At 59.0% G+C, this 483006-nt stretch overlaps 28 protein-coding genes across 52 annotated transcripts; 6 read left to right on the top strand and 22 right to left on the bottom strand.

Annotated features, from left to right (window-relative positions):
* Window positions 1-5264: 5264 nt before the first annotated feature.
* SLC22A12 (solute carrier family 22 member 12) lies at window positions 5265-9581 on the bottom strand. The gene is made up of 9 exons (XM_040970792.1): window positions 9177-9581; window positions 8476-8579; window positions 7702-7856; window positions 7429-7597; window positions 6706-6829; window positions 6464-6579; window positions 6016-6230; window positions 5761-5869; window positions 5265-5472 (listed from the first exon to the last, which is right to left on the bottom strand). Exons 1-9 carry the CDS (start codon window positions 9579-9581, stop codon window positions 5265-5267), a joined length of 1605 nt encoding a protein of 534 aa, XP_040826726.1.
* Window positions 9582-84981: 75400 nt separating this feature from the next.
* RPS6KA4 (ribosomal protein S6 kinase A4) lies at window positions 84982-96342 on the bottom strand. 4 transcript variants are annotated; one of them, XM_040970865.1, is made up of 17 exons: window positions 96190-96342; window positions 96002-96073; window positions 95244-95462; window positions 95036-95151; window positions 94595-94702; window positions 94404-94484; window positions 94224-94327; window positions 93970-94120; window positions 90948-91112; window positions 87707-87835; window positions 87426-87538; window positions 87229-87322; window positions 86816-86989; window positions 86520-86714; window positions 86095-86254; window positions 85780-85943; window positions 84982-85551 (listed from the first exon to the last, which is right to left on the bottom strand). In XM_040970865.1, exons 1-17 carry the CDS (start codon window positions 96242-96244, stop codon window positions 85378-85380), a joined length of 2274 nt encoding a protein of 757 aa, XP_040826799.1. In that variant the 5' UTR covers window positions 96245-96342; the 3' UTR covers window positions 84982-85377. The 4 variants fall into 4 exon arrangements, with proteins under 4 accessions (XP_040826799.1, XP_040826797.1, XP_040826798.1 ...); XM_040970863.1 differs by having other exon boundaries at window positions 87426-87559; window positions 96190-96334; XM_040970864.1 differs by having other exon boundaries at window positions 87426-87541; window positions 96190-96290.
* A 1410-nt stretch (window positions 96343-97752) lies between these two features.
* CCDC88B (coiled-coil domain containing 88B) lies at window positions 97753-110270 on the bottom strand. The gene is made up of 27 exons (XM_040970922.1): window positions 110191-110270; window positions 109755-109900; window positions 109522-109633; window positions 109364-109433; window positions 109220-109278; window positions 109032-109115; window positions 108805-108948; window positions 108524-108669; window positions 108302-108383; window positions 108022-108180; window positions 107602-107748; window positions 107350-107458; window positions 107098-107234; window positions 105978-107012; window positions 103665-103792; window positions 103464-103581; window positions 103185-103274; window positions 102953-103093; window positions 102254-102510; window positions 101877-102020; window positions 101518-101704; window positions 101268-101413; window positions 101046-101144; window positions 100656-100822; window positions 100058-100264; window positions 99902-99970; window positions 97753-98265 (listed from the first exon to the last, which is right to left on the bottom strand). Exons 1-27 carry the CDS (start codon window positions 110248-110250, stop codon window positions 98210-98212), a joined length of 4299 nt encoding a protein of 1432 aa, XP_040826856.1. The 5' UTR covers window positions 110251-110270; the 3' UTR covers window positions 97753-98209.
* Window positions 110271-125836: 15566 nt separating this feature from the next.
* Window positions 125837-128173, bottom strand: PRDX5 (peroxiredoxin 5). Of its 2 annotated transcripts, none has more exons than XM_040970857.1 (6): window positions 127982-128173; window positions 126970-127104; window positions 126497-126628; window positions 126382-126420; window positions 126198-126259; window positions 125837-126094 (listed from the first exon to the last, which is right to left on the bottom strand). In XM_040970857.1, the coding sequence occupies exons 1-6, from the start codon at window positions 128147-128149 to the stop codon at window positions 125989-125991; spliced, it is 642 nt and encodes a 213-aa protein (XP_040826791.1). In that variant the 5' UTR covers window positions 128150-128173; the 3' UTR covers window positions 125837-125988. The 2 variants fall into 2 exon arrangements, with proteins under 2 accessions (XP_040826791.1, XP_040826790.1); XM_040970856.1 differs by having other exon boundaries at window positions 125843-126094; window positions 126970-127100; window positions 127978-128173.
* A 413-nt stretch (window positions 128174-128586) lies between these two features.
* On the top strand, window positions 128587-129404 carry TRMT112 (tRNA methyltransferase subunit 11-2). 2 transcript variants are annotated; one of them, XM_040970859.1, is made up of 4 exons: window positions 128587-128703; window positions 128794-128895; window positions 129029-129103; window positions 129197-129312. In XM_040970859.1, exons 1-4 carry the CDS (start codon window positions 128626-128628, stop codon window positions 129305-129307), a joined length of 366 nt encoding a protein of 121 aa, XP_040826793.1. In that variant the 5' UTR covers window positions 128587-128625; the 3' UTR covers window positions 129308-129312. The 2 variants fall into 2 exon arrangements, with proteins under 2 accessions (XP_040826793.1, XP_040826792.1); XM_040970858.1 differs by having other exon boundaries at window positions 128594-128703; window positions 129014-129103; window positions 129197-129404.
* On the bottom strand, window positions 129391-137348 carry ESRRA (estrogen related receptor alpha). Its single transcript, XM_040970855.1, has 7 exons — window positions 137232-137348; window positions 135695-136031; window positions 132969-133085; window positions 132698-132826; window positions 131623-131790; window positions 131260-131529; window positions 129391-130383 (listed from the first exon to the last, which is right to left on the bottom strand). The coding sequence occupies exons 2-7, from the start codon at window positions 136017-136019 to the stop codon at window positions 130124-130126; spliced, it is 1269 nt and encodes a 422-aa protein (XP_040826789.1). The 5' UTR covers window positions 136020-136031; window positions 137232-137348; the 3' UTR covers window positions 129391-130123.
* Window positions 137349-138265: 917 nt separating this feature from the next.
* Window positions 138266-140859, bottom strand: CATSPERZ (catsper channel auxiliary subunit zeta). Its single transcript, XM_040970791.1, has 5 exons — window positions 140839-140859; window positions 140374-140722; window positions 138941-139020; window positions 138783-138849; window positions 138266-138375 (listed from the first exon to the last, which is right to left on the bottom strand). Exons 1-5 carry the CDS (start codon window positions 140857-140859, stop codon window positions 138266-138268), a joined length of 627 nt encoding a protein of 208 aa, XP_040826725.1.
* Window positions 140860-141537: 678 nt separating this feature from the next.
* Window positions 141538-146439, bottom strand: KCNK4 (potassium two pore domain channel subfamily K member 4). The gene is made up of 6 exons (XM_040971078.1): window positions 146179-146439; window positions 143521-143644; window positions 143237-143397; window positions 142867-143053; window positions 142419-142558; window positions 141538-141918 (listed from the first exon to the last, which is right to left on the bottom strand). The coding sequence occupies exons 1-6, from the start codon at window positions 146365-146367 to the stop codon at window positions 141538-141540; spliced, it is 1182 nt and encodes a 393-aa protein (XP_040827012.1). The 5' UTR covers window positions 146368-146439.
* Window positions 146440-150219: 3780 nt separating this feature from the next.
* GPR137 (G protein-coupled receptor 137) lies at window positions 150220-153680 on the bottom strand. Of its 6 annotated transcripts, none has more exons than XM_040970896.1 (7): window positions 152407-153680; window positions 152300-152375; window positions 151560-151785; window positions 151294-151443; window positions 151057-151185; window positions 150841-150959; window positions 150220-150688 (listed from the first exon to the last, which is right to left on the bottom strand). In XM_040970896.1, the coding sequence occupies exons 1-7, from the start codon at window positions 152798-152800 to the stop codon at window positions 150529-150531; spliced, it is 1254 nt and encodes a 417-aa protein (XP_040826830.1). In that variant the 5' UTR covers window positions 152801-153680; the 3' UTR covers window positions 150220-150528. The 6 variants fall into 6 exon arrangements, with proteins under 6 accessions (XP_040826830.1, XP_040826831.1, XP_040826834.1 ...); XM_040970897.1 differs by having other exon boundaries at window positions 152300-152349; window positions 152444-153678; XM_040970900.1 differs by lacking the exon at window positions 150841-150959 and having other exon boundaries at window positions 152300-152349; window positions 152444-153680.
* A 146-nt stretch (window positions 153681-153826) lies between these two features.
* Window positions 153827-167351, top strand: BAD (BCL2 associated agonist of cell death). 3 transcript variants are annotated; one of them, XM_040970904.1, is made up of 4 exons: window positions 153827-154351; window positions 154896-155036; window positions 166533-166723; window positions 166951-167351. In XM_040970904.1, the coding sequence occupies exons 2-4, from the start codon at window positions 154904-154906 to the stop codon at window positions 167074-167076; spliced, it is 450 nt and encodes a 149-aa protein (XP_040826838.1). In that variant the 5' UTR covers window positions 153827-154351; window positions 154896-154903; the 3' UTR covers window positions 167077-167351. The 3 variants fall into 3 exon arrangements, with proteins under 3 accessions (XP_040826838.1, XP_040826836.1, XP_040826837.1); XM_040970902.1 differs by having other exon boundaries at window positions 154211-154355; XM_040970903.1 differs by lacking the exon at window positions 153827-154351 and adding an exon at window positions 154585-154680.
* Window positions 167352-168327: 976 nt separating this feature from the next.
* Window positions 168328-180276, bottom strand: PLCB3 (phospholipase C beta 3). 5 transcript variants are annotated; one of them, XM_040970940.1, is made up of 32 exons: window positions 180119-180275; window positions 177795-177872; window positions 177458-177526; window positions 177223-177363; window positions 177043-177122; window positions 176901-176954; window positions 176728-176803; window positions 176520-176620; window positions 176002-176168; window positions 175775-175921; window positions 175225-175465; window positions 175008-175092; window positions 174742-174928; window positions 173810-174003; window positions 173344-173440; window positions 173151-173235; window positions 172851-172975; window positions 172500-172654; window positions 172247-172408; window positions 171783-171882; window positions 171578-171682; window positions 171335-171427; window positions 170593-170745; window positions 170481-170516; window positions 170230-170391; window positions 170148-170162; window positions 169838-169992; window positions 169665-169741; window positions 169468-169557; window positions 169331-169388; window positions 168968-169054; window positions 168328-168875 (listed from the first exon to the last, which is right to left on the bottom strand). In XM_040970940.1, the coding sequence occupies exons 1-32, from the start codon at window positions 180215-180217 to the stop codon at window positions 168672-168674; spliced, it is 3678 nt and encodes a 1225-aa protein (XP_040826874.1). In that variant the 5' UTR covers window positions 180218-180275; the 3' UTR covers window positions 168328-168671. The 5 variants fall into 5 exon arrangements, with proteins under 5 accessions (XP_040826874.1, XP_040826872.1, XP_040826873.1 ...); XM_040970938.1 differs by lacking the exon at window positions 170148-170162 and having other exon boundaries at window positions 169665-169738; window positions 169835-169994; window positions 170223-170391; ... (1 more) ...; window positions 171336-171427; window positions 180119-180276; XM_040970939.1 differs by lacking the exon at window positions 170148-170162 and having other exon boundaries at window positions 169838-169994; window positions 170223-170391.
* A 3864-nt stretch (window positions 180277-184140) lies between these two features.
* PPP1R14B (protein phosphatase 1 regulatory inhibitor subunit 14B) lies at window positions 184141-186192 on the top strand. Its single transcript, XM_040970705.1, is given in 5 exon segments — window positions 184141-184174; window positions 184177-184571; window positions 185581-185664; window positions 185755-185787; window positions 185864-186192. Coding segments are annotated over 5 exon segments (615 nt in total). The 3' UTR covers window positions 185933-186192.
* A 201-nt stretch (window positions 186193-186393) lies between these two features.
* Window positions 186394-188887, bottom strand: FKBP2 (FKBP prolyl isomerase 2). 2 transcript variants are annotated; one of them, XM_040970776.1, is made up of 7 exons: window positions 188804-188845; window positions 187627-187650; window positions 187340-187508; window positions 187073-187185; window positions 186935-186981; window positions 186647-186682; window positions 186394-186551 (listed from the first exon to the last, which is right to left on the bottom strand). In XM_040970776.1, the coding sequence occupies exons 3-7, from the start codon at window positions 187502-187504 to the stop codon at window positions 186490-186492; spliced, it is 423 nt and encodes a 140-aa protein (XP_040826710.1). In that variant the 5' UTR covers window positions 187505-187508; window positions 187627-187650; window positions 188804-188845; the 3' UTR covers window positions 186394-186489. The 2 variants fall into 2 exon arrangements, with proteins under 2 accessions (XP_040826710.1, XP_040826711.1); XM_040970777.1 differs by lacking the exon at window positions 187627-187650 and having other exon boundaries at window positions 188804-188887.
* On the bottom strand, window positions 187628-188683 carry LOC121150093 (glycine-rich cell wall structural protein 1.8). The gene is made up of 2 exons (XM_040970775.1): window positions 188449-188683; window positions 187628-188292 (listed from the first exon to the last, which is right to left on the bottom strand). The coding sequence occupies exons 1-2, from the start codon at window positions 188681-188683 to the stop codon at window positions 187754-187756; spliced, it is 774 nt and encodes a 257-aa protein (XP_040826709.1). The 3' UTR covers window positions 187628-187753.
* Window positions 188888-190247: 1360 nt separating the features above from the next.
* VEGFB (vascular endothelial growth factor B) lies at window positions 190248-193162 on the bottom strand. Of its 2 annotated transcripts, none has more exons than XM_040970766.1 (7): window positions 193014-193162; window positions 192534-192576; window positions 192113-192309; window positions 191938-192011; window positions 191467-191502; window positions 191076-191311; window positions 190248-190624 (listed from the first exon to the last, which is right to left on the bottom strand). In XM_040970766.1, exons 1-6 carry the CDS (start codon window positions 193071-193073, stop codon window positions 191098-191100), a joined length of 624 nt encoding a protein of 207 aa, XP_040826700.1. In that variant the 5' UTR covers window positions 193074-193162; the 3' UTR covers window positions 190248-190624; window positions 191076-191097. The 2 variants fall into 2 exon arrangements, with proteins under 2 accessions (XP_040826700.1, XP_040826701.1); XM_040970767.1 differs by having other exon boundaries at window positions 191076-191210.
* Window positions 193163-193604: 442 nt separating this feature from the next.
* Window positions 193605-196012, bottom strand: DNAJC4 (DnaJ heat shock protein family (Hsp40) member C4). The gene is made up of 6 exons (XM_040971057.1): window positions 195562-196012; window positions 194800-194893; window positions 194296-194480; window positions 194054-194215; window positions 193854-193940; window positions 193605-193768 (listed from the first exon to the last, which is right to left on the bottom strand). The coding sequence occupies exons 1-6, from the start codon at window positions 195654-195656 to the stop codon at window positions 193669-193671; spliced, it is 723 nt and encodes a 240-aa protein (XP_040826991.1). The 5' UTR covers window positions 195657-196012; the 3' UTR covers window positions 193605-193668.
* A 101-nt stretch (window positions 196013-196113) lies between these two features.
* Window positions 196114-198173, bottom strand: NUDT22 (nudix hydrolase 22). Its single transcript, XM_040971056.1, has 5 exons — window positions 197452-198173; window positions 196935-197033; window positions 196564-196661; window positions 196366-196459; window positions 196114-196258 (listed from the first exon to the last, which is right to left on the bottom strand). Exons 1-5 carry the CDS (start codon window positions 197929-197931, stop codon window positions 196115-196117), a joined length of 915 nt encoding a protein of 304 aa, XP_040826990.1. The 5' UTR covers window positions 197932-198173; the 3' UTR covers window position 196114.
* A 209-nt stretch (window positions 198174-198382) lies between these two features.
* Window positions 198383-200492, top strand: TRPT1 (tRNA phosphotransferase 1). Of its 2 annotated transcripts, none has more exons than XM_040971114.1 (7): window positions 198383-198673; window positions 198924-199005; window positions 199424-199593; window positions 199674-199848; window positions 200016-200072; window positions 200159-200269; window positions 200398-200492. In XM_040971114.1, the coding sequence occupies exons 1-7, from the start codon at window positions 198599-198601 to the stop codon at window positions 200457-200459; spliced, it is 732 nt and encodes a 243-aa protein (XP_040827048.1). In that variant the 5' UTR covers window positions 198383-198598; the 3' UTR covers window positions 200460-200492. The 2 variants fall into 2 exon arrangements, with proteins under 2 accessions (XP_040827048.1, XP_040827050.1); XM_040971116.1 differs by having other exon boundaries at window positions 199424-199611.
* Window positions 200487-216957, bottom strand: FERMT3 (FERM domain containing kindlin 3). The gene is made up of 15 exons (XM_040971112.1): window positions 216851-216957; window positions 216354-216528; window positions 213774-214007; window positions 213558-213677; window positions 213289-213457; window positions 213099-213201; window positions 203361-203468; window positions 203098-203232; window positions 202966-203015; window positions 202731-202855; window positions 202511-202617; window positions 202188-202421; window positions 201755-201879; window positions 201119-201260; window positions 200487-201029 (listed from the first exon to the last, which is right to left on the bottom strand). The coding sequence occupies exons 2-15, from the start codon at window positions 216511-216513 to the stop codon at window positions 200850-200852; spliced, it is 1992 nt and encodes a 663-aa protein (XP_040827046.1). The 5' UTR covers window positions 216514-216528; window positions 216851-216957; the 3' UTR covers window positions 200487-200849.
* Window positions 216958-218679: 1722 nt separating this feature from the next.
* Window positions 218680-230659, bottom strand: STIP1 (stress induced phosphoprotein 1). Its single transcript, XM_040971113.1, has 14 exons — window positions 230515-230659; window positions 227300-227509; window positions 226820-226961; window positions 226567-226708; window positions 225185-225353; window positions 222787-222913; window positions 222602-222704; window positions 222317-222437; window positions 221507-221603; window positions 221279-221403; window positions 220169-220205; window positions 219962-220065; window positions 219584-219756; window positions 218680-219145 (listed from the first exon to the last, which is right to left on the bottom strand). Exons 1-14 carry the CDS (start codon window positions 230521-230523, stop codon window positions 219073-219075), a joined length of 1632 nt encoding a protein of 543 aa, XP_040827047.1. The 5' UTR covers window positions 230524-230659; the 3' UTR covers window positions 218680-219072.
* Window positions 230660-237934: 7275 nt separating this feature from the next.
* Window positions 237935-344764, top strand: MACROD1 (mono-ADP ribosylhydrolase 1). 2 transcript variants are annotated; one of them, XM_040971009.1, is made up of 11 exons: window positions 237935-238353; window positions 246992-247093; window positions 247442-247558; window positions 335656-335685; window positions 343376-343492; window positions 343742-343863; window positions 343949-343979; window positions 344064-344137; window positions 344278-344359; window positions 344441-344473; window positions 344622-344764. In XM_040971009.1, the coding sequence occupies exons 1-10, from the start codon at window positions 238056-238058 to the stop codon at window positions 344443-344445; spliced, it is 978 nt and encodes a 325-aa protein (XP_040826943.1). In that variant the 5' UTR covers window positions 237935-238055; the 3' UTR covers window positions 344446-344473; window positions 344622-344764. The 2 variants fall into 2 exon arrangements, with proteins under 2 accessions (XP_040826943.1, XP_040826942.1); XM_040971008.1 differs by lacking the exon at window positions 344441-344473 and having other exon boundaries at window positions 237939-238353.
* Window positions 268668-270723, bottom strand: FLRT1 (fibronectin leucine rich transmembrane protein 1). The gene has a single exon (XM_040971007.1). The coding sequence runs from the start codon at window positions 270714-270716 to the stop codon at window positions 268668-268670; it is 2049 nt and encodes a 682-aa protein (XP_040826941.1). The 5' UTR covers window positions 270717-270723.
* Window positions 344765-345315: 551 nt separating the features above from the next.
* On the bottom strand, window positions 345316-350123 carry OTUB1 (OTU deubiquitinase, ubiquitin aldehyde binding 1). Its single transcript, XM_040971019.1, has 7 exons — window positions 349981-350123; window positions 348762-348823; window positions 348533-348631; window positions 346476-346594; window positions 346224-346308; window positions 345935-346129; window positions 345316-345673 (listed from the first exon to the last, which is right to left on the bottom strand). Exons 1-7 carry the CDS (start codon window positions 350036-350038, stop codon window positions 345476-345478), a joined length of 816 nt encoding a protein of 271 aa, XP_040826953.1. The 5' UTR covers window positions 350039-350123; the 3' UTR covers window positions 345316-345475.
* Window positions 350124-353959: 3836 nt separating this feature from the next.
* LOC121150052 (cytochrome c oxidase subunit 8A, mitochondrial) lies at window positions 353960-355086 on the bottom strand. Its single transcript, XM_040970706.1, has 2 exons — window positions 354894-355086; window positions 353960-354357 (listed from the first exon to the last, which is right to left on the bottom strand). The coding sequence occupies exons 1-2, from the start codon at window positions 355005-355007 to the stop codon at window positions 354262-354264; spliced, it is 210 nt and encodes a 69-aa protein (XP_040826640.1). The 5' UTR covers window positions 355008-355086; the 3' UTR covers window positions 353960-354261.
* Window positions 355087-363038: 7952 nt separating this feature from the next.
* Window positions 363039-374535, bottom strand: NAA40 (N-alpha-acetyltransferase 40, NatD catalytic subunit). The gene is made up of 8 exons (XM_040971041.1): window positions 374445-374535; window positions 368237-368332; window positions 367490-367542; window positions 365708-365803; window positions 365469-365627; window positions 365312-365395; window positions 365008-365085; window positions 363039-364881 (listed from the first exon to the last, which is right to left on the bottom strand). The coding sequence occupies exons 1-8, from the start codon at window positions 374448-374450 to the stop codon at window positions 364740-364742; spliced, it is 714 nt and encodes a 237-aa protein (XP_040826975.1). The 5' UTR covers window positions 374451-374535; the 3' UTR covers window positions 363039-364739.
* A 15754-nt stretch (window positions 374536-390289) lies between these two features.
* Window positions 390290-393779, top strand: RCOR2 (REST corepressor 2). The gene is made up of 12 exons (XM_040970959.1): window positions 390290-390416; window positions 391087-391143; window positions 391365-391445; window positions 391594-391646; window positions 391720-391881; window positions 392002-392126; window positions 392206-392275; window positions 392355-392570; window positions 392793-392870; window positions 392969-393026; window positions 393142-393389; window positions 393468-393779. The coding sequence occupies exons 1-12, from the start codon at window positions 390290-390292 to the stop codon at window positions 393777-393779; spliced, it is 1587 nt and encodes a 528-aa protein (XP_040826893.1).
* A 521-nt stretch (window positions 393780-394300) lies between these two features.
* On the bottom strand, window positions 394301-455256 carry MARK2 (microtubule affinity regulating kinase 2). 5 transcript variants are annotated; one of them, XM_040971069.1, is made up of 19 exons: window positions 454605-454805; window positions 407788-407967; window positions 407566-407619; window positions 405533-405581; window positions 405170-405235; window positions 405009-405079; window positions 404808-404864; window positions 403697-403933; window positions 403164-403283; window positions 402962-403061; window positions 402773-402885; window positions 401881-402013; window positions 401556-401734; window positions 401016-401113; window positions 400153-400314; window positions 399375-399632; window positions 398504-398530; window positions 396770-396814; window positions 394301-396278 (listed from the first exon to the last, which is right to left on the bottom strand). In XM_040971069.1, exons 1-19 carry the CDS (start codon window positions 454656-454658, stop codon window positions 395930-395932), a joined length of 2352 nt encoding a protein of 783 aa, XP_040827003.1. In that variant the 5' UTR covers window positions 454659-454805; the 3' UTR covers window positions 394301-395929. The 5 variants fall into 5 exon arrangements, with proteins under 5 accessions (XP_040827003.1, XP_040827005.1, XP_040827004.1 ...); XM_040971071.1 differs by lacking the exon at window positions 400153-400314 and having other exon boundaries at window positions 454605-455256; XM_040971070.1 differs by lacking the exon at window positions 398504-398530 and having other exon boundaries at window positions 454605-454804.
* A 6037-nt stretch (window positions 455257-461293) lies between these two features.
* On the bottom strand, window positions 461294-471184 carry SPINDOC (spindlin interactor and repressor of chromatin binding). The gene is made up of 6 exons (XM_040970919.1): window positions 470986-471184; window positions 467534-467839; window positions 467290-467454; window positions 467075-467194; window positions 466748-466948; window positions 461294-462009 (listed from the first exon to the last, which is right to left on the bottom strand). The coding sequence occupies exons 1-6, from the start codon at window positions 471113-471115 to the stop codon at window positions 461798-461800; spliced, it is 1134 nt and encodes a 377-aa protein (XP_040826853.1). The 5' UTR covers window positions 471116-471184; the 3' UTR covers window positions 461294-461797.
* Window positions 471185-483006: the final 11822 nt, after the last annotated feature.

Raw genomic sequence — 483006 nt, 5'->3', positions numbered from 1 at the left:
AATGCAGATATTTATTACAAATACTTTAGATGCGGGGCAGCAGCCAGTGGCACCTCCTGGGCGCCGGCATCGGGAGGGGGCGGGGAGCGAGCCAGCGAGGCGCCTGGGAACTGCTGGGGTCACCCTTCAGCTCATGGGTTCCCTGCTTCCCCACTTTTTTTTTCCTCTTTGTTAACAAATGTGTCAGAGTCTTGGAAAACACCCCCTCAACCCCAGAAATGTGTGGGAAAAAGAAAACAAAACTTTCCAAATTGTAACAGTCCTGTGCAGTTTGTTCAGGTGTTGGGGAGGGGGTACCTGAAGGATGCTGGTCCTACAGGCTGGGGCACTGGGCTGGGGGACAGCAGAGCTGGCGAGACCCCTACTCCCAACCCCATCCCTGGACCGGCTCGGCTTTTAGGTTCCTGGGGCAGGCTGTCTCCACTCCGTGTCCTGGCAGCCCTGAAGGCCTGGCAGCAGCCAGCCTGAGGCAGCAGGCTTCTAAGCCTAGCTGGTGTTGGGCGCTGAGCTGCTCCCGGGGTGGGGGACTTGGCTGGTGCCTTGGTGGGGGAAGAGCAGCTGTGCCCGGGGCCTGGGTGTGCCAGGCACTCACAGTGCTCGACCACAATGTCAGCTGGATTGCTGTGTGATGGCATCTTTTTTAAAAAAAAGATTAATGTATTTTTATTGCAAAGTTTTATAGAGAGAGAGAAGGAGAGACAGAGAGGAAGATCTTCCATCCAATGATTCACTCCACAAGTGACCGCAACAGCAACAGCCGGTGCTGCACTGATCCGAAGCCAGGAGCCAGGAACTTCCTCCAGGTCTTCCATGTGGGTGCAGTGTTCCAAGGCTTTGACCCGTCCTCCACTGCTTTCCCAGGCCACAAGCAGGGAGCTGGATGGGAAGTGGAGCAGCCAGGATTAGAACTGGCACCCAAATGGAATCAGAACTGGTGCCTATATGGGATCCTGGAGCGTTCAAGGTGAAGACTCTAGCTACTAGGCCACAGCATGGGCCCACGTGACAGCATCTTAAGGCTTGCCTGACCACACCCTGCAAGTTGGCTGTTTGGGGATGCAAGGCAGAAGGTCCACAGAGGTCAGCCCTTCCAGGCCCCTGGGTTGGGAGATGGGTTTGTATTTGTTGAGCCACTAGGGACACACGGATGTGGTTGTCAAGGACCCTGGAAGAGCCCTGATGGGTCCTGGGCTGCTCTCAGCCCAAGGGACCAGGCATGGACTCCATCTTGGGTTCTCCCTCCCCCTTGACCACAAGCCAGAAAAGACAAATTGGCAGAAATCTTGGTATCCAGAGGAAGAGGAATTTTTAAAAAGATTTATTTTTATTGGAAAGTCAGATATACAGAAAGGGGGAGAGACAGAGAGGAAGATCTTCTGTCCGTTGATTCATTATCCAAGTGGCTGCAGCGGCTGGAACTGAGCTGATCCGTAGCCAGAAGCTTCCTTTGGGTCTCCCAAGGCTTTCGGCTGTCCTCAACTGCTTTCCCAGGCCACAAGCAGGGAGCTGCATGGAAAGCGGGGCTGCCAGGACACAAACTGGAGTCCACAGGGGATGCTGGCACATGCAAGGCAAGGACCCTAGCTACTAGGCTACTGTGTTGGGCCAAGTAATTAAAAAAAAATTTTTTTTTAATTTTTTTATTTGGAAGACAGAGTTACAGAGAGGAGTGATGGAGAGAGAGAGAGAGAGAGAGAGAGATGGCTCTTCCAGCCCCCGGGCCACTCCCCATATGGCTGCAATAGCCAGAGTTGGGCTGGTCTAAAGTCAGAAGCTAGGTGCTTCTTCCAGGACTCCCACATGGGTGCAGGGTCCCAAAGCGTGGGGTTGTCCTCTGCTGCTTTCCCAAGCCATAAGCAGGGAACTGGATCAGAAGTGGAGTAGCCAGGACTCCAGCTGGTGCCCATGTGGAATGCTGGCACTGCAGGTGGAGAGTTGGCTTGCTATGCTGCAATGCCAGCCCCTGTTCACAGGAGTTTTAAAAGTGGGCTTGAATGAGGTAGGGGGCATCTGTGATGGAGGTGGCTGAGAGCGGGATGGCCTGGGGGCTGGAAGGCTGGGCCCTGCATCTGCCGGCCTGTCTACAGCTTCCCTTCCCATCCCCAGGCCTGAGCTGGAGAAGGGGTGAGGTTCCTCAGCCATGACTTGGTTTACCCTCCTGTGAGAGTCACCTCACTCAAGTTATCACGCTGTGTGTTAAAATTGTTTTAAAGAATTATTTATGTGAAAGGCAGAGAAAGAGACAGAATCTTCCATCTGCTGGTTCACTCCCCACATGGCCGCAACGGCGGGGGCTGGGCCAAGGTGAAAATAGGAGTCAGGAGCTCCTATGGGTGTCCCATCCTGTTTTCCTTTGCTTTCCTTTATCAGGGAGCTGGAGGGGCAGTGGAGCAGCCAGGACACAAACCAGCACCCAAGGGGGATGCCAACACTGTAGGCAATGGTGTAGTCTGCGGTGCCACCATGCTGGTTCCAAAACTTAAAAAAAAAAAAAAATTGCTTATTTGCAAAGCAGAGTGAGTGATAGAGAGACCAGACAGAGAAGGAGGGAGAGAGAGAGAGAGACCTCTGAACAGCTAGTTTGCCTCCCGAAAGCCACCACAACAAGGGCTGTCAGGGAGGGTCTCCGTGTGTGGCAGGGTCCAGCCACTTTGTGCCTGACCTGCTGCCTCCTGAGGCTCAGGCCTGACTGGCGGCACGAGGGTGGGCACGTGGAGGTCTCTACCACGTTCCTCCACACTCCCAGCCCAGTATCTCCACCTGTATTGGGTGAGACCACCAGAGTGGCCAGGCCCCTCCTTCCTCCTTCCCAGGATCCCTGGGCTCCTCCACCATGATGGGCCTTGAGCGAGGGTGTGTCCCAGACAGGGGCCTCTCCTCACCCGCAGAGGGCAGAGTCCAGGGCTGCCCCCAGCCTCAGGCCCTGTCCTCTTGGTGGCTGGTGACTTATGCTTTCCACACTGCAAGGCGGTCTGGGATCCAGGAGGGGTTGCACAGGTGGGTGGGAGGGCTACTGTGACCCACTCAGCCAGCTAAAGGTCAGAATACTAGAAGCACTGTCTCCTATGTACTTTGGGGGTCTGCCTTCTGGAAGCTTCTGGACCCTCTGGAGCTTCCAGAATGCTGAGCAAGAGTGAGAAGGGCAAGGGCTGAGCCATGGTAGAGCAGGCCAATCCTCTGTCTGCAGCACCACATCCCAAATGGGCCTGGAGTTCACGTCCTGATGCTCTGCTTCCTGTCCAGCTCCCTGCTTGTGGCCTGAGAAAGCAGCGCTGGATAAGTCAAGGTGCGGGCCCCTGCACCCACGTGGGAGACGCAGAAGAAGCTCCTGGCTTTGAGTCAAGAAAACTTAACTCCAGCAGGTGTGGCTGTCTGGGGAGTGAACCAGCAGATGGAAGATCTTTCTCTATCTCTCCTCTCTGTAAATCTGTGTTTTAAATAATTTTTTAAAAAATTCTAATAAGTAAATAAATAAATACGTAAAATGGCCGCTGAGTCTTGGCCAGGTGGCTTTGGTGTGAGCCAGAGTACCAGCCGTCCCTGGCCGTGTGTGAATGGAATCCTTCACTTTTGCCCTGGAGGTTGCCATGGAGGAGTGGCCTGGGGTAGATGGCCAAGGGAAGGGCCCCTACAGAGGCCCAGTGGCTGCAGGTGACAAGGCTGGGCAGGATAACTCCCCATCTCCTGGGGTAAGAGGCTGCTATTTCCCCTTGACCTTCATGTGTGTACTTGTGTGTGCACAGGGGTGTGCCACTGGCATATATGTGTGGGTGTGCATGTGTGTGCATACACCGATGTGTGTGTGCACAGGGGTGCAGGCCTCTGCTGAGGTGTCTGGCAGACACCGTGGGCCCCGGTGGCACAGCTGAGAGGCCAGCAGCGAGCAGCCTCTGGCCGTGCCCAGATCCCGCTGCAGCCGCCCTTCTGCGGAGGCCTGTGCTACGGTCCCCTGCGGGCAGCCCTAGATGGCCCAGGGTGGTCCTGGCTCGCTCTGAGAGGGACAAGGAGACTGTGGCCAGAAATGGGCCCTGCAGACAATGGGTGGGAACTTACATCCCAGTCTCGTTCCCTCCTGGCACTATGCCACTAGCAACCCGTTTCTCCAAGCCTCACTTATCCTAGCCAGAAAATGGATCAGGGAAGGTGCAGCCGGAGGTGCCCAGAATAGCACCTGAGCCCCAGGGGCCACGTGGCTGCCACAGGCTACGCAATGGGCACAGACCCCTGCAGCCAGAAGACCCCAGTACACTAGGCCTCCATCCATCCACCTGTGGGGAGCCCAGGAGGGGAAGCCCATTAGGTATCACACTCCATCTTTATTTACTCAATCCCATGCCACAGCCCCGAGGTTGGCTCTGTGAGGAGCCTGGGTGTCCCTAGCCCTCTGGAAACACAGCTGTGGAAGGAGACGGGCAGCAGTTGTGGCCATAGCTCAGGACTGGCCTGGCCTGGTAGTTGGAGGGGACTTTGCCAGGCACACAGTGAGAGGAGAGCGGCAGGCAGAGGCCAGGAGGGGTCTGAGATGGCCGGACCAGGCTTCCTGGAGACGGGGGACAGACAGCCGAGTGGCCACAGTTGCTGCCCGTCCGTGCAGGGCTTGGGAGAGCTGGGTAGCAACCGCTTCAAGTCAAGCAGCGTCGGGCTGGGCTGGGCCAGGGCAGACGGATGGGTGGGACAGAGAGCGGCCAGGATGCTCACCTCGACCGGCCCCCTCCTCCCCTTGGCAGCCAAGATGAGGGCTGGGGGTGCCCTGGGCAGTATCCTGCCCTCTGGACTGTCCACTGACCCTTGTGGTTTGTGTGTTGAAGGAAGGAGACCCTCAGATGCGTGGGAGGTGGGCTCAGGAGGGGAGTGGGGACACTAAGGGCGGATGTCCTCTGGACGTGGAGGCTGTTTGTCCAAGAAGCCGCTGCCTGCTGCCCTCCGTCTGAGGTGCATGCACCTGGGCGGGGAGGCTATAGCCGTGTACTCTTGAGGACCAAGCTTTCCGGTGTGCCCGCCGTGTCCCCTGTGCTCGGTGCAGTCTTCTTGCCTGCCCTGCTTGGGAACACAGGAGCGATGTGTCTTGGGGTGCACGGTGACCCCAGCTCCCTGGGCCCAGTGGTTGAGTCTGAGGATCTTCATACCACAGCCCTGGGTCTCCTTCTTGCCAAAGGCCTTGCACTCCAGCCAGATGAACCTGGGTACAGCTGGGCCTCTGCTTCCCACTTTGCCCGTCCCACCCCCACTGGCCATCTCCCCTTCCACTGTCAGAGCCTGGCCACTCACTGTTTCTGCAGGTCCTGCACAGTGTCAGGCAGCGGCAGGCCGCGGGTCTCGGGCAGCAGCAGCGCAGTCAGGCCGCTCAGCACCGGCACGGCCCCGTACACCAGCAGGGGCAGCGAGGGGCTGTGGACGCCCAGGAGCCGCACCGGGGGCCCCAGGATGGCCCCTGCGCGGGACGCCATCTGGCCCAGGCTCACGGCCGTCATCCTGCGGGAGCCAGCGGCCGCGTGAGAGGCCATGAGGCCGCCCCTGGCCTCGACCTCCCTGCTGTCCCCCATCTGCCTGGCTTGGGGAGGCCGGAGCATCCCACGTGGAAGGCACAAGCTCAGACGTGAAACCGGAGTGGACTCCCTGCCTGGGTCCCGCCCACTCCGGCCCCGCCCACATTGAGTTCCGCCCCATTCGTGGCCCCGCCCCCGCCACGAGCTCCTCCCCTTGCCACGCCCCACCCGGGCCCCGCCCCTCTCCCAGTCCCTCGGCCCCGCCCCGCCTCACCTGAGCACGGTCGGGAAGAGCTCTCCCCCGTAGATGCTGTTGCAGGTGAAGGCGGCCCCCAGGGAGCCCAGCCCCAGCACCGCGAGCACCGAGCGCACTGCCCCCATCTCTGCGGGTAGAGACGGGATCAGCAGGGCCGGCAGCAGGGGCCCAGGGTTTAAAGGAATGTCTGCTGGAGGGCCACACCCTCTCCAGCCACAGCAGCCCAGGCTGCTGTCCTCACCCCGCCCTGCGGTTGCCCCAACGCTCTCGCACCGTGGGGCACCAGCATATTGGCCAGGATGCAGAGGCCCGGTAGCACTAGCGACGCCGCCTGCGAAGGCCGGCGACCCAGGCGGTTCAGGAACAGCAGGCTGGAGGCCTTGGCCAGCAGGTCCACTGCCCCGATGAGCACCTGCAGCAGGAAGATGTCCCCACCCAGAGCCTGCAGGTCCAGGGCTAGGCCGTAGAAGGTGAAGCCGAAGGCAAACCTGGGGGCAGGCACACAGGGGAGACAGGGGCTTGCACCGGCACCCGGTAGTACCCAAGGGCCCCCCATGCCTGGACACTTGCTTCTCATGACTTCCCACGGGGCCAGGCCTCTCTGCAGGGCCTTTGGTCTTGGGATCAACAAGGGACCACATGGCTGGGAGCACAGCACCAGGTCGTCCGGAGTCTGGGGCAGGGGGCAGGGCAGTGATGGGGGCAGGGCTGAGGGCCTCACCAGCAGAGCATGGAGACATAGGTACGCAGACGCAGTGCCGGCAGGCGCACCAGTATGTCCAGCTTGACAGGGGCCTGGCTCCCGCTCAGCTCCCCCCGCGTGGCTGACAGCAGGACCTGAGGGCCGTAGGAGACAGGGAGGGCACAGTTGGCACCTGGAGCCCAGGGCAGGCCTGTTGGGGGGCGGGGCCTCTGAGAAAGTCTGAGGTTGCAGACCTGCGGGAGGGCCTGGTCCCGCCTCACCTCCATGGTCAGTGCGTCCCCTGCCGGCCTCCTCCCGTTGGTGGCAGCCACCCTCCGCAGCTCCCGCAGGCTGCGCTCCGGGTGGCCCGTGCTGAGGAGCCACCTGGCTGACTCTGGGAGCCACCTGGGGTGAGGGGCCAGTGAAGAGCCTGGCTTGCACCTGCCTCACCATCCCGGCTGTCCGAGGGGGCCAGCTCAGCTCAGGGCAACTGAAGGCAACGCAACTATAGACTTGGCTGCCTGCCGGGGGGGGGGCCCGAGGGCATGGGACCCAAGGCTCATCATATTCCCCCCCACCACCACCACGGCACCATCCTGCTCTGCTGAGGGAGGGTTCAGGCAAACAGCAGGGTCTATGGCACCTGCTGCCTCCATCATCTCTGGCATAGCACTCTGGTGTCTGTTAACTCCACTGCCCCAAGGCCACCCCCGATGCTCACCTGGCCCTCACCACGGTCAACATCAAGGCCAGAACCTCCTGCATTGTCCCGCCGGCCTGCTGAGCCCTCGCTCAGGTCCCCTCCCCGCCCCAGCCTTTGCATGTGGTGTGTGAAGCACTACTCCCCGTGAGGCGAGGGGTGCTGGAGGAGCAGGTGTAAGGGTAGCCACAGCAGCGGAGCTGTCCTCGGGGCAGCTGAGGAGGAGACTCCGGAGAACATGGGGCTGTGGCATTTAAGAGGGGAGGCCCTGGCCCCCCAGGTCAGGGAGGGGCGCAGCACCCACCATGAGTAGGCAAAGCAGACGAAGAAGGGCACTGAGATCGCCATCTGCAGCAGTGACCAGTCGCGCACGCCGTAGGCCACAGCGCCCGTCAGCATCTGGCCGACGCTGAAGCCCAGCGAGTTCAAGGTCATCAGCAAGGGGCGGGCCTTGGTGGACGTCCACTCCATCACTACAGGGAGCCGGGGCTGTCAGCTCACATCCTGGGCAGAGCCCCACTCCCACCCCGACCTCGGGGAGCCAGGTCAGGGGTCAGAGGGCAGGGGAGACACCTACGGAGAGTGCCCGTGTTCATCATGATGCCCGACACGGATAAGGCCGACAGGAACCGGAACAGGCAGTACAGGGGGAAGCTGGGCGCGAAGGCCACGGCTGTGCCTGCCACAGCCATCTGCAGGTAGCTCCAGGTCAGCACGAGCCGGCGCCCGAACCTGTGGTGCAAGCGCACCCGCAGGGGAGGCGTGGGCTGCAGCGTGGGCCACCGTCACCCCGGATCGACCCTGACTCACGGAGGGGCCAGATCTGCAGATCACCTCTGGGACAACAGGGGAGTTCCCGAGGGGGAGCAGGAGCAGGGGTGAGCAGGGACTGAGTTCCCTGTCACCAGGGATTGTTCCAGCGGCAGGGGGAGGCAGGCCTGGAGCTGCACATGTGGGCACGTGGGGGCGGGCACATGGTCGCCTAGGGAAGGGGTCCAGTAGGCAGGGCGTTGCAAACCGGAGCGGAGGGCTGGGTCTCTGTCCCAGCTCCGCTTCCAACGGTCCACTGGTTGCCAACACACACCCTGGGAAGCAGCAGGCGAAGGCTCAGCTACCTGCATCCCTGTCACACCACAGGGGAGACCCAGATGAAGTGCCCAGCTTTGGGCTTTAGCCCTGCCCAGCCCAGTCCAGGCAGGCTGGGAATGGGAGGCACCTCCTTGGCTCTGCCAGCAGTGCAGTGCAGGGGCAAGGGGCGAGGGATGTGTGTGTGTGGGGTGTGTGTGTGTGTGTGTGTGTGTGTGGTGTGCAGGGGGAGGGTCTGCTAGGGGCAGCAGGCAGGGGCACTCACCTGTCAGAGGTATGGCCGCATGCGGCGGCACCAACCAGGATCCCAGCCAGGTAGATGGACTGAGCCATGGGCTTCAAGTTCTGGAAGTCGCACACCAGGTCCCACTGTACAGAGAAACCGAGTTCAGGAGGCTGCGAGAGCCAGAGGAATGGGTAGCCCCTGGGGAGCCTGGTGACCCCTGGGGTCACAGGGCAAGGTCCCTAGGGGGGCAGTGAGGGTATTATTGGGGGTAGCTCAGGAGCAGAATTCTGGCTGCCTCTGGCTGAGCCCCTCTCGTGGCTCCCTGTTGCCCGATAGGTCAAGGGTCAAGACCCCCCCCCACTAACCAGTCCATCCCAGCGACCCCCAGAAGTGGCCGCTCCCCCTTCCTGGGAAGCACCTGCATACCAAGGTCACCCAAGTCCTGCCACTGGGTCATCTGCTTCTTAGGGGTCAGTAAAGTGGGACCAGCTATAGCCGGGATGGGTGCCCGCAGTCAGGGGCTGCCAGCACAGCTGCCTGCATCCCCATCCCTACAGAGGCCAGTTGGCACCCTGCAGGACCAGATGGCTAGTGAGAAACCAAGAGTTGACCCCGAAGTTGCAGGCAGGTGAGGCACCCGGGAGGCTGGGTCCCTCCCAGACTGCCCAGATGACCACCATCCTTGACTTTGACCTCCAAGTTCCAGCACTTGGGGCAGGGGTGGGGTAGGGGACTCTTACCTGGGTCACGATGGTGGAGGCGAAGATGCTGTGGTCGTAGACCCAGCCGTCCAGGCATGGCTCCGTGGCCGCCTCACTCCCGTTACCGGTGGTGACATTGGGGTCCAGGAGCTGCCACTGAGGTTGGCGGAAGCGGAGGCACTGGTGTGGCTGCTGGTTGGGGTCCAAAGGGATAGACACGGCCAGGAGAGCTTCTGGATCCAGGGTCCTCCCAAGGTGGCCATCAGGGGCCGTGCCATTGTCCAGGAGGGGCGTCCAGCAACGGTGGTCAGGCACGCCAGCTGAGAAGTTCTCCAGCATGTTATGTGTGGTCAGCCACAGGATGGGGATCACCAGGGCCACCATTTGCAGTACCTGGAACCTGCCCAGGCTGCCCACATGCTCCAGGAGTTCAGAGAAGGCCATGGTGGCCGCCCGGGTTGAACTACCACACCTCACATAGGCTGGTATAGGGCTTAGGGGCCAAGGCCACGGGCCCACTTCCCCCTCGCTGGGTCCTGCTCCGGGCAGACAGCAGGGAACATGTCAGGGGTGACCACAGGCTTGGCTGTGGCCAGGGTTCCGCAGGCAGCCGTCACTCCGAGCGACTCTGTAGGGTCCCCGAGATGCACGTGCTATGATTCTGAGGCCGCAAGCATCTCTCCAGGGAAGCAGCTGTGCCAGTGGGAGACGGTGGAGGCCAATGTCACCCTGGTTGGGATTAAAGCGTGACCAGGTGACATTTATGGCGGCGGCCTCACTAATCATTTCCTCAGTCAAAGTTTAACTGGGCTTTGAGGGAGGTGTACAGGCAGGAAGCTCAGTGACCATGCTGCCTCCCTTGGACCAGGGGCTGGGCGGGAGCCTGCCGGCTCTTAAGGGAGCTGCTGGCATGGCTCCGGGTGGCGGGGGGATGCTGTGGGGAGCACTTGCTCCCCCCACAGTGAGACCCTGACCTCAAGGCTGCCATGAGCCCCACGGCCTCCTGTGTTTGAAAGGTGTGCATGTCTGTGCGTGCTGTGTGTACATATGGCTTGAGCTGTTCCAGCTCCACATCTCCCAGCCTCCTCCTCTCTGTCACTCTGCCTTTCAAATAAATAAATCCTTAAAAAAATAACACTTATAAATCCTACTTGGAAAGCCAGAGGCTCCCGGGCAACAGAGTTAGAAATGCTGTAACAGGAGGGGCTGGTGGCTGTGCACAGTGAGCGTGTGTGTGTGTGTGTGTGTGTGTGTGTGTGTGTGACCGTGCATGGCGAGTGGTGTGTGTGTGTGTGTGTGACCATGCATGGCAAGTGGTGTGTGTGTGTGTGACTGTGCATGGCAAGTGGTGTGTGTGTGTGTGTGTGACCATGCATGGTGAGTGGTGTCTGTGTGTGTGTGTGACCGTGCATGGCGAGTGGTGTGTGTGTGTGTGACTGTGCATGGCAAGTGGTGTGTGTGTGTGTGTGTGTGACTGTGCATGGTGAGTGTGTGGTGTGTGTGTGACCGTGCATGTTGAGTGGTGTGTGTGTGTGTGTGTGTGTGACCATGCATGGCGAGTGGTGTGTGTGTGTGTGTGACCATGCATGGTGAGTGGTGTGTGTGTGTGTGTGACCGTGCATGGCGAGTGGTGTGTGTGTGTGTGTGTGTGTGACCGTGCATGTTGAGTGTGTGGTGTGTGTGTGACCATGCATGCTGTAACAGTCAGGCCTGGGCCAGGAGCTTCCAGGTTTCTCACGTGGGTGCAGAGACCCAATCACTTAAGCCAACTTCTGCTTCTCTCCCAGGCCATCAAGCAGAGAGCTGGATTAGGTGCGGCATGTCCAGGACATGAACTGACACAAATAGGGGATGCAGGCACTGTAGGCAGAGGCTTGCTATGCCATCACAGCATCCGCCCCTTCCCTGGGGGTGAGGCCTGGCCCCACCATCCGGCTCTCAGAGCTTCTCTTTCGTTGGGTTTGCTTTGTTCTCGAGGCCTTTGTGAAGGTTTTCATTTCCCACGCCATGGACATTTTGATTTCAGATTTGAACCTTATTGTTTCCAAATCGCTGCTGGGTTCTTCCTATAGCCGCCTGTTCTTGTTCGTAACTTGTACTTTTGTTTTCTGGATGAACTTGTCTCCATTTCCTCTGGGTAGTAAGCTGATTCCTGACTGCAGCAAGATTCCCCGTATGTGGATGATGCACCTGCCACTGCTTGTGGAATTCCCTGCCTTCATCTGACTTTCTTGTGCTGTGGCCTGAAGGTGTGCAGAGGAGAGCAGGGGTTGTGGCAGGCAGGGCAGGGGAGGTGGGGGGCGGGGGGAAGCCAGACCAAGACTTGGGTGGAAGCAAGGTGCAAAACGGAATGAGGGTTGCTGAAGATAAGGGGACTGTCAGGGAAGGCTTCTTGGTGGAGGTGATATTGGAAGAGACTCAAACAGGTGAGGGGCCAAGACACACAGCGGCTGGGTAAAGAACATTGCAGGCAAAGGGAATCATTTGTGCAAAGGCCCTGGTGTAGGGGGTGATGGTGTGCTTTAGAGGGTGGTGAGGAGACCAGGGTGGAAGTGGGGTGGAGAGAGCGAGGTGGGTGGGGAGAGAGAGCGAGAGAGACAGCTCCCATCTGCTGGCTCTCTCTCCAATGTCAGATGCAGCCGGAAGCCAAGAACTCCGTCCAGGCCTTGGGAAGGGGCAGGAGTGGACTCCTGCTGTGGGAGGCAGGTGTCCCAGCTGACAGGCTAACCAGCAGACCCAGAGTTCCCCTGGTGGCCAGCTGGGTGGGAGGCGGCCTGAAAAGCAGGGGGTGTGTCTCAGTGAGCTCACCTGGGCTGGGAGCCGGGCAGGTAGGGAGGAGGGTCCAAGTAGAGGGAGACCCTTGGTTTTGGAATTCAAGAGGTCGGGCTGAGGCGGAGCCTACAGAGGGATCTTCAAGGCCAAGCTAGGGGGCGTGGGTGCACGGAACCAGGGTGGCCTGAACTCCCTGCACCTGTTGGGCTGTGAGACCCAGCGCCAATTGCATGATGGGGAAGAGAGTGGAGAGTGGGGAGGGAGGCTGGCCAGCTGCTGGTTAGTGAGAGGGGATGCTGGGGAGGCAGGCAGCTGTTGATCTGTTCCTGAATGTGGGGAAAGGAAGGTGAGCTTTTAGTGGGGGAGATGTCATGGATGAACAGAGAGAGGGGGGTGGTGTTACTGAGCCCCGTCCCTGCCCCCAGCCCGCCTGGTAGATGCAGGGCGCCATTCACAGTGAGATGGCAGCTTCCCAAAAGTGAACATGGGGACGTGGGCTGCTGTCGGTCAGCAGAGGGCATTCTTTGGTTTTGGTCCCTGGGGATGCACCAGAGACATCTCTGGGGCCTGGGGATGCAGCAGCCTTCCTGCGATTCCTCCCACTCCTTGATGTCCTGTGGTGACAGCAGCTGCCTCTGGTCCCAGGCCAGATAGGAGAAAGGGCAGGTGGGTGTTGACTGCCCATGACTCAGCAAAGTCGTCCCGGCGCCAGGACGGTGAATCCAGGTCGGTGGCTGGAGGAGGCGGCCTGCCAGAGCTCCCTCATCCCGTAGGCTAGAGAAGTTCTGGGCTGGCCTGTTCTGGAGGCTTCTACCAGCCTCTAGCTGGTCACTGCTTGCTCAAACCTTGGTGGCTGCCACGCATCCCAGAACCCTCTTACCCCTCTTCTGCTGAGAGCAGCCCCCAGCCCGAGAAGGTGCCTGTGTGCAGGTAACAGCTGCGGGTTCCTGAAAGGCTTGGCACCTGCCACGATTGCCTAATAGCCTGGCCCAGGCCTGGGGGACGTGAGGCAGGCTTCTTAGCTTTGGGGTGAATCTAGGCTTCCCGTGGAAATGACACGGTGTCCCCATGTTGCAAGGCATCTGGGGGCTGAACAGGGCTGGCCATTGGGGTCCTCACTTTGTCCACTCACTGAGACCCTGCCAGAGCCCTTGGCCTGGCTGCAGGCTGCACAGTTGTAGAAACCGGGATCACAACCTTTGGGAAGCCTGCGCGGGTTCCGTTCCTTGTCACTGCCCCTGGCCAGTCACTTGGAACTGAGCTGGCCACAGCCCAACACAGGCATCCATGCAGAACAGCCAAACAGAACCTTGATGTTAGCTAGGGTGATGGTGGTGAAGTGGTAATGGTGGTGATGACAGTGATGATGGTGGTGGTGGTGATGACAGTGATGATGATGGTGATGGTGATGGTGGTGATGGTGGTGATGATGGTGATGATGATGATGATGATGGTGGTGATGATGGTGATGATGATGATGATGGTGATGGTGGTGGTGATGACGGTGATGATGGTGGTGGTGGTGATGATGATGGTGGTGATGATGGTGATGATGATGATGATGGTGGTGATGATGATGATGATGATGGTGATGATGATGATGATGGTGATGGTGGTGATGATGGTGATGGTGGTGATGGTGGTGATGATGGTGGTGATGACGGTGATGATGGTGGTGGTGATGATGATGGTGGTGGTGGTGATGATGATGGTGATGGTGGTGATGACAGTGATGATGATGGTGATGGTGGTGATGACAGTGATGATGATGGTGATGGTGATGATGATGATGATGATGATGATGATGGTGGTGATGATGATGATGATGGTGGTGGTGATGATGGCGATGTGGTGATGGTGGTGATGATGGTGATGATGGTGGTGATGATGGTGATGATGGTGATGATGATGGTGGTGGTGATAATGGTGAGGATGTATTGGCCGCCATTTGGAGTTCACCATTTGTGCTGATTCGTTCAGTCCTTCCCACTGGTCTTATTAGAGTCGTCATCCAGTACCCGTGTTTGCACACACAGAGCGGGTTCAGCAAGAGGAACCCCAGTCTCTGTGCGATCAGCAGAGACTGGGAGGTGCCAGGGAGCCCTGGGAGCTGCCATGGGTGCCTTTGTCTCTCTGCTGCTCCCCTCTCCCTCGTAGCTGGGTTCTCCATCCTCCTCAACCCCAGGCCAGGAAGGGGCTTGCCCTGGATCCAACAGCCTCCCAACGACCCTCCAAATCTGTCACCCTAGGTGCCCAGGGTGTATCTGCCATACCCTGCTCCTGGCCCAACAGTAACTGTACTGTGTCACCAACTGCCTGGACACCCGCTTTTTGTGAGGTCGAGTCAGCAGACCCCCTCCTCCCTGTCATTATTGCTGGGTCAAAACACATTTTCCCCTGGACCCTTGGGGCAGGAAGTGGACATGGGCCCATGGTTGGGGCCCAGGAGGAACCCCAGCTTGCATGGGTACCTAGGGCTATGGCAGTGTACATCTGTGAGGCTAATTGGTCTCCTGTGGGAGCTGCTGGGGCCCCAACCATACCCTGTGAACCACCTCCCTCCCAAGGGGCTGCTGAGTCTAGCGACCACACAGGTCCACTGTGAGCAGGTTGGGTAGGGAGGGTGGCCATGAGCTCTGGGTCCTGCCTCCCCCTGAAGCCCAGCGGCTCCTGCAAGTCTGCACCAGCCTGCTCTGTGGGGACTTGGCCCTCCTTGCAATGTCAAAGAAACTTTGTGTTAAAATTCAACGGAGGGATGTTAACCTGTGCAGGCTGGCTTCTGGGGGTGGGGGTGGGGGAAGCTGTGAGTAGGTTGAGCTTTGCCCATGTGCATTTGCCAGCTGGGGGCTGGGAGGCTCCAGTCCCCAGCCAGCCACAGCCAGCCCAGTGTTAGAAGGAGGTGGCAGCCCAGTGGAACTGCCCACTCCACACCCAGCCACTTGCAGCCTGGCCGTTGTTCCAGCTGCTGCCCTAGGGTTCTCATCGGTCAGGTCCCAAGCTGGTTCCTTAGGAACCTGGGTCTCCCACTGACTTTGCAGGCTGATGCTTGGGGTTAGGAGGGCCCCCTGACAAGCCCCTCCTGTCAACATGTGGCAGGCTGTGTTTATGCTGTGGCTGGAGGATCAGCCAGACTGAGCCCGGAGCAGTTGGAGCTGCCATTGGCTTTTACCAGCCCATGAGTCCTCCCCCTAGGACCGGAGGTGCTGTGTGGCCCAGTGGTTATAAACATGGATTCTGGCATCAGACTGCCCACATGTTAGTTCCTATTTGGCCCAAGCTGTGTGGCCTTGGGGACACTGCTCACCCTGTCTGTGCTTCCTGTTTGTTCCTTGTGTGATGGGAGTGATGTTGGCTTGGATCTTGAATGCCCTGAGGGAAGATGCCATGGCAGGCACCAACGTATGACAGACTTGCTGTTTCATTACTGCACATGGTGTAGGAGAAGGAGGCCTGTGGGAAGCACATGGAAGCTTCCAGAGGCTTAACATGAGCCAGGTTCTCAGGCAGCTACATTTGCTGATGGGCAGGCACAGGTGAGGCTGCCAGGATCAGGTGCCAACCAAACCATAGGTAGGGAATCGAGGTCGTCTTTGCCCACGTGGCTTCCGTGGGTCTATGGGTTCAGCAGGGCTGCATGTTTCTCCAGCAAGATGCCATACCCCGGGGGCCTCTGGGAATGGGCGCTGAGCAGCTTACCCCTGCTGTCCCTGCCGACCCGGCAAAAACCCAGGAGGCTTGAAGGGCAGGATGGGGGTGTGCCCTCCACCTGCCCTCCACCTGCCTCCACTGCACCCTGCCCCTGTCAAGCCTCTCTTGGCCTGGGGGTGGGTTCGTGTTCCGGAAGCCTGACACTCAGTACACTCCTGCACCCGTGTGATCAGCCCAGAAGAAGCTTCCGGCTCCTGCCTTCAACCTGGCCCAGCTCTGGTCATTGTAGCCATTTGGGAATGGACCAGTGGGTGGAAAATTCTCTCTCTAACTCTGACTTTCAAATAATAAGTCCTTTTTCCTTAAATTTTTTTTTTTCCAAACCCAAGAGTGTTAGGATTTTGTCCTTTCTGCTTAGGTCTATAACAGAATTAAGGTCAGATCTGGGGTGAACGTGTATGAGTTCACTCATTCCTGCCTCCTGTCTCCTCCCTTCCTCTCCCTCCCCTCTCTCTCTCTCCCTTTTGTATACACTGCCCAGGCGTTCTGGAGTTGTTTGTTGAAGAGACGATCCTTGTTGTCATGTCACTGAGCTGACATTTTGGCCGAAGATCATCTCCCCTGCAGAGCACTTCGTTTCCGAGTTCTCCACTTGCTGTGCTAGGCTCTCCTACCCTGTTCACCTTGGTTAATTCAGGCTCTTTGTTCACGTAACCATTAGGACAAACTTTAATGTGCAGGCACTGGGGCTTTGTGCATCCCAGAGAACATGTAAAAAAATGAACCCAGTGAGAACCTTCAGTTTCCATAGCCATGAACTTGGCGGGTTCCTTCATTTACCCAGCCCCGCCCCCAAGCCACCACCGTTAATCCCCACAGGGGCTGTAGCTTCCAGGCTGTTGGCCTAGTCTGCTTTGCTCCTTGCACCTGCCGCTTCTCCTCCCGGCTCCATGCCAGGCACTGCTGTGAGGCGACACAGGATTAAAACATTCCATGTGCTGGCGACTGCTGGGATACACAACGCAGCAGGCTTTCATGTGCTGACTCCATGTACTGCAAATCGGCCAAGCGCAGTCCCAGCCGGCCTGGCATCTTGGCATGTGCATCCCGGCCTTGTTCCCTGTCTTCACGGGGGGCGGGGAAGCAGTCTGTCTTCCGCCCCTGAGTGTGACGTCACCCCTGGGGGGGCAGGAGGCCCCTGCCTGCGGCACAGATGGCCTTCAGCAGCCCGGAAGTTCCCCATGTTCCTACTTGGCTGAATGGTCCTTCCCGGGACTGGACCGTGATTCTGCAGTGGCTGCAGTGGGTACACAGTTGCTTTTCTTCTTTTAGATGTGTCAACAATCTGATTTATTAACTTAACTTTTTTTTTTTTTAAAGATCTATTTGTTTTACTTGAAAGTCAGTTACAGAGAGAGAGAGAAAAATCTTTCACTCACTGGTTCACTCCCTATATGGCCACAGGAACTGGAGTTGAACCAATCAGGAGCCAGGAGATTCTTCCAGATCTCCCACGTTAGTGCAAGGCCCCCCAAGGACTTAGGCCATCCTCTGCTGTGTTCCCAGGCCACAGGCAGGGAGCTGGATGGGAAATGGAACAGCCAGGACACAAAGCAGTGCCCGTGTGGGATGCCAGTGCCACCAGTGGAGGCTTAGCGTGCTACACCACTGCTCTGGCTCCCACCTTGACTTTGAAATGTGAAACCAACAGGAATCAAGTCCACCTGGTCACACTGCATTGCCCCTTGAGAAAAACCAGGTTGCTGTATTCAGCTTGCTAAGTGTGAAGATGTTGCATGTGCATGTTCCAAAGACATGTAGGTTTTTAGTCTCGTCAATTTTCTTTTTCCTGCCTCTGGATTCAGGCTGAGGCGGACCTCGTGGGATGGGGGAGAGGGAGGGCGTGACCTCTTCTTCCATTTTCTAGGAGATCCATGGAGGCTCGCTGTGACTCAACACGTGGCAGCTTCCACCGAGATGCCCCTGGGCCACTGATTTCCCAGTGGAGGCAGACGAGGTCACGAGCGTCCTCCTCCGTGAGCCTGGCCACTCTGACCCTCACGACAGTCGTGCCATCCGGGAGGTCAGATTGCCCGGTGGAAGCTCCCTCCTGCACAGCCTCAGCCCTGACCTTGCCCCCGCTCACGCGCCCCAGGTTGGAGAGTTCTACAGATCTTGATCTTCTTAGCTTCCAGTTCTGTGGATTTCATGTCTTTCCTGTTAACCCATCCCTTCCTTCTGTCTTCTTTTTCTTTCTTTTTTAAAATTTTTTTAAAGATTTATTTTTATTATGTTTTTATTGGAAAGGCAGATATACAGAGAGGAGATATACAGAGAGGAAGATCTTCTGTCTGATGATTCACTCCCCAAGTGAGCGCAACGGCCGATGCTATGCCGATCCGAAGCCAGGGTCCCAAAGCTTTAAGCCGTCCTCGACTGCTTTCCCGGACCACAGGCAGGGAGCTGGAAGGGAAGCGGGGCTGCCGGGATAGAACCAGCGCCCATATGGGATCCCAGCTTGTGCAAGGCGAGGACCTTAACCACTTGCGCCACTGCGCTGGGCCCCTTTTTCTTTCTTTTTAAAAAAATATTTATTTATTTTTATTGGAAAGGCAGATTTACAAAGAGAAGAAGAGACAGAGAGAAACATCTTCTATCCACTGGTTCATTCCCCAGTTGGCTGCAACAGCTAGAGCTGAGCCAACCTGAAGCCAGGAGCTTCTTCCAGGTCTCCCACGTGGGTGCAGCGACCCAAGCATGTGGGTCACCCTCCACTGTTTTCTTTTTTGTTTTTCTACATATTTTTATTTTTCCATTATGATACAGTCCCATGGGCTCTGGAATTTCCCTTATCTCCTCCCCAAACTATCTCTCCCCCACTGCTGATTTCCCCTGTAGCGTTACAATAGTATAATTCTTCATAAACAGTCGTAAGTCCATCATTGTGGGCATGGACAATGGCAGAGAGCCCAGCATCCTATTGTCAAGATACGTTTAACAGTTCATTGGGACTCCATCTTTGATCTGGAAGTAGAGATGCATACTGCATTGCATCCTCACATCTGGATATGATAGTCTCCATTACACAGTTACTATGCTTAAATGAAAAGCCACAAAACAAAATCAACAACAGGAAGAAAAATAGAAATTTGCAGTGCCACGAAGTTAAATAATATGCTATTGAAAGACTAATGTGTCGCTGAAGAAATGAAAAAGAAAATTAAGGGGTCCAGCACAATAGCATAGCAGCTAAAGTCTTTGCACGCACCAGGATCCCATATGAGCACCAGTTGTAATCCCGGTGGCCCTTCTTCCCATCCATCTCCCTACTATTGGCCTGCGAAGGCAACTGAGGATGCCCAAAGCCTTGGAGCCTACACCTGTGTGGGAGACCTGGAAGAAACTCCTGGCTCCTGGCTTCGGACTTGCTCAGCTCCAGCCTTTGCGGCCGCTTGGGGAATGAATCATCAGACGAAAGATCTTCTCTCTATCTCTTCTCCTCTCTGTATATCTGACTTTCCAATAAAAAAAAAAAAATCTTCAAAAAAGAAAGAAAATTTAGAAAGAAAATTTCTTCTTGAAGAAAATGATGGAACTGCATGACCTATGAGTCAGTGAAGAATTTAATGAGAAAAAATCTGTTTTGAAGACATGAAAATAAAAATAAAAACAACAAAATCCATGAGATACAGCTTCCACTGGTCTTTGTTGGTGCGCTGTGTCTCCTGCAGGCCACAGAGAGATGGGTTTTGGTTTTTGACCAGTCTACTATTTATGATGGTTGGTTGATGGGTTTGAGCCATTTGCATTCAGGGTTGCTATGAACGGCGGTAATTTGGTCCTGTTGTCGTATTACTGGGATGTGCTCTACATTTGCCTTTTGTTTCGGGGGTGCTGTTCCTTTTCTCTATCAAGAGAACTTTTTTTTATTTATTGGAAAGGCGGATACACAGAGAGGAAGATCTTCTGTGCGATGATTCACTCCCCAAGTGAGTGCAACGCCAGGAGCCTCTTCTGGGTCCGGCGCCCATATGGGATCCCGGGCGTGCAAGGAGAGGACCTTAACCACTGCGCCACCGCGCCGGGCCCAAGAGAACATCTTTAAGTATCATAGGGCAGGTCTGGAAGAGGCATTTTCTTTGAGCTTTTCTTTATGGTGGGAGAATTTTATTTCAGTTTCAAAGACAAAGAAAAGCTTTGCTGAGTACATTATCCTGGGCCGACAATTTTTGTCCTTTTAGAACCTGGCATATGTCCCTCCATTCTCTTCTGGCCTGTGGAGTTTCCTCTGAGTGGTCAGTGTGAGTCTGATCGCCATCTCTCTGTCCTCGTGTGCATTTAAGGCTGCTTTCCTTAGGTTCGATTGAAGAGAGCTTGACTATCGTGTGTTGTGACAAAGACCGCTTTTGGTCAATCCAGTTGGGAGTCCTGCGCCCCTCCTGGATGTTGCTTCCCAATTCTTTCTCTAGGTTAGGGAAATTTTCCTTTATTATTTCATTGAATACATCCAGCTCTCCTTTCTGTGCCTTCTGGAACTCCCATAACTCTTTTTTTTTTTAAATAAATCTTTTTTTTTAAAGACTTACTTATTTTTATTGGAAAGGCAGATATACAGAGAGGAGGAGAGACAGAGAGGAGGAAGATCTTCCATCCAATGATTCACTCTCCAAGTGACCGCAATGGTTGGTGCTGCGCTGATCCGAAGCCAGGAGCCAGGAACTTCCTCTGGGCCTCCCATGCGGGTGCAGGGTCCCAATGCTCTGGGCCGTCCTCGACTGCTTTCCCAGGCCACAAGCAGGGAGCTGGATGGGAAGTGGAGCTGCCGGGATTAGAACCGGTGCCCATATGGGATCCTGGCGCGTCCAAGGCGAGGACCTTAGTTGCTATGCTATCGCACTGGTCTCAGCTCCCATAACCCTTACATTTGGCCTTTTGATAGCGTCTCTTAATTCTTGGATACTTTTTTTTAGCTTGACCCAGCTCTGCTTCCAGCTTTTTGATTGTTCCCCCATGGTGACAAGAAATACCTTCCAACTTGGAGATTCTTTCTTCTGCCTGTTTGATTCTATTGCGACTTTCCACTGAACGTTTACTTTGCTCCGTGGTGTCTTTCATTTCCAGTAATTCAGCTTGATTTTGTTTCAGTGTTGCTATTTCCTGTGGGACATTTTCCTTAAATTGCTTGAACTCCTGTATGTGCTTCTCATTGTTGATAAGATGCTTTATAACGAGTTTTTCTAATTCTGCATCCCCCATTTTCTCGATGTCTTCCTCAGTGAACTCGGAGGTTGGCAATGGGTTTTGCTCCTTTGCAGGGGAGTCTTCAGTAATATTCACTGTGCCTTTGTCTCTTCTTTTGCTCTTGGTCATTGTGCTTCTGGTTATCAGATTCTTCTCCTTGGGGCAGGTTTCTAAGCTGTGTCACCCATGGGTCTAAGGTTCAATTTTACTTGCTGCGTTTGGTAACCGGTCACTCCCTCCAGCGAGTTCCAGGTCTGGGTTCTTACATTAGATTTCCACCACGGTCTTCGTAGCCCCAGCTCCTGGCTCACCACTCTCCACCTCCTGTGATACTGTGCTGTGGTTGCACCGTTGTCTGTACAACCTCTCTCCCATTTCCGGTTGGAGCAGTTCCCAGGAGTAGGGAGACACCAGGTGTCCTAAATAACTAGGTTGGTGATCTTGCTGGAACCTGGTGACTGTTAGGTCTGAGCACCACCCGGACCTATTTTGATCCATGGGTGTCAAATTTGGCAATATTTTCCCTTTGTGACCAGTACAATGCACTGAGCTGAAAAGAAGTTCACTCCAAGCTCAGCACTCAGGCACAGCCTTTGTCACATGGTACAAAACGGCACCTTAGCTGTCACTGGTGGAGTTCTGGGTCTACTGGCCGTTAGGTCTGGGGGCTACCCAGACGTATTTTGGGTGGAACCTGTTGCTTGCCACATCGGTTCAGTTCACTGAGCCAGAAGTGAGTTTGTTCCAAGCTGAGTGCGTGCACAGTCCTGTCCCAAAGCCTATGTCTTCCTCCACAAAATGGCACCTGTCGCGGCTGGACTGTGAGATCCGCCCTGCTTCTGTACTTCCTGTTTGGGATCTGCTGCTCTGTCCCTGCTCCTAGTCACTTCAAAGAAACCAGCAGGATGGGCAGTTCTTTGCGTTTACCTCCTGAGCTCCCTGTGAACGCCCCTTTCCAGCTGGCTGCTGGCGGAGCTCAGTTCGCTGACTGCCACTGGGATATCTGGTCACTGCAACACCACTGCAATATCATTGTCTTCACACTTTCCTGTGTCCATCAGTCTCCGGGTGTCCCTCTGCCATCACCCTGTGCTCTCCTGTTTCCTGGGATGTGCCCTCTCTGCTTCACCCTAGCCAATTATTCTGCATCTGTTTAAACGTGTCCTTACCCTATTCCACCATCTTGATTCTCTCCTCCACTGTCTTCCCAGGTACATCAGCAGGAAGCTGGGTCGAAAGTGGAGCCAGTACTTAAATCAGTGCCTGTATTTGGGATGGAAGTGGAACCAAGATTTAAACTATATGGGATGTGAACTGGCTATGTCAACAGTGTTGGCCCCAAAATAAACAAATCTTTTAAAAAAAAAATACTAAGACTATGAACTTTCCTATAAACACTGCTTTAGCTTCATCTGTTGAGGCACTATCTTTTCATTTTCTTTCAGTTCAAAATCTTTTCTAGTTTTGTTTTTCAACCCACGAGTTATCCAGAAGCACATGGTCTCCTTGGAAGACTTGCTCAGATTTGCTGTCTCTAATCCATCTCCGTGATGATGCAGGAACAGTCAGTATGTGAGTGATCCTTGATGTTTACTGTGGCCTGCGATGAGGCTGGGGCCTCCCAGGGGTCTTGCCAGGTGGGGCCCCAGGTTTTGGGCAGAGTGGAGGCCAGCACTTCTAGCTCCAACTTCTAGGCTGTCAGGGGCCAGAGATAACAGTGGCAGCCACAGCCAAGGAGGAGCCGGGTTTGTAGCTACCAGGAGGTATAACCCATGAACCTAATGAGTCAAGTGGGAGGAGGTCCCAGCGGTGTCGTTCTGTCATCCTGCCCCGTGGGGTCAGCGTCCACCTGTAAGCCTATCAGTCATGTGCTGCTCTGGGGACACCACAGCCTTGGCCCTCAACGGCGCCATGTCCACTCCATCCCTGAGGCCCAGTGTGGATGCTGTGAGCACCACAGGGAAGGGGATGCAGCAGACAAGGGCAGGCAGGGCAGGTCTGCTTCTACCCCCTGACCTGGGGCAGGCTCCCATAGCACCAGCAGCGGGCAGAAGTTGGAAAGTGACCACCGCAGAGCCGGGTCCTAGAGGTCACCCTGCGGCTTCCACCTTCCCTGCCGAGAGAAGGGGCTGCTCCGTGGAGGACTTTGGCCTCAGGGGCTCCTGCAGGTGCTTTGCTCATGGCCACCTTGCATCTGCTGCCTCTGGCTGTGGCCAATCTCCTAGAGTAATCCAGAAAGCAAAAACTGGTGATGAGCACACAGGACAGGGAAGGGGGAGGGGAGGGGGAAGAACCGGGGTCAGGAGCAAACCCAAGGACCTGAGCTTTGTCCCTTGCTGCACAGCCAGCCACACTGGCACAGGACATGCAGCACACAGAGGCATGGGGCAAGCCAAGGCAACACAGGGGAAGTGGGAGCATCCAGCCGTGGCTCTTGCTGACACACCCGTTGGAGCCTCTTCTCCACTCCCAGCCTGGCAGGTGCACCAGAAGGCAGTGTGGGCTATGCTGGGAGGTTGGGCTGCTTCCGGAAACTTCCACCATCCATCTGGACAAGGGGTAAGTATGGTTTCCAGCTGGAGCTGGGGACACCAGGAGAGGGACAGCTGGGCTGAGGGGGTCACCCTTCTCAGGGCCTTCCCTGATGCCACCTTCTCCAGGGATCCCCCCGGATTTTCCCATCTAGTCTTTCAGGGCCCTGACTCATTCTCCCTCGCTTGAGGTCACTGGCTGCCACACCTCAATGGCCTTGTGAGGCAACCAGGGTCCCAATGCAGAACGCACGTGGGAAGGAGCGAGTCTCATGGGGCTACAAGTCTAGACAGCTGGGGTCTGGTCTTGTCCTTCCTGGCCGCCCCTGGCCTTGACCCTCCGTTTATCCTGGGATGAGGTGGTGGGGAGACATTTTTCCTCTCGCAGCTTTCCATGTGTGTCTGCTGGGGGTGACACTCCCCTGGGACAAGGAGGGGATGAGAGAGAGTGGTTAGGGGTCTTACCAGCCCCCAGGGAAGCCCCTGGTCTCCATGTCTGGGTTCAATGCCATGTTGGTCTCTAGCCTGAGCCCTAGCAATCCTGGGGGCTTCCTGCACCACTACCATCCAAGTTGAGACCCCCGATCCCCCACAGGCCCCTCCTCCTTGTGTCCCTTCTCGCCCCTCTCATTTTCTGGCACCTGGCCCAGTGAGGAAAATACCTGCAACCAGGCACAGGGTCAGTCAAGTTGGGCAAAGGTAGGGGTGAGGGTCCTCAGGCCCGACTGTGGCCTGGGTGGCTCAGCCTGGGGGCCACTGTGGCACAGGCCTGGGGCATGGCCAGGCTGTGACAGGACCACGGCAAGGGCCCTGGGTGCCTCTCACCATGTACCCTGGGGGCTGTAGGTGGGTGGTCAGGGTGTGCACACACCGTCCAGGGTAATTTTGGCTCAGTGCTCACAGCTGGGTTCCCTGCAGCCTGGCACTGTCCTTGCCCCACCCATGGGCATCTCATGCCCCGTCCCAGGATGCCCAGCCCCTGCCAGGGCCTGACAGCCGAATAAAAACAAAATGGAAGATGAGGTTCTTGGCAGCCTGCCTGACTAGCTGCCTGAGGGATTATAACAGGTGAGAAGATCCAAGCCTGCCCTTCCCCATCCCCCACACGTATGTTACGATGCACCTGCCCCCAGGATGCCCATAAAACACAGGATGTGGGGCAATGCCTGCAGGCTCCCTGGCCATGGCCCACCGGCCAGCACTCCTGACCAGGTCTGGACTGTCAGCAAGCCTTACCCTCAGACCCCCAGGCTCTGTCCTGGCCTTTGTTCCCACAACCAGCTGTCCCCTTGACAGTCTTCATAGCTCAGTGGGTGAGCCACTGCCTGGGATCAGTCCTGTGTCAGAGTGTCCAGCTCTGCTCCCAGCTGGCACGCTGCCTGGGCGGCAGCAGGGGGTGACACAAATCCTTGGGTTCCCGCCACTCACGGGGGACACCTGACAGAGTTTCTGGCTCCCGGCTTGGATCTGGCCCAGCCCTGGCTGTTGTGGACATGTAGGGAGTGAACCAGCAGATGGGAGCTTCCATTCTTTCTCTCTCTCTGGAATGTCTCCTTCAGGATGTGAGGTTCTATGCCCAGTCCTATGACTGGCTGGTCCACACAGCCCACGGGATGACGCTGAAGGGCTGGTGACCATAGCCCACCCTCCCTGTCCCTACAGCTCTTGAGTAGCTAGCTAGTACCTACAATCTCTACCTTCCCATGTGAGGGGATGGATTTGGCCCTACCCCCACTGCAGCCGGGCTCCTCAAGCCTTCCCCTGAGGGACACCATCATCATCACCACCACCATCATCATCACCACCACCATCATCATCATCACCACCACCATCATCACCACCATCATCATCACCACCATCATCACCATCATCATCACCACCATCATCACCACTGCCACCATCATCACCATCATCATCACCACCATCATCATCACCACCATCATCACCACCATCATCACCACCATCATCATCACCACCACCATCATCATCACCACCACCATCATCATCATCACCACCACCATCATCATCATCACCACCATCATCATCACTGCCACCATCATCACCATCATCATCACCACCATCATCACCACCATCATCACCACCATCATCACCACCATCATCACCACCATCATCACCACCATCATCACCACCATCATCATCACCACCATCATCACCACCATCATCATCACCACCATCATCACCATCATCATCACCACCATCATCATCACCACCATCATCACCACCATCATCACCACCATCATCATCACCACCATCATCACCACCATCATCACCACCACCATCACCACCATCATCACCACCATCATCACCATCATCATCATCACCACCATCACCACCATCACCACCATCACCACCACCATCACCACCACCATCATCATCACCACCATCATCACCATCATCACCACCATCACCACCATCACCATCATCACCATCATCACCACCATCATCACCACCATCATCACCACCACCATCATCACCATCATCATCACCAGCACCATCATCACCACCATCATCATCATCACCATCATCACCACCATCATCACCACCATCATCACCACCACCATCACCATCATCACCACCATCATCACCACCACCATCATCACCACCATCATCACCACCATCATCACCATAACCATCATCACCATCATTATCACCATCACCATCATCACCACCACCACCACCATCTCCACCATCATCACCATCATCATCATCACCACCACCATCAATACCACCATCATCACCACCACCATCAATACCACCACCATCATCACCACCACCATCATCACCACCATCATCACCACCACCATCATCACCACCATCACCTTCATTACCACCCAATGCGCCTCGCCAATGTGGGCCTCACCCCCAACATCAATGAAGCTGCAATTCAGAGAGCAACAAGGGGTCCTGATGTTCTGGCGTGCAAAACAGGAATGGTTCTGAGGACATTCTAGAACCTTCCATGGATGGCATCAAAGCTCAGCAGTGGCAGCAGCCTGGAGCTTCTGATTTGCATAACAAAGGGTGCAGTACACCCCCCTGGGAGAGCCAGCAAGCCTTGAAGGGTTCTAGAAAAATTGGCCCTGACATAGGATTCCTAATCCATCGAAGAAAATTAGGCCAAAAAACACGTATTTTTTAAAAAGCATTTGCTCCCATCCTGTGTCCTGAGATGGAGGCAGCATTGGCCATGACTACGCACATGAAGTGTTTCCCTAGACCAGCAGCCCTTTTCGCCAGCCTGGCACTCCAGGGTGCCAGCAGGGCCTCCTTGGTGGGGGGCCTGGCAGGTGAACTCACTGGAAGATGGGTTTGCAGTGGGTGCATAGGGACGCCCACACCTGCTCAGCCCTCAGTGCTGCCTTGGCAGCCAACTTCCCATCCTGGCTGGCCCCAGACCCTGGCACCACACCCCTTTCCGCTCCCTTGGTAGGAGCTGCGTCCCCCACAGTCCTGCCTCGGACCACACGCCTGGACTCCATTAGCCTTTTATACCAGTGCTTAGCACAGGTCCAGCACCATCTGTGGGCCATCTCCCCTTCTGTGCTGGACAGCAGCACCTCTGGACAGAACAGGAACAACAGGCCACACAATGCTCTTAGCAGGCACCATGCAAAGCCCCTGCACCCCATGGCTGGCACTGGCCATGCCCACTCCCACTGCTCACTGCTCCCCAAGTGCCCACCACTCTCTCCTATACCTCTGGGCCCTGTCTGCCCTGTGCTCAGCTGAACCCCAGCAGCCAAGGCTTGTCCCCACCGGAAGCCTTCCCTAATATTCCTCAGGGTGGGGAGTGGCCGGATCCCCTAGTTCCAGCAGCATGTCCTGTGGCAGACACCTGCCCTAGGCACTGAGAAGTCCCAGAGGTGGCTGTGCCATCTGGGCAGTGGGTGACGAGAGGGGGCCCAGGGATACTGACAGGACTTTGTAGGCAGTGCTGGGAGTGTGTGGTGACTGCGGTGGAGTGTGGGCGGAGGTGAGGAGGATGGTGGTGGAGGTGGTTGCAACGCTGTTGTTGGTGGTCTTGTTGGGGGTGGTGAGGAATCTGTGAGGAGATGATGATGGTGGTGGTGATGGTGGTGGTGGTGTTGACTGATGTTACTGCTGGTGATGGTGGTGAGGGTGAGAATGACATTGACAGTATCTGTGCCAATGCTGATGCTGAGGATGGTGACAGCATCAGCAAGAGATGGTTGGCAGGGGTGCGGGTGATCACACTGGCAGCAGTGTGAGTGGTGGCACTGGCAGCTGGCAGTGGTGTGAGTGGTCACACTGGCATCCCCCGTGCACAGCCATCTTGTCCCTCTGTAGTCAGTGTGCTTTGGCCTCCGTGTGGCCCGTGATCCCGGCCATCCCGTGGGCTCCCCATCCTCCCTGGCTCTCGGCTGACTCTGGCAACTGCCAGGTGAGGGAGCTGGGGCTTGGCTGGGCCTGCGCTTCTCAAGTCCCACTCCCCGCAACATCCCCAAGTCTATGAGGAGTCGATGGCGGGCAGGGGGCACTCCAGGTGCCCCTTTCCACTGTGCCACTACAGCCAGTTCAACCTCAACATCTGGCCATCCTTTTCTTCCCCATGCCCACCTCCCTGGCCTCCAGGACCTGCCTATCCAAGCGGGACTTGGGCGTGGTATGTCCCAGCTTCCCTGCTTCCCCAATGGAGCTGGGTCTGCTGTGTGGCAGGAAGACCACATGATACCAAATTGGGTTTGTTTTTGTATTTTTGTAAAGTGCCTTTTAAACATCCCCAGGCTGAACTGAACAATTGCCTACATCAGCCGGCTGCTCCCCAGCCTCTCGGAAAGGCAGCTCGGCCTCTCTGGGCCTTCATGTGTCCTGGCTTCACCAGTCGCTGTGGGTGGCATGCCCACGGGTACTGTGACTATGCACCGTGGCCTCTGTGTGGCCAGTGGCTGTCATAGCCCCAGCCCAGGACACAGCTGAGGACATGTGTGGACACCATGTAATTTGCACCCCGGGTCTGCCCGTGTCCCCCGGCTGAGGACTTGGGAAGACTCGTGGGGGTCAGTGTTCTCTTCCAAATCTGCCGTCCCCAGGCCCCCGGCACGTGTCCCCAGTCCTTGGGGTACACATGCCCGGTCCACACTGACCTGGGCTTGCAGGGAGGAGGAAGGGAGAGCAGGGGGCAGGGTGGAGGGGTGTGCAGGAGGGTGGATGACCGTGGCCTCAACCCCGGGGACCCGTGGCAGGCCCAGGGACCCTGGATCTTCCAAGTTTGAAAGAGAAGGTGAAACTGGCGCCTTTCCTCTTGCTTGCTTGTTTACCTACTCCCTGAAGTAGGAGTCTGGTTCTGCTGCTTGCTGCAAGTCAGCCACCCAGGTGGTGCAGGGCCAGCCGTGAATGCCAGGCAGGCTGGCCAGCAGCAATGGGCCCTAACAGGCTCACTCATGCCTCATGTCCCTGCCCAAGGTGGTAGGAGTGAAGGGATGGCCTCCCCACCCTAGCCATCCACCACAGGACATCAGGGTGACCGCAACGATGGTCGGTCCTGCAGGGCGAAGGACAGGCCGCCCAGGGCCACCTGGCCTGTGCTCTAGGCGCGTCCTGGGAGGGAGTGGCCACACGCGTGTGCGTGTGTGTGTGGCCTCCTGTCAGCTGGTGTGCACACTACTGTGGCCTGGTCACCTGCCCTTGTGTCTTCCTAATGGCCGACAACAAGAACTGCTGACCGGCAGGAACGAGGGTGGTTTGGAGGCAGGGGACATGGGACGGCCAGACAGGAGATGGGTGCCCATCTGTCCCCAGCATGGAGGAGGGTGCTGGAGGTGACAGGGGGCTGGGGAGGCCTGCAATAGCCTGTGCACTGGCAGGGAAGTGAGGCAGTACTAGGGGGACAGGGCTGTCTCTGGGTGGCCCCACCCCAACTGACAGATGCCCCGCCTGTGCCTGGAGTTGAGAGAGCTGAGAGTGGGCTGCACTGTACCTGGCCTACAAGCCTCGTGCATGCTGACCTCCGGGGAGGGACACTCACCCATGGGAGAGGTAGCTGCAGGCAGCGGCTCCCACCGGGGTGCCACCATGAAGACGGACTGGCTCACGGGCTTCAGGGCCCGCTAGGAAGGGGCTGGATGATGAACTCCCAGCAGCCCCCCACAACCAAACATGGAATCCCAGCTTCCCAGTGGGATGAGGCTGTGGTCACAGGACAAGCACCTGTTAGGAGACAGGAGGGCCGAGGCGGGTAGCGGGCCACAGTGGTTGCGTGTTCCCCTAGGCCCCAAACATACATAGGTGGCCATCCAGGGAGGCCCGTACCTGGACCGTGATGGTGGATTGAGGGCACTGCAGTCACAGACCCAGCCGTCCAGGCATCACTTCTTGGCCGCCTCACTTCAGCAGTCCTGAAGATGCCACCACCGAGGCTGGCGGAGGGGGCAGCACTGGTGTGACTGCTGGTGGGGAGGGAGCCCAACAGCCGTGCCGGGAGGGCCTCGGGGGTGAGGTGTGTGGAGAACCTGAGAACACTGCGCCACGTCCAGGAGCATCTGCGGGGACAGAGGCAGGGCAGGGAGGAAGGCAGGGTGGCAGTCCAGACCTGGTCCAGGGCACCCACACCTGCCCTAGCCGCCCAAGGCCACCTAGAAACTTCATGCCTGTGGCTTGGAGCCCTGGGCGCTCTGCAGAAGGGGCACTGGTGGGCAGAGGCCACCCTGCTCGGGGAGGAGGACTGGGCTGCCCAATGGATGCCCTTAAAATAGCCAGACAGACAGGAGCTGGCACCCGGAGTGAGTGACAACCTCAGGTGCCTCCCTACCTCACCCACACCCAGGCTGTTAACAGTTAACCTCAGCGTGACCTCTGGGCAGAGAGGGGCAGGTTCAAGCTTTGGCCCCCAAGGCCTCGGCCACTCCCTGCGGCTCAGCCGGGCCTTAGCCCTCCCTCCCCCGGCCTCCCAGACGTCCCCAAAACTAGCTGTTCTCTGCTTAAGCCATCCTGGATCCAAGTTGTTTGGTTGATGCCAGAGAGAAGGCCTGGGAGCGAGCGAGGCAGCCCTGGCTGGGGTGGGGGAAGGTGGAGCCAGCCCAGGGGCTTCTATGGGTTCTGCCCACCAGGCAGCAGTCAGCTCAGATGCCCACCTGCAGGAGTGCCCATCCCACCAGCTCAGGTTGTTTCTGTTTGTAAGATTCCCCCAAGGATGGGAACCAGCGTGCCTCCGCCGAGCCCTGGCAGGCTAGAGGGGAGTTGGGCGGCACCCCAGACCAAGGGTCCCAGTCAGGCTCAGGTCCACACTCAGTGACTTTGGGGGAGGCCCACCTGGCCCCGGCGACGCTGGGCTGTGCCTCCTGGTGACAGCGCCGCTGGATCCCCAAAGCTGCCTGTGGCTGCGCACCTGCTCCCCTGTGCAAGGTACCCCAGGCTCAGCGAGGGTGGACGGCTTGCTCGGGGTAACCTTGGAGCTCACGCCCTCCCCCAGGTGCCCCCACAGTGGCTGCCAGGCCCCGCCCCCCCCCCCCCCCCCCCCCGCTCTGAATTGGAATCAGGCTGAGTCCCTGGTTACCTCCCAGGGTGTGGGCAGAGAGAAGCAGGGGTGGGGTGGTGCGCTGGAAGTGATGGGGGTGGACTTCTAGGATTCTCCTCCTGGATGCTCAGGGAACTGGGCCAAGATGACGCCTGCCAGGTCCCCCGGGGGTTGGACGTCCACCCCGCCACCTCACTGCACTCTGCTCCTCTCTGTGGGAGAGTGTGGGGATTAGAAATTAGCCATGGGGCTCGGAGAGGGGGGAGGATGGGAAGTGGCCACACTGAATCGCGCCCCCCCCCACCCCAAGGCTGCAGGAGAGAGGCCAACTGGGCATCTCCAATCCTAAGCCAACCCTTTTCATTTAAGATTTATTTATTTAGGGGCCCGGCACAGAGGCCTACCAGCTAAAGTGCTTGCCTTTCATGCTCCAGGATCCCATATGGACTCCAGTTTGTATCTTGGCAGCTCCGCTTCCCATTCAGCTCCCTGCTTGTGGCCTAGGAAAGTGGTTAAGAACAGCCCAAAGCCTTGGGACCCTGCACATGAAAGAGACTCCTGGCTCCTGGCTTTGGATCAGTGCAGCTCTGGCCTTTGCAGTAGCTTGGAGACAGAATCATCAGACGGAAAATCTTTCACTCTGTCTCTCTTCCTATCTGTATATCTGACTTTGCAATAAAGAAAGTCAGAGAGAGAATCTTCCACCCACCAGACTGACTCCTCAAATGGACACAATGGTCAGAACCAAGCGAATTTGAAGACAGGAGCCTCTTCCAGGTCTCCCATGGGGGTGCAGGTTCCCAAGACTTTGGGCCGTCCTCGACTGCTTTCCCAGGCCACAAATAGGCAGCGGATGGCAAGTGGAGCAGCTGGGACTTGAACCAGTACTCATACGTGATACCAGCGCTGCAGGTGCCAGCTAGCTTGGCTAGTATGCCACAAAGCCAGCCCTTAAGCCAACTCTCGAGCCAGGAGCACACACCTCAATACTCAGAAACGGTGCCTGTGCATGTGCCAGGCAAGCAAACACCAATGCGAAGTGTTTTTGAAAACCTCAGCACGGCTCAGAAACCAGAGCTACAACGCAACAGTGCTGCTTCTCAGGCCCCCGGAACCATATGCCGTTGAGATAATGGTCTTTCTCCCTGCCCTTTGCCCGCCACCGGCACCCCCAGGCTTTGCTCATAGCAGAAGGTCAAAGCTCTCAGATTTGCCAGAAGGTTCCCGGAATCTCCAACCGACTTCCTGCTTCCAGGCCAAAGGGTTTTCGTGTTTTCTGGTTTTCCTTTTTTTTGTTTTTTGCAGGAAAGTGTTGGGGTGGAGGGATGGCTTGGGGGCAAGGGCTTGGTGCATCTGCTCTGCCACCTGGTGGTCCGACCCGGTACTGCCGTATCCCCAGAACCAGCTCTCTCCTTGGAGCAGGCGTCCAGCCCCTGAGCACCCTCAGAGCCCCGGAGGGAGAAGGGTGGGTTAAGGAGGACCGAAGGCAGCCTCGGATGATAGCGACCAAGCCCTCCAGTGTATCCAATTAAATTGATTTGTACAACTTGAACCCTGTTATCACGGTTGAGTCTCCTAGCCGAGGGCTCCCATCCTTGGGCAGTTCACACCCATGTCTCTAAGATGAGGCCTCCCACATGAAGCAGCAAGACCGAATGGGGCAAAGAATGAATCTAGCAACACGCACTAACCGCCACCTTCATCGTTGCTGGGATATCACCACCACCCTTGCCATCCTGACAGAGCCCCTTTGCTGGGCCCTACCTGCCATGCTGCCAGGGGCTGGAGTTGGGGTTGGCAGAGGACAAGAACGTCCCCTGGGCCCCTCTGAGTCTCTAGGGACTCAGAGCTGACCCCAGCTTGCTGGCCTTTTCCACTGCGCCCAAGTGTCTATCAGCAAGTTAAAGATTCAGGGACCACAAGCCCTGGCACCGCCCTCTACCCAACACCAGGTCAGGACCAGACCCGAGCCAGCTGCCAGCAGTCTGCTGCCGCCCCGAAGGGCAGCACTGTGGGCACCCTAGGAGCACCACGAACATCATCATGTCTGTTCTTTTTCTTTTAAGATTTATTTTACTGGAAAGTCAGAGTTATAGAAAGTGGGGGCGGGTCTTCCATCTGCTTGTTTACTCCCCAAATGGTTGCCATAGCCAGAGCTGGACTGATCCTAACCCAGGAGCCTCTTCAGGGTCTCCCACATGGACACAGGGGCCCAAGGCTTTGGGCTGTCCTCTGCTGCTTTCGCAGGCCACAAGCAGGGAGCTGGATGGGAAGTGGAGCAGCTGGGACATGGACTGGAACTACGTGCAGGTGGAGGCTTAGCCTGATGAGCCACTGCACTGGCCCGTCTGTCTTCCTTCTTGAATCCCCCTTCAGTCACTGCCTGTAGCAGTACGGGTCTCAAAACTCCCCCTCCCCGCCGGCAGGCTTGCTAACTGCACACCAAAAGGAGCCTCCTCGCCTCACAGGCCTGTGGGAGCTGCCACCACCTCCCACCTCAGCCCCTGCCGTCCCTCCTGGAGGAGCCCCCCGGGAACCCCTCTCCCCAGGAGCTCCCAAAACCTTGTGATCAGCTGGTGTTCACGGTGAGCATGGCCGCTAACCAGAATGACAGCAAAATTCTCCGTGCCACCTGTGTTCTTCCAGAAGATTCTTCATGTGGCTTCAGGCATGGGCACACCCATGTGGACAGGAAGTATGGTGGAGAGCCCCCTCCAGGCAGGCTCCACTTGCCACTCCTGCTGTAGCCTCCTGCACCTACCACCCCCACCTCCTCCCTGCAGGCACAAGGCAGAGGAAGCGTGCACCCCTTCCTGCTGCTCCAGCCTCGCGGCAGCTCGCGCCAGCCCAGAGCACCTGGGTCACACGCACCAGCACTCAGCTTCGTGCCTACCAGCACCCTTCACGCCAGACAGTCGGCTCTTTTTGTGTGTGTTAGCTGGTCCACGGGAGAGAATGCCAGAAACGGGACGGATCCGGTGACAGGCGTGTGAGCTGGGGCTCCGGGAGGCAGGGTCACTCCCCCAGGGGAAGGGCCCTGGCCACGGGCATGCCGTCCGCAGCTGCCGCACCCAGGGGAGCGAGCGAGGCTCCCAGCGTGGGCTTCTCCCAGTGTGCAGACATGACGTGCTGTTCCCGTGTGGCTTTATTTCACATTTCGCTTCTTTGGAGAGGGGCCAAGCATCTTTTAATATTTTCATTTTTTAAATGTTCACTTGTTTTCATCTTATGTGAGAAGAGAGAGAAACAGAGAAATGGAGGTCTTTCATCAGCTGGTTCACACCCAAGGCGACTGCCATAGCTGAGCCAATCCAAAGCCAGGAGCTTCTTCCAGGTCTCTTACATGGCTGCAGGGGCCTAAGCAATTGAGCCATCCTCCACTGCTCTCCCAGGCCATAAGCAGGGAATTGGATTAGAAGCTGAAGCAGCTGGGACTCGAACCCCGTCTGTATGGGATGCAGGTGGGTACTGCAAGCAACAGCTTAACCCTGTGTGCCACAGCATCAGCCCTTTTTTTTTTCATCTTTTTTGTTTTTCAAAGATTTTATTTTTATTGGAAAGGCAGATTTACAGAGAGAAGGAGAGACAGAGAGAAAGATCTTCCATCCACTGGTTCACTCCCCAAGTGGCCACAATGGCTGGAGCTGAGCTGATCCAGAGCCAGGAGTCAGGAGCTTCTTCCAGGTCTCCTACATGGGTCCAAGGTCCCAAGGCTGTGGGCCTGCCTCTAATGATTTCCCAGCCCACAAGCAGAAAGCTGGAAGGGAAGTGGAGTAGCCCAGGACACGAACTGGCACTCATATGGGATCCCAGCGGATGCAAGGCAAGGGTTTAGCCACTAGGTCACTGTGCTGGGCCCACCTTTATTTATCTTTACTTGTAAGCTTGGACTATAGCTACTGTGCTTCCTTGGCAAAACCTTCAGTTCTAGCCCTGAAGTTCCACTCATGCTGTGCAACTAAAAACTTACTGGAGTACCCTGCCTCAGTTTACTCATGGGAGAACTCCCTTCCTGTTTGTCACAGAACCCACAGCCAATCAGGAGCTTGGAGAGGCTGAGCCGGAAGTGTCAGGGCCGGCGTGGGGTGGGGAGAGCGTGCCGTGGGCAGAGACTGCCAGGTGCTAATCAGCAGGGTTGGTCCCCCCATTCGCTGCTCACACGCACTACCCTGTGCCCGTTAGAGCTTTGCCTGGTTAGGTGCCCCGGCAGCCCTTGCTCAAGGGCAGGGGGCCTGAGGCTGGGACCCTCCTTCCCTCTGGTTTAGGGACAAGAGGCCTGCATGTTGTCTCCCCACCACCCCCGTGCTTTCTGGGGGCTGTAGCTGTGAGCAAAAAGTAGTGAAAGAACTGCCAAAGAACTACCCAAGACCCACCATGCCCCCGTGCCAGCTCCTGGCGCTTATGCATGCAGGGCAGGGGCTGGGCAAGGGGGGGCGGCAGCTGGGACCACAGTTCCTTCCAGTCCCTGCAACCTACAAATCCTCGGTGGCTCAGAACCAGGACGTGCCGGCCTCTTGGGGGGAGGGAAGAGGGATCAGAGACCCGGCTCCTGACCATGCCGCCTGCAGCTGCTGGACCAGGCCGGTGCAGTTTGGGGCGCTGGGTCACCTCCGGGCCTGGTCCTGCCTGGACTGGCCCATGGCCAGGGATTCAGAAACGCATTCCTTCACGTTTGTCGGAGCTACCAGGGAGTGGGAGATGGAATTAGAAGGTAAGGTTATTCAGGTGCCAAAGGCATTTAAATCCGCAAATGGGGGCGGGGGGGGCGGAATCTTGGCCAACCTTGTATTATGAGAAACTGCATATTCTGTTACACCAAAACAAGTCGTTAATCCCAGTCGCCATGAACGCTTCTGAGTCTCCTTGACTCATGTTGTCAAGGATAACAGGGAGGGTTCCCTCCAGAGCTGGGGCCACCACCCCAACTCCAGAGCCTGCGAGCTTGATTTTATCAGCCTGCGAGCTTGATTTTATCAGCCTGTGCTGATGGAGTTGAGGATGCTGGGTGAAAGAATCAACAGGTGCATGCGGATAAGGGGCGGGAACTGTTTCCTGGGATGAGGTCACCTTCGCAGCCCCAGGGGACCCAGAGGACCATAACAGGGGTCCTCCCGGGAGAGCAGCAGAGGAGGGGTGCCGTGAGCAAGCAGGGTCCCGAGGGTGGCGGCGGTGATGAGAGCCACACGGCAGGCCCCCAGGTCAGGAGACACAGGAAAAAACAGCCTGCCAGAGGGACCAGGGCTTGACTGACATCCGTGCCTCTCGGAGATAATAAGAGGAATGGGTAGGCTCCATCATCTGTTGTGTTTGGACTTTCGGCCTGCAGAACCCCAAGTAGACAGACATCTGCCGCTGTAGCCTCCAGCACGGGGCTACCTGTGACCTAAGCACAGGACACCCTGGCCTTTAGCTCTGCCACAGTCCTCTGGCCACTTTCCTCCACTTGCTACGGCTCAGAGCTCCACAGCCATGGGAGAATTCACGTCGCTGCTGCAGAGTCTCACCTTAAACACCTGCCAGGGCCACATTTCACCCTGAGCCACGGATGACCCGAGGTGAACCAGCAGGGGGGGCGGCCTCTGACCCCCTCACCACCTCCCGGCTGATTACACAACACCAGCTGCACCTGACACCCCAGGGGCTGGGGCCAAGGGGCAGAGGGCACGGAGAGAGGAGAATGCTCCAGAAGAGCTGGGAGAGGCCACGTTTCTGAGGATGGCAAAGAGCAGGTGAGATGGGCACTCCGTCATTGGGGTCCACATGGGGGGTGGGCAAGGGGGGAACCGTTGGCTCCGTTGGTGGGTGGGGGCAGGGCTCCTAGGCTTGGGCGCCTTTGCAGTCTGATGGACGGCCTCTGCTGTGGGTGGTCCCCAGCGAGGAGGCCTCGTCTCTGGCATCTTCACCTTGTGCTGGGAGAAATAAATGTCCTTTCTTTATCCATTACCCAGGCTGAGGCTCCTCTGTTGCAGCGGGCTGAGCCAGTTTCCTGACTCCAGGTCAGCAAGCTCCTCCCCCGGCAGGCAGCCTGGTGCACCTGCCCCTGCCTCCCCGTGCCCCAGGCCACGGCCAGGGCCCCCCTGCAGTCAGAGCTGCCACCGGTGGCTGGGCTGACAGTGATTCTCACATGGCGTGAGGATGGACGGAGGATCCACCCGCTGGCAACTGTGTCCAAACGTGAAGGGACAAGCGAGGGCCAGAAACAAGGGGAGGGGCCTGACACAGGCAGACAGACCAACTCTGGTGGCAGAGGAGGGGCTGCAGGCGGCTGAAGGCAAAGGCGGCCCAGACCCAGCCGACCTCGCTGGGAAATCTGAACGGTTGTCGAGGAAAACAAACTGGCTTGCTATAAAAAGGAAGCTTTTTTTTTTTTTTTCCAGTTTGGGCAATTGCACATTCTGACCGGGGACACATTCTGAAACAGAATTCCCAGGTCACATATTCAGGGCCAAAGAGGTTCCCAGGCCACACAGCCTAGGAGCACAGGGGCAGAACACACCGAGAGATGGAGACACTACAGGCCCCTGTGGAGCCCGTGGCCTGCACCTGCCAAGGCAGTGTCTGGGGTGAAGACCACAGCACCCGGGATGCACGCCCTACCCTGGAGCAGGGTCTCCAGCTTGGCATCTGGCTCCATTTTTCAGCAGCCCAGTGAGCAGGGGACTTAACCATTCTGTGCCTCAGTTTCCCTCCCTCTGAGTGACAGGCTGCAGTGAAGGACGGCAGGTTCACGGACACGCCTCAGAGGGGGGCGAGTTACAGGTTCCGCTCCAGGTCACGGCAGTCACGTGAGCAGGAAGTCCTGACCTGGTGGGTCTCGCGGTGCAGGTAAGAGGCGTGCGTGTCCATGGATGCTCTTAGCCCATCCATCAAGGGTTAACAGAATGACAGTGTCCACTGCCAGCATCCCACTGCTCCACTTCCCATCCAGCTCCCTGCCTGTGGCCTGGGAAAGCAGCAGAGGACAGCCCAAAGCCTTGGGACCCTGCATCCACATGGGAGACCCAGAAGAGGCTCCTGGCTCCTGGCTCTGGGTTGGCTCAGCTCCAGCCGTTGTGGCCATCCAGAGGATAAAGCAGCAGACAGAAGATCTTTGTATCTCCCTTTCTCTGTAACTCTGCTTTTCAAAGATAAATAAATCCTAAAAACAAGAACAACACTACAAAAAACTTTAAACTGCTAAAAATGTTCCTGAGTTGCTAAAACAAAAACAAAATGAAAACGAAAAACAGCACAGACAGACCTGCTCTGCCCAGGGCTGCCTTGGCCTTGGATTCGAAGACAAATGCACTCAGGGCACACATACCGGTGGGGGGACCGTGGCAAGGGTCCAAGCCCAGGAAGCAGGACATAAGGGGCTCTCAGCCCTCCCCCGGGGCCTGGGGGCCTGGAGGTGATGGGGAGGTGAGCATGGCCTTGCTTCCACCAGCACCGGGGCCCTCCACGGGACCGTGGCCTCCCCTGCTGTCCACCTGGCTTGTGTTTGGCTTGTCAGCCTGCCGCCTGGGGCCCTCGGCATGTCACAGCCGGTCTGAGCACGAGTGATGAAGGCCAAGGTGTCACCTGCGCCCGGGGAAGCGCCCAGCTCACTAGCGGTGTCACAACAAGTTAGCTTCCTGCAGCTCTCCCACAACCCGGTGTGCCACCTGCACATCTGGCTTCCGGCGCCGAGGACACACAATGGCTGCGACTGGACGCTTCTGGAAGGAGGACAGGGAGGTGTCCGTGAGATGGACTGGGAGAAGGGGAGGGGCTGGGTCTGCTGACCCCTCGGGAACCCTGCGTAGAGACGCCAGGAATTCCTGCAGTGGACAGGTGCCCCAGAAGGTGTGAGGCTTGAAGCCAGGTCGCCACAAGTTCACATCCAAGGTTTGGCTTCCTGCAGCCACCACAACAAAGGGCCAGAGGGCTCTGGCCACGTCCAGACACCCTGACAGACACTGGGAGCCCTGGCTCCACGGTCCCTCTCCCCCCCCTGCTAGGGGCCTCTTGTTGCCCACCGTGCTGGGCAGATCGACAGGCAGGTACTGGCTGGACAATCCAGCCTTCCAACAGGAAGACGGGACTGGGCGTTCCAGGGGCTCTGTCCCTGACAAGAGGCCCTGTCTCCCACCAAGCCTCCACTTAGCATGTGCATCCCGTCGGGATGTTGCACTGGGAGGAAAAAGCCCCAAGGCAGGGGCACACGCAGTGCATGCTGCGTGGGAAGACACAGGGCACCCACTCCCTGGCAGGGAGGAGGGTGGAGCGCCAGTTCCAGGCCTCATGTCTGTCACCCCTTAGGTAACGCTGTCCACTTTTCCCACACGGGGACACCTACCCAGCAAAACAGCGCCACAGTCTCCTTAGGCTCCATCAGGTCCCCAACAAATGGTGACAGTGGGTGGCCACAGTGGCCCTGGGGGGGGCACCCTTACCTTCCCCCCTCACCCCATCTTTAGCCCACCCTCCCACCCCTGGCTGCAGAGCTGCCCTGCAAGAGAACTAAGCACCAGGGCCTTGCTGGGCACTCCCAGTACACAGCCCAGCTGCAGCCATCGCCGCTCCAACCCCTGCAGGGCGACCTGGAAGCCCTGAGCTTGCCCCACTGTACCTCATCCCTGAATGACCCCGCACTGGGCATGCACGTACACACACACACACACAACGTTCAACTGGAGCTCCAGTGGCATGGGTCTTCCAGTTCGGGCCCTCCAGTGCCCAGTCCCTACGTCTGCTGCTTTCCGGGGTGAGTGGAGGCTTGTTAATTCATGTCAAACCGCAGAGGACCCAGCCAAATCAAGTTGGCTCCCCCACCCTGTACTCCTGACCCATCCAAATAGGAAGCGCACGCTGGGCCAGGCTCCACCCGCCTCGCTGACAGCCCCTGTGCATCTGCCCTGGCTGCACCAGCTATCTTGCTCCACCAAGCAGGTGCAGAGATTGTACAAATAAAGCAGAGAGCCAGGGCTCCAGACTGAACTCCAGTCCGGCACTCAGTGACCCGGAAAATGGCCCGGACAGGAGGGTGCGTGCTGAGCCTCACACACATCTCACCTCAGGTGGCGAACAGCACACCGGCTCGCATCTCACACCGGCTCGCATCTGCCCGACGTGCCCCTCCATAGCGCCCTGGGGTGAGGTGGCCAGCCCTAAGCCTGCCGTGGTCCAGCACCCAACAGCCCCGGGCCATGGGGTCTCTGTTCACGCAGCCCCAAGTGGACAGAGCTGCCAGAAGAAGGTGAGACAAAGTGCCAGGCTGGACAGAGGACAGAGCACAGCCCAGCGCCCAGACACCTGCCTCGAGGTGCTCAATGCCAGGCACGCCGGGACAGGCAAGCCCAGGGTGTGGTGCAGATGGAGAGGGCCGGCGAATGGAGGAAGGGGCTGCGGAGGGCACAGGGCAGACTGGCAAATCTGCAACACCCAGTCCGGAAAACCAACCCACAGCTTCCGTCAGAGCGTTCCCACCCTCCTCAGGTGGCTGTGGCTGACTTCCCGGTTCTAGCAAATTCTGATTCAGCAGCTTTGGTTTGTTCGTGTTGTTTGGTCTTTGTCTATTTACACAAAAGTGAAAGTAATGGTAAGCTTCCTATTCACAGTAGGAGCTGTACACACCAAGATGGCTTGTCTTGGGGGTGTCAGAATGATCCCACATTTTCTGCCCAGAGAGGGGAGAAATGTACCAAGGTCACATGTCCAAAAAACATGGAACAGAAACTCGAACTTGCCTTCGGGCCTGGCGGTCTAGCCACGGCTCCCTGTACAGTAAGTGTCAGGATTCAGAAAGAACCAGGGAACCCGCACTTTCTGACCGCTACCCCTCTGTCCCTGACTTCCACCATGGCCCGACTTCCACTTTGTCCCTGACTTCCACCATGTCCCTGACTTCCACCATGGCCACCTCTTGGAACCAAGCCTTGCTGAGTGAGCTAGGATTGAAGAAAGGAGTTGAAGTGGCATCTGACCCAACAGCTGGGACACACCCTGAAATGCCACACCCCACATGGGCACTCTGACTTGGCTCCTGGTCCGGCTCCCTGCGAATGTGCACCCCGGGAGGCAGCGGGGCGACTTGAGTCCATGGGTCCCCGTCACCCACGAGGGAGAGCTGGATAGAGGTCTTGGCTCCTGGCTTGGACTGTCCCTGCTGTGGCAGACATTTGCAAAGGAAATCCGCAACGGTAGATCTCACTTTCTCATTCTGACTTTCAAATAAATAAAATGAATTAAAATGATAGAAAATAGAAAGACCTGGTCTTGACCGGACTGATATGGTATTTCTGCCAATTGACTTGGGGTCTTTTTTTTTTAAAGATCACATGGAACTTGGAGGTGGGGCCGTCCAGAAGTGACTAGATCCCTTCAGGTCAGGAGAACGGAGCCTGGGGATTGAATCCTGGTGGGTTTCTGGGGAGCCCATGAGGATGGCGGCTCATCTGCAGGCTCCTCGTCACTGGCCATGTGACAGCCGTGGCTCTGGGCAGGAGGGGGAGAGGTGATGTGACGGCTCAAATCACTGGATTCCTGTACCACACGGGAGATTCATAAATTACCATTCCAGATCTCAGTTTCAACCCCAGCCCTGGCCCAGCCTCCAGAAGGAAATGCATTTTTTTAAGAAATGAGAAACATAAAATGGAACCAACCTCTTTTCTGTACCAGGTGGCCTTCCTCGGGTGTTTCATTACAGTAGTAACAAGCTGAGCGACCCAGGAAGGGCGCTGACCGGTGTGAGAGCTCCCTCTGACCAGTCCCCAGGTGGACATTGCAGTGCAGTCAGCCAAGACACGGTGCTGGGCTGGGACTTGTTCCAGATGGCAACTGCAAGACCATTCCACAGCAGCTTGCCTTCCCCCCTTCCCCAGCCTCCAGCACAGCTTACAGATCACCTGCTATGAATAGCACATTTAACAATCATTTCTAGGAAGAACTTTGATTAATGTTTATACCACTTACCAACTTAGTTAATTAAACTCCTTGAAACATTCGAAGCTGCAATCAGAATGCCTTCTACTGGGTTGTCAAGTTTGTTCAATTATCTGACAAATATTCTCCGGCTCTCGCCTGATTCCTGTAAATCAGATAACATTAAACATATAATTAGGGTGATTTTTAAATATTCAAAAACTGTTTACCAACTTGGTAAGATTTCAACTTGCAATCACAGGTAAAAATCAATGACTCAAGGGCACATTTAAAATCAGAACCACAGGCTGATGTTAACAGTCCAATAACTCAGATTCTCTTAGTTCTACTTCCTTCAAGTGCCAGAGACCCCTAATTCTGAGCCCAGCTCAAAAATATAAATGCCAGCTTTCTGCTCCACCTCGTTGCCTCTTTACTCAGCTCTAAATTCCTCTGGGTTTCAAACTATCTCCTAAATGGACTCGGAGTTTCCTCTCCAGGGTATTCACACCCAGTTGGGTGAGTTTCCAGAACATTCTGTCAACCTTCCCACGGATATAGAGCTGGCTAGCCCAGCCATAATCGCCTGGAGCTGGGGCCGGTCCCTACAGGTGTGAGGGCTCAGCTCTCACCAAGCTGCCTAAGCCTCAGATGCAAGGTCTGTCCCCCAGGGCCCAAGAGCCCACCCCCCAACTCCACAGAGTGGTCTCCCAGACCTGGGCAGCCCTGGCTGCGCTCTCTCAGAGCCATCTGGAACCACCTTGTTAGCTTAAACTCAGGTGAAACCCCATGAGAGAGTCAACCAGGACAGGTGGCTGGGGTCCCGAGGTCTGCGCCATTTCCCCCTTTCCGCCCAAGGGAACTCAACGCAGACCCAGCTCACAGCAGGTTCCCCACAACCACCTTCCCCAAGGCCCCCTGGGCTTTCTGGAAGGTTTTCAGCTCTAACCTACACACACACACACATCCCCCGCCCCACACCCCCAGCCCGCCCCCCAGCAAGGAGAGCAGGTTGCTGAACAAGGAGCGAAGTCCCCAGGGCCTGAGCCCCCAGGCCTGTCTCGTCTGTCTCCCTACGTGAAATGACTTCACAGTTGCCACCAGGCTGACACTCCTGTGGCAGGAAGGGTCACACCGGGTCACAGGTGGGCCTGGTCTTGTCACAGTGGCCTCTGAAGGAGCAGGGGACCAGCATGCATGGCAGGGAGGAAGAGGCTCTGTGGCTGGCTCTGACTGCGGTATCAAAGTCCCCAGGACTGTGTCCAGTGCCCACCTTGATGTTCACCCAGCAAGACCCAGCTGCCATGGGCATCTGATCCCCAGGCTCCAGCTACTTCTCAGCCCCTCACACGGGGTCCCCCGTTGCAGCAGACACTCCATGGACAGAAGCAGGAAGTGGGAGTGGACACAGTTACCAGACGAAGAAGGAACTTTGAACTGAGAGGGACAGCTCAGGATTCCGCACGCCGGCTCAGGCAGCCCAGGTGCCGCCGCCTGGAACTGTGGCCTACAACGAACAAGGTGGCCAGGCCAGCACTACTGAGGCAGGGTAATAAGCAAAGAACCCGTGTCAGGAAGAGGGGCGTATGTGCTCCCCAGCTCCGCTGCTGGCTCCCATGGGCGCTGCTGAACAAAGTCCTCATTGCCCAGCTGACAAGCGTGGGTGCTCTCTGCAGGACTTGGCCTGACCACGGACGACGCCAATGGATGCTGTGCTCAGCCCACTCACAGACCAGCTCACAGTGTCCCCTGCAACAGCCAGACCTGAGCCAGAGCCCACAGACTGCAGACAGGAAAGGCTGATCTCTGGATTTTTCTGGAAGGACCCAGAAAAATCCATACTGGAGGAGTGTGGCCGTTTGGCAGTGTGTGCCCCGGGGAGCAGTGCTGGCCAGGATTCGCAAGGACGACTGGATGCAACATCCAAATTGACGCCAATCTCAGGGGTCCTGAGACACCATCGTGGTCCCCTCTGCAAGTGGCAGCCGTGGAGGCCGAGTGGTTAGAAAGTCCCAGGCCTCGTCCACGCTGGGTCATCATCTTAACGTCATGGCTTTAAAAATTATTATCAGGCCTGGCACGGTAGCCTAGTGGCTAAAGTCCTAAAGTCCTTGCCTTACACGTGCCAGGATCCCATATAGGCGCCAGTTCCTGTCCCAGCGGCCCGGCTTCCCATCCAGCTCCCTGCTTGTGGCCTGGGAAAGCAGCAGACGACGGCCCAAAACCTTGAGACCCTGCACCCACATGGGAGAGCCAGAAGAGGCTCCTGGCTTCGAGTCAGCACAGCTGGGGTCGTCGTGGCCATTTGAGGAGTCAATCAATAGACGGAAGATCTTCCTCTCTGTCTCTCTTCCTTTCTGTATATCTGAATTTGTAATTTAAAAAAATCTTTAATTAAAAATTATTATTATCTGAAATGCAGACAGACAGAGCAGGAGAGACAGAGAAAGATCTCCGAGCTGCTGGTTCACTGTCCAGATGGCTGCCAAGACCAGAGCTCGGCAAGCAGGAAGCCAGCAACCAGGAGCTTCTGGGACTCCCAAGTGGGTGCAGAGACCCAAAAACTTTGGTCATCGTCAGCTGCTGTCTGAGGGGCAACCATGGAGTGGGATCTCCTCTGCCAGTCACTGCCCTGGGAGGGCCGGAGCCGGGAGCTGCACAGCAAGTGCTTTGTGCCCACCCGAGGGACACCAGCTGGCCGCGTGGGCGCAAGGCCCCAGGGACTCACCGGGAGTCTCTGGGAGGAGGGGGCTGAGAGAGGTTGGCAGGGAGCCAAGACACACACCCCCAAAACAAGGAGGGGCCGGGGCAAGGACCTGTGGCAGGTGTCAGTGGTCAGCGTCCCGACCTGCAGCCCCGGGGAGGGTCAGGGCCAAGGCAGGTGCACAAAGTCTTTGCAGCCACACCGTTCCCAGCACCTGCTCCCCAACCCTCCCTGCCTCCTGGCAACACGGGACAACCAGGCTGGGCGGCACTCGGAGTAAGAGGCGCCGTGTGATGTAGGGTGCAGACAAAATCGCACCTAAGAGGTGATTTTTGTTCTGAATTGAAATTCACACGCAAGCGCCCAAGGACCCATTTGCAAATATTTTTCGCTTGAGAATATCACAATTTCCCCCAGCGTTTCACGACTCCTCTCTAAGTCGCAGAAGGCAAAGTGTGGAAGCGGCCATCTGCCAGCTGGGATAACTGTGAGCGCCAGCAGCCGAGGCACACGCTCATGGGCAAAACACATGCCCGGCGCTGCCACGGCTGTGAATATCCTGCTTCCAGAGATTCGCTCCTCTTTGCCAAAATGCTCTGCACCGTCAGGTCACACAGGAGCACTGCCACAGGCAGCTCAGCAAGCTGAAGAGGAGGGTGGGGCATGAGAGGAAGGGAGACCAATGCTACTGAGATCTAAGCGTTGACCCTGGGGGCCACGCCATGCCAGGTGAGCCTGGAAGCTGGGCTCCCTCTTGGCCCAGTGTGGCCCCTGGGGTGCTGGCGCGAGGACCAGGACTGCCCTCGGGAACCTCCAGGCCCACCATCTCCTCCATCATTGTGGAAGTGCCCGGAAGCTCCTTTCCCCCCAAACACTCGCTCCCTCAGCTCCCTGCCTGCTCTGTCCCCTACAGATGGGGACACACACACACACACACACACGCACATTCCTACTGTAGTGGGCACAATTGGAGACTTCTGGATACCATCAAGAGGGGAATGGCTACCTAACAGACCCTGTGATCAAAGAGTGGCCAAGTAGACAGCCAGGAAAAGTGAGTGATCTGAGGCGCGGCTTGAAGCTCAGCAGCAACATCGAGCGCCACTTAGGACGCTGGCTTTGTGCGCTGGGTCTGGCGACCCTGCGGGAGGCGGAGCACTAAGCCTGCAGGGGTCCAAGCACCTGGGCCCTCCTCCCACGGTTTCTAGGCATATTAGCAGGGAGCTGCATTGGAAGTGGAGCAGCCGGGACTTAGAAAGGCGTCCTTATGGGATACCAGCATAGCAGACTACAGAGGCTTAACCCACCTTCACCACGGCGCTCACCCCAGGCTTGCACTTCCTCCTTACACGCCAGGAGCCTCCCAGGGGACAGAAGCGGAGCCCCAGGCCCACTGTACTCTCAAGCACTGGTCTTTGGGAGCCAGCACCCCCCCCCCAACTGCAGTAGTGCTAACAGTTGCCTGCCCCCTCGGTCAGCCTGACCCTGTCTGATCCCATGGACCAGCGTTCAGGGCACAAGCCCCTCCTCCCCTGCCCCACACAGGTGCTCCTGCTCCACTTGCTGTAACCGAGCTCCAGCTCCTGCCTGCTCAAGAAAGCCTCGTGCAGGCTAATGGGTTCCAGCAAAAGAGATGGCAGAGCTGCCCAGGAGGACCCCCATGGGGCAAGGACTGAGGGGGGGTGCCAAGCACTCCCCTGCTAGGAGCCCCCAAGAGGGCTGATCCCCAAAGGTGTCGCACTCTGTGCTGTTGATGGAGCCTTCATTGCAAGGTCATGATTGCAGCAGGCATACCCATGGCCTAACCTAACTACACAGGAGGCTCTGCCAGGCGCCAGCAGGGGCTGCCCGCCTGGATCCTCCCCAGGCCCTTTGCACAACCTCCTTCCTCCTAGATGTAGGCAGGGCCCCTTGGGGACTGGGGGTGTGGTCCTCCATTGGCCTTGGACGGAGGACACAGAGCAAAATGCACATGCATAGTAAGGCAGGCTGAGGCTCCTGCCTTCAGACCAGCCCAACTCCTGCTGTGGCTGCCACTTGGGGAGTGAACCAGCAGACGAAAGATCTTTTAAATTAATAAATCTTTTAAATTAATAAAATAAATATTTAAAAAGAAAGAAAGAAAATGTTCTGGAGGCAGATGGCAGCATAAGTTTCACACCAGAGCTCGAAAATGGATAAAAATGGTCCATTTTGGGTTCTGGGATTTCTACCACAGTAGAAAACAGCACTAAATGTTAGATTTCTTTGGCATATGTAATGTATGCATAACGCATGCTGCTCTTCTGCGTTCCTCTCGCTGCAAGGGAATATTTTCTGGAATTACTGAGTTTTTCTCAACCTACCCTTAGAACACCCAGTTAACCCACTATGCCCAGACCCGCGGGAATGCAGGGAGGACTACACTACACAGCCCAGCCGCCAGCCCTGCTCCAGCCGGAATCCCAGGCCCACAACCAGCAAGACAACAGCAGGAACTGCCACTCAGGAACACCCACGGAGCGGATGACCCGGGCCCTTCCATGGGGTCAGGTCGTGATGGTCAAGGTCACAGACAGAGGGCGACTGAGAGACGTGCAGCTGGAGGACAAGCTGGGGCGCTGGACTGGGTCCTGATGACGCTGTCAACGCTGCGAAAGAGGTCCTGCCCGGGAGGGCGGTGACGGGGGCTGGCAGGCGCAGCCCGTCCTGGCAGCAGCTGCTCTGGGATTTGATGGAGCATCACATTGCTGCTTTATTCCCTGGTGACTCAAAAGGGGGGAAAGCCCTTTGTCCTCCTCTTACCAAATTTTCTGGAATCACAAATTCTTTGCAAACTAAAATGATCTTTCTGGGCCCGGCGCGGTAGCCTAGTGGCTAAAGTCCTTGCCTTGCACGTGCCAGAATCCCATATGGGTTCCAATTCATGTCTCGGCTGCTCCACTTCCCATTCAGCTCCCTGCTTGTGGCCTGGGAAAGCAGTCGAGGACGGCCCAAAGCCTCGGGACCCTGCGCCTATATGGGAGACCCAGAAGAGCCTCCTGGTTTGGAATTGTTAGAGTATTGGTATAATGTTAGTATGTTAAAATGTTAAGAATATTAGTGTTAGGTGATATTAGGCCCTTTTGGGTGAGAAGCCACTACTTCGCTAGGGCAGAAGGCGCCTGCACTGTGGGAAAGCTCCACGTTAGTGATCAATCTGCCTCCCTTGTTTCTCTGTGAACTTCTCTACCATCGAACCCGGGTGCAGGAAGGCAGGGGCACAGTTCCCCGGCCCCAGAGACGGGAGGAGCCATAAAAGACTGGAGGAGCCATAAAGATAAGGGTGCCAGGATGGGATGAGCCTTAAATAATAAGTGTGGGAGCATAAACAGTAAGTGTGGAAATGTAAATAATGAGTGTGAGAATGGAACAGACTGCTTGCACCTAAATTTGTTACTTTTGAGTTGACTTTGATATATGTTACAGCCAAGACGGGGTATATAATCTCCAGCCTTATGTTAAGTCGGGGTCCGATCCGCTTGGCTGGCCTGTGTGCCCCAAGTACGATCTGACCCCAGCATGCTGGCACAATAAACTGTTTGCTTTTTGCATTACCAGCACTCTTGGTCATTTTCTGGGGGTTGACTAGCTCGCACCCTAATGTCCGGACGGGGAGCTCTGGCCCGGACTCTAACAGGATCAGCTCAGCTCCAGCCATTGTGGCCACTTGGGGAATGAATCGGCAAATGGAAGACTTTTCCTCTCCATAAATCTGCCTTTGCAAAATAAATAAATAAATAAATAAATGTTTTTTAAAAATGACCTTTCCTCCTGGAAAGTCCGATGGAATGATGAGTAAGGGAGATATCCACACGGGCAAGGCTCACCCGCGACTGTGAAGCAGCGATCCTAAGGGCGGGATTCAGACCTTAGCAAGACAGAAGCCCACGAGCTGCCGGGATGGCACAGCAAGCTGAGCTCCACCTGCAGCGCCCACATCCCACAAGCTCCCTGCTCGTGGCCTGGAAAAACAACGAGGATGGCCCAGGATCTCGGGACCCTGACGCCACACGGGAGACCTGGAAGAAGCCCTGGACCAGCCCAGCTCTGGCCATGGGGACCACTGGTGAGTGAGCCAGTGGGTGGGCGTTCTCTCTCTGTCTCCTCCTCTCTCTGTGCGGCTCTCTCAAGTAAAATAAATAAATCTGAAAAAGAAAAAGGACGAAAGCCCAGATACCAGTTGTATATGGATTAGACGGGTTATGTAATAATTAAAGCTTCTAAGTCCCTTAATTACCATTGAGAGAAGATGGCTTTTAAATTTCCACTTGTTATTTCAAGAAAGCGTATAAAAAATTGGGAGTCGACACAGAAGGAATGCACAGGTGAGGAGATAAAGGGAAAGCAAAAACTAAGCCCAAAGGGAGGAGGGGAGGGAGCGAAGGAAGAGACCCAAGGGAGGCAGGCGGGACCAAGGTCAGGTGCGCAAGGCCCTGCGGCCTGAGGCGTTGGAAACACTGGGACAGCAGGCACACCACCTAACGGAGAAAAACAACCAGTTAGCAATCAAAGAAACCGGAGATAAACCTTGGCCCTGAAACTGTGCCACGGCTCTGTACGAACCAAAGCCGTTGGAGTGACAACATGGCCAGTGTGTGGCGCAGTGCGTTAAGCCGCCACTTATAACATTGCAACCCCTATCAGGTGCAGGTTCAAGTCCCAGCTGGTCCCTTTCCAATCCGGCTCATGTCTCTAGGAAAGCAGTGGGGGCCTCTGCACACACGTGGGAGCCCCAAGCAGCTCTCGGAGGACGAACCAGTCGATGGAAGATCTCACTCGCTCTCTTCCTCTCCTCTGTCGCTCTGCCTGTCACAGAAATAAAAACTTCAAGAAAATGAAGGATCTTGATTGATAAGCAGATACGCATGCGTGGCTCTGTGTGTGTCTGAGTAAAAATACACACGTGGTAATCAATACACACACATACATCAGCTGGCAGAGCGGGCAATGCCCCACTACATTTACACAGAAAGCACAAGGCAGATCTCGGTTGAAAATACATTCAGAGCTTGATAGTCCCTGAGGAGCAGAGACAGAGCCCGCCACCTCCACTGCCACAGCGCCCAGAGCTGGTGGCAGGACTGCCACCACCGTCCCGACCTTTAGGCCAAACATACACTCCAACAAGCCTACTTGATTTATTATTATTTCTTTTTTTACAGAGAGACAAAGAGAGCGAGGTTTTTCATCTGCTGCTTTACTCCATTGGCTACCACGGCCAGTCTGAGGCCAGGAGCCTGGAGCTTCTTCCAGGTCTCCCACGTGAGCGCAGGACCCCCAAGGACACAAGCAGGGAGTGGACCGGAAGTGGAGCCCGCTTCTCCTACAGGATGTATGTACAGGCTGCACCCCTGCCGCTGCCCCGGGGTTGGGGTCGTGTGAACAGACACCTCCTAACCCAGTGGCTGAGGCCGCCCCGACTTGGAGGACACAGGGTGGACCTGGGAGCCAATCCCCTTGGGAAGGCCGTCCATGCATGGACAAAGTGGCGACTCACGGCAGAAGCGCCTGCGTGTCCCTCGGGACCAGAGGACTGTCACCTGCCCCAAGTGTCCCATTTCAGAATCCAGCGCATCGATGGCTGTCAACCTCATATGCCGAGGCTTCAACAAAAGCCCCGAATCTAATAAAAATCCACCAGCCACAAAGCCAGTGCCCTCCTGGGGACCCGTCCAGCCCCTGGCCCAAAAGCCCATACTCCCCTCCCCTCCGCAGTGCGGGGCTAAGCCCACTCCGCCCCGGGACCATGTGGTTCGTTTCTCTGTGCTGTAAACTGCAGCCCACATCTGTTGCGGTCATCAGCCACCTGGGAGACTTCAGGCCAGGTGCCCCCAGTCCCAGCGTGTCCTCAGTGCCCAGGGCACCCACAGAGGGCTCTGGGTGTCCCGGCGAGGCAGGAAGTCCCAGTGCTCCTGCGTGCCCCGCTGTGCCATCGTGGGCATCAGGGCCACGCGCTGTCTTGGAGTGTTGCTGTGAGTCTGGTTTATTCCACACACCTCCTGCTTCAACAGGCGGGCTCCCCCAGCTACTGACGCGGCCACCTGCCCCAAACGCGGCAAGCACTCACATCTCACTGGGCGTTTCCTCCCCTGCAGGGTTTCCTGCTGACACCAAGCCAGACAAATCCAGTCCAGAAAGACCAGTGTGGCACGTCCAAGCGTCCAAGCTCCATTTGCGTCCCAGCTGCTCCGCATTCCCGCTCCCTGCTCGTGCTTTTGCGAGGCAGCAGAGGAGAGCCACGGGCACTGCCTGCTCCACCACGTGGGAAGCCTGATGCAATTCCTGATTCCTGGTTTCAGACTTGCGTAGCTCTGGCTGTTGCAGCCATATGCAGAGTGCACCAGCAGGTACAAGATAGCTCTCTCTCTCTCTCTCTCTCTCTCTCTCTCTCTTATTCTCTTTGTTATCATTGCCTTTCAAATACATTTTTTTAAAGATTTATTTTTATTATTTTTTCATTGGAAAGGCGGATATACAGAGAGGAGAGACAGAGAGGAAGATCTTCCGTCCAATGATTCACTCCCCAAGTGAGTGCAACGGGCCGATACTATGCCGATCCGAAGCCAGGAGCCTCTTCCGGGTCTCCCACGCGGGTGCAGGGTCCCAAAGCTTTGGGCCGTCCTCGTCTGCTTTCCCAGGCCACAGGCAGGGAGCTGGAAGGGAAGTGGGGCTGCCGGGATTAGAACCGGAGCCCATATGGGATCCCGGGCGTGCAAGGCGAGGACCTTTAACCACTTGCGCCACCGCGCCGGGCCCAAATACATTTTTTAACTGAATAAATACGTAGACCTTCCCGGGTCCACTGTGACTGCAACCTCAGTAACAGTGACAGACCACCCCTCCGTCTCCTGCAAAGGGAGGGGCTGGGGTGACAGACACCGCGGGTGTCACCTGTCACTTTTCCCTCAGAAAGCACCCAGGAGCACAGCCTGCCTGCCTTTCTTGCCCACACTGGGGCTTTCTGGTCTCGTGTGGGCGTTTGCCATGCCACGCCTGACTCTGGGGGGAGAGGCAGACAGCAGGGGAAGCTGGCCATCTCCACATCCGCTGCTAACTTAGCACAACAGGCCAGCACATGCCCACACCCAGACCCTGGCCTCCCAGGAGGTGAGTGCTCGGCTGCGGAGCCTGTGAGCAGGTGGACCAAGCGAGATGCAGCCCTGAGGGTCAGTCACAACCCTTTCCAGGTGTCCTTTAGAAGAAGAAAATATCTGGGGCCTGGCGTGATAGCCTTGTGGCTAAAGTCCTCACCTTGCCAGTGCTGGAATCTCACATGGGTGCTGGTTCGTGTTCTGGCTGCTCCACCTCCCATCCAGCTCCCTGCTTGTGGCCTGGGAAAGCAGGACGGATCAAAGCCTTGGGACCCCGCACCCGTGTGGGAGACCTGGAAGAGGCTGCTGGCTTCAGATAGGCTTAGCTCCAGCTGTTGCGGTCACTTGGGGAATGGACCAGCAGATGGAAGATCTTTCTCTCTGTGTCTCCTTCTCTCTGCATATCTGCCTTTCCAATAAAAATTAACAAATCTTTAAAAAGAAGAAGAATCATCATCTCTGGGCCCTCGGATGCCCTGGAGGACTCACTCAGGGATGTGTGGCCACCTGGAAGCCAAGGGCAGAGGCCTCAGAAACGATCCAGCCTGCTGATGCCTTGAACTTGGAATCATGCACCTGCTGACCCATTAGCCTGCAGCCTCAGGTCTCCCATCCGCTACAGGGACGGCTTCCTCCCCCCTTGAGCTCTCAAGTTCAATGTCAAGTGTCCACGGTAAGGCACAAAGCACTAAGTGTTTGGGAGAGGTAGAGGCCCCGGTGTCCACTGTCCGTGCGCCCACTTCACCCGCAGGGAGAGGCGGAGGGCCGGGCTGGGCATTGCCAGAGCAGCTGCCAGTGAAGACTCGGGGAGGGGGATCTTGCAAGGACCTGGCAGTGGCAATTTTGTGTGAAAACCCTGAAAATGCCTCATTTAAGCTCAACAAGCACACGCCAGAGCCCCAGATGGGCAGCGGTCATGGGAACTCGCTGGAAAGAGCCGCTTGTGCCATGCTGTGTTCGGCAACAACCATACACGTGCCACAGGGAAGCGGTGGAGGAGAGAGCTCGAGACAGAATCATCAGCCACTACAGACCATGTCAGCCAACACTGTGCTACAATGGCCAAAGCCGCTGGCTGTCTGCCATGCCAGCACCCGTAGGGGTGCTGGTTCGAGTCCCAGCTGCTCCACTTCCACTCCAGTCCCCTGCTAATGTGCCTAGGAAAGCAGCAGAGGATGGTGTGGTGCTTGGGTCCCTGCACCCACGTGGGAAACCAGAAGAAGTTCCTGGCTCCTGGCTTCAGCTTGGTCACGCCGGGGCCATTTGGGCTTGTCTGGTGGGTGAGCCCCAGATGGAAGATTCTTTCTCTGTAACTCTGCCTTTCAAATAAAAATAAAAATGTCTGAAAAAAAAAAAAAAACATGCATGCACATGAAAAAATGACTCACCTGTGGATGCGAGAAGCGGGGCGCAGGAGTCAGACAAGATGGCGTCGCCCAGCGTAAGTTCATTTTAGAAGCTCCCGCAGCAGAACTGCTGCTGAGAAGGGCTCTGCTGCAATGCCACACACGCCTCCATGCGCTGCGCTGTCTGGGGACGGCCCTGAATTTAACCACACAACTCCTCCTCCATGCCCATGGCGCACAGCCTGAAGGTGACTTCACGCCATCCTGACCGTGCGTCTGTGTGCTGACTGCCACCTGTCGCAGCAGATTGGCTGTGGAGTCATCCTCCTGTGGCTAATATTGGCACTGACAAAATTTCAGAGCTTGAATGTGCTAGGGGAAGCTCAGTCTGCCTCGGGGCCCATCACAAAGGTGCAAGTCAGGTGGGGCCGAAGGAAAAAGACAGGTGCAGTGGGGGGAGACGGGGCACCTCACAGCGTAAGGGTGGATAGCCAGCAAATGGCCTTGCTGACCCGAATGGGGCCACACAGCTGCAGGACCGCTGGGGTGATGAAGTCAGGTGTCTCTCCTGCAAACACGGGCTGTGTTGACTGAGAAGAAAGGAGAGGAACATTTGCTGTGGTGCACCAGGTAAAACCACCAGCTGCAACTCCGGCCTCCCGTGTGGACACCAGTCCCTGTTCCAGCAGCTTCGCTTCCCATCCGCTCCCTGTGGAAATGCCTGGGAAAAGCAGGGGAGGATGGCCAAGGCTTGGGCCCCTGCCAGCCGTGGAGGACAGCCAGGTGAAGCTCCTGGCCCGGGTCTGGCTGTTACAGCCATCTGGGGGAGCGAATCAACGATTGGACAGTCTCTTTTTCTATATATAACTCTGACTTTCAAATAAATATATTTTTTTTAAAAAAAGAGAAAATTAATACAATTACTAACCAGCTAAAGTTGACCCAGGAATATAAAAAGGGGAATGCATGACAGAAAGCGTTAGCAGGCATAAATAAAACACAACATGCTGATGAACTCTATAACCTTCAAAGTCAAAAGCCTACATGATTCTGACTATATAGCTTGAAGATTAACACAGCAAAAATGAACTTGCAAGAAGGAAGATTTTGATCAGAAACAGCTGAGTTAGGCAGATTAAAAAAAAAATTTTAATATTGCGTAATGTCTGAACAGCAGCACAAGCACACTATATTTTCAACAAAAATGAAGGCCTGGCACCAGTGTTCTGGCATGGTGAATTAAACTGCCACCTCGGACACTGGCATCCCATGTGGGCACTGGTTTGTATACCAGCTGCTCCACTTCCCATCCAGCTCCCTGCTTGTGGCCTGGGAAAGCAGTGGAAGATGGCCCATAGCCTTGGGGCCCTGCACCCACATGGGAGACCTAGAAGAGGCTTCGGGCTCCTGGCTTTGGATTGGCGCAGCTCCGACCGTTGAGGTCACTTGGGGAGTGAACTGGAGCATGGAAGATCTCTCTCTATCTCTCCTCCTCTCTGTAAATCTGCCTTTATGTTTTTAATCTGCCTTTCTAATAAAAATAAATAAATCTTGAAAAAATATGAAAGACCCACAACACGACAATCATATAACAATCTGACCACCATTTGGGATAGACACCCAAAATATGAACACCAGATTCAGGCTTCATAAAGTCACTGCAGATCCGGGTGAGTGAAACAGCGCTGGGCCAACTGGGGTTCCTTTGGGAGACAATCGACGGGAGGCTGCACCCCCACATGGCAGAGCTTTCGGGGGTGCCTGGTCATTGCACCCCCACCCCGACAGCCCTGACCTGCTCTCTCCTGCTGACCCCTGGGGTCCTCCTAGCCCCCGGCTCCCACCTGCCCCACAGGAGCTGCTGCCGGAAGTACAGGGTGGAGAGGTCGGTGCCCCAGGAAGAGGGCCTGGGTGTGGGGGTGTCTTCACGGAGCTGGAGGACACCCTGCCACTGTTACACAAGCCTCTGTCCCCTCAACACCCCTCCTGGGAACTCCCCACTCCCCTCTCGCTGTTCTGCATCAAACCCTCCTCTCCGTGTGCCCCCCACCCCCAACAAAAGCACGGCCACACTCCGGAGGGGAACAGCTTAACCTCCCCTCCTGCACCACAAAGCCAGCCCTGTCTCAGTTCTAGAATGTTCCAGAGAGGACAGTGTGAGATCCATGGAAGAATACAAATCCCAGGGTATTTTTCCTGCATCAGTAGTAATGAGGGGAACAAGAAAGGAAACCTGAACTCGTCCCTATTTAAGGCGTTTTAAAGGCACGAAGTTGCACGACCGACTCTACAGGAGAGTGAATGCAGGAGCAGGTGTTGCCTGCAGGGTCGGAAACGCCCCACAAGCCAAGAGGAGCCGACACTGCGGGATTCCACACCACCAGCTTCCCAGGTGGGCCCCGCACCCTTAGGTGTGACTGCCGTGCAGAGGCATGAACTGGCCTCAGAATACACCATGCACACGGTGGGTGGGGGACTCGGCCAGGGACAGGCGAGGGAGCGCATGGCAGGGGAAAGCCCACCGCAGCACCCAGCCGAGCCGGGGAGAGCCCACCGCAGCACCCAGCCGAGCCGGGGAGAGCCCACCGCAGCACCCAGCCGGGCAGCGCGAGGCCAGCCCTTCTCGGAGGACACACAGGATCCCAAGGCTTTCCTGTAAGGCCACATCTGCTTGGGCCTGCACAGGGCAGAGATCCCTGGGGACTCTCTCTCTCTCTCTCTCTCTCTCTCTCTCTCAGATTTGTGTTATTTCTATTTGGAAGGCAGATTTATAGAGAGGAGACACAGAAAGATCTTCCATCTGCGGGTTCACTCCTCAAATGGCCACAATGATCAATTGGGCCAATCTGAAGCCAGGAGCTTGCTCCAGGTCTCCCATACGGGTGCAGGGTTCTGAGGCTCTGGGCCGTCCTCGTCCTCGACTGCTTTCCCAGGTCACAAGCAGGGAGCTGGATGGGAAGTGGAGCATCTGGGACACAAACCGGGTCCCTATGGAACGCTGGTGTGGTCAAGGGGACCCAGTGCCCATTAGATCGATCCCCTTGTGGTGATCACTCTCTCACGTGCGACGCCGGCTCTCAGCTCCCCCACCTCTCATCCTCCGCAGTGGACGATTCCCCCACTTTTGCCCCCAAATCCGCACACCCCCAGGCCGGACCAGCTCACCCCATCTCAGCTACCAAAGCAGCAAGTGGAGTCCGGCGTGGCACAGTGCGCCATCTTGTGGCCACCGGGGGAACGTCACCCGACGGGGCTGGAGGCCCAGGGCGCTGGACATCCAAGGCTGTGCCAAGCAGGGGCTGGGGGACACGAAGGGACTTGGCTGAGGGATGCCAGGACCTCTGCCCCCACGGGCTTCTGCCCTCTAGGAGGAAGCCGAGCTCCCGCCAACCATGCTGTCCAGTCCGTGTCCCCTCATTTGACATGGCAGTGAGGGGGGAGTGGATTTCCTGAACATTCTGAGAGACTCAACTACAAATACTGGGGTCTAGCGTCCGCTGATCCCAAGTAAAAGGCTCAAGAGAATAGGGTCCAAGAAGAGGAAGCCCCATCCCTCGCCGTGACCTCCTTGAGCACAGCTGGGAGGGTAGGGCGTCCAGACTCCAAGAGAAGGGGCTGCCACCCAAGCCAGCAGTGCCCAGCTGGGAGAGGGCACTTCAGCAGTTGGTGGAAGAGTGGAGTTAGTAGGGGCTGCCCATGGTCAGGGTTTGGTCAGCGCATGGCCTGCTGAAGCCCACCTTAGAGAGCCTGAGTCCTGGCTGTTCCACTTCCCATCCAGCTCGTGCAGCAGACGCCCGCTCAAGTACTTGTTGGGCCCCCCGTCTCTCCCTCACGGCGTGATAAAGTCCCCAGCTCCTGGCTTCAGCTTGACCCGGCCCCGACTGGCAGAAGCCATGCGGGGAGTGACTCCAGCCGCTGGGACATCCATCTTCCCAGCCATCTCCCTTTAAGATAACAAATGCAAAAGAACTCACTGTCCTGAATGTTTAAAGAGAAGTTGACTTTTTGGTACCAAAAACTTTTGAAATTCATGCCTATGAAGGATCTTTACAAAGTTTGGGGAACAGTTGTATTATAAAAAAAAAAAATACAATATTTGAAAGCTTAGGAATCAAGATGGCAAAAAAGGGTAAGGACATGTTTAAACAGATGGAGAAATATTAGCCAGTGTAAAGCAGAGAGGGCACATTCCAGGAAATAGGAGAGGACAGAACAACAGCAGAGGGGCACCTGGAGACTGACAGACACAGGAAAGCAGTGAAAACAATGGTGTGGTGTTGCAGTGACTCTGGCAGCATTCAGCCAACGGTGATCTGAACTCCACCAGCAACAAGGTGGGAAGGGTGTTAACCGGGAGCTCCAGAGGTGAACCCGGACAAGGAACTGCCCATCCTGCTGGTCTGTTTGATTGGACCAGGAGCAGAAACAGAGCGGCAGATCCCAGACGGGCAGTGTGCGACAAGGTGGATTTCACAGTCCAGTCCGCCTCCTAGAGCTGAATCGGACACCATTTTGTTTAAGGAAGTAAGGGCTATGGGGCAGGACCGCGCATGCAAGAAGCTGGAGTGAACTCATTTCTGACTCAATGAACTGCAACAGCATGGTATCCTACAGGTTCCACCCAAGACAGGTCAAGATCAAGAACTTAACAGCCAGTAGATCAAGAACTCTAGTAGTGGCACATCAGGCACCATTTCTTACAGTGTGGCAAAGAATTTAAGACAACAGGCACAACAGTGAGCTGTACATGCCCTGAGCTTGGCGAGAACTCACTGAGCTCAGTGCATCGCACTGGTCCCACAGGAAAATAACACTGACTATGGCTACATACAGGTCAAAATAGGTCCATGTGGCCCGCAGACCTAACGGCCAACAGGTTCTGGCAAGATCAGCACAACCAACAACCTAGCTATATAGGACACCTGGCGTCTCCCTAATCCTGGGAACTGCTCCAACAGGAAGTGGGAGAGAGGTTGTACAGACAATGGTGCAGCCTCAGCACGGTATCACAGGAAGTGGAGACTGGTGAGCCAGGAGCTGGGGCTTCAGAGACCATGGTGGAAATCTAACATAAGAAACCCAGACATAGAACTCGCTGGAGGGAGTGGCACAGGTGATTACAAACAAAGAGCCATGTACCAACCACAATAAGTAAAATAGAATTGTAGACCTGTGGGTGACACAGCTTAAAAAAACCTGCCCAGAGGAGAATCTGATAACCAGAAGTACAATGACAAAGAGCAAATGAAGAGACAGAGGCACAATGAATATTACCGAAGACTCCCCTGCAAAGGAGCAAAACCCATTGCCAACCTCAGAGTTCACTGAGGAAGACATTGAGAAAATGGGAGATACAGAATTCAAAACACTTGTTATAAATCTTCTTAGAAACAATGAGAAACACATAAAGCAGGTATTCGAGGAATTCAAGAAATATGTCACACTGGAAATAAATGAAAGCTGGTATATCAGAAATGAAGCAAATTAATAGTGGAGAGTCTCCAAAATAGAATAAAACAAGCAAAAGAAACAATCTCAAAACTAGATATTTCCTATCACCAGGGGGAAACAAACAAAAAGCTGGAAGCAGAGCTGGATCAGGCTAAAAAAAAAAAGTATTCAAGAATTGAAAGACACTATTAAAAGGCCAAATATAAGAGTTATGGGAGTCCCAGAAGGTGCAGAAAGAGAAATTGGGTTTACAAATGTATTTAATGAAATAATAAGAGAAATTTTCCCTAATTTAGAGAAAGAATTGAGAAACAAGATCCAGGAGGGGCACAGAACTCCCAACAGGCTTGATCAAAAGCGATCTTCACCACGACACATGATAATCAAGCTCTCTTCAATTGAACACAAGGAAAAGATCCTTAAATGTGCACGTGAAAAAAATCAATTGACATATAAAGGAATGCCAATTAAGCTCACAGGAGACCTCTCACAGGAAACTCTACAGGCCAGAAGAGAATGGAGTGATAGATTCCAGATTCTAAAATCAAAAAAATTGTTGGCCCAGGATAACATACCCAGCAAAGCTTTCCTTTGTCTTTGAAAATGAAATCAAATTCTTCCACAGTAAAAGAATTTGCCTCTTCCAAACCTGCCCTACAAATGATGCTTGAAGATGTTCTCTTGACAGAGAAGAGGAATAGCACCCAACAAAACCAAAGGCAAATGTGAAGAACATCCCAGTAAAGTAACAACAGAAGACTCAGTCAATGAACAACCCTTTCCTAAAATGACAGGACCAAATTACCACCTATTTTTATTAACCCTGAATGTAAACGACTTAAACTCATCAATTAAACCTCATAGATTAGTAGACTGATTTTAAAACAAAACCCATCTATTTGTTGTCTAAAGGAGACATATCTCACCAACAAAGATCAGCGAAAACTATATCTTACAGATTTTGGGGGTTTTTTGTTAGTTTCATCTCTTCAAAATACTTGTGATTAAATTCTTGGATGATTCATAGATTAGACAGTAGCACCATTTTCTTCAAGAAGTTTCTTGATTTTCCTTTTCATTTCTTCAGTCATTCAGTGGCATGTTATTTAACTTCATGGCATTGTAAATCTATTTTTCTTCCTGTTAGTGATTTTGTCTTTACTATCTTCATGGATCTGGGCAACTTCTGACACCGCCACGGCAACTGGTCTGGGATGCCATATGTGATGGCTTCTGGAAACTTCATCCATGTCCCTTGCCTTTGTTCCTCTTGTCCTACCGTCCAAGTCCTCTTGGCTAAGGACACCTGTCTTATGGACGATCCTCATTGCAACCGAATGGAGGGTCCCTGTCCTCACCCAGGGGCCTCTCTGACCCCTCTACCTCCACATTTTCTGAGCCCCCCGAATTGCTCGGGGCCCCTCCTACTTACGACATTCCCCCCTTCGCCTGCTTCATGGACACCATGTTCCTAGGATCCCCTCCTCTCTCCACTTCTTGCTCCACGTGGCAGAACCCTGTCCGCCATCTTGCCTTCCCCCCCACCCCCCTCCCTTCCATCCCTCTCTGACTGAAGGTCTCTGCTCTCCCACTGGGGTCTGAGCTGCCACATCACCTCTTCACACCTCGACTTGGATTACTTGTGAAGAAAACATGTCATAGACTCAGCGATTGCTGACACACGTGCTGCTTGAGTCAGATCAGCGGTGGCCTGCGAGCCGCTGTGGGTGACGGGTGTCAGCTCTGCCTCTCCGTGGTTCCTCTCCGTGTCTCAGCTCTTAGGCCTCCCCCTCCCTGAACACCTGAGGTTGCACTAATCCCCTCACCTTGGGTTCTGGACTTTCCAGCTGGGAAGTTCAGACCCCTTACAGAGTTGCCCCTTGGCTGCCTCCAAAAAACTCCCAAGACCAGGCACACCAACTATCCTCTCCCGCAGTGTGGTTTGGACTCAACACAAATTAGTCAGTGATTCCATTTGGCTTCCAAATTCTCCATACCAGATAATCAACAACACTGCATAGGCCAACACTCACAGATTTCCTGTGGTTAACCTTCTTTTTCTTTTTTCAAGATTTATTTTTCATTTTTATTGGAAAGGCAGATAGATATACAGAGAGAAGGAGAGACAAAGAGGAAGATCTTCTGTCCGATGGCTCACTCCCCAACTGGCTGCAATGGCTGGAGCTGAGCCGATCCAAAGGTCTCCCAAATGGGTACTAGGTCCCAAGGCTGAGGGCTGTCCTTGAGGGTTTTTTTTTTTAAGATTTATTTTATTTTTATTACAAGGTCAGATACACAGGAGGAGGAGAGACAGAGAGAAAGATCTTCCATCTGCTGATTCCCTTCCCAAGTGACTGCAATGGTCGGTGCTGCGCCCATCAGAAGCCAGGAGCCAGGAGCTCTTCCAGGTTTCCCACACGGGTGCAGGGTCCCAAGGCCTTGGGCCATCCTCAGCTGCTTTCCCAGGCCACAAGCAGAGAGCTGGATGGGAAGTGGAGCTGCCAGGATTAGAACTCGTGCCCCTATGGGATCCTGGTGCCTTCAAGGTGAGGACTTTAGCCACTAGGCCATCGTGCTGAACCCTGTCCTAACTTTTTTTCCCAGGCCACAAGCAGGGAGCAGGATGGGAAGCAGGGTTGCCAGGATTAGAACTGGCACCCATTTGGGAACCCAGCATGTGCAAAGTGAATACTTTAGCTGCTAGGCTATAGTGCCAGGCCCTAAACCTTCTTTTTCTAATTTTTCACTTTTTGCCCATCCCACTCTCCCTTTCAGGTTCTTCTGGCTTAAGCCCAGTAACGCCCCCTCCTCCCACCCCGCCACCCCAGGGCCTGAGCTCTGTCTAGGTCCCAATGCAGATTCTGCCCATTTTAACCTTTTCCTTCCTCTTTTATCAACCCTACATCCACCCTTAGCTGAAAGGGGCGGGGTAAGAGATAAGAGATAAGGTAATTATTTAAAAGAAAAAAAATGTTACTGGCCAGACCTGTTCTGTAACTTGACTTAACATTCATGTATCAAAATAATCCAATACAGAGTTGTTCTAATCACTGCTAAAGTATCCCTAAGTATGAGATAAACCCAAGCGCTCTTATCACTGTTTTACAAAGCATTTCCAGGTTAAAGCATCTTGCAGAAGGGGTGGGAAGTCATGAAATAAAGGAATACATCTTGTATGATTTATATGTGATATAATTCATCGTGATCTTTGAAGTATTGTATACATCCTATTGTAAATATTTACACCTGGAATTAAAATCTGATCCTCTGTTAAAATAACAAGTGTTACTGTAACATCTCCGTTTATATGGATTTTAACCAATTAATGACTAAGTTTTCTAGTTACTTCTAGCAAACTCTGGACTTGACTGTTGAATTGTCCCAGAATACGAGACAAGCCCGCGTACTTCCTCTTCTCTGCAGGTATTTTGATATTAAGGTAATCCTCGTGTTCTCTGCCTTTCATTAGCTCTCATTGCTTAAGATCAACAAAGTTACATACTTGTTTTAAAGGTATTCGAGTAATCACTTTATGTCAATAATTAATGTGGTCATATTGTATCATATAAAGGGATTCTATTTCAATCAGGTATTTTTAAGCCCTCTTGGCATCCCTGACACATTCAAAAGCCCCTAAAAGTTTCCAATTTTGGCATTTTGATATTTGCAGTGAGGCCTCCTGGAGATGTCCAGGGAGTTCCCCCTCATTCTGTAGAGACAACAACTGCTGGGCTAGTTGGATTCCGTTAAACATACTGTCAAGTGATAAAATACTCAGCTATACCAGTGTGATGATCTTTGTGTTATTGGCCATGATTGTTATCTCAATTCAGAAAGATGCAGTCTCCTTGTGCAGTCCTGTATGTGCTTCCTGAGGTGAGCAGACGCCTCTCGTCAGTAATGAATGTGATGGTTCCAGTCGTTCCTGTTTCAAATCTATTTACTGGGCTCAGCACAGTAGCCTAGTGGGTAAAGTCGTCGCCTTTCATGCTCTGGAATCATATGGCCGCTGGTTCTAATCTCAGTAGCCCCGCTTCCCATCCAGCTCTCTGCTTGTAGCATGGGAAAGCAGTCAAGGACGGCCCAAAGCTTTGAGACCCTGCACCCATGTGGGAGACCCAGAAGAGGCTCCTGACTCCTAGCTTTGGATGTACACAGCACCGGCCGTTGAGGTCACTTGGGGAGGGAATCAGCAGATGGAAAATCTTCCTCTCTGTCTCTCCTCCTCCTGTGTATCTGACTTTGTAATAAAAATAAATGAATCTTAAAAACATCTGTTTATCTCAATCAACCAAGCTACTCATGTTATTCTCATTGCTTTCTCTTGTGTACAATGTAAGTTCGTTGTAAACCTGTGCTCTTGTTTCAAATTTGTAGCAGACTTCAGAGCTTTGGTAATTGTTTTCACTTGATAATGTTATTGTTATATATAATTAATCTGGTGTTTCTAACTCCTTTCTCTCTCTCTGTCTCTCTCTCTCTGAAGCTGAGGCCTCAGCCTGCACAGTTTGATCTATAGACCTTAATGGAATGGTTAATTTATTAGACCAAAAAGTCTAATTAACTCCTCATAGGTATCACCTTAAAACTGTCAGGATGTGCCTGTGACTACAAATTTTTAGTTTAACCCATTAAGGAGTTTAGGGATAGAATTGAGCATCCCCTTGGCTGACACCCCAAGGCTGCCTCTGAGGCCCACTTTAACTACTTTAACTAGTGAGCGAGGCAGCAGGAGGCTCTTTAATGAGGTTTTATACAATAACCTGTTCTCCAGGAGACCCGGCAAGGCTGGGCCAGCCTTGAGGAGCAGCTGGCTGCAATGTGGGACGCCAGAAGAGCAGGCAAGCGGTGCCATCGATGGAAGGCTTTCAATGAATCCTGCCAGCTCTGCCAGGAGCCAGGGCACGAGAAATGCAACTGTCCTGGGTATCAAAGAATTCCTGGGTGAGAACCATGGTGGGCCACAGCTAGAAAGCCTTCACTCTGCCCAGCTCCTACAGCATCCATCACCATGGAGGGATGGCCTGGGGTCAGCGACATCGCAGGTCAAGGTGTGTGCTTCATCCAGAGACACCTGCTGTTCCGTACGAGCCTGCTAGTCAGGCCAGCTCTGCGCTCTGTCCAGCCAGGGAATGGGAGTCCACGGGATGTGTCCCAGAGTGTCACACCTCCTTTATGCTGTCTCTTCCAATACCGGGCATGAAGAGCTAGACGGTCCTGGGGCTCACGCGACACCTGGGCAGGCCTTAACAGCCAGCTAATTATCTAACTCCTCCTGTCCGCCTCTGGATTTGGAGAACAGCAGAACTTTCCTGGGTGCCTCCAGAATTCCAGTGCCCACACGTGCAAGACCTCAGAAACAGTTTTTGTTAGCTGGCACTGTAACCTTGAAGGCCACTGTCGAGGGCCCTGGCTTTACCCTAGGCCCTCTTCTGCTCAGTGCAGAAAGGCCAGAACAGTCACCCTGGCTCCTGCCAGCAGCCAGAGTCCCGCCGGGCTGGGTGGCAGCTGGGCGCCTAGGCAAGTCTGAATAAACCACCCTTATGTGTTTGCAACCTCTTCAGACTCCTGATGATCTTCTGGGGATCTCAAAATCTGGACACAACAGACCTACTCGCAAGCGAGGTCCAGCCTGGGCCCTTTCCTGCCAGCCAGCAAGGCCACCTCTGCTGTGCATACTGAGGTAGGCAGGCCTCCTTGAATGTGTGTGTGTGTGAAGACTTATTTATATTTATTATATTTATTATTTATATTTATATTTATTTATATATTGTTTTGTTGAAAAGGCATATTTCCAGAGAGGAGAGACAGAGAGAGGGGATCTTCCATCTGCTGATTCATTCCCCAAATGGCCTCCATGGCCAGAGCTGTGCCAATCCACTTTGCCATCCATCGAAGGCAGAGTGGCCACGAAGTGGACGACCACAGAACCTGCCCAGGAATAGAGGTGAATCTCACAAACCTAACACGTGGGGGGGAAAAAAAGGGCAAGGCATGGAGGGGCTTGTTTTGTGGGATTCGCGCTAGAACAGACACACAGGGCAAGTCAGACGGAGGGCCACCCGGGAGCAGGTGTCTCGCCGCTCACTGCATACAGACCAGTGCGTCAAGTGCCAAAAGCTACATGTGCGATCAGTGCCCTGGAGGCCAGGGGCATGGCGCAGGTAAAGACATCACTCAACACCAGCATCCCATCTGGGCACCAGTTCAAGTCCTGGCTGCTCCACTTCCCATCCAGCTCCCTACCTGTGGCCTGGAAAAGCAGCATAGGACGGCCCAAAGCCAGGGGACCCTGCACCCACCTGCAAGGCCTGAAAGAAGCTCCTGGCTTTGGATCAGCTCAGCCCAAACCATTGTGCCCGTTTGGAGAGTGGTCCAACAAGTGTAAAAGCTTTCTCTCTATCTCTCCTTTCTGTAAATCTGTCTTCCAAGTAAGGTAAAATAAAATAAATCTTTTAAAAAAATAGTATCTTACAGAACAGACCAACAAACCTGGGAACCCTTCAAAAAGTTCGTGGAGCATGCAAATTCTGAAGGCATACTGCATGAATTTTAAACTCTTTTTGAAGCAAAACAAGCTTATCTTTTTCTTAAAAAAAAAAGGTTTTATATATTTTTTCACTTATTTCAAAAAGTGACACTAGGAAAGGGAGAGACAGACATGAAGAAGGAGAGATCTTCCATCCCCTGGCTTAGTTCCAGAGCAGCCGGCACCGACTGGGGCTCCGACACAGATATGGGGGATTTGAGTGGTGTCTTTACTGCGCCACAATACTGGTCCCCAAACTCATTTGTGACGTGCCGCTTACCCACATGTGTCTCGGCCCTTGCTGGAGAAAGTCAGAGCCCAGCTCGCCCACTGGGCCACGGGGAGGAGAGACAGGTGGGGGGCTAAGATGTCCAGCACCAACAGCTGCTCTCACCCCAACAGCATCCCCCTGGGGCAGAGCCAGCAACACCTGGGGGGGTGGGTGTCCAACACCACCACCCCGGCAGGGACCAGCGTGACCTCTGACACACGCACCACAGGCGTTAGGGGAGACCAGCCACAGCCAGGGGTGGCCTGCGAAGGGCGGGTCCCCGGCCGTGCCCGAGCCGTGCACCCTCAGCCAGAACACAGCAAACGGAGTCTCTGTTCGTAAAAGTGATGCTTTGCCTTCTGTTCCCCTCCCCCAGGTCACTGCCTTCCGCTTCGCTCCACTTAGTAACAAAGAAAGCAGACAGCTCCTGTGCAGGGTTGGGCCATTTCCCAGGAGGGAGAAAAAACACACAAAGAAAAGCACTTCGGTTTCTGCTTGGCTCCCACAGTACCTGGGCAGGCTGCTGTGGGAAAATTCCAGAAGAACCTGCCAAAATCCAAACCGCTCCCGCGGACCAGTTAGCCTGGCCCGCAGGCAGCTGGGCCCTCCACAGGGGACACAAAAGGACACACGCTGTCCGGTCCAACAGGGCTGGACTGTTCAGAACTCATCTGATGCTCCTCAATGAACAGTTCCGGGAAAAGAACAGAGCCGCCAATTACCGAGAAATCATGGCTCCCGCTTGCCCCCTCCCCCACTCCCTTCCGGTCCTCCTCATTCTGCATTGTCAGCTCCAAGAACTGGTCTGGCAAAGACCTGGGCTCATCCAAAGGCCAGTAGATAGAGTGGAAGGAGTGCAGGTGCCCAGGTGGGAAGAGGAGGAGGGACGGGACCACCCAGCCACACCCACGCTGCTTTCCTGTTCCGGCAAGAACACGGGTGCCAGGAGCAACAGCCCTGATTGCGTGGGCCTCTGCCAGCCCGCCCCTGCCCGGCTATAGCATGGAGGGCACCCTCGGGGAAAAGGCTGGCAGAGAGGGCAGACCAGACAAAGCCCCCACCTCTAGACGCCGGCTTCAGCTGTTGCCGGTGTGTGGCCGTGAGCCCCGTGGTGTTCCCTGGATGTCCACCAGGCACAGCCAGGCTCTACATCGCTGTCAGTGAGAGCAGAACGGGTGGTGGCATGGGAAAGTCCCCCTCACGTCCACCCCGTGGCCAATTTCAAGATGCCAACTTCCTGAGGGCAGCAAGTTGCACAGAAAGGTGATCCATCTGGCCAGATGTGCCCACGTGGGAGGGACGAAAGGGCCTACTCCATGGCAGCTGAGACCCCAGGCCATGGAGTATGGGAGAAGCTGGGAGCAAGGGTGCGTGCCCTCCCGAAAGGCCTGGTAGGCGCGCGAGAGGCAGGCGCAGGAGGCCAGGAGGAGAGGCACGCTGGATGCAGCATGTGCTGCTGGCCCATTATCTCCAAAAGGACTATGGAAATAGTCCCCGTAGTGACAGATGAAGAGGTGAGACTGGACAGGACCCGACCTTGTGAATGGATGGGTCCACTTACACCGCTGACCTAATGGGACAGTCGCCACAGTGGCCTGTGCTACTGGGCACCCAGCGGCTGGAAGGTCATCACCCACTGGACGCTGTGGCACAGTGGGGCAAGCCATCATTCGAGAGCTCTGCATCCTGCATCAAAGGGCCTGGTGCTGCTCCCAGCAACCCCGGGCATCTCGTCCATGCCTGCCTGTGGCCTGGAAAGTAGTGGAGGACTGCCCAGAGCCTCGGGACCCTGCCCCCACATGGGCGAGCCAGAAGCTCCTGGCTTCGGATCAACTCAGCTCCAGCCATTGTGGTCATTTAGGGAAAGGGTAGATCTGTCTCTCCTCTCTCTGCATATCTGCCTTTTAAATAAAAATAAGTAAACAAACAAGCAAGCAAAAAACAAAGGTGCTCTCAACTCCTGGCCCAGCCAGCGCCCCACAGCCTCCTGCAGCAACACTGCCCATGCTGGCTGGCAGCCCAGGAGCAGGCCCTGGCAGGGTGCTGCGGGCAACGCTGCTTCCTGGTTCGGGAGAAACCTTGACACCAGCAGAGAGGAGGACCAAGTGGGGAAGAGGAACAGGGGAAGGCAGCATCTCAGACAAGCCCCCAGCAGCCCCTCTGGGCCCACCTTGGCAGCCGGAGCAGCAAGACCAGGAACCCTGGGTCCTGGTGCCACCCCAGCCCAGCAGTTCCCAGGTGGAGGGGCCGCCTGGGACCCTCACCCTGGTCTGTGCCTGCTTTAAGTTCCTGGTCCTCTCTGGTGCCCACAGAGCTCATGGAGCCCAGGGAGCCCACGACCGACCTTTCAGATGGCTGCACATACTGCCAGCTCAGCTGGGGCACTGCCAGCTCAGCTGGGGCCGTGGGGAAGCCAGACAGCCTGGTCCTGTGCCTGCTCCAGTAACTGCAGAGCTGGAAAGTGCCCACCACCCCCTGCCTTGCCCAGAGCCCATGGCCGGCCCAAGCGGCACTGCCCGCACAGTCTGTGAGGAATGCCTGCTCCCTTTGCTGCCTGTGGAGCTCGCTGCCTAGCTAATTGGCACTATGTTGCCAGGTGAAAACGCACGAGGGTAAAGCTGTACCTGTGGCTCACATTCTTCTCCCGGAAAATGAAAAGTGTGCACATCTGTGCTTAGTGCACGTCTGGGATGTGTGTGCCAGTGTGTGCTTAGTGCACGTGTGTGCCAGTGTGTGCCAAGTGCACGTGTGTGTGCCAGTGTGTGCTTAGTGCACGTGTGTGCCAGTGTGTGCTTAGTGCACGTGTGTGCCAGTGTGTGCTTAGTGCACGTCTGGGATGTGTGTGCCAGTGTGTGCCAAGTGCACGTGTGTGTGCCAGTGTGTGCTTAGTGCACTGTGTGCCAGTGTGCTTAGTGCACGTGTGTGCCAGTGTGTGCTTAGTGCATGTGTGTGCCAGTGTGTGCTTAGTGCACGTGTGTGCCAGTGTGTGCTTAGTGCACGTGTGGGATGTGTGTGCTTAGTGCACGTGTGGGATGTGTGTGCCAGTGTGTGCTTAGTGCACGTGTGTGCAAGTGTGTGCTTAGTGCACGTGTGTGCCAGTGTGTGCTTAGTGCACGTGTGTGCCAGTGTGTGCTTAGTGCACATGTGGGACGTGTGGGATGTGTGTGCCAGTGTGTGCTTAGTGCACGTGTGGGATGTGTGTGCCAGTGTGTGCTTAGTGCACGTGTGTGCCAGTGTGTGCCAAGTGCACGTGTGTGTGCCAGTGTGTGCTTAGTGCACGTGTGGGATGTGTGTGCCAGTGTGTGCTTAGTGCACGTGTGGGACGTGTGGGATGTGTGTCGAGGTGCTGTGTCATTGTGCATTATCATTTGTGTATATCAGCGTGCATGCATAGATGTGTGTCAAGTGCACACGCATATCAGGTGCCATACATGTGTGCACAGGTGTCTGTGTGTGCGTGAATGTGCATGGTAGTGTGTGTCAGCGTACACGTGTGTTGTGTTTGTCAGTGTGTGTGTCAGTACGTGTGTGTGTCAGTGTGTGTCAGTACATGTGTGTGTCAGTACATGTGTGTGTCAGTACATGTGTTGTGGGATGTGCATATGTGTGGCAGCGCATTGTGTGCAGGAGTCAGGGAGCTGTCTGAAAATCTAAATAAAAGCAGAACCAAGAATACAAGGGGATCTCACTGGGGATAATTTTGCCCTCAGAGGAAACTTTTTTTTTAATTTTTAAATTTTTATTGGAAGGTCAGATTTACAGAGAGAGAAGCAGAGACTGAAAGAAAGATCTTCCATCATCTGGTTCAGTCCTCAAGTAGTCATAATGGCTGGAGCTAAACCAATCCGGAGCCAGGAGCCTCTTCCAGGTCTTCCACGTGGGTACAGGGTCCCAAGTCCTCAACTGCTTTCCCAGGCCACAAGCAGGGAGCTGGATGGGAAGTGGAGCATCTGGGACACAAACCAGCGCTCATATGGGATCCCGGTGGCTGCAAGGAAAAAATTTAGCCACTAGGCTAGCAAGCCTGGCCCACAGGGGGAACTCTTGCATGAGCTGGAGGAAGGTGTGACTGGCCTTGGGTGGGTGGCAACCAAGGACCCTGGAGTCGTGTGGTGCTGGTGTCAGTCATGGAGCTGTCCTCTGCTGCTCTCCCAGGCGCGTCAGCAGGGAGCTGGATCAGAAGTGGAGCAGCCAGGACTCAAACCAGTGCCCACATGGGTACATCCCATGCCACATGCTTAATGATCAGTGCCACAGCACTGATCCCCAAATGCGTGGTGCCCAGTGTCCCGACCCTGCTGGCTCAGGCACACTGGGGTGGGGCCGGAGAACAGGCGACTCGATGTTCATGCCTGCCGGGGAGCCCCCTTCTATCTCTGGACAGATGGTGGCCCTCCCGTTTCCGTCTGTGTTAGTACCCCCTTCCCCGCCGACACCCTGGGCTCTGCCTTTGTCATCAGAGAAGGCCTCCTGCCTCTGCAAAATGGACATCACCGTGGCTCGAGTTTCCTGGAGACAGGCAACAGCAGCAAGCGCTCTGTGGGACTGGGAGACCCTGCCCCTGGGGACAGGCAGGGCCCGACAGGAGGAGGACAGCCCCAAGGCGCACAGGAACGTAAGAGGGCAGCAGATGCCAGCGTGGCCCAGCGCGGCCTGGACCTGCCACTGAGATAGGTGTGCCAGCTCTTGGGGTTCCTGCCCCAGAGCAGCGGCGTGCTCATGCCAAGGATGCCCACAGCTGCGTGGGCTGCCAGGGAGGCCGGGCTCCACAAGGGGCTCAGTGAGATTCACCTTCTGTTCCTTTTTTTGGTTTGTTTTTAGTTAGATTCATGCAGAGATAATGCTCTGATCCATGCACATACATGCACTCTGCCACACAAACATGCATGAACCGTGATGCTGACTGCTTACATGCATGTGCATTCTCTAACATACATGTTAGTGTACACATGTTCATCACAATGTGTGTGCACTGTGGCACACACATGCACCGACACAGTAATACCCGTGTTCTGACACACATATGCACTCTGACACACGTGTGTATATGTGGCAATGCACATGGTACACATGTACTCTGACGTGTCCACATATGTACTTGGCACTCATCCATATGTGCACTCTGGTATACACATTTGCACACATGCATGGCACATGCAGCATGACGCACGTGTGTTCATCCATGCAGTTGGCATGTGTTCTGACAGACATGCACACGTTTCCTTTTCCTGGAGAAGTTTGTGAGCCACACATGAGCTGCTCGCTCACTTATTTTCAGCCCGCAGCACGGTGCCAGTTAACTCAGCAGCGAGCGCCACGGGCAGCAGAGGGAGCAGGTTTTCTGCACAGACAATGCAGGAGGCGCTACTGGAGCCTCCCATGGGCTCTTGGCCAAAAACTTGAACATAAGGGCTGGGCCAGGCATCCTGGAGGACCCAGGGCACGAGGGTCCCCACCCGCTGAACAGACTGACCCCTGACCCCACAGGAGCTCTGGGGAGACCACGGCATGGTGAGTACAACTACAGAGTGAGCACAGAGGGTAGTCCCTGAGCTGGGGGCAGGCCCAGCTGCCTGTGGGAGTGGGATGGGCATGGGCCTGGAAGCCCACCCGAGGGCGGGGACCAGTCTCACATGCTCCACCCAGGGGATGCCTTGGATGTAAAACGGTTGGACTCAACAGGCCAGATGCAGGCTCAGGTGGATGACATAGTGACAGAGCTGCCCTGGGTTCCCAGCCAGCTGCTCCAGGCAGACCTCAGGCCCCCTGTGGGCGACCCTCACCGGTTGTACACTCCCTTTTCTGCCATAATCCAAATGCATTCACTGGGCAGTAGGTCCTGCTCCCGTTTCCAAGGGCTTGGAAGAGCGGGACTTGGGGCTGCCTGCTTTGTCACCACACACGGCAGAAGGCAGCAGGTGTGTGCCAGAGAAGGGGAACCCGACGCGCCCTCTAGTGAGTGAAGCTGGCACCTGCAGTTCCAGCATAATTTGAGGACGCAGGCCGCTCCCCAGCCGCCAGCTCCCTGCTAATGCGCCTGGGAAAGTAGCTGAGGATGGCCCCACTGCTTGAGCGCCTGGGCCCACGTGGGAGACGCTGAGGAAGCGCCTGGCTCCTGGATTTGGACCAGTCCAGCTGCAGTCATTGTGCCCATCTGGGGAGTGAACCAGCAGAAGGAAGATCTCTGCTTCTTTCTGTCCCCCGTCTCTGTAAATTGGCCTTTCAGATAAATAAAATAAATCTTTAAAAAAAGAAAAAAAGGGAAAAGCCCATCCCCTGTCACCAGGGCCAAGCAGGCATCACGTGATCCTGCATCACGTGATCTTAGCAGTGTCGCCATCTGCTGGTGAGAGTTGGGAGGTTGGGGAGGACGGGACCTCCAAGCTACGGCCACCATACCAGGAAGATAGCTTGGCGTGCAGTCCCCACCTCAGAGCCAAGCACTCCCGGTGTCTGAGATTTGGGGCAAGGGATCTTTGAGAGGAAGGAGTGAGGGCCACCAGGGAAGTCGCTGGGCCCAGGAGAAGGGACAACCACCCCTCAGGCTTGCCCAGCCCATGGCCTCTCCAGGACAAGCGTCCAGGGCAGCTTGGCAGGACAAGAGCCATGTCCACATAGGGCCGGGAGGCTACTCGGCTGTTTCCTAGGCAACCGCATCCCCAGTCACCCTCCTGGGAGTCTTCTTGTCTGTCTACAGCATTGACTGGGGCCACAACCCAAGAAAAGCCAGGTCTGCCCTCTAACAGGGAGAGGGTGGGCAGAGAGAAGGGGCGGGACTGCCCCCTGCAGCTTCCTGGCTCACTCATCTGCAGAGCTGGCCTGATTCCCCGGGGACCCCTGGCACGAGGGAGCCAGGGGGCAGCTAGAGACACCTGATAGAAAGACCCCTCCAACAGCTTTACCAGTCTTCTGTCTGAGGCCTCACTGATATGGGAGCAGGGGGGACCTGAGAACACCCCGCTTCCTGGGGCCTGTCACTCAGCAGCTGGCTCAGGCTTCCGCACAACACGGCCACCTGGATACAGTCACATCCCTTCAGTGGCCAATGGCTTTCACCCAAGCCCCCGGGTTTAGCTCCAAAACCCAAAATGGGCATTCAAAGGCTGCCTAGGACTGGGCTTCAGGAGTCACAGGGGGCCGTGCCCCTGGCACTCCACTGCAGGTCACCTACACAATAGAGTATCAGTCAGCCATGGAAAGGAATGACACCAGTTCATATCCCGGTGGCCCCACTTCCCATCCAGCATCCTGCTTGTGGCCTGGGAAAGCAGTGGGGGACAGCCCAGAGCCTTGGGACCCTGCACCTGTGTGGGAGACCCAGAGGTGTCTCCTGGCTCCTGGCTTCAGATTCGCACAGCACCAGCCTTTGCAATCCGAAACCAGGAGCCATCAACTTCCCCTAGGTCTCCCACGCGGGTGCAAGATCCCAAGGTTTTGGGCTGTCCTTGACTGTTTTCCCAAGCCACAAGCAGGGAGCTGGATGCGAAGTAGAACTGCTGGGATTGGAACCAGCGATGGGATCCTGGCACATTCAAAGCATGGAGTTTAACCACTAGGCTACCACGCCGGGTCCAGATTTTTTTTTTTTAACAGAGCTATGGAGAGGTGACCTGTGTCCAGGTTATGGCTCCCACTTCTGCCTCTCCCAGCCTTGACACAAGGGGCAGGTGTCACTTCTCAAAACACCTGAGTCACCCTAGGTTCTGTCCCTTCTGGGTGGGCCACATCCCATATCACGTGGGTCCTATGGATCACCACCATATTGAGAAGGCCTAAAGCAGACAGAGGAGGAAGACCAAACAAGTGGCATGGGCGGTCAGCATGGAGGCACAGGGGAGACAGGAGGGACGACACCTGGGCCCCACCAGCCCCACTTCCGGCTCCAGGCTGACCAGTGCCCCGCTGACATCCCTTCCCACCCTGGAGTGAGATCCACTCTGTGCTTGCAAACCCTGGCGATGCCAAGGCCATGATCCCAGAACAGGGTTCGAAGACGCCCATGGCTGGCTGCTTAGAGTCGGCCATGCTGCCATAGACCTCCAGTAGGGCTGGTGAGCCGTGAGTCAGCGATGAGGCTGAGCGGGCTGGGAGCCAGGAGCCCCGTACCAGCCTCAGCCAGCCTGGCCCATCAGCCAGGTAGGTTCAGATGCGTGTCTCCCCTGGCAGGTGGCATCTATATCCAGGGTCCCGCTGGGGCCCACGGGAGATGGAGCTTTACTTTAAAAAATGTGCTTATTTGAAAGAGTTAGGGAGAGAGTGAGGAGAAAACAGAGAAAGATCTTTCATCTCTAGTAACAACCAGCCTTTGCAACTAAGAGCCAAGAGCTTCTTCTGGGTCTCCCACACAGGTGCAGGATCCGAAGGCTTTGGGCCGTCCTCGACTGCTTTGCCAGGGCACACGCAGGGAGCTGGGTGGGAAGAGGAGCAGCCCGGACTTGAGCAGGTGCCCACGTGGGATGCCAGAGCTGCAGGCAGTGACGTCACAGTGACAATCCCAGAGATGAAGCTTCACAACGAGCTGGCACTTGTCCGCAGTCAGCTGAGGCAAGCTCACACACTCTGGAACCATGGCGTGGTCACAGCATGCGACCCCAATGGACCCAAAGTAACCAGCTTTGACCTGCTCCGGAATTATGTCGTCTACCTGGCTATCTTCAGCTGGGTGACATCAGGAGAGTGCCTGAGAAAAACCAGGGGCCCGGGCCACACCCACTCGCTAGGGACACACGTGGACATCGGACCTCCCACCCGGAAGGAAAGGAAGTCCAGCCGGACTGGTCAGGGTCGGCTTGGAAACAGCAAATTTCCCTAGGCTGGGACGGCGGGAGGCGGGGGACAGGAGGCAGTGACAAGGTGCCAGGGCAGTCCTGTTACACAGATTCGCCTTATTCTGGCTGGGCCCCCTTGGCCTCTGGGAGCTGTCCTGTGCCCCTCGGATGCCGGACACTGACACTGGGGCTGCCCGTTGCTGGTCAGGAGCCCACAGAGGACAGATCCCAGGCATGCCCAGCTTCCTGGAGCCTGGCATCCTGGCACTGAACCCTCACCAGCCCCTGAGCAGGAGGCTGCCAGCAGTCAGACTCCATGGGAGTCACGTGATCTGGAAAGCCAGAGGGAAGGAGTTTTAAGACAGGAGTGATCTGCAGCCAAGGACGGCCAAGCTACTCAGGGATGAAGAGGTGGGGGGACTTGGGGCTCCTTGGCAGAGGGGAGGACCTGGGCTCAGCTTGGCCTGTGCCTGGCTCCCACGCCTCCCTGTGGAGAGAGACAGCTCATGGCTGGAACCTTCCTTACAGCACCTGCTTCCCATGAAGAAGCCACATGGAGAAGGTGAGACTGGAGGAGAGGTGGGCAGGAGGGCCGGGTGTGCACTGGGCAGGAGGGCTGGGTGTGTGCTGGGCAGGAGGGCCGGATGTGCACTGGGCAGGAGGGCCGGGTGTGCACTGGGCAGGAGGGCCGGGTGTGTGCTGGGCAGGAAGGCCGAGTGTGCACTGGGCAGGAGGGCCGGGTGTGCACTGGGCAGGAGGGCCGGGTGTGTACTGGGCAGGAGGGCCGGGTGTGCACTGGGCAGGAGGGCCGGGTGTGTGCTGGGCAGGAAGGCCGAGTGTGCACTGGGCAGGAGGGCCGGGTGTGTGCTGGGCAGGAGGGCCGAGTGTGCACTGGGCAGGAGGGCCGGTTGTGCACTGGGCAGGAGGGCCGAGTGTGTGCTGGGCAGGAGGGCCGAGTGTGTACACGTGGGAGGGCCGGGTGTGCACTGGGCAGGAGGGCCAGGTATGCACTGGGCAGGAGGGCCGAGTGTGTGCTGGGCAGGAGGGCCGAGTGTGTACACGTGGGAGGGCCGGGTGTGCACTGGGCAGGAGGGCCGAGTGTGTGCTGGGCAGGAGGGCCGGGTGTGCACTGGGCAGGAGGGCCGGGTGTGCACTGGGCAGGAGGGCCGGGTGTGTGCTGGACAGGAGGGCCGGGTGTGCACACGTGGGAGGGCCGGGAGTGCACTGGGCAGGAGGGCCGGGTGTGTACTGGGCAGGAGGGCCGAGTGTGCACACGTGGGAGGGCCGGGTGTGCACACGTGGGAGGGCCGGGTGTGCACTGGACAGGAGGGCCGGGTGTGCACTGGGCAGGAGGGCCGGGTGTGTACTGGCAGGAGGGCCGAGTGTGCACACGTGGGAGGGCCAGTTGTGCACTGGGCAGGAGGGCCAGGTGCGCACACGTGGGAGGTGTGCACACGTGGGAGGGCCGGTTGTGCACTGGGCAGGAGGGCCGAGTGTGTGCTGGGCAGGAGGGCCGGGTGTGCACACGTGGGAGGGCCGGGAGTGCACTGGGCAGGAGGGCCGGGTGTGTACTGGGCAGGAGGGCCAAGTGTGCACACGTGGGAGGGCGGGGTGTGCACTGGGCAGAAGGGCCGGGTGCGCACACGTGGGAGGTGCGCACACGTGGGAGGTGTGCACACGTGGGAGGGCCGGTTGTGCACTGGGCAGGAGGGCCAGGTGCGCACATGTGGGAGGTGTGCACACGTGGGAGGGCCGGGTGTGCACTGGGCAGGAGGGCCGAGTGTGTGCTGGACAGGAGGGCCGGGTGTGCACACGTGGGAGGGCCGGGAGTGCACTGGGCAGGAGGGCCGGGTGTGCACTGGGCAGGAGGGCCGAGTGTGCACGCGTGGGAGGGACGCAACCTGCTGAGGCCTGAGCAGACAGTATTCCCCCGAGTGTGGTGAGGTGCACCTGCAGAACCACTCCCAACCCCACCCCACCCCTCATCATCTGGGTCCTCTCCTCCCACATGGCCTGGGCAAGCTCCGAGTCACCCACAGGACGTTGTCGTAGAGCCTGAGGAAGGTGAGAAGCCAAGGCCTCCTGCACCAGCAGCAGAGCCCGCCTCCCCTGTGCACCATCAGGGAAACAAGCAGCTCCTGGGTCCACACCCCTGAGGAGCCCACTGATGAATATTCACAGGTGCTTTAAGCCACTACACCTTAAAGCCTGTGCTGGATAAACTACAAGCCATCCTCCCATTTCTACTCCGTCCAATCCCCCAGGGCCGGCCCCAGGGGGTGAGGCCCAGGAGGGACAGGCAGGCACTGTGACTTTTCCTGACCCAAATCAGCCACCATGACCCTCCCCAGCTGTCAGTCTCTGACCGCACACCCCCAGGCAACCTGAGCACCGCCCCCTCCCTGGGCTCCACCTCTTAAAGGTTCCATGCCACCTCCCAGTCCTGTGTCACCCCTGGGGACCACGCGTGCCACACACAGAACTTTGAGGAACAGACCACGTCCTGTTGCTCAGCCTGGCTAGTCCGCAACTTCCAGAAACAGGAAGCGCTGCTGTCTGGTTCCCTTGTGGGTCTGGGCCTTGCAAACTTCCCTCAAAGAGCAGAGAAGACCGTCTCTGGGGACCAGATGACATTAGGAGCCCACGTGTACTAGCCTAGGAACTTGACCTGCCAGGACAGCCTCCTGGTCCCGCATCAGGGTGGGAAGGGCCTGGCCACAGCAGATGGAACAGAGAGCGGGGCAGAGTCAAGAAGTACAGCAGAGGGCTGGACACCAGGGTCAGGCCGGGCCACCTCCCTGCTATGCCATAAGACAGTGTGAATGTGCCCATGGAGCATGGAGGCTCGGCGAAGCTTCTCCTCTGCCAAGCCATAAGCACGTAAGAGGGACTGCAGTGGGCACCACGGGGGTAGGAAGGGGGCATTAGCGTCCAGCACTGATGTTGGTGGGGAAGACGAGAGGGCGGGACAAACTCCCAGGTGGGGAGCTGGTGAGCGCCTGGGCGGTAAGCAGAATACTGAGGCCACCTGGGAGCCCAGTGAAAACACCACACCCTCCCTGGTGTTGGGGAGCCTCCTGGGAATGGGCTGACCCTTCTCACGGGTCCCAGCCTAGGCTCAACCACTGTGGCACACTGCCTCACCCAGAGCAGCACATGGCTCGACTCATGTCAGAAAAGGGAACCATCTTCCTCCCCTTGTCCACTCTGCTGTCATGGCATTCCAGCAGCAGGATCCTGGAGGCCTCGGCCGAGGGGTTCCCTATCCAGTGGCAAGCAAGTGGGGTTCCCATGACCAACTCCTCAGGCTCGTAGGAGGAGGGACAATTGAGTTACTGACCAGGAGACCACAGGGCTGCCCACAAGGACCCATGGAACCCCCAGAGCAGCCCCCACCAGGAACCCCACACATTTCCGCTCCTGACAGCTGTCTGAACCACCCCCCCTTTAAAAAAACATTGACTTATTTATTTGAAGAAGTGAACGAGTTAACGAGGGAGGTAGAAGGCAGGAACTTCCTCTGAGTCTCTCATTGCACCAGGCCACTGGCAGGGAGCTGGATCAGAAGTGGGGCACCCACGACATGAACTGGTCCCATATGAAATGCCAGCGTCAAGAGCGGCAGGTCTACCATGACATCACAATGCCAATACCTTTTTTTTTTTTTTTTAAGATTTATTTGTTCATTGAAAGGGGAGGATACCAGACAGGCAGAGACAGGGAGCTGTTCTGCCTACTGGCTCGCTCCCCAGATGGCTGCAGCAGCCAAGGCTGAGCCAATAACCAGGCACTCTGTCTGGGTCTCCCATATGCTTTCCCGGGATCTTTAGCAGGGAGTTGGACCAGAAGTGGAGCAGCCGGGACTTGAACCAGGGCCAGCCTCTGTGTCCAGAATTTTTCCTGGATGTGTGAGCCAAGCTAAGGAGTCCGTCCCTCTCCAGAATCACTCGTGACTTCCCCTCCCCAAGCCAGCAGTATGGCCAGACAGGACTGCGTGCCCCTGGGTAGCCCCTGGGAGCTCTCAGAAGTGCCCGATGCCCGCCCTCCGGCGGTTCCCGACAGGCCTGGAGGTGGTTTCTCAGAACCACGAGGACAGGAAGCAGAAATGGATGTGAAAGGAGAAGTTAAATCAGTGGCAACTGTAGGGGATGGGCCAGAGAACTGGGGGAGGGGATCCGGGTACCGACACCCCACACCAAGGTCAGGGAGGGAACTCTCGGTCAGCCTGGAAGGAGGGCATGCCAGACGAGGTGGCCTCACAGCAGACCTCGCGAGGGTAAGCACCCTTGGCACACCAAATCCTGGCATTGGGAGTCAGATCCCCAGTGCGGCTTGACGGGGCGACTAGGGTTTATGGGGGTGCCCACCTGTAGGGCTGGATTCACGCCACTGCCCTCCTGACATCAATCCTACCTGTTGTCCTGCTGTCTCCCATGTGCCCACTCGGTCCCTGTGGAGCCCCTGGCCTGTATAGAGGCTGACGTGTGCCGGGCACCGCCTGCAAGGGGCAAGAGCTCTCCTCTCCCCTCGCAGAATCCCACCTGCACCTGCCTGGCATCCAGGAAGCTCCTGCACTAGCTGTGCACAGAGTGACCAAGTCAGAGTGACACAGCGACAGAAACAGAGGTCTTCCGTCCACCTGGTCACTCCACAGATGCCCACAGGGCACAGGGCACAGGCAGGCGGGCAGCAAACAGGAGGCTGCGACTCCATCCGGATCTCCCACATGGGCGACTCAGATGAAGCTCCTGGCTTCCAATTTGACCTGGCCCAGCTAGCCGTCTTGGCCAGCAACTGCAAGATTTTCCTCCCTGGCTTTCTTTCTATCTCTCCATCTCTGCCACTCCACTTGCAAGCCTTTCAAATCTTCTTTAAAAAGCAATTAGTAATTTTTTCAAAAGCCTCTGCAGGTGGCTTTCTAGAGCTGAAAACAAAATGGAATAAACATGGCTCATTGCTAACTGCAACATTTACTGCTTTTGTGACTTGCGCTTGCTTGGCTAAGAAACGGTGTGAGCTTGCCTACGTGACCTTCAGCACCGATGGGCCTCAATCCCCAATCAAGGCCCACACCCGGTGATCCCACAGACCAAGGCCGGGGTCTGGTTATCTCACAGGTGGCTTCAAGGCTGGAGTCCCGTTACCTTAATTGGGGGACCGAGGAGCCAGGCAGGGCTGCCTGCTGAGGTCGGCAGGGAACGTGTGGCCTTTCCTCCCTCACCTTACGAGGGATTGTAAACTGCCCCCTTTGGAACTGTTGTGATCTGCCCCTATAAAACCCTGTGAGTGTGCTGCTCCAGGCTGCGCGCTGCTAAAGGGTGTCTGTCACCTTGCCTCTCGTTGCAATAAAACTTTGCTGTGACTGTCGCTGGTGTATGTAACATTCTATAGTGGATGCAACAGCTTCCTCAGGGAACTTGACCTTCCCCATACCTCCATTATCCCAAAAAAAACCAAACCTTTCTTCTGACCAGCTGCTGCCCGGGCCAAGTATTTGGGGACACCCAAGAGCATGGAGAACTGTTCACAAGTGCAACTGCCATGCCGTGTCCTCCTCTGTTGGGACAGGGCTACTGGACCGGAGGTGTCACCAACTGGGCATGGCACCCCAGAGGGGACGTGGCGGCCTCTGGGGTGGCAGCGTGGCCACACCTCGTCCCAGCTCGCCCCTGCCTCTTCTAGCCTGTGCTCCAACCACATCTCATGGGCACCACCCAAGTAGCTTGATGACCCCAGAACTGTGGCCGTGACCTTGCTGCAGTTAGGTCTCAGGGTCAGCATGTGAGCAGGGACATGCGCTCAGCAAAATGACACCCAGGACATCTTGCCAGTCAGACACACACATTCAAGCTCCAAGGTCTAGGATTATTCATGGATCAGCCATGCAAGCCAGGCAGAGGGACCTCTGATAGGGTGCAGCCAGTGGGGGTGACCTAGGGCTGATGTGGCACCAGATGGGTCTCATGGGGTGCTGGCACTGTTCCCACAATGTTGCCTTAGGGACTGGCTGTGAACTCGGTGTGACTGTGTATGACAGAGCCTGGACTGCAAAGGGTTAACTCAGCATGCCTGCACTGCGTCAAGGTCACAAAGTCCCACATCTCAAGGTGACCAGTCCTTACCTGGGGGCTGGGAAGTAAGTCTGTGCCCTTACTGTGCCCTGACCCCACCTCCAGGGCCCTCGGCCACTTGTTGGAGCACTAGGATGATCAACCCACAAGCTGAGTCGTTCAGAGGAAAGCATTCTTTAGACAATAACCAAGTCCCTAAGGAAGTAGGTCCGAGGAGCAGGTCAGGGGGTGTCCAGGAGGGAGGGGAAGTGATACCCTCTGTGGGCTCAGCACCCAGTTCTGACTTCCCATTCAGCTCCCTGCAGACACACACCCCGGGAGAGTGGTGCTTGGCTCCGGTTCCCATTCATGTGATGAGGGGCCCATATGGAGTCCCGCATCCACAGCTCCGGGACCCCCATCCAGGCTGCTGTGGGCATCTGATGACCTGAGCACTCCCACCAGCACGGGGCATGTGGCACATCTCTGCCCACTTTCTGCGACTATTGGCAGGAGCCCAAAAAGGGGGCAATGATGGAAGATGCAATGCCCACAGCTTGTGCCTCTCAGCTTGGGCCGGGGCACTGTAGGGCCGGGGCACTGTGGGGCCGGGGCACTGTGGGGCCGGGGCATTGTGGGGCAGCCAAGTGCAAATACATGCCTGTGGATCCCCTCCCAGGCATGCCTGACCCCGCTATCCCTGACATTTTTGCTGGCGGCCCCTGATGACCATGTGCTGGGCAGCTTGCCTGGCGTTCAGCTGGGCAAACTTTGGCAATCCCAGGTGGATGATTTTCCCTCCCACTTCACAGACCTGAGCCAACAGGCCTCGGTCACGATCGCACGACTTCGAGCGGCAGAGCTGGAGGTTCCACCACGACCCCCCTCCCTGCCCCCATCTGACCCTGCCTGCCCTCACGCACACCGGCTCCCCAGAGGCTCAGCGTCCATGTGCACAGTCACTCACCCCTGCCCACCCCAGCTTATGCCTGTGCAGGCAAAGGTCAAGTCCACCACATTTAACGCACTGTTCATGGTCCAAACGTAAGCCACCGGTACAGCCTGGCCAGTCCTCGGACAAGGAGGGACAAGCCATCTCCAGGAGCTCCTCCCAGGAAAACCAGCACAGAAACTCTACGCTCGGAGCCGAGCCACTTCCTTTTAAAGGGGCAGCACTTCCAGAGTCCTGCCCAAGCTGTAAAATCACATAGAATGACAAGGTCTATGCAGGTGCAGGGCGACCCCTTGTCTCCCAAACCTGGAAGATGGGCAGAAGTAGGCATCTCTCTCATCTAGTTACTTCCATACCCAAGAAATGCATCCGCACGAAACACAGGCAAAGGAGCAAAGGGGTAAGGACAAGAAAGTTGTTGTTGCCACCTGCAACCCAGCATCCCATGGGCACCAGTTGGAGTCCCAGCTGCTCCATTTCCAACCCAACACCCTGTTCATGTGCTTGGGAAAGCAGTGGAAGATGGTCCAAGTGTTTAGATCCTGAACCCACCTGGGAGTCTCAGATGGAATTCCAGACTAGTGGCTTTCAACCCGAACCACCCCCGATAATGTGACCATTTGGGGAAAGAACCAGCAGATGGAAGATCTTTCTCTCTTTCTGTGTGTGATTCTTTCAAAATAAATAAAATATTGAAAAAATGGTCCATAACAAGTCAAGGAATATAAAAACACAAATAAAAGTCAAGGAATATAAAAACTGCCCATGTATCTAAAAATAGAAGCAACCTAAAGAAACCGCAGCATATGGTGCAGATGACACACACAAGAGTCAAGTCTGAGGTCACCCCCGGGTGAGATTTCTTGGGAGACTCCTCGGCTAAATCGCTGGACTCAAACCTCAACACAAGGAACATCACAAGATAAAGTGGTCCAGCCTCGGGGTGCCTGTATCAGGACTGGGCCTCCTCAGTTGCTGATGCCTGTGCAATGGACAATATGGCCAGATGCACTTGGAGGACACGATGACCAGCCCATCTAGGTCAGCAGTGGATGTAGAGTAGTGCCTTGTCAGAGGATGGAAAGCAGAACAGGTTGGACCACTCTCCTGGCCAAGCTTTGCAACGTGTTCCTGGGTCTGTGGATGGACTTGGTCAGCCAACAGACCTTGGAAAGAATTTCTCAGTCGTGGTACAATGCAGCCTGCTAGAGCTCAGAACTCTCGAAGCCACTCAAAGAACACCCTCTTCCCCACATGAGGTCTGTAAGGCGACACCAAAGGACTGGCCCCCAACCCCGGGTGCTGATGTAGTTTGACAGCAAGGAGCAGTCCTTCCCCCTACTCTGTGGGCACAGGAGAAAAGAAAAAAAAAGTCCTGAAACATGTGTCCCACGCGCCTTCCTCCAAATCCCCCTCCCTGGATGGAGGCTCGCATGGGCATGCAGCCCTCTCAACTATGCAAGCAACACCAAAACTAAAAGAAAAATAATAAAAATAAAGTTAAGTAAATCATGCCATATCTACTTAATGGGATACTATACAACTATAAAAATAATTGTATGATATAATCTCTCCACAGGAAGAGATCCACAATCTCTTTTTAAGCTTTAGGCTACAATTACTAATTTTAAATGCTTTTAAAAAAGATTTATTGGAAAGGCAGATTTGCAGAGAGGAGAGACAGAGAGGGAGATGTTCCATCTGTTGGTTCACTCCCCAAGCGGCCGCAACGGCCAGGAACCAGGAGCTTCTTCCGGGTCTCCCACGTGGGTGCAGGGTCCCGAGGCTTTGGGCCGTCCTCTGCTGCTTTCCCAGGCCACGAGCAGGGAGCTGGATGGGAAGTGGAGCATCTGGGATTCAAATTGGCACCCATATGGAATCGCTACTGCTCTGGGTCCTTAACTGTTTGGGGGGTTTTTTTGTTTTGTTTTGTTTAATTTCCTTCTCTGTCTTTCTTTCTTTGAAGATGTATTTGTTTTTATTGGAAAGGCACATTTACAGAAAGAGAAAGCTGGGAGTGGAGTAGCCAGGACACTAACCAGCGCCCATATGGGATCCCAGTGCTTGAAAGGGGATGTTTAGCCAACTGAATCATGGTGTGAGGACCCTCTCTCTTTCTTTAAAAGGCAGAATGATGGAGATGAGAAAGAACAGAAAAAGATCTTTTATCTGTTGGTTCACTTCCCAAAGCCAGGAACCTGGAATGCAATCTGGGTCTCTCACGTGAGAGCTGTGGCTTAACAACTTGAGCCTTTGAAGACAGAACAGGTCAATCAACCATCTCAACTATATGTTGGCAGCGAAATATGGGGCAAATGGAGACTCTATGGTGGACTATGTCAATCAGTGGATTCTTCAAAGACCTCATAATGCTTGGAGTGGCAATATTGGCAGCTATTTATAATTGGTGAACTATCAAAACCACTTGAGCAAGAACCTCGGAGCATACCCTACATGTGGGACCTGGGGAGGGTGGGAAATTGGGTGAGCCTTCTCCCTTAATACCCCCCTTTAAACATGAAGGAAACAATATGGAAATAATAGTCTTATCCACTTTTCCTAAAGCCCTTGAACCTTTTTACCCCAAGTAACTATGTAAATATTGTCAAAAATATAATTTCAAAAATTAAAAAAAAAAAACCTTGAGCCTTCACCTGCTGTTTCCCACAGTGTACATTCGCAGGGAGCTGGACAGGAAGCAGAGCAGCTGGGACTACGGCTGGCACCTGCACAGGATGCTGGCACTGCACGCCGCTGCTTAGCCCTCTAGCCACAATGTCACTGCCTTCCCCATCTCCAGTTTAAATTATTAGCATTCATATATTAGAACAGAGACCACTCTCCCTCTGCCCACTGCTGGATCACTCTCCAAACACCCCCCACAGCTGGGGCTGGGTCAGGCTGAAGGCAGGAGCCAGGAGCCGCACGGGGGTCTCCTATGTGGGCAGCAGGTGTCTGAGGAGTTGAGCCGGCACCTGCTGCTTGCTGGAGTGTGCATGGTTTAACAGAACCCACACGCTGTGCTAGGAGATGCTTGTGTCCTGGAGAGCATCCTAACCACTGTGCCAGACACCTGTTCCCAATCCAGGGTGACGCCACTTCAGCTGCACACCTGCACCAACAAGGACAGATCTGTCAGGGAAAGTGTTAAACTGCTCATGGACAGTCTCTACAGAGGCAACAGACGTTTCTTCATTCTCTTTCTTGCCTTTGTTTCCTAAAGTTAACATTGAATTAATGAGTATGATAGGCACAGGTTGGTCTACTTGGGGACCAGGGAAGGCACTTCTGGGAGCAGGGGGTGCTGCCTAAGGGTCGGAGCACGTGCAAACAAAGTTTTCACTCTTTAGAATCCTTTAGATTTTGTTTTAAATGTTTTAAAGGAGACAGGAAGAGACCGTGTGAGAGCTTCAAGGTCATCGCCACCCCCACCCCCCGCTGGTTCACTCCACAAGAGGCTGCAACCCCAGAGCTGGGCCAGTCTGAAACCAGGAGCGAGGAGCTTCATCTGGGTCTCCCACATGGCTGCAGGGTCCAAGGCTTTGGGCCATCTTCAGCTGCTTTCCCAGCAGCATTAATGAGAACTTGAATCAGAAGTGGTGGGTCCAGGTTGGTTTGTGCAGCACCCATAGCCGGCAGAACTACCCTGGGTGCACCCCTGCGGGGGGTTGGAGCTTACACTGTTAAAGCCAAGGACAGAGAGCCCCTCCCTCCGAGAGCCCTCCCCACAGCCCTCCCCCACGACAGTGACACAAACACGGGTGCACACAGCGCTGGGTGGACTTTTATTTTAAAGTCAAAGGCACAGCCTGCGTGTGCTGAGCAGTGACCCAGGATGTCCAGCCCTGAGGCCCCCCAAGACGCCACCCCCAGCCAGGAGCGGCTGTGCCAAAGGGGAGGGCAGGGGTGAGAAGGGGCCTCCCCTTACAGCGGGGGAGGGGTGGCTTGCCTCCCTCCTGCGCCCCAGTGGAGGAGCAGCAGGTGACACACCAAGCGAGGCTTCAGGGGTGTCCCCCACGGCTTCCTCTTCAATCCCCTCCCTCCAAAACAAGTCTGGTGGAAGCAATTGCACAGTTCCAAAAGTAACAGCTTGAGGGCGCCCCCGCCCAGGGGCAGGGTCTGGGAGTGGGGAGAACGGAGGGGGGTCCCCAGTTCTCCCCAACCCTCCAACTCAGTGCTTAGAAATGGGGGCGGAGTCCTCCCCACAGGAGCAGCGCCCCCTCAGGTGCTTTCTGACCTCAACAGGGCCACACTGGGAAATAATCTGTCGCTCCCCCTGCCAGCAGACCCCCGTTCCCTGCTGCACTAGATCTACCAGATAAGACATTAAAAAAAAATCTCTGCTTATAAAAATACTTCTGCTCTGTCATGGGAGGGAAGGAGGGCGAGCAGGGTGGTCCCTGGGGACCCAGGCAAAGGCTCGGGACAACGAGTTGGGTCACAGTCCAGGGGGCGAAGGGGGTCCTAGTGGCCAGGGGGAGGGAGGCTAGGAGGGCGAAAGGGGGCCGTTGGCTCGGCGGGAGACCCCTTTAGCGGCAGGTGCAGCGGAGCCCCGACGGGAGGCGGCTGCGCTCCGCAACTTCTGCTTCCGCCTCTTGGCCAGAGGCGCGTTCTCCACGCTCCTCAAAAAGAAACCCTCGCGCTTGCCGCGGTTGAACGCCTGGCAGGGAGCAAGCAGGACTCAGCCAGTCGGTCTTGGCCCCAGCCTGTAGATCCCAGCTCCGACCTGGGCCTTCCCTAACCTCACCTCCTCCCCCAGCTCTCCCGCTAGGTCCAGGCTTCCCGAAAAGTCGTGACCCACAGAGCCTGAACACAGTCCGAGCTCTCACTTGGCTTCCCGTTCCCATCCCCGCCCGCCCTTGCCCTCCTGGGGAGGTCCCACCCTTACCATGAACGTGGCGTTGAGCCCCGAGCGCACAGCCGGTCCCGACGACTCCAACACATCAGGTGTCCGGAGCGGCGGCGAAGAGCGCGCGCTGCCATCCTGCAGCCACGAGCTGTCCCGCAGGCCCTCCAGCTTCAGCCGCTTGGCCGGGTCCACGGTCAAAAGTCCTGTGGGCGAGGAGGGGCCTCGTGGGGGAAACTACACCCCAAGGTGGGGCCTATCTGCAACCCCCCTTCTCTACCCCATACCAACCTGTGACCCCGTCCGGCCTCCCCCCCCCATCCCTCGCCGTGTGACCTGCGGCATCCAGCTGCGCACCTCGGACCAGCTCCTTGGCCTCCTCTGACACGCCCTGCCAGGCCTCCCCGTCTAGCGAGAAGCGCCCCTCTCGGATCTTGCACATGATCTCGGCCGCCTGGCTCTGCCCGCCCTGGCCTGAGGCCCCTTGGAAGGGCACCTGCCCCGACAGCATCATGTACTGCAAGGAAGGGGGTGGGGGGAGTGAGACGGGGCCTGTCCTCTGGAGTAAGTCCTGAGACACTTGCCCCACGAAGCCCTACTTCTACCTCCACCCCACATCAGAGAGACGCCCCATCCCGGATTCAATTACAACCCTGACACCCCTACCTGGGAAACCCCAACCTCTGCCACGACCCCAAGATCAGGCAGCCTAGAACCACTCCTAACCCTGGCACCAGGCGCCATCACCCCAAGATCAGGCGGCCGTGCACCCCGCGCCATACCAGAATGACGCCCAGGCTCCAGAGGTCGCAAGACTCGTCGTAACCCTGCTGGGCCAGCAGCTCCGGGGCCGCGTACTGCAGCGTGAAGCAGGGCGTCTGCATGGGCCCCGCGGGGCTCTTGGGCCGCAGCCGTGCGAACCCGAAGTCAATGATCTTCACGGGGGCCCCGGGCGAGTCGTCCGCGTAAAGGATGTTCTTTGAGCATAAGGGGGCAAGAGGAGCGGGCACGGTGAGAGGGAGGCAGACCCCGCGGCCGGCCCTGTCCACCACCCCCGCGGCCCGAGCCCTGCACGCACCTCGGGCTTCAGGTCGCGATGCACCACGCCCGCCTCCTCGTGCAGGAAGCTCACGGCCGACACAAGGCTGCGCAGGATTTGGCTCGCCTCCGACTCGCTGAAGTGCCGCTTCTGGCGGATGCGCTCCAGCAGCTCACCTCCCCGCAGCAGCTCCAGGACCAGGTACGTGTGCAGCTGCGGGCGGCACATCACGGCGGGCAGGACGCGGTCAGCCCGGCTCCCAGGCCGCTCCCTTTCCCCCCAAATTCCTCCGCTGTCCTCGGTTCTGCCCTCAGGTGCCTGGCCCTACTCCTCCCCTTCCCTCTGCCGTTCCACCTCCCGAGTCTCCTTCGACCCGATAGCCCTGCAAGGGTCGCGCCTCGCGCCCCCTCTGCCCTCCAGTGCCGCTCCACCCCCACCCCGGTGGGCGTCACCTGGTCTTGGTGCACCTCGTGGAGACGCACCACATTGGGGTGCGACTGGCACAGCCGTAGGGCGGCCACTTCGCGCTGCGTGTTCGCCTCCAACCTGAGGGGGGGTCGGGGAAGGAGGAGGGGGTTTGCGGAGCAGATGGAGCAGGTGCCCAGCCCCCCTCACCGGCATCATACCTCTCCTGCCCGCACCCGCCCACCTGCGGCTCAGGATCTTGACGGCGAACTCCTGACCGCTCTGGCGCTGGCGGCAGCGGCGACACACGGAGAAGCTGCCCTGACCCAGCGCCGGTTCCCGCAGGTCCAGCTCATACTGCTGGAAGAAGGGCGAGTCCTGGGGGTGTGGCGGGGTGTGGGAGGGAACAGCGAAGCACGTGCGTCAGAGGCCACGCCCGCCTCGAAAGTGCTGAGACCTCACAGGGGTCACCATGGATGCCCGGCACATCCAAACCCACCCCCACCTCTCTTGGGCCCTGATCACCTGCATCATGGCGCTCCTGGCCACCGCGGCGCGACCCGGCCGGTCTCCAGCACCAGGAGCTTGCAACGCATCCATCATCACCGCGTTGTTGTGATCAAACAGGATGGAAGGTGCCACGAAGGAGTAGCCCTGTGGGGCGGGGGAGGGGGCGGATGGGGGCAGAGTCCCAGGAGGGCCCAGACCTGGGTTGGGGTGGGAGTGGCAGAGGGAAAAGGGGCACAGGGAGTGAGGGGGGCTCCCGCCCCATCTTGGGGTACAGGATGTGGACATGCCCATTCCACCTTGTTCCACAATCCCTGGGGACCACCTCTGTCTCTTCCCGCCCCCCAGCAGACTTTGACCCAGCCCTTCTCCGCGAAGCCCCCACCTCCCTGCAGGGTCTGGCATAGGAGGGTTAAGCCCCTGCTTGCCACACCACCGCTGGCATCCTATGTGGACTGTGGTTCCTGTCCCGGCTGCTCCACTTCTGATCCAACTCCCTGCTGATCTCCTGGGAAAGCAGCCAAGGATGGCCCAAGTGCGTAGGACCCTGCACCCATGTGGGAGACCAGGATGGAATCCCAGGCTCCTGGCTACCTCTGGGAAACAAACCAGTAGACAGAAGCCACCTCTCTAGTGTTCCGTCTCTCCCTCTCTATCGCAACCTTTCCAAGATAAATAAATCTTTGAAAATAAAAATTAAAACAGACCGGGACTCCAACCAGGCATTCTTAGGCCTGTGGGTGTCCTAACCCTCTTGCTAGGACCTGCCCCATGCTTCCTCACAAACCAGACCTCCACCTACCCTGGAAGACGGGGCTGCTGGGGAAATGTAAAGGACCTGTGCCTCGGTGGCTCGTGGGATTGCTTCCTCTTTTCTTACAACATATTTATTTATTTTTCATTTGAAACACAGAGAAGCAGAAAGGGAGAGACAGACGCCTCACATTTGCAGTGCCCCCCCAAACGGTCCCCAACAGCCAGGTCTATGCCAGGCTAAAGCCAGGGTCCAGGAGCTGCATCGGGTCTCAAACGTGGGTGGCAGGGGCAGCGCCACCAACAGCGGCTCAACCCACTGCCCTCCAAGGCCACAGATCCCTGTCCCAGGCATTGTTCCGGCTAGCTTCACCTAAGGGAAGTTGTCTCCAAGAGACACAGCTCCGGGGAGCAAGCAACACCCACTTTTTTAACCCATAAAGCAAGTCACTCTTGGCAAGGATCTCCTCTGACTTCTGTGTGTGGACTGTGAATTGCAGGCCTGCCCTATGCAGGACTTAGGGACAGTCCTGCCCCCTAGGGAGATGCCAGGCCGGGCAGACAGCTCAGGAAGGCCCTAGTGGAGATGGTACTAGTCAGGTGCCCAGAAGGGAGTAGTGTGTGCTGAGGACTGGGGCACAGGTCACGGGTCCAGGGGCCAGGGGAATGGACCCCGAGCGTAGGCAGCGGCTGGTAGTGCAGTGGGTAGAACAGCCTGGGCAAAGGCACAGAGGTGTGGCCTAGGCCCTGGGAACCCCCCCTCCCTGCATCTGGCACTGCCCTCCAGAGCCCCACGTCGGTACTGAGGATGAGGCACTGGGTGAGGGCCACGTCCAGCAGGTGAGGGAGGACCCCTGCGCCCCTAGAGGTGTGACATGTCATGCCCACCAGTGACCATTCAAACAAGCAAAAAAAGGTGGAAAATGGGGTCGGCCTTGTGGCAATGTGAGTTAAGTCACCACTTGCAACAGTGGTGTGCCATGTCAAACTGCCAAGTCCCACCCACTGCACATGGTGACCCTGGGAAAACAGGGCAAGGTGACCCAAATGTATGGGGGACTCCCAGACAGAGCTCAGGCTCCTGGCTTTAAATGAGCAGATGGAATATCTTTTTTTTTTTCTTTCTCTCACTCTCTATCACTCTGCCTTTTAAATAAATAAAACTATTTTTAAAAAATTAAAACCAGGTCCAGTGTTGTGGCACAGCAAGTTAACCTGCCGTTGTGGCACTGGCATCCCACAGGAGAGCCAGCTGCAGTCCCAGTTGCTCCACTTCTGGTCCAACTCCCTGCTAACATGACTGGGAAAGCAACGGAAGTTGACCTAAGTCCTGGACCTCTACACCCACGGGAGAGACCCCAGATGGAGTTCCTGGCTGGCCACTTGGGCCTGTAACAGGCCCCGGTTGTTGCAGCCATTGGAGTGAATCACTGCAAGATTTCATTCTCTCTCCCCTGTCTCTGTAACTGCCATCTCAAATAAATCAATAAAAGTCTTTTTAAACAATAATAAATATTGCAAGGTGATGGACTAGAAGGGTCATTAACCTGACATTTAAAGACCAGCCTAGGGTGCAGTGGTCACAATAACATCAGACAGTTGAGGTTCAAGTCTCAGTTCTGCTCCCAGCTTCCTGGTGGCACACACCCTGGGAGGCAGCCAAGTGCTGGGGTCCCTGCACCCCCGTGAGAGACCCCAAGTAGTCCCAGGCTCCTGGCTGCAGCTTGGCACAAACCCTATTATTGGGCAATCTAAGAAGTGACCAGTGGATAAGATTGGATGACTCTTCTCTCTCACAAAATGGCGGGGAAGGAGTGGGCACTGTAGTACAGTGGATTAAGCCACTGCTTCCAATGCCAACATCCCATATCAGAACGTTGGTGCAAGACCTGGCTGCTCCATTTCTGATCAGACTCTCTACTAATGAGCCTGGGAAAGCAGAAGAGGATGGACCAAATACCCAGGCTCCTTGTACCCATGTAGGGGATCTGAAAGGAGCTCCTGGCTCCAGCTTTGCCCAGGCAAGGCCATGAGAGAGTGAACCAATAGCTAGAAGATCTCTGTCTCTCTCTCTCACTCTGCCTTTGGGAGAGACAGAGATCTTTCAGCCACTGGTTCACTCCCCAAATAGCCACAGTGACTGGACCTAAGCCAAGCTAAAGCCAGGAGTCAGTCAGGAGCTTCCACCAGGTCCCCCACATGGCCGCAGAAGCCCAGGTGCTCAGCCCATCTCCCGGTGCTTTCCTGAGCACATCAGTAAGAAGGTGGACTGAAAGCGGGGCAGCAGGAACTCAGTGCTCTTAGGAGAAGCCTACTTCATTGGTGGTAGCTGCTGGACCCTCAAAGTACACATTTCATAAAATGAAATTAACCTTGAATTGCCAAACGCGCCCTGTTGCGGAAGACACTAGGACCAACACATGCCTCACACACCCGGGGCCTGGCGAGTGCACATAGGCCCCAGACAGCACCCACAGCAGCACCTGCCTGAGTGCCCCCAGCTCACCTGGAAGACTCGAGGGTCACCCGGCGGGGGGCTCCCAGGGGGCGAGTAGACAGGCTCCAGCCGAGTGAACTCCTCTGCGAAGTTGCCCACGTCCAGCTCCGAGCGGATCTGGGGCTGGAACGGGGCAGGAATCTTCCTGGCAGCCAGAGCGACCCAGTCCAAACCCTGGCAAGAGGGATCAAAGGCTAGGGGTCAAAGGGCAGGACAGGAGTCCTTCTCCACTGCGGCTTCCCTGACCTGTCCCCCCCACCCAGGTACAGAATCGACAGAGCGTCAGGCACAGCTCTGGCTCCCCCAGACTTGAACCTGAGAGGATGTGGGTCTAGACGGCCAGAAACACTCTTGGGGATAAAGTCTTTCGGCACACGAAGGTACCTAGATGCAGCCTGAAGTCAGAATTCTTCCACTTTTTTTTTTTTTCATGATACGTTCCTAGGCTCAGAGTCTTCCCCCTTCCACCCTTTCCCTACTGTTTTTCTCCGTATTATAACAATAGTTCAGTCCTTCAACAACACTCACCAGTCCATCATCTGCTATTTAAGTGTATCCTGACATTGTAAGTATAGGTAGAAAGCCCAGCATGCTACTGTCAAGATATATGTAATAGTTCCATTGGGAATCCATCTCTTATTCAGAAGTAGAGCTGCCTACTGCAGCGTATCTTCACTTCCTGGTGTGCTAGTCTCTATTACACAGTTCCTCTAAATGAATGCAGGTACATACATGCTTACCTAGATGGTTTTGTATTTTGCCTGAAGATTGCCTTAAAGCAGAAAAAACATAATATGTGTCCTTTGGGGATTGGTTAATGTCGCTAAGTATAATGGTCTGTAGTTAGGACCATTTTGTTCTATGTGGTTGAACTTCATTTTTTAACCTTTTTTTAAGATTTATTTATTTTTGTTAAAAAAGCAGATTTACAGAGAAAAGGAGAAACCGAGAGAAACATCTTTCATCTGCTGGTGGCTCACTCCCCAAATGGCTTCAATAGCAGAACTGAGCCGATCCAGAACCAGCAGCCAGGAGCATCTTCAGGGTCTCCCACATGGTTGCAGGGTCCCAAGGCTTTGGACCATTCTCGACTGCTTTCCCAAGCACAAGCAGTAGCTGGATGGGAAGTGGAGCAGCCAGGACACAACCAGCACTCACATAGGATCCCAGCATTTGCAAGAGGAAGATCAGCCAATTGAGCCATTGTGCAGGGCCCCTCCTTCCATTTTTCACTGCCAGGAGCTGTCCCTGTGGGTGTCAGTCACTGTGCCCAACCTGCTCATCACCTTATTAGCCTGTCCCCTGCCTGCCTTACTGTCAGAGCCCCATGGTTTTACTCCACATAACCAACGTGTGTATAGCTGGGACTTCCGGGCAGCTAAGGGTTACTGGCAGCTTGTCAGTGTAAGAGCCATTCAGCAAGCAGGTACAAAGTCAGCCAGTGCCATATGCACCATTTTCCTTCTTCCTCGTACCTGCTGCTGGCCAGCTTGGACAGCAAAGGCCATGACACATCGCTAGAGACGGAGGCTATTGTCAAGCTGGCACTGTGATGCAGCAAGCTAATCCACAGCCTTCCGCACCAGCATCCCATATGGGCACTGGTTCATGTCCTGGCTACTCCACTTCCCATCCAGCTCCCTGATGACAGTCTGGAAAAGCAGAGGAGGATGGCCCAAAGCTTTGGACTCCAGTATCCACACGGGAGACTTGGAGCAAGCTCCTGGTTCCGGGCTCCTGACTTCAACCTTGGCCCAGCTCCGGCCATTGCGACCATTTGAGGAGTGAAGCAGTAGATGAAAGACCTTCTCTCTTTCTCTCTGTAACTGCTTTTCAAATAAAAATAAACAACAAGTGATTAAAACAAATAAATATTATGTCTGTATATATATATGTATACAGATAGTTATGGGGGCTCCTGAAGATCCCACGACACGATAAAGACCCCCATGATGTTTAGATCACTGTTCAGATCTTCAAGCAGACAAACTGCCTTGATGGCTACCACTATTTTTAAAAGTTACTTAAAGATTTTTTTATTTGAAAGGCAGGCACCTGCCATTCCCTGCATGTCCACAGCAGCCGAGGCCAAGGCCTGGTCCGGACCCAAGCCAAGAGCTAAGAGCTCCACCCGTGTCTCCCACATGAACCGCAGGGTCCCAGCCACTTGGCCAGTCCCCTGCTGCCTCCCGCAGCAGGCATTAGCAGGAAGCTGGAATGGGAAGCAGAGCCAAAACTTGATCTCAAGTTTGACTTGGGGTCACTGGCCGCCAGGGCCATCTACGACAGGACCAGCCATGGGGCGACACTCTCAAAACCTCAGCTTCCCTGCTAATAGTATCACAGGAGGGCAGGCAAGGTGGTTCTGGAGCTGGAGCGCAAAAATGGCTAGAGAGGGCAGGCACATGACAGGCTGGCATGCAGCAGGATGGCACAGCCAGTAGGTCCTGCAGGGTCCTTCTCACTTCAAGACAGCCCATCCCACTGACTGCCACGCCACGCTCTGACCTGCGGGGCTCCCTCCCCTGCCTCATGGCAGAAGCAGAATCCACGCAGGATCAGGATTCTGCACACTTGAACCCAGCCATCTGAGTCACCTGCTCACGGCCCAGTGCCCGGCAGCATGCTAAAAGCTCTACACCGGGGTTTATGTTTTCGGTGCCAACAGCAGAGACAGGATCTAATGCCAGTTTTACCTGCCATCCTGGGCTGCTGTGGCCGGGTTGCCTGCCCTCCACAGCCCTGCCCAGTGAACCAGCCCTGTCCAGTGAACCAGCTGACTGATGCAGCCTCAAGCCATGCATGCCCACCCCAACAGGCCAGTCCGTGCAATGCCCGGTTTCCATGGTGATGGCTGAGCGACCTTGGCTCACTGAGGCTTTGCTTTCTTTAGGGGGTTGGGGAAGAAAAAAAAGTGAAATGGGGCCAGACTCCGGGCAGACCTCCAGCACCCCGCTAACTCCAGAGTGGCAGCTCCAGCCTGGCTCAAAGTGCAGGAGCAGGGAAAGGTGGGGAGGAGGGGGGTGCTCACCTGGAAGAAAGGGTGACTCTTGACTTCCTGTGCCCCCTGGGGCCCAGCACCCAATCGCTTCCTGGGGTCCTTGCACAGTAGCCGCTGCAACAGGTCCTGCGCCACGGGCCCGATCCGGGGGGGGAAGGGAGGGGAGCACTTCAGGATGCGTCTGGGAGGATTTGGGGGGGGGTGTCAGGGGCAGCGGGCCCCCTCCCCTCCTCAGCCCCGCCCAGGCAGGCCCAGCCGCCCACCACCCATGAAGTCACACTCACCGGGACACCTCGGCCTGTGTGTTCCTCTCGCCCTCCAGGGTAAAGGGCGAGGCCCCTGTGAGCAGCTCAAACAGCAAGATCCCCAGGCTCCACCAGTCTACAGCCTGTGGGGACACAGTGGGCTCAGCGCCTGCATCACCTACCGCTGCACCCCACCACCCTCCCCACACCCAAGTCCACCTTGCCGTGGCCGGCCTTGCTGCGGATGATCTCAGGTGCCATGTACTCGATGGTGCCGCAGAAGGAGAAGGTGCGTTCTTTCTGGGGGATAGGGAGCGACAAAGGGACCCATGTAGACACCCAGCTGGCCCCCGGGCCGGCACCACAGGGCAGTGTGGTGAGGGTAAAGGCAAGGGCTGCCATCCACACACCTCCTCCGTGAGGAACTCCTTGCTGAGCCCAAAGTCCGTGAGCACAATGTGGCCGTCCGCATCCAGCAGCACATTCTCCAGCTTTAGATCGCGGTAGACGATGCCCAGCTGGCAAGGGATGACACTGGTACTGAGCAGGGAAGCCCGAGAGGGAGGCGGGGAGGGGGGTCCTGGCGGTCCCAGGCCATCAGCAGGTGAAGGCGGCACATGGGCCCAGGAAGACCCCAAAGCGAGGCAGGAAGGGTGCAGGGGCCCAGGGAGGCTGGGAGGCCAGCCTGAGGTCTCCAATTGAGGAAGTGCCGTGCAAGTGGCAAGGGGTCCCCTGGGAGAGGAAAGCCCCTTGGAGGAGGCTCATGGGGGAGGAAGGACAGCTCAGGAGGCAGTGCCCGGAGGCCTGGGGGGCGGAGGCGGCCCCTGGTGAGGCTTGACGGCAGCACGCACCTTGTGCAGGTGCTCCAGGGCCAGTACGATCTCCCCGCCGTACACGCGCACCTCAGCCTCCTTGAAGTACTGGCGCTGGTACAGGTGGGTGAACATCTCGCCGCCGCTCACATAGTCTAGGGCAAGCCGTGGGGCAGAGGGGTACGGCAGTGAGGACACATGGCCGCTGACCCTGTCCCCACCCACTCCGGCTCCTGCCAGGCCTCACCCAGGATGAGGTGCAGTTTGGCGTCGGTCTGGAAAGCATAGTGCAGTGTGACCAGGAAGGGTGCCTGGCGCACCAGCTCCAGCACCGAGCGCTCAGTTCGCGTGTGCTCCTGCGTCTTGGAACGCTGCACCAGCGCCGCCTTGCGCAACACCTTCATGGCATACAGCTTTCCCGCGTCGTGCCCGTCCGCCTTCCGGACCAGGAACACCTTCCCATAGGCTGCAGAAGTGGGAGAGATGAGCAGCAAGTGGGAGTCAGGAAGGGTGTGCATGGGAGACCTGGGGTGGCAGAACCTGCTGTAGGTGTGTGCAGCCCAGGGTCCGGGGTTGGTGCACAACTCCAGGACCACGGTGCTGTGGGGCGTGTGCAAACCCAGCCCAGAGCACCCAGATGAGAAGCATGTAGCAAGACAGCCAGCCGCCCGGCCGGCCATGAGAAGAGCTGTGCAAAGCCAAGCAGGCCCCGGGGGAGTTTGGAGCAAAGCGGCTCTCCCGTGGCGCAAAGGGGACCCGCAGTGCCAGTCAGTTGGGAGGGGCGCAAAGCCCCAAGGCTGCAGGTTGGGCCCGGAGAAGGGGGCATGCAAGCACAGGCCCTGGCAGGAACCAATGATGTCAACCTGGAGCGCCCTGGAAGTGGGGACCAAACCCTGGGACAGCAGGGTGGGGCCGGCAAGCGAAAGGGGGGCCTCCTTAGGCAAGGGAGGCCGGGGGCGCTGGGGACGCCTGCCCCAGTACCAGGGTGGGGGTAGGGGTCCTCACCTCCCGTGCCCAGCACCTTGAGTAGCTCGAAGTTCTCCACGCTCACCTTCTCCTCGTGCCCCGTCAGGTTGGCTGCGGGCACAGGGAGCCAATGAGTCCCGCCCGCCGCGACTCTTCCCAGCTCTCCCCCCTCCACACCACCATCCCCACCCGGGGGTGGGGGCAGCCCTGGCCGGCCGTGCACCCACCTTCCGTGATTTGCATCTCCACGGCGCAGCCCTCCTCCTCGTCCTCGTCCCCCATGGCGCGCGGGTCGCTAGGGGGAGGGGGCCGGCGCGCGGCTCGGGCTCCGGGCGGCGCCGGTTACATGGCGGCTCCGGCCGGGGCGGGCGCTTCCTGGTGCCGCCTCCGGGGTTGAGGCGGGCGCCGGCGCCGCCTCCCGTGTCTCCCCGCCCCGCCGCCGCCGCCTGACTCAGGCGGCTGGAACGTGACAGCGCCAGGCGGCGGACCGATGCGGGGTAGTCCGGATGAGCATCGGGACTGCGCGCTCTGGGACCCCACGCGACCCTTCCCTGCGACCCTGCCTGGAACCCGCGGGTGACCTAGAGGCCCGGCTCGGGTAACCTGCCCCAGGACGCTTGCTACCGCTGGTAGAGAAGCCTGCACCCCAAGGTGTGGGGGGCCCCGTGCCTACACGCATTTCTGTGGCCCTGCTTCCACCAGAGCCCATCCTTCAGGGGTTGTGGGGGGCAAGTATCCTGGGACTTTCTGTTCCATGGGCAAAAAGGAGGAGTTTCAGAACAGACCCCTTTCTGGTCACCCCTGGAACACAGCAAAGGATGTGTGTCATCCTACACCAGCCAGCACCACCTCTGCCCCAGGAATGTTACTTAGAGGCACCAAGCTAAGCAGGCCACGACGCTGGGATCTGGGTGGGCAGCAGGGCCTGGCCCGGCCCCATCACTCCTGGGGTCCACAGGTCAAGCAGTCAAACCTTTCCAGCCCCCACTCCTGCCATGGCCTCCCCTCTGAGGACTCCCACACTCCACAGATGAAGCCTGTTACTGACAGAGGCTGTGCCAAGCCCAGGAGCCTGTGGCAGGAAGGGGTGCCCAAGTTTCTTTAAGGGGGATCTGCAGAAGCACTTGGGAGCCTGCCCAGTGGCTGTCCCCACTCCCAACCCCAACACACGCTGTCTAGCAGTAGCTATTGTGAAACCCTAAGGTGGAGAAGTCAGAGGCGGCCGCCTCCCATGAGGCCCAGGCCTTCAGTGGCCACTACGGGAGCAGGGGTGGACCAGGGCAGCCATCAGAGGCCTCTGCCAACAGGCAGCAGGTGCACCACCCCACACCGCACTGCGCAACTTCTAGAGAGGGACAAGAACCCTGGCTCCCCGCACAGGTCACACTGGGGAGGCTGGGCTAGCTGCAGGCACCCCCATCTCTACCCACCCGCAAACTCAGGTCCCCTTCTGCCAGCTCCAGCAGCCACGCCCCACCCAGGTACCCTGACTCACTTCCTGCCACTGCCCAACCTAATTATCCTCCCACCGCCCCACCCAGGGAAGCACCCTGGAGCTCCCTCCCACTCCCCCACCAGTTCCCTAAGGAGGGGCTCTGCCCCAGAGGGTGCCAGAGTCCCCAAGCCCCACCCCAGCTCGCTGACCCCACCCCTCACCCACCACTGAGACACCCAGCCTCTGGCAAGCCCAGTCGAATCCCGATCCCCCCCAGAGATGGCCTTCTGCTCATCTGGTCCCCTCTAGCCCCAGGATCCCAGCTCACCCAGGGCGGTGCATGGGCCCCTGGGTGAAGCAGACTTTGTAAAGGACTCATGCGGTTGGAAGCCAGCTTTATTCCTGCACACACCCTCCCTGCCCCTCCTTCTACCAGCATCCCAGCCAAGATTCAGAGATCAGCCCAGGATACAGTCCCCAGGTTGTGGTGGGCCTTGGCTCCCCGCTGGGCCCGGGCCCGGGGCTCCCTGGCCCACTCCTTCCAGCTGTCTTCTGCTGGGCGCTCCTCCAGACACCGCCGCCTGAGCGTGGGCCGCAACACGTAGCCAGGGGACCAGCCATCACTCCTGTCTATGGGCTCGCCCAAGCACCCGCCAGGCAACCCCCTGCTGGCCACCGGGGTCCTCGGAGCCCAGGCCTCCCTGTCCAAGTGCTCTCCTCGCAGACCCTGGCTCTGGGGCTGCCTGGGGTCCCTAGAGCCTCTCCAGGGGCTAGAGGCCAATGCGCCTCCGAAGCTGCCGGTGCCTGCACTGTCATTGGCTGAGGGCAGGGGTGAGGGGGCGCTTCTCCGGGTCCTGCTCCTCGAGGCCTGCAAGGGAGAGGCTCCACTCAGGACCCGGTCCCATGCCAGCCCTCCAACTTGCCAGGCTGCCCCCTCTGCCTGACGGCAGCCGCCACCTCTCCGTCTCTGCCCCAGCCTCACCTCCCTGCCCGCCGCCCCGGCAGCCCCTGCCCCAGCGATCTGCCCCCTCCCTTTGTTCTCCTCCCTAACCTCTGGCACCTCCCAGCATTCCAGGCACCCAGCAGGGGTAGGGGTCTGCAATGTGCATGCTTGTGGGGACCATGCCCGCGTGGCTAATGTCAGGTTAGCTCCCAGTGACATCCACACCGAGCACCTGCTGAGTAGCTCATCCTGCCTCTTTCTACTTGTCCTGAGGAGGCTACAGAAGAAGCCCACCAACGAATTTACCCAATTTTCCCTAAACTTCAATCCTTCTTACCCTGATGAACCATGTAATCATTATTTTTAAATAGATAGATAGATAGATAGATAGATAGATAGATAGATGATAGATAAATGAACTAACAGCAGAAGTCCTTGTGACACACATGGGTCAGGAATCTGGCTCATGCCGCCTGAGGGAATAGCATAGCAGATTAAACCTCCACCTGCTGGGCCTGCATCCCATATAGCCCATGGTTCATGTCCCGGCTGCTCTACTTCCCATCCAGCTTCCTGTTTATGGACTGGGAGAGCAGCACAGAATGGCCCGAGTCCTTGGGTCCCTGCATCCACATAGGAAACTTGGAAGAAACTCTTGGCTCTTGGCTTTGGATCAGCTTAGCTCCCACCATTGTGGCCATTTGGGAGATCTTTCTGTCTCTCCTTCTTTCTATAAATCTCTTTCCAAACAATAAATAAATAAAAACAAATATGCCACCTGGGCCAGCCACATCCCATCCTGGAGTGCCTGGGTCTGAGCCCCCACATGTGATCACCCGGTGGGCAGGTTGGGGGGCAGCAGAATGGCTCAAGTAGTGGAAGACCTCAGTGGAACTCCAGGCTTCTAGCTTCGGTCTAGTCCAGCTCTAGCCATCGTGGGCATTTGGGGGGTTAGTGTGTGCCCAGTTCTCTCTTCCTTTCTAATAACTATGCTTTTAGATGCCAGCACCATGGCACAGTGGGTAAAGCTGCTACCTATGAGACCAGCATCTCATCTGGGTACCAGTCCAAGTCCCAGCTGCTCCACTTCCAATCCAGCTCCTTACTAATGGCCTGGAAAAGCAGTCGAGAACAACAGCCCTAGCCCTTGGGCTCCTGCACCTACACTGGGGACCCAGAGGAGGCTCCTGGCTCCTGGCTTCAGCCCAGCCCGGCCCTGGCTGTTGCAGCCATCTGGGGAGTGAACCAGCAGATGGAAGACCTTTCTCTCTTTCTGTATCTAGCACTGACCTTTGAATAAATCAATAAATCTTTAAAAGTAGAACTTTTCCAAGAAAACATCACATGCGTGTCAGCACCACACGTGTGTAAACATTGCATGCATGCACACCACACCCATGACCCATGGGTGTCTACTGGGCAGTGCTGTCACCCACAACCACAGCTTTGTCTTTTGCTGTTTGCCGTCCCAGGCAGGGCACTTGGCAAAGGACTGTGGGAGGACAGCTAGGGGCCCCAGGCCAGTCAAAAACCCCTGCCCCCGGTCCCGGAACCCACTCACCCTCATGGCTGGTGTCGGCCGTGTGTTCCTGGAGGGTCTCCACGGAGCCTTCCCATCCCACGCCACACCCTGGGGACACAAGGCAGCCGCTGGAGCCCCTCCCGCGGGGACGGGGGCTGGCCAGCAGGGGAGGTGGGGTGCTTCCTCCTCACTCACCTTTGCCATGGGCGCTGGGTGCCCCCAGAGGGCCTGGCCGGCGCTGTCGGAATCGCTGCCGGGGGCTGTCGCCGGGGCTGAATGAGTTAGAGCTTCGCCCCACCGGGAACCGTGAGCTGAGTTTCCGCCGCTGTCCGCCTGCCATGGTCTCGTCCCGCAGGCAGAGGGAGCTCTGGGCCCGGCGCATGGGTGCTGGTGAGGGCGACACTGTGAGAGACACACACACACCGGCGTCAGGGAGCGGTGGGCGGGACTGGCGGGCGCAGGGCGCAGGTGCACAGAGCCGCCAGCGGGGTGCAGAGCCGGGGACAGGACCGGAGAAGCTGGGTGGCCCTGGCCGGCTCCCACCTTCATTCTGCAGCATGCCTCTCTGGCCTCACCCATCCCTGCCTCGGTTTCCTTAGTTGCTGTCCAGGTTCAAGGAGCCCTCCCTCAGCTTTCCTGCAGCGCAGCTGAGGTTGGGGGCGGGGACCGACAGTGCAGGCAAGAGCAGCAGGGTGGGTCAGGGCGAGGGGGAGTTGGGACATGCGGTGGGGAAGCCAAGCGGGGATGGCTGGTAGCAGAAACCGGTGTTCAGCTGCCCCACCCCCAGACCCACCTGTCCCATCCACCTCCCTGCCCTCGGGGAGCTCCGTCTCCAGGGGACCCCCCAGGCTCTCGGTGCTGCCAGCCCCTTCGGCCCCCAGGCGCGGCCACCCGTGTGGCGCCCCCTCCCGCCGGGGCCGCATCAGCCTCTTCACCTTGTCTGCCAGCCAGCTGCCCTTCCTGGGGGCAAGAGGGCACAAGATGAGCAGGGAGGGGGAGGAGAGAGAAGAGGCTCGTGTTGGGGAACGGCAGAGCCCAAGGTCAACCCTCACACGAGGCCACCTGCCCCTGAACTGGTCCAGGGCAGAAGTGGGTGGTGGCTGGGGCAAGGAGGCGGGGTGGGGCAGGGAAAGATGGCCAGAGGCAGGAGCCAGCCCCCGGGAAGGGAGGGGAAGACTCTCACTTGGTCCGGGGCAGGGGCCCGGGCTCCAGCACACGGTACTGGTCCATGATCTTCTCCACCAATTTCTGCTTCTCCCGGCGCAGGGCGTTGAGCTGGTCCCTGGGTGAGGAGAGGGGTGAGGTGGGCACACAGGAGGAGGGAGGCACAAGTGCACGGCACACCGGCAGGAGAGGTTGCAGGTGTGCACAGGGTGGGGGTGCTGCCCGTGGACCACAAGCTCACAGGTACTCGCGCTGTTCACGGTGCAGATTGTCTCGGCTCTCCAAACTCCGCTCCAGCAACTGCCTGTTCTCACGGCTCAGGGCCTGCACCTCGGCCAGCAGCTGTCGGTTCTCCTCCTCCTGGGCGCTCCGCAGCTCCGTGAGCAACTAGCAGGTGGGCAAGCAAGGGTCAGGGGGGCACCCAGAGAGGCCGAGCCTTGGCAGCCCTAGGGCGTGGCAGGCAGGGGCAGTGAAAGAGTCGGGGAACACACCTCACACTGCGTGCTTAACCTGCAGGCGCTGAGGTCCAGCTGCTGGTTGGACTCGCGTAGCTGCTGGCTCTGCATCTCCAGCTGCGCCCGCTCCAGCTCTAGACGGACCAGTCGGCTCCGCAGCTCCCCACGCTCACCCTGCAGTTCCCCACGCTCCCGGGACACCTCTGCCAACAGCTGTTGAGCTCTGCGGGACAAAGAGGTGGCAGACAAGGACAGTTGCTGTGCTCCACGGGCCCGGGAGGAGGTCACTCCCCATCCTCTTGTAGGGACAGGGACTGGGGTAGGCCACTTCCCAGAGGGGTCCTCTGAGAGCCAGTCTGTCACTGCCACCCCCCCATCCTCGGCCAGGGGGTCACCTCTCATGTTCGCTCTGCAGCCTCCGCAGCTCCTCCTCCAGGTCCCGCTGCCGGTACCCATCCTGCATCAGGCGCTCCCGCTCTGCCAACAGGGCCACCTCCTGTGCCTCCACGTTGGCCCTCTGGGCCTGCAGCTGCTCGTGTCTGGGGTAGATAAAGGACCAAGACAGCTGCAAGGGCCTGAAGGCCTGGGGGGAAGAGGGACCACGCCTGGTCCTGGGGGTCCTGTGCTCCCCCTACTAGCCACCTGCTCGAACAGGTGAGCCCACATTCAGTCCCACAGGAGGCCGCAGCAATAGTGTCAGGCTGCAAGGAGCCTGCTCAGGGCAGGTAGGGTAACTCTGGCAAGCGGGGTCAGGCATGCAGGGGCAGCTCACCGGCCCTGCAGCTCGCGGTGCGCCAGCTCCAACGCGCGCATGTTGGCCTTGAGGTCCCGGTGCCGCACCAGCAGTCCCTCCAGCTCCGTCTCCTGCCGTCGCTGCAGCTGGGCCAGAGCCTCGTGGTCGCGCAGCAAGGCCTGCTGCTGCCCGCGGGTCTCCTCCTGGGACTGCCGTGCCACCCGCACCTCCTCCTCCAGCACCCCCAGCTTCCGGTGCAGCTCTTGGCCTTGGATCTCCAGCACGGACTTCTCAGCCTGGGACACAGCCAGGAGGCAGATGGTGCCAGCTGAAAGTCCAGGCAGGAAAGCTGGCAGAGACAGGGCCCAGGGGCAGAGGAGGGCAGAGGGCAGCAGACGAGGAGAGGGAAGTGCAAGATGCTTGGGGGCAGGTAGTAGGAAGCAAGTCAGGGCAGAAGCTGGCAGGCAAAAGGAAACCCCCCCATAGTAGTGGCTAAGTAGCGCCAAGGCATGAGGCTCGGGGCTGGCCAGAGGACAGATAGGGTCAGGGTAGAGCCAGGGACCAACGCCAGCTGTGGAAGGGCCGAGCTGGTGACACCATGCTGCCCAGTGGGTGCAGGTGGGAAGAAAGGATGCACAAGGGGAAAAGGGTCAGGGTCCACGTGAGTGGAGTGAGAGGTGGGACCACAGGTTGGGTGCTGGGGGCCGCGGGAGGCACAGCAGGTACAGCGCCACCCACCTGCAAGCGGCTGCTGTGCTCCTGGGCCTGCTGGCTCTGCAGCAACAGCTCCTGGGCCCGGCTCTGCAACGTGCCCAGTTGCCCCTCAAGGTGCTGCAGCTGGCCCTGAAGGGCCACCTTCTCGGCCACCAATGTCGCATTCTGCCCAGAAGAAGAGGGTGAGTGGTGGCCTCACCCCCTGAGTCCTGCTGCCAGCTGGCATCCCCCCCGGAAGGTGCAGGTCCACACTCACATTGCGCTCCACCTCAATCAGCCGCCCACTCTGGGTCACCGCGTCCCAGAGCTCAGGATGCTCCTTCGGGCCTGACTGGCCCTGGCGCAGCTACAAAGGAGAAGACCCAGGAAGTCACAGCCAGCGGACACCAGCTTCCTCAGCCACACATCCCAAACGGCTGACGAGGCTATCAGGAAATAGAGGGGTCCGCCTCAACAGAGGCTCCCCCTTCCTGACCCCCAGCCTGTGCTCCCTCCATGGCATGGGAGCTGGGCAGCCAGACATGAGCAGGCTTACCTGGAACAACTCCTCCTCCAGTCGTAGTGCCCTGGCCTTAAGCTTCATCAGCGCCTCCTCCTTGCTGGTGGCTGCCGCCTGCAGCTCAGCCTCCAGCCGCTGCTCCAGGCCCCGGTACCTAACAACACAAGCCTTGGCACCAAGCCCCCACTGCCTTGCCCTGCCTTGCCCGCCACCTCCGTGGCCCGAGGTGTCCCCCACCTCTGGTGCTGGTTCTCTTGTTCCCGCAGAAACTCCTGTCGCTCCAGAGCTGCCTGGCTGAGCTCTCTCTGCAGGTTCTCCAGTCGGGTGCCCAGCTCCTGGCCACGCACCACAGCCTTCTCCAGCTCCTGAGGGCAGGGTAGGACAGGGCAGGCTCAGGGTGGGAGGGTCAGCGCCCCCAGAAAGCAGGTCCAACAGGCTGCTTTGTCCCCCTACCCCATTTTGCCGCCCTGGTCAAACTTTAAACTTTAAGTAAGTGATCCAGAACACGGGAGCAAAGCAGGCAGTCTTGCAGAGTGGGAGGGAGGGATGCTCTGAGCAGGTGCTGAGCCAATGTCTTCACCTCTCTGAGTCCATAGTTCCTCGTGTTCCCAGAGTGAGGGGGACGCGCCTTAGGGACTGCCACACTGGCCATGTGACAGCCAGAGGAGCTAGGTTCCAGGGCACAAGGGGTTGACCACAGAAGGCTGACAGGAACTTGGGTCTCCCAAGGCCTAACCACGGTGAGGGCTGGGAGGGGGCTGGCCAGGGGAGGGGAGCAGCATGGGGTCTTTGGCGGTTGGGCCACACCATGTCTGCAGAAGGTGGGAGGCACCACTCTGGCCTGCGGCTGGAGGGAAGTAGGCTGAACCATTCTGCCACACGGGGGCCCAGCAGAGAGGAGGAAGCCCTGGGCAGGGCCGGCACTGGCCAGCCACCTGCCACATCCTGCGAGTTTAGGAAACCCAGCTAGGGTTCTACTCACCACCCCGGTGCCCATGACTTCAGCCTCCTGCTGGGAAACTGCAAAGTCCCATGAGACACTGCAACCTGACCACTGGTGAAGGCCCCAGGTCCCAAGGCACTGGGGCTAGAGGAGAACAGTAGGACAGAGAGAGGCAAAGGCCTCCACCAGGCCCAGCCAGACCCTTGTCGCACCTGTGGGAAATCTTAGACGTCCCTGCTCTCTGGCTCCCCAAGGCCAGCCACTTCTGCCTACGCCCCACCCCAGTTGCATGGGCAAGTGTTCCAACCACTCAGAAATGCCCCCACCGTGCCCTTGGGTTCTCCCTCCAGCCGTCCACGACCCTGCCCCTGCCCCCTTCTGCTCCCAGCCAGGTGCCAGGCACCCTAAGTTCCTTCTGCTCTTCATCCGGCAGGACCCTGTTGGGCAGCTTCAGTTACTATTCAGTTACTATGTGCAGGGACTCAGGGAGATGAAGCCACTTTCCCCAGGCCACACAGCTGAGGAGGGAAAGCTGAGCTCTGACAGATGCGGCCAGCACGCCTCAGTCATGCCTGCTCTCCTAACCCCACGCTGGCTCCAGGCCTCACACGCCCCACACCCTCTCCCTTCACAATGCATAGGCAGCACTTTCCCCACCCCTTGCCACTCCCAGCGGGACTTTGGGGAGTTCCTCTTCCCCCTTTGTCTACACAGAAGCTTCCAGCTCTCTTTCACCTGCCAGGTACTCTTTCCATAGAGCAGGACCTGCTTGTCCGACACTCTCACCTTGTCCACGTTGTCCTCTGCGTCCCATGGCTGCCCTAAGTCCCTCCTCCCCCCACCTCCCTCAGCAGGCAGCTTAGCAGCTACCCAGAAGCACCTGCCAAATTTACCCTCACCCTTCCCTCTCTGCACCCTCTCCTCCCTCCTCCAGGAAGCCCCCCTGACACACCCAACCCCAGGCCAAGGGGCTCCCTGCACTGCCTCCCACCCTGTGCCTCCTGCTCGGTACCACCGTGTGCCACAGCCTGCTACGGGGCCTGGCTGCCTATAGCACACGTGAGGAAGGAACAAGTGCGTTTCCAAGTATTCCCTCTCTCTGTCCTCACTCCCACCCCAGCCAGCCTCACCTCCCACCAAAGCCACCACCACAAGCTTCTGAGAGGCACAGGATGCCCTGCCCACCAAGGCGACCCTCCTCACACCTGCACCTGCCAAGCTGGTCCCTGCCCCCACCACCTGCTGCACAGGCCTTCACACAGGCTGTTCCCCTCCCACCTGACCTCTCCTCCCTGAAGCTCCCTTGCCCCCAGTTGGATGGCAGCTGTTCCCTGTCCACACCTGCCAAGGGACACAGAACATAGTAAGCCTGTCCTGTAGGTGGAGGACAGGAGCACTGGGGCAGCACCCAGACAGGCTCAGCACTCCCCACACACACCCAAAGCACCCTCATTCCAGGCAGTAGGTATGGGCTCTGCATCCCAGGCTGGGCACAACCTCAGAAGGTGGCAGTGGACCTGAGCCTTCTGTGTCCATCACCAGTTTGATGCTGGGCCCTTGGGACCAGCAGCCCAGCCCCAGCTGGGAGGGAGGAAGCCCTGACCTACCTCAGCAAGGGCCTGCTTCTCCCGACATGCCTTCTGTGCCTCCTCTTGGTGCCGCTGACTCTCGCCCTCCAGCGCCCGCACACGCTCCTCTGCAGCCTCGGCCCGGGCCCGCAGCCGGGGCCCCTCACGCTCCCACTGCCGCCGTTCACGGCCTGCAGCGGCCAGCGCCTCAGCCAGGGCCTGCCGCTCCTGGGCCACAGCCTCCAGCTCCCGGCCAGCAGCCTCCAGCGCCTCCTGTAGCCGGCCCAGCTCCCAGGCCTGGCTCTCGGACTTCCTGTGGGCCTCAGCCTCTGCCTTCCGCACTTGGGCCAGTTCCTCTGAGAGGCGGGCAGCCTCTGTGCCTCGAGCCTCCAGCCTTCGGGTCTGTGTCTCCAACTCAGCTCCCAGTGCTGCAGCCTCTTTCCTCAACCGTGCCACCTCCTCCCTGAAGGTCTCCTTCTCTAGTATACTGCTGGTAAGGTTTTCCTCCATGGGGACAGGCTCCTGTCTGGCCTGGACCCCAGGGATTGCCACCCCTTGAGTCCCTGTCAAGTTCTCTTCCAACTCTCGGGCCTCCATTTGCAGCTCAGACAGCTCCAGCACCTGATCTGGGGTCTCCGGCTCCTCAGGGTGCACATGGAGGCAGAACTCCGAGGAGGGTCCCAGCTGGGGGGCTTCCCTCGCCCCCCTCTCTCCAACTGTCAGTCGCTGCAGCTCATTTTCCACTTCTGGACCCTGCACTGGGGCCACAGAGGAGAGTGTCTGGAGTGGGGTTCCCTGGCTAGCCTCCTCTAGGGCCTCCTGTGTCTCCCCAGCAGGCTTGGACTTGGGGGGTTTCTGGGAGACTGGGTCAGCCACCTTCAGGGGCCTCTCTGCCACATGCCGGAAGTCATCTGACCCCTTGGGGGCTGAGTCCGATGCCATGGGAGCCAAGGCCTCAGCCCGGGGATCTTCATCCTCCACCTGGGGACTGTTGCCTGACATTGGTGGAGGCTGTGGAGCCTCTTGGGGTCCTGGAAGTGTGGAGTCCTCACTCTGATCCTCCAGCAGCAGGAGCTGGGGGCGCATGAGAGGGTCAGTCAGGCGCAGGGAACAGCTGCTGCAGGCTGGAAACAAGGGACAGGGCCTAGCAGGGGCTCACCTGGCCACCCGGCTGTCCCTGCAGCTCCCGCAGCAGGTCTCGCAGCTCCCGATTCTCCCGCTCCAGGATCCGCAGCCGCCTAGCCTCTGCCTCCCTCACCTCATCTTGCAATGAGGGCAGTGGCCCCTCCAGCGGTGCTGGAGGGAGGTGCAGGGCTAGGTCAGGGCCCCTCCCACCCTTCCTACTCCTCCCAGAGACCTGGGGAGAGGGATGAAGAGAGCTCTGCCTCCCCCAGTCCTGGGGACCCCTCACCTTCTCCAGGGGAGCCAGGGGGTGGTGCCAGGCTCCGCTGCAGCTGCAGCTCCAGCTCCAGGTTTTCCTCTGCCAGCTGCTCCACCTGTTGCCGCAGAGAGCCCAGCTCCTGGGGTGGGAGATGGGAGGGGGAGGAGGTCAGGTCAGAGTAGCCCTCCCCAGACAGGGCCAGGCTAGGGCAGGGGAGGAGTCTCAGGGTCTCCTCCCCAATGCAGCTTGAAGAGGATACAGGGGTCCCTGGGGCAGCCTCACCCCGTGAGCATCGGCTAGCCGGCTCCGCAGCAGCAAGTTCTCCCTCTGTGTCTCGTGCAGGCGAGCACAGCGCTCCCGCGCTACCTCCAGCTGCTCCTCCAGCAACGCCTTCGAGGCCTCCAGGGCCCCTGTCAGCGTGCGCTCCTCCTGAGAGAGTCACAGAACCCAGTGATGTGAGGCTTGCTGTGGCCTAGTCGGGGGTCCCCTCACCCGTCCCCTGGTGGGCCTGCCAAGGACCCGCCGCCCCTCCCCATCCGCCCCACGAGGTCTGCTTCAGGAATGCTCTAGCACCTGACCACGCCCTCTCTGCCTGCAGGCCACGCCCCCTCCCCACACCTCCACCTGACAGGCCCCCTCCCCATGAATGCCATCTCACGCCTCTGCTGGCCGGGCCCTCTGCCCACAGCCTCACCGCCTCACCTCCAGCTGGCCCCGGCAGGCCTCGGCTGCCTGCAGTCGCTCCCGGCAGCGCCTCAGCTCCTCCTGCAGGTGTGGCAGGCGGCCCGCGCGCTCCCGCAGCGCCTCGGCCTCCTCGCGGTACAGCTCGGCCCGTTTGGCCTGTCCCGACAGCGCCTGGGCCTGAGCCAGATGAGCAGCTGGGACCGGTCCACCTCAGGCCAGGAGACAGGGCGGGGATGGGAAGGCGCAGGCTAGCAGCCAGCAATGGACCGCCCAGGGCTTGGGGAGTCTCTGAACTCACCTCCTGGCGGAGTCTTCGCCTTTCAGCCTCCAGGCCCTGTACCTCCTCCTGCGAGTCCAGCAGCTGCTCGGCCTTCTCCTCTCTGGAGGGGAGGGCCGCTCAGGTGTCTGAGGCACCCCGACACCCCCTGCATCACAGGCCTGGTAGCACACATCGCCACCTGGAAATGGACCCCCTTGCAGGCCTGCCCTTGCCCCTGGTCCCAGGCCCCTGGACACTCACAGCTCCTGCCGCAGGCGCCGCAGCTGGGCCTTGGCGTTGGCCAGCTGCAGGGCCACATGGTGTGAGGAGCCCTCAGCTGGAACGATCGTAGGTGCTTCCACAGGCAAGGGAGCTGGCTGGCGCTCCAGCAGCAGGTCGGCAAGCCGCTGTAGGAGGGCAAGGATCCAGGGTCAGAAGTAGCCTGCTCACCCCAGGCCAGCTCGCCCACCCACTTAAGCAGCTGTGACAGTCCCACTGGCCCGACGTCCCAAACCTACACCTCCCCGCCTGGGCGTCCCCACCTGCGCCCCCAGATCACGTTCCCGTGCCAGCCTCGAGAGAGTGCCCAACAGGCTCCGGGTCAGCATCTCCAACTCCGTAGCCGTCAGCTCTCCAGGCTCTGGTCCTGCCAGCGCCAGCACCATGCCTGCCCCAGGCTGCGTTACCTGGCAGGGCAAGGGGCTCAGTTGGGCAGAAGGGCAGTGAGGGTGCCCTAGGGTGGGGCTAAAGAGGGCACCTGCCGCAGTACCTCCTGGATGATACTGGCCAGCTCGCTCTGGACATCCAGGCTGAGGCCCCGGATGTGCCGGATAAACAGTTCCCGATGTTCACACTGTGGCAAAATGACAAGGGTGGCCAGGGGAGGCCAGGCTGGCGCAGCTTCCCCCACCCCTCACTCCTTCCTGTCCCCAAGCATCCTGCCCCCACCCCCATCACCTGCACAGATGCCCCCAGCAGCAGCCGCAGGATGCCTTCCAGCTCCTCCACAGCCTCTTCTGGGGGACACGAGCCACACAGGTTAAGGGGGGACTTGGAGTCCAAGGCAAGAGGGTGCCACGGAGTGGGGGGTGGGTGGCGTACCTGACAGGGGGTCAAGCCCCAGCGTCTGAAGGTCTGGGGGTGGTGAGAGGATCAGCAGCTGAAGCTCCTCCTGCAGGGGGACCTGGCCTGTGACAGGAGCTCCCCAGTGTGCGGAGGGGGGCTCTGCGCCCCACTGCACCCCACCCAGATCTCCTCACCTGGTAGAAGTCTCGCAGGCGGCTCCACAGCTGGCCCAAGTTCCACATCCGCTGGGCTGCAGGTCCATCCTGGCCCCGGACCACTTGAGGTCGCCCTCGGGAACTGGGCGAGCTATAGGTGGGCACAGGTGGCCTTGGGTGGCAGGTGGGGTGGAGGCCCGACCTGCCCTGCCATCCCCCCCCACCTGCTCCCTCTTGGCCTGACCCCCACCCTCTAATCCCATACCCCTTACATGATGCCCAGCACCCGCAGGAGCAGGGTGCCCTGACTGAGACGAAGGAACCTTCTCCCTGGGCAGAGAAGCCCCTCTTCCTCCTCTTCCTCCTGGTCTCCTTCCAACTCCTCCGCCTCCCCCACCAGCCCGGCCAGTCCTAGTGCCTGTGAAGGGCAGAGAGGGGCCGAAAGCCCCCAGCAGATCACTGAAGCCCCACCACCACCAGGTAGCCCCCCCACTGGCCGAGGGAACCCCTGACCTGCCCCCATGTCCCTGGGGCTATCTCCCCTCACCACCCCTGAGTGCTTTTGGTCCCCAAGGGACCACCCCACCCCCTCAGTAAATCCACCCCTCCCCCCAGCCTCTCCCTCGCCCTAGTCCCACGGTTGGGTGGAGGATGACCTGGTTGCTGTTCACTTCCCCTCCCTGGGGCCCCACTCCCACCAGCCCTCACCCAGGTGGCCAGGCCCCCTGTCAGGAAGTCTCTGAGCCGGCCCCCTTTGCCCCCCTCCATGCCAGCTCAGGGTGTCTCGTCCAGCTGTGGCGGCTACACCTGCCTTTGGGGAGGAAGAGGAAGTCCCTGGCTGGGGGATCCCGGGCCCAGCCACAGACACCCTGCAGCTTCCTCCTTCCGGGTTGGGGCGGGCCAGTGTGCCCCTAGAGTCCTATCGCAGCCCCTGCCCGCTCCCCGCAGATCTGGCCCCAGCTCTTGTGGCCCCATGGCACTGAGAGGTGAGTCCTTACTGTCTCCCAGCTTGAAAGCAGGGGGCTTGACCTCAGCCTGGCATCCCTTGGGGCCTCAGAAGGGGCCTGGGCACATGCACATCTTCTGGATGCCAGGCCCCACTCATGGAAACCTCCTTGCAATTAGCCTTGACATTACATTTCTCAGAATTTACCCCCACTCTACCCCACCCTGTCTGGCTCTGCTGCTGGAACCATCAGACAGATGCAAGGGCCCCTCCTCCGGTCCCACCACCCACCTTACTCTGTCCACTGGCCTGAGAGAGCCATGGGCCAGCAGGGACTTCAGCTGGCCAGACCTCCATTTTCATCCATAATACAAACATTTCGGGTTCCATTCCCAGGGGCACTGCAACCAAGTACAGGTGCCAGGGAGCGCAGAACAGGGAGTGGGGGACACCCCAACATCCCCTCTCTTGCCCACAACGCTACCAATCAGTCTCACTGAGCCACTCTACTGGACTCAGTAAAACAGCCCCCCAGCCCCTGCCTGCATGGGGTTGGGGAGCCAGCACCTTGGGAAGACAGCTACCCTGGACATCGAACACACCAGCAGCCTAGCCTGGTGGGGCAGGAACCAAGATGGGGCAGGATGGGCAGCACACCCAGAGGAGCCCGAGGATGCTGGGATTAAGCAGACCACGTGCCAGCGGCTGAAAGGGGACCCAGAGAACGGGACCAGAGGTGAGGTGCGAGGGCTCCACCCCCCCAAGAGGTGACGCTCTGTTCTCATAGTTGGTGTCTGTGACAGCAATCGGGCCTGATCCTGGCTGGCCAGTTGTGCTCAGCAGTGCCTGCCCCTTCAGACCAGGCTGGGTGAACAGTGGGTGACCTCCCGAGCTCCAAGAGGGTGTGTGGCTTCCCTAGAGTCACACAGCTCTTCCAGGGGAAAATGGACTAGAAAAACCATTGAGCCCAGGGGGCAAAGGGCAAAGGGCATTGAGGACATTGAGAAGAGCAGGACCGAGGTAGGCTTGCTGGTAGAATAGTAAGTCACTTTGGAAACTTCTAGAAATGGGAGTTGTCTTGGACAGCACTGAGGATTTGTTCTGTGAGCGGGGCCCTGCACCTGTGTTCATTCTCTGGCTGGTCCCGGATGCGCTCACAATCCTTAGTAGGAGCAATGCCAAAGTACACCCCGACGTGGCCTTCGGTGGCATGACCCCAGGCACACGCCCGTCCTCTGCTGCTTCCCCAGGCACATTGGTGGGGAGCTGGATTGGAAATGGAGCAACCAGGACTTGAGCCTGCACCCATACGTGATGTCTGCACTGAAGCAAAGACTTAACCTACTTCACCACACTACGAGCTGGCCCCTAAGAGCCTTTGTGTGGTGAAGATCCACAGAGGGGAAGCAGAAGTGGCCTTGAGATGTGGGGAATGTGAGCACTCCTCTGGCTCGCTCTCCAGCCTCTGCCGTTGTGTTAGATGCAGGGCATCCCAGGATGCTCCTCTTAGCATCAGGAATTCCTCAGGGCTGGTCCTGCAATCTCCCCAGGTCACCCCAGTGTGAAGGCTAGAGGCTCACCTTGCCGCCAGCCACAGAGCACCCAGTCTTGCTCAACACCACTGCTGAGTCAGTCTTCCTGGGGCCCGGGAGGCAAGAGCCGTGTCGCCGATTGTTCTCACATCCGTCACTCTAGACAAGTCTGGCTACTGTGCCACGGGGCGCTGCCCACAGCTGGGCTGGGTGGTGAGAGAGGCTGGGGGAGGGAAAGGGCCCACTGGGAAGGGGCTCCCTTGTCACCTGAAGCTGTTATCTGGGAAGTCCGGGCTTGATGAGGTGTGGAGGGTGTGGCCGAGGCTGGCAGAGGTCTCGTTGCGTGCATACACTGCTGCTATGACAACCATTTTAGACACCGGTCTGGAACAATAAGGTCAAATGTGCATGATCCCACACGGTAGGCTTAGCAGCCACCTGTAGTGCTGCTATCCCACATGGGCACAGGTTCAAGTCCCAGCTGTTCCACTTCCAATCCAGATCCCTGCTCATGTGCCTGAAAAAGCAGCAGTAGATGGCCCAAGTGCTTGGGACCCTGCACTGACATGAGAGCCTAGAAGAAGCTTTGGCCTGGCTTTGGCCTGACCCAGCCCCAGCTGATGCAGACATTTGGAGAGTGAACCAGCAGGATAGAAAGAGTCTGTCTCTCCTTCTTTCTCTCTTTGCAATACTGACTTTCAAAGAAAATAAATTAAAAAAAAAAAATGGGGGCCAGTGTGATGACGCAGTCAGCTAATCCTCTACCTGCAAATGCTGGGGCCCCATATGGGTATCGGTTCGTGTCCCAGAAGCTCCACTTCCCATCCAGCTCCCTGCTTGAGGCCTGGGAGAGCAGCAGAGGGTGTTCCAAATCCTTGGGACTCTGCAGCGCGCAGGAGATCTGGAGGAAGCTCCTGGTTCCTGGCTTCGCGTCAGCTCGGCTCCAGCTGTGGCGGCCACATGGGGAGTGAACCAGCAGATGGAAAATCTTTCCTTCTGTCTCTCCTTCTCTCTGTAAATCTGCCTTTCCAATAAAAATAATTATATTATAAATATATTTTATATGTATCTGTGTGTATATGTATGTGTATATTTTTTTGAATAGAGTTCATAGGAGGCAGAGGAAACCCCAGGCAGTCCCTCCCTACTCCCACCTTCTGCCGCTGCGGTCACACTTTCCTGTGCCCTTCCTCGGCAGTGGGGAGTGAGTGATTGCAGCCACACACAGGACAGACACCTTCCGGGCTTCACAATGCATTTTGCAATGTTAGCCTCTGTTCTGTGCCAGCAACCTTGGCCCTCGTAACAGTTCCAGAGCGGTGCACCCTGCACTATCATTTAAAGGTTCTGCTGACGTGGCTTTTTTTAAATTGATGATAACTTTCACTTTCTTCCCTTTCCATTAGTTTCAACAGGTAAAGTGGGTTCCAGGGAGAGCCAACAGCAGCTCCGCATCATCACAAGGGACCCACGTTCTGTTGGCTTGACCACACTGGACCAAAACATTTGATAACATATTTGGAAAGAGTTATGGAGAACAGACAGATCTTCCATCCACTGTTTGTTTCATCAACCAGATGCTACAACACAACGGCGAGCATGCTTCAGGCCCAAGGCAGGAGTCAAGAGCTTCACCCCGGTCTCTCACGTGAGTGCAGGAGCCCAGACACGTGTATCACCTTCTGCTGCTTTTCTCAGGCCACAAACTGGAGCTCCCTAACTGGAGAAGTGGAGCAGCACCCCTATGGGATGTAGGTATCGCAAAAGGCAACTGTACCCACTGCATCCCAACACCAGCCCCCAAATATTTTAAAGTTCTATTTGTGGTTGGTACTATGGCATGGAAGATTAATGTGAAAAACAGACTTAGAAAGAGATTTTCCATCCGCTGGTTCATTCACTCCCCCACAAGGCCACAACAGCCAGGGCTGAGCCAGGCTGGAGCCAGGAGGCAAGTACTCCAGCCGGGGCTCCCACGTTAGTAGCAGGGGCCCAAGCACCTGGGCCTTCTCCTGCTGCCTTCCAGGTAGATTATCCGGAAGCTGGCTTGGAAGCGGAGCCAGGCGAGTGCCCATAGTGGTCTCACCACTGTACCACAATTCCAGCCCCTGTCAAGTATTAACCTGGCATCTTTTGCTCTTTCTGCAGGGATCACAATCCTTTCTCAGATGTCTTTTCCTGGTAGCTTGAATGGCCTGGCACTGCACAGGTATCCAGGAGGTGGACAAGAAGCAGAGAGCCTGACAGACAGCACAGCCAATCACAGCCATTAAGCCTGTGGATTCCTCCCTCAGGGGCATGACCTGCAGGCTGCCCAGGAAACAGGTGGAAAAGACTCCACCCCACCATCCCCTCATTCCCCACTAGTTGAGAATTTTCTGGGCAGTCCTGACCCAAACTCAAAGGCCAGAAGCAGCAGAGCCTGGCAGCAGAAGGCTTGAGGGGGTGGGGCAGAGAAGGCTGGCCAGGACCAGCAAAAACCAGATGACCCCCAAGGCTCGGTCAAAGGAGATCTGATTCTCTTATCAGCTCAAGGCTCCAGGCTTAACAAATAAAAACAAAGTGGCAGGCAGGGGAGGGGCAGGACAGGAGCCTTCTGGGCGCTGGGCCCCCTTAGGCTGGGCTACGCCCCCACACACCTGGGAAAATTGGAAGAACCAGAGTGGGAGGGTTCAGCCAAGCTGCCCTAGCAGGAGATGGCAGAAAGCTAGAGCCACAGAGAGGGCAGGGCTGTCTGCCTGATGTGTCCATCCAAGGACAAAGAGTGCAGGGAGCAATACCCAGGTCCCAACAGTCCACGCCACCTGCTGCCTGGGGCACTCACCCCTGCCACACCCTACAGACACCCCATGCTCCTGGGGGCACCTGCTTGGGCCTTCCCTGAACTCCTAAGCAATGCTGGCACCCAGGCACCCGTCTTCCTCCTTCATGTAGCCAGGGAGTCACTCAAAGATATTCCTGCCTTGCTCCAAACCACCAGCAGCTTCTTCCAGCGCCGTGAACGCAGCTGCAACTGCTCACCGTGGCCTTCATAACGCTGCAGATGAAAGCCCAAGCTCAGCACCCTGACCTCCTGTTGCCTCCTTTCCTCTCTGCCCGCTCCGGGGACACATAGGCCCCTTGCTCTCCCTCCTCCACTGCCTCAGCATGGAACACCCTCTCTGCCTGCCTACACGTATGAATGTGAACATACATGTGTGCACAAGCAGACTCACATACACGCACATGGACACATGTACAAATACATGACCATGTGTATACACACGTATGTGACAGCAGGAGCACGCACACACCGCACCGGTGCACACACGCACACATCCTTCTGGTCTCATCTAGTTGCCCCTGCCTCACACAAGCCCTTTTCCCTCGAAACCAGCAGCGCACAGAGAAGTTAAACCCTTGGTCAAGGTCACACAGCCAGGGAGCAGCTGAGCCAAAAGTCAGAAGGCAGTTGCGCTGATGTCAACAGACGACTTCCAAGGTTCAGGGTGAAGGAAGCGGAGGCTCTGAGGAGGAAGGCAACCGCAGTCCTCAGGCTCTCAGACCAGCCCCCCATCTCCACGTCCCCCTCCTCAGCACTGTCCCCGCCCCCAGCCAACACTGGGGACAGCAAAAGCCAGAGCAAAGTGAAGCCCATGGCTCAGCTGTGCCACCGCCAATGGGGGGCCCTTGCTGGCAGGCGCCTTACAGCGTCCACGTCACGGGAGAGTAAGTCCAAGGTGCAAGGCTCAGCCTGGCCCAACATGGGGCATGTGAGGGAGCTGCGCCAGCTACAGCTTCTGCTCACTGAGAAACCTCTGGCGCCGTCGACACAGCACTCGGGCATGTGGGAAATGCCCACGGCCACACAGAAGTGGCGCTAAGGCAGGGGTCAGTGTGTCCCAGGCTGGCCTTCTCAGGGGCTGTCCATTAGGGGAGCCCAGCTGAGCCAGGGCCTACAAGTGCCAGCTCAGCCCACACCTCCCTCAGCCTCCTCCCCTCAGGGTCCTCATGCAGGCTATGTCTGCCTCCTGCTGCTCACCTGATGACGCCAACCAGAGAAGGCGCTTCCTCCCTCCCTCAGCTCAGGTGCACTGCTGGACAGGACACCACTTTCCAGATTACCCGAGCCATCTCCACCACATCCACGGCCAGTGCCCAGGCACCGGGCTGTGAGCATGTTGCATGGGAACAGCAGGTGCAACCACAGCGCCTGGTAACACCTGGTGCAGCTGGGCCCTGTACAGAGCGTGGCACGGAGGGCATGCACAGCCAGCAGGTGCTGAAGGCCAGTCACTGAAGACACTGTGTGAGGCCACAAGAGACACAGACCTGCACAACTGGCCGCCTTGGTCCATGGCCACAGCTGTGCAGCACACACCATTGGTCCATGGCCACAGCTGTGCAGCACACACCATTGGTCCATGGCCACAGCTGCGTAGCACACACCATTGGTCCATGGCCACAGCTGTGTACCATGCACCATTGGTCCATGGCCACAGCTGTGTAGCACACACCATTGGTCCATGGCCACAGCTGTGTAGCACACACCATTGGTCCATGGCCACAGCTGTGCACCACGTACCATTGGTCCATGGCCACAGCTGTGCACCATGCACCATTGGTCCGTGGCCACAGCTGTGTAGCACACACCATTGGTCCATGGCCACAGCTGTGCACCACGTACCATTGGTCCATGGCCACAGCTGTGCACCACACACCATTGGTCCATGGCCACAGCTGTGTAGCACACACCATTGGTCCATGGCCACAGCTGTGCACCACGTACCATTGGTCCATGGCCACAGCTGTGCACCACACACCATTGGTCCATGGCCACAGCTGTGTAGCACACACCATTGGTCTATGGCCACAGCTGTGTACCACACACCAGCAATCTCTGAGAGGTTCTGTTCTACATCACAGTCATGACCCAGGTCAAGGGGCAGCATGCCAATGGTAACAGTCTTCTGGCAGCAAAAGGCACTGTAAGGAAAGAGATAAGGAAGGAGCAAGCAAGGTGGTACAGCACATTGAGCCATGATGTACAGCCTGCATCCCACTCTGGGCTGATGAGCCCCAGCTGCCTGGGTTCGAGTCCAGCTCCCTTCCAACATACCTGGAAAAGCAATGAAAGACCAGTTCCTGCCACCGACACCAGACACCAAGTGGAGTCCCTGACTCCTGGCTTCAGCTTAGAACTGAACCAACAGAGGGAAGATAACTCTTTGTCTCTCCCTATTCAAACAATTTTTTTTCCCAAGGAAAAGAAAGGCAGGGAGTGCCCCAGAGGCCTAGCCAAACTGGTTTCTATGCCAAGCCCATTTTCCAGGTAACTCCTTAACCCCTTCCTTGCAGGGAAAAAGAGTCTGGGTATAACTCTAGTCACCTCTAATTTTTTAAGATTTAATTTATTTTATATTGATTTATTTATATTGCAAAATCAGATATACAGAGAGGAAGATATTTCATCTGTTGATTCACTCCCCAAATGGCTGCAACAGCTAGAGCTGAGTCATTCTGAAGCCAGGAGCCTCCTCTGAGTCTCCCACGCAGGTGCAGGGTCCCAAGGATTTGGGCCGTCCTCCACTGCTTTCTCAGACCACAAGCAGGGAACTGGATGAACAGGAAGCAGGATTAGAACAGGCACTCATATGGGATCTTGGTGTGTGCAAGGCAAGGACTTTAGCCACTAGGCTACCACACCGGGCCCACATGTTCTCCATTCTTACAAAAGGGCCAGCCACTGAGGTGACCAAATCCTGCAACATGTGCTCCAGGGTTGGACCATATGATTTTTCCCTGACATCAGGGATCAAGCACAGTGTTCTAGCTGGAGCGCCCCCTAAGCAACTTCACCTGGGAGATCCTTAGACCTTACTCTTGTGTGCATCAACTAGTGCAGGCTCAGGCTGCCCCCAGCACCAGCCAACACACATGCCAGTGGATGCAGCTGCCTGGTCAGTCCCACCCCCAGCCCTGGCTCTCACGTGAGCCATCAGGTGTTGTTAGCTTAGCCCAATCCAGCTTGTACCCTAAACCTAGCTCTTGTATGAACTTGCAGGTGCTGTGGCCTAGGTAGGATGACGCCAAACAACACCAATCCAGCCTGCAACCAGCCCAGCCCCAGCTTCCACGTTTGCCAGCGGACGCTGTGGCTTAGCCCAGTTTGGCCAGCTCTTAGACCTAATTCTCATACAAACCACTGGTACTTGGCCTGGTCAGGATAACCACAAATAACCCCTACTGTTCCTGCCCCTATGCCCAGTTCTCACACGCACCAGTATGTGCTGCAGTCTAACCATGTTGTCCTCAAAGATCTCCTACAGGCCCAGCCCCAAGCACGGCTTTCAATGCTGGTGTGCACTGTGACCTAGCCTGGCCCCACCCACCCCCGGCCCCAGCTCTTGTACACTTGTGCAGGTGACTTGGCCTGTCCAGGTAGGCCATTCAGATTCTCCCTTCTGAAGCACCATGTCTCCAGGACCGCAATTACCTGCCAGTGCAGTGGCCTGCTCCGTGGCAACTCCTAGAGGTCATTATATACATGGTCAAACAAGCCCTCAGAGGCATCTAGGCTGATTTGTTCCCAGACCCCCTTTCCCCAGGCAAGATGTTCCACTCCTGGCTGGCTGTGCCAATGGTGGGCCCAGTGGTGTGGTGCCTGGGATCCAATAAATCAATCTTAAAAACATCTCAACTTCGCCATGGTTTGAAAGCATAGCTCGGCAATGTGGAAGGGTTCATTGTAAAGGTGACTCTGTTCCTAGAAGTCTGGGATCTCCACAGAAACAGCTGCACCCTGATATGGGAAAACTGCTTCCTGAGACACCAGGAAGCAAACAGGTGACAGGAAGGATCTTGGAGTCTTTACGATTTACCGAAAAACAGCTACCTTCGAGGCATGCTGTTTTACTACTGTCACCATTGAAGTGGTAGGACCAGAATCCTGAGCCTACGCATTGTAAATCTTTATTTGCCTGCTTTCTATTCTGTGTCACAAAAAAGCCCCTGATCACGTATTTGTCCACTGTCACTAGCTATTCATTGTCATGTAGACACTTGCTATAAAAACCCCCATTTATTTTGTCCAAGGTTCTTCTTTGCTCATGGCAAGAAGCGGCCACCGCCTGAAGAATAAAGACATTTCACTCGCCTTAGAGTCTCACTTGATTTCTTTGAACCCCAACACCACTGAACTGCACACTTTGAAAGGCTGGATTCTGTGACACGGGAACTGTGTGTCAGTTTGGGAAAATTCATTTTTAATGCAGCAGAAGTGCTCCCATGGAGACTAATTCAGAGAGGGGAGAAGGAGCAAGGGGTCCCGGGTGTCCTCTGTGGATGGGGCTGACTTGGGGGCGAGGTCTAGAGCAACGCGAGCAGGGGTAGGGAAAGGTGAGACCTAGTGGATGCCAAACAGCACCTGCAAGGGGCTGGAGCGGGAAGAGCCGCAGGCCTGGGGAGAAGGGGTCTGGGCAGGGGGAGGTCGCAGGCACAGGGGGACGAGGGCTTGGAGAACAGCCACTGTGGCCATTGGGGACAGCACTGAGCTCTCCTTCACAGGTATCTGGTGTCAGCTGCAATAAGTTGCAAACCCCAGGGGTGGAAGCACCTCTGAAAAAATACCATCCCCAGCACACCCCCTGGAGTCCCTCCTGCTTGCTGTCCACTTGGTACCCCTCCTAAAAACTCCCAGCTTCCTAGCGAGGCAACAGTTTGGAATAAAGCCAAGATCTCCCTGTGGCCATGTGACCAGGTGCTGTCCAGCGAGCTGCAAGTGGAGCTGGCATACAGCAGACCTAGCTGAGGTTGTCCTAGGTGCAGCTCCAGCTACTTGCAGCCCGTCATGGGGCTAGAATCATCAGGTGGAAAAGTTAGGGTTCACGCGGTTTATGCTGTGTGTCTTTCTAAGTAGCACTGTAGACTCTGGACCCATGAGTAACCCATTGGCTCAGTGTGCCCCCTCACAGCATCGGCGCTGCTCACCCACACACCACGGAGCCGCCAGCTGGGTTCTCGTAAGGAATGTCACGCTCCAGTCATTGTCATTCCGTCTAATCATGGCCCCAAGCACCAAGCAGCAATGCAGGCGATTTTATTGCAGTGCAGTAAGTTGTTCTAATTGCTCCCTTTAATTGTTGGCTGTTGCTTTTAACTTCTGACTATGGCCAATTGATAACTAAACACTATCACAGGTATGTCCAGGACAAAATGCAACATTTCCTCACTGTTCAGGCTTCCACCAGGGTTCTGGGACCTACCACATGGTAGCTTCCAGGAAACTTTTTTTATTTGTGTATCATTTTTTTTAAAGATCTGCTTTATTTTTATTTGAAATATAAAGTTACACAGAGAGAAGAGACAGAGAAAGATCTTTCATCTGCTGGTTCACTCCCCAGATGGCCACAACAGCTGGAGCTGAGTCAACGGATTCTTTCTCTTTCTCTCTCTCTCTCAGGCTTTTCAATAAACACATGTTTAAGGCTACAGTTTTGGGGAGCTGGGGAGCCTAGTTGGATGAAGCCATGACCTACAATACACGCCATATGGATATTGATTTGAGAAGCAGCTGTTTCACCTTGGATCCAGCTCACTGCTGAGACAGCAGAGGATGGTCCAAGTGCTCGGGCCCCTGCATCCATGTGGGAACCCCGGCTCGGGCCCTGCATCCACGTGGGAGCCCCGGAAGACACTTCTGACTCTAGCTTCAGCCTTGCCAAGTCACAGCTGTTGCAGTCATTCGGGAGCAAGCCTGTCTCTCCTCTCTGCTAACTCTGTCTTTAGATTAGCACCGCTGAGTACAAGGCAAAACGAGAAGCTGGGGGAAGGTGACTTCCTCTCGCCCCCTTCACCTCTTCACTCTTTCCCACTCTGCGGGGAAGCACTTCCCGTTGTCCCTACTTCTTGCAGTCTGAATATTAATGTGGGTGTCCTCTAGAAACCCATGTTAAGGGTCCCCAAAATCTCACTTTAACTGATCACAGATGAACGGTGAAAACTATAATGCAATTTCAGCACTTAACAGTGGAGCTGTGAGAAGTTATGGGATTGGACAGGTTTTCGGAGTAACGTCTCTGTGTTCGGATCACAGTGGAAAAGGATGCTCCCTACCTCTCAGCTTCCAGGCTAGCCCTTCCCTCCAGCCTCAGACACCACACTAAAGGGCCACTCAATCCCATACTGTGAACTCCAAAACCGTAGCCAGCAGTAGGTTCTGAGGGGCCCACAGCCTCCCCAACCCCAATCCTAGCGTCCGAGTGGCTGCAGCCCAGGACACCCCAGTCAAGAGGCCCTCCTCTTTCTGTACCTCCTCTTTCTCCCTGCCTGAGGCTGCCCGGGGTGTTGCCCCTCTATCCAGCCCTCCTTCCTGAGGCTCCAGCTCCAGACCACATAGCAAGACCCCTGAGAGTCCACAGACAGTGGGTAAGAAGAGGAATCAACGTGGGGCTAGCTGATGCAGTGGCTCAGCAGGCTAATCCTCTGCCTTGCAGCACTGGATCCCCCATGGGTGCCAGTTCATGTCCCAACTGCTCTGTCTCTGATCCAACTCCCTGCTTGTGGCCTGGGATAGCAGCAGAGGATGGTCCAGGGCCTTAGGACCCTGTACCCACATGGGAGACCCAGAAGCAGCTCCTGGCTCCTGGCTTTGGATCAGCTCAGCTCCAGCTACTGCAGCCATTTGGGGAGTGAACCAGTAGATGGAAGTTCTTCCTTTCTGTCTCTCTCTCTCTGTGTAAACCTTCCTTTTCAATAACAACAAATAATTCTTTAAAAAACAGGTATGTCGGGCCCGGCGCCATGGTGCAGTGGTTAAGGTCCTCGCCTTGCACACCTGGGATCCCATATGGGCACCAGTTCTAATCCCGGCAGCCCTGCTTCCCTTCCAGCTCCCTGCTTGTGGCCTGGGAAAGCAGTCGAGGACAGCTCAAAGCCTTGGGACCCTGCACCTGTGTGGGAGACCTGGAAGAGGCTCCTGGCTTCATATTGGCTCAGCTCCAGCCATGCAGCCGCCTGGGGAGTGAATCATCGGACGGAAGATCTTCCTCTCTGTCTCTCCTCTCTGTATATCCGCCTTTCCAATAAAAATAAATCTTAAAAAAAAAAATACAGATATGTCACTTGGGAAATTCACATTCCATATCAGAGATCTGGGGGTGAGGTGGGGTGAGGGGGGGCAGGTTTGTATCAGCACTTCCGGACCCAGAAAGGCCAGACCACGGGTGCTAATTAAAGCCCCTGGCCTTGTGGGTGCGAGCCACTGTGGCCTTGGGCGGCTCAGGACTGGCCAATGTGCGGGGGCTTGACGCCTGTGGACAGATGTGTGTCTGTGTGTGTGCATGTGCGTGAGTTGCCTTGTGTTACAGTGAGGCAGCCCAGGGGGCAAAGACGATCCCATGCTTACGTTCATTTCATTTTTTTTTTTTTCTCTCAGATGTCCTTGTTTTTATTTGAAAGGCAGATTTGCAGAGATCCTCTGTTACAGGATTTTTTACTCCGAGTATGGCAGCAACCTCAATTCGTGCGGACACAGTTTAGTTTTAAAGCAAGATTTATTAGAAAAGCTGAGAAGGGAAACTCCCGGCCTAGCGACAGGAGGGGGTTTTGAGATAGAAAGTGAGAGAGGAGTTAGAGTGGGCAGCAGGCAGTTAGGGTATTCTGGGTCCCCGAGTAAAAGAGAATTTCCCCACCATGTCTTGGATTCACCAGGGCACGTCTCTTCCAAGGGACAGGGGTGCTATTAGCATATCAAGTCCCCACCTGAAGTATCGGCCAGTACCTCCGGCCACTGTGGGAGGGCCTCAGGCCGATCTCTTCATCATTGAAAGGAGAGCAGGAAGAAGTGATACACATCTGCCCTAGGCCTGGAATGTCCTATGTCTGGCACCTCTCTAGTCTTTCGCCCCAAAACCAGATACCTGGGGACCATGAAATTCCTTTGTCCTTGGAAAACCCCCTTCCGAAATAAAGCCTTAAAAGATCCCAACACTTTCCACGCACGGGTCCTTTCTATCTCAAAACCCCCTCCCGTTGCTAGGACGGGAGTTTCTCTTCTCAGCTTTTCTAATAAATCTTGCTTTAAAACTAAACTGTCCGCATGAAAATTCTTTCCTGCGAGACAAGAATTTGAGGTTGCTGCCATACTCAGAATCAAAAATCCTGCAACAAAAGGACCCTTACCCCCTGCCATAATGGCAGGAGGAAAAGTAAAAAGAAGACCCTAGTGCTCTGCCATAGTGGCAGGAAGAGAAGAACCTGAACCCGTATCAATGGTGGGGAATGCAGCTTTTAAAGGTTTCCCTCAAAGATGTTTCTCCACGAACAAAGAAAATTCCTGGTTTCCATGGTACCTGGCCTTGGGACAAAAGGCCACAGAGGTGCCAGACATAGGACATTCCAGGCCTTAGGCAGATGTGTATTACTTTTTCCTGCTCTTTTTTCGATGATAAAGAGATCAGCTTGAGGCCCTCCCACAATGGCCAGAGGTAGTGGCCGATACTTCAAGTGGGGAATTGGTATGTTAATAGCACCCCTGTCCCTTGGAAGAGACGTGCTCTGGTGAATCTAAGACATGGTGGGGGATTTTATATTTGAGACAATGACTTGGGGACCCAGAATACCCTAACTGCCTACTACCCAGTCTAACTCCTCTCTCACCTCCACTCATTGGTTCACTTCCCAAACAGCCATAAAGGCTGGAGCTGAGCCAATCCCTCACATGAGGACAGGGTCCAAACACTTGGTGCATCTGTTATTGCTTTCCCAGCGAGCTGGATCAGAAGCGCCGCAGCCAGGACACAAACTGGCGCCCATATGGGATGCTGACACAGGCCACACAATCATTAATTTCTAAATTCCATATGACCAATCATTCTTTATCTCATATTTACTTATTGGAAAGGAAGGGAAAGGGTAACGGGAGATAAGCAGCTCAGCCACTGGTTCACTCCCCGAATGCCCACAGCAACCAGAGCAAAGTCAGGCTGAAGCCAGCAACCCTCCTCTCAGTCTCCCAGGCGTGTTGCAAAGGCCCAATGACCTCATCCATCATCTGCTGCCTGTGAGCAGAGCAGGGAGCTGGAACTGAGAGGTGCTGGGCATGGAACTGGACCCCCTGCAGTGGGGTTCCATGTCCCAGTTGGGGTGTTACTGCTGGGCCAAATGCCGGCCCAGGACCAGTGTCCTCTGGGCACAGCCCCGCCTCCTACCCCAGGGTCCTGGTGCTGGAAGTGAAGTGCTCACAGACAGGGCATCAGGAAGCAGGGCTCTGAGGTAGGAGATGGGGCTCAGCTGTCTGCTGCCCCATCCCAGGGCCCCCTCCCCTTAGCCACCAGGGAATGTACAGCAGGAGGCCCTCATCAGTCGTGGACCCCCTGACCTTGAATTTGCCAGGTCCCAGAACTATCAGACACAGAGCCAGATGCAGCATGGGTGGTCGGGCGCTGGCCCATTGGAGCATCGGCCCCAAGGCCACCAGGAGCAAAGGTGCCAGTCCAGCAGGTGTCCTGTTGGCTTTTCAACATGGACCCTTCAGGTACCAGGATCACACCAGCCGGCCACACTGCATGTTCAGCCAGGTGCAGTCCAGGCCTCCAATCTGCTTGGCTGGATCCTGCTGGTGGTGCTCCTGGGCGGGGAGCAGCTCCCACTGAAGGTGGGGGGAGGGTGGAATAAGTGGCAACGGGACAAGGGGAGGCGGGCAGGCCCAGGCCCTGCCAGAGCTGGAGAAGGCAATGTGTGTCACAGGGCCACAGGGCCAAAGTTCAGCGGGCAGGGCACACCCCGAAACCTTGGCACTCCAGAGCACCCCCACACCCAACACTGCTGTAACCACAGCCCCAGGACAGGCCCCCTCCTCTGAATGGGCCCCACTTCTACTTCCTATACATCTCTGCTCGAGGGGGCCACCCCAGGCTGTGCTCAGAGCCGAGGCCGAAAGGAACGTGACCAGCAGCTCTCTAGCCGCTCACAGGCTTGGCCCCGCCTGCTCCCCGCTGCCCTCCCTGGCCAAATTGGGGCTGAAGTCCCCAGCACGCGCCACCAAGCACAGTGTGGCACATCCTGCTGCATGGCCCTGTGTGTCACCTGTCCCCACTTGCTTCTTGGGCCACCTGGAGCTCTTTTTTATTTATTGTTTTCAAAGATGTATTTGTTTTTATTGCGAAGGCAGATCAGATTCATGGAAAAAAAGAGAAAGATCTTCCATCTTCCACCCTCAAATGGCCACAATGGCTGGAACTAAACCAATCTGAAACCAGGAGCCAGGAGCTTCTTACAGGTCTCCTATATGGACCCAGGGTCCCAAGGCTTTGGGTCATTCTCTGTGACACTTTCCCAGGCCACAAGCTGGGAGCTAGAAGGAAGTGGAGCAGCCAGGAGAAGAACCAACACCCATATGGGATGCCAGAACTTGCAATGTGAGGATTTAGCCATTGAGTCATAGCATAGCACCAGGCTCCATCATGAGCTCTTAAACATCACAGGGGTCACATGGCTCCCCCAGCCCCAAACCCTGCCAGTGTCTGTGGTTGATGGCTTCATGCCCACCCACTCGCCTCTTTCTCCAGGGGGTCCTCTCAGATCAGTGTTATCTCTGCTGAGTGAGCCTGGGACCCTCTCTGGGGGAAGGGCTGGGACCCAGTGTCGGTGACCATATTCAAGATCCCAGCTCTGGGATATCTGGCTTCAGAGCAGCCAGCACCACCCAGGAATCAAATACAAGAGGGCACAGTGTGCCAAGCACAGACTACCCGCACCCTGCCCTGCCTGTGCCCTGTAGCACAGGCTCCGTCTCAGCTTCCACAGGATCCTCCCCGATCCTGTACTCTCCCTTCAGATCAACCTGTGACCTGATCACGCCCCAGTCCCCCGGACAGAACAATGATGCAAAACCAAGGCACCAGACAGGAGACATGAACCACAAGTATTTACTGCAGAAGTATGGCTGAGCTTCCAATGAGGCTGGGCTGAGACCAGAGCCCTCCCTGGGACCTAGGAGTGAGGTAAAGGTGGCAGGTGGAGAGGAGAAGGGAATGGGGGGCCGGAAACTCAGAGCTGGGAGAGAATGGTTGGGGCCAGGCTGCAGGTAAGCCCAGTGCCATCGGGTTCCACGTTAAGGGATTTCACCACGCCGTCCTCAACGAGCATGGAGAACCTGCCACACAGGGGTCGCGTCAGCCTGGGGCCGCGGCTGGAGAAGCCGGAGGTGCAGGGACCCCACCCCACCCCACCCCCAGGCCCCTCCCTGCTGCTTGTACCTCTTGAGCCTTCGGTTCCCAAAGACGGGCGCGTAAGACTCATCAAGAAGCAAGTCCGTCTCCTGAGGCAAGACCGGCAGAGAGAGGTGTGGGGATCCCCAAAATAGGCCAAGCCCCAAGGGGAGCCCTACCCCACCCCACCCCACACACACAGCACTCCTGCACAAGGGCCTGGCCCACATACCTTCCCAAAGGCCCCTGTGGGGTCAGCCAAAAGCTGAACCTGACAAGGCGGAAAATCAAGGTCATGGGAGGTACTGGTAGCAGCTTCCGGCCACCCAGAGGCCCCTCCACCTCACCTTGCCTTCAGCCTGGTGGGCCCGACCCCACTCGCTCATCACAAAGACGTCGTTGACGCTCAGACACGCCACCACCTGCACCCCCTTGGCCTTGAGCGCCTCGGTCTGCTCCACGTATCCCGGCAGGTGAGACTGCGGAAGGGGAACAAGGAGTCAGCCCTCCCGCTCCCGGCCGAACCCCCCACTCCCGTGGGCCCCTTCACCAGGCAGTGTGAACCACCAACCACTCCATATCCTTTTTTGCCTTGGCCACCAGGAAGCTCAGGTCCAAACTCACCTAGTGGCCAAAATGGACCATGCGCCTCCTAGGGGTAGGACTCTGCCTTCGGTTCCCAAGTCCACCCAGCCAGTGAACTTCGACAAGCCCCACTGGATTTCACTGCAAAGTCTTGCTCCTCCACGTCCCCACCCCTCTCCTCTTTACTGGGGGGCTGCGGGAGGATTTCTGGACAACACAAAGGACCTGGCCTCACCTTGGAGCAGCCGGGGGTGAAGGCCCCCGGGACTCCGAACAGCACGCCCTTCTTGCCCTTGAAGAGTTCGGCCAGATCCACCTTGTTCCCCGGAGTCCCCTCAAACACCTTCACGGAGGGGAGGGTATCTCCTACCTGCAGGGAAGGACTACCAGGTCAGAGGGGAGGGCCGTGTGGGGAGCCAAGGGTGGGGCAGCAGGTGCGCCTGGGAGGACAGACCCAGCAGGAAAGGCCAGTCCCGGCAGCTCCGAAGGGTACCTCCCTGACCCTCTCCACCCCCGCCAGGGGCTACCCGCATTCTGTAGATTCCAAGGTGGCCCTGTCTTTCACGGGCCACACTGGTGACGCTAGAGAAAAAGGGTGGCCGTGGGCTGTACAAACAGCCAGGGGGAAAGGTATCGGATGACTGCACAGCTGTGAAGCCTTGGGGGGTAGGGAGGGGACCCCCTCACATACACCTGTGGGTCCCCAGTACACAGTAAGGGAGGGTGCAAAGCCGGGGGGTAGGCAGAGCAGGGAGACGGCTGGCTGGCAAGGAGAGGGTGAACGAGAAGGTGGGCGCTAGGGCTGGGTCCCCAACACTCGTGCAAGAGTGGAGAAGGTCGCACAGCAGGGCCGGGGCGCCGCAGTGGGGTGCAGGTGCCGAGAAGGATCGGCAACCAACACGTGGAGGCGTTAGAAAGAGCCCACGCAGCAAAGGACATGAATCCGAAAGGCGGGGAAGGCCACGGTGGTCAGCGCCCCGAGAACGGTGGTGCGGGCCTGCCAGAGCGCCGCAGACTCGGGGTGGAGGGGGCTATCCCAGGACATGGGGCGCTGACCGCCCAAAGCAGCGGACAGCAGCCGGGCGGCCAGGGGTCCAGCCGAGGGGATGAGGGGCAGACGGTAGGAGGAAACTCCAGGGCGGCGGGGAGGGGTCTCGCGCGAAGGCAAGATGGTGACACCCCGACACAAAAGCAGGGTGCCCCTGAGAAGCTGGGGGAGGGAGAAGGTCGCCCGGGTCAGCGCCCACCTTGATCGGAGCCATGACTACGGAGGCGCGGCTGAAACAGCGGGTTCCCCAGCGCGCACGTCCCGCTCCTGCCAGTCGCCGTCTCGCAGCTGCCGCCGCCGCTACTGCCGCACCCGAGAGTGCCGAGCGCGCACAGTGACCCAGGACACCCATGCCCGCGGGCCCCATTCCCGCCCAGCGGCCGCTGCGAGCCCCGGGATGGGGGCGGGCCACCGGGCGGAGTCACAGGACCGGCGCGGGGCGTGGCCTTGCCGCGCCCCGCCCCCGGCGAGCCGCCTCTACCGCGCAGGCGTGCGCGACCGCGCGCCCAGCTGGGGGCTCGTGGCGTATTTGCGCGTGGGGGCGGGGCCGTGACATCAATGCCAGCGCCCGGGGCGGAGCCTGCCGCCGCCGCCGCAGCTTTGACAGGCGTCATTTGTGGGGTTTGGTGGCCACCACAGAACCTCCTCTGGAGGCACTTCCGGCAGTGGCGCATGGTTCATCCGGGTCTTTCACACACGCCTTTCCCCGCCCCCCCGACTCCGTTCTGGCGAACGCGAGTTCCAGCATGTTCGCCACTTCCGGCTCGCCCGCTGTGGCAGGAACATCCCCGGAAGTGACGCGATCGCAGCGGCGCCTCTTCCTGTTGCGAGCTGGCGAGCAACATGAAGCTGCTCACGCACAACCTGCTGAGCTCCCACGTGCGGGGCGTGGGTCCCCGCGGCTTCCCCCTGCGCCTGCAGGTAGCCACTGGGCCGGGCGGGTCACGGGGCCCACTAGCCGTCCCCTGCCAGCTCAACTTCTGTCCCCCGCACACCATCCCGTGTCTGCAGGCAACCGAGGTCCGCATCAACCCCGTGGACTTCAACCCCGACTTCGTGGCGCGGATGATCCCCAAAGTGGAGTGGGCGGCGCTCCGAGAGGCGGCCCAGACCGTGAGCATCCCGCCTGCACCGGCGGCCCGGGGGTGGGATGGCGCGGGGTGCGGAGAGGTGGGCGAGGACTCGGGGTGCGCCCAGGGGTCATGTCCGCCCTACGTCCCCCGCCCCCCAGCTGCACCTGGCTGAGCTCCCCGAGCAGCCGGCCGAGGGCTACGAGGGCGACGAGGAGTTCCTGCGCAAGCTGCATCACGTGCTGCTGGAGGTGACGCCGCACCCCCCACCCGGGGCTGGGGTGGGTGTCCCCTCACCCCCCGCCCCGCTCACCGAGCCTCCCGGCCCCTGTCCCCGTCGGCAGGTCGAGGTTCTGGAGGGCACCCTGCAGTGCCCCGAGTCGGGGCGACTGTTCCCCATTAGCCGCGGGATCCCCAACATGCTGCTCAACGACGAGGAGACGGAGGCGACGTGACCACGCGGGGCCCAGTGACACACTCAACACGCGGTTCTTCGCGCTCGGTCGTATATATATATATATATATTTTTTTTTTTTTCCCTCATTAAAGGTTCAAAACCAAAAGCGGTTTCTCTTTTGCAGCAAATATACATTAAAATATAGTCTCTGTCCAGCCACGGGCGCTGGGGCCCCCCGGCTTGCCCCCACGTCCCTGCGCCATCCTGACCAAACCCAAAAATAAATATAGTGTTATTGCTCTGCAGGGCAGTGGGGGAGGGGTGTGCCCTCCCTGCCTCCCCCCCCACCCCCAGGTAGTGCGGGAGCTGGGGGGCAGGAGGTGCCTGGGGCTGGAGCCGGCTTGGAGTTATTGCTTCAAGGGGATGGGGGCACCAATGCCCAATGCAAGTGACAGGAGAGGGGCGAGGGGGCAGGGGCCTGGGCTTTCCCAGCCGGCCGCCTCCGTTCAGGTGTTGAAGCAGCAGCAGAAAGCGTCCCCACACTGGGAGGTGGCGGTCTCCATGCCCTCCTCTCCCTGAGACCAGGTGTCCGCCTCCTGTGCGCGGCCCCTGCAGCCCCCTATGGCTTCCGCAAGGCCCCCCTGCACTCCGGGGGCACGTTATGGCTTGCAAGGGGCAGCGAGCACTGTGCCCTCACGTTCCCAGCTCCTGAGGCCCCCTAGGCCGGGGACAGGAGGGTGAAGGGAGAATGTGGGGCCTGCTCCCAGGGGCCCATGGCACTGCCCTGGCCCTGCCAGCAGGCTTATGGCACTGCCCAGACCCCAGCTCTGCTCCCCTGGGGGCCTGCCGACCCCGCCAAGCCCAGCCCTAGCCTTCAGTCCATCATGGCCTCGAGCATCTCCAAGAAGAGCTTATGCATGGGCACCTTGCCCTCCAGCTTCACCCCGTAGAAATGGGCCAGCACTTTGCCTGCTGTCTGTCGGAGGAGTGGGAGCGTGAGCAGCAACCTGCCGGCCCGCCTCCGCTCGGCACCCCCTCCCAGCCCGGCGCGGCCGGCCTCGTATTCCAGCAGGGCCTCGTGCAGGGCCTCTCGGAGCTGCTCCACAGCCTCGGCATCTTCAATGTGGACAGAATCTGCAAGGGAGGACAAGGAGACAGCTCCTGTCTACAAAGGGCACCAACCACACAGGCCTGGCCATCATTGGGCGGGGCTGAACCCTGACTGGTGGGCTGAGACATCACTGCTCCTGCCCAGGAGCCAGGACACCCCACCTGCCACATGAAGATGGCTCAGCACCCTGTGTGCCTTCAGGGCCCACCCTGTCGCTGTCCCTGTCCCTGTCCATCCTAAGTCTTAGATTCCTTTTCGGCAAAATGGGACTGTGCCACCGTCCATTAGCATTAAGAACAGGACAACAGGACAGCCACAGTTCAGCCGGCTAATCCTCCAACTGTAAGAGCCAGGATCCCATATGAGCGCTAGTTCTAGTCCTGGTTGCTCCACTTCCCATCCAGCTCCCTGCTAATGGCCTGGAAAAGCAAGAGAATAGTCCTGAGCCTTGGAACCCTGCATCCGCATGGAGGACTCCAAGGGGGCTCCTGGTTCCAGATCGGCTCTGGCTGTTGCAGCCATTTGAGGAGTGAACCAGTGGGTAGAAGATCTTTCTCTGTAAATTTGCCTTGCCAATAAAAATAATTTTTTTTAAAACGGTGACACACCTAAATCTCACACTGGAGTCGGTGGGCAAGTGAGTAAGCGGGCTTCCCTGTGCAGGCCCCCAGCTCCCGCTTCCTGCCCATACAGACCCTGCGAGGCAGCGAGGACAGCTCAAGAAACTGGAACCCTGCCATCCAGGTGGGAGGCAGGCTGTGTTCCCAGCCAGTGGCTTCCGACCCAAGTGTAGGTATTTGAGGCGTGAACCAGCAGGCAGGAGCTGTTTCCCTCCACCTGTCAGGTGGGTGAGCTGGGGGGTGCCTGATCAGGGCCCACGGGCACCCACCTGGACTCACCTGAGTTGGCAAGAGCCAGGGCCTTAAGCAAGACGTACTCCTCTCGCTCCAGCCGCAGGGCCTGCAGTCGCCTGACGAGCTGCAGCAGGGCCGCCCCCAGCTCCCCAAGGCCAGCTGCCCGGGCCCCCTCTTCATCCAGGACCAGGTCCTCGGCAAAGGCTAGCTCATCTTGTAAGGGCAGGGAGCGCTGAGCCACACCCAGCACAAGGACCTCCATCCACACACTCTGCAACACTGACATCTGATCGGACAGCGACAGCGACGAGAAGCCTGCAGGACAGAAGGCGGTGGGCCTGGCTGAGTGCAGGTGCCAGAGCAGCCAGGCACTTGCAGTGGGCAGCCCAGCTCACTCAGGCCCTTTACCTGGGATGCTCTTGGCCCAGCTGATGGTGACCACGATCTCCCGGTCGAAGAGGTCACAGAGAGTGGCCACAGCCGGGAGGTGCCCATCAGGGCCGGCCGGGTCAGGCATGGCGTACAACTTCTCAGGCTCAACCACGAGCAGGTGGGACACAAGTGCGTTCACCGGGGCTGCAGCAACAGTTGGAGGACCAGAATCAGGAGCACTCCCCCCAGCAAGGGGCGGCACTCACGCTGTCCCAGGGACAGTGGTCTGTGGGTGGGCTTTGAGCCCTGCAAAACCTTCCTCTGGGGGGCCCGGCACATCAGAGGAAGCCACCACCAGCATCCCCTATGAACATGAGTTCAAGTCCCAGCTGCTCCCCACTTTCTATCCAGCTCACAGCTGAAGTACCAAGGGAAAGTAGCTGAAGATGGCCCAAGTTCTTCCCACAGGGAAGACTGGATCGAAGATTGTGGATCTGACCTTGCCCAGCCCTGCCCGTGGCAGCCATGTGGAGAGTAAATCAGCAGACAGAAGGTCTCTGGGCCTGGCGTGACAGTGTAGTGGTTAAAGTCTTTGCCTTGCATGCGCTGGGATCCCATACAGGCACTGATTCTAATCCTGGTGGCCCTGCTTCCCTCCAGCTCCCTGCTTGTGTCCTGGGAAAGCAGTTGAAGACGGCCCAAAGCCGACCCTGCACTCCCATGGGAGACCTGGGAGGAGCTCCTGGCTCCTGATTGGCTCAGCTCCAGCCATTGCGGAGTGAACCATCAGACGGAAAATCTTCCTCTCTGTATATCTGACTTTCCAATAAAAATAAATAAGTCTTAAAAAAAAAAAAAAGAAGGTCTCTTTTCTTCCTCTCTAACAAATCCCTAAAAGAAAAAAACCTTTTCCACTTCTCAGCCATATTACTTGGTGTTTGGTGCCATAAAGGGTATTTTCACTAATTCTTGCGAATACAAGTATGTCATAACAGGAGCTGAGTCTCCATGCTCTAAGAAGCATCCCGCTGGGCAGCTGACGCCTACCACACCTGCCTTCCCCTCCCTCCCGCCAAGCCCTGCAGCCCCAAGCACCCCAGGGTTCCCTCACCTGTCTTCCGGGGGCCTCCAGCTACTGCCAGGGGGCCGGCAGGGAACGAGCTGGGGAAGGGCAGCGGGTCCACCTCTGGTCGCCGCTTGTACTTCTGCCGCCCGCCCCGGACACGATCCAGGCGCACTCCTTGGGTGGCAGGACAGGACTGTGACTGTGGGGGCCAGGCTGACTGGCTCTGCACCCCCCGAGGCTCCCCCTGCCCTGGCCTGCTCAGCAGCAGGTGCCCAGCCCCTGCCCACGCCCCGCCCGCACCCCACCCGGCGCTCACCCTCCTTGAGCATGCCCACCCGCAGGCACTTGGTGAAGCGGCACGCCTGGCAGGCCTTGCGTCTCCGCTTGGTAATCTCACACTCGTTGGAGGCTGGGCAGCTGTACTCAATGCTCCCTGTGGGCAAGAGGTGGGATTTCAGGGGCGGCCTCCGCCCCAGGCCCTGGCCCAGGAGAGGAGGATGGCCCTGACTCTCCCGGGCAAAGGGGAGGAAAGGGAGAATGAGATTCCATGAGTAAGGTGGGGCTGGGGGGCGGAGTGCAAGAGCCACTGGGCAGGGGACTCTACCAGGACAAGAAGGGACTGGGGTCAGGTACTGTGGCCAAGCCACATTGTCCTTGCCTATTCTTGCCAAGGGCAAGCAGGGGGTACCTGACACCACTGACTTGCTTCCTTCCACTCCTACTGACACCTGGGCACTCCCACTGCGCTCCCATCTCAGCAGCCACTCTGGGTATCTGAGCATCTCTCTGGCGAATCCCAGCGCTGTCCTGGCACCCCCCCCCCGTCAGCGGCTCCCTCTCAGGTTGAGCTGACCCACACTGAAGTGGCATCTGCAGCCTACACCTGCCCCATCTCTCTGCAGGGATCCAGCCATCTCCTGGCTGCCTGGCACTACCTAACCTGCTCCCTAGCAGCCCATTCATCTTCTGGGTTCCTGTCTCCATGCTCCAGTGTCCGCCCAAGCAGGAGAGCGAGTCACAGCCTGAGAACACAGGCAGTGCTGGCGCCGCTCCCGACCTCCCGGGCGACGGCAGGATGCAGCAGCCCAGGGAGCCAGCAGGCCATCAGAGTCACTCCCTGGGCTGTGCTTTCTCTCAGCCCACTTTGGATGGCTACCCTCAGGTCAGGACACTTCCTCGGGGCAGTCCTCCTGGAGCAGCTGGCACACACCCTGCCCCTCACCTTCCAGCACATACCACAGCTGTCTCAGGGCAATTCCATGCAAGTCACTGTTTCTCTGCTCCCTGCTGCAGTCCCAGCTGTGTCTCCAAGGTCGGAGCTGCCTGAACTGAGCATGTGAACCCCATGGGTTCTAGCAGGGACTGCCTGGGGCCTGTGCCCATGGGACCACTCACCATCATGTGACCCCCGAGTCCCCTGGACACTCATTCAGCCTGCTCAGCTTGGACAACTCGAACAATAATACCCAGGATTCATACAAAGGCACATGGGAAAAACGGAAGGAGAGTGTGCAGCTAAAAAGCCCGGCTCTCCCGGCGCGGTGGCGCAAGTGGTTAAGTCCTCGCCTTGCACGCCCGGGATCCCATATGGGCGCCGGTTCTAATCCCGGCAGCCCCGCTTCCCTTCCAGCTCCCTGCCTGTGGCCTGGGAAAGCAGTTGAGGACGGCCCAAAGCTTTGGGACCCTGCACCCGCGTGGGAGACCCGGAAGAGGCTCCTGGCTTCGGATCGGCATAGTATCGGCCCGTTGCGGCTCACTTGGGGAGTGAATCATCGGATGGAAGATCTTCCTCTCTGTCTCTCCTCTCTGTATATCCGCCTTTCCAATAAAAAATAATAAAAATAAATCTTAAAAAAAAAAAAAAAAAAAAAAGCCCGGCTCACCATGGGCTCCAGATTACTGCTGGCCTACACCGACATCGCTCGACAGCACACAGTGGAAGGGGAGGGAATGTGTGGCAGGAGATGCCAGGCAGGGCCTGCTGCCTCTCCACTCAAAAGGAAACTGGGCCCGTAGCTGGTGAGCCCTGTTATCAACAATAAACAGGGCTTTAAGAGCTTCAGCTGTGTACCTCCAACAACCCAAGTTGGAATCCCAGTGCTGGGGCAGCCTTGTGGTGCAGCAACTAAACTGCCACTTAGGACATCCACAGTTCATCGGGGAGTGCCTGGGTTCAAGTCCCGCCTCTGTCTCTAGATCCAGTTTCCTCCTAATGCGCACCCTGGGAGGCCACAGCCAGGGATGGCTAAGGACTTGGGTCCCGGCCACCCACACGGGAGACCTGGATGGAGCTCCTGGCTCCTGGCTTTGGCCTGGCCCGGCCCTGCCTGGCTGCTTGGCAAGGTGTTTGGAAACCAACAGACAAACCGATCTCTTTTTGTCTCTCTACTTTCAGATAAGTAAGACTTAAAAAAAAACCAAAAAGTCCAAAATCTCCCTTTTGCAGCGGCACTTGGGCCATGATACAGGTGGGTGTCTAACCGCCTGAGGGGCGAGCCCAGCCCAAGGCACAGGCTGCAGGGAAGGCTGTATTTTGCTTTCCACATTATCTCCACAGTTCCCATGGTTAGATAAAAACATCAACAGCAATGATGTCACTTCTTGCTCACTCCCCTGAACTGGGAAGTGAGGACAAGAACTAACGACTTTAGAACTGCAAAGATAACCCAAAGCTGGGGATTGGAAGCAGCAGGCAGCCCCTGCCGAGCACACCTACAAGACTTCAGGCCACGGGGGTAACACTTTGGAGAGTCTGATAATGGGGAAGCATGTTCCATGCTGGGAGGAGTAAGCAGCCACCAGAACACGCAGGGACCTCTGGAGTTTCCCACCAGGCAAACACGGGACCAACGCACCCTGGTCCCAGGAGTACCCTGCACCCTTTGGCATGCCCCCCACCCCTTCCGTCTTTCCCTTTAAAGGGCCATACCTCACACGGGAGGCCTAAAGGAGGTAGGTGGGCCGCACTGGCAGCCTCAGTTGAAGTTGAAGGGGGTCATATGCCACCCACGGGGCACGAGGCAGGGGACCGGGGGTGCTCACCCTGGATGGTCCTCTTGAAGAAGGCTTTGCAGGCCTCACAGGATGCCACGCCGTAGTGGTAGCCAGAGGCCACATCCCCGCAGACGAGGCAAAGGCGCTTGGGCAGGGAGCTGAGCACCAGCTTGCCCCCGCCCTGCTCGCCAGGCCCAGCCCCCTCCCCATCCTCCTCCTCCTTGTGGCCTGAGTGGCAGCGGGTAGGAGCCGGTCCCGAGGCCAGGGTCACGGGGGGCTCAGGCTCGGTCTCCGAGGAGCCCTTGGGACTGTCAGGGCTGGCTGGCTCGGCCTTGATGTAGAGTGGCTCAATGCCCGCCACCTGGCTGGACATGGCGCTGGTCACCTGCAGGGAGAGACCTGTCAGGATACACAGGCAGGCCTGGGGGAGACACCCTGCCACCAGGGTTGCCCAACACTGGGCGAGGGGCCAGGCGTCCAGGTCCTGCTAGGGGGAAAAGGGGGCCAGAGTCCAAGGCATGGCTGCCCAGGAAGAAGTGCTCCCCCCAGTGTTGCCATGGGAACCGACTCCAGGACTCCCTGCTGGAAGACTGGGAGAAGCCAGGAAGCCCCTGCTCCCTATTCCATCCCAGGCCCTAAAACTTCCAGCCCCCCCAACCCCTGCTCCGTGGGGCCCCCAGCCTAAAGCCTCACAATTCCTCCCCCTGCAAGATGTCCAGGGGACCCCGGCTGGGCATCTCCACTCAGGAGCACCCTGCGAGGCACACAGGTCCCAGAGCAGGTGTCATACTCCCACAGGGACGCTCACCCCTGGCCTACCCCCACCCCAGCCCACGGGCCTCCCTCCCTCTTCTGCAGCAAACCCACTCCGCGCTCAGAGCCGCACGCTGGCTCCCACACTCTCTCCCCAGGCCCTCACGCCCCCCCCACACACACACACAAGGGAAGCCTCACGCCTGACGCACGCACCCCGCGTGTCCCAGCACGCCCCGTCCCAGCCACAAGCCCACGGCGGCGGCAGAAGCAAACGCGGGGCTCCCTGGCCCGGGGCACGCGCTCTCCTACACCCCTGCGGCACAGGCGCGCACACACACTCCTACCCCGCGCACACCTCGGGGAAGTTGCCTCAAGTTGCTGGCTCCCCTCCCCCTCCACCCGCGGTGTGTGGGGGGGGGATCGCTACCAGGTTATATCAGGAAGTCAGCGGGGAGGACCGAAGAGGAAGAAGTCCTCCTCGGCCGGTGCGGTGACCTTTGACCCAGAGAGGAGGGGGGCCCGGGGGCGCCCCACGTGGTCTCCCCAGCCCCTTCCCCGGCAGCGAGTCCGCCGCCCCCCTGCACCCCTCATCTACAGCCCACCGACGCCCCCACCCCGGCCCCCCGATCCCGAAACCCAGGCATGCTCCGAGTGCCGGGCTGCAGCGGGGCCCGAGCCTGACCCAGGCCGGCCCGCCAGGACCCCCGACGCCGCCGCGCTCCTGCTGGACCAGGTCCCGGCCGTGACCCGGGGCCGGCCCCCCGCCCGCCCCGCGCCCGCCCGCACATGGCCCCCGCGCCCCGCCCGCCCACCCCCTCCGCCCCCGGACCTGGGGCTCCGGCAGGCCGGGCGGGCAGGCATGAGGGCCGAGCGGCCGGAGCGGCGGGGTGAGCCGAGGGGGGCTGCGGGCGGCCCCTCCTCCGTCGCCTCCTCGGGCCGCGCCGCCCCGCCGCGCCGCGTCCCCTCACTCGGCGGCGCCGCTGGCGGCTTGTAGGACACAAAAGGACATCGCGGCCGCTTCCTACTCCGCTTCCTCCAGCTGACAGCGGGGGCGGGGCCGGCCGCGCGCATGCAAAGCAGGGGGCGGGGCCCGGCGCTATGCTAATCAGACCAGCGGGGAGGGGCGGCGCCTGCGTGTCCGGCGGGATGGGGCGGAACCTGGCGCTGCCGCTGGGGCGGGCCTTCGCGAAGGTCACGCCCCGCGGTTGCGCACTGTCCTCCATGGTCGCAAAAGGGGCGTGGCTAGCGGCGCCAAGGGAAAAGGGGAGCTGAGCCGGGAGCGGGTGGAGCCAGGAGCGCTCCTTCGTCACTGAGTGGGCGGAGAGTACTGGCGGAGAGGCGGGCGGGGCGAGGTCGCTCAGTGGCCGCAGGGGCGGGGCAAGCTCACGTAAACGAGAGGGCCGGGCGAGCGGGAGCCAGGGATATCTGCATATTTATGAGGGGCGGGGCTTAGCCTGCCCGCAAGGGGGAGGCGCTGCCCCAGTCTCTCCCCTTCCCCCGCGCCCTGGGGCACTGGAGCCGCAGAGACCCGGTGTCCCCGCAAGGCTGCGCGGTCCAGAGTGGGAGCGTCAGACCTCAAACCTGCGAGGAGCCCCGGACTGCGAGTCCCTGGGCAGCAGAACAGGAGGGGACGCGGTCGGACACTGCTCAAGGTCACTGCGGTGACCGGATGAAGGTCACGAGGCAGGGCGGGGCCACGTGCGTCCGCCTCCCGCGGCTGCCACGCACGGACTCACGCACGGCCACAGACTGTTTTCTCCGGGGCTCCCGCGCACAAGCGGTCTCTTTATTTCTCCGGGGCTGCAGTCGGACACACATGGGGTCGGGCTCCGGTCTGGGGACTGGACAGGGTGGCCGGGGGTGTCAGTAGGCAGTGGCGCGCAGCCTCTTGCCCCGGCGCCTCTTGAGTCCCTCGATGTAGCGCTTCAGCTCCTTGGTCAAGAAGTGGTCCCTGCCGATCTCTGTCCGGTAGCCTAGGACCAGGGCAGTGAGCCGCATGCCAAGCTGCCTCACCAGCTGGCTCCGCACGAAGGATCTGATGGGGAGACCTGGGAAGCTCTAAGGTGCTAAGTGTTAAGGTGCAGATGGATGAGAGCCAGGGCTGGGAGCAGGCCTAGGGACAGTACTCCCAGTCCTCAACTGGACGCTTCCCTGAGACTAGACCACTTGGCATATGGGAGAGCCATTAGCCCCCAAGGAACTCACTGACTTCCTAGTTCCACCCACAGAGAGGAAGCCAAGCCACGGGAGTGTCGTTCCTGGGTCATGGAGGGGCCACTTAAGAGCCCCCTGAGACATCTGTGGATGCCAGGGAGGGAACTAGCCAGGCTGGACCCCCTAAGGCCCTTGGTGGACACTGCTTGGGGGTTGGGAGGCTCACTTTGGAGCGCCTTAGTGAGGATTTCCAACACTTCATTCTCCATGAGTTCCATCAGGGGCAGCGGCAGCTGGAGGGACAGCAAAACAGGCTCAGGTGCCCGCAGTGGGCAGGCTCTCCCATGGCCCCTCTCACCTTCCCCCCTACTCGCCCCCTCTGACCCTGTTCTGCTGCTCTGCCCAGTAGGCACGGTGGGGCGGGTGCTTGGACACATTGGTGAAGGACAGGGTCAAGGACTTGTCTGGAAGGAGAGAGGGGAGCGGTCAGTCCCACACATGCACCTGCTGCCCTTCCTCCTCCCCCCGGGGAGGGACTCCACCAGCCCAGGGACTGCCTTGTGTGGAGGTGGTAAGGCCATGGTTAACAGCCATCTGACTTCCAGTTCTGAATACCCATAGGGTGAGACCAAAGTGACAGCCAGTGACAGAACATTTTAACCCTCAAATTCTGTAAAATGGGGCCATCAGAGTGGCTGCTTGTGCAGGCTGCCATGTTTAAACTTATAATTCCCACAGGAAAGCAGAGAGGGAGAGGCCAGCACTGTGACCGCGCTGTGACCGTGGCAGGTTGAGGCACAGTGCCAGGCATTCCATATGGGTGCCAGTTAGAGTTCTAGCTGCTCCACTTCCCATCCAGCTCCCTGCTTGTGGCCTGGAAAAGCAGTGGGGGGGTGGCCCAAAGCCTTGGGACCCTGCACCCACATGGGAGACTCAGAAGAAGCTCCTGGCTGCAGGCCGTTACGGCTGTTTGGGGACTGAACAAGCAATGGAAGAGTCTCTATACCTCACATTAATCTCTTTTTTTTTACAAAAAAAAAAGGAGAGATCTTGTGACCTATGCACATTAATAAATGTTGAGAAATATTTTTGTTAGAATTTGGAGAGTAGGGGAAGAATCTAGTGTGGTGGCACAGTGGGCTATTCCTCCACCCTGTGGCACCAGCATCCATTATGGGTGTTAATTCATGTCCCAACCGCTCCATTTCCCATCCCACTCCCTGCTTATGGCTTGGGAAAGCAGTCAAGAATTGTCCAAAGCGTTGGGACCCTGCACCCGCATGGGAGACTCAGAAGCTCCTGGCTCCTGGCTTCAGGTTGGCTCAGCTCTGGCCATTGCAGCTACTTGGGGAGTGAACCAATGAATGGAAAACTTCCTTTGTCTCTTTCTCTCTGTAAAATAAGCGTATCTTAAGGAAAAAGGAAAATGGGAAGGGAAGCCACAGAGCAGGTGGGGTTGTGAATCCTAGGCTGTGCCCGACGGTGGCTCGTTACATCCTCCAGGAGCGCAAATCCTCCCACGGAAGGTCAACTCCGTGGTCTCCACGGGTGGGAGGATCCGCGTGGGCCGTCCAGCCTGCCCTGGGGTCACCCGGCTGCAGGGGCCAGCGTAAAGTTCCCGGCAGAGGGCGCCCCGAGAACAGCCGGCTGCTGGAACCGAGGCAAACTGGGCGCAGGCCCCCCAAAACCTCGGAGCGCAAGCGTCCCGGCTCTGCCTCGCGCCCCGATGTTATTAGAGCGACAGAAACGCAGATCGGCCAGTCCTGTTATCCCGTCCCCACCTCCCTCCCCACGCCGGCGAGCCAGGCCCCACTGACCGCTGGACAGATTGGATTCCTCGTCGTCCTCCTCCACGTGGCCTTCCTCCGAGCTGCCCCGGTGCAGCTGCTGGTCCAGCAAGGTGTGCTGGTCCCGGGGCTCCGACTCCAGGCGCGTCCTATCCCCTTTGGGGGAGCTCACTTCCTCCTCCCTCCAGAGCTCCTCCGGGCTGAGCCAGCCGGGAGCCGAGGTACGCACGGTGCCACCGTCCTCGTCGAACTTCTCGCAGAAGTAGGACAGCGGCAGGTGCAGCTGCGTCTGCGACAGCGTGGCCGTGGTCCACAGATTCCGGATGTCGTGCTCGCTGCTCCGCTGGGAGCTCTGGCGCTCCTGGGACTTGGGCGACACCTGCGGACCACACAGAGCGAAGGAGCCCAGGGGGTGGGGGGACGGAGGGAGAGCTAGGAGACTGGTGGGGAAAAAAAAAAATCTAGGCGCCGCGTGGGGTGAAGGATTTTTCTCACTTTAAAGAGGTTTTCCTCCATGATTCCGCCCTCAACGGACCCAGTCGCCACAGGTCTCAGGGTCACGCTCCACGAACGGGGGAGGGGCGCGGGGGCGGGCTCCCCCTCTCACACAGCGGTGGGGGTCTCGCGCCCCCAGAGAGTTGAACTGGCAGTCCCCACCCCCACCCCCGCACCATAACCCTGGATACCTGTGTCCTGCCAAACCCCCTCGCTTTCGCAATATCTGTGCGCAAAGGGGAAACGCACAGCCCACTTGGAGCCGACCCTCACGTCCTATCCTACCCAGGCACAGACCTGGAGCTGTGAGCCCAGCGTGGGAAGCGGGAAGGATCGCAGGAGGCCAGAGGGGCCCTGCTGCAAGCCAGCCCCCTCCCGCACCCCGTCTCGCTCCCCACCCCTGCTCCCGGCTAGCGCGCACTCCTGCTGCGGGGCCAACCGCCTGAGTTTATTGATGGCAGATTTGGAGGCACAGCTAGGAGGTGCTGTGAGGGCCAGACCCGGCCCCCAGGGCAGCCACACAGAAAGCCTGGGAGGGCTGAAAGGGGCTGGAAGTTAGGAGCAATGGGGCCGGGGCGGGGCTGCCGCCCCACACTGCAGCCGCGTCCGGAGAGGGCTCTTTGGTCAAACAGGCCAAGCATGCCAGGGAACCAGGGCAGAAGCAGAGCCCTTAGACAGGCCCGGGCCAGGGATCCTGCCCTACACCGGCACGCCTTTGCCTCGGGGCCGCGCTGGGCCGCGGGGCCGCGCGGGCTTCCTAACAGGGTTAGGGCGGCGGCGTCCCCGCGCTGTGCGAGGCTGTGCAAAGCCGCGCTCGCTCTGCGTGTCCGAGGACTCATCGATGAAGGCCAAGTTCTCGCCCGGATAATCCAAGGCGGACGCCGTGGGCGGGGAAGGCGTCTCGGTCTTCTCCGGGGGCGCAGGGGACGGGGGCTGTGCGGGACAGAGCGCCGGAGGCAGCGGTGGCCGCTCCTTCTCCAGAGGCGGCGGTGGCTGTGGGGTGGCGGGTCCGGCGCGTTGGGTCACCCGCGCCGTCACTGTGCCGGTCCAGCTGGCAGCCTGCGCCGTAAGGCCGCCCATCTGTGTGGGGAGGAACAGCAACCCTTGCCCAGGGACTCTGGATCGCACAGGTCCCCCCTGCAGCCTGCATGACCCCTTGATTCCATCCAAGCGTCCCCTTCTCCCCCAAAACCACTATTTTTTTTTTCAGCTCTTCCTGGGATAACCCACTGGCTGAATCCTTCCTTCTGGTAGCCTTGCAAAAGACTAATGAGTTCCCCATTAAATCTAAATTTCAAAAAATAACAAAGAAAAGTTGAGTATTAAGTATATCCCAAATACTGCATGGGCAAAACTTACAACGAAAATGTTTGCCTGAAATTCACCATTTAGCCAGTCAGGTTTTCTACATTTTTATTTGCTGAACCAGCAAATAAGTAAAAGTCGCCTGCAAATTTATCCGAGTTTGCCCTGAGGAGCAACACACACGTGCGACACTGCCATTTGGGCAACCTGCTGCAGGTGGTGGCGCAATTGAGCCTTAAGGCGCAGGCGCAGCCCCAACCCTTGGGGCGGCATACCTCCGCCCGAGTGCGACGGGACACCACTCGCAACCAGTTCCCGATGGTGGTGAGCACCGAGGCGAAGTAGGCCAGGCCCAGCAGGATCCAGAACCACACTAGCGGCTGGTAGGCTGGAAAGTCCTGCCTGGGGCCGGCGCCTAGAAGTTGACCCCCCGGGGACAAGAGTGTAAGCCGCTGATTCACTGTCCTCTCCCTAGCCAGCACCACCTCCTCCCCACCCCAGGGCAATGGGTGAATGTACACGGAAAGGTAAGTTTTCATGAAGAGGACACATGTGAGCATGCGTAGGGGAGCAGGCATGCAAGTACGCCAGAGTGCAGGCGGCACTGCAGGAATGAGGTGGTGCGTCCCGTGACGGACAAGAGGCGGGGCTGGGAGCGCGCAAACAGCCCCCAGGCCTTTGCCGAGAGGGGCAGGGCCCAAGCACGCGGAAAGGCGGCCTCACCGGCCACGTAGTCGCCGAAACCCACAGTGGTGAGCGTCACTATGACAAAGTAGATGGCCTCCAGCTTGCTCCACTTCTCCATATAGCAGAACACGAAGGTGGGCGTGAGGACAAAGAGCAGGCAGCCCACCAACAGGAAGAGCATCGCCGACAGCACTCGCACCAGCTCCGGGGGCACGTGCCACTTCTGCAGGGGAGGGGCGGTGCGCAGAACCTGGAGAGAGCTGACCGCCGGCCGTCACCCCTGCACCTTCTGCCCTTCCACCCTCTCTCTCTCTCTCTCACACACACACACACACACACACACACACACACCTCCCTTCGGGGACCTGGGGAAAGGTAGTGTGGCTCCTAGGGCACAGGCTCTCACCAGAAAGATGGCTTCAATATGACCGATGCCACGGCGCAGAGAAGAACCCAGTCGGTCCCCTACCCCAGCAAGCAAAATTCCAAACAGCGGAATCCCCACCAGCGCATAAAAGATGCAGAAGAGGCGCCCGGCATCAGTGCGGAGGGCTGCATTGCCGTAGCCTGGGCAGAGAAGGGCAGCAGAGAGATACAGGGTCTGGCATTTCCCCACACACACACACACACACACACACCCAGGGAGCTTCTTGCCACTGCCCCGCCCCAAGTCCCGGCCTCTTCCCCCACCGATGGTGGTGATGATGGTGCCTGAGAAAAAGAAGGCACTGGCCAGGTCCCAGGCCGAGTGGCTGCTGTTACTGCTCGAGTTGGTCCCAGGGTCGGCACCCTCTCCCAGGGCGGTAGCCACCTCCTGCGGGACGAGAGGCAGAAGGAGGAACCTCAGGCGTTCTTCCCGTTCTGGCCCACACCCAGCTCTGCCCTCTCCTCACCCCCGACCCCTGGGACAGACTTCTTTACAGCTCCCCAGAAGCCAGAGCCACCTGCAAGGCAGTCTGGTTGGACTTCCACAAGAGACTACAAACCTTGGTCTGTTCCCTAGTCCCACACAACAGATGTCCACCCTGGGAGCCAACTGCCTGGATGCAAACCATGGCTCTGTGTGAACCTGGGCAGGTGGGAGCACCTGCTAGATTTGTTGTGAAGAGTCCCTTAGGACAGAGTCCCTTAGGACAGAGTAAGCACCACACTTGTCAAATCCATCCCTACTGGGACTTAAACCCTGGGAAACCCCCAGCTGCCCACAGACCTCGTCCTCCTGCTGCCCCTGAGCGTGCTGGGTTTGAGTCTTGGACAATGTCACGGAAATTAGGGACTCTTCCTGCAGGAAGAGTTCCATGCAAGCATGCTCACACATGACACACACACAGCACACATATCCCAGCCCCACGAGGTCCCAGTCAAATCCTGAGCTTCATAACTCAGTAGATACAAATACAGAGGTCCCACTTGGAAACCTGCAGGTGAGGAAGCCGGGTGCGGGTGGGGACAGGGTGTGTGTCTGGAGGATGAGAGGGGTCCAGCAGGAGCCCCTCCCCAGATGGCAGATCTAGGGCAGAAGGGCAGCGGCTGTCACTTGATTTGGCCCTGGCTGGGGTCCTTTCTAACAAGTCACTGTTCAGCTGTCTGTGGAGGAAGCTGTGAATTCCCCAGCCCAGACAAGCCCACAAGCTTCCTCTCCAAACTCGTCTCAACTTCCCTTCCCTCCAACCCCCAGCCTTCTCCCCAGGGACCCCATCATGGCAAGCCAAGTGGCAGCAGCCTGGCCACCAGATTTTGAGATGATTCCATTTCCTGTAAAGAAGTGTTCTTAAATAAAAGCAAGAGGTGAAGTGTCTGATTAAAAGTGGTTTCATTTTTATTTGGCCAATACTTTTTCCATGAACTCTCTCCTGAAGGTGCCGAAAGCCCTTCGTCATCACAGGCGCTCTAATTTTTGCTTCCGACAGCTGGGCATCTGCTAACTTCATAGGCTGCAGAGGGAGCATGCCAGCTTCCCCACTTTAGTCCCCTGCTGGTCCCCTCCCTGGCGGTGTCTGGTCCCTAACCTCTGCCCTGGTTCCCTACCTTCCCTACCATCACCAGCTCTTCCAAATAGCCCCTGACAGCTCCCTGCTTGCACCTGGCACGCACCCAGAAGGTGCTGGACACAGATGGAGAGAGGGCTCCCTGTCGGCCGCACACCACGGTGATCCATCCATGGATCCGTCTTCCCTACATGGGACATTCTCCTCCACAGCACCGCCTACACCTGTTCCTTCCCAACACCCATTGCCCTCCACTCTGCATGAGGCTGTGGCACCTAACACACAGTAGCTCCACACTGTTGCACCCCCGGGAATGGAAGAGAAATGAAACCGTTGTCTCCTGCCCTTCCATCCCTGCCTCCTCTTTCCCTTCTTTCTTATCCGTGGGGGCAGGGGAAGGGAGAAAAGCACTCCAGTTCTGAAGATAAAATAGGTCAGATTCCCTCCCTTCCTCCCTGCGGTGTGGCCAGTCACTCCACCCCAACCTCTCTGAGTGCCATCCATCAGCTCGCTGTCCGGAAATGTCAGGTCACCCGCATCCCAGCCCCACTCCTCCTTCACCTCTGCCCCCCCGGGTCCTGCCTAATTTTGGGAGTCCGATAGGAAGCTGAGGTCCCTCCCTTCACAAAGAACAGGCAAGGGATGAGGTGTGTGTGTGTGTGTGTGTGTGTGTGTGTGTGTGTGTATGTGTGTCAGGGGCAGGGGACTCTTCATTTATTAAAGTTAGAGCATGAGAAAACCCAGCAGTATCGCAGTGGGTGGAGAATTGGCTCAGGGAGACACCAGTGTCCAAAGGTGACTCGCCCACCTCTGGCATCCACACTGGCACAGAAGGGACTCGCCCCAGCCACCAGCTCCTGTTCACTCATGCAGGCAGAAGGGGAGAGCTCATGGCGTTCTTGGGCCTCCCTGAAGCATCTGCGACTCCAAAAACATATAGGAATTGGTGGAGGCAGGGATGCCAGGTGGAGGCAGGGATGCCAGTTTTAGCAAAGGGAAGCATCACCCTGGGGATATGCTTGTATTTACAGAGGTATCTGTGGCTGAGTGGGCATCCACACCTCCCCTGGACGCCCTGGAGTCTCTGGCAAACTCAGCAGGTGCTTTACACCTGTACAAAGATAGCATGTTCTCCAGCCATTCCCATCAGCCACCAGCACACACAGAGAGACAGCCCTGGCACCCAGGCCTGGACCAGGCTCCATAAGAAACATAAAATGACCCCCAAGGCTGCCATGCAGGGTGTGTCCCTCCCAAAGGATCCCTGTATCCCTCAGGGATGTCACGGGCAAGCAGCTAGCACAGGGCCACCTGGCATGCTGCTGGTGCCTTGAGGACTCACCCCCCTCCCCACACGCACCTCCACGAACTGCCCCAGCTCCTGCTGGCTCACGCACAGATGGTCCCTCAGGAACTTGTCCTGGGTCTCCCCAAGCCCTCTCTGGGCCTGCTGCTCGTGAGGCTGCTCCAGGGCCTGGAACACCAGGGCACCCAGCACCAGATAGAGCAGCACCAGCGCCAGCAGAGCCAGCAGTGTGGTTCCGCGCATGGCGCGCCCGGGTGCCGGGCTGGATCCACTACCCACGGGGGGAGTCCGAGCAGGGGGCTCCTGCGGCGGAGTGGCGGTCACTGCGGGCAGAACCAGGGATTCTTCAGTCAGCAGACTGACCAGACACCCCACTTCCTCCTCCAGGATCCCCAGTCCTCCTGGCCCACGGATGTCCTGGTCACACCTCTCTGGCTGGATCCTGGGACAGGGTCACAGCAGCCTCCCACTTCAGCCTCCACCTTACCTGCAGGGGCACTCCAGGGGGTGAGAAGAGACTCTGGCACCGCGAAGGGAGAGGAAGGAGGATGAGCAGGGAGAAAAGTGCCTGAGTCTGCCTAGGGGGAGCGAGGAAATGCGGGGAACCTGGCGGGGGGCGAGGGACATGCCTTCCATGGAGAGGCAGGGGGGGCGCAGAGGGAGGCAGCGCAGGGCGAGACGGGGGCTGGCGGGTCCCTCCCTGGCTCGCGGGGCGGCGACGGTGGCACCATCCCCGCTTCTCCCTCCCGCCCGTCTCTCTTTGCTCCCAAGCTGTACCCGCCGGGCCGGGGAGGCAGCCTCTAGGGTCCCCTGCGCCCAGCCAGGCTTTCGAGGAAGCCCTGGGCGGGTCCCGCCCGAATGACAGCTAGGCGGAGAGGCGGGCAGCGGGGCGGGGAGGGCACGCGGTTTCCACAGGGCGCGGGACGGGAGGGGCGAACTGGTGCGGCAGCCCCCGAGACTGCTGTCAGCCTCCGGGAGAGCGGGAGGCAATGCCCGCGCTCCACCGGGCGGCTGCAGGTGTCGCGCCTCGGGGACTACACACACGCATCCCCGCGCCCTCTGGCACCCTGCGGGGCGCGCCGGCCCGACAGAGGCACCCCGGTCGCCGGCGCGCACGTGTGCTCTGCCTGAACCACCGCCCCGCGCCCGCCTCCGCGGACACTGCGCCCCGGCGCGGCTCTCCCCACCGCCTCCCCCGCATCCTCACGCCGACGCCTAGGAGCGTGACGAGCGGCAGGACGCACGGTTGCACTGCTCCTGAAGGCACCCACGAATCCGAGGTGGTCTTCCCTGCTCAGGGTGAGGCCACAAGGGTCCCCGTGCCTTCCATGCACTTACTGTCAGCCCCGCGGCGGCTGCGGCCCGGACTCCAGCGCGGCCTCGCCGGTGCCGGATGGGTCACAGAGGGAGCGGTGGCAGCAGCAGGGGCGGAGCGGGCGGCCGCCAGGGCTGGGACCCCCGCAACACACACACTCCGGGCGCCGAAGCCCCCTCCTCCCGCTCTTAACCCTTCCGGCGCCGCGCCTTCTGCCGAGCCGCGCCGCGCTGCGCGCTAGCCGCCGGCGCCGCCACCCTGAAGCTCTTTTCTCTACCTGGGCCCGCGGGGTTCCTCAGTCCGCTCTGGGGAGACGCAGGAGGTGGTGGAGAAGCCGAAGAGGATTCGCCGCAGGGTCCAGCCTCCTAGGCTCGGCCGGGAACCCCAACGTGGCGAGCGGCACGCCCCGGCCTGGGCAGCCCAAGGCTCCAGCCGGGCGCCTCGTTCATCTCCCGGCATTTTCCAGGCTTCTCATCTGCCCGCCCCTTGGGGACAGCCTGACCCTTGGGCTCAGAACTTAAGAGAAAGCATCCCCCGCAAGGGGATCCTAGAGTGAGGGAGAGGAACTCGCCGAGGCCACCCGAGGTCTGCCGACTGGGAAGGGGAGACCCAGGGCTGTGGCATCTTGGTTCCCTGGGGAGCTAGCCGCAGCAATTCCAGTGGGAGCTGGTGCAGCATTCTCTCACCGCCTACACGGCTCCTCCCTGCTCTCCCCCACTTCGCAGATGCCTCTGGGCTCCCCTTGCGGTCCTGGGGGTGCTCCCCTGGTGCTCCCCTGGTGTGCAGCTTAAGTCCTTAAGGCTGACTAACCGCCTGCCCACTGAATGCTCAGATTTCCAAATCTCCCTGAACCACTTCCAAAAAAGATGCTCAAGCTATATAATTAAATGTTCAAAACAGCTTGGTGGCCACCAGGATGTATCCTAAAATATTTTTTTTCTTTTCATTTAAAAAAAATGTATTTATTTTTATTGGAAAGTCAGATATACAGAAAAGAGAGAAAGGAAGATCTTCCATCCATTGATTCACTCCCCAAGTGACCACAATGGCTGGAGCTGAGCCGCTCTGAAGCTAGGAGCCAGAAGCTTCCTCCAGGTCTCCCACCTAAGTATAGTGTCCTAAGGCTTTGAGCCATCCTCTACTGCTTTTTCCTGGACAGAAAGTGGGGCCGCTGGGATATGAACCGGTGTCCATATGGCATCCCAGGGCATGCAAGGCAAGTACTTCAGCCACTAGGCTACTGCAAGGGCCCTAGCTCTTTTCTTTTTAAGATTTATTTATTTTCATTGGAAAGTCAGATATATACAGAGAGGAGGAGAAACAGAGAAATATCTTCCATCCGATGATGATGATTCACTCCCCAAGTGACCGCAACGGCCAGTGCTGCGCCAATCAGAAGCCAGGAGCCCAGATCTTCTTCCAGGCCAGGTCTCCCACACGGGTGCAGGGTTCCAAGGCTTTGGGCCATCCTCAACTGCTTTCCCAGGCCACAAGCAGAGAGCTGGATGGGAAGCAGAGCTGCTGGGATTAGAGCCAGCGCTCATATGGGATCCTGGCGCATTCAGGGCGAGGACTTTAGGCACTAGACCACCACGCTGGGTGCTAGCTTTTTTTTTTTTTTTTAGTTCATTTATCTAAAAGGTCATCACAGAGAGGGAGGTACATCCCTCATCCCCCGGGGTTTGCTTCCCAGCCAGGTCTGAGCCAACCAGAGCGGGCGCTTCTTTTGAGTCTCCCATGTGGATGCAGAGGCCCAAGGACCCAAGGACTTGGGTATCTGTCACAGCTTTCCCAGGTACTTTAGTAGGCAGCTGGCTCCAAGATGGAGCTGATGTCATGGTGGTGGCTTAACCTGCAACACCACAGCACTGACACCAGCAATTTTTGTGTCAACAAAAAACTGTCAGGGCAGGCATGTGACCCTGGTGGCTGGGATGCCCACCTCTCCCCTCAGAGTGTCTGGATTGGAGTCCTGTCCCACCCCCCTTCCCCAGCTTCCCAGTGTGCACTCCCAGAGGCAACAGGGAGTGAAGGCTCAACAAGTTGGGTCCCTGCCACCCCTGTGGGAGATGCAGCCAGGTCCCGCTCCTGGCAAAGGCCTGGCTTGGCCACAACTGTCGCAGGCCTCTGGTGAGGGGAGCCAGCGGCTGGGGGTGTCCCCGTGCCCCTCTGCCTCTGAAATCAACAGATACTTTTCTCTTTCTAAAGCAGCGCGTCTTGCCTCAGAAAACTCTTGTTGGCACGGTGACAGGAGTAGACACAGACAACATTTTCAATCAATTCCTGAAAATGAGAATGTCTACTGCCTGGCTGATTCTGTGTCTCAAGTGCCCACTCTGGTGGCTTCAGGGGCCTGGCACACCCAGGATGGCCCTGAGGCGTCAGCTCGGGCCCAAGGAGCTCTGAGGAGCTAGGACGGTCAGGAAATGGAGCCTGACACCAGGTGTGCCAGCGACACAAAAGGAACAGCCAGGGACTACACACTAGAAGTAGCCAGAGCCCCAGGACCATCAGTCACAGGGACAGTGCTGTCCCCATCTCAACTTGGTCACCCTGCCAGTGTCTCCTCTGCAGGCCAGGCTGGGGGCAGTGATGGGGAACCAGCCCAATGCCCAGGGTTAAGATGCACCATGTTCCCAGGGCCACAAAGGTGGGGGCCCGTCTTGGGGGTTGGGGGGATGTGGTTCTTGCCCAGCCCAGTAGCCTGACCTTGGCACACCAGGTCAAAGCGAGGTAAACCCAGAGGAGATGGGAGGTGGGACACAGCAGGAGGGTGGGGAGGGGCACAGACACTTTATTGACTGGCAGGTACAGGTAGCTGGCTCCAGCTGGAAGCGGAGGTGGCGATCATGCCAGGGTGCTGTGGGCATCTGGCAACCAGGGCTGTGTCCCCCCTCTCAGGGGGATGACACAAGCTCACTACGAGGGGAGCAGCAAGGAGCCAGCCAGAGGAGGTGGCGGCCACAGCCCCCAGTGGAGAGGATCCTGGGCAAGAAGCGGCAGGTAAATTTGGCACAGGGGCCTGGGGAGAGGGGACCGAGGAGGCAGACAGGGTCTAGGTACTCGCGGGAGAGGGGGCAGGAGGTGGGTCACGTCTGGGGGGTGGAGTAGAGACTGTGGTGGTGGCCGCCCACTCCCGGCACCTGGGAGAAGAGCAGGGGAGTGGTCCTTGTCTGGGTGGCCCCGCACCAACCCGGCTCACGCCCGATGGCACCATACCAGCTGCTGGAACCGAGGCTGCCTGACATGCTGCGGGCAGAGAAACAGGGTCAGTTCCAGGGCGGTGCCCGGGGCTGTGGTCACAGGAGAGGGGGAGGGGAGGCCTCCAGCCACACAGGCCAGACCATAGGGAGGGACTGAGCACAGGTGGGGGTGGGGCGAAGGGGTGCTGGGGCTCCTGCCTGGTGCTCTCGCCCTGGCTGTGTTCCCAGGAGCAGCCTTCGTCCTCACAGTGCCCCGCACGGTCGAAGAAGTAGGAACGCGAGCCGAAGCCCTGGCCGTTGAGAAGGCGGCTGGTGCTCTGTGGGAAGGGAACCCCCAGTGAGGCCTCCTCCTCTGCCAGCCCAGGGTCCCCTCACTTAGCATCCAGCCCCAGGCAGAGGAAGGGGGCGCCTCACCAGGTCCTGTGGGGGCCGGTGCACCCGAAAGAAGCCCACCAGGAGGGTGGTAGGCAGCAGCTCCCACACGAAGAGGATGAGGCCGAATACCAGGTAGCCTTTGTTGCCCAGGTCGTTGACCAGGTCTGCCTGTAGGGGAGGCAGGTGCTCAGGCTAGTCTGCAGCCTGATGATGGAAGGGCAGGGGGCAGGAGGCAGGGGGCAGGGGGCAGGGGGCAGGGGGCAGGGACCCACTCACCTGATCAGATACGTTGTACCAGTCATAATCAAAGGCATCAAGCCGGCTGCGGGGTGCCAGGGCCAGGGCTGCCAGGTTGTAGCAGGCCCGGCTGGCATACAGCAGGACCATGGCTCCGCCCATGGCAGCCGCCTGGCACACGCTGGTCCCCTGGCAGAGAGGGCAGAGGACCTTCAGAGGGAGGCTTCCTTTGCCACTGCCCAGAGACCCCAAAAGTCACGCGTGGGCATCAAGCAGCTGGACAGTGTGTGGGGGGCGTGCCCTACCTTGGCCTCCAGGTAGATGCTGGTGGACGGGGCCCGCCGGGCCACGAGGCAGAGGCAGGCGGCGAGGGACAGGGCGCAGATGACAAAGAGGGAGTCGCTCACCAGCACGCGGACCAGCAGCAGGGCCCAGGGCTGCGTCCGGCGCCGGCGGGACAGCACCGCACACAGCACGTTCACCAGCAGGAACACCAGTGACGCCCCGACGAAGGCCCCACGGACAGCCAGCCTGCGGCACATGGCACATGCCATCATCCCCAAGCCGTGCCCGTCACAATTCAGGTGACTCTCCTTCCTCCCACTTGGCAGATGGAAAAACTGAGGTTCCCCAAGGACTCCAGAAGGTGACCGACAGCTGTCAAGTCACCAGACCCCCACGTCACAGGGGAGGCAGCTCTGCCTCTGGGCTCCATGACCTTGAACGCCTGGCCTGACCTGGCTGAGCCTCAGATCCCTAACCTAGGCCGAGATGGACAACACCACCCTCCCAGGGCAGGTATGTAAGCCAGGGGTACCCGAGCACGTTCTTTGGGACCCATCAGACACCGTGCAAGTGACAGGGCTGCCGCTTGCTGCCCAAGGTCACCCGGAAGTGTTTCCATGGGCAGGAGCTTGCAGAGCCTTCTCCATTCCAGAGTGGACCTGGGGCACCCCAAAAGGTGCTTTCCAGAACCTTTCCCAGGGTCGCTACAGCAAGCTGCCCCCTGCCCCCTACCCCCGTCCCCATCCCCTTTGGTACCCACAAGCCCCTGCTCATCTCCGGCCTCCGTTTCGCCTTGGCCTTGAACACGACCTGGGGAGCAGAGATGGGAGTCATTCCTCTGGGGGGGGGATGGGGAGGACCCTTGACTTACCCGCCATCCCCCAACCCCGGCCCCCACGGTTACCTGGGCAAAGTAGAGATTCATGAGGGTTAAGGTGAAGAACTGCAGGCACACAGGACAGCAGTAGAGGAGCCAGAAAGGCAGCGGGCCCAGCCGGTTGGCCCGGGGGGTATCTCGGAAGTAGAAGGAGAAGAGGGTGGTGCGCAGGGCGGCCCAGAGCAGGCAAAGCGCCAGGAACACCGTCTGGTAGCTGAGCCGCTTGTGCCCGTAGAGCAGCACCAGCCACAGCTGGGCATACACGGAGAAGAAGAGCAAGGCGTACAGGGTGGTGTAGGCGGCCGTCAGTCCCAGGGTCACGGCCGGGGGCAGCGCGGGCACCAGGCCGGCGGCCGGCACCAGGCCAGACAGGTTGCTCTCCATGACAGTCGGCGGGCCTGCATGCGGGACAGAGTTGGGGGGCGGGGAGATAAATGCAGACGACAGGGGTACCGCAGGTGCAGAGTTGGGGAGCTGGAGTGTGGAGACGCGTGGCAGGCCCTTACCCCTCAAGGAGAGAGATTCTGGCCCTTGAGGGGCTGGCGGCCTGGACCGGGGGTCTCTCACTCCCACTCTCTCTCCTCTAGGGCAGACAGGATGGTGGGAGAGTGCGCTCTCCCCCGGCAGGCCCCGGAGCCGGGGCTGCCAAGCACGGGGAAGCTGGCCTCGGGTCGCTGCAGCCGTCCTGGGCGGCCCATCGGCTCAGGGCAGAGGTGGGGGTGCCGCGAAGGCCCCGCTCTCCGGTCCCCAACTGAGGGGGGAGGGGCTCTCTCCCCCCCTATAATTCTCCGGCAGCGTCCTCGGGATTCCGGACGCCGCCGCCCTCTCTCGGCGGCCGCTCTCCAGCAGCGGGAGGCGGGAGGAGGCGGATGCCAAGGTCCACGGGCCGCGGCGCTGGTGGCCGGGACCCCCGGCCTCGGGCTCCCCGGCTCTCCCGCTGCTCCGCCCCCTCCTGCGCCTGCGCGGGCGCCGTTCGCTACGCCAACTGCGCAGGAGCTGGCCCCTGCTCTGCAGCCGCGCGCCGCGCCCGCCGTAGAATCATTCGAGAATTGGCGCGAGGTGCGCCGCCGGCGGGCTCCCCCGGCTACCAGCAGCGGCGGGCGTCCGAGAAGGAGCTGGGAGAGGCGCCCGGGGAGGAGGGACTGTATCTCCCCCGCCACCAGCTCTTGTGTATCTGAAGAAGGGCCCACCGCGAGTTCCCACGCTTCTCTCCCCTCATCCCCAAATCGGGGTGACACCGGCAACGACTTCCCCCTCACACAGCTTCTGAGAGAAACTTCCGCCCATAGCCAAGATGGCTTCCGAGCCCCGCCTCCCGCCCCCCAACCCCGGCACCCTTAACCTGCGGGGCCCCAAAGCTCCCCCACAGGCGGTCCGCCCCCACGCCCCGCGCCCTGGGCCGGGCGGTTCCCGCTCACCTGGTCAGACGCCTGCGCGCCGCCTGCCAGACGCACAGCCCTGTGGAGCCTGCGGTCCGTCCTCACAGGGGCCCCTGTCCCTTCTCCCGTGCCTGGCCACTCATCTTGCTAGGGAGGAGGTGCCCTGTCTTATCTCGAGTGATCCCGAGATGGCGCGAGGCGGTGTCCCTTAGGCGGGACGCCCGAGGCTTCCACGCAGGAGAGGAGAAGACGTTGGAGGAGGAGGAGGAGGGAGCGGGACTTCCCGCCCGGGTCACCCAGTCCAGGCGGAACAGTAGCAGTCGTAACAATAATTGCATCCGACCGCTGAGCTTCAATTACGGCTTCACCGAATCCTTTCACCTACAGTCATCAGCACTGTTTACAAAGTGTGTACTTGGCTCCTGGGGGCAGGTGTCTCATCATCCCCACTTGACAGTGGGGGAAACCAGGGCCCCTGAGTGGCCTGAAGCGGGCTTCCAGATTCCACATGGGGACCCCGGAGACGCCCTCCCCTGCTCCCACACACGCCCAAGGCGTGAGTAAGTCAGGATCTGGGTATCTCGGAGGATGGGGAGGGACCGAGGAAGAGGAGGAGGAAGGCAGTGGCCGGCCGGGGAAGGTCGGGCAGCGGAGGTGGGCCCGGGTGGAGGCGGCTCCGCCTCCGGGACCAACCCGGCTTTCATTGCGAGAGCTGATTGGACCGGGCCGGTGACAGTTCCCGTTGCCCGAGCAACTAAGGCAGGGTGTCCTGGCTACTACAGGGAGGCAGGCGGGGACGGGGTCAGGGGCCTCGATCGAGCTTGGGGTGAGGCCTGTGTGCCGGTCCCCAACGGCGGCGGCGGCTCGGGTCGGGCTGCGGCCTGGGTAAGAGCCTGGGGATGCCCCACAGCACCCCGACTCTCCCCAGGGGAGATTGAAAGTCCCTGGGCCTCTTTGCCAGGGCCAGGAGACCCAGCAGGCCTGAAGGGGGTGGGGATGGGGTGCTAGGGTGGAAGAGGAGACCAGGGAGAACGTGTCTCGGGTGGCCACCGTTTGCCCCTCCCCCCATGTCCTGAGGCCCTCCTGTCTTGCTCCTGCAGCCCAGAGCATGTTCCAGATCCCAGAGTTTGAGGCAAATGAGCAGGAAGACTCGAGCTTTGCAGAGAGGGAGCAGCCCCCAGGCTCCCAAAGGGATGCCAGCTGCCAGCAGGAGCGGCCCGCCAGCAGCCGCCACCATGGAGGTAAGTTCTGCCCCGCCACCAACTGGCAGGGCGCCTGGATCCCTCCTGCCCGAGGGCAGCTCCCAGCACCCTGACCGCATGCAGAGTGGGCAGGTCCCAGACCTCTTGTGGGCCTCATTATCCTCTCTGCCACCCCTGGATGATCCTCCTGGTAGGACTGTTGGGTGGACAAGCTGGTGTGGACAGGAAGCACTTTGGTTTCAGATGTGATGTACAGTAAATGCTCAGAAAAAAAAAGGCAGTTGTTATGGTGATGGGATGGGGACAGCCAATCAGTGGGTTGGACAGTGAGGCAGAAAGAGGAAGAAACTCGTCTAAGTTCACACTTGCCTGGAATTTCCTCTGGGCTGTTTGCTTTCCTGGCATCAGCTGGCGTCAGCGTCCCAGCTCCCTTCCCCAGGTCCACAGGTGTGTGTCTTCCCTGCCTGTGTGGCTCACATGCCTGGCAAGGCTCTGCCATCCTGACTCAGGCAGGTGGCTCAAGGGGGCAGGCAGCTGGTGCTCACACACAGGCAGCAGACCCGAGTGGGTGGGTGGATGGCCAAGGACCACGGCTCAGGAGGTGCCCAGCACAGGCCTGGCACCTGGAAGAAGCCCCTGGAGATTTGCAAACAGTGGGCAGCCCGAGTCACTCACCACTCCCTCCCTGTTTTCAGCTGCTCCACATCCTCTGGCTGTCTCTCTCCCTTTCATTCGTACTTTCTCTAACACCCAGATTGTGTGCTTTGCCAAGCGGCTGCTCATGACAGGCACCTGTTCTCTACCTCCACCTGGCTGGTACTTTCTGACTGCCGCCTTCTGCAGCCTTCACTGCCTCCCTGAACCCCACCCTCACCCCCTCCAGCACATCATGGACTCCACGGGCTGTCCATAAACAGGCCAGCAACAAGTGCAAAATAAATTAACTCAGGGGTTTATTTGGAAAGTAGTATTTGGGGTACTGCTGCAGGCTTGGCAGTAGGAGAGGTGGGACAGACATCAAAGGTGGTGGCCCCCAGGAATGTGGCCTGAGCTGCCCTCAATAGGGATGGATGCGGAGGGCAGGGGAAGAACAGGAGCCAGGGTTTGGGCCAGGTCCAGCCACTGGGAGGCCTCCAAGTGGGACTTCCAGAGGGAGCTGGTGTCAGCACAGCCCTGTTGGTGTCCTGAGCCCAGCAAGAGGGTGGGCTGCAGAGCATGGAGAGTGAGCCCTTGGCTCCTGCACCAATGGAGGGGGAGATGGGAAAAAGGAGGACCCACCCACTGGCGGTGGGGAGGGAGCCACCAGGGTCTGTCTGTCCGTTCTCCTCTGGTGTCTCCTGGCAAAAAGACCCACACATGCCAAGGAGGAGGCCCTGCACCTCTGCCCCCTCAGGGTAGGAGGAAGGAGGCCCAGTGGGATTCCCCATGGCTGCACCCTCTGTCAGAGATGGCTCTCAGCCCTCAGCTTGCACACCTGTGAAATGGGAGCAAGCTGGCCCCACTACACAGGGCTTGTGGTTAACAGCAAAAGTGCTGGGAGCCGTGTGGGTGCAGAGGCAGGACCAGCTGTGCATCTGTGGGTCACACGGTCACTCCAGTCACGGTGGTAGTCATTGCTGTGAGCACGCCTGGGTGCTCAGCTCCCCCCAGAGCTGCTATTGGCTGGGGAGAGGGGTTGAGGTTAGGACACCACATGATCCTATGGTAAGCAAAGCTGAGGTTAGAATCTGACTGCAAGGGCCTGCCCAGCATAATGGCTCAGTAGCTAAATCCTTGCCTCGCAAGTGCCAGGATTCCATATGGGTACCAGTTCATGTCCCAGCTACTCCATTTCCCATCTAGCTCCCTGTGTGTGGCCTGGGAAAGCAATCAAGGATGGCCCAAAGCCTTGGGACTCCCATCTGCATGGGAGACCTGGAAGGAGCTCCTGGCTTCTGCCCTCGGATTGGCTCAGTTCTGGTCATTGTGGCCACTTGGGGAGTGACCCAGCAGATGGATGATCTTCCTGTCTTTTCTTCTCTCTAAAAATCATATCTGCCTTTCCAATAAAATTTTTAAATAAGTTTTAAAGAAAAAAATCACACACACACACACAAAAATAGAACCTGACTACAAGGGCCTTGGAAGACCACACTAAAGGATTTGAGTTTCTTCTTTTTTTAAAAGATTTATTTCATTTTTATTTGAATGTCAGAATTACACAGAGAGAGAGAGAGAGAGAGGATGTTTCATTTGTTGGTTCACTCCCCAGTGACTGCACTGGTTGGAGCCAAGCGTATCCAAAGCCAGGAGCTTCCAGGTCTCCCACATGGGTACAGGGTCCCAGAGACCCGAGCCCTATTCCTCTGCTTTCCCAGGCATAAGCAGAGAGCTGAATTGAGAGTACAGTAGCCGGGACTTGAACTTGTGGCCATATGGGACGCAGGCGCCAAGGAAGGAGGCGAAGTCCACTCATGCATGGCACAGGCCCTGGGATCTAGGATTTATTCTTTTCTTTTCTTTTCTTTTTAAGATTTATTTTTATCGGAAAGGCAGATATACAGAGAGGAGGAGAGACAGAGAGGAAGATCTTCCATCTGATGGTTCACTCCCCAAGTGGCCGCAATGGCCGGTGCTGTGCCGATCAAGAGCCAGGAGCCAGGAACTTCTTCCATGTCTCCCATGTGGATGCAGGGTCCCAAGGCTTTGGGCCGTCCTCAACTGCTTTCCCAGGCCACAAGCAGGGAGCTGGATGGGAAGTAGAGCTGTTGGGATTAGAACAAGGGTCCATATGGGATTCCAGGGCGTTCAAGGCCAGGACCTTAACCATTATGCTATCACGCCAGACCCGGGATCTAGGATTTATTCTAATGAAGTTCAGCATTAGGGAGCCCTTAAAGGTTCAGGTGGAAGGACAGATATGGTTGGGTTTCAAGGCAGGGGGATGTGCCTGCCTTCCACGGTCATGGCTTCCATCCCTCTCTGCTTGTATACAGCTTGTGAGCTGAGAGTGGTTTTTCCACATTTTTAATGGTTGGCCAAAAAAAGAAAATCTAACGAAAAGTATTTTGTCATACATGAAAATGACATGCCATTCAAATTTCAGTGTCCCTGAGGTGTTTGTGGCATCCAGCAAGGTGCATTCATTTACATATTTCTGCGGGGCTTTTTGTAAAGCTGTGACCACACAACTGAACAACTCATCACAGACACCAGGTGGTCCACAAAAGCAAAAACAGGACCAGCACGCATGGCGGTGGTCGCATTGTTGCTTGGGACATGTCCTACCCCAGGGCCCCTGCTTGGAGCCCCGGCTGCCCCACCCTGCATCCGGCCTCCTGCTCACATGCCCCTGGCGAAGCAGGGGGTGATCGCTGGGGTACCCCTTGCTGGGTACCTCCCTCTGCTTCCACTCCAGCTGCCTGCTGCTGCGCGCCCAGTGACATTTCCAGGTCTTGGGTGCCTGCTACTGTGGGAGGCCTGGCTGGTGCGCTGGGCTCCTGGTTTCTGTCTGGCCTGGTCCTGGATGTTGTAGGTGTTTAGGGAGTAAACCAGCTGATGGAAGAGATCTCCCTTCATGTCTGCCTTGCAAATAAAAATGAAAGTGAATATTTAAAAAAAAAAAAAAAAGAAAGAAAAACTGAGGACCTGGCATGATGGCTCCATTGACTAATCCAACCCCTTGCAAGTACCGGGATCCTATGTGGGTACCAGTTTGTGTCCCTGGTGGTCTACTTCCCATTCATCTCCCAGCTTATGGCGTCAGAAGGCAGAGGAGGATGGCCCAAGTCCTTGGGACCTTGCACTACGTAAGAGACCCTGCAAAAGCTCTCGGCTCCTGGCTTTGGCTTGGGCCAGCTCTGGCCATTGTGGCCACTTGGGGAGTGACCAGCAGAATGAAGGTCTCTCTCTCTCTCTCTCTCTGTTCTTTCTAGTTATGCCTTTCCAAGAAAATTTTAAAGCAAAACTTAGAAATTTCCAGTAGTCCCGCAATCCCAGCGGTGTCGCTCTGTGGGTGCCTTGCTCCGTGGTTAGCACCAGACTCTGTATGATGCTGTGTCCTGCATAAACTTGTCTGTGTTAAAGTTTAATTTTAGGGTCGGTGCTGTGGTGTAGCGTACTAAGTCACCGGCATCACATATGGATGCCACTTTGTGTCCCCACTGCTCCACTCCGGAGCCAATTCCCTGCTAACAGTTGGGAAAGCGGTGGAGAATGGCCCAAGTGCCTGGGACCCTGCACTCACACGGGAGACTCCGGAAGCTCCTGGCTTGGCACTGCCCTAGCTATTTGGGAAGTGATTCTTTTTTTTTTTTTAACTTAAGGTTTTTTTTTTTAAGATTTATTTTTATTATTTTTTTTTATTGGAAAGGCGGATATACAGAGAGGAGAGACAGAGAGGAAGATCTTCCGTCCGATGATTCACTCCCTAAGTGAGCGAAATGGCCGATACTATGTCGATCCGAAGCCAGGAGCCTCTTCGGGGTCTCCCAGGCGGGTGCAGGGTCCCAAAGCTTTGGGCCATCCTCGACTGCCCTCCCTGGCCACAGGCAGGGAGCCGGAAGGAAAGCAGGGCTGTTTAGAACCGGCTCCCATATGGGATCCCGGGCGTGCAAGGTGAGGACCTTAACCACTTGCGCCACCGTGGCCGGGAAGTGATTCTGTAACTCTGCCATTCCATTGCAAATAACTAAGTAAATCTCTTTTAAAAAGCTTAATTATAAATGAGGCTTGGCAGGAGATTGATGGGCCCAGCCCACTGACTGAGTGGCTAAATCTTCCCTTGCATGCACTAGAATCCCATATGGATGCTGGTTCATGTCCCAGCTGTGCCACTTCCCATCTAGCTCCCTGCTTGTGTCCTAGGAAAGCAGCAGAGGATGGCCCAAAGCCTTGGGACCCTGCAGCCATGTGGGAGACCTGGAGGAATTCCTGGCTCCTGGCTTTGGATTGGTGCAGCACCAGCCATTTGAGGTCACTTGGGGAGTGAATCATTGGATTGAAGATCTTCCTCTTGATCTCGCCTCCTGTCTGTATATCTGGCTTTGCAATAAAAATAATAAGTGTTTTTTTTTTTTTTTAAATAAGTCTTATTTAGAAAAAAAGAAAAGAAAGGAAGGTTGCTGTGTCCCTAGACCTTCCTTCTCAGGGAGACCAGGATGGAGCTCCGGGCTCCCGGCTCAGTCTGTGCTGTTGTGGCCCTTTGGGAAGTGAATCAGAAAATGGAAGATTCTCTTTCTCTCTCTTGTTTCTCGTCTCTCTTCCCCAGCTCTCTGTATCACTCTGCTTTTCAAGCAAATAAATAAGCCTTTCTGATATCTACTGTCATTTGTTATTCAACATATCTCTTTTTAAAGATTATTTATTTTTTTTATTGGAGAGTCAGATATACAGACGGGGGTGGGAGGGAGAGACAGAGAGGAAGATTTTCCATCCGCTGATTCACTCCCCAAGTGAGCGCAACAGTTGGAGCTGAGCCATTCCGAAGCCAGGAGCCAGGAGTTTCTTCTGGGTCACCCCCATGGGTGCAGGGTCCCAATGCTTTGGGCCGTTCTCGACTGCTTTCCCAGGCCACAAGCAGGGAGCTGGATGGGAAGTGGGGCTTCCAGGATTAGAACCAGCACCCATATGGGATCGCGGTGCGTTCAAAGTGAGGACTTTAGCCATTAAGATCGCGGTAGGCCCCCAATTTTTATCTTACACAATTTTATTTGAAATGCAAAGAGAGAGATAAATAGATCCATTTTCTACCCACTGATTCACTCTCCGCCCCCCCCCGCCCCCATCTCCAACAGCTTAGAACAGTGTATACATTATCAGGGAGCTGGAATCCAGGAAGCAGAGGCAGGGCTTGAACCCGGGGACTCAGGCCTGGGCTGCAGGAGGCCCAAACTCTGTCTCCCCACTCCCTGTCTTCATTAGCCAGCACATCTGGGCTGCAGCCAGGGTTGGGATCGGGCCTGGGGCCTGCTGGTGGTGAGAGCCTGCTTTGGGTGCCACCTCCCATCAGCAGGCGATGGTGGGCTACCCATCCAAGAGAGACCCCTGACCCAGCCCAGCCTGTAAAAGCTTGGCCAATGCAAAGTGCCTGGGACTTCACTGGGTTGTCAGTATTATTGTTATTATTATTGTTGTTTTAAACATTATTATTTAAAATAATAATAATAATTATTATTCCTGCTGCCCAGCACAATAGCCTAGTGGCTAGATCCTTACCTTGTATGTGCCAGCATCCCATATGGATGCCGGTTCGAGTCCTGGCTGCTCCACTTCCCATCCAGCTCCAGAGGATGGCCCAAAGCCTTGGGACCCTGCGCGTGTGTGGGAGATCCGGAGGAACCTCCTGGTTTTCAGCTCAGCTTCGGGCATTGCAGCCACTTGGGGAGTGAATAAGTGGACAGATCTTGCTCTCTGTCTCTCCTTCTCTGTATATCTGACTTTCCAGTAAAAAAGAAATACAGCTTTGTCTTAAAAAAAAAAAAAAGAAAAGAAAGAAAGCAAGAAAAGAAAGAAACAGAAAAGAAACAGTCAGGAGCCAGAAGCTTCCTCTGGGTCTCCCAGGTAGGTGGCAGCGGCCCCAGCACCTGGGCCATCCTCTGCTGCCTGCCTAGGTGGAGTATCAGGGAGCCAGGTCAGAAGTGGAGCAGCTGGGATTCAGACCGACACTGTGGTGTGAGATGTGGCATTGTAGGCAGCAGCTTTACGCGCTGTGCCACAGTGCTGGCATCTCATTGCTAGTCCAACGCCCCTCCCGGCAACCGCTGTTTGACGAAGTGTGTGAGGCTGCCCAGACCAGGAGCAGGGTGGAGGAGTTTGATTCCCATCCTCTTCTCCAGAAGTGCAGCCTGGAAAGACAGAACTGGAAATGCCTGGCTGAGTTTGGGGCCTCAGCTCCCTGCCCACTCACTGGTGGGCTGCTACTCTGGGAGAGGAGGCGCCACCTGTGGCCCGCCCACCCCTACCCCTCCCTGCTGGAGCTGACAGCTCCCAAGGGCTTTTGTTGTTGCTGCTGCTGTTAATCAGATGTATTTTATTTATTTTGTACGTGTCTAAATTTTATTTTTGATAATTTTTATATATTTCCTTAGGGTGTGAAAGGTCAAGGCTAGCGGAAAGTCCGTGAGACCATTGTTCCCACATTCTCTTTTTTCCTTCCTGTATCTGGGGGGAGGGGTGAGATAAGGGGAGAAGCCACACCCAGCCTTCCACACACCCCAGGTCCCTGAAGCGGGGCGTGCTCCGAGGGCTCAGCTCAAGTGGTTTCGATAATTCAACAGTTCTGAATTACTGCCAATCTTGCAACTCCAGTTGCAATGAAATCTCCAGACCCCACTGGCCGACGTAGTCCACCTTAAAGTCTTCGTTTGCCCACGTATTCACTGCCAGCTCTTTGCTGAGGTAGTTGAACAATTTGCTCTGTCCTCCGTCTTCTGTTTCGGTACCAGGTGTCCTCTGCAGGCTCCAGTGTACTGCCATATCCTCCACGTGCATCTGGATATGCTGTCTACTGCTCCGTCTAAGCTTCTGGGGAGGCCCAGCTCTGACACGTGCATTCCACGGTCAGACCATGGAACCTGCAATTCTCTTCATGCTTGGGGTTCTGAGTAAAGCGATTCAGTTGGGGGGATTCCCAGAGAAACTTCATCTGGGGTGATCCCAGACCTGACTCTTGCGTGTGCATGCCAATACAGGGTACGGCATAGTCCGTCACCCGAATCAGCCTATGCACACACTCTTAATGCCAATTGCTGGACCAGTTGTCTCCAGCCCTGTCTTCTATGCAAACCAATGGGTGTTGCAGCCCAGCCCGATCCTGCCCACCGCATACTCAGCCCCCATGCAAACCAGTGGGAGCTGAAGTTTAGCCTGAGCAACCAGCAATAACCGCTACAAGGCCTGCCTCCTGCCCTGGTTAAACGTGCTTGCCAGTATGTAGAGCAGACAGTCTGCCCCACATCCCATTCAGCTCTCATACACGTCAGTGGGCATTGAAGCCTTGTTCAACCCAACCAGTCTCACTGTCCAACCCACACATGTGCTGGCAGGTGCCACTCTGTGTCTAACCATGCCTGTCCCAGTCCTGGTTCTCATGCCCACCAATGGGACTGGCAACCCAAGAGGGAAGTGCCCACTGTTTCCCTATGGGCTCACTCCCACTCCTGGATCTTGCACTCTTCAAGTCGTACTGCAGTCTGTGGCCTTAGCACCCTGGCCCTGCCCACTCACTGGTGGGCAACCACTCTCTGGGAGGGGAGCCACCTGTGCCCTGCCTACCCCTCACTCCTGCAGCTGATGGCTCCCAAGGGCTTTGCTTTTGTTTTTTAAAAGATTTATTTGATTTGGGTCCAGCGCGATAATGTAGTGGCTAAAGTCTTTGCCTTGCATACGCCGGGATCCCATATGGGCACCAGTTCTAATCCCAGCAGCCCTGCTTCCCATCCAGCTCCCTGCTTGTGGCCTGGGAAAGCAGTTGAGGACGACCCAAAGCTTTGGGACCCTGTACCCACGTGGGAGACTCAGAAGAGCTCCTGGTTCCTGGCTTCGGATTGGCTCAGCTCCGGTCGTTGCGACCGCTTGGGGAGTGAACCATCGGGCGGAAGATCTTCCGCTCTGTTTCTCTTCCCCTGTATATCTGAGTTTCCAATAAAAATAAATAAATCTTTTTTAAAAAAGATTTATTTTATTTAAAAGGCAGCATTACAGAGAGAAGAGACACAGAAAGAGAGATCTACTGGTTTATTCCTCAAGTGGCCATAATGGCCAAAGCTGGGCCAGTCCGAAGCCAGGAGCCAGGAACTTCCTCCAGGTCTCCCCACGTGGGTGTGGAGTCCCCTGAACCTGAGCCACCCTCCATTGCAGATTTTTCAGCACATGTACAGGGAGCTGGACAGGACACAGCCCGGGCTTGAACTGGTGCCCGTATGGGAGGCTTAGCCACAGCGCTATTTGAAAGTTAGAGCTCTTTCACGTAGTCTTTCAGTCACTAACTGCCCTCAGCAGGCAGGGCTGGTCCAGGCGGAAGCTGGAGTCTTGGGTCTCCCCCATGGGTGCCAGCTCCCTGCATCTTGAGCCTCTGCTGCTTCCCAGGGTGGGAATGCCACAAGTGGAGGATCCGGGGGGCCTGAAGTGGGCTCTGCACTGTGGGAGGGGCGTGTCCCATGCCCACCCCAGGCTTGGGTTGCTCAACCTCGAGTTGGGGGTTAACTCACTGTTCCCCGCTGCAGGCTGAGCTGCCGCCAGCAGTGGCTGCGGACATGGGGGTGCACCAGTCCCTAAGTGAGGCCCCCATGGGGACAGAGGGCATCTGGGGCCTGAGAGTGAGGTGCCCAGTCCCAGAAGGAGCCTGGCTTATCCTGCATGCTCTGCCACCTGCTGCCTTGATGACCACGGACAAGCCACTTGCCAGCTTTGTGCCTAAACATTTTCCTGCACAACATGGCAGCCGTGAGGTACCTCTTAGCCAGGGTGTAGTGAAGCTTAGTGCGTTAGCAGGTGGACAGCACTCCCAGCTGCTCTCGCCTAGGACCAGGGCCAGAGAGCTGGATGGGAAGTGAGGCTGCCAGGATTAGAACTGGCCCCCATGTGGGATCCTGGCACGTTCAAGGCCAGGACTTTAGCCACTAGGCAACTGCACCAGGCCCAAAAAAGCAATAAAGAGATGGCCGCAGTAGTCAGGGCCAGGTCAGCTGGAGACTGGGTGTCAGGATGGTGCCCCCATGTGGAATGCTGGCATTGCTAAGTGGTGTTTGGTCTGCTGTGCCACACTCATCCCCCCCCTTTTTAAAAAAAATATTGATTTTCAATGTACTGAAAGGTAAAGAGAAAGCGAGATTTTTTTTTTTTTAGATTTCTTATTTTATTTTTATTGGAAAGAGAGATATACAGACAGGAGGAGAGACAAAGAGATCTTCCGTCTGATGATTCACTCCCCAAGTGAGCGCATCAGCCGGTGCTATGCCAATCAAGAGCCAGAAACTTCTTCCAGGTCTCCCACACGGGTGCAGAGTCCCGAGGCTTTGGGCTTTGTGCTGTCCCAGGTCACTGCTTCCCAGGCCACAGTTAAGGAGCTGGATGGGAAGTGGAGCTGCTGGGATTAGAACCACCACCTATATAGGATCCCAGAGCATTCAAGGTGAGGACTTTAACCACTAGGCCATGCCGGCGGGCCCAGAAAGCGAGATCTTCTACCCACTAGGTCACTGCCCAATGCCTACAGCAGCCAAGGCTGGGCCGGACCGAGGCCAGAAAACCTAGAATTTCACCCGGGTTTCCCACGTGGGTGGCAGGGACCCTAGGACTTGAGCTCCCAGGGTGGTAGCAGGAAGCCCCCGGAGGTGACTTAACCACTGCTGGCAACACCTGCTCGGTTTCCACTTGGCCTCACTGGGCAGGCCTGGGCTCAGCAGGTGCCTTCTTAGTCCCGGTTTTCCCATCAGCAACGGGGTAGGGAGGCATGGACCAGGGTGAACATGGCCCGCGGCATCCTGAGCGTCATCCTGCTCCGTGGGTGAGTTCCCCGGGCTCGGCGCTTGGCCATTTCGGCCATGGGCCGCCCAGTGGAGACCCTGAAGGCCCCGCGGCTGAGCTGCAGGGCGTAACTTGCAGGCAACGTGTTGTTTACCTCCTTGGCCAAACCCGCCCTCCCTTCCTCAGACACACCTGCCCGCAGGTGCTGAGTCAGCTGCCCGCCTGCTGCCCTGCTCTGTCCCCAGCCCAGTGTCTGTTATTACTGTTTGTTTTTCTCTGCTTTTCAGAAATGATTCTTTGTGTTTTCACTTCTGGGTGTAGAGGGGTGCCAAGTGCAGGGGGGTGAGGGTGGGCACCTCACGCAGATTTCGTGGCTTCATTCGCTGCGAGCGAAGGGCCAGGGGAGTCCAAGGGCATGACCGCCCACCCCCCAAAGCTGGACGTGCGCGCTTAGAGCCCCAGGAGCATGCACCTGGAGGCCCCGAGGGCGAGGAGAACGAGGAAATGCCCCAGCCAGGCGGGCCAGCAGCTGGCAGCCCCAGGCCGGGGGCCACGCCGACGCCCGAGGACGCCCTGCTGGGCGGGGTCGGTGCACCGGCCGCCCTGTACCCCGCCGTGGCCTGGGGTACTCCTGTGGGGGGGGGGGCAGAGCCTCCTCAAGGTCTTGCACGAATAACTGTCACCTCTCTGTTTATTGTTTTTTCTTTTTTAATTGTACTTGAAAAAAAGAGAGAGGGAGGGAAAGATCTGCATCTCTTGGTTCACTCCCCAAGTGGCAGCAACAGCCATAGCTGGGCTAGGACAAAGCCAGGAGCCTCCTCCGGGTCTCCCACGCGGGTGCAGGGTCCCCAGGCCTTGGGACGTGCGTGACTGTCCCAGGGCACGGGCAGGGAGCTGGACGGGGCGAGGGGCTGCCGGGACACGAACCGGCGCCCAGACATCAGGTTAGCTGGCGCCGGCCCCTCGCCGCCGGCTTCCGCCCTGCCCACCCTGCACGGGCCCCGAGAGGGACGCGTGAGCCCGGGGGGCCCTGGCCGCTGCCCCGGGGCCTGGCCAGGAACGGACACCCCACGGAGCCCCTCTCCGCAGGCGCCGCAGCCGCCGAGACCCGCAGTCGCCACAGCTCGTTCCCCGCGCAGGGGGACGAGGACGACGGCGCCGAGGAGGAGCCCAGCCCGTTCCGGGGCCGCTCGCGCTCGGCGCCCCCCAACCTGTGGGCCGCGCAGCGCTACGGCCGCGAGCTGCGGCGGATGAGCGACGAGTTCGACGGCTCGGTGCAGGTGAGCGCCGCGCCCGCCCGGAGCGACCCGCGGCTCCGGTCCCTTCCGGCGGCTCCCCGCCCCGGAGCACGCCGGGATCTGTAGTCCACGCCAGCCCCGGTCCCCGGAGCGCGAGGCATCCGGGGAGCTCTCTTAGTAGTGGGATTCCGGAAGTGAGAGGGCCCCGACTGCAGCCGCCAGGGAAAAGCAACTGGCTGATTGACCCTTCTCCCTCTCCCGCCCCAAAGGGACTTCCTCGCCCGAAGAGCGCGGGCACAGCCATGCAGATGCGGGAAAGCTCCAGTTGGACGCGCGTCATCCAATCCTGGTGGGATCGGAATCGGGGCAAAGGGAGTTCCGCCCCTTCCCAGTGACCTTCGCCCCCGCCCCCGGGGCTGGTGGCGGCCATGTTGCGTGTGGGCGGAAGTCGGCCGTCGCTTTGGCTGCGGAACAAGGTTGTGTCCGGCCCCTTCCGTGAGAAGGCGGGCCGACCCCAGGCCCCGATTCCCTTCCGGGGCAGGCGAGAGCTTCACGAAGCTAGGCGCTTTGGGAAGTTTTTAAGTTTTTCCGCCCGAAGCCTCCGGAAGTGGCGCCCGGGGTCAGCCGGGGTCAGCCGTGACTTCTCCGGGACGTTGTGCCCTTCCGGGTGGCCGCGGCCGGCGCCCGTGACCACAGGTGCTAATAAAGTCAGCGTCTGTGCCGCCCGGACTCCAGTGTCTGTCATTGGGGGTCCCGAGGTCCAGGGCGGCCCCGGCCGGATCCGTGACGGCCAACGGGTCAGTCACGGTGCCCGTGTGGCCCGTCCTGGCCAGGGGATGGTCACGGTGCCCGTGTGGTCCATCCTGGCCAGTGAGGTGGTCACGGTGCCCATATGGCCCGTCCTGGCCAGTGAGGTGGTCACGGTGCCCGTGTGGCCCGTCCTGGCCAGCGGGGCTGCAGCTACATTCCAGGGTTTCCTGGCGCCTCCCTCTAGGACGGGGGTCCGGAGAAGAGCGAGCTGACCCTGCCCGCTTCTCCCACCTCCCCCCAGGCCGAGGGAGGTGGCCTGGCAGAGCAGCGAGGGATGCCTGGACATAGGATGGAGACCCGGGATGACCCCTGCCCGAGTCCCAGGCCTCCGCACTGCCGCACTGCCGTTTGGAGGGTGGGGGCAGGAGGGAAGCACAATGAAGCAGAACAAACACTGGATTGGCGGAGATAAGGCCTTGCCAGGGAGGAGGAAGCGGGAGGGGCCCTGAGGAGCTGCCAGCATCCCACCTCCGCCTGTGGGGTCCCCGCCTTCGGCTGCAGGTCCTCTTGACTGAGCTCCTGCCGCCCAGGCTTGCGCCTCAGCGGCTCATCTGTAAGACAGACACAAGGTCTCCCTAACAGAGTGAGGGGGGCTGCCAGGCCATCGCCCCCAGTCCAGCTAATGGCCAAGTGCAAATGCCGGGTGCTTGCCGAGGTCCCATTGGGCTACAGAAAAGGGGGGCAGGCACATGGCCCCCCATAATAGACAGCCCTGAGTCAGGAGATGAGGACTTGACCTCAACCCAGCCAATGCCCACAGCCCACAGGGGGCTCCACAGCAGGGGGCCAAGGCTGATTTAAGGCCCCTCATACCCCAAACCATGCTGCACACAGGGTCCCTGAAATCCACCTTTATTTGTGTAAAAACGACCTCCCGGGTTTGGAGGGATAGGGAAAGCGTGGGAGCCCCCGACTTCCTGGAGCTGCAGGAAGTGAGATGCTACTGGGATGGGGTGCAGAGTCTCCCCACCTCAGGAGGGGGTACCAGTTCCTTCCTAGAGCTGAGGTCAGGAAGGGGGTGCTGGCGCTAACGAAGGAAGGGTGGGAGCCTTGCCCAGGGGTTTAAAAAAATAAAAATTTCTAAAGATAAAAAGGTTTTCTTAAAAAAAAAAAAGCATTAGTGTCTTGGCCTGCCGCCCTCCCATGCCTGGCCTGGCCCCGGGGCCACTTCTCCGCCAGCTCAGAGCTGCGTGTTCTCCTCCTGGCTCTCCGAGTCGGGGTCAGCCACGGGGTCACTCCTCCCCAGTGCATGCCCGTTGCTGGCACAGGCCACCAGGGGCCCGTCCCCTAGCCCCTCTGGCACGGTGCCCAGCAAGCTGCGGCGGGCCTCCAGGGGCAGCCTGGCCCGCTGCTCCTGACACTCGTGGGCCAACTGGGCCAGCAGCTGTAGGAGAAGGACAGCAGGACAGGCGTCACGGGAGGCAAGGGTAGCATAGAAGGCTGTGGTGCCCGCCTGCTCGCCACCCCAGGCTTCACCTTGGGCTCCTCTTCTGCCAGTTGTTGCAGGACCTGCTGCTGGCCAGCCACCAGGCGCTCCTGCCGCTGCTTCTGGGCCTCCTCCAGCTGTTGGGGGACAGGGGGGCCGAGGCCCTAGTGGGGCTCGGCCCAGTGGACAGAGGACAAGATCCAAGGCCCCGCTCTGCACCCCAGCCCAGCTCCCTGCTAATGCACACCCTGGTGGACAGGCAGCAGTTGCCACAGGAGCCCTGCCCCCTAAAAGACCTCTTCCTCACGCCCTGCTCATCTCAGTCTTTCAGATCACATAGATGACAACTTAAAATCTAACAGATCGGTGGGCCACGGGGAAGGGGTCCCCAGGATGGAGCAGTGCCCACTCACCCGCCGGATGGAGTTGACCGACTCGGTGATGTGCCGCCGGTTAATCTCTGTCAGTTCCCTGTGCGGGAGCCAGCAGAGTGGTGAGCTCAGGGCCAGGCCCCCACCCCTCGGGTTACCCCCAGACCCTGCACGCTTACGCCTCTTTCTTATGCTTCTCCCGAGTCTTGGCCTCGGAGATGCTGTTGTGACGCTTCCTGTCCAGGATCTTCTGCAGCTCCTTCTTCTCCCTGGGGGCGCCAGCAGCAGACTGGAGGGGTCAGCGGTGGCAGGTGCATGGCGCCAGGCCTGCGCCTTCTCCCACGCTGCCCGTGTGCACCCACACCAGCACACCCACCTCTCGTTCACCTCCTTCAGTCTCTTGAACTGCGTTGTGTGGGCATCCAGCACAGTCTCCCGCAGCCGCTGCTGTGCCTGTGCACATGGGGGCAAGGCATGAGCCGGGCGGCAGGGCTACACAGCTGGTGAGCTATGAGCCGCCGGCAGGCCACCTGGGTGCCACCCACTCACCTGTCTCAGGTGCTCTAGCCTCAGCTCGCCCTCTGCGTCCACCTGGGCCTCTCGCAGCTCCAGCAGACATTGCACCTGCTGGTTCTGGAAGTCCTGCCAACGTTTCCCCTCCACCTCCTCCTGCTGCTTCCGGTCCTCCCCCACAGCAGCCCCGCCTCTGTGTTGGAGGGTGGGGAGAGCATAGGGCCTGTCACCACACAGGGGCTGGGGCAGGGTCCAAGAGGCCACTCCTTGGGGAGACCGGCTGGGCCCTGGTATTGGGGGGGATCTGTGTCCCAGGCACAGTAGCCCCACAGCCACCCGATTCCACGTGGCCTGACCTGGCCTGATGTGCATGCCCCCTGCCACAGACACGCAGGGTGCACAGCAAACATGGGACACTCACAGGATACCCGCCCGGGCCTGGGCCAGGCTGTGGAGCAGGCGGCGGGTGAGGGTGGCTGCCTTGCGCTGCTGCTTCTTAATCAGCTCCCGCATCTCCCGCTCCTGCCGGCCCCGAAGTTTGGCCAGGGCCTTGTGGGCTCTGAGCTCCTCCAGCGGCGTGGGGGTCACTTCTGCAGGCCAGAGTGGAGGCGAACTGGTGGGCGGGCCAGGGAGCCCCGCCCCTGGGAAGCCCCGCCCCCGGCCCAGGCCCCGCCCCTACCTGAGAGGATGCTGGCGATGAGGTCATCCCGCTGGCCTGCAGGGACAGAGGTGGCTGAGCGGGCAGCGGGCGCCCCCCCAGCCCACCCTCCGTGCTCTGATTGTGCCCCTACCTGGGCTGCTGAGGGACGTGCTGGTCGGGGAGGTGATGGGGCCCACGGGCCGCCGTGGGGAGCTTTCCAGGGAGCTGGGTGTCGGGTTTGGGGTCAGCTGGCACCCAGGTGGCTGACATGGGGCCTCCTGGATGGTGTCGGGGCCGGCCTGAGGGGAGACAGCAGGCCACTGCTTCCAGAAACGGGTCCCCTGCAGGCCTTCCTGCCCGCCACTTTGCTGCTGGGGCCCCCCCCCACTCGGCAGCACCTGGGGCTGCAGAGTCAGAACTAACAGGCATTAAGCCAGCTGCCGGAGACCCCTCCTCACCCCTGGGTGTGGGGCAGACGCGGGGATGCACAGGGCTCAGGGCTCCCGGATCCTTCTGGAAAAACCTCCAGCTGCCACCCCCCTTCCCACGTTCCTCCATCCGCACCCAGCCACTTAGCTGCTGATTTAATCAGCGGAGGAAGTGACCACATGGTGGACCCAACCTCTCCCGCTGATAGCTCCACTCGGCCCTAATGGCAGCTGCCTGGCCCGTAGCCACAGGCCCCGTGGGGACCGGGAAAGCTCGCTCTCGCCACCCCCTCCTATGAGCGCCCAGCCGCAAACCCTGTGCTCCCAGGCAAGGCCCCTGAGAACACATGGGTGCCCCCACCCCGTGACCCTGACCTCACCCCCAACACAAGGCTCAGTGGGTTGTGGCCAGCAGTGCCCAGGGTCAGGCAGGCCAGACCTCGCCCACCCAGCACCAGGGGCTCACCTCGCTTTCCCCGATGAGGGCGGCCAGCTGTTTGGCCCGCTGGTCCATCAGGCTCACGTGCTTTATGGGGTTGATGAGGGCTTCTGCATAGTCTGGGAAGGCAGGGCGGAAGGCACGGGGGTCAGGGCTGCGAGCCCCAGGGCCACACCTCCCCCCCGGCCCGCTGCCCCCGCTTAGGTCCGGTGGGCTCTCCCTGAACTGGGGTATGCAGTGTCCCCACCCCCGACCCCACCACAGCACACCCTGGTGGTCGTCTGGGATGTAATCCGAGGCCTCAGTGTAGATGAGCAGGGCCGGCAGGCACAGCGGCTGGTTGGCCTCGTTCCGCAGGCAGACGTAGTGGTACCCTGGGGGGACACAGACACGTCAGCTGGGCCCTGCGGGATCCCTGCACACACCACACCCTTCACCAAGTGCTGCCGAGGGCCCCTGTCCCCATGGCCTCACCCGAGCGGATGGCAGAGACGGGCAGGATCCGGTGTCCCACAAACTTGCCACCCTCCTCAAAGGCCGCAATGCGTAGCGAAGCCAGCGTGGGCAGCACCACCTGCGGGCCCAGACAGGTGCTGAGCCCAGGCCGCCCCACGCTCCACCTCGGTCACCACTGTCCTGGAGCTGACAGCTGATCATGTCCTCACAGCCTGACCCAGTGGCTAGCCAGTGGGACCCTGGGCACACCCACGGATCCGCTCAGAGCTCTGAGTCCACCCCGGAGGCTGGCCCGCAGAGGCCCTGACCACACGGAGTGCAGGGAGGCCGGGGGACAGCCACAGGAGTTCTGGGGCACCACCTCGGGCAGGCTCCTGTGGTCTGCAGGCCCCTCCCCTTCGCTGCCTTCTCCCTTCAAAGAGGCCAGAGGGCCCAAGATGAGCCCGGCTCTCCCCGCAGCCCCCACCCTCCCCCCAGTTCACCTTGGGGAAGTCAAAAGGCTCCTCGTCCCACACGGGGTTGAATGAATTCCCCTGCGAGGTCTTGGTGCGGTACTTGCGCCGGGTGTCCACAGGGAGCCCAAACATGTCCACCTCGACGTAGATGCCCACCTTGCGGTCAGACAGGAACTGTCCTGAGATCACCTGGGGGCAGGGCCAAGGACGGTGAAGTGGCCGCTGAGAGTACCCACCCTCCCGCCTGGTCTACCCCCACCTGAGCCCTGCCAGGCCCCACCTTGACCCGCAGGGCATTGGCCACAATTCCATCCACGATGACCTCGGTAAAGGGGTCGAAGGACTTGTCCGGCCGCCGCATGAACTCTGGCTTGAGCAGGTACCCGCTGCGCCCGTTGTACTCAAACACGCCCGCGTTGAGCTGCATCGCTACATCTGGGGGTCATGCCAGGGAGGGCAAGGGTCACGCATAGGCCACCCGGAGGTCAGGTGGCATTAGGGTCTACACGTGGGCAAGTGACATGTCGCTGGGGTAGGCCAAGGTCAATCAGGGTGAAGGTTTGTATACACATCTGATCTGGGAAGCTGGCATTAGACAGGGTCTGGGGTCAAGGCTGGGGCCGGGACTCACCCAGCGTCTGGAAGTTAAGCGCAACAAGCTGGCAACCCACGTTCCAGAAAAGCTGAGGCATGTAGTTGGAGGAGTCCACACGCGTGCCCTTGGGGTAGATGCGACTCAGCTGCTGCTTGTTGTATCTGAGGTCGGAGGTCAGGGGCCACACGGCTGCTAGCGGCCATCCCTCACGCCCCGCCTCCTGCCCGCAGGTGCACCCCTTTCTCGGCTTCTGCTCCCTCCTTGCCAGGGCCCCAGAGCCGTCCCTGCGCCCACCCTTAAACTCCAGGCTAGACCCCTGTGTGGGTGGCAGGATACTCCACAAACTCCAGGGGGCTCTTGGTCAGCTGCTCCATGGCCTTGGTTTCCACGAATGATGACATCTCAAAGCACTTGTTCCTCTCTGCCATGTGAAGGTGGCGGGGGCACAGCAGCATCCATCAGGCCTGGCAGGGCCTGGCACAGCTAACCCCTGCCCCATCCCCGTTTCCTACCCCTCCGCCCAACTCACTCCGAGCAGCCTCAAAGGACTTGAATTTGACAGGCTCGATGTAGTTGACTAGTGTGGACATCTCCTCTGTGGCATTGACCTCGCTGCTGGCCGTGCCCTGCAACCCCCACAGCCCAGTCAGTGGTGCCAAGCAGGAGGGCCCCTGCACCTGCTCACTGGGGTGGCTTTGCCAGGAGCTTCTGGCCAGGGGCCGACAGCCCCAATTCTACCGGCCCTCCAGACCCGTCTGAGCCCCCTCACCTCTGTTCTGCGGCTTCAGTCATTGTGTGTACTCTGTATGTGAGCCCCAAGTTTCTATTTGCAGGTGTTACCACCCTGCCCTGCTGCTTAGCTGAACTCCTCTGCCACCCCTTCCTTCCCTGTTCCCCAGCACCCCAGGAGCGCCACGGCTGGCCCCACGAGTTGCAGCCACCTCTTGGGAAACGAGCTCATGCACCTCCCCGGTCACCCTGCCTGGTCCCCTGACCTCATCGGTGGTCGGCTTCTTGGGGTCCGTCTGCTCCTCCTCCTCCTCCTCTTCCTCCTCCTCCTCACGGTCTGCTTCGGGGCCCCGTTGCAGGCCTTCCTCGCCCAGGGACTTGCGAGGCTCCAGGCCGGGTTTCTCCAGCCCCACGTCCTCCCCATTGCTCAGGCCGGGGCAGCTGTCAGAGCTGGGAGACCCTGCAGACACCAGAGCCGTGGGGGCCAGGGGTCAGCTTGTGTACTCATGTGTGGCCCATGTCTGGGGAGTGGCAGTGACCGCACAGGGACCTCACGTGGTATTTTTAGGACAAAAAAGAGAGAGGTCAGGACTCCATGGTGGTGAACAGGTGTGTGTGTGTGTGTGTGTGTGTGTGTGTGTGTGTGTGTGTGTGTGTGTGTGTGTGTGTGTGTGTGTGTGTGTGTGTGTGTTAGAGTCATAAGTCAAAGGTCAAGGTCTAAGTCACATACAGCAGCGAAGCAGGCAAGGTGACCCAGAGGGGTGAGAAGTCATGAGTTAGGGTACAGCAGCCTCCACTGGGGTATAGCTTGGCTTGAGGGGTCAGCAGTCAGGGGTCCATCCTGATACAGTGAGGGGGCTTACAGAGCAGGGGGTCAGACACAAGAGGAACTTCCTACAGAGAGCAGGCAAAGGTCGGCTGAGATGACACCTAACAGGGCGAGTGACAGTCCAGGAAGTCTGACAGGGATTGGGGTCAGGAGGGCATGCCCAATTCTGTGGATGAGGTGCACTGAGGTCAGAGGTCAGAATGCACGGGCTGGAGGCAGGCCCCAAGGGGGGGGAGGGGGGGAGTCAAATTACACTGGGGGTGTAGCCTAGCGAGGCAAGAGAGCCCAGGGCAGGGTTAGGCCAAGTGAGGGTCTGGGGCCGGGAGAGGCTAGTGGGGAATCCGAGGCCCAGGACCTGGCCAGGCATACCGAGCTGCGGCGAGGAGGGCTCGGTGGCCGCGGAGCTCTCGCTCAGGGCCGAGTTGCTCTGCTCCAGCGGCCGCTTGCGCACAGAGCTGTCAGGAACACCCGTGGCCGGCCGGTGCCGCTTCTTGTTCTTCACCAGGATGCGACCCCTCAGGTCATGGGGGCTGGGCAGCGGCACCCCAGGGGCCAGCTGCGGTGGGGGGCACAGACAGGTCAGAGCCTGGCCTCCCGCACAGCCCCCACCCACCTGCCCGGCCCCACCCCCATACCGGGTACTTGTCCAGCGGGTCAATGAGCAGTGCGTCCCCAAAGATGGAGCGGCAGTATTCAGCCATCTTGGCCTGCTGTTTTGCCCTGTGGGGTCAAGGTCACAGCTCAGAGGGAGGTGGGGTCAAGGAACAGAGGACAGAGGTCCTGGGTGGGGGGCATGGCACCCAGGCCGGATGTCACTGGCTGGCCCTGGGCTCAGGGTCCCCCACCACTCACGAGTCCACGTGGTTCTCAAAGGAGAGGATGACCGGGTAGGGTGAGGTCTTGAAGGCCGACTCGGCGATGGCCTCGAGCACCTCGCGCAGCGGCACCTCCGTGGTCATGGTGAAGCCGTGGGTGATGAACGGCTCCTCCTCGGGCGGCCGCCCCTTCCACACGTCCAGCTCCACGCAGCGGCAGCCCCACAGCAGGGCCTGGCGGTACATCTCTACCGAGGACGTCCCGGCCAGCTGCCCGGCTGGGGGCAGGTGGAGTTACCTCAGCTGTCCACTCCCACATTGAACCAGGCCTTGCTTGGCAGTCCCTGGTCCAGACTCACTTCCAAATGCAGCCAGTGCCAATTCCCCAAGCCCCCATGGCACCAAGGAAGACACAGGGCACCCATGTGCCGTCTGCCCTAGGGCCCCTCAGCCTTCCTCTCCTACCTGGGGAGCCTGAACCCTTCTCCCCCCATGCACCTGCCCATCCCAGCTCACTTCCCCAGGCGGCCGGGCCCTTCTCCAGGGAAGCTTTCTCCCTGCCCACAGTCAAGGGCTCGGGCGCTTACCTGTGAGGTAGGTGTTGTGCGAGGAGTTGATGAAATAGGAGCTCAGGGGCTGGGTCATGTCCGCGCTCAGATCCAGGGCTTCCAAGGGCAGGATGCCGTTCTCCTCGCCCCCCAGGTAGCGGCTGAAGCCCTCCATGGACATCTGATCTGGAGTGGGGCGGAGGGTCAGCTGGGCCTTGTCCCCTGCTGGCCAGCAGGACACCTGCACCTGCCCTGGCAGCGCTCACCTCGCTCCAGGAACTGCTGGTTGGGCTCATACTTCTCGATGAGCAGGCGTGCCTGGGAGGGCCGCAGCGGCGGGTACAGCACCTCGTTGAGCCGCGGGTCCCGCTGCTTCTGGTTGATGAAGTCCATGAGTTGCTCCAGCGTCAGGTATGGCTTGCCCTTGGCGCCTCTGACAGGGTAAGGAAGGGCACAGGTAGCAGGGTCAAGCTGGGGCATCGCTTGCTTTCTCCCATGACACGCCCTCACCCTGGGAGACAAGTTCCAGCACCCACTCATGTGCGACCCAGGGCTACTGGTCACCCCCCTCCCTGGGCCATCTGCTCTCCTGACACCAGGAGCGGCTGGGGCAGGATGGAGGCCCCCGAACCCGTGGCCCTGCCACGATGGCTGATTAAACCCAAACCAAAGCAGCCAGGCCTCCCCCACTCCCCGTCCCTGCCAGGCGCCCTGCGACCAGCCCCGAGGGCCGCCCCGCCCCAGGGGGACCACGCAGAGCTGGGAGAGACCCGGCCCAGCTCACATCTCCAGCAGGATCTTGTCGATATCTGGCCGTAGACACAGCTTGTTCAGGAAGCGCTCAAAGATTTCCAAGGAAAACTCATCAGGCCGGATGGACTCACTCTGAGGGCCAAGGCGTGTGGGGATAAGAACCCAGCCACGGGCAGCCCGGGAGCAGGGATGCAGAGATAGGGGGCAGAGGGGGGTGCCCACCATGCTGCCCCACCCACCCGGTTGAAATTGAGGCCACAGGATTCCAGCGCAGTCTCCACCCGCTTCTTGTCCGCAGAAAACATCTTCAGGATGCTGTGGTGGGCAGCAGGGGAAGGAGGGAGAGGAGGGGTCAGGGTCTGCACAGGATGGGGGCTCACCAAGAGTGGGGGAAGGGAGCAGGATTGGTTACTTTTTGACCGGAATCCGTCCATCCTGGTTGACCTGCAGCTTCAGCTTCGTGTATCTGGGAGTGGAGGCAGCAGGCAGAAGGGTCACCCTGGGGACAGTCCCCTGAACCCCCTCCCGCTGCCACACCGGGAGCAGGGGCTCACGCTTTGCGTAGGAAAGTGTTCCGCGAGGCGTTCTGAGCCAGGATGTTCATGGCCAACTTGAACAGCTCCTCCGACCACACCTGGGGGGCAGCATGCACAGGGAAGGGTGGGCGGATGGCAGGGGCTGCAGGTTCAGCTGTCGGCCCAGACCCTGGGGGCAAGCCCACCAGCTCGCCTCACCTTGGCAGTGTCATCCTGTACAGCCATGAAATTCAAGAACGTGGTGTTCACCGGGTCTGGCCCCGCCACGACCGTCATGAGCTTCTCCTCCAGCCGGACATCGGGGCCCCCGAAGCCCAGCACCTCCCGGATCTTGGGGTCCTGGGGAGGGGAGGGCCGAGGGTGAGGATGGGTGTGTGCTGGCCCCCCCCACCCCAGCCTGGTGTGCTCCAGACTGTCACCAGTTCTCACTCACCTTGGGCAGGCGGGCATAACGGCCCGTCCGCGTGTCCCTGATGGAACTGATGTCCAACGTGTCAACCTCCTAGGGAACCAGATGTCACGCTGTGTCCGAGAGGTTACAGGGAGGGAGCGAGGAATCCTGCTGCAAGCTCCCCATGCCCCAGCCAGGGCGTGGCCACCTCCTGGCCTGGCCTTTGCCCCAGCCTGAGCCCCCGCCCTCAGCACTTCCTGTCTGGGGAGCCGTGGGAGAGGTCAGCCAACGGCCGGGTCCCACCCCTACCCTGGGGCAGGGCGTGGCCTGGGGCAGGGGGCCCTTGGCCCACGAGAGCTGCTGGGGCACCAGCCCTCACCATGTTGGGTCCTGTCCAGTACAAGAAGAAGCCATTGGGGTCCACGCGCAAGGTCACCAGGTTCCGACTGGAGGCCTCCTGGGGAAAGCACCGCACAAGGATCAGGGGGTGTGGTCCCCCCAAAGCCTGAAGCTCAGCCACTTGGGCTACCCAGTCGCCTTTCCTCACCTCCCTTCCCCTTCACCTGGAAAATCCAACCCACTTCCTCCCCCAGCGCCCTGTTCTGGGCTTTGCAACCTCGAAGGCCCAAGGATCCCATGACCCCACTCCCCCACCCCCGCTCTAGTGACCTCCCCCCACGCAGTTCAGCCCCCCTGGGACACAGGCTGGGATGGAAGCTCAACACTGCAAAGCCTCAGCCCGCCGGCTGCCTATTCCCTCGGGAGCCCATATTGACCAGCCAGGGCCCTGAAGCTGCCACCCTGCCCCTGCCAGGCTCAGGTGGGAGCCCCGGAGAGGGACATTCGTGCCCACCCACGCCCTCAGAACTGCGCCGGGAGCTCGGTCTCCCGGCACCCAGGCCCTGTGGTGAGCAGTGGATGGGGGGCAGGGAGGCACATCTCGGCCCCATTTGGAGTCCCTGGGACACTCCACGGTCCCCCACGTGACTGAGGCCCAGCAGCCAACAGCAAGGAGTCGGTCGGGACCTAAGTGGCCAAGTACCCCCCCCCCCGTACCAGTCTCCCGAAGAGGACACAACTCACCCAGCAGGTGCCACCCCTTTGTTCCCCTCGCCCCGGCTCATGCCCGGGCCACCCTACTGTGTGCACCTGACAGGTGAGCAAGCTGGCTCACAGGTCAACAGAAGGAGCCAGAATTTGCAGGCAGCTACTAGGACCCAGCGGATCGGGACCCCCTCAGGGCTCCCGGCTCCTGGTCACTGTAGTCCACAGCGGGGGCAGCAGGGACAGGGGAGGGGGCTTAGGGCCAGGGCACCCACCACTCTCCAACCTCACTTTCCTTACCCTCCAACTGGGGATGATGCCAGCCCCGCCCAGTCCCTGCTTACAAACTGCATGGATCTGGGGACAGAAGGCACAGGAGGCCTGGGGCTTGGGGGATCCATGGGTCCCCCACCGCTCGCTGCTGACATCTCACACCAGCCCCCCCATTCAAACTGCCAAATGTTCCCTATAGCTGAAGCCCCCACTAGTGTGTGCAGCTGGAGTTCTGAGGGTACCCCCTTAACCGTCCGAGCCCTTCCCAACCCTTTCCCAAGGGTCTTGGCCTTCCAAGACCGCCCAGGTCGGCAGCCCGGCACCCCAATCCCAGGACAGCACCCCCTTACCCCTCCGCAGGGTTTTCTCCCTGCTCCCACTTCCTTATTTGGGTTTATCAGACTGGAGGCAAAGAAGCAGCTTCTCCCTTCTGGCCCGCCTCACGGGAGGGGTCTCCCCGGCAGCCCCCCCAGTGCCTGGCACCCCGCGCCCGCACACCTGCTGCCCGGGCCACGCCCCCAGCCCCTCCCCCAGCTCCCACGCCTCCCCGCCCCACCCAGCCGGAAAGGAGCCCGGTCTTCCAGGCCTGTGGCCTGACTGGGAAGGAGCCGGCGAGGAAGCCCAGGCCGGCGGGGCGGCGGCCCGGGGAGGAGGGGCCCGGGAGTCCGGCGGGAGGGGGCGGCGGATGGGGAGCGCAGGTGGGCTCCCCGCGCCCCGCAGGCGCCACAAACGGCCCCAAGCAGGAAAAGGAGGGCCAGGATTGATGGGGGTTCAAAGTTCCCAGGCTAAGGAGTGGGGAGCAAAGTTCCCAGGGCTGGATGGAGTTGGGGGTGGGGTGGCAAAGTCTCCAGGAGGAGGTGACTTGGGGCTCCCACCCGTAGCAAGGAGAGCTGCACGCGGGGGCCTGCCCAGACAGTGTGGGAAAGTGATGAATGGAGCCGGACCTCGGCAAGAGTGGGGTCCCAGCGGCACCCACTCGGGACGAGGGTGTCCTGGGGCGCACTGGGAAGGGTCGGGGTCCTCCAACCACGGTGTGGGGTGGGCCGGGGCCGGGCAATGTTCTGGCGGGTCAGGCTGAGCCCCGAGAACCCAGAATTCGTCTGACAGGAAGGAGTGAGAAGCCAGTGAAGGGGAGGGCAGTATTTATTGGGGTTTGGAGTCTCCGGCGCCCAAGAGTGGAGGGCCAAATTTTTCCACAGAGCTGAGGGACCCGGAGAAGAGGGGTAGACAAAGTCTTCATCATGGGGGACAGTTGGGGACTCAGTTTCCGGAGTGCGACCAGGCTGCGATGGGGCCGCTGCAGTCCGCCGAGGCTGCAGTGGGGGTCCCGAGCCCCAGCCCAGGAGCCCCCGGATCGGGGCGGAGCAGGGGCCCGCGGCGGCTTACCTCGTCCCATTTGATGAACTTACTCCCGCGCCGCAGGGTCTCCACCACGGTGGGCGGCTCCAGCTGCAGCGCGTGCACGCCGGGCCTGGCGCCCGCCATGGCCGGGCCAGGGGCGGGCCGGGGACGCACGGAGCCCCCGACGGGGACCGACGGCGCCGCTGCTCCGTGCGCGCGGCCCGCTCCGGCCCCGCGGCGTCAGCGCCCGGCCGCCCGGCCGCCCGTCTGTCCCGGACCGACCGGAGCCTCGGCGGGGCCCGGGCGGGGCGGGCCAGGGGCGGGGCCCCGCAGACCCCGCCCCCGCCGCGCCGGCGCCCCCTGGCGGCCGGGGCGGTGACGGCGGCCAGAGCGGGGCTGGAGGCAACGGGCTGCGGGGGGCCGGTCGTGGCGGGGGCTCGGCAAGAGGGGATCCCTGGCGCCAGCCGAGCAGGGAAGGCGCTGGAGACGAGAGGTGGGGGTGGCTACTGGCGGTGCCCCAGGAGGGACGCTTCCGAGCCGAGTAGGGTCTAGTGGCGGGCAGCGCCCCGGCCCTGCGGGTCCTGGCTAAGTGCAGAAAAAGCCACTCCCACCCCTCTGGGTGCCCTCCTGCAGCTGCGCCCCCTCCCTGGAGCACTTAGCAGGCTAATGGGCCTCCCGCGGGCGCGCACCCTCCCCAACCCCATCCCTCTGCGCCCGGCACCTGCCCCCTCGTTTGAGGACCCAGGCATCCTGGCCTTCCAGACGCAACAGCGTGGAACAGTCCCTTTCTTGTGGCATAGATCCCACCCCGCCCACCCCCCCAAACCGGAGCCTGGCCTTATTGGCCGAGAGAAGGCTGGCGGTCTGCCCCCCACAGCGGTCACAGCCTTGGGGGTATTCCCAAAGGGGGCAGTTGGGGCTCTGCAGTGACTGGCCCTGAAATCTGTGTCCCAGACCTAGGAGGAGGAGCAGCCGCATAGACACTGGGAGGGGAGGGCTGCAGCCCCTCCCGCAGGGCTCGGCTGGGGGGGCTCCTGCCTGGGGGCCCCTGTGGGAGCCCCCCCAATCCACAGACTGGCAGCAGCAGGTTGAAAGTAGAACTCACCCAGAGGGGCCAGCCAAGTCACCTAGAAACCCAGAAAGAGCCGGAGCTAGCTCTGGGGGGAGGAGGGGTCAGCCAGGTACCAGGGCCCTGGCAGAGCCCCTTGCCCCAGGCTCCCAGACATCCCACCTCTGGGGGTGAGCCCTGCCTGACACTGACCTTCCCCTGAGCTCCCACTGCGCAGGTCGCCAACCCTAAGCCTGCCCAACATCATCTCTAGAGGACAATCAGGAGGGCAAGGGACTTGCCCAAGGTCCCACAGCTCTCATGGGCAGGATTTCAACCCACAGACTCGTGACTGAGGGGCTGCTGAGAGTCCACGGGGCCTCTCCCGGAGGACGCAGGGCAGACGCAGAGCTTGGTTCTGTGGACAGCTGATGGTGGCGCAGCCCGATGAGTGGCTCTGTGACTCGGTCACCGGCTCCAAGCTGGGAGGACATGGCCACCGATAGGGGTCTTTGCAGGAGGAAGGCCCCAAGGCCACAGGATGGGGCTGCCTGCCGGGGCCTCCTGCAGGGGGACTGGGCAGCCGTTCCTTGGTGGGAGGGCTGAGGGAAGCCTGGGCCTCTTCTGCTCACCCTGCCTGCTGGTCCCTGGAGGCTAGGGAGCCCCCATTAGCGGATGCCTTCCTGCAGCCTCGGCTGTGGTAATAGGGCTTCTCGGCAGAGGGAATGGTGGAAGGCAGGCGGCCCATCCGGCCTGCATTAATGGAGTGGTGCTGCCCTCCCCTCCACCCCCGCCCCTGGGGTCCTCTCCCTGCACCTGCCGTGGCCCTGGCCGCACTTTGGTGGGAGGGAGGCAGCTGGAGCGGCAACACTATCCAGTGCCAGGAGGGCTGCTGTCACGGGACCTGGGACCCTGACACTGTGAAGAGAAGGGCAATGAAGACCTTCTAGAAGCCCCCTGATCAGGAGGCCCCTGGGAGGTGAGGGATTTACCCAGGGTCTCTCAGCTTCCAGGGCAGAGCTGAGAGTTGAACCCATTTGTTGCACTCCATGGAACAAGGCAGGGCTATGCAATGTCCGGGAGGCTGCAGGCCAGCAGGCCCATTGGACAGCACCCCAGAGGGAACCATGGGGGGCCACACCCACCCTGAGCAGAGCAACAGGGATAGGAGGGTGGTTCAGGCTCAAGGTCACCGCACCTCGCAGGGGTGTGTGTGTGTCTGGGGCGTCAGGGCTCCACTGCCATCAGGTACTGAGCCTTCAGGGGGCTCCAAGGGTGCCCCCTCTAAACCGTGAGCACCCGCAAGTGCCACTGTGCGGATTCTGCAAGCACTGCCCTACCCCAGTGGGATGAAGTGGGTGTGGTAGGGGATTCAGCCATCACACACACACACACACACACACACACTCACTCACACACACTCACTCACTCACACACACACTCACTCACTCACACACTCACTCACTCACACACACACTCACTCACACACACACTCACTCACTCACTGCAGGCCACCTGTCTTCTTTTCCTCTCTTCTCCCCAACCGCAGAGCAAAGGAGAAGCGGGAAGCCAGGCCTTCCTGTCTGGCTGCGGCAGCAACGACACAAACCTGCCCACAGACCAGCCCCTTCCTCCATCCCACCTGCTGCCCGGGGCTTCCCTGTCCAGCGTCCAGAGGTGGTATGCGCAATGTCTGTGAGGGGCTGGAGCCAAAACAGCCTCTCAGTCCCTGGACCAGGGTGAACCTGCATGTGTGTGTGAGAGAGTGCACCCCAGAGCAGGCAAGGGGGGGGGGGAGCAGGCATCCGGTTTTGAGCCACAGGGACTGGTGTTCAAATCCCAGCTTCCCCTGTCCAGCCATGCGGCTTCACCCCTGTGGCTTAAGAGATCCAACTCTGCACACTTTCTCCAGTTTCATCTTCTCCGCCGCTCTCGGCAGACAGAGGCGCAGGGGAAGCAGCGCGTTTCTTCACTTTGACATCTGTTCCACTTGCTGAGGGAGCAGGACTCGGCCACTGGCCGTACACCCGTGGGCCCGCAGGATGCGCCATCGACTGGGAGAGGTGAGCAAACTGGGAAGGACAGAGGAGCCCCGCGCGGGAGCCAACCTAGCAGGGGTTCACTGGAGGGCGCCCCAGGAGTGGGAGTGCCTGCGTATACAGCCCCTCCGCGTTCCGGCCCTTCGCTCCTTGGTGGACGCGAAAGGAGGATGAGGACTGGGAGGAAGGGCAGGGGTTGACCCAAGGAGGGCGCCCCCAAACAAGTTGGCGCCCCAAGGCTCCTGGGTGCTCCGCGGGGCCACACCGCCGAACTACATTGCCCACAATTCCGCTCCGCTCAGCCATCTTGGCCGGTGGGCGGTGGCCGCCGCGGGTCTGGCGCTGGAAGCCCAGCTGGCCGACTCCCCGTTCTCCACCTGGGTGGGGTGGAGAGGTCTGGGGGGTGGGGGCGTAAAACCCCCAACAAGTAGGGCGTCGGGGCACCCGAGCAGCTCCTGCCCCTATTCTCCTGTCCATCCCCGGGAGCCAGGTCCACGTGTCGCTGACCAAGGGCCAGCGGTCCATCCGGGGTCCTCCTGGCCCCAGCGAACCCCGGGTCTGCATTCAGCGCCCACCCCACTTCATAGCAAGTGGCTCCTTGGTCTGCTTCAATGAGGGTGGAAGGAGGCTGACCAGGCTGACCCAGGAGGACTAGCGTCCGCCGGAACCGCAAATCCCTCGTCCCGGGCATTGCGAGTGTCAGTCTTGCGGGGACTGTGAGGACACACCGACTAACAAGCCCCAAACCCCGCCGCCCAGACCCCTCCCCTGGCTCCGGCCTGGGGAGAGGAGTGGGGGTGAGGGGCTGGCGGCGGGGCTGGCCCTTTAAGGGGGTGTGGTCGAGGGGCGGAGGAAGAAAGCGAGACAGAGAAAGCGGCTTCGGCGGCGGCGGCGGCTCGGGCGGCGGCCGCGGGGGACAAAGGGCGGGCGGATCGGCGGGAGGGGGCGGGGCGCGGCCAGGCCAGGCCCGGGGGTTCCGCATGCTGCAGCTGCCCCCGGGCGCCCCCGCCGCCGCCCGAGCCGTGGAGCCGCGCGGAGCCGAGCCCGCGAGCTCTCACCCCGAGCCAGTGGCCCGGAGCCAGCCGGCGGGCGTCCGGGAGGCGGCGGCGCAGGGAGGGGCCCGGCGCGCGCGCACGTGGCCCCGGCCGCCGCCATGGCGGACAGCGGCCCCGCGGGGGGCGCGGCGTTGGCGGCTCCGGCCCCGGGACCGGGCAGCGGCGGCCCAGGGCCCCGCGTGTACTTCCAGAGCCCCCCTGGGGCCGCGGGCGAGGGCCCGGGAGGCGCGGACGACGAGGGCCCCGTGAGGCGCCAAGGAAAGGTCACCGTCAAGTACGACCGTAAGGAGCTCCGGAAGCGCCTCAACCTGGAGGAGTGGATCCTGGAGCAGCTCACGCGCCTTTACGACTGCCAGGTGCGTTCCCTACCCCGCGCCTGGCCCCTGGGATCCGTCCCAGCCGCCGCACCCCGGGGACCCCGCGGCCAACCTGCCTGTCACCGGAGTCGTCGGGCGCCCCGCTTCTGTGCGCTCCCCGCCCCCCGGCCTGCGCGCCGTTGTCTCACCTAGGTCACCCGAGTCACTGCTCGCCCCGGCCCTGGCCCCTCCTGCCACCTCCCAGGTCACACTTGGTGGCCTCCGCCCTTGGGCAGAAGGCAGGGACTGTCCTGGACCGGCACTGGCCGGAGGTCTGACCGGCTAGGGCGGCGGGGCTGAGGACCCCGGTTCAAAATCCCCTCGCAGCCTGTGCGCGTGGGGAGGAGGGGTGTGCCGGGCCATCCTGGAGCGGCATCTTGGCCTTTTCGGGGCCCTGGGTCTCCACCCCATGACTCCCTGCTTGCTCACAGGGTGATTCAGGCCCCTGGAGGCAGGGTGGAGGAGTGGGGTTGCCGGCATTGCATACCCAGGCCCGGCCCTGAAGCAGCTGCCTCTGGAGGGGCTGGTTGCTTCCTGGGGGGCGGGCGCCCCCTCCCTCAGCTCAGCATGGGCTCTTTGTCTGCTTTGCTGCAGCCCTGGCTCCTTCCCGCTGACCCCTCACCCTGCCCTTCCTCCTCACTCCCAGGAAGCCACGACAGGTGTTTGGGGGAGGGGACGGGGCTGTGATGAGTGGGGACAGCTGGACCCAGCGTTGCTCTGCTGGGGGGGGGGTCCGGATGCTGGGAAGACACATCCGCCGGGTCTGTGGTCTGAGGTCCCCAGGCCCGGCCGTCTGGCACCCTGGGTTGCCCACTGGCAGGGACAGGAAGCTCACCCCCCCAACTGGGCAATTTGCCTTGGCACAGGCCTGGTCTGTTTTCCTTTTCCGAGCAGCTGCCGCTGTCTGCCCGCCGAGACGGCTGGGCTGCTCCCAGGGCAGGCAGGGACTGCACCCTGGGAGCCCCTCTCCCACCCTGCTCCCAGCTCAGACCCGTGTCTCCCCACCCAGGAAGAGGAGATCCCGGAGCTGGAGATCGACGTGGATGAGCTCCTGGACATGGAAAGCGACGAAGCCCGGGCTGCCAGGGTCAAGGTGAGAGGCGGGGCCCTGTGGGTGAGCGGGAGGCCTGCCCGGAGGTGGTGCCTGGGCACTCATGGCTGGCTTCTCCATCCTCCCCACCAGGAGCTGCTGGTTGACTGTTACAAACCCACGGAGGTGAGCAGCTTCCCCGGGGGGCCGGGAGGGGTCAGGGAGGGGTCCGTTCTGGCTAAGGCAGCCCCCTCCCATCTAGGCCTTCATCTCTGGCCTGCTGGACAAGATCCGAGGCATGCAGAAGCTGAGCACACCCCAGAAGAAGTGAGGGTCCCTGAGCTGCGTGACAAACAGTGGCTCCCACAGGACAATCGCTGCCCCCGACCTCGTAGCAACAGCAATACCGGGGACCCTGCGGCCAGGCCTGGTGCCGGAGTGGGGCTCCCTGGGCCCCTGCCCCAGGGGCCTCCTCCTGATCCCTCAGTTTTCCATTTTGGGGGTTTTTTATTGTTATTAAGCTAATGGGACTTTTTGTGTTTTTATATTGACTCTGCGGCGCGGCCCCTTCAATAAAGCCTAGGGTATGCCTTTGGTGTGGCTTGGCTCGGCTGGTCTCTGGGGGAAGAGGGGCGGCACAGTGCTTCTCCCAAGGTGCCCCCTTGGGCCTTCCAGGGGCTGTGTCCCCATGGTGACAGCTCCCAGACCAGGCCAGCCAGTGTGCTGGGGAGCTGGGAGCAGGACTGGGACAGCCCCCCAGGGGTCGCAGACATGCACACACAGGCTCACTCCTGGAGGTTTCAAGGGTTTTTTTTTGTTTGTTTTTGTTTTTCTTCACCAGTCTGGTCCCTGTTAGTCCCTCTCCCCCAGTCCGCCCTGTCGGTCCTGCTACAGCTCCGCCCGCCGCTCGATCTTGAGCAGTTCCACCTCGAACACCAGGGTCGCACCCCCTGTAGGGCCAGCAAGGGGCAGTGCCTGATTAGCCGCAGGGACGGGGGAGAGGGACTGTGTGGCACGGGAGGAGAGGGGGAGAAAGCTGCCTTACCTGGGATCTTGGGAGGGGCTCCCCGCTCCCCGTACCCTGTGGAAGATGCACAAAGAACAACGTGAGCTGTAGGGCCCCCCACAGTGGGGTGGAAATGGAGAGGATGGCGAGGGGACAGTGGCACTGTGCGGGCTCTACAGCCCCGTAGGACTGCGGGACACAGCCTGCCTCGGCAGAGCTCCCGGCCATAATGGATGAGTGAGGGTGCGGGCCGGGGTGGTGGGCCGAGGCGGCCTCATCAGACGCCCTCCATCCCCCTATCCCCACCCTCACAGAAGGGCCTCTTACCCAGCTCCGAGGGGATCACCAACTTCCGCTTCTCCCCCTCACACATCCTGTGGAACAAATCATGTTTAGCATGTGGCCGCACAGACCCCTCTCCCTGGGGACCTGCCACCCACAGCTTACCTGCTGACTGGTACTCACCCTAGCAGCCCCTGGTCCCAGCCCTTGATGACCTGGCCGGTGCCCAGGGAGAAGACGAAGGGCTGGTTCTGGGGCAGGCTGCTGTCAAACTCCGTCCCATCCTCCAGCTTCCCCTGGGGGTGGGAGGACACGGGAAGGCCAGTGAGGAGGCAGCCCCCTCCCAGCTCAGTTCTCCAAGGAGCAGGGCAGTGACAGGGCAGGAACATGGAAACTGGCTTAGAAGGGAAAGGGGACTTGGGCTGACCCATGGCCTGTCCCCTCACCCACCGTGTAGTGCATGTGCAGCACGTCGCCTTTCCGCGACTTAATGGGACAGTGGTCCACGCGCTTCTTGACCCCGATCTGCAGCTTGCGTTTGCCTTCGGCCGCCGTGGCCGTGGCCAGAGCACCCAGGCAGACGGACACAACTGCCAGCACCCAGCTCAGTTTCATGTCTCTGTGGGTACAGGTGCCCCGCCGGCCGGCAGGAGGGGGTGGGACACGTGCTGGTCCGCAGCGTGTCACACCCCCATGGTACCTTGCCCTCTCCCACCGGCTCCACACACCACACTTACCAGTCCAGTGAGAAGGGGGCTTGCCTGAGGACGGCAGGGGCAGGGGGGCAGGGGGGGCCACAGCAGCCAGAGCCCCGCCCCTGGGGTCACTCCTAGATCTTCCCTCCCTCCCGGGCCCCACCTCCTGTCAGTTCCCACCAGTCCCTTTCCGCAAGGTCCACACCCGATCTGGCTGCACAGCAGCTTCCCGGGCAGGGCGGCCCCACTCCCGCCACACCCAGCTGCCCCCGGCCCAACACACCCACACCTCAGCGGCTGCTGCAGGGGGTCGGCCCCGAGGCACCCACACGTCGCCGCTGGGTGGCTCCGGGGAGCGGCGGTCCTCCTGCGGTACCCCCCAGGCCGACCCTGCTCCTCCACCTGGGGCGCCGCCCCAGCTCTGAGCCCTTGGGGGTCTCCGAGGCACCCAGACCGGCCCCGAGTCGGCCGGCCGCCGGGCCCGCTCCACCCATACCACCTCTCCTGGAGGAGTGCTCGGCCGACCGCGGCCCCAAGCGCGACCACCGCGGAGACCGCCTCCGCGTGGACGCCCCCGGCCATTACCCACGCCCAGCCCTTCGCCCGTCTCCTTGACTCCGCCCTTTAGGGTACCCAGTCCTGCTCCCGGCCCTATAGCCCCGCCCTCCGCAGGACCAGACCCGCCACTCACCGGCTGAGGCCCCGCCCCTGGAGCCTGGGCCCCGCCCCCCTCAAGCTCCAAATCCGAGGTTCCACCTCCCGCCGGCTGCAGCTCCTCCTCCTCCAGGAGGGAGGACCCGCCCACTAGCAGCGTTAGCCCCGCCCCCAAATGCCGAGCCCCGCCTCCCCCAGGAGCAGATCCGCCACTCACTAGCTGAAGCCCCGCCCCCGGGGCCTGGCCTCCGCCCCCCTCAAGCTCCAAATCCGAGGCTCCACCTCCCACCGGCAACAGCTCCTCCTCCAGGAGGGAAGCCCCGCCTCCTGACAGGGCTAGCCCCGCCCCCACCCGCCGAGCCCCGCCCTTTCCCGGCCCACTTCCCGCTCCGAGGCCCAGAGCTCCGCCCCGTGCGGCGGCGTGAGCGCCCTCCCCATGCGGCATCCCCGGCAGCCCCCACCCCCACCCGCGTCACCTATCCCTCGTGGACACTCGGCGCCCCGGCCCGCGGCTGCCCGCCAGCACCGCCCGGCTCCCGCAGCCCGGGCTGTGGCCCCCGCTCACCTCCTCGCCGCGCCCCCGGAGTCCGCCCTGGTCGTGCGGTCGCCTCTGCGCAGGCGCGTCCCCGTCGCTGCCCGGCCGGGCCACGCCGCCCTCCCTCATTGGCCCCTGCGAAACCCGCCGCCAGCCGCCCGCGGGCGGAGCCTCGGCCCTTGCCCCGCCCCCGGCCCGCCCTTCGCGTGACCAGTGCGTCACTTCCGGCCAAGCTGCAGCCCGTCAGGTTCCGGGAAAGTTGAGTTCTCCAAAGGCCGACGATAAGTCCTTAATAAGGTCAAGCCTGCTGGAGTGGCCGCTTTCTGTTACTGTCGCTCCCCTCACGGGCCCTACCTCCTTTGGCCTGTTCATGTTAGTGGGAAGAGCCGACGGAGGCTTGAGTTGCCACTCAACCTTAGTGCTGCGTGACCTTGGTCCGAATTTCGCGTCCCACGTGGGCTTGTTGGAGGCCTCCCCCACGGGGCCCCAGGAGACGTGCAAGCGCCAGGCCCGAGCTGCGCCTTCCCTCTCTGCCCTGTCCCCCATCACCTCGACCTCCCGCAGGGCCAGGCCCTTTGCCCGCTGTCTGTTTCTTGGCCCCAGTGCCCATTGGTGAATCTAATGAACTTGCTACTGAGGCAGCCAGGCCCGGTTGGAGGGAGACCCTCCAGGCTGAAGATGGGGCGAGCAGGTGCAAGTCCTGGCAGGGCCGGATGGACTCAAGGGTGAGGTGCGTGGCCCAAGCCCTCGTCTGTGCTGCTCTAGTGAGCATGTGTCACCAGCCGTAACCTCATGGCTGGGAAAGTGACCTGGAAGCAGAAAGCATTCAGGATGGGTCTCTAGCTTGTACCTTGTGCCTGCCCTGGGTCTGCCAAGGTCATGGCCACTGTGAAACCCCCTGCAGCTTTCCAACACCGTTAGGGTGCGCCTGGACATCCTGGCCCCCAGGACAAATGGGCACAGCGGGCCAAGCTCCCTTGGGTTCAGCCCAGAGGTGTGGGCATGAACCTGTGCCGGTTGGATGGACTGCGTGTGGGCTGGGACGAGGGCAGCTGCTGCCCACCTTTGCTAGTTGCAGGTGCAGCCCAGCCAGAACAGCTGGTCCTTCCCCTGGCGTGCAGACAGACCTGGATGGCCCTGTGGCAGCAGCCTGACCAGACTTTGACCGGAGCACATGCAAGCCGCAGCTCAGAAAGGTGGCGGTTCTGAGAACAAATGTGGGTTCAGGCTCGGGCTCCTCGGCTGTGGCAGGCCGCCTGCTTCCAGGCAGGAAGCCCTGGGATGCGCGGTGGGAGGGACTTGCCCAGCTGTGATGGGCTGTGGTGGAGCCATAACTCTGGCCCCATTGGCCCCCAGGAGAGCAGACAACAACGGGGCCGATGACACGAGCTCTGGGGTTGGGCAGTGGACCCTGGCTCCCAGGCCAGCGGCTGTGGATGTTGACACAGAGTGACACACAGGCCAGAATGGCTTCTCTCTCATCTTTTATCAGGGGCAGGGGATGTGGGGGGAGGTCACAGTTTTCATAGCAAAGCCCAAATGCCACGGTTGGCAGATAAAGAGATGCAGGAGATGTTTGCCCGGCACCCCATGCTCCCCTAAACTGGTGGTGACCCCTCTTGGCTGCCTCCAGGTCTCCTGACCCTACTCAGTGTGCCCCATTAGATGGCAGCTGCAGGGCGATGAGGCTGGCCAGAGGGGGCCTCGAGGAGCAGCATGTACCCAGGACAAGTGGCAGCTGGGCTAGGAGTGTTCGCCCCAGCCTTCCCTCTTCCCCACTGCCAGTGGCCTGTGAGACAGCAGCCCCACTCAGTCTGGAGCGCAGTATGTCACCTTCGCAGCTTCCGGCACCTGCAGGATAGAGGGAAGGGTCAGTTTGTGCCAGTGGGAGCTGGACCCAAGCTCCACTGGACGCACTCCTGTGAACTTCCGGTGACCCACACGAGGGGATGCTGGGAGGGGAGAAAGACAGGGGTGGACAAGTGTTACCCCCACCTCTCCTGCCCCCAACAGGGCCCGCAGGGGGCGCAAATACCCCTCAGGGGTTCCTTGCAGGAACCTCTGGTGGGAGCCGAGAACGTTATGAGGTAGAAAGTTTCAGGCACGTGGCACTCCCTTATACCTCGTGATCCTTGTCAGTGCCCACAGACGCTTAGGTAAATATTTGTCCGACACATTCAGTAGCTTCTCCTCCCCGGCCTTCTGCCTAGGCAGGCTCCCCCTGGACCTCCTCCAGGACAGGACTCTGATGCCTTTCCCCAAAGCGTTACTGCACACACACCCACACACGCACACTTCTCACCTGCAGGTGTCTGGGTTGAGCTCTAAGCCCCGCCCTTGGCAACGGAGGTAGCTGCGGTGTCGGCAGCGGCAGCTGCAGGTCCGGGGGTCAGGGCGCTGGCGGCGCTGTGGGCAGCGTGGGCAGACAGGCCTGGGGCTGAAGTGGGATGAGTGGTGTCAGCTGGGGAGGGCGCTCCGGGGGCAGAGTCCCAGCCCGGAATGGAGCGGGGCTTGGGCTGGTGGTGGGGCGTGGCAGCCCTAGGAGGAGAAGCGACATGTCTGGGGTGGAATTGGAGCTGGGGATCAGAGGAACAGGGAAGGGGCACGCAGGGTGGAGAAGGCCGGGGAGGGGCTGACACCTGCCTCTCTCACTCACCTGCCCCCGGCCCACCTCAGCAGCAGCCCAGCCTTACCTGTCTGGCTTCACGGCACTCTCCCTCTTTTTTGGTCTGAAAAGTTAACAGGCAGACATATACATGGAGGCGCAGGATCAGGAAACCTCTGCACCCTCTCTGCTTTATTTATTTCAAAGGCAGAGTTACAGAGACAGGGAGCTTCCACCTACTGGTTCACTCCCCAAATGGCCACAAAGGCCAGGTGAGGGCAGGAGCATGGAGCTCCATCCGGGTCTCCCAGGTGGATGGCAGAGGCCTACGCACTGGGACCATCTGCGGCTGCCTCCCCATGAGCAGAGAGCTGGATGCGAACTGGAGCAGCCGGAATCTTAGCCGGTATTCACACAGGATGCCGGCGTCACAGCTCAGCGCTGTTAACACTCGCCCAGTCTTCTCCTCCCCGGCCCCTTGTCCCAGGCTTCTCTGACTCCCTGCGTGGCCGCCCCACGTCCGGCCTCTGTCATCTTAGAAGCTAAGCCTGGCACCTACCTGCATTCACACTGGCTATGTTCCTCCAAGGACATCTCGCCGAGCTGACTGCTTAGGTAGCGGCTCATGAGGATCTGTGCTCCAGAGAAAAACAAGGACAGAGTGTGAGAGAGAAAGGGGACGCCCATGGGCCCGATCCCACCCCACAGGCCAGCATGCCCCTCCTGGCCAGTACCTCCATTCGGACTTGGTGCTGCCCAGTGGGCACACACTCCAGACCGTCGTCGGGGCAGCAGCCGCCGCAGCGCTGCACGGTCACACAGCTGGGCACCAGCTGTTTGGCCACGGTGCCCATGACCTCCACAGTCAAGGGCACCACCACTTCCCGCGGCTGGCAGGTGGCACGGGCATACACGTCCATCCAGGACACCACTATGGGCAGACCGGTAAAGGTTAAGTCCCCACGGGGTTCCCTGGGTCACAGCCACACCACCCTGCCCCTTCCCCCAAGCTGTCTTTCTCTTGCCCTGCTTATCCACTTAGGCCTCAGCTGCCTCCTCTGTGAAATGGGCAGAATAAGTTTGCATCCTCTAGTGGAGTGGTGACTGCACAGAGGCGGTTGGAGCCAAGGGTGGTGAGGGTCTGGTCGCCATTACCTTTCTTCGGGTGCCCAGGGGCATCAGGCTGGGGAACCGGGGCCTGTGGGAGAGAAGAAGGCTGGATTCGGGTGCACTTGGAAGGCACAGGCCCCAGGTGACACTTGGCCAGGTTGCTCTCACGCTGGGGCTTCATTCTGGCCCTGCTAGTTCTCTCCCAGCCACCTGGGACCTGGCCGGGCCCAAGCGGTGCCACGTGCACTCTCCGAGCGTCCGCCAGGTGGGTCGTGGTGATCATGGTGGTGAAGAGCAGGGACTGACCTGGGTCCAGCAGACACGGCAGGGGTGGGGTGGGGGAGTGGCCCTGGGCCGGGTAGGCAGGCGGGGACAGGCACCTCCCAAGGGGGGTGCCCGGACCAAGGCCCCTGGGAGTCTGGAGTTTGAGGTCAGACCCCCTGTGGATCCCCTGGTGGAGGCTGCTCGGTGCCTCCTCACTTCCGTCAACCTTGAAAGGGCACGGGATGTTGAGGGCGCACATACCTGGGCGGGGGCCAGCTGCAGGAGCGCAGCGAGCAGCAGGCGGCGGAGCAGGGGGTTCATGGTGCCTGCGGGGACTGCGCGCCAGGGCCGCCCGCATTGCCCTAGCCCGGCGGCGCAGGGGGCGGCGGCCGCCAGAGCTCCATGGCGCAGGCCCTGGCGCGGCGGCCGGGGGCCGGGCGCGGGGGGCGGCTGCTCCGCGGCCCCCTCCCGAGCCCTGGGCGCAGGCAGCGCAGCGGCGGTGGCCGCCGGAGCAGCGGGGCGGGCGGGCAGCCGGTGGCGGTGGCCTAGGACAGCGGTGGCGGGGACGGCGGGGGGCCGGGCCCGGGCTGGCGGGCGGGTGGCTCATGTGACCCAGCCACGCGCTTCCCACCCCGGGCAGTGGGGCGGGGGCGGAGCGGGGGCGGGGGATGCGAAGGCGGGAGGGAGGCGGCTGGTGGGGCCCGCCCCCTCCACACACCCCCCTCCCGGCGCTGCAGGGGAAAGGGGACGCACCGCCCAGGGGGCCGGGCTCTCTGGTCACTCGAGAGGGCGGGACGCTACCCGGTGCAGAAGCCAGGCAAGGGGCGCTGGGCCCAAAGGAGGGGGCCAAACTCAAGCTCCGAGAATGACTTTATTGCACGCATGACGGAGTCCGGTGGACACACCAGGGGAGCCCTCAGGGTCTGCCGGGCACGATCCCAGGGCCTTGGGAAGGTCCAGAGGATGTTGACTGCCGCCTCTGCAGTCGCTCCTGCTGCAGCCTGGCTCTGTTGGCCCTGGAGGTGATAGCCCCTGAGTGGCAGGCCCTGGAGGCTGGTGCCAGGGCAGGCAGCAAGGGGGCCAAGGAGAACAGGGACAGACCTGGCCCTGGCCCGCGTCTCATTGTAAATGGCAGTGATGATCCGGTCCTTTTCATCCATGAAGCTGCGGTGCACCTGCTCCAACTTCCTGTGGGCGGGCAGTTGGTCACAGTTAACTGCGCTGGCCCTCAAGGCCTGCCCTCCATTCCATCTCCCTCTAGGAACCCACAGCTTGCCCTTTGTGGGGCATTCAGGGTGCACCTGAAGGCGACGTAGTGCAGGCCCATGCCAGCCAGCATGAGCAGGAGGCAGTATCCCAGCACCTGGTGGTTGTGTTTACGCTGCTGCTGCCTCGCCCCAGGCCCCTGCGGCCTCATGCCGGGAAACTGGGCCCAGTACCGTGCGTTGGGAGGTTCCCAAGGGCTGTGGAAGAGACAGCAATGGGGGTGAGTCTCCTCAGAAGGACTTGAAGGAGGAGGCAGGCGAGGGCTGGGCTCGGGTACCTGTGTGCTTGGTAAGTAGGACCAGCCCCAGCTGCCTGTCCTGGAGGCCTTGGGGGGCTGGCGGAGCGCAGCTGCTGGTCGTAGGCGCGGCGGCTCTGCTCTCGGCTCAGCACGCGGTACGCTTCACTCAGTTCCACGAAGCGGCTGTGCAGTGTGGGGTTTCCGGGGTCTCTGTCTGGGTGCAGCTGGGTGGAATGGGGTTCCTCTCACCTCCCTTCCCAGGGTCCACCCACATCACTCCCCAAAGCCATGACTGGCCAGGGACATGCTCCCCCCACCTCCCCCACAGGCCTGTCTGCCCGCTCCAGAGGGCCCTTCCCCCACCTCAGGTCCTGTCCACCTCTCCCAGTGTCCAGCTGCTGGCTCACCCAGCTCCAGCTCCTCAGGCTGGATGCCTGGCTCAGGCTCCTGCCCCCAGGAGCTCTTCCCACCTACCCTACCCACTCTCCCTGGGGCACCCCCACCCGGCTCGGCTCTTCTGCCTAAGTTTTTGGACACTCCTACCTCTTTAGATTTGATGAAAAAGGCGCGTTTCAAGTCTTTGGCACTGGCGCTGGGATGCACCCCCAGCAGCTCATAGTAATTCCTGGGGCTGGTCCTATCGGGAGAAGTGAGCACCTCTGCTTCTGGAAGAGCACTCCCCATGCCCTGAGCCACACCCCTTGACTCAGCCGCCTGGAGGAGGCCTCCTCAGAGGATCTCTCGTGTGGAAAGCTGGTTTTAAACCAGATTCCTGGGGGCTGACGCTATGGCACAATATGTTAAGCTGCCTGCAGTCAGTGCTGGCATCCCATATAAGCACCGGTTTGAGTCCCGGCTGCTCTGCTTCCTATCCAACTCCCTGGAAAGCAGAAGATGGCCCCAGTTTCTGGCTTTGGACTGGCCCAGCTCTCAATGTTGAGGCCATTTGGGGAGCGAACTAGGAGAAGGAAGGTCTTTGGTCTTTTCTCTCTCTGTATAAATCTCCCTTTCAAATAAAAAAAATCTGAAAAACAGATTCCCAAGAGCCCTCTTCCCCTCCAGCACCACCCCCCTGCACGGTCCAGGAATCTGCATGTTTGCACCTGGCACACACACACACACACACACACGCGCGGGTTCTGAATGCTTGACCAGCACTCCAGCTCAAGGGCCCCATCGGGCTCTCCAGAGGTGAGGGTGGCTGGGGGCCGCAGGAGGGCCCTCCCCGCACAGCTTTCCCCGCACTCCGTGCAAATCCATCCGGCACCTGCCGGACCGCCCGCCCCCCGCCGGCGCCCAACTCACCGCTGCCCCGCGGCCGCTCCGAGGAGCCGGGAGGGCGGGCTGCGGGGCCACAGCCGACCCAGGCGCAGGGACAGCAGGGACGACAGGGGCGGCATGGCGCCGGGCGGACAGCTGGGGAAGGAGGCCACCGATGGGAGAGCATGGGTGCCGGGCCGGGGTCAGCGGAGGAAGAGCTGCCTCCCTGCGTAGGGCCCGGGTCCCCTGCCCGCCTCCGCCGCACCTGCCGGGGAGCCCCCCGCGACACCCCGTTCCCACCCGGGAATTACGGGGGGCGGGCCAAGCAGGAGTCGGGACAAGCCCCGCCCCCGCCGCGCTAGGCGACTCCGCCATTTCCTGCTCCGACTCGCGCACTGCCCTGCATTTTCATTGGCTCATGCGCCCAGGGCACGCCCACCGCGAGCAAGGTGCAGCGAGGGCCACGCCCCCGCAAGCGCCTATTGGCCCCTGGGGCCTTGGATCCGCCCACCGGTGCCAAGGTCCAGGGTGGGCGTGGCCTGGAGCTGGGCGCCCACCCCACGAAGGCCCGGGGGACAGAGGAGATGCGCGACAGAATTCAAGCACAAAGTCCTTTATTGTCTTCCGAGCCGCGGTGGCAGAGCTGGGGACTCCCCCGGAACCGGTTGAAGAGCAGGATGGCGCCTTTGGCTGAGGGGCAGAGCTGGGCCCACAGCTCCATCTCCCGCAGCCTCCACACACTCTGGAGGAGGACACAGCCAGATGCGGATATGCAGCCCCGCGACGGCGGAGAAGGCTCGGACACCCCGGGGTCCCCCCACGCCCAGCACCCCACCCCCGGCGAGGCACCTGTGTCTCCACAAAGATGATCCCTGTAGACTCGTGGGCCTCGGGGCCCCCGCCTAGGTAGTGCTTCCGCACCTGCTCTGAGGTCAGACTGCACCTGCACCGACACGGGGTGGTGGTGGCCTGGGGGTTCCCGATCCCGGTGGGACCCCACCCCCACACCTCCCTGGAACCCTGTACCCCCAGAGCGAGCCCACTCACTGGACGTAGAACTCGGCACTGGCCCTGCCAGCACTGGTCTCGTTACGAGCGATGCCCAGCAGCAGGGGCTGGCTCAGGGTAGACAGTGGCAGGTTCACCTGGGGTGAGGGTGGAAAGTGGGGTCCCACCTATTAGTGGCCACACCCTGCCAGTACCCCCGCACTCCATCGCACCCCCAGATCCCAGGACTCTAGTTGGGGAGCACTGACACATTGTCACCCCCCCACACCACTTCCACTGATACACGGGAGTGAAAGGTCACAAGCCCAGAGCAATCTAAGCTCCACCCTCAAGGCCGGTCCACGCGCGGCAGACCCTCTCTCCAACACAGACCTCTCCCTTCCCCCTGCTCCCCAGCCCTCCTCACCCACCTCATCGCAGATCTCCTGCAGGACACTGGAGAACAGCTCGCGTACCACCAGCTCTCCCGGGAGGTCCTTATGCTGGGGACTGTCCCCGGGGCACAGGGCCTGTGGAGGGTCAGGCTCAGCCCCTATCCGCTCCTCCTGCCTGCCCCCCATCCCACTGCCACTTGCTGCCCCTGAACGCCTGCAGAGGCAGTCGTGGGTCCAGCCATGAGGCCTGGGGTATCTTCACTTGGTCATCTCTCACCCTCACAGGTGTCGGCTGAGCCTGCAGGCAGGTCTCCCAAAGGGCAGAGCCTGGGCTGGGCACAGAGCAGTGTGCCCAGGGCCAGGGAGGCCAAGGGGCAGTGTGGGGAGCAGGTACACGTGGAGCTGCACCCAGCCCACCAAAGGGAGAGGGCTGTTTCGGGGCATACTGTCATGGGGGCAGGGGCCATCCAGGGACAAGGGCACCAAAGCTGGGGGTGTTCAGAGCTCCAGCCCCGCCCCCCCGGCTCTCTGTGCCCAGCTGAGGGTATCTCACCTGAGGCTCAGGGTGCCCACCGGGCACGTCCACCAGCCCAGGGGCCTCGGCTACCTGCTGTGAGCGGCGCAGGAAGACCAGGCAGTCATCAACAGTGACCAGGGCAGCGCCCACCCCCAGTGGGTCTGCCAGATAGGCTTGCTTGTCCCCCCAGTCAGCGGCGCCCTGCTGCCGCAACTGGGCAGCTGAGCTGGCCCAGTTGGTGCCCAGGAAGTCCCGGTAGGAAGTCAGGCCCAAGCGTAGGAGCAGCTTGGGCCCCTGGGAGCCAGCAGGGACCAGGGTGGCAGTGTGCAGGCGGAACTTGGGGGCATCGAAGAGCCAGGGCTGGCTCTGCAGCCGTGTCTCCCAGATAGCAGCAATGGCTTGGTCGCCTGCTGGAAGGGGGCGACGGTCATGGGCTGGACTCAGCTCCACGTGCACCTGCTCCTGGGTGAGCCCCCCTGCAGGACACTGAAGCAGCAGCGACACCTCGGGGTCCATGGTCTTGATGGGACAGCTCTGGGGAAGGACACAGCAGGGCTTGTAATGGGGAGAGGAGCTGGAGCTACACACCTGGGGGTGCACCCAGCCCGCCTGCACCCACTGACCACTCCGTGGCCAGTTAGTGTCCTATGTTCCCTGCTGGCCCCGGGGCCTCCTGCTGTCAGAAGACTCTCAGCCATACCGACCATGTGGACATCCTGGGTCCCCCAAATGCCATGCCCCATGAACCCCGTGGTCCTGCCCTGGGACAGCCCCCCTCGCCTCCAGCCTCCCGCCTGGCACCGGAACTCACCCGCCGACTGTTCCCGCAGGTTCCACCCCTTCTCCGAAGCGGAAGTGCCCGCCCTTTCTCCCGCGGCTTCTCATTGGAGAGTCTCGGAGTCCCGTCCCTCGCGTCGCTGTCGCGGCCTGGGTCCTGGACTCTTCCGCCCGGTTGGCCCGCCTGGGCTTCTGCTGCGCGCCAGGCCTGCCTTGCGGGCACATCTGCGAGCCTGCAGCCTTTATGACTGCTAGTGTGACCTCGGGCAAGGCTGGCTTCCCTCACAGATACTGCGGGTGGCGAGGCACGCTGAGCTCCTCAGTACTAACATCCCGAGGCCCGAGAGGGGGCTGGGAGGGTCCTTAAAGCAGCCCCCCGCCTCCCTGCTACCCACAGCTGTTGGCCATGAACTCCTCTGGAAGAAAGAGGCTGGAAGCTCCAGGGCCCCGGGGTAGAAGGGCTCCCAGACCCCGGGAACAGGTGCGCATCCCGCTCCGCCCAGCCCTGCCCCATCCCTCTCCGCCCTGGCAGGATAGCAGAGGAGACCCTGGGGACCCTGAGACCCCTGACGTCTGGGTGATGGGGAGGGGGCTTATGGGTCTAAACATGCCTGCAGTCCACGAGGATTCCCCTCTGTCTGCACTCCTGCTGTACGGGCCACCCCGTGTTCTGGGCAGGCAGCAGGGCAGGGTGGCCATGGAGACGAGCGGCCACCTCTGGGCTCTTCCAGGACCGAGATGTGCAGCTGTCTAAGGCTTTGTCCTACGCCCTGCGCCATGGGGCCTTGAAGCTGGGGCTTCCCATGGGGCCTGGTGAGTGAGGGTCTTGGGTCTTGGTAGCTGGAGCAAGGAGGAGCACAGTGAGCCGATCTGTGAACCCCCCTACCCACCCTTGTCCATGGCCCCACCTCTGCCAGGGCAAGAAGACCTGTGTCACGCCCACTGGGAGAAGCGTCCATCTGGGCTGGACCTGAGGATGCCCTAGCCAACCCCTGCTGGTCCAATAGACACATCCTGGGGGGGAGTAGTGGAGGACTTGGGTGTGGTGTCAAGCATCCCTGCCCCTGGCCGCCCGGGCAGATACCCTTCCCCTGTCAGTTGGGGGGAACTGAGGCTCGGTCATACTGCTTCTGTTGCCTGTGGCTTCCCCCATCCCACCCACCTCTTCCCCGCTCTGTGACTGGCCCAGACCTGGGCAAGGCCAGTTTCCAAGCACCTCCCACCCCGGCAGATGGCTTCGTGCCGCTGGACACCCTCCTGCAGCTAACACAGTTCCGTGGCTTCTCGGTTGAAGATGTGCAGCGCGTGGTAGACACCAATGGGAAGCAGCGCTTCGCCCTGCAGCCAGGGGACCCCAAGAGTGGTCCTCTCATCCGGGCCAATCAGGGCCACTCACTGCAGGTGCGGCTCAGGCGCCACGTTGGGGAGCCCCTGGGGACATTTGGGGGGCAGGGGCGTTTCTTTACTGCTGCCCATCTCAGGTACCAGAGTTAGAGCTAACGCCTCTGGAGACACCGCAGACCCTGCCCCAGGTGCTGGTCCATGGAACTTTCTGGAAGCACTGGCCATCCATCCTGCTGCAAGGGCTGTCCTGCCGGGGAAGGACACACATCCACCTGGCCTCAGGATTGCCTGGGGACCCCGGTGTTGTCAGTGGTCAGTGCTCCCCGAGGCGTGCTCAGTCACTCAGACCCTATCTGTGCCCCAGGCCCTCTCCCCTGCCCAGCAGCCTTGCATGTCCTGTATGGGCAGCAGCTGGGCATTCCTGTGCCTGTGTTTGATGACCCAGGAGCCCTGGGCTGCAGCTGCCATTGTCCTCGCAGGCATGCGGCTCAGCTGTGAAGTGGCTGTGTTTATTGACGGTCCCCGAGCTCTGGCAGGTGCGTATGGACACAGAGGGTGTGGCCGCCACCCCAGGCCTTCAGGAGGACCCGGGTCCTTAGCCCTGGCTCTCTCTGACCGGCAGACGGGATCCGATTCTTCCGCTCCGCCAATGGTGTGATCCTGACGCCGGGCAACGCCAATGGCTTCCTGCTTCCCAAGTACTTCAAGGAGGCGTGGCAGCTCCGCCCCACCCGTGAGGGCTCCCCACTTCCCTTCTGGGTCCCCAAAGTCTGTCCCTGTCTGTCCTGAACCCTTTCCTAGCCCTCTGCCCGGGTTGCCATAGGTCTTCCTCGCTCTCACTAATGGTTGTCTCTGCCGCAGGAAAGCCCCTCTCCTTGGCTGGGGACACAGACCCCACACCCTCCGCAACAGCCCCAGAGTAAGAAGGGTGACCAGGTGGACAACAATACTGACAATAAAAATATTTATTGATCAAAACAAAACTTTAAAAAGTAACAAAACTCCTTCAGTGGGGAACCCTGTTTCCTCATCCCTGCGCTATAGCATCAGGTCCTTCTGGCGTGTACATGAGGGCACAGAGGCCAGGGAGCTGACCTCGGGCCCAGGAAGAGTCTGCCTGCCTGGGCATGGCAGGCAAGGGGTCCCACCAACCCTGTTCTGCCCCAAACCAGTGACAGCTGGTGAATGTGCCCAGCTCAGCGTGTGCCTGCAGAAGGCGTGAGACAGTGGTTCCTAGTGGGTGTGGGCCTGTTTGTGGCTGTGGCCGTGGCAGGTGGCAAGCAGGGTGGGAGGCGAGATGGGGCGGGCTGCTCTTAGAAGGCCTCGTGACCCCCAGTGAGCTGCAGGAAAAGCTCCTCGTCCAGTTCCTCCCCACGGGCTCGCTCCCGGGTGGACAGGAAGATGTAGCCGCCGATGTACTCGTGAACGATGCGGCAGCTGGCCGACACACAGCTGAAGGCCACGTTGATGTGCTCGTCAAATTCAATGGCCACCTGCGGGGAGGACCCGGCAGAGGGGCTGCATGGAGACAGAGGGCCAAGGCAGCCCGTCCCCTGTCCCCACCCTCGCTGTGGGCACGCACCTGCCGGATGTCCCAGTTGACATTCCACTGCCGCATGTTGCTGAAGCGCCAGGTCTTGACCACGTCGCCCACAGCCAGGTCGATCCGGATCAGGCGGTTGTTGGCGATGCCCAGGATCTCATCTTTCCTGCTGCCCTTGAACCTGGTCCCAAGGGGGAGACAGAGCATTAGCAAGGACTGCACCTCGCACGGGCCCATGGGCAGCAATTAAAGGGTCGTGAGTCAGAGCGGCTGCCTGCATCCCAGCTCCACGGCTCAGCCTCCCTGGGTGAGTCGGGAGGGCCTCAAGGTGCTCATCCGGAACATGGCAGTTAGCGGGTGCAATCGTTGAAAGTGCATGGAGTGGCAGCAGGCCTGCAGTCCATGCCTTTAGAGAACAGTCATCCTCACACGTGGCCTCGCTCAGCTCTGTGGGCTTGTCTTCATTAGCCCTGTCTTACAGCCCAGCCCAGCGGGGCCCAAGGAGGGGGTTGTGGGTGGCAGAGCTGGCATAGGGGCTTGTCTTGCACCTTCCTGGCCTGAGCCCCCTCCCGCCCATCTCTTTGCTGGAGGCTGCCTGCCCAAGGGGGACAGGATGGGGGTCCTCAGGCAGGTGAGGGCAGAGACCCGCTCAGTGGGCAGGGCTGGAGAGCGCACCTGACAGTGAAGTAGGAGATGCCGAAGTCGGGCAGCGACTGCCAGGCTTGGATGAAGCGCAGCTGGGCCTCCGTCAGTGAGAGCTGGGCTACGTTCTGGTGGGCTTCCAGGATCCGTGGGGTGAGCTGCAAGGGCCACGCCGGTGAGGGGGTGCCTGACCCTCCTCCCCCCTCCCTGCTGCTTGCTTCTGTCAGGGAGACAGGAAGGTGAGCCTCGGGGAGGGGCAGTGCCCACCTTGGAGCACTGAAGCCAACACAGGTTGAGCCACACCCAGAGGGGCAACATGCGGATGGGGACCAGGCTCAGAGACACAGGTGGGGGAGGGAGCAAAAGCACCTGGCTCTCCCGGGGAAGGCTGTGTGTTGACCCAGGGGTTAAGGGTGACCAGGTAAATATGCTGTGGTTATCCCCATCCCCCCACTTCTGCTGGCACCTGCTTGGGCTTGAACTTGCGCTGGAAGCGTGGGGCAACAAGGCCGTAGGGGTTGAGGCCCTCAGTGGAGGCATCAGGGCCTTGCGCGTGGTTGCCCGAGCCCCCAGCTCCTGTCCGCTGCAGGCTGAGGAAGGCCAGGATGGCTTGCACCTCACTGGCATAGCTGCTGTCTGCCATGGTGCGGCCCTTGGAGGCCAGCCGGCAGCCGGCCATCCAGCGGGCATACTGCTGCTCCTGGGTCAGGCACAAGAAAAGAGAGAGAGTGGTCAGCCAGCTGCGGCCTGGCCCCTGCCCCAGGCAGACCCTCAGCAAGCTTCTCTTACGTCCTGGCAGCGCAGGTAGATCTCGCTCATGCCCTCAGGCGAAGGCACCAGGAGTTTGATGCAGAACTTCTGGCCGGAGACGTTGACATCGGGGACGACCTCACAGCCTACAAGAAGCACAGTGGGTGGGCTGGGCGCTGCCTGTGTGGACAGCAGCCCCACGCAGCCACCTGGGGCCTGGGAGGAGCCTGGCTGTGGCAGGGCGACCTCAAGCACTCACCCTTGAGGTTAAGTTGCTGCACAGGCTCCCCGGGGGCCTCGTCCTGGCTTTTGTAGTAGGACAGCGTGGTTTCTTTGAACACCACCCAGTGCTGGCGGTAGCCCTTCAGGGTCAGCTTCCGGGGCCTGCGGGTAGGCTGGGTGATCTGTGCCAGGCCACTGCCTCCCCCTCCCTGGGCCCCTCACTGCCTGGCTCCAGCCCAGACCCTCCTGGTCAGCTTGGAGCCCACCCTCACCGGAATATCCGGAGGTGGTCCTTCAGCTCGGGGATGGTGGTGAGGCTGTCCTGGGGGTACAGGGAGGGGTCAGAGAGAAAGCAGAGACCCGCGCCCCGACTCCGATCCCTGCCTGGCTGGACCGCTCCTCACCAGCACGTCTGTGGGCGCCGAGCCCTCCAGCTTCACCTCCAGCCTGTCCAGGGCCGCGTCCAGGTCATCCAGCCCGGGGTCTGGGCCCCCAGGCTCACCTGTCTCCCCACTCTGGGACAGCTTGTTGATGTGGTACTGCAGGTGGGTGAGCATGGCAGGGGAAGGCTGAGACACCTGCCCTGCCTGCCCCCGCCCCCTTCCCAGGGCCCTCCTGCTGGGCCTCCCAGGAGATGGGGTTCCCTGCCCCCTGGGGAGCCTGGCACCTGCAGAGCGGCAAACACCATCATCTCCTCCTCGGTGCAGTCGATCTCTTCCAGCATCAGGTCCCAGCGGGCCTGCTCGTACAGCTGGGTCAGCCGCACCGGGTCTGTCTGCAGGGCAGCCAGGCTGGTGAGATGCCAGCGTCCCAAACACCCCTGTTCCACCCCTGCTGGCCGTGGCTCCACGTGGGCAGCAGGCTCTATGCCCAAACTGCTAGCTTTCCATCCATCCCCCCACCCAAACTTGGTTGTGCCAATATTTCATGTGTGCCAGCTTGCAAGGGGAGACCCAGACAGCCATTCAATGCAGAGGGTGGGCTCCGAGTGGGACAGAACTATTGTGTATGTTGCTGCCACAATCAAGGATGTCACAGTGTGAGGAGTGACAAAAGAATGGGTCGATGGGAGGCTTCCTGGAGGAAGTGACATGCTAGGCAGCAACATGACAGAAAGGCGGAGAGAAGGAAGAAGATTCCAGAGGGAGGGGTCTCAGTAGCTATGGGGGCCTGAACAGAACTCACAGCACGGGCAGCAAAGAGGAGCTGTGAAGGACAGAGAGTGGGCCATGGCAGGGGAGGGAACAACCGGGCTTAAACACACGCTTCCAGGCTACAGACTCCGAACCCGGCCCTGTGTGAAGATGGTGGCAAGGACACAAAAGGAGCAGGTCCCTCCCCAACCTGGCAGCCAGCTGTCAGGAAGTGGCACTGGCAGAACGCGAGGGAAATGCTGACTCAGAGGGACCCCAGCACCCGTTCCCAGGCCCAGCCAAGTGTGGGGTGCTGTGCTGAAAAGGGCAAATTGGAAGGGAGTTGGAGGGGGCAGCACAGTAGTGGACTAAGTAAAGCCACTGGCTGTGAAACCAGCCTCTCATATGGATGCTGGTTCAAGTCCCAGCTGTTCCATATCAGGTCCCTGCAACATGAGTCACGGGGCCGTGGGGTATCCACATGTCCCCAGTCCTTCCTCATTCTACAGTCTAATTTCAGTTCCAGACAGACTGTACATCCACTCATGCACGTTTAAGCACGGCAGTCCTCTGCTGCTTTCCCAGGCCACAAGCAGGGAGCTGGACGGGATGTGGAGCCATCGGGACATGAACTGGTGCTTATATGGGATACTGGTGCTTCAAGGGGGAGGATTAGCCAATCGAATCATTGCACTGGGCCCAAGATGAACAAATCTTTACAAAAACATAAATGCAGCTTTCACAGAAAAACAGAAATCTACCTTTGCAATTGTGGAGCAGAAAAAAAATTTTTCAATGGGTCATAGAATGTTTTGTTTTGTTTTTAGTTTGTTTGAAAGAGAAGTAGAAAGAGGGAGGGAGAGAGAGAGATTTTGCCCACAACAGTCTGGGTTAGGCCAGACGGAAGTTAGCAGCCCAAACTCAATATGTGTGGCTGGTGGGGGCGCAGGTCCTGGCATCATCATGCCTGCCTCCCAGGGTGCAGTGGAAGGGAGCTGGATCCCAAGTGGCTGCGACTCAAATCCACGGACTCTGCTGTGGGATGCAGATGTCCCGGGGGCAGGAACCACTGGAGCCAATGCCTGCCCCTGGACACGACAGGGATAGGAGCCGGCACTGCAGCACAGGAGCACCACCCACAGTGTACGCGTGCTGGACGAGGCCCAGCTGTTTTAATTCCAACCCAGCATCCTGCTGGTACCTGGGAAGACAAGCGAGGATGGCCATGTCCTTGGGTCCCAGCACCCAGGTGGGAGACCTGACCTGACTGTAATTCCTAGCTGCTGGCTTTGGCTTGGCACAGTGCTGCCATTTGAAGGAGTGAAGCAGCAGAGAGCCCTCTCTGTTCTGTGTCTCCATCTCATTCTGTAAACTCTGGCTTCCAAAATAAATAAACGCATCTTACCAAAAAAAAAAAAAATCGTGTAATTCTCTTGCATAAAAAGAACACAGCACTGCAGCTGTGCGTGCACCAGTAGGCACGCCTGGCAAAGTTCATCCCGTCTCTGTTGCCCAGATCCCACACTGCACAATGCCTGCCAGCAGCAGGAGGGAGAAGCCAGCAGTGGCACGTGGACGCAACGAGATGCCGGACAGAAACAAGAGCGTTTGCTCCAGGTACAGGCAACCTGCGTGAATCCAATAAACAGGGCGTGCAGGAACTGGGTGCAAAAGAGTTTAGACTGGGTGGCTCCCTTTTTTTTTTGTCTGTTTAAGCAAAACACACATAAAACAAACCCTCTGAGAACTTGAAAATACAGTTGCTTGGCTGGTGTCGTGGGGCGTGTTAAGCCTCCACCTGCAGCAACGGCATCCCATATGGCTGCTGCTCTGCTTCTGATCCAGCTTCCTGCCCATGTGCCTGGGAAGGCGGGCCTGTGCCCACGCGGGAGGCCTGGAAGGAGTGCCTGGCTCCCAGCTCCCGCCCATGTGCCTGGGAAGGCAGGCCTGCGCCCACAGGGGAGGCCTGGAAGGAGTGCCTGGCTCCCAGCTCCCGCCCATGTGCCTGGGAAGGCAGGCCTGCGCCCACAGGGGAGGCCTGGAAGGAGCGCCTGGCTCCAGCTGCAGCCAGGCTTTACTTTGCACATTGCAGTCATTTGGAGAGTGAACCAGTGGAAGAGAGAGGTTTCTTTCATTTCTCCTCCTCTCTATAGCTCTTCCTTCCAAATAAATAAAAAAATGAAACTGAAAAAAAAAATCTAAGCAGCTGGCATTGTTACATAGCAGGTAAAGCCACCAAGTACATCACAGATATCTAAGAATGGGTGCCAGTCCATGTCCCAGCAGCTCCACTTCTGACACCACTCCTTGATGATGCCCTGGGAAAACCATCCTGGTTGGCACCTGGCATTCAGCCTTACACACATGGGACATCCAGAAGAAGCTCCTGGTGTTTGGGTTTGGCACAACCCAGCCCCAGATGTCACAGCCATCTGGGGAGTGAACCAGAGGATAGAAAATCTTTCTATAACTCTTCAAAAACAAAACAAAAGAAAAAAACTTTAAAGATTTAGCTGGCTTACTTTTAAGATTAATTTATTTTTATTTCAAAGTCAGATATATATAGAGGGAGACAGAGAGAGAGGAGAGATAGAGAGGAAGATTCTCCATTCGATGTCTCACCCCCCAAGTGACCACAATGGCCAGAGCTGAGCCAATCTGAAGCCAGGAGCCAGGAACTTCCTCCGGGTCTCCCACACGGTTGGGATGCAGGGTCCCAAGGCTTTGTGCTGTCCCCCACTGCTTTCCCAGGCCACAGGCAGGGAGCCGCATGAAGAGTGGGGTGCCGGGATTAGAACCAGCACCTATATGGGATCCCAGTGCTCTCAAGGTGAGGACTTTAGCTGCCAGGCCACACCGCCGGGTCCTGGCAGACTTACTTTAACACAGCAGTAGAATTTCCACATTCAGCAGATGATTTTGAAGCTAAGTCAGGGCACTCTCCACAAAATAGAACAAAAAGATAGAGTTGAAAAATGAAGAAGATTTGGGCCCAGCGGCGTGGCCTAGTGGCTAAAGTCCTCGCCTTGAACGCGCCAGGATCCCATATGGGCGCCGGTTCTAATCCCGGCAGCTCCATTTCCCATCCAGCTCCCTGCCTGTGGCCCGGGAAAGCAGTCGAGGACGGCCCAAAGCCTTGGGACCCTGCACCCGCGTGGGAGACCCGGAAGAGGGTCCTGGAGGTTCCCAACTTCGGATCAGCGCAGTACCGGCCGTTGCGCTCACTTGAGGAGTGAATCACCGGTCGGAAGACCTTCCTCTCTGTATATCTGACTTTGTAATAAAAATAAATAAGTCTTAAAAAAAAACAAAAACAAAAACAAAGTATCACCGGAAGGACTAGCAGAAAAAATGACAGCTGACTTCTCGTGGGCCACAGCGGCACCCGAGGGCGCGAAGGCATCTCCAGAAGGCGCAGACCATGGCCAACCACAGCTCTCCCGTCAGTAAGGTTCTCAGGACCGAGCGCAGCGCCACTGCCTCCACGGACACTCAGGACCTGATGACACTCACACCTCCCTGCCCTGTCAGAGGAGCCGTGCAAACTGTGCTCCTCAGAGGAGGGAGGCAGCGGTCAACAACCTTCCAAAAACCCAGGGACCAAGCGAATTACCGAGGAACGGCAAGCCCAGGGACAACCACCTCGCCATGGTCCCGATGGCAAGCCATCCACGAGCCACGAAGGACATGGCTGGGACGGATAGCCTGGTGCCACCCCACCACTGGGGTGGGGGTGCCTGGGGAAGGAACGGCCCCACCCATCACCGTGCAGACGCCCAGCGGCCAGACAGTCACACAGATCATGACCAGAAAACCTCTGGCACCAGCAAGCAATCGAACACGGCAACTCGGCAGGGTCCGAGAGCAGACTCGAGCACGGCTCTCCGGTTTCCCCGAGAAAGCGGGACTTACAGGGCCTCCTGCTCACTGCCATGACCACGTATGTGGACTGCAAACCACCTGATGAGAAACGCGCAGGGAGATGTGTGCGCATGCCAGGGAAAGCGAGGGGGCGGCGATGGGAGCTGAGACCCGCGGGACAGGGACCCGCGCCTCTCATGCGCCCCAGGCTGCTGTGGCAACCATCACAGCAGAGGGACCAGGGAACCAGCGCGGAGACCGCCTCCCCTGCGCCCCCTGCTGGAGAGGGGCTCCCAGCTGCAGCCCAGGCCCAGGGACCCACAAATGCGGGACTCAGCAAGCAGCGGAGGGCTGCACAGGAAGGAAGCGCAGGAGCCCGCAGTGGGTGCCTGCAGTGGTTTTTTAGATGCTATTTCCAGGGTCTGGGACGGTAGCCTAGCAGCTAAAGTCCTTGCCTTGAACGTGCTGGGATCCCATAGGGGCGCTGGTTCTAATCCTGGCAGCTCCACTTCCCAACCAGCTCCCTGCCTATAGCCTGGGAAAGCAGTCCAGGACGGCCCAAAGCCTTGGGACCCTGCACCTGCATGGGAGACCTGCAAGAAGTTCCTGGCTTCTGATCAGCTCAGCTCTGGCTGTTGCGGCCAAATGGGGAGTCCATCAATGGACAGAAGATCTTTGTCCCTCCTCCTCTCTGTATATCTAACTTTCCAATAAAAATAAAATAAATCTTAAAAAAAAAAAAAAAACAGGAGGTGGCAGAACAAGCAAGAAACCCAACGCAGGTGACGAGACAAAATGGCCCATAGAAACAGACCTTGCAACACACAAGGTGGAACCAACGGGCAAGTCTGCCTTCGGCCACTCTGAGCGTGTCCACTGATGTTCAGAAAGGAACAGAAAGCTGCACAGGCAAAGGAAATGGCTGTGGAAACTGTCACTGGAAAAGCTACGGAAAATGTGAAAAAGAAAGAACTGGGGCAGGCAAGGCCCATCTTGGAGTATTTGACTGGTGACTCTGAAGGAAGGAGCTGGGACCCGGTACTCACTTGGGAAACCCGGAAGAAACTCCTGGCTCCTGGCTTCAGGTTAGCTCAGCTCTGTCTGTTTGACCATTTGGGTTATGAACTAGCAGGTAAAAATTTTTTTTTCTTGAGCCTGGTGCAGTAGCCTAGTGGCTAAAGTCTTCACCTTGCAAGCACTGGGGTTCCCGTATCAGCACTGGTTCTAATCTAATCCTAGTGGCCCCACTTCCCATCCAGCTCCCTGCTTGTGGCCCGGGAAAGCAGTGGAGGAAGGCCCAAAGCCTTGGGACCCTGCACCCATGTGGGAGACCCAGAAGAAACTCCTGACTCTTGGCTTTAGATCAGCTCAGCTCTGGCCATTGCGGTCACTTGGGGAGTTGAGCCAGCAGATGGGAGATCTGTCTGTCTCCCCTTCTCTCTGTAAATCTGACTTTCCAATAAAAATAAATATTTTTTAAACAAACAAAAAACTCACACGAACAAAGGGTTTAAGCTCTTATTGCGGACAGGTCAGCACGCCCAGAGCTACCAGAGGGTCCATCAGCCAGACAGGGCACACGCCCAGCTGGCAGCATGGCGCTGCACACAGGGCCAGAGCACAGGAAGTGGGCACACTCGGGAAAGGCCTGCCACGGGTTCCGAACGTCCTCCTAGGAGCACAGGCGGTGGGGCCAGGCTTCCCACGACACCAGCATACCAACACCATAGCCCCAGCTGCTTCCACGAGCAAGCCAGCTCCCTGCTCATGTGCTTGGGAAAGCAGAAGGCCCAAAGGGTCTGGTCCCCCATGCTCATGTGGAACACGGGGTTCCTGGCTCTAGTCCTCAGCCCAGGTCTAGCTGTTGCGGCCATTTGGAGAGTCAACAGTGGATGGAAGAGCTCTCTCTCTCTAGCTCTGCCTATTACATTTTTTAAAAAGTTTCTTTTTTTAAGATTTATTTATTTTTATTGCAAAGTCAGATATACAGAGAGGAGGAGAGACAGAGAAGAAGATCTTCCAACTATGGATTTGCACCCCAAATGGCCGCAACAGCCAGAGCTGAGCTGATCCAAAGCCAGGAGCCAGAAACTTCTTCTGGGTCTCCCATGTGGATGCAGGGTCCCAAGGCTTTGGGCCATCCTCGACTGCTTTCTCAGGCCACAAGCAGGGAGCTGGATGGGAAAGTGGGGCCACCAGGATTAGATTAGAACCAGTGCCCATATGGACCGCCACTCCCACTGGACAGTGTGAGTTGGGATGGGGGCAGACCAGACCGGGCAGGCTGCAACACCTGTGGGCCTCATGTGAGTTAAAGCAGGGAAAAGCCAGGCTGGGCTGACTGCTCTTACTGGTGCAAGCATAAATCAGAGTGGGTAAGGGTTGGCTGGCCTTTGCCGCAGCATCAGCTGGCAGAGGCTGGCACTGGGGGCTAATTCTGTCAAGTCAAACTGCAGAACCACCTGTGGAGAGCAAGATCTAGGAGTGGCTCAGTAGGGTATAAGTGGGTACCTCCCTCTTGGGCTACCACTCTCATGAAAACCAGGGCTGGGGCAGGCATGGCTAGACAGAATGGATCCGTGTGCGGGCTGGAAAGTAGAGCTGGTTGGGATGAACAATGTCATTGACATGTATAAAAACTGAATGGGATGTGGGACAGATGAGACAAGTCTACTGTACATACTGTACATACGGGAACCAGCGTGGAGGGCGGGCCTGGGGGGGGGTTACTGGGAGTCGGCCTGACCAGGCTGCAGCTCCCACTGGTTTGCGAGAGGGCAAGTGTGTGCTGGGCAGAATCAGGCTTGGCTGGAACACTCACTGGTTTGTGTGGAAGCAGGGCTGGAAACACAAGTGACCCAGCAAATGCAACCACCGGCTGATTGGGGCGACAGACTGTGCCGGGCCCTGTACTGGCAAGCACACGCAAGAATCAGGTCTGGGGCTCAGCGACGTAGCCTGGCAGCTAAAGTCCTCGCCTTGAAAGCACCAGGATCCCATATGGACGCCGGTTCTAATCCCGGCAGCTCCACTTCCCATCCAGCTCCCTGCTTGTGGCCTGGGAAAGCCGTCGAGGACGGCCCAAAGCCTTAGGACCCTACACCCGCGTGGGAGACCCAGAAGAAGCTCCTGGATCCTGGCTTCGGACTGGCACAGCACTGGCAGTTGCGGTCACTTGGGGAGTGAATCATTGGACGGAAGATCTTCCTCTCTGTCTCTCCTGCTCTCTGTATATCTGACTTTCCAATAAATAAATAAATCTTAAAAAAAAAAAAAAGAATCAGGTCTGGGATCACCTCAGACGAAGTTTCTTTGAGGAGCCCCCCAAATGAACTACTGGACTCAGAACCCCAACCATGAAGAGACCATGTCAGCCAGTGGATTCTGAAGAGATTTCATTATGTTTGGAATGACGAGATTGGCAGCAATTCAGAATTGTTGAACTATCAAAACTGCTTGAGCAAGACCCTCGGAGCGTGCCCCACATCGGGAACCTGGGATGGGTGGGAGGCTGGGTGGGGCTTCTCCTTTTCTCTCTCCCCTTACCCCAGATACAGATACAGAACAAAATAATAATAATATTAATATGGAAACAATGGTCTTACCCACTTTCCTGTAGCCCTTGACCCTTTGTGCCCTAATCAACTATGTAAAGATTATCAAAATAAAAGAATTAAAAAAAAAAGAAAAGAAAAGAAACCAGTGCCCATATGGGATCCCAGGCACATAAGGAGATGACTTTAGCCACTAGGCTACAGCACCAAGCCCTCGCCTATTAAATTTTCAATGTAAGCCTTTTATGTTATATTTTATATATATATATATAAATATATATATATGTGAATTATTGTGCCTAGCGACAGGAAATAGCCAGAAAAGGGCAGGAATTGTGTAAGCACCACAACCAGTGGGGCACAGCCAGTGTGGACACAACTGCAGAGACCGAAGCTAGTGTAGGGTGGCTGGGGTGGGTGGGGAGTGACTGCAGCAGGGCGTGGGGGTTTTCTTTGGGGTGAGACTGATGTCCTCAAGCTTGCTTCCCAGTGACGCTTGCACAACCCGAAACACACGTGGCCCCGAGCTGGGCATTGCAAACAGGCGTGTGCTGTGGGCGGGGTGAGCTTTCTCAAGAAAGCTGTCACCCCGGGAACAAAGCCAGCGCCTGTGAGGGACAGCAGGGAGGGTAGGGAGGGCACAGACGTCAAGGGGGGCAGTAAAGTGCAGGGCACGGAGGGGGCTTCACGGGCAAGGGTGACTAGGTAGCCACCCTGGTTGGGTGCTCAAATCTCAGACGCATGCGTCAGAGAGAAAACCATAGCACTGAGCAGCCCACACAGAGCAGACAATGGGATCCTAAAAGTGCTCAGTCCCCGAGCAGGTGGGAAGAGAAAGGGGTGCCAAGGAAGGGAAGTGATGAGGGAGGAGGAGGAGGAAGGAGCTGGGCCGGGAGAATGGGAGCATGGGGGACAGTGCAGTGTCCTGGGCCAGCGGCTATGAAGCAGAGGGGCAAGACCCAGGCCAGGGCTGAGGGTGAGGGCTGGGCTGACACTCCTGGGCAAAGCCCACTGGCCCCAAAGGGATGGATGAGGACGTGGATCAGAAAGGCTGATGCGGATTTTTGCCCAAGAGAGGACCAATGGAGAGCCAGAGAAGGATCCAGAATGCTTTTGATGGGGAGGGAAGGGGACTGATCAAGGAACCCGTGGGGTTTTGGGGACCCCATCCCAGGGCAGGCATTTAGCGCAGTAGCAAAGACGCTGCTAGGCACACCCACATCCTGGTTCTGATCCTGGCTCCTCCCTGTCTGTTCTAGCTCCCTGCTAGAGTGCCCAGCAGGCAGTGGAGGCTGGCCCGAACGCTTGGGCCCCCGCCACCTTGTTCCTGGTTCCAGCCTGACCCAGCCCTGGCTGATGCAGGCATTTAGGGGAAGTGAGCCAGGGGTTGGGAGATCGCAACAGATACAATAACAAATATATCCAGTGTGGGAAGAGTGCCACAGGAGGCATGAGAAGTGTCTGGGCTGCAGATGTAACCAGGTTTCTAGACACTGGCCATTGTCAGAAGGCAGAGTGGAGCATGGGGGAGCCCCGGAAGGTGAGAGCTGGGGAGTGCTGGCAGAGCCCACAGCATGGCAAGCATAGCCTGGGAGCTCCAGAGGCAGGCTTGTGGCTGTGGGTCTCTGTGGGTAGAAGGCGCTATGGGGGTCCCAGCTCTGCAACTCCAAGTGCTGACCCCCGTCTCCCGCCACCTACAGGGAGCCTCCCGAGCTGTCTCCCACCTCTCCCCGAGTGTGCACCTGAGCCCACTACTCTCCAGGGTGTCCATCAACAAGCCGGAAAGGACAGAGCAACGTGGTGACTGCCCCCACCCTGGCTCCAGACCCCGGGCAGCTCCAGGCTGCCGTGGCGCACCTTGGGGTCCAGGTCAAAGAAGCTGTAATACTTGAAGCGCAGCCAGAGCGTGTCCTCCGCCTTGATGCCCTGCTGCATGAGGCACCGCGATGAGTCCAGCCACCTGCCGCACAGAGGCCAGGGTCAGGGATGCTCCAAGCGGGGTGTGTGAGTGGGGAAGGCCTGGAGGCAGGAGCGAGCGGGGACGCACCTGCTGTGCAGCTGGGTCTTGTCCAGCAGGGAGCTGGATCTGGGCTGGCGCTGCAGCAGCAGCGGGTCCGGAGGCGGCTGTGGCCGGCTCAGCATGCGGTAGCAGGCCTCCGTCTGCGCGCTGTCGGAGAAGTGTGCCGGCATCCCCCGGAACCGCGCCGGCGCCACTCCTGAAAGGCACAGGGTGGGGGCGGAGAGGTCAGCGTGGACGCCCCCACCCAGCCGCGCTCGGCCCTGGCCGGCCCACTCTGCAGCGCCCACCCTGCTCACCGCCAGCCAGGACAACTCGAGTGAGGTCGTACACCTCCTCCTCCGTCTCCTTCTCTTTCTTTTTCTTCTCTTTCCTCTCGGGAGCCCGTAGCAGCGACAGCTCCTCCGGGTGCCGGATGCCTGTCGGGGAACTGGGCCTCAGCGGGGAGAACGCCCCTCGTGCCGCCTTCCCCGAGGTGCAGCGGGGTGGGGTGCCCTGTCCCTGGGGTCACTCACTGAGGAGGCGGCAGATGGCGGCCACGGCCTGAAAGAGGGGCTGCGAGAAGCTGGTGCGGAGGCGCAGCGCGCGGCGGTTGGGCAGCCGCAGCAGGACCGGCCGGTGCTGGGGCCCGAAGAAGAGGCGGGCGTCTGCCAGGACCCCGTACTTGTCCAGCGTCCAGTGCGTCTGCAGCAGCCACTGCCTCTTCTGCTCCCACCAGAGGGCGTGATCTGACCAGTCCTGTTTGCGATCTGCGTGGATGAGGCCAGGCGTGGGCGTGCGCAGGCTCCCAGGCGTGGGCGTGTGCACGCTCAGCAGCCCCCCGCCTTGCAGCCCCCAGAGGCTCAGGCAGGTGCAGACCCCAACTGCTTGCTGCCTGTGCTCAGAGCCTGGGATTGGGCCTGCCAGCACCTGCTCCGCGCATTGTCTCTGAGGGATACGTGAGGCGACTGTGCAAGGCATCTTCAAAAAGTTCGCCGAGCAAATATCATCCAACAACTACACGGGATTTTCTTCACCAAAACAAATTCCAATTTCCATGAACTCGAAGAAATGTTTCTTTGCTTTTATTTATTTGAAAGGCAGAGCAGAGAGAGAGAAAGGATCTCCTTCAAATGTCAGCAACACATTGAAAGCCAGCAGCCTGGAATCGAACCCGGGTCTACCACATGGGTAGAAGGGACTCAAATATGTGAGCCATCACCTGCAGCTCCCCAGGGTACGAGCTCAAAGGGAGCTGGATTTGAAAGTGAAAGCTGGGCCTGGCGCAGTGGCGCAGTGGTTAAGGTCCTCGCCTTGCACACCCGGGATCCCATATGGGCACTGGTTCTAATCCCGGCAGCCCCGCTTCCCTTCCAGCTCCCTGCCTGTGGCCCGGGAAAGCAGTCGAGGACGGCCCAAAGCTTTGGGACACTGCACCCGCGTGGGGGACCCGGAAGAAGCTCCTGGCTTCGGATTGGCATAGCATCGGCCGTTGCGCTCACTTGGGGAGTGAATCATCGGACAGAAGATCTTCCTCTCTGTCTCTCCTCCTTTCTGTGTATCTGCCTTTCCAATAAAATAGATAAATAAATCTTTAAAAAAAAAAAAAAAGGAAAGAAAGTGGAAGCAGGAACTCTGATAGGTGACAGGAACACCCACCAGCAGCAGCTTAACCTGCTGTGCCCCAACACCCACTCTTCTCGAAGCTTCTCAGAAAACCGGCCAGTTGAAATGGCAAAAAGAGCGACTGACCATGAGCTGCTTTGCTCCCCAAGGGCCCGAAGCAGGTGGGGCTGTGTTAGGAGTCGGGAGCACGCAGGTGGCAGGGACCAAAATGGACTGAAGCATCCCAGGGCACACAATGGCGGGAAGCCGGACTGGAGACAGAGCTGAGACTCGGACCAGACACTGCGCTATGAGATGTGGGAGCCCCGTGCCGTGCCTTACCCAGCGTGCCAAGCCCCTGCCCCTCTATGGCCAAGCCCACAGGCTCTGCCCTGCCGAGGAACCCTCACCGGAGAGCGCGGATGTGGATTCATCACTGGACAGGGCACAGGGGACGCCCAGCCTCCTCTCCATACCCTTGCAGAAGCTCAAGTACCAAGCCCACAGGCAAGCCACGCTGCTCCAGGGACAGCCTGCAGCCCCTCCCACTCAGCTGTCCACTAGCTGACCTCTGTCTCTGCCCTGGGCCTCGTGCTGCCCACTTCCCCCTCTCGGCCTTCCCTGTTTCCATCCCATCCTGGCCGGGAGCCCCCCACTGTGGGGAAGCCCAGGCCGGCCTCTCATGCCCTCAGGAGTGACTGAGCGTGGGCAGCCAGGGGGCTCAGGCTGCAGAGACTCGCCCGGCCTCCCCGGTGCTGGAGCCATGGCCTGTCTGCCTTGGTGTCTGATGCTACCTCCAGGTCTGGCACCCCACCGCAGGCTGGCTGTGGCCAGGACGAGGCCTACACACCTGCCGGGCCCTGGCTGCCACAGATGTCTCCAGGGACCTTTCGTCCTGCTTCCGCTTTCCTGTGGCCTCTGGAGGCACCCTTATCTGCTTGGGCCTCTTCCCAGGCTGCAGACTGGGGGTGCTGGCCCAACACGCCTCCCCACTCTCAGGCTCCTGTGGGCCTGCCTTCCGGCTCTGGTTATCGCACCCCCTGCAAGGGGGATTCGCCGCCTGCCAGGAAGACAGGCCGTGCCCAGCATGCACATCCTTGGCCCCGAGGCTGATACCACAGGAGGCTGTGTAACTTCCTGTGGGGGCAGGGCCCTAGCACCAGACTGAGCCCCAGGAGCCCCCCACACCTCCCCTAGAATTCAGGGCTCCCCCTCTACTTGGCCCAGGCAAGGCACCCCCCAACAGTGATAGACAAGGGATTGCGGGGCACCCCAGCCTGCACCTCAAGCCTGGGCCTCAGCAGACCCAGCTGGGGCAGGCAAAGGGGGCTGCTGGGGAAGAGGAGGAGGGAGGACAGGAGGGGAAGCTGAGGAAACGTGTGGGAGCTGCCTGATGCAGCCAGGGTCTGAGTCACAGTGACTAGGTGGGCCGGCCCGGAAGCGCCTGGGGTCCTGCTGGCGGCCACCAAGGGGTGTCCTGGGGTGGGTGTTGTGGGGTGCCCGGTACTCACTGATCGCCTCCACGATCTTGAGGATCACCCCGCCGATGTGCGACTCCCCGGTGACGCGCAGGGTCACCGTCTCAGCCTCGGGGTCCTCCTGGCCCACGAACACCCGCAGCTCCCAGGAGGAGTCGATGTAGTCCCCAGAGGCCGTCTGCATCCCCGCCATGGCTGCGGCTTGCTCCTGCACTGGGGCAGAAGGAGGCAAGCTGGGCGGGGGGCCACACACCGGCGGTAGTGGGACACACAGGCACGGAGGCCCCAGCGGGCGGAGCCGGAAGGGCCCTTGCAGACCACGTTGTCCAACCCACTCCACGCTTGCAAGGCTGCAGGTCTTGACCCCAGCTGCCCACTGACTGCATGGGTGTGTGAGCCCAGTCCCAACCCATGGTGGGAGCCAGACATCTCAAAGCAGCCATAGTACACTGGGGTGGGCGGGGGAGAGGGGTGTGCAGTGCAAGCGAACAAGGCAGGGCCCGGGGTCCTAGTTGTTGGTCAGAGCTTACCTTGCCTGCAAAGGCCGGGTGGCAGGTGGGGACAGCGGCCTGGGCCTCGGGCTCTGCACCTGCAGCTGGCAGGCCTTTCCTCTTTTTGCCACCAGGCCTGTGGGGAGTTGCCTTATCACCAGCACAGTGTGCTTGCCCCTCCCCAGGGCGGGAGGCAGGGACCGGAAGCACACTGCAAGCATGGTGTATGGCGGCTCCATGGGCCGCTGCTTCTGGTCCCGCTGCTACAGGAAGTGAGCGAAACAAGAGGGGTCAGTGCGCCCAGCACCCAACAATGCCCCCTGCTCCTGGGAGTGGGCCTGCCCTGGCGGGGGAGGCGACTTCAGCCCTAACCAGAGAAATCCCCCTGCCCTGTTGGCCTTCACAGCCTGCCCCTGCCACCTCAGCAAGCCTAGAGGCCAGCCCCAGGCGTCCCTCATTTGCCAGAGGCCCTGGAGCAAGGTCCCCGCTGCAGGAAGCTTGCTGTTGCCCATCTAATCTCCAGTAGAGCCTTAATTTCCAAGCTTGACAACACCAGAGCTAACCAGGTAACAGAGAAATGAGCTCAGCCACTCAAACTTCCGGCCCCTTCCTTGGCCTCCAAGCTTCCAAGCGGACACCTCCTCTGGCAGCAGAGTGAGAGGGTCTAGCTGGCCTTCTGGCCTTCCTGCTCCAGCAGAGGAGCAAGGCCTGCCTGTGGGCTCTCAGCTGTGGATGGTGGATTGGTGGCTGCAGGGAAGAGCTGGGAGGATGGGGGGTTGGCGGAGAGGTGGAGCCAGGCCCCAGGCTTATGCAAATGTGAGGCAGAAGTTGAGCACACTGCTGACCTCAGCATCTTTCAGGGCTTGGCCAGTGAATGAGGAAGTCTTCCCCAGTTCCAGCCACCTCCCCTGTGCAGAATGCCCCAAGACAAGCAGCTGCTGCAAGCAGTGAACTCTTCAAATTCGGTGTTGCAGAGCAGTGGGTTAAGCAGCTGCTTGGTAAGTGGCGCTTGGGCTGCTGCTTCTGAACCAGCCCCTTGCTAACACAACCGAGAAAGTCAGACCCGAGCAAGTCCTTGGGCTCTTGCCACCACAGTGGGAGATCCCCGATGGACTTCCAGGCTCCTTGCTGGCCTGTCCATGGCAGCCATCTGTGGAGGGAGCCAGTGGGTAGACGATCTGTACATTCCCCCCCCCCCCCGCAAGACTTATTTCTTCCATCCACTGGTTCACTTCCAGTAACGGTTGGAGCTGAGCTGATCCAAAGCTCGGAGTTTCTTCTGGATGTCCCATAGGGGTGCAGGGTCCCAAGGCTTTGGGCCATCCTTAATTGCTTTCCCAGGCCACAAGCAGGGAGCTGGATGGGAAGTGGAGCAGTCAGAACACAAACCAGCGCCCGAATGGGATGTCGGCATTTGGCGGTGGAGAATTAGTTGAGCCAGCAAGCCAGCCCCTGCGTAACTCTTAATAATTCAAGGGGAAAAGCTCACAGACAAAAACCTGACTCTGACCCCAGGGGGCAGACTGCAGAGGTCTCCCAATCCTCCACAGAAGAGAGCTTCGAGTTCCTGGGCCTCAGCCAGTGCTCCTGGGGCTGGCGGGCCTGGGCTCTCCCACTGGAGTGTAGAGTAGCAGACCAGGCTCACCCCAGTCCAGCTCCTGCCAATGCCACTCTGGAACAACAGCACCACCTGGAGGTGACCCAGGCAGAGCCACGTCCCAGCCCAGCTCACTAGGGCCCCCACGTGGCAGGCTCCAGGACCGAGAGAAAAGCCACGGGAAACAGGAGGCCCATCTGTGCATCTCCCACATCCAGGGTGCTGCTCCCACAGGCCAGTCTTTGGAAGGAAGCCCCGAAACCACACAACATAGAACCACGCCCAGCTAGCTTGTTTTATTGGAGAAGGGCTGGTGGAGTTAACAAGGTGAAGACAGCTGGGACCCAAGGCTGGGAAGAATACCCTCCCCTCCCCATACATGCCCACTGCCCCAAATAAAAAATAACCAACTATGGGAGAGCAGCCGAGACAGCAACTGGGGCCAGGGGAAGGAGACACGAACTCGGGGACGGTGATGTCGAGACCATGCGTGTGCTGGGTGGGCCGGAGGCGGCTGGTGGGCAACACGCGTGGCGAGTCTCTTCTGCGTGGGCCCAAACGTGGATGAGCTGCTCTCTGCCCCCGTCCTCTCCGCCCTGTTGCCTGCCACGGTCCCAGCTGTTTCCACAGGAGGGCGACAACGGAAGGGGGGACGCCGACGTCATCACCGGATGGCGATGAGCCCCACGTCCATCAGCTTCTGGATCTTCTGTGCAATGACGGGATTCTTGAGGTGTCTGGGGGCAGGGCAGGGGTCAGATGTGAGCCTATGGTCTCATCCAGCCCCCCATGAGTGCGCACAGCCTGAAGCCAGAGGGAACCCTGGAGCTAGGCCATCAGCGCGGCACCCCGCCCATCACCAACACTTCTCTGCTGGTAACTTGCCCCCACTGGCTGTAACAGCCAGGGATGAGCTGCATGCTCAGTGCTGCACCCAGGCCTCCCCTGTGGCTGTCAGGGGCCCACGCTTGCTGTCTGAGCAGCAGTGGGAGCTGGTCGGAAGCGGGCTGACCTCATGGTAGAAGCTGTACTCTCAAATGGGAAGCCAGCCTTGCCACAAGGCACCTTCACCTGCTGTGCCCCAACTTTTGAAGAGAGTAACTACTGCTTCCCAGACTGAGCCCCACTGAACTGCTCCCCTGTTCCTGCCTAGCCACTCTTCGGGCGCCACTCACTCGCTCAGGGCCTGGGGGTCCTTCTGCATCTGCTCCAGGATGAGCCGCATGGCCGGGTCACTCATGATCTGCTGCACCTCGGGGTCAGCCATGGCCCGGCGTTTCACGTCCTCGGGGCTATCATGGCGGTTGTACTGGGCCATCATGCAGCGCTGGTAGCCGTCTGCTGCCTCCTGTGGGCCAGAGATGGGTGGGCAGTCAGGACTGACCGGGTCACTGCTCCATCAAGTCCAGGGGAACGGAGCAGAAAGGGAGCAGAGCAGAGGCCTTCCCAGAGTCTGGGACCAGAAATAACGACAACCCACTGCGGGCCAGGAGGACCTGTGATGCCCACAAGCTCTGTAGGGAAGCCGAGGTGAGAGGCCGTGGTGACCCCACCTTACAGCTCGAGTCCAGGTCCAATGCCTTCTGGTAGACGTCCATGGCCTTCGTGTAGTCCTTCATGGCCTCTAGTGCAGCTGCTTTCCGTGTGTAGCCCTTGACTGCAGACAACAGCGGGAGTGAGACAGCGTCCAGGCCTCAGCTCCCACCCATAGCAGGGCCTGCCCAGAGCCCAGGGACAGGAGAGCCCAGGGAGGCACTCACTGAAGGTGGGCTCCAGCTGGATGCATTCCTCGCAGTCCTGGAAGAGCAGCAGAGAAGGCGTCAAGCTCATGGAGCTGGCCCTGCACAGCCCAGGCGCTCCCGGTGGGCCATGCAGCACAGAGCACAGCCACGGGGCCCTCCAAAGACTCAGGCTACCAAACACACTAGCAGGTGGGAGCCTCGACTTTGAGAAACTGCAGAAAACAGGATGATGCGACCTGTGCAGGCCTCCACAGGAGACGCGCGGACAAGCAGGAAGTCGGAACTTGGCTGCTCTGTGACCTTGTTGGAGGTCACCACGTGCACTGGTGGCTCTGTGGCCCAATGGGGTCACCGTCAGCACAGCACACACGTGACTGGGGAGAGCTAGGCCTGTGGATCACTTCCTTCCCAAGATGGGTCAGGAGACACGTCGCCCAGTATGCAGGTCCACAGCTGCAGCTGTCACCCGCACAGACCTGGCAACAGCAGCGACACCTGGCACTGTGTGTGTCTTGTGGCACAGAACGTACAGCCACTACTTGGGAGGCCTGCACCCACATTAGCGGGACAGTTTGTTGTTCAAATACTATCCACTCTGTGTCCAATGCAGCTAGGCCGTGCCAGCCACGCGGGAAGCTGAGGTGATGCCCAGCCCTGGCTGTCGCAGCCACTTGAGTAAACTGGTGGATGGCAGAGCTGTCGCTGTCTTTCCTCTAATTTACAAACACATAAATCGTCTTCAAGACGTAAATAAGAACCCAGATCAAGATGGCTCCAGACAAGGCACTGTCACCTGCCCACGGACCTGTCCAGGTGTCCGCCATAGCAGCCAGGGTGGCTGCTGGAGAACATCACCCAGCCCATGTACCATACCGCCTGGCAACCCTGACGTTAAGTACAGACCCTGCAGAAGCAAAACCAGGGACGTGAACAGCTTCGTGCACACGGCTTAAAATAGGCCTGTTCACAACAGCCAGTTGTACAGACCCCAGTGTCTAGCGCGCGTGACAGCAGGACCTGTGGCTCTGAGCAGGGCACGCAAACAGTGTGTGTAGGTGCCCATGGAGACATCGTCCCATGGCAAGGGATATTAGCTGGGAGAGTCCACCAGCCCGCCGAATGGCTCACCTTGAGTGCCAGCTGGAACTCCAGGAGCTTGGTGTAGCAGGCAGCTCGATTGCTGTACAACTTGGCATCGCGGGGGTTCCGTTTGATGGCTTCCGTGTAATGCTTCATGGCCTGGGGGTAGTCCCCTGGAGGAGGAAGAGGCCAGCCGTGGTCCTGCCATGGTCCTGGGCCAGGCACCCACCCCCTCCTGTTAGGGGGTCCCAGCGGCCAGCAGGGCTCGGGGAGTACCTTTCTGGAAACACTCATTGCCTTTGTTCTTCTCCTCCAAGGCAAGGTCGGGGTTAATGTAGGCCAGCCGCTCCTGCTCCTTCAGGATCTTCTCTGCCTGAGGAGACAGACCCTCGGAAGGGTCAGACATTGCAGCCAAAGGCAACAGCCACCAGGCTCTGCGCAGGTTGGCATGATTTCAGATCTAATCTGGACGTGTTTTCAGGGGCAGGTGTCTCAGCACAGCAGGCCAGCCAGGAGCCAGGCTCCAGGGATTGAAACAGCCAAGGGGAACCCTATCTGTGTCTTCTGAATAAACAAACAAAAATTGGAGGATCAAGGTCCCCTACAAGTGAAACAGAATGGCTGGCGCTAACATGCACAAGCAGAGACGGAAACACCACCAACCGGATTCCCGACATTTTCTGTGGGCAAAGTCACCCACAGGACATGCTACACACCACTAAGAATGCCAAGCACTGGGGCCGGCGTGTGGCACAGTAACCTCAGCCTCCACCTGCGGCTGAGGTGCTCTACAGCATCCCAGTTGCTCTACTTAAAACCCAAATCCCTGCTTGTGGCCTGGGAAAGCACTAGAGGCTGGCTCAAGCCCACGGGCCCCTGCACAAGAAACTCCTGGTCCCTGGCTTCAGATTGGCTCAGCTTTGGCCTTTGAAGCCATTTGGGTAGTGAACCATCGGGCGAAAGATCTGCTCTCTGTAAAAACCTTTCCTTTCAAAAAATAACTAAATCTTTGAAACAATGCCAAGCACAGGCCCACAACATACTGAAGAACACCCCTTGGTCCCCGAGCTGCCGCGGCCCACCCACCTGCTGGCACTTCTTGAGCACGTCCGGCGTGCGGTGCTCGGCTAGGGACTTGTTGTAGAAGTGAATGGCGTCCTTGTGCTTCTCCTCCTTGAAGTAGGAATTGCCGATTCGAGCGTAAGCTCTGATGGGACCAGAGGGAAGGGCGTGTTGCGGGAAGAACCAGGGCTGCCCCACAGCGCGGGCACACTGCCCCTTCCACACCTTGTCTTGGCTCCGGTGCCCAGCCCTGCAGTCAGCCACCCTCCCTCCACCCCGCTCCCCAGGGCAGCCCGGGAGCCGGCATACTTGGCGATCTGTCGGTAGTCCTCCCGGTTCTCGCGGCCCACGTCGATGGCCTTCTCGCACAGCTCCCGGCACTTGTTGTAGTCGCCCTTCTCGAAGTACACCGCTGCCAGGAGGATGGCAAGAGCAGCACTCAGCACCCACACTGCCCTCGGGGGTCTGAGCTCCCGCCCGGCCCCCCGTCTCACCGGCTTGATTGGTGATGTAAGTCATGTTGGTGGGGTCCAGTTCCTTGGCTTTGTCGTAGTGCTTCAAGGCTGTGTCAAAGTCTTTCTTCTTGTAGGCGTCATTGCCCAACTCCTTTTCCTTGAGGGCCTGGACAAGGTTGGGAGGAATGAGTGCTGAGCATGTCTGGGACAAGCAGAGCAGGCTGCTGGGACTCCACCGTCTGTCCCAGCAAGTTCCCACGCCCTAGGGTTCCTGCAGCCAGCTGACTGGCACTGGCACTGCCATGCCAGCATCCTAAGTGGGAATGCCAATTTCTATCCAGGCTGATCCACTTCCCATCCGGCTCCCTGCTTAATACACTTTCATTGGGAAAGTCGCAGAAAATGGCCCAAGTCCTTCCTTGGGCCCGTCACCCATGTGGGAGACCTGGACGGAATCCCAAGCCTTGGCCTCAGCCTGGGTCACCACCAGCCACTTTGGCCATTTGTGCGAGTGAACAGAAGATGAAATATCTCCATCTCTCCCTGTTACTTTGTCTTTAAAACAAAACAAAAATAAGGGTTCACTTCCTCCAAACCCCCCATTCCCCATCTTGTCTCCTGGCTCTGTGTCAGCCAGGCAGGGGCTTCCTTGGAGGAGAGCAAAGCCCCTCAGGCTTGACCTGAGCCTGAGAGTGGCCCAGCGGCCCGTCACTGCAAGGCTGCAGGTCTCCTGTCACAGGCCATCCCAGGGCAGAGCCTGCAGGGAGACTGAGAGCTGGCACAGGGCTGTGGCAGCGGCTGCCTTCAGCACGGCTCAGCGCCGCCCACACTGCTGGGCCTCTTGCAGCGCCGAGACACCCCAACAACCAACACAACCCACTGAAAAGGGCTAATTCTGGCAACAATCTGCTATTCCTGTGTACAAGAAGGGAAACAAAACTGCTGTCAGTGCAGGCCTGGGCCCTGGGGGCAGTGGACCACGTTCAGCTGCAGGCCGCAGCCAAGCAGGTAGAGACACAGCCAAGCGAGGCGCCCTCCTCCAGGAGCACACGGACAGGGCCATGGCTGGCTGGCTCTGACCAGCATGGGCAGCATCACAGCAGCCAGGGCAACTCCAGGAGGGCCGCACGTGTCGCTGCAGGCCTGGGAGCCAGGTGTAAGACGGGGCCTCAGAAAGCCGGTGGGAAAGGCCTCGTGGTACAGGCATTACGCAGCCTTCTGCAACACCGGCGTCCCATACATGCACTAGTTTGAGTTTCAGCTGCTCTACTTTCAACCCAGCTCCCTGCTAAGGTTCCTGAGAAAACAGCGGGAGATGGTGTAAGGGCTTAGGCCTGGCTATGCCCAGCTGTTGCAGCCAAGTAGGGAGTAAACTGGCAGATAGAGCACCTCTGTATCTCTTTCAAACTCTACCTTTCAACCCTTCCCCCCCCCAAAAAACAAACTCTAGCTTTCAAATACTTAAACAAATAAAACGCATACGGGGCCAGGACGGTGGCATAGCGAGCTAACTTGCTCTCTGCTGCCAGTATCCCATACAGGCGCTGCTTCCATGTGGGAGAACTGTAAGCAGCTCTTGGCTCCCAGCTTCAGACCAGCCTAGCTTTGGTTACTGCAGTCATCTGGGGAGTAAACCAGTATAGATCTCTCTCTCTGGGGCCAGCGCAGTAGCCTAGCAGCTAAACTCCTTGCCTTGCATGTACCAGGATCCTATATGTTCCCAGTTCTAATCCCAGCAGCCCTGCTTCCCATCCAGCTCCCTGCTTGTGGCCTGGCAAAGCAGATGAGGACAGCCCAAAGCCTTGGGACCCTGCACCCACGTGGGAGACCTGGAAGAAGCTGCTGGCTTCTGGCCTCGGACTGGCTCCGCTGCAGCTGTTGTAGCCACGTTGGGAGTGAATCAGCAGACAGAAGATCTGTCTCTCCTCCTCTCTGTATCTGACTTTCCAATAAAAAACAAATACGTATTTTAAAAAGTCCCTAGTAATTAATATTTAAAAAAAAAAAACCGTCTTCCAAGTAAAATAAATCAATCCTGTATTAGGGCTAATCCCCAGCCTGCAAGCACTGGGATCCAATATGGGCAGTCTGTGTCCCAGCTGCTCCCTGCTTGTGGACTGGGAAAGCAGTGGAGGATGGTCCAAGTCTTGGGGCCCTGCTTTGGGTCTCCACCATGTGGGAGACCCAGAAAAGGCTCCTGACTTTGGACTGGCTCAACTCTGGCTGCTGCAGCCACTTGGGGAGTGAACCATGGACAGATCTTCCTGTCTCTCTAACAAAAATAAATCAATGTTAAAAAAAATATATAAGAATGCATACCATGAAATGATGTAAAACTTCAAATTTTTCTTTCCAAAAATAAAGTTATCTTTTAGTTCCCACAAACTTTCTGGCCAGTGTGTCTGTTCACACATGGCAGCGCAGAAGGCAATCAGACCTGCTTCTTGTTCTCCGGGAGGTCTTCCTCCATGGGCTCCGGCTTGGGCTCCTTCTTGGGGGGCGGGGGCGGAGGGGGTGTGGCCGCCTCCTCCTCCTCATCCATGCTGCCCAGATCCACTCCAAGGAGGACGCTGAGGGTCGTCATGATCCGAGGGTCTTGAAGTTTCCTAACAACGATCACAAAATAAAAAAATTATCCATCACTCTCCCGATTTTTTAAAAAAGACATGTTGATTTGAAAGTTAGAGTTATAGAAACACAGAGATCTTCCGTTCACTGGTTCACTCCCAGATGGTAGCAAAGCCACAAGCTCTGCCCAGCTCTCCCAGGGGTGCAGTGCCCATGCACAAGGCCCCTCCTCCACTGCCTTTCCAGGTCAGTAACAGGAAGTTGCAACGCAAGTGGAGCAGCTGGGACTTGAACCAGTGCCCACAAGGTGGCACTGCAGGTACTTTCCATGCAACACCAGGCCCCCAATCAACTGATGTTAAATCCCCCACATAGTGCTGTAGGCCTCAGACTGCCCCACGTGCCAAGCTAGCGCCTATGACGTGGAATGCTGGTTTGTACTCCAGCTCCCTCACCTGCTGAAGCCCCGGGGAAGGCAGCGGAGGCTGCCCTAAGCGACAGGGCCCCTGTGGTCCACATGGGGGATTTGGCTGGAGCTCCAGGCCCAGCCCTGGGTGTTCTGGCCACTTGTAGAGTGAACCCATGCGTAAATATCTGTCTCTTCTGCAGGTTTCTTTTTTGACTTTCAAATAACAAAATTAAACGGGGGTGGGGTGAGAGAATAGAGGACTTGTCTGCACCACCCAGGAATTACAATGGAAATACTCAATGCTTTAGAATCCAAACTGTAACCTGTATCAGATGCTGGCTCATGGCCTGTTTACTCTGCTTGCAATCCAACTTCCTGCTAATGTACCCTGGCAGGCAGGTAGGCAGCAGCTCAGCGCGTGTGGTGGCCCAGCCCTAGTTGTCATGGGCATTTGGGAGTGAACAAGCAGATGGAAAATTTCTCTCTCATCATTCCGCCTTTAAAAATGATCTCGCTCTGAAACAGAGTCTACGTTACAGAGCTTAGAGGGAGAGGGCCGGGAGATCTTCCCTCTGGCCGCTTCCCTTGGGACGCTGCAACAGCCACGCTGAAGTCGGGCATCAGCTGCTCCCTGCACCTCGGCCCATCTGCTGCTGCTTGCCCGGGCCATTAGCACAAAGTGGAGCATAAATGGAGCCACGACTCTACACACAGGCCCCCGTGCGCAACGCCAGGGGCACGGGCAGCATTTACCCGCTAGGCCACGATGCTGACCCTTCTGCCAATGTAAACAAAGCCCTACTGCTCTGCAGAAACCACAATGGCCCCGCACTCCTACTCACGTGCCCAGGTCGGCCGGCTTGTGCCGCAGCTGCTCGATCAGCTCCCGGTAGCTGGGATCGTTGAGCAGCGGCCTGGTCCTGGGGTCGTTCTCCAACTTCTGGTAGATGTTGGGCATGTTGAACGGATTCATGAACTTCCTCTCTGCTGGGACACAGGGAAGTGCAGGCTGCCGTTTTTGAGGGAGGAAACTCTCAAACTAATTCCACAATAACAGCAGCAGAGCAATCCACCCAGCCGAGCCCGGGTGCGCACCTGCCAGGCGGGCCTCCATGTTCTGCAGGCCCTCCTTGAGTTGCGGGTTGTGTGCCTCATGCTTCAGGCCTTCCTCATACGTCCGCTTCGCTTCTTCAAACCGGTTTAAGAACTCGAGTGCGGCCGCTTTGCGGGAATAGCCCTTGAGCCAGCGACAACACACATGAATTACCAATCCTGGACGCACACTGCTCCCACCGACACCGCACTTGGTGGAACCAGTGTGTGTAACTGGCCCAGCCACACAGAGGCCGATGTCAAGGCTGACACTGTGAGTGTAGCCCACACCCTGGCCAGCCCAGCACCTCCTCTCCCTGGGACGAAGGAGGCAGTCCGCATTGCCAGGATGAGCCGACCGGCCGGCAGCATTCCCAAGTGGCTCCTCCAACAGGGAGTGGCACGTGGGACTGTGACAATGGACAGGGCAGGCAAGCAGCCAGCCAGGAGGGCAAGCTCAGGCTGCGCCAAGAAGCCTCTTACCTTGCCCCAGTCAGGCTTGAGCTCGACAGTCCTGCAGCCGTCCTCGTAAGCCTTCTGGTAGTCGCCCTTCTTGGCGTAGGCCGCGGAGCGGTTGCTGTAGAGCACGTGGTTCTGGGGGTCTAGCTTGATGGCTTCCGAGTAGCACTGCAAAGCATCGTCGATGTTGCCCGCGCTCAGGGCCTTGTTGCCCTTCTCTTTCAGCTCGTTCACCTGCAAGAAGCGGAGGCAACACATTCAGCCCCTCGCCCTCCCACGCAGGCATAACTCGCCCTCCAGCCCTCACCCATCGCCCCACTCTCTGGGAGCCGGCAGAGTGGCCTGTTGGGAGGACAGTCCAGCTGACTGCCCCCTCTGCTCTCCCCGGGGGCTGAGGGGACCTCTCTCTGACAGCCCCCCAACTCCCTCCATGGCAAACTCAATTCACGGGGCAGAAACCCTGAGGGAAGCGGGCATACACAGCACAGAAGCCAGGCCACCAGTCTGCCACGGTGGTAAGAGGTGGCCACCCGCAGTGCCCTGAGCAAAGCTGGCCTCCAGTGTACACGGGATGGAGAACAGGGTGTGTGGCCTGGCCTGGATTCCCATCTCCACAGGCTATCGGCCAGCTTGAGGGAGGGCCCCACCCTACTCTAAAAGTTCTCTTTAAAATGCAAACACTTGGGGCAGGCGTGGTGGCAGAGCCAGCTAAGCCTCTGCCTGCGTGCCAGCACCCCACATGGATGATCCCAGCAGCTCCACTTCCCATCCAGCTCCCTGCCTGTGGCCTGGGGAAGCAGCAGAGGACGGCCCAGAGCCTTGGGACTCTGCACCCGTGTAGGAGACTGGATAGAGTTACTGACTGCTGGATTCAGACCCATCCAGCCCTGGACCTGTAGCCATTTTGGGGAGTGAAGCAGCAGATGTAAAATACCTCCCCTTTAAACATATTTTTTAAAATCCTTTGAAAAGCAGATTTTTACAGAGAGGGAAGAGATAGAGAAGGTCCTCCATCTGCTGGTTCACTCCCCAAGTGGCCGCCAGATTCAGAGCCAGGGATTTCTCCCAGGTCTCCCTGATGGGTGCTGCAGCTCCAGGCAGAGGAGAAGAGACATGAACCCGTGCTCATAGCGCATGCCACCACCACAGGCAGTGCATTAGCCGGCTGCACCACCATGCCAGCCCCGAGAGACAGATACTCCAGCATCCCATGGGCACAAGTTCCAGTTGCTCACGCTCTACTTCCCAGCTGGCTCCCTGCTAAGGCTCCTGGGAGAGCAGTGTCTGGGTGTCTGCCACCCACACAGTCCACGGAGAGCCAGCCCCTTGGGGTGAACCAGCAGGTGGAAGATTTCTCCCCGTCTCTCCCTCCCTACGTAATTCTGCCTTTCAAAAAAGTAAACACGTATTTAAAAAAAAAAAGTGCAAAATGCATTCCAAGATTCAAAAAGTTCCTGTTTTAAACACAATCGCAGGTGCACCAATTCGCCAACCCAAGGGTCTTCCGGAGCAGCATATTTACAAAGAACAAAGATCTTCCATCCACTGGCTCACTGCCCAAGCCGCTGCAATGGTCAGAACTGAGCCAACCAGAAGCCAAGAGCTCCTTCTGAGTCTCCAATGCAAGTGTGGGGTCCCTTGGGCCATCCTCCACTGCTTTCCCAGGCCACAGCAGGGAGCTGGATGGGAAGTGAAGCAGCCGGGATTAGAACCAGGGTCCATATGGGATCCTGATGCTTGGAAGTGGAAGATTAGTTGAGCCACCCTGCTGGGCCCCTGAGGTTAAACTTCGGCCTACGGGGCCAGTGTCCCAGGTGGGTCCAGCTCCCTGCCAATGTGTCTGGGAGAACAGTGCAAGACAGGACCCAGTGCCCACGCGAAGAGTGGGAGTAGCAGCCAGGCTCTTGGCTTCGGACCGGCTCAGCTCTGGCCACTGCAGCTGTGTGGGGAGTGAACCAGCGGATGGAAGCTCTCTCTGTGTAACCTGCCTTCCAAACAAAAAGAAACCAATCTGAAACCCCAAACAACAAGTGGCAACGTGGATTTCATAGTTGAAATAAACGGGCAAGGGTCCTGAAGTCCCGAGCTATTTTCAGGAAAGGGTCCTGGCCTACTGGGCCAATCAGGGCCACACCAGCTCCTCTCACCAAACTTCTATCATGTGGGATTCAAAGGAAGGAAAAACAAACTGGGGTCACAGACTTCTGTGGGTTGTACCCCACATCGCAAGGTGGTACTTCATCATAGACCCGACCCAATTATCATTACCTGGACACTAAAGTTGAACTATCTCTTTCTCCAACTTAGCCAACGGGTGGAAGCTGCCCACCTGCACCGACACACGTCTCCCCCGTGTTCTGAACTCAGTCCCAAGAGCCCCAAGAACAAAAGGCTCCACCCCCACAGGGCCCGCAACCCCCCCAAACCCAAGTGACCCTTTTTCGTTGGTATTTCTCCATGTTGAAGCATGACAGCCCAACGACAGCTTCCTTGGGGGGTGCTCTGTGGACGTGACCTCCAGCGGAGCCCCCCACCCTACGTTAACCTCTCGCTGCCATGGCTCCCACGAACCCCAACTGTCCCTGTCCGGAGCTGCTAACGCCTCCCTGTGTCATCACAAACCGGATTCTCTCCAGGGCCGGCGCTCGGCGCCCTCCAAAGCTCGGCGCACAAGGGGGGCCGGGCATGGTCTACATGTGTAATTCGCTCCAAGGACTTCGGGGACACCCGCCCAAGCGCAGGCCGGCCCCGCGGCTCGGCCAAGCCTCCCACCCCGACCTGGGTGCCTCCAAGCAGCATTTTCTCCCCTCATCCCTGACGGGGTCCCATCCCGTCCCGCCCCGGCTGCTGCCCGAGTGGTCCCGCGGCCCCGTCCTGGCTGGCTGGCTGGCTGGCTGGCTGGGGGGCTTCTCGCTTCCAAGTCGCCGATCGCCCAGGCCCCGCGACCTCTCCGGCGCTGCCTCCTGCCCTTCGCCCACCTGCGGCCAGCCTCAGGCTGCACGCGACCACCTCCCGGGAGGCCTCACCGAGGCCTTCCCTCCGGCCATCCTCGCCGAGCCCAGGGCCACAGGCGCTCCCTCACGGCCTCCCGCCGGCCGGCCCGCCCTCCGGCCGCGGCCCTCACGCCCTCGCCTCCCTCCGCGGCTCGGCCCCGGCCGCCCCCGCCTCCGCCCGGCGGCCTAGCCTCGGCCCCGGTCCCCGAGCGGTCGCGGGGCCTCCGCCCGCCCCTCCCCCTTCACCTGCTCCATGGTCCGGCCCGGAACCCCGTTGAATCGAATCCGTCCGCTCCGCGTTCCCAGCCGCACGCGCCGCCTTCTGGAACCTACTAGAAGATGCCGGGACACCGGCTCCCGCCTCTTCCTCGCCCGCTTACTGGTCGGGCACCTCTAGGGGGCTCCCTGCGCTCCTCGATTATTGGCTGAAAGTCCTGCCCATCATTTTCGCTTCTCTGTCATTGGACAGGAAAGAGTAAGCCCGTCAACCAGACCGTCCCCGCACCTCCGGATTGGCTCTCTCGGATAATCCCCACCCATCTCAGCCTCTACGAGTGGAGGGAGGAGCGGACTTCGGCGTCACGGATTGGTCGCGAGATCTGTCAATCGTGACCGAGCTGGCCGCGCCCATTGGTCCTGTTCTTTCTGGAAATTTCCACCTTTCCCATTGGGCTGCCGTATGGCCCGGAGGAACCGCCTTCGGAGCAAAGAGAATTTCAGTTGGGAGGTGACTTGCCAACACTTGGCGCTGATAGACTGAAGTTGCTGCCCTTCAAAGAGCTGGGGGCCGGGTTTCGCTGCGCCGGGGGCTTGTGGGAGTTCGGGGCCGCCGGTGACCCTGTGTCGCTGTGCACCTCACGGGACTGTGGCTCTTGCGGCTGCCAGCTCCCACCTACATCGTTCTCCGCCGTCTCCGGCCGAGACGATCCTCCCCTTGCGTGCACTCGGGGTGTCGGCGTTGTCCAGCCCTCCGGCCTCGGGTCCTGCGCTTCCCCCGCGGCCCACCTGTTAGATCCCGGTCTCCCCCAGTGCCGCGTGGCCATGGAGGCCCCAGGGGCTCGGGCGGGATGAGGGCCGTGACGCCCCCCGGGCCTCTGGCCCGTCTAGCCGGAGGCGCGGCGAGGCCCGCGGGATGGGGCTGAGGGTCGGGTAGGTGGCTTTGGCCGCCGGGGTCGTGTGTGGTCTGGGGAGTTGGGGCGCCGCAGGACGGGTTCGGTGAGGAATGCCTCCCCTCCCCGCACGCCTGGGCTGCGGTCCTTCAACACGCCCCCCATCCCCTGTAGGCATTGCTGGTCCCTGCCCCGCTCCCTGCGAGGCAGCCGCTCATATCCTCGGGCCTTGCCACCCAGGAGAAACTCCAGGCTCCTTGCCTCAGTCCCAGAAATCGGGCGCCTTTGGGGAAGAGAACCTGCAGGTGGACCCCCCTTACTCTCAAGTGTAAAGCAGAAACCCTGCGTGTGCCGGTGGCCACAGCCGCTAGGCGTCGAAGCGGGATGTCGCCCGTAGTGACACTGCAGACCCTACACAACCAACCCGTCCACGCGCTTGGCAGTACCCTCCCCTTCCGTCACTCTTGCTGGCTCTTATACGGGGCTCTGCCTGCTCTCCTTGGGTGCTGAGAGCTTGGTCCAAGGCACCTTGACGGGTCCCCTTGCAGAACCCTCTAACATGGAGCCACCCCTAAAACACACTCATTGCTGTGCAACTGCCATGCACCCTCACAGCGCTGGGCTGGGCTGGAGTCACTTTGACACGGCCTGTATCTCCCTCCAGGTGAGGGAGAGATGGCGCACGGCGTGTCCAGGTAGGTGACAGGTGCCGGAAGCAGGAGTGTGCCGGAGACACAGTTGTGTTGCATGTGCAGAGGGCAGGGTAGAAGCTGGTTCCTGGGGACTCACCTGCAGAGTGAAATTCGTGGGTTTCAAGAAGACCCCTTGCAGACTCCCCAGGATGGGGGGGTTGGAGGCAGGGCCACAGAGGCCAGTGCTTCCCGAGGTGCTTGGGAAGGCAGGGGCCATTGTCTGTCCAGAATACCTTGACGGACTTTGAGCCCCGGAGGGACAGGAGCTGGGGGAGTTTTCTCTCTGGTGCTCAGGGCACTCGCAGCATCCCTGGGTCCTGCCCAGTGTGGTCCAGCAGCCTGGGAGCAGAGATGGCCAGCAGGCTGTGTCTGTGGGAGCATGCCCGTGCGGGCCTGGGCAGCTCAGTTCTCGGCCACATGCCAGAATGATGTGGTTGGACGTGTGCAGCCACGCAGGGAGCTGGTGAGGAACAATGCTGTACCCGTGTGTGAAAGGCACACGCATGCTGGCGATTCTAGAGAACATGAGCAAAGGCCAGGTGTGGAACTGGCACTGGGAAGGACAGGCAAGCAGGTGCTTCTCAATGAAAATAAAACAAATCTTAAAAAAAAAAAATACCGGAGCCCAGCACAGTAACCTAGTGGCTAAGGTCATCCCGTTGCACTTGCTGGGATCCCACGTCTCGTGTCCTCATGTCCTCACTTCCCATCCAGCTCTGCTTGTGACTGGGAACCAGGTCGAGGACAGCCCATAGCCTTGGGACCCTGCACCCGCGTGGGAGACCTGGAGGCGGCTCCCGGCTCCTGGCTAAGTCTTCCTCCCTGTCTCTCCTCCTCCTCTCTGTATATCTGACTTTCTGATAAATAAAATACATCTAAAACTTTTTTCTTTATTTGAAATGCAGTGACAGGGTGGGGGAGATCTTCCATCCACAGGCTCATTGCTCATGTGGCTGCAATGGCCAGACAGAGCTGGAACTCCAAGTGTGTGATGGGCCCAAGCCTTCAGCCCTCTTCCTCTGCCTTCCCAAAATCTCTTAGCAGAGGCTGAATCTGCAGAGAGCAGCCAGGGCTGCCACCAGAGCTCTGCTAGGCCCCGCCCCTAGGGATATTTTAACTCCCCCACTTTCCTGAGCCATTCTTCTGCTAAACTGGATTAGGGATTCAGATTTTTGGGGTAAGTGGGTATGGGGAAATGAAGTAGCAAAGAACTTCCTCTCCTTGGAGGGGGGAGGTTTGCCCCACTGGGTGGTCAGGACACTGGCTGTTACTGCTCTGGGGGGTGGTCCAGGGCCTAGCTGCCCACACCAGCTGCTGGGGGTCCCAGAACGGCAGAACGGCACCTTCGTGGACAGCCAGCCCTGTGCTCCACTGCCCTCCCACGCCTGGGCCCCACGCTGCTCTGTTCACTCAGGTGCCTAGGCCGCCCGTAGCCCACCTGCCCACCTGCCTCTTGGCTTTCTTGGTTGGTGCTAGCCCTGCTGTGCCGGGCTTCAGCCTGGAGCCCTGGAAGGTGCCTTGGTTTTGCTCCCATATCCAGTGCATCTGAAGAACCTAGGTGTTTTCTGCCTTTTGTGATTCTGCCTTAATGGCTTGGCTGGGGGCTGTGTGAACTCCAGGCCTGATAGTCTACGTGACACCCAGCAGGACACCTGGCAGGTCACGTAGGCAGACCACTCCTCAGGAAGGAGGTACCTGGTGTTTGATAAGATTCACAGCCCAATAGCTTATCAATTTGTACTTTTTGAAAGTTGCTTGTTTCAAATCCACCAATAGAAGCCTGCTAAGTCATGACTGTATAATTAATAGCCTGAAATGTATAAGAATGCTGGGCTGTTCAACTGGGCGGCTCTCTGACTCGCTCTTCCTTTTTTTTTGCCCTCCCTGCCGACCTGCAGCAGCCTCGGCTGCGGCTGCTCCTCCCCCGCCCAGCCCTGCTGGGGGAGGTGCCTGGGAGACCTGGTTAACCTGAATAAACCACCTTTATGCCTTAGCACCGACTTCAGACTTGATGATTTTTCTGGCGATATCAAAATCCGGCACAATACATCAGTACATCCGTCCCAGCTCTGCACGTGGCCTGCCTTGTGTGGGGTGCCTTGTTGGTGATATGCGTTCCCACGCCAGACTCTGGTCTCCCCCAGGACAGAGACCACATTCTGCATCCCCTTTGTGCTATCCAAAAATTTACTTCTTTGGGCCCGGGACGGTGGCCTAGTGGCTAAATTCCTTGCTTTGAATGCGCCAGGATCTCATATGGGCTCCAGTTTTGATCCCATATGGCTACCGGTTCTAATCCCAGTAGCTCCACTTCCCATCCAGCTCCCTGCTTGTGGCCTGGGAAAGCAGTCGAGGATGGCCCAAAGTCTTGGGACCCTGCACCTGTGTGGGAGACCTGGAAGAAGCTCCTGGCTCCTGGCTTCGGATTGGCACAGCACCAGCCATTGCGATCACTTGGGGAGTGAATCATCGGATGGAAGATCTTCCTCTCTGTCTCTCCTCCTCTCTGTATATCTGACTTTGCAATAAAAATAAAATTTTTAAGAAAATTTACTTCTTTGAGACAGAGAGTGGGATCTTCCACCCAGCTGCTGGTGCGTGCCCCAAGTGATCACAACAGTTGGGACTCAACCTATTGGGATTCAGTGGTGAATTACACAGCAACCAGTGAATATGATGGAAGTCCTGATCGCTAAGTGTTTGGAGAACTGGTCTACCTCACATGTTTTTTTTTTTTTTTTTTTTTAATGCATGTTACAGGCCTTACTTGGGGAGAGAAGATGATATGTGTCAGATGTGGAAGAAGTACTGTTCTCATTCAGTGTGTGTCTCCTTCGTTGGGAGTTCAGGGGGTTGGAGAGCACAGAGTATTAGGACATTTAATTACCTATGTTGGTAATTGACATTCATTTGTAGGAGAGCATTTAATCCGTTGCATTTATGAGTTAATTAAATATTCATCAAAACATGAGTAAAGGCAGTTGTTCTTATTTTTACGCAAAATTCTTGGATTTATAAATAGGAAACTAGATTTGCAAGTTGCACTGGCGTGTTTAAGAAAAGCTGGTTGGGTTTTGATATATCAGTTTCATAACCACAACGGTGACTGAAGCCCAAACTGCAGGAGGTGGCTGCTCTTACCAAGCGGGAGCCCACAGAGTCCGGGGTCACGGCCTGCGCAGGGCCCCCTGCCTTGGATGTCCTCTACTGAGCAGGGCACAGTTGTAGGAGGCAGGAATTCCATTTAGATCTGTGACATTGGTAGCTTGGCCCAAGAACTCGGGCAAGTGCATAAACAGGAAGCTGGATTGGAAGTATGGAGCAGCCAGGATCTGAACTAGGAACTGTGACATGGGATGCAGTGTGCCAAGCTACGGCTTAACTCACTGTGCCGCTTTACCCACCCTGCCACACAGAAACTTGTTTGCACAACCTTGTTGGCACTGGAGGGCTTGGGGTGACAGCCAGGGTCACCTGGAGGGCAAGATGGTGGTTACAGCCAAAATGGGCACGGTCATGTTAAGTTACATCCCCGGGGACAGGGCAGGACTGCTTCTGGGAGCTGCTGAGAAGCAAAAGTTAAGGGAGGGGTGTGAGTGGCGTAGGGGGTGGGCTTAGCTGGGCAGCAGCACTGCAGTGCCCTAGTCAGGTGTCTCCCGTGCCAGCTGCCGTTGTTTGTCTCTCCTGGTGACAGAGGCCTTCAGCCACCAGAGACCAGCAATGGGCAAGCTAGTGACCTGCAGTGACACAGTGCACTTGCCAGGCCAGGTGGGCAACTGCACAGGAAGTAGAATGTGTTTACACCAGGGTCTCTGTGGATATGTAGTGAGCTGCCTCCCGTTTTTCCTCCCTGGGAAGTAGTGGGCAAAAATTTCCTGGGTATAAAATTCCTCATCCTGCGGTGCAGGGGGTTGGGGAGGGAAGGCAGAAAGATGCCTGGTTGTCGGCCCTCTGACCTGGACTTTTCTTACAAGGTAGGGGTGGGACATTTGATATGCAAATGACAGGTGGATTTTCAAGACTGGTGTGCGGGACATTGAAGCCTGCCCTCCTTTCACTGCTCCTCTTTGTTCTGCCTGTGTAGCCTGGATACCGCAGCTGCGGGTGCCTCGCCCGAGGGTCTGGCTGGAGTGTCTGGAAACTCCGGCCCTCCAGGGCCATTGCCACCCTCAGAGGCATGGTCCAGGAGCCCAGGGGCCTGTGTGCAGCAGGCAGACTCAGGCGTCTCATGCCCACTTCAGGTCATAGTGGAGATCCGTGCCCTGGCCGCGCTGATCAGGACTGCCTCCGCTCCTGGCTCCAGCTCCCTGCCTGAGCACACCCTGGTTGTGTGCCAGTGGCTTAAGTCACTGGGTTCCCACCACACCCCGGGGAATGTGGTTTGTCTTCCTGGCTCCCAGCTTTGGGGCAGCCCCATATACCTCTTGTGGGCATTTTGAGGAAGCAACTACAGAACAACAAATAAACATATACACCAAAGTGTTGTTTTAAGATTTATTTATTTTTATTGGGAAAGCAAATTTATGGGGAGAAGGAAAGACAGAGAAAAAGATCTGCCATCTGCTGGTTTACTCCCCAGGTGGCCGCAGAGGCTGGAGCTGAGCCAGGAGCTTCTTCTGGATCTCCCACGAGGGTGCTGGGTCCCAAGGCTTTGGGCTGTCCTCTACCACTTTCGCAGGCAGCTGGATGGGAAGTGGAGCAGCCAGCACATGAGCTATGGGATGCCAGTGCCACAGGCAGTAGCCCTAACTCGCTACACCACAATGTTGGACCCTCTTAGTGACTTCTTTGGTAAGTAGCTGTGCAGCCTGCTAAGCTAGCACGCCAGTCACCTAGAGGTCAGGTCTTCACAGGGGCCAGGGCACTTGCAGTCAGGTTCCAAAGCTCATCCAACAATATTCATCTTATAATACCATCGTAGCTGGACTTAAAATCCATCCTGGGAGTCTTTGTAAAAAGTCATAGAATTAGAAAGCCAGAGACAGGTGTTTGGCCTGGGTTGTGACAGAAGTTAGCTCCACAGGCATTGGTCAGGGTGCGGGCTCAAGTAGCTGGGCTCTCTGTGAATCAGTCACTCTAGTTTTTAAGATTTATTTTTATTTGAAAGACATAGTTACAGAGAGAAAGGACAGATTGAGAAGGATCATTCATCCGCTGGTTCACACCCCAAATGGCCCCAATGGGCTGAGCTGAACCAATCCAAAACCAGGAGTCAGGAGATTCTTCTGGGTCCCCCACCCACTAAGGGGCTCCAGTACCGAAGTGGGGTAATCGGGATTCGAACCGGCTTCAGCTTCTGGAAAAAACGAAACAAAGCACCCTGTTTTTCCACCAGAGACAGTCCGTTAGAACTGAGTTCCCTGCCTCCACTTTCCACTATCTAACGCCATGCCTCTGCCTGGATGGGCTAGGAGGAGGCATCTCTCAGTTTGGGGCAGCAACTAGAGAACCAAGACACTTGTCACTCCCCCTCCCCCAGCCCTAAGACCGGCTGGGGACTGGAGATGGCCGGCCCGGGTGACCCTCTTCTGGCAGCGCTACTCTAGGCTCCATCGGGGCCTCATTCGGCTCTCCATAGCATGCGGGACGGGGCGCGGAGAGATGCGGAGGGCGCCCGCGGGCACGGCCGGGGACTCGAGACCCCCGCCCCAGGGCGGCGGGCGACGCGGAACCGCCCAGGCGGCGCAGGGCGGCCGCGCGAGGCGACACGGGGGCGCAGGCGGAGGTCAGGCGGGGCGCGCACGTGTGCATACGAGTGCGCCGGCCCGGCCGGTGGCCCGAACTACAAGTTCCAGGGTGCCCAGCGGCGCGCCCGGGGTGTGTGTGGGGGGACGGGTAAGAGTGCCGGCGTCTCTCGCAGGCTGGGAGCAGGTCGCCCGGGGCTGGGCACCCGCCACCTGGTCCCGAGTGAAGACGGGAGCCACTTGTCCCGGGCACCGTAAATAGTAGTCCCAGTGGGCGGGGAGCCGCCGCGCGCCGCCCGCTCATGTCTCTGCCGAGCCGGGTGGCCGGCCGCCTGGCACAGCTGCGCGCGGCGGGGCAGCGACTCGGCGCCCCGCGCCCCTGGCCCGGCCCCTCGGTGGGCGCCCCACGACCCCCTGGCACTGCGGGCGGACCCCCGGCGTGCCTGGGCGCGCTCGCTCCTCGCGCGCGGGCTTCCGCGGGAGTTGGGACTTTGGGGGCGGTGGCGGTGGGGCTGAGAGCCGGGGTGCGCACCTGGGCTCCCCTGGCCATGGCGGCGAAGGTGGACCTCAACACCTCCACCGACTGGAAGGAGGCGAAATGTAAGTGAGGCACGAGGGCGGGGCGAGGGGCGGGGCGACGAGTGCCCCGACTTTGCCCCTTCTGCCGGGACACCTGGGCAGTCGAGACACCCCCCACCAGTGGCTCCCCTCCCCCTCTCAGCGCCACGCCCCCTCCCTCGTGGATTCAGCCCCACTGACTCCTTCCCGCAGCCCGGGGCCAGGTTGCTGGCAGGCGCTGCGTGAGGAAAGCCACTTTGCCCCACCGGAGAAGACCCGACACCCCTCTAGAGCCTGGGGGGGGGGACCCCCACCTTCTACTGTGCAGAAAGGACACAAGCCCAGGGCTACTCTGTTCCCCAAGGTCACGGGCACTTAGGGCAGGGCTGAGTTGAGCTTAGCCAGCTCTCAGCAGTTGGCACCGTTGAAAGGGGAGGGAGCTTTGAAGGGACCAGGGCCAGCTACCCAGCAAGGGGGCTCAAAAGTTCAGGGGCAGTGGGCTCCCCCACCCACAGGCAGGCCTCTGCGGCCCGCACCTGCCCTGGCCTGGGCAGGCCTTCCTGGGCATGTGACAGGGTGCCCTTTTGCCTTCCCTGCTGGCTTTGGGCCATGTAAGCGCTCTGTCCAATTTCACAGTGTGGGTATGGGGGGGCCGGGAGGGAGGAGCTGGCAGCAGGGTGGAGCTGGGGTGCTGTACTTTGGAGAGCTGGCCACACCCCCTTCCCTTCCCCGCAAGGGGTCAGAATACTTCCTATGGCCTGGACTGGGCATGGGAAGGGAGGGAAGCTGACCTGAGGTGCCCCAGAGAGCCCCGCCTGGCCACCAGCTGCCCCTGCCCTTCAGGGTTCTGTCTGGGATGTATCCTGGCTGGGTCCCCTGTCAGAAGCCCCAGACTAGGCGGCTGGCTGTGAGCAACTGGTGGGACTGGACAGGCGGCCTGGGGCAGATGAGGCTGGGGTTAGAGGAATGGCGGCTGGCCCTGGTGCCTGGTAGTGAAAATCATTGATTGACACCTGCCAGGGGCATCAGAGAGCATCTGAGAGGAGCCAGGCCAGACTGTCGCACTCACTCTGCCACCCAGGGCAGATGTCCTTGCAAGGAGGGTGCCTTCCCTGCTGTGTCCAAGCGGCACAGGGCTAGGGGTATGGGCAGGCAGTCAGCTGCTGCAGTGCCAGGGTCTGCCCTGGCCGGGGAGCCGGGCACCCTTCCCCGTGCCTCCCGATGTGCTCGCAGCTGGGATGTGCACCCGGTGGCATGGCTGGTGTCTGCTGGGGCTGTAGAGCCAGCAGGCAGGTGGCTGGGACCCTGTCCACAAGGGGCTTCTAGTTTGATGTTTGCTGAGCTTGCGCAATCTGTCACAAGATAGCTGGGTCACGGGATGTGGCTGTGGCCTTCACCCCAGGGTCATTGCCCGGGACACCCTAAAGGCCTAGTCTCGCCTGTGGCAGCCACTTCCCCCTAGGAGCCTGGGATTCAGGAGCCCCTGCAGGAGGCCCCATGCCTGTGTGGTCTGGCCATCTGCTGCCCAGGAACCTGAGGGCCCTGCAGGGCGGAAAGGGCGGCCTGTGCTGGGCTCTGCCCTGGGCTGGGGTCTAAGCGAGGCCCCCAGACAGTCCCTCACTTATTTCTTGTGCGCAAGGTGTGCAGTCACATGACAGTTGTGGGTCCCGGACATGCTGCTAGCCCATGCTGTGACAGCCACCCAGTGCTTGCCACTCCTCTTTTCTTTGTTTCTTTCTTTATTTTGAAATATTTACTTATTTTTATCGGAAAGGCAGATATACAGAGAGGAGGAGAGACAGAGAAGATGATCTTCCATCTGATGGTTCACTCCCTAAGTGACCGCAACGGCCAGAGCTGTGCTGATCTGAAGCCAGGAGCCAGGAGCCTCTTTAGGGTCTCCCACAACTGGGTGCATGGTTCCAAGGCATTGGGCCATCCTCGACTACTTTCCCAGGCCACAAGCAAGGAGGTAGATGGGAAGCAGGGCCATCAGTATTAGAATCGACACCCCTATGGGATTCTGGTGCTTGCACAGTGAGGACTTTAGCTGGGCCCATGTTCTCCATTATTATATGAGGCTCAGCCACTGAGGTGGCCCAGCCCTGCAGCATGTGCTCCAGCATCTGGCCACATGTCTATATGATTTTCCTTGAGGTCAGTGACAGAGTACAGGGGTCTAGCTGGGGAGTCCTTAAGATAACCAGGGGTGGGGGTCCTTAGACTGGCTCTCACGTGTACCAGCTGGTACAGGGACAGGTTCAGCCCTTCCCCTGCACCAGCCAATACAGGTACCAGTGGGTGCAGCTGGCTGTCCAGTCCCCGCCCCCATTGACTCTCATGGGAACTGGCAGGTACTACAGCCTAGCCCAGCCCAGCCCCGGCCCTCATGCTGTCTAGTGGGTACTGCAACCACCTAAATTCAGCCCCATGAGCCGCAACCAAGGCTGTTCTCAGTCCTCATCTTTGTGCATGCTAGGGAGTGCTGCAGCCCAGCCCGCCCAAAGCCTCAGCTTGCGTGCACATCCGTGGGTGCTGTCACCTAGTTGGGGTGACCCCTCAGAACCTCCACCAGCAGGTATTGTGGCCTAGCGTAGCCCAGCTTGTCTCTAGCCCTGGCTCTCTGCACTGGCAGGTGCTGTAACCTAGCCTGGCATGGCCCACCCTGAGGCTGGCGGGCACTGCAGTCTAGCCCATACCAGCCTGTCCCCAGCCCTGGCTTTTCACACTGGCAGGTGCTGCTGCCTAGCCTGACATGGCCACCACTGAAGTTGGTGGGTGCTGTGGCTTAGCCCAGCCCAGCCTGCCCCCAGCCCTGGTTTTTATGAGCACTGGTGGGTGCTGTGACCTGATCAGGGCAACCCCAAAGAGCCCCTGGCAGACCCCCTCCCCTCATACAGGGCTCTCATGAGCACTGATGGGTGCTGTGACCTAGCCTGGCCTGCCCACCCCCAGTTCCAGTTATCCTATGCTGGTAGATGCCTTGGCTGAGCAGGACCCCCCGGATTCTTCCTCTGCTCCCATCCCTGTCTCTGCTCCCTCAGCTATCTGCAGGTGCTGTGGCCTGCTCCATGGAAGTCCCCAGTGGTCCTCCGTGGCCCCCATTCTGACCTGTCTGCAGCTCCCTTTCCCTGGGCACTGTGCAGCCCTCCCCATCCTTGGAAGCACCTGCATTGTCAGTGGTCTCGCCTGCCCTGCCCAGGACACGGTGGGCTGGGGCCATGTGCTCTTTGTGTAGTCAGGGGCTGCATGGTGGTGTCGCGACCATGTGTCTGATGGCGACCCCATCCAGTGGTATCACCAATGACTGGTAAGCAGCTTCACACGGGTGGGCACCCCCTCATGGGAGGCTCCCCCACCCCTGAGCTAGCGCCTGGCGGTGTGTGTCTCAGAGCATGTCCTGACTGGCCCTCTGTCACGGCCTTTGGACCCCTGGGTCAGCACAGGCAGGACCTGGCCTTGAGTCCTCTCCCTGACCTACTTTGTGTGGGTAGAGCCCCGTGCTTTGGTGTCATCGCACACGCAGGCCCTGGAGCTGTGTCCACACTGCCCGGGCCTCAGTTTGCTCACATTCAATGGGACCAGGAGTGCCTGCCCGGAGAGTGTCCAGGGCGCAGTGATGAAAGCAAGGTTCCCAGTGGCAACCCGTCTCGTCTCCCCCCCGCATGCCAGGCTGCCTGCCCGTGTGTGGCCCCCACACAGGGGCTCTGTCCAGTTGGGGATCCGTGAGTCTTCTCCCTGACCAAGCTCATGTGATGTAGCCACCCCTCCCCCCAACTCATTTCTGCCACCAGCCGAAATTGTAGTGTTGAGCTTTGTCTCCTGGGGACACAGCCTTGACAGGCCCCTGTGTGGCCAGGACCAGAGGGCACGGGGGCAGGGAGGGCCTGGGGCCAACAGTAAAGCCGTGAGGTCCCTCGTGCCCTCCCGGTTGCCATGGGCACAGGTGATGGATGCCCTGCCAGGGAGCCCCGCTCCGCTCACAGTGGGTGCCTGCTGCCCCCAGCTCGCTCTCCAACTTGTGAGAGCCGTAGAGACACTTCTTAAAACACATCATTGAATTCCCGTTGGCCCAGTGCACTTTATGGCTCCAGCTGAGCCTACTTCCTCCCGCTCAGTTGCCGGGCCCGGGGAGCCGCGTCCTCCAGGGTCAGGCCTCCCCATCAAAATTTACTGCAAACAATTTTTTACAACACCTGCCTCAGCGAGCTGTGAAATAATCTTCCTTCTTCAAAACCCAAGGAAAGTGCAAGTGCATGTTTTACGCTGATCATATATGGATATATATATATATATATCTCCTACACTTGTGTCCTGGGCTTGCATCTCATCTGGCCGGAGGAGGTAGAAAGTGCTAGAAATGTATCAGCCAGGTCCAGCCCTGCTGGCGCGTGAAGCCGAGACTGTGAGACTGGCCCAGGTCAGGGGCCGTTGGCTTTCCATCCATTGCAGCCCCACGTTCTGCTGTGCCATCCCCCCAGGGATCAGCCAGGCCACCCCTGGTTCTGGGAATGGGAACGCAGCACCTGGCTTGCTGGTCCTGGAAGGCTCCCAGGGGCAGGGGAGGACCTGAGTGTAAGGGACAGGCTGGCCGATGTCCCTGAGGTTGGCATCTTGGTGGTTGTGGCCAGGGCTGAGGACACAGTTGCTGTGAGGGCTTGGCTGGAAGGAAGGGCTATGCAGGTGCAGCGTTGGCGATGAGAAGCTAGAGTCTCGCCTGTGACTGGCACAGCTGGCACACGATGGCTGCTCCAGAGCCCAGTGTGGCTCTGGGCTCCCGGACCTGCCATTGTCGAGACCCTCATCCTACCTCTGTCATCTCTAGAGGGGCTGGCTGTCTCGGCCCATTCCTTGCCCTCTGCTCCAGCTGTCTCCATTTCTCTGCCCAGGCGCTGTCTCTGGCACAGGGCTTCTGTGCAGGCCGTCCCCGCTGCCCAGGAGAAAGATGTATCTGCCTTGTCCCCTTTGCCCTCATGGAGAAGCTCAGTGACTCGTGGGGCCTCCCACAACTGCCCACGAAAACCCACGTGTGCTGGGTGGAGGGACTGACCGGTGGCCATGGCCGAGGGCAAGTGAAGCAGAGGGACTGGACATGAAGGGGGCACGGCAGGTGCAGGAGCCCCGAGGCAGGGAACAGCACTAGCTGTTTGAGAAGCTGAAAGGTGGCCCTGTGGGATCAGGGAAGACACAGGCTGACAGGCCAGGCTGCTGTGGGAAGAACCCAGGATGCGGGGTGGGGTGGACCTGGGGTCAGCTGGGAGTCAGGGAGAGGGGAGGTGGGGAAATTGTGTCTAGGGAGCAATGTGGAAGTAGTCTCATGGAGGTGAATTTAACAGCCCTGCAGCTGGATGGGAGGAGGGGTGTGAGTGGGGAAAGGGGGTGGGGAAGCTGTATTTGGGGTGGTTGTCCCCTTCCGAGGGTAGACTTGAGGGAGGAGAGCCGGCTGCGGCGAAAGGTGAGGGCGAGGAAGGCTCCATTCCGTGGAAGTGAAGGCCCCCGGTGGAGTTTGGGTCAGCTGAGGAGGTGACGCCCCAGGGGACTTCCTGACCACCAAGACACACACTCACCTGTGACTTTGTGGGGCAGGTGCAGGGACCAGACTGGCTAGCCAGAGGGAAAAGGTGAAGGAAGGAAGGAATGTGGACAGCTGAGGACAGGGCTGGAGGGCAAGAGGCTGACAGGGGCGCGGCAGGAGCCAGGCCTCTGGGAGGGGACGCTGGGACCCGACAGGGAGCGTGAGGTGCCAGCAGGTGGCACCACTTCTGCCTGGAGACTGAGCTGGTCATTCTGCTGCCGCTGGCATTGCGGGGGCGCTGCGGGGCTGTGGGCAGAATCATGGTCAGGAGGGTGCCTCCCCTTGGTGGTTGGAGACCCCCTCAGCAGTTTTCCTAGCTCTGGACCTTAACCTTTTTTTTTTTTTTAAGATTTATTTTTATTGGAAAGGCGGATATACAGAGAGGAGAGACAGAGAGGAAGATCTTCCGTCCGATGATTCACTCCCCAAGTGAGCGCAACGGTCGATGCTATGCCGATCTGAAGCCAGGAGCCACTTCCGGGTCTCCCACGCGGGTGCAGGGTCCCAAAGCTTTGGGCCGTCCTCGACTGCTTTCCCAGGCCACAGGCAGGGAGCTGGATGGGAAGCGGGGCTGCCGGGATTAGAACCGGCGCCCATATGGGATCCCGAGCGTGCAAGGTTAGGACCTTAACCACTGCGCCACCGCGCCGGGCCCAGTTTTCCTAGCTCTGGGAACAGAAGAGGGGCTGGGGTCGCTCTGCTGACTTTGCCTCTACTCAGGCCGCCTGCACTACACACAGCCATCTCTGCCCCTACCCCAGCCGCTGGAGCTCAGGGAATGCCTGGCTCCTTCCGTATCCCAGCATCCTGGGCTGTCCTGCCGGGGTCCTGTGCAGGAGGAAGGGGAGGGCAGCCCCTCAAGGAGGGGGCACGGAGGGGCTGGAGCTGGGGTTTCACTGCCAACATCCCATATCAAGTGATGGTTTGAGACCTGGCAGTTCCTTTTTCCCTCCGGCTCCCTGTTTGTGGCCTGGAAAAGCAAATCGAGGCTGGCCCAAGTCCTCTGGGACCCTGCACCTGAACAGGAGACCAGGAAGAGGCTCCTGGCTTGTGACTTTGGCTTGATCCAATTCTGGGTGTGGTGGCCGCTTGGAGAGAGAACCAGCTGGGAACACTACCCCTCCTCTGTCACTCTGCCTTTCAAATAAATTAATACATGTGTGTATCTTTTAGTAGGAGACCAGACAGGCAGAGAAATGGGCTGTGAGCTGTGAGGGATGCTAGAGGGGACTGGGCCAAGCCAAGGGACCTTGACTCCTTAGAAAGCATCAAAATGGGTCAGATCTGTGATAGAATGAGTTAAGCCACTGCCTGCTACAACAGCATCCTAATATATATGGCACTGGTTTGAGTCCTGGCTGTTCTGCTTCCCCTCCAGCCTGCTAAGGCACCTGAGAAAGCAGTGAAGGATGGCTTAAGCCCACACACCCACGTGGGAGATGCGGAAAAAGCTCCTGACTTCAGACCGGCCCAGTTCTGGCTGTTGTGACCATTTAGGGAAAGAACAACAATTTAAAAGAAAAAAAGATTTATTTTTATTGGAAAGGTAAATATACAGAGAGGAGGAGAGACAGAGAGGAAGCTCTTCCGACAGATGGTTCACTCCCCAAGTGACCGCAACATCCGGTACTGCGCCAATCCGAAGCCGGAAGCCTGGAGCTCTTCCGGGTCTCCCACGCGGATGCAGGGTCCCAAGGCATTGGGCCGTCCTCGACTGCTTTCCCAGGCCACAAGCAGGGAGCTGGATGGGAAGTGGAGCTGCCGGGGTTAGAACTGGTGTATATATGGGATCCCAGCGTGTTCAAGGTAAGGATTTAAGCTGCTATGCCACCACACTGGGCCCAACAACAACAAATTTAAGAAACCAAATGTTTTGAATCCAGCAGGGAAAGCGACACAGAGCGGCCCCATTTGCTGGTTCGCTTCCCAAATGCCTGTGGTGACCAGGGCTGGGCAGGGCAGAAGCCAGCAGTCAGGAGCGTAATCCAAGTGTCTGACATGGGTGGCAGGGATCTAGGCGTGCCGAACCGCCCCGCCGCCTGCTCCCCGAGTCAGGAGCCAGAGCGGGCACTCAGGTGGGGCTCGGACCCCCTAATTGCCAGGCCCAGCAGCCACCCTGGCAAAAACATGGTCATGTGACCTCAGTGTCCCTGGCACCCCACACTCCAAATGCTGCACACCCCCGCCAGGGTCTGACGTGCACTGCTTGCAGGCAGCTCCTCCTCAAGTCCCAGCCCTGTGCTGAGTGCAGGATCCGTGTGGAATAAGGTGCCTGTGGCAGGTGAGGGAAGTGGCTGATGGGCAGCGTGGCTCCTGTTCAGCCACGCATCGGACAGGTTGGGGATGGCCGTACCCTGCCCTGAGCACACCTGTGGTCGGTGTGGCTGGGTGGGTTCAGCTTCACCACCGCCACCACTGTGGGCAGGTGAGGGGACAGAGCCTACAATAGAACTAAGTGACTGGCAGGGAAATGGTGTTTGCATGGAAGCTTCCAGAAGGCCACCATCCACACTGAATGCCCTCCCAGCTCTGCATGTCTACCGTGCGTTTGCTTTGTGCTTGGTGGCCGCTCCCTGCGAGTGGTCAGTGGGGGCAGTGGTCCCAGGAGGGCTTGTCCCCCAGCTCAGAGCCTGGGTGTGCAGGCGGCTAGCAGCCTGCAGGGGGAGTGCGTGAGCCGTGAGCTTCCTGGAAGCCTCCTAGTGGCACTTGGGGGCCCTGACCTGGTCTGGCTGGCCAAAGCCTGGGGGGCACGGCTTGGAACAGGGGTCGCAGAGTCCGTGATCCAGTGGGGATCTGACTACCCGCTTCCCAGCTGTGGTCACAGGTCCCCTCCCTGCCTCTCAGTGCTCCTAATTTAGTGTGGGCAATTTTGTCTTAGGGTCTTGCTGGGGTCATCTCAAGGGATCCCTAGGACCCCCGGGATGTAGTTCTCCAAGGATGGCTGTCCTTCTGCCCTCGAAGACATGAGGGCCTGTATGGATGGAGGCGTGGCTCTGACCTGGGAGTGGTGGAAAGCTGGGATGCACCCTGCATGGCGGGGTGACCCTGAGGGTGGGGCGCCCCCAGCCAGCTCCCCCTGACTCTCCTCCCCACCCCCACCTGCAGCCTTTCTGAAGGGCCTGAGCGACAAGCAGCGAGAGGAGCACTACTTCTGCCAGGACTTCGTCAGGCTCAAGAAGATCCCCACGTGGAAGGAGATGGCAAAAGGTAGGCGTTGCAGGGCGTGCGTGGGCAGCGGGAGCCGGCAGCTTGGGCAGCACTGGCGGCAGGCAGGCACTCGGCACCATCTCTCGCCAGGACCCACTGGGAGTCCAGGCCTGGCCACTGGAGCCACCTGCCCGCCCCTGCTGGGTTGTCAGGAGCCCCCAGCCCCTGCATATGGCCGAGTGCGGCTTTTGGATCACTCATACCTCACCGTTCGTTCAAAACTGGGCGCGAAGAGCATTCATCCGTGCCGGGCACCCCCCCATGCTCGGGCCTGCGTGGGGATGGGCAGCGGAGGGTGGCCTCTCTGCGACCCCCATCCCCACCCCGCGGTGGTCCCTGCCTGTCCAGGAGTGGCCGAGAAGGTGGAGCAGCCCAAATACAAGAAGGACAAACAGCTCAATGAGAAGCTCTCCCTGTTCCGGGGTGATATCACCAAGCTGGAAGTGGATGCCATCGTTAATGCTGGTGAGTGGACGGCCGCCTCGGTCACCTCTGCCCCTGGCCGCCCACGCGGCAAGCTCCAGCGTGGCTCGGGCGCCAGGCGAGGGGGTCCCGCTGGCGCCTGAGCCCCTGCGGGGATGCCCAGACCCAGGACCCATTAGCAGCTGGGGAAGGAGGGTGGGGCGCTCCGCTGGAGCCGGGCCAGGGAGGCTGGAAGTGGAGTGTTTGGTCTGTGCTGGGTGGAGGCGGCCGAGTCCCCATGCCTGGCTCCCATGCTGCGTCTCCATCATACCTGGACAGGTGGGGGAGCGTGGGCAGGTGTCAGGGTTGGGTGGAGTGGACTGGTGCCCTGGCTGGCTGCTGCCCACCCAGCGTTTGCCTTTGCTGGCTCGGCACTTTATGGTGAGGAGTGTGGGGCGGGCTGCGGGTGGGGTGGGGGCAGGCTGAGGTCAAGCGCCAGGGAAGGACTGTGGCTTGCTTCCGAGCCAGCATGGGCCTGGAGAAGTCCCACAGACAACCGGCCACTGAGTCCGTAGCCCCTTCTGTCCTAGGTGGGCAGCAGAGGCAAGGGCGCTCTGGGAGGGGGTGCTGCATTCACTGGGCCGAGCCCTGCTGGACCAGCCTGCCCCCCGCTGGCCCCTGCCTCCCTGCCCTTTCATCTACCCGAGGCAGCCATGCTGGCCGTGCTGGCCATGGGACCTGCCGGAGTTGCTGCCGGCCAAGCTCCAGGACAGCCTTGGTACTGGTGCAGTTCTGTCTGCTGGCTGTGCTGTTTTCTCAACGGGCCTCCAAGAAGGGGCGGCAGCACTGAGGCGGGGGAGACATGCCCAGCTGGGCTCAGGTCTGGCAGGTGTGGGCCAGGAGGAGAGCCTTCTGCGCTTACCCCAGCCACACAGGTCCCCCTCCAGGGTGCTGAGGACAGCTGCTGATCCTGGCCTGTCCTCTCTGTTGTCTTTCCAGCCAGGGGACAGGGCGTCGACGTAGGGGCCCAGGTGGGCCGGTGTCTGAGGGAGGCAAATGGAATGTGTCCATGGGGCTGTGAGTGGTGGGTGATTTACATGCTTGGGATGCGGTGGCTCCGTCTGCTTCTCATTCGAAGAGGTACCAAGGACTTGGCTTCCCCGTGTTCCCTTCTGGCTTCTGGTTCCTCCTGGGCACAGTTGGGAGGGATGGTGGGCAGCCTTGCCAGGGCCATGGGAGCTGGGGATAACTTGGCCAGAGCCTGAGGGCAGCTTTGGGCTCCGTCCCCTAAGCCCTAACCCCCAACGCTACTGTCTGTCTTGGTGGTCCTTCCCGTCCCCTGCCTCAGTTTACCCAGCACCTCACAGCTTGTCTCCCCAGGAGGAGGCAGTTGGAGGCGGCCAGGCACGTCCCCCTCCGGCCCTCGGCCCGCCGACCGCCAGGGGGCAGCAGAGCCCGCGGTCGCTGGGCGCCCGTAAATCAGCCTGTTTATTAGCGGAATGAAAGTCGTGGGCAAGGCAGGGCTTTTGTCAGAGCCGCATAAATCCGCGTCTGGCCGCGTGGAACCCATATGTGCTTAATTCATATGTAAAGTTTCAAGCAGGAGGAGAAGACGTGTCCATTAAATTCTATTTGACTTGATTATAATCATTAGCCGTGAATAATTGGCGCTCGGCGCCGACCGCTGAGCCGCCACAATGGATGAGAGGAGAGAGCGATTATCCCGGGTGGGAACGTCTACATTTCGCTTTTTGAGACTGGAACAGTGTTGGTCCCCGGGCATTGGTGGCCCGTGGACAGCAGTGCCAGCTGGACTGGGCAGAGGCTCTGGGCCCTGCTTCCTGCAGGACTGTGTGTGTGTTGACTGGGGGCGGAGCTCATCCCTGCTGGTGGGGTGGGGGCTGTGGCTGTGTGGGTTGTAGCATCCCAAGCACCCTGGGAATGATTGGAACAGGATTGGGACTGGGCGCACCCTGCTGTTTCCTGCCACAGAGGGCCCAGCCCCGCGGGGTCCCTCCCAGCCCCATGGCGTCCCTCCCAGCCCTGCCGGTCCCTCCCAGCTGGGGCTCCAGGGACAGCCCTGCAGCCTGGCCCGCCAACAGGTGTTTGAGAGTGATGTGGTAGGCATTTCTGTGTGTATGTGAGGGAATGGGGCTGATGTGAGTGTGTGATAGTATGGTGATGGACTGTAGGTGTGTACTGTGTGTGTGATAGCATGTGTAGCTGTTGGGGGGTGTGTGATGGTGAATGTGTATTGGGATGTATGTGTGATAGTGTGTTGGGGTGATGTAGGGAGCTGGTGCAGAGTGTGGGGGTGCCTACCTGTGGATAGCAGGGTTTATGTCTGCAGGACCAGGCCCCAAGGTTGCCTGAGAAGTTGTGGGCCTCCACAGGCCACTTCAGCCCTGCCTCTGGGCCGCTGGCCAAGGCTGCTTGCTCGGGCCGTGCCGGGCGAGACCCAAGCTCCTGCCCGTGGGACCTGCCGCATCCATCTTAATTAAATTGGGGCTGCCATGTGACTGAGATAAGCTGGAGGGTTCCATGGGCCCCCAATTAGAGAGAGGAGAGGCTGTGAGGAGCTGGTGGGGAGATCGGGGCCAGTGATCCCCACCCTGGGGGTACTGTGGCCTGCAGGGCACTGGTGGCATTTTTGCCAAGGCGGGGGTGGGGAGGTGTGACCTTCATTGTGGCTTCTGTGGCCAACCGGCAGCTGGGTCCCAGACCAGGAGCGTCCAGGGCAAACACAGACCCCGTTCTGTCTGGCCGCCCAGCCCTGACCTATGGGGTGTCATGGGGGGATAGGCGAGTCTTTGTGCCCAGAAAGAGATGTCCTTTGCGTCAGGGCAGTTCCAACTGGCGTGGCAGGGACCCCAGTGCCCAAGCTGCCCCTTACATTCTCCTCTGGTGGATGATGTTGCCCTGTGCCCCCCATCCCTGGGCAGATGGTGTGGACAACATGGGTCCAGTTGTAAGACCCCCATCAATCATCGGGAGTCTGGCCCGGCTGCTGAATGGGCCGTGATGTGACCAGCACCGGGCACGCCACACCACACCACGCCAGGACTGGTTAATCCTGCGGGGCTGCGCAGTCCAGGTGCTGGGGAACGGGCGGGAAGCCATGTCTCCCAGCGACAAGCCGGCCTCGCCGGGAGTTCTTTAAGCCGCTTATTGATTTAAAATAAGGCATGAAGTGGCGCTGCGTTTCCTTAAGACCTAGGGCTTTGATTTGTGAAAATCTGCGGCCTGCATGCCCCCTCCCGGCGAGCCCGTGGATGCCCAGGCCCCAGCCCTTCCCGCCACCGCGTCCCAGTGATTTAGAGACCGCCTCGATGGACTGAAGCAGGGGGGCCGCAGGGACGCCGACTGCCTTGTGGGAAGCGATCTGATGCTAAACTGTCGCCATAAATCGCTTTATCTGTCACTTCACATTTCAGTGTGTTTGCTGAGGCCAGCCGGCCAGCGGCTACACGGGCGCGGGCCTGGTGCGCTGGGCTCTGCGGACGGGCGGCGGGGCACACGCACACAGCTTCTGGGAGGCCATGCTGTGTTCCCTCCTCCTGCCCCGGGAGTCCCCCAAGGACTAAGGGCTCTCAGGGCAGAGAAGGACTTATCCTCAGACTTCCTGGCCCGTGTCCAGCACTGGGAGGGGGTGCTGCCAAAGCCACGCTTTCTATCCTCTCGTAAGCAGCGGGGTACAGGAGCAGCAAGAGAGGAGTGCCTCCCCCCTGCACACATCTGCTTCTGCCTGGGGAAGGTCCGGAGACACCCCCCACCGTGTTCAGATGAGGGGTCTCAGGGTTGCTGTGCTGGGTGGAGGTGGGGCTCAGTCAAGCTCGCCGTTTCACCAGCCCACCCTGGGGTCCAATCTGGGAGCGAGGGGCTGGGGGAACCAGGGAGGCTGGTGGGGAAGCCTGGGGTCCGGGTGTCCTCCCTCCGACGTGCTACAGAACCCGGCGGCTGGCCCGGGTGACGCTCCACAAGGTTGAGCAGTGGTTACATAAATCCGTGACTGATGGATTCCTGCTGAATTATTGAGATGCCCTCCTGACGAACAGAGCTATGGCTGGTGGGTGGGACCCTGGGAGGCCCTGGGACCCTTCTGCCCCCCTCCGGCCCCCAAGGACTTCTGAGCGCCCTGGTCCTTAGCCAGAACCTTCCACTTTCACAGGGCCAGCCCGGAGAGCCGGAGCCTGGACCTGAAAACTCGCACTGTCTTGGGTTTGAGCAAATGTCTGTCGGATGAAGGACTGATCAGATGCCCTTGGGAGGCGGTCAGCAGTGGAGAGGGGCTGTGGGAGCCTCGGACCCCCTCAGGGGCATGCTCCTTTTATTGTCCCAGCTGTGGGCCGCAAGTGGTTCCTTCGTTTTGCTGGATGGGGTCGAAATGTACTTCCTGGGGTCTTGGTGTGGCTCTGGGGAACCAGTGCCTGCCCTGGCGCAGCTGCAGTCCCCATGGAGGGGGACAGTGACACACCTGAAGCCCAGAGAGGGTGCCGTCTGCTGCCTGCTCAGGGTCACACAGCAGGAAGTGAGCCTCAAGGCCGACTTCCCGTCTCCCAGCTTCGAGCTCTGTCCTGGCAGCCCTTCTCTACAACAGGTGCTCAACAACCTGTGAGAACAGACCCCAGCCACCCCCTCCTCCCCGCTGTGCCAGGGAGTGGTGGCCCTGGAGTGAGTCCTGTCCCCCGCTGCTCTGTCCTTGGGGCTGCCTGGCGGGCACGGGCACCTGCATGCCCGCCCGCGTCCCCGAGGTGCTGAGCCGAGGAGGATGGAGCTTGTGGGAATGTGTGTGTTTTGAAATTAATGGGGGCCATTAAACTGGCTGAGCATGAAAAGGGCTGGATGTGCGCCCCTTGGCTTGCGCCGCCGAACTCATCCATCCGTGCCTGGGCAGACGGTGCCTAGTGGGCCCCTGGGTCCCCAGGCAATGAGGGGGTCCCCGCCCTGCTCCCCTGCCTGAAGCGGGACACCTCTTCCCCCTGACACGAGGCTCTGTGCAGATGGTGGATCTGGTGGGGTGGCCACTGAGTCCTCCCGGTCCCAGCGTGAGGCGGCCTCAGGGACTCAGTGCAGGCCCTGTTCCGTCACCTCCCTTGACCTTTGCAATGGGGACCCTCTGGAATTTTGGAGCAGGATTCCTGGGTCCCACTCCACTGTGTACCGGCTGTGGGGTCTCAGGCAGTTCTCTGAGCCCTCAGTTTTCTCCTATGTGAAATGGATGTGATGGGCCCCACCCCCTGGAATTATGTTTTCCGTGTTTAGCACATGCCTGGCAAGATGGGTCCCTCGGGACATGCTGTTGCTGCCCAGGGGCTCCTTGGGCCTGCCTGGCAGGTGTTCTGCCTGCTGGAAGCTGTCTCATATCTGGGGCTGGGTTAGCCTGGGGGGTAGGCAGGTGGCTCAGGGAATGGCACCTCCTGGCAGCTGGGGTCTTTCAGATGGGGGGGTGTTCTGCCAGGGGCCCCTCGCTGGCCCTCCCCTGAGCATTTCTGCCACATGGGCGGCCCCCCTTGCCCTCTGTGTCCCACCATCTGCACTCTTGGTTTTCCCTTGCAGCTGATCTGTGCACCTGCTTGCCTAGGCCCAGGTCAGAGGAGGGGGATGGGAGGTGCTGCTGAGGGGCCCCAGCATTCTCCTCACACCTGCAGCTGTCCTGGGCGTGGCCAGGTCCTGGCTGTGCCCACAGGGCAGCCTCGGAGGCCTCTGCAGTGGACCTGGCCTCTGCTCCATTCTGCCCCTCTCTCGGGCACACTCTGCTTTTGTGTCAGCTGTGCGGGGTAGAGGAAACAGTGAGCAAATGGCCAGCAGCAACACGCCTTGTGCTGGTGGCTCCTAACTGGAAACATTGCTTGAGATTTATGTATTTGTTTATTTTTATTAGCAAGATTTACAGAGAGAAAGAAACAGAATGATCCTCCGTCTATCGGTTCATTCCCGAAGTGGCCACAGCAGCCGGAGCTGAGCTGATCTAAAGCCAGGAGCCAGGAGTTTCTTCAGGGTCTCCCACACGAGTACAGGAGCCCAAGGCTTTGGGCCATCCTCTACTGCTTTCCCAGGCCACAAGCAGGGAGCTGGATGGGAAGTGGAGCAGCTGGGATACAAACCAGCACCTGTATGGGATCCTGGGACGTGCAAGGCAAGGCGAGGCTTTAGTCTCTAGGCTATCACACCGGACCCACAAGATTTATTTATCTAAAAGGTAGAGTTACACAGAGCTCTTCCTTCCACTGGGTCACTCCCCAAATGGCCACAATAGCCACAACCTGGCCAGGAGCTTCTTCCAGGTTTCCCACCTAGGAGCAGGGCCCAAGCCTGTGTCACCCTCTGCTGCTCTCCCAGGTACATTAGCAGTAGCTGGATCAGAAGGGGAGCAGCTGGGGCTCAAACAGGTACCCATATGGGATGCTTGACCTTGTTGACTTAGCTTGCTATGCCACAGCACCAGTCCCCAGCCCACACACCCAAGCCTCACCCCCACCCACCCTGAGAGCAGGAACCCTCTTCAGGCCCAGGCCAGCCCACTGGCTCAGGGTCTGTCCCTCGTCAGGGCTTGCGGGGTTACACCCCATGGCCAAGGCTCAGGGTGTCTGTGCTGTAGGTCTCCGAGGGACATACAAAAGTCCACGAAAGGACAGCTTGTCAAACCAGGGACCCGGCAGGATCTGGGGGAGGTGCAACAGCTTCTGTCTTTGTCGGTGGAGGGAAGTCAGGAGCCAGGGAGGGCTGTGGGGGAGGACTGCCCGGGATGGGACGGAGCCAGGGAGGACTGTGGGGGAGGACCGCCCGGGATGGGACGGAGCTGGCTTTGGCTGGCGTGCCAGGTGTTGCACAGAGGTCGGGCTCTGAGCGCAGCGGAGTCACCAGGCAGCTCGTGGCATCCAGCCTCAACGGGCAGCCATGAAAACAGGAGTTCAGGGGCTGCCCAGCATCCCCACCCATGGTGCCAGTGTTGGCTTTATTATTGCTGTCTGCTTGTATTTCCCGTTGGGCTTCGATGCCGTTGAACTTTCGAAAAGCAACAGCTGCCTCACTGAGCGTGCTGAGGGAAGCGGAACCGCTGGAAGCTGCGAGGCAAATGGTCCAGAATGCTCGTTTGCAACTGGTGCTTGGGGCAAGCAGGTGGGGGCTGCTGGAAGGAGGTGGGGGGCCCTCGCTGGGGGTAAGGTCTTCTGTGGACACACAGGGCAGGGCAGTCCTGCCATGGCTACTTAGGAACTCTGGTGACTTTGTTTGAAATCCGCCTTCTCCCACCTTCCAGAAAAGAAAAGCGATGTGTCCCTCCCCCCAGATGGGTTCTGGGAAGGATGGCACAGATTCATGCTGATAAGGGCAGCCACTGTCAGCTGAGGAAGTGGGCGTGGCCCGGAAGTGGAGCAGCCGGGACTTGAACTGGTACCCGTATGGGATTCCAGCAACCACACGCAGAAGCTTAACCTGCTGTCACTGGACCGGTCCCTGGGATCGAGCAATCTTTAAACAACATTTAATTAATCAATGTTCCCTGAAAAATAGGTGGGATGTGATCGAGAGCGATTCAACAGGAACCGTTTTCCAAGGGAGGACAGTGACAGGGCCCAGCCGAGGAGGGCGCTCTGTGCCTTGGCTGCTCCCCGGGCCCTTGAACATGGGTGCCCTGGCATGGGCCTGCCTGTCCACCCTCCTGCTGCCCGGTTGCTGGCATCCAGCCCCCTCGGGGGGGGGGGAACTCTGGTTCCTGCCTTTCCAGGTAGCTTCTGCTCTCAGGGAAGGCTCAGGCTCCTGGCACCCTGCTCCAGGCAGTCCCTCGAGGCTGGGCTGAGCCAGTCACCACTGAGTACAAAAGGCAGCTTGGAGCTTCCTGGCAGCTTTGGTGACAAGGGAAATGGGCTTTGGGGAAGTCAGTTGACATTTCCGTACAATCCACGCTCTGCCTTTTTCTCCGCTCTTCTGCCCTTGTCTCTTTGTCAGCCACCTCGTCCCAGCTGTGGAGCCCCTTCCCCGGGGTGTGTGCTGGAGGTTGGCTTCTGCCATTTTCTCTCCTGCCATGGCCTGGCCTCCCAGCTGGGCTGCTGGGCCCCTTGCCTTGCCCTGGGCCCTGGGTAGGTGGCTGTAGCTCCTCTCAGACGCACCTGTGACTAATGAGGCTTGCTCCCGGGGGGCCACCGAGTTTGAAAACGTGTCACCGTCAGTTGGAGGCAGAGGCTTGCGCCTGATGAGGGCAGCCTGGGGATGGTTGCCCCTTAGTAGCTGGCTGTGTGCCCCACGGGGCTGCCCACGCAGCTGTGGACCTCAGCCCCTCACCTGCCCCTCCCCCTCCCACCCCACAGAGGCCTGGGGAGCCCCAGTGCACGGAGGGGTTCTTATCTCCCCATCCTGGAGGCTGAGCGTGTGGCCGATTCCGTGTCAGGTGCACGTTCTAATCTCAGAAACGGAGAAGGATGAGTGACTTCTGGGCATGAGGCCCCCGAAGGCCCTCACAACGCCCCCCCAAACAACCCCCGCAGAGGCTGGCAGGCGGGCGTGATGTGTGGGTCCTCCAGCAGAGCCTGCCTGTGGGAGACACCCGCAGTGCCTCTCCTCAGCCTTGTTTCCTTGCTGGGAAGGGTCTGTGGGGTCATTTGGTCCGTGCCCCTGCTCCTGGGCAGGTGGCTTCCTGACTGGTGGGCAGGAGAGTGCACCCCTCCCCTTGCAGTGACCCGGGGTGGTGCTTCGTGTGACGGGGACAGCAGATGACCTATCTGTAACCCGGAGCTTCTCACCGTGTCACCTTGAAGGAATGATGAATCAATGATTGGGAGTGGGCACATGGGACCTGCTCAAGGTGTTGCTCTAGTTAGCGGGCTTGGTAACAGCTGATGCTTGGGGGGAGCTGAGCCCTCTAGCCCACCCCTACCCCGCCGAGGTCCCACGCCTGCCTCTAGTGATTGAGGAATCCATGTCTGGATACAGCAGGAGGTTATCTTGGCCTGCAGCCTCGGATCGCAGCAGGGAGCTCAGCTGGAGTGGGAGGGGGCTTGAGGCGGGGGGGCCGGGTCTGGGGGATGCAGTGTCATGGGCTGGCAGTGAGAGGTTCAGTGGGCCCTGGCAGCCTCGCTTGTCTGCACACCACCTGCTGCAGGGAGCCCAGGCTGACCCCACCCCTGGCTGCCGGGAGGCCTCGCGGCGGCCGTTGCTCTAGAAAAGGCGCCTTTATTTTTCCTGTCTCCCTAAATGTTATTGCTTTTATGGGCTCCAGCAGTCAGCTTCATAGCCTGTGCACACACATCTGGTAGAACACAGGAAGCACTGGAGGAAAGACAGACCCCGGGGCTGGTTCTGACCCAGGAGGCCAACCCAGGGGCCAAGTGCATGTCCCCTCCCAGGCCAGGAGCAGGTGCATCCCCTCCCAGGCCAGGGGGCCAAGTGCATGTCACCCCCCCAGGGGGCAGGTGCGTCCCCTCCCAGGCCAGGGGCAGGTGCGTCCCCCCTCTCAGGCCAGGGGGCCAAGTGCATGTCCCCCTCCAGGCCAGGGGCAGGTGTGTGTCCTCCCCCCCAGGCCAGGGGGCAGGTGCATGTCCCCTCCCAGGATTATGTGCAGGGACTGTCATTGCTACAAGTGGGGGCGGGGAACTGTGAGCCCTGCGATTCTGATGGATGAGGTGGTGCACCTGGTGGGATGGGGGTGGCTTTCCCATCCTCCTGGCACTCCTTGGGTGCTGACAGGTGCACCCCTAGTCCCTGACAGTGTAGATTCCTCCGTGCAAATTAAAAATTACTCTCTGGGTTTGGCCAGCTCTTACACAGGCCCAGCCAATAGGAGGTGCCTTTTCGTCACCCTCTTCCCGGCCCGCAGCAGGAAGAATGGAGGAGGGAGAAGGGCAGGGATTGTCGGACCATTTGGAAATGCAGGCCTGCCCTTCTCTTTGCTGGGGCCAAGAACCCTCCCTTCCCTGGAGGTCCCCAGGCTGTGGCTGTTGCTTTTCTCTTCCTGGCTTAATGTGCAAAGAGCTCCCACAAATCAATAAGAATATTGGGGACAGACGGGGACAGGTGTTTCTGGCGGGAGGTGGACCTGTGGCCAGCAGTAATGCAGAAAGACCTCGCTGGCTCGGGGAGGCCGTTACAGTGAGTTCCTCTCCTACACAGACACGGGTGCTGAGGGCCTGTGTGTGCAGCCCGGGGGGGGACTGCCCTTTCCCGTGAGACCCCTGCGGTTTTCACCCCAGGCCGGCCACAGCAGGTGCTGACACATGAGCTGTGCGGCCGGGATCCCTCTGGCCCTGGCATCTTGTAGGCTCGGCTGATACCCCTACCTGCTCCCTGCCAGGGGCACCATTTCCTCCACTTCCCCTTGGCCAGCTCTGGTCCCCTTCCAGGTCTCAGCCAAGGGGCCACCTCCTCCTGGAACCTTCCCTGGCCTGGTTTGGTACCTCTTTTCCCCTTCATTGAGTTCTTTCCTTCTGCAGGGCCTGGGCTGCAGCAGGGAGCTAGGGAGCTGTGGCCTCTACACCTGGGATTCCTGGGGAGCCATGAGTTCCAGCCAGCCCTGGGGCACCAGCAGGGTTCCCGAGGCGGCTATGTGTGTGTGTTGGGAGGCTCAGCTCCCTGCAGTGCAGGGCAGGCCAGGCGGAGCCCAGCGCCACTCCTGCAGGACCCAGCCCTCCCCAGGTAGCCCTTATCTGCCAGCCCCAGAGTGGCCAACCATAGTGGCGCTGCCTTTGAAGTGTGACTCCAGAGGGAAAGAGCTGCCTGTGGCCGGCCACAGTCCAGGGGAGTCTGGGGCTTCACATCCTTGGGTCAACCTCTGCCCACCTCCCCCGAGCCCAGGCCTGGTGGAAACACTGCCCCAAGCGTCCTCCATCACCAGCTTCTCTCTGCACCACCAGCCCTACAAAGGCCCAGCCTTCTGTGCCCAGTCCCTCAGACGGAGGTGGACACCCCCTTTCACCCTTCCTCCAGAGGGAATAAAATGGCCCAGGTCCAGTCCCTGCCGCTGAAGAGCGCCTGCCTTAGCATGGGGAATCCATGCTAGTCAGGGAAGGCTTCCTGTAGGAGGTAGCCTGGGGGGAAAAGCCTGCACCAACGTGGTTCTGTGCTAACCTATGCTTTGTCCCTGGGCAGGCTGCTTTGGTATGTCTGTGCTTTGCTCTGCTCAGTGTAAACAACGGCCCCGCTGTGCAACAGGAACTTGTGGCAGATGCCTGGCACCCCGGGACCCTGCTGCTGTGCAGCTTTGGGGAAATCCCCCTTCCCAGTTAGTGAAGGAGCAGAGCCGGTGGTCACATGGGGAGGTGCCACGTTTCTGAGAACACCCCCCACGCGCCTGGCCCAGCCCTGCCAAGCCTCTCTCTGTGCCAGCTTTCTGAGGAACAGGCAGCTCGCAGGAGCACTCCCCCCCCACCCACCTGCACCTGCACCTCCCCCCATCGCCCGCTGGAGGGGGCCTGCTGCCCTGCTTCTCTGGGGATCACCCAACCCTGGCCCCTGTCACCTGAGGGTTTGTGATCTTGGCCTGCAAGAGGCCCCCAATTCCTTTTTCCTGCTTCTCACCACAACGAATCCATTCGCCAGGGCCCCGATCCAAGAGAAAGCTAATTAAAGAATTTCTGCTCTTGGCGCAGCCAGAGCCTTCAGGCTCCCCCACCAACTCTGTTCTCCTGGAGTATCTGAACACAGGCAGGAAATGGGGTATAGGGCTCTGAGAAGGGCTGGTCCTGCCCTGGGGGTCCTGGGCATCCTGGCCTCTTAGAATGAGGGGTTGCCTGGGCATCTCCCAGAATTTAGGGTGAGAGAGGGGAAAGGGGGCATCGACCCCTCCTCCATAGCCCTCCAGGACAGTGAAGGAGTGGAGTCCCCACCTTGCCCACCTGCTGTTCTGGCAGAGGCCCACTGTCCGGGCTGCCCCCGCCCTCCAGGGCCCCCTAACCACTTGAGTTTGCTTGCTTCTCAAGGACTTTGTCTTTATTTAAGACTTCAGGAGAGAGAAAGACATCTACATCTGCTGCTTCGTTCCCCAAATAATCAAAACCAGGAACGTCGAGCTCCTTCTGGGTCGCCCATGTGCCTGGCGGAAACTCACGTGCTCGAGCCGTCCTGCTGCCTCCCTTGCAATCGCAGGAAGGCGGATGGGAAGTAGAAGTGAGACTTGGTCCCAGGCGCTCGGCTACCCATGCGGGTGTCCCAAGGGGTGGGAGAGCCCTCCAGGCCAAGACACTGCTCCCCAGAGACTTTCACCAGCCAGCCACTGGTGATGGGCGGAGGCCCCGGGGTTGCATTCACAGTGGATACTCAGAGACAACTTGATCCTGCGCTTGGCAGGCAGGCATCTCGCAGGACCGGGCAAGGGTCCTTACCCCCCTGCTACCTTTAAAAAACTTCTGGAGGGGTAGGGGAGGGGTGGAGGTTCTTCCCCATGTGGCCTCTCCAACCCCCCCATCGGGTCCCTGCTCCCTTAAGTCCTGGTGCTTCCATGGGATTGAAGCACATCGAGACCCACAGGTGTCTTTTCGGGAACACGCGGGGCACCAGCAGCCTCGTGGAAATGAAATGATAAGAAACTGCCGCTGAATTCCGGGCAGAAGTAAATTACTTAACACCTGAGGCAGGTGGAGATGCGGCTGCCACTGCGGTGGCTTTTAATAAGCCGGTCTCCGAGGCTGCCGCTTCCTCCGGGAGCCGGCCGGCGTCTTCTCCAGGCGTAATTTCATTGCGTCCTAGGCTTGGCAGCGGTGCAAATAAGATCTCACTTCCCCCGTAAATCTCCATGGGGGGAGGTCAGATCGCATCAGTATTGCCTGTCAGCAAGCAGGACCCACGTACTCTGCCAGGGAGGAGGGACCAGCTGCCACCACCCAGACCCTCCAAGGTGGAGTCTCGGCTGACCAAGGTTGGGGGATGGCTTCCATCTATTTGGGACCCCCCCAGCCCAAGCAGGCTACTCTGGACCCACTGCCACAGAGTTGGGGTGCAGGCTATGGTTGGGGAAGTCCTGCCGCCTCCTGGTTGGAGGCTACAGGAAGCCAAAGATGTTCCCGGGGAGGAAGAGGAGGGACATTCCCATCCCTCAGTGGTAGCCAGGTCTCTTGCTGCATCCGGTTGTGAGCTGGACCCTGCGGTCCTGACTCCGTCAGCAGATGGGATGATCTGGGCTGTGGGATCCCACCTGGTAGGGGTCTTGGCCCCTGCCTGCCCTATGTGGGTCCTGATGCATCGTGGCTGCAGTGGCAGGTCTGGGGTCCTGGTTTTGCAGGGGATCAGCCGTCTGTTGGCCACACAGAGCAGGGGTGCCAGGAAGAGTTCTTTGGGCTGTGGGCATCTCCTCTCTGCTCAGCCTTGGTCTGCTTGAGGGGGCTGGCCAGCCCTGCTGCTCTCCCAGAAGGGTGGGGTTCTGTCTCCTAGGCCGCCCACACTTTCCCACAAGTGATCTTCCTTGGTTTGATCTAAAATGCGGGGTCTGGAACCTTCTCCTGGGGCTTGCAGCAGGCCCAGCCCTGGCTGTACCTCTAATCACCGCAGTCCCCCTGAAGCTTATAGGGTCCGCCTCCCCACTCCCCTGCTCCTCCCAGTCCTCTTACAGGCCAAGCTGGGGCCAGCCTGGGGCCTTCCTACCCCCTGCACTGGGCAGGCTGGGCTGGGGGTGTGGCCGGGGTGCTTTAGGGGGTGAAGGCCCACCTGTGGGAGCCTCTGCCCTCCTTACTGCATCCATAAGTGGACCCTGCAGGGGTGAGGCCATGCCTGGGTGGGGTCGGCACCCCTGCTCTGGGGAGACCCACATTCCAATCCCCTTCCTGCCCCTGTGGAGTAGACAGAGCAGAACCTATGGTTTTTCTGTGCTCCTGATTTTTTTTTTTTTAATTTTGTTTTGAAAATACAAATTTTATTATCAGTCAGCCATTCATCCCTAGATGCATGCAAGGGCTGGGGCTGGGCCAGGCTCAGCAGCCGGAAATTCGAGTCCAGGTCCCCAACCACTTCAGTGTGTGTGTGAGAGAGAGACCCCTCTGCCCCCCACGGACCTGGCTGGTGCCCTCCAGGGATCTGATACTATAGGAAGTGACGCCTGTCAACCAGGCCTAGGCACACCTGCAGTCTAGCTGTGGGGCCAGGCAGAGGTGTCTCTGAGTCCTTTCCTGGGAAGGTCACAGGGTCAGGGGGGTCTGTGACCTGAAGCCCACCACAGGATGGGGCCTGCTCAGGCGTGTCTGGGAGCTGAGCCACGAGAGACAGGCCTGAGAGCCAGGAGAGAAAGCAGCCAGGGAGGGTTTGTCGTGTGGCTGCATGCCCAGCCCTGGGTCGCCCTCAGGCCTGGAGACAGCCGTGGGGCAGATCTGGCTCCCCCAGCCAACCCCTCTCCCTAACACCCTAGCCCCAGCGCACAGTAGGTCTGCAGCAGATGTCTCCTGCCTAGTAGGCTGACCATACATATTCCAGAAGGATCCCTCAGCCTACGCACACAGGATGTGATCAGAGTGCCTGGGTTATGCTAAATTTAGCAAGAAACTGCTGCTGTTCTCATGGAAAAAAAGAATCTCGGCCCCACCTCCAGCCCCCAGCTCGGGGTGTGAGATCCGCAGCAGCCGCAGCTGTGGGAGCCATGGGCACTGCGGGCCTGGGAGGGGGCTGGGGGGCGACAGGCCCAGCGGGTGTTCACTGGGGTGGCAGACTAAGCATGCATCCCAGGGCCCCGCAGCACAGCCCTGCTCTTATCTGGGCACGCACATGGCTGCCAGCGCCACTGACGGGCTAATCCGTGGCTCCTATTAACGCGTCCCCATATGGAGACCTGCCGGGGTGTGTGTCCGATGTCACGGCTTGTCTAAGTTCCCACTGGTAGCGGGTGTCACCAGCAGCTTTCCGGATATCGTGGGATGAGGATAGGGTGCTGGGTGAGAGGTGCCCAGAGAATGCGTTAGTCCCAGAGTCCCCATCCCTTCTCAGCTGCTGCCTCTGGACACCTAGACCCTGGAGGCAAGCTGAATGAGAAGGGGTGATGCCCAGCCACCCCACCCCTGACCCAGGGCCAGCATGCCAGTAAGCAGCCGAGACACCCTTAAAAGTTAAATCTGTTTATTTCAAGAAAGGACAAAGGCAGGTGGGCCTGTGGACATCTCGTAGGAAAACAGACAGACAGAGAATGGGACGGGGCGGGCTCATCACATTCATTTCCACGCGGAAGTCTGAAGGCACCTACAGGAAGGAGGCCAAAGGGCGTTCGCAGTGCACTTTGGTTTGTGTTGCTGTGGTGGCGGCTGCAGCGGCGGCCGCAGTGGGGGTCTGTGTGTCTTGGTTTTGCAGAAACCCACCTGGTGTGAGGTTGGGAGTGGCTGGGCCTCCCAGGCACACAGCCAGCAGTGGTGGGGGGAAGGCCTGGTCCCCAACACCCCCCTCCCATCTGTACGCCTTGGAGAAGGAGAAAGATGGGACTGGGTGATTGAAGGCCTCCCGTCCCCAGCCCCCCCGTCACACACACTGGGGGAGCTGGAGCGGAGACTCACCCCCCAGCCTCTGACAGAGGAACCATGCACCTGCCCCCTCCTCCCCAGAGCCCTGGGAAGGGGCTGACTTGGAGCAAGCAGACCCAGAAGCAGATGCAATCCAACCAGGCTTTAACCATCTGGAGAGAGAATGGCGGCCGGTGGCTAGAAGAACCTGCCCTGGACTGGGCCTGCATGCGTGGCGGCCGAGGGCTCTCTTTCATTGCTGACCGCTGTCTGCCTGACAGCTACAGCCATCAGCATCACCTGGCACCCACCCTCCTGTGAGGTCCCCTGACACTAGCACCTGCTCTCAGCCACTCTTGGAAGGTTCCAGAGTCCTTGTGTTGCTGTCCCAAGAGCTCCCAAGGGGCCAGGCCTCGGGCGCCCGTATGGGCATCTCCACCCTGGCACGTAGGCTGGGCTGGGCGGGCTGGGACACCTGCAGGCACGCAGCGGCCGGCAGCCAGCCAGAGCTGCCTGGCTGAGCCCTGCGTTCATGGCAGCTTTGATTGTCGGCTGGGGTGGCATTTGTTTCCCTCTGTCAGAGGAAGAAGCCGGATGGGCCCTCACAGGCAACTCTGGGTGGGCAACCTCCTCCCCTCCTCTGGTCCACCTCACTCCAGGTCTCTGCCAGGGGCTCACAGCTGGAAGTTGGGGTGGGGCGTGGCTAAGTGTGTGAGATGACTCCAAGGCAAGGTGGCTGGTGGGTGGCCAGCAAACGGGGAGGATGGGGCAATGAGAGGTGGCAGCCGTGGATGGCTGTAAAAAGAAGGGCGGAACACTCATGTGCATTGGGCACTGTGCCAGGCTTCCAGGTCCTTTGGCCCCCTGGGAGTCTGTGGGGAGCTAGATGACAATTCTGATGGGCCTCCAAGGGACTTAGAACCGGGGCAAGTGAAGACTGTTCCTGCTAGGACCATCTGGGGTGGGAGACCAGGGGTCAGGCTGCCATGCCTGCACTGACTGTCACAGTGCCCTGCATACCAGTCAGCCCATGCACAAGGCCCCCGGGACCCTCCCTGAGCCTGTGAGCAGCACAGCTGGTCACCTGAGAGCTAGGGCAGGTGCCAGCAGTAGGAGCCGCCCCAAGCTGGCAGCCAAGCTGGACTGATATCCTGGGGTTTGGGGGTGGGGGGATGAGTGGTGGGTGCAGAGCGGGGCTTCCGCAGTCCCCCAGGGTCTCTCTCTGGGCAGCCCTGCAGATTCTGCTGACAGCAGGCACGTGGGCTGACCTCCGCAACAATGGGACTTTCCAAAGCAGAGAATAAACCATCTATATAGCATGCCAGGGGAGGGGGAGGCAAACAAAATCTTTACATCAGTTTGGTTTTTTTTTTTTTTTCTTTCTTTCTTTCTTTCTTTTTTTTTTTTTTTTTAAAGAAGCCAGCAAGGATATTTCAGGCAACTAACTACTTGGAACATTTCAAAAGAGCCATAAATGCCGAAAAATGCAGAGCGTGCCGTGCCCTGGGAGCTGGCAGCCGGCCGCGATGGATAGTTTGTGCCTATGTGTGCGGGGTGGCAGGCATCAGAGCCCCAGGCCCAGAAGGGGACCCTTGGCCAGCCCTGCCCCAACTGTGGGTCACTGTCCTCGCCCCCTTGCCCCTTGCTGAGTCCTGAATGCTGGAAGGGGTGGCTCAGGCCCACACTTCCTCCCTGACACCTCTGGAACCCTGAGGCTGGGCGCAGTCAGGTCTTGGACCAAGCTGGGTGGCCATGTCTGGGAATCTTGGGACACGGAAGCCTGGGTGGGGCCCAGAACCTTCCAAGAGCTCGTCTCAGGCTGCAAAGATGCCCTAACCCTGCCTGGCACTTGAATGCCCCCTGTGGAAGGGAGCTCACCACCTGTTCTTACTGCTGGGCTGGCTTCCCTCCTCCTTCTTTGGGGTGTCCCAGTGTAGTGGGGGGTCCCTTGTGCCTTTCACAGCCAGATCCACCCTGTGACAGAGAGGAAGCACAAAAACCCACAGCCCTGGAGACCTTTCCGTGACACACCCTCTGAGATGTTGCCTGTCACCTTTGCAGGCTGGTGGAGCCCTGGGGTGGGGACAGTTTCTTGATCCCCGCTGTGGCCCACTGGACAGCCCCTTCCATCCCTGAAGGCCCCACCTGGAGCCACATGTGCCCGTCCTGTAGGGCAGAAAGCAAGCACTGTGCCCGAAATGCCCGCCATGCAGACAGCCACTTGGGGTGGGCCCATCCACCAGGAAAAATCCTCCTCTCCCTTCAGCCCTGGGGAGTTTAACCTCCCCTGATCAATTTAGCAGATTCATTCGCTTGTAAACGGCAATGATTTGCATCTTTGAGCCTTTTTATCCCTCCTTAAGGAAAAAAAAAAAAAACCCTGTCTGTGTTCTGGAAGGCCTGTGAATTGCTCGTTAGCGCCCGCCCTGGCACCCATCCAGCAGCAGGTGGTGGCCTGGCTGCCTTACCTGCAAAGATTGGAGTGCGAGGAGGGGACCCATCGCACAGCTGGACCCGGCCTCGCTATGGGCCTGGGAGTGTGACTGCACTCCAGCCCTTCCTGGGAGTGCACGCCCCAGCTCCCCCGGCTGCATTCCCAGCGTTGCTGCATCCGATTTTCCTTGTAGTTTTCATAAGCTCACTGCTGGGCTCAGAACCCTGCTCTCCCTGGCGTGGTCAGCAGGAAGTGGATTTGCGAAGTGGGTTGGCTGCAAGCTGCGGAGGGCAGGAGGGCGGGGGTCTGGCAGAAGGCAGGGTTTAGGTTCAGCACTGCCCTGGATGTGGCTTAGAACTGCTTTGCCCCTCTCAGAGGCTGCTCTGGGCACTGCCTGTGCCCTGTGCCCAGCCCCACAGTATCCTTCACTTGCCTCAAGGGACCAGAATCACTGGAGAGAAAGGGAGCCGTCCGCTGGGCTTCCGGGACACCCCACTCTCCTGGGTGAAGTTAGATCCCACCCCGGGTACCCCCACCTCACAGGAAGGGAAACCAGAGCCGTGGATCTCTCTAAAGTGTTTCCGGTCCCTGCCTCTCGCTTCCCCTGGGGCTGGACAAGGCCAGCCCAGACCTCGAGGGTGTCCCTGTGCCCAGCCTTCACGCCTCGGCCAGGGGCTGTCACACAGAGGGAGCGAGGGAGGCTGCTAAAGGAAAGCAGGACAGCTTCTGATGCGCGTCAGGTCTGCAGAATTGAGTATGACTAATTAATAGATTTTATTCTTAGTAATCTCTTAAGCATTCCATACATCGGCCCCTCTCCTGAGCTGAGCTTGGGAGAGGCCTCATTCGCAACATGCAAATGACGCCTGGCCCGCCTGCCTTCTCTCCCTCCTTGCCTTTCCTCTCTCTTTCTCTCTCTCTCTCTCTCTTTTTAAAGGGAAAATTTAAAGGCAAATTGCCATGTAATAGAAAAGAGATTCCAATCACTACATCTAATTACCACGAAGGGTAAACCACTTACCCATAGAAGTGTCGTGGGCTGTTTCTCCTTTTTTAAACTTTAAACCTGCCTTAAATACCACACATACACAAAAAAATATACTTGTGGACACCGAGGCTAGCAGGGTGGTTCTGGCTCTGGTGCAGGAGGAGGGGGTATGGGAGGGCCCTGGGGTGTCCCCGAGCACCACCTACCCATCTTGCTGTGTGGCCAGGCCTGCCTGCAGGGGACCCGGGGTGCCCAGCTGGTGCCTGGTATCCCTATAGCCAGAGTCAGGTGGAGATTGCCGTGCTGCTGGGCATGGTGCTGCTATGGGCACCTGCAGGGCCCAGTTGTTCTCCAGCTCTGCTCCCTGGGAACTCTGGTCCCTAGCAGGCGGAGCCTTCCCCAGCCACCATGGGGAGACCCTGAGCTGGGCCTGGGGTGTGGCTGGAAGATATAGTGGTACCTCTCTTTTGCTGAAGACTTGGGGGGCCCCTGGCCCCCACCCCCACCTTGCAGGTAAAGTCCCTTTTCCAACAGCCTGGAAGGAAGGCTTGGCAACACTGTCCTCCATCCTCCCCAGCCTCAGCATCGGGGGTGAAAAATGATATAGGCAGAAAAAGGAACATAAAGGTCGCCTGGAAGCAAAGACGGCCCCAGGGGCTGCCTCGGGGCTGTGCCACCTCCTGCCCAGCTCTGAAGGGCTGGGTCGGAGCTTTTCAAGTGCAGCAAGCGGCTGGCACCAGGACCAGGGTGGGCAGCCCTGTGCCTGCTGCCCAGCCTCCTGCTCGTGCCCTGGCTGTGGTGGAAGCGCCGGAGGCATGAGGAGACCACCGTGGCTAGCGACTGGCCCTTTTTAATCCTCTGCCCTCGGACCCACGCCTGCCTCGGCTCAGGCAGCAGTGTTGACACATGCCACCCACACTCCCCCGGGGCTGGGATACAGTGAACATCAGAGGCCGCCGCCCTGCTCCCCCACCCCCAGCACCGCTGTCATTATTTCATCATTGTTTTAATCTCATGGCTCGCCACACTGCGCCATCACTTGATAAATGATAGCGACGCTGATTCCAGAGGGAGGAAATAAAATCTTAACTCTTCCGAGGGCCCTGGCCGCTCCCCTCTCACAGGCTGTTTTCTGAAGAAGCTCTGGTCCCTGGGAGTGAGGCATGAGGTGGGGGGCTGGCTGGAAAGGGTCTTTGGAACCTTTTCCTGTTGGTTCTTGGGCCTGAGCAGCCCAAAAGGTCTCATCAGCCGAGGTTACCAAAACAAAACAAACTCCCTGTGCTGATGACCTGTCCCAGGACTCCCATGGAACATTCTCAGAGAGCAGTGGCTGTGATCACCTCTGCTGGAGAGAAGACTAGTAGGGGCTTCTTTCCTCCACAGCAGGAAGGACAGCGGCCCAAGACAGCCAAGCTGAGATGGGGAGCACATCCTTGCCTGGCCTGACCCTTGCCAGCCAGCAGGAGGAACATGCCTCCACCTCTAAGAGCAGCAGTAGCTTCCCCCATTTCCCCTCCCCTCCCCCATTAACTCCCCTCCCCCATACATGATCTATCTACTGATAATCAGTGATTTCTAGCAAAAAATATTTTCACAATTCTATTGTCTCGGGAAATGTAAGGACCGACCCAGGAAGTACTGCAGGGACCACACGGATGCAGCTCTAGCCGCCCATCGGCACTGAGACGCGGTGCTGGGACGGACGGACGGGCAGACGGAGGCACCTCCACGTGCTGGCCAGGGATGCTGCAGCTGCTCTGGGGACCTCTACAAGGCCCAGGAAGAGAAGCTCTCATTGGAGCTGACAGCATGTAACCCTCCAAAGAGTGCAGTGAAAGACCCCCACACCCCCACTGACCAGCGGGGGGATGGTGCGGAGGAAGCAGGGAACCTATGTCCCCTCAGCCCACCTTGGGCTGCCGAGCCTGCAAACTTCCGTGAGGGCGTGGTAGCCGTGGCGCAGCTGCGTGGGGCCCCGCGTGCAGCCACTTCTCTCTGGGTCTGTGTGACAGCTTGCAGGTGTGCATTGAGGGCACGCGTAGGTAGTTATCTGTTACAGTTCAGGAAGAAGCCCAGACTACTTTTAGCGCACCCCCTACACTGACTTGACTCCCCTAAATCATATCTTTTGTGGCCGCGAACCCCCTTCCTGCCTTCTATTCTTAAAAAAAAGAAAGAAAGAAAATTCTTCCCCCCACCGTGGCGTTCTAACAAGTCGCCATCTCTCCCAGCCGTGGCTTACTGCTGGGTGACATCAACCACAGGCGCCCCCTTTTCTCGCTCGCTCACTCGCTCGCTCTCTGGGATAGCGGCAGCAATGGCCAGAGCCAGCCGGCCGGCGGGGAGCCAGCATCATGTGTAGGAGTAGTCAGCATCAGGGATGCCACCATCACGGTAGCCCCGTGTGGCGCCGTAGCCGATGGTGTGTGTGCCCTTGCCCAGGCTGCTGCCATTGGAGGGGAAGATGGTGTGCACCACATACTCCTCTTTGGTGCGGTACGGGTTGATGGGCAGCATCTGCAGCCCGGGTCCACGGATCTCCAGGATGGAGTTATCCTTCTTGGTCCCTGACTCCATATAGTCATCCTTTCTCCTGCTGCCCCGGTTGTAGGCCCTCTCCCTGCCCAGCAGCTCACCGGCCCGGTTCACATACCAGCAGATGGCCCCCAGGACCAGGAAGAGGAAGACCAGGGCCACGGCACCACCAACGATGCCCGCCAGGGGCAGTCCTGCCATAGGGCCCACATTCTGCTCCTGGTTGAGTGTGGTGGCAGGGCTGTGGGTGTCAGCTGTCTCCGCCTTGGCACACACAGGTGTCTCATCTGCCACGTAGGCATTGCTGGTCTCCATGGTGACCATGCAGATGATGTAGGTAGACTTGGGCTCCAAGGCCGTGAGCAGGTACTCAGTCTTATCCCCCTGCACCAAGGTCTCGGTGATGGAGCCCACAGCCGGGCTATGGCCCAGGCGTAGCCAGCTGAGCCGGAAGGAGGAGGCTGGGAGTGTGGCCTTCCACGTGATGCGGATGGAATCTGCTGTGAGTGGCTTCACGTGGATCACCAGGGTCTTGGCACTGTCGCCTGTGGCCATGGGGTAGTCAAGGTTGGAGTCAGGGAGGCGCAGCCCCGGCCTCTTGGCCTTGAGCGTGAACAGTGAGCCCTGGGGTGTGGTGGCTGCAGCAGCGGCAGCAGCGGCATGGTTGGAGGCTGTGGTCTTGGCAGCAGTGCTGGCCACGCCGGCTGCACCGCCCTGAGCCCCAGCCTCGGAGCACTCATCCATCTCGGTGGTGATGTCCTTGATGGCCATGCCCCGGACCTTCTCGGGGCCCTGGCACATGAGACCCCGCACATTGACCACAGTGGCCCGTGCCTTCACCCAGTCCCGCAGCCACATGAGGTTGCAACCACAGAACCAGGGGTTGTTCCTGAGTAGCAGCTGGGCCAGGTTGCCCAGGTCGTCAAAGAGGCCGCGGGGCAGTGTGGTGAGGTTGTTGTTGGACAGGTCCAACCGCTCCAGCTCACGCATCTTGGCCAGCGTGTTGTAGGGGATGTGGGTGATGGCGTTGTCCTGCAGGTAGAGCTTCTGCAGGTGGGCGCTGGGCAGGTTGAGGGGCGGCGCGGCCAGCGAGTTGCGCACCAGTGACAGCTCCGTGAGGTTCTGCAGGCGGCTGAAGGTGTCGTCAGCGATGCGCTGGTTAGCCAGCAGGTTGCCGTCCAGCACCAGACGCCGCAGGCTGCGCAAGCCCTTGAAGGCGTGCAGCGGGATGGTGGAGATGCGGTTGTCGTCCAGCCGCAGCTCCTCGAGCGTGTGCGGCAGCCCTGGCGGGATGCTGCTCAGGTGGTTGCGGCTGAGGAAGAGCAGCTTGAGCTGCTTGCTGTCGGCGAACGCGTCCTCCTCGATGCTGACGGTGGACACGGAGTTGTCATCCAGGTGCAGCTTCTCGAGCAGCGGGATGCGGGCCAGCGAGTCACGGGCGATGGCACGCACATTGTTGTCCTGCAGGTGCAGCTCCCGCAGGGAGCGGGGTAGGTTGATGGGGAACTCATCCAGGTCGTTCTCATACAGGTAGATGACCTGCACGCTGACCTTGGTCTTGAGGTCCTGGGGGATGCCAGCGTTGTTGATATGGTTGTTCTGCAGGTAGAGGGTGGTGGCATCGTCAGGGATGTCGGCGGGGATGGAGGTGAGCCCCCGGTCGTTGCAGTAGATGAAGCCGTTGTTACAGCGGCAGACAGAGGGGCACGTGGTACTGTCGATGACCTCTGTCAGGAAGGCGATGAGCCCGTAACACAGGAACAGCCAGTCCCGCAGGTCCATGGTGGCTGTGGTCATCACCACGGTGGCTGTGACCGTGGTGGCAGGCGTGGCAGTGGCAGTGGCCATGGGGTGTGCCACCACCATGGTGCACGGCTGGTGGGGGGAGGGGAGAGTCCCACTCCGCCTGACCCCACGAGGACCTCACCACCTGCAGGGAACACAGAAGGGGTGTGGTGAGCAAGAGGCAGGGATGACAGCCTGAGCATGGCGCATGCACACCCACCCACCACAACAGGACCTCCACAGTCAGGGCCAAGGTCAGGGTCACAGGCAAGTGTTTTTGCTAAAGTCGGATTCTGATGGTGTGTAGACAGTGCCCATCCTGCCCCTGGTGCACCCTGGGCAGTGCCAGGGGAGAGGTTAATCCCGAGAGCCGACTTGATTTCTTTCTGTTAAGGACGCACACCAAGCCCGTGATTGTGGCTCGTGCTGGAGTGGCATGGATGTGGGGAGTGCTTTAGGCATTCAGGCTGCTCTTTCTTCCTGGGGCGGGGAACATGTATGGTCCTCCAGCTCACACCCAAGCTTGGAAGAGAAGGCCGTGTGCTCAGAGGATGGAGTAGGGGGAGCGGAGGTTGGGGGAGGCGTCGCCGGAACCGAAGCCGAGGAAGCTGCGGGCCCCGGCCTCAGCAGAATGGTACCTTACTGTCTGGTGCTAAAGCAACACCTCTATCTGTCACCAGTCCATGTCATGGGCGGAGGGACGAGAAGGCATCCTCAGAGCTGCTTTCCCTCACTCTGTGCCCTGTGCAGGGTCGTGCTATGCCTTGCTCCCCTCCCCTCTGCTCTGCCCATGCCCCCTTCCCAAATCAGAACACATCCAGCTACCCTGGAGAAAAGAACCAAGCCCATGTCCAGGACAGATCAAAGGGGTAAGGAGGTGTTTGTGAGATGTGATCTCAGAATTTGCAAATCAGTGTGAAAAAAAAAAAAACAACCTGCACTGTGGGTTTTTTCTGCTGTTTTTCCATGCATCGTGGTAGACAAAAATCAATTAAAGAGAATTCATCTGTCAGCCTGGGTGGGGAAGGTGTCGCCAGAAGACACAGGGGCCTGCTTGGAAGCCCCAGGCTCACAGAGCCTTGGTGACCATGGGACACAATGTGGAGTCCCCGCTCTATACCCCACAGGCCAAGCGCCTCCACTTCTCACCCTTGCCAAGCCTGGCCCCTTCTCCATCCTCTCCATTCAGAAAACTCCTCGTCCCTCAGGACCCAGCTCTGATGTCCCCTCCCCTGCCTGGTCTTCCTGATGCCAACACAGGGCTTTGCGTGGTCATCCTCATACCGTCTGTCCACTCACCTAGCATCCAGCTACTCACCCACCCCCCGACCTGTCCCGATATGCCCACCCATCCATCCACCCAGATCTTTTTGGAGCAACCTGTCCTGCCCCTGGGAAGTCCCTCCAGGTGGGTGGAGATTCTCATCATAATACAGACTTCGCTTAGAGTTGTCAGGATGTCTGCCGTTCACCCCTGAACAAATGTGTCGGTGCTGCCCTTCCTTCCATTTAGCAGATGGGAACACAGAGGTCTGGAGATGTTAGCTTTACCAAGACCTCTTGGAACTGAGCAGAAACTTGCCCAGGTCACTGGGGCCACCGGCCAGCCTCCCGGTCCCTGCTGAACTTGAGGGCCCTGTGGGGAGCAAGTTGTATTATTGGGTGATCGGTTTTGGGACTGGGAAGGAGCACAGGCAGGGATATGCTCAGAGCTGTGGACACTGCGCAGATCGGGACAGGTCAGCCCTTAGAGGAAGGGGCTAGACTCAGGCCCTAGGGCAGAGCCCCCAGGCCTGGCTGTGGCATCCACCAACTCGTCCGTCCCATTCCACAGCTGAGCAGCCTGGGACAAAGACAGGTGAGGGCCTGTCTGGCTTTCTGTCCGTCTGTGCTGAGCCGGCACTGTGAAGGTCACCACGCGTGGGGAGGCAGAGCCGAGCAGGTACTGGAGGCGGGGACCTCAGGCTGGCTAGCAGCCACCCCGCATGGCCCAGCCTGGGGTAAGGAGGGGGCACTCCCGCTTCCCTGATCTGCCAGCTGCCGAGTCCCAGCCGGAGGCCACAGGTGGCCAGCCTCTGTGTTCAGTCACCGTGGGGCACTGCCCGGAGCAGGCAGCTGACCCAGACCAACCCTGACCCCGTGGCGTGGACATCTGTTCCCGCTCCCCTCACCGTTCACAGTCACAGCCACCAGCCTTCAGAGGCACTGGCGTCATGATGGAGTCCAAATTGCACTTTCAGAGCCGTGTGATGGACGACCGAGGCGTGTGTGGGAGGCAGGGGCCCAAGGCCTCATCCATCTTGGCCAGTCTCCCCCAAGGCTAGCGAGGCTGAGTCCCGGAAGCAGGGTGGGCCCGGAGGCAGGAGGGTGATGGTGTGAGTAGCTGGGTGGCCCTGCTGGGGAGACCCCCTCGCCTGGCAGCCTTTTCATTCCCTTGTTGTGTGTTTGATAGTTTATGTGGCCATCAAATTATACCCGGCAAATCGCCCATCTCTTACGGGATCACTTATCATCACGCAACAGCACCCTGTGAGTTATGGCCTGCCGGCTCTGTGAGTGACAGTAGCATCCAGGCAGGGGAAGGGGAGCAGCTGGAGGTGCCCAGGGACCACCCCCACCTTAGCAGCGGAGAACGGCACCCAGCCCTTTCACTGCCAACACCTGAGACGGACCACCCTGGGTGGGGTCCTGCCGTTTGCAGCTTCCTGGCTGCGTGACAGAGCCAGTCATTCCCTCTCTGAGCCCACTTCCTCAGTCACCCTTCCTATGGGGCTCACGCCTCTTGGGCCTCAGTTTCCTCCCTGCTGCTGCTGCTGAAAACCCCGCTGTCCCAGGAGGAGACGAAGCAGCAGTTGTGTGGGCACCCAGTGGGGCCCCTGGGGGTTGGAAAGGGGAGTCATCCCTTTGCTGTCCCCTGGAGGATCTGCAGCTGGGCGACCCCTACCTGGCTTCACCAGCCCTTCTGGAAGAGGCCACAGTATAGGGGGGGAAGGGAGGCAGGCATGTCCCTGGGGTGTTGCTCCGCCACTGGTGCGGACAGCTGGTGGATAGCAGGTGTCCAGCTGGCCCGTCAGTTGAGTCCAACGCAGTGGCCAGAACTCCAGAAAGCAGCCCAGGGACAGACACCTGCATTCTGACCTTCTGCCCATCCCCCTACACTGATGCAGCCGACAGAGCTGGGGAAGGACAAGCCAAGGGGCTCCCTCCGCTGATGAGCCCAGGGTGGAGCATGGCACAGAGATCCGGGGTGTCCTCCCACAGCTCCCTGGCTCCACCTTGCACTTCCTTATTCACACCGCCTCAGCCCCCACTCGTCCTTCTCCCCTCACAGCCACCACCTGCCCTGAGTGAAGGGTCCCCCGAGTGCCCGGCTGGACTAGCTCGGAGCAGGTGCATGTGTGCAGGCCCTCAGGTGGGAAGCTGTGCGTAGCCTTGAAGGCAGGTGCAGCCTGGGTCCAGGGTCGCAGAAAAGGGAACCATACGAGGTGGGGGTGTGGGCGCTCAGGAGAGCAGCCCCTCCTAGCCACCCAGGACCACAGCCCAGCTCACAGCTCTGGGCCACGCCTGGATTGCTGGCACCTGTCTGTTTTCTAAACAGTCTTTCCCCCTCTCTGAGCCTGCCTGCCACCCCTCATCTCCGGGGAAGGGGGTGCCAGCTCCCAGCTGTGTCCGGGCAGGAGGTGGGGGAAGGCTTCCTGCTTGGGCATGCTGCTAGGGGCCCTGGGGCTGGCCTGTGGGTCTGTGTGGAAACCAAGCACTTCTCAGCTCCCCTGCTGTGATCCTGCACCCCCACTCCACCATCTCCAGCCCAGACCTTCACTGATGAGTCGGGGCGGTGGGCAGCAGGGGCTGTGAGCTGGGCAGGGGAGGGGGCCATCCATCTGCACTGCCTCCTCTGGCTGTGATGCAAGTGGGACCCGGGGCTCCCCCACTCCCGACAACATGGCCTTTGCTAGGGACCCAACTATGGCCTCCTGTCCCTGCAGGAAACCACAGGTGCCACTGAGGCTGTTGTCGGCTCCTGCCTGCAGCAAATAAGGAGATGGCCACCCTGCCCCTGCGTTGGCTCTGTCCAGCCACTCGGCCTATGGGAAGGTGGCCTCAGGGGCTCAGGTCTTCAGCTGTGAAATGGGGCAGCGAGTGGCCTTGCTGTCTCCCTGGGGGGACACCCTGAGGGGACTGTTGGTGCTCAGCGAGCCTGGACACATCAGCAGCCAGCCACACTTCCTGGAGCTTCAGTCAGGGATCTAGGAAGGGAACCCAGGCCTCCAATAACCCTAGGACTTTTCCAAACCCTCATTCATGCAGGGGTCGCAGGGCCTGTAGCCACCAGGGGCATTTCCTTGGGGATGGGGGGGAGTGGATGTCAGGACCTTCTCAGGACCCTCTGATCCTGGCTCCTGCAGGGTGCCATCCACACCCATCACCACCAAAAACTACTTCCCTGGCTAACTACCCTGCTTCCCTGCCACTGGCAAGGCCATCTACAACTTGTAATGCATGCAGGGTGGGGTGGGGGTGGAGATTCTTGCCAAACCTAAAGTTAATTATTTTTCTAATTCCATGCTGCATGCATTATGCATCAGCCGTTATCACAGGTGGTAATTGTAGGCAGGTATGCAAATGAAGCTCAGGTTCACTTAGCCACACGGGCCGTCTGGGTGGTGCCGCAGCCGGGCGGTGGGATGCCCCGAACTTCAGAGAATGCAAATCGCTTGGAAAAAACGCGACTTTAAAATTGTGTCTTAGGAGGTTAATTATATTGATAACAGTGTTCGATATTAAGCTATTCAGGGCCAGGAGAGGGTAGGAGATGAAAGGAGACACGTGTAATTTTGTTTCTTTTCCTCTCTCTCCGCATTATTTAATAAGATGCTCCTCCACCTGGTATTTCTGTCTGTCTCAGTCCATTTTTAGTCGAGCTGCCTAGACTGAGGCTTAATTCCTTTTGAGAAGGAAAAAGAGAGAGACAGAGAGAGAAAGGAAAAAGCCCAGTGAAGTTTCAGAGGGGAGGGGCCTTTATTTGAGAAGGTGGGGTGCAGAGGGGCAAGAAGAGAGATCAGGCCCCAAGCACAAGGCAGACAGGGGCTGCAGGAGCCGGGCAGGCAGGGAGGCTGCAGGAGCCGGGCAGGTGGAGGGGCTGCAGGAGCCGGGCAGGTGGAGGGGCTGCAGGAGCCGGGCAGGCAGGGGCTGCAGGAGCCAGGGCAGGCACAGGCTGCAGGAGCCGGGCAGGTGGAGGGGCTGCAGGAGCCGGGCAGGTGGAGGGGCTGCAGGAGCCGGGCAGGCAGGGGCTGCAGGAGCCAGGGCAGGCACAGGCTGCAGGAGCCGGGCAGGTGGAGGGGCTGCAGGAGCCGGGCAGGCAGGGGCTGCAGGAGCCAGGGCAGGCACAGGCTGCAGGAGCTGGGGCAGGTGGAGGGACTGTAGGAGTTGGGGCATGTGGAGGGGCAGGAGCTGGGGCAGGTGGAGGGGCAGGAGCTGGGGCAGGGTCCAGGCCTCAGGACACCTGTGGCACCTGGAATGGTACCACCAGTTGTCTGCCTGACCTCTCCCACTAGAAGGCCAAGTGCCCAGACAGCATAGGGTCTCCAAGCACAGCAGGTGTTTCAGAAACATCTGCCACTGAATAGAGGAATAAGTGAAGATGCCCGAAGAAAGGCCGCTAAACCTCCAGCACAGGATGGGCGACGGGGAGAGAGGCGGGCGGCTGAGTTCCATGCCAGGAGAGATGCCCTGGTCACAGTGGCCCAGGCAAGTGCAAGCCTGGTCTGGACACAAACCTATACCATGGGCTTCCCGTCTGATGCCCCCTCCCTTTCCCATGCCTCTTCCCAGCCCCTCTAGGCTGTCCAGGGGGCCATCTGTCCCTGTTGACCACCCAGTGCAACACAGGTGCACTTGTGTCCCCTCCCACAACTCCTGCACTGCCCTCCCTGGACTGAGCATCTTCCAGCCTTGGCACTGAATTTGCTTGGGGAGAGTGATGGAGGACAGGTCAACACATGGGTCTCAATGGAGCTGCCCTCCCCACAGGCAGGGGCTGTGGGAGCTGGATCCCAGGCTTCAGGCTGGGTCCTCCCTTTAGTCCCTGGCTGTGTGGTTGCCTGGTGCACACAGGAGCACCCAGGGAGGGGACAGGTCCTGCCCAAGGCCACAGCACTGGCAACTGGACAGCCAATGCCTGTGTGTGCCTCACAGCCCCAGGACTCCTGAGGACAGCAGGGACCACTGCCTTGAGCTGGGCGTGGAGAGCCGCAAGGAGGTGGCGGGAACGGGCAACACTGGGCTGGCGTGCCTCCACAATAAATAACAGCAAATAGCCCATCCGCAGGGCATCTTTCACGCCAGTGGCTAATAACGCGGCTATTAATGCCCCTGCGGACAGCGTGCGCCGCACCGTGCTGACGGATGTCCCGGGCCCTGGCGCGCTCATAAATCAGCCCCGTGCTGGGGCTGAGCGCCGGGAGGTGTCATTTTCCATCTTGGTAATGAATTGGGGCTTCCCTGCCCTACTCAGAGCGCTGTGGATCTGAGTTTGCTGAGCCACAGCCCCTCCCTCCATGGTCTTGGAGCACCCCGCCCCTCCCCACCCCAGGGTAGAGGGTAGTAGGCAGACCCTGCGTGCCCAGGCCTGGCAGGATCCCTCCAGCCCTGCCTTGTGACTCCGGGGCCTCTCGGGCCCTCTATGGGCCTCCACTCATTCCTCTCACTGGCGAAGGGGTGGGAGTGGGGGCGGGCCCTTAGCTGGTAGTTTTGCATCCAGGTCATCCTGGCTGCTGTCCCTCAGGGCTTGTGAGCCATGGCTCCAGGACTTGGATGCCAGGGCCTCCCTGACTCAGCTCACCAGGGCACTTGCTTGCCAACAACCCCTCTCCCCTATCCCAGGGCCTTGCTGTGACCCCCTTTGGGTAGAGCCAGCTACCCTGTGATGTTGGCAGGGAAGGGCTCCAAGTGAGACAGCCCCTGCACCTGCTCCTGTGTCTGCTCCCATGGGTAGGCGCTCACCCCTCACAAACTCAGCATCTGACTGACATAGACCCAACGGCACGAGGGCTACCAGGCGACAGAAGCCACATGTTGTATGGGGTTGGTGGAGCTGCTCTCCTGGGCATTCTGACGGGGCTCTGTGTCCTCCAGCTGGGGAAGGGGCTTTTCATGGGCAGGCCTAGTCTCTCCAGCCATCTCCTCCCGGGGCCACCTCCCTGCATCACAGCCCAGGCCACACCCCTTGGCCTTACCTTGTTCTGTCGCTGCAGCCTGGGAACTGACGGGGTCCAGCTGGGCTTGCTGTTGTGGAGGCCTCTGCAGACACAGGCCTTGTCAGAGTCACATTCCTGGCCCCCACTTACCTGCTTCTGGTCACAGACTGCAGGTCCAGGGCCCTGGGCAGCAGTGGCAGGCAGTGCCTTGGGGCGTGGGTGGGGAGCAGGGGCCTTGATCTCCTGGGCTCCTCGCTTCAGATGAGGCCGTGGGTTCCAAGTGGAGGCATCCCAGGCCCCCTGGGCCACAGGGGCTGCTGGCTTCTCCCTAGGGAGCTTGGGATGTGGGGGCTGGGAGCCCAAGGGTGCCCTCCGTGGCCTGAGGCTGTTGCTGACCCTTGCACCCCAGGCATGCCCTATAGCCTGACACCTGTGCCTGGGAGGTGACCACTGCCTCACGGCCTACAGTCAACTCTGTCCCCTTTGTCCACAGGCTGCCACCTCCTGTTGCAAGGCTTCTGTGTGTGGCTTTCCCCCCTTTTCTTTACCAAGGGTTTTTTCTTTCTTCTTCTTGTTCTTCTTTTTAATCCCTTTAAGTCACTTGGCAGAATGGGCTCGGCACCGAGTGCGTTCTTGCATGACAGCGCCGAGAGGGGCCTGCGCTCGGCCGAGTCGGTATTCCTGCCACTCAGTCCGTGTCCCCCGGGGGAGGTGGGGGCCCATTACCCCGGCAGAGGAGTTCAGACGTTCACGGCGGGGCCGGTGCCGCCGACACGGGCTGCTGAACTGTCAGGGCCGGCATGTCCTGCTCGGGAAGACGCCGCGGGGGGCGGGGCCTCCGTCCTGCTTGGCTGCACTCTGGCGTGGAGAAGCTGCTGCACGGACAGGGGAGGCTGGGGCGCCCCACGTCGCTCCCCGCTTCACTGTCTTGTCTGTCCAGGGGAGCCCTCCTTCTACTCCCTGCCTCTTCACCTGCCAAAGACAATAGGGAGGATGAAGCGTGAGGCAATGGGAAGCAGAAGCCAAGTGTGGGCATGGAGCTGACGAGGCAGCCATTCCGCCCCGTCCCTACCTCCCAGAAGCCCAGGCCAGCCCAGAATGGTTCCCTCTCCTCAGCACCAGGTAACTGCTGGCCGGGCGTGAGCACCTGCTGTCCTCGACTGAGGCTGGCAAGGGCTGGGAAGTAAAGATGAGGTCCTGCAAGCCCCTGGCCCGGCCCCAAGCCGGCGCTGTTCTCCCCGCACCAGCCCCCCACCCCCCCAAAGCACCTGCTCCTCTTGTTAAATGTCATTCAAAGGTTCCAACTGGGCTGCTGAGGCCTGGACTTCCAGGGCCAGCACTGCCTTTACCTGTGGTGGCAGGCAAGGTCACCAGAGACCCCCAGGAGAAGTTGGTGTACACAATGCTGGCATTCCTTCTGCAGCCCCCCTTCCCCCAGCCCACCTGCCAGGCTGGGGTCAGAGGCCTGAGGCGGGGCAGGGCTGGGAACAGAGCCTGAGCGTCTCATTAGCGTGCGTGTGGAAGGGCTGGGTGCCCCGCCGTCTGTGTTCCCCCTGCAGGAGCCCCTCTTTGGAAAAGAGCTTTCATTACACATCTGAGGGCCGCAGCTCTGCTCTGAAATGAGACCCAGATGCTGCCTGCATCCGGGCACTTCTTTTTGTGGGGCCGAAGGTGGCCGATTTGAGAAATGCCATTGGCCTGGGGCCGCAGCAAATCACAGAATCTGGGGTGCAGCCTGGGCTACCCCCAGCACAGTGGGCGGGATGAAGTGCCACTGGCCAGAGGCAGATGGGTTGGCACGGCTCCATGGAGGCATTCTGGGGGGAGACAAGGAGGGAGCTAGACTGGGCCAGGGCTCTTGGCAAGAGCCAGCCAGCGGTGGGCACAGCCCTGAGAAGGGATAGGCAGGAGAGGACAGAGCCCCCCGCCCATCTGAGGGTGACAGCCCTTACTGCTATTACCACCACGTGGTTTCATCCAATTATAAATTGTCATTTCTCTTTGAAGGCGAGAGATGAAGAGAGCCCCATGAGGTCGCCGCCTCCCCAGCTGGGGCAAGGAAATTGTTCTATACTGGGGCTAAAGGGTGTGGGCAGGGAGCATTGAGCCCCGGCATTTGGTGAGGGCACAGGGCTCCAGCCAGCCATGGCTGCTGCCTGCCTACGACACAAGGCAGGCGAGGGCTGCCTCTGAGGTTCTGATGGCAGGAAGGCGGCGACAGCAACGGCTCCCACGTGGCCAGGCCCCTCCTGTGGCGTACAGGATCAAGGCAATGCCCGCAGGGGGTCTCCAGCGGCCCTGTCTGGCCCACCATCCCTGCTGTCTCCCCACACAGTCCCTCCAGGCTCTGTGCTGGCCCCTGCTGGGCCCTGAACCACGCTGTGCCAGTCCTGCCAAGGTCTACTCAGACATCTCCCTCTCTTCTCTCAACACACACGTATGTCTGCCTCATGCTGCTGTCCCTGCCCGCCCCCTCCCCACTGCATGTGCACGGTCACTGGGACCGTAATAAACAGCATCGTATCGTGAAAGGCTCAATTGCCCCAGTATCCAGGGAGGATCTGAGGCTGTATCCACTGCCTGGTACACTGTTGACAATAAACACACCTATGTGAGCTCTGCCTTGGGCGCTCTTGTTCTGAAAACCCAGGCTCTTGGTGCTGGGGCAGCTGTGTGCATCCTTGGCCCACCTTCCCTGCACTGACCGTTACCCACCCTCACCTCCCCGAGGAAGCTAGGTGTGAGGGCCTTGCATGAACACGTTGGGCTGTGCCACATGCAGGATTTCCTGGCAAGCCTGGCCGCAGTAGCCAGGAGGCATGAGCTCTGGGCAGCAGCATGGCAGCGGCCCTTCCTGTGTGTGGGCACGTAACGATGGGCTGTGATGACCACCTGCACTCGCTGGCTCAGGGGTGGTTGTGCCCACACGCCTGCCAGGCTGGCACCTGTGGGAGAGGAGCCTGCAGCCCACAGAGGTAGTGGCTGTATTTCCCCTACCACATGGCCAGTTGGGTTAGGCAAGGGCGACAGCGATCGTGTGGTCTCAGTGACCGGAGGCACCCCTGGCCTTGGCCTTCCCTGTTCCTGGAGGCCCCAAGTCTGGCCTCTACAGCCAGGCATAGAAACAAGGCTTTTCCAATTGACACTGAGATGCACACACGATTTTACTGATGTGGGCGACAATGCACGTGACAGTCATACGAAAAGATAAGACAGTCAGGGGACAGCCAGGCAGCTGTACATAGGGTGCCCACTTCACATTTGGACTGGGTGTGTCAGGTGCATCTGCCATCTGACGGGGGCAGGCCATGCACCTTATCCTTTGATCTGCATTGGCATTTCCTCGGGGCCCACTTCACAGTGCCAGCTCAAAACAGGAAGGGAGAGGGGCGAGGCTTCATGCTCCAGGCCAGCTCCTTCCCTGGACCCCAGCCAGTGGGCCTCTCCTGCCCGTCCCTCCCTCCACCTCTTAAACCACTCAGCCCTTTGTCCAAGCCACGTTCATCCATCTCTCCATCCATCTTTCCACTCGTGCCATCCAGTTCCCCAGTTAGCCATCCATCCTCCCAACAGACACCAAGTCCAGTCATGCTGTAGGTGCTAAATGAGATGCTGGGGCTCCAAACAGGAGCCCCCTGCCTCCTTCAGGGGTTCCCAGTCCAGTGCAGGTGGAGGGGGCTGCTTCACAGAGAGCCCACCTTGCCCAGCCTGGAGGAAGTGGTGGCTCGCAAGGGACTTCCTGGGAAAGATGACCCAGTGCTGTGGTTTTGGGATCCCCTGGACTCCCATGTCACAGGCCCCTTGACCACCGTCTGTATTGCCACCATGCCCATTGTGGCCCCCCAGACTTCCTCCCACAGTTCCCAGGCACCGTGCAGATCTGTCCCTCCACCATTAACTGCGATGCTAGCGACTGGCCTGACTGTCATGCTCTGGCCTCTGGCTTCTAGGGCTGGGTTTTTTTTCCCCATGTGCGTGCCCTGCATCTCATTCCTGTATATGGTGTCAGGCGCCGAGTGGGCTGGGCGGGCAGTGGTATTGGACATGAACCATGTGCCCCACACACCACCTCCTCCCCGGGCAGGGCCAGCCTGCGGCCAGGAGGGCAGAGTCAGATTGCTGCAGCCGGTCCCAGCTGACACCGTGAGCCAGGAGAGCTGGGCTGCTGCTGCCTTTGGACCAGCAGGCTGAGGTCAGCAGCACGGCGTGACCCAGTGGATGAAAAGGCTCTTTATGACTCACACCTGGGGTTTCTTCTGCATTCCTCCCACCAGGCCAGCAAGGACCCACTGGGACCGTTTCATTCTCCCTGTCAGAGAGAACGCTGGCATGAACCTGCCCCCGTCCCACCTCCCTGGCCCATCCCCTGTGGGCAGTGGGAGCAGCAGGCACAGAGAGCTTGTCTACATGCAGGGGGCTGGTTTTGCATCTGGAACTGGGTCGGCACAGTGGGCAGTGGGGCAGGAAGTGCCCTGGCTGCTGACAGAACAGCCTGTGCGAAGGCTTGGAGTGGGAGGGAGTCAGAGATGGGGACCTGGTCCCTGGGAACCACCCCAGTGCTGTGCCCCAGGGGCGTGGTGGCCATGCTCAGGGTGCCGAGCAGGGAAAAAGCATGACTGGAATTGTGACCATAGGAAGGGTACCTTGGCTGTGGCTAGAGATGACCTAGAGGGTACCAGGGTGCAGGCGGGGGCACTGGGAGGCCAACATGTGTACTTAGCAGTGGTGGACTTGGAAGGGCTGAGCAGGGAGGCTCACGGGCTGAGGGCTTCCGGGTCCTGCACACTCCCGGCTGCAGTGCAGGCAGGTATGGTGGGCTTGCGGGGGGAGGGGGCTGCGTGCCAGGGACCTCTGGCTCCTGCCTCTGCTCTCCCAGCAGTCGCTGCTCTGCCCCCTTCTCACTCGCTCTGCAGGGCTGGGCCCGCTCCCGAGGGAGAAGGTGTGATCTCTCCCAGCCTCCGCTCCCGCTAATTAAGCAGCTTGCTGACAGAAAGACTCAACTACTGGTGTGCAAGTCAGCCTGGGGGTGGCCACGGAGCCCACGCTGCCACTTGGCCCGGCCCAGCCCAGTCACCAGGGCCAGGACCTGCCACCAGCACCCACCCTGCTAGACAGAGGACACTGAGGCAGGCAGGGGCAACCTCAAGCCCCAGGCATCACTGCAGGGGGAGCCACTGTGTCCCTTGTTTTTTTTCTTTCATGTGGGAAATTGAGGGCCAAGGGGTGGCTTGGAAACCCGCCCATGGCCCCTGGAGCTGGGCCTCCCATCAGGCACCTGCTGCCCATTAGCCCCGCCCCACTTCTCCCTGCCCTGTCTGGGGGGGATGGGGTCTGCTTCCAGCCAACTGCCTTATGTGACAGCGCTGCCAAGTGGGCACTGCGGCCCCTGAGCCGCCGTGGGCGGACGCCTCAAGAGGCATTGAGTGCTCTTGTGCCTTTGAAGTCCCCTCTGAGCCAGAGCATGCTGAGGGGACACCACCGCCCGGGGAAGGCGGCGAGAGGACAGCAGCTGCTCCAGCTCCAGACAGGGAGGCCACAGGTGGCCGTGTCCTTAGGAGGAGGGGTAAGGCCACCAGTGTCCTCCCCAGGACTGGCTCCTTGCCTCAGGGACATCAGGCACAAAATAGGGGGCAGGAGGGGGTGGCTGTGGCCCGCTGGGCGGCACTCCGCGATGGAGTCCTCCTGCCCCCACCCTCAGCAGGCCTTGCCGTCTGTTCCCAGGGGTCTGTGGTGGTGGGTGTGGTGCCACTGCCCAGGCTGGGCCCTTTGCTTGTAGGAGCATGGCTTCTGTGCAGGGATCTGACCCCGACCCTGAGATGGGGGCACCCTGCCCACCCATCCCTGCTGCTGCTGCTCTGACCACAGAGTGGGGTTACATGCCCTGCCCCATCGGTCCAGCTGCCCCAGAGCGGGTGTGTGGCACAGAATGGTTAGCTGCAACATGGCCTATCTTGTGAGCTTATGGTCCCCTGGTGACAGCTAGGGACAGAGGTAGTGGTGTCGTGGCCCCTGCCCAACAGGAGAGGACCAAGGAGCTATCAGGGAACCCTAGGCTATATTTAAGGGGCATCAGCTCCCTTCCTGGGTGGCCACTTCCCTGACCCCTCCCAGCCGCAGGTTCCCCCCAACTCAGGTGCTGTCTCCTGCCCCTCCACTCCTCCAGGGTCTCTGTGCTGGGGCTGGGGGCAGGGGTTCCAGCTTGGACCCTAGGGACCCCTGGTGCTGTCCCGTTCTCCTCTTCAGACCTCTGTACCCACCACACTCAAGTCATGCACCTGCCATCCCCCAAGCCCCTAGGGCATGGCCGTCTTTCCTTACGGAGTATCCACCTTCAGCCCCAGGCCTCCAGGCGGCTGTGCCAGCCCCGTGTCCCCAGTCCCAGTTGCCTTCCTGCCCTTCTCCCCAGCTGTTCAATTCCCCGCACTGGCAGAAACTCGTGCCAAGGGATTTTCGCCTCGGTGTTGGAAATCAACCACCACCCCCCCCCGCCAACACCCTTTCCCGTAAACACACTCCGTGGCCGAGGGGAGCGTTGTGCATGTGGACCGGACGCTCAGACTTTGTTAATATTTACAGCGAGTAGCTCAGGAAGCTATTAGCTCCCTTTTCTTGTTGTTAATTGAAAGAGGAGAAAATGGTTGTAACACTTCAAAAGGACTTAAAGCACAGCCAGAGACCTGCTGCATTGGGAGGATCGGGAAAGAGGAAGATGATCTTAAATAAATGCATCTGGGGAGCCTGCACCTCGTGCGCGTGCCGGGCTGCGGCCAACCGTCCTGCGGCCGCCCGTCCTGCGAGGCCTCCTCACAGCCTTGCATTGTGCGTCTTCCTATTCATCCATGAACTGTTTTAAGGAGAGGCAGAGGAGGAGGGAGGACTCGCCGCTTGCCTTTGTCCACGATGAGGTTTTCTGATGCTGTCAGGGCTGATGGGGCTCCTGGCACCCCTGACCCCTGGAGCCCACGCTGGGGGGAGGTGGGCAGAGGGGGAAATCTTCCCAGCAACTGCAGGCTAGGTGCCTTTGGCTCTTGAGCTGGAAGTGGCCTTGGAGAAGTGTTTGGGCCTCAGTGTGCCCAAGGGCCTCCCCGCACCCAGGACAGCCAACAGCAGCATGGTCCCCTGGCAGGCGGGTTGGACTTCTCCAAGGCTAATGACCAGGGCCACCTCTGCACAGGACACATCCCATCCCGGTAACCAAGTCACAGTGCAGGTCCTGTTGTGACTACCCAGGGGCAGGCTTAGGGCGGGGAGGGGGTGGAACTCCAAAGGCTCCTGCGACCATGTCGTCCTCCAGGCAGCCCTCGGCTGCCTGAGGGTGAGCACACTCTTTGGGGGCCTCAGAGCCTAGCCATGTCTCCTCCTCCCTCACCTCCCTCACTCCCAGACTGCGTACTCGGAGGGCAGGGGCGAAGTCTGCAGCAGCAACGGTACCCAGAGCTGCCTGAGGTTGAGTTCTAACGTGGCCACAGCCCACGGCCCATGGCACTGAGTGGTCTCCACAGACGACAGCGCCACCAGCAACCGGAGGCGGCCCCTGGCAGGAACTCTTCCTCTGCCACCTCGCCAAGCTCACGGGCATAGCTGTCCTTGGTTCAATTTTCCACCTGGAAGAGCAGAGGTGTCCTGGAGCCTACCCAAGGGTGCCCAGCAGGGGCGCCGCTGAGCTCTGATGCACTGGCTCCCCACCCCTCAAGGCTACATCTGCCCTTCCTGTGTCACTGGGGACAGGAGGCTCCCGCTGCATGGGCATGGGGCATGACAGCCTACCAGAGCCCCAGGGTTAGTCTTGAGGCTGAGAGACAGGTGGCAGACTGCTGGCCCCAGCGGTCAATCACAGAGACTATGGCACCTGCTAAACTGCCAGGCTCAAGCAGACCCTGACCCAGTCCCTGATGGGGCTGCTGAAGGTCGGGGCATGGCCCAGGCAGACCAAGGGACCTACGTGTGCCCACTGCCCATCTGGCACACAGGCGCAGGAAGGGAGGGGGTGTTCAGCAGGTGCAGCTGGACGAGGGAGGGGTAGGATGAGTTGTGTATGCCCTGGCTGGCCAGGCATGGGCTCTGCCCTCAGCTGTCCTGTCTCTTCTTCCTGTCTTGAATCTCATGCCAGGCCCTTCAACCATGCCAGCCGGAAGCAGCCTGGCTCTCTGAGGCCCTCTCCCCCTGCCCCTGGCATAGCCAGAGCCCTCTGCCCTCGCCCGCACCCCAGCTCCGGGCTCTGAGCCTCTCCCCTCCCCTCCCCGTTCAGAGGCTGCAGCCTCCACATTCAGATCACATCCCCAGCCCTGCCTTGAATACTGATTCTCCCGCGATGAAACCAGCAGTGCTTAGGGTTTTTTTTTTTTTTCTTTTTTTAAAGCCAGGCAGGAGGAAAAGAAAAGAGAGAGAGGCACTGATGGGTGGGAGTTGGTGCCTGGCTTGGGGCTTCCTGCAGAGCTGGCTCAGGCTGGCCCCCAGGCCACCGGGGGACCCTAGTACACAGGGATAGGTCCTGGATTGGGAGTACTGCTTTGGTGTCCCCGGGTGAGGGGAACCCTATTAATTAAGAGTGGGTAGGGTCCAGCTTGGTAGCTTAGTGGCTAAAGTGGCCACCTTGCACACAGCGAGATCCTGTATGGGCTCTGTTTCTGATCCCGGCAGCTGCACTTCCCATCCAGCTCCCTGCTTGTGGCCTGGGAAAGCAGTCAGGGACAGCCCAAAGTCTTGGGACCCTGCACCCACGTGGGAAACCCAGAAGAAGCACCTGGCTTCAGATTGGCTCAGCTCTGGCCATTGCAGCCACTTGGGGAGTGAATCATTAGACAGATCTTCCTCTCTGTCTCTCCTCCTCTGTATATATGACTTTCCAATAAAAATAAATGAATCTTAAAAAAAAAAAAAAGGACAGCCAGCCACTCCTTCCTTGCTCAACTCTCAGAAAATGGGAGCTTTTGGGCAGGCCCCCATGGAGCTAGGGTCTAGGGGGCTCTGGGAAACCGCATCCCTCGTGTGTTCCCTGGCAGTGGACAGGGCAGCAGGGTGGGCCCAGGAATGGTTGGAGCACCAGGTAATCATGAATGAGCCCCTAACTGGGGCCTCGGCTGGCTGGGGCGCTGGGCTCACAGCCCTCCACTCTGAGTGGGACAGGAGGTGAGCTGAGCCTGGCAAGAGGGGGCAGGGCAAGTTGCAGGTGCAGAGTGTAGCTCCCTAAGGGGCAGGTATCTTAATGTCCCCACACAGCAGTTTTCTTCTTGCTATGAGTGAGGGGAGAGGGTGGCTGCTGGCAGGGACCCACTTGTGGGGGCTTCCATGCATGCCCACCTTGGCCCACAGGGCCTCCTGCAATGGCTGCTCCCTCCCTCCTGGCCTGGGCCTGGCATAGGAGCTGAGTGCTGCTGTGTGTGTCCCCCATACCCAGCAGGCAGTTAAGGTCCCTGGAGGGGTGGCAGGAACCTGGACGGAACAGCAGACATGATGAAATCGGCAAGGGTAGTGATGAAATCCCAGTTAGCCCTGCTCCATGGGGGCAGGTGGCTGCCGAGGGAGGAGGAGGATGGGGGCTGGGCTTGGCTGCTGATGGCTCAGCCAGGAACCTCTCAGCAACCTCTTCTCTAGGGAGATGCTACAAGTGCCTCTTCAACGGACACTTGCCCTACCCACTGGGCATGCTGTCCTCCCTCAGGGTTGTCCTGTGTCACACCCTGCTTCCAAGATGCTGCACCCAAGACAAGCCCCACAGGCCTTGGCAGATGGACAGCTGGCCGCTGCCTCCCCGTTAGCCAGGCTCTGCCAGAGCCTCTACTCCCCCACCCTCTCCCAAAGCATCTGTTTCTGTCTGTCCATTCATCCATCCCTCTGTCCCATCCCTGGGGCTGCCACCCCAGCCACCTGTCAGCATGCAGAATACATTACCCCCCCGCCCCATCACAGGGCTGTGTCATAAATTATTATCGACCCGGTGCCAGCCTAAGCTGGAGAAGCGTTGGGGAAAACAGCCACGGGCTCCATCACTGTGCCCTGCTGCCTGCATGGCCTTATTTATGGCTTTTCTGCCCACCAGAAAACGTGGCGATAAACAGCTGCTAACTATCAAGTTTGGGGGCAGGGAGCACCCACCAGCTGGCCTGTCCTCCAAGGACTGAACCTGCATGCCCCTTGCTCTGCATGGCCTGACCAGGGTTTCCTGGCTCCCTCTGCATGGTGGCTGGCCTGGGGACCATGAAGTCTGGGGCACGGGAAGACAGGCAGGAGGTGAGTCCTCTGCCCCGCTCCAGCAGGTTCTAGGCTCAAGATTGGCAGGACTGTCACGGGCTCTTGTTGTGTTGCCTCGACAGCTTTCTCAAGTTCTGAAAGACCCATGGAGGCACAGCCTGGGTCAGCTCTGTGCCGGCTTCGTGGAGGAGCGGACAGAGGCCCAGCAGGGTCATGTCTGTGAAGACTGGGGTGGAGGCCGGAAAAGTCCAGCAGAGGGGAGCAGCCACCACACCAGTCTGGGCTCCTAACCCTGCCCCTCCAAGTGGCAGATGGACAACTAAGACCTGGCCTCGCTGAGTCATTTGACTAGTTTATGCACAAACCCAGACTGTCTGAGCCTAGGACTACCCCACCCTGGCCTCACAGTCCTGGCCTGTGCCACCTGTTTCATTGTGGGGGTTGTAACATTGCACCCCCTCACCACACCCACCTGCTCTGTGCCTGGGAAGCTCTCGGGCTCCTGGGCCCCTGCCATCCCTGTGTCCCTGTGGGCCTGGTGACCACTGTCTCCCTCCCTTAACTCCCTCCCTGTCCCCTCACCTCTGATTCTGCCTCCCTCCATCAACCAGCCCCTGCAGCACCTGACACCTAACAGGCCTGTCCCCTGCAGGCTGCCAGACTCTGTTCTGGGTCCTGGCCAGGGACTCCCAGCTCGTTCTGGGCTCTCAGCGACTGCACAAAAGTACAAAAGTGCAGAACTATTGCATTCTTGACCCCCAGATCAGACACTTGGGACCCAGTGGAGGGGTTGTGTGAGTTCCCCAGGGACAAACAGTGGGAAGGGCAGCTGGATTTTGGGGACCAAGCCCGTGCTATGTGCCTTCACTGGAGACACTCGTATCCCCCCAGGCAGTCTTATAGGGTCCAGGTCTCCCTCCACAGGTGAGGAATCCCAGGGGCACACTGTTATATCCAAGGTCACTCCATCACCTCCCAGCCCCTCCCTAGGGGAGTCAGGCCACAGGAATCCCTGGGCGCCCAGCTGCATTTTTTGCTGAGTGAAAGAATCCTCAGGGCCCTGGACTGGGGCAGGAGATATATGGGGGAGGGACTGGTGGCAGGTGCCTGTGGGCGGAGCCACAGGAGGAGGGACATGGTGCTGATGGGCCCACTTGGATGGCCCAGCACCGCCTGCACTGGGCCCTTGGCCACCCAGGGGCATCCCACAGCTCTGTCCTCACCCAGGGAATACAGGAGTGCTAGTGACGGCCACGCCACCGGGCAGCCTGGCAGGACCCTCCGTGGTTCCTGTTCTCACTGTTCCCTGAAGCAGCCCAACTCTCGTCCCACCACGAGCCGGACCTCCCTGCCTCCCCCCAGCCTAGAAGTGAAGCGCTCAGCCCTTGCCCACCATCCCTCCATCATCTTCCCAAACAGTCCCCTAGAAAGTAGCCAAAGAACACTGCCGTGGGCCAGGTGTGTGGCCTCCAGCTGTCCCATCAGCCGAGTGAGCACCAAACGAGCTGACTGTGTCCCCAGGGAGCTGGTGCTTCCCGGTGCCCTGGCCTCCAGGGACACAGATGTTACTAAAATCATTAGGGACCTGGGACAGACAGGTGCAGGCAGGGTGAGACTGACAGGATCTGGTCCCAACTGTGCCCACTGTGCAGGGAGTGGATATAGGCCTGTGCTCTTCTGGTTCCCAGGCATGGGAGGTGGCAGGTGGGGGGCAGGTGCACCCTACGGTCCCCTCCATTGCCCTCAGGCTTCCTGCTTCTGCCAGGGAGCCCCAACGACAAGGAGGGGCTTTGGCTGCACAGGGCTGGTCAGCTATGGGCAGCCTGGGCAGTGGGTAGCAGGTGGTCAGCCCTGTTCCCTGGACAGTACACCATGTCTGAGGCTTTTGGAGGGCCCCACTCTGGGCCTGGAATTCACACAGGTGCCCAGATGTCTGGGGCCTCGCAGAAGGGAACCATCGTAGATTTAAACTGCCTTGGGCCCACACCCAGGTAGAGGTGAAATACAGCCGCACGCCGTTTACCAGTAGAGATGTTAATTGTATGCCGCAGCTGCTGTCACCGTGGAGACAAAACATGTGCCTTTGGAGGGGTGTAGATCCCAGTGGCAGTGCCCGAGCCCACGTGGCTGTCAGGAGTGGGGAGGGTAGGAAGTCAGCTCCTACTGGGTCGGGCCAGGGCAGGATTGGGCAGGAGAGAACGCATGTGGGGGGGAGCCTCTGCAGTGTGGCCCCCAGCACTGTGGGCGCCACACCCTTGTTCCCCATCTGTGTGCCCTGAAGGAGGATGGGGCACACTTAGTAATCTCCAGAACTGGAGCTGTAGGGAGAGGAAAGGCCATGCTGGGGGAGGGGTGAGAGGCACCAGGGAAGACCCAGTGGGCCCCCAGTGGGGAGGGGGCCTGCGGCAGAGGTGGGCACTGGCAAAATAAGGGAAGGAAGTTGCTGTCACATCGGGACTCACTGTCATCCCAGGGCTGTGCACGCTGCCTCCGGCTGTGTGAGTCTCTGGGGATGGGGCAGAGCAGCCCCTCCAGCACCCAGCCCCCTGGGGGCTGCCTCTCCTCTGCTCCCAGGGGTGCAAGGCCACTCACTGTCTGCTGGGCGTTGGGCGTCGGGGCTGACTGTGAGGACGGGGTGACCGCTGGGATATAGTTCATGTCCATCACTCCACTCTCCGTCCCTCCTGGGGGAAGGGCAAGGCGGCACCATTGCTCTCCCACTGCACCCCCAGGTGCGTGCCCCACCTTCCTTCCTGTGGGTGCCAGTCACCGCTCCCTGCCGTTTGGGGCACTGGGACGAAGCCATGGCTCTGGCTGCTGCAGCGTGTGCTAGACCCGTCGGGGGTGGACTTGGTGGAAGATTCATGAGCTGGGTTAAAATTTAATTTGGGTGGAAGATCCCGGCCAGCCGAGCAGGCTGCCCCAGACAAATGGCCTGCTCCCTGCCGTGGCCGTGCCCCGTGCCAGCCTCCCACCCGCCCTCCCCGGAAGGCAGGCCGCCGTGCCCGCAGAGAAATCAGAGCGAGAATTCGATTTGGGCAGGAGTGGCGGGAGCTGAGGCTTGTTTGCACTTGAGTTTGAAATTGAACAGGACAGATGCATGGCTTCGGGGGCTTTGGGCGGGAACTGCCTCCACATGGGGCCGTCCCTGCAGGGAGGAGGCCAGGAGGACTCCCTACCCTCAGAGGAGCACCTCGCGCTGGGGGGAGTCAGCCCCAGGGCACCCCTAGTGTCCTCAGATGCACCCCTCCTGTTGCTCCCAGTCGTCTCTGAGGTCAGCTACCAGGGCTTGGAAATGCCATTGACCTAGCTTAGGCAGGGAAGGTAGGGTGGAACTTGGTGCCTGTTCCGAGAGGCACCAGGGCTTGTGGCTGGGGGCAAGGCCCCTGCACAGTACCCTGGCACTTTCACACGCACACCTTCGTGCTGCTGCTGGCAGGGACCAGGTCTGGAAAGCTTGGTCTCCTGTTCACAGGTCAAACCCTCGCCTGGGGCGCTGGGAGGCTGGGCAGGGCGGGCAGTGCCATCTCTCCACACTCTCAGCTATACAGCAAACACCGTGTATATTCCCAACCCGGGCAGGCACTGACAACCTCGGCTCCTTCCTTGCCCCCTGGGTGGTCTCCCTTGCACGTTAGTCATCCCCACAAGAATCAGGGGTCCCTCTAAGAACCCTAAGGGTCAGGGAGCCCCGGCTCACACGGGCGCTCACAGCCGTCGCCATTCCCACTCCCTGGTCCGGCCCTCGTGCTCAGGGGCTGTCCGCACTAACTCCCCCAGCGTGTTCACGAGGGCAGAGGAGTCACTGTGTCCACACATGTGTGTCGGCCCAAGAGCCCCGGGGTCTCAGCTGAGGGAAGAAAGCCAGGGCAGGTGTACCACACTCACCCAACACCTTCTCCCAGGGCAGTGCCCTGTCCATGCCAGCCCCAGCCAGCCAGTCACTCTTGACCTTGGGAATCAGACCCCCCAGCTCCCAGTCACACACCTGAGGGCCAGCACTGGCCCTGGCTGGGCCAAGTCACCCTCCTATGTGACCAGGCACCTAGGGACTTCTCCTTCTTTATGCATTGATCACCTGCCTCCCCCGATGCCGCCCAGCTGAGATTTACGGCAGCTTTCACAAATGCAGCCCAAGACAAAAGGATCAAGAAGAGTAACTGGGGGGCCAGGGGAATAACTGAGGCATCTTCTGGGGTCCAAACTTCACTCATCTCGTCATCTGTTACAGCACCTTTGGCTTATGGGAGCATGTCATGTCGCTTCGCACCTCAGTTTGCTCAGCTGTAAAATGGACATGATGTCCACCCTGTGAGTTATGCATGGTGGCACTCACGGTGCAGTAGAAGGGGATACATACAGATCATGGCAGCCGTTTTGCCTGAGGGGGAGGCAAGAGCAGGTGGTGCTGGGTGAGGCTGGCCTGGTACCGCCCATGGGTGCCTTCTGGATCCTGGTAAAAACGCGAGCTCAGGAAAAAAGGCCAAAGGGTAACAGGTGACCTCAAGGGTCTCAATGACCCAATGTCAAGGTCCAGAAATTCCTCCAGATTCCTCTCAGAGGGAAACCCTGTGGGTGACATCCTGGGTCTGGGCCCTGGGCTGGGGAGACCCCCTCTCCTGCCTGGTGCCTGTCCCCCTAGCCCCGGCAGCAGGGTCTCCAGCCTTGGGGTCTTGACTTTCTCAACCTCCATTGTGGGGGCTCCCAGGCTGGCCCAGCTCCAGGTCCCCCAAGCACCCTGCGTTAGCCCTGGGGCACCAAAGCTCGAGGGGTGGGGAGCCATCACCTGCTCTGCCGCTGTGGGCATGGCATACCCTGTTAGAACACAGACACAGGTGGGGGCAGCAATGGCAGGGCTGGAGTTGGTGGGAACTAAGTGTACCACCCAGCCGCCCAGCCGCCCATGCCTCGGTCTTCCCATCCGTGAACTGCTTATTCAATACAAGAACATTTATGATGCACCAGCTGAATACAAACACAGGCCACAACATGTGGCTGCTGCTCAGCTGTCTGCTGGGGATGGGGGGAGGGCAGGTATCAGTGCCTTTAGAGCCCACCCGCCCGCTGCACTTGGCACAGCCCCCTGTTCTGGCCCTGTTGTCCCCCTGCCAGCCGGGATACAGAGGTCACAGGCCAGGCAGGCTCTAGGCTCAGGCCCTGGTATCTCCCTGAGTACGCCTAGTCATCTGGACAATTCGTGGTCTTTAAGAAGGGCAGCCCGGGAGGCAGAGGGTCCCCTTGTGAAAGGGTCTTCAGTAATGCCCCGTGAGGCCACAGGGAGGGGGGTTGTCAGAGAGGGCTGCCCCCTGCCAGAGCCCTGGGTGCCCACCATCGATACTCAGGGTGCCCATGGCCCCTCCTCTGACAAGCTCTCCATCCCTCTTACCCAACAGCTGCTCTGGGCAGCATGTGGTTCTGAAAACGATCCAAGGGGCCACCAGCCCTCCCTGTGTCTTGCCCGCTTCCTGCTCAGCAGGCCTGGCCTGGGTATGGGGGTACAAGGGCTCGGGGGGCAGGGAAGCTCTCACATCCACACCCAGCTCCTCCTTCAGACCTGGACACTAATTCTGTGGCCTCACTCTACAAGCGGTCACCCTGGGGCTGCTCTGGGGGGTGGGCAGAATCTGCGTCCCTTCAGGCAGGGCACACCCTGCTTTCTGTCCTTCATCACAGCTCCTAGGCCATGTGATCAGAGGGACTGTCAGATGATGTGGACACCCACCGGGGTCTTGGCCCCGACCCCCCGTGGATGCCAAGGGATAGCCACTGATCCCAGCTTTGTAAAATGAATTCAAACTACACTTTCAAAAAAAAAAAAAAAATCATGTGAGGCCCAGTGAAGGAAAGGAGCTCTCCTTCAAGATGCAGGCTGGTCCAAGGGTGCACCCTGCCTCCTGCACTTAGGGGCGCAGACATGTTTCTGTCCTGTCGTCCTCCCCCAGGTCCCCACAACTTCTTGGTGCTCCCTGCCCAGCCCCAAGTGGTCCTCACCCCTAACCACACCTCCAGAGAGTGGTGCCTCCCCTTCTTCCCCACATGCACACTGCAGTCCCCTGCCATCCACACACCTCCCAGCTCCCAGCCCAGCCTTGCTTTGGTAGCAGTCCTTGCTGCAGGTCTCTGCCCCGCACACACACTGGGTTCTAAGGTCTGGCCTTCCCTTCCGCCGGACCCGACTGGCATCTGCCCTGTGCCCCACTGTCTTTCTTTCCATTAGTCATCCCCATGACAGGGTCTTTCTGATCCCCTTGGATCCCCAGGCTGGATTCAAGGGCTGGCTCCCCTGGGCACCTCGGGAGGGGGCAGAGGGGCTGTCTGTCTCGCTCCCGGAGCCAGGAGCCCGAGGGAAGGGGGTACAGGGCAGCGTTCAGCTCCCGCCCACCAGACAGCACCCCTCCCAGGCCTCCTTCCCACCCCACCCCCGAGGCCCCGGTAACCAGATTATCCTAAGCGGCTCCTCTTGTTTCCTGGTATAATTGGATTGAGGCCATGTTTCAGTGCAGCTGCATTTAATATTCTAATTCCATAGCCGCCTTGCCTCAGCTTTGCCCGCGTGAGGCTGGCAGCCAGGCTGGGCGGGAGTGGGCCCCAGGCGGGCTCCAGGCTGGGCACAGGGCACTGCCGGTTCTTCTGGCATCTGGGCAGGCAGGAGACAAGTATGAGGAGGACAGAGGAAGGGAAGGAAGCCTGGTGTCCAGCACCTGCTAGGCAGGCCCCCTTGGGGCGGCACTGGGGAAGGGGCAGATCCTCCCGTGGCCTCCAGGAGGCGCTGTTAGCTTTGCACCCCACTGGGATGTGGTCACTGAGATCCTCGGGGGTAGGGTGCTGCTTAGCGGTAGAGCTGGCAGAGGACAGGAAAGGAGCCCAGGCCCTACTGTGCCACGTGGGGCACCTGAGGCTACACCACCCCATTCATCCCACACTCCACCCTGATCACCCAGGGTTCAGTTAAGGAAGGAGCCAGAGAAAGGCTGCACTAGGCAGGGGCGGGCGAGGCATAGGTTGCTCCCAGCATCCTGGCCCACACAGCCAAGCAGCAGCAGTCACAGGCCCCTGGGCAACTGGGGCTCTGGTCAGGGTTGGGGTGTCCTCCCTTAGCAGTGTGGGACCAGCGCAGGTGTCTGCGTGGTCATGGGCAAGGCCCCGACCAAGAGACCCATGTGGAGCCTGCTGGAAAAAAAGAGGGAGCTATGGGAGCCTGAGTATGTGCCCAGCCACGAATGTGTGTCCACCTATCCATGAGCACCAGCCCATGTGTGCAGTGCTCAAGTGTGGGGAAGACGGGCGGACGCTCGCTCCCAGGCCTGTCTCCCACTGGCCGGCCACAACATGTGGGTCCTGCAGCCAGCTCCATGGGTCTTTCCAAGTGAATTGAGCATAGCTGGGAAAGATGAAGAGCAGGGCCACCACGTGCCAGGTGCTCTGCCTCTCAGACACCTCTCCCTGGGCCCCAAGAGCTGGTGCCTCCTTATGGCTGGGGCCTGCCCATCCGTGAGAGGGGGCCCAGTCCCACCAGGGGGGGCTGGAGTCTATACACCTCTGCTCCTGGACCCCCAGCCCTTCTTTCCACTTCCCCGGCTGCAAAGGCCCACGCCAGCCCCAGTCCATCACTCAGCCCTATTTTTAGGAGGTGAGAATCCAGCTGTGAAGATTCACTCTGCACCAGTGCCTTCCACATGAGGGAGTCAGCTCCAACCAGGGAGGAGCCAAGGAACATGGGAGCAAAGGAGGGGGGGACACACACGAGTCCCTGGCTGAGGGACGCAGGGCGGGCGGGCAGGAGGACAGGTGTCCAGGGCCGGGGGCACCCCCGTCCGCCTGCTCTGGCTGGCTGGCTGCAGCATCACACCCCAGGCTGGTGCTCGCCTCCAGAGCAGCACCGACTAAGATGTGCACTCAGACAAGAAACAGCTAAGGCTGTAGTACAAGCACGTTCCAGCCAGCCCAGTGGAGACATGACAGGCAGGTTCGGGGCTGGCCTCTGCCCTGCTGCAGCTCCCTAAAATGCACACCCCGGGGGCTGTGACCATGGCTCAGGTAGTGGGGTCCCTGCCACCAACACGGGAAGCTGCAGAGTCCCCCAGCTCCAAGCTTCCTCCTGGCCCGGGCACTTCATTATTGGCTGAATCCAGTGACCCTCCTCTTGTGGGGGAAGTCTCCCCTAAACCCTGCCTCTGCCGTGCTAACCCCTGAAGGGGGCGTGGCCAACAGGTGCTTGTTCCACTCCGGCCCCAGGGGAGCCATAGCGGGGCTGTGTCACCTTTGTCATATCACCTCTCTTTCTTTGCCTCAGTCTCCTCCTCTGGAAAATGGGGCCAATTAACAACGTCCCACAACGATGGTCCAGAGCTGGGCACTTGAGGGATGTGCAGCAGCTCGGCAGACAAAGCCTCCCTCACTGCTTGAGGGAGAGGAAGTGCTCCCTTTTTCCTGCCTCAGTTTCCCCACCATGAGAGGCGATCCCAGCCCTGAGGCAGCCTCCTGTCTGGCTGGACAACAGGCGGGGCTGGGGTGGGTGTATGCCGCATGGGTGCCCCGTGGGAGCATGGGAGGTGAGGCCAGGGCACGCACTTTCTCCTGGGATGGGGCAGACATACATGCAGCAGCACATGGGGACAAGTGCCACATGAGACCCTGTGAGCTCATTCCACCCAATTTCTGGGTACCCAACGCTCAGGGCAGCTAGGCCAGAGGAGGGGGGCCGATGGTCTCAGAGGAGTGGGGATGGCCAGGGGGGCGAGAGGCAGGTGCAGGCAGCCCTGGGGACTGAGCCTGGTCCTCCGAGAGCCCCAGGAGGTCAGTGCTTGGTGCTGCCCTCCCCCTTCAGTCCCCTGCCCATGGCCGGGCACCCTGGAGCAGGAACGAGTGGCTCGGAGCGGTCCCAAGGACCGCACTGGCCTTGCCTCTGGCCAGCCATGGGTCGGCCTCAGCCCCTCCCCACGACAGGGAGTCGGTCACCTGAGAGAGATGTCCTTATTCTAGGGTCCCATGGTGTTGGGGTTCACAGATGATCGTCACCTCAGGACTGCTGGGCCGCCGTGGAGGAGGGAGGGAGGGTCGAAGCTGCCAGAAGCAAGAAACAAGCAAACCTCAAATTCCAGCAGCAGCTGCGGCAGCTCTGAGGCGGCCATGTGGACCCAGAGCAGCGTTGTGGCAGGCAGGAGCATGGGGCACAAGGTCTCATCCCCATTTCATGGTCAGGGAGACTGAGGCACAGCAAGTGAACCAGCTGACCCGGCTACTCTGCAGGAGGCGGTAGCTGTATGGACTGCAACCCCAGGGGTGGGAGTGGCATGGTGGGGCCCGTGTCCAGGTTACTCCAAGGCTTTCCTGCGTCTCCAGAATTTAATTTTATTTGTGAAAGATCTGGATCAGGTGGCCTAATTTAGCTCCTGGGATTCCTCCCGCCCAGGGCGGTCCTGACACCTGTCCCACCTGTGCGTCCTGGGTCTTATGATCCCTAATGCCCTTTTCCTGCCTAGGAATCCGGGGCAGGGCAGGGCCCACCCACCACCCACCACCCACCACCCACCACCCACCACCCACCACCCACCACTCACCCAGGGCCAGGGTGGGAGCAGAGAGTAGGCCCCGCTCCAACCTGTTTCCCAGGCAGTGGCCCCAGCTCTGGCTCTGCTCACTCGGTGGCTGCTGGGCCAGCCGAGGGGGTGCCCATGCAGCAGTCGATTCAGTTCGGGCTCCCATCATCTCGTCTGCCAGGAGGATTTAGTGCGCGGCTGCGGTCAATAGCGTGTTTGTTTGGCTATCGACTGGCCCAGGCAGAGCCGCTCCGAGTCTCCTGGGCCCTGGGCAGCTCCAGGTTCTCCAGGCTGCAGGGTGGGAGGGACCCTGAAGGGCCACTGGGCAGCAGACAAGTAGGGACTCCTTGAGGCCCCCAGCCCAGGCCACTCACCCCTACCCACAGTCTGGTCTGTGTGGGCCTCAGCTCAGGACCCCCCGCCCCCAGGACACACTTCTCCCACTGCATTTAAGTCTGGGGAGGGCAGATTAGCTGCAGACTCCTGCTGCAATGGCTTTGAGGCCTGGGGGCCCTGGGGCCAGAGCAGCATTGGGAAAGGAGCTGCTGGGGAAGCAGCAATGTGCCCACTGTGCGTCCACCCACAAGTTCCACTCACACACTCGGCACACTGCCAGCATGCTGCCCTGGGCTGGGTATCAGTGATGCAGCCCACCGGGACCTGGCCCCCAGCCGCACTCTGGGAGTAATTCAGCCCCAGTGGAAAGCGACATGGGTTCCCTGAGAGGAGTGCACCTGTTGAGACAGTCAAGCGGGAGAGGCTGGGCAGGGTCTTGGATGCCACAGAGGCATGCCAAGCCTGTTGATGGGAGTAGGGCAGCAGTGGCCGTGGGTGAGCCTGCCAGAGGCTGTACGTGCCAGTGTGGGTAGACAGCCCCACCCTGGCCCATGGAATCAGCCCTTCCCCAGCAATCCTGGAGTGGGGTTCCCACTGCCCCCCTTTCCAAAATGAGAAAGAGAAAAAAAAAAAACACCACTATTATTGTTCACGCCTCATCTCCCTCCAAAGTTATTAAATTTCATTCCACGAACAAATAAATCCATTTTTATTGCAACAGGAGGAGCAGGCAGCGGTTTTGCTGTGTTACCGCTTTTATTTTTCAAAGTCCTGTTAAATCTACCCAATGGGCCCAGAGGCCCCCCGCAGCCCCAGCACGCCCACATCAGCCCTGCTGCTGGTGGGCCTGGATCCCGCCTGACCTGCTCCCCGTGCTCCAGGGGGCGGCCGCCCACCACCAGCGCTGGCAGGCAGGGCCGCGGGAAGGCTTCCTGCCGGCCTCCTGTCTGGCTCGCATTCTACAGCTTTTCTTTTTTTCTTTCCTTTTTTTTTTTTCTCTGCCGTTTTTCTGGAATACTTCCGGGCCCCCTCCTTCCTGCTGGTGATGGCAGCCGATGCTTGTTCCAGGAGAGGGAAAAGGCTGGGGACCGTGGGGCTGCAGGCTTCCCACCCAGAGCTGGGCCTGCCCTGCCCTGCCCTCCTGGGGCTAGACCTGGCCAGCTGCTTCAGGCTCACTCTGGCAGGCCACCCGCAGCTTGCCCCTCAGTTTGCCTGACCACAGGAAAGGGGGTGGGAACAGTGCAGCATCTCCCCAGGCACCGGGAGGACCACTCGGGAGGGACACTGGGCATGGCGCTCGCCTTCTCAGCCAAGTCTGGGACAGGCGCCCGAGATCAATCCCCCTCGTGGTTAGGCCCCTCTCCCTCAAGCCTTGGCTAAAGACTCGCTGCTGATCGATGGGCAGCCTGTTGCATGCAGCTAGCCGTCTATGGGGAGTTCCCCAGGGCCAGGCAGGTGATGCTGCTGCCCAGCCCAATCCGGGTATGTGTGGGGGGGTGGGAATTGTAATGACCCCACTTCCCTCCCCCAGGACCAGGCCACCCCACCCCCACCACAACTGGCCCTGCATCTGAAGCCCCACTCCCACCCCAAGCCTTCCAGTAATGCTCATCAGGGAGTAGTAGCTGCCAGGACCCGGGGTGTTGCAGCCACACCAGTGGGGGATAGGCACAATCCCTGAGACTCCAACAGGGTTTGGGCCCAAAAGACCCTTGGGGCCCCTTTCCCTCCCCTGGCCCAGCTAGGCCTGAGGATAGGAGGCTCCCGTCTGCCCCTGGATCCTGACAGCTGACAGCCCAGGCAGAGCTAGGAGGCTGGGCAGCATTTTCCCCTGCCTGATGGTCAAAGCTGTCTCAGGAGTCACATGGGATCATGGTTCCAGCTAAATACGTCCACCGCAGGGAGTGGGGGGGAGGCACACACGCTTCCTGCTGCTCCCCACCCACACACTCTCTCCTCTCCCCCCCCCCCCCCCCCGCCTTCCCAGGGCTGCTCCCCGGGGATCCCCTGCTCTGGTCTCTCCCCGGCTGATGAGGGCACACGTGGCACTATCAGGAAAGGCAGCTCCAGATAATGTTCCCAGCGGCTGCCCGTCGGTGCCCAGGGCAGCACGCCTGCATCCTGCCTGTCTCCCTGCCAGGCCCACCCGCAAGAGCCCAGAGGCCAACCCTGGCCAAGGTGTGAAGGCTGCTGGGGGCGCCCAGGCACCACCCGGCACACTCAGGCAGCTGCTCAGTCTTTCTGCTTCCCCTCCCCCAACCCTGCCCAGAGAAATAGGGGACAGAAGTACAATCCTGACGGTGGAGGAGCCTGCAGGGAGCACTGCCTGGTGTGTCCCTGCCTCCCTGGCCCCAGTTTACCTGTCAGTCAAACAGGGACACTGGCCCTGCTGGCCTCGCAAGGACGCTATACAACACCTCCTCTGGTAGCAAAGGGGGGTAACAGAACCAAGCTGCCACCTGTGGCCACGCCCTCACGGCAGCAGGGATGGGTGGAGGCAGGGGACTGGTCTGCACAAGCCCCAGCCTGCCAGTCCTTTCTGCTGTGCCAAGGATGGTGCCTGGAGCGTTCCCATTTTACTGCTACCAGGACGGGCCAGAGCTGGGCCTGGAGTGGCATTGCACCTGACTTGGTCCCCTCCCCCAGGGAGTCCCAGGTTGGGCCTGCCAGATGCTTGTGGCTGCGAGTGCCCAGGGAAAGTGGGCTCGTGGGCTGGGAAGCCGCCTCGCCCCCTAACTCCCCAGGACTTCAGGGGTTTCTGGCATGGCCTGGAGGTGCCACGTCACCTGAACAGAAGGCTGAGCTGTTGTGGGCGCTCCGCAGCCACGGTTCCTGCCAAGTCCGACGCCGCAGCTCGACGCCATTAATTTACATTTGGATTCAACTTTTCTTAATTTTACTTCAACTTCACACGACTCCGGTTTGAGAATCATTTTAACGTATTTATCTGCGAGGCAATTTGTTAAATAACCCCCAAGGCTCGGCGGTTTTCCGTTCTGAGCTTTTATTGCAAGGCTGTTTTAAATTAAATTAGTTGTCAGGGTCCCTGAGTGCATTGTAATGGGGATGGGTTCAGTGCCGGCCCACTCCTCCACGTTGTGCCACCCGCCGGTTAAATATGCAGAAGCGAGGTATGCACCCCGTTCAGGGGGGCCGGGGGGTGGCAAGACAAACAGCTCTGGGTGCCATTCCCTGTCTGCAGCCTACAAGGAGCCATCACACCCAGGCTGGCAAAGCTTTCAGCAGGCCCTTCCTTGGGCGCCCAGAGCACCCCAGGAGGTGCAGGCAGGTGGCACGGGCGCCTCTGCAGCATCACCCACCTGCAGGCCACAGCAAGGCTGCGTGGGGTGTGTCATCAACCCCGGGGGGTTGTAGGGAGCTGCCAGGCTTCCCACCTGTTCCACCCTCCCCTGGCCATCCAGCTGGCCGTGTCTGTGGTGACTGTCACCTGGGCCAGGAGCACGAATTGTGAGCTGCGAGGCGCAGGTATTGAATCTATATTTCATTTTCACGTCAGCAGCTGCTATTTTGCCCGATAATGGATTCCCCCAGACACTGTCTTCTGGGAAACAGCAGGCAGAGGCAGCGTCCCGCGCCCCGGGAACGAAGCTACCCTGTCCCTCCTGGGCTCTCCGGGCACTCCGCCACCATCAGCCCTGTTGCCCCCACCCCGCCGTTGCCCTTGCCCGGGCATGGACTGCTCTTGTTGCCCAGGCCTCAGTGTACCAGTTCCTCAATCCTCGTTCCCAGCATGGGGCCCAGCAGCTCTCACCTAGGGACGTCCCATGCCAAGGACAGGGGGCCACACTCTGGGCTGGGACCTGGGGCCGCTCGGGGTGCAGGCTCCATGGCCACAGCCAGGGCCTGAAAGGATGGCTCCACCATTCTGCAGTTAGGGGGCCTCACTTGGGCCACAAAGCTCACAGTCTGTGCCTCACGTCGCCCTTCTATGACATGGGGACCACAGGGGCAAGGTGCCTGCAAGCCCTGTGGAAGGGGGTAGGATTTGAACCCCTAGGCTCTGCCTCCTGTGTCAGGCCCCGCCCAGAGGCCACTCCCACAGCGTGGAGGGGGGAAGGGAGAACCGTGGTTTTCTGTACCCTCTCTCACCTCTGCAGCCCCTGTGACCCTTTGGGGTGCAGGGGAGGTGAACTTGGCCAGCCTTCAAGCTCTCGGTAACTCAGAAAGGAGGGAGGGAATGCCTCAGAAACGGCAAACCACGTCAGGCCCTGGCCGAGGAACTGGGACCGTTACACTGTGTCTGGGGATGCCAGCCCACCATCCCATATGGGGTGCCTGGGAGGAGGACCACTCCATTTTCCATCCAGCTCCCCGTTAGTGCACCTGGCAAGGCAGCACAAGACGGCCCAAGGACTCGGGGCCCCTGGCACCCGTGTAGGAGACCCAGATGGAGCTCCAGGATCCTGGCTTTGACCTGGCTGTTGCAGCCATCTGGGGAGTGAGCCAGCAGGTGGAAGATCTCTGTGTGTCCCTTTCCTTCATCTCTGTCATTTTATTTCCAAATAAAATAGATAAAATCCTTTAAAAAGGGGGGTGGGTCCAGTGTGGTAACCTAGCAGCTGAATTCCTCACCTTGCAAGCACTGGGAATCCATATGGATGCCGGTTCTAATCCCAGCTGCCCCACTTCCCATCCAGCTCCCTGCTTGTGGCCTGGGAAAGCAGTTGAGGATGGCCCAAAGTCTTGGAACCCTACATCCATGTGTGGGAGACCTGGAAGAGGCTCCTGGCTTCAGATTGGCGCAGCTCCGGCCGTTGCGGTCACTTGGGGAATGAATCATCAGACGGAGGATCTTCCTCTCTGTCTCTCTTTCTCTATATATATCTGACTTCGCAATAAAGATAAAAATAAATCTTTTTTTTTTTTTAAAGGGAGGGGTGTCAGGGACCTGGTTTAATACCCTCCACCCTCCCAGGGGGTTGCATCAGGGGGATGAGGCCCAGGCCCTGCACACCTGCTCAGCCCAGGCCCACCTCCCTCTCACCGGCACTGCCTGTAGCGGGTTACCTGGTCCACTCCACGTCACTTCCGTGCCAGGCCCAGCCCATCTGCCAGGGCCCAGGCTCAGGAGTCTGACCTGGGCTTTCTTATCAGTTTATGTCTCCACATCCCAGACTGCTCCTGGGTGGCATGGGCACTTACACGGCAGGTGTCACTCCTGCCAGGTGGGCCTTGGAAGGAGTGACTCAATAAACAAGTAGGTAACTCTGGACCTTGAGAAAACTGGACTCCTGACCTCTGAGTGCCCCGGGTGCTGGCTGGCAGCAGCCCCTACCCACCGTGGCCCAGCCGGTCTCAGCCAGGCCTGGCTGCCCCCTGCGGGGGCTTGGGAGAGCTCAGAGACGCCCCCTCCATCCGTGTGCTTGCTCACTCGGGCCTCGCCAGGGGCCGGCACTCTGCACCCTGCTGTAATGCTGTCAGGACACGCTCTGGGTTTTAATAGGGCTGGGGAGGAGAGGCCAGACTCCCGCCAGCCAGCAAGAATCTCAGGAGAGGGCCTTGGGAGAGGGCTGTGCACCCGGCCAGCAGTTGGGATCCCAGCAAACGGGGAGCCCTTGTCCCACACCCAGAGGGCCCGTATCCCTGCTCCTGCCCGTCCGCACTCCCGGGCCCCTCTGAGTCCACCTGTACAAAGGGGTCCTCCCTGGCGTGAGACCCTGCCCCCCCAATCTCACCCCCTGGCCCGAGCCGCTGGGCACGAAGGCGGCGCGCGCGGTGGCGGCTGGGCAGCTGGGGAACTATTGGTCGCCAACCCTGGGCTGTGCACTTAGGGACTTTCTCCACTTCCCTAATGTTTTATTCATGCAAACCCAGGCTGCATCTGTCCTCGGAAGACGGGGAAGATGCAGGAAAGAGAGCGAGTGAGTGCGAGCGAGCGCAAGTGGCTCTGGAGGCCTCGGGCCGCAGGCGTTGCTGGTGCAAGCTGCCGGGGAGGCTGGGAGCTGCCGGTGCACATGTGCGCTCGCCCCGCGGCTGACACCCACAGGAGCCGCCATGCGGGCGCCTCCTCGGCTCCTCCGGAGCTTCCCGGGGGAGGCCCGGCTCCGCGTCGCCGCCCCGCGCCACACTCTCTGGGGCTCGGGAGGGAGCGGGAGGCACTGTCTGTGCTAATTGCATTGTTAGACCGAAGGTGCTCGTGTTCGGCTGTCTAATTTGGGGCCTTTATTAAACATGATTGCTGGCTGACAGCCGGGCGAGGACCAGCGGGGCTGCTGGTGGCGGGCAGGCTGGAGGGGCAGGTTAACGCGCATGCGAGACGGGTGGGGGTTGGGGTGCACACTCTGGGGTGGGGGTTGGGGTGCATACTCTGTGCCGCCCCCCCTCGCCCGCTGCCTTCCCAGCCACTTCGCTTCCATCCATTCTGCTCGGAGCAAGGGTGCAGGGAGGCTGGGGTGCAGCCAGCCGTGAAGGCCTCCTGATCACCCCTCCAGAAAAGCGCCGACCGCCTCCCCTGATGGTACCCCTTCTTCACACTCTGGCCACCCTTGGGGGCCGCTGAGCTCCTTTGAGGGGAGTTCGTCCCTGCCCCCGCACTGGGGCTTTATACTCCTACCCACTGTGCTTAGACCCAGGTGAGGGGGGCACAAGGCATAGCCAGGGTACAGCTGGGCAGCTGTTCACCCTGGTCCTGTGCAACAAAGTCCTCACCCACCGAGTGGCAGCTGCCCATTCCCCTGTTTATTTGAGAGGCAATTTCCCCAGCAAAGTTACCTGGGTTACTCCCTCTGAGCCAGCAGGTGGGCCAGGGACCCTGTCCCCTACCCCCTGTGGGATCCTCCCAGAAACCAGGAGGGTGGGGTAGAGCACAGGTGGTCAAAAGTGCAGTGAAAAGCAGCGAGAGGCAGAGGGTAGGGAATACTCACCCAGCCCATATCCAAGCCAGATCTTCCAGGCTTTGGGGTGGCCAGCTGGGGACATGGGTCAGGTGGGGCAATAGAATGGCACACAAACAGCCCCTGGCATTGTGGCTTCCCTGGGCAACACCTTGGGGCTCCACCCCTAGCTCCTGCCTTCTGAAGTCTGGGATTCAGGCACTATAGACCCAAGTCTGGGTGCCAGAGTGACAGAGGGGGCGGGGCTGTGCAGACTGAGATCAGCCCCCCAGCTGCACTATGCCCAGTTGGGGTGCTCCAGCCAGGCCCCCAAGACTCATCAGTGGCACAGGGGTGTGCATGCTTCACATCTATTGAGCATCTGCTGTATGCACCAGTGGGGGGTGGTGGTTCAGAGAAGCTGGGGCATGGGGAGCTGCCCTTGTGGCGTGGCACAGCCCCTGTGTGAAGACAGCTGTCACAGACCGCCAGGGAACGCAGGCCTGGGGCTGTGCAGGGGGCCTTCCTAGGAGCACAGCTGAGGGAGCAAAGCCGCACCCCGCCCCAGGCCAGGTAACACCCAGGAGCATCAACAGGGTAGGCATTGTTGGCCAAGGAGATCGGCCCAGGCAAGTGGACATGGGGACGTGCATTGTGGCCTCCGTGTCCCAGATCGAAGCTCTGGGTTGAGTCCCCTGGCACTGACACCTCCTGTGAATGTGCAGCCCCCTGAGAAGCAGTGGCCATCTCCAGTGGCCCACACCACCCAGGGGCAAGCCCCCCACCCCCGCCGATGGCATTGCTGACGCCCGCTGTCAGCTGGCCCCATCCCAGCTGCTGCAGGCATTTGCACGATGTTTCTTTCCCCCTCCCCCTCCTCACTCCACCTTTCAAATGCCATAAATAATTTTTTAAGCAAATGGAAGGTGTGGGGAGTGGGGCCAAGTTCAGGTTTACTCTTCCACAAATCAAATTGGAACTTGGTGCTCCTCCTGGAAGCACACCGCCAGCCTCATCTGGGGTCACAGGGGCCCCCTAACTCCAGAAGGGGATGGGGGTGTCCCAGGACCCTGCAGCATGACCAGAACACGGTGGTGTGTGGGGTGGAGTGTCTCCAGTGCCTTCGGCATGGAGCACATGGAGCAGGTGACTTGAAAAGCTCCGGGTGGAGTGCAAGGTGGACCCAGAGTTCAGGGACGCTGAGCTGGGGCTTCAGCGGGCCAGCCCAGTCCTTTCCCGGCTGTGTTTGCAGCAGGGGACCAGGGGCTGGGGGCTGGGGGCGGAGGCGCAGCGTGAAGGAAGGGCACGCAGCGGAAAGTCAGCACGGCGAGCATCCATCTGCCCTGACAGCCAGCAATTACACCGCGTGATCGTCAGATTACTCCAAATGCATTTATTACAGGGGTTAGAAGCGGGGGACTTATTTACTGGCAAATCCATACTCATTACAGGACTCAGCCTAGCCTAGACTGAAAACAGCTCAACTGAAACAAATAATTACCAAAGTCCTTCCAGCGCAAGGCTCTCAGGTGGTTGTGTGTGTGTTGGGGAGGGGGACGGAATGCCACACCTTTAAGGTAAAGGAAGCAGGAGGACCACGGTGAGAGCGCCTGGGTCGCCACGTGCTTGCCCACGGGGGTCATAACTATGCTGACATGCCCACTCTGGGTGGGGCTCAAGTGCCCCTCCCAGAGGGGTTGGTCACACCCACACCGCAGGCCTGGAGCCAGGCTAGGGTTCAGGGAGAGATGACCAGGCCAGTTTCCCCGCTTTCTGGAGATTGGAATGAGTGAACGCATGAACTCCAGGGGAGCTCACGTGGACCTGGACCCAAGTCACACAGGCTTGCTGAAGAACCCAGTTTGGATCCTGAAATTTGGGGCTCTTGGAGGCCACCTCCCTGGGGGGACCCCAGGCTGGGATCTCCTCTGAGCAGGTCGCTCTTATCAGAACACTCGGAACTACCAGACACACTCAGTGCATGCGTGATGTTGGGGGTGCAGGTTACAAGACTGGTGGGTCCCCAAGCCCCAGATGCCTTTTGCAGACCCCCTGCCTGGTACCCCTGGCAGAAGCAGTGCAGTGTGCTCCAGCCCAAGCCCTCACTCTATGGATGAACAAACAGGCCCATCCGGAACCAGGGCCAGCCCGGGTCTCCCCAGAGCTCGGACAGCTCCCAGCAGCTCCGGCTCCACGGCCTCCTGGGCAGCGGCGGCACCGATCGATGCCCGCGTGGAGAGCTGTCAGGCCGATTGAAATGTAGGCTCGGCCTCTGTGCCCGCTGGGCACATGCTGGCACCGCCACCCGTGCCTTAAATATTCATTCACTTGACAGAACACTAATTAAACAAAGTAAGGTGCATTATTACTTGATTAAATTTTTTATTGGCAGCTTAATTGGTCTGTTAGTTGCCCCTTAGGGAGTTGTCCACCCACTCCCCTCTCCCCACCCTGCTGTGTGGGAGGGGCCCCTGGCACCGCCTGGGGCTGAGGTCACCCTCAGGCTCCAAGGTGCCCACCCTGGGTCAGTAGCCACTAGTCAGCCCCAGGCTCCCCACAGTGAGCATCAAAGACCCAGACCTGAGGGCTACAGACAGCACTCGGGGGAGCCACCCCACCCTGTACCTCAGTTTCCCCACCTGCACCTCTGCAACCCTCTCCCTGCAGACACATAACCAGCTCCTTGCCACAGCCTGTATGGGAGAGCCCTGCTAGGACCACCACGGCCTGGGGGACCCCAGCACTCTGCAAGTCCACTTGTGGAACAGCTGGGGCACCCCCTCTCAGCAGGTGAACCCACCCTCTTCCATCCAGTCTCCCACCTCGGGGTGCACACCTCTCACTGCCACCCCAGCAGGTAGCCAGGGAGCTAGCTGAGCTGTGTGTAACACCTCCCAGGTCGGCAGCCAGACACAGCATCCCCCCAGTGGAGCTGGGACCTGCCTGAAAAGACCCACTTCCCCTGGCAGCACCTGCCACCCACTCCCGAGCCTGTCCTTCAGTACCAGCAGACCCCTGAGGGAGCCATCATTCTAGGCTCATGTTGCGGCCACCCCAGTTTACAGAGGGGAGGAGATGGATGAGGATGCGGAGGCTGCTGGGAGACCCAGGGTGCACAAAGCTGCCAGCCTTGCCCCCACCCGTACCCCCTTGCTGGCCCCCTAAATCCTTCAGCAGACGGTAGAAGTGCACCCCTGAATGGGGAGCGGAGTTTTCCCAGGGTGGCCCAGCCCCATGGTACTCACCCAGCAGTGGCTGTGCCCTATATGGCCCAGGCCAGACGGAAGCTGGTCCACCCCCCACCCCCCTCCGCTTCATGGCCAGTCCTGCCCACCCCTACCAGCTGCCCGTCCCGCAGAGATGATCCAGAGCCTAGCCGATGACACAGGAATCATCTGGCCACCCCAGAAGCCGCCGCTGGCGCGCAGGAGGCGAGCTAATTGGCATCGCCGGCCTCGGGAGCAGGAAATGAGTGGCCGCAGCCGGCGTGGAGCGGGAAGCTGCTCAGTGTCATGGGCCTTATCTGCGAACAGGCTGCCCAATTACAAGGCCGTGCCCGCTGCACACGCAGCTGCCTGCTCCTCGGCCACCCCTTCCGCAGTGTCCTCACAGCATCTCCCAGGCCTGGGCATCTGTTGACCTTTCCGGGGGCAGCTGTACTGGGGAAAGGCCCAAAGCGACAGCCACGTGCCCAGGTGTGTGCAATGGCGGCAGGTGCACTGTGCCCTCCCCACCCACAAAAGGAGCAGGTCACGCTGCCCAGGTGCCCCGCCTCTCTCCACCAGCCGCTGCCTCACGGGAGAGAGGACGAATAATTTCTGGGGTGGAGAGCGCTCTGCCATCTATCTCAGAAATGCAGCCGCTGGGGGCTGCAGTAGGGTGTCATATATTAGGAAAATAGGACGGTAATGGGTTTGCAATTGTACCAAACGTGGCCCGGTATCATAGGATTACACTGTGTGTGATTAGGGGGCTCCTGGGTGGCAGCAGGATGGCTGTGCTGAGGGTGGGGCCACCCTCTCAAACAGGTGAGGTGAAGAAGTCAGCTGGAAGTGCTGGCTATCACAGGGGTCCACAGCCCAGGGCAGCCTGACAGGTGCAGGGGGAGGGCACCTGAGGTCAGCTTCCATGCCTCCGCCCAGTTCTGCCCCAGGTTCCACCTCCGGGTGGTGGTGCCACTGTCAGCTCTTAGTCCCCAAGAGGATGATCCTGAATGCTCAACCCAAAACTGTCCCCCTTTGGACCTTGACCTTGGCTTTGACTCCCAAGGGGTCATGGGCTCCTGGGTGTCAGGTCCTGATTATATAGCTGCTGGCTGAAGGCAAGGCAGGGCAGGGCAGGGGCAGGCTCTGCTGTGTCCCCAGAACCAGCGCAAGCCCCAGCGTGGCACACAGCTCACCGTTCATGAGGAGCTGAGCATGGCCAGAGGGCAGAGAGGGGTCCCCGATGGCCACAGCCTGAGCAGAGGGACCCCAAGGGTTGTGTGTCCGTAAGGAGGATGTAGCAGCAGGCAGCCCTGTCCCAAGCCCAGCTTGTTCTTTCTCCCAGGGCTGCGGGGGCCACTGCAGCACTGAGCGAGGCAGGTGGCACAGGCTGGCCTCCAGAGAGGCCCGGCGGCCCTGGGAGCTAGTGGGGTTGGCTGGGGAACCAGGGACGAGCCTTGGCTGGGCAGGGATGTGCGGAGTGGGGGCTGTCCCACGTGGCTCTAAGTCTGGTTTATGAGACAGTGGGAGCAACTCAAGGTGGAGTGGGCACAGGTCCTAGTACCCCACCCCATGCCACAGAGATGCTGGGATTGGCCCTCGCTTGTCCCGGGGTTGGGGGGTTGGCCAGCGGGCAGAGCACAGGACACTCCTTCCCACCATGTACGTATCACCCACTGCGGCTTCATCAAGCTTCCCCACAATCCCTGGGGGCGGGGGTGGGGCTGGCCTCCCACCTGGCCCCTGCTGTCACTCCCAGATGGAGGACTGGGCTCCTCTCTCAGCCGTCTGTCCGCGTGCGCGCACAGCCTCCTGTTCCCGCAGCTGCTCTCCTCCCGGCTCCCCCGCCCACAGACGGCTTGGCTTGGGAGGGGGGAGTGTGACTCCACCCGAAGGCGGCCTGTCTCTCCTGGCACTGAGGAGCACCGGGGAGGGGAGTGGAGCCCACAGGAAGAGAGGGTGCCTGCTGTGGGGGAAGGATGGGTGCTGCACCTGCCCAGCCCCCAGTGCCACCCATGGGTGAAGGCACTGGCGCTCCCGCCTGGGTGACTTACAAGGCAGCAGCTTCAGTGGGCGGGACTCCTGCCCACTGAGGTGCCATGCTGCTCAGGGCAGGGACACGAGTGGACCCTCAGCCCCTTCTCCTTATCCCACTGACCCTGCCCCTACAATAGGTGAGGGCTGGGTCACCTGTGCCCACAGCCATGGCACCTGTCCCCACCTACAGCCCTGGAGGGACCGTGGCACTCTCAGCCAAGCCTCAGCTAACAACCCAGCACTCAAGGGGGGGCTGGACCCCACCCAGGCCTCTGCACGGAGGAGTGGGGCCATCACCTGTCCATTTGTCATGCCCAGCGGAGGACGGGCAGCAGCCAGATTGTGTCACAGTGTGCCCTGTGCTGGGCTGAGCACAGAAGACATTACCCAGCTCCTCCTCAGCCCCAACAGGACACAGGGCAGCCCTGCAGAACACAGACCGACCCGGAGCCTCAGGCCCGCTCGCATCACCAGCTCCTCTGCCTGTGTGAAGCCCCTGCCTTGCCTCCCCCTCTCCCATCCCTGTTAATGACAGACAGCCTGGGGGTCTAAAGTGGCATCTCTGTGCCCACTCCGGTCTCCCACCCACCCCACACTCCCCCTGTCAAGGTACACCTGAATCAGGGTTCCTCTCCCCCTTGCCCAGCCCCCAGAGGAGCCCCACATCCCAGCTGAGCCCCTCAGCACAGTGGTTCCGGGGCTGCTCTCAGGGGACACAGGTCAGCAGTGATGAGGGTCAGCTGCTGAGCCAGGCTGGGGTAAGCAAGGAAGGCTCCCTGGATGAAGGGCTGTGAGCAGGACACAGAAAAGAAAAGCCAGGCTGTGTGCAGGTTGGGGAACAGCATGGGGGCATCAAGAGCCGTGAAGTCAGGGGTCCCAAGGAGGGGAGACACCACCAGGCTCCCCCAAACTGGCGGGCAGGTGCCACCCAGGGAGCAGTGGTGGCAGAGGCTGGCCACCCTCAGGGCGGACCCGCTGGCTGGGGCAAGAACATCCTTCAGTTTGGGGTGTGAAGCTATCTTCTAGAAAGCTCTGTGTCTATTTGAAAGATGAGAAAACCGAGGCCCAAGAATCCCGGCGTGCTCTGCAATGCCGATGGCACCGCACCAGGACCCTCAGGGAATACAGAATCATGCTCCTGCCATCTCAGCCCTGCCCCTGTTCCCAGGGGACCCTCACCCAAACTCCCCTTCCACCTCTACAAGTGAGTGGATTGGTTGCAGGCCAGAGCAGCCAGGGCCCAGCAGCTGGGCCAGCTCCAAGCCCCAACCGGCAGAAAGCCTCGGGCTGCCACAGCCCCCCACCCCAGCTACAGAGCCCTGCCCAGCTAATCTGCTTCATTAAAGGCACTAATTAATTGGCTTAATTAACAGGGTAACCTCCGAGCCAGCAGCACTACCTCCTAAAGAGGCAGCACCAAGCCGCCGCCCCCGGGGCTAGATGCCTCACCCAGCCCGCCAACCCAGGGCCCTGGCTCCTCTCTTGGCAGCCTCTTCAGGCCTAGGACCCCAGGCAGCAGCAGCCTGGGGACTTCCTCACCCCATACCCCACATCCATACGCAGGGCAGCTGGTGTCTGAAGTGGCCTCTCTGTTCCCACTCTGAGCTCAGGATGTAAGCGCTGTGATTAGGGCGGGGCAACAGAGGCAGGCTGCGGGCAGCAGAGGTGACCGTGACCGTGCCGGAGGGAGGAACCTACCACCCCATGCAGGCCGGCAGGGATGGCCTCTCCTGGCACCATGGCAGGAAACTGCTGGGTGAGGGTCCCTGGACCACAGGGAAGTGAGTTCAAAGCCCAGGACCACCCCAGGAGCGGGAGGTTGTGTGACAAGCTCCTGTACCTCCCCAAGTCCCACTTCCTCGCGTGCAAACACCCGCCCCAGGCGTCTGGCGACTTCCCTTCCTAAGTGAGCACTTGCAGGGAGGGTGGGTGGGTGGGGGAGCTCCACAGGAAACAGTGTCTGCCAAGGGCAGTGGGGTCAACAACAGAGGTTCATTGCCACACTCCTCCTGCCCCAGGCTGTCCCAGACAAGGCCTTTCCTGAAGCCACAGGAACTGCTTGTGGCCATTAGGGCCTCGTGGCTCAAATGGGATCTGTCCAGGCAAGGTGAGCTTCCCGGGGCCTCAGTGAAACAGGGCCAGGCGGCCCTTCCTTAGGGGTGTCTCTAGCAGGAGACCCTGCCCTCCCCCCCCAGACATCACCCCAGACACGGGCAGTGCTCATTAGCAGGGACAGCATCTCCCTGGAGCAGAAACGCCCAGCCCAGGGACTCGCCGTCCCTCTCTAGCCCTCCCAAAGAAGGGAAGGCAGGACCCTAGCAAGGGGGAGCCCAGAGAGGCCCTGTGTCCCTAGGAGTGGACAGGTCCAATGAGAGCTGGAGTCAGGGGGAGGGGCCCTGCCACACTGGAGCCGCACAGTGGCCACCCAGGACGTCCACAGCTGTCAGCGCCAACAGATTTTGGCTCTGCGTAAACATCTGCTCACCAGCTCCACAGCCAGGAGCCCGGGACCCACGGGGGCCCTGCCCTGCAATGATGATAGTCAATCAGCACGGCCCAGGGGACGGGCCGCCTGCCGCTGTCACCACCGAGTGCCGGGCCAAGCCACCACCGCCCACGTCTCCACGTCAGCACCTGGAGAGCTGTCAGTGCCAGCGGCAGCCCCCCTTGGGGCCAGCCTATGCCCACTCCGGGCTCATGTGTTACAATAAGGAAACCGAGGACCCCAGGAGGGGTTCTGGGGGGCTCCACCTCCAGGTAGATGGAGCCTGGGGATGCAAAGCTAGAGGAAAGCAGGCTGTCCCCCTGGGCAAGGCTGGACAAGGGGGTGGCACAAGGAATGGAAGGCTCAGCCCAGCCAGTCCTCTCCAGGAAAGTGAAGCACAGAGGGTACAGGTGCCTCAGTTGCCTCGTCTCTCAAATGGGTGCACAACACACAGAGCTGCATGCCTGGCTCAGGCCACTGCTCTGCCCACCCCACGCCCCAGCCCAAGACCCAGGAGCTAGAGGGGTCCAGGGCCCCCAGTTCCCTGAGGTCAGCAGCCCCTGTCCTGCTGACCCTGGGTCAGGGCAGGGACCCTGTGCTGGCACACAGACCGAGCTCTGTGTGGACTCGGCTGGGGCACGGGCAGCTGCCCAGGGCCTGGCTCTGCTGCCACAATGAGGCCATTGAGCCGCGGCCCACAGGAGCCTCGTGCTGCTCCCAGGCCCGTCCCCCTCCCGGCTCTCACAAGCCTTGTCTTGTGTACAAGGCCAGGGGGCCAGCGAGGCAGCTGTTGTGGGGGCAGGGCCCACACTTGGCCAGGCCCCTGGGTGCCAGCCCCACCCCGAGGCAGGAGCCCCCCAGGCTTGGCACACAGGGGACCAGGAAGGCACCAGCTGTCCACCCCCTAACCTAGGGACCTCACGAGACCACTCTGCTGGGGCTCCTCCCTCCCTCACAGCCTCAGTTTTCTCCTCTGTAAAATGGGGCCTCGGGAACCATAAACCACTCTGTGAATTCAGAGCCCGGCACTGAAGGCCCTGCTCAGGGCCCAGGCAGGTGAGGCAAGGGGTGGGGCCAGGGGAGAGATCTGGTGTCTGCAAGGTCAGGAAGGGCTTCGGAGAGGAGGCAGTGTCCCGCCATTGTCAGGGAGGGACGGCAGTATGGAGGAGGCTTGAAGGGGAGGGCTGGCCAGGCCGGAGTCCCAGGCCACAGGTTTTGGACTTGATGTGTGAGGAAGTAGGGAGCCACTGATAATGTTGGAGCTAGTGAGTGACTTGATTCAATTCAGCTTTTTCAGAAGTGTGGCAGTGTCTGGGCCGGAGAACACCAAGGACAGGGCTACAGAGGGTGTGGGGATGCGTCTGAATGACATCCGTGTCTTCCTGTCTCTATGGGTTCATGGTGCAGTGGGACCCGGGGCCAGAGAGGAGCTGTGGGTCCCGGGGGTGGGGACAGCCTCTGTCAGGGAGCACCCACAGACCCAGAACTGCTAGGCTCCTTCGGCCTCCATGCAGATGCTGCTGGGATCCCACGCCAGTGCGCCAGGGCGCCTCTGGGAGAAGCTGGGGCCCTGTGGGGAGTGGAGTGCCCCTGGGGATGGCGTTCAGGGAGGCTGGGACCCTCCCTGGTTCTCCCATGGTAGCAGTAGTGCTGAGAGCAGCCGGGTGGGTATCCTAGGTCTGCCATGCAGAAGCTGTGTGCCTGTGTACCCCCATGCGTGGGAGGGATGACAGGCATTTCACAATACAGTTGGCCAGGTGGGGGACCCCAGCTGAGACCCTAGGAGCAGTCCCTGTGTCTGCACCCTCAGGACCCATTGAGGCTGCCACCTACCCTCATCCCACAGCCAGCCCGGGGCTGTGTCCTCTGTATGAGAGCCAGAATCAAAGCAGCCAGGGACCTTCCCTCCCCCAGTCGTAGAAGGGCCAGGCGCAGTTCCCCATACACACCCAGGGGTCCTGGCAGCCAGCACTGCAGTCCCCTCCATTGTCAGCACCCCAGAGGCCTCACTCCTGCCTCCCAACACCTCCTGCCTGCTCCCCACCTCCACTCCCCGTTGTACCCCTGCAGAGCCTGGCTCCCCCACTGTCCACCCCAGGTGGCAGAAGGACAGGGAGCCGGACGGGTCACCCCCTCCTGGCAGAACCCGGCTGAGTAAATAATGACATTTCCTCCGCTCCCCGGCGCCTCGCCCCGTTCCCTTCCACAAATAAATTATCAACGTGCCCGGGTCCCGGCGGAGCGGAGCGGATCTCGGGGAACAATGAAAACGCTTTTAATAGGATTCCAGGAGCTGCAGCCGCGCACGCCGGCCCTAATGGAGATTGCTGCGTGACCGCAGGCCACCAGCGCCCTCCCGGGGCTCCGCCAAGCTTGGCCCTGGGGCACCCGCAGGCAGCCGAGTCCAGCTGGGCCCCTGCTGACGTCACGGGGCCAGCGGAGAGTGGGCACAGGCCACCAGCCACCAACAGCCCCAGCACCACCCCTGAGGCCCACGGCCCTCCTCACACCCCCTCCCACCCTGCTTCCGTGCCCTCAGCCCCCAGCCCAGGAAGGGGGCAGCACCAGAACTGGGAGCAATTCATGTGCCATCTCTCTGCCTCCATTCCCATCTGTGTTTGTAAAGGACTCCACGGACGGAGTCCAAGGCACCGTGATGGATGTAGCTGCTCTCATCCACTGCCCTTCCCCGGCTCCGTGCCTCGGTTTACCCCAGGAGAGGCTTACTAGGGGAGCAGCCAGCTCGCTGGTGCCCCCCACGAGCCCTGCTGGTACCACACATGTCCTCCTGCCGCTGAGTGGGAGCGGATGCTCAGGGCATGCAGCTTTTTTTCTAGAAAGGTTTATTGTTATCTGAAAGGCACAGCGACACACCGAAAGAGCCTCCACGCTCTGATCCGCTCTCCCCAGGTGCCCATGACAGCTGGAGTGAGGCCAGGCCGAAGCCAGCAGCGGGGAACTCCGTCTGGGGCTCCCCAGGGGTGGCAGAAACCCCGTGTGCTTGGGCTGACCCCCGCCGCTCTCCCAGGTGCGTGAGCAGGGAGCTGGGACCCAGGCTGGGACTCTGGGAGTGGTGGTGCCCAGTGCCTCACCACGCCATGCTCTGGCTGCATGACCATGCTCTAACCACTCTGCATGCCAGCCTCGGTTTTCCTTTTCTGTAAGATTTATTTATCTTTATTGAAAGGCAGATTTCACAGAGAGAAAGATCTTCTGTCTGCTGTTTCACTCCCCAAGTGGCCATTGTGCTGATCTGAAGCCAGGAGCCAGGAGCCTCTTCCAGGCCTCCTATATGGGTACAGGGTTCCAAGACTTTGGGCCATCCTTGACTGCTTTTCCGGGCCACAAGCAGGGAGCTGGATGGGAAGTGGAGTAGCAGGAACATAAATGGGTGCTTGCAAGGTGAGGATTTAGCCACTGAGCCACTGTGCCAGACTCTAGCCTCAGCTTCTTGTTCCGTAAAATAATTGTGCTGGAAAGTTGCATTGAGACTGTGCAAGTTGGGCTGAGCTGCATTGGGTATACAGCAAGCTCCTGAGCCCAGGGCCTCTCAGAACCCCACATTTCTGAGCCATCATACTCCTAGCCCCGAAGGTACCTTGTGGCCCAATCCCGGGTCTGGCAGCAAAGGGGAAACTGAGGCAACAGTGCCCCCCATGACTAAGTGTGTAGTCTGTCCCTCATCTGAGGGGTATGGCCTCAGCAGCAGGTACAGAGCCCCACCCCCAGGTCCCCACCAGTACCGTGGCAGACAAGCAGCCCTACCCAGCGCTGCCCTCCCGGCACAGGGGTGCAGCTGTGGAGGGGGAGGGGGCTCTGCACCTGCCCTCTCCCCAGGAAGAGCTGCCTGACAACAGGACAAGGAAGGGGGTGGGGTACGAGGTTCATCTGCTCGGGGAGACGGGAAGGCAGAACGCCATGTGAAGATCGGTGCTCCCCTTACCTCCCACTTCCACCTAGGGGCAGGGCCTCTGCCCTGAGAGAACAGGGGAGGGAGCCCCCACTGGCTGCCCTCTGAGCCTCGGAGCCCCCAGCCCAGGAGGGATCTGGTGACCCCGGCTTCCACGTTCCACCCGAAGCCGCCATCCACCTCGGCTGCATAGGAGCCGGGCTAAACTCCCACGATCCTCTGCGACTTGCCCAACCCAGCCCTGCCGAGCTCCTTGTCCAGCCCTGAGCCCAGGACAGCAGCTCCCAGAGGCACCCCAGGCCCGGTGTCCTGGCAGAAAGGTGGCCACACCCTCTGCTGCCACCCACCCCAGTGTCCTAGTGGGCACTCAGCCGTTTGCCCGCCTAGCTCACCTCTGCTCCAAGGCCCCACCTCCGCCTGGCAGCCCTCCACCCACTACTCCCCAGAGAAGCCCATTCCTGGCGCCAGTGTCCCACAGCATCTGGGAGGCTATTTTCCCAGCAGCATCTCCAGGCGTCGCTGGAGGGGCAGGGGCGAGGGGGGCGGCGGCTCGACAGGAGCAATTTGCTTCCATGGATAAATGCCATCTCCCTTCCCAAGCCATCATCCCCTGCTCACTCTCTTCCTCGCACGCACTAGATTTTTTTTTTTTTTTTTACAGTTTGCTAAATCTGTTGTAATCTGGTGCCAATGATTAATTCGGGTAGAAGGAGGGAAAGGGGAGTGAAAATGTATGTATTGCTTAGAGTCGCCTCACAACAGCCACTCAGCCACCACGGCCAGGACCCGTGCCTGCCGACCCCCAGTAGCGCCGAGCCCCGATGCGCCCACCCGCCCAAGGGGCCGGTGTCGGGGTGCCGGGGTGCCGGGGTGCCGGGGTGCCGGGGTGCCGCACTCGGCCGGGGAGGCAGCGTCCCCTAGCGGTTAGCGGAGCTCGCGCAGCGAGGCCAGCACTGCCTCCCCCCCACCCTTGCCTGCACCCCAGCGCTTCTCAGCCCTGCAACCCTTGCCACTCCAGGGAGCATCCGGACATTCCAAGCCCAGGGGGCCTTCGGGGGGCCTTCGGGTGGCCATCAGTGCCTCCCAACCCAGCCATGCAGCGGAATCCGCAGCTCTTGGGTCAGGGGCACCCAGGAGTGTGTGGGGGCAGCAGAGGACGCAGCACAATGCACCCCAGTAGCCAGCCAGCGTCCCGCCCGAGGCCTCACTCCCGCACAGGGGTCCACACGCAGCCCCCTTCTACTTCAGCCCGTCCTGTCCCCTGGGCTCTCACCCCTGCCCTCGTCCTCACCACTCCTGCCCACCCTTCCCTGGGGATGGTCCCAGCAGGCTCTCACGCACCTTGCCCACTGCCCCTCTGCTCATGGTGGAAAGGGTGTGGCAGACCCCCTCACTGTGAATTCCCGAGGACCCCCCGCCCACCGACAGCTCTCTCTCACTATCATGTCTCCTCCAGAGCCCAACACTGCACCTGGCCGTGACCAGCACCACAGCGACCCCACAAAACAATGAATGAATGAATCCTCAGGAGAGGGGGGACAGCAGATGGAGCCATGGGTTCAGGGGAGCACCCTTGCTAGGCGGTCCCCACCCCCAGCGTCTGTGGCCTCGGCCCCCCAGCCTCCCCAGTTACCCAGCAACTCGTACACAGCAAGTCAGGCCCCAGAGTACTGACATCATCGTAGAGCTGGGGACCCCAGGGAGCAGCCAGGCTCTGGGGGGCCCGCCCCATCCACCTGCTGCTTGAGCAACCACAGGCTGCATAAACCCAGCTGTCCGCGGAGCCCTGTGAGGCAGGGCAAGTACTGCCCATCTCCTCCCAGCCCCGAGATCGCCCGGGATGATAACTGCCTCCTCATGGCCCACGAGTGGACACATGTGCTTTAGGCCCCTGATAGGAGCGGTAGCAGGCCTGAACTTTGTCCTCCAGGGACCGCTAAGGTGAGGGGGGGACCCCCATCACATCCAGGGGACCCCAGCTAAAGGCCCAGTGATGCCCCACCCCCATGGCGGCACACACCCCTGACTCTCAGCCCATACCTGTACCCACCCAGTGCACCAGGGACCACAAGGCCACCAGCCATAGCCACTGCCCTTAGAGGTCACCACTGCCAGCCACGGCCAGGGCTGCAGCTCCCTGCCCCGCCAGCAGGAGGAGTGATGGCTTCAGTCTCTACCTGTACTTCAAAGCCTGAAAGCCTGAGCACAGAGGGAACTAGAATGAGGGGGAAGGGAGGGGGTTGCCAGGGGCCCCGCAGTGCCAAGCGGGAACCCTGCGAAACAAACCATGCCTACAGCACCTCACGGCAGCTGCCCCACTCCCCAAAAGCTGAGACCAGCAGGCCAGATAGAAGGTTCTCCTGGGAACATCAGGAGGACTCGGGTGGCAGCCCAGTGTCCCAGCCAGATACCTCCCCGCAGTACAACAGCACCAGATGGGCCCAACCCGGACCCTGGATGGGGGCAGGGGCATTGCTATGTCCCCAGCTGCCAGCAGCCGTCCACACTGCAGGCAGGGCTTCACAGCACCCCATGGTGCCCTCACCCTCCCTTGTGCCTGGCCCGCCAGGGGTCTCTGTGATTGGCCGGTGACTGGTCCCTCTACAGTCCCCACAACAGGGCCACCAGGGGTTCCTGGCTCCTCTCAAGCTGCCTGTGGGGTCCTGCTTTTAAGATGTACTTCCTTCTGGGAAATGCAGAATGACAGAGTGAGAGAGAATTTTCAGTCCACTAGTCATTCCCAGAGAGGCCTCAACAATCAGGCTGAGCCAAAGGGCAGTAAGGAGCTCCATCTGGGTCTCCCATGTGGGTGCAGAGACCCAACGGCTCGGGCCACCCTCTGCTGCCTTCCCAGGTACGTGAGCAGCAAGATGAGCAGTCAGGATCCAGGACTCAAACCAGCACCCAAGTAGGGGATGCTGGCTTGGAAGGTGGCAGCTTAACTTGCTGTACCATGCCACTGGTGGGCTGACACATGCATTGCCCTGCCCTGCCTGCTCACCTGCAGGACACGTGTCTGTCCTCACAGGGAGGGACAGGGCAGGACCCAGGGGCACCAGAGGGGAGGCTGTAGGCCTGGCTCACCCAGGAGCTTACAGGTGACAAGTCCACGGCTGCTTCAGCACGACCTCCAGCCCCAGACACAAACTGGGCGGCACTGTCCAGGGCCGCTGTGGAGTGGGAACTCGGGGACATCAGGGGACTGCTGCTGGGGGCCAGCACACTGGCTGCATAGAGCAGGCTGATCCCCAAACCTTCCAGCTCTCTGCAGGTGCCCTAGGCCCACAACAGGGCCAGGGCCATTAGCGACCCGCGACAGGTGCTCCTTGGGAAGCAGTTCCTGCTTCTGGTGGGGATACAGGCGATGGAAAGCCAGGCACAGCAGGGGTGAGGGGCTGGCAAAAGTTAGTGCTGCCTACAGCTGACCAGCCAGGGGCTCCAACTCGGCAAGCCTAGCACAGCACAGCGGGGCTAGGGGTCTGCTGCATTGGGCACACATTGCCCACCCCACACACCCATACACCCCCTCATACTCTGCCACCTCTGCCCTCCTTCCTGGTCTGACCTGCCTCTGGCTAGCCCCACAGCCAGATGTGAGCTCCCAGCGGCTCCCTCTTGCCCCCAGATCCACAGGGCCCCCCCGGGCAGCTTAGGTTATTTCCATTTTAAACCTTTCTGAACAGTCGCCCACAGAGTCAGCAGCAGCTGACAGGTGATGTTTGCGCTGTCCTCCTGCGGCTGGCAAGAAGAGATGTGCTTGGCCTTCTGTGCCAGAAACCCCAGCCTGGAGCCCCCCACTGCAGGCAGGGCCTCCACCTGGAGCCTGCTGGCTCCTGAGCATCCCTGTCCCTAGCTCCAGTGCCACCCCGCGGGAGAGGGGCTGCTCTCCATCCTTCCTCAGAGGGTGGCTACACCCCCTGTACCCCCTTATCCCTGTCCCAGGCTGGGCTTTATTTATTCACATCAGAGCTCTAGCTTGGGCCTCGGAGAACTACTGGGCCCCAGCTGATTTAAGGCCCTACGCGCCTCCCCAGGTTGAGGGGGGGGAGCCAGGACCAGCTCCCGTGGGGCAGCCCCACAACTTTCTCCTCCTCCTCCTCCAGAGCTCTGAAGAGCCTCGGCTCCCTGCCGCCTCGCCTCTGGGCCTCTTGCGCTCCCAGGGGGAGGGCGTGTGCCCTGCCTGCGCGTCTTCTGGCCCGGAGATCTTGGGGAAGGGTCACTGCTGCCACCCACCCAGCCCCGAAGTTAACAGGGCTCTGGCTGCCAGGTGCACGGCTCCAGCCGCGCAGGCACAAGGCTGCCAGTCCTCCGCGCGCACAGGGAGGGAAGTTGGAGGCTGCCTGTGCCCCCCTTGAAGTCGTTTTAAAAATAAAACCTCGCTCCAACCGTGACTCACGCGGCTGCCGGGGATGGCAGCGCGGCGCCTGGCCGGCCGGCGCCCTCACCACGGACACCTCACCCTCCACTGCCCCGGTGTGGGGCCAAAGCTGGGACTGACCCACCCAGCCTGGTACCCCCGTCCCCTCCACCCCGCGGGCCTGGCCGCCTCTATGGAGTAGAGGGTGAGCAGCGACGGCTTGGGCTGGGGCTCCACCGAGCGCCCGCCCTCTCCAGCGCCTGCTGGGGACAGCGGAGCTGCTGGCCGCGCACCCCGCACCTCCAGGCGGTGGGGCCAGCGCCTCCAGCGCTCTACGCTCGGCTCCCGACCTCCCACCCCGAATCCCAAAGGCTGCGCGTCCCCTCCGCCGCGCCGGGGCAAAGCCGAGCAGCCTCCCGAGCCCGCCGCGCCTCCGCGCCCCGCTGGCCCCGGCGCCCCGTCCCGGGCGTGCGGCCCCGGCCCCCGCCTGTTCAGTCCGCCTTACCTGCGTAGCAGCTGGGGAGGCGGGTCTCCTCGGGAAACTTTGCACGCCGGCTGGAGCCTCAGGGGTTATTCCAAGGAGCGGGCACGAACCCGAGCCGGAGGGCGCCCTGTGGGGCCCGGGCTAGGAGCCCCCGGGGCGCGGCGGAGCACGGTGGCGGGCCCGGGGCGGGGGGCGCGCGGCGGCGCATCTGCCCGGCTCGGGCGCCCGGCGGAGACGCGGGAGGAGTGCGCGGGGCTGCGCCGGTGGCGGGCTGCGTGTGCCCGGGCGGGTGCGCTCCGTGGAGCAAGGGCTGGCGGCGGCGAGCAGGGCGCGGGAGCCAGGCTGTGCGGATGCCTCTCCCCTCGCGGCGGCGGCGGCGGCGGGGGCCGTGCGTGCAGGCGCGGAGCGAGCGAGCGAGCGGGCGGGCGGGGAGAAGGGGAGGCGGCGGGCGGGGAGGAGGCGGCGGGGGCGGGGGCCGCGCTGCGCACTGGCCGGCGGGACCCGGCGCGGGAGGCTGCGCTGCCGTGCGGGGACTGGGCCCAGCCCGGGAGCGGCGGCCTCCGCCTCCCGCTCCTCCTGCCCTCGGCTAAAACGGCTGGGGGTGGGGCGCGCGGCCTGGGGAACCTGCCCCTTGGGAAAGGGGGGTGGTGGGGTGGGAGGGGGGAAGGGAGGCTCCCGAGGCAAACCCGCCTCCGGCGCCGGGAGAAGAGAGGGGTTCTCGCTCGCGCCGCCTCCCGCTGCACCCCACTCATTCATCCAGCCTGCCAGCCAGCCATTCATTCAGCCCCCACCCCCGACCCCGTGCATTCATTCACAAACCGGTACCCACCGCCTCCTCTGTGTGCTGATAACCCCTTCCTCGCCGCCTGGCCCACGCCCGCTGCTCCCGTTGCCCAAGGAGCCACACATGTCAGTGCCCTCGGAGGTGCCCCCAACGGCTGCCTAGGTGATCAGATGCCAGCCCAGGCATTGGCCTCACCAGCTATGACCTTGGGCACAGTACTTAACCTCTCGCAGCCTGGGTGTCCTTGGTAGTAAATGGAAGCATCAAGGACTCTAAGTTCAAGGTTAGGGTGAGGTTAGGGACCTTGCCTGAGCAGGTGGTTGGAGAGACTGGGACACTGTGGGGACTGGGGAGGAGGGGCGCGCCTGCGCTGTGGGTGGGGGCTAGTGTGGTCTCGATCCAAAGCCCCCTCCTGTTGTCCAAGTGCCTGGCCCCCTACAGATCACTAAGGAGGTGTCCTGTCTGCCTGTTCTGGCTGGACCCTGTCACCTTGTCACTGAGCTGGATCACCACTTGAAGGGGCTGCTCCCAGAGTCCCTGCCTCTGCCCCCCACTCCACTGCCAGCTCCACCCCAGGACCCTCACAGCCTGGCGAGGCTCCTCTCCACAGGCCCCTTCCTCCAGTGCCAGGCCCTGGGTTAGAACCTTCCAAGGCCCAGCCCAGGCTGCTCTCCGCTGTTTCCGGCCAGACCACCTCCCAGATCCCCGCTGGGGGATGGGTCACCCACAGAGGCACCCTCTCCCTCCCTCCTGCTCCCCCCACTCTCCCTCAGAGCTAGCCCCCCTCCTCGCCCCTCTTTCCGCTCCTCTCCCATCTGAGCCCCCCTTAACTCCCTTTCTTCCTTCTCCCACTTTCTACTCAATTCACCCAACAGCTCTTTTTTCCCCTCCCAATTTTCATTTATTGCCTAAACAGCATTATGCCAACAATAACGGGAAGAGAATAAATCCCCCACGATGCCACCACCCCACAGCGCCCGCACCTCCAGGCCATGCTCCTCTCCAGGAGGGTCCAGGTGCGTGCAGGACATGGAGCTCCATCACCCCACGGTCATGGCACCGTGTGCAGCTCAGCATATCTGTCTGCCTTCCTCTTCAGTTGGCAGAAGGGAAGATGGCTCCCAGCCCCACCATCACCCCCTGTCACGTGTGGGGCTGGCAGAGAGTGGGCACTCAGGGCCTCTGGTGGATGTGCAGGTACAGCTCTATTTGCCACCTGATCCTTAGCTATCAAAATATCATCTTGGTAATTGTGGCCTAATGGCCATGCTATGCCACCTGGCTAATGAGCCATCGCCTGCTCAGCCATGCTTGGTGGTCACTCCTGGTCCAAGGGGACACACTGATGTACCAGCTACTTTTCGGGGCATCAGGGGTCTGGGTGGAGGGGGAATGATTGGGCCCTGCTGAACCCCATGGTGGCAAAGCTGGAAACTGAGCCCCTCCCCAAGACGTGGGGAAGCCCCCTATGGTGCTGGCAACATTTACAATAGTATCACCAGGGAACTGAGAGAAAGGTTCCGAGTGGACAAGCTGATTCCAGCCGGCACCCAGGTGCCATGACGGCTGAGGGGGAATCCTCATCTGAGTTAGGATGAGAGTTGGGGGGCTCCTGTGCAACACGGGACGGTTGATGTGTGGCATCTTCGAACAACCTGGGGAGTCTGGACTTTGCCTCAGGAAGACCGATTGCAGAGGGGAACAGTCGGCCCTGAGATGCAGGACACTCACTTGTTCAGTCAACAAACACTTACTGAGCCCTTGGGGTGCTCTGCGCGTTTCAGGACCGTCCCCCGAGCTGGTGGGGAGCGCGGAGGCCCAGAAGGACCAAGCTGACCTGCACGCCAGGTCCTGACAAGGGCACTCAGCCAGGAAGGATGTGACCTGGTGACAATTTGTGGCTTCAACCTTGAGCTCGCCACGCCTCAGCTCCCTGGCTCCCACAGCAGCCGTAACCGGGGCGGCGTCTGGCAACCGGCACAGGGGGCCCCTGGCACTGGACACTTGAGGTCACCCTGACCCTGCCCACAGCACCCTGGCCGCCCTGCCTCCCTTGGACCACTGGGACCACTTCCACTTACTACCGTACCCCTTCATGGCTAGTCACGCTGGGCACGGTCCTGGCCCCCCACTCCACCCCCAGTCTGAACAGGGCCAGCGAGGTGGTCCTGTGAGATCGCGGAGGGGTGCTGTCTGGGCCAGGGCAGGGTCTTCCCCACAGGAGGCTCCAGGTAATGACCAGGACAGGCCAGGGGGCAGTGGGCATGGCTCTGGGCTCAGCCTCAACTCGCAGAGCAGGCATGCCCTCCAACCGCACCCCGAGCCAGCGACCTCTTAAACGCTTCCTGTCCCAATCTCGGATTCCGTGTATCTCCAAGGTTAGCACTGTGGCGTACTGGGTAAAGCCTCTGCCTACAATGCTGGCATCCTAGTTCAAGTCCCAGCTGTTCCACTTCCCATCCAGTTCCCTGGTAATGGCCTGAGAAAGTCCCCTGGGCACCAGGACCTTATGGGAGACCTAGAGGAAGGTCCGGAGCCCTGACTTCAGCCTGGTGCAGCCAGTGGGAAATGAACTAGCTCATGGAAGCGCTCTCTCTCTCTCTCTCTCTCTGACTTGGAAATAATAAATTAATCTTTTTAAAGAGATATCTCGGGCCCGGTGCAGTGGCCTAGCAGTTCAAGTCCTCACCTTGAACGCACCGGGATCCCATGTGGGCACCGGTTCTAATCCTGGCGGCCCCTCTGCCCATCCAGCTCCCTGCTTGTGGCCTGGGAAAGCAGTCAAGGATGGCCCAAAGCCTTGGGACCCTGCACCCGTGTGGGAGGCCCAGAAGAAGCTCTTGGCTTCCAGCTTCAGATTGGCTCAGCTCCGGCTGTTGCGGCCGCTTGGGGAGTGAACCACCGGACGGAAGATCTTTCTCTCTGTCTCTCCTCTCTGTATATCTGACTTAAAAAAAAAAAAAAAAAAAAGATATCTCATATGCAGAATAAGAGAAAGAGAGCGAGATCTTCCATTTCTGGATCATTCCGCAAATGCCTACACGAGCCAGGGCCGGGCCAAGTGAGAGAGCAGGAACAACTTCCGGGTCTCCCATGGACCCCAGTACTTGAGCCATCTGCTGCCTTCCCAAGTCTGTTAGCAGGGAGCTGAACTGGAAGCTGGGACTTGAATCAGCACTCCGATAGAGGCTGCTGGCATTGGAAAGGGCAAGTGAACCCATGGCACCACAGTGCCAGCCAGCGCATCTCTGAGTTCTGTCTAGGAGGGCCCCCCAGGGCCCCAAGAGTCAGCCACTGAGCACCCAGCCTCCTGGTCCTGTCCCACAGCCCGGGCAATGTGCAGGGTACCCTGGGTTGCTGGCTCAGAATCACAGGCAGGTGGCTTTGTGGCAGACTAGCTATGCACACCACTCCAGGGTGCCTGGCCAGCCCAGCAGCCCTCGCTGGAGGCCCTACAGCTCCTTGGACCTGCGCCCCAACACCTGAACCCCACCGTGCTGCCTTCCCTGCTGCTAGGCACAAAACTTCCCCTGGGCACCCAGTACAAGGCTGGGCCTTCCTGCCCATCAGCGTGAGGCCAGGAATGGCAGGAAGGGCCCCAGGTCAGAGAGCCAGGGAGCCAGCCCAAGAGCTGCTGCTCCAGCAGCCAGCACAGATGGGACAAAAACATCAAGACCAGGGAGCTGGGAGACCCCGGAAGGCCTGGAAGGTGCCCCGCCCCCGAGCCGGGAGTCCCCCGTCCTTCCACCTCATCAGACCCCGGCTGTGCGTCTTCTTCTCAGACCCCAGACGCATCATGTCCACCCCCAGGCCTCCCCTGACCCTGCCTCTCTAACGCAGCCACTGCCCTAGCCCAGGGCGCAGACCAGGGAATGGAGAGAGGCAGCAGGGCAGGGCAGTTCTCGGCTCTGGGGGTCCAAGGGCTCACCTCTTGGGGGAGATTTTCTGCTGCCAGGGACAGTGCCAGTTCACGGAGGTTGTCACACATACAACCAAGCAAGCTTGGGGACTCCAGCCATGCCTCTTCTAGTAAAGCCACTGGCACCATCGCAAGGGTCTTACCTCCTGACCCCACTACCTCCCAACACGGGTGTCCCTGTGGGCAGAGCGAGGTAGAGGGGCGCAGACCTGCTCACAGGCAGCCCCAGTTCCCTCTGCCACCCCAGCTTCCCCTGGGGGCCTCAGCTCAATTGCCCATCTGCCCAGCAGCTGTGGGAGGCATTTCTGAGACTAGGGGGCATGACTGATCGCATCACTGGTGGTCCTGCTTTGCTACCCACCCCTCTGCTGTGCTGGGAGCACCTCGGGGTGGGTGGGTCCCCCGCCTCTGGTGCATACAATGGGGGCTGGGCTGGAGCCGGACCTAGCAGAATGCAGTGAGGGGACCTGTGTGGCACGGAGGGATCAGCAGGTGCCAGGGTGTGGAGGCTGCTGGGCAGGGGTAGAAGGCAGCAGAAGTGAGGCGTGGCCAGGAGGTGCCTGAGCCTCCCTCTGATTGCAGACTGGCACTGGAATGGTGTGGAAGGAGGAAGCAAGGGGTGGGGCCTGGTCTGCAGAGAGGGCAGGGCCACAGGAAGCCACAGGGGAGCTGGGAGGGGAGCCGCTGGGAATGGGGATGTCAAGGACCCCCAGGAGTCAAGCTGGGAGCCTTGGAGAGATGCTGGAGGAGGCACCCCCCGCCCTGGCCAAGCCCTCTACCCTCCTCAATGCCCCATTCGTCTGTGCCCCCTGCAGCTGGGTCGCTGCCTCAGTCTCTCCCACAGCCCTGCCCCTCCTAGCTCCCACTGCCCAGTCACTCCGCTGAGGCCTCCCCCGAGCTCCTCTCTGTCCCCCAGCACTTGGGATAGCTGATACCACTGAAGATGGCATGCTGGCTTGGGTGGGGTTCCTGAGTCCTGCCCTCCCACCCAGGCCTGGACTATGGCATCTTCTGGGACCCCCAGCTTTACCTGTCTGGGACAGTGAGGGGAAAGGATATCCCTAAACATGGGGTCCACATCCCCAAATCCTGGGAGTTCAGAGCTGCAATACAGGCCCCGGTTGGGTGGGGGTCATTGACAGCCCCTCTCACCTGCACCCGCAGGTTCCCAGCTCGGCACCTGCTGGGGTTGGGCGGGGGTGGAGCAAGGAGGGCAGGGGCGGGGTCCCCGGGCAGGCAGGGGGCGGGAGGAGGGTTGCCTGGCAACCGGCACGCGGCGCCAAGGAGCGGTTCTTAAAGAGCCCAGGCTGGGCCACGCGGGGGCCGAGGTTTGGCTTCGCATACCAATGGCCGCCAGGCAGCCTCCTCCTCCCTCACGGAGTGCAGCTCAAGCCGGGAAAGACAGGGAGGACGGGGCACTGGCACCGCGGGACCCTGAGGCAGACGGGGCAGGGCCCAGGTTGGGATCAAGTCTGATCACCAGGCCTGGCAGGTGCACGCAGGAGCCGCGGCTGGCGGGAAGTTCTCTGTGTCCAACCTGAGGTCCTTGCACAGCGAGCGACCCAGGTCCAGCCTCGATGCCACACCCTGTGTGGTGGCCAGCCTTCTGGACCTGTCTTACGCAGGGCTGCCTTGCAAGAGGTCCAGGGTGGGGGGGAACTCGTTGTGGCCATGTCTGGGGATGCCTCTGAAGCTGTCCATGGAATGGAGGGCTGTGACCCCACAGGTTAAGACCCCCAGGGCCTCAGCCAGGGGGCGGGCCGGGAGCCCCTCTCGCTGCTGGCGAGGGTGGAGGAAGGCCGCAGGGCCGAGCGTTGTCCCTGACGGCTCCCTCTCCCACTGACTGGATCCAGCCACGCTGGGATCCCTCCTGCCCGGGCCAATAATTGGTCCCCTGGGTGCAGCTGTGCCTCCGGTGCTCTGCGCCTGTCTCAGCTCAGCCCGGCTGGCGCACCCACTCCCAGAGCAGCCCAGCTCCGCACCTCGCTACTCCTGCACCTGCACTGCCACCCCACCCCCAAGGGCTGTGGCAGAAGGATCAGGGTGCGCCCGCCCTTGCATGCTGCCTGCATCCCAGGCCTACAGGGCTCCGGGCAGGGACCCTCGGTCCTCTGGCAGCACCCCCGCCCCGTGTGTCTGCTGAAGGATCACGTGGGCCTAAAAGGCCCCACCCAGGCCTTTGGGGTCCAGGAGCCAACAAACCCCGAAGGCTGCTTTGAGGGTGGCGAAGGAGGGAGTGAAGAGAATCAGGACAAATAAACACAGCAGTAAAAATATGTTCACCTAATTGAGAGGCAGCGCGAGAGCTCCCATCCGCTCACTGGCTCACAACCAGGGCCTGCAGCGGCTAGGGCTGGGCCAGGGCCGGAGCCGCAGGTGGACGCACCATCCAGGTCTCCCCCAGGCGTGGCAGGGACGCAGCCATCACTCCAGGCCTCCCAGCCTCTGTGTCAGCAGCCGCCAGAACTGGGGTGTGGTCTGGGCCGTGAAGGTCTTCACCGATGAGCTCAGCTGCTACGCTCCATGCCCACGTGCTGGCAATGGGCACCTTAACTGGGAAATCAGGGGGACTCCTTGCAGAAGGAGACATGAGACCCAGAGGAGAGGGAGGAGCCAGGTTGGACAAGAGCTGAAATAAGAGTGCCAGGCAGGGAGAGGTGCAAAGGCCCTGGGGTACATGGGAGGGAGAGGAGCCTGTGGGGGGGGTGCATGGTGGTCATGGAGGAGAGCGCTCATTTCCTTTCTAAGTATAATAGGAAGCTATCAGAGGGCTTAAGGCAGGGAAGTGACATGATCTAATTTATATTTTAAAACGTTCATCAGAACAACCACTTTGGAGACCAATTTGGTAATAACTAGCAAAGTTAAAACTGCGCAAGCAGCCCAGCTCAGCCACACTGCTCCCACAGCGGGCACCCAAGAGGAAGGTGCGTGTGTGGCCCTGGGTACACAGGTGGCCTAGAGCCCCTCGCTGCCGGCCTGTGGCAGAATGGGCAGCTGAAGGGACACACACACACACACACACACACACACACACACACACACACACCACCCCCGGAGAGCAGAGGACAGCACGGGCCTGCAGGATCCAGCCCACCACTCAGTGGGAGTCATGTCCAGCGTGAGGCCAAGGTCACGGTGCTGGAACCCTCCCAGAATTGGCGATGGAGGCCAGGCCTGCAGGCCAGTCAGACCTGGGGCACCTCTTCCTCCCTGCCACCCCCCCAATCCTTGGTTTGGTTTTCTCTGCAAATACTCCCTGTTTAGTTTCGTTTTGTTTTGTTCAGAAGACAATGGAAGGCCAGAGAAATTGAGGCGTTTCCAGGGGTCACACAGCCAGCCAGCATTGGGGGGCGGAGGGGCCACCCTGAGTTTTGCTTGCAGGCGGTTGTGGTTTTCCAGCTGCCGCAGAGCCCGGGGTTCCAGGATGCTTCCTGCGGGAGCTGTGGCTGAGGCCCCCCATCCCCAGCACCCGCCCACCTCTCATTCCTTCACTGAGGAGACCACACCGGCTGGCTGGAGCCCAAGCCATCTCAGGGTAATTGGGTTTCGGGCTGGTCATGATCATGGTTATGCTAATGTCGATGCTGAGTGCCTGAACCCCTGACTTCTGGGGGATGCGTGGCAGCAGGGGTTCCCCCCCACCATGTACACACAGTCAAGCAGCAGTTGGCACCCCCTTGAAGCCACACCACCTCCCCAGCGCCGTGACCTGGACGAGTCACCCAACCCCTCCAAACACGCCCCTCCCCCGCTTCCTCATCAGTAAAGCAGCAAAAATGGCTGGGGCTCTGGGGGTGGGGAGAGTGGGAGAGGCGGCTGGAGACCCGAGGGTGGGCCCAGGGACCTGCTTTTCAGGCCACAGGCCCGTGGGAGGTGCAGCAGGGCCCAGCCAGTGGACAGGATGGCTGATTCACACTGCACTCTTGCTTCCTGTCTGGGTCTCTTCTCCAACTTGGGGCCTTAACTGGAAATTCGTTACCGAAGGAGATAGCACTAAAGTGGAAGGTGCCCAGGGACCAGACCTGTGGGGCAGGCGGTCCACACTGGGCAAAGGAGGGTTGGTATCCCCAGGCCCTGGGCAGAGGACGACGGAGGTACCGGGTGGACTGCATGTGGGAAGGAGGGAGGGGGTGGCCAGAGCTGTGCAGTTGTGAGCACAGCCAGGTAACCTCCAGGGAGGCGGAGGCGGAGGAAGGGGCAGAAGAAGCCCAGCTGTGTTCCCACCTCACCCATCCCTGGGCTCGGGTCCAAGGTAAAGCAGAGAGGTGCTGGTCCAACCAAGCCAGAGCTGGCTGGCCAGGTTCCCTGTGTGACCCTGGCCCATGCATCTCACAGCCTCAGTTTGTCCTTCTGTATAATGGAGCTGTGCATCCAGCAAGGTCCTGGGGCCACCGCCACCACTGTCATTGTTGCTGTGGCTGCAGCTCATCTCACCCTTTTTCTGTGCTGGCCTGGGGACACCAGGACTCAGGGCTCATGTGGTTTCCAGGTTCGCTCGGCGATGTGGTTAGCTGGGAGTCCGCAGGGGGGCGTAGGGATGGGGCCTTGGGAGGAGGCGCCCACACACTTGGTCCTCTGTGATGCTGAGTTCAGGGTGTCCTGGCCAGCAGGGAAGGCGCCCGTGCCCTCGACAGCCACACCCACCCACTGGGGGCTATATGGCCTCAGCAATTTTACAGCACCTTCTTTTTTTTCTAAGATTCATTTATTTTATGAAAGGCAGAGTTAGATCTTCCCTCTGCTGATTTACTCCCCAAATGGCTACAATGGCTGGGGCTGGGCCGGACCAAAGCCAGGAGCCAGGAGCTTCTTCCAGGGCTCTCACATGGGTGCAGGGCCCCAGGCACTCAAGCCATCCTCAGCTGCTTTCCCAGGCCACAAGCAGGGAGCAGTCAGGACTTGAAGCAGCACTCACACCTGGGTTGTCGGCATTGGCACCGCAGGCGGTGGCTTTACGTGCAGTACACCAGGCCTGGATCCTGCCAGCTCATTCATCATCTCTACCTCCACCCTTGGCTGATAGGCAGGCTGAGGGAGCTGAGGCCCAGGAGGAGGAGCTGCCCAGACGGGCTCCTCCTTGGGACTCAGTTTCTCCATCTGCCAATGGGGTGGGAAGCAACGTGTGCATCTGAGATGGTGGCAGTGGTCCCACATGGACGCTGGGGGTCTGCTTGGTGCCCGCACACGTGAGCCCCTGTGTACCCCCACCCGTCCAGGAGGCCCGTCTCCCTCACTGTCCCCCCACCTCTCGGCTGGGAAAGGGTCAGAAAGGCTCGCGTGGGTCCGCCCAACCTGGCCGGACAGTCCCAGCTGGGAGGACGTTGACCTTGGCCTGGGGGGATGGCGCTTGGTAGACACGTGGAACGTGCCAGCTGCTGGAGGTGCCTTTGAAGTTTCTTATTTTATCTTACGAATTCAGCCCACTCCGCTCTCTAGGCCATCTGCGGGATGTTTCTCATCTCAAACCTGTTTTAAATGACTCGCCCTTAAGTAACATGGATCCCGCCGCCGGCATGTGGGACCCAGAGCTGGCATGAACACTGCTTGCCCGGGCCCAGACAGGCGGCAGCAGTGGCACCCAGCCCCTGGGCCAGCAGGCTCCGGAGGAGGGGGAGGGGCTCCGGATCCCCAGGGGAGCCCTGGGAAGGCAGCCAGTGCAGTGGTCAGCAGCACCCCTCAACCCCCATGCAGAGCCCCAGGCAGCCTGCCCCTGCTCCCAGCTGCCCCAGGGGATGCTCAGGGCCCCTCTCACCTTTCCGTCCTCCTTCTCTGCCAGCTGGGCTACAGCAGGGCCCTCCCCACCCCTCCAGGCCTGCTGCCCCCTCCTCCTGTTGTCCCATGGGTCCCAAGGCCACCCTTTCTGGGTCAGGCTCCACCTGCCCGCCCACCGCCACTCTCTTCTCCCTTTTATTGCCTTCACAACCTCTGGCATCCACGGCAACTCTTGTTCAAGTTCATTCTTGCTCTGTGGTTTCTGGATCGTCTCCCCGCTGGAGGTGAGCTCGGTGCCCGCAGCACCACGTGGGCAGCCCAGGTGCATGAGCAGTGGAGGCAACATGTGGGGCATAGAGGCAGCGAGCCAAGCTATGCGGCAGGGGGTGCCGGGGAGCAGCCCCCGCAGCTGGCAGGCGCTCCAGGCAGGGATGTGTGGAGGATGCAACGTGGGGGGGTGGTGCCGGCCTCAATGTCACCCCGTGCCTGCTCTCCAGGGCCCCTCCCAGGCCCAGGGACCTGCTCAGCACTTTCCTCGGGTCACTGCGGCTTCTCTCTGGCGCCCCTCACCTAGCCCGCCCCCAGCAGGAGGACTTCCTTCCTCCCTGTCAGGGAGCAGCCATGGAGGCTGCTGCACCTGCCAAGGGGGCAGTGTAACCTAGGTGTCCCACTTCTGCCCTTGGGCCAGCCGCCCACACACCTCCTGCTCCGTCAGGGAGCCCGGCCCCCAGCCCTGGGGGGGGGGGGGGGCGGATCGCCTGCAAGGCTGCTGGAGGCCGGCCAGGGCGGCCAACCTGTAGGGGCTGCTCGGGAAGCTGGAGGGCACCTGTCGGCCTCTGCCCTGGGAGCCGCGGGAGGAGGGGAGCTGAGGTAGAGGGTGAGAATGTTGCCTGGTGAGGAGGGGCCAGCTCTGCAAGGGTGGATCTTAGGGTGGGGCAGCTGGTGGCAACATCATGGGCAAAGGCCCTGGGGCCGCAGGAACTGGCACACATGTGAGGGAGGGGAGCCTGAGGTGCACGGTGGGGGGAGGGGGCCGAGTCTTTGTTCTGGCAACAAAGGGGAGGTACTCTCTTTCCACATGGGGCCTGTCAGGAAGATTGTAACTAGCAAGCCAGGAATGACACAGGTTAGGAACACCAATGGGTGCACAGCAGGAGCTTCCAGGCCGGGTAAGGGGGCGTCCCTTCCTCCACCAATCACCGCGGCAAACTGCGCACAGGATGCTGTTGGCATGAAGACAAATGTTATAGTTTAAAAACATTTTCTTTGACCTCGAACTTCATTTCTTTTTTCTTTTTATGTTACAAAAAATTGACATTTTCCTGAGCTGCTGGAAGCATGCCGGGCCTGAGGCCATGCCTGCTGGGGCCCCTCAGTGTGTGCAGTGCCCGGGCTGTGTTGGGCTGGGTAAGGTGCTGTCGCCATGGGGGGCACTGTGATCTCAATGCCAGCCCACAGCAGGAGGGGTGCACAGTCGCCTCTGGCTGGCCCACTCTCACTCCCCACCCCCACCCAGCTCCCAGAGCCCCCTGGCTTTCCCCCACCCCAGGCACGGTCCTCCTGCCCCCACCCCATCCCCCACCAGGGCCTCTTCATTCTCTGGTCCTCTGGTGAAGCCATGTCCTGTTCCCACTGGTCTTCATTTCCAGGGCCCTGTACCAGGCTTCCCCTACCACGCCCAGCCACCTCCTCTGGGAAGCCTTCCAGGCGTGTAGACTGCATTAAGTCACATATCACTCTTCGGCTGTGGCAGCTCCCAAGGCCAGGCTCCTCGAGTGTCCATCTCCACATGCCTAGTGCCCACACAGCTGGCATACAGTTGGTGCTCTACTGAGCAAAGCCAAGGCCAGCTCCGCCCTGCGGTGATGGCTGCCAAGTGCTAGGACCTCAGTCTTGCTGAGCAGTGGGCCATCCACCAACCCCTGAGCAGTTTCAGCCCGAGGCCGGAGCAGCCAAGGCTAGGGACAGAGGAGGGGACCCAGTGTCCAGCCTCCTCTTGGAGGACCAAGGACTTGGCAGTAACAGCCATGATGGACTGAGGAGGAGGGCTACCCCAAGGTCACAGGAGCGGCACTGGGCTGGAAGCCGGATCATCAGGTGGCAAGGGACACCCAGCAGGGCTGGGCCGCTCCCCCCTCCTGCTGTGGGACTGACAGGCAGGCCTCTTGGAGGAGGCTGACCAGGACGCCCCCCCAGCCCTCAGGGCCCACACAGGTTTGGAATCTGTCCCCGCCTTGGAACACCTGACATGGCCCCTGAGTTAAGGCCAAGCCTGGGCAGTTCATAGCCCCCTCTTGAGCTCACAGACCACCCCACCCCCGGGTTCTCTGCAGTAAAGCCTGGGTCCCTGGGTTCCTGCAAGCAGGGGTCAGGGATGAGCCTACCCACTATGGAAGAGACCCCCCACACACCAGGCGTGCCTTCCTACAGGGCCTGGCCAACCCCTCAGAGTTCCAGCTGCCCCCTCAGGCCCCCCGGGGGTGTTGGCAGGGAGGGAGAGGGTGGGGTGACCTCCCCTCCTGACGGGCCCCAGGCGGGAGGTCAGCGCCCCTTCCGCCCTGTCGCGGCTGGCTGCCGACCCGCTTGGCGCAGCGCCTGCTTGGGTGCGAGCCAGCTCGTTTGCAGCCGCTGTTAATTAAGAGAGAGCAGTGTCGGGGGAGGTGGGCCCTGGGCCATGGAGTGCAGCGCCTGACAGCGCCAGGGCTTGCAGGTGCCCGCCCAGGGGGGTGACCTGAGACCCCCATCCATACTTGCTGTCCAGGACGGGCCTGTGGGGGACTTCCGACAGCCCGCACCCCTCATGCTGCCAGGGTGCTCTCTGCAGGGTCCTGGCCCACTGCATGCGCCCGCCTACTATGTGACAGACAGCAGGAGCTGGGACAGTCCCTGCGTGCTGAACGGACCCCCGCCAGTCCCGGTGGAGCCGCTTTGGGACCGCCCCCCACCCTTCTCAGGGCCTCATTTCCTTCCCTGTGACATGGGGACAGGCGCACCTCCTTGGGGGCCTTGCTGTGAGTCTGGTACAGGGCCCATAACAGACTCTCAAGTCAGGCCTGGCGAGCTGTCCTCACAGAGGCCACCACGGTGCCTGGGGCAGGGCCCCTCACCTGCTGGCACTCCTGGCTGCTGTGACCCCAGTCGCCCAGCCTGCCTTGCTCCCGCCCCCCAGCGGCCCCTAGCCCTGTTCCTGGAGCGCCCCGCCGCTCTGTGCCGCTCCATCTTAATTAGCTGCTCGTATTAATCTCCCCAGTAACGTGGCAACTCGCAGCCCAGGGTTTTCGGGCTATGGAATTAATTATTCCCCAAGCGAGGAGCTGTCAACTCCGGGAGACCGGCTGTTCGGAGCCGGCGACACCACTTAGCAGCGTGCGCACGGGTGCCTGTCGGGCGCAGGTCCTGCCCTGGGCGCCCCGAGCCTCCCCAGGACCCAGCAGGTGTTGTGGGTGAGGAGGCTCTGAAGGCTCACCTGGCGCCGGCGCACCTGGGCCGCACCTGCTCGCGCGCATGTGGCCATCCCGCGCCCTTCAGCCATGGGGGTGTCGTGGCTGCAGGCCTCGTGGGCGGGAGCTGGTCCCAGAAAGCGGGGCTATGAGCCCCAGCCCGCTCTGCCCCACGTTAGCCCAGTAGGAGACAGCCAGCTGGGAAGAGCAAGACGGGGGAGGTCACCCAGGCTTGTCCTGCAGCCAGAAGCTTCACCCCAGCTCTGGGAGGTGAGGTTGTTCTCATTTACACGTGAGAAAACAGGCACGTGGCCCGATTATCCACCCGTGGAACCCTAGTCCTGGAGCTCCCTAGGAGCGCCCAGCTGGTAGCAATGCCCTTCAAGCTGAGGCTCAGCCTGCCGCTGCCCCCGCCCCTAGCCTGGGCATCGTGTGCGGCCATTTCCCGGGGTGGGCCACCCCGGTTTTCCTCCTGTGGGCCCCTCTTCCACGCCCGCCCCCGCTCATGGCTCCGAGGGCTGGGGCCCCAGGCTCTGGCCCTGCACCCGCCTTCCCGGCAACCGGCTAACCCGCCTCTTTCTTCTCTTACAGCCAACAGCTCGCTGCTTGGAGGCGGAGGCGGTGAGTGGATCTTCCTGACTTCTGGTTTCGGGGTGCGGCCAGGGCACAGCCCTAACCCTCGGCGTTCCCTTGCCCCAACCCTGTTGGCTCTGGGCAGCTTACCCCTGTCTTCCTCTCCAACCCCGAGTGGGAGCAGGCCTGGCTCCCTCATCATACAGCCGCGGCCGGACAAGATGCAGGCCTCCTGGCCTGTCGTGGGATGAGTGTGCTGGCCCTGGGGGGGAGGGTCCTGAGACAGGGAGAAGGGCCCAGCCCGCCGCCCTGGGAGCCTGGAGAGCCCTGTGCTCCTGACCTTGTTGGTCACCACCAGGAGGCTGTGGAAGGCAAATCAGGGTGGGCCTGAGAACCTGGGCTTGAGGTGCAGGGGTGACCTGGAGGGCACCCCAGGGGCCCCTCAGTCCCGCCTTCCTGGTCACCCTGGGGCTGTAGCCTCCTTCCCACCCCTCATCCCCACCCCACTGGGGGGGACCCCCAGCCCCTTTGGCCAGCGGGCAGGGCAGCCACCGCTGTCTGTGCAGGAGGCTGGATGATTGGCGAGCCACAGGCCAGGGGTTAATGCGCCGTCGGATAAATCCCAGCGCCATGTTTACACCCGCGGCGGCGGGGCCCAGGCCAGGTTTTAAAAGGGGGAAGAATAAAAGGGGCAGCGGAGGTCGGGAATAACTAAGTGCTGTCGCCAGGCGGGCGGCGGGTGGCGGGAGGCGGGTGGGGCTGCTCCGGGCTGCGCTCGCCTCCCCGCACCGACCACCCCCAACTTCTCCTCTGGCTGTCCCCATGGAGGCGACCGAGGCCCAGAGCCAGGGGCTTTACTGGGAGCTGCAGGACGGACATGGTGACCCTCGGAGGTGGGCCTGTCCTAGGGGAGGGCTCAGAGGGGGAGGGGTTGGACACGTGCACAGGGTTGGGGGTGACCTGGTGCGTGCCAGGCCTCGAGCCCGCCCACTCCCTGCCCCTGGAGCAAGCACAGCAACCCTGTGACCCAGAGTTCTCTGGGAGGAGATGGCACCTGCAGCAGGACCCGAGACCTAGGTGGGAGTGTGAGGAGTGCAGGGTGCTGGGAATTGGGTCCCTGGGCACAATGCAGGCCCAGGAAGGAGCACCTATGGGCCCAGAGGGGTGGGCAGAGCCCAGCCAGCAGGTGGGGAGCAGGCGAAGACCACCAGAATGGCTGCAGCTTCGCTCCGCCCTTGGTCAGGATGGGGCAGGCTGAACAAGGTGCGGCCTTTTAAACTCCCACGGCAGCCTGTCACCCCTATTCTGAGCCAAGGCCAGGGTCCCCCTCAGACTCCCGGTCCAGCCCCCTGCCCGCATGCTGCCCTTGAACCTCACCAGTCTTCTCAGGGGTGCCTCCCTGCCCCCCGCCTGGGGGTGTCAGCAACGGTCTCTGTCATCCCCTGCTCGGAGCAGGGAGGACTGTGTCTACAGCACCCAGAAGGGCCTGGTGGAACAGGTGCTCAGGGAGGGGATGACGTCAGAGGGCAGGTAGCAAGGGGCAGCTTGTGGACCCCACTTTGGGAAGTCGAGAGGGGTACCTACCCTGGCCAAATCAAAGTGGAGGGCCCCCGGAGAGGGTGCCCGTGGCTCCCCCTGCAGCTTTGGGGGCGGGCCCTGCACGGGGCCTGACTGGCGAGCAGATGGATGGTGCGGCCGTGACCCTGGGAGGAAGTGGGCCCGGAGTCCAGGCTTTTAACGCCGACCGAGATTTATGGAGCCGCCGCGAGTGCTTGCCGGGGCTGTCACTCCGCTAATGTGATTGGAACAAGGTGGAGGTGGCGGGGAGTGGACGGCACAGGGCTGAGGCCGGAGGGGGTCTGGCACCACCCTGGCATGGGAGATGGCCCCGGACCTCCTCTGCGCCCCACAGCTGCCATGCAGGTGCTGCCACTACCCCCACTTCCCTCCCGAGTCCCTGCTGGTCTGGCCCTAAGGTGCTTTCACCTGTTGCAGGGGAGCAGGGCTGGGCCTCCACCTGAGCTCACCCAGATATCCCCTGCCCTGCCCCCGGGTCTCTGCAGGCTCCTGCTGCAAAGATTCAGGCTGCCACCCTGCCCCAGCCCACCCTGTGCATGGGGCACACTGTATCCCGTGCTGCCCACCATCCCGCTCCAGTCGCCTGCTTGGCCCCCCACTGCTCCACAGCCCCTGCTCCCCTCCCCCCCGCAGCCCCTGCTGCCCTCCCCCCCGCAGCCCCTGCTGCCCTCCCCCCCAGCAGCCCCTGCTGCCCTCCCCCCCGCAGCCCCTACTGCCCTCCCCCCAGCAGCCCCTGCTGCCTGGCCACTCCTGGGCCAGCGTTCAGAGGTTACTTAGCTGTCCTCCTAGGGGCCAGCCTGGGTGGGGAGCCCCTGTTTTAGAGGAGTGGGAGACTCAGCACTGAGAGCAGAGGAACCCTGGCCTGGGGGAGAGTTCCTAGGGCCTCCCCTGGGGGGTACTGCCCCTTGGGCCCCTCTCAGGCCTCAGGCCAGGCTTGGGTGTGTTGGCTGCTCCCTTGGGGGGTTGCTGTCCAAGCTGGGGGAGGGGCCAGGTACTCAGGATTTGACTCTGTCCTGGAGGACACCCAGCTGGGCGGGGAGCTCTCTGCAGAGTCAGGGGACTGGGCCTGCCTGGGCTCTGAAGGCTGTATAGGAGTTCAGCAGGTGGAGCAGCACAAGATGGCCCCCACCTCCCAGAAGGCAGCTCAGGGCACCACTGGGTATCCCAGTCACTGTTGTGAGGTGAGTAGGAGGGCGGTGAGTCTTAAATCAGGCGGGGAGTGGCAGCCCGCAGCCGGGGACTGCGCTGTTTACTTGGCCACAAAGCGCACAGCTTTCCGGGGAGATCTGTGCGCTCCTTTTCAATTACCCTTGTCTTTCTCTGCCACTTTCGCACTAAAGGGATAATAAATGTATCGGAGCGTTTCAATTATTCATCTACATCATGACCGTGCCTGCCACGGCCCAGCTCCAGTGACAGACTCCTTCAGGGCCGCCATCTCTGCTCCCGCGGCGGTGGATAAGAGTGCAGGGTGGAGCTCACCCCACCACACACACCCCTCAGGGCCAGCACCCCTCCTGCCAAGCCTGCAGGAGCCCCCCACCTACAGCCCCTGAGTTAGGGCCGGCGTTGCCTCCTGAGTCGGTGCTGGTGGTGCGCACACTGCATGCCCCAGGTACCCCTACACAGAATCCCTTCCGCCAGGCCCGGGCCTGCCCACCATGGGTCCCTTACTGCTGCAGAACTGGCCTGTCCCCTCCTCACCCAAGACCCAGCCCCATGGCCCTGGAGCTACCAGGGCTGTCCCTGGCCGTCACCCCACTCCTGCCTGCTGGTCTGCTGGCACAGCGGGGTCACTGCTGTCCCTCCAGTGAGCCAGGCAGGATCTATCTTCCATTGCCACCTCTGCTAATCCCCGATTACTTCCGTGGCCGCCAGGACAGGGATTGCCTCTGGCTGCCCCGATTAGCCGTGGCCAGGCTCCGCTGGGGAGAGCACATCGTGGCCGCCAGGGTCGTCTGCAGGCGAGGCTGTAGCCTCCCTGGCCAGGCCCTGGGGGCTCGGGAGCCATACTCCCCAGACGTGTCCCTGAGCCAGTCTGGGGTGAGGGCCGTGGGAGTGGCAGGGTAGAAGTGGGAAGGCAGGGCCACATTGGGGCGCAGGGGTAGGGGACAGCAGAGGCCCCGAGGTGTGCTCAGAGCATGTCCCTCCTCCCACACCCCAAGGGATGGCAGAGTTTTTGTTGCTGGCTGCTGCCAGGCCGGCAGGTGCAGTCTCCCCTCCTCATGCATCCCCCCAGCCCCGTCCCTGCCTGCCCCGTGCACATGCTAAGCTCCCTGCTGGGACCTGGGCCCCTCCCCTCCACGTCATCATCAACCCCACTAGCACCTCCTCTAGGGTGGGCCCTGAACGGGGTGTGGTTTGCAGCAGGGAGAGGTGGGCCTCGGGTGGGGCTGGCCGGCTCTGGGTGCTGGCTTCACCTCAGGGGAGTGCCAGGTGTTTCCCAAGGAAGGGGGCCTGGCCGTGCTGCCCCGCCCCCCCTCCCCACGCTGGCCTTCTCTGGATGACGGGACAGAGGCACTGGCTGTGACCCACACGTGGGCTGGGCAGGCAAGATGGCGGTGCAGCCGCGCACGGCCGCCACGAGGCCCTCACGCTGCCAGCAATTTCCACATGACAAACGAGGTGCCGCTGCTGTGTACATAATGAAGCCTTGATGTTTTCACATCCCTGCGGACGGCCGCTGAGCTCACCCCGTAATGAATTTCGGATCACATCGTGGAGCTGTCGCCCATCCATCTCCTCCCCCTGGGGCATCCGCCCGACTGCCTGTCTGTCTTGGCACCCACCAGACTGGGCGCCGCATCCCTACCGGCCCCAGCCTAGTCCAAATCCAGTGCTGAGCCCAGGGTGGGGCAGGTTTGTCAACTGAACAAGTGACATAGTGGACAGAGGCTCCTCTGAGAATGAGCCACAGGCGTGCAGCTCTGGCCTAAGGGGGCACCTAATTCAAAGCTGGATCGGGGGTACAGTGGGAAAGGGGAGAGTGCAGAGCCCTGGGAATGTCATTGACCCAGCCTGGTGCCCTACTTTGGTTCTATCTCATGGGCCCTGGCACTTGCTTGGGAGGGGCACAGGACTGGTGGGCAGGGCAGCCAGATGGCACCCAGCTCCTGCCTCCAGCTCTCTGCCTGGCCTGGGAGGCCCCTGGCTTGCACCATCTGTAGAAGGGGGTAGCCATAGCATGAGGTATGGGCAGCTGGCTCAGCGTATGCCCAACTTGGCAGTCCCAGCCTGCTTACCCCCCAAGGTGCCAGGCTGAGCGAGGGGGTCTCTCACTCTGGGGTGGCACACCAGGGGATGTGTTGGGGCTTATGACTGTGCAGGCCCAGGCCAGGCCTTATCGCCCCTGCTGAACTGTGCAACCCTGAGGAAGCGGCTTTGTGCCCCTGTGCTGGGGGTGGGGCAGCAAGGGGCATGTGTGCGTCTTGGTCTTGGCCCTTCCTCTGGGACAGGCTCAGTCCCCATGCTGCTCCACACCATGCTCCCTGCCATGTCTGCGTCCCAGGGGCTCGGCTCAGGTGAAGCCACTGGCTCCGACCTCCGTCTGCAGTCAGCTGGCCAGGATTTCCAGGGACACCCAGGGCAGTGGAGGGGTGTCCTGCCCCTCCCAATCCCAGGGCTCCCATCAATAATTAACAAGGCCCCTGCTTGCTTGCTTGTTTGTTTAGTGTGAGGAATGCTTCCCCACTGAGGCACATTTATTGCTGAATAAATTTAAATATCTAATCTTCCCTTCATGAATATTACAGTACCCTAAATAGCAGTCAGCACCACCCTCAGCCCCCCACCTCCTTGGGCCAGTTCCTGGGATAGCCTGGCCAGGCCCACCCTAGCAGTCGCCCCTCCAAGGGGCCAGCACAGGGCAAGGCAGGGGTACCTCACGGCCAGGGCAGCTTCTACCAGCAATGGAGGGACGAGTGCCAGTGAGAGCCAGGGTGCCCTGTGGCTGGCCCCATGTGGAGAGGAGGGGTACAGGAGCACAGAGCTGTGGGCGCGGGGAGGCAGGGATGGGACTCCGGACTGGCCCACCACCAAATACCCTGGGCCAGCTGCCCTCTTCCATAAAGCAGGAGGCGGTGAGGGATCCGTGTGTCCTGAAGGGGCTGGAGCAAGGAGGCGGCCAGTGGCAAGTGGATGGGGGTACCCCAGGGCTCAGTTTAGCCCAGGGTAAGCAGACAGAGCAGGACCTGGAGGTGGCTGAGCAGGGTTGTATGTGGGCCTGTGCCTGAGATCTGCAGGGCTGGGGCAAGGAACACAGGACGGCCAGCACTGCCTGCAGGGGTGTGGGTGATGGCCTGCAGCACTGGGAAGGGCTGTGCCCCAGCCACCGCCCCCTCATGCCCCAGGTCAGCCCTGCAGGCCTGGCTGCCTGGCTGTAATCCTTCACCAGAAGCATTTTGTCCCTGAAGTGTGGCCACTCACTGGCTTACCGGCTCACCGCAGGGCCTCCTGGCCGGCCAGGGACTGTCCCGTCCAGCAGGACAGTCAACGGGGGTCGCAACCACCTAGGAGAGATTGGGGGACAAGAGACACGAAGAATGGACAGCAAGACAGGATGTCTGATCAAGCTGTCAGTTTATTGATTTTAATTGAGGGTTTTTATACTCTTTAGTAACTAAGGCTCAGGGAGGAAAGGAGAAACTAGGACGCAAGCCATGGTCTCCAGACCGATTGTTCTTGAGCAGTCACCATATCCACAATAGTAACCAACATATCAACAATAGCATAGGTAATCAGTAACAAGATGTCGGCAGGTACAGCATAAATCATATTCTAAAACAGTTGCTACAAACAATTGAAGCTAAGCGTGTGATTAGTTTCATAACTTCTTTCTCAAGCATCTAGCCAGCCAGGGATTTTCCACTGGCCCATAGTTCTATATTCAAAATGGCTTCAGTGTGGCTATAGTACACGGCTCCTGACAAGGGACCCCCGGGGCAGACAGTAGGTGGACCTCCTGCACACACGCCTACCTCCTCTATTCCTGTCCCATGGACACATGCCCTGAGCTGCCCACAGAGACCTCTGTCACCTCTGCACAGGCCCAGCCCTGGTGTCCTCCCAGCAGGCCCGTGACACGGGACCGTCGCCTTATGTGACGAAGGGACACCAAGGCCCAGAGCAAGCAAGCGAGGCCACCGTGGGCTGCATGTCTGTGGCCAGCCCTGCTGTGGCTCCAGTGCTTCCCAGCAGAGCGGGAACCCCGGACGGTACACCCACTCTGCCACAGGGGGAGCCCAGTCCTGACTGCTCCCACCCGCCAAGCCCTGTCCTCAAATTCCCACACTCCTCTGCCCATCCCCAGTCCCGTGCCAGCTACAAACTCCCTGGGGAACAAAACAAGGGTACAAGTTGGCAGTGATGGGAGGCATGTGCCAACGTGCCTGAACCTGTGCCCTGACATGGAGGCCAGAGTTTGGAGGTGACAGGCACACAAGGCCAAAGCCCGTACACCTGCTGATTTGAGGAGCCGATGGTCCTTGGCTTTTCAGCCAAGCTCTCTGGCACAGGCCTGGGGGGCATCACTACTGCCAAAGATGGGGCAATGGCCCCTGCTCGCCTGCCCCTGCCCCTGGTGCCAACTGAGACTTTAACAAAGTCTTGGAGCCATGAGGAGTTAAGCACAGTCTTGCACGGAGCCTGCCTGGGGTGACCCCCGCCACAGGAGCATCGCCCCACACCTCCGGCCCCGCCCCGTGGGCCTCAGGGCTCCTCCCAAGGCCCCCAGCCGCCCGCCCTCCTCATGGGATAAACAAGCCAAGGCCAGGCCCAATTAGAGATGCTGTAACCAGGGGCTCATTAACCATCAGGGATTTGAGCTCCCAGAGCCACCTGCGCAGCCCAGGCCCCGTCCCCTGATGGGACCTGCCACTGTCTAGGTGTTCCTGACAACAGGTCCTGGGCTGTGCCCGCCTCCCACCTGTCGCAACAGTCCCACCTGCCTCCCTGGCTGGCCCAAAGAGCAGGGCGGGCCAGGAGCGCCCCCTGCCGGCCGCCCCGCGCTGCTTCCCACCAGGCCTGGGCGGGCTGGACAGGGGAAAGGCGGGCGCCCCTCTCCCGGGCCTGCTCGGGGGAGGGGCTTACACTGCTCCCATGTAAAGCAGGGAGCCCCGGAGTTCAGGAGCGCCTCCCCATGCCATCCTTCCTCCCCCTGCAGTGGACGGGTGCATCCACCGGGCCGCCGGGCCCCTGCTCACTGACGAGTGCCGGACCCTGCAGAGCTGCGACACCGGCCAGGCCAAGATCACCTGCGGCTACCGGCTGCCGGCCAAGCGTGAGTCTCCCCTGGCGTGCGGGGACACTGGGCGCCTGCGTGCGGCGGGGCCAGAGGGCTTAACCTCGCTGCTCCTTGGCACGGAGAGCAGGCGGGGCAAGGACAGGCCAGGAAGGTCACAGTCCCGGCTCCGCCGCGTCCACACGGAGCAGCCGTGCCCTGGGTGGACGTTAGCTCGGTGGGGAAGGCGGCCCCGGCCGGCAGGGCGCGGAAGCGAGCGGGGCCAGGCCTGACCCTGTCGCCCCGCAGACGTCATCCACACCGTGGGGCCCATCGTGCAGGGCCAGCCCAGCGCCGGCCAGGCGGCCGAGCTCCGCAGCTGCTACCTGAGCAGCCTGGCGCTGCTGCTGGAGCACCGGCTGCGCTCGGCGGTGAGCGGGGCCCGGGCAGGGACGGGAGGGGGGCAGGCCGAGCCGTGGGACCCTGACCCCCTCTCCGCTGCCCTGCCCCGTCCAGGCGTTCCCCTGCATCTCCACGGGCGTGTTCGGTGAGTGGGGTCCAGAACAAGCGCGGAGGCAGGGGTGGGGTGGGGAGGGCCGAGCCGCTCACAGCCGCCTGCCCCCCACCCCAGGCTACCCCAGTGAGGCCGCGGCTGAGGTGGTGCTGGCAGCACTGCGCGAGTGGCTGGAGCAGCACAAAGACAAGGTGGGGTCCCCGAGGACTTGGGGCCCCGTCCTCCTGGGGGCTGTCTCTTATGAGAAGGGTGTAGTGTGAGCTGCAAACCTGGGGCGGGGGCACCCCCAGGGCAAGGCGGGTGCAAATCCCCGGCCCCGTGGCTGACACAGGTGGACCGGCTCATCATCTGCGTGTTCCTGGAGAAGGATGAGGCCATCTACCGCCGGCGGCTCCCGCACTTTTTCCCCGTGGGTAGGTGCCCCCTCCACGAACCACGCTGTGCCCCCCCAAGCCCTGGCCCCTCCCCGGCACTCACTGACCTCTGCCTTCCAGCCTGAGGCTCCCGCACTCCCCAGACCAGGAGCGGTAAGCAGGGCTTGGCCGGGCTGGCTGCCCTGGACTAACCCCAGCCCACTAACACACCTGCTCAGCCCCGCCCCCAGGGGAAGGGAAATGGGGTCCCCTGGTGTGCGATGGGGGAGCCGCAGCTCCCTGCCCTCTGCTCTGCCCTCAGACGCTCCTGGGCCTGCAGGACCCGGCTCCCGGCTCTGAGGGCCCTGAAAACCTCCGGCTGGCCCCGGGCCTGCTCCTGCAGCATCCTGCTTCCCCAGCACCCAGTCCCACCGAAGCCTGCTAATAAAGACAGCCGCACAGCCAGCCCCCGCTGTGTGCACTCGCTCTGTCTGGAGCCCGGGAATGTGCAGCTGCGGGCTTCGGGCTGCCCGCAAAGACTCCCCCTTTCCTGAGGCTCCTCAGGGAGCACATGCCCCGGGCCCACCCCACACGTGGAGGGTGGAGGGGAAGGCAGCCAATGCAGATGGCAGTATGGCTCAAAGGGGTACATAGCAGGCACAGAGAAGGGGCAAGGGTTGAGGGGGTGGCAAGCTCCACTTCACCTGAAGGCTGTCCCTCCCTCACCACTTTGGGGCACAGTGCGCACCCCAGCTCCTACACCTGTCCAGAGCCAGGCCCCATCCGCCTAGGACTCCAACCAACTCACCCCTGGAGAGCAGGAAGCCAGGCCTGGGTCCTGGTCAGGAGAGCAGGGTGGGGGCACTCCAGGGCACCGGCAAGGCACCCAGGAATTACAACTCCAAAGAGCCAGGAGGGGGCTCCCCAAGAGGCCTGCCCCCCCCAGTGCTCCTGCTGGGGCAGGTGCCAGGCAGACCCGCCCGTGGCAGGGACACGCGGACACGCACACATGCAGCTCACCACCAGCATCCCCTTTAATAAAATGTGGGAGGTTGTGACAGGAAGTGGGGGTGAGGGCAGAGTGAAATATGACCATTTACAACCACAAAAAGCCCCTTTGTCCACGCCGGGCACCGGGCGGGCGGGCGGGCCGGGGGCGCTGCCAGCGGGCCGGGCCTACTTGTAGAGGATGTCGTAGTGTCCCGGCCGGTAGAGCAGGTAGACCTTGGGCTCGGAGCCCTCGGGGAAGACGTGGGGGTTGGTGGTGCCGCCCTCGCCGCGGTCCATGTACTCCACCTGGATGGCCACACTCAGGGCCTGTGCCAGCGCGATCACGTGGATGTGGTCACTCTCCTTGCACATGGGCTCCACCTCCTGCGGCACAGGGGCGCGGTGGGCGGGTCAGGACTGGGCTTCCCCTCCCTGTGCCCAGACCCAAGACAGGGGAGGGTCCCAGGCCGGGGGGCGGTGGACAGGGGTCCAGGGCTGGGGGCAGTGGTCCCAGGCAGGGGGCGGTGGACGGGGGTCCCAGGCCAGGGGGTGGTGGACGGGGGTCCAGGGCTGGGGGCAGTGGTCCCAGGTAGGGGGCGGTGGGCGGGGGTCCCAGGCCGGGGGGGTGGTGGACGGGAGCCGCACCTGCTGGCAGAACTCCTTGACAGTCCGCCCCCCCTCAATGAAGTGCTCGAAGAACTGGCTCTCGCGCTGCAGGTAGCCCGAGGTGAGCAGCCGCAGGTAGACCACGAGGTAGTCCGAGGTGCTCTGGTCGTTGAAGGAGGCCAGCAAGTCAGCCACCGAGGTCTGCTTCTCCACTTGCTCGATCAGGTCCATGAACTGCAGCCGTGGGCAGACAAGGGGCCGGTGAGGGGCCCTTCCTAAGCCGGCCCTCCCCACGCGGCGGGCGGTTCAAGATGCCCTCGTGGCTCACCGTGTTGTGGAAATCCTCGATTGTGAACTCGGTGAAGCCCTGGGACACCAGGTCCTCTTTGCTCTTGGCGGACACGGCTTTGAACCTGCAGGCAGAGGGACAAGGCGGCCAGCACAGGCCCTAGACTAGCAGCTGGGGACTGTGATGGTGCCTGTTCCCCAGCCCCGGGCAGGAAGAAGCTCCAAGCAGAACCCAGGTCCCGGGCAAGGCCCTGCCCGCCTCCCTCAGTGCCCAGGTGCCCACCCTCCTCACCGCTGCAATTCCTTGCTGTCATCCAGCAGCGCCTCCAAGTGGGAAAATCCGAAAGCGCGGTAGAAGCAGTTCCCGTCAGGCCTCGTCTTCCGGATGTAGGAATACTTTTTGTGAAGGTCCTGTGGAGGGACAGCCCCGCCCCTGACCATCAACATTGGCCCAGAACCAGGGCTGGCCCGACCAGGGTCCCCACATGGCAGCCACCTGCTGTCCCAGCTCTGCCCTCGCCCAAGCTGCTGAGGTCACAAGGGGAGTTATCTCACCAGATCCCCCATAGCCTCAGGAGGCTGCGCACATGCGCACATGCAGCCCGGTTGCATGGGTCCCTGAAGCACCCAAGGCATGCCCTGCACTTGGCCTACAGGGCTGTGCGAGCTAATGTCTCCTTTACCATGTGGCTTCTCCACGTTTCAACCGGAGGCAATGTCAGGGCAGGGGGCACAGTGCCAGGCTCACATGCTGGCCAGACACCTGTGGCCCCCACGGCCCAGCCCCTGGCCAGGTCCACTCCCCTTCCTCCCTTTTCCCGCAGGCAATGACCTGGAGTCCTCTCGCCCAGGGAACTCCCTCAGCCCCACCAGCAGGGGCTGCCCCCCTCGGCTGTGTGCCCTCTGTCCCTCCCCTGGACCCCAGGACTCAAGGACCCATCCCAGCAGGCACCCCTCCTGCTGCTAGAAACCTACAGCTCCTCCTTGGTGCAGGCCCCTCCCCCCTGTGGCAGCCCACAGCTGTCCTCGCACCACAGACACCCCTGCCACCATACCCACTCCCTGCCAGCTCTCCAGTCAGGTGGCTGCCTGTTGACTCCAGGCAGATCCTTTGAAAGCCCTCTGTCTGTCCATGCATTAAGGGTGGGGTGCCACCAGACCACAAGGCCCCTTCCTCTTGACACACCCCCACACAGGCCTGGTTACAGCATACAGGCCGGGAGGTGTCAGGCCCATGCAGCTTTTGGTTGCCAAGCCATGTGGCTCCTGTGCCTAAGTAAATCTTGATTCCCACTGTCCCGAGAGTAAATCCACACCTTCCGGCACCCCAGTGCCAGCTCTCACCCAGCTGCCTCCATCCAGTGCAAGCTGCAGCACTGGCAGGCCTTGGGCTACCGTCACACCCTCCTGCCCGTCATGACCCACTAAACACCCAAGAATTTGCAGAGCGACTCAGGGACAGGAGCTGGAGCCCACCCTGGCACCTTCGCCAGAGACCAGTGTGGTTGGTAACTGCAGCTGGGCCCCCAGCCCTAACGCATCACGTCCCAAGCCCCCGCATTGTCACCCGCACCCCTCGGGCAGTCCTGTGCGGTGTAGAACACCGCGTTCAGAGACAGCCAACAGCGGAGGCTCTGCCAGGTCTGGTGATAGAGCAACTGTTTGCACCCAGGAGGCTGGCTCCATGTCCGGAGTGCAATTCTGTGACTGCAGGCATGAGCTGGGTCCTCCACTGGGTCAGGCTTCTTTTGGAGCAATGCAGCCAGTGCCAAGAGAGTGGCTGCTGCAGACACCCGCCCCAGCCTGATGCTTCCACTCTGGCCACTGCACCCGGCCTCCCTCCGGGCCGGCCCCCAGCTCTCCTCCAGGGGGAAGAGCTGAGCAGCCCCGATTTCCCCAAGGCAGGAGAACAAGCCTCCACCCCGGGCCTATCTAGCCCATTACCCACACATGCAGTCACACTGGGACCATGAGCAGTGAGGCAGCCCGCCTCGGCTGAAGTTGATACGGCAGGTCCTCCTGCCCGCAGCCACCCGCACCACAGGCACAGAGATCCGGGCGCAGGCTGAGACGACCATTCCCCAGGCTCCTGCCCGCCCCTGGTCCGACCAACCAGGGCGAGCCTGGCCATGCTGGCACCTGTCTAGATGCACAGGCCCACCAGCAGCAGCTCCCTCAGGCTCACAGGCAAACCACCACGGGCAGACGCCAGGCACTCCCACACAAGGACACAGGACTGGCCATGGATGCACCTGCCGAGGTGCTGTGGCTCGTGGTCTCTGAACTCAGAGCCCACCCCCAGGCCTGGCAAGCAGCAGGCCCGTCGCCCCCGCCCTGACGTATGCCCACCTTGATCTTCTGTTGGTAGACATTGTCGTCCTCGGCGTACTCCTTGTACAGGACAGAGAGCTCCAGGCGCTCGGACACCAGCGGATTCTGCACAGCGATCTGTGGGAGGCGGCAGGCAGTGGGGTGGTGTGACCCACCTCGGCCAGCACACCCAGCCACACCGTGACCCGCGGGCCTCCAGGACCTGGCTTCACCAGCCAGGCCCGGCCCCCTCCTGCCCCATGCTCACCTCTTGCTGAATCCGGTCCTGCTGCGCCATGATGGCTTCATCGTAGGCCAGACAGTTGACACCTGCAGGAAGAGGAAGGGCCGGCTGAGCGGGGTCCGGGCCGCCTCCACAGCAAGCAGGCAGGCAGGCAGCGGGGCGAGAAGGCAGGCTTGGCATCTGGGCGCCGCCTCCGCCTGCACCGCGCCCAAGCTGGCAAAGTCCTTGCCCTCCTGGGCATCCCGCGGGAGCCGGTGGCGGCCAGGCCCTTGGGAAGACAGGAGGCGCCCGGGCGCTCCCTCCGCCCACGCCAGCCATCGGTAATGGGCTCATTGGACAAAGAACAAATCCAGGCAGGGCGGTGAAGTCACTCCGGCAAGTAAGAACCTGCGGTCAAGGCCGCTGGCTCCGCCTCCTGCCCGGGGACCCCAGCGCCTCAACCCGGGCAGCACCTCAGCCAGCAGCTTCCCCTATGTCTGGGACCCCAGGGTTCGGCCGGGGCCGGGGGCAGCACACCCTCTGTCCTGGAACCCAGCGGCTCAGCCGGGGCTGGGGGCGAAGTGCCCTCCAACGCTGCAGCAGCAGCGCGTGGGGCCGGCGGGCTCCACTGTCTGCACGACCCCCAAGGGGGGCCTCAGGACACCTGCGTTCCAACCCCGGCTCCCTCTTCAGTTTAGTGACCCTTGCACATCGCAGCGCGGGGTCCTGGCCTTCGCAGCTCCCGGCCCGGGGTGCGGTGCAGGACTCGGGGGTCGGGAGGGGGTGTCCCTCGCCGGCTCGGAGGAGGAGCAAGGGCGGAGCCGACTTGGAGGGCTCCCCACCTGCTCCAGGAGAGGGGGCTTCTCAGCACACAATGGGCGGGCGGGGAGAGGGTCCAGGCACGGCGGCGCCGCCCCGCACACCCGCAAACGGCCGCCGCGGCCCTGCAGGGCCCGCAGCTCAGCCGGACTCGACGCCGACGCCGCGGGCGGCTCGGGCCGGGCCGGGCCTGGACCGGGGCCCCGGGGCCGCCTCAGGCCCCGCGCCGGGCGCGCGCCGCGGGCAGAGGGGCCACCTCGGCCGGCCCGCCCGGCCCCGGGGGTCGCGGCGGGAGCGCCTTCCATTGTGAGGGGGAAGGGAGGCGAGGAGGGCAGCGGCCGGCCGCGCGGCTCGCCCCCGCCGGCCCGCCCGCCCGCCTCGAGTACCGGTGGGCCTGGCCTCGCCCCCGCGAGCCCGGGACGGACATCGCCCCCACGGCCAGTACCTTCCGAGTCGCTGCCCAGCGCCTCCTGCTTCTGCTGCTGAGGTTCCTCCGCCGCCATCTTTAAACAGCGCCGCACTGCCGACCGCTTCCGGGTTACCCCTTGCCCTCGTCCCGGAAGCGGGCCCCTCCTAGGCAACGTCCCTAGCAACGGGCTCCCCTCCGGCGTTGGCATGAGCTGGGCACCGGGGCCGCGGGCAGCGCGGGGCGGAGACCTCCTGCCCGCACCTCCGCTTGGCGTGGCCAGAGCTTCCTCGAACCAGTTCAGTTTTCCCTGGAGTTGGAAGTGCGGGCTGCTACTGAGCTAAGTAGGGAAATGTAATTAAATGACTGCAGCTGGAGCTGGGGCAGCGGCGCTGGGGCCACTGGGTGACGGCTGTCATCCCCTGCCTCCACCTAGCCCGGGGCCCTGCGCAGGCCATATTTAAGAGACAAAAAGGAAACCATTGAAAGGCAGAGTCACAGAGAGGAGAGACAGAGATCTTTCACGCCCCAAATGGCCATCACAGCAGGAGCTGGACTGGTCCAAAGCAGGAGCCAGCAGCTTTTCCCACGTGGCTAAAGGGCCCAAGGATTCGGGCATCCTCTGCTACTTCTCCAGGTGCGTTAGCAGGGAGCTGGACCAGGAGCAGGGCAGCTGCTGCCCACATGGGATGGCCAACACTGCAGGCGGGGCTTAACCTATTCTGCCCCAGCACTGGTCCTGTAAATGACCTTTTTAAAATATATATGTATATATATTTATTTTTATTGGAAAGGCAGATATGGAAAGACAAGGAGAAAGAGAGAGAAAGATCTTCCATCTGCTAGTTCACTTCCCAAGTGGTCACAACAGCCGGAACCAAGCTAATCTAAAGCCAGGAGCCAGAGCCTTTTCCAGGTCTCCCACGCAGGTGCAGGGTCCCAAGGCTTTGGGCTGTCCCCCACTGCTTTCCCAGGCCACAAGCAGAGAGCTGGATGGGAAACAGGGGCTGCCAGGACACGAACAACTGCACATATGAGATTCTGGCATATGCAAAACAACTTTTAGCCACTAGGCTACCACACCAGGCCCAATTGACTAGGTTTTTATGTGTTGTTTATTTGAAAGACTGGGTAACAGAAATCTTCCATCTGCTGTTGATTCTGTAAGTGGTGCAGACAGCCAGATGCACACCCAGCCAGAGGCCCTGTGGGTGGCAGGCCCCTCTCAGCTGTCTCCTCAGGCAGCTGGATCAAAAATAGCTGGAACTCACCTGACTATGGGACCAGCGTCCCTGGCGCGCATGGAGGTTGTGCAAGGAAGCCCTTGGGAGATGGCGGCTTTGGGGGACGTCAGGCCCAGCACAGGTACCCAGTGCGTTCTCACTGCCCGGCCATCTCCTGTGCCCCCAGTGAGGTGGTGAGTCAGAGCCGAGGGGTGGGCTGCAGCCCTGGCTGCTTCTCGACCCCAGGAGACCAAAGGCCCACCCCATCTGGACCGTTTGTATGGTGACATTGTAGCATCTGCCCGCCTGGCAGGCTGGAGCCGGGGCTGGCAGACGGACCTGAACCTCTGTGCCTGAGGTCCTGTAACCGGGGGTACTCTGCACAGCACCCCCCTCCCAGGCCCACCCTTTTGGAGACAGATGGCAAGGAAGTGGCCAGCAGGAAGCTTCCACTCTCATCCAGCCCCCAGGATGGTCTGCTTTGGGCTAGCTCTTTTTCCTTTTCCTTTTTTTTTTTTTTTTAAGATTTATTATTTCAAATGCAGAGTTACACAGAGGAAAGATCTTCCATCCACTGGTTCATTCCCCAGATAGCCATAATGGCTGGAGCTGAGTCGATCTGAAGCCGGGAACCTGGAGCCTCTTCTGGGTCTCCCATGTGGGTGCAGGGTGCCAGGCACTTGAGGCATCTGCTGCTGCTTTCCCAGGTGCATTAGCGGGGAGCTGGATGGAGTTGGAGCAGCCGGGGTGGGAACGGTGGTGTCCGTATGGGATGCAGCAACAGCCTAGCTCTGTCCAGGGGCGACTTAGCCGGGGGTTAGCAGCAAGCCACCGACCCCGGACCAAGGGTGCTGTTATTTCTGCTGTCTTGGGATTCTGCTTCTCCATTATGAACCTCTCCAACCTGCCTGGAGGGCAGCCCAGCCATAGGGCTACCCCAGAGAGGCCCCCAGGCCCGTGGAGCCCTGCTGGGATCCTGGCTACTCTGTATCTAACCCAGCTTCCTGCTACAAATGTTTCCAGAAAACCTAGGGGGAGGACCATGCGCCCACTCCATTAGGGGAGTGACCCAGCAGATAGAAAGAAAGTGCTTCTTTCTGCCTTTCACATAAGGACCTCTTTAAAAAGAAATAAACCACGCCTGTGAGTATTTGCCCCCAGACCCTGGCACAGCCCAGTTTGTCTCCGCCACCTCAGTCACCTGCTGCTGGCTCTGGCTGCCAAGGGCCTGGAACAAAATAGCACAGGTGCCAGGCCTTGGGCTGCCTGTGGGAGAGTCACCAGGGAGAACCCAGGGAGACCGCAGCAGCCACAGGGTAACGTGGACCAGATACATCCTCCTGCTGGACTGAGGTGAATACATGGAGAGGACAGGAAGAGACTCCACACAGGGTCCCAGTGACCATGAAGCCTCAGTCCTGGAGGAGGAGGGCTTGCAGACCACCCAACAGCTTCCAGGGGACCCAGGAGACAAAGACGAGGCCTGGGACAGCACAGTCCCCACAGGCTGCCACGGCCAGAAGAAAGCCGCAGAGGGGCAGCCACTGTGGTCCACAGGCTGCCTGGGTGGTTGCTGAGGCTGTGGAAGCTGAGCAGATCCGCACTTCCGGGCCATCGGCTGGGTTGCCATGGTCACCTGCAGGATTCATGCCACTTAAAGGAAGAGAGGGGCAGAGCAGGGTCCCATGTGGCCTGGGGCAAACCCCAGCTCCACACCGGCCCACCAGCTCTCACGGCTGGCCTGTCCCTCAGTGTCTACTCAGAGTCCAATGCAGCAGGCTGTCACACTCCATCCCCTCTGCGACGGACAGGCAGCACAGAAGTCATCGGGAAGCCACCTCCTTCCCACGGGCCCCGAGGGATGGGCAGGGCCCGGGGACCGCAGCACTTGTGCCCTCGCCCTCTTGTACCCAGGGCTCTTGGCCTGGGACCCCCTCCCCCTTTCCCTCCCGCCCTCCGGGAAGACTCCCTGTCAAGGTCCTCAGCCTCATTCACGACAGCCAAGTCCCTGTGCTGGGGACAAGATGTTCCCCAGGAAGACCAGGGTCCTTGCTCTTCCTGCTGCCACACCGCGAACACCAATGATCAGTGCCACACTTGCCCAGGTCACAGCACTACCCGGCACCTGACTCCCATCCTCCACAGCCCGGTGTGCTGCTCCCACGCAGAGCGCCCACGGCCCCTCATGCTCCACTTCGCCCCGTCCCACTACACGACCTGGCAGCCTGTGGAGCCCAGGGGGCTGAGGAGGGCTGGCCAAGGCCCCTAAAACAGGGCACCCCACTTGAGACTGTGGGGCTGCAGTAGTGCTCCCAGAAGAGGGCAATCACCCATGCCCTTTTGAGTTCCTGGGGTTAAAAAAAAAAAACGAAAATAAAAGGCATGGTGGCTCAACAGGCTAACCCTACACCTGCCAATGCAAGTATCCCATATGGACACCAGTTCATAGCCCGGCTTTTCCACTTCCCATTCAGCTCTCTGCTTGTGACCTGGAAAAGCAGCAGAGGATGGCCCAAAGCCTTGGGACCCTGCACCTGTGTGGGAGACCAGGAAGAAGCTCCAGGCTCCAAGCTTAGGACCAGAAAAGAGCCTTGGAGCCGACATAAAAGCAGCCAGGTACTACAAGATGCCTCACCCCACTGCCAGGGTCTGGTGGGGCTCAGGGAGGGCTGGTCCTGCAGATAAAGGATTGCCAGGTGCTAGGAGGCAGCGACGTGCCCCAGGCCAGGTATTCTCCACCCCCCAGCCCCGCAGCTACCCCCACCCCAAGTGTACAGACAGGGCTGGCCAGAGGCACGGGTTCAGTTGACTTTATTGTGAAGTGGGCTGCAGGAAGCAGGGCCCACCCAGACAGGTGGCCCCAGGAGGTCAGGAAAAGCTGACTGGAATTGAAGGACATGATCCAGGACAGGCCTGGCTGGAATTGAAAGACATGATTGAAGAGAGGCCCCAGGCCAGGCCAGGAGTGCAGGAGTGCTGGTCCATCAGGTGGGGCGGGGTGAGGCCAGTGGGGGGGGTCACTGGGGCCCTTGGACACAGCTCAGCTGGGAATGCAGGGACGGGTGTGGTCGCTGGCCGGCCAAGGCCACAGCCCCCTTCACTCCCGCTTCTTGTAGCTGTCCAGGTGCGAGAGGATCCAGCCGGAGGGCAGGAGGAAACACAGGATACAGGAGGTGAGCCCGACGGCCATGTCCTACACAGTACAGAGAGGGGACCCCGAGTGAGGACTCTCCTGGGCAAGACTCATGGGGAGGGGGGCGCAGATCGTGCAGCACGTCCACCACAACGGGGAAGGGACACAGCAGGTCCAAGGGCCGCGCTGAGCCCCGCGGTGCAGCACAGGGGTGAGATCTAGGGAGACGCTTCTCCGGCCCCCAGATCAGGTGGAGGGGAGGCAGCCCTGCACCTGCTGGGCATCGGAGTGGGCCTCCCCGCCTCCCCTCCGCTCCTGGACGAACAGGCACGGAGGCAGAAGACTCCTCACAGCCCTGCCGCCTCCGGCTAGCGGTGCCCATCACCGGCCTCGAGGCCCGAGGCCCCCTTGGTGCCTTCAGGGGGGCACCACGTCGCCCCTGAGGGGCAGCAAGCACCTCGCGGTCACGCAGGCAGGTGGAAAGCTAACTGCAACACCCCAGAGGCCCGTGGGGTCCTCCTGTCCCCGCCCGAGCATTCACAGCGCGGGCACCCTGCAGGATCGCGGATGGCCGGTGCAGGGCGGAAGCTCCTCACCATGGTCCCGAGCTGCTCCCGCGGAGGCGTGGAGTGGACCTGCGCGCGCGGCACCGGGAGCCGCCGGGCCGGGCCCGTGAGGCCCCTCAGCAGCAGCGGCGTGAAGACCGACATAGCTGACAGAGAGGGGAGCCCCACGCCAAGGTCAGGAAGCCAAGATGGCAGCGCGCCGGAAGTTCCGAAGCTGCGGAGGACGGAAAGTTCCCGGAAATGACGACACGATTTACCTCCCAGGGAGGTTTCTGGCGCGTCCCCCGAAACAGCCAATCCATGCCTTCCGACCACCGGCGGGCGGAGCGTGGAGGGGCGGTCCTTTTGTTGATGACACGCTTCCTGATTTGCCTAGTTACGTGAGCGACATCGAAGGTACCCAATCACATCGAAGAGAAGGCTACCTGTTTCACTCTTGACTCCTCCCTCCATTCATTCTAAGTCTAGACGTGTGTCCTCCAGGTTTTCATCCATTGATTCCCCTCTTCTGACCTATAGTTAACTTTCCCCCAATTGGGCCATGCTGAAGCCAGAAACTCCACCTTGGTCTCCCAGGTGAGAGGCAGAGGCTTGAGGACTTGGGAACGGGATTGGAAGTGGAGCAGCTGGGACTTGAACCTGAACTTTCCAAATGTGATGCCTTTGTCTCAAATAGTCTCTTAACATGCTGTGCCACACCGCCAGCCCCCATCTCTCTTTTCTTTGTTTTTCTTTTTTAAGATTTATTCTACTTTTATTGGAAAGGCAGATATACAGAGAGGAGGAGAGACAGAGAAGATGATGGTTCACTCTGCAAGCGGTCCCAACGGCTGGAGCTGAGCCTATCCAAAACCAGGAGCCAGGAGCCTCTTCCAGGTCTCCCACGTGGGTGCAGTGTCCCAAAGCCTTGGGCCGTGCTCAACTGCATTCCCAGGCCACAGGCAGGGAGCTGGATGAGAAGCAGGGTTAGAACCGGCACTCTTATGGGCTCCTGGAGTATTCAAGACAAGGACTTGAGCTGCTAGGGTATAGCACTGGGCTCCATCTCTTCTTTCTTAAAGGTCCTAGACTGTTCAGTGGCAGCCCTGCTTGCCCACATCCAACTGCCCTGCTTGTCCAACATCCAGAAGGTCCATTGCCTTCTGGTCCCCAGTCATCAAGCCGTTTACCCCTTTCCATTTTCTATTTTTCTAATTATTACTTATTCAAAAGGCAGTAGAGAGAGACACAGAGAAGTCTTCCTTCTGTTGCTTTAGTCCCCAAACGGCCACTCAGTAGAAGCTGGGCCAGGCCAAAATCAGGATAGTAATAAGGCCAGAGGCCTCGTCGAGGTCTCCCGTGTGGGAGCGGGGACTTGTGCCTTCGCCGGCTGTCGTTGGAGGTGAATGTGCAGGGCACTGGGTCTGAACGAAGCCGGCAGGTCTCAGACCAGAACTCAGCTGGCATGCTGCTGCAGGAGGCAGCACTTCTACCTCTTCATATCATGTTGTATCTGAAACACTTTTCAACTCTTGCCTACCCTTTTTCTTTTAAAGACTTACTTTATTTGAAAGGCATACTTGGGCCCAGCGCAGTAGCCTTGTGGCCTCACCTTGCACACACTGGGATGCCGTAGGGGGCACTGGTTCCTTTTCTCTTTATTTTGTTGATAATCTTTACATAGTTGATTCGGGCACAAAGGGTCACGGGCTAGTGGAAAGTGGGTGAGACCATTGTTATCACAGTCTCTTTTTTCCTTCTTGTATCTGGGGGGAGGGGAAAAGCCACACCCAACCTCCCCCCATCCCAGGGTCCCCGATATGGGGCCTGTTCCGAGGATCCTGCTCAAATGTTTTGATGGTTCAGCAGTTCTGAATCACTCCCAACCTCACCATTCCACGCACGATGAACTCTCTCCAGCATCCACTGGCTGACACAGTCCGCCTTAGAGTCTCCATTTGCTTAGGTTTTCACTGCCAACACGTGGCTGGGGCAGTTGATCGGTTTGTTCTGTCCTCCGTCCTCTGTTCTGGGACCAGGTGTCCTCTGCAGACTCCAATGTATCATTGTATCCTCCGTGTGCATCTGGATGTGCTGTCCACTGCTCCGTCTGAGCCACTGAAGAGGCTCAGCTCTGACAAGCGTTCACGGTTATACCAAGGACACTGCAACCTTCTCCATGGTTGAAGTTCTGAGTCCAGTGGTCCAGTTGGGGGATTCCCAAAGAAACCTCATCTGAGGCGATCCCAGACCTGATTCTTGTGTATGTGCTTGTCAGTACAGGGGCCGGCACAGACCATCACCCCTATCAGCTTGCCCGCATACTGGTGGTTGCGATTGCTGGATCAGTTCTGCCTCCAACACTGTCCTCTTCGCAAACCAATGGCTGTTGCAGCCCAACCCAGTCCCACCCACTGCATACTTGGCCACGTAAACCAGTTGGAACTCCAGCCTAGTTAGGGCGACTCCTAATAACCCCCACCAGGCCCGCCCCTTGCCCTGGTTCCCATACTTGCCAATATGTACAGCAGCCTGGTCCAGTCTAGCCCACGTCCCATTCACCTCTTGTACATATCAATGGGTATTGAAGCCTAGTTCACCCCAACCAGCCCCACTATCCAGCCCACATACGTGTGCCAATCAGTGCCAATCGGTGCCACTCTCTGCCTAGCCATGCCTGCCCCAGTCCTAGTTCTCATGCTCACCAGTCAGAGTGGCAACCCAAAAGGGAGTTGTCCACTGTTTCCCTACTGGGCCCACTCCCAGATTATGCACTATCCAGGTGGTTCTGCAGTTTAATCTGACAGAATGCCCCCCGTGCCAGCCTCTTCCAGATGATGCTGCAGCAAAGCCCAACCAATCCACACCCCACTCTGCTTATGCATATACCAGTAGGAACAGTCAACCCAGTCTGGCTGTCCCCTGATCCAGCTCACCTGAGGCCAACAGGTGTTGTGGTACTGCCCAGCCTAGTCTGCCCCCAATCCCAGCTCTTACACTCACCAGTGGTCCAGCAGGGGAGCCCCATGCAGCCCCCCTACCGTGTTCATGCCCTACTCCCGGTCTCGTGTGTGCTGGTTGGACGCTGCAGCCTGTTCTGGCATGGCCCACCTCACCTCAGCATTTACCAGTGTGTGTTGCAGCCTGGATGGGCCAGACACCACCACCAGTTTCAGCTCACACTGGTGGAGGCTACAGTCTAGCTCAGCCCAGCCCAGCCAGCTGCTAGTCCTGGCCCTAACATAAGTTGGCTGGTAATGGGGGGGGCCAGTTCTAACCCCAGCAGTCCTGCTTCCCATCCAGCTCCCTGCTTGTGGCCTGGGAAAGCAGTCGAGGACGGCACAAAGCCTTGGGACCCTGCACCCACATGGGAGACCTGGAAGAGGCTCCTGGTTTGGGATTGGCTAAGTTCCAGCTGTTGCAGCCACTTGGGGAGCGAATCCTCTTTGTACATCAGACTTTCCAATAAAAATTTAAAAATCTTAAAAAAAAATAAAAGGCAGAGTTACAGATATACAAGGAAAGAGAGAGAGAGAGATTCTATCTGCTGATTCACTCCCCAAATGTCAGCAACTGAAGCCAGGAGCTTCTTCTGGGTCTAGTATGTGGGTGCAGGGACCCAGACACTTGGGCCACTTTCTGTTGCTTTCCCAGTTACATCAGCCAGGACCTGGATCAGATGTGAACAGTTGGATATGAGCTGGACCCACACTGGATGCAGGCATTGCACCCCGAGCCAGCCCCTACCCTTCCTTTTTTTACCATGGTAACGCCTAACTGGCCTCCACCTAGTGATTCAATCTACTTGATCGAGCCAATAGTCCTTGGGGCTGGCATTGTGACACACGATGGAGTTCCTGACTCCTGGCCTCCGTCAGCAATGGAAGATGTCCCTCTATCTCTGTCAGCTCCTGTGTCTCCGTCTGGAGCACAGGGAGACCCAGAGGACGCTCTGGCTTCACATTAGCTCAGCTCTGGCAACTGGGGCCATTTGGGGGGATGAACCAGCAGACAGATCTTTCTTCTCTCTGTGTATCTGCCTTTCCAATAAAAATATATCAATCTTTAAAACAAAACAAAACAACCTCTAGTGTTTGGAGAGAAGACGGCAACAACAAACAAGCACGCTGCTCTGCCCATGGGCATCGGCATTCAAACGACGACATGCCAGGAGCCACCCGGCCTTAAAAACTGGGCAAGTTTGCTCCATCTTTACACATGTGGCATGAAACAGATACCGCTTTTTCAAATTTAAAAAATGCTTATTTATCTGAAAAGGAAAGTACCAAAGATCTTCCATCTGCTGGTTCACTACCCAAACGGCTGCGGGAGCCAGGGATTCCATCTGGGTCTCCCCCACGACAGCAAGGGCCCAAGCAAAACTGAGCATAAAACGACATCATCAAAACACTTCTTCAGTGCCAAGTCGGGAGCTGATGCTGGCTCGCAGGACCATGTCCTCGCCCCTCATCTCAGCCTGTTTTCATAGGGGAACCCAGTGAGGCGACATTGTCTCACTCCCATGGACCCTGAGGACCACCCTGCTGAACCACCTAGGGCCAAGCCTCCGTGGAACCTGCTCTTTTGGAATTTCGCCTTGTCAGCAGGCCCTTCGGCCTCAGCACAGCCTCCCCCGATGTCTGTCGGGAAGGGGACTGAGCTGACGGCCACCCAAGCCCTTGAGCCTTCACAGGCCACCTTCCTAGGCGCAGGAGCAGGAAGCTGGATCTGGAAAAGTCAGGAAGTCCCGTTTTGCAAATGAAGGCACCTGCAGCCAGCTTCCCATACTGTACAGATCTCATCTCCAGCCGCCACACAAGCTGCTGCAGAAAGGAGCTTTCCAGAAGGTTCCATATGCATGTCAACAGCCTCAAAGGCACCGCTGCTGCAGGGGTGAGGGGCCCGGGCTGCAGGAGGTCGAAGTCCTGGGGGGCGGGGGCCTGGTGGGCTGGACAGATAGTTGGGGACCCAGGGCACTGGGAGACTCCAAGCTGCCCAACAGGTTCTGGCAAAGAAGCCCAGCTTAGAGGCTTCTGGACGCTCCGCCCCCTCCCTAGGGGCCCAGGGCTGGGAGGCCAGGCAACAGCTGCCTGCCACTAGGAGGAAGGCGGGGACCTCCAGCTGCGCTCTCCGGCATTATCCGAGGTTTCAGAACAAAGGGGCGGCTCCCAGGTGGGCAAGCACAGCCAAGCCAGGGTCCTGGAGACCCGCAGGGCTGGCCGTGGGCTGCTCCCTTAGCTCTGCAGACGTTTGCCCTCTTGTGCCATGACTTGGAACCACGGGGTCGGAGGCGACATCCACTCTCAGCCCCTCCCTGGTGAGGGAGGACCACCCTGGTGAGCCAGAGAAAGAAAACACTGCCATCCATCTAGCGACAAGCTGCCGTGGCACCTGCTGCTTTGGGGATTTTGCCACGCTGGCAGGCCCTTTGTGTTCAGAGCAGCCTCACCCGGAGGGAAGTGTCAGGCAGTGGCGGCCCAGTGTGCTGGCCCAAGGAGGCCCAGCAGACTCAGAGTCTCCATTCATCTAGTAATAGAGAAACAGCCCTCCCATCAAGAGCCCTGGCACGGCCCAGCCAGCACCCCTTAAGCCAAGCTCCCAGTTCCTGTTGGCTCCCAACTCCAGTTGCCTGCTAGCACAGACCTGGGGTGGCTCAGGTGGGAGACCAGCCTGAGCTTCGGCTGGTGGGTGGCCAGTGAGTAGGCGTTCCCTTGGCCTTGCCAGTGATGCTTGCCCATACGTTTTGTTTTGTTAAAAAGCAGGAAATTAAAAGTAATACATAACTTGCAGCCTGAAAGGACACAGGCGTTCGGAACACTGCTGGTCTCGCCCGAGGTGGCGGGCGGAGAGGGTGTAGGGACCAGGTGTGAGGTGTTGCCTTCTGCACTGCCCAAGGCTCCCCTGGACACTCTCCTCTGTAGCATCTTCAAGGGGAAGGGGTGCTTGGTCCTGGCTGGGAGATGCACCACACAGGGTAGACAGGAACCTTGCTTTCGCTAACACCCAAGATAATCTGTGCTGCCCACCCTGGGGTCCCCATCACCCCCACTGCTGGGAGTCTCTCCTTCCAAGGCCGAGGTCTAAAGGCCCCAGCCTGCGCCCAGCTCTAAGCCCAGGGCCTGTGCTCCCCAACCCACAACGCCTTCCACTGGGGGCGATAGGCATGCAAGCTGGCACCAGGCCTACAGGCTGCATGTAAGCTGGAGCTGTACCTCGTGGCCCTGAGCTTGGCTCCCAATTCATGAAAAGCTCAGGCCCAACAGTGGTGCTGGACCAAGTTCAGACAGGGAGCTTGCGAGGCCCACGAAGGGGCTGGACTCCAGAGCTGTGGGACTAGCAGGTGGAAAGTCTCAGCCAGCTGCCCCAGGAGCCTCTGGCCTCGGCTCTGGGTGCCAGCCTTCCCACCCGGTCTGGGCTCACCCTGGCAAGCTTAGGGCAGGGGTGACTGGCTCTGAGGCTGGTTGGAGGATAAACTGAAGGGATTAGCTGGCAGACAAGGAGCCAGCTGGGTCTCCTGGGGCTCACAGGGGCTGGCAAGGCCCTCTCCTGATGCAGGGGACTCCTAGGAAGGGCCAAGGCCGAGGGGAGAGGGGTCCATGAAGCGGGCACAGGGAGACGATATGGGTGTGATCCCGACTTACTGGACAAGCTGGAGACTGCCCCTCCTACCTGGGCCTTAGCTTCCCCATCTGCAAAGTGGGTACGGCAACACAAAGGCCAGCAGGACACAGTAGGGACGGCTGGGCTCCCTGGGCTTGGAGAATGAAAGCCAGGGCAGGTGGGAGTGGAACGGGGGCAGGGCAGAGGCTGCGCTCCCAGAGGGCCATCTGTTCCTCTTGGGCACAGCTGCTGCCAGGCGCCAGAAGCACAGGGGGCGTCCTGTGTGCAGCTGTCCCTGGACAGGGGGAGGGGGTAGTGCCCCAGGGGGAACAGACTGAGGGCTGGGGCTGGCTGGGAGCCAGGCGGTGGTTAACCCCTTCCAGCCCATGTCCGTCCTCCTGTCCCCTGCTGCAGCACTGGCTCCAGTCTGGCCACGGGAGCTTTGGTGCTCTCGGTCATGGCTACGGCCTGCCCTTCCCCAGGTTCAATAGCTCCAGACCACTCTCCGGGGCCTCCTCCCTCAGGTGGGGAGGGCTGCACTTCGCACAGCTGTGGCGGGTGTGACCTTGGCCTGGGTGGGACCAGCCAGTCCTTCTTGCAGCAGTCACAGCAGCGCATGTGCACCTTGGTGTAGCCGGTGCAAGGCCCCAACACAGGTGCTCAGGCTCCCACAACCCCTGCTTGTCCGGGGTCATGGCTGCAGCAGAGGGACATGCCGGCCGTGTCAGGCTGGTCAGCTGCGGCTCCCAGGTCCCCGCCTCATCGTGTGCAGCACCAGGGACAGGGAGCATCCCAGCAAACACCAGCTACCAGAGTGGGCACACACCTCACAGTGCCAGCTCTGGCTGCTCCACTTCCCACCCAGCTTCCTGCAGGGGCACATGGCAACCCTTCCCTGGGGAATCCCATCCCTGTGGGAGAGCAGGTGCCCACCTTAGCAGCAGGGGAAGCGGGCTGCCTCGCAGGCCTGCCATGAGCTCTCTTCCTCTGAGCCAATCTTTTACTAGAAACAAAACACAGGCGGCTGGCGCCATGGCATAGCAAGTTAAACTTCAGCCTGTGGCACCAGCATCCCATATGGGTGCTGGTTCATGTCCTGGCTGCTCAACTTCTGATCCAGCTCCGTTAATGCCTGGGAAAGCGGTGAAGATGGCCCATGTGCCTGGGCCTCTGTACCCATGTGGGAGACCTGGAAGAAACTCTTGGCTCAGGCCGGGCTCAACTCTAGCGACTGTGGCCACCTGGGGAATGACCCAGCACGAGGAGCTCTCAGCCAGGAGAGGTCACCACGAGCTCTACCCAGGGGTCCAGGAAGCAGTGCTTGCACACCCGAGGTCTCCATGCACCCCTTGGCTGCCTGTCCAGCCGCCGTCATGCCCATAGGCTTCCGGGACTGCCAGCCAGGGGTCTCCAGCTAAGGGCTTCCTGGAGCCCACGCCGCCTGTGGTGCTCTGGCATGGAAGCCACCCAGCAGCTGAGCAAAGTGTCTTTTATTTGTGACAGATACAGGGGTTACTGTTCCCCTTGGATTCCAGTGGTAACAAAACATTAAAGAAAATATCCAGGAGGACTCTGCCTTCCAAGAGTTTTCTAGAAAAATCAGAAAGGGTGTATATATATATATATTAAAAAAAAAAAAAAAAAACCACATTCAACACAAACAGAATAACCTGAAATAGGGTGGACAGAACTAAAACAATACCTGAAAGGATTCAACACGTCTCCCAACAAAGCACTGCGCCCCACAACCAGACCTGAAGCGCTGCGGCATCCCTCAGAACCCAGGTCAGAAGCAGAGAAGGGTGCGTGAGCCATCTGCAGAGCCACAGCAGAGGGACCCCCGCCCCCTTCCCTGCTGCCAAGGACTGGGCTGCAGAGGCTGGAGGGGCAGAGCGAGGGCCTAGCAACGGGTGCTAGACGTCCAGTGACCGACACACACCACGTGTGGAATTTACACTGGGGGCTCCTGTCCGCCCCCGGGAGTGGGAGGTATCAGAAACCCATGATCTGAGACAATAAATATTATTTCTATCCTTTGGGACGGCAGTCAGAGGTCAACCTCTTACCACGCTCTGTCCTCTTGGGACCGTTGGGGAGCCCGTCCGCCCCCTTGATGGCTCTGGCAGGCACACTTGGGGACAGGCCCTGGGAGCCAGCAGGCTGGGCACGGGTGGCCCGGCCTCCCCAAGGGAAGCTGTGAGGCCCTGGCCTGCAGCATCCAACCCCACGGTGCTCAGGGGTGCCAGGCCCCGCCCGGGCACTAATCCAGGGTAGGGAAGTCAGGGCAGAGGTGAGGTGTAACTTGGACCCACAGGACACCTGCAGTGCCCCCAGCCCCGATCCCACAGCAGACAGGCCAAGGGGAGGTGCTGGAACTTCTCCCTGGACAAGGATCAATGCCTGGGTGGGGAAACGAGGGGGAATGAGAAGGCGGGATGGGGTGAAGAAGGGGTGTACTCCAGGCTAGCACCCGGCTCCGGCTGCCACACAGGGACTCCAGGGAGCCAGGGGCACCCATCGTGGTCCTGGACCTGAGCTGTGACCGGCGGGGATGTGGGCACGGCACTAGTGCCTGAGGCAGCAAGGGGCAAAGCTGGGGGGTGCACAGACAGGTGGCCTGCTGCTGGCTGGGGGCTCCCGAGGAACAAGTGCAGGGGTGGGGGAGGCACATCACATCCCCTAGAGCTGTCAGCACCAAAAGATGGGAGAGGGCATCACCCACACAGGAGTGAGGGGCTTTTCCGGGGGAAGAGGAGGGCTCCCTGATGCTGCTTCCCCTGAGACTAAGATCAGAGGTATGTGGAGTGGGAGCGGGAGGGGCAGAGTACGCAGAGCTGACAGCAGCTAAGCACCCCGAACCCCACACCCCACCCTCACTTGCTGCTGGCTCCCAGGGCCTCTCACCCAGCAGCAGAGGGGAGAGGTGACTTCCTCCTGCAGCCAGCCGGCTGGGCAGGAGCGTCCCGTGTGCCCATCCTCTAGGCTGAGCCGGCTCCCTTTGAGGGTCAGTGAGCTGGGTGTCTGCGTGTCACCATGGAGAGCCCAGTCTCGGGGCGGTAGCCCAGATCTGAGCCGCGCCGTTCCAGGGCCCCAGCTCTCCTGCCCACGGCGTCCTGCTCTTCTTGGGGAGGGAGAGGTGGTTGGGGTCACTTCTCCCCAGGTTCTGTGCTCTTGGGGAGCCAGCTGGCCTGGGAGGACTGAGGCTGAAGCTCGGCAGGCACCTGGCAAACAGCGTGGGAGCGGGGAGAGGACGGGCCCTAGGAGAGATCGCTCCGGCCCGCGGGTGGCCCTCAGGACTCAGTGGCAGCAGCCTCCACAGTGCCCTCCTGGGTGGGAGTGCTGGCTGTCCCCAAACTTGGTCCTCCGGCTGAGGATCTCATAGGAGCAGTCTTCCCCGCAGCAACCGGACATGCTAGGGGAGGAGTCATCGATCTCAAACCTGCAGCAGGAGAAGGAGTGGGCTGCAGACAGCCGGAGGCCTCCCACCCGACTCCCGGGCTCCCCAGGCCCAGCAGCACAGCACGGTGGCGGCCGCCCACTCCCTGGCCCCAGCTCCGCTCCTTACTGCATGGCTTCCCTGAAGAACTGATAGGCGCCGTGGTTGTGCTTAAACACCGTCAGCATCACCTTCTTCATCTGTGTGCTGAGGGCAGAGCAAGCACCTCACAGGTGACCCTCCTGCGTCTCCCCGGGAGCCACCCCCCAGGTTCTCCCGCTCCCCCTGCAGCCCTGGTAAAGGGGCACAGATGAGCACTGTGCAGTGTAGAACATGCCCAGCACGGAGCTGCAGAGTCCTCTGCCAAGGAGGCACGGCGGGCAGCAGATGCCAAGTGAGTCCAGGGCCTACCCTGCCAGCAGGCGGCCCTCACCTGTTGGCCAGGAGCTGCAGGATCTGGAGGAGGAACTTGCCCAGGCCTTTCCGCCGCACCTTGCTCTCCAACTGCACTTCGTAGCTGCGGGAGCAAGCAGCCCAGTGAGCCGACAGGGAGGGCTGCGTGCCACCAGGCAGGGTGTCCCAGTGCCTACCAGTACAGGACTTCATCCCCGCACTCGACATCAAACCGGAAGTGAGAAAAGGCAACGGGGACCGAGTCGTTTTCCCAAGCGATGAGGTACCAGGCTCGGTCATCCGTCATCTCCTCCCGCTTCTCCCGGTCCTTCCAGCCCCACTCGCTGTGCTCATACCTGGGGAGGTGGGGGCAGTCAGGCGGGTGGGGTCCAGGCTGCAGAGGCAGCTAGGGGCGCAGTGCCCGGGGCACGCTTACATGGTCTGCATGTTGGTTTTGGTCAGGTCGAAGGCCCAGTCCACGGTGGCTGGCTCTAGCCCAGACACTCGCTTGCACTCGATGGAGACATTCAAGCTGTGAGGACAAGAGGCACTCAGAAACGGGGCGGCGTGGTGCCCACCGGGTACACATTAGCTGTGGGAAGAGCCAGGCCCACACCTAACGAGAGAAGGGGCCTGGCAGGGAGGAAGGCATGCAGGCGCCCACCAGCCCAGCCAAAAGGCCAGGGGTGCACACCGACTAAGCCCAATGCCTGCTCCCTGCCGGATCCCTCTCCTTCGTACTGGCTCCCAAACATTCCTGGCCAACAGCTTTGCCCCCACGCGCCTCTCCTGCTCCACTGGGCCTTTCCCCTCTACCTACAGCCAGGCTCTGCCAGGCGGCTGGGCTCCAGGCGCCCACATCCATGCCCCATTGTGCTAACATAAACCCAAACTACCTTGGTCTAACAGCAGCTAGGCAGGGGCTCAGGAGGGTAATACGGCTGACACGCGCCCCTTCCGAGCACATGCGCTCCCACGGGACCATGAGCACCCCACTCTACAGGAGGCCCTGGTGCAAGGATGGGGGATTCTCGTTTCCTGCAAAGTCGATGGAACAAGCTCAAAAGAAATCCAGTTCACAAACAGAGAACATGTTTTCAGAAAGGACAAAACAGGCTGGCCAGCACTGCAGCGCTTCTGCCTGTGGTGCCAGCAGCCCATATGGGCACCAGTTCATGCCCTGGCTGCTCCATTTCCTTTCCAACTCCCTGCTTGTGGCCTGGGAAAGCAGCAGAGGATGGTCCAAAGCCTTGGGACCCTGTACCCATGTGGGGGGTGCAGAAGAAGCTCCTGGCTCCTGGCTTAGGATCAGCTCAGCTCTGGTCATTGAGAGGTGATTCAACAGATAGAAAATAGCATATTTGCTCTCTCCCAAGCTCTGCCTTCTAAGTAATAAAATAATCTCAAACAACAACAACAACAAAAACAACACTTCAACTGGTGCCCGTAGGGATACGGGGTTACAGGATTAAGCTGTTAAACCGCCATACTGGCCCTTAACAAACAAAAAACAAATGAACAAGAAAAGCTTGGTCTTCAGGCACAGGTCTGTCACTAATCTGAGTTCACAGCACGTGGGAGAGGGACCACAGCTGGCAGCAGACCCAGCCAGAGGGCAAGGGCAGCCAGGTGGCCAGACTACTGGCTCTGCCTCGAGGGCAAAGCTGGGAAAGAAGCAGGGCCAAGAGCCGGGCCAAGAGCCGGCATTCCAGGGCGGGACACAGCCATTCCAAGCACCAGCCCGACATGCTGTGACAGAAAACCTGCCCGACTTCCTCGCCTCTTTCAGAAGCTACTCTAGTTAGCCACTGTCGTCCGTTCTAACCATAAGAAAAGGAGGTTTGGGAGCAAGAGTCATTCCGGGAGAGCTAACAAGAGGCCCGGCTACAACTGAATCCACAGCAGATACTGTTCCCCCCGAAGCCCAGCACGCCACGCTGTCGCAGTGTGTTCAGAAACCCAGCCCACAGCTGCGACAAGTTCACGGCAATGCCGTACACGCAGGGAGAGCGCACAGGACAGTCTGGATGGCCCGGCCCAGCAGCGGACACGCCAGCACCTCGGGAACCTTGCTCATGCACACGACGGGGCAACCCTGGCAGTGCTGTCCCGGGAGATGAGTGCCACCCTTGGGCATGTCCCTAGCGGGAGGCTCTGTGACCACAAGGAGAGGAAGGCTGTTCCACCGCTAGGGGAGCCAGGTCGGTCTGCGACTCACCCATTGCGGTCATATTTCTTGAACACCGGAAAGGCTTCCAGGGGGTCTCCAAGCTGGGGAGGGAAGGCGAGGAGTAGCAGACATGTGGCGGGGGGGACCCCCAAGGGGGTGGGCTCCTGGCCCTGCGAGCAGCCTGCACAGAGCCCAGAAGGCTCTGGACCGGAGGCATCAGTCGAATGGTCTGTGGGCAGGACACCTGCTCCCAGCACAGAGACGGACAGGGGCCCCGTGGCCTGCCTCACACCACCAAGAGCCCCGCCTCACTTGCCCTTGTCAAATACTGCCCGTAGCAGGGCAGGCACAGAGCCATACCCTCCCACATGCACAGTGTCTTCCATGAGCCAGCTACAGGAATGACAAACATGGGACAGGATGGCCAGGGAGGGTGAGCCATGACTGCCAGGCTGCTCCAAGACCCACAGGTGACCCACAGCTGCTTGTGGTGACCATGGCCCCTTGAGGACCAGGGCAGTGGGTGAAGGAAAAGCACGAGAAAGCCATACAGCACACTTTATCACGGGGCCTTCCTCCCACACGCAGGGTCGCAGTGAAAACTACTCCAGACCCTCTTGGCAGCAGCTCCTCCCCTAAGGGTCCCCGCTGCCCAGGTCCTCCCAGCTGGCTGTCCCAGCAGGAGCAGAAGCATGGGGGGAGAGTACCACAGTCCTGCCACAGGGTGGCGCCAGAGGCAGCTGAATGAAACCCCAGGCAGGTTCGGGAGGCGGGGGCTGGGCGGGAGGAAGTCACCCTGTTGGCCGCGTCCACTTTGGCACACACAGCGTCCATGGCCGCTCGCTCCTCCAGCCGCTTCTGCTTCTTCTCCTTCGCTTTGCTCGACTTTCTCTGCAATAAGGAAAAGCAAGCTGTGGCCGACCAAAGACTTGACTTTGAGGAAGTGCAGGGGAAGAGGCCCAACTCAGCAGGTCCTGCCACTTCCCTGCAGGGAGCCCTGCTCTTCAAGGAGCTGGACTAGCCGCCAGACTCCTGGTCCCTGGGAGGACCAGCATGAGTCTGCAGCATGGCCGGTCCCTGCAGGGTCCAGGAAATTCCCACCAGCCCCCACGCAGTCAGGGTGGCCTTCTCGGCCAGCATCTTCTGCTGTCTCGAAGGGAGCTGGGCAGTGTTTGGGCTGAATATGCCGAGCCAGTCCCCAAAGCCACAGCATATTCAGGCAAGGGAGCAGAGCCAAGGTCCTGGGGGTTCAGCCCAGGACGTGCGTGCTGCCCAAGGCCAGGGTGCACGCAGATCAGCTCCTGCACTGAGGCTAACACGATCCTCACAGGGCCAGAAGAAGCACTTCTCACCTTGTAAAAACAGGGTGACGCATGGAGCAGGGCTAGGCGCTGGGCTCCGACTGACCCGCTCCAAGCCTGCCCCTGCTTGTCGCTCTAGCGCTGACAGGCTAACAGGAAGGGCCAACACTACCACACATGCGTCACGGCTCCCCCAAACCTCGGCGGGTCTGTCTTCAGAGCTGTGCGGGGTGCCAGGCCTTGCTTGGACCTCCAGGCCTGCACCCCACTGTGAAGGCCTCTGGCCTGTGGACTCCAGCCCTTGAGCTTTGCAGGGAAGGCCTGGGTCCTCAAAGGCCTCCCCTGCAAGCGAGGGTGCTCCTGGTGACACACTCCTGCCGGCGGTCCCCCGAGGCGGGCTGAGGCGCCCACACACAATCACCTCCTACCGCTGCACAGAGGCCCTAGGGGCTCCAGGAGAGCTACCCTAGTTACTCCAGGGCAGCAAGCTCACAGGGCCCCCAGGAGGCTCACGGTGGCCCCGGAGCTCCCGCAAGGGGCCTCGGAGCGGCAGGGAGCTGGGGGGCAGCTGGGCTACAGTCTCAGGTCCTGCCCTGAGCCACTGGCCGCTGGCCTGGGACTGCAGGAAGTCACTTTCTCCCTCCTCTGCCAACCCCTTGGCCTCCTCACTCACAAAATGAGGGTGACAGCAACAGACCCTGGACTCTGGGGGGACAAACTGCTATGCTCTCCTGTGCATGAAGTACGCGAGGTGCAGATGTCCAACACGCGATCCTGCACAGGCAGCTGGGCCGAGTCCCAGTTCTGCCACCGCTTCGAGCTGCCTGCCAGCACGCCTCCTGGGAGACAGCAGGGATGCCAGCTCAAGCGCTTGAGGCCCTGCCTCACATGAGACCAGGATGGAGCTCCGTCTGGGCTGCTGGCTCTGGCCCTGCCCAGTCACCATGGACATCTGATGAGTGAACCACAAGACCGAAGCTCTTTCTGTCTCTCTGCCAAACTTGTTTTAAAAGATTTATTTTATGGGTTCTGCACGATAATGTAGTGGTTTTAAGTTCCTTGCCCTGCACGCCCAGGATCCCATATGGTCGCTGGTTCTAATCCTGGCGGCCCTGCTTCCCATCCAGCTCCCTGCCTATGGCCTGGGAAAGCAGACGAGGACGGCCCAATGCTTTGGGACCCTGCACCCTTGCAGGAGACCTGGAGGAGGTTCCTGGTTCCTGGCTTTGGATCAGCGCAGCCATGGCTGTTGTGCTCACCTGGGGAGTGAATCATCGGACGAAAGATCTTCCTCTCTATCTCTTCTCTCTGTATATCTGACTTTGTAATGAAAATAAAAATAAATCTCTCGGGTCCGGTGCGGTGGCACAAGTGGTTAAGTCCTCGCCTTGCACGCCCAGGATCCCATATGGGCGCTGGTTCTAATCCTGGTGGCCCCGCTTCCCTTCCAGCTCCCTGCTTGTGGCCCAGGAAAGCAGTCGAGGACGGCCCAAAGCTTTGGGACCCTGCACCCGCGTGGGAGACCCAGAAGAGGCTCCTGGCTTCGGATCGGCATAGCATCGGCCATTGTGCTCACTTGGGGAGTGAATCATCGGATGGAAGACCTTCCTCTCTGTCTCTCCTCTCTGTATATCTGCCTTTCCAATAAAAAAAATAATAACAAAAATAAATCTTTTAAAAAAAATAAATCTTTAAAAAAAAAGAAAGGCAGATATACAGAGAGGAGGAGAGACGGAGAGGAAGATTTTCCATCCGATAATTCACTCCCCAAGTGACCACAACGGCCGGTGCTGTGCCAATCTGAAGCCAGGAACCAGGAACTTCTTCCAGGGCCCACACAGGTGCAGGGTCCAAATACTTTGAGCCGTCCTCAACTGCTTTCCCAGGCCATAAGCAGGGAGCTGGATAGGAAGTGGAGCTGCTGGGATTAGAACCAGTGACCATATGGGATCCCAGCGTGTTCAAGGCGAGGACTTTAGCCGCTAGGCCACGCCGCTAGGCCCTATATCTGCCTTTCAATAAAAATAAATAAATCTTAAAGAAAAAAATATAAGATTTTTTTTTTATTGCAAAATCAGATATACAGAGAGGAGGAGAGATGGAGAGGAAGATCTTCCATCCATTGGTTCACTCCCCAAGTGACCGCATGGCTGGAGCTGAGCCAAACCGAAGCCAGAATCCAGGAACTTGCGCCCATATGGGATCCTGTCACACTCAAAGCGAGGACTTTAGCCGCTAGGCCACAGCACCAGACCCTCTGCCAAATTTTAAATAAAGGAAAACAACCCCCTCTTTGCAGTGCTGATCTGGGTACAGGGAGTCACATGCACATTATAGGACCCCTAATCTGTTTCCATCCTTGTTTTTCTTTTTTTAAGGATTTATTTTATTTTTATTGGAAAGTCAGATAGATATACAGAGAGGAGGAGAGACAGAGAGGAAGATCTTCCGTCCGATGATTCACTCCCCAAATGAGCGCAACAGCCGATGCTATGCCGATCCGAAGGCAGGAGCCTCTTCCGGGTCTCCCACCACAGGTGCAGGGTCCCAAAGCTCTGGGCCATCCTCGACTGCTTTCCCAGGCCACAGGCAGGGAGCTGGATGGGAAGCAGGGCCGCCGGGATTAGAACCGGCGCCCATATGGGATCCTGGGCGTGCAAGGCGAGGACTGCGCCACCGCACTGGGCCCCTGTTTCCATCCTTGTGACCCAGCGAGGCACGTGCACCCAATTCCCCGGAGAGAAATCTGAGCAGACACAGCAGGGTCCCAGGGACACAGGGTGCAGGCAGAGTTCTCAGAGGCCGCCTGCTCCCACGCCTCCATCCCACCCACCTGCCACCTGACCACACGTCTACGCCCCACTGCCACCTGCCTGCTACACCAACCTTCTCACACGTCCACCTGCCCGCCTGCCCACTGTGTCTACCTGCCCACTACACCCACCTGCCCTTCACACCCACCTGCCTGCCCACACGCTATAGCCACTCTCTCCATGTCTGCCTGCCCACTGTGTCTACCTGCCCGCTACACCCACCTGCCCTTCACACCCACCTGCCTGCCCACACGCTATAGCCACTCTCTCCATGTCCGCCTGCCCACCCACTGCATATACCTGCTCTCCCTGTCTACCTGCCCATCTATCTGCCAAGTTCAGCTGCCCACTCACGCGCCACATTCACCTGCCTGCCATGTTCACTTGTGTGCCCAGTGCTGGCAAACAGCAGGGACAAACCCGGGTCCACTCTGTCCATTCCACTGTGACTCCCCTTACAACTCCTGTCACAGGAAACACGACAGGGATGCCCTCTGCAGCTTGGGCTTGCCCCTCATGGATGCGTCAAAGTTTTGGGGCTGCCAGGGGCCACTGAGAAAAGGGAAGAAATGGCTCAAAGGGGCAGGAGGGACCGTTCATGTCCCGGCTCCACTTCCCATCCAGCTCCCTGCTTGTGGCCTGGGAAAGCAGTTGAGGATGGCCCAAAGCCTTGGGACCCTGCACCTGCATGGGAGACCCAGCAGAAGCTCCTGGCTCCTGGCTTCAGATCAGCTCAGCTCCGGCTGTTGCAGCCATTTGAGTACACCAGCAAATAGATCTTTCTGTCTCTCCTCTTTGTAAGTTGCCTTTTTTTTTTTATTATGAAGACTTATCTTTTCATTACAAATTTAGATATACAGAGAAGAGGAGAGTCAGAAAGATCTTCCATTCCCAAATTCACTCCCCAAGCGACTGCAACGGCCGGTGCTGTGCCGATCCGAAGCCAGGAGTCAGAAACTTCCTCCAGGTTTCCCACACAGGTACAGGGTCCCAAAGCTTTGGGCCACCATCAACTGCCCTCTCAGGCCACAGGCAGGGAGCTGGACGGGAAGTGGGGCTGCCAGGATTAGAACCGGTGCCCACTGTAAAAAATTAAAACATTTCCCACATCCATGCCTCCACCCTTCACAGCATCCAGAGGCCCAAATGAACCTGGTTTTTGTGAAAACAGACGGTAATCCACATCCTAACCTGACACATGCTACTTTCTCAGAGTACACACTTGACTCAACGCACAGCCCCCACGAGGCAACGGGGTGCCAGGCCCCCGCAGGAGGTGCTGTATTTGAAGCTGCTCTCTCTCAGGCACTGGGTGACATGCAGAGCAGGGACCCCGCCAAGGGTGGTCCTGCGCTCAGGCCCATCTGACCTGGATGTCCGTGGTGCCAGTCTGGCTCTTGGCTGCCAGTCGTGCATGAGCAGAAGTGACACAAGGCCGGTCTGCGATGCCATGGGCAGGTCTGAGGGCAAGATGGGGACTCAAAGGACGAGAATTGCGCAACTCTGAGCCTGCTAATTCAGCTCGGCCAGCAAGCGTACAACAGTGCGGCCAGAGGTGCCTGGCTTTTATTCAGGGCACAGTGACCAACACCAGCTGGCCACGCAGGCAAGCAGCAGCTGGGTGTGGGGAGATGGGCTTCTCCCTGTGAGGTTTACGGCACCCCAATCCCTGGTCCAACATGGTGATTTCTTCATTTTCCTCCAGGTCATTGGTTCACCCCCCCAAATGCCCACCAGGGTCGGGCCAGGTCCGAGCCAGCTGCTAAGACTGCCATCCCAGCCTCCCTACGCGGGCACCGGAAGCCATCACCACTGTCCCCCAGGGTCAGCATCAGCGGGGAAGCCAGCGCCAGCAGCACCGCCCCCCCGGACCTGCCAGCTCAGTGCCCACATCCCAGTGTCTGTTGTGACAGGGGTCAAGTATCCACTATGTTCATTTGCTCAGTCAACAGATACTTGAAGTGCAGTGAAAGAAAAATCTGGGTTAGTAACAGCAGGGACAAGTCCAGCGGGTTAAAAATAGCGCCCTTCTATTTCAGAGGTCTGAAAGACAGGCTGCACTCCAGGCCAAAATGACAGCAGCCACCTGCCTCCCTTCGCCCCTCACCTCATCCACTCCTCTGCCCCCCAGGGCTGAGCTTGGCACCCCCAGCCCCAGGCCCCCTCCCTTGGTCCAAAGTCCAGCCTCCCTAGGACGTGCCCCTTACAGATACACACGGATCAAGCTCCTGACGGCAAGGGACAGGCCCCTCTGACCTGAGGTGACCCACAGGCACATGCCAACCACTCTGCCCAACCGTTTATCAGCACGTGCCAGAGAAGGGCACCCGCGGGGTAAGGAGGGTGCTCCCCTATCTTCTCCCTTGCAAAGCCACCTGCAGGATAAGAACCACGAACAACCCCGAATCCCTCCCAGGGATCCCCCAGCCATGGCTGTGGCCAAGGATGCCCGTAGCCACCCCCCCCGTAGCAGGAACGGGGTGGGGGACAGGAGGCTCTTAGTCCAGGATGGTTCAGGGGGGACCCCGGCGACCTTGGCCGACTGCCTCCTTATCTCGGGGCGTCCACAGCTGGCCTGGCTGGGAGGGGACAGGTGACCAGGGCAGGAATGGAGGCGACAACCTCCATGCCCGCAAGGGGAGGCCGGTAACGGGCCAACAAGCCGGTCGCTATGATGGGGGCTCCCCGGGGGGGGCACTCATGGGCTAAGGCCAAAGTGGAGCTCCTTAGAAAGGGGGAGTCGGGTCATGTGGGGGGCTGCGGGTCACGTGAAGCAGAGGGGGTCAGGGTCACGTGAGAGGGGGTGTTCAAGGAACAATGGGGCGGAAGGGGGTGAGGGTAGCGAGGGGTACCCCCAGACCCGCCGTCTGTTCTCTCAGCCGCACTCACCCCCATGGCGGCGGCGGCGGCGGCCCTCGGCCCCTCCTTCACACACTCTCTCCGGCAGGGAGGAGGCAACGGCGGCTCCGGCTCAGGCGGCGGCGGCGGCGAGCGCGGGGCTAGGGGCCCGGGCACGCGCATGCGCCTCGCGGGCTCCCCAGCGAGCCCCGGCGGGCACCGCGCCGGCGCAGAAAGGGGGACGGGGGCGGCGAGCGCGACACGGCGCGCAGGTGGACCGCCCGAGGGCCCGCAAGAGGCGCCAGGCGCCGGGCAGCGTCGCGCAGGCAATGACGTAGGCGGCCACGCCCCCTCGCCGCGGCGTCATGGAGCTATGGCAACGGCCGGGAGCCGGTCGACCGGCTTGGGCGGCGGGGAGAATGGCAGCGTCTTCCTGGCTCGGAGCCGCCGGACAGAAGTCGCAGACGACCCCGGCTCTGAAATACCAGCCCCTTCGGGGACACAGCGGAGGCTTGGGAAGCGGTCGCATCTTCCAGATCTCGGCTCCGCAAGTGCCTTTGCTCCCCGGAGTCCTGTTACTTCTCCATGTTCCCACCTTCCAGGCCCTCTCCATTCATTCTCTGCCCGCCCCCCGTGCGGGGCTGAACCCCGAGACGCGTCGCCGCCTCCAGAAACGTGAGCGTTTGTTCAGAGGGAGGCGGCTCGGTGACAACTGAGAACTAATAGCGCTGTTTAAAACAAGTGAGTCCTCCAGGGGACTCGCGCCACATTCCTGTTGATCTTTACCCTAAGCAGAGCCTCCACGTGACCTGCCCTGGAGTCACCTGGGGAGGCGGTGCAGTGTGCAACCCCCCTCCCCGGATCTCCCAGAAGACCTCCCCAGGTGGCAGGTGCTCAGCTCTTGGCATTGGTACGTGCTGGCTCCCAGGATGCACAGAAAGTCAGAGCGACACTGGGACTTGAGTCAAGGCACTGTCCCAAGCGGTGCGTGACAGGTCAAACGCCCTCCCCCAATCTCCCACAAGGAAAGTTAGAGAAAACCCTGGCACAGCAGGGCCCTGCCCTTTGCCGGGTTATGCTCGTCATCCCATCTTTAGCACTAATACCGTGGGGGCTTCGGCTGTGGCTTCGGCAGCAGTCTGCAGGGCCAAGGCCATGGAATGCACCATGGCAAGGCCGAGGACAAGGAGTGGATGGATCCCCATCACCAAACAGGGCTGCCTGGTGAAGGACACGAAGATCAAGTCCCTGGAGGAGATCTACCTGTACTCGCTGCCCATCAAGCAGTCTGAGCTCATCGACTTCTTCCTGGGTGCGTCCCTCAAGGACGAGGTGCTGGAGATTCGGCTGGTGTGGAAGCAGACGAAGGTCGGCAGGCTTCAGGGCCTTCGTCGCCATCGGGCACTACAATGGCCACGCAGGCCTGGGCGTCAAGTGCTCCAAGGAGGTGGCCGTGGCCATCCGGGTGCCGTCATCCTGGCTGAGCTGTCCATCCTGCCGATGTACCGAGGCTACTGGGGAGAACAAGATCAACAAGCTCTCCATGGTGCCATGCAAGGTGACAGGGCATGCAGCTTGGTGCTGGTAAGTGGTACCCCCAGTGCCCAGGAAGCTGCTCTTGATGGCTGGCTTTGGCCACAGGAAAGGGGACAGAGAAGGTGAAAGGGCTGAGCTAGGAGCAGCTGGCTGGCTTCTGTGGATTAGACACCCTGTGGGGCGGGGCAAGGACAAAGGAAGGGCGGAACAGAGGCCACTGCACTCAGAGAGGCTTCAGCACCAGGGGAGAGGCGTGGCCGTGGGAAGGCGTGGTCACGGGAAAGGTGTGGCCGCGGGAGGGTGTGGTCAAGGGAGAGGCGTGGCCGCAGAAGGGCGTGGTCGTGGGAGAGGTGTGGCCCTGGGGGAGGCGTGGCTGTGGAAGAGGTGTGGCCATGAGAGAGGTGTGGCCGCGGAAGGGCATGATGGTGGGAGGGCGTGGCTGTGGAAGGGTGTGGTCATGGGAAGGGTGTGGCCATGGGAGGGAGTGATAGTGGGATGGCATGGCTGTGGGAGAGGCGTGGCCCTGGGAGGGCGTGGTCACGGGAGAGGTGACCCACTGGAGGGCGTGGCCACGGGAGAGGTGTGGCCTGTGGGGGCGTGTTCGGGGAGAGGCGGGGCTGTGGGAGGGCGTGGCTGGGAGAGGTTTCCCTGCTGTGAATCCCACTGCAGGCAGAGGCAGCAGTACTGACCAAGCAGACGTGGAGTGGGAGGGGAGGAGAGTCAGGACACTGTCGGTCCAGGTGTAAACTGGGACCCCGAAACATCTCAGGTGGCTTCTGAGGAAGGAGCAGGATTGGGAGAATGGGGAATTCTACTGTGGCCAGGTCAAGTTGCTTTCTGAACGCCAAGTGCTTGCACTGGAGCTGTGCTGGAAGTCGCCCTGGGGAGGGAACAGCAGATGATTGGCCACCTGTCCTACTCAGAAATCAGCAAAGCAGCCTGTCATGCCATGGGCTGGAGAGCGAGGTAAGAGCAGCAGAGATGGCAGCTGGGGTGGGCAGCAGGCCCCTAAGAGCCTGCTTTTCCAGCAGGGAAGCAGGGTTTAAGGAGAAAGAAGGTAGCGTGAGGGGATGGGCAAGGTAGGGTGTGGGGCTGGGCTCAACCCTAGTCCCAGCACACCTGACCCTGGCATGACTTGCTCATCTACTGGCCACCACTGAGCCTACCACTCCCATGGGCCCCAGGCTGCTGGGCGGTCCTGACCCTCAGGGCAATGAACTAGCAGGTGGAAGATCTCTTTCTCCCTTTATGTTATCTTCTTTTCAGTCAATAAGCTCTTAAAAAGATAAGCGGGTTGAGTACGATAGCTTAAGCACTAAAGTCCTCACCTTGCATGTACTGGGATCCCATATGGGCACCAGTCCTAATCCCTGCTTCCCATGCATCTCTCTGGTAATGACATTGGAAAGCAGGCCCAAAGCCTTGGGACCCTGATCCCACGTGGGAGACCCAGAAGCTCTAACTCCTGGCTTCGGACTGATTGAGCTCCAGCCGTTGCCACCATTTGGGGAGTGAACCAGCAGATCATTCTCTTTCTCTGCAACTCTGTGTTTCTAACAAAAAATACACCCTAAATTTAAAAATTCTACCTCCTGTAACATTTTTGGCCGGTGTTATTTATTTGAAAGGCAGAATAATATGTGTATGTGAGAGAGATCTTCCAGTCACTGAATCACACTGAATACCCACATGAGCCAGGTTTAGGGCCAGGCTGAAGCCAGGAGCCCAGAGCTCCATCCAGGTCTCCCCCGTGGATGGTAGGAATCCAGGTGCTTGGGCCGCACACCTGCCTCCCAGGTGCTTCAGCAGTAAGCTGAATGGGGAGTGGGATGGGGCTTTCCCCAGGCCCCCTGGGATGGGGGGTCAGGTAACACCACCACGCCCCTTAATGGGAACCTGCTGGAATGGCTCTTCCATCCACCCTCCCCCATCCCCACCAGGCACCTGCCCCAACTGAGGCTTCTGGTCCCACTGGCTTCCTAACCCCTCTTCCTCTCTTCCCTGGAACACGCTCCCCTCAGCCACCAAGCTCCCAGCCACTAAGCTTGCACTGTTTGGCTCAGCCAGATATAGAGCTGCAGTGGGCTTCGCAGACTGGCTGGAGAGCCACTCCAACCCCTGAGGGGCATTGGGGGGGGGGGCAGGAGGAGCCACAGCTGGCACATGGCAGGCCCCTGGCTCCCCAGAAGACACCATCCTCCCGCCATCTGCCCCACTCCACTGCAGGCGACCTTCCCCCACTCACATGGCTGGCCCCTCAGGGTCCCTCCCTCCCTGCCTCAAGGCTGCCCTCACTGCCTCCTGCCTATTCTCAGACGTTTCTAGAAAGAACTTTCCCAGTCTGTGTCTACTCCTGTATGTCCCTGTCAGTCACCAGCAGAGCCCATAGCATGGACTCTGCCCTGCCCCCTAACTGGCCCTCCCAGGCCCCCGGCCAGTCTGCCCAGCTCCGACCCTACTCCTGTGTCCCAGGCTTATCTTTCCAGCTGCATCTGGCCCTGTCTCCACTGTCACTTCTGAAAAGCGCATTCCTGTCCTTGGCCTCTGGGTCTCCAATACCCTTGTCTCTCCCTCCCTGCCTGCCTTCCTTCTTTCCTTCTTTCCTTCCTTCCTCTCTTCTTTCTCTTTTTTTCCAGATCTATTTTTTTTTCAAGATTTTATTATTTTATTGGAAAGGCAGATATACAGAGAGGAAGATCTTCCATCCCCAGATTCACTCCCCAAGTGGTCACAATGGCTGGAGCTGAGGCAGGAGCTTCTTCCAGGTCTCCCATGCGGGTGCAGGGTCCCAAAGCTTTGGGCCGTCCTCGACTGCTTTCCCAGGCCACAAGCAGGGAGCTGGATGGGAAGTGGAGCAGCCGGGATTAGAACCGGCACCCACATGGGATCCTGGTGCGTTCAAGGTGAGGACTTTAACCATTATGCTATCGCGTGGGGCCCAAGACTATTTATTTTCTTATTTTTAAAGGATTTATTTTTATTATTTTTATTGGAAAGGCGGATATACAGAGAGGAGAGACAGAGAGGAAGATCTTCCGTCCCATAATTTACTCCCCAGGCAGCCACAACAGCTGGAGCTGAGCCAATCCGAAGCCAGGAGCCTCTTCTGGGTCTTCCATGAGGGTGCAGGGTCCCAAAGCTCTGGGCTGTCCTTGACTGCCTCCCCAGGCCACAGGCAGGGAGCTGGATGGGAAGCAGGGCTGCCAGGATAAGAACCGTCACCCATATGGGATCCCAGGCGTGCAAGGCAAGGACCTTAACCACTGTGCCATCGCGCTGGGCCCAAGATCTATTTATTTTTATTGGAAAGGCAGATGTACAGAGAGAAGGAGAGAAAGAAAGATCTGCCACATCCAGTGGTTCACTCCCCAAATTGCCACAATCGCCAGAGCTGAGCCTATCTGAAGCCAGGATCCAGGAACTTCCCCTGGGTGTCCCATATGGCTGCAGGGTCCCAAGGCTTTGGGCCATTCCCTGCTGCTTTCCCAGGTCACAAGCAGGGAGCTGGATGGGAAGTGGAGCATCTGGGACATGAACCCGTGTGGGATGGCAGCAGCACAGGGCATTGCCCTCAACTTTTTAAAATGCCCATCAGATTGGGCCAATTAAGGGCAGTATGCGCTTCAGACTGCCGGAAGCAGGGGGCAGGGGCTGCGTGTTTGGCTCCTGCCTTCCCTCACACCCCAGGAACCCTGTGTGCACCCCTGGAACTCTGGTGCTGCACCCCTCCCTTTTAACACCATGTGTGTCTGAACCAGACCCCAGGCTGCCCCCTCTGCCCTTCTGCTTCCTCTGCACTCTTCTCCTTAACCTTGGGGTTTGCCCTCTGGACCCCAAGGGCAAGGCCAGGCACGCTTCCTGGGAGCAGTGGGCTCTCTGAGGTGGTGTGGGGACTCTTCCATAGCTAAAAGGTGGCCAGACTCAACCTGTGGGACCCGCTGAAACTGCTGCTGTTCAGAATAGGGCTGTGACCGGCATCCTGCAGTTCTCCGTGCTAAACTTGGCTGCCACCCCCGCCTCCTGCTCCAGCCCTGGGCCATGGGCCTGGCACAGCACAGTCATTACAGTGAGGGTCTATGGTGAGAACAGCAGGCCACGTGGGTGCTGGACGGCAAGGAGAGGCGCAAGGCGTTTGCGGGCTCCGAGAAGAGGCAGCAGGTTCCTGCCAGCTCGTGGGGACGTTGGGTCCCACAGTCAGCCCTACAGTCCTGCAGTGGTTTTCTGGAAGGTGTGTCCACGTCTCACCCCACTGGTAGCTGCGCTCGGGCCCATAGTGGGAACTAGGGTCCTAGAAGACCATATGCTGGATGCAGCTGAACCCTGACTAAAGTTAGATGAGAATGAAGACTACAATGAAAGAAAGGGGAAGTGGGAAACCTGGCGTGATGGCTCAGTTGGCTAATCCTCCACCTCCAAATGCCAGGATCCCATATGGGCGCCAGTTCTTGTCCCAGCTGCTCCACTTCCCATCCAGCTCCCTGCTTGTGGCCTGGGAAGGCAGTCAAGGACGGCCCAAAGCCTTGGGACCCTGCACCCACATGAGGGAGACCGGAAGAAGCTCCAGGCTCCTTGTGTCGGATTGGCTCAGCTCTGGCTGTTAAGGTACTTGGGGAGTGAACCACCAGATGGAAGATCTTCCTCTCTGTCTCTCCTCCTTTCTGTATATCTGACTTTCCAATAAAAATAAATCTTTAAAAAAAATATTATTTTTATTGGAAAGGCAAATTTATAGAAAGGAGAAAGAGGAAGATCTTCTGCCTCAAGTGTCTCCTCAAGATCACCACTCCTCAAGTGTCCGACACGGCCAGAGATGAACTGACCCGAAGCCAGGAGGCAGGAGCTTCTTCCGGGTCTCCCACGCGGGTGCAGGGTCCCAAGGCTTTGGGCCGTCCTCGACTGCTTTCCCAGGCCACAAGCAGGGAGCTGGATGGGAAGTGGAGCAGCAGGGACACAAACTGGCATCCATATGGGATCCTGGCACTTGCAAGGTGAGGATTTAGCCACTGAGCTATCGCGCTGGGCCCGATTTGTGGCGGTTTTTGTCACATCAGTCCTAGGAGTCAGAGACACTGCCAGAGCACCAGGTTCACAGTCTCACACTTCTGAGAGCTGAGCTGTGCTGAGGGGTCCGGGTGCTGCTTGGGGTCCCTGCTAATGCCTCCTGGGGAGCTGCAGAGGGTGGCTAGAGTCCTGGGTTCTCTGCCAGCTCCCGGCTCCAGCCTGGCCCAGCCTCAGCTGCTGTGAGCATTGGGGGAGTGAACCCACAGAGAGAACATCTCTGCGCTCCTTTCACTTAACCTTTCAAAGCAAATGCATCTTTTTTAAGAGGGACGTGGCAGCTGTGATTGCCCCTTCAGGGGAAGCCCAGCGGCCACACTGTCTGGATCCAGAGGCAGTACACGAGCAGCCGTGCACAAGCCAGCCCTGGAGCCCAAGCTCCTGCCAAGTGCACCTCCTGCTCGCCACATCAGGCGGGGATTACGTGTTCTGCAGCGGTAGCTCCCCTCCTCGTGTCGGGGGCCTTCTCCTTATGGTGTGGAGGGACCTTCACAGGCCTGTGACCCCCTCTCTGCTGTGCCTGGCTTCCCCCTTCCTTAAGGCACACCACTCAGACTCCCTTTTGTTGTTCCTGGAGGGGCACACGGGCTCCAGGTCTCCCATGTGCCTGGAAGGAGCACCAGCTGGGGGTTGCTGTGGCATGAATGTGACAGTTTTTTGTGGGGGGCCGACCCTTCTTTTCTGACGCGATGAGGCTGTTCCTTTGAGGAAAACATTTAGTGACGTCATATGTAGTCCATGGGCCCATCATGTGAAGATGCCTCTGGTGCTATAACCTCGCATTTGTGCAAGTTTCTGTTCTTAATAAATGACCCAGTGGGGCCTGGCGGCATGGCCTAGCGGCTAAAGTCCTGCCTTGAACGCGCTAGGATCCCATGTGGGTGCCAGTGCTAGTCCCGGCAGCTCCACTTCCCATCCAGCTCCTTGCTTGTGGCCTGGGAAGGCAGTCGAGGACGGCCCAAGGCTTTGGGACCCTGCACCCGTGTGGGAGACCCGGGGGTTGTTCCTGGATCCTGGCTTTGGATTGGCATAGCATCGGCCATTACGCTCACTTGGGGAGTGAATCATCGGACAGAGGATCTTCCTCTCTGTCTCTCCTTCTCTTTGTGTATCTGACTTTCCAATAAATAAATAAATCTTAAAAAAAAAAAAATGACCCAGCGTCAGTGGCAGGTGACTCAGCTGAAGCTCCAGTGGGTGGCCCAGAGCACACACACACAGCCCCTTGGTCAGCGGCTGGTGGGAGGGACATGGGCAGGCTCAGGGGTTCCTTGAGAGAAGCACCAGCTCTTGGCCCTCCTGTCTGTCTTGGAAAGTGTCCATTGCCTGGAGGGGATGATTGGAGCAACCGCAGCCATCTAGTGACCATGAGGACCCCGGGCATCTGCCTGGGTGACCTTGACCTCTGCACTGGGTTTGAACCCTCCTGAGCCACGGGCATCCTCATGGCAAGGCAATGGACATCTTGGTATGAGTGCCTGGCACTCTGCATCTAGCCCACTAGGTGTTGGCTGCCTGCTCTGCCACCTTGGGACCGGCCGTCTGGGCCTAGACAGGTAAGCTTCTGTGGTCTCAGCTTCGCACCTGGGAAATGGTGAGGCATGTGGGCTCAGGGTGCGCTTTCTTATGCACCTGCTGATTTACACATCGGTAACAGCTATGGTCACCTGCTGTGTACCAGTACTCTTTAGGGACCGGGATTGTAACTAGGAGACATCCAAAGCTGGTTCTTGTTTCTGATGCTCACAGGCAGGTCTCTAGCTCCGAGGGGCTCCAGGGGAGGCAATGACTGTGGCGTCAGCCATTCATGGAGCACCTCTAGTGTCCCAGCTGCTGAGTGCTCTTTGGGCTCAGCCTCCAGGCGGGGCACAGTGAGGCAAACGAATGGGCATGTCTGTTGGGCTGCTATCAGGGCCGGAGTGTGGCAGGGCGCATGCTCTAGACAAGGGGATGGATGCCCCGGCTTCAGTTCGGAAGGTGACTTCAGCATTAGTCAGCAGGGGGAGGAGGAGCTGTGCTCGAAGCCCCAGCACTCTAGCAAAGCGAGAACAGACCACAGAAGGCCTGGGCTTCTCCGGCTGCAGGAGGCTGAGGCATACCTCAACCTGCATCATGTTCAAGGCTGTGACTGCGAGTGCCAGAGACCAGGAACCAGCCAGGCTAAGCAGGAAAGGGAGGAGCCTGTGGCACTGCCCGGCTCCGTGGTTCCCAGGTTCCAACTGAGGCTGGGCCGGGGGCCAGGTGCTTATCCAGCTCCTTGGTGCCACCCCTCTACTGCTCCGCGATGATGGACAGAGCTCCCCCACTGGCTGGTTCACGCCCTAAATGCCTGCACTGGCTGGGCCTGAGCAGCCTAAAGCCAGGAGCCTGGAGCTCCATCCAGGTCTCCCATCCAGGTGGCAGGGACATGGCCTCTGGAGCCATCAGCCCTTACAACTTCCCAGGATGTGCAGCAGCAGGGAGCTGGAGCTGCACGTGGGGCTGAAGCTTGAATCCAGGCGCGGCATGGGAGGCAGGCACCCCGGTGCCAGGGGTCTCAATTGCCATATCCAACAATTGCTGGTTTCCCTCCAAGACCACAGAGGGCAGTCCATGCTCTGCCCCCCAGCAGGCTCCCAGCTTCCAGGGCTGGGTCGCAGCCTTGTAGCAAGCCGAGTGGGGCAGGGTCTCTATTCCACTTCTGGACCGATCATGGTATCTGGAGTCCTGGGACCTCCACACAAGAGTGGTGTGTGAGTAGGCGTTTTGTGCACATTGCTTGGGACCCCTAATCCCATAGCAGGTGCCAGGATGGAGTCCTGGCTTTGCTTCCTGAAAACATGTGATCCTTAGGCACTGGGGTCTCTGAGCCTGACTGATATGCGGCTCCTGGCTTTTCCACCTGGTGCAGCCCCAGCTGTCACAGGCACTTGGCAAGTGAACCAGCAGGTAGATCTCTCTGTCTCCCTTTCAAACAAAATAGTTGAACAGGAAGTGTAGGGGTGCGGCCCTCAGGAGACCTGAATTGAAAGAGTTAATTCGTGCTGAAGAGCCTGAAATGAATCCAAGGATAAAGTAGCAGAGGACTGGCTCTGGTGGAGTTGAGCTTCAGAAAGGTGGTGATGGGGCCGGTGCGATGGCCTAGCAGTTCAAGTCCTCGCCTTGAATGCACCAGATCCCATATGGGCACCAGTTCTAATACCGCTGTCTCTGCTTCCCTTCCAGCTCCATGCTTGTGGCCTGGGAAAGCAGTCGAGGACCGCCCAAAGCCTTGGGACCCTGCACCCATGTGGGAGACCCGGAAGAGCTTCTGGCTCCTGGCTTCTGATCGGCTCAGTTCTAGCTGTTGCGGCCGCTTGGGGAGTGAACCACTGGATGGAAGATCTTCCTCTCTGCTTCTCCTCCTCTGTATATCCGCCTTTCCAATAAAAACAAATCAATCTTAAAAAAAAGAGGGCGGGTCCACTGCAGGCTGGGACGGCAGGGGGTGGGGCCCTGGCGGGAACTGGGTGGATCCGGATGGTGGGAGGGGCTTTCACCTGGGATCCTGCTGTGGGCGGGGCGGGGGCAGTGAAGACCTTTGGCTAGGCTTAGATGCCCGGAGCCCAAGTCCAGCAGGCATTTGGTTGGTCGAGTGGGTCCTGAGGCTGCGCTGGGGCTGGGGTGCCCATGGCACAGGGTATGGTGGGGAATGAGCCCCAGGGACCAGCCCTGAGGGTCCGGGGGCCAGCGGGGAGATGGGCAGTCCTGCCCAGGCACAGTGGGACCGTGGCTGCCAAGGGGTCCTTGGAGTCGGAGCTAACCGAGGCAGTGACCTCAGCGGGAGAACAGGGGTGCCACAGAGGGACTGGGGTGTGGGTAGGAGGTGACGAATGCGAGAAGGAGGTGTGAACGGAAGTCTAGGTTTACACACACACACACACACACACACCAGCGGCAGTGGCTTTGACTGAAACGGGGGTCTCCAAGGTGTGGGTGGAAGGCAAGGAGGGGTGCCTTGTCGGTGCGGGACTCGGGCACCTGAGGAGGAGCAGTAAAGCTCCGAGGGAATCAGGTGGAGGATGGGAAGCTTCCGCCCTCTCCACCAGTCGTGTCCTTGAGGGGCAAGGGAATCCTCCCCTGGGGCAGGATCCTCCCCTAGGGGGCTTCGGTTTGCACAACCTCCCTCCCCTCTGCAAGTGGGTGGGAGGCAAGGTCACGCGCAGGCGGGCGCAGAGCCAGCAGGCAGGTGGGGGGCGGTGCAGCTGGAGCGCTGGGAGGGGCGGTGGGAAGGGTGCCCACTGCCAGGCTGGCTCAGAAAAGCTCAACCAGGAGCCTGGGCAGTGGAGCAAGCCCCAGAGCGGTGGACAGACCCAGGCTAGAAAGCCCTTGAATTCCAGGGTGGGAGAGCTGGGGCCAGAAAGGCGAACCGGCAGCCATGGCAGGTTATGGAGCAGGCGCAGGACAGGGTCGTGGGCTTCAAGGATCTGGGGGCTGCGATGTGTCCAGAGGGGATTCCGGGGGCTGTGCTGAAGGCTGGCCAGAGTAATGGTCATGTTCCGTGGGGGCGGAGCCAGTGGTGGGGCCCCAAGGCCGTTCTGGGCAGAGGACGGCGCCCTGCTCTGACGACAGTCCAGTTGGCTAGGCGCTGGGTCCTCCTGGCAAACAGCCCAGGAGGTTAGGGTTATGGCCCCTTTTTAGAGATGCAGGGCCCGAGGCGGCCAGGAAGCAGAGCCCACCTCAGCCTGAGGTCAGCGCTCCCAGGCCACCCCTGTCTTGCCTGCAGGGGGCTCTGCTGCACTTGATTTTGCAATGGGGCCGGACTTGCAGGGACGTGGGGCTAAAGCTAAGGCTCAGGGAACTCCAACGGCCTAGGAAGACTGGCATGCAGGCACGCACCCCGCCGGCGTGGGCCCCCCAGGACCCCTCGGCCTCGGTCCACGCGGCCCCCTCGGTCCACGCGGCCACCGCCAGGGGGCGCTGCGCTCGCCCAGGTGAGCGCCCCCCGCGCCCGGCCCCCGCGTGGGAGCGGGGCGCGCTCCCGGGTGTGCAAAAGCCGACCCCGCGTGCAGCCCGGGAGGCCGCGTGCAGCCCGGGAGGCCCCGGTGGCCGTCTCCCGTCTGTCTCTCGCTGACCCTTCCTCCCCGGGAGTCAGGTTTCCGAGGCGTGGGCGTCAGGAAGCCGGCCGGCGTGTATGGGGGGGCGTCTCTCGCTGACCTCCCGCCTGGGGCCGCCGCCCCGTGAGGAGGAGCCCGGCCGCCTCCTCAGGCCTTCCCGCCCGCACGGCCACCCGGTGCAGAGGCGGCGGCCCCGAGCCCCGCATCGCCACCCCAGTCGCCTTCCCGCAGCCTCTTCCCCCCGGCGGGCTGGGGGTGGGGTGGGCTGGCAGGCACAGCCCAGGGATGGGGCGGGCAGCACCTGGACCACAGCGCCCGCCCCCGGCCAGGGGCCCCGGCGACGGCAGGGAGGGGCCGCATTCCTGTCTAGGCAGGAATGAGCCGGTGGGGGCCGGCCAGGGGGGCTCAGCCAACTCCTTCCAGCGCCTCCATCTCCCCCCACTTCACCTCCCTGTAGGTCGCCCCTCCAGGGGATACCGTCCCGCCATCACTCACGCTCCCCCCCGCCGCCGGCCCGCCACGCTCCTTCCCCTCACCCGCCTCCCTCCCCAAGCTTAGCCCCTTGGCGGTGGCCACGGAAGGCCTGGCCTGGGTCCCAGCTGCACACCACAGCGGCCAGCCTGGCCGGGCCAGGGCTCGGGACAGTCCCGGGCTGTCTGGCAGGGCTGGCGGGGCCGGGATTGGCTGGAGCTGCCCCCGCGTTTGGGAGGAGGGAGCAGGAGGGTGGCCGGGTGGCTCACCAAGGTCACCCTTCTTTCCTTTCTCAGCATCCCAAGCCACCTTTGTCCCCGACAGGCAGGGCGCCGGGGAGCTGGTGTGCTCAGCAACTGCTGAGCGCCTGCTGTATGCCAGGTGCTGAGAACACAGCAGGGAAGGCGGGCAGTGGGCGGCGGCCCTGTCCCCCAGCCCAGCAGGGGGGCATGCCGGACTGAGCGTCACACAGCTCCTGCAGTCCGGTGTCGTTGCGCGGGGTGGCTCTGGCAGCCGGGCCGGCTCTGGCCAGGGCAGGGAGGCCTCCCCGGGCTGGGGGTGGGGGATCTTCAGGATAAGCAGCCTTTTAGCGCAGCCTGCTCTCCCCTGAGGGGAGGCTTGCAGCCTGGCCCACAACCTTCAAGGAGGAAGGCGGAACCCACACCAGGACGAATGGCGGAAGGGCATTGCTGGGAGCTCTTCCAGCGGGGCCTCGGGGAGCCGGGGGACCCCCACTTCTCCGGGCTTGCTGGGCTGTGGCCCGCGCCCAGGCTGGAGGAGGCGAAGGGCTGTTGCCTTCTCTCCCTCTCCTCCCACATCCCCACCCGCGTGCCTGTGTTCCCGACCACGTGGCTCCTCGGCACCCTAATGCCTGGGGGAGGAGAGTTCCCGACCTGGGGTGGGGGTGGGGCCCTGGGGAGCCGGGGAAAGGTGGATGGGGGTCAAAGGGGTTCTGCGGGGAGCCCAGGCCTTAGCACGGCGCCGCCCCACAGCCCCAGGGCCCCAGGGCGGGGGTGCTGTCTCTTTAAGAGCCTTCGGGCTCTGCTGGGAGCAGATGGCCAGGCCGGCCGGGGCCCCTTGTCCTTTGTGTGGCTTCGCACAAAAGAGGGGGCCAGCTGGGGAGGGGGCGGCTGCAGCAGGTGGGAGGGGTGGGCCGTGCCCCTCCCCCTCCTCTCCCAGTGCCCTTGCCCCCCCAGGGGGAAGAAGGTTGCTCATTAGGCTTCTGTCTCCCCTCTGGAGACTGTGGTCCCCCTCAGCACCCACAAAGTGGGGAGGCCCCTCCCCAGCCACAGCCCACCCCCTGGACAAGGCCTAGGGACTCCCTGTCCCCAGGGCCTAAGCTGCTTCTCCCCGTCCCAGCCCCTTCGGCCCCAGGCCTGCATTAGACACAGAATGGGGAGTTCCTGGGAGGGGGATGCTGGGAGTCCCAGCTAGGGAGACTGGGATGCGTCTGGGGCAGGCAGCCTTGGAGGAAGAAGAGGAGAAACGGGCGGGATGCTGACACCTTAGACCTCAGGTGGGAGCTGGCAGTGGAGGCCTGGCCGGGGGTGGGGCTCCAGGCAAGGCCCCCACCATCCTCACCTCGCGGGGCTAGCCTGCAGGGTCCAGGCTAGGAGAGGGAGGTGTGCATGGGGGGGCGGGCACCATGACCACCCTGAGCAGCCTGCGAGCTGCCCTGCTAGCTCTGTGCCTGGCGCTTGCTGGGGCCACCGTCCTCCCCGCCCTGGGGCTCGCTGCCCAATCCATGATTTCAGAGGAGGAAAACGGACTCGAGGTGTGGCGGGCAACGTGGCCGCTGGCTGGGTGGCCGCACATGGCCCGGCAGCACAGCCTGGCAGGCGGGTGGGGTCGGCTGGACTCGGGCCTGCCACCCGCACGGGAGCCACCCTCCCCCGCAGCCGGGTCGTGGCCCGACCGCAGGCCCCCGGACCGGTCAGCCGCAGGCCGCGGGTGGGGGCGGGGAGCCCTGGCAGGGCCCCGGGCCGCTGCTAAATTTAGGAATCTGATTACAGAGTGGCCAAGGAAGGGAAAGGGAGAGCGCGGGGTGCGAGGGCCGGCGCGGCGCGGGTGCCCTGCAGCCCGGAGCTGGCGCGGCAGGGGCGGGGGCTCCGGCCTGTGTGCGCCGCAGCACGTGCCCCGGCGGGCGGGCGGCGGGGCCGGGCACCGGCGCAGCCGCCGGTGTGCGCGCTGGCTCTTTGTGTGCCTGGCAGGGTGGCTGGCTCGGGCTTGGGAAGTCTCTGCCCACCCCCTCCCCCACCGCCGTCTGCGCCTCGCTCCCCGCTCGCCTGTCACTCTGCCCGTGCCTGTCCGGGGGGAGGGGGATGCTGCTTCCAGCTGGGGTGTCAGAACCCAGTGGGGAGGAGACCCTACCGCCCCCACCCCCACTCCCCCGGCTCATCCCTCAGCTCTGGAGACCACTCTTGTCTTTTTGGAGGGGTGCAGACGACGGCGCTTAAAGGGAATTGGGCTAACCCCTGGAGGACCCGGAGAGCCACCAGAACCTAGGCTCTGGCCCAGTAGCTGCTGGAGCAATTCACCGGTCGCCTGTCCGGCTTCCCACCCGGTCTGCCCCCCACGGGCGCATGAAAGAGGGGGGTCCCCTTTATGGAAGGGGGGCAGGGAGTTCCTTGGCAGAAAGGGAAATGGAAGGAAAAGCTGGGCTCCACCCGGGCGGGCGGTCTCCGGGTGCCCAGGGCAGGACAGTCACCCAGGTCCACTGATGTGCAGGACTGGGGCGCGCGTGGGTGGGGCTGACCCCCAGGCTCCTCCTGGAGGGCAACGGGGGTCCTTCCCTGCCCCTGCTCCCCTCCCCCCCGCCCCCTCCGGGGCACAAGTGTGGGTGCCCCCGCCGAGGGACGCGCACCCCCAACCCGGGCCTGACCCCACCCCCTGAGGTCTGGCCCCGCCCCCGGGCCCTCCCCCCAACCCCAGGGCCAGATGTTCAGCTGGCGGAGGCATCGGCTGGGGGAGGGGTGCTGAGGCCGCAGCCGGCACTACTTCCCTGCCAGCAGCTTCATTGTGTGCGCGAGGAGCGAGCGGCGGCGCGGCGCGGGCGGCCGGGCGGGCGGGCGGGCGAGCGGTGGCGGCAGCCCGAGCGCGCCGGGGAGGACGAGCGGGCGAGCGGGCGAGTGGGCGGGCGGCGGGCGGCGGGCGGCGGGCGCGCCCGGGGACCGTGCGAGGCGGCGCCGGCGGCTGCGCTCCACCCGCCTCCCCGGCAGCCGCGCCGTGTGTGCGCGCCGTCCCGCCGGCGTCTCGGTGGGACAGGGTCCCCCCCGCCTGGGGACTGGGGCATCCCTGGCGCCGGCCGAGAGGCGCGCGCGCGCGGAGGAGGAGGAGGTCGCGGGGTGCCCACTGTGCCGCCGCACCCGCCCGCTGAACGCCGTGGGTCGCCGCTGGTGGGATTCCCGGGCGCCCCGAGGGCAGGGCGCCCAGACGAAGCCTGACCCTGAGCGGTGAGCAGAGCGAGTGCGCCCGAGCCGCACCGGACCTTGCGCTCCCCGCTCGTCTTCTCCTCCGCTCTCCGCGCGTACCCCGCTTCTGCACAAACTTTCCCGACGCCCTCGCCCGTGGAGGGCGGGGGTCGCGGAGAGCGCCTGGACCGCCCGCGGACTCGCGCCCCGCTGGACCTCGAGCCACGCTGACCGGCGGCTTCGCGCGACCTCAGGGGCGACCTCTCCAGGCCGGGCGGCGCACGGCAGCCGCCCCCGGCGCTCACCCAAGGCTCCCGTGCCCCCTCGGGGCCCCCGGCCGGGGGGCATGCCCTCGGTGATGGAGAAGCCGAGCGCAGGCTCCGGGATCCTGTCCCGCAGCCGGGCCAAGACGGCGCCCAACGGCGGCCAGGCGCACTCGGAGGATGACAGCAGCGAGGAGGAGCACTCGCACGGTGAGCCCGGCGGCCGGGGGTGGGGGGCGGGAGAGGCGCGCGCTGGCCGTGAGGGCAGGCGGGGACGGGGCGGCAGCGGCGTTACGGGGCGCAGAGTGCAGACCGCGGGTCTCTTGCTCGGACCCGCCGCCGGCACCGGGCGTCTGGAGGCTGGGCCCTCGCCGCGTGCCGGCGCTGCTGCCCGCCCTGCCCTGGCCTGCCCTCCGTCCCCGAGGGACCCAGGCTGCGCGCCCCACCCCGCGTGGATTGGGTCCCTCCTGCCTGGCCACCTTGCGTGGAGATGAAGTCTCCTGGTGGCAGGGACTTGGCGAGACCGCTCCCACTTGAGCCCTCCTGCTCCTGTTGCAGGGAGGGTTGTGGCCCGGGTCTGGGGGCTGCCCTCTAGACCCTCCCCCCCCATCAGAACAAAGCACTGTGCTGGGCCTGAGCTCTAAACTGTCTTCTGTGGGCCCCTCCCCCACCCCCGTGTGTGTGCCACCCGCTCCGCACCCATGGCCGCAATTGTGCAGGGGCAGTCCCTTCTGGGGCCCAGGGTCCCAGAGGGGAGGTGGGGGAGTGAGTCCCCTGGCGCCCCCTGGGGAGGTGGGGAGGTGGGTGGGCCGGAAGGAGCTCTCCAGGCCAGCACCTCCCCCTCCCTTGGAGCCCTGACCACCTCCCCCTGCCTCCACAGACAGCATGATCCGCGTTGGAACCAATTACCAGGCGGTCATTCCTGAGTGCAAGCCCGGTGAGTGGCGGGGCGGGGCGAGGCCCCTGACTTGGCGGCTTGGCTGGTGGCCCTACCTGGGGAGCTCTGGGCTTCCTGTCCCCGGTCCTGGTTGGTCAGCGTGGGTGTGGGTGGCCCTGGGGCTGCCTTCCTGTCTGGGTCTCCGGCTCTGTGCCTCCCTGGCTGCCCTCTGGCCTGGGTTCTGGGACATGGGACTGATGGTGTCCCCCACTCCCTTGCAGAGAGCCCAGCTCGCTACAGCAACAAGGAGTTGAAGGGGATGCTGGTTTGGTCACCCAACCACTGCGTGTCAGATGCCAAGTGTGAGTGGCTTCCCCCTGGGCCCCTCTGGCTGCGGTGCAGGCCCCACCCCTGTGGGTGTGGGTGTTGGAGGGTTACCCTCCAGGGACAGGCCTGGGGCAGGAGTTGTGACACGCCCCTCCCCAACACCTTTCTCTCCTGTCCCTGTAGTGGACAAGTACATTGCCATGGCCAAGGAGAAGCATGGTTACAACATCGAGCAGGTAAGTCTGCCCGTGGGGCTAGGGTGGTACCAGGGCGAGGTGCCCTTGGATCCTGATCTTACTCCTGGGCCAGGCTCTGGGCATGCTGTTGTGGCACAAGCACGATGTGGAGAAGTCACTGGCCGACCTGGCCAACTTCACCCCGTTCCCCGACGAGTGGACGGTGGAGGACAAGGTGCTGTTTGAGCAGGCCTTTGGGTTCCATGGCAAGTGCTTCCAGAGGATTCAGCAGATGGTAAGGGCCTCCGCTGGCATCCTCCCTGCTGCCCAGTCTTCATCCCCTCTGGTGGGGGAATGGGGATGGTGGGTGACCAGACTCGGATGGGCCCCAACCAGTCAACCTTGCCTCTGCCAGCTGCCTGACAAGCTGATTCCAAGCCTGGTGAAGTATTACTACTCTTGGAAGAAGACCCGCAGCCGCACCAGTGTGATGGACAGGCAGGCACGGCGGCTGGGGGGCCGCAAGGACAAGGAGGACAGGTCGGTGCCCGGGTTAGTGCCGGGGAGGGGCAGGCGGAGGGCCTGCTCCTGCTCATTCCCTTCCCCGTTGTGTCAGCAGCGATGAGCTGGACGAGGGCCGAGGAGCTGTGAGTGAGGGTGAGCCAGATGCCGGGGACACCAAGAGAGAGGTGAGGTCCCAGGCTGGTTGCCCCTGTATCTCTCCTTGGATTCCGAGCCACTTATCTACTGTATCTTCTTTCCCTGCAGCCTGTGCCCTCTAGGCCCCTCAATGCCCGCCCAGGCCCCGGGAAGAAGGAGGTGCAGGCGTCACAGTATCGCCACCACCCGCTGCGCACCCGGAGGCGCCCCCCAAAGGGCATGTACCTGAGCCCAGAGGGCCTCACTGCGGTGTCTGGAAGTCCAGACCTGGCCAACCTCACCCTGCGAGGGCTGGACTCACAGCTCATCTCACTCAAGCGCCAGGTAGTAGGCTGAGAGGAGAGTGGGCAGGCACTACTGCCTTTGGGGTGTGGGCGGGAAAGGATGGTGCTGGGTGCAGGGGCTGGGCCTGGCTCGGCTCCACGGGTCCTCACAGCGTTCCCCTGCTCTTTGGGGGCGCCCTGGGGCAGTGTGCAGGAGCAGGGCCCCGGTGAGGGCGCGGGATGGTGGCGGCCTCATGGCTGCCATGTCCCACTGGCCTCGTAGGTGCAGAGCATGAAGCAGACCAACAGCAGCCTGCGCCAGGCCCTGGAAGGTGGCATCGACCCGCTGCGTCCCCCTGAGGTGAGGGGACAGGAGGGGCTTGCCCTGGAGGTGGCAGAAAAGGGGGCTTGCCATTTTCACACTCCTGAGTCTGAGATGTACTGCTGCTTGCCCTCCAGGCCAATACCAAATTCAACTCTCGTTGGACCACTGATGAACAGCTTTTGGCCGTGCAAGGTGGGTTGGACTACGGGGAGACGCCAGGCCCCCCGGGATCTGTGTCATGCCCCATCCAGGAGCCCTGTGGAGGGGAGAAGCTCCCAGGGGAGGCTGACACTCTCGCCCCTTGCAGCCATCCGGCGGTATGGCCGAGACTTTGGGGCCGTTGCCGAGGTGATAGGGAACAAGACACTGACGCAGGTGAAGACCTTCTTCGTGAGCTACCGGCGGCGTTTCAACCTGGAGGAGGTGCTGCAGGAATGGGAGGCTGAGCAGGATGGGGCGTCCGGGGCCCCAGTGCCCACGGAAGAGGCTCGGAGAGGGGCTCCGGTGCCAGCTCCCGCCCCTGTGCCTGCGCCCGCCCCTGAGGAGGAGGATGAGGTGAGAGGGCAGGTGAGGACTCTGCTGCTGGGACGGCTGAAGGGCTGCCAGGGCTAGCCTGCTTCTTGTGTCCGTCAGGTGCAGATCACCTTGGTCTCCACCTCTGCACCCCGAGCTGCGCCTCCAGCTCCGCCGCCGCCCCCTCCGCCTGCTTCGCTGTCCCAGCCACCTCCACTGCTGAGGCCTCCGCTGCCCACGGCCCCCACGCTGCTGCGCCAGCCGCCTCCGCTGCAGCAGGGCCGCTTCCTGCAGCCCCGGTTGGCCCCCAACCAGCCCCCGCCGCCGCTCATCCGCCCTGCCCTGGCCTCCCGACACAGTGCCCGGCCCAGCCCCCAGCCCCCTCCCTCTCTGATCGGAGCCCCACTGGAGCCTCCTGCGCCCTCACTCTGAGCCTCGGAGACTCTCGGGCCTTTGGGCTGGCATGGCCTCCTGGACCCCTGGGTCCTGGGAGCTGAGCCTGTCCTCTTCCTGGCCTGACTGGGCCAGGGACCACAATGTGTGTGAGAGAGGACGGTTTGGGGAGTGGCTGTTCTTTCCCTGTCCCTTTAGCAATAAGTCCTGGGTCAGGCGGGAGGGCTTGGGTGAGCACAGTGGCTCCCTGGGAACTCTCTTTGGGGGCCTGGTGGGTATAAGGAGCTCTGAGGGGGCTCACCAAGCTCACCCCCAAAACTTACAAAGGGGGGAGGGTTTGGGAACTTATGCAGACATGGGTTTATTTTTCAATGTTTTTAAAAAAATAAATAAAATCTCCCAAGCTTTCTAGTGTCCCCCTTTTGATGTCCAGGGTTCCTTCCCTCCCAGTAGCTTCCCCCTTTCCCCGGCCCAGCCCCCATACTGGTTTCACTCCTGCAATGCAGGTGGGGTTGGGCCAAGCTTGCCTGGCTGGGGGAGAAGAGGCAGGAGGCAGCAGCTCAGATTCCAAACATTCTCTTTATTACGTGTTTGATCCAGAGGAGAAACCAAGTGCAGGAAGGGGAGGGGGGCTAGGTGGGGAGGGGCCACCTTGCCGGGGTGCCCCTGGCCCCACCCGCTAGGTGAGCCAAGCCACGCCCTCCCGGCCAGGCCCCTTTGGAGCACCCGGGCTTTTCCACAGGGCTGGGGGAGGACGGGGAAGCCCTTGGTCTGAGCTGGAGCCACAGGCTGGGGGGGCGGGTGGGGGTAGGGCTGAGGTTGGCGAGGCCCCATCCCGGGACCGAAGGCCTCGAGGTGTCAGGGGACCTGGCCTGCGAGTGGGGGGTGATGAACAGGGCTGGAGTCATCATAAATCAAGAAAAAAATAAAATAATAAAATAAAAAATAAAACCCATCACAAAAAATGTACAACTTGGGTGAGGGCAGGGTGGCCTCTGCAGGACTCCCCCTTCCTCCCCCAATTTCTCAAGAACAGAAACAGCAGAGAAATAAATTAAGGGATGCAGTGGCCGCCACCAGCCAAGCGCCCATCCACCGCCCACTCCCATAGGCCGGCCGCGAGGTTAGCAAGCTGGGAGTCACTTATCCGCCCCCACCCTGTGGAGGGCAGCCAGCCCCTGGCCCTGCTACCCAGTGCAGCTGCCCACCAGGTGGCCACAGCCCTGGGCATGTCTCCTGAGGGCAGGAGCAACAGTGTCAGAAGAGAAGGCAAGGCCAGGAGATGAGAGGGGTGCGGAAGTCACTGCACTGGATGAGCCGGTGCCTGGATTAATGCCAATGACGGGGAAGGGGGGGAGGCACTGGAGGGGGCGGATGAAGGCTGGCGGCCAGCAGGGGGCCTGTGCTTTCAGACAAGAGGGGGCTGCAGAGCCCATGCGGCCTGCGGCCCCCTCCCCTCTCCCAGCCTGGGGTCAGCCCCTCCTGCTAGGCAGGCGGGGTGGGAAAGATGGCACAGCCTTGAGGAGGGGAGCGAATGTCCCCACAGCAGCTCATGGAAGGGAATGCCCAGCTCTGCGCAGGCAGGGGCGGGCCCCTCGTCGCCCCTGCCCACCCCCAGCGCCCAGGCCTCCAGCCCAGGGGCCCGAGGGCAGGGCAAGGCCACCTCTGGTGGTTGGCTTGGAGGAAGGAGAGGAGGAGAGGGGAGAAGCCCAAAGCGGGCCAGGCGGGGGAGGGCCTGACGGAGCTCCACCACTCTTGCCTGAGAGTGTCCCAGCTGGGAGCCCCCCTCCCGGACGCCCCACAGATCCAGTCTCAGCTGTCCCAATGGGGCAGGGAGGAAAGCTGGCCGCTGGGATATTTTTTTTTTCTTTTTTCTTTTTGGTAATAAAAAAATTTCTTGGTTTAGGCGAAATACTCTGTGCAACCGCAGTACCGAGGGGAGTCCTGCCCCCCACCCCCCTTCCTTTGCCTCCAGGGGGGAGAGAGGAGGAGTAGTTTCTGGGCAGGGCGAAAGTGGGGGAGGGGGGAACCATCTCCCATCCCCCACAGTCGTGGAAGAAACGACCCAGCAGGGCGGGGACGGGGTGTCAAGTGCCAGCAGAGGGGACACGCTGCCCTGCCCCGCCGGGTGCCCCACCGTTGTCTCGCCCAGGGCGTCCAGGGTGTGCAGTCGCTGGCCCGGCGGCCGGTTAAAGCTTCAGCTCGTTGGCTATTTTGGAGGCAATGTTCTTGAAGGCCATGGAGGTGCCCGATATCCGCTTGAAGCGGACCCCGTTGAGCGAGAGCCGCGGCAGTTTGCACACCTCCATCTCCCACTGCACGAAGTTCTCGTGGCCCGGCGTGCCGTGCATGCACAGCAGCATGTACTTCTCGTGCAGCTCGCTCTGGCAGCTGTTGGCGTCCAGCACCTTGCGGATCTCCCGCATCATCTCGTTGGGCTCCATGGAGCTCGTGGTCTTCATGCTCCACGTGAAGCGCAGGGAGCGGGGCTTGGCCTCCTTGTCCTTGTCATCGCCGCCTCCGCCCACCATGTGAGGTCTGCGGAGAGGGCAGAGGCCTCGTCAGGTGGGAGGCCTGGGCACCCACCCGTGGGACCGCCACCCTGGCAGGCAGACCTTGGACCTGAGAGGACAGTGGGAGGGAGCCGAGGAGCACAAGGCCAGAAGCGGGCGGCAGGAGGAGGAGGGGGTGGGCAGGCCTCGAAGGGGGGGACTCGTACCCTGACCTCTCTGCCAGGGGGAGGGGAGGGCTGAGCATGGAGCACAGCCTGTATTAAGCAGTGTGGCACAGCAAGGCCAGGCATCTGCTGCCCCCATGGCCCACCCCAGGGCTCCCATTTCCAGAAGATCCAGGCTCTAGGGAGAGCAGGCCAGAAGTGCTGCAGCTGGGTTAGGGAAAGGGAGGTCCCGGAAGGGTGGGGCAGGGTAGAGCCCCTGGAGAAGAGCCAAGTGGCAGAAGGAAGAGAGGGACAGGAGGCTACGGCAAGCCTGGTGCCCGGGCAGGGCCTGTGCTGGCTCCGGCCCTCTCACCTGAGCGTCTCCACTCGGTCTTTGCTTTCAGGTTCATTCAGGTTCCTCAAAAAACAGAGCGAGGGAGAGTTTAGTGCTGTGATCTCTCGCTCCTTCTGCTGCCACAGACCCAGGTGTGGGTGGGTCTGGGAAGGTGCTGCCAGCAGGTGGGGGGGACCCAAGCCAAGGGCCACCTGTCCACGCCTGCAGGCCAACAGGGCTCTACAGCACCTCCCACTGGCAGCACAACAGTCCCTTTCCAACGAGGAGCCCAGCTCAGGGCCTGGCCCTCCCCACACTGCAGAGCTGTGCGTTGGGGGAAGGGGCCTCTGCAACAGCAGGTGCCAGGCACAGCACGATGTAGTCTGGTCTGTCCACTGGCTGGGCCGCCCGCTCAGCTCCTTCTCCGTGGTGCTAACAGACTGGGGGCTCAGGACTGCAGTTCTGGTAGAGGGGAGGGGCTGCAACATCCCTAACTTTAGGAGAGAAGGAACCAGTGGTGTGTGGAGGATGCCTGGGGGTGGGGCCTGTGACTCCCCAGCAGCCAGGAGGAAGAGGTCTGGCCCTGCTGAGCGGCTTCTCCAGCTCCTGCCTGGAACATGCGTGTTGGGAGCTGGGTAATGGGACTGCAGAAGGGGGATGGGGCGGCAGCAGCACATGTAAAAGGGACACAAAAACACAAGACAGACATGATGCCAACAGGTGCACTGTGAGCAGGGAGCCTGGCGGTGCAGGGCAAGGGGCCCCAGCAGCTCTCTCCGGGCCCCCACAATACGAGCACTAGTCATGCAGGGGAGAGCTGGGGGGCAGGGATCGGGGAATGGGGAACACTTGGAGATCCGGACTGGATGCTCTCTCTAGCAGCCGGGACCCCAGTGTGCTTTCCGGGTGCCCTAGGCCGGCACCGGGAACCCATGCCCCTGGCTTGGCCTTCTGTGTACAGCTTGACATTTGGCTCACCCAGGCCTGCAGGGAGGAGGATAAGGCCGGGGTGAAGGAACCAGGGTCCTGCCCAGAGAGGGAGAGGCCTGTGAGAGGTGTCTCGCCACAGCTAGGGGATGAATGGCCCTTGCCCAGGCTAATCGGCTCCCGGCTTTCTTTCTGGCGAGAGTGAGCAGCCTTGCTGCTGTAGGGGCTGCTTCTGCAGAGCTGCCAGAAGGGGGTGCTGTGCCCCATTTGTGAAGCCAAGGCTCCCTGGGCCTGGAGGAGTCAAATGGAAGCCTGGGAATGCCAGGGTTGCCCCTATAGTACCACCCCACCCTGCCCGCGCCCCACACTCCCCACTGGTCTTCTCCATCCCAGAGGCCAGTGGGAAGAAGCCACACAGCCTGGAAGTTCAGGAAGCCCAGGAGATCCCAAACGAGAGACTGTCCCAGATGCCCTTGTAACCCAGTGCAGCTTCCTCATAGCGCATGCACACGACGGAGGGAGGGCCAGAGAAGGAACCCAGTGCTCGTGACCAAAACCTGGGAAGGGGGTGAGACAGACAATCTTAAAGGGAGAATCCCCAAGGAAGGCCTCCCCGAGCGTGAGCACAGACATGCCCGCAAACCCAGCCGGCCCCCGCCTTTTTGAAGGGCAGGAAGAGCAGGCTTGGCACCGAGCACGGGCACCCAGGCTTCGTCCCTTTAAGATGGCGCAGGAGGACCACACAGCGACGTTAGCAGATGGAGGGGAGCCAGAACCAGAAACAGCAAGTTAGTGATGGAGCAGGACAAGGGACAGACACACACACACAGCGGGCTCAACGCCTACCTTCTGGCAAACCTGAAAGACAGATTTCTAAAAAAACAAACAAAAAAAGACAAAATAAAAAAAGAAATAAAAAAAACCCAACAAGACGGTATGTGGATAAGCAGGTGGGGAGTGGGCACCCCAGTCTGGAAGAGCCGCTCAGCCAGAGTCGAGTCGCAGACTCGCAGACCTGCGCCCGCCCTCTGCAGCCCGCACCCCTGCCACCCGTGCGACCAGGAGAGCAAGCCTGCTCTCTCCATGGCCCAGCCCACACGGGTACCCAAGGGTGGGACCAGGGCATCCCAAGAGGCCAGGTGGCTGGGGGTGGCCCTTCCAGCTGCACCCCAGCTGGCAGGGCTCAGAAGTGAGAAATCAGAAGAAACTCCCATCTAGACCCAACACAGGAACTGGTCAGCCTGGGGCTGGAGCAGGAGAGGCCCCGGAGTCCCCAGCAGCTGGTCATTTAGTGCCTCCTCTTGGGAACCCCGGACTGGGAGGGGAGTGACCCATGCAGTGAGGGAAGAGGTCAAAGGGGGCAGATGCAAGGCCAGCAAAATGTTATTCCCTGGCCCAGCCTGCTGAGCCCTCAGCAGCAGCTGCGTCACCAAATATGTTTCCATGGGAACCCAGGAGTGAAGAGGGGGCTTTTATTTTAGCATTTGAGTTCACACTCTCCTGGAGAGGAGGCGGCATGGGCCATCTGCCGGGGCCAGAGAATGAGGGGCGCCTGTGAGGAGGTAGGGAGAGGCCTAGGGAGCAGGTCTGGGCATGGACAGAGTTGGGGATCACCCAATTTCTTGGCCCTCATGGTGGCTTCTTTGAATCCCCAGGACCCGAGCCCAGCTCTCGGCACCCCCATCCCCCAACCTGTCAGTCAGAACTCCCTGCTCACCTGCGTACAAACTTGGAGGTGAACTTGCTGAAGATGCTCCCAGAGGCCCCCCGCCGGCCCTGGCTATGGCCGGAGGGAGAAGCTGGGGTCACGCCGTAGGGCAGATTCTGCTGGTCCCGTACTTGCCGGAGCTGCCCAGCATGGAAGGTGCTCCGAGTGGACACACCCCGGGGGAAATTAGTTCGGTCTGGGGCTCCAGCACTGCTGCTGATGTTGTGGGCGGAGGGAGAGGCGACAGGGACACGCTGGGGGGCTGTGCTGTGGGAGAAGAGTTTGGGGAGGGGAACACATCAGGATACAGGGCAGCGCTTTGTGGTGGGGAGGTTACGGCAGAGGTGGTCATCACGAGGACACACGAGGAAGGAGGGGTGTGACCACTGAGGGAGGAGGCAGGGGAGCAGTGGGGAGGGCAGGCAGGGGAGCGCACTGCCTGTGGGCAGCAGCACGGGCTGCACACAAGCTGGCTCTGGCAGCTCACAAGGGGTCTGGGGGGGCAACCCTCAAGGACTGAGCCCTAGGCACGCCAACTGTCCCTAGGGAAGCCAGGCAGGCTCTGACTCCTGGAGCCACAGGACAGCTTCTTGTAACCTGTCCTGAGGGAAGACCTGGAGAAGAAGGGCATTAATGCTCTTTTCTTGTGCCTTCCACTTCCTGGCTGCAGGGCACAAAGCCATTTCCTGTGGCTAAGATGACAGGAGAGCAGGAGCTCCAGAAGGGGAGAGAAGTTGCTGAGGACCGGGCAGGGGAGCAGGTGCCCCAGCTGACCCTGCACACTTGCCTGGGCCGCGGCACCTCACAGTTACTCTCCGTGGGGGGCAGCCCAGAGGCCTTGTTGGGGTGCACGGAGGCCGACATGGATTTCTGATGCTGGCGGGGCCGGGCCGCAGAGACTGTGGCGGAAGCAGAAGCCGTGGAGGCCCGGGACCCTGGCATGGTTAGGCTAGGAGACAAAAGCAGCGGAGAGGCCTGGGTTAGGGGGTGGGCAAGGGCAGAGCGTCAGGATTAGGAAGCAAGGTTGGGGGAGGCCCAGAGCTAGGAGCAGCAAGGAGGTGTGGGTTAGGCCCAGGGAGCAGCAGCAGGCCCTGGCCAGAGCTGGGAGCTGTGCAGCGGCAGGAGGCCAGGGCGAGGCGAGCTGGCAGCACGGATGCCTGCAGTCTGCCTCAGTCTCCTGCGAGTCTAGCTCAAGGTCTACTGAGGGAGCACGATGCTGCCAAGCAGAACCTGCTCAAGAAATGCCCACGGTCAAGTTGGCAGCACTGCTCTCAGGGGTGTGCAGGAGCCACTGCCACGGGTGCACTCCCAGGATGGATCACTTTCAGCTCTGCCCTCAACTGTAGCCCCAAAGACAAAGGTGCTGACCCTGAGCAGGGCAGCTGCTGGGCCCTGGCCTCTGTAAGATGCACAAAGGCCACAAACGTGATCTGTGAGAGGCGCCCTCGGTAAACCATGAGGAGCAGTCAGAGAGGCAGGGGGGAGGAGGTGGCATGGAGCGTGGTGGAAAGACAGTTGGACCCCACAAAGCCAGGACAGGACTCTAGGAGCACGAATGATGCTCTTGGGGGACAGAAGACGGTGTCGACAGACTTGGTCGCTGGAAGAGGAGGCCCCAAGAAGCGGGGCAGGCAGACCCAGGTCGCTCACCTGTCCTTGCCATTCTGGATGGAGGCCTGGCCAAGGCTAGCCCTCTCCAAAAGCGGGGAGTTCCGGCTTCGGTTTGTGCTGGTGGAGAGGACGCTGTTCTGTTGGGGAAGGAAGAGCAGGAGTGTTGTACGGTCAGGTTCACTAAGGGCTCTCCCTCCTCCCTGGCCTTAAGCAGCAGCTCGAGATTAAAGGAATTTTGCTTTTCCTCTTGGGCGTGGGGCCTGGGGCACCGACATCCCACAACAGAATGCCAGCTGTTTCCAATCCAGCTCCCTGCTAGGCATTGTGCCTAGGAAAGCAGTGCAGGATGGTCCAGGAACTGTACCTATGCCCCCCACGTGGGAGACCTGAGGGAACTCAAGGCTTCTGGCCTCACCCTGGCAGCACAAGCCGTTGTGGCCAGTGAGTGAGTGAACCAGCACACGAAAGACCTGTCTCTCCCTCTCTCGGATACACTTCCTTTCAAATAAATAAATCTTTTAAAATAAAAGAGCTGCTTGGGGAGGGGGGCAGGGAAAGAGGGGAGGACAGGCAGCTCACCGTGGAGGGGGTTGGGGTGGTCTTCTTCCTCTCCAGGCCGGGCAGGGGGCTGGCAGGCACCTTGGCTGTGCTGCTGGCCTTGCGCCCCACATCCCGCTCCTCTTCAGGCCGTTTATTCTCTGCATTGTTGCTCTGTGTCTTCTTGGAGTAGGAATTTGAGGTGGGAATGGCAGGACCAGCTGCAGGGCCAGAGGGACGGGTGAGGCTGGGGTCACAGGCGCCAGGGCCCCACACAGTGTCCTTCCACAGCCCTGCAGCTCAGCTGTGACCCTCATAGCCCGTGCTGGGAAGGTGAGGACATCTGCCAGCCCCCCGGGAGACTTACCCTGGTCACTGAAGCGCCGCTGCTTGGGGTTGGCCGAGACGCTGCGCTGTACCTTATGGGAGGGGGAAGGGGCGCTGCTATTGGTCAGATCTGCCGAAGGCCGGGGCTTCAAAGTGATGTTGTCACCTTCCAGCTGCAAGCAGAGAGAATGTGAATGTGAATTCACAGGTATGAACTATGCACTCATGTTCATGTACCACCAGCACACAACCGCCTAGGCGCCCAGGGACATCATTTCCTAGCCCAACCAGCACACACACGCCTCCTCCCCACCAGGGACACATGTTCCCCAGCACAGGTTCCGACTACAGACAGAGCCGATGGCACCGCCCAGAAAGATTAGCATACATGTCAGATGCAGAGATGCCCCCTCCCAAGCCCCAGGGATGTGGGTCCAAACCAAGAGAGAATGGGGAGAGGGTGTGTGGAGGCTCCAAGCACCTGCAGGCACACACAGGTGAGGGACTAAGCCCAAAGGCAGAACGGCCACAAAGCTGTCCAAACTGCAGACAGGCTGCACACATGCGCCACACACACACCCAGCCACAATTCACAGGTCCGGGGTGCTGCAAGTCAGAGAGCTCTGTAACTCAGAGCAGAGCACCTGCGGACGCACTCACAAGAAACCCTGACCGATGAGGCCAAGCTGCCCAGTGAGGGCCGGGCCCACTCTAATCAACTCACCCCCTGGGAGCCAGACCTAGGGCCTCGCTCCAGCAGCTCTCTGCCAGCCCCTTAGAAGGAAGTCAGCCAGAGGCCAGAGGGCTTGGGACACCCAAGCTGGGGTGGAAGGATGGCCAGCAGGGGGCGCACCCACTGGAGAGGCGCTTCTGGCCCCAGGAGCTCGGAGACAGGAAGGAGCCAGCACAGCCAGCAGGCAGGAAGCACAAACCTCGGAGCTCTTGTAGCCCAGCAGCAGGTAGGTGGCCATCACCTCGTTGTACCTCTGGCCCACCAGCGAGTCCTGGATCTCTTCCCGTGTGTAGCCCATGGACACCATCAACTCTGCACAAGGGACACACAGTTACAAATGCTCCTGATGCCCAGGCAGGCATGGCCTCAAGGCCCAGTGCGGCCTCACCTGTCCGCCGGGGGTCCTTGTAGTCAGGCAGGGGCTCCACGTAAGGCTTCAGCTCATCGTCCTCGTGACCCACATTCATCCACCGGTCTTTCATGATTTGCTGGGAGCAAAGGGAAGGCAAAAGGGCAGAGGGAAGACACTCAGCTTGGAGGTTTCCACAGGAAGCCCAGGCCCTCCAGCCAGCCGGCTCCAGACTGCTCACCTCTAAAGTGCCTCTCTTACTGGGGTTAAGAATGAGAAATTTCTTCAGCAGGTTTTCACAGTCCGTGGACATGTAGAATGGAATACGGTATTTCCCCCTCAGTACCCGCTCCCGCAGCTCCTGTGGAAGCATCTAGGGTTAGCACAATCCAATCCTGCGAATGCCCAGGGAAGAGACCAGTTTCCCTGAGGCCCTGGGGCCGGGGACTGGCCATGCAGGTGGCAACAAGGCCTAACAGACAGACGGCTATGGCACAGAGGGAGAGAAGCCGTGCGGCCTCACTGGTCTGGGTCTGCTACCCACAGGACCTGGCCAGGGAAGCCCTATGCAGTATACCCTTTCTCTTTAGGATGTAATTGTGAATTCCAAGGGATAGAAGGCCTGGTTAACTGCTACCATGGCAGAAAACCCTTCTCAAGCTCTGGCTTGGAAAAAAATGCAGACAAGCAAAGGTGAGAGGTCAGGGCAAGACCAGAGGCCTAGAAAGGACATGAGAAGTAGTGAGCATGAGCAAAGCTCGCACTGCACTCCACCTTGAGGTTCTGTCCATCAAAAGGCAGGGATCCGCTGACCAGTGTGTACAGGATGACCCCCAGGCTCCACACGTCCACCTCAGGCCCATCGTATTTCTTGCCCTGGAAGAGTTCTGGGGCAGCGTAAGGCGGACTGCCACAGAAAGTGTCCAGCTTGTTCCCAAAAGTGAATTCGTTGCTAAAGCCAAAGTCTGCAATCTTGATATTCATGTCCGCATCCAAGAGCAGGTTTTCTGCCTGGGAAGTAAGATGGAGACCATCAGGGAAGGTAGGCTCCACGGGGGCTTGGGCAGGCAGCGTTGAGATGTGCAGGGGAATGACAGGCAAGTTCTCCTGAGCCTCCGAATGCTCTCTGCCAGCGGCAGGCAGGGCAGAAGGATGGCACGCAGGCCACTCCTCTCGGGCAGCCATGGCAGGGCCGTCATCTGTGAGCTGTATCAAGTCTAGGTGCCAGGCCAGGCTAACCACCCTCACATGTGCAAGGTCTGAGCAGAGATACACAGATGGTCTGGGATCTCGGTAAGACAGGCAGCATGGATGTGCCTGCCTGCAAAGGCGCTAGGACCCAACTAAGGGACATTTTGGGTCCTTCCCTTGACCAGCCAGGAGGCTGCCTATGGCCTGGCAGCGCACATGCCAGAACAATGAGGCTCCCAGCAGAAGCGTTCTGAGGGCTTCCTGGTCACCTGACAAAGCGAATGGGCAGCAGGCAGCTTAGTTAAGAGGCCAGCTAGGATGCCTGGGTCCCACATCGGAGTGTCAGGTTTAAGTCCTTGCTCTGATTCTGACCCCAGCTTCCTGCTCATGCAGACCCTGGGAGGCAGCAGGTGATGGCTCAAGTACTCGGGTCCCTGTCACCCAAGTAAGATATCTGGATCAAGTTCCAGGCTCCCAGATTTGGATTGGCACAACCATAGCTGGTGACATCATCTGGGGAGTGAACAACCAGTGGATGGGAACTTGCTCTCAAATAATAAATTATGTGCGTTGAGTGTGTATATATAAATAAACCAATGGCAGGCACTGCCTTCAACTCTCTGGGCCTGGTGACGTCAGAGCCAGAGGGAACAGCCCAGCCCGCACCCAAAGGCACAGGAAGGACACGCCTCACCTTTAGGTCTCTGTGAACAATGAACTTCTGATGACAGTACTGCACAGCCGACACTATCTGAAAGGAAGAAGAAGGGTTAGTCTAGGCTGCCCAAGCGGTCACCAGGGGACTGGGAAGGCTGTGACCCTGTAACCAAGCAACCTACAGACCAGAGCCCCTCCCTGGGTGCCCAAGGGCAGGGCTAAACAGAGGTGCACCCACCTGGCGGAATTTGGCTCGAGCCTCTTTCTCTTTCATCCGCCCGTGAGCTACTAGGTAATCAAATACCTCTCCTGGAAGAGACAGGGTGGGCATCTGTCAGAGCCGGGAAGGCTGAGAGACGTGGGCCCCGAGAGGAAGAAGCGGGCAGTCCCCACACCTACCGCCACTGGCATACTCCATGACAAGGTAGAGGGTTTTCTCAGTCTCAATCACTTCAAATAATTTAACTGCAAAAGAAAGGCCAAGTGTTGAGCCAAGGGCACAGCAGGTCTGCACAGGGCGTGCATGGCCCCGATGTGCACAGGGTCCGTTAAGGATGAAAGCCCCCTCATGCTGCCCTCCTCCCCTCCCCCCCGCCGAGGAATAGCTCCTCTCACTCCAGCTGGACCACGTGGTCCAGGAATGAAGCTCCTTTGAGCAGCGCTTCCCCAGAACATCCCTGGCAATTCCAGACTCTGGAAGGAAACCCACATGCCACCAAGTGGAGCCTGACTGGGGGAGAAGAAAATGCAACTGCTTCTCACCTATGTTGGGATGATTCAAAACCTTCATTATTCTTACTTCGCGGAATAGCTGGAAAGTAAGACAGCAGGGGTCAGGCTTGTCCCTCCCAATAGAGCCCTGCTAAGACTCCTATACCAAAACCAAAACCAAAATAGGTCGGAGGGGAGGGCAACAGCAAGGCAGGCAGGAGCGGCACCTGGATGAGCCTGCGGCACCCTGTCAGGCACCCTTGGAAAAAAGTGTGGGCCCATGCAGGAGACCGCTGGCCCCGTCTCGACAGCACCCTGCTCTGGGTGCTCTGGGTGCTGGGTTCGTTTTCCAAGATCACCTGAAGCATGCAAGCTGCCGGGCTGGGGGCTGGGCTTTTCTTTCTCTCCTGGGCCTCTGGGGTGGTGACAGAAGAAGCCACTCCTATATATAGCTGATGCCAATTTTAATCAAATCCACCTCCACACACTCACGCTGTCTTTGTGAAACAAAAATCAGGGGCTCCAAACCATATATTTCCATGAAGAGAGATGACAGAAATGAACTCCCTTCTCTTGGCGGGGGCCAGAGAAACAAAGGTGGGGTTTCTGTAACTTCCAGGCCTCCGCACTTGAACTAAGTAGCAGAGTAGGGGTGATGGGGGGAAGGCACCTGGATCCCTAATTCAGGATACAATGTTGGGAATAAAATGAATCCAGGTTTCCCCTCTTAATGGTGTCCAGGAGCTCTGTGAGCTGGAGGCAAAGGCAGCAACTGGTTTCCCATTGTCAGGAACCGGTTCTGCCTGGGCCCCCTTGTTGGGTCACAGGAGGGACAGGCACGAGGTGCAGCACGGGAACAGGTCCCTTCCTGAGGGTGGCCCTTGGCTTGTAAGCGGTAGTGCCTGGGACAGCTTGGTGTTCCTGGGCTCCCAGGGACCCAGGAGGGACTAACTTCTTCATCTACCCTTGCTGGGGTGAAATCTCACCAGTGATTGCATTGTGCTGTATTTATCTCATGCTCATGTCTCCTGGCCAGCTAGCTGGAGGGACGACTGGCTGGCTGTTCCCAAGACCCAGGGGCCCACTTCATGCCGCTGCATGCTTCCGTAGGGTCAGAGCAAACATGTCCAGTGCAGCACCAGGGAAGCCCTGACGATGACCACAGTGGTTCCCTTAACCCAGGGCACCTGGAGGGGATGCCAAGGCTCACAGAAGCAGAGAATTCACAGCTCTACATCGGCCTCTCTGTTTTCAGGAACAAGTGCCAGCTCTAGCCAGAGCCTCTCCGCATCACCACATGTGCCTGCTGGCCTGCAGCCCTGCCCTCGGACAGAAAGAGGCAACTGGCCATGAGCTGACTAAGCTAGGTCAGCTAAGTCAGGAAGCACCAAGGGAATGGCAGTGCCCTGGTGCCCAGGACACGGAGAGGAGGCAGTTTCCAGCTCAACAAGCCCTGGTCACTGGCAAGCTCTCTCCTTGCTGCAAATCCTTTCCTCCTGGGTCTACAACCTCCCGGGGAGAAGGTCTGTGTTCCCAGTTAGGGACCCCTGCTGGCCAAGGAGGATTCCAGCTCCCCGCTGCTCAGCGGACGACTTTGACCTTTGCAAGTGGGAAGGAAACTGGGAGTTCAGTGTGTCAAGCCCAGGCTGAAATGCAGTTGGCACAGGAGCAGGGCAACCTCTGTCCCACACCACTCTTCTGGATCATTCCAGGTCTCAGTGCAGCTGCATGCATTTCTAGTAATGACCACAAACACACACTTTTGCACAGGGCTAGCCACAGGCCAGGAGACAGTCAGATGCAGGTAGGAGGTGGGTCAGCAGTGCCATGTGGCCGTAAAGGGGCAGAAGGACTTGTAAGAAGTCATGCCTGTGGCCAGGAAGGCCACCCTGGAGGGGTCACCCCAGAGGATCTGACCGAGCCCTCAGGGGAGGAGTCATAGGGAGCAGGTGCCAGGCATGTGCAGCAGCCAGAGATCCTCCACCAGGTTCTAAAAGTAGTTTCAAAATGAGAAGCTCCAAACAGAATGGCGACACCCTTGGCCTGTGGGGAGCTCCGCAGGACAGCAGGTGCTGCGTGCTTACTTTCTGGAGGCTGGAGGAGTTCAGCTGAGTCTTGTCAATGATCTTCACAGCCACCTGAACATGAAAAAAAAAAATCCAAGATGAGCTGCTTGTGCAGGCCAAGCCCAGGAGCCCAACCTACTTCCTCCCCGCCCCCCCTACACGCCTGCTGACACGCATCTCATCACAACCTTCTGGAGTGCAGGCAGGGGCCCGCTGTTGTGCCCCAACACCAGTGCTCACCTCCTTCCCAGTTAGGATGTGCCGGGCCAGCTTCACCTTGGCAAAGTTGCCCTTGCCGATGGTCTTGAGGAGCCGGTAGTTGCCGATGTGGGGCTGCTCGTCAGCAGAGGGGGCCGAGTTGCGGCCCCGCAGCATGTTGGACTTACTGCTGGGCTTGGGATCGAGGTGTCCCAGGGTGGGCTGCAGGGGTAAACAGACACATGCTGACTTGTTGCCCCTCCAAGTCCCTTCAGCTCTCTGCCAGGGGGCTGGGAGCCATGCGAAAGACCAGCCGACCAGCCAGCCAACCTCCTCCAGAAAGTCTGTGGGTGCCAGAGCTTAGGACCAGAGGTGCTCCCTCCCTGGAGCCCCTGACCCCTCCTCACGCTAGCCGAGCAGCTCCTCTGCTGCTGGGGCAACTGGGCCGAGCCTGTGCTACTAATCACCTCATGCGTGGTCACCACTTCTAGGGAGCATGGCAGCCAGCGAGGGCAGTGCCCATAGCCCAAGGAGGGAATGTGAGGGAGCAGAAGTCCCAGCAACCACTGACCATAGGATAAAAAAGGGCACGGGCCAGGCAAACTATACAACTCCACTTCAAAAAGCTTGGGGAAAAGCAGATTAAAAGGGAAGCTTATTTTGCTCCCCCCGAAAAAAAGCAAACCCCAAAATGAAATCTATATGCCTACTGTTTCATAAATGCATCTTCCAAGACCCTTTGGGGAGCCCTTATACATCCACCTGAAAGCCTGGGTACCCCTGAAAGTGCTCAACAAGGTTGTGTGAACCAGCAATTCCACTCCTAGGCATATGCAGAAGCGAAAACGCATCCCAGCAGCCAGCAGCCAGCATCCCCAGCAGCACTGTGCGCAGTGGTCAGAGTGTCACGCCTCGGATGGACATCAGCTGTCCAACAGAGAAACCTGTCCAGTCCGGCAGGAGTGAGGCACCAACGCCGACAGCACACAATGGTCTATGCTGGCCACAGAGGCCACACATGCTGCACGTCCCTCTGACAGGAAATGCCCGGGACTGGCAGTTGCAGACAGAAAGGGGACAGGTAGTCCTCTAGGGAGTAGGAGAGTCAGGAGGACCCAGCAGTGACAACTTATGGGTGGGAGAATGTTCTGAAATTGTATGAAAGATGACTATACAGCTTTGTGAATTTAATAAAAGCCACTCAACTGTACACTTTACCTCTAGTTTGCAAAGAGGACAAATCTACTTCTATGTAGACTCAAAATATGGGACTCTTCCAGCATCTGTAAGTCACCCTTGTGCAGGACCATGCAAACCTTTCCAGCCTCACTCCATGTTTTATTATGCTTATGTCCTGCTGAAGGCAGTGATGCACACCCAGAAAGGCGGGCTGACCACAGCTCGTTGTCCAGTTGCCACACTGGGACAAGTCCATCACCAGAGCCTCGTCCCAGAGCTTCCAAGGCTGCCTTGAAATTTCAGAGGGCTACGTGGAAGGCTGTGGGGAGGTCAGAGTGTGAGTCAACACTTTTCCTTTTGCAGTCTCTGCTGGCTCTAAGCAAAGCCCTCACAAACCACAAAGAATGGCTTGCTAAGGAACTGTCCAGGGTTCCTGGGCAAGAAGCACACTTGCCCAACGAGATGCTTTGCAAACAGCAAGAGAAACCCGCAAGCAGACTGCCCGAGATCCCAGAAGCCCAGTGCTGGGCCGAGCCCCCTGACATCCCTCCTTGGTCTCAAGCTGTCTCTCTTGCACAGCTCCATGGGATCCCCGTACTGCGCTTCTCCATCAGGTCCTGCACCTCACCTAAGCCTGGCTGGTCTCCATCAGCATTTTCTACACAGAGTTTCAAAGACTTGCTTTTGCTCCTACCAAAGGATCTCAAAGTCCCACACTCGATGGACAGAGGGCATGCCTGGGTCCTTCTGGCACTAATTGGCATCACAAGAGCCAGGTGCTGGGCACAATGGGTAAGTTGCTGCCTGTGACATCTGTAACCCACGTGGGAATGGCTGGGTTCAAGTGGCAGCTCTATTGTTTTGAACAACAAGAGGGAAAGATAGAGAAGAATTCTCCATCTACTGGTTCACTTCCCAAACGGCCACAATGAGCAGAACTGGGCCAGGATGAAGCCAGGAGCCGGACTCAAATGGCAGCAGTAGTGACTTACACAAGCATTCCTACAAGGCACATCAGCACTGCAAGTGGTACCTAGCCTTTTCCATCACAAGGTTGGGCACCCTAACCTCACTACTTCTTTTTTAAAAATCATTTATTTTTATTGGAAAGGCAGATTTACAGAGAGGAGACACAGAAAGATCCTCCATCCGCTGGTTTACTCTCCAAGTGGTCACCACATGCTAGAGCTGCCGCCAGGAGCCCGGAGCCTCTTCTAGATCTCCCATGCAGGTGCAAGGTCCCAAGGCTTTAGGCCATCCTCTATTGTTTTCCCAGGCCACAAGCAGGGAGCTGGAAGGGAAGTGGAGCATCTGGGATAGGAACTAGTGCCCATATGGGATCCTGGCACATGCAAGGTGAGGACTTTAGCCATTAGGCTGCCACACCAGGCCCCTAACAGACTTCTGATTTCAGCTTCTTGCTACTACAGACCTTGGGAGGTCAGATGCTCAGGTTGCCTTAGGTTCACCACACAGGAGACCTAGACAGCATTCCTGGCTCCTGGCTCTGATTTGGCCCAGCCCTGGCTGTTGTGGGCACTTTGTCTCTGCCCTTCAAATAAAATCAAAGTAAATCAGAAAGTCTCTAAAAGAGCACCTTGGCCCCACCCAGCAGAAGTTCTGGCTCCATGCTCCGCCTCTCCTCAGCCCCATGCTGCCCAACGGTGCTGCCTTCCTGGCCTGTCCAGGGCACATCCAACAGGCCATTCCTCCTGCCAAAATGCCCCCGAGGGGAGGACAAGACGGGCCAGCTTCCAAAGCAACCTTGAACTTAACTCATCTGAGCTACTTCCTCTCTTTCCTGAGGATACACACAAAAATGGTCGAGTCTGGCTGCTTCTAGGCCCTCAAAGACCACCTGAGAAGTCTGGAACCTTCGCCTCTGTGCCGCTCAATGGGGGAACCTCTTGCGCACCGTGGGCTCTGCCCTGTCCACACCTGGCTGCATGTGCGAGCTGGCCTCCGCACTCGCTCTTCGTCCCAGGCCAACAGGATGAGGACTGAAGATGTCAGAGCTCAAATTCCAACTCTGCCAGTCACTCAACCCACATACACTTCCTTATGGCCAACAACACACTCAAGGGGCAGGGGTTGTTGCTCTGAAGGGGGAAGAGAGGCACCCCAAAGATGATGGTGCTGGGTGTGTCACACATCTCTGTTGGGGGTGGACTCAGGCTTGCCCCACCTCCTAGCTGTGCTTCCTTTATCTATAGGGTGATGATAAGAGATCCACTACTTCCCTCAGGCAGAGAGAGGATGTACCCCAACACTCAACAAGAACAGTCATCATGTCCCTAGACACCCATGTTCTCAGAACCAGGGCTCTGCTGAGTCAGGTGCCGTCCCCCAGAGCACGAGTGTCAGAGGGTCTCTTCCTAGGCCAAGGGCCAGGGCTATTGGCCACTGTCCTGCAGACTCAGCTCTGAGCTCACAGGAGGGAGGGATGGAGGGGCCAGGAACTGTGAGAGGCTGGCCCCAAGCTGAGGGTCCAGCACAGTGAGAGCAAGGAGGTGCTGTCTGCTAGGGCTGCGGGCAGGAGCACCGGCAACCACTCTTTGACCCCTGCCCCCAAGTCCCTTCTTGGGACTGAATAGCCCAATACTGGGATCTCTTAGCTCCTACCTAGTTCTCCGACCCCCACTTGCTTCTCCTGTGGTATAAACATTTCCACAGCTGGGTGCTGAGGACAGGCCATCAACTCAGAGAAAGGGCAGAGAGAGGACAAAGTCCCAGGAGCCAGGGCTTCCTGGGCAAGGACCCCAAGAGGTACTTCCTCACCTGGCTACTTTATGAAGGAGGAAGAGCAGCCTCAGGCCCTGTAGGGGAGGCGCTTGTGGAGGGAGCGTCCCTGCTGAGGTCATGACTGGGCCCATCCAGGAAGGCCGGCTAAGCCAGAGCAGGTCCCTGAATCAATGGAACAGCATCTGGCTACTGCACGCTTAACCCCCGCCCCCCACCAGCCCAGGCTGCCTGTTCTCCCACTGGCAAAGCCCAGGTGGGCCCCCAAGGCTGTGTGTGGTCTTTGGAAAGCAGCCCCCTGGTTCCCAGCAGCCTTCAGAAGGAGCAAGGAATCCCCCCTTGGGTGGTATCGACAACCAACATCATCCAAGCAGGACACTGAGCAGGGTCCATGCAGTGCCAGAGTCTGCAATGGAGAGGAGAGATGGCGGGACGCGGAGGGCATGCTTGCAGATCCGCTGCGTCTGCTAGGGCCCTTCAGCCTGGGATCTCAGAACTTGGCCTAGGCATGTTGCCAGGCCCATCCGGAAGACAGCCTCCACCCTGAGGCCTGCGCTGACTCAGGTAGGCAGGGCCCCCTGCCCTAATGCTGGTGGTGCCTACCAGTGGCCCCCAGGGAAGCTGTGCTCTGTGGCTGGCCATGGGGGCTGGTCCCACGTGTTCTGAGGCTTCCCCCATAGTGGAAAGAGGTCACACAGGAAGGGGTGCAGGCAGGTACTCTCCTGCCACAGGCAGAGTGAGCCAGGGCACTGTGGCGCCAGCGGGGGTGGGGTAGGGTGCTCCTTGGGCACTGGCACCGGGCAGGGGGCCCAGATCCCAGCCTCACTTTCCCTGCAGCGTCTGAGCACCCTTCACTGTAACCGCCCAGGCCTCTGCCTCTGTCCCTGGCTGGCCGGGCCCGCAGGCTGACCCACTGCCCGTCCCTTTTCCTTTCCTACTTTCTCTGTTCCTTCAACATCTGGACCCTTCCTCTGGATTTCACAGCCTAGAGCCAGGGTCTGGCTCTCTCTGGTGCTTCTTGAAAGATCCTGTGACTTGGTGGGGGCGGGGGGAGCACAGGGGCAACCCAGAGTCCAGAAGGGGAAAACATACCCGGTTGGAGACAGGGACCAGGCCTGCCAACGACTTCCATTCGGCGGGGCCCACGGCAGAACCTGTCAGGCAGCAAGGGCAAAGTACAGGGGCCGGGACAAGCCAGGCCCAGGGCGGGGGCCGGCTCAGCCAGCCACCCTTCCTCAGCAGCAGTGGGCGACACCTTCCACCTCCTCAGTGAAAAGCAGTGAAGCCGCCGCTGCCGGCGGGCTGAGCGGTTTCTGCCTGGGAACCTGGACGGTGTCGCAATCGAAACCGCCACCAGCAGAGAGAGGCTAGGTTTGGCCAGGAGAAGAACGGGACGAAGCCCTAGCCCTGCAGCTCGTCAGGGCCCGGCCCTGGGGGTCAGGAAGGGCCCGCAGCTTCAGGACACCACCCCAGGCACCAGGAGCAAGGTAGGAGGAGAGGGGCAGGAGGGGACTGGGCGGAAGGGAGACAGAAAGGGGCGGGCTGACGGCCACTTCCTCCTCCCCTCCCCCAGGCCTCACTCCCCGGAAGTGGGCTGCCCCACCCTCCCCAAGGTGCTCTGCTGGGTAACAGCTGGCAAGAGGATGAGGAGGAGCTGCACTCCGGCCAGGCCTATCATAAATTCCTTATCTCTCGCAGCAGGTGAACCCAGGTAGGGGCAGATCACTTTTTAACAAGACCTCAGACTGGGCTGGGAGGAACCCTGTGACTCCAGCATTCCGACCCAGAGTGGCAGCCCTGCTGACAACCAGCAACCCAGGCCCTGAGCAAGCAAGGTGGCAGGCCTCGGCAGCCACCACGGCCCACAGTGGCAGATGACTTCTTATTTCCTGGAAAACCAGTGCTCATCCTTAGCAATCGCACATATCACTTGGACACAGCGCGTTCTCCTCAAGGCTTCAGGGCCTTGGTGACTCCCAGAAGCCCTTCAGGGACCTATGGCTCTAGACTAAGAGCCTTTCTCATTGTCAGATAATGAGGTGTTTAATCCAAATGCCAGGGAACAGTTCACATGTTCCCCAAAGTTCCTTGCTGCCCTTTACTGGGAGTCTGGCCCCAGGCTTCTGCTCAATCCCAAATTTCCAGTCACCATACCATGCCACTGCTTCTTCACGGATGCCCAACGTGCCCCACAAAAGCCCCTGCTGCCCAGGCACGAATGTCCATCTCCTGTGACCAGAGGCCTTGCCTCCAGTCCAGGGACTTGCACCTGTGTCCTGGCCTCAGCACGCTGTTGGTGTATGCATAGTTCTGCTTGGGTCAGAGCCTTCCTAATGGAGCAACTTTGTAAGCAACCCTTTTTGGAAAGGCAAGGTCTCTTGGAGACCATGCCAGCCTGCCCCTGGGTGCCCTGCCCACAGAGCCAGTGTTCCCATCGTGACCACAGGTCCATGCTTACATGCACACACACCTACTGGGTCTGTGGCCTCCCCACTTCCTAGGGCACAGAGCTGGGGTCTGCTTGCGCCAGCTGCCCCTCACTGAGAACAGAGAAGGAGGCTGGAGCAGGTTGGCACAGCCCCAGAGCTTAGCCATGCCACTGGACGGTCTCCTCAGGCCTCCTGGTGGCACTCAATAGGGGGTGTCCGCTGGCCAGCTAAGGAGAGATGGACTGGGACTCAGGCAAAAAGTCATGTGGCTGTGGCAAATCCCTAGTTTTTGTTTTTACAATTATTTATTTATTTTACAGAGAGACCTGGGGAGAACTAGTACAATGATTCATGCCATGCAGAATGTCCACAATGGCCATGGCTGGGCTGAGGATAGAGCCAGGCGCCTGGAGTTCCATCCAGGCTTCCTACCTAAGTGGCAGGGACCCAATGACTGGAGCCAGAGGTGGGTACAGGATCCAGCATCTTCATGGCCAGGCTGAATGGTCCTTGGCTTTTCCAGCCCTTGCTGCCTCCAGGGACCACCCTGACATCCTCTGATGCTGGGTAAGTGCCCCCAGCCAGAGGTGCATCCTAGACAGGGAAGCATGTGGCAGCAGAGAGACTGGACGCCCTTGCTCTAAACATCGACTGCAGGGGAATATCCAGTGCCCTTGATATGCCTGGCAGAGGGGAGGTAGCAGTTGCCCCCCTTTTCCAGTCAGAGGTTCCTCCCTGACAGGAGACACCAGAAAAGTCTGCATCACAAGCCCTCACTGTCTTTTAGCCATCCAAGCAATAACTCATACACTGAGCCAGGGAGCCCATCACTGCAGCCTGGGCTTGGGGCGCCTGTGTGCCTCCAAGTCACAGCAAACGCCAGAGGCGGCCAGGCAGCCCCGCAGACCTCAACTGACCTGCAGCGAGCGCCAGCTTACTCTGTGTCCCGCCTGTAAGCTGCTCTGCTGCACACTCCTCCAAGCATCTGTCATTGAACTGCTGCTTGCGGTGCAGGGCTTCTCCTGAGACACAGTGGGTTCCAGGGCGCCACAGGGCTCCAAGGCTTCTGGGGACTGCTCTGCCCTCAAGGGCCTGCTCACGGGCTATGGCTTCTCTGCCAAACCTCAGCCACTGTTGCCCTAGCAGACAGCTGTGGAGTCACAGCCAAGCATGCAGACCAGCAAGGTGTGTGTGCCCTGCCTCCTAAACATTCTGGCAGAAAACCACACTGAAGTCTCCTTGCAGTTCTCACCGATGGGACCATGGGGCAGGGCAGTGGAGTGTCTGAACCTGGGTGCGAGTCAGGAGCACTACGAACAATTTCTCAAAGTTTGCTCATGTGGAAAACAAGGACACTTCATAGGACCCATTTCATAGGACTAGAGGGAAGATTGAGCAAGAAGATGCTCAATGCTCAGTGCTGGGAACAGTGCCTGGGGCTCCTCTCGTTGCCCTGCCCTATGGCAGGGCCTTGTTTCCGCTCTCTTCCGCCTGGGAGAGCCTGAGCGCTGCACTATAGGCCAGCAGAGTCGCCGGACAAGGCCAAGTCAGACTCTGGCCCTGGCTGGGCTGGAGGGCAGAGGACCCTCTCTCTAGAGGAGGGGGCAAAGGAGAGGGTGCCCATGCCATGCCCTCCTTGCAGCCTAAGGGGTGAAGGTGGTCCTGCAAGGCCCATCACTCATTAGTCCCTTAACTCTTTCTTTCCTGCAAAGACCCAAGCAGCAGCTGACATACCACACGGTGCCAAGGGCTGGGGGAGGCTCACCCTGCCTCGGCTCCTCCTGTACCAGTGCGTTACTGTAACCATGGAGACCACAACTTCCTCCATCTCGCCCAAGCTAGCCTGCCGGCAGCCCTAACCTACAAAAAGTGGACAGAAACAACCTGCAGCAGAGGCCTGGCTGGCTCACTGTACAGGGGACCACAGCAGGCGGCCGCCGACTGGGCTGCCTCCTAATTAAAGCCTGCAGCCTTTGTCCAGTAGAGCACATTTGTTGGACTCTGGGCTTCTGCACCCAAGACACAGCTGTCCACAGGAACGCTGTCCATGGCAAGGCACGAAGGGCACCTGATGTGGGAGCAGGCAAAGTAGCGCAGAGAGCTCCCCAGATACACACATTCAAAGGTCAGCACTGTGATGCCATTCCACATGGACACTAGTTCTAGTCTCAGCTGCTCCACTTTTTAAAATGAATGCTTGAAAACATTCATTTATATTGGAAAGGAAAATTTACAGAGAGGAGGGACAGAGAGATCCTCTATCCACCGGCTCATTCCTCAAATGACTGCGAACAGCGGAAGCTCAACTGATCCAAAGTCAGAAGCCAGGAGCCTCCTTCAGGTCTCCTATGTGGGTGCAGAGGCCTAAGGCTTTAAGCCATCCTCCACTGCTTTCCCAGGCTACAAGCAGAGCGCTGGATCAAAAGTGGAGCAGCTGAGACACAAAGTGGAACCCATGTGGAATGTTAGCACTTGCAGACAGAGGACCAGCCCGCAGAGCCACCACACTAGACCCAATTTTTTTAAAAAAAGATTTATTTTTATTGGGGTTGTGGCTATCTGGTGAGTAAACTAGTGTATGGAAGATTTCTCTCCCTCTGTAACTCTTTTAAAATCAATCAAAAAAAAAAAAAAAAGGAAAAAGAAACGGGCCTGGCACAGTAGGCTAGCAGCTAAAGTCCTCGTCTTGAATGTGCCAGGATATCATACAGACGCCTGTTCTAACCCCAGCAGTCCCACTTCCCATCCAGCTCCCTGCTTGTGCCCTGGGAAAGCAGTCGAGGACGGCACAAAGCCTTGGAACCCTGCACCTGTGTAGGAGACCTGGAGGAAGCTCCTGGCTCCTGGCTTCAGGTCAGCTTAGCTCTGACTATTGCGACCATCTGGGGAGTGAATCAATGGACAGAAGGTCTTCCTCTTTTTTTTTTTTTAAGATTTATTTATTTTTATTACAAAGTCAGATATACAGAGAGGAGGAGAGACAGAGAAGAAAATCTTCCGTCCGATGATTCATGCTCAAGTGACCGCAACAGCCAGTGCTGTGCCAATCCGAAGCCAGGAGCCAGGAACTTCTTCCAGGTCTCCCACATGTGTGCAGGGTCCCAAGGCTTTGGGCTGCCCCTGACTGCTTTCCCAGGCTTGGAAAGATAAGATTAAAAGCTTGCCAGGAGAACACTCCCATCTTTGAGAAGCCCTTGAAGTTGGTCATGCTCCATCTCTCCTGTCAGACCGCACTAGGAAGACAAGCGACATTGGCCTGTCGTCTGTGTGGCTCACAACAACGTCTAGCACAGTATTCAATCAGGTACAGAAGAAACGGGGCCAGTGTTGTGGCTCGGCGAGGAAAGCTGCAGCCTAGACAGCAGTTTGTATCCCGGCTGCTCCATTTCCGATCCAGCACCCTGCTAATGGCCTGGGCCCCAACCCCATGTGGAAGCCCCAAGATGAAGCTCCTGGCTTGACCCAACTCAGTGCAGGCCACTGCTGCCAACTGGGGAGTGAATCAATGGATAGACATTCAAATGAATGACATTTAAAAAGCACTGCAGGGGGCCTGGCATGGCCTAGCACCTAAAGTCCTCACCTTGAACGCGCCAGGATGCCATGTGGGCGCCGGTTCTAATCCCAGCAGCTCCACTTCCCATCCAGCTCCCTGCTTGTGGCTGGGAAAGCAGTTGAGGACGGCCCAAAGCCTTGGGACCCTGTACCTGTGTGGGATACCCGGAAGAGGTTCCTGGATCCTGGCTTCAGATCAGCACAGCATCAGCCATTGCACTCACTTGGAGAGTGAATCATCGGAAGGAAGATCTTCTCTGTCTCTCCTCCTCTCTGTATATCTGACTTTCCAATAAATAAATAAATCTTTAAAAAAAAAAAGCACTGAAGGAATAAATGTGCACAAGAACCAAGAGCTGCCCGGAGGCACCTCCACCATGATCTCTGCAGATGGGATTCGCGCAGGTGGGCGGGCTGCTGGCTGGGGGTGGAGCCGAGCGGCCACCAGGGGGAAGCAGAGATGGACTCGGAGGCAGGCCCATCCTAGTGGGGACCCTTCCCTTAGACTCTCCAACTCCAGGGCGCTCTGCCATCCTCCACTTTGCTATTAACACTCCTGGGGCAGTAGGGATTACTCTAAGAGTCACTGACTGGGGAAATGACGGAGCCCTGTCTGAGGGCAGAGGCCACTCCTGCTCACTGTGCCACACTGAGAACTCCGGCCTGGACCACTGTGCCCACCCTAAGGCCTAAGGATGCCAGCAACAGTCACCCGTGCCTGCTGTCTGCCTGCACTGATTGGGACTCCCACCCTGCCCCCCTTCCCAAACTGGCTCCTGTTATAGAAAGCAAAGGAATGGGGAAAAAAAATGGCAGCTGGGAGCTCTCGGCTGACTCATCCAGCATAATCATCTTCTCCCAGAATCTCCCATCTCTCCTGGGGCTTTTGCCAGCACAAAGTAAAAAAGCAGCACGCGATCTCAAAAAATATATATATAAAATATATATATATATATATACACACACACCAGCATTTATGCAACAGCTCTCTACCTGGGCACAGTTAACCCTTGGTTCCTGCTCCTTCCACCACAGGTTCCCTACAATGCCTTGGCACTGAGGGGAACCAGCTCTGGCTGGCAGACAGGCCTTGTGGGGCCTCTCCTGCTCCAGCTCTGCTGCTGCCAGGTGCTGAAGAAGGCCTGCGCCTCTTCCCAGTGCACCCTCATGAGTGGAAAAAGTACTGCCTTTCTACTCCTCCAGTTTCAAAGAGGGAGCCGAAGGAGGAGGAGGAGGAAATGTCAGGGAAACTCACTGGGACAAAGTTTGCTGTCCCAGAAGTCAGCCTGGCCAGAGGTCAGCATGAGCAAGGAGGAGGAAAGGCCATGGTAACCACCCAAGGTCTCACAACATACCCCGGCACACCAGGACCCAGTGTGACCCAATAGGTAGGACGTTGTTAGGTACCCACTCCAATCAGAGGGCCTGGCCGGGGTTAAACATGAAACTTGGCTCCTGACTCCAGCTTCCAGCTGCAGCAGCTGCTGAGGGGGCAGGGGGGGAGCACTGCAGGCAGCAGGGGAGTGAACCTGCAAACAGAATCTCTACCTCTCTCAGCCTCTCATATAAACACAAATAAACCCAGCAGGCTGCTTCTGCTGACAAGCACAACGCCACCTCTCCACTCAGCGGAGGGTCCCCGGGCACGGGAAGGTGACAGCTGTCTCAGGCACTGTTGGATTAAGGGCCGAGTTGGCGGAGGCTGGGAGCCCAGACACTGTGTCTCTAGAGCAGTCACAAGGACCAGTGCCAATTCTCAGCAACCTCTCTGGACAGAAGGAGGTGGTGTTCCTTCTGTCTTTGTCACCTGGTGTCACTTACTCACGGTGACACGCTCTGAGGAGCGTATTGTCAGGCAAGTATGTCACGTGAGCATCTCAGTGTGGACTCATGGACCCTCCCAGCGGTCACACGGATGACTGTCCCGAGTGTTTCCAGCCCATCACTGATGGAGACAGCATAACATGGCACGGGACTCAGCCACAGCAAAGGATGGTGGCAGGCCCACAGGCGAGAGAGCCCTGCCACTCCCATCAGCACTACAAATCCCAGGCAGCATGTTCACAACGGAATCCTCCACCTACCAAAAGGTCCATTCTCAAAAGGAACTAGCATTACTATTATTATTTTTAATATAGAAATACAATACATTATAAGGGTGTGTCTTCAGGCTAGCTGAAGAGGAACCACCACTGTGTCTGAGCAGAGTTTGACTGCAGCCCTGGACAGGAGAGGACCAGGCCTGTGTTGCAGGTTTGCTCTGTGGGTGCCAAGGGCTGCACACCCGGAAGCTGCCTCACCCTGAAGGTCAGAAACAGGGCTTAAAGGGCGGAGGGTGGCTGTGTGTGGTGCACCAGCATTACGCTGCCTGCATCAGAGTGCTGGGCATTGAGCCCCATCTCTACTTTTGCTGCAGCTTCCTGCCAATGCACACCCTAAAAGGAAGGAGATGATGTTTCAAGAATTTGGATCCCTGCTACCCACATGTGAGACTTTTATGGAGTTACCAGCTCTCGGCACCCACAGCGCCCACCCTCAGCTGTGGTGTCTATTTCAGGAGTGAACCAAAGATGGAAGATCACCACTTCACTTTTCTCTGCAGCCTTTTTTTTAAATATATAAGTAATTTTTAAAAAATCAATAAGAAAAAAAAAGCCCTTGGAGCTTGAGGCTAGGGTAGTAGCCGGGGTGTCGGGAGAGAACCCACTCAAGGGGACCAGCTGGGGAGGGAAGAAGGCAGGGTATGCCTCACTGCTAGGGCAACAGAGGGAGGCGGTAGACTGCGATGGCTCCTGAGCTCCCAACACTGGCTGGGCTTCAGGACTGGGGTATTCTGTCTGTATAGCAGGGCCTGGGCTGGGCTGCCCGCCTGGCCAGTGTGCCAGACAGCAGCAAGGCCAGGCTCCCCAGAGGGCCAGCACAGGTCAGTGCCGGCACTGAGTGCCTTTCGCAGCCAAAGCCCGAGGCTGACTGGCTGCGGGCAGTGGCAGCTTTGCTACTGTTTGTATATTCTCCAACCGAGGCAGAGGCAGGACAGCAGTCCAGATGATAACCATCTCCCACTACAAGTGCCTCTTCAAAAAAATAACACTCGTTTTATTTTATCTGAAAGAGAGAAGGGAGCCCAGCAGGATGGTTCGATGGCTAAATCCTCACCTTGCAACCACCCAAATCCCATATGGGTGCTGTTTTGCATCCAGGCTGCTCTACTTCCTTTCCAGCTCCCTTGTGACTTGGGAAAGCAGTGAAAGATGGTTCAAAGTCATCCCGTTATTCACCCAGCCCATAAGCAGAGGGTTGGACTGGAAATGGAGCAGCCAGGATTCAAACCAGTGCCCATATGGGATGCCAGTGAACAGCAGATTAGCTTGCTATGTCACTGCATCATTCCTGCCCTTAAAAAAAAAAAAAATCCGGGCCCGGCGCGGTGGCGCAAGTGGTTAAAAGGTCCTCGCCTTGCACGCACGGGATCCCATATGGGCGCCGGTTCTAATCCCAGCAGCCCCGCTTCCCTTCCAGCTCCCTGCCTGTGGCCTGGGAAAGCAGTCAAGGACGGCCCAAAACTTTGGGACCCTGCACCCACGTGGGAGACCCGGAAGAGGCTCCTGGCTTCAGATCGGCATAGTATCGGCCCGTTGTGCTCACTTGGGGAGTGAATCATCGGATGGAAGATCTTCCTCTCTGTCTCTCCTCTCTGTATATCCGCCTTTCCAATAAAAAAAAAAAAAATCCAGCCTCCAGCTAACACATCTGGAAAAGCAAAAGACGATGATCTAAGTACCTGGGCCTCTGTCACCCACATGGAGAAACGGATGGAGCTCTTGGCTCCTGGCTTCAGCCTAGACAGCTCTGGTTATGGTACCTACCACTAGCCAGTGAATGGAAATTTTCTCTGTCTCTCTCATTCTGCCACTTGACCTTTCCAATGAATAAATCCCACTTTTTTTTTTTAAAAGGCTCTTTGTACAGTGAATTCATCTTGCACAGTCCAGGGAAGAGTCGACTAAACTTGCTGCCCAGAGAGGGTGGCAGGGAGACCTGGGAGCAGCGTGCTCTGCAGGCCAGAGGCTGCTCGAAGCCCTCTAAAGTGCGCCACTCAGCTGGCAGAGCTGCGGAGGAAAGGCCCGTTCTCAAGCAGTATCAGATGCACTCTTATGGCAACCTCACAGAAGAGAAGGGCAAGGAACCCTTCTCTGAATTCACTCGGTGATGCCACAGGTGGACATCTACAAGAGGAATCCAACTCCCAGACCCAATAATCCTGAAGGGGAGCATAACGAAAGAGAGCGAGGGAGCAGAAAAAGAGCAAGTGACTTCTCTCCCCTAGTTCCCTGCCTAGCGCCAAGCCAGGGCTGGGCCAGGCTGAGCCGTCCAGGTCTCGCATGTGGGCGGCAGAAACCCAAAGCACGTGGCTATCACCTGCTGTTTCCCAGGCACAGTAACCAGAAGCCAGTCTGGAAGTACCAACCAGATGAAACTTGAACCAGCATTCTGATAAGGGATGTGGGCATCCCAGATGGCACTGTGGCCTCCTGTGCCACAAGGTCCACCCTGGGCTGCTTCAGTTGGTCACAGTCTGGACGGAACAAATAAGGACTCGGGGGGGGGGGGACCAAAACAACTCCACACAGGACACCGCCAGTGAGAACTGGGCTAAGTGGCAGCAGCATTGCTACTAGGCCAGTGCTGTACCTGGTCTGTGCTAACAGCAGCGTCAAGAGCCACACAGCAATGAGGGCATCCACCACATCGTGACAGCACAGGTGAACAGTGTCTGGGACAGGCCACCATGCACACGCCAGCACTCCAGAGGAGTCACTGGGTTCAAGTCCTGGTCCTGCTCTCACTTCTGGTTTCCACTAACGCTCACTCTGGGAGGCAGCAGATGATGACGCAGACGCCTGGGTTCCTGCAACTCATGGAGGAGACCAGCACTGACTTCCGGCTCCTGGGAAATGAGCCAGCCATGGAGAGATAACAATAAAAACATCTGATAACTCAACAGCAAAATAAAACAAATTTAAAATGTCTGATGTAAAGCAAACATAACAAGTTCTCCTCACTGTAATTCCACCAGCTTAAACATCTCCACTCAGTGCTCACCAAAACTGCTCTGCACCTTTCCACACTGGCCTGAAGCTGTGTAGTTCAAGGCCAAGTTCTGGTCAGCCACTTACATTGCTTGGACTTGGACTAGCTTTCTTACAGAGTCAGAAAAAGCTCCAGCAGCTCAACTGCTCATCTTTTCCATAAAAGGTCACTCCCTCTCCCTTAATAAAAAGCACTTTAAACATACACATCCTACCCAGGAAAACCTGAGGACCCCACAGTCTCCTGAGGTGTGAAACACTACAAGACCCTCTAGACTTACAGATCAGGAAGCTTCGCAGACGACTCGGCATGATGACAAGTATGGGCTAGTACTTCTCTCCTTTCCACACTCACACACGTTCTCACACTCACTAAAGCTGTATGTGTGGTGTGATGGAGGCCATGAAGTCATTGCTGCAATGGCCTTCCTGCTCCCGAGCGTCTCCGCTGCCTGTCCCAGGGGACTCGGCCAACTCTTCCACCAGCTGTCCCTCCCACAGCACTCCTGGATCACTGCTCAGGAAGATGGGTCTTTGTATCCCAGGAACTGACATGTGTCTGTCTCCAGGGCAGTTTTCTGAAGTAGTTGCATGTCATGGGTCTCAGACAAAGGATCTGAGATATGGGGCAAAGTTCAATGAGATGCCAGAACCAGGAATCCAACAGGAATATGGGCAAGAAAGAACAGAAATGAACCACTGCCTCCTACAGCAAAAAGCCCTACCCACAGGGCCTCATATCCAACCCCTAAGTTCCCTTGCTTTGGCTGACAGAAGCTGCCTCCCAGGGCCTCCCTTCTTCCACCCTGACAGCTCCACCGTGTCAAGTGACTAAGGCATCTAACACTGGTGCTGGCTGCCCCACGAAGAGATAGCCAGGGTCATGTGAGCCGGGCCAACATGTTCTGTTGCACTTGTTTATAGGCAAGAGGATTAAACAACTTGTCAGGGGAAAAGGGGCAGACCCTGCACACAGGCAAGCCAGCAGAGGCCTCCCGCCAAGAAATCCTTTGCTCAAATATAAAGCAGAAAGCGCTCACTAAATGCCAAATCAGCTAACTATGCCAAACACCACTACCATCAAGTGACTCTGAAGCACTGCTCAATTTTTCCAAAGTTCTTCGAATAGAGTTTCTTTTTTTTTTTTTTTTTTGGCAGGGGGAAGGGTAGAGGAGAGAGTGGGAGACTAGGAGGATGAGCAACAAAGGGCCCCTGCAGAACCCATATTAAATACCCAAACAAAGGCACTTCTGGCCTACCAAGAAATGTGTGTACAGCACATCTGACAAAGCCTCCAGGTCTTAGACTCTTCAACTCCCAGTGGGAGGGCAAACCAGCACAATCAGAATTTGCTGTGGCCACTTCCTGCTTGGTCAATGTCAGACTGGGAAAGAAACATCCCCATGAGGTACAGCAGCTCCGGGGGCCAGCACAGGGTCACCCTCCAGTCAGCAAGCGAGTGTGGCCACAGAGGCCACTGGTCACAGACCCAGGAAACAACAGGGCCAGGCAGGCGCCCTGCACTTCTACCCTCAGGCATTCTGCGCTGCCCAAGCTACAGGGTTGGGCTGGGGCTGGCTCCCCTACCCTGGGCAATCAAACCCTTTCTCTCCTGCTCTTCTGCAAAGCCATCTGTCCCGGCCCCCAAATAACTAATCCTTCCCTTGTAGCAAGTGTAGCGGTTACCTGCTGGGAGGCACCTTGCTGAGGGGAGAGAAGCCACCTGAAGCCTACAGTGGAAGCCCTTGTCCAGTGGCACAAACGCCGCACTTCCTCCCTGTCCCCTTCCCAGCTGCAAGGCAGCCATCACCCTGCTGAGGCCAGGGAGGAAGGTAGTGAGGACAGCGGAACAAATCCCAGGCTCCAGGAGGAAAAGAGATCAACCTCCCACCCACGCTCAGCTTCTGAAGAGCAGGAGTGTTTAAAAGCACTTTCCATTTCCCGATGCACTGACAACCAGGGAGGCCTTGGGCAGACCTGGCAGCCCCGTGCCCAGGTCACTGTCTGCCTCAGGGTCATTGGTCTCCACGAACATTGGAAGACAGTGTGTCTGTGATGGGCAGTAATCCGCTCTGAGCTAATCACTCCAGCTTGCTTGACAATGACGGGTGGCAAGAAGAGGAGAAAGAGGAAGAGAGATTAGGATTTTGTACTTTCAAGTCACGCCCCAAAAGTCAGGAAGAGAAGCAGCTGAGCGCCCACGGGGTGACAGGAGTTCAGGTCTGGGTTCTGCAGAGCAGGCTGCGTCAGGAGAACCGCAAGAATGTGCACCTCAAACAAACTGGCAAGAGGGGAACCAGCTAGGCCAGGAACGTGAAACAGTGCTCCGGTGAGAACAGAGCAGAGCTGGAGGTGGGCAGTTGATGGTCTCTGGGAAGAGGCAGGAGGTGAGAGAATAGACTGGATTAACATGGCAACAAAAGTCATATGCTGGCAAGAGAGGTGACAGCTGAGGTGGGCAGCGGAGACGGCCGTCATGGAGCCTTTTCCAGTTAGTCCCATCCTAGTTCTGGGTCAAGCATCCCAAGCACACACCTGTTTCATGCTGCTCCAAGCACCTGTGCCCTGGCATGTACAGTGACAGGTGCACAAGGGCGCTCACTAGCTGTGTGATGCAACCTTGCCTGGCCATGGGCACACAGGAGCCCCAAAAGTTGACAGTCCCTCCCCCAGTAGACCTGAGCTCCTCCCTTCCCTGCACCCAGCCCAAGGCAGCCACAGAGAGGTGCTGTTTAGCGACAAAATCAGGTGTCAGGAATGGCAGCAGGGAGGGTCACTTCCTCCTTCTCCACCCTGCACAGGAGGCCTCTGTGACTCCTGAGAGCCAGTCCTGCTGCGAAGCGAAAGTCACCATCCAGGACTGACACCTCAGCCAGCCCACGCTCCATCCACACGCTCTCACCCCGCAGTCCCCTGAACACGGCTCCCAGCATTGGGAACAGGAAGTGATGGTATCACATTCAAAGAACGACCCCCCCTAAAAAAGGAAGCAGCTCTTTTTCTCGACAGGTATCAACTGTGCATCACTCACTCACACACACACACGTACCACGCATACACAGCTGAGCCCAATGCCCGTGGCCTGCCTGCAGCTCTGTGCTTGGCCCCCAAGGTCTCTGCCACCAAGTACCCTACCCTTCACTGTCTGTCCCCTTCTTCTTCCTCCTGATAAGTCGTGGCCCCACACCTCTTCCTGCAGGTAGTATTCCATGCTTGTTTCACAGGGTGCTCCAACTTGCACCTCTTCTATTAGGACTGAATGGCTAATTCTCTTCTCAGTTCTTGGTGGCTGCCACGTTCACTGAGCTGGTCCTCAGTACCTGCTGTCTAGAAGCCCTCCAGGACACTCCCTAATCTGTGGTGGAGTTGGAGGGTCAGGGTTGTCCAGTTTTCTTCACAGGGACTCCTTCTGCCATGGCTATCAGCACAGCTCAGCCCCCACTGTTCAGAGCTGCTCCCCAGGGCCTCCTGGCACCTCAATGGACAAGGCCTCTGGTAGGATTTCAGAGCTCATCTCCAGTTGGTGGAGCAGGGGCCTGCTGCCCAACCATGCATCCTTTCCCAGGTTGCCTCCTGCCATGGGCAGGGGCTACAGGCTGCCCCTCTGCAACAGGCTCTTTCAACAAGATCATTTCTGAAGTGGAAGCAATGTAGTGCCTAGAGCCCAAGAGAGATCTACCTGAGGCCCAGCTCTGCCCAAACAAGTTACATAGCTGGAAGCAAGTCATCCTCCCTCCTGGGATCCATGTTTAAACACCTGCAAAGTGAAGGGCTAGAGAAGGGCCGAGGGTGTGACAATTCTCAGTGCCACTGCACTAACAAGCCTGCCAGCTCTGACCTAGAGACCACAGCAGGAAGTGGGCAAGGACTGTGTGTCCTGAAGACCACTTCCTGGCCTTGGCTTACGTCAGGTCAACTTACCTCAAAGTGAGTCTATAAGCAAACCTCACTTAACATGCCTAGCACACTAGGCCTACATACTAGAACACCTCTTTTGCCTAGGGTTGAAAAAAATAAAGAGCAACCTATGTGATAACTCAGGAAATTAACAGACTAAGCATCAGCACTTGTTAGAAAAAGTACAAATGCCTGGCTCAATGGCTCAACTGGCTAAATTGTTCCCTTGCAAGGATCGGGATCCCATATCAGCACCAATTCATGTCCCAGCTGTTCCACTTCCTATCCTGCTTCCTGCTTGTGGCCTGGGAAAACAGTCAACGACAACCCAAAGCCTTGGAACCCTGCGCCTGCATGGGAGACCCAGAAGAGGCTCCTGGCTCCTGGCCTTGAATCAGCTCAGCTCTGGCTATTGTAGCCATTTGTGGAGTGAACCAGCAGACGAAAGATCTCTCATTTTATCTCTCCTACTCTCTGTAAATCTTCCTTTCCAATAAAAATAAATAAATCTTTTAAAAAGGAAAAGAAACAGTACAAGCCTGAACTCAAGTTCCTAGGAAAGGAACTTGCCCTCCCCAGACTTCATTCACACCCCAGTTATAAGTGCTCCCACTCCCAGGCTCTTTACAGACAAAACGTAGCCACAGGAAGGCTGACACCGCCAATCTCTCCAGCAGGTCCCAGGTAAGCGAGCAGCTCTGAGCAGGCGCAGACACTAGTGGTGGAGCTGGTGGCACACCTCATGCTCCCGCCACACTGTATCCTGATTCCCAGAGACTGGGCTGGGCCGGGCAGGGAGCTGCTGGGTGCGGAGCTGCCCACCTGCATGGGCAGGTGACCTGTGAGAAGAAACTGACTTGGCAAAGCTGAGCAAGCAGCAGTTTCAGTTTCCCTGCCCTGAGTGGGGGCAGGGGGAGCAGGTACAAGCAACCAGTCTAACAGGTCTGCATTTACACCACCCTACACAGCTGTCCTTCACAGCTCCAGACAGACAGGAGACTGCAAAGTCGGACGAGGCTTTCAAACCCAGGGTCACAAAGACCACACAGGCAGAAGGCACTCCTGTCCTATCATAAAGATCCCAGAAACCTGGTCCCCATTCCTCACACCTCCTGGGCACTTCGGAAACTGAGCGACCTCCTCGGAGAGGTCCCAAGAAGAACCTGGGTCCTGCCGGCTGCAGGCACTGGGTGGGTGTGCAATCAGCTCAGAGCTCTCGTCCCTCTAAATCACTCCAGCCTCAGAGGCAGGCCTCGGGGTCTCCCCAGCTCTGGACACAGTGCCCAGGGCCCCTTGGCTCCCTACTCACAGAGCAAAGGATGGGGCCAATATGAGCAGGAGCAATAAGGCAGGCAGAGGGAGATGTGCAAGAGATTAAGAACTGCTCCACCTCAGGGATCAGGGCCCAAGCCTGGGAGTTAGGGTGCCCTCCTGGGTGTGCTCTTTCCCTGGGGTCTCCCCTGGGATCCTAACACAGTCCAGCACTAGCATAGCCCTACCCAACCCCCTTCGTCTCTGAAAAGTAGCTCTACATCTCATTACAATATTGATTAAAACTAACTTACAGGGCTAAAGACTTGGACAGAGACAGCCATCTGGTTTACCAGACACTGGCCACACTTCCTTAAGAGCAGCTGCACTAGAGAACACCCATGTGACAACTTTTCTCATATTTACTTCATAAATAATTCACTGAGACGTGAGCATGTGTAAAACACTCTATGGGGCCCTGATGCGGATGGTTCACCTGACTAATTGTTGCCTTGCAAGTGCCAGCATCCTACACGGGCGCTGGGTCATATTCTAATTGCCGCACTTTGGATTCAGCTCCCTGCTTATGGCCTTGGAGACCCCAGGAAGCTCTTGGCTCCTGGCTTGGGATCAGCTCAGCTTTGACTATTGAAGCTATTTGGGGAGTGAATCAGAGAACAGAAGATCTCCCTTACTCTGTCTCTTCTCTGTAAATCTGCCTTTCCAATCAAAATAAATCTTTCAAGATTTTTTTAATTGGAAAGGCAGATATACAGATAGCAGATACACAAAGCGAGAGAGATCGTCCATCTGCTATTTTACTCCAGTGGCCACAACAGACAGAGCTGAGCAGGTCTCACACATCGGAGCAGGGTCGCAGGGTCTCAGGGTCCCAGAGTGTCCTCGACTGCTTTCTCAGGCCACAAGCAGGGAGCTGGATGGGAAGTGGAGCAGCTGGGATATGAACCAGTGCCTATATAGGATCCTGGTAGATGCAATGTGAGGATTAAGCCACTAGGCTATGATGCTGGACCCTCAAAACAGATCTTTAATAAAATAACATACTCTAAGACTCTAGTGGTGGTAGTGGGGAAATGATGCACAGAATACAGCCCAGCCCTCAAAGCAACCAACAGTGCAGTAGAATACCGAATCACACCAGCCAGCAAGGACCCACAGCAAGCAACGTTAGGAGCCTGCTTAGCCCCCAGCTTCCATATGCCACTGGAACAACAGGCTGAGACAGATCGGGCAACTCCAGGTCTTCTTTCTGCCTCCCCCGGAACAGCACCGAAGCATCAATCGGCCACCCCTCCTCATCTTTGCTCGCCACATGGAAAGGGGACGGGCCCAACAATTCAGCTGAAAGGTGATCAGGTAGCTTAGTCATGGAAGTGACGTCAGAGAAAGCCCCTGGCAACAGAGCCATGGAGGGCTCCCCTCCATTTAGAAAAAAAAATCTAAATTTTTTAGTGTTTTAATTTATTTTTTATTGGAAAGGCAAGTTTACAGAGAGAAAAATCTTCCATCCACTGCTTCACTCCCCAAATGGGCACAATGGCCAGAGCTGAACCAATCCAAAGTCAGGAGCCTCCTCCAGGTCTCCCACGGAGGTGCAGGGTCCCAAGGCCCTAGGCCGTCCTCCACCTCTTTCCCAGCCACAAGTGGGGATCTGGATGGGAAGTGGGACATGCGGGACATGAACCAACATCCTCTGGGACCCCAGTGCTTGAAGGGAGAGAATTGGTCAATTGAACCGTCACACTGGGCCCTAGGAAGGATCTTTCCTGTCTGCATCTCCGTGCTAGGGTTCTGCCCTCGACCTCCTCCCAGCCAGGGCAGTAGCTGGTCTAACCCACGAGAGGTCTCATGGCCGACCTTTTCCACAGGTGACCAGAGTTCTTCAGGAAGTTAGCAGGGAAGAGCAAACACTCTGAAAGTGCAATTCCCCAGGCGAGTATTTGCAGCAGTGGACAGCTGAGGCTGCTGGATTCCTAGTATGAGAGTGCCTGGGGTCAGGTGCTGGCTGCGCATTTTGTGTGGATGTGCAGCGCATCAGTCCCTGCCGTCCACCTGGAAGAGCACCCTGACAGTTTGGGGCTGCTGGCTGTGCCTGGCGCAGGCCCTGGCTGTTGCAGGCACTTGGAAAGTGAGCCAATGGATGCAAGATCTGTGCCATTTCTGCCTTTCAAATAAAAACTTTAAAGAAAATCACATCAAATCCTAGAATTAAAGAGAAAAACAAAAAGTAGATATAGAGGAATGGGGATGGCTTTCTTGCTAAGTAACCTCTCTATTATAGCAGGCAGCAGACCAGCAGCAAGGCTCTGCCCTACTGGTTTTCCACGAAGAACGCAAGCACCACATGGTGAGCCCAGGCGCTCAGCCTCAGCAGCTACTGCCCAAGGAGACCCAGGGAAGGCTGAGCAGCACGCCTGCCTGTAGGACACAAAGGGCTGCCCCACCAGCAGCCGCCCAGTGGGCTATTCCCCCGCAGTTTCTGTGGTCTTAGGACGGGAGGGTATTTGCTTTTAAACACTCTCTTAAAGTTATATTTCAGAATAGGGTTCAGTCACCCAAGACAGAAGGAATGAAAACCAAACCAAATAGAAGGATCTGGCACTACCAAATAGAAGGGGGACCTCGTGAGAACAGGGTGGGCAGAAGCCCTGCTTACCACCTGCACAGGACGCAGACACCGGGGAACTGAGCCCTGTTCACTACCAAGTCGGAAAACGACGACAGAGGTGGCAGCAATGGCACGAGATCAGGTCAGGGGAAATCCCTGCACAGACCCTCGTCGCATCAAAGTCTGTTCACGTGACCCAAATCTACAGCGTTCACGTGAAAAAGCGAACAGAACCAAAGCACCACCACAGTTACACGCCAAGGCGAAGGCCTGCGTGGAATCAGTTAGCAGCCACCTCTCCGCCAGCATGCAGCAGTAATTAAGGCAGCAGGCTTCCGCGCTGGGAATCTGAGTACAGAAGGCCAGAGCCCCTATGGACTCAACCCGTCACAGAAGCCTTTTCATTAAGCAGGAAGATGCGGCCACGGGCTCTCCGTGGGAGCGGCGGCGGCCCGGCCGGAAGCACACCTGTGCGCCGGCGGCCCAGAACACTGGGCTGCGGGAGGGGAAAGGGAGAGCGAGGGCGCCATTAGTGAGGAGGCCAGCAGCCTGCCGCTCAAACAATTGATGCTTATCCATTCTAACAAAAAGACATGCTTCTAAAGCCACTTTAAAATGGCATAGAACTGGGACTTTAGAGCAGTGAATCAGCTCAGGACACCAATAAGCACACAGTCAAACCCCCTCTCTTTGCCAGGGCAGCAAGGGCCCAAGAGGTGACGTGAGGAGTCAATCCAGGGCAGAGGCTCCTCCCATCACTCTCATCCCATCCTCCAATGCACCACTACCAAGATCAGACACTTGCTAAGCGGCCCAGCTCCAGGACACAGTGACCCACCAAAGGCGAACAGGAAGTAGCAGCAGGATAAAGGGCAAAGCAGGACTGCCTGAGCCTGCTCTCAGGCCCCACATGTACACAGAGGCCTGTCACCGCCAGCTGTGTGCTCCATGTTCCTGCATGTGGCACACAGGTAGGGGTGCAGAAAACCTGACTTGGCTTCCTAAGGACAAAATACACAGTTAAGCAAATAAAAGCTTATTTTATCTTTTTTTTTTTTTTTTTTTTTTTTTTTTTGCTTACAAAGAAAGGATTCTAGAATTCCAACAGCTCACATGTGCTATGGGAACAGGAGCGTCAGGTGTAGAAATGCAAGCCGCCCGATGCTGAGGGTCTGCTGTTTCTAAAGGGATTCCTGACATTCCAAAGGATGGAAAGAAATGAAGCAGCTAATCAGAAGCCAGGATTTGATCAGGGTTTCCCAGCTTCCCCCTGCTCTTGCATGGAGCATTAAATACCAGATACCAGGACTTCTGCCACTTTCACAACTGAAGGCAAAGGAAAGCAGGCACAATTCTAAGTCTAATAGGTGGACATTTCATTTGCCCCACAGAGCCAGAGTTCACTCAGGGAACTAGAGCTGGGATGTCCGACGCTTCCTTCTTAAGCTATCACCTACTGCCTTGCAGGGATCAGCAGTCAGACGCCAGATGGGAACAGGAGCTGGGCCTTGGAGCCTGGCACTCAGATACAGGGTGCCCAAACCCCACTCCCACACAACAATGCTCATGTGTCTGCATGCTGAGTGTGCCTACTCACATGAGGTGTGAATTTTCTACTTGAAGCATCAGACCACTGCTGAAAGTTTTTGGGTTATGGAGCACTTTTTGATTTTCAGATAGGATTAGTCACCCTGTGTCTGCTCTGCACTGACAACACTGAAGCCAAGAGCGAAGGGCTCTCCCCAGAGGGCAGCCAGTGCCAACAAGGAACACACTGGACCGTGTGGGTTTACAGCTTTGAACAAGTGACTCGGCAATTCTGGGCTTTTATCTCACAGCCTGTGAAGAGGGGAAAATCATCAGATCAACCCTTCTGCAAAGAGTGAGCCGCGGCAAGCTTCCGAAGCGGCAGCCTAGATACGGCCATTTCACATGGGCGGCCTGTGTCTGACGTCAGGGCCTGGCTCCTGATTCCAGCTTCCTGCTGGTGCGAACTCTGGCAGGCAGTCGGGATGACCTGAGCAGCTGTGTTCCCAGACCCCACAGCGGACCTGAATTGGATTCCCAACTCCTGGTTTTGGCTGGGCCCAGTATGGCCATTGTGGGCACTTGGAGTGAGCCAGCAAACGGGAGCAAAAGAGGATGGCTGAAAGGCACAGCGAGAACACCAGCCAGCATGTGTGGGAACTGGGACAGGAGGTGGGTTTGGGGGGGTCCCTGGGGCTGAGTGGGGCTGGACCAGGTAGGGGATCTTGGGGGACAGCTTCACTAATGCATGTGAGAGCTGAGGCTGAGGGCAAACCAGGCTGGGATGGGCACAGTAGGGGTTCAAAGGGATCACCCCAAGTAGATTACAGCACCCACTTGTGAGCACAAGAAACAGGACTGCAAGGTCAGGCTGAGCCTCAACACCAGCTGCTAAGTGTGAAAACCGAGGCTATGGGCAGGCCACGTGGAGGTTCTTCGGGATTACTCTGACTAGGCTGCAGCACACGCTGGTTTGCACAAGAGTCAGGCCTGGGGGTATGACTGACCAGGCAGCTGCACCCATTGGTATGCACATTGGCTGGTGCAGACAAGCTGGACTCTGCAGCAGCTGGCACACACCAGGGCAAGGTCGAAGAACCTTCTAAGGGAGGTTTCCTGGAGACTCTCAACCAGAATGCTGCATGGATCTCTGACCTCAGAAGAAAGACAGTGTGGTGCGACCCCAAGCACTCGCTGCAGGACTGGGCCACCTCAGCAGCCGACCCTTGTGTAAGAATGCAGAGCAACCCAGATGCACACGAAAGACAAGACAGCCAGCTCATCTAGCCAACAGATGACTTCGAGTACCGCATCAAACGAAGGAAAGCAGAATCTGAACAATACCCCAGGCCAGGCTCTACAACAGAAACCTAAGTCTGTGGGCACACCGAGACACACAAGGACAGCCAGCAGGCCTTAAAAAGAACTCCTCAGGGCCCGGAGCAAAAGAGGATGGCTGAACAATACCCACTTGTGCGGTGGCACAAGTGGTTAAGGTCCTCACCTTGCACGCCCGGGATCCCATATGGGCACTGGTTCTAATCCCGGCAGCCCCGCTTCCCTTCCAGCTCCCTGCCTGTGGCCCGGGAGAGCAGTCGAGGACGGCCCAAAGCTTTGGGACCCTGCACCCATGTGGGAGACATGGAAGAAGCTGCTGGCTCTTGGCTTCAGAAGGGCACAGCACCGGCTGCTTGGGGAATGAGTCAATGGACAGAAGATCTTCCTCTGTCTCTCCTTCCTTCTCTCTATACATCTGACTTGACAGTAAAATTATGAATGAATGAATGAATGAATGAAAAGAAAAGAAAGAGGGAGGGAGGGAGAGAAGGGGAGAAGAAAAGGGAAAAAGAAAAGGGAAAAGGAGCCCGGCGGCATGGCCTAGTGGCTAAAAGTCCTCGCCTTGAACGCGCAGGGATCCCATATGGGCGCTGGTTCTAATCCCGGCTGCTCCACTTCCCATCCAGCTCCCTGCTTGTGGCCTGGGAAAGCAGTCGAGGACGGCCCAAAGCCTTGGGACCCTGCACCCACATGGGAGACCTAGAAGAAGTTCCTGGATCCTGGCTTTGGATTGGCAAAGCATCGGCAGTTGCGCTCACTTGGGGAGTGACTCATCGGACGGAAGATCTTCCTCTCTGTCTCTCCTCCTCTCTGTATATCTGACTTTCCAATGAAAATAAATAAATCTTTTAAAAAGAAAAGAAAAGAAAAAACTTCTCAGGTCCAGCACAACTAGTCTAGTCTAATGGCTAAATTCTAGTGGCTACATTCTCATCGTGCAAATGCCAGGATCTCATATGGACTCCACTTCCCTTCCAACTTGCTGCTTGTGGCCTAGAGAAGGTTCCAGGCTTTGGATTAGCTCAGCTCTGGCCATTGTGGCCACTTGGGGAGCTGAGCCAGTGGACAGAAAATCTGTCCACCTCTCCTCGCTGCCTTTGCAATAAAAATAAATAAATCTTAAGGATTCCTCACCTCTGCTCTAACGAAGCTGTCAACTTGTCAGAACAATCAAGATCGCTCAGGTAACACCTTGGAAACATTCTTCCCCACATCCAGGCCTGCAAGGTGACATCACACGACCTCGGTTTCCAGATGCTGACGCAGTGTGACGGAGAGGAGCAGCGTACCACCTCTGCCCTCTCCCACCCAACTCTTATCTCATTTATTCCCCCTCCAATACGGGTCTGCAAGCCCCTCATTTTTGCAACAAACATTAAAATCCTAACTAAAAAAAGAGAAAGGCATAGCAGGGAAACTTCAGGGTAGCTGAAGAGAAAGTGGGGTGGTGAGGGAAATGAGGGGGGCTCCAGGTCCAGGTCTGAAGCCACCTCCTGCACTGCTGGCTCTCCCAGCAGCAGTGGGGACACTGTCATCTTGAGTTGGCAATGCGCTTATAAAGATCTGCTTCGGATTTTCAGGGGCATCCCAGCTAGCCGAGGAGGCGTGAGCCACACTAGGCTGACACAACAAAAACAAGGAAGGGACCGTATTTCCAGGGATCTGACATAGCAAAAAGAATAAGGACTCGATGGGAAAGTGAAAAGAGGGCAGAGAAACAGCTGCAGCCACCGTGCTGGGAGTTGCCCTCTCACCTAGTACCCAGCCAGTACCCAGCCGGACACAGGTGCCAAGAAACAAACAAGAAAAGAGTAACCAAGTAAATGAATGAAGAACAACTAAGTGTGGAGCTACAGCGAGATAAGCATCAACAGTGCTGGCTGCACTCGGAGCCGGAAGCAGCAGGGCGCACGCCCGCCGCTGTTCCCTCGCACACTGAGATTCTCAGCGACTTGCAACAGAGCAGCCTAGAGGAACCACTACCAACGGTGTGAACACATTCTCTAAAAGGTTTATTTATTTATTTATTAGACTGGCAGATATACAGAGAGAAATAGAGAGAGAGAGAAGGATCTGTCCGCAGGTTCACTCCCCAAGTGGCCACAACGGCCTAAGCCAAGCTCATCCGAAGCCAGGAGCCAGCAGCCTCTTCCAAGGTCTCCCACATGGGTGCAGGGTCCCAAGGCTTTGGGCCGTCCTCGACTACTTTAAGGCCTCAAGTAGAGCGCTGATGGATGCAAGGTGAGGATTTAGCCACTAGGCTACCACACCAGGCCCATGAATACATTTTTGAAAGCCAAACTCCATCATCCATATAGACCAGTGTGAAACAGAGGAAAGTAGCACAACAAGTTCAGTTCCGGAACTGAACTTAAAGCTACTCGCGAATCTGGAAATATCCTCTGTGTAATGACAGAATTATGGGGCTTGCTGAGGGACGAGAATTAGAGCCAGAATCCTGTAAGTCTATACGGAGATTCAACAATGGTCAGCATCTGATTAAATTAAAAATATCTGTTGTTTTGAAATTTAGAAGAGATAGCTCTCAACCAGTGGTTCACTCCCTCCAATGCCTAAAACAGCTGGGCTGGGCCAGGCTGAAGCCTGGAACTCAACCTGGATCGCCCTGGGTGGCAGGCACCCAACTATGTGGGCCATTGCCTGCCGCTCCCAAATGGGTGACAGTGATGGGACGGCTTTCCCTACCATGCGTCATCACTTTCCTCCTGCAGTCAGGAATTTTTTTGCGGGAAGGGGTTATTCAATTTTCCTCTTATTGTTTCTTTAAATTTCCATTTGGTTTTTAATGATGCTGAGATGCAATTCTGAGCGAGTTGTAGGAGTCTAGGCATATTTTCTTCAGACAGACATTGTGACATAGAGAGGAAGCTACCACTTTGATGTCCATCTCAAATACCAGGTGCCTGGACCCAGCGTGGTGGCCTGGCAGCCGAAGTCCTCACCTTATATGCACCGGGATCCCATATGGGCGGGATCCCATAAGGCCTATCCTGCTGGCCTTGTTTCCCATCCAGCTCCCTGCTTGTGGCCTGGCAAGGCAGTCGAGGACGGCCCAAAGCCTTGAGACCCTGCACCTGTGTAGGAGACCCAGAAGAAGTTCCTGGATCATAGCTTCAGATCGGCATAGCATCGGCCGTTGCGCTCACTTAGGGAGTGACTCATCGGACGGAAGATCTTCTTCTCTGTCTCTCCTCCTCTCTGTATATCTGACTTTCCAATGAAAATAAATAAATCTTTAAAAAAATGATAACCTAGAAATGTTGTATGTACTACAATTTTGTTCTTAAAAACTATTTTATTGGGGTTAACATTGTGGCATTGTGGGTAAGGCATCAACCTGCAAAAACACTGGCATCCCACACAGATGCTAACTTGATTCCTGGTTACTGTGCTTCAGGCTGGACTCCCTAACAATGTGTTTGAGACAGCAGTGGAAGATGGCCCAAATGCTTGGACCCCTGCACTCAGGTGGGAGACCTAAAAGAAGCTCCTGGCTTTTAACTTCAGTCTGCCCCCAGGGCTAACTGCTGTAGTCATTTGGGGGAGTGAACCAGTGGGTAGAAGATCTCTAACCATGCTAATTGAAATAAATTTTAAGAATTAAAGGGGAAAAAAAGTTTGTTGTCAGCACGATAGTTCAATTGGCTGATCCTCCACCTGCAAGCGCCAGCGTCCCACATGGCCCGTGTCCCATCCAGCTCCCTGTTTATGGCCCTGGAAACCAGAAGAGAATGGTTCAATCCCTGCACCCACATGGAAGACCCAGAAGCAGCTCCAGGCTCCTGCTTTGCATCAGCTCAGTTCTGGCCATTGCGGCCACTTGGGGAGTGAACCAGAGACGAAGATCTCTATACCTTCTCTCTCTATAAATCTGCCTCCCAAATAAGTAAATCTGCAAACGATACACACACACACACACACACACAAATGGGTTATTTTCTTTTCAAAAATTTATTATTAAAGATTTGGGTTTTTTATCTGAAAGAGTTACAGAGACACAGGGAGGGGAGAGGGAGAGGAGAGGAGGGATGAAGCGAGATAGAGAGATCTTCCATGCACATGGCGGCAGTGCTAGCGCTGGGCCAGGTAAAGGGTAAAGGCAGAAGCTTCACTCATGTCCTCCTCAGGGCTGGCAGCCACAAATGCTTACGCCACCTTCTGCTGGCTTTCGCAGGCCATTAGCAGAAGGCTGGATTGGAAGTAGAGCAGCCAGGACACAAACAACCCATACAGAATGCTAGCATTTCATGCAATGGTTTTATTTGCTATGCCACAATGCCAGCCCTAAAATGTTGATTTAAAAAAATTTTTTTAATTCATTTGAAAGAAAGAATGACAGAGATCTTGCACCTGTTGGTTCACTCCTCAAAGGCCTACAGCTCCTGGGGGCGAAGCCAGTGCACAGTCAGAAGCCTGGCAGGAAGTCCATCCTGCAAGGACTGGAGAGGACCCAAGGATTTGATCTTCTGCCTTCCAAAATAGTGGGAAATTGGGTAAGAGTTAGAGCAGCAAACTCAAACTAGTGCTTGAATGAGCTGTGGGAACACAAAGCAGCAGCTTTGCTACATAGCTGGGCTACGACTGACAGTTCCATAAAAAAATTAAAAAGTCTTTCAAAACACTGATTTAATACATATCCACACAGTAAAATATAAGTAAGAAAACTGAACTTAAAAATCACATGATGTATTCAGAACACAAAGATTTGGCCCCGGCATAGTGGCTTAGCAGCTAAAGTCCTCGCCTTGAATGCACCAGGATCCCATATGGGCGCCGGTTCTAATCCCAGCAGCTCTACTTCCCATCCAGCTCCCTGCCTGTGTCCTGGGAAAGCAGTCGAGGACGGCCCAAAGCCTTGGGACCCTGCACCCGTGTGGGAGACCTGGAAGAAGCTCCTGACTCCTGGCTCCGGATCAGCACAGCACCGGCCGTTGTGCTCACTTGGGGAGTGAATCATCAGACAGATCTTCCTCTCTATCTCTCCTCCTCTCTGTATATCTGCCTTTCCAATAAAAATAAATAAATCTTTAAAAAAAAAAAAAAGAAAAAAGAACACACAAATTCATAGGAAAAAAACTGAATAGAGGCTACCAGGATCTGGGAGTTCATAAGCAGGAAGCTGTTGTTTAAGCAAACCTCCCAAGCAGGAAAACAACTGGGATATTTTATTTGAGATGATGAAAAAGTTCTGGCAATAGTGAAGACAACAACTGCAAATAAATTTTGTGCCACTGCAACTCTACAGCTAAAGATGACTAAAATAGTAAATTTTGCTACATATACTTCACCGCAACAAAACAATGAACTGAAGGCCAAGGTTAGGAGAGAATCTCAGAACACTAACTGAAGAACAGTCTGCAAGACCGCAGAGATCTGACAACGGTAGGGGACGGGGGACCCTACGTGAGCTGGGCCAGTATCATGGCAAACAAGCTCATCCTCAACCTGCAAGTGACCTGAAAGTACCAGCATCCCATATGGGCACAGGTTAGTGTCCCAGCTGCTCCACTTCCCACCCAGCTCCCAGCTTAAGGTCTGAAAAAGCAGTGAAGGATGGACCATGTCATTGGGAGCCTGTTCATATGTGGGAGACCTGGAAGAAGCTCCTGGTTCCTCATCAGCTCAGCTCTGGCTGTTGCACAGTGAACTCATGAACAGAAGCTCTTTCTCTGTGCATCTCCCTCCTTCTGTAACTCTGCCTTTCCAGTAAAAAATAAAGTGGGTCTTAAAAAACAAAGTCTGAGTGTGAGAACCTAGCAGCTAAATCTCTGCCTTGCATGTGCCAGGATCCCAAACAGGTTGAGGTTTTGTGTCCCAGCTGCTCCACTTCCCATCCAGCTCCCTGCTCGTGGCCTGGGAAAGCAGTCGAGGACGGCCCAGAGCCTTGGGATCCTGCGCCTGTGATGGCTTCTGGCTTCAGATTGGCTCAGGTCCGGCCATTGCAGCAGCTTGGGGAGTCAATCAACAGACCTAAGACTTTCCTCTCTATCTCTCCTCGCTGTATATCTGCCTTTCCAACAAAAATAAATTAAAAAAAAAATACACGTACTACCTAAGCACATAAACTTATTACATAAGAAGTCCACCTGATGAAATGATCTTTTTTTTTTCAGATTTATTTATTTTTATTGGAAAGGCAGATATACAGATATAAATCCGTTGATTCACTCTCCAAGTAACTACAACAGCCGGACCTGAAGCAATCCGAAGCCAGGAGCCTGGAGCTTCTTCCAGGTCTCCCATGTGGGTGCAGGGTCCCAAGGCTTTGGGCCATCTTAAACTGCTTTCTCAAGCCACAAGCAGGGAGCTGGATGGGAAGTGGGGTTGCTGGGATTAGAACCAGTGTCCATGTGGGATCCTGGCAGATGCAAGGGGAGGACTTTTAGCCGCAAGGCTACCACGCTAAGCCCTGATTAACCGATCTTAGAAGAAGTAAAAATACAATGTCACAGAAGCAGGCATCAAGCTGCTTTCATCCTACACCTAAGTGCCAGTTCCAGCGCGCCATTTGCACTGCCAGCTTCCCACTAGGGTGCATCCTGGGAGGTGAGAGGCCACGCTCAAGTGGGAGACCTGGACTATTGGTGGCTTCTTCAGGACCAGCCCTCGCACTCAAGCTGTTTGCCAGCAGATGGGAGATTTTTGCCTTTCAAATTAAATTAGAATGAAGTGAAATATCGCAGTGGCTTCGTGGAGGGAAGGGATGCGGATAGGCTGGTCATGCTGGTCATGCATGCACTGTCCCAGCCAGCCAGGAGTAAGCTGTGGCAAACCAGCGCACAGAGGGTGCTCACAGCATCAGATCACACCGATCAAAGCAGCTGGAGCGCGACGCCCAGTGTCCTCTCGGCAAAGAAGTGACCGATGTCACGCAACAGTGGCTTCCTCACCCTTTATACAATTAACCAATTACTGAGAACTCAAAGCTGGTGTCTCTATGAGGGTTACAGCAGTCCAGATACCTCAGGAGAAATTAAAACCAACCACTCACACTTTACTAATTCATCCAAAATAATAAAACCATTACATGTTTACACAAAGACCTATCTTTATGAAGAAAACAGAAAAAAAAAAAAAACCAGCAGTATTTTCCAAAACAAAATGAAATTTCAGGACAAAAGTTGTGTTGCTTTACTTCTTTCTCATCGCCTTACTATCGGCCTTGGTGGAGACAGCCGACTCCCCCTCACTGGGTCGCAGTATATTGCTTTGGTTGGAGTAAGTGAAGAAAATCTCACTTTTCCCTGATACATAGGTGGAAAACAGACTGAGGAGACTTTTAAATACTGAGGATCTTCTTGGGAACTAGGCTAGAAATCACAAAGTGGCCCGTATTTCAGGCTAGCTGAGATGCAGAATCTGCCATCTTATCAATGAATCTTTTGTACAGGTTTTATATCAAAACCCATTGTCATCTTGCATGGTGAATGGTTCTTTTACCTACTGGCAAGCTGGAAAATGTTTCTTCTCTAAAGTATGTAGAATTCTAAATACTGAATCTCAACCAACATTAAAAAGCCACATTCTCTATGCTTCCCACTGGTCTCCTTTAACAAATCTCGGCTTTTATTAAAATTTAAATTTTGTTTGAAAACTTGAGTTTTGGGCCCGGCACGGGTGCCTAGTGGCTAAAGTCTTCGCCTTGAACGCGCTGCACCAATGTAGGAGGAAGTTCCGGGCTCCTGGCTTGGATCGGCGCAGCACTGGCCACTGCACTCACTTGGGGAGTGAATCATCGGACGGAAGATCTTCCTGTCTCTCCTCCTCTAGAAAACACCTCTAGGTGTGTAACTTCAGCTTATGCACTGGGTGCTCCCGGGAACAGGTACGGTGCCCAGCACGCCTGCTGCAGCAGCCAGCACAGGCCGGCGCAGAGCCAAGCCTCACGGGGACCTGGCAGCTCAGTACTCGGGGGCAGGGGATTTACTAAGGATCAAGATGGAACGCAGGTTAGTGAGCTGAAGTCCTTGGTGCAGGGCGTTCCAGAGGGCGGATGCCTTTAGCTTTGTGCAGGGCAGCTGGTTCTGGGCAGGATGACCGCGGCCCCACGCAGCAGAGCCTGGGGCACCAGCAGCCTCTCACTCACACGCTACCAGTGCAAGCGGAAATGAAGCTGTCCCAGGACAAACCGGGAGATTCTGAAGCTTCATCACTACTTCTGCCTGTTGCTGAACATTCACAGAAAAAGAATTCTCACAGCTGTTGATGCTGACCTGGCAAGTCCAGCCCCGTCTGTAGACTGGCTCATTTGTGTAAAGTGCAACTTCTGTAAACAAGAGAGTAACTTGGTCTTCATGCCTGCAGGGGCACCTTCAGCTTGCCGAGCCCCAGGAGCACGCATGTGCAGGGGCACGGTCCTGCACCGTGCCAGCTTCCAGCCAGTCGGCACTCAGGAAGGCCGCCGTCTCACAGGCACGGTGCAGGCTCCGGCCACAGCAACGTGCAGACTCGCCTGGTGGAGGCTCCAGACTCAGCTTCCTGGGTGAAAAGTTGGAACACAGCTCCCAGTGCATGCACTTAAAAAAAAAAAAAAAAAAAGGCCCGGCGCAGTGGCCTAGCGGCTAAAGTCCTTGCCTTGAACACGCCAGGATCCCATATGGGCACCGGTTCTAATCCCAGCAGCTCCACTTCCCATCCAGCTCCCTGTCTGTGGCCTGGGAAAACAGCTGAGGACGGCCCAAAGCCTTGGGACCCTGAATCAAGTGGCAGACTTGAAAGAAGCTCCTGGCTTCGGATCAGTGCAGCACCGGCCGTTGCATTCACTTGGGGAGTGAATCATTGGACGGAGGATCTTCCTCTCTGTTTCTCCTCCTCTCTTTATATCTGACTTTGCAATAAAAATAAATCTTAAAAAAACCCAAAACTGAATGGTCGTACTTCAAAGCCCCAAAATGTTACATGGAAACAGACTCTTGAATGAGACACAAGAAGCTATGCTATTCATGTCTGCAGAGCAGAAAGACAGGGCACATTACAACTCTCGGTCTTTCCTTCCTTCATGTGTTAAACCCAGTCTTGCCCACTGCTCCCTAGGAGTTCTCTTTGCATTGCTCATGTGTCCGTATCAGGATTTTTTTTTAAAAAAAGATTTATTTATTTTATTGGAAAGGCAGATGTACAGAGAGGAGGAGAAACAGAGAGGAAGATCTTCCGTCTGATGATTCACTCCCCAAGCAAGTGTAACGGCAGGTGCTGCGCCAATCGAAAGCCAGGATCCAGGAACTTCTTCCAGGTCTCCCACACGTGGGTGCAGGGATCCAAGGCTTTGGGCCGTCCTCGACTGCTTTCCCAGGCCACAAGCAGGGAGCTGGATGGGAAGTGGAGCAGCCAGGATTAGAACCAGCGCCCATATGGGATCCCGGCACATTCAAGGTGAGGAACTTAACCATTAGGCTATGGTGCCAAGCCTCCGTATCAGGATTTGTAAACGGAGGCTCTGGTGATGGTTTAAAAAGGAAGCCTTGTCCTCTCCCTGTTTCAAGGTAACACTTCCATCCTTAAATACAAGAACAGTATTACAACTTTTCTTGTTTTAAGACAAAATAGAAGTAACTACTAAGTAATCTGTAAAAATTATACGAACTAGAAGGCAGGCCCAGCAAGGTGGTCTAGCAGCTAAGTCCTTGCCTTGAACAGGCTGGAAACCCATGTGGCCGCCAGTTCTAATCCCGGCAGCTCCACTTCCCATCCAGCTCCCTGCCTGTGGCCTGGAAAAGCAGTCGAGGACGGCCCAAGGCCTTGGGACCCTGCACCTGTGTGGGAGACATGAAGGAAGCTCCTGGCTCCTGCCTTCAGATCAACTAAGCTCTGGCCATTGTGGACGCCTGGGGAATAAACCAACAGATAGAAGATCTTCTTTTCTGTCTCTCCTCCTCTCTGTGTATATGACTTTGCAATAAAAATAAATAAATCTTAGAAAAAAAAAAAAAGCTTGGAAAGTCTTATAGGTTTTTTTTTTCTTCTATTTTTAAACTTCATGATACAATTCCATAGGTGCTGGGATTTCCCATATCAAAGTATTTTTATAATTATAATTAACTTGTAGAGTTTTCTCAATGCTAAAAAATGCTGGGATTTAAAAATAATTTTTAAATGTACTTATTTAATTTTTTTTGAAAGGCACAATTACAGAGAGGGAGACAGACACTTCTGCTCACTGCTTCATTCCCCCAAATGGCTGCCGAAGCCAGAGCTGGCTCCATCTAATCAAGGCCTCCCCCGTGGGAGCAGGGCCACGGAATCCCAAAGGGGATTCCAGCACTACAGGTAAAGGTTTAGCTTGCTAGGTCACCGCGCCTGCTCCCTCAAAACAATGTTTTATTCAACAACAACGAGCTTATCAAGAAAAGCTTAGCAACTACGAGAGTTGGAAGTAGTAACTGTCCATCACTGCAAACTTCCCTATTCCCACCTTAAAGGACTGAGTTAATATTTCCAGGGGCTGGAAATTCTTGCGCAGAGTGTTAGCCTAGCGGCTAAAGTTCTCGCCTTTTACATATAGGCAGCACATATGGGCGCTGTTTCAAATCCTGGCGGCCCCACTTCACATCCAGCTCCCTGCCTGTGGCCTGGGAAAGCAGTGGAGGACGGCCCAAAGCCTTGGGACCCTGCATCCACATGGAGGACTGAAAAGAGGCTCTGGGCTCCTGGCATCGGATCAATCAGTGCAACTCCAGCTGTTGCAGCCACTTGGGGAATCAGCAATGGAAGATCTTCCTCTTTGTATTTCTGACTTTCCAATAAAAACAAAAATAAATCTAAGAAAAGAAAATTTTTCAGGGGCAAGTGCTGTGGTATGGCACACTAAGCTGCAGCCTGCAACGCTGGCATCCCGTACGGTAAAGGCTCTGTCCCAGGCGCTCCATTTCCAATCTAGTTCCCTGCTAATCTGCCTGGGAAAGCAGCGGAGGATGACCCGCACATGTAGGTCCCTGCTACGCCTGGGAGGGCCCAGATGAAACACAAGGCTCCTGGCTTCGGCCTGATCCAGGCCCAGGCAATGCGACCTTTTGGGGGTGATGGAAGACCTCTCTCTTTGCATCTCCTCCAATTCTTCCTTTCAATACATAACAGTAAAAAATACTAGACAACACAACACAGAATCACGCATCTCACTCGCCCGAAGAAGGGTATTATCACACAGCCTCCGGACAACACCCTGTACACTAGGCTGAGAGAACAAGAGCGAAAAAGGCAAATGTTGTTTTCATGCTACAACACAAATAACTATGACTTCGTGCACCACCTGAAAATCTCTCAGTGATTTCAGGGTTTCCTGATACGTACATCGAGAACCAAGTTCAATACTGTACTTTGGGCCCGGCGGCGTGGCCTAGCAGCTAAAGTCCTCGCCTTAAACGCACCAGGATCCCATATGGGCCCCAGTTCTAATCCTGGTGGCCCCACTTCACATCCAGCTCCCTGCTTGTGGCCTGGGAAAGCAGTCGAGGACGGCCCAATGCTTTGGGACCCTGTACCCGTGTGGGAGACCTGGAAGAAGTTCCCGGCTCCTGGCTTCGGATCAGCACAGCACTGGCCTTTGCTGTCACTTGAGGAGTGAATCATTGGATAGAAGATCTTCCTCTCTGTGTCTCCTCCTCTCTGTATATCCGACTTTGTTATAAAAATAAAATAAATCTTAAAAAAAAATACTGCACTTTGCAGAGGAGCAAGCCTCTCCTCAGATGTGTCCCGAGACAGGGGTCAGAGCTGCCCCCAGGAAAACAGGGCAGCTGGTCCTAAGCAGCTGTGGGGTTGCCCAGCCAGGCCCTGCCAATCAGGCTGGCCCTGGGAGACGTCAACAGCACATACGTCCTACAAGCAGAGAGGAGGCAGGGCAAGGCGGCAGAGGCGGCTCTGGGAGGCGACGGGAGGAGCTCCAGGCACGCCAAAGGAAAGAGCACCAACACACTCGGAAGGAAGGGAGGTCAGAGACGCCACAGGAAGAAGAAGGAAGTGAGACCAGTCAGCAGGGGGGCAAAAGGAAGCGGAACACGGAATACGGTGAAAAGAAGTCTGAGGCAAGACTGTCACCTTCCTCCTGGGCCACAGTTGCAGTGTGCCAAAAACCACCCAAGCAACTTAGAAAGCATTCAGGCTCCCAAACGGCCTGCGGAAAGCAATCCTGGAGCTCCCAGCCCTCACCAAGCCCCTACGCTGGCCCTCCTGACCTCACCGATGCAGACACCAATCACAACCAACAGCCACAATGCAGTAATGTGGGCAGCCTGGGGCCGGTGCTGCAGCACAGCACGCTAATCTGCCGCTTGCAGCGCCAGCGTCTCACTTGAGCATTCTGGTCTGAGTGCTTGCCACTGCACTTCAAATCCAGGTGTTAGATGATGCTCCAACGTGGGCCCCTAGGAGGGGTTTCAAACTCCTGGCTTCAGTGGGGCTGAGTCCAAGCTGTTACGGGCTTTTGGGCAGTGAACAAGCAGATGGGACATAGGTCTCTCTCCCTGCTTTCCAAATAGATCAGAATAGACAAAAATCTGGGAAACTACAGAGAACTTGTCAACATTTTATTTTCTTCCAAACAGCTGATTGGTTAAACAAAACAAAACAAAACAAAAGCCAGCATCATTAAAGTGAGCAAATATTGAAATCTAGAAGCAGCACCTGTGGGATTCCAATGACTATACTAGGGCAGAGAGAACACGACTCCTTCAGCCAAGTATAGGGGTGTCCCACCATACCATACACCTGTCTACTGCGCTGCAGCCGCGAGGTGCCCAAAGAAAGCTCACCAAGTTGCTCAATGGAACAATCACCATGACATTGTGCCAGGCACTATTCTAATGGGTTTAGTTACTAATGCCTCTTTTAAAATATTTCTTTAGGGGGCCTGGCACAATAGCGTAATGGTTAAGGTCCTTGCCTTGAACACACCAGGATCCCATATGGGCGTTGGTTCTAATCCCGGCAGCTCCAATTCCCATCCAGCTCCCTGCTTTGTGGCCTGGGAAAGTAGTCGAGGACAGCCCAAAGCCTTGGGACCCTGAACCCATATGGAAGAGCCAGAAAGAAGTTCCTGGCTCCTGGCTTTGGATTGGCGCAGCAACGGCCGTTGAGGCCACTTGGGGAATGAATCATTGGATGCAAGATCTTCCTCTCTGTTTCTCCTCCTCTCTGTACATCTGCCTTTCCAATAAAATAAATAAATCTTTAAAAAATAAAAAAATAAAAATACTTGCGTAGGGGCCTGGCATGGTAGCATCATTGGCTAAAGTCCTCGCCTTGCATGAGCTGGTTCTAATTCCAGCAGCTCCACCTCCCATCCAGCTCCCTGGCTGTGGGCTGGGAAAGCAGTCGAGGACAGCCCAAAGACTTGGGACCCTGCACCCATGTAGGAGACCCGGAAGAACCTCCTGGTTCCTGGTTTCGGATTGGCTCAGCTCTAGCTGTTGTAGCCACTTGGAGAGTGAACCAGCAGATGGAAGATCTTTCTTTTTCTCTCAGTAAATCTGACTTTCCAATAAAAAAATATGCATTTTTTTTTTTTTTTTGTAAAGGCAGAGACACTGAGGAAGATACAGAGAAGATAATCTTTCTTCTACTGGTTCACTCCCACAACGGCTGCCAACCAGGCCTGGACCAGGCTGAAGTAAAAAACCCTGGAACTCTATTGGGTCTTCCATGTGGGTTACCAGGCACGTAAGTACTTGGGCCATCCCACACTGCTTTTCCAGGTTAAGTTAGCAGAGAGTTGGCTTGGAAGTGGAGCAGCTGAGACTCAAACTGGCAATCATACAAGATGTCAGCACTGCAACTGAAGCCCCATAATTAATATTTGTAATAGTCACAAAAGGGCCCGGGGCATGGTGGCCTAGTGGCTGAAGTCCTCGCCTTGCCTTGCACGTGCTGGGATCCCATATGGGTACCAGTTCCTCTCTCAGATGCTTCACTTCTCTTCCAGTTCCCTGCTAGTGGTCTGGGAAAGCAGTTGAGGATGCCCAAAGCCTTGGGACCCTATACCCACATGGGAGACCTCCTGGCTCCTGGCTTCGGATCAGCTCAGCTCCGGCTTTTGCGGCCACTTGGGGTGTGAACCAGTGAATGGAAGATCTTCCTCTCTGTCTCTTCTTCTCTCTGAAAATCTGACTTCCTTAATGTGTGGGGGCTGTCTTTTAAATAAATAAATCTTCAAAAAAGAGTAGTTATAAAAACTATAGAGAGGTACTATCATTATTCCTACTTTCAGATGAACAAACAGGAGCACAAAGACTAGGGAAGTTAAGGTCATAACGGAGGCTGACTCAGGACTTCAGCCCAGAACTCCAGCTGCACAGACCCTAACATTTGTCCACGAGGAGCCTGAGGTACTGGGATTTCCCGGGCTCACTGTCAGAAGCTCCACCCAGTCAGCATGCTATGCTACAGCAGACTGGCCTAGGGCCCCACATCCTGGGAGTGCAGAACCAGTCATTCACACTCTTGCGGATAAAAAGCAACAAGCGCCAAGTACTTCCAACCCCACATGCAAACAGCCATAACAACACACATCTGTGGAGAGGAAATGGAAAGCGAGGGTCTGGCCTAGTGGTTAAAACACCAGCTAAGATGCCCACATTTGGGCCGTCATCGTAGAATTGCACATAATGTTACCTCCTCCAAGGCCCGGCGTGATGGCTCAATGGCTAAATTCTCACCATGCATCTGCTTGGATCTCATGCGAAGGCTGGGTTCAAGTCCTGGTTGCTCCACTTCCCATCCAGCTCCCTGCCTGAGGCCTAGGAAAGCAGTGGAGGATGGCCCAAAAACTGGGACCCTGCCTCCACGTGGGAGACCCAGAAGCAGCTCCTGGCTTCAGTTCGGCTCAGCTCTAGCTCCTGCAGTCACTTGGGAAGTGAATCAGCAGGATGGAAGATCTTTCTGTCTCCATCCCTCTGTAAATCTGCCTTTCCAAAAAAAACAAATCTTAAAAAAATCTTAGGTGGGCATTTAGCACAGTGGCTAAAGCCACCCTGCTGGACACTGCCCACCCTGCGGGAGTGACCTGTTCCAGGCCTGGCTACTTTGTTTCTGACCCAGCTTCCTGCTTCACACATCCTGGGAGGGAGCACAGAAGGCCCACATCCCCAGGTCCCTTCCACCCACAGGAGACTGAGCTGCAGCTCTGGGCTCCTGGGCATAAAGTGAAAATCAATTTTAAAAAATGAGAACACAAATGTAAATCTGCTCTAGCAGAGTCTCTTTAGAAAAGAAGCTGACATCCCACATCCCAGCACCTGGCCTTCCACCCACCCCCGGCGTGGCTCCTAACCCCAGCTGCCCGCTAATGCCACCCAGGGGCAGCCACAGCAGCGACCCAATGGCGGTGTCCCTTCCACCCACAGGGGCACTTGCACTGTGTGCACAGGGTTCAGCCCCAGCCCTTGCAGGCATCTGGAGAGCAAGGCACTCAGTGAGAACTCTGTGACACAGATAAATAAAGCAGGTATTATTAGGGAAGGGGACCACCTACACACAGGCTACCAAGAACCCAAGCTGAGACCCCAGCACAGCCGTGCTCAGGAGCTGCACTACTGGGTCACTGCTGAGTCAGCACAACAAGAGAGGGAGACCAGCAACACAACCCTGCCCCTCTAACGCGCCCTGGTGCTGGGCAACTGGTGCCTCCAAGCCACCAATGGCCGACGACTCTCTTCTCATCCTCCCAGCAGCCCTGGATGGAGAGTCCCCTGGATGCTGTGCAGGCCAGGCTCTCGTCGCCAAGACAGGCAGGTGTCCAGGTGTCCCACCTCTCTTCCAGGCCCACCCTACAACAACCTCTTCTTCCCGGCTGGACCAAGCATCTTTTGCTAACCAGCTGTAGTGCAAGGGGGCCGAGGAAAGGAGAGGAGCCTCAGAACCTGTGCTAAGGCACGGAGAGCAGACATGACAGTCCGCGTGACGGCCCTGGGTGTGGAGGAAGCCCAGCACGGAGACCCACTCCCGTGGGGGGGAGGAGGGCAGTGTTGTTCACACATGGGTGGCTCCTTCACTCAGGCCTGGAGGACCAAGGCCCTGGAGGAGGCCAATCCTGGTACTGCCAACTTCCCCAAGAGAAGAGGAAAAATAGGCCACATAGGCTCCTAACCAGCCCGACTGGTTCTACAGAGAAGCTCCTGAGTGCTCCGCCTTCCTCAGGTTAAAAAGAAAAGGCCCGAGTGGTGGCCTAGAGCCAGGCCCTAACCACACCCCTCCCTCTTTTCTCTCTCCCAGCCCACCCCACCCCCACCTTTCCCTGGGGTCCGCCACCAATGCCAGTGTCACCTCACGTTTCTACCAAAGCTGGATCACATGGCATTATGAGCCAAAATTAACAATCTGGCACACAGAAGGAAAATACCTTTCTTTTTGCTCTTTTTGCCATTTTCTGGTGAGAAATGTAAAGAATAGCTGAAAGTAGAAAAAGAAGCGCCGACCCAGACAGACAGAGCTGGAGAGAACTCCCCAAGGAGACTGAGAAACTTCAAACACCTGACAAAGCCAGATGGCTAAAGGACTCCTCCTCGGACTCCAGGAGAAGCAACCAGGAAACCTCCTCCCCCTGCCAGCTGCCCTCCTGCCCCTCTTCCAGCTCAGCTGTCGGGCGCCAGGCGCTGGCACTGCAACACAGTGCATCAAGCCTCTGCCTGAGATACTGCATGCACTATGACTGCCAGTTGAGGCCCAGCTGCTCCCCGTCCAAACCAGCTGGGAAAGCAGAAGGCCCAAGTTCCAGGCTCCTCTCTCCTGCCTGGCCCAGCCCCAGCTGTTGTGGTCATTTGAGGAGCGAACCAGTGGATGGAAGAGCTATCGTTCTCTCTCTAAAATTCTGTCCTTCAAGCAAATAAGTAAATCTTTTAAAAAAGAAAAGCGAATCAGCTCTCCGGTGCCTACCCAGCAATGATAGTGCCAGCGAAAGGCCCAGGGCAGAGGGCAGTGCTGGGACAACAGCATGCACCCAGAGCCAGAGCTTCGAGGACTAGCCTGGGGGAGCCGGCCTCTCCTGCAGCTTCCTTCCCACGGGCCAGGAAAGGGTTACTCCTGCTGAAGCCTCGGAGCCTCGCGCAAGACTACAAGAAGTGCAGGTACTGCACCGTCATCCCAACAAGGCAACTCAGTCACCTGTCTGGTCTGCCATGCTGCCCTTAAGGGAGGGCCAGGCCTGGAGCCCCACTCGCCCTCTCCACTGCGCCCTCCATCTTTTTTCTTGGGTGGGAAAGTGGCTGACCCAGCAGCACCACCCCACAGCACAGAGGCTCAGGCCATGGGGGATGGGGGAGACAGTGGGCCCTGGGGCTGCAGGGTAATCACCACCTCTTGGCCCTCTCGATATGCTGTGGCTACTGCCTCCCAGTCCATTAATGGGCCTCAAAGTGCTGCCAGGGGAGACCACTTAGCCAAGAGGCTATCAGGGGGCCAAACGTGGTGCCCAGCCCCCACCCCACTCATCGATAATGGGCCACAAAGTCTGAGCTTGGCTGCATTCTAAACATAAAATATTCATTCACTTCGACATAATACATATGTAGGCATGTCCTGGGAGCTCCAGGGAGAAGAGAAACGCCAGCCAGGTGGCTAAGTGCTCAGTGGAAAGGAGTTCAGGGTCTTGATTAGCCCGGCCAATGCCTGCCAAGAACTGGCTGGTTCTGGCCAAGGGGGCACAATTTATTCTAAAAACTCTGACTCTGAGGACAGCTAACCAACCAGCCTCCAGGGCAGACACCTTCCCGGTCCTCCCTCACAGTAAGACACGCACGTCAGTGGACCTTGGTCCAAGCTGCGGTCACAGTGGATTGTCATCCGAAACACACCACGCCTCAGGGACCCACTGCCTGTGTCTGTCCTCTGAGTTCCTTCCCCAAGTGCACAGAGCCAGAACAACCTTTTATCATTTACCAGCTCCAGCTGCCTGTGCAGGTCCAAAGGCCAGGCCGGCATGCCATGAAGTCCAGGGACTCTCCCAGCCCCTGCTCTGCTGTCACTCCCTCCCCGACACCGAGGGCCGCACAGAACAGGAGGCTTCGCTTGGTGGTCTGACATTACCACATCCCAGCCCCTGAGCCCCAGCTGGGGTCAGGGGTCAGAGGTCAGAGTCAGAGCCAGCACCCAGTGCTGCCCAGCTCAGAGAGGGAAAGTAAAATGCTAACTCGGCCAATCTCCCGGGAAGACACCTACTGCCAACCATGGAGCACAAGAGGGCCCAAGGGGCCGGAACCCACAGCAGGGTCAAAGGACGGTGTGCCTGGGCACAGGACCTTGAACTTGGGCTTGCCCCCTTGGCAAGCGGCACCCAAGCTCCTTCTGCCATTTACTCCCTGGAAAAGTGCCCCTCTGCGGGCAGTCCCAGGATCCTCTCCAGAGCCCTCGCCTGACTGCTGAAGCCCAGAGGTAGGGCTGGCCACAAGCCATCCAGGCCCTCACCAGCCAGCAGCAGGTGAACTCTGGAAGCTGGACCGTCTCCACCCTTGCCATGGTGACTGCTGCTGCTGGCCACAGGACAAGCAGGCACCCTGCTGACTGCTCTCAACTTTGCCAAGCCTCCAGGCAGGGTGAGCAAAGAATGGAACAGAAAGCTCTGCTCACACACTAACACTCCCCAGAAGTAGCAGCCCCAGGTCAGAACCCCTCTCTGGGAAACGCAGACGGCTGTTATGAAAAAGTGCAACTTGAACCAGGTGTCATGAATATCTCAGACAGGGCTTGCCTTTGTTTTATCTCCTACTTTCACTGTGAGGACGAAGGCCGATTCTTACACTTCAGCACAGGGCAAGTGAGTGTGGTTGTGTCAGATGTGATCAAAGCGCTTCTGGAAACAACTTCTCATCAGCCACATAAAAAAAAAAAAAGCTTGAGAGCAAGAGCAAGAAAAGAGACTGGAGACAACCACTGGGGTTTGTTTACCTATTTTCTGGTGAAACCAGTTTAAATAATTTAACTCTGAAAAAGCTGACTGAGGAGCTGTGGGGGAGGGACTGGGCCCACCCAGCGCCCCTGCCTCCCGTTCTAAGGCCGAGGACCCAGAGGTCTCTACCACCTGCTGACGCGACCTGCCCTAAGGAAGCCACCTGGCCTTGTGACTCGCGGAGCAGCTCGTTTTTAAGGAGCACAGATACTTGCTTGGAACAGTCATCCCAGGTTTTCCAGAGTTTGTGCTTTAACCTGAGAACTACCCGGAAGTGGCTTAGGGAAACCGAAGTCTAGAGGATGTAAAACCAAGAGGAACTCAAACTTGAGAGCACGAGCCAGCACACGGCGGTGCTCTGCCCGAGGGCCGCCCGCTGCCCGAGCCCTCGGCCCTGCCCAGCAGAGTGCTGGGGGAAGCCGACACGTGCCAACAGCACCTCCACGTTTGGTAAACACCACAGAAGTGCAACTCCACACCACCCTGCCGCACAGAAATCGCTGTGGCCTGGACACAGGAGGCCCACGGCGCTGCTCAGCCCCGCAGACGCCGGAGGGTGCCGGCTGCTCCCTCGGCCTCCTCCCAGCGGGGAGAGTTCTCCAGTTAGGCAGGCTCCACCTGCTCAGCCTGCTCAGTTGTGAGAGAGAAAAGGACAGGAGGAGCCACCTCAAGGGGACAGAGAAAGCAGCTCCCAGAAAGCAGAAACAGCTGGCCAGGAGGCCGAGAGACAGCGGGACCCAGCCCCAACGCCCCCGGCCCGGGACTTGCGGCCCATGCGGAGCCAGCTGTCAGGCCCAGGAATGAACGCTCCCCACCCTTCCTTCTCCACGCCCAGTGCACCCCAGAAACAAACAATCCATAAATAATAAAAGGGCCAACCAGTACGGAGAATTCCGTCCACGACGCCTCATGAGTTCCTAACTGTTCAAGTGACCGAGAGCACGGGGTGATAAAATACCAAAACAACAAAACACTAACCAAAGGAAATGAGGTAGTGTTTTGTCAGAGTGGAAGGTAAAGAAAGGAGAGATGCATGCTGTGTAACCACAGCTCTCCCCCAGGGGCTGGAGGGAAGCAACCGGGAGGGGAGCAGACAGAAGGCCAGGCCCCGGAGCCGGGCAGAAGGGCAGCGCTCCCAGCCTGGCTAGCACCAAGGGCTCCACAGGGCAACCAGCAAGGGACCCCAGACGGCCTCCCAAGTGACACCGGCCCCCAAAGCTAGGCCGGCGTGCCAGACCCTAGCCGTGACTGCCGGGTCGCTGGACTTGATGGACTCACAGGAGTGGAAGGGCAGGGAAGCGACCGCGGCGCCGCGCGGGGGGAGGGGGCTGTGGAGAAGACACTTAACGGGGGAGGGGGGAGAGAAGCCATCCCCGCAGAGGGACACGTTTGAGGACGAAGAGGCGAGCAAAGCGACAGCGTGGCAGCAGGCAGGGGGGCAGGATGTGGGAAGCGGAGCACGGCAGAGGTAGCTCCGGAGAGGACCGAGCAACAGGTTGTGCTGGCAGGGCAGAGCGGACAGAGTAAGGGCCCCGTGGCCGTTCGCGGCGGTCGGGGCGGAGGCGGCTGCAGCCCCGCGGGACAACACAGCGGGAAGCCGAGGGCCCGGCCAGCCGAACCCCGGCAGAGAGAACAAGGGGCTCCCCGGCATTCGGAAGGCAGCAGGGCTGGAAGCCCCAGGCAACCTGTGGGCACCCGGCGCGCATGACAGCTGGGAAACACGGAAGCGACAAAGGCCAGGGCGCTCCCGGAGAAAAGCAGGGAAAGTGATGGGAGCCAAGAGGAGGCGAACGCTTTGGAAAGGTGACGAGGGTGGAGCTGGTGGGCTGCGCTCCCGAGGGAGGAAGCAGCGGGGTGGGGGAGGCGCTGGGCACCTGCCAGCGGACCCTGCGGGTCACGACCGGGCACCAGGAGAACCGGGGCGGGAGCGATGCGGGTTAGGGGTGCACGGCGAGCTGTATGGCAAAGCGCGGGGTGCTGCTGGCGGAGCAGGAGCGCGGCTGTTTGGAGCGTGGGTGGAAGAAGACCAGAAAAGGCCCCTGAGAGGGGGAAAAAAAAGGGAAGAGAGGGGAAGCTGAGGAGGTTAACACGGAAGAGCGCAGGAGGGCGGCGAGGGGCGGGCGATTGGCAAAGAGACAAGTGTGCAGTTCAAGGTGGGTCCCGGGTCAGGACTCGGAAGGGGGATGTGCGGGGCCGAAGCCCGGAGCCGGATGACAGGGCAGCCGACGCCTGCGGGATGGCAGCAGGGGCACGACAAGAGCAGAGGAGGGAGAAGACTCCGCAAGGTGCAGGGGCCCAGCCAGAGAATTCGGGGAGCCCTCGGGGCTCCTTACCTGCTCCGTGTCCCTCTCGTTCAGCGTGGGTAGGGGGGTCCGGGCGCTGGACATGGCGCCGGTATCTCAGGGGAGGGAACCGAGAAGCTTGGAGTAAGGGAGGGAAGGGAAGGCGCGGAGCCCGGCCGGGCGGGGCTTCTCACAGCAGGAGCGCCCGCCGCATGGGCCCCGGCCGGGGGTGCGGGGAGGCCCGGGCAGCCGCTCACGCCAGCCCGGGGATGCGCCGCTCGGGCTAGGCCGCGCCGGCTCCGAGCGGCTCCGGACCGCACCCCCCCGACCCCCGGCTGGGCTGTGCCGCCTTTCGGCCGGGCTGCGCCGCTCCGCCTACTCTCTGCCGCCGCAGCCGGCCGCCTGCCTCGCTCCTCCCCTGCCCTCAGCGGCACTGCTCCGCGCCCGGCACACAGGCAGCCGCCGCCGGACCTGCTGCTCCCAACATGGCCGCCAGCACCGCCGGCCCTCGGCTCTTTCCGCCGGCAGCAGCCGGAAATATCCGAAGCGCTTAGAAACGGGAGGGGATCAAGCCTCCTCCTCCCGGTCGGGGACCACGGGTGAATTCCGGAAACAGCCGAAGAAGGTAATCCCCGGAGACGCGCGCGCAGCTCCGCGAGTCCGAAGGCCGAGCTTCGGCTCTGTTTACGGAAATCTACGAAGGAACTCCGGACCCTCCTGAGCGCCCCGCCGAGGCCACGCCCACCGGCCTTTCCCCGCCCACATCAAGCTGGCTTTCGGCAGTTTCCGGAAACACCCGAAGAGCCTCCGCGTGGTGAGCCGACCACGCCCCCGTCCCGCGGAGCGGCCGAGGGAGGCAGTCGGCCATTTCCGGCAACACCCGAGGCCTGCCGAGCGCCCCCTTGTTGCTCCCCCGGGGTTCCCAGAGCCCGGTTCTTCGTTTCTTTCCGTCAGTTTTCGGGTATTTTCAAACAGTGAGCCAGACGCGTGGATCCCTGCGCGTGTTTTTATTTGACTAACTAGGAAGCGAGACTGGTGGCTGTTCCTGCGGTTGGCATCCCTCAGCTGTGCGGCAGCTTCCTACTGCGTGTCTGCTCACACCTCTATGGGCTGTAGAATCCACCTTCTCGGGGCTGGCACAATGGGTCAAATAACGAATGCCTGCATCCCACATAGGCGCCAGTTCTCGTCCTGCCTGTTCCCACTCCTGGCTTAGGATCAGCTCACCTCTGCTGCAGCCATTTGGGCAATGAACCAGCAAATGGAAGAGCCTCTCTCTGTAAATCTGCCTTTCAAATATAAATTTTTTTTTTTAAATCCACCTTCTGGTTGTCATGCAGCCTACCTCTTATCAACATGTGTCACCCGTAGGGGCAGCCACCTATTACCTATTTACGTACTGCCCACTGCGGCCCCAGGGCTTCCGTGCATCTGTCTAGAATGGCCAGCTTCTGGTCTGAGGGGCTTTGCCAAGGCCAGCATCTCCCACGCTTGGTTGCAGGAAGCTTTTGAGGCTCTGCCACCCAGCCCCAGCTGTGCCAACCTGAACGTACTGCCCTCCCTACACAGAAGGCATTCATTTCGTTGGAATTGGCATTCCAAAGAACATCTTTGAGTTCCATGTTTTTCCATTATTTTTAAAGATTTATTTATTTTCATTGGAAAGTTGGATAACAGATAAGAAGAGAGACAGCGCAAGATCTTCCGTCCAATGATTCCCTCCTCAACTGGCCACAATGGTCATACTGAGCCAATCCAAAGCCAGGAGCCTCTTCTGGGTCTCCCACACAGGTGCAGGGTCCCAAGGCTTTGGGCCGTCCTCGACTGCTTTCCCAGGCCACAAGCAGGGAGCTGGATGGGAAGTGGAGCTGCTGGGATGTGAACCGGCGCCCATATGGGATGCCTGTGCTTGCAAGGCAAGGAGTTTAGACACTAGAGTACCAAGCTGAGCTGTCCAGTAATTTTTTTTTAAGATTTATTTATTTTTTTTATTGCAAAAGCAGATATATAATAGGACGTGAGACAGAGAGGAGGATCTTCTGTCCAATGATTCACTCCACAAGCAGCCACAACGGATGGAGCTGAGCCAATTCGAAGCCAGGAGCCTCTTCTGGGCCTCGCACATGGGTGTAGGGTCCCAAGGCTTTGGGCCGTCCACCACTGCTTTCCTAGGCCACAAGCAGGGAGCTGGATGGGAAGTGGAGCTGCTGGGATTAGAACTGGCACCCATATGGGATCCTGCCGCATGCAAGGTGAGGACTTTAGCCACTAGGCTACTGTGCCAGGCCCTGTTCAGTAAGTTTTTAAAGGCTCCAGCAAGACATGCCAGGGAAAGAGGGCTTTTAAAAGATAATGCACATTTTCTAGTGGTGAAGTGTACTAGGGACACCCACGTGGGAGACCCTGAGATGAAATTCTGGACTCCAGGCTCCGGCCTGGAGTTGTGGGAAGGAAAACGCAGTTCTCTGTCTTTTAAACAAACTCCCCACACAAAAAGAAAATCTTAATTAAAAGAATCTTTTAGAGATAGTGTACGTCTCCCATGCGGGAAACCTGAAAGCTCCAGGCGCAGACTGGGGAGTGAGCCAGCTTCCTCTCCCTCCTCATGTGTACTGTCTTTCAAATTAAAAAAAAAAAAAAAAGTTTTTAAAAAAGCATGCATTTCTCATGCTTTCAGAGATCGTCTACTTATTGGAGACAGCAGGTGAGCAGGAAGAGGAAGTCCCACGTCCCAGGCAGGTTGGCACCGGGAGCTGGCAGTTCCAGCCTCACTCCGAGGTGGGTGGCAGGAGCCATTCCCGACATGCTCAAAGCTGCTTCCCAAGTCTGGCTCAGCAGGAACCAGAGGAGGGGAGCAGACCCTGGGCACTGGACGCAGGCCCCTGCTCGGGTATGGGCCACAGGCACCACACCAAGGGAGGTGTCTCCCCCGACCTTCTCATCTTGTTCCCCATTTCTCTCATGAGACAAACATGTGGGCAATCAGGAGGATGATTCTTCAGGCCTCTGTCAGCCTCAGTTTCCCCACCAGGAAAGTGAGGTCACTGCATTCATGAATTCTGAGATCCGGGAAGCCCCTGCTGCAAACAGGAAGTCGGTGCGTCTATTCTTTTCTTCCTGCTGGGGTGTCTCGCACAGGACCTGCAGCAGCTTAGGCTCCTGACACGGGACGAAGTGGGACTAACTGTGCTGGGCTGAACAGCTGCTCACAGTGGGCAGGGACCACAGGTCCCCAGAGGGGCAGGAGCAGGGAGGGCCCAGCGGTTATACGCAAAGTGCCAGTAAGCCCACTGACAAGGTACCAGTTGACTTCCAGTTCACAGAGGCAGCACGTGAAGCCAAGCCCAGGGTCAGGCGAACCAGGGAAAGACACAGCTGGATAGAAGTGAGAGGAGGGATACAAATCTTCCTAAAACTACAGACTAAGGAAGGTGGCCAGGACCCTAAGCCACCTCCACGTGCCCTAGCCCAGCTCCAGTCAGCCCTTTGACCACTGAGAAAGAAGTTGGGTATGGCGGGCCCAGTGCAGTAGCCTCGTGGCTGAAGTCATTGCCTTGCATGTGCCAGGATCCCATGCGGGTGCCGGTTCTAATCCCAGCGGCCCCGCTTCCCATTCAGCTCCCTGCTTGTGGCCTGGGAAAGCAATCGAGAACAGCCCAAAGCCTTGGGACTCTGCACTCATATGGGAGACCCAGAAGAGGCTATGGGTTCCTGGCTTTGGATTGGTGCAGTTTTGGCCATTGTGGCCACTTGGGTAGTCAGTCAGCAGGTGGAAGATCTTCCTGTCTCTCCTCCTCTCTGCATATCTGACTTTCCAATAAAAATAAAGAAATCTTAAAAAAAAAAGTTGGTGATGGCAGTCAAGGAGGAAAAGAGGAGGGGACAGGGACACTGCCCACTGCCCCTTCCCCACATTCCACCCCCCAAAATCTCTGCGAATCATCTGCCCTCTGGTGGCCAAAGGGAGACATGCTGTTGATTCCTGGGCCCGCTGTTACCTCTGAGATCAGGGTGCTGTGAAGCAAAGGAAGGGGGTCCCATCCCTTCTGTCCTCCAGGCTGCCTCACCAGCCCCACTTGTGGCACAGGTTGCCTAACCAGCCTCCCACCCTAGACCCCCTATGATGCACCTGCCAGCATGACCCTCCTGTGCTCTGTTGGAAGGCTATGGCCGGCTCCCCTGAGGGCTGTGACCAGGCCTGACTCTATGAGCCCGGGACCTGCTGGCACAGAGGCCTGCACTCAGACCACGAGTTGGGTCTCACATCTTTACCAAGAGGGACCTACTGTCTCCTCTGGCGATGGACCCTGCATGTCATGTTCCTAGCTGGTGGAGCAGCCTTCGGCCTGTGCTCAAAGCTTTGCTCAGTGTGGCCTCAAGTCACCTTTGCCAACACGTCCTCCCCTCGGTGCCGACACCTCTCCCCGACTCCCTCTCCCTCCCACACAGCCCTCATGTCCCCGTGCCCTTGTGTTGGCAAATCAGGCTAACTTGTCCCCACCATGTCCCTCGGCTTCCCAGGCATACTTCAAGATGTGGTCTAGGGTGGGCATTTGGTGCAGCAGCTATGGCATTGCTTGGGACAGCCGCAATCCCTGCGGCCCAAGGGGTCAGAGCCGAATGTCTCGTCAGTGTGAGGCCAGCGGTTTGCGAGCCCCTCCCCATCCTCGGCCGCATTTGGTGTCAGAATGGCTCTGCATAGACAGTTTTTCTTCCCCTCCCAGTCCCTAAGGAAGACATCAGAGAAGACAAAGGCTGTGGGAGTAGGGGGATGGGATGGGGAGGCAGCACCCACGGTCCTGGATGGATAACGGCACCCCCAGCCTGGGGGAGACCCCTAACGAGTGCGGGGAGTTCTCCTGGCGTTTCGGCAGGGCTGGGTGTGGAGGGTGGCCCAGGGAGGATACTAAGCAAGCAGGCACCTGGGCACTGGGTGGGCCGGCTGGGGTGCTGAAACCAAGCCCTCTAGCACACTCTATCTTCCAGGAGCCAGGAGGTGATCCCCAGTGGCTCCCCACCCACACATTGAGCCCTGGGCTCCCCGTGGAGGCTGTGGCTGGAGTCATGGAGCAACCATGCCATTCATCACCATGGCAACCGCCCTGTGTAGAGAACTGTCCTCCACGGCCGCAGGAGTACACCCAAGAGGGCCCTTGACAAACATTTCTTGAGCATTTACAACACAGGGCGCCCTCCAACGAAGGCCTCACAAGCTGGACACTGCCCAGGGAGCTCCCAGTCCAGGCGGCTCCACCGTGAATCATGCCATAGGAGTGAAGTGGCAGTGAGGAAAAATATGAAGCCATCAGCCTGCCTTGCAGCTGTGAACACACAAGGCGTCAACGTAAACATGGCCACAGGACAGGAAGGACTGGAAAGCCATTGCAAGCAGTCGTCATCCCTGCTGTGCCCAGGGCAAGTTGATAATGTTCAATCCTTCACATTACCCAAGTCACAAGGTTCACCAGCCCTCAGACCTGGGAACTTGCTGGCCCACACACCGGCAGAGCCACTCCTGACCCAACACGTGGTGTTTTGAGTCCTGGGCCTATTTTCCACGATACCTCACCATCTTTCCATCTGCCATAGACAAGGCTGCCACACACATTCTCGGGCTCCTTCTCCAGAAAAAAAAGAGACCCTGACCTAGCAGTCCATCAGGCTGGGACACCCCTTCACAGGTGATACCCTTCCGGGCTGGCACAGGGCACACTGCACGTCAAGACCCTTCATGATAGACATGAACTTTCTGACCGAAGTCAGCTCTCCATCATCCTGCTCTATGCCCAGCTCTATCCGTGAGCCAGTCAGGAGCAGTGAAGCCAACCAGCAGGGACGTGGCCCTGCAAACCAAGCCTGCCATGAAGCCAAGAGGACGGTGGATTCTGGGGTTTGAGGGAGCCACGTGTGAGTTCTGGCTGACCACAGAGAGGATGGCTCCATCAAGGAGGGAAAGCAGCCTGGCAGAGACAATGGGCCAGCTGATGGTCCAGGGCATGAGAAGAAAGTTCAGGCAGGCAAAGGCTTGGCTGAACTCCCATCTGAGGCCAGGTTAGAGGAGGTTGTGCAACTCAAGACCACAGGACACTCCAGCCCCACGTGCCCACTTCCCCTTTGTGGTCTGGGAGGGGCACCTCTGCCCCCCTGTAGGCTGGCTGTGGCCATTTTTTTACATGGAATTTCAGCTCTCCGGTAGAGCATCCCTGGGCCCCTACAGTGGCCTCCCAAGTAAGTCAGAAGTATGATGCTAGCAGCAGGTGCACAGTACTCTGGCATGCCGTACTGGAACACTCGGCTTCGGTGTTGGCTACCTTACTTCCGATCCAGCTTCTTGCCACAGGTGTCATGGGCTCAAGCACGACAGCTCGGACTGTCACCTGAACTCACTTTCCAAGAGCTCCTGTCCTCTAAGCTCACAGTGGCCTGGACTGTGGGAGACCTAGTTAGAATTCTGGGTGTTGCAGGCATTTGGGGAATGAGGCAGAGGATGGGAGGAGCTTTCTCTGTACCCCAAAGTAAATGCAGCCGGGAGTTATGATCCCCAGAGCAGAGGTGAGGGAAGGTGGCATGCTACCCCCACAGCCCACAGCAAGCCAGTCCCAGCTCCGACGCCCAGCACAACACTGCCCTGGGGACCGACCCGCCACCCAGCAACATCTCCACTCTCCTGCATCACAGGTGGCTCTGGGACCCAGCTGTCCTGTCCAATCTCTTCACCAAACAGAGTCCAGTCGGTGCTCTTAATAAAAAAAAATAATTTATTGTCAACAAAGGCGATATATATACAACAGAACAGGTGAACAAGGTAAGGGGAGTGACCAGAGCCCCAGGCGGTGCCGGGCCCGTGCAGGGATGAAGTGGGAAGAGGTAATGAGGGTCTCCTGGCTCAGGAGCCTGAACGAGTGGGGGAGGAGAGGTGCCCCCCGAGGTAGTGGGACTCGGCTCAACCCCGTTCTGACCACCTCCTCTGTGTAAGGCACTGTGCCGGGGGAGAAGGGTGGGGAGCCAGAGGGCGGGAGGAGGTGGGGACGGAGGTGCGGGTCAGCAAAGGATGGGGTGAGTGTTCTCCACAGGCCCAGTGCCCTACTGTACAACAGCCTCCGACACCCGGGGTTGACATTTTCCAGCGCCCCAAGGTTCCAGCAGATACTGCCCAACAGACGATCAAGCTGGACTGCTCCAAGTTATAAGCCAAAGGCGGGACACCGTGTCTGCCCTCCCACCCGCCCCAGGAAAGCAAGAATTTACACCCCACCCCCCGCCTCTGGCTGCCCTGGCCCAGCAGCGCTGGGTCCTGATAGAACTGTGGGCCAGTCTGCAGTGTCACCTGCTCCCACAGCCTTAGAGCCCTGGGGGCGCTTGGACCAGTCTTGCAGGAGGCTGACGGCCGGAGGTTCCTCCATCCGCACGCGGATAACCTGGAGATCCAGTGTCCCGCGGAGCCCCGGTGGGGGAGCTGGCAGGGGTGGGAGCAGAAAGCAGAGTCAGAGTTCTGCAAGCCCTCAGCCCAGCGGTGTTTGGGAAGCTGAGGACCATGGGAGCCAAGGAATGCCAGGCCCAGATGCCTGCTCCCCCAACTCTACCCTTTAGTGGACAATTCGACCTCAAACCACTGTGCGTCCTGGCCTAACGGGTAAAAGCAGTGAGACCCAGCTTTGCCCACCAAGCAGTGGACAAGCAGGGCCGGGAGAGGAGTGCTGGAGAGAGCCCTAGGTTAGTGTCTGGCTGCACTTCACAACTTCCACCCGATTTTGGCCCTGGCAGCAAGACCTGGGCCCCACAGCCTAGCTGTCCAGTTGAGGAGTCAGGAGGAGCTGCTGCCAGTGAGGAAAGTAGAGGATCTAGACAGGGCACAGGGGCCGCCACGGAGCCCGGGCAGGAACGGCATGCTGTCCCCCGGGCAAGCAGCCCTTTGCAAGAGGCTTTCCTTACACTCTCTTCAGAAACACAAGGGTTTGAGAAGTGGCAGAGCAGACAGGTACAGTTTCTGTAGTGACTTCTGGGCTGTCCCCAGGTTGTACGATTCTGCTTGGAGCTCACATGAGCAGGCCGAGGGAGGACTGAACCCCACTCATTTCTTCCCTGACCAACAACGGCTTACTGAGCACCTATGACGTGCCAATGTTGTGCCACTCACTGCACCGACCGTTCGTGGTGACAATCAACAAACACATCAACAAGACAGACGCCACGTCGGAACCCCAGGGCCAGGAGACAGGGCAGCCAGCTGCGTACAGTTTTAACAGCAAAGCAAGGACTTAGCTAGATAGCAGGCTGGAAAGAGCAAGTGCAGGTGCCAGGCGAAGAGGGGAAACATCAGGGGCCTGGTGGGGAGACCCTGGTGCCCCAGGAGGCTCTGGCCTTGTTTGGAGTGTGACAGGGAGAGAGGGCCTAGAAAGTTCTGAGCAAAGCACAATGGGCAAAGTTCCAAGGCCAGCCGCCAGGCCATGGTGGCGGCAGGAGAGTGAACTCTGACCCTGTGCGGGGGTGCAGAGAGCCGGACAGGATGACCCAAAGGTCTGGCCCGAGGCAACAGGTGGGTGAAGGATGCAGTCAAATGGCTGGCACACACTAAGATGAGCCTCGGGGTCTGGCCTGGACCTGCCAGCTGGGCAGCTGAAAGAGGGGCTGGAACCTGGGGCCGAGCAGGGGGCCATGGACCAAGGTGGGAGAGAGGAGCACACAGGAGGTATTTAAAGGTGGGTGCCTGGGTGTGAGGCACAGCTGGAAGGACCTCCTCACTTCTTCGCTCACGCACAACACAGCCACTGGAATCAGCACGGCACAGGACAGTCACACCCCGACCCAGGGTGCAAGCATTCTAGCAACGAAAGATACTGCGAGCCCTGCAGCACCGGGCCTGAGGGGCAACTTGCAAGGGAAACTGGAAAGCAGACCAGGGGCTGCCCCAGGCACAGTGGCAGGACCAGAGCACAGGACTGGATTTCACTGCGGGGAAAGCCATTGATGACCTGGCTGCAAAAAAAACAGATTTCAGGTGGAATGTGGAAGATCCAAGTTTGCCTGAAGTGGATTCCAGAGATTGGGCAATTTCAGTTCTGAGAATGCCTCCCAGCTTTGTCAGACAGTTTGGGGTAAATGGGACAGTGGCTAGAGGGAATGAGCGGCAAACAACAGTTGTGTGTGAACTGCTGAAGGTCCACAGGGCCGGGCGGGCACTGGCAATGGGGGCAGGAGGGGCAGGTGGACTTAACAGGCACCAGGGGCGAGTTTACCCTTCCGCAACGCGGAAATCAGTTCCGTGCGTGCTGCTTGTGGCCTTACAGGAGAGTTCAGGAAGTTAGGGACTTCCCAAGCCAATGGACCTCGGGGCCATTTCTCCCTGCTGCTAAGGAGGAAGGCGGGAGGTGTGCGGAGGTCGGCAGAAGGAGGCTGAGGGGTGGCAGAGCGATCTAGGCCCCAAGCTGGGAGGACTGCGCAGCTGGACCCAAGTCCCCAGCCTGCTCACTCTCCTCCCTTGTTTGGGTCTCAGGGGATGCTGGTTCCTTCCCCAGCGTGTTGGGCATCAACGGCTGGGGCTCTGGAGACGTCATCACAGCCAGGGCCAGGCAGGCAGCCACTTTTCACCCACACTTTCTTGGTCAGGCACTGTCCCAGGGGCCAAGGACCCCAGCCCTCTAGTGCTTGGGCAGGTCTCCATGTGTGTTTCCCGGCCAGGGCTCTGGGTCTCCCCCAAAGCAGTACACAACGAGGGTGCTTTTCTGTCTTGTCTGCGTGTGGGTCCCACAGCTCGCCTTTCTTCTGGCTTGGACACCCTTCCCTACTCTCACCCCATGAAGCCCAAGGAACATTCTAGAAGTCTATGTGTCCCAGCTTGCTTCACCTATGGGCAGGATATGTTCTGAGAAGGCCACACTGCTGCCAGGCAGACAGCACACAGCTGCCTGGGGCCCACAGGCTCCCAAGAGCAGGGCTCCCTCAGGCTGAAGTCGCTGCCCCAGCGCCCGTTCTGCCCAGCCTGTGGGTGAGCCCTACTCTAAACAGCTGGAGACAGAGCTGCCTGCCTCCTGTACCAACCATACAGCTTGCCTCAGGGCTGGGCCCTGCGACCACTCACTGCTCCTTTCCTGAGCGCCTCCTGTGGTTTCTGGACCACCCTTGCCCCACAGCCCGGTCTCCAGGAATCCTGCCTCTCTGCTACTATCCAGTCAGCTCAGGGAGCCTCCCCTCATCTCCTTACAGGTCACCCTGGAACTCCGAGTGAAGCCTCTCATTAGAGAATGATGGCAGAAGACCCCTACACAGTGGCACAGGCCAGCCGTGCAGGGCCAGGGCACGCTAGCAAGGAGCCGGGGAGCGCCCAGCTGCAGGCAGAAGGTGCATCCCAGCATGCGCAGCTGGAACAGGACTCAAGCTGGGACGTGAGAGGCCAAACCGTGACCTAGAGGAAGGGGCCACCGAGTCAAGAAGGGAAAGACGTCCTGGTGACTCAGCAAGCAGGCAGCGTGTGCATGCACCCTGCTCTCCAGGGATGTCAACGCGCCGAGCGTGGCCCAAGCAGCACACACACAGGCATTCCACAGCAGAGGCACGGCCCCGCCAGCCGGCAGCGCACTCAGAGCTCTTGCATCCAATGCCGCACAGCCTGGGAAAGGAGGCAGGCCATTTCTGGGAGACCTACTCAATCCCCGCGAGCTGTGTCTGGCGTGGGGAGGGACAAGATGAAGCTGGCGTGGCCTTGCCCTACCCAGTCTCCTCTGAACTCTTCCCGCTGGGTCCGCCTACTCTGGCTACTGAATGATGCCCCCAAAGATGTCACATCCAAACCCCCAGCCCTGTGGCAGGTGAAGGCTGCCGATGAAGTAAAGCTGCTCATCAGTTGGATAAAATACAACATACGGGCTTTGGCCTTAATGGCCAGAGTGAGCCTGACATAGCAAGAGTCCGGCTACGCGGAAGGGGGAGGCGGCTGGGTCACAGCTGCCTGGGAAGCTGGAACAAGGAGACCTCGGCAAGCCAGGCCACACGAGAAGGCCAAGTTTTCCTGTCTGTACCCCAATTTTCAGCTCAGTGAAGATTCACCACGGCCCCGACCTTTGAACCATGTGCTGCTCTGAGCACCGGGTTTACAATGATGCGTTTCGGCAGCCACCGCACCATGGCAAAAAGATGCGGAGAGCTCAGGAAAGGAGACAGAGAGCTGCTTTTTTTCCTTTGTTTATATTTACTTGAGGGAGACAGACAAAGCCGCTATGCATGGGCTTGCTCCCAAAGTGCCTGCAGTGCCCGCGGCCAGCCAGGCTGGAGCTGAGAGCCCGGCCGGGTCTCCCTCGCGGCTGCCTCCCAGTGTGTGACGGAGCCAGGAAACTCACACACCCTGATGTAGCAGGCCAGTGTCCCAAGTGGGATCAGAGTGGCCAGGTCCAAGGTCTGCCCTGACATCTACCGCCTCCTAAGATACAAGTTTCTGAAACAGCAATGGGTGTTTAGCCCAACCATTAGGATACCTGTGTACCCCACGTCACCTGAGCTGAATCCAACACCCGGTGCCAGGCTCCCTGCCACGTGCCTGCTGTGCACACGTGGACAGTCAGCCACCTCTGCGAACTTGTTTCCCTTGAATAAGTTCATTCTGGCTGTGAAAATAGTCAACCATGCCTGGTTCCAGCTCAGGTGACAGGGCTCCTGTCCCCACATGAAAAACCTGGATTGTGCCCCTGGTGGCCGAGTTTTGACCCTCCCTGGCCACAGCCATCACAAGCATTCGTGGAGTGATACAAAGGATGGGAGATTTCCCCTGACCCTCTGCCCCTCAATGGAATACAAACCAGCAGGCCGCAGCACAGATGCAAGTACTGAGTGCCGTTACTGGGCGCTGACTGGGCTGGCGTCCCCAGGCAGGAGTATGTCCCTGGTCACGACCTGTCTGCTCTGACACCTGCCTGCTGGAATGGCTGGGCAGACCCCTAGGAGGTGGACACAGGGACCAGCCTCCCATGTCACACAGCTGTTAGGCCTCTAGGCGGCGGCAGCACAGCTCTCTGACCCCACGGCTACTCCCATGAAAACTCCTAAGAAATGCTGAGAAAAGCTTATCGCCTGCCACCTCCCCATCAGCTAGACAGCCCACCCGAGGCAGCGTCCCTCAGGGCATCCACACACCTGTCTGAGGGGCCAGGACCGGAAACGCTGTCCACCCACCAACCTACTTGGGTTCTGTTGGAAGGGCTCACCTGGAGAGAGATCCTCCGGCTGGGCAAGGCCAGCCCCCGCCGTCCGGCACTGCTGAGGCGAGTCCTTGGCGTCGGCAGCTCTGAGCTGCGTGTGGGAGAACAGCTGAAGGACGAAGCCGGGGGGAAAGCTGCCGTCGGTGAAGTGTCGGACCTCGGCCGGTGCTGCGAACGTCTCAGTGGGTGATTCGGGCGATGGGGGGTCTGCAGGGAGATGAGGGGCCGGCGTGAAGGGAGCCAGAATCCCGGGTGAGAGCCTGAGGTCCCAGGGCAGCCACCACGGCCTTCTGCCCACAGCCCAATCCTCCTCACCACCAGGTCTGCCCTCACCTGGGTCTGGGCTTTTGGTCACGGCTCTGCCTCTCTTCTTCCGGACCGGCTCCTCCCCGGCTGGCTCCTTCCACCTCAGTCCCCTGGGCTTCTTGCTCGCTGGCTCAGCGATGGGGGCTGCTGCAGGGGGCAGAGACCTTCCGCCAGGCCTGAACCCACCACCCCAGGCCTCCTACACCCTCCCTCCGACCCCTCCGGCTCCCCTAGGGACTGACCAGGAAGCTCGAGGGGGCGCAGTCCCCTGGGCCGGACCCTCCGAGGGAGTATCGTGTTGTCCTCGGGATCAAGCAGGACCACGATCTCTGCTGGTGTCTCAGCAGGGTCCGGGAAGGAGGCCTGGTCCGGCGGCGCGTCCCGCCCTGAGTGGGAAGTGGGCAGAGCCTGGTGAGCCGTGAGCGATGGGCCCGCCTCTCCCTCCTCCCATCCCGGGTCCCGAGAGAGTACCTGGGCCGGGAGAGCAGGGCTGCTCCGCGCCAACATCCTGCAGCAGGGCCACTCCCTCGCCCCAGGCCTCCAGGATGTTGCCCTTTTCAGAAGGGCTCAAGTCCAGGGTGTGAGGGTGCTGCTCCAGAATGTGTGCCCGGGCCGTGTCAGCAGAGGGAGCCCGGATCTCGGCGCCACACACCATGCACAGCGCCCGCCCGCTGCCTCCTGGGCTGTTGCCCACCAGGAACTCCTGCTCCCAGGACACCTGCTGCCTCGGCTCCTCGCAGCCAGCCTCCAGCAGGCTGGGCCGTGGCGGAGGGGTCTTCTCCCGCTGGGTGACTGCACAAGGAAACGAGACACAACAGCTGGCAGTGCTGCAGTGGGATCCCCACCGGTTCTGGGGTTTTGCAGAGGGTGGGGGCTTCCCATACAAAATCCAAAGCAGCCCCCTTCTAGGCCCAGAGAGCCTCAGGAAGCAGAGTCCTCCTTCACCTCACAGCGGGGTCCTGAACATGTTTCAGGGCCTGGCGGCATAGCCTAGCGGCTAAGGTCCTAACCCTGAACGCACCGGGATCCCATATGGGCGCCAGTTCTAATCCCAGCAGCTCCACTTCCCATCCAGCTCCCTGCCTGTGGCCTGGGAAAGCAGTCGAGGATGGTCCAATGCTTTGGGACCCTGCACCTGTGTGGGAGACCGGAAAAGAAGTTCCTGGCTCCTGGCTTCAGATCGGTGCAGCACCGGCCATTGCGGTCACTTGGGGAGTGAATCACCAGACGGAAGCTCTTCCTTTCTCTCTCCTCTGCTCTGTATATCTGACTTTGTAATAAAAATAAACAAATCTTGAAAAAAAAAAAAAAGAACTACACATTTCCCCAACAGGCTCTGGACTGCGCACACCTGGGTTGACCACTGCGGATGATGTCGCCCCAGAAACCCATGCATTCCCTCTCCCTGACAGCTGGCTAGCCACTGGGCCGCTGGGTCCACTTTCACAGGGGCAAGGCCAGAAAAGTACAGGACTGATGCTCACCCGGAGGAGGCGCCCACAGGCCTCCCTGCTGCTCCAACTGCCTCTCCCACCCTGTCAGCCCACCTGTACCTGCCCCTGGGTATGGATCACACACCCCAACAGGCAGCCCCAGGCTCACGACAGCAGGGCTAACCCTGGCAGGCCGCAGAGGTGGCGTTTGAGATGGACCCCAGCCTTGGGCTGCGCAGGGTGGCACCTCTCCTGTGTGACCACTGACAGGAATCCCACCTCCTGGTGACAACAGGCCCTGCTGCCCATCACTGCTCCAAGTGCACCGGCGGCTGCTGGGTCCACGATGCTAAAGCAGAGGGCAGTGCTTCTGCTCCACCAGGGCCCACAGCGTCCTCCGACCAGCCTCTCTCCTCACCCGGCTGCCACTGCGGCCTCACTTCCCTGGGGCCAGCTCCATTCCCCCAGCTGGGCACCCCTCCCCTAGGGTCTGTGTGCCCACTCTCTCCACGACAGCTCGGATGCTGGGTGCTGGACAAGGCCGGCCTCCATCCAAGGTGGATGTCATCGTGGGACACCTCCAGGGCTCAGACCTTGGCCCTTCCGCTGAGACATCTCCCGACGCTGCCTGCCTGCCAGCGTGAACCTGGGACTCCTCCCTCTGGACCGCGACAGGCAACTCCAACCTGCCACAATCCAACCTCAGCTACTATCTCCCCACAAGTCCGTCCGCCTCCCCCCAGTTCACCCTTTCACCCCAAATCCTTCCAAAGACTTGGACCTCAGGAGCGTTGCTCTTGTTGTTCTAGCTAAAAATTTAAAAAATGTTATTTATTTGAGACCTCCTCCCCATCTGCTGGTGCAATTTTCAAATGTCTGCAACAGCCGGGGCTTGCCCAGGAACGCAATCTGGGTCTGGCAGGATCCCAACCCTGGGAGCCATCCTCACCGCTGCCTCCCAGGCACACAGCGGCAGGAAGCCGGAAGGCAGAGCAGAGCTTGACTGAACATGGCCCTCCGAACACAGACGTGACCTTGCTAAGCCACGTCTTTTTTTTTTTTTTAAGGTCTACTCATTGTTTGAAAGGCAGAGTTACAAAGAGAGATTTGCCTATCTACTGGCTCTCTCCCACAACGGCCATGCATGGATGGGCCAGGTTATCCAGGACTCCCATCTGAGTATAAGGGTCCACTCAGGACACCTGCTGTTGCTCTCCTGGGCCCCTGGCAGGGTGCTGGAGAAGCAGCAGAGCGAACTTGACCAGAGCTCAGAGGGGGAGTGCGCTGCTCTGGCCACCCGCCTGTGTCCTCCCAGTTCTTCCCCTGGCCACCTCCCACTATCCTCAGACCTGCATGCCAGAGGACCACCACACGAGCCTTCGCTGACCATCAATCCAAAAGACAAAAACACACCTTTCCCACCTAATTTCGCTGCTGTCTCTGACTCGCGTGCACGGATTTACCCATCTCCCACCATTGGCACACCGGCAGAGCAAGCAAGGTGGACCACAGACACTGGCCCACCCGTGACAGGGTTCCTCAGATAGCTCCTCCCCCAGGCAGAGGGACACTCCATGAACATTTATTTAGCAGGAGCAGGGAGGAGAGCCCGCCTTTATTTCCCTCAACAAGGCTGACACCCTCGTGATCCCGAGAAGGGCAGGAGGCAGGGGCCGTTCTGTTCCCTGCTCCCCCCAAGAGGAAGCTGGGAGGTGAGCAGAGAGGGCCTCGTACTCCCTCCAAGCTAATTTTTCCTAGAAGAAGGCTTTGTTTTCTGTTGCTTTGCCAACTCCTGAGCGCGGAGACCATGGAGAAGGCGGAGGAGGCCCAGGGTTCCTGAATCCCTCCCCACGCCCAGCCAGAGCAGGTTCCCTAAAGGCGGGCACTGCCTGCGGCCCATTCACCAGCCCTGACACCTGTGGCTTTTGCAAGTGGAAGAGGTGGCTAGGCGAACCGGGGAGCGCATCCAAGTCCTCCGCTGGGTCGGCGGCCCCGCTGGCCTTCACCACCCCCTACCCCCCCAATTCCGCTCTGGACAGCACAGCTGCCGCGCCCAGGTCCGGGCCTAGAGGCCTGGTCGCCCCTCGGCCTGCAACACAGCCCGGCCAGTGAGCTCGCCGAGGAGGCAGGCTGCCGGGGGAGCGGGGAGCGGCTGGGGGCGGCGGTCTCCGGGGCTCAGGACCCAGCCGAGGGGACGCTCGGGCACCGGAACATCCGGAGCGTTTGGGGCGTGGATCGAAAGCTCCAGACCCTGAGCGGGGGGAGGCCCGAGATTCCAAACCGGGTGGGGGAGGAGCAAGAGCGCGCCCCGGTCCCCGGCTGGGAAGCGGGGCTGATGTCTGGGGCCCCCTCAGAGGGGGCGAATTTGGAAAGCGGGGGTGGGGGGGTGTGTATCCGGACCATCCCCCTCCTCCTAACACACACACCTTGACCCTGGCGGCGGCGGGTGGGAGGGGTCTGCACCCCGCAGCCAGACCACGACACAGGAGTGGGGCTCATCCTCACCTCTGAGCCTCGGCTCGGGCCGGGGGATCACGGCCACGACCACCGCCTCATCGTCGTCCTCCTCGTCGTCTTCGCTTTTGAGCTTCACCTCGAAGCAGTCGAGCGCCGAGCCCTCGGCCCCCAAGGCCATGGCGCGGCCCGGGCGAGCGCGGTGACTGGATGCCGGGCGCGCAGGCCTCCCGCCCGCGCCCGGCCCACGGCCGCCGTGTCCAGCGCAGCCCGCGTCCACGCCGCGCGCCCGCCCGGCCTCGGGGAAGACAACTCACAGAAACACCAACCCGGGCGGGGAGGGCTCAATCCGGGGCCCCAGACGCCGCCGCTCCCTGTTTATAGAGGCCCAGGGTCTGCGCCCGCCCTCCGAGCCCGCCCATCGTCCGGCGCGGCCAATGGCGGCCATCTCCGCCCTGGTCCCGCCCAGGGCACGCGGTCCGTTAGCAGCCGGGGGACCCGCAGGGCGGCGTGAAGGCGCGCGTGCTCGCGGCCGCCCCCCTCAGCCGCGGACCCCCACGGACCCCAGGGCCGAGGCGGCGTGCGCGCGCGCGCGCCGGCGGGCGGCAAGGGGACCCCCGGGCGCGTCCGGGCCGGGGGCACCCAGTGCGCTTCGTGGAGACGCCCCCGCCGTCGGCCGGCCTCTGCGAGCGGCGCGCGCGCAGGCTTCCTGGAGCCCCCAGCATCTTGCTCAGGATCCCTTTCAGCTCTGGAAGGCGGGAAAGCGGCTAGGGTCTCGAGCTTGGGCGGGCGGAGCAGGATTCCGCCTGTGGCCCGGCCCTGTGACTTTGGGGATGCCGAATTCCTGCCCTCCTTTTCTTTCAGAAACCTTTGGGAAGCGGGGACTGTAAAAAATGTGGAGGAACCGGCTAGCCGGGGGTGCGCGCGCCACAGTAGCTGTGCGTCATTTTATTAATTGTGTCCGTTCTATACTTTTTTTAAAAAAGATTTATTTTATTTTTATTGGAAAGGCAGATACACAGAGAGGAGGAGAAACAGAGGAAGATCCTCCTTCCGACGGCTCACTCCCCATCCCCCAGCGACCATAGCAGCCGGTGCTGTGCTGATCTGAAGCCAGGAGGTAGGAACCCCTCTGGGTTCCCCACGCCGGTACAGGGTCCCCAAGGCTTCAGGCCATCCCCAACTGCTTTCCCAAGCCACAAGCAGGGAGCTGGATTGGAAGTGAGGCAACCGGGATCAGAAACGGTGCCCACGTGAGATCCCGGCACATTCAAGGCGAGGATCCCAGCCGCTAGGCCACTGCGCTGGGCCCGTTTTATAGGTTTGTAGTGTCCATTTTGAGCACAGGAGGCATATTTTGCGACCTTTCTTAAGGACACATAGCCATCCCCCGCCCTCCCCGCCTGAGTGCTGTAAGCAGCACCCTGTCTTCTCTGAGGACGCCATCCTGAGAATTCGCTTGAGAGCATGTGAAATCTGATACAGAAAACCTGTCAGCAGAGGTGACCCAAGGCCTTAAGACCCTGCACCCACATCGGAGACCCCAAAGAAGCTCCAGGCTATAACAAACTTTCTGCCATAGTGGCCATTTGGGGAGTGAACCAGCAGATGAAAGACATACCTATCTATAGGAGTTTTAAATTTAATTTAATTTAAATTTTGTTTGTTTGTTTGTTTGAAAAGCAGATATACAGAGAGGAGGAAAGACAGAGAGGAAGATCTTCCATCTGCTGGTTCACTCCCCAAGCAACCACAATGGCTGAAGCTGAACTGATCCAAAGCCAAGAGCCAGGAATCTCCTCCAGGTCTCCCATGCAGGTGCAGGATCCCAAGGCTTTGGACCGTCCTTAACTGCCTTCCCAGTTCACAAGCAGAGAGCTGGATGGGAAGCGGGCCTGCCAGGATTAGAACCAGTGCCCACATGGGATCCTGGTGCATTCAAGGTGAGGACTTTAGCCGCTATGTTATGGCGCTGGGCCCAGAAAATCTTTCTCTTTTCTTCTCTCTGTAAAACTGCTTTTCCAATAAAAATAAATATTTAAAAGAAAAAAAAAAAGAAGACCTGTGTTACGTCCAGAAATTCAGAATAATGGGGTGGGTCAGGAAAGGAGGCACAATTAGCCTGAGGTTAATCTGGAATGTTTAAAGGGAATAATTTTATTATTCCCAAGTGTATCCAATCCCAGTGGAGGATGACCCATAGCCTGGGACCCCGCACCTCCTGACCACCTGACCCAGACAGGAAACCTTTTGGGAAGTAAACCAGTGGACGAAAGATCCTTCTCTCTGTTTGCTCTGCCTTTGAAGTGAATAAATTAAAAAGTGTATATGCGTGTGTGTATATATATGTAGATACAGATATATATTAGTTGGAAAGTCAGATTCACAGAGAAGGAGAGACAGAGAGAAAGATCTTGCGTGCTCTGGTCACCCCCCAGGAGGCCGCAGCAGCCAGAGCTAAGCCCATCGGAGGCAGATGTTTTCTCAGCGACGACCCGGGTATTCCTTGCGAAGAGGGCTCTGACTGCCTTACCGATGGGCGCTTACATGGATGTGTATAAAGAATAATGTGGCATTGAAAGCTGTGTGGAAGGGTAGGTACAGCACAATGGCTCAATTGGCTAATCCCCGCCCCACCCCCCGCAAGTCATGGGATCCCATATGGGCACCAGTTCATGTTCCAGCTCCTTGCTTATGTTCTGAGAAGGCAGCAGAGGACAGCCCAACGCCTTGGGACCCTGTACCCATGCGGGAAACCGGAAGAAACTCCTGCTTCGAATCACTTCAGCTCTCTGACTGCTGTGGCCACTTGGGGAGTGAACCTGTGGGGAAAAGATCTTTGTCTCTCCTTCTCTCTGTGGATCTGACTCTCCAGCAAAAATATATGAATCTGGGCCCGGCGGCGTGGCCTAGCCTCCTGGCTAAAGTCCTTGCCTTGAACACACCGGGATCCCATATGGGCGCCGGTTCATGTCCCGGCAGCTCCACTTCCCATTCAATTCCCTGCTTGTGCTCTGGGAAAGCAGTCGAGGACAGCGCAGTGCTTTAGGACCATGCACCGGTGTGGGAGACCTCTAGGAGGTTCCTGGCTCCTGGCTCCAGATCAGCACGACACCAGCCATTGCACTCACGTGGGGAGTGACAGAAGATCTTCCTCTCTATCTTTCCTCCTCTCTGTGTATCTGACTCTGCAATAAAAATAAATAAATCTTTAAACAATAAATAAATAAATCTTTTTTTTTCTTTATTGGAAAGGTGATAGGAACAGTCTGACTATAAGTACTTTACATTTACATTGCTCCAGCAAAACATGACCATAAATAAAAATGGAGCTTTGGGAAATATGGGTTGGAGTATTATTAATAATCTTAATTGTATCCTCAATATTGTTATAGTTTTATCAGAAATTGATGATCCAGAAATAGCTGCAATAATAGATCTCCTTTGTAAGTTATGCTGTGACTTAATAATGGATATAGTGAGTATGTTAGAGTCTTTTAACAAAGGTGACTCCATCCTCCTAAACTACTGGTGAAATGGGGCCTCCTCTCCTACTGCTCCTGTCAAGAGACTCCTAGGCGCACAAGCCCTCCCCTTATCACCTTTGTCAAGAAGCCACCATGTACGTAAGCATGTCATGGTAGGAATGATAAAGAAGAAATAATTGTATATTAATGAATAGGTATGTTTTGAGAATGAATATGCATGTTTTTTTAGAATTAAGAGAAAGCAAGTGTTATTGATAGATAATATGTAATAACCAATCAAAATATTGTAAACAACTGCCTGTCTTGCCCCTGAATTTGTATATAAACCCATGCATTTGTCCCAGTTACTGAAGCCAGCAGGCTCCCACTAGACCGGAGCCAAAAGCCCCTGGGCTTCCACTCGAACTTGCAGGCTCCCACGAGGCCGGAGCCAAAGGCCCAGCAGACTTCCACGAGACTGAAGTCAAGAGGCACTCTCGGTGGCTTCCCCCATCCTGTTTGGTGTGTGCTTGCCTGAATAAATGCTTGAATGCTTGATTGCAAAGCACCCACTCTCGACTCTTGGCATTTGTTCTGGTGACCGGGCTCGGTGTTCGCGACAAAAGGCAGATATACAGAGAGAAGAGACTGAGAGGAAGATCTTCCGTCCGATGATTCACTCCCCAAGTGAGCGCAACGGCCGATGCTATGCCGATCTGAAGCCAGGAGCCTCTTCCGGGTCTCCCACGCGGGTGCAGGGTCCCAAAGCCTTGGGCTGTCCCGGACTGCTTTCCCGGGCCACAGGCAGGGAGCTGGAAGGGAAGCGGAGCCGCCGGGATTAGAACCAGCGCCCATATAGGATCCTGGGCATGCAAGGCGAGGACCTTAACCACTTGCGCCACTGCGCTGGGCCCAAATAAATAAATCTTAAAAAATAAATCAGGCCTGGCATGATAGCATAGTGCTTAAAGTCTTCGCCTTGAATGCCCTGGGATCCCATGTGGGCGCCAGTTCTAATCCCGGCTGCTCCACTCCCCATCCAGCTCCCTGCTTGTGGCCTGGGAAAGCAGGGGCCCAAAGCATTGGGATCCTGCACCCAAGTGGGAGACCTGAAAGAAGTTGCTGGATCCTGGCTTCAGATCGGCACAGCACCGACCGACCGTTGTGGCCACTTGAGCAGTAAACCATCGGACGGAAGATCTTCCTCTCTCTCTCCCCCTCTCTGTGTTGTCTGCTTTTCCAATAAAAATAAATAAATCTTTTTTAAAAATGTGGAAATCTCAGCAAGTTCCGAGAGCTTTCTGTTATCCATAAAATGAAAATTTAAGGGTAATAAATAAATCAATCCACTGGTTATAGCTTGACAGCATTCTTCTCTCCCTTCCTCAGGGACTAACACACTAATCAGTCACAGTGCAGCCTGCAGTGACCGGGATTGTATGAGACAGAGTTGCCGAGGGAGGCCTCAGCTCCAACCTGTCTCATTCCTGTCCTGCCCTGGAGCTAACCGTCGCTGTTGAATGAGTCAGAGAGGCACCTTGGGTTCCAGCACACGCGGCAACAGACTCAATCAGTCACCACTCAGCTCCGCCTGCGTGGGGAGCTTCCTTCCCCTGCACCTGCTGGGGACCAGGAGAGTCTCCAGGCCTCTTCCCCAGCTGCAAGGTCCCACCTGCTGTGGGATTGGAATCTGCATTGCTGAGACAGCCCGGCTGTGGAGGACTAAGCACAGAGCTTTATTAGACAAAGTAACTCTATTTTTTTTTTTTTTTTAGGATTTATTTTGGGGTCAGTGCTGTGCTTAGTGGACACTCCATCCTGGGTGGATGTGGGTGGCAGGGGTTAAAGCACTTGGGCCATCCTCTCTGGCCTCCCAGGATTCTGAGCCAGGGAGCTAGGGTTGAGAGCAGGCAGGACACTCCCCTGTCGGCCTCCCCAGTAGCAGCTTTCCCTGCTACATCCCACGGCCAGCCCCCTGGAAGCTCCTTGACCTGGTGACTGTGACCTTGAAGCACTATCTTGCTGCAGCAGGCAAGACGGGAAGAAAGAGTTCCTGTGTTAACGCTGCTTCTGTAATTTTGCGTGGTGTCCCTGGACACGCTGAAATGATGCACTTCCTGTCGGCACAGTGTTCACTGTGGCTGCCCAGTGGGGCCTTGGTGATCAGATGGGGGGTTGCTAACATGCAAGTGGGCTGTTGCGGCAAGCCGACTCAGCCAAGTTCCAAGTGGGGAGGGGTTGTGTCAGCAAGAGCGAGGCCTTGGCTCCTCAGCAGCTTGCAACTGTGTCTTCAGACCAGGCCAGGCCAGCTGGCTCAATGCTCTGACCATGGTCACCTTGACGTCACCTCAAATAAAAAGAAGGTCCAATTAAAGATGTCAGTGTGGGTCAGTGTGTTCAATCATTCAGGCCCTGAAGCTGCACAGACCATGGCATGATGGAGGGGCCAGGACCAGCGCCTGCATGTGATCACAGCCCCCTGTGTCTTGGCCCCCAAGTCAGTGGGGACCCCTCTGTTGTTCCACTGTGAAATCCAGGAGTCATGCTAGTCCCTCACGGTGTTTGGGTGCCTACCAGGCAGGTCCATTTCTTGTCCATCTTCAGGATTCCAGTGCGGTCCAGAGGCCAGCTCTCTGCCTTCTCGTCAGAGTTCTGCATGTCAAAATCTCAACCCAAATGAGCTCCAGGAAGTTGGGGATCCATTGATTCATGGAATTCAAGGAAGGGCAGAGAAACATGTGAACTTCAGGAGTAGCTGGATCCAGGATGTTCAAGCCATCCAGATGCTCTCCCCACTTTTGCAAGGTGTGTCCCTAGACTTGGCTCACAGATGTCTTTTCCCACATGAGCAGCTGTGGCCACTGTGGCCCACAGACAAGGGTCCGTTCCCTGCACATTTCACACCTTGCTCCTCCCACTGCCCACACGGCCTTCTGGCACTGAGTGCCATAGGACATGCAGATAATGACTCTGTAATCCTTGAAACTATACTTTGGTGTCATGAGTTGATGTGAGTCGGCTTAATGGGCAAGAGAGGAGTTTCTAGAACCTGTTCTAACTTCTAGCTGCATGGTAGGGGCCGAGCTTGTAGGGCAGCTGCTGACCCCAACATATGTGACATCAGTTGTATAGCAAGCTAATCCTCTGCAAGGCTGGCATACCATTTGGGTGCCAATTTGTGTCCCAGTTACTCCACTTCCATTCTAGCTCCCTACTGATGGCCTGGGAAAGCAGCAGAGGACAGCCCAAGGTCCTTGCACACATATGGAAAACTTACAAGAAATTCTTTGTTGCTGGCCTCAGATGGTTCAGCTCCTGTCATTGCAACCATTTGGGAAATGAACCAGCCTTAGGAAGGTATCTCTCTGTCTTCTCTCTGTAAATGTGCCTTTCAAATAACAAAAAATAAATACTTTAAAAAGTTGTTTCAACACCAAAAGCAGAAATAGACATTAAGATTATAACATGGGCCCAGCATGGTAGTCTGGTGGCTAAACTCCTCACCTTGCATGAGCCGAGATCCCATATGCATGCCAGTTTGTATCCTGGATGCTTAGCTTCCCATCCAGCTCCCTGCTTGTGGCCTGGGAAAGCAACAGAGGATGGCCCAAAACCCTGGGACCCTGCAGCAGTGTAGGAGACCTGGAAGGGGCTCCTGGCTTCAACTCAGAGCTCAGTTCCAGCTATTGCAGCTCCTTGGGGAGTGAACCACCAGATAGAAGATCCTCTGTCTCTCCTTTCTATAAATTTTTTTTCTAATAAAAATAAATGAAACTTGGCCTGGCGACATGGCCTAGCGGCTAAAGTCCTCGCCTTGAACGCACCAGGATTCCATATGGGCGCCGGTTCTAATCCTGGCAGCTCCATTTCCCATCCAGCTCCCTGCTTGTGGCCTGGGAAAGCAACAGAGGATGGCCCAAAGCCTTGGGACCCTGCACCAATGTGGGAGACCCGGAAGAAGTTTCTGGCTCCTAGCTTTGGATCGGCAAAGCATCGGCCATTGCAATCACTTGGGGAGTAAATCATTGGATGGAAGATCTTCCTCTCTGTCTCTCCTCCTCTCTGTATATCTGCTTTTCCAATAGAAAGAAATAAATCTTAAAAAAATGAATCTTTAAAATAATTATAGCAATATAGGAAAGCTTTTTTTGAAACAATATTGCAAATTGATATACACCATGATTATGTAGAAGAGCTCTTCCATCTTCTAGTTTCCATTGCGCATGCCCACGACAGCCAAGGCTGAGCTGGGCTGAAGCTGGGAGCTCCAAGGCTGCGGCCCTGCAGTGTGTCAGGGACCCAAGGACCTAGAACCTGCTGTGTCCAAGGGTGCACAAAGCAGAAGTCTGGACAGGAAACTGGAGCTTGTGCTTGAGCAAGACACTCGGCTATACATGTGGGCATTGTAAGTGGTACCTTGACCACGGCACCAGACACCTGTCCCCGATAAATAAAAAACACATCAAGGAATACGTTTTTCCCTATGTGTAATGTTTAGTGTTAATATTTACATCATTACCTTTATGGTGTTGCTATTTTGAAGTGATCTAAGAGAAAGATGTGTTTAAACTGTCTTTATTTTTAATATTACTTGTATAGTTGAGAAGGATGTACGCCCATGTGGGTCTCTGACGAGGGTGGGGAGGGTTGAGGCACTGAACAAGGTGGGTGAGACAAATGCCTCAATTTTCCTTTCCTCCTATGCTCTTAGTGGGAGCAGGAGGGACTAACCTTTGCTGTCCAACTACAACAGCGTCCAGGGATGGGGACACTCATTTGATGACACCTTAGAGACTTTGATGAGAGAGGTCCTCCATTTGTTGGTTCACTCCCTAATGGCAGCAGTGTCCAGCGCTAGGCCAGGTCAAAGCCAGGAGCCAGGAGCTTTTTCTTAGTCTCCCTTGTGGGTGCAGGGTCCTGAAGAGTTGCCCTGTCTACTGCTGCTTTCCCAGGTCATTCACAGAGAGCTGGGACAGAAGAGGAGCAGCTGCTCAGACCGGCACCCATGCAGCATGCCAGCATTGCAGCTGGCAGCTTGACCCACCGCAGCACACAGCCAGCCCCCTTTGAGATGACCTTCTTTCACTTAGTGCTGCTTGTTTGTACTACGTGACCTCTAATGACTGCTCATTATCCAATACCCCCTGTCTTTACTTCTGACCCATCTCCATTGCTAGATGTACCACAATCAGCTTACTCTGGCTTCGAATTAATGGTTTCTTGGTTACTTACTAGACTCCTTTGGGTAAATTCCACGGAGAGTGATTCCTGCATCACTGCGGTAAGACTGTACAGATTTTGGTAGGAATCTGCCTAACGGCCTTCCAGGACACTTAAAGCCGCGTGCATTTCCACCAACAATCATCATTGTCTGTGTGTTTTATCCATTCTGATAGGATGCAAATGTATATAATCGTTATGCTAATTTGTCATCACTTTACTGGTAATATACAACATGCAGCACATTTTATACATTATTGAAAGATTTATTTATTTATACTTGAAAGGCATATTTATAGAGAAAAGGACAGAAACAGATTTTCCATGTGCTGGCTCAATCCCTAAATGGCTGCAGTGGCCAGAGCTGAGCTGATCTAAAGCCAGGAGCCAGGAATCCGTGGGTCTCCCACAGGGATGCAGGGTCCCAAAGCTTTGAGCCATCTTCCACTGCTTTCCCAGGCCAGAGGCAGGAAGTTGGAGGGCAAGTGGAGCAGCCAGGACATGAACTGGTGCCCATATAGGATTGCAGGTGAAGATTCAGCGCTATGGCACCAGGCTCTAACAGGATGCTGGAGTTGCAGATGAAGACTTAACGTACTGTGCCACTGTTCCAGCCTCATTTTATATTCTTATATGCCATCTGTCTTCTTTGGTGAAGTGTCTGTGAAGTTCTTTGATTGGTTTGCTTTTTCACTGTTAAGTTTTATGGGATTTTTCATTTACTCTGGCTAGCAACACTTCATCAGATATATATTCTGCAAATATTTTCTTTCTGTCTGCGACTGATTTCATTCTTTCTCCTTTTTAAAAATTTATTTATTTTTTTTAACAAAAAGGCAGATTTACAGAGAGAATAAGAAGCAGAAAGATCTTCCACGCGCCAGTTCATTGCCCAAATGGCTGAAACAGCCAGAGCTGAGTAGCTCAAAAGCCAAGGGTCTCTTCCGAGTCTCCCATGTAGGTGCAGGGTCCCAAGGCTTTTGATTAGCCTTTGTTGCTTTCCCAGGTCACAAGCAGGGACCTGGATGGGAAGTGGCACATCAGGACAAGAACTGATGCCCATACGAGATACCAGTGCAGCAAAGTGAGGATTTAGCCTCTAGGCTATGGTGCCAGGCCCTCAGAAAATTTAAATGTGTAAATTCTCCTATACATGCATTCGTATATCTAGATATCAAGAAAACGTGTTGATATGTTAGCAGTGACTGGGAATCTGGATGAAGAGCATGCAGAGTGGCGTGGTACTAATTGGCTCCTTTTCTGCAAGCTTAGGATGTTTCAAACTGAAAGGGAAAAACAAAGCAGTTACATGGTTCAGATACAAACAGGAGAAGTAGAATAGATAAAATCGTTACAAAATTAGGGCAATGCCAACCATGCAAAGATGGATGGAATTGAAACAAAGGAAAGTTTCACTGGGAGTTGGTCATTTCCGCGTCTGCATGGAAAGGTATGACTTCCCCTCATAATTATTCATTAGACTTTGCATACAAACTCAATGGAGTTTTTTTCTGTATGTATCCTTCAGGAAAAAAAAAATAGTGTGCTATAAAAATACTTTGAAAGGGTGCCCGGTGTTATAACCTAGCGGCTGAAGTCCTTGTCTTACACGCTCCAGGATCCTATACAGACACTGGTTCGTGTCCTGCCAGTCCCACTTCCCATCCAGCTCCCTGCCTGTGACTTGGGAAAGCAGTCGAGGACGGCCCAAGGCCTTGGGACCCTGCACCCACGTGGGAGACCAAGAAGAAGTTCCTGGCTCCTGGCTTCAGATTGGTGCAGCTCTGGCTGTTGCGGCTACTTGGGGAGTGAACCAGAGGATGGAAGATCTTCCTCTCTGTCTCTCCTTCTCCTCCTCTCTGTATACCTGACTTTGCAAGAAAAATAAATAAATCTTTAACAAAAATCTCAAAGAAAAAGTAGGATACATTTTTTCTACTTAAAAACGAACAAATACACAAACAAACAAACAAACAGATTGATTTATTTAAACGGCAGAGCGCTAAAGGAAGCAATGTGGCATGCACCGGTTCCCGCGCCAGAAGCCTGCAACAGCCCGGGCTGGGCCAGACTGAAGCCAGGAGCCAGGAACGTCCTCCACATCTTCCACGTGGGTAGGAGGGCACAAACGCTTGGGCCGTCTACGCTGCGTTTCCCAGGCCGTGAGCAGGTGGCTGAAGTGGAGCAGTGGGCATACGAACTAGTGACCATATGCAATGCTGCACGACGGGTGGCAACCGCATCCGCTATGCCGCGACGCCGGCCCCTGCTACGCGTTATTGTAGGAACAGAAACTGTTTTTGCTTTGCAACAAGCAGTGATGGACAGAGTGCTTCTGTGAAATGACCGCTTGCTAGGGCTTCATCTGGCGACAGGTGCTTACCACGGGCTCGTTTTGAGCTAAGGATACAGTGTCATCTTGTTTTTACATGCGGTAGTTCTTAACTAATCATCAATTTTAAGTATTGTTTAATTATATGTTAGGAAATATATACTTCACAACAGCTCCCATGAGCTGCAGCGTGATGCCCCAATCCTCGATGTGGGAGATACTGGAGTATAAAGTTTTCAAAAAGTTATTATAAGAAAACTCTGAAAATGTAATAGTTATTCAAAATCATATACAACTTAACACATGGTGTTAAACTGCCCTTTAAAAAAAAAAGATTTATTTATTTCTATTGGAAAAGCAGATATACAGAGAGGAGGAGAGACAGAGAGAAAGATCTTCCGTCCAATGATTCACTCCTCAAGTGGCCACAACACCAAAGCTGAGACAATGGGAGCCGAGTTTCTTCTGGGTCTCCCACACATGGGTGCAGGGCCCCAAGGCTTGGGCCATCCTCTGCTGCTGTCCCAGGCCACAAGCAGGGAGCTGGACGGGAAGTGGAGCAGCTGGGACACAAAGCCTCAACTCATTTGGGATCCCGGTACATGCAAGGCAAAGATTTAGCCACTAGGCTATGGTGTCAGGCTTAAACTGATTTTTAATGTGGTTGCATTAATCCACTGGAATGTCAATCTGTGTCATTTAAATCAAAATCATCGTCACTTCTGTATTTCTGCAGTTTCCTCTGCAATGGCACCCATCAATATTTTCTGACTTTGTAGGATTTTTTTTAACAACGTCTTTCCTCATTTTGCACATGCTTCCAGGTCATGGGCATATCGTCTATGCATTATGTGATAAGAATCTCCCACTGTCATTTGTGAAAAACACAAACACATTTTTCAGCTTTCAGTGACGGTGTGCATTTGCCGTCCTCTGCAGGCCATTCAGGAGCTGCTCCCAGCGCCGACACACTCCCTCCTGAAGCTTTGAAGTCATTTTCTTGGGCTGTCACTCTTCAAGCTAAACACCCGGATGCTTCCCAGGCCTTGCATG

Source organism: Ochotona curzoniae, unplaced genomic scaffold (assembly GCF_017591425.1).
Source record: "Ochotona curzoniae isolate NIBS_2020 unplaced genomic scaffold, NIBS_Ocur_1.0 scaffold_4937, whole genome shotgun sequence".
NCBI classification, from domain to species: Eukaryota; Metazoa; Chordata; class Mammalia; order Lagomorpha; family Ochotonidae; genus Ochotona; species Ochotona curzoniae.
The sequence above is the reverse complement of the archived record's forward strand: the minus strand, read 5'-3'. Positions and strand labels throughout refer to the sequence as shown.

Excerpts from the sequence above, each read along its gene's own strand:
- VEGFB (XM_040970766.1), bottom strand. The coding sequence starts at position 193,073 with ATGAACCCCCTGCTCCGCCGCCTGCTGCTCGCTGCGCTCCTGCAGCTG. Across the intron at positions 192,577-193,013 it reads TGCAGCTGGCCCCCGCCCAG|GCCCCGGTTCCCCAGCCTGA; the intron begins GTATGTGCGCCC and ends TCTCTCCCACAG. Across the intron at positions 192,012-192,112 it reads AGCACCAAGTCCGAATGGAG|ATCCTCATGAGCCGCTACCT; the intron begins GTACTGGCCAGG and ends TCTGGAGCACAG.
- RCOR2 (XM_040970959.1), top strand. The coding sequence starts at position 390,290 with ATGCCCTCGGTGATGGAGAAGCCGAGCGCAGGCTCCGGGATCCTGTCC. Across the intron at positions 391,144-391,364 it reads CATTCCTGAGTGCAAGCCCG|AGAGCCCAGCTCGCTACAGC; the intron begins GTGAGTGGCGGG and ends ACTCCCTTGCAG. Across the intron at positions 391,647-391,719 it reads ATGGTTACAACATCGAGCAG|GCTCTGGGCATGCTGTTGTG; the intron begins GTAAGTCTGCCC and ends CTCCTGGGCCAG.
- CCDC88B (XM_040970922.1), bottom strand. The coding sequence starts at position 110,250 with ATGGAGGGGGGCAAAGGGGGCCGGCTCAGAGACTTCCTGACAGGGGGC. Across the intron at positions 108,670-108,804 it reads AACGTGATCTGGGGGCGCAG|CGGCTTGCCGACCTGCTGCT; the intron begins GTGGGGACGCCC and ends GCCCTCCTACAG. Across the intron at positions 102,511-102,952 it reads AGCACAGCAGCCGCTTGCAG|GCTGAGAAGTCCGTGCTGGA; the intron begins GTGGGTGGCGCT and ends GCTGTGTCCCAG.
- NUDT22 (XM_040971056.1), bottom strand. The coding sequence starts at position 197,931 with ATGGACCCCGAGGTGTCGCTGCTGCTTCAGTGTCCTGCAGGGGGGCTC. Across the intron at positions 196,662-196,934 it reads TGCAGGAGATCTGCGATGAG|GTGAACCTGCCACTGTCTAC; the intron begins GTGGGTGAGGAG and ends CCCTCACCCCAG. Across the intron at positions 196,259-196,365 it reads TCATCTTTGTGGAGACACAG|AGTGTGTGGAGGCTGCGGGA; the intron begins GTGCCTCGCCGG and ends GTCCTCCTCCAG.
- MACROD1 (XM_040971008.1), top strand. The coding sequence starts at position 238,056 with ATGTCTCTGCCGAGCCGGGTGGCCGGCCGCCTGGCACAGCTGCGCGCG. Across the intron at positions 343,493-343,741 it reads CTACCGGCTGCCGGCCAAGC|ACGTCATCCACACCGTGGGG; the intron begins GTGAGTCTCCCC and ends GTCGCCCCGCAG. Across the intron at positions 343,980-344,063 it reads CATCTCCACGGGCGTGTTCG|GCTACCCCAGTGAGGCCGCG; the intron begins GTGAGTGGGGTC and ends CCCCCACCCCAG.
- CATSPERZ (XM_040970791.1), bottom strand. The coding sequence starts at position 140,859 with ATGGAGGAAAACCTCTTTAAA. Across the intron at positions 140,723-140,838 it reads TGGAGGAAAACCTCTTTAAA|GTGTCGCCCAAGTCCCAGGA; the intron begins GTGAGAAAAATC and ends TGTGGTCCGCAG. Across the intron at positions 139,021-140,373 it reads GGAATCCAATCTGTCCAGCG|ACAAGTCCTTGACCCTGTCC; the intron begins GTCAGTGGGGCC and ends CTCTCCTTCCAG.
- SPINDOC (XM_040970919.1), bottom strand. The coding sequence starts at position 471,115 with ATGGCCTTGGGGGCCGAGGGCTCGGCGCTCGACTGCTTCGAGGTGAAG. Across the intron at positions 467,455-467,533 it reads TGTTGGCGCGGAGCAGCCCT|CTCTGCCCACTTCCCACTCA; the intron begins GCTCTCCCGGCC and ends CGGCTCACCAGG. Across the intron at positions 466,949-467,074 it reads GACCAAAAGCCCAGACCCAG|ACCCCCCATCGCCCGAATCA; the intron begins GTGAGGGCAGAC and ends ATCTCCCTGCAG.
- DNAJC4 (XM_040971057.1), bottom strand. The coding sequence starts at position 195,656 with ATGCCGCCCCTGTCGTCCCTGCTGTCCCTGCGCCTGGGTCGGCTGTGG. Across the intron at positions 194,216-194,295 it reads CCTACTTACCAAGCACACAG|CCCTTGGGAACCTCCCAACG; the intron begins GTACCCGAGCCC and ends TCTCTTCCACAG. Across the intron at positions 193,941-194,053 it reads CTGCACTACGTCGCCTTCAG|GAAGTTGGAGCAGGTGCACC; the intron begins GTGCACCCTGAA and ends GCCCGCCCACAG.
- SLC22A12 (XM_040970792.1), bottom strand. The coding sequence starts at position 9,581 with ATGGCCTTCTCTGAACTCCTGGAGCATGTGGGCAGCCTGGGCAGGTTC. Across the intron at positions 7,857-8,475 it reads TGCGGCCATACCTCTGACAG|GTTCGGGCGCCGGCTCGTGC; the intron begins GTGAGTGCCCCT and ends CTTGCACCACAG. Across the intron at positions 7,598-7,701 it reads GATGAACACGGGCACTCTCC|TGATGGAGTGGACGTCCACC; the intron begins GTAGGTGTCTCC and ends GGCTCCCTGTAG.
- FKBP2 (XM_040970777.1), bottom strand. The coding sequence starts at position 187,504 with ATGAAACTGAGCTGGGTGCTGGCAGTTGTGTCCGTCTGCCTGGGTGCT. Across the intron at positions 187,186-187,339 it reads TGCTGCACATGCACTACACG|GGGAAGCTGGAGGATGGGAC; the intron begins GTGGGTGAGGGG and ends TCCCACCCCCAG. Across the intron at positions 186,552-186,646 it reads AGCCCCTCCCAAGATCCCAG|GGGGTGCGACCCTGGTGTTC; the intron begins GTAAGGCAGCTT and ends CTGGCCCTACAG.
- BAD (XM_040970902.1), top strand. The coding sequence starts at position 154,304 with ATGGGGACCCCGGAGACGCCCTCCCCTGCTCCCACACACGCCCAAGGC. Across the intron at positions 154,356-154,895 it reads CACACACGCCCAAGGCGTGA|CCCAGAGCATGTTCCAGATC; the intron begins GTAAGTCAGGAT and ends TTGCTCCTGCAG. Across the intron at positions 155,037-166,532 it reads CAGCAGCCGCCACCATGGAG|GCGCCGCAGCCGCCGAGACC; the intron begins GTAAGTTCTGCC and ends CCCTCTCCGCAG.
- TRPT1 (XM_040971116.1), top strand. The coding sequence starts at position 198,599 with ATGAACTCCTCTGGAAGAAAGAGGCTGGAAGCTCCAGGGCCCCGGGGT. Across the intron at positions 199,612-199,673 it reads AGGTGCGGCTCAGGCGCCAC|GTACCAGAGTTAGAGCTAAC; the intron begins GTTGGGGAGCCC and ends TGCCCATCTCAG. Across the intron at positions 200,270-200,397 it reads GTGGCAGCTCCGCCCCACCC|GAAAGCCCCTCTCCTTGGCT; the intron begins GTGAGGGCTCCC and ends TCTCTGCCGCAG.
- ESRRA (XM_040970855.1), bottom strand. The coding sequence starts at position 136,019 with ATGTCCAGCCAGGTGGCGGGCATTGAGCCACTCTACATCAAGGCCGAG. Across the intron at positions 131,791-132,697 it reads TGGAGGCCCCCGGAAGACAG|CCCCGGTGAACGCACTTGTG; the intron begins GTGAGGGAACCC and ends CTGTTGCTGCAG. Across the intron at positions 130,384-131,259 it reads CCTGGCTCTTGCCAACTCAG|ATTCTGTCCACATTGAAGAT; the intron begins GTGAGTCCAGGT and ends CCTCCCTTGCAG.
- STIP1 (XM_040971113.1), bottom strand. Across the intron at positions 222,914-225,184 it reads TCCCGGAGAACAAGAAGCAG|GCCCTCAAGGAAAAGGAGTT; the intron begins GTCTGATTGCCT and ends AACCTTGTCCAG. Across the intron at positions 221,604-222,316 it reads TGCTCAAGAAGTGCCAGCAG|GCAGAGAAGATCCTGAAGGA; the intron begins GTGGGTGGGCCG and ends CTGTCTCCTCAG.
- LOC121150052 (XM_040970706.1), bottom strand. The coding sequence starts at position 355,007 with ATGTCGGTCTTCACGCCGCTGCTGCTGAGGGGCCTCACGGGCCCGGCC. Across the intron at positions 354,358-354,893 it reads GGGAGCAGCTCGGGACCATG|GACATGGCCGTCGGGCTCAC; the intron begins GTGAGGAGCTTC and ends TGTACTGTGTAG.
- GPR137 (XM_040970896.1), bottom strand. The coding sequence starts at position 152,800 with ATGGAGAGCAACCTGTCTGGCCTGGTGCCGGCCGCCGGCCTGGTGCCC. Across the intron at positions 151,786-152,299 it reads CCGGAGATGAGCAGGGGCTT|GCTGGCTGTCCGTGGGGCCT; the intron begins GTGGGTACCAAA and ends CATGTGCCGCAG. Across the intron at positions 150,689-150,840 it reads AGCCAGGGCGAGAGCACCAG|CATGTCAGGCAGCCTCGGTT; the intron begins GCAGGAGCCCCA and ends CTCTGCCCGCAG.
- NAA40 (XM_040971041.1), bottom strand. Across the intron at positions 367,543-368,236 it reads AAGTGGACGCGGCCAACAGG|CTTGGAGACCCCCTGGAAGC; the intron begins GTGACTTCCTCC and ends TTCCCTCCCCAG. Across the intron at positions 365,628-365,707 it reads AAAACCAACATGCAGACCAT|GTATGAGCACAGCGAGTGGG; the intron begins GTAAGCGTGCCC and ends CCACCTCCCCAG.
- FLRT1 (XM_040971007.1), bottom strand. The coding sequence starts at position 270,716 with ATGGTGGTGGCACACCCCATGGCCACTGCCACTGCCACGCCTGCCACC.
- OTUB1 (XM_040971019.1), bottom strand. The coding sequence starts at position 350,038 with ATGGCGGCGGAGGAACCTCAGCAGCAGAAGCAGGAGGCGCTGGGCAGC. Across the intron at positions 348,824-349,980 it reads GCTGGGCAGCGACTCGGAAG|GTGTCAACTGTCTGGCCTAC; the intron begins GTACTGGCCGTG and ends CTCTTCCTGCAG. Across the intron at positions 346,309-346,475 it reads GACAGCAAGGAATTGCAGCG|GTTCAAAGCCGTGTCCGCCA; the intron begins GTGAGGAGGGTG and ends CTCTGCCTGCAG.
- MARK2 (XM_040971069.1), bottom strand. The coding sequence starts at position 454,658 with ATGTCCAGCGCCCGGACCCCCCTACCCACGCTGAACGAGAGGGACACG. Across the intron at positions 407,620-407,787 it reads ACATCCTAACTGGGAAGGAG|GTGGCTGTGAAGATCATTGA; the intron begins GTGAGCACTGGT and ends TTTCATGTTCAG. Across the intron at positions 400,315-401,015 it reads ATCCAGAATGGCAAGGACAG|CCTAACCATGCCAGGGTCCC; the intron begins GTGAGCGACCTG and ends TTTGTCTCCTAG.
- LOC121150093 (XM_040970775.1), bottom strand. The coding sequence starts at position 188,683 with ATGCCGCATGGGGAGGGCGCTCACGCCGCCGCACGGGGCGGAGCTCTG. Across the intron at positions 188,293-188,448 it reads GGGGCTTCAGCTAGTGAGTG|GGGCGGGGCCTCAGCCGGTG; the intron begins GCGGATCTGCTC and ends CCCAGGCTCCAG.
- KCNK4 (XM_040971078.1), bottom strand. The coding sequence starts at position 146,367 with ATGCGCGGAACCACACTGCTGGCTCTGCTGGCGCTGGTGCTGCTCTAT. Across the intron at positions 143,054-143,236 it reads ATATTGAAGCCATCTTTCTG|AAGTGGCACGTGCCCCCGGA; the intron begins GTGAGAGCCTGT and ends CCTCCCCTGCAG. Across the intron at positions 142,559-142,866 it reads TTTCGGCGACTACGTGGCCG|GCGCCGGCCCCAGGCAGGAC; the intron begins GTGAGGCCGCCT and ends GTCAACTTCTAG.
- FERMT3 (XM_040971112.1), bottom strand. The coding sequence starts at position 216,513 with ATGGCGGGGATGCAGACGGCCTCTGGGGACTACATCGACTCCTCCTGG. Across the intron at positions 203,016-203,097 it reads CGGCGCCCACAGACGTGCTG|GACAGCCTCACCACCATCCC; the intron begins GTGAGGAGCGGT and ends CTGTACCCCCAG. Across the intron at positions 202,618-202,730 it reads GCAGCAACTTAACCTCAAGG|GCTGTGAGGTCGTCCCCGAT; the intron begins GTGAGTGCTTGA and ends TGCTTCTTGTAG.
- TRMT112 (XM_040970858.1), top strand. The coding sequence starts at position 128,626 with ATGAAGCTGCTCACGCACAACCTGCTGAGCTCCCACGTGCGGGGCGTG. Across the intron at positions 128,704-128,793 it reads GCTTCCCCCTGCGCCTGCAG|GCAACCGAGGTCCGCATCAA; the intron begins GTAGCCACTGGG and ends CCGTGTCTGCAG. Across the intron at positions 128,896-129,013 it reads TCCGAGAGGCGGCCCAGACC|CTGCACCTGGCTGAGCTCCC; the intron begins GTGAGCATCCCG and ends CCCGCCCCCCAG.
- PLCB3 (XM_040970940.1), bottom strand. The coding sequence starts at position 180,217 with ATGGCGGGCGCCAGGCCCGGCGTGCACGCGCTGCAGCTGGAGCCGCCC. Across the intron at positions 175,466-175,774 it reads GCACAACACCTACCTCACAG|CCGGGCAGCTGGCCGGGACG; the intron begins GTAAGCGCCCGA and ends ACCTGCCCCCAG. Across the intron at positions 175,093-175,224 it reads TTTGAGAACCACGTGGACTC|GGCAAAACAGCAGGCCAAGA; the intron begins GTGAGTGGTGGG and ends TTGACCCCACAG.
- RPS6KA4 (XM_040970863.1), bottom strand. The coding sequence starts at position 96,244 with ATGGGGGACGAGGACGAGGAGGAGGGCTGCGCCGTGGAGATGCAAATC. Across the intron at positions 94,703-95,035 it reads CCCTGGAGCACCTGCACAAG|CTGGGCATCGTCTACCGCGA; the intron begins GTGCGTGCTGCC and ends ATCCCTTGCCAG. Across the intron at positions 94,328-94,403 it reads GCAAGGCCGGCCACGGCAAG|GCTGTAGACTGGTGGAGCCT; the intron begins GTGGACTTGGGT and ends GTGTCCCCACAG.
- PRDX5 (XM_040970857.1), bottom strand. The coding sequence starts at position 128,149 with ATGGGGCCCGCGGGCATGGGTGTCCTGGGTCACTGTGCGCGCTCGGCA. Across the intron at positions 126,629-126,969 it reads TCACCCCCGGCTGCTCCAAG|TCTCACCTGCCGGGATACGT; the intron begins GTGAGGCCAGGT and ends CCCCTTCCGCAG. Across the intron at positions 126,421-126,496 it reads CCCACCAGGCTGAAGGCAAG|GTTCAGCTTTTGGCTGACCC; the intron begins GTGAGGTGGAGG and ends CCGCCTTGTCAG.